The sequence below is a fragment of the Sus scrofa genome, chromosome 4, assembly GCF_000003025.6.
Source record: "Sus scrofa isolate TJ Tabasco breed Duroc chromosome 4, Sscrofa11.1, whole genome shotgun sequence".
Taxonomy (NCBI): Eukaryota; Metazoa; Chordata; class Mammalia; order Artiodactyla; family Suidae; genus Sus; species Sus scrofa.
Genome location: NC_010446.5, coordinates 108,353,357 through 108,895,833, shown reverse-complemented (window position 1 = coordinate 108,895,833; position 542,477 = coordinate 108,353,357). Strand labels below are relative to the sequence as shown.

The 542,477-nt window shown below is 48.1% G+C and overlaps 7 protein-coding genes, 3 long non-coding RNA genes and 1 pseudogene across 34 annotated transcripts; 6 read left to right on the top strand and 5 right to left on the bottom strand.

The window, feature by feature from the left end:
* C4H1orf162 (chromosome 4 open reading frame, human C1orf162) lies at positions 9,736-20,132 on the top strand. 7 transcript variants are annotated; one of them, XM_021088673.1, is made up of 7 exons: positions 9,736-11,008; positions 14,191-14,263; positions 16,626-16,673; positions 17,626-17,830; positions 18,311-18,405; positions 18,582-18,679; positions 19,190-19,713. In XM_021088673.1, the coding sequence occupies exons 3-7, from the start codon at positions 16,637-16,639 to the stop codon at positions 19,349-19,351; spliced, it is 597 nt and encodes a 198-aa protein (XP_020944332.1). In that variant the 5' UTR covers positions 9,736-11,008; positions 14,191-14,263; positions 16,626-16,636; the 3' UTR covers positions 19,352-19,713.
* On the bottom strand, positions 24,733-81,429 carry TMIGD3 (transmembrane and immunoglobulin domain containing 3). 2 transcript variants are annotated; one of them, NM_001243436.2, is made up of 8 exons: positions 81,385-81,429; positions 69,858-69,982; positions 32,235-32,342; positions 29,997-30,344; positions 28,447-28,513; positions 27,299-27,399; positions 26,217-26,278; positions 24,733-24,864 (listed from the first exon to the last, which is right to left on the bottom strand). In NM_001243436.2, the coding sequence occupies exons 3-8, from the start codon at positions 32,272-32,274 to the stop codon at positions 24,862-24,864; spliced, it is 621 nt and encodes a 206-aa protein (NP_001230365.1). In that variant the 5' UTR covers positions 32,275-32,342; positions 69,858-69,982; positions 81,385-81,429; the 3' UTR covers positions 24,733-24,861. The 2 variants fall into 2 exon arrangements, with proteins under 2 accessions (NP_001230365.1, NP_001289700.1); NM_001302771.1 differs by lacking the exons at positions 24,733-24,864; positions 26,217-26,278; positions 27,299-27,399; ... (1 more) ...; positions 29,997-30,344; positions 32,235-32,342 and adding an exon at positions 38,065-39,171.
* Positions 38,065-41,534, bottom strand: ADORA3 (adenosine A3 receptor). Its single transcript, NM_001243435.2, has 2 exons — positions 40,862-41,534; positions 38,065-39,171 (listed from the first exon to the last, which is right to left on the bottom strand). Exons 1-2 carry the CDS (start codon positions 41,209-41,211, stop codon positions 38,565-38,567), a joined length of 957 nt encoding a protein of 318 aa, NP_001230364.2. The 5' UTR covers positions 41,212-41,534; the 3' UTR covers positions 38,065-38,564.
* On the bottom strand, positions 115,031-116,300 carry LOC110260472 (annotated as a pseudogene).
* On the top strand, positions 144,882-220,297 carry RAP1A (RAP1A, member of RAS oncogene family). Of its 10 annotated transcripts, none has more exons than XM_021090029.1 (9): positions 144,882-145,001; positions 152,544-152,633; positions 201,115-201,198; positions 204,670-204,738; positions 206,807-206,863; positions 207,865-208,005; positions 209,694-209,837; positions 215,278-215,393; positions 218,454-220,297. In XM_021090029.1, the coding sequence occupies exons 3-8, from the start codon at positions 201,142-201,144 to the stop codon at positions 215,362-215,364; spliced, it is 555 nt and encodes a 184-aa protein (XP_020945688.1). In that variant the 5' UTR covers positions 144,882-145,001; positions 152,544-152,633; positions 201,115-201,141; the 3' UTR covers positions 215,365-215,393; positions 218,454-220,297. The 10 variants fall into 10 exon arrangements, with proteins under 10 accessions (XP_020945688.1, XP_013852718.1, XP_001928684.1 ...); XM_013997264.2 differs by having other exon boundaries at positions 152,544-152,637; positions 201,115-201,145; XM_001928649.6 differs by having other exon boundaries at positions 152,544-152,637.
* Positions 232,078-245,168, bottom strand: FAM212B (family with sequence similarity 212 member B). Of its 4 annotated transcripts, none has more exons than XM_021090027.1 (2): positions 244,941-245,168; positions 232,078-233,357 (listed from the first exon to the last, which is right to left on the bottom strand). In XM_021090027.1, the coding sequence occupies exons 1-2, from the start codon at positions 244,974-244,976 to the stop codon at positions 232,515-232,517; spliced, it is 879 nt and encodes a 292-aa protein (XP_020945686.1). In that variant the 5' UTR covers positions 244,977-245,168; the 3' UTR covers positions 232,078-232,514. The 4 variants fall into 4 exon arrangements, with proteins under 4 accessions (XP_020945686.1, XP_013852715.1, XP_001926314.3 ...); XM_013997261.2 differs by lacking the exon at positions 244,941-245,168 and adding an exon at positions 244,750-244,933; XM_001926279.6 differs by lacking the exon at positions 244,941-245,168 and adding an exon at positions 244,647-244,764.
* DDX20 (DEAD-box helicase 20) lies at positions 259,452-270,713 on the top strand. 3 transcript variants are annotated; one of them, XM_001928544.4, is made up of 12 exons: positions 259,452-259,503; positions 259,689-260,059; positions 260,736-260,830; positions 262,880-263,048; positions 263,661-263,775; positions 263,915-264,057; positions 264,194-264,332; positions 264,433-264,491; positions 265,785-265,867; positions 266,221-266,326; positions 266,460-266,561; positions 269,190-270,709. In XM_001928544.4, exons 2-12 carry the CDS (start codon positions 259,738-259,740, stop codon positions 270,353-270,355), a joined length of 2,499 nt encoding a protein of 832 aa, XP_001928579.1. In that variant the 5' UTR covers positions 259,452-259,503; positions 259,689-259,737; the 3' UTR covers positions 270,356-270,709. The 3 variants fall into 3 exon arrangements, with proteins under 3 accessions (XP_001928579.1, XP_020945685.1, XP_020945684.1); XM_021090026.1 differs by having other exon boundaries at positions 259,497-260,059; XM_021090025.1 differs by lacking the exon at positions 259,452-259,503 and having other exon boundaries at positions 259,536-260,059; positions 264,418-264,491; positions 269,190-270,713.
* Positions 274,320-501,147, bottom strand: KCND3 (potassium voltage-gated channel subfamily D member 3). Of its 2 annotated transcripts, XM_001928519.7 has the most exons (8): positions 500,874-501,147; positions 492,834-494,011; positions 292,367-292,529; positions 284,885-284,986; positions 284,496-284,585; positions 282,554-282,610; positions 280,845-281,092; positions 274,320-279,839 (listed from the first exon to the last, which is right to left on the bottom strand). In XM_001928519.7, the coding sequence occupies exons 2-8, from the start codon at positions 493,937-493,939 to the stop codon at positions 279,638-279,640; spliced, it is 1,968 nt and encodes a 655-aa protein (XP_001928554.1). In that variant the 5' UTR covers positions 493,940-494,011; positions 500,874-501,147; the 3' UTR covers positions 274,320-279,637. The 2 variants fall into 2 exon arrangements, with proteins under 2 accessions (XP_001928554.1, XP_020945683.1); XM_021090024.1 differs by lacking the exon at positions 282,554-282,610.
* LOC110260346 lies at positions 290,190-301,942 on the top strand. The gene is made up of 3 exons (XR_002343508.1): positions 290,190-290,702; positions 301,021-301,082; positions 301,409-301,942. It is a non-coding gene; the product is annotated as an uncharacterized LOC110260346 (long non-coding RNA).
* On the top strand, positions 446,215-449,187 carry LOC110260345. 2 transcript variants are annotated; one of them, XR_002343507.1, is made up of 4 exons: positions 446,215-446,301; positions 446,994-447,185; positions 447,330-448,188; positions 448,517-449,187. It is a non-coding gene; the product is annotated as an uncharacterized LOC110260345 (long non-coding RNA). The 2 variants fall into 2 exon arrangements; XR_002343506.1 differs by having other exon boundaries at positions 446,994-448,188.
* On the top strand, positions 502,061-517,095 carry LOC102157576. 2 transcript variants are annotated; one of them, XR_002343505.1, is made up of 3 exons: positions 502,061-508,275; positions 515,756-515,932; positions 516,024-517,095. It is a non-coding gene; the product is annotated as an uncharacterized LOC102157576 (long non-coding RNA). The 2 variants fall into 2 exon arrangements; XR_303176.3 differs by lacking the exon at positions 502,061-508,275 and having other exon boundaries at positions 515,612-515,932.

The following is a 542,477-nucleotide window of genomic DNA, read 5'->3' as shown; positions in this document are numbered from 1 at the left end:
AAACATCATGGTCCTAGTCGGATTTATTTCTGCTGTGCTACAACAGGGACTCTGCATAATTTCCTAACTAAAGATGTCATTGAACTATTAGTGGTAAGCGATTTCTGGCTGATAGGTTATGGGAAATGTAAAACTTTTTAGTATTCTTAGAATATCTGAAGAAAACCTTATATATTATATCATTGATTTTATTTTCACTTTAGTAGCATGTCTACAGAAAATATTACAGACTCCAGGTGTTATAAAATCACTCTTAAGAATTCAGCAGATAGGAGTTCCCACTGTGGTGCAATAGGATCTGCGACATCTCTGGAGCACTAGGACACAGGATCAACCCCCGGCCCAGCACAGTGGGCTAAGGATTGGGTGTCGCCATAGCTTCGGTGTAGGTCACAACTGCAGCTGGGGTCTGATTGGGCTGGGGGTGGGGGGTCCAGCAGATAAATCAGAAAATGCCCTTCCATGGGTTTGTCTGCATTTAATTCTCTCTTACTTGTATAAGGATTTACTTATAAACAAATGAACAACTTACATGATAGGAAATATTTGAAAATATGTACCATATGGGTAATTGCTATTTTCCCTGACTTCTTAGGATTTTAATTATGTAACAATCAATTGGGTCTGTATTTATTGGTGGCTAATGAATTCATCTTCTGTAAAAATCATAATGACATTATTTTTAAGCTCTTACCCAAAAGATTTCAATAGGGTGAACAGAGGTGTTCCAAATTATCCATTGAGAAAGAGTTGTGCTACGCATGGGTCATACAGAGATAAATGTTCCTACCTCAAGCAGTAAATCTACTGGAAAGGCGGTGAGGATTTGTGATACAATACAGGCTTCAGTGCAAGGTGCTTTGAGATGTAGTGACAAGCAGTTTCAGGTAGTCTCAATAGCCTCATCATTTCCCTAATAGACAACTGTATCAGTCAGCAATCAATCAGAGAAGCAGAGCTACTAGAATGTATGTTTATATGTAAGGGATTTGGCTGCCTGTTGTCATGGGAGCTGGTTAAACAGTGTCAGTAAGCTCCTGATCTTTGTTTCTGATGGAGCTTGACATGCAAGGAGCAGGCATTTAAGAAGGGAGGGTAGATGTGAAGTGGGAGAGGGTAGGAACAAGTGGAAATTACAAGCACAGACTGGAACCCATGTCAGTTTTATTTCCTTTGCTCTTGATGGTATGATTGTCCTGCAGAACCCCAGACCCTTCCTCACACCCTTGGTCCAAAGATTAGAGAAACTGAAGGACGACCTGGGAAAAGGTTGAGTCGTTGCAGGCCAGCTACAGCCCCGAGCCACAGAGTAGTTTCATCTGTCCTCAAAAACCGTTCAGGAATCTCCTGTGGCTCATTCTAACCAGAACATTCATCCAGAGAGGAGAACCGGGAAGCTGTGGTTCACCCTGACTGAGCTGACACATTATGAACCGCCACAATAACTGTTCCATCAATAAATGTTAACCTGAATAATACTCAGAAAGCAAAAGTTCTAGTTGCAAGATGTCAGTGAAAGCATCCGGTAAAACAAGGAGAGAACAGAAAGGTGACAGAAAAGAAAATGTTATCTGAGCTGGCATTCGGAAGAGGAAATTAGCCTAAAGAGTGGGGGATTAGAATCCAAGAAGATGGGACAACATCTCTGTAGAGAAGCCAGTGTAGGAGAATAGCATTTTTTGAAACTCAAGAAGTTAGTTAAAAGTGAAATATGGGAGTTCTTCTGTAGCACACCAGGTTAAGGATCCAGCATTGTCACTGCAGCAGCTCGGGTTGGTGCTCTGGAGCTGGTTCGATCCCTAGTCCAGGAACTTCCACATGTCACAGCAGCAGGGGGGGAAAAAAAAGTGAAGTATAAACACTAATGATTTATATTAAAATTATAAATGACCTATATTAAGGTCCCTAATTGCCGTGCTTAGAAGTTGAATTTTGGGAGTTCCCTTTGTGGCTCAGTGTGTTAAGACCCCAGCTAGTATCCATGAGGATATGGATTTGATTCCTGGCCTTGCTCAGTGGGTTAAGGATCCCTCGTTGCCACAGCTGCAGCATGTAGGTCACAGAGGAGGTTTGGCCCTGGCTTTGCTGTGGCTGTGGTGTAGGCCAACAGCTGCAGGTCTGATTCAACCCCTGGCCTGGAAGCTTCACTAAAAAGAAGAAAAAAATAAGAAGTTGGGAGTCCTTCTCATGGCTCAGCAGTAACAAGCCCAGTTAGTATCCACGAGGATGTGGTTTCAATCCCTGCCCCCCTCTCAGTGGGTTAAGGATCCGGTGTTGCCGTGAGCTGTGGTGTAGGTCCCAGCCGTGGCTGAGATCCAGCATTGCCGTAGCTGTGATGTAGGTCAACAGCTGTAGCTCCGATTCGACCCCTAGCCTGGGAGCTTCTATATGCCACAGGAACAGCCCTAAAAAAAAAAAAAAAAAAGAAGTTGAATTTTGTTTTGAGGACAAGGGAGAAAGTGAAAAGTTTTAGGCAGAGGAATGATGGCTAGATTTTTTTTTTTTTTCCCCAGAAAAAGCAGTAGCAGCATCAGAGGATTGTTTGGAGAGGGGCGAAGCTAGTTGAGCTGTTGGGTCATTCTAGCTGAAAGACATTGAAGACCCGAAAGCCTTTGGCAGTGTGGATGGAAAGGAAGGAATGAGAAATACTAAAGCCAGCGTTAGAGGACCTAGGAGAGTATGGAAGAAGGGAAAAATCAAGTTGAGTCACAGGTTTCTCTCTTGAGAAAAGAAAAAGGGATGTACTATTCACTGGGATTCGTTAATACAGAAGGAACTGTTTCTGGAAAGAGAATAGGGCCAAGTATAAAGTCACGAAAGAACATCAGTGTTTGAGGAATAGCAGAGAAAAGATTCTGCAAAAGAAGAAATGGCCAGTCATTGGAGGAGAACCGGGAGAGCCTATTGTCATAAAATCAGGTTTAGGTTGAATGGCAAAGAGGATAGATACGGTGTTGAAGTCGTTGCAGGCAGTGAGAAAATAGATCCGTGTAGAATAACTTCAGAACATTACTCACCCCAGCGGATAGGGGAGGGTTACTAGAGGGAGCCAGAGGTTAGCTAAGGGGAACGCTGTTTAAGATGAGAGGCTTCAGATTTCCTGTCGTGGCTCAGTGAGTGGTTGATGTGGGTTCAGTCCCTGGCCTTGCTCAGTGGGTTAAGGATCCAGAGTTGCCATGAGCTGTGGTGTAGGTCTCGGACACGCTGGGATCCCATATTGCTGTGGCTGTGGTGTAGGCCAGCAGTTGTAGCTCCGATTTGACCCCTAGCGTGGGAACCTCCATATTGCCGTGGGTGTGGCCCTAAAAAGAAAAACAAAAAGATGAGAGGCTTAAACAAATAATAGCTGTGAAGAAAAAGCCAGTAAAATGAAGAGGATGAAAAGATAACAGCGGAATGATAGATGTAAAATCCTTAAGTGGGAGGATGATATTTGGATGACAAGTGGAGGAATTAGCCTTAACAGAAGAGAAACTTCTTCCATTGAGTCTGGAAATATAAGGATGGACATTGAAAGAATGGCTTTCCAGTGGAGGAATAGGAAGTTCATTCAACAATCATAAAAAGCACACTGTCAGGCACTGTTGAAACTATGGCTAGTAACACAACATAACATCTGTCCATATGGCTTACAGTCTAGCAACCTAGACATTGAATAATACTATATTCAACGTGATGGGGCACATAAAATAAGTGAACTTAATCTAGTATAGGAGGCCATGAAAGGCCTTCCGGAACAAATTATGTTCAAGCTGATACCTGAAGGATAGGGAGACAATAAAGCTGGGAATAGCTGTGCAAAGACCCTGAGATGAGAAAGAGCCAAGCACCTTGAAAAAAACAGAACTGGAGCATGGAAAGGGAAGGAGAGAATCATGGCTGGTCCTGAAGAAGTAGATGGTCCAGATGTGCAGGTTTATGGGCTTCTTGGCCATGTTAATAAGTTCTATGTTCTTTAAGAGACTGGGAAGCCAGTAAAAAGATTTTAGTAGAGGAAAGTTTGGATAATGTATTAAAATAGCAGTCAGCAAATTTTTTTCTCCAAAGGGCCGGATAGTAACGGTTTATACCTTGCAAGCCTCATATTCTCTGTTGCATATTCATCTTTATGTCCTGTTGAGGGGTATTCGTTTTGATTTGAGTTTTGTTTCTCCAACTCTGACCCCTAGAAGACAATGGAAGACAGAGTGGGAGGCACGAGCAGGTAGGGAGCTAGCAGAGTCGTCAGTGGGAGCTGATGCTGGCTTTAGTGATGCTGGTGATGAGAGAAGGAGATTTGAGTTTGAGTTGACAAGCCTTGCTTATTAGATGGGAGAGCAGAGAGTGAGTTGGGAAGTGTGTAAATTGTCCCCTAGGTTTCTGGCTTGCAGTGCTGTTCATTGAGAGAGAGCACATGAGAGGAAGCATGTATTTTTAGAAGAGAAGGTAGTCCACTGTTGTATTACTGAATATAAGTACTGACTGTCATACCGAATGTTCACGTTAATTGGTATGAATTCTGTATTGAACATGAGTGGTGACATGTAGGAAATGAGCTTAAGCTCTGATAAAAGTCACAGCTAGAAACCTAAGGCATTAGTAGCACATAGATGGTAAGCTGGGTCTGGGGAATGTATGAAACAACCTCGGAACATAGTATAGAGTGAGACGAGAAGGCTGTCTCAGATTATATGATGTGCCAGGCAAAGAAGACTGAGGAGGAGGGTCAGAGAGGTAGGAGGCAGACGAGAAATGCGGTGACTAAGCAGAGGAGGAGAGCCTGAGTTGAAAACTGATGCTCGGAGGTCACATAAGATAAGGGCCACAATGCCCATGTGACTCAACTGAAATGTCATTGCTGCTCTTAATGGAAGATTTTGTTCAGAAGTAGGCCTGTAAAGGGGAGGAGAAGGAGGGTAGATAATGAGGTAAAAAGTTTGAGGGACTTATGGAGTTCCCGTCGTGGTGCAGTGGTTAACGAATCCGACTAGGAACCATGAGGTTGCGGGTTCGGTCCCTGCCCTTGCTCAGTGGGTTAACAATCCGGCGTTGCTGTGAGCTGTGGTGTAGGTTGCAGACTCGGCTCGGATCCCACGTTGCTGTGGCTCTGGCGTAGGTTGGTGGCTACAGCTCCGATTGAACCCCTAGCCTGGGAACCTCCATATGCTGCAGCAGCGGCCCAAGAAATAGCAAAAAGACAAAAAACAAAACAAAACAAAAAAGTTTGAGGGACTTTTTGTTGTGAAGTGGGAGTGGCTTGTGCATGTTTAAAGGCTTTGGAAAAGAAAAACAAAGGTAAGCAATGAGATCCTGCTGCACAGCACAGGGAACTATATCTAGTCACTTGTGATGGAACATGATGGAGGATAGTGTGAGAAAAAGAATGTGTGTGTGTGTGTGTGTGTGTGTGTGTGTGTATGTGAGATTGGGTCACTTTGCTGTACAGCAGAAATTGACAGAACATTGTAAATCAACTAATAGAAAAAATTTAAAAATCTTTAAAAAAAAAAAAAGAACAGAAAGGGAGAAGTTGATGTGAGATAGTGAGAAGATAACTGATGGTGTAAGATTCTTGAGTCATGTAAGGTGATAAGACGCAGAGCACAGTGAGATGTAGGGACTTTGATGGGAGGAGGGTCACTCGTACACCAGCACACCCATCAGCACAAAGGTGTCTCAAACCTACATCCTAAACAGATCTCTGAATCACCCCCAGCTTGTTCCTCCCTTCGTTCTCTCCATTTCAGATGCACCACCATTCACCCAGACTGCCCATCTCCAAACCCTGGCGTCTGTCTGTCTCACTTTTCTATCCAATCCCTCAGCAGATCCTGTCGCTTCTACTCTCAGCACTCAACACAGATCTATGGTGAATTCTCCCGCCCCCCAATCCAAGCCATTTCCCCCATTTCCCACTTAGACACCTGCGGTTATCTGTGGTCACTCTAGTACCCCTTACAGCAACTCTCTGCTACCAAAGTGAGTTTAATAAAATGTAAGTCGAGTCTATCACTCCCCTGCATAAAATTCTCTAATGCCCCATCACACTTAGACTAGAATCTGATTTTTACCATAGTTCACAAGATAACAGTGCAGTCTGGTCCCCGGCAGTCTCTCCGGGCCTCGTCTCCTATTCTCCTTGTTCATCCTGCTTTGGCTAGTCTTTCCCTGCCGTGTCTCAAATGGTTGAACTTTTTCAACTCACAGGTTTTGTACAAGTTGAGAGCTTCCCAAACAAGTTGCCATGAATGGCATATATTCCAGGAAATACTGCTCTCCTCAATCCATGGGTCAGCCAGGCTAGACAGGAGGCTGTCAGCCCTCAGGTCAGTCACTTCACACTGAGGACAGCTTCATCTGGGGCTTTTCATGCGGCCATCAGATCCACACAGAGTGACAGCGTGTCCCCGAGTCCCCAGAACCAGGGAGCCAGGTGAGGGACATCCTGCACTCCGCAGCACTGCAGCGTGCCGTGAGTATAGCCAGCACCATCCTCTGCCACCTGGTAGCCAGCTGTAGAGCACGTGCTGCTCCTTCTGGACAAGGATGTGCCCAGGGGACATGGTGTCACAACCCAAAGTGAAGTCAGTCAGGAGTGGGAAGAAGGAAATAAGCTGAAAGGGTTCTGATCAAAGATAACTAATAAGAATCTGAAAATTATCCCAGTCAGGTGGTCAGTTACCCAATTCACTTAATTCCTAATTCTTAGTGTCACTCCTGGTGGAATAACCAGAAATGTGTCCTGATGAGCTGAAATGTGAAGTAGACACTATCACCTGTGATGTAATCTAGCCGAAGATATTTAACTTGAATCTCTCAAGACTTAACATGAAAATTCCAGTTTTCAGGAAATGCAGGAGCTAGAGGAACAAGGTCAGTGACATCAGAGGAAGTAATTAGATTAGGGATTATGTTTCCATTTATTGAGTTGTAAATGATTCTCATTAAAAACTGTTGATATTTGGGAGTTCCTGTTGTAGCTCGGTGGGTTGAGAACCCAAATAGTATCCATGAGGATGCAGGTTTGATCCCTGGCCTCACTCAGTGGGTTAAGGATTCTGTGTTGCTGCAAGCTGCAGCGTAGGTCACAGATACAGCTCGGATCCCATGTTGCTATGACTACGGCTGTGTTGTAGGCCTCCAGCTGCAGCTCCTGTTCAGCTCCTAGCCTGGGAACTTCCATATGCCGCAAGTGCAGCCCTAAAAAGCAAAAAAAAAAAAAAAAAAAAAAAAAAAAAAGAAGAAGAAGAAAAAATTGTTTGCAGTTATTTTGTGGCCCATAGCGTTGTCACTGCTATGGGGTGAGGTCAGTCCCTGGCCTGGAAACTTCCATGTGCCGCAAGTGCAATAAATAAATAAATAGAGAAATAAATAAATTTGTTAAGGTCCTGTTCCTTCCTTTTAAGATTTATTCTAAAAACTTTCTATTCTTTATTAAGATTATGGGAGTTCCCATGGTGGCGCAGCAGAAACGAATCCAATTGGGAACCATGAGGTTGTGGGTTTGATCCCTGGCCTGGTTCAGTGGGTTAAGGATCCAGCGTTGCCGTGAGCTGTGGTGTAGGTCGCAGACGTGACTTGGATCTGGTCTTGCTGTGGCTGTGGGGTAGGCTGGTAGCTATAGCTCCCATTAGACCCCTAGCCTGGGAACCTGCATATGCTGCTGGTGAGGCCCTAAAAGGACAAAAGACAAAAAAAAAGAAAAGATTATAAAATGTACCTGGCTTAAAATTAAATTTTCTATTTGTTGTTGGAGTGAGAAATTAAGATTCAAATGGCTGGAATTTTGTTGGTGGGGTTAGAAGCAATTAAGATACAGAGTATTGTAACATTTGCTCCCAGTAATGATAGAGTAGGTCATTCAGACCAACTCTCCAACCGAAGAGATGTTTAACATCTGGGTGAAACATGGACATACGTTAAAAATATCAAAGCATCAGGCCAAGAACTGAGCGACTGGAAATTCTGAGGTGAGTTTAGCACTCAGGACCCTGGGAGCATTTGCCAAACTGAAAGAGATGGCTGAGCGACTAAGTTATATTTTTGGTGGCTTCCCAGGACTAGGGGAACAAAAGGTGGAGTCCAGGACCCATCGAGGATGGAGACCCTAGTAAACCACCACTGCCCACCACCACCAGCAGCAGCAGCAGCACACACACACAGTCAGCTGCACTCAAGGAATAAAGGTGGAGATGGAAATAACCAGCCCTTACATGAAAACTGCCCTGCTGTGAACAGGTGACCCAGTAAAACGCAAGTCCTGAATTTGGATTAAGGTGATCCCAGATGGCTAGTGTCCCCAGGTGCCTGGCAAAAGCAGTAAAAGAAATCTTGTTTGGAAGAACATGATCCCGGTGTTACAGTCCCGTCACTACATGACGTGTAAGACTCCATCCAGCAGGCTGGAGAGAGACTCGCCTGCTGTCCTTGGAGAACTGCCATGTTGTGACCTGCCTGGGGACAGGTTCACACGGCAGGGAACTGCAGGCAGCTTCTAGGACCTGAGAACAGACTCCAGCCCACAGCCAACAAGAAGCTGGAGCCCTCAGTCATACAGCCAAAAGAAAAGATGTTTCTCCCATAAATAGAAGAAGTGGGTTTTCAGTCAAGCCTCTGATGAAATCCAGGCCCCAGCTGAGAGCTGACCTGCAGCCTAGTGAAACCCTGCAGCGAAGAACCCTGTTAAGCTATGTCCCAGCCTCTCACCCACAGAAACCCTGAGAAGGGAAATGTGTAGCATTTTAAGCCTCTACATTTGTGACAGTTTGTTACACTGCAGTAGAAAATGGTTACAGCAAGGATCCCTACTTTTTCCATCTGGCGTGATTTTTTTCCTGATTCGCCCACTGTGGGTTCCCTTTCAGGGGGTCCACCCAAATTCCCACCTTGGTGCAGCCTGACCTCACACGAGGCCTCTAGACCCAGTCTCCAGGTCACCAAAAATCGGTGGCTATTCCCACAGCAAACACCACCTCCAGGTCTCGCTCCACTCTCCTTCTGATCTTAGAGGATTTCCAACATCTCATTCAGTCATGCCTTTTAAAATTCTGGTGTTTAAAAATGTTTTATCCAGCCTTTGTTGGTGTTCTTTAGCAAGAGGATCTCTTTAATGACCTAATCTGTGGAGGATCTAGAGATTTCCATTCACTCTTTAATCCACTGAAGTCTTACTCCCCACCACTATCACACCCCCAGCTGCTTTAGCAAAGAGATTAGGATCTCTTCATTTCCACATCCAACCAACTTTCCCAGTCCTCCACTTCCTTGACCCCTCTCTCAGGAGCATCTGGCACCGCTGGCCACGGCTTTTTCCTTTCTTCTTTTTCCCCCTGGCATATGTCTGCTGTTACTGCCCTCACTGTTTCCTCTCAATTTCCTTAGCTAACTCCACTTTTTATGCCTCCCTCTTAAATAGTGGTGTTGCTCAGAGTTCCACAAATGTTTTATTCTCCTCCTACAAACTGTACCTCGTTGATCACATCATCCCCTGGGCTTGTACTTTTTGTATGCTGATGGCTTCCTTTTTTTTTTTTTTTTTTGTCTTCTTGCTATTTCTTGGGCCGCTCCCACGGCATATGGAGGTTCCCAGGCAAGGGGTCGAATTGGAGCTGTTGCCACTGGCCTACGCCAGAGCCACAGCAACGCAGGATCCGAGCCGAGTCTGCAACCTACACCACAGCTCACAGCAACGCCGGATCGTTAACCCACTGAGCAAGGGCAGGGACCGAACCCGCAACCTCATGGTTCCTAGTCGGATTCGTTAACCACTGCGCCACGACGGGAACTCCGCTGATGGCTTCCTAATCTGCATCTCAGATTGTGTTAGGCAGGATGGGTTAGGTGAAGTGTGTTAAGAAACTATCCCCACATCTCAGTAGTGTCCCATGAAAACGTTTATGTCTTGCTCATACAGAATCCACTGCAGGTCCAGATGTGAACTGCCTGGGGACAGTTCCAGAGAAACGATTCTCTGTCTGGGGACTCAATGATCCAGCTTGAGCACTTTCATCTTCACCTTCTCATCACAAAATCTCCATGATCAATCACCCTGAAGGGGAAGGGGTCACAGGAGGTCTGGCTTCAGCTAAAAGGGGAATACATCACTTTCATTCATAGTCCACTGGCCAGAGCTTATCACACGGCACTCCTAAACCGCCAGGGAGGCTCAGGGCCAGAAGGAGAGGAGATCCGGTGTGGAGGAGAACTGGACTCTCTACCACACGAATCTAGATCTCTTTCATGAGCCCCCGACCTGTGTAGCCAACTCCTCTCTCAACATCTGCTTGAATGTCCCACAGGCACCCTAGACACAAAGTGTCCCCAAGTAAACTCACTGTTTATGCTGAATCCTATCCCCTCTTCTGTATCTTCACTGTGAGTCAGTGATCCAGGGCCGAAACCTGGGAGTCATCTTGAGCCCCTCTGTCTCCCTGACCTTCCTCTCACAACCAACAAAAGACCAGATCCATCCCCTGCCTGCCCTCCCTCCTCTTCCCCAGGGCCAGTGCCTCGGATCAGATCATCCCTCTTTCTCCTCGGGAACTCTGCAATTCTGAAGGACTCCCCGCCCAGGGTCTGGCCCTCACCAGTCCCCCTGCCCTCTACTGCCCAAACCCAAACCGAACGTGATCACGTCACTTCGCTCAGCAGTCTCCCCATCACCTCCGAGGTGAAGTTTGTGTAGGGTCGTGCATCATATGGTTTTACCCTTCCTCTAGAGCCTTGCCTCTTCCATTCCTCATCGCCACCCACCCTTCTTCCCTCTAGCACTGGCGATGATGAAGTACTTGCATTTCCCCGGGCAGCACAAACATGACAAAGCATGTCTTTGCTCGTGCAGTCCCTGTGCAGAACTCCACTTCCTTCCTCTGCCAAGGAAATGTGATTCAGCTTTCAAGACGTTGCTCAAACATCATCTCGCCTGTGGTGCTTGACTCGACACCCACTCTCCTTACTGTACAACCTGAGCCCTTTCTCTTTCGACTCCCCACTCCATCCTGTGTGTGTGACACAGCACGTTTGGGTCACAGTAAGTGCTCGGTAAATGTCAATTAATCCTCACTCTGAGTCTCCAACTACTGCTCTGTCCTCCTCTGGCTCCTCTTCCTCCATCAGCCCTTTGGTCTTCGACTTTTTATCCTCCCTTGTTTTTGCTGCCACTCTCCTAAATATTCCTCAAATTCATCCATCTCTTCATCTCTTGGTTGCTACCGCCCTAGTCCAGGTCACTCTTATCCCTGAACTGGATCCTTGTCATCTTTAACCAGTTGTTTATTTGTTTGTTTGTCTTTTGGCTGTGACCACAGCATGTGGAAGTTTTCGGGCCAGGGATCAAACCCGAGCCACAGTTGTGACCTGAACCATTGCAGTGACAAGTTAAGTGCCAGATCCTTAACCCACGACCCACAGGGAACTCCTTGACCAGTCTTTTTATGTCTTTTCCTGCTGCCTTCCAACTTAATCTCTCTCTGCCAGTTTTACTGATTATTTCAGAAAGCAAGTCATACCACCCTTAAGTATCTTCATGTTTTCCACATCCCCCCAGCACCCCAGCATCACTTTACACACTTCCTTGTTCTTCCACACTAGGCCGAACCTTTTTTTTCTTTTTCTTTTTTTTTTTTTTTTTCTTTTCTTTCCACTCTCCTTTCTGGCACAGGGCTTCTAAATTTTAATGTTCTCTTCCCTCTTATTCTCCTCATCTTGGCCTAGTGGAAATCCCATCATGCCAGATTTGGGCTTGTTCTCTTCCAGGAAGCCCTCCGTGGTTCCCTGTGTCACGGGCATGCACAGCCAGGGAGCCTGCACAGAAGGCTGGGTTTTGCCTACCATTATATCCTCAGAACTTAGAACCGAGTACATGACACCTAGTAAATGTTTAAGAAATGATTTTTGTGAACAAATGAATTCTCTCAGGCAATGAAATTCCAACCCTTGAAATAATCATTGCCTCATTCTGCTGTTTCATTCCCTGTATCCAAGTCCCAAGCCTTAGCACTTCCAATCTTACTGCACCTGTGGATCCCTCAGCATTCCTGATGCTCACATCCTTAAAAATTCCTGAGTTATTGCCATACTCCCCTCGCTTATTCCCTTGTCTCTTTCTTTACCCAAAATCTATCTTATTTGATGTGGTGTAATCTTCCTTAAAGGCCATGTTTATCATCTACCCCCAACTCAAACACCTTTAGTTATTCGTCAATGGTTAAATTATATTGCTTGGATTTAAAGACCTCCAATTTATATATATAAACGTGGAGTTAAAATGTAGTTGAAGGAGTTCCCGTTGTGGCTCAGTGGAAATGAATCTGACTAGCATCCATGAGGACACAGGATCCATCCCTGGCCTCGCTCAGTGGGTTAAGGATCCAGCTTTGCCATGAGCTGTGGTGTAGGTCGAAGATGAGGCTCAGATCTGGCATTGCTGTGGCTGTGGTGTAGGATAGTGGCTATAGCTGTGATTCAACCCCAGGCCTGGGAACCTCCATATGCCACAGGTGCGGCTCTAAAAAGACAAAATTAATTAATTAATTTAAAAAATAAAGTGTGGTTGATTTACAATATTGTGACAATTTGTGCTGTATAGTTATGCATACATATCCCAGGAGATTGGGTATGGTTCCCTGTGCTATGCAGTAGGAACTTTCTAAACACAATATGGCTTATGGAGTTCTCGTTGTGGCTCAGCAGGTTATGAACCCGCCCAGTATCCACGAGGACGCAGGTTCAATCCCTGGCCTCAATCATTGGGTTAAGGATCTGGCCTTCCCATGAGCTGTGGGGTAGGTTGAAGATGCAGCTCAGACCTGGCGTCGCTGTGGCTGCAGTGTAGGCTGTGGTGGCTGCAGCTCTGATTGGACCCCTAGCCTGGGAACTTCCATATGCCACAGGTGCAGCCCTAAAAAGCAAAAATAAATAAATAAATAAATAAAGATTTCAATAAACTATCTGTCTTGAATCTACCTATGAACTATTTTCTGCTCCTCACCCTTTACAGAGGGCCGACTCTTGAACCATGCTGATAACCCCGAAAGACATCCCCCGAAGCCTAGCAACCCGGCCTGGGCCTGGACCTCCTCACGCAGTCCCTCTCTTCTCCCCCATCCAAACCCTCTCCATGCTCCAGGCCCCTGCACAGAGTCTTGCCTGATTCCACCAGCTCTGCCAGCCGGTCCCTTCTTCCAGGCCTGCGAGGAGCTCTCTGCTCTGCCCGAAACTATCTATTCCAGATTCTCTGCTGGGCCAGCTCTTCCCTGTCCTCTGGTTCTCAGGATAACAGGCCTTCCCTGGTCATTGATTTTATCTAAAGACATTTGCCCATCATTTGGTCTCCAGCTTGGCTCTCTGCTTCTTTTCTTCGTGGTAACACAGCCTGCGATTAATCCGTTATTTTCTTGTTTATCATTTCTCTTCTCAATTAGACAGTGGGCCCCATGAAGAGCTTTCCTGCCTTCTCTCTGAAATAGCCACGGCACTTAGGCCACTTGCATGGCCCACTGTGTTTATTTAATGACTATTCTTATTAATATGATTTTATACATAAATGTTTATATGTAAATGATTCATTTTCCCTTTGAAGGAATCGTCATACTCTTAACACACTTAAAATCTCTACAGCTGGCACCTAACACTGTTTGCTCTTCAGCCTCATTTTCCTGCTCAGGAGAAGTGAAACCGTAGATACTTTTTTTTTTATGGCCACATCCTGTGGCATAGGGAGGTTCCCAGGTTAGGGGCCGAATCGCAGCTGTAGCCGCTGGCCTACACCACAGCCACAGCAACGCCAGATCCGAGCCGCATCTGTGACCTACACCACAGCTCATGGTAACACTGGATCCTTAACCCACTGAGCGAGGCCAGGGATCCAGCGTGCATTCTCATGGATGCCAGTCAGATTCGTTTCCACTGAGCCATGACGGGAACTCCAAACTGTAAGATACTTGATGACAGATAATGTGAGCCCTACCATACCTGGCATGGTGGTTATAGACTCAATACATACTTTATTAGAAATGAACTCATCCCCCTATGTTCTGGCATTCATGGGTCAAAAGATATAAAAGAAGCTCTCTGCTTATGGAGTTAAAATATATACAAACCGTATTGGCCACAAAGAGGAAGTATGCCCTGGAGTTGAAACAAGATCTTTGTGGCACAAAGCTTGGTGGCGGCAGTGGCAGTAATCACTCTTTCATCATTCTGCAAAATAAGGGTGGTGACAGAAGCAGCAAGTGAAAAGCTGGCTTAGACAATAACATCTTATGACCGGACTTTTTCTTCAAAGGTAACTATGTGTACCCCATACTTTTAATCTAGATGAAATAAATACCCAAAGAAAATGTTATCAAATTTTTAAGCAGTTTCTGTAACTTTTAACTTTATTTGGTGGGGGTGGGGGTGGGGGTGGGGGTGGGGGTGGGGGGAAGAGTTGCATCTGGACATCTAGAAGAGTTGCATTTAGTCAGTGGATTTCATGCCCAGCGGTAAGATTCTCCAGTGCTGGGAAAAAATGTGAAAAAGTAGATATAGCCCTCTTTCTACTTTAATTTATGCTTCTGTCAAATGTTTGGAGTATTTTCTGCTTTCCCTGGGGCCTGAATCTGTAAGTAGCCATTTCCCTGAGGCATCATGCGATGGCTTTGTCTTTTGGGGGGTGGGGGAGAAGGGAGGGCAGCTTTTGTTTCAGGGGGCTCTGCTGGCATTTCCTTGGGATGGTTGTAAATTCAGAGCCACTCATGAGAAAGTTAAGATTTTACTGAAACCTATGATCTGCTCCTCTCCCACCTCCCCAGTGATAACAGTCAGGTACAAATTCCCAGGGTAAGTTCATACAGGGTTTAGTGCAAACATGTATTTCAATATTTTAAAAATACTGCATAAATATTTCATGGTGTTCTGCAAAGAGCACCCTTGACTCTTAAATTAGAAAAGGAGCCAAACGTGCTAGAAAAATTGTTATCACTATCGAGTCTGCTGTGGATGGTGGACTTTCTATTCTCATGGCTCAGAATTCTAACCAAATGTCTCTGTTGGCGCCTTTCTTATTATCCTAGATTACACACTCTCTAAAAGTTTGTTTGATTGTAAGTCACTTAATAATGTTGCTGTTGCTGTTGTAACTGGTACGTGGCCATGAGGTGTCCTTCTTCAAACCCTCCCACATGTCCAAGGACTTAGAAGTTGATTCACTATTGAGAGCTGATACTGTTTACTCTTTAATCTCATTTCCCTGGTGAGAATAAATGAAACTGTGAGAGGCTTGATGACAAAGATAATGTAACCTAATGAAACACAAGTGATTGATAGCATTTATTGTCTAAATAAATCACCTTAAAATATAATCGATTTAGCAGAGCCAAAAATTCTTTGTCATGGGCTTGGCTAAGTATGAGGTAAAATTATAGCCTCCTAAAATTGTTTTATTATTTTTTAAAAAGTAGCAACAATTGTTATCAACAAGCAGAAACTGGCAAAGCAAGCGGCAGTGCGTAGCTATAACAGAAAGACCTATCCCCAATAAAAGACTTATAGAGATTTTCAGTGAGTTGGGAAAATGTTTATGATAAAAAGCTTAGTCTTTTTTTAAAGGCAAAATGAAGTAATTCAACTAGATTTTTTAAAAAATGCATGTAAGTATAATGAAGAGGAAATACACTAAAATAGGAAGAGTGGGTAGTGGGAGTTTGAGTGATTTAATCTTCTGCCTTTAAGTACTTACACATTTTAGTACAAACAAATAAAAGAAGGAAGCTTAACATGATAGAACCATAGCTTAGGAGTTTCTGTTGTGGCTCAGGAGTAATAAACCTGCCCAATAGCCATGAGGACGAGGGTTCGATCCCTGGCCTCGATCGGTGGGTTAAGGATCTGGTGTTGGCATGAGCTGTGGTTTAGGTCACAGATGAAATGGCTTAGACCCTGCATTGCTGTGGCTGTGATGCAGGCTGGCAGCTGCAGCTCCGATTGGACCCCTAGCCTGGGAACTTACACATGCCGCAGATGCGGCCCTAAAAACAACAACAAAAACAAAAAACAAAAAAAAAAGAAAAGAAAATAGAACCAGAGCTCAGATAAGGGCATGGTCACACTTGAAAAGATAATATGTAAATAAAATAGAAGTGTCTGATGATGCAGCCTTGAGGAAGGGCCCCAAGAGCAAGTGAGTCAGTTTATGCAGCCTGCCAACGAGAGGGAAGCAAATGCATCAGGCCTCGATGACCGTTTTAAAATCAGCTATTCTGCCTCTCTCCTTACTTCAGTGTTTACCAAGCGGAAGTGTGGTTTTAGTTGGCTTTCTCAAATGTTCTGACAGAATGCACAGGTTACACCAACATGTTCCTCATGTCATTCCAGTTCATACATTAGTCTCCTGTGAGTTGGTCAATGTGAGTCAGTTCTGGAGCAATCATTCCATTCTTGGCATCCTGATAAGATCAGATTTACGGACCTACAAAGTGGAGGACTGTCTGCTGAGCTGTAGTACTTGCTCTGTAACGTACATGACCACGGCTCTCACTAGGACACCCCCCACCCCTTGCCTCTCTCCCATGTTACGGCACAGGGAGTAAGGTCGCAATCTCGAAATTGGCCCCTTTGCTGCCTCTCTTTTCCAAGTTTTCTAAGAGGTACCTTTCTTTAATTCTCAGGGGAAGACAACATGGGAGGCAGTGGCTCCAAATCTGAGCCCAACAAAAGTAAGTCCAGACAGAACCCATTGCCTACCTTGCTTCGAGTTAAATTGGACTGAAGTTACTGGGAACTTGCTGAAAGGCTGTAACGGGACATTTCCGAAGTTGGAAGAATCAGAATTGACCATGATGCAAGATCTAATGCTAAGAAGGGTGAACAGGGAAACCAGAGAGAATTGCCTCATCCTCCAAATTTGAGGAAAGGGTGTCTCTGTGCTCTATATTAGACCATCTGGGTAGTTTATGGATGCTGGCTCACTTCTGTCATCACCCCTCTCTTTGTGGCATAGGAAGGCTCACCCAGGCTGCTTTTGCCTAATCTCTGTTAATAGTGGCCCTGGAATTCCCCCTGTGGCGCAATGGTTTGGCAGCATCTTGGGAGCACTGGGTTGCGGGTTCAATCCCCAGCCCAGCATAGTGGGTTAAGGATTCGACATTGCAGCAGCTGCAGCTTGGGTAGTGACTGCGCTCAGATCTGATCCCTGGCCTGGCAGCTCCATAGGCCTGGGGGCAGCCAAAATGGGGGGGGAAGGGGCTCTGAAAATAAATGAACAAAAAAAGGCAGCTATTTCCAAGATCAGATGCCCCAGGACTTTGGGAAATGCTAGTTCTGGGTTTTGTTTTTGGTACTCTACTCCCTGGCCTTGAGATTGTTCTACTTAAGTCCCAGGGAGCAGAGATCCCTCGGGTCCTATTAAAATCTTCAAAGGAGAGACCTGCACTGTTTTTTTTTTTATCAAAGGGACATGTGGCGGATGCAGAAACGCTAGGCTCTTCTTTCATTTATGTGGCTGTTGTTTAAGTTCCTGAGCTAGTTTTCATGTTAAAGGATCCAGGACTTGAGAAATACGTTCCCTCCTGTTGTGGAGTCGTAATCCCCTGGTTGCTTGGATAAGGTGAGGCACGAGGGGACCCTTAAACTGGAGAGGGGCGTGGCAGACACACTAATGCCCCTCAGGTTCTTCCACAGCAGGACAAAAGGTCCGCACCACCACCACCACCACCACCACCACCGCCACCACCACCACTGCCACCACCACCACCGCCGCCGCCGCCACCACTGCCGCCGCCGCCACCACCACCACCACGGCAGCCCCGCGGCCACCGACCTTCTCGGCACCGCTGCAGTTTACCTCTACGCCCTTCTTCTCTGGCCACTTCAAGTAAGCGAGCCTCCCCCCACCCCTTTCATCTCATTCCACATGGCATTTGATTTTGTGCTGACACCTTTGCCTCTGGACTTGGGGAGGGAGGTCTGGGGAGAAGGGACAGCAGCAGTTGAAGAACGAAATCAATTTTTTCTCTTCGGAGTGTGGTTCTTAACCTGGGGTCCCCCACCCACCCCAAGCCCCCAAGCCTCCAGAGACACTCATGAATCCCTTAAGCTGATAGATAAAACGTGCCAAGTGCAGGCCCCGGCGAACGATGTTTGAGCGGGAAGAGAGCCCCTGGCTTTCATCGAGGCCTCACATAGACCCAAAAGCCAGAAGTTGAAAACGGGGGGCTGAGAGTGAGAGGGAACGAACCAGTGCAAAAGCTATTTCAGGGATTAACCCACCGGTGGAAAAGGCGGCCCTCCCGGCTTTAGGAAAGGCCCTCAAACAGCCCGGTGGCTCATCTGCTCCCTTTCTTCGCCACGACAGCAAAGAACATCTGGTCTTAGCCTTTTTTGCTGGGGTTCTACTGACGCTGCTGCTGCTGGCCCTGGTCTTTCTCATCACGAAGAGCTGCAGAAAGTGTAAGTGCCTGCCCTCCTCCCTCCGCTTTGAAGGGGGGTAAAGGCTGCCGAGCGCCCCCCTCCCTGCAGACCGAGGACTCAAATCCCTTCACTGCCCTCCTCCCTCCCCCCTCCACCCCCTCCCTCCACCCAGCCCTTCCCCCAAGACTGAAGAAAGCCGCTTCCGACTCCCCCAGGCCCCACTGGTGAGACTTGTCCCCTCTTCTTCCTGGCACTTGTGGCAGGTCGCGCCAGTCCCCGGGCCCCGGACCCTCCCTCAGATCCTCCAGCCGAGGTAAGACCACCATGTTCCTTCCTGGAGAGGGAGGCCTGCTGCCCCTGGAACCGCCCTCTGTGCTGCGCCTTCTCGGCCAGAATAGTGTTCTTGCTCTGGACCCTGGGCAGCTGATTCTCTGAAGGGTTCTTCCCATCTCTGGGTCTTCTCGGACCCCAGCTTTCAAGTTGCTTCTAAACAACAATTTCAGGAGTGCCCATTGTGGCTCAGCGGGTTATCCATGAGGACACGGGTTCGATCCCTGGCCTCGCTCAGTGGGTTGAGGATCGGGCATTGCCGTGAGCTGTGGTGTAGGTCGCAGACGCGGCTCGGATCCCCCATTGCTGTGGCTGTGGCGTAGCCCTGCAGCTGCAGCTCTGATTTGACCCCTAGCCTGGGAACCTCCATATGCCATGGGTTTGGCCCTAAAAAGGAAAAAATAAATCAATGAATAAATAAAAGGCGCTCGCTTCTAAGAAACACCTTCCTCCACTCTGAACGCACTCCTTCCTCCTCCTCCTTCCTCTGCAGTGTGCACCCCCTGAGGAGGCCCTTACTTATGCCAACATGACTTTCAAAATCTCAAAAGAAAAGAGAGATCACCTGACCCTGAGCCATTCTGCAGACTCAGACCCCGTTGTTTACGCTCAAATTAAAGAGACAAACTCACCTTGCCCTTCCAGGGAGGCTTGAGTCCCGTGCCTCTCACCTCAGCTGGGGCTTCCTATGTCACCTTCCCTTTTAACCTGGGCCACACCCTGGCTGAGACCACAGCCGGAGCTGTCTGGCTGTGATCAGGCAAAGCTAGCCAGCAGTTTTCAAGAACAAGGGTCAGTGTTTTTCCTGGCCTGAGAAGAGATCTCCAACTCTCCTGCCTGGACCAGCAGCCTGTTAGCCCCTGGATGGCTGGGACTGGCTCCTTGTCCCCTCCCAGCGTGCATGGCACACAGCTCAGCATACACAGCGCGTTCCCGCGGCATCACCGATCCACTTGGGGGGAGTCAACCAAGGGAACACCCTCGAGAGGATCACAAATAAAAGCAACCCCTCTGCAATGCGGCCTCTTTCTCCATCGCTGATGTGTCTGTCCCCATCCCCTCCAGAGTGACAGGCAGGAAAGCCTAAGGTATCACCATGGTACAAACTCTGGAACAAACGCAGTGTTGACTGGGGGCACGGGGCTCGAACTCCACCACTACCTGCCTTCATTCCCTGGGGTAAGTGGGTTAAGCTTTTAAAGCTTCAGTTTCTTCATCTTGAAAACAGGACTAATAGCACGTGTCTCTCAGTGTTAGAATAAACGGGATATCACATACACGAGTACCCTGTACATCCCAGAAGTCCACACAAATACAAGGCCCCTGTTGGCTAAAGCGTTTATTCAAATGTGAGTGTCCATCTCCTGGCTAGAGCCTGAGAGATGCGCTAACAGTGCTATGTGGGAACTAAAGATTAATCTAAATGTGAACGCCCCCCGCCAAATCCCAGTGGATAACCCCACAGAGTATCCCATCAAGTACCAATAAGATTATTTTTTTGCTATGTAAGATTACTCCAAAGCTCCATGGAAACAATGAACAGGAAAGCAAATCTAGGAGAATTCATAAAATAAGCAAATAAAAGTAAGATGGGAAGGCTAGCCCTAACAGCAAATTAAAAGTGCTGTTTTATGAAGCACTTTTAATGACTAGTTAAAACATGTTAATTGTTCATGAACAAATGAAGGAATAAAATTAAAAGACCAAAATACATGAGGAAATTTAGAGTATGATGAAGATGGCATGTCAAATCACTTGGGGGAAACTGGTTTAGTCATAAATGGTAGTGAGACAATTACGTAGCCATGTAGATGCAAATAGGATCAGATCTATATCTCACTCTTTATATCAAAATCCCAATGTGCTGAAATTTAGCTTAAAAAAAATAAAAGTACTAGAAAAAAACATGGGAGGTTTTTTTTGTTTTTTTGTTTTGTGGGTTTTTGTTGTTGTTGTTGTTTTTTTTTTTTTTTTTTTTTTTGGCTTTTTAGGGCCTCACGCGAGGCATATGGAGGTTCCCAGGCTAGGGGTCGAATCAGAGCTGCCAGCCTACCCCACAGCCACAGCAGTGCCAGATCCGAGCCACATCTGCAACCTACACCACAACTCACGACAACGCCAGATCCTTAACCCAGTAAACGAGGCCAAAGATCAAAACTGCGTCCTCATGGATACTAGTCAGACTCATTTCCGCTGAGCCATGACGGGAACTCCTAAATAGCTTTAAATATATGAAGAGATACTCAGCTTTACTCATAATAAGAGAAATCATAATTAGAACTACAGTTAGATAATATTTTCCATCAATAAGACTAGAAAAATTCAAAACGCTTGCTAACAAACTGTTAGAGCAAAATTGTGAGGAATTAAGACACACTTCTACTACTGGAGGATACAGTTACTATGGAAGGCATTTTGGCAGTAACAACATTTTAAATTCTAAGAATGTGTCCTACTTAAACATGTGGGGAGTCTTACCTGTGTAATTCTCATTGCAGCAACTATCCAACAAACTAAACCTCAACGCGGCTTATTCGACTCTAAGCACTGTTCTAAGTGCTTGGCATGTGTTCGTGGGCTCCTCACAAAACTAGGAGGTTACAATGAGAACTATTGTTCTCGTTTCACAGAGAGGTCGAACAATTTGCCTGGGTTCACACTTGGTAGTGGCACTGGGACTGGAACGCAAGGGGGCTGGCTCCAGACTTGGCACATTTGTTATGCTCAACTCTCACACAGTGGAAGATTGAGAAAACCCTCCATGTCACTGAGAAGGGACCGGGTAATGGAGTGCAGTGTAGCCATTGAAAAGAAGGAACAGCTCTTTACATGTTAAGAAAAAAAAAAGATGCCTAAGATACAATATTAAGTGAAAAGTGCAAGCTGCTGAACAGACTTGTGATGATGCTCTATTGGTGTACAGTAGAATGTGGGTGTGCTCACACACGGGAGCTCGTGTACATTTACATATGTCTCTGGAAGAAAACCCCATGAACTGGTCTTAGTCATTGCCCCTGGGAAGGTGCACTTGATAACCAAGGGACTGGGCATAGAGGTGGGAGGAGGTATGCTCTCCCCGGAAAATCTTTTTTTGCAGCTTTTAAAGTTCTTCATGTACCTTGTTGAGGATGTTCAGGAGGCCCGATGCCTAGTGCTCCGAGTTCCCACCTGAATTCTGGACCAAGGGAGAAATAAGGAGCACTCAGCAGGTAGAGGACAAAGTATCATCTTTATTACAAACACAGGCCACACTAGAGAATCGATACTGGATATGCTTAGACTGTAGCTGCGGAGAAATGAGAAGTAGGCTTCGAAACCTCGACCTCAGTGATTGACAGAGCCGCACCCAGGATTCGCAGAAGAGACTATGTGCTCTTTGAAAGCTGCGCCCAAGAGATTTAAAAGGAAAGAAGAGGGCACGCTAGGCCTGGCCTGTTTCCCATCCCCAGACCCACTCATCAGGTCACTCCACCTCCACCGGGCGTTACTGAGAAATGTCCTCAGTGGAACTCAGCCTACAGGGAAGCAAGCGGGAGTGGAAAGGAAGCATCCATAACAAATGTCTCTTAAAAATACAGTAAGAGGGAGTTTCCCAACGTGGAGCAGCGGAAACGAATTTGACCAGGAACTACGAGGTAGCGGGTTCGATCCCTGGCCTCGCTCAGTGGGTTAAGAATCTGGCGCTGCTGTGAACTGTGGTGTAAGTTGAAGATGCGACTCGAATCCTGCATTGCTGTGGCTGTGGTGTAGGCCGGCAGCTGTGGCTCAGATTAGACCCCTAGCCTGGGAATCTCCATAGGCCGCAGGAGCGGCCCTAAAAGCAAAAAAAAAAAAAAAAAACAGTAAATGCTATCCTTGAAAATCGAGTTAAGGAAATTCAAGTTCAAAGAGATGCAATTAGTTTATCCAGTGTCTCCCAGCTAGTATGTGACAGAACAAAATTTAAATCAAGTCCTCTGACTTCAGATTCCTTGCATCTTGCCTTTCCACCAAGCTGGCCCAGAGCTGGTGTGGTGGCAGAGAAACTGGAAAGGTGAGGTCAGGTGACATGAGGGGGAGAGCGTGTTCACTCTGAGATGGAGCCGCTGCTCCTGACAACTGGATTTGGAGGAGAAGAGGGAACTGACAGAGGAGCCGGCCCTCTGAGTGGGACAGCAGGTCCAGGAGGAAGACTGTCTTGGCCAGAGACGGCAGCTCGGCAGCGCGGCCAGCTGCCGCACGAGGGCAGCAGAGCGCCAGGAGTGCCCTTCGCGAGCGCCCTGTCCCTCCACCCTCCCCGCTGCTGCAGGGCGTCTGGCTGTCACCTGAAACTCCGAGATGACTTCAAACAATTCTGCCAACCTCGAAGTTAGAAGCTACACCAGCTTTCCAGTGGAGGGCCGGTGCCCAATGAACGGCTACGAGAGGAGGCAGAAGCATCGCCCTATGACCACTTGTACATGAAATACCAGATTAATTGCTCTTCCCTCTGCTTTCTGGAAGCTTCCCATTTTTTAACAGCACAACCCTGCGTTTACAAAGACTTGGGGGTTTTGTTTGTTTGCCTGTCTCCGTCGTGAAAACCGGTGCACAAAAAGCCTTTGTGGAGAGTGAAACGGGTAATTCAATAATGAATCATAGGTTGAACAAGACTTTGCTGGGTATGGGAAGAAAAGGGGCTCTGGGACCCTCGATCATGGAACCAAAACAAACTGTCGAGTTCTCAGGGGACATAGTTTTCCAGGTGGGTGAGTGTAAATCGACCAGGACATTCTGGGTGCCGTCATCTTTCCTGGAAGATTGCTGTCTGCTCTCTTGCCTTGTGCAGTAGCATGTCCTAATGAGCCCAGACCAGATTGCTATTTGCTATTTGCAGAACCGGTGAGCCAGTGGCTCCTTTATACAAATTCAGAACCTGGCCACAAGGGAGGACTTGGGGCAGTTTTGTGACTGAAGGGAAAGACAGTACTTGTTGATGCTGTTTGATCTAAGACTCTGGGAGGGAGGGGGACCAGCTGTGTGGGAACCCAGTGAATGGCAGGAATGGGCTGGCACCCACGTACCCTCCCCCTCCCCGCCTCCATCAGGCTTTGAGTTGAATGGCTTTGAGTTCCCTACCTATGGCAAGAAGGGCTTGGGGAGGAGGCTGGAGGAACTGTGTTCATAAAAGACCCTGTTAGAGCTGGAACCTGAACGTGCAGCGCAGGGCATGTGCCGAATCGTGCCAAGAGCCAGTCTCCCTGTCCCACCCCTGCCCAGATCAAGTGGCCGCTGAGCATCCTGGGTACTGAGACTGGCCAGCACCCTATTTGAAGGGACTGGAAGAGAGGGATTTTGATGAGGGCAGTGGAGGCAGTGATGGGGAGACCCTGGGGTCTCCCTGAAATAGCAAGAGAGACGCCCTATAGGGAGAGAGGGAGCTCTCTTATTTGGGAGCTAAGAGTTTGGGTCATTCTAGCATTAATGACAATATCATCTCACTTGCGCCACAACTGCTGATGCCTTGGTCTTGCTTTGTCTTTCCTGATATGTATGAATAGTTCTCTTAGTTTATCACCCCTTGGTTTCTCACTGACCAAAAGCAGCATCCCCTAATGGCAGTTCCCCATACAGGACAGTCTTTGCCTCAAGAGAATCTGAGGACCTCTGATTTAGCCTGTCTCCCTTTCTACTGGGTAGAGCCACGTGTAATACCAATTCAGAAGTAAATTGGAACATTACACTTGAAAAGAAGCTTTTCCAGAAATCCGTCCCCAGCGATAGTCTGAGAGACGTTAATCATACCTTGGAGTTCATTCAACACTGGGTCGGAAATTTATTGGCTAACAAATAAAACAGCAGTGATCTCCTGGCCCCCTGACCAAGATCTGACCCTCTCCTTCACTTCTGACTAGCCGAGGGCGTGAGAACTAAGATCTTGAGATCTTATCTGACCGTGGCCTTGCGCAGGCATGGCCTGGCAGAGGCCCTCTGGCTGCCACTATTCTTACCTAGCTGTTGCTAGCAAGGTTAGAGGGGCCTTCAGCACGCCTGAGATCAGAATCAGTTGGCCGGTTGTCATGGCAATTCTATTGTGGCATCATTTTATTTACGAGCTAAATAAAAGAAATCTTCGGTCCCATCTGTTCAGGATGAGCCATGTCCTCTTTGGAGTCAGGACACTGGAGAGAGCCTTCAAAGAGTTGTCTACTTTGTTGGAAATAGAAAAGGAAAACAGAATTAAGATTTATTGCCTACCTCTGCTGGGTGTTGCTGCAGCAAGAGGGACAAACACTGTCACGGGCCTTCTCAGGGACTAGACACCGAAGTTTGTTCTCAGGGCTGAAATCAGATCCTATGACTTCAAAGCTCATCCATCGGTCGGCAGGAAAGCTGGGAGCATGGTGCTTGTATTCGCCTCTCACCAAATGTTGGTGATGTGAATGCAGCTGGACCCCTTCAGAACCCAGAAGGGACCCAGTTCAGGCTGCCGTGTTTCAACTGGCTGAGTGTGAGGAAGCGGGCTGTGGCTCAACCACATACAGCTCCTTGCTAAAAAGAACAGGGTTGGGTTCTATTGCCTCAACTTTCATGGTACCATGCATCTCCTTTAGAGCTCTTACTAGCTGACAGTTTCGTGTGTGTGTGTGTGTGTGTGTGTGTGTGATGGTTTGCCCACCTCCACTCTATGTTTTAAGCTCCATCAAGACAGAAGCTATTTCTTTGGTTCTTCAGTGTATCCTAGCTTCTGACATAGTCTTTAACGAATGAATAAAAAACCCTAGGGACTATGGGATCCTTAATTTATAGAGAAGAAAAAAAGGCTCAGAAGAGCAACAAATTGCCCAAGATCATGCCTGAAAGAAGTGAGAATGTTTTTTGCAAAAACCTAGACTCCAGTTGTGTCCCAGAGGGAGTGCTCTTGGGCAGAACTGAGCCAGATGTTGCTGAGTCTTCACCCCCCCACCTTGGCAGTTCCCACAGCTCTTAGAGGACAAAAGGCCAGGAGTGCCGTGGGAGCCGCCGCTTTGACTTCTCAGAGTTCCTGCTCTGGCCATGGGGCCAAATTATTACAGAGAGAGAGTAAGAAAGCTCAAGGCCGTAGCTTTGGATTTCAGAGTCTTCCAGCTCGAGGCCCTTGTGTCTCATTAACAGGTGTTTCTGGGTTTGCTTGTTTTCTCTCTTTCTCTAAAATGTTTTCCTACATTTCCAATACCCCACGGAGGGTGGAGTCTGTTTTGTAATTACACCTACAGTCTCTCCATGGCCCGAGGTATTTCTGTGGTTTCTGAGCATAAAAAGAAAACCAACAAAAACCTATTGGCTAAATGGAGGCCCCTGTGTCAGCTGTTCTCTCTATCCTGTGTCCACTTGAGAAGTTAGCAGATTCATCCCCCAGGGGCCTTGAGGATTTGGGCTTGTCTGCCGCGGGCCCTAGGAAAGGTGGGTAGATCCACACCCCGCTTCGGAATGAAGGTCCTCTGTGTAGAAATGGGGAGCCCTAAAGACCAGGGAGCTGTGGGCCCAGGGCCCAGGACAGAAGAGCCAAGGAGGGAACTTACCAGGGGTGTGGGGACCGCAGAAGAGGCTTGGTTGCTTTTCTGGCTTCTAGCAAGGCCTTTACCTGCAATCACCCAAGGGCAGAAGAAGGCACAAAGCTGAAAGGCCAGCCCTCCTCTGGCTCAAGGTGGGGGCCTGTCCTTTTCCACTCCTGACCCTTCTCCAGGGACCTTTCTAGCCTGCTTCCCCAGGGGCCCCAAAAGCTCCTTTTATTGTTTGTTTTTTGTCTTTTTGCCACTTCTGGGGCCGCTCCCTCGGCATATGGAGGTTCCCAGGCTAGGGGTCCAATCGGAGCTGTAGCTGCCGGCCTACACCACAGCCACAGCAACACGGGATCTGAGCCACGTCTGTGACCCACACCACAGCTCACGGCAATGCCAGATCCTTAACCCACTGAGCAAGGCCAGGGATTGAACTCACAACTTCATCGTTCCTAGTCAGATTCGTTAACTACTGCGCCACAACGGGAACGCCTCCAGAAGCTCCTTTGACAGGAGCTTGGCGTCTGGTCCCTCAAGGTGAACCAGAAGTTTCCATCAAGAAACAGACCTGCCTCCCACAGCGTGTGCCGGGGAGGCGGGTGGCCCTCCAGACACGGTGCCTGCGGAGTGCTCGTCTCAGGTCTACACACACACACACACAGAGTGCTCCCTTCTTTTAGCGCTGCACCTGAGACATATGGAAGTTCCCAGGGCGTCAAATCTGAGCTGCAGCAATGCTGAACCTTAACCCACTGAGAGAGGGGAGGGATTAAAGCCTCATCCTCATGGATCCTGATGGGGTTCGTTACTGCTGAGTCACAGCGGAAACACCTTGTTTTTCACTTTAGGCTGCCCTGTAGTCTCTGGAGTTCCCGGGCTAGGGATCAGATCAGAGCTGCAGTGGCGACCTGTGCCACAGCTTCAGCAAGGCAGGATCCTTAACCCACCGTGCCGGGCTGGGGATCCAACCTGCGTCCTGGTCCTGCAGAAACACCGCCAATCCTCTTGCACCACAGCGGGAGCTCCACATTCACTCATTTGAAAGCCTCCCCTTGACCCCTTTCACTTTCCCCAATTCCCACCACCGCCAAACCGCTACCTACCCCTTCTATTCCTTTGACTTCGCCTCCGATTGAACAAATGACTGATTATAGAGATGATCCCCAGGCCCGTGATCAGAATGCAGACGATGAGAATGGACGTCCTGGAAGGAACCAGACATGGCCCTTGGAGGAAACCACCTCCAGGTTCTCTAGGCAGGGTCCCCTCTCCCGGGACCTGTCCCCTCTCCCCGCCCCTGCCCCCACCCAGTCCCAGCAGCTCCTGGCAGCCGGATTCCTTTAGAGCATCTCTCTCCTCCAGACCACACTTGATTGGACCAGGGGCGGGGGCGGGGGTGAGGGGGGGTCTGACCAAGCTGGGCGCAGCCCCCTCCTCAGAAACTAACATGGACCTGGGAGTTGGGGGAGCTGGTCTCAGGCAGGCTAGGCTCTTGAACAGGGAGAAGAAAACTCGGGAGCTACAAATAGGTATCTTCTCCCGTGACAAAAACGAAACATAAGACTGGCACAGAGAGCAAAGAGGCAAACACCCCGTACGAGTGGCAGATTGAGATGGAGCTAAGTGCCGAGGGCGCGCCTGACCATTTCTGAGGGTGGCCGTGTTTCTGCCCCCGCACTTCCTCAGACACTGCTCTCTCCTTATGAAGAATTCTCCTCTTGAATTAAAATAGCTGGAGGCGGAGTTCCCGTTGTGGCTCAGCGGGTTAAGAACCCCACATAGTGTCCCTGAGGATGCAGGTTCGATCCCTGGCCTCATTGCTGCAGCTGCAGCTTGGGTTATGACTGTGACTCAGATCTGATCCCTGGCTTGGGAGGGAGCTCCGTATGACGCGGGGCAGCCAAAAATGAAAATGCTTTGGCGTAGCCGAGATGCGGCTCGGATCCAGGGTTGCTGTGACTTTAGCTCCGATTCAACCCCTAGCCTGGGAACCTCCATATACGGCACGTGCAGCCCTAAAAAGAAAAAGAAGGAAAAAAAAAAAAAAAAGCTGGAGGGCATTTTCGCTGCTTGCAACCAAGAGTCCTAAACTATATTCTTTTGAAAGAAAGCAAACAGTCACTTGAAGATAGATGGTTCAGGAGGAGAAACAACACACGGCTGAAAGCAGCAGGGGCGAATCAGTGGTCAGGTTGTATTGTCACTGTATTGCCCACCCGCAGTCCGTTCGTCTCCTAAAGTTCCCACTCACCTGGAGTGATCTGCCTTGTGGACAACTTTGGAAGCCCTGCAGCTTCTGTTCTTGCTGCCTGATAGGTCTGTGTCAGAAAGGATTTGCTGAGAGTCAAATAAGACCCACCCCCAGCCCCTTGCTTTGTCTTCTGCACCTCTGCCCAGCATTCTCACGGTCTCCCGGGAGCAAGTGCCCTGGGGACGGCTGGGTCAAGCGGAAGCACCGGGTCCCGCTGTATAAATGTGCCCCGCACAGGGCAGAAGGTGGAGGGAACAAGCAGGTGCTGAAATCCAGCCCCTCCGCGCTTTGCCAAATTACACACCCTGCCACCTGGCTTTGTGCACCTGGGGAATGGGGCGCCTTTTCCAGATTTGCACAGAGGCTCTGTGTTGACTAGAAGCAGCCCGTGGTTTGAGAGTCCCAGGCTGAAGCACAGGTATCAGAGGGCCAGTCCTGTCCTTCAGAACTGATCAGTAGGTAACACAATTGCCACATCGTGCTTCGGATGTCCACCAAAACCCTCTGGGAGAAGGGCCACCATAGCCAGCCACATTGCCACCTGTGATGAGACCAGGGCGGGGGGTGGGATGTCCGTGTTTCATTTACAGTAAGGAGCACATTTAGGTGAGACCTCTCTCATCCTGAGCCCAACACTCAGGACAGACCACATGGGCTAAGTAAAAGCAGAACCACCCAAAGTAGAAACAGAGTAGGTGCAAAGGCCGTCGCACAGTCAGTAAGCGGCTAAAACCTACGGGCTGAGTGTGAGCGAGGCTCTCTAGCACCAGGAGGGGACTCTCCAGAGTGTCCCTTAAGTCCTCTGGTGCATTTTCCTACTGGCTTTGTGCTCAGGATTGCCTGGAAAAAGACAGCCCTTCTAGAAACGGAAATAATGAGGAGCCACAGGAGGGAAAAGAAGAGAAAGGCAGCGCTTTCTGCGAGCAATGTGCCCAAGAGGGGCTTTCTGGTGGGAAGGGAGGCTCTCAGCCTTGGACACAAGAACTTTGGTGACCATCTGGGGACCCCACGCCTTCGCCCTGCCTCAAAGGAGCCACACCCAGGCTTCGACAGACTCCCCCCATCCCCCTGTGCAGTGCCACTCCCACCCAACACCCTCCTGGTGCCAACTGCACTCCTTAAAAGAAAGCACCGCCCCTTGGACCATATTTGTCCCTGTAAGTTATGAAACCACTGGAAGTGGACGGATTTTGAAGGGGCTTGTCCAGGGGCCTAGACTGCTTTTTACAGCATCGGTCACTTCTCAAGGGGTGAATCTTCAAGATTCTAGACTTTGCAGGCAAAGATGTCACCCAAGTTCCACAAGCCAGAGGGCTCTGAGTGGGGAGAGGTTCCAAGAGCACCCTGGGGGCCCAGACAGTCTCCTCTTCCCCAGATTCCAAGGGCAGCACCTGTAGCGGCTGCCCTGCTCCGGAGGGAAGGACAGACCAGTTCACCCCAGAGCGCCTAGGGGAGCGAGAGTTGGTGCTCAGGAAGTATTTAGCACATTCAGCACTAGCTAATGCCCCCTGCTGTGGGTCACGCCCACTGGGCCCCGACAGGCTCCTTACCTTTTCCAGACCAAAAATTTTTGGCCAGGGCTCTTCTGTTGTCCGTCACGACCAGCTCGGTGAAATCCATGTCATCCCTGGCGAAGTCCCTCTGGATGCCACACCAGTACCAGCCTGTGTCCTCCTTGGTCAGACAGGACACGGTGATAATGAGCTGGTTTCCTGTGTCCTGCAGGACCACCCGGTCAGTGCTATTGGGTGTGAAGGCGAGGATGTTGCAATAGTCTCGGAAATAACCTCGGCACCAGTATTTGCGGTGGTCCTTATAGTGGGCATCGTAGTGGCAGATGGCGGAAGCTGTGTCCAGCACAAAGCTTTCCTTGACTTTCTCATCCATGACCATGGCATCTGTGAAAACACACACACGCACACACACGCACACACACACACACACGCACACACACACACACCCCATTACTCTTTTTAGACACATTGCAGTTCCTGAATCCTCAAGGAGAATTAATTAAACCATTGGAAGCTGATTTTTGCCAGCTTTGGATTGGCAACCGTTATGGGCTAAATCGTGTCCCCCTAAAGTATATACTTTGACTCATGACCAGCCAGTGCTTTGGGCTGTGACCGTATTTGGACTTAGAGCCTTGAAGAAGGGAATTAAGTTCAAACAAGAGAATTAGAAGGGACCCCAATCCAACCTGACGGGTGTCCTAATAAAGACGATGAGGACACAGACGACAGAGGGGTGACCATGTGAGGGCCCAGTGAGAAGGCAGCCCTCTGCAAGCCAAGGAGAGAGACCTCAGGAGAAACCAAACCTGCCGACGCCTAGAGCTTTGTCTTCCAGCCCCATCACTGCAAGGCAACACATTTCTGTGGTTTAAGCCACACCATCGAGGGTCGTTACAGCAGGCCTAGCAAGCCAACACGGCAGCCCTGGAGAAGCCTTCTTCCCTGGCCTGAGAGTAAGTGACAGATGGGATCCCCTTCTGCAAGGATATTGGGGGGCTTTCATGTTGCGTGGTGGGAGGCTTGAAGAATGGAGGCTCCCGGCCCCCCACTCCACCTTGGCCCCCACTAAGAAAGAAAGGAAGATTAAAACAGAAACAGACTCACAGACAGAGAAAACCAATGTATGGTTACCAGAGGGGAAAGAGTGGAGGGAGGAAGAGGAGTTTGGGGTGAACAGATACACAGTACTGGGCATAAAACAGATAAACAACAAGGACCTGCTGTATAGACTAGGGAACTCTATCCAATATCTTGTAATAACCTATAACAGAAAAGAGCCTGAAAAAGAATGTGTGTGTGTGTGTGTGTGTGTGTGTCTACACACATACATGTATATATATACATACATATATACACACAGGTATTTTCAGGTATGTATGTAAAACCGAATCACTCTGCGGTACACCATCACAACATTGCAAATCAACTGAACTTCCATTTTTTTTAAAAAGAAAGTCAGGTGGTTCGGAGGCTTCTGCTGGCTGTGTTGGGCTGAAAACAGAGGAGTCAGACTCTGCCCTGTCCTCAGGGGCTAAGAACTTCATATTTCCTCCACGCAAAACTGGTGTGGACACCTCTGCTGTCTCAGGATGTTGCATCACGAGGAAGTTGTGCCCACTCCGTCCAGCTTGACCGTGGCTGGGGAAGTGTCTGACCAAGGAGACCTGATGGGCTACAGAGCCCACGCCTTCTTCAGCCTTCCAGACGCCTGCTCGGTTCCCCTCAAATGCTGCCTCAACCGTAGCCCACACTGGGTGGGACCAGCCTACAGAGCAGGCTGGGCTCTCCGATATCATTTGACATGATGTGATATTTTGTTCTCATATCAACCCCGTGAGGAAGCTCGTGCAAAGCAGAGGCACGGTAACTCCCAAAGGTCACGAGGCTAGAGGGCAGTGGAGCGGGGGCCAGCCTGGTCCTCTGAGTCTCATCTTTGGGGTCAGGCATGGACACAAAGTGGAAAGTCCCATCCTCACACATCAGCACAAACGTGTTCAAGGGGAGAAGGGGGAGGGAAGGGACCTTAAACTGAAAGGGAGAATACAGAGCCTTCATTTCAGCTGAGGGTTTCCAATTCCCCACTGCGCTTTTATGAGAGGTAAGAACAAAGAACTCATTTGGACCAGACCTAAGTTCACCTCCTTTTATTTTCCCAGCCTGGTCCTTCTGGTGAGTTGAGCTAATAAGCAGAAACTCCAAGTAGAAAAGGAGAAGGCAATGCAAGGTCGCTGGGAAGCTTGAGGCTGGAGATGTTCCCTCCCCATCTCTTACCTGAAACGACAGTCAAGGAGAGCAGAATGAAGAGCCCCATGGCTGGAAGGAAGTGAACCTTCAACTGGGATGACCAGACGGACCCAGGGGGTCTTCGGCGTTCTGGATCTGTTTAAAAGAAACAGACGTCTTGGAGCTTAAGATGGTTTCATCCTGTTTGGAGAGACCATGGGAAAGGAGGACCAACCAGTTAATCCAAGAAGTGCCACTATGTACAGGTATCTGGGTTGTGCACTGCACAAGGGTCCCTCGTCAGAGGGATGCCATACATGGACATAAGCTTACTTCTATAGTAATGTGGGGCAACTGAGAAAATTCTGGGCTTCCCAGCAGAGCCCAAACAATGGAGATCCCCCTCTTAGATAAATCCACTCTGGAACACAAGGCCTTGTCCACACGCAGAAGAGCATGTGCACACATAACCTCACCAGCACGTACTCGGCTTTGTGACTGTGCTGTCCTGCCAGTGGTCCAGGTGTCACCCGAGGCCAGGCCTCTTGTCTGTCCACAACTCTTGGAGGCCCAGTTCCTGTTCAGCTGAGAGGAAGACTAGGACGGAGATTCATAACTACCCTGCCTCCCCAGTGACCACTGCAGCCTCATCTGGGGAGTGGGTTGGGGCTGGAGCCTGCAGCTGTCAGTGGCAGATGTGCCTGGCATCTGGAGCATGTGAGCAGATGAAAGTGTGGGTGTTTGGGCACCAGCAGCCAGGCCGCAGCCTATAGACATCCTGAAGATTTTCCTGGGCAGAGCCAGATCAAGGCTCTCTGTCTATGCAGCAGAAGCTTCCCCTGATTCTTAATGGGAATCATATGACCTGGCCACTGATTTTTAAAGTTTTTTTTTTGTTTTGCTTTGATTTTTAGGGCTGTACTTGCAGCATATGGAAGTTCCCAGGCTAGAGGAGCTGCAACTGGCAGCCCACACCACAGCCACAGCAACTCCAGATCCGAACCGCATCTTCGATCTACACCGTAGCTCATGGCAATGCCAAATCCCTGACCCACTGAGGGAGGCCAGGGATTGAACCTGCATTCTCATGGATACACAGTGGAGTTGGTTTCCTCTGCAACACAAGGGGAGCTCCCTGATTTTTAAAGTTGGAATTATAGAACCACCCTCGGGTGAACTTCAGCGGAATGCTTACTCAGCACGTCCCAGAGCGACAATTATTCATCAAGGGCCAGAAGTGGGTGGCTGCCCAGGTTTTGAAGAACGTCCTTTCCTGCAGAAGAGGACCCTGTGTCTAATTCACACCAAGTCAGCATACGGGCCAGCATCACAGTTCTTGTTTCACCTGCATCATTGCAGGGACTTTGCCTCTATTGCCTCATCTCTTCCTCATGAGACCTTTATGAGGTCAACAATCAAACTACAAGGGGAGAAAAAGGAAGGGTGCAAGAATCTACAGATGAAAGGCGGCTTAAGAGACACCCTGACACGACTGCAACACGTGGAACTTTTTTGGATCCTGGCTGAAGCAAACCATTGAGAAAATTTGGACAGTGACTAGGTAGCTGATGCTAGAGGGAAATAATTGTTAGGCTTTTTCCAAGGTGACAGTGACCTTGCCATAGTCAGCCTCTGAGATGCCTCCTGGCATTCACGCCATTGTAGAGCCCCTTCCTTTGACACAGGTATTATTAGTTTCATCTTACAAATGAGAAAGATGGAGGCTCAGTTTAAGTAATGGCTAAGATTGAGTTCACACAGCTAGGGTAGCCACCAGGGGGTGGGGGGTGCTGAATCTGAAAAGAAAAAAATATTCTTTCCATCACTTGATTCTGCTTCCCCAGTAGCAACAACTGCAAAACTATGGACCCCTTTGGAGTTTACAAAGGCCTTTTACATCTGCCATGTCACCTGAGCACTTGGGGCAAGATGCAGCCTAATTTTCTTATTCCCATCATCCCATACAGTATCTAAGGGCAGGGTTTCTCTAGAAAATGTGCATTTGTTGCTTAGAAACTGAACATTCAGAGGGACCGTGGCCAGACCACATATAAAAATAGAACTCTGGCCCGCAACCAGCCCAGGAAACCAGCCCCTTATCTATAGTAACTGGCCCAGGAAGCCAGCCTGATGTAAACCAGACTTATAGGAAGTGAGACCATCATTCCCAAGAACAATCCGGTGAGCCAAACAATAGTCCTTGTAACAATTGGCCTCGAGTGGCCAGGACCTGATGAATCACTGAGCGCTTCCCTAATTTTTGTCCAATGAGGGACCAACCAGAAAAAGCCAACCCCCCTAAGCAGTCACACAAGGATGCCCCACTTCAGCCCGCCTGCAGGCCCCCCAGGCCGATGGGCTCCAGTCAGGATGGACCTGCAGCCTTTTTTCTACAACGTAGAAGGACCCCACTCCTTGGCCTGCCTTTGAGTCTCTGCCAAAAAGCAAGGGGTGGCGGCTGACTCCCGTGCTATCGTAAGCTCAGAATAAATAGCCTGTGCTTCTCTCACTTGGTTGGGCTTCACTCATTTCCACAGTTGACTTGATTAAAAAAATTGGGTAAATTGAAGTTCCCATTGCGGCACAGTGGAAACTAATCCAACTAGAAACCATGAGGTTGCAGGCTCGATCCCTGGCCTCGCTCAGGGGGTTAAGGATCCAGCATTGCTGTGAGCTGTGGTGTAGGGTGCAGATGCAGCTTGGATCCCGTGTTGCTGTGGCTGTGGTGTGGGCCAATGGCTGTAGCTCCGATTTGACCCCTAGCCTGGGAACCTCCATATGCTGTGGGTGCAGCCCTGAAAAGCAAAAAAGCAAAATAAAATAAAATAAAAAATAAATTGAGTAAATCAGCCCAGAGACTTAACATCAACCTTTGTTCTAGCGAATTCGTATGGAGGAGGAGGGAGCCAACCTCGGTTTGGTCTGGGTGGTCTTTTCACCGTGTTCCTTTTAAAATGAAAGCCCAGCAGCCGCTCATGCTGATGTTTAGCTGGAGGGAGCTGGGCAGGAGGCAGACTTGGCAAAACTCCTGGGACACTAATCTCTAAACTTGAAACCAGAGTGGGTCTCGCTGCTTCTGGTCCAGCTCCTTACCAGTGAGTTTTGGTTCATCTTTTTTTTTTTTTTTTTTTTTTTTTTTTTAGGGCCACACTCACAGCACATGGAAGTTCCCAGGCTAGGGATGGAATTGGAGCTGTAGCCACCAACCTACGCCACAGCCACAGCAATGTCAGATTCGAGCTGCCTCTGCAACCTACACCACCGCTCACAGCAACGCTGGATCCTTAACCCACTGAGCGAGGCCAGGGATCAAACCTGTGTCCTCATGGATATTAGTCAGGTTCTTAACCCACCGAGCCACAATGGAAACTCCGGTTCATCTTTTTTGAGCTCACACCAAAAGCCATTTCACCGTAAGGGCCTCTTCTGGGCTGGCAGAGCCCCTTCACTCAAGAGGTTCCCATGGAAAGAAAAGAGGGAGAAGAGAGAAGAGGAGGAAGAGAAGGGGGGGGATGTTTTTCTGAAACTCAGGAAATACAGCTTGTCTGAGGACACCGCATGATCTGGGATGGACTGCTGTTCTCTTTGGGGGGGAAGCAGACACTTCAACTCAAGTTTCCAAAAAGGGCAAAGTTCCAAGTGCTGCTACAGCCTGAGAACCAGCCAGCCCTGCCCTCGAGTCTCCCCACGGGGCAAAGGCGAGTCCTGGGCAGAACAGTGTGCCAGGGACACCCGGTGCCCCAGTGTAAACCCAGGGCCTGGTCCTGAGGGGCATTTTAACTAAACACAAAAATTAATTCAGGGCGAAAAGCCTTAAATCAAACAAGAGGGTACCGTTAAGAAAAAAAATTGGAGGCGGGGAAGGTTTGTTTTTTTGAAAGCAAAAACTACCCCAAAATGTTGACAGGGAGCTTATCAGGACAAAAGTACCCTCCCATGTCCAGGAACCCCCAGAAATGGTGGGGTGCACCCTGCTCCTCTGCCCGGAACAGAGGACTGGGAATGGCACCAGGCCATGGCTATTGGGGTGCCCAACTCCGCCTGGTACTAGCACAAAAGTGCATGTGGGCTTTTAAACATCCCAGATAGAGTTGATCCTTCCTGGGCCGACAAGGCGCGACACAGGACACTTCCCTGCAGTGAAATGTTAACAAGATAAACATGGTTATCAGACTCTGGCCTAAGATCAGCGGTAGGATAAACTTGCAGGATATTGGCTAAGAATTCATTGAGAGAGAGAAAAAAAAAATGTTTTCCGTACACTTATCCTCTTTGATGTGGTTTAACTGAAATCTCCATCCTGCTGCTCTTCATCAAGTTAATACATTTATTGTTGGGGGTGACGGGCCACAGCTGCCGATTTGAAGAGCCCCCTCCGAGGTGCCACCTCGAATCTCCAGAGCCACACTCAGTACCCGAATGAAGTGACCAGAACTCTGTTGCTGTCTGATGTCCTGATTAATGAGAGATCAGCAATCGTAGCTAAGGCCAAAACCCCAGCAGTCTGTGACTATACAAACCAGAGTTTGTACCCAGGTGTCTGTTCATTGTACCTAAGCTGAACTTAAGAGTTTGGACTTTGTAGAAGTTACAGGTCCCTCTGCATGTCTACGGAGAGTAGCAAGAAGCTTGGGCTCTCTCACAAGGCAGGGCTGTGTTTATTTATTTATTTATTTTGTCTTTTTAAGGCCACACACGTGGCACATGGTGGTTCCCAGGCTAGGGCAACGTCAGATCCTTAACCCACTGAGCGAGGCCAGGGATCAAACCTGCAACCTCACGGTTCCTAGTCGGATTCATTAACCACTGAGCCACGACGGGAACTCCAGGGCTGCATTTAAATCCTGGCTCTCCTACTTGTTAACTGTGTGATCGTGGACAAGTTACTTAACCTCTCTGTGCCTCAGTTTTTTTCTTCTGCAAAATAGCGCTGATAATAATGGTGGGACCTCAAAGACTGTGAGGGCCAAAAGAGATAATGCACGCCCCGGGGGAGGGATAAATTAGGGGTTTGGGATTAAAATACACAGACTACCATATATAAAATAGATAACCAACAAAGATCTAGCGTATAGCACAGGGAACTGTACTTAACATCTCATAGTAACCTATAAGGGAAAAGAATCTGAAAAAGAACAGATTTGTGTGTGTGTGTGGGTGTGGGTGTGGGTGTGTATAACTGATTCACTGTGCTGTGCATGTGAAACTAATAGAACGTTGTAAATCAACTGTACTTCAATTTTTTTTTTTTTGTCTTTTTGCCATTTCTTGGGCCGCTCCCACGGCATATGGAGGTTCCCAGGCTAGGGGTCCAATCAGAGCTGCGGCCGCCAGCCTACACCAGAGCCACAGCAACGCAGGATCCGAGCCGTGTCTGTGACCTACACCACAGCTCACGGCAATGCCGGATCGTTAACCCACTGAGCAAGGGCAGGGATCGAACCCGCAACCTCATGATTCCTAGTCGGATTCGTTAACCACTGCGCCACGATGGGAACTCCTCAATTTTTAAAAAAGAAAAAAAAAGAGATAATGTATACAAAATGGTTAGTACATAGAAAGTGCTCAACAAATGATGGTTACCCAGTGTCTCTTTTTGCCGTGCTTCCACTAATCCTATTAAAATAAAACACCAGGACGCTCCTGCTATGGCGCAATGGGATAAGCAGTGTCTCTTCTCTAACACCTGATGAACTGTTCATAAAGCTGACAAATGCTCTCATCAGCCCTGGAAAAAAGGAGTCGGGTGTTGGGGGGCCGGGGTGAAGGTCCTAGAATTTACACAGATGAACAAGTCACATGACATCAGGTAGCAAGCAGCCTGAGTGCCAGGAGCAGCCAGCTGGGTCTGACCCTCAGCAAAGAGCTACACACTAGGTAGTTATCCTCTTTTATTTACTCAAATACACTGACAAGTGAGTTCAGCAATTTAAGTCCCCCTTAAACTCAGTTCATTCCTTGCATTCCCACCATCTTGCAGGCATCTGCCAAGAGCAGGGTTGTCCTCCTAGTTCCACGGTGGAGTAGAACTGGGTCAGCATCGGGTATGTATCCAGCCTGATTGGGCGCCTTTGGTCAGGATGTCAGTGGAGGCATCCTTCAAACTCCATCACTTCTGTTTGGGAGGGAGGGGCACAGGCAGCCGTAGCAGTAGAACACTGTCCTCAAGTCAGATATCCAGAACATCGAAAAGAAGGACGAGAAAGAAAATGAATTAGATCGTAGGGAAGGTGCAATTGGAGGCAGCCAGCCAAACGCTTCCCACCTGAGTGGAAGGCAGCAAAGACATGTGAGCCGTTGGCCCAGGTGGACAGACCCTCAAGTGTTTGTTGTTGTCGAATCCCAAGGTCAATGGGATGGACGGTCCTCTTTCATGAACTATTCAGAAGGCTTCTTAGTGCTTGGGTCCAAGGAATTAGAGGGCTGGCAAATCACACAGGCCTTGAGAATCAAAATGTAGGTTTCCTTGAACTTCTTTATTTTATAAGCATAGACGATAGGGTTCATCATGGAGTTAGCATGGGACAGCAGGATGCCCAAGTACAGCACAACTTCTGGCACTTCACCTTTAAAGTAGATGATACAGTTGATGATAGATAAAGGCAGCCAGGACAAGGCAAATAAGAAAAGAACCAGAAACAGAGACTTGGCTGTCTTGAACTCCCGTCCATAAAATGCACCTGTCTCTTTGGAGCCAGAGAAGTTATGATTGAGTTTGTGCCGGATGACATAGAAGATGTCAAGGTAGATGGCGCACATGACAACCAGGGGAATGAAAATCCAAGTGAAGAAGCTGAAGTAGACCATGTAGTCCATCCTCATGACGGAACGGAACTGGCAGGAAAGGAAGGTGAGGTTCCGGTGGTACTCTGAGGTCAGTTTCACGTTCCAGCCGAACATGGGGGTCAGGCCCACCAGGAATGACACCAGCCAGCAAAGGCCCAGAGCCAACCATATTCTTCGTTGAGTGGTGACCCTCCTGTATCTGTTGGAATGGAAGAGAGTCCGTGAGTTCCCAGCAGGAATGGCTAAAGGGTGGGGGCAGCTGGAGCTGGAGAGGGTTGGCCTTCTATGGTGATTTCAGCCAAACTCTACTGGATATGAAGACACAGTGAGCTGATGCGGACTGAGAAAAATCCAGCAAGTGTCTCTGGGAACTTTGCTAAGAAAGTACAACCTCCAGTGGACCTGGAGTTGCCTAGAGTTGGGGCTTGCAGGCCCCACTCCCAGTTCTATTTCTAGCTCAAGAATTCTTCAGTCCTTGGGGGGTGAGAGGTAGTGCAGTCTCCTGGGATGGCCTACCGGGGAGAAATCAGCTCCTCAAAGCACGTTGGCCTGCTGTGCACTGCTTGCCTGCTTGCTTCGCTTGACTGCTGTGCCGCTCTCCATAAATCAGACACTGCCCCTGCCCTCCTCCCCTCTCTATCTGTGTCTGCCCCTGCTTCTCTATTTGCACCACACTTGGTGTTTGCGTTAAGAGTCCGTGGAGTTGCCAAGGTCATGTTGAGGTGCTTCTAGGACCTTAAAAGACTCATCCAATCAAAAGTCACCATTTCTCCTTAAACCATTCTTCCTGACAACATTCTACACAGACTGCAAGAAGGAAACAGATTTTCCAGTACTATGGCCTCAGTAGACTTTCTCTCAATGAAATCTCATGACAAACGGGAGGTATTTTTATGATAATGTCCATTTGGTGGATGGTAATGGCACCACAGTAGTTAACCGCTACCATTGACTGAGTCTAGACTGTGTCCCGGGCATATTTCAAAGAGCTTTACCTGCATTGACTCACTTGATCTTATGAGGCAGGTGCAATTATCATCCTCATTTTATCATTGAAAAAAAAAAAAATGAAACAGACCAGCTAAGCAGCTTGTACAAGCTAAGAGTGGTGGAGCTAAAACTGGAAAGAGGTAAGTCTATGTTCAGAGCAGTTTGACCACTATGCTGAGGAAGTGAGGCAGAAAAAGGTGAATAACTGGCCCAAGATCAGACCTCAAGATCTGGGATTTGAAGCCAAGTCGGTGGCTTCCTCACCATGCACTTCCCACAAGAGAAGAGGAGAGACAGAGACCAGTGCAGCTCAGGACATCTGGGGAATTCGGTTTCTCTATCTGGCAGTCTGTTCTGTTCACATGGGCACACGAGAGGTTGTTACTACTTTCTGCCATGGAGAACTTTTTGGGCTCCATTCTCAACATGGAAGAGGAAGCAAAGTTAAGATAGGTTTAAAATAACCTACATTTGCAAAGAGCAAAACCATCAGTTTATCTCTTCTTCTTCTCTGTCTGCTTATCTTATCATCTGGTATGTTTCTGTCATTTCTAAAAATCAAGAGCATTTTTCACTATTTAAAGATGCATCAAGCTTTTATCATCCTTAGCCCCCCCACCCCCCTGGGATTCGAGCACTTCACTCCCATAGTTGGTGCGCGGGGTGGGGGTGGAGATGGGGGTGGTGCGGTCAGAGTGTCCTCTGCTTTCTAGTTCCTGAGCCTCAGCTCGTCCTTGCTAAACCCTCATCACACACCAAGCGGGGAGAAGAACCTCTTTCAAGCTCAGAGGCCAGTTTGGATTGGTTTCCACTCAAAAAGTCCAGGATCTGAACGTTGTAACCCCCTTCCCCAGGCACCCCTCGCACTGCTGCACGGCACCCCTCTTCAACCTAGTTACCTGACCGTGAGCTTGACCCGCAGGTATCGGTCCACGGCAATGGCTAGCAAGGACATGATGGAGGCGTGGGTGAAGATCAGCAGCAGGCAGGTCATGAGAAGGCAGCTATAAAAGTGGATCGTGACACCCAGGCTGACGACGATGGCCAAAGGCATGACCAGCACCCCAACAGCGATGTCAGCCAGGGCAAGGGAGACAATGAAATAGAAGGTGGTGGTCTTCAGGCTGGGGTTCAGCTTGACCACCCAGATGACCAGCACGTTGCCCACTATGGCGCAGAGCCCGATGAGAATCTCCACAGTGATGTAGGCCACACTGGCCAATGACACAGCAGTGCTGTTGACCAGCATCTTGCTCTCCAAGAGGAGCCTCCCAGGGGACAGATGTGCCCGCAGGATCCGCGTGGACCAGGGAGCCTAGCTCTTGCCCGACATCTTGCCAGAGTCCAGGGGCAGCAGCTGCAGTCCAGAACTCACCACTGGCCCATTCCTTCTCTGCGCTGGTGGAACCCCCTCTCTTGAAAGAGAGCCCATCACCGGGCCATCACTTCCAGCCCCGACATGGGCTACACGTCCCCGAGTTCCCAGAAGCCTGGAGGACAGTTCTGTGTGGGCCGAATGTGAAAGTGCCACGGCTCTCAGTTCCCCCACCTCCAGAGGGCTACTCGAGCTCCATCGAGATAAGCAGTGCTCTTCAGTGCTGTTTCAGGAAGTGAGATGGGCCAAGAGGAAGCCCAGAGCCAGGAGCCCTCGGCGAGAAGATGGAAAGAACGGGGTCGGGGTGGGGGGGGGATGTGTGTGGCATGAAGGAGGCTCAGCCTTCATTTACTCGGGGACCGGATAAGAATGTCACACTGGGTGGGAGAGGGGCTGGAGCACTGACTATGTCATGTTCTCGTTTTCTGCTAGCTTAGCAGAAAGATCCCGTGATAAGGACGTAAACAGAACATGCAGAGGAACAAGAAGTGGACATTGGTGGCAGGCTCTTAACCTCAGCCAGAATGGGCTGTTTCTGAGTGCAAGCTACAGACTGACAATCTGTGTCTACTCGAAGCTCACACGTTGAAATCTGCCCCTCAAGGTCAAGGCATTTGGAAGTGGGAGCTTTGGGAGGTTACAGGGTCATAAAAGGTCTTCATGAATGAGATTAGTGTCCCTTTAAGAGAGACCCACAGAGCTTTCTTGCCCCTTCCACCATCTATGTACAGGAAGTGGGCTCACACCAGACACGGGTTCTGCTGGGGACTTATCTTGGACTTCCCAACTTCCAGAGCTATAAGTAATAAATGTCTCTTGTTTCTAAGCCACTTAGTGTTGGGTATTTGGTTATATCAGCCCAGATGGATGACACAGTGCATAACGGCAAGTGCTGAGAATTCACCCACATGAATTGACCCTTCCCGGGGCACAGCTGGAACCCAGGCTTTGGATCAAAGATCTTTCGCCAAAGGGACAAATTAAGATGCCCTGTTTGGATGAGCAAAATGTGAACACCTCCCGTGAGCATCACATCTTTGGCGCCTCATCTCCCCTTCTCAGCCCACACACCCAGCACGCCCTCACGCTAGCAACCAGACCGTGTCAAAGCTATGTGAGGGACAAGAGGACAACAGGATGACCAGCCACACAGAAAGGAAGGAAGGGGCAACAGGTGCACATAATCGGGGCACACCTCCTGCCCTCCTGCCCCGAGCCCCGCCCTGCAGGAACAGCTGTCTGTCTGGGAATCTGACCCTCTCCCCGAAGCTGCTCACCTGGTCTCAACTGCTGGGAATGAGACCCTGGAATGCAGTTGTGTTGCAGGGTCCCTGAGGGTCACGTGCTTCTCAGTGCTGCCCCTCGAAGAGTTATTGAGAGAGACAGCCAAAGCAACAGTGGCACCCTAGCTCACACAGTGGACGGAAGAGTTTATAATATTGACGTTAAGCACCAATCTATGTACAGCCCAAAATAAAGTTTGACAATCATGCGAGTGCTGCTCTGGTGTTTCAAACAAATGCTTCTCAGCGGGTACTGGCAGGATGGCCCAGCATGGGGCCGGCCAGCGTCTCCTTTAGTTGTCCTGCTTCTGCAGCATCCTTTGCACCACCTCCCCTGCAGAATCCCAAGTCTGCTGGTCTCCTTGCTCATCCCGCTGGACTTGCCACATCTACCTGAGCAAACTCCCCAGACTTTAAGGGGCAGCCCTCTCCTACTTTGTTTAAAAATTTATTTTGTTATTTTTTCCATTTTAAACGCTTTTTATTTTTTCCATTGTAGTTGGTTTGCAGTGTTCTGACAATTTTCTACTGCAATTTTTTTTTTTTTTTTGGTCTTTTTAGGCTGACACCCACAGCATATGGACGTTCCCAGGCTAGGGGTCCAATTGGAGCTGCAGCTGCCGGCCTACATGACAGCCACAGCAATTCAGGATCCGAGCCGTGTCTGTGACTTACACCACAGCTCACGGCAACGCCAGATCTTTAACCCACTGAGGGAGGCCAGGGATCCACATCCTCACGATACAGGTGGGTTTGTAACCCGCTAAGCCACAAAGGGAACTCCCCCAGCTGCGTTTCTCTCGCTCCAGCATCTCCCCGTGTCAGCAGCGCCCACATCCCTGCGCTTGGGGACCATGAAAATCTCCACCAGCCTCCACCGTGGCCTCTCCTACATGTTTCTACTGCAACCGCTCTTTTCCTCCGAGAAGGAAGTCACAGAAAGCAATTTCTAGCAGGCTGCGTGCTCCCCAGATGGGTCCTCCTCACTGTAAAGCAATTGTCGAGTCTTGGTGACTCGCTGGAAAATGTGTACCCCCCTCTCCGGACCTTCAGCCATCTTAGCACCCAATAACCTGCAGTGACAGAAAGGCCCTCTAGGGTAGGGAAGAGTTGTGTCGCCTGGCTGTGACATGCCCTGGTAGAGCTAAGGAGCATTTTCCCTGGGGGTTTGGTAGCTCCAGGTCTGCCTCTCAGGCCATCTGGCGGGGGTGGGGGGGATGGAAGGAGTGGGCCCGCCACAGAGTCGTGCGTGGATGTCTGCTCTGTGTACGGGAGCTGGCCAGACACTAGACACCTCCTGCATTTAGAAGGACAAAGATTGTGGCCCTTGCGGGGTTGTGGGCCCGAAGCTGGGGGGCAGGAGAAAGGTGACGGAGGCCGAGAAAAGTGCCTGAACTGATCCATCCACTGCAAGTGGGCCATTAGGCCTGGATGTGACAGCTGGAAACCTGGCATATGTGCGCCTTCAGATTCTGGCCCCTTTCCTCTCCTTTGAGACCTAGGTGAGTCCTTCTGAATCCGGCCCATCTCAGCTGGGTTAGGAAGCCAAGGAGAGGGGTTTGGGCCCAGAAAAGTGGGGATGGGCACAGGGTAGCTTGGGAGAGAATAACCCCAGGACAAAGGAGAGGCCAGGGTTACCCCTGGAGCCACTGGCCCAGCCTCCGCTTCTCCCAGGAATTGCTCCCAGAATCCTCTGCCCAAACCTGGGGAGTTTCCTCTCTGCAAAAAAAGGGAAGGGGGGGGGCTGATCTGAGGGGGAGGGGAAAGGCTTTCACGATCACTTAGCATTTGGGGCCCAGGACCGGCCGCTGGGGGTCTGTTTCACTCTCGATTGAACACCAACGGGCAGCCAGGGACAGAGGACAGAGAGGCCAGAACGAATGGTCACCTTTCCCCACGCCCCAACCGCCGCCCACAGCCACTCTCAGTCAGGAGCTTCCCTATCATCGCTGAGCCTCCTAACCCAGCCCCGGGGCCGAGCCCCCTCACAGCCTCCGTGCTGCTCTCGGGAATCCAGTCCAGACTCCTCGGAATGGCATCGGGGACCCTCCGAGACGGGGGTCTCCCAGCCCCCGCAGCCTCCTGACCCGCCCCCCCGCCCCCATTCCCTGGGACACATAAATGCCACCGGGACAGGCACCCCCGCGCAGAGCGGGCCCTTTCACTTCCTCCTCCCTGTGCACGCGCTCCTTTCCGGCTGGGAAGGTCCCCCCAAGCCCGCATCCTCGCAGAACACAAGCACTTTTCCTTCTAGACGCTTCTTAAACAGAACTTTGAAGAAAACTTTGCACGCCTCCCCCAACCTCCAAGGCGTAGTCCCCCGTGAACGTCTGCAGGGCCAGGACGCCCACTCTTTCTTCCTGCATTTCTAGCCCCTGACACGACCCCTGGCAGCTCTGAGAATATTGATAAATGAATGACTAGGAAAGCAACTCGGTGAAGCAGGGAATATAAACGCAGCACTGGGTAGAGGATGCCAGTCGGCTAGGACCGAAGCGCGAAGCAGGGAATATAAACGCAGCACTGGGTAGAGGATGCCAGTCGGCTAGGACCGAAGCGCGCTCCATCCTACCAGCGGTTTAGGCACCCGGTGGCATCCAGCGCTCTGGATGAAGCGAGAGCATCGTGACTGTTGAGTACATGGAGGCGCCGAAGGGTTAAGTAGGTCGCCCCTGGTGGCAGAGCTGGGAAGTGGCAGAGCTGGCACTGAAACCTCGACTCCCGGCTTTTGTCAATGAATGCGCAAGGGAACTAGCTTTCGCAAGGACAAGGAGTCCCTGGATTTGATGTTGTCATATTCTGATGTCATATTCTAAACTCATGCCTGGAGAAGAAAGGGGTGACCGAGACCAGAGGAACAAAGCCCAGGTAGAGTGTAGGTCCATCACCAACTCCCAGTGAACAGGAGTCAGAGGCATCAGAGAGACACTTCTACAGGCAGGCCATAGAGGGGCTGGGGCCCCAAGGGGACCTCTGGGCCACAAAGAAAACCTTTTGTGGCACCAAGGTGCCACACAAAAATATTTTTTAATAATAAACTGTGAGTGAAAGGTGGCTCAGTGGATTTTCCCCGCCTACACAAAGGCCATGTCTGTTTCAGTTCTACTAAGAGAACCTGAAATCCCTGGAGGAGAGAAGGGTCCAGAAGGAGCCATGAGCCTGAACTGAGGAGAAAGCAGCCAGAGACCTGAGAAAAGGCCCCTTGTGTCCCAAACTGGCCTAGAGCCCTCTTGGGATGACACAACAGGATACAGCTCGACCTCAAGGCTGCAACCTGGTCCTTGGGGTTCTGCTGAAAATCCTAAGAGGCTGGCCAAGGATGGTTCCTGGCTCTTTTGCAGCTTCTCAGAAAAGCCCGGGAAACCCCAGCAACCAGTCTGCAGTCACAGCAAGATGCAGTGTTAGCAGGGGCCCTGGGAAAGAACTCTGGGCCCCAGAACTGGTGCAGGTGGCTGCTGAGACAGAATGTTCCACAGGCGGAAGGTGGCGGCTTCTGCCAGGGGCCAGTTCTCACTGACTCAACTGCTGCCTGCAGAGTTGCACAAAATCATTTTGCTCACTTCCTCTTGCCCCCATCGCCACTTCCCCAAAGCCTTATATTTTTACAGAGTTTGATGCTTGCTAGCCCACGGCAAAGGCCTAGAAAGAACAAGTGCTCAGAGTCGCTCCAGGATGGTGGCCTCTCTTCCTCCCGTCTCTCAGCACCCCTCCCTTCTCTGCCTCTCAGTCCAGCCAGAGGGAAGAGGCTGGGCTGATCTGGAGCCACTGTCCCCAGGGGACTTCCTACTAAGGCTTCTGCTTTGACCAAGGAGCCAGGGAGTCCTTGTAGGCTGAGTTTAGGAGATTCAATTAGAGTCAGGGTTCCTTCACTCTGAGCAACAGGAAATCCTGCCCAGTCAAGGGGAGCTGTTCCTGGCGCCTCCACCCCACCCACCAGACCCTCCACCTACACGGAGCATGTCAGAAGGCCTCCAGCCCCTAGTGGAGAATCCGGAGACGGATTCAGCCAACTGTGTTTGTTCCAGGTTCTAGGGCCTTGGAAGTGAGATGTTCCAATTGCTTGAGTCTTAAGAAGTAGAGGAGGCTCTTATTCCTATGTCCCTGTCAAGGGCACTATGTGGAGCAGTGGCCACCAGGTGGCAGCACAGTTCCACTACCGCTCAAGAAGCCCGCTGAGCAAGAAGACCAGCGAGAAACTAAGGGCATGGCCTCCAAGCACCGCTTTGCCAGCCCCCTTGGGTGGTGCAGCAAATGAAAGAGAGAGGGCTAAAGGCAAGGGAGACACGGAGCCCTTTCCATCTGCCTAACTTCAATCCAATCTCAAAGCACATTCCTGGGCAGTACCAAATTCCGTCCCTTGGACCCAAGAAGGCTGAAAAGCAGCTTCTCCTTTCAAACCCGTGAGTCTTCCAATAAAAACAGTATTTGTTGTTCTTCATAGTGTGAAGAACAACACTCATTCAATTAGCATCACGAGCCCACATGGCAGGCATCCGTTCATCTCATCTCCCAGCAGAAGAAACTGGGGCAGACAGGTGGAGGGGAAGGCTCCAGGTTGCACAACTGGTCAGAGGCTGTTTGAGGACAGAGCTTCTCCGGCCTCCTTGACTCAGGGCAGGACAGAGACCACGAGGGCAGGTGCCACCGGGATGTTTTGCTCCTCACCACACCTACATCGCCAGCCCTCCCTTGGCACCTGCCAACCTCCGATATCCATCCTCTCCCTTCTATGGGCACAGGCCCACTGATCCATTTTCCAGCCCTTTGGGCTGGGCAGCTCCACGACCCCTGCAGGGACCAACTGTACTTCCTGCCCTTGACCCCCAGGCTCTTAATCTAGACACCAGAGGGTGTAGAAATGAATCTGGGTAAAGCAGTTGCTGATCCTACGTGTCTCCAGCAGGGCCAGGTCCTGGCCCCCCTTCTTTTTACCTTCTACCTAACACGCCCCCAGGAATTGGTGCAAACTCCCCCCATTTTGATGCCATGTGTGTCTCCCCCACCTGCTCCGCAAGGCCTCTCATATTTACGGTAGTGAGAGCTGCGTTGATGGGTGCCAACCGACATGCACCAGGCACTTGGCCAGGAGGTTTGCATGCCTTGGTCACAATTCTCCGGCGACCCCGCAAGTGAGTATTATTTGATCCATTGCATAGATGAGGAAGCTAAGGCCCCGGGGCCCCTGTATGCCTGGCTCTGGGAAATACAGCCAGAAAATGGCAGAGCTGGGCCCGAACCCAAGTCTGTCTGGGCTTCAAAGCCCTGGCTCGTCTCAAGTGAACCACACAAGAAGGGTTCCACGTCAGCAATGCCAAAGCCCGCATTGTCACATGGGGCAGAAAATTTTTCCGTGTCCTAATGGATGAAACTTGTTTCACGGGTCGGGCCAGCTACTAGGGTCAGTGTGTTATTGGGTCACTTGTCTGCTCTCCAGCTCCTGCCAACGCTCAGCTCAGACGGTGGTTCCTCTGGGCCGGTGGAGAGCAGCCAGTGCCCTCGCCCCCCACACTCTCTACGTGCTGGTCCCGCTGTGGGCTGTGATTAGACAGCAGTGTCCTGGAACCGTGTGACTCTCGTTGCCCACTGATGTGCCTTCCTGGACGACCTTATTGCCTTCGCTTTTTATTAAAGGTAAAAACAGCAGCAGTCATGCGAAGCGCGTCTTGCATTTCATCAAGATACTCTCTGCTGTTATGTTCCCTCCAGAAAGTTGCTCAGGATGCATTTCTCTGAGGAGGTTCGTGCTGGAAAAGAGGTTGCTTTTCTTCATAAGCTGGCCTGCTTTGTTGAACTGCTTAGTGGGAGAGCTTTGTCTCGTTGGGTTTTGTGTGGGCAGCCAAGAGGCTCGTTGCTGGTGTTCTGTCTCCGTAACCACGCTGTGGTTTTTCACAGCGTCTGTATGACCCACGTCAGCCCTTGGCACCTGGGGACCCCATTATGCCCTGTCCTTTTTTTTTTTTCTTTTTCCTTTTTGGCTGTCCTGCAGCCTATGATGTTCCCAGGCCAGTTGGGTCAGTTGTCTGCTCTCCAGCTCCTGTTGCTGGAGATCCAAGCCACAGTTGTGACCTAAGCCACAGCAGCAGCAACACCGGATCCTTAACCCACTGCACCAGGCTGGGAATTGAACCCATGTCCCAGTGCTCCCAAGACATCACCCATCCCTTTGCGCCGCATCGGGAACTCCTGCCCTGTTCTTTGGCTATGAGTGGCTCAAATCCTTTTTGGAAGCAGGCAGAGTGTAAATAATAAATACGCAGAACCAACAGAAGAAGGCATTTATTTTGAAAGCGTGTCTGCTGGTTGATTATCCCAGCCTATGGTATAAAGATTCTTGTCAATTTTCCTGCATGCCTTTGGGATGAGGACTTTTCCCCAGATGATCAGTTTGGAGATTAAAAAAAAACCAAACACACCTGAGACTAGAAATGCCCTCTGGGGTTGAATCCTCTGAGGAAAGCTGTCAACACGATAGTTGAAGCATCAGTGCCCGGCAGGACCTAGTGGACGCTCCCTTAGCAATGACACCATATGGGGCACGAGAGCACCGCTCCCTCCCCTCCCCGGGGAGAACTTACTTTTGCTTATGTGGCCTCACCCACTTCCACAAAGGACCGAAGTTAGAGCCAGGCTGAGTCGAAAGCTTCCTCCTCTGCCCTCCCACTTCATCTCACACATGCTTCTATTCGAGCACTTCTTACACTACTTTGTAGGTATTTATTTCCACGACGGCTCCTCTCACTAGCGAGGAAACCTCCAGCAACTAGGAACTTCCTTAAGAAAACTGCAGAAGAAATTGTGCCTTATTCATCTTTCCATCTTCCACCCACACCCTCTCCCCAAAGCACCAAGAGCCTGAAGTAACGCCTGGCACGTACAGGCGACTGACGATGCGTTCTCACTAGATGCAAGATGTGTTATGCTCAGGTCTTGCTGCCCCTCACCTGGTGAGAGTGCAGAGCCTAGCTTTCCACGTCCGGCGAGGAGTCAGGAGGGATGCAGGAAGACCTCTTCCTCCACAAAAATAGCCTTGTGCTTCTGACGTCAATTGCAAACCAGTACAGACAAAAAAAAGCTTGTGAGCACCTTGGGTCTCATCAGAGGGACCCTCAGAGAGAATGTCTGATATTTACAGTACAGTTTGTGGTTTCAGCATTTTTATGTACAATAGCCTATTTCATTCTCTCTGCGATGTATCTAAAGTGGTGCCATCTACACACACACACACACACACACACACACACACACACACACACACACACAGAGTCCCCCCCCCCCCCGCATCATTTCCCTCTGTTTATTTCTGTTGTGACCCTTTCGCAGCCAGAGCTGGTTTATTCCCTTCCTCACTCGTCTTGGCACTGCTCTGTCTGCAGGACCCAGCACCACCTCCGGCCCTAGCTGGTCAGTTTCGTCTGACACACGGTGTAACGGGACTCACAAAGCCAAGTGACTTGCCCCAGATCGCTGTTTGGCACGGGGTTTCCAGGACACAAGGATTTGCGGGGGGGGGGAAGGACTAGAAGAATCTGCTGCCCGGAGTGGCTAGTTCAAGGTCAGGCCCGGAGCAGGCAGCCAGGGTTCTTCGCTGGCAGAAATGTTGGGACTCCACGTGGTTGGGAATCCACAGGGATGCGCTTCCGAGTTCCTGCGTTTCCTCCAGATTGATTCTCTCAGTCTCTCCCTGGGGCGGTTCTATCTGCGCTCTGCTCCGTGGGCTCCATTGTCACTCTGGTCCCCACCTCTCGGAATCCCCAGCCAAGCCATGATCTTCTTTCATGGCTGCCCCTGATCCTTGAGCATGCTGCTTGTCAAGCCCTGCTAATGGTGCTCCGGGGGTGCTACTGAGTCACGCTGCCCCGCATCAGCAGTGCCTGGGTATACCTAGAGCACCCCGGCTGTGCCCAATGGATGAGCTCCAGTGAGATGCTTGACAGAAGGCGTACCACGCCTCTTCATCCGGGCACCAGGCCTGCCCCACTCTGCTCTCACCAACACGCTCCAGGGGAGCAATCGCTGGCAGGTCCAGCCCTAGGCTGCAAAACACTTCCATCTTTTCTAAAACCCTGCTTCTAAAGGGGTGATGGTGAACATTGTTCATTCTATGTCCTCACTTTGCCTTTGATAAATGACAGAGATACCCGACGAGGCCTGAGGGAAGCACGTGCTCCCGGCAGCTGGCAAGAACTGGGTCCAGGGTCTCATTCACCTCCCCCTGTGCCAACGTGCGAGGAGGGTCTCTGTTGCACCATCAGGACTGCTCCAGTGCCCAGCCCAGTGCTCACTTAGCAGGTGCTTTATAAATACTGAATCAAAGGAAAATCGTTCTACGCCTACCACCCTCCCCAAACCATGAAATAACAGGCTTGTTGGGGCTCCCCCAGGATGCGCTCCCCAGATGCTGGTCCCCCTGGGCACGGACTCTCCCAGTCTCCCACTGGAGGGGCTGCACTTCTGCCCAAATCCCCTGATGGTGCCCCTGGCCTCAGAAACAGACATTGGGAGGCGGCAGTGACATCTCCCCCTCCTTTCCCCTTCCCCCTCCCTCCCGCCCCACCCCCCACCCCAACAGTCCCGCCCGTGACTCCTCTGTGAGCCTAGAGAAGGGCAGCCTCCGATGTGAAGATGCTCAGGTCCAGACACGCAACCTGCCAGGTCACTAGCACCTAAGAGTCACAGGTGACGCTCTCCCAGCACCGGTTCTCAAGAGCCAGATGATTCTAAGCAAAAAAATCATAGTTTCCATTTCTCATGTGCCACTCGTTCCAGAGGGCCTGGCACATCAATCGACACTATTCACCACTAAGAAGGGCCCCCCTCCTGCGCAGGGTGTGTGGGTTGCTAAATATTGCAGGCAGCTCCGGCCAAAACAGCTGCATGGCAAACAGGGGGGCGCACGAGGCCCATAATTTAACTTGAATTACATTTATTTATATTTGCTCTTGACCCGAAACACCAAACATCATCCAATCTTTCATTAACCCTGGAATCTTTCCTGCTTTCAAGGGAACAAAAAGAAACACATTTGTTCCAGGTCGAGGGGTTAGCCTCAGAGCCAGGCTGTGGAGCCAGGTCCAATCACTCCAAGATAGCATCTCATTCTGCCCTTGTCCTTCCAAGATGAGTCAACTGGTCTGCTCTGGCCACGGCCAGGGGAAGGCTGGGCCCCGCTTCAATGACCATGACTTCAGCTGGGGCCACAGAACTCTAGGTCACTGCAAGATGGGCCAGCCCGCTCGGCTCTCCTCCCCCACCCGTCCCTCGTCCAGTGCCCATGACTAGGGCTTTTTGTGTGATCCTGGAGTTGGCACCCTCGCCCTTTCCTGCCAATAATGCTGGCTGTTGTTTCTAAGCAAATGGAACAAACGACCAACGTGAACTCCGTGCAACTGGAAACATCTGCACAGAGGACAGGGCAGCGGCGGCTGGGACGGGCTGGGGGAGGCGAAGGAGGGTCAGGGGAGGAAGAGGCACGAACCTCAGAAAGGGAGGGTGAAGGGCGCAGCCTCAACCGAGAACCACAAGCAGGCAGAGGCCCCTGGTGCCAGACTCTGAAACCACTGCCGGCCTCACAGCTCTTCCTGAATTTTGCTTCGGAGGATGAACTCAACTGCATCTTGACCAAAGGAAGGGAGTATATGCAGATCCTTTTAAAACATCACTTTAGTTGTTAAACTCTATGTTGAAGGCAAAATGGATGGAGAAAATAATAGGTCCACCGCCCCATTTCACAGCTGCCAGCAAAGGCCCAAAGTCAGAATAGATGTGTAAGGTAACGGCCCGGTCTAAACTATATCCAGCAGTACCACCACCCCACTGCGAGTGGAAATGCAGGGCAGGCAGGCACGCACGCACGCACAAACACACACGCACAAACCATGCCGCCTCCAAGTCAGGTGGATGAGGAGGGAAGAGCCAAAAATAACAAGGGCCATTGCCTACAATGTGTCAGGAGCCGCGGTAATACAGCCAACAGCCACTAACCCTCCCGTGGGCGTCCCTGGGCCTGGCACCACGCTGAGTGCCACAGGCTTTCCCTTGATCCTTATCATAGATCCCATTCTTTTCACCACATCCGCTTTTTGCAGGTAGGGAAGTTGCGTTTAGAAAGGTTACAGAACTTGGGAAGTTCCCGTTGTGGCTCAGTGGAAATGAATCTGACTAGCATCCATGAGGATGTGGGTTCGATCCCTGACCTCCCTCAGTGGGTTAAAGGATCCAGTGTTGCCGTGAGCTGTGGCGTAGGTCGCAGATGCGGCTCAGATCTGGCATGGCTGTGGCTGTGGTGTAGGCTGGTGGCTACAGCTCTGATTCAACCCCTAGCCTGGCAACCTCCATATGCCATGGCTGTGGCCCTAAAAAAAGATTTAAAAAAAAGAAGGGTTACAGAGCTGCCAAGGTTGCATGGCTTATAGACAGTACAGCCAGCGTGCACCTTGGCCCCTCATTTGCCAGATCCTTGTGCCACCTGCCCAAGGCCGATCATTCAGTCCCACGGCAACCTCGAGAGGTGGGTTTTGCCAGTGTCTACAGATGAGTGACAGAGGTGAGCAGCTCGAATCCTGAATTCAGCAGTAAGACAGGCCGGATCGGCTTTTCCCCCAAACAGGGCATCTCCAGAGGGAGGGGCTCCTTCTTGACCCAGACTCTAACCTGCAAAACCTGAGCGTCCCAGGGACTGGCTATTGGGACAACCAATGGGAGACAGACTGGTTCCTCCCACTGGACGTCACAGGGGCTGCGGAAGCAGGACTCCCACCGCTAAGACTGAGCCTCCTTCCCAGGGCCTGGGAGAGGAAGCACCAGTTTCCTAAGCTGTCCGGTGCCCGTGCTCAGCTCTGGCTGTTTGACGAAGGAAACACCAGCTGAGAGGGGTTTTCGGTTATTGGCTGTTGGACCAGCCTAGGACGGGGCCGTGTGCTCCCTGATGGGAGCTGGCCGTGCTGTCAGTCTCTCCCCAACCCCCCCTCCCCCCCCCCCCCCCCGCAGATGCCAAGGCGACCCCTGTAGGAACTAATGGTTCCTTGGGCCGAGGTGATGGGCTGGTTGGTTCCTCAAGGCAGCTTTGGGGCTCTGAGGCTGCACTTGAGACACCCTGAGTGGATCTGAGAACTGGAGGGAGCCAGGCGCAGGAAGCAGAGGCCTTTGTGGGGGGCGGGGGTTGGTGTCCCGGGCACCCCCACGAGGTGCAGCGCCATCAGCTCGGCTTCCTTGCTCTAACGCGAGGGTGGAGGAGGTGGAACCGTCCGGCTGATTCATCCGCTGCACAATTCGAGGATGCTGGCGAGGTACACCCGCCGGACGCGCTCCTCCTGGGACTCTGAACGAGGGACGCGGAAGGGGTGTTGCCCAGAGACCACAGACCTGAGCCGATCTCCTCCTCACAGCCAGGCGGGGAGAGGGGCGCCCAGGTCAGGATCGGATCCATCCTGCCGGCGGTTGTCTCCCTCCCTCCCCCTGCACCCCCAGTTCCTAGGACTGAAGCCGGGATCCTCGGACAGTCCTGTCCTGTGATGAGCTGGGACTGGACTCTGCCTGCCAGGAAAGCGCCCTGGGCACCTGCCTCCGCACAGCGACCGCCCTCGCCGTCCAGGGCCCTGTGCAAATCACCGGGGCCCGAGGTGGCCTAAGCAGGAAGCTGCTGTCAGGAACTGAGAGTGGACAGCAAGGACAAGAGCCAAGAGGAAGTCACAGAGATCAGCTTAAAAATAACCCTCCTTTCCCTGTCTGTGGCGAACCTGGAGCCAAGTTCTGACGGCCTGGCTCGGGGCAATGTCAAAAAGATCTAGAAGCAAATCAGCAGAAGCCCATCTGGGGGCACGCCCGTGTCCTTATCAGCCTTAGCAAGCCCCCCGCCAGAACCCTCTCTTCTCAGAAACTTCCGCCCAGCCAGCAGCTGTTTCCTCTCCTATATTTAAACAACCAAGTTAGTGAACCTGGGGAGAGTTGCTGCCCCAGGGGAAGAACTCAGCCTCGGGTAGAACCCTTGGGCACAGAATGACACTGTGGCCTTGTGGCCTGTGCTTGGCTCCTCCCCGGCTTCTGCTGCCTGAGTGGGGCCCAGAGTTCCTGAGAAGCCTCAAATTGGATTGTCTGTGCAGTGAGCCGTGGGGCCTGGGGGGTCTGCCAGATGGTTTTCTGGGTACAAGCAGTGTGTGATGCCTTCCAACACCAGGTGAGGTGAACAGGATCCTCCCACCCCCACCCCCAAAGCCAGAGATCCCTGAAATGACACCTATTTCACAGCCCCAGCCCTGAGCACAGTGCGTCGGACCCCAACGCCGCTCGTCTTGGAACATATTCGGGCATCCTGGCTATTTTTAGACCTGTTTCCACCCTTATCAAAAGGGAGCTGTTTGTTGAGAGGAACTGCCACAGCTTTAGGGGGACCTTTTCCTGATTCTGCTGGCTCCCCAGTCCCAGCTATTGTGGTTTCATCCCACCAAACACACACACACACACACACACACACACACACACACAAACACACCCCACTCGTCTCAGCACTGGCTCCCTAACCACCCACCTTGTGATAACAGAAAATATTGGTTGAGCAGTTGCTCAGATGTGCAGACCCGTCCTTTGTGCATCTTAACGCATCTCCTTGAGGCAGGTAGCACTGCTGCCCCATTTTCTAGGTAAGCAGACTGAGGTTACATGACTTCATCAAGAATACTCATGCAGTCCGTGGCAAAGCCAGGATTTGGATCCAAGCAGACTGAGACCTCTTAGCTACACCTGCACCAGCTGTTCGGAGGTAGCACTGTTGGGCCTTCGCCAGACACACTCGTACCGTCCTTGCGTCCCCAGAATCTGGTTTTCAGTGAGCCACACAGAGCTGATTCTTTGGTAATGATAGTACTATGGATTCTGCACCTACCTAGTTTATGCCAAACGCTTGCACATTATCTTAATCAGGATTTCCCAACTCAGCTCTGTTGACATTTTGGACCACATAATTCTTGACTGTGAAGAGCTGTCTATGCACTGTAGGGTGTTTAGCAGCATCCGTGGCCTCTAGACACTAAATGCCAAGAGCGCTAAGTCAGGACAATCGAACCTGTCTCTAGAGATTACCAGATGCTCCCGGGGTGGGGGGGGAATCATCCCCAGTTGAGAACTGCTGCTCTAAATGAGAAATCTGACATTCAGAGAGGTTAAGCGATTTCCCCATGGCCACAAGGCTGGCAGGCAGAAGAGACCAGTGGGACCCAGGTTTGCCTGACACCAAAACCAGCTACATGTCACTGTCTCATGCTCTCCCCTACTTCTGAATAAGGAAGGTGTGAACGTGGTACTGAAACCTATTTGTCCAGGAGCCGAAACATCGATCAACTGGTTCTCCACCCCCTACCCCCACCCCACAGCCCCAAGATGGTTCAAATTCTGAACTTACAACATCTGGCTCCTACTTAGCTGAGCAGCATCTAGATCTTAGACTTTCGAAGCTAAATCCTCTGAGACCTAGACCGCTCCGCCAAGCCTGGAATTTAAGCTCTTCTTTACACTCACATGTCCCCTCAGCATGCCATGAGCTTGGTTTGGATACCCACTGCACCGGTTCTTCTGGAACCTTGGAAAGGCTGCAGCCTTGAGAACTAGTGGCAGCTCTACCAGCAGTTTGCCGACAGCCACCATCTAGGAAAATGCTGAGGCCAGGCTCAAATCCAAACTTCCGCCTGAGTCTCATCTCTCCTTCGAGTTCCGCTGGTTCATTGAGTAAAATCTTCATGGGCACAAAATGGACTGAATTTGCACAGTCTGCTACTTCCTGTGACACAGAAAGATGAGTAACTGGAGAGAGACAGCCAGGCATGTAAATGCAGAGTTGCCTACAGAAACCTAATTCATAGCAGAATTTAAACTACCCTGAGCCTCAATTCCTTGCATCATTTTTCATTCCCTCCCCTATTTTTTTCTCTTCTTTGCTGAACCCTGGTGGGCACAGTTACCTACCACTGTCAATGTATCATGGGTTAGGAAACAGGAACCACTTTCCACGCAGCCTTCCTCACGCACACACAACTCAAAGTAAGTTCTGCAGAAAACGAAATAAGTCGTCACAAAGAGTAGGTTCACTGCCAGAGTCTGCCCGCTTTCTTTTCTGAGGGAAATGAGAGCTCATAGCAGCTGCTACCCATGTTAGGAAAAGTCCAAAAGCCTCGGCGACCACGATAACTGTGTGGTTGGTAGCTGCTGTCTCACTGTTCCTCAAAAGCCCCCCCGCAGTGCTCCTCTGGCTCAGAGTCATCACAGAAGAATTTTCATCATGCGATCACAAGCTCAACAATCTCCCAAACGAGTCAGTGGGCAGATGGTGGCCAAAGGGCAAGAGTAAGTCTCCGTTTCCAGCGCAAGAATTTGAAACATTAGGATTTCCACTTGAAGCTTCTGTAATTTCTCTACTACGGTCACATAGGGGAGATGAAAGTTAGAGTGGTAAAGACGCGGAAGTGGACTCAGAGGAGCCAGCCAGCGTGAGAGATTGTTTTGGACTCAAGTCATTCATTTTTCAAACCTATTTAAAAAGCAGTGTTTTTCAAACCACAGATCTCAATCCGCTATAGAAGGAGGAAGTCAACTTGGTAGGTCATGATCAGAGTCTATTTTCAATTAAATGGAATGCAACTTATGTATCAGATTATGTTGCACATAATAAGAGTAATTTTTTTTCGCTTATGTTTGAGTGGATAGTGGATAGCCAACTAAAATGAATTGCCTTTGTTTTGCACCCTCACTGGAGTGTAACTAACATGCAAAAAACCTCACATACTTAATGTGCATGATGCGATCAAGTTTTGCTTGCATATACACCTGTGAAGCCATCACCACAATCAAGATAACGTATCCATTGCTCATCAAAGTTTCCTCATGCTCCTCTGTAATCCTGCCTTCCACGCACTAACTATGGATCTGTTCCCCGTTACTACAGTTTGTATGTTGTAGAAAATGATATAAATGGGGTCACATAGTAACCTTAAAAGAGTACTTTTAAAAAGAGTAAGTATGCACTCTTTTTGCGTCTGGCTTTTGTTCGGTAGCGTAATTTTGAGGGGGATGCACCTGTTGTGTGCATCAGTGGTTCATTGTGACTGCTGTGTAGGAGTCCGTTGTACAGATCGATCACAATTTGCTTATGCATTCACCTGGTGATGGACATCTGGCTTGTTCCCAGTTCGGGAATATTACAAATAAAAGTGCCATAAACATTCACATACAAGTTTTTTCTGTGGACATATGTTTTCTTGGGTAAATACCTGGTTATAGAATGACAGACTCATATGGTAGATGTATATTTAGCTTCCTCAGAAACTCCCAACCCATATTGTAAAATGATTTTACCATTTTATGCTCCCACACGTAATGAACCACAGTTCCGTTCTGCTACCTGACTCTTTGCCAGGGCTTGGAATAGTCACTCGATTTAATTTTAGCCTTTCTAGTGGTTACACAATAGTATCTCATTTTAATGAGCATATCCCGAATGACCAGCGAGGTGAGCATCTCTTCAGATGCTTCTTTGACATCTGATGCTTATTTGTGTATCTTCTTTGGTGAAGTGACTCTTTTTTTGATTTTTTTGTTCCATTTTCTATTGTTTTTTTTTTTATTTTAGCACATTCTTTTTGATTCATTCTGCAATATTTTCTCCAGTTTTGCTACTCTTTTTGGGGGAAGGGGGTACACACATGCGGCATATGGAGATTCCCAGGCTAGGGATCAAATCGGAGCTGCAGCCACTGGCCTACACCACAGCCAAAGCAATGCCAGATCCGAGCTGTGTCTATGACTTACACCATAGCTCATGGCAACACCAGATCCTTAACCCACTTGAGCGAGGCCAGGGATCAAACCCACATCCTCATGGGTACTGGTCAGATTCATTTCTGCTGCACCACAATGGGAACTTCCAAGTTTTCTATTCTTTTATATTGCAGTGTCTAATCTGTTCATCTCATCCAGTGTATTTTTCATCTCAGACGCTGTCATTTTCCTCGCTAGGATTCTATTCGGGTCTTTTAAGTATTTTCTGCATCTTTACTTAACAGGCTCAAACTTTGCCTTCTTGAACATATATTATAATGTATTATAACTAGTATTCTAACCTTTGTCTATGAATTCTATCATTTGTGTTATTTCTGGGTCTGTTTCTCTTGATTGTATTTCTCATTATTGGTCTTGTTCCTGCTTCTTTATGTGGCGGGTCCCTTTTTGATTGTATTCCAGGTCCTGTGAATTTTACCTTGTTAGTGCTAGATATTTTGGTATTCTTTGACCTTGTTCTGGGTAAGTTACCTGGAAAAGGTTTCATCCTTTCCAGGCTTGCTTTTAAACTCTGTTCAGTAAGACCAGAGATGCTTTTAGTCTGGGACTAATTTTATCCTACACTGAGAAGAAGGATTCAAACCAAAAGCCTATTCATTTGAAGATTTCCACTCTGGCTAGAAGAAGCAGGAACTCTTCTGGTCCAGTACGCTGCTCCTTTGGGGAGGTTCTCTGCAGCTTCGGGCAGTTTCCCCATCTACACTTGCTGAGCAATATTCAGCTGAAGCCTGGAGGGAGGGAGACGCTCTGCAGATCTGCAGAGCTGTTGCTCCCAAGCCCTCCGTGTTTGGTACTCTCTCCTGCAGACTCTAGCCCGCCTTGCCCTCTCCATACTTCCACCTCTATCTCCTCCATCACCAGGCTCTGCCTGGCTTTCTCCTCCCTGCTTCGCAGCCTAAAAATTCTCCCAGAAGCAAGATGGGAGTAGCTATGGAGGCCACTTCATTGGTTTGGCCTCTCTCAGGCACCACTGGCTGCACAGCTTGATATTCAGTGTTCAGATATCATTGTTTCATTTATTTTGTTCAGTTTATTAATTGTTTCAGGCAGGAACATAAATCTGGTTCCTTTTATTCCATCTTATTTGGAATTAAAAGTACAATGTGGTTTTTTGTTTGTTTGTTTGTTTGTCTTTTTAGGGCCACACCCGCAGCATATGGAAGTTCCCAGTCTACGGGTCAAATTGGAGCTGTAGCTGCCAGCTTACACCACAGACAAGCAACACTGGATCCTTAACCCACTGAGGGAGGCCAGGGATCGAACCTGCATTCTCATGGCTACTAGTAGTGTTCATTACTGCTGAGCCACAGTGGGAGCTCCTGCATTACCATTTTTAAGCACACAGTTCAGTGCTATTAACTACTCTCTCATTGTCGTACAAGCCTCACACCATCCATCTTCAGAACTTTTCATCTTGTAAGACTGAAACTGTACCCATTAAACAGAAACTCCCCATTCCCCACCCCAGCTCCTGGCAACCAGCGCTCACTTTCTGTCTTTATGAATGTGACTACTCTAGGTATTTCTCCTCTCCCTCCTCTCTTTATTTTTATTTATTTATTTATTTATTGTCCTTTTAGGGCCGCACCCACGGCATATGGAGGTTCCCAGGCTAGGGGTCCAATTGGAACTGTAGCTGCCGGCCTACACCACAGCCACAGGAACTCGGGATCCGAACCACATCTATGATCCACACCACAGCTCACAGCAACGCTGGATCCTTAACCCACTGAGCGAGCCCAGGGATTGAACCCACAACCTCATGGTTCCTAGTCGGATTCGTTAACCACTGAGCCACGACGGGAAATCCTCCCTCTTTTAAGTCATATCCATACGCTTTGCTTTTTCCTTATAAACCCAACGCAGTTCCCACTCTCTCCTCCTGGAAGCAGGATCTGCTTAATCTCTTCCCTTAGCTAAGCTATCTCCAATTCAATGGTTGTCTGCAGCCCTTAAAGGATTTTTAAAATTGTTAACGAATAAGATAATTTAAGAATAACGCCAAAAAGTACGGCAATGTGTATTATAATAATATTTTCTCTCCTGTCCTTCAGCCAACCCAAACGTCCACAGGTCTTAGCCAACCATTGTTAACAATTGACAGTGCCCTTGCCTGGAGCTGCTCTACGCGTACATGGCATTTCATGGCACAGCACACCGGTGAATAGTAGATACTCTGGAGTCTCAAGGCCTGGGTTTGAACCCTGGTTTTGCCACTTAGCTGGGTGACCTTGAGCAAGTTATTTAATTCCTCCAGGCTTTGATTTCTTCATATAAAATTGAGATATTTGTATCCATTTTGTAGGACTGCGCTGAAGATTGTTATGAAGCTAAAGCTCTTTGAGCGATGCCTTGTGTCTAATAAGCCTCTGCAGTTACTGTGCATTTCTATTATTGTTATTATGTGTGTGTGTGTATCTTTGTTTCACCAGTGGGATCATGCTGTGCATTCTGTTCAGCAGGCTCCTTTCATGGTCATACCCCAGGTATCTTTCAATATTAATACAGCCTCACTCATTGTGATGACAACAGAGCATTCTGCAGCATGGTTGTAAAAGCTGGAGTTGCTTTTTCAATCCAGGAATGACAGTGACGTGACAGTGACGTGACGGCACATCACAGAAGATGTCCCGAGGTGACAGTCTTGGGGGGTGAGGGATGACCCATCAGAACGGGGGTTTGCTTTGGTCAGCGCTGAGCTCCTCCAGGGCGGGACTCATTTCCTTCTCAGCTCGGAGAGCTGGCGATTACACCGTGTCTCTCGCAGAGGCTTGGCCTCCACAGGGGCTGTTCTCAATTCTTCTGAGTCGAGGAGAAGAAGTGAGGAAGCGAGTCAACAACCCAGTTTCCCAGCAGCCTCGTTCCAAACAGGGTTTTCGGGCGGGCCCTTGAAAAGAATGTCATCTCTTTCCCGCCCCTTCCCATGACCGGGAGCAGAAAGGGCTGAGCCCTCAGGGAAAGACGGTGTAGAACCTGGTGGGAAAGGAGCCTCCGAGAGCACAGGAGTGATGGGAGGATAAAAGACATACATGGACCAGCTCGTGAGTGTGCGCGTGTGCGTGTGCACACATGCGCGCGCATGGCCTCGATGCCGTGACATCTTCCCTCCTTCTCCGCCCCTATTTGCTCTCCCATCACTTTCTGCTCATCTAGGAGCCAGAGTATAAAGACAATGAACAGTCAAGACTCTCTAGAAGGAAAACACAACACAGCTGTCAGGAAACCCAGGGACCTGAATGTCAAGGGAACACCCAGCTCACAGGAAATTATAGTGTCAGGCTCTCAGGACTACATTCGGGAGCCTGGCTCGGCTCCCCATCAGCTTCATGGTTCAACCTTTCTGTCCCACGATTTCCCCATTTGTATTTCTTAATATATTTTTAGAGCCACACCCACAGCATATAAAAGTTCCCAGGCTAGGGGTCCAATGGAGCTACAGCTGCCAGCCTACACCCCAGCCACAGCAATGCAGGATCCGAGCCACATCTGCAACCTACACCACAGCTCTCAGAAACGCCGGATCCTTAACCCACTGAGCGAGGCCAGGGATCAAATCTGCCACCTCATGGTTCCTAGTCCGATTCGTTTCCGCTGCGCCATGACGGGAACTGCTGATTTCCTCATTTTTAAAATGACGAAGATAACATCCATTTTACCAAGTCATTTTGAGGCTGAAATGAATTAACCTTCGTCAAACACCCCCACCAGTGCCTGACACCAGAAAAGCTCTGAGTAAATGTCACCTATTATTATCATTGTATTTAAATGTACTCTACTCCCCCACCTCTAAACCCCAGTTTCCTTTTGTGTCAACTCCAGAAAGCTTCATCTGTTGAAAGAGAAACCGCAGAAAAACTATCACAGAGGTCTAGCAGAAGAAACAATTTATCATTTTTAGAAATTTTGCCGGAAGAGAGGGTCTGAGCCATTTCAGGGACCATCTGATTAGATCCTGCAAAGCAAGAGGCACAGAGATCCCTCTGGACTTTTGAAATCAGATGGGCATTTATTCAACACATTCCTGCACGGGGTAGTTTACAAGATGAAACTAACACGGCCAAGGGACCCAGCAATCCAGGAACTTCCCACTTAAAATGGTCATCAGAGGCAGGACTAATGTCAAGGTGAATTGAAGGTCAGGTCTTGAATGTTCCTTGTTTTACTGAAAGTCATGATTCACATACTCACTGAGGCTTCATGCTACTTGAAGGCTGATCACTCCTGGTCAGGATGTACTTGTTTTCTAGACGTTACCACATGAGACTGACTAGTATTTCCTTCTCCAGACCGATGTGTCCTGTGGGGTGTCTCCAAAAGAGGAGAATCAAAAAGGAATAAAAACGAGGCTGGCCGTGGAGCCATAGAAATCCAGCTGTCTTCTCCCAGCTTCTGGACACACAACGGCTTCATTGTGTATGGAGAAAAAAAAAAAAAAAAATGGAACTGAAGCTTTCCTGCAAGCATTTTTGAACTTGGACCTCCAGTGCATAGATTAGCAGAGCCAGCTCCCAGCCCAGGCACCCCCTCCTCTTCTCCTCTCCTCTCCATCTTTGCAAGAGAATTCAGTTCCATTTAAGTCCAAGGGACACGGCAAAAACAGCCCTCCAAACAGCACTTCCATTTTTGGCAATGGGATCCTTCAGACAGTGAGCAATAGCCCTTCAGCTCGCAGGCCCTTCAGATTCTGAACCTTGTACACGAGTTTCCTCTGCTCACTTCAGAGATGGGCCTAAAGAGGTGGGGTTCACTCTGCAGTCATTTTTTAAGGCAAAAAACCCACACATACCAGCAAAAGGAACGGAGTCACTGATTTTTAACACCAGAAGGACATTGTCCAGCACCAATCAACGCTCCCATTTTTCAGATGAAGAAACTGAGGCCCAAGAGGTTAACAACTCAAGCAGCACTTTGAGAGGCATCCCCAGGACAAACCATCTTAGGACACTGGAGAGGCTACAAGCCACGCCCTCGTCACCCTATTTACTTGCATTATTAACTTGCTATTAACACATACGAGTCAATTGTTTTATCGTCAGTCCTGTACTCAGGAAAAGGAAGCAAAACTTAACACTATAAGAGTTCATAGGGGCTGGTTATTTTTCTTTTCCCTGAATTCACCACATCTCTCATACACCTCATCCCTGGCCATGAAATAATAAAGCATTCTTTTTGTCACTTTGGTTCAAACTTTTAGTCACGGTCATGACTTTTTGACGCACCGAGCGCTGTTAATTATTCCTTTGAATGGTTCGTCTATCTCTCAGCGGACATTTATCATCTGCTGTGAGCCAAGAACTATCCCTTTCCACCGGGATACCTTCCTTTGCTCTGTGTTCCTTCTGTCCTCACCGCAATCCCAGGTTTTATCCCCTTCCAACTGATTAGCATTTGCAAGAACGACCGGGCTGCCTCCAGACCAACTTCTCTGTCTCCAACATGTCAAGACTGATGAATTTCCCTTGAACGATTCCTGGTCCTGCTGGCCTTCGGCTCCTCGGCCTACAGCTGCTTTCTTCCTATTATGCGCCAACGCAGGTCCGATTTCTTCCCCCTGGTTTTCACACTTTCCTGTAATCACCTTAGCGCTCCCAATATATTTCCCCACTATTCTCACCTAACTCTTCCTGAACTGATGAGATGTCACGCATCCTTCAAGGCCTGGGGTCAACTTCCCTCTACTCTCTGAAAAGTTCCTCTGCCCCACATCAGAATATCGACTCCCTCTCCGACCTCCCTGGACACTCGGTGCTAGTACAAGCCAGCTTAGGTTGCTCTGTGGTTAGTTGTTCATCCGCTAGCTCCTTACCTGGACTCTGAGCTCTCTGAACACAGGGACCATCCTTCTATGTCGAATTCCAACGTCCAGCAGAGCGTAGGTGCTCAGTAATGTCCCTCGGGGTATGAAGGAATAGCTCCTAGCATGGCACTGAGGCCTCCGCAGGTGCTGAGCACCTGAAGGTAAACCTGACGCCAGGGCTCAACACCCAGGGATGCAGACAGGGATGTAAATAGCAGTTATGACACCAAAACTGCGTTCATAAGAGCGCTGCTGTTTAAAGGGAAACTTCCCTTTTCGGGTAACCTAGGCCAAAGAGGCTCAAAGTCCAGGCCGCACTTTGAAAGTTGTCCCCAGGACAGGCTGTCCCAGGACATAAGAGAGTTCTCCTTTCAAGGGGGACCTTCCCTTTTAGACACGTGATTTTCAAGAATTAGAGAGAAGGGTGTCTGAACTCACTCATAAATGTTAAGAAACAAAAATATTATGGTTCCGAGAGAAACAGGCTCCCTCAGGCCTAAGGAAGACAGACCTAATCTGGACTTGATGTATTTTTATAAAAATGAAGACAGTTTAATTAGCATGGGGGGGTGGCTATGATAACCAGGATGCAAATGGATCTAATCTCTTTCATTGAACTACTTTAATTATTACTCATTTATTCAGAAGGATGTTCTGCCCGTGCCTCTACCAGAATGGCCCTCTTATTATTTTCCTTAAATCCTTTCCTTAAGGTGGACTATGAGAAAGAGGTTCCTGATAAGGAGCCCTTTTACTGTGGCTGCGGAATCAGTCTGCTCCCCGCATCTGGCCCAACAAATGTCAAAACATACACGGCGTACTACTTTGCACTTTGTCCCAAAAGCCTTTCTTCATTTTTGATGTCCCAGAAACCAACACCACTGGGTCTCCTTTGGGCTGAGAACCATTCTGTCTACAAAATAACTGTGACATCTACAGCCATTGACATGCATTTAGAGAAAAGTTCTCAAGAATTAAAGAACTGAAGTTCCATAAAACATGTTTTTCATCTAAAGGCACTGGAGAATAAAAAAGGTTCCCAGGACCTCTGGCTTTCCTCCAGGAAAGGACCGTCACACCACAGAGGAATTGGATGTTTGCCTAGTGGCCTTGGGAGTGATCTGAAATTTATATATTTTTTCAAATAGATGCCCTGCCCAGGGACCTGGCCACAGGAGCATTTTCCCAGTCTACAGCACAGAAGTCACGTGATATTCACGCTCCTCGGCAAGCGTTCCTACATTCTACACCCCAGCGAGCCTGATCTTCAGGTCCAGTTTCTCCCACTTGAGACTCGCTTCGCCAATGGCAGTGCTCTCCCTCCGCTTAGCAGAAGGTCCTTGCCCTGGAGATGCAATATTCCCTTCAGTTCTGTTCAGCTAATTTGAACAGATGTTATCAATATGCCAAAAATTATGTTTAGCCACTGGAAATTAAACAAAAGAAGGAGATCTGGTCTCTGATCTTGAAGCGCTTGCAGGCGATTGCTGTATCATATAATGTCTAAACCAAATGGCACAAACTGGGTGGCGGTGGAGGCACCAGCACTCAGAAGAGAGAATCACAACCCAACATGAGGGTTTGGGCGATGCCTCCTGGAGAAGATGACGTTGGAAATGACATTCTTAAAGAAAGAATTGTAAGAGTTCAATCGTAAAAAGGTAAGGCTGTTCTTGGCAGAGGAAACAATATAAGCAGAGGTACAGCAGTATCGAGAGAAGGGCTGTGATTAAGAAGCACACACAGGGAGTTCCCGTCGTGGTGCAGCAGGAACAAATCTGACTAGGTACTGTGAGGTCACGGGTTCGATCCCTGCCCTTGCTCTGTGGGTTCAGGATCTGGCGTTGCCGTGAGCTGTGGTGTAGGTTGCAGATGCGGCTCGGATCCTGTGTTGCTGTGGCTCTGGCGTCGGCCAGCAGCTGTAGCTCCAATTGGACCCCTGGCCTGGGAACCTTCATATGCCTCGGGTACGGCTCTAAAAAAAAAAAGCAAAAGAAAAGAAGACGTACACACAGTTAAGAAGTTATAAAAGAAGAACAAGCTGGAAGGTCGGCACAGAGGTGAGGCAAGTGAGAGTAAATTTAGAGAAGATAGGATGTGGAGAACTTTGGATGAACTGCTAAAGAGTTTGGACTTTCTTCAGTACATAATGGGTACCCATTGGTGAGTTTGGCTTATGTAGGAAGTTGTTTGGGTAGATAGTATTTATTAAACTTACCTTGTAATTTTATTATCAATAAAGTAGCATTCATTTTATTTAAAAACAACTAGGAACAACAACCCCAGATATCCAAAGGAGTCTTAAAAAAAAAAAAAAGAAAGATGCTGGAGGTTTCCTACTTCATGATTTCAAAACTCAATAGAGATCTACAATAATCAAAACATGATACTGGCATGAAAATAGACACAGAGATCAAGGGGATGGAATGGACATCCCAGCAATAAACCCTCTCATATATGGTCAAATGATTATTTTTTAGGGCCACACCTGCGGCATATGGAAGTTCCCAGGCTAGGGGTTCAGTTGGAGCTGCAGCTGAGGCCTATGCCAGAGCCAGAGCAATGCAGGATCCAGGCCACATCTGTGACCTAAGCCACAGCTTGCAGCAATGCTGGATCCTGAGCAAGCCCAAGGATCGAACCTGCATCCTCATGGGTACTAGTTGAGCTCTTAACCAGCCGAGCCACAAGGGGAACTCTGGTCAAATGACTTTGACAAGGCTGTGAAAACCATTCAATGAGGAAAGAACAATATTTTCAGCAAAGGGTGTTGGAAAAATTAGAAATTCACATACAAAAGAATTAAGTTAGACCTTTTAGCTATAACACAAAAATTAACTCAAAATGGATCAAAGATCTAAATATAAGAACTAAAACTAGGAGTAGTTCCCGTCGTGGCTCAGTGGTTAATGAATCTGACTAGGAACCATGAAGCTGTGGGTTCGATCCCTGGCCTCACTAGTGGGTTGGGCATCCAGCGTTGCCATGAGCTGTGGTGTGGGTCTTGGACATGGCTCAGATCTGGCGTTGCTGTGGCTGTGGTGTAGGCCGGCACCTGCAGCTCCAATTCAACCCCTAGCCTGGGAGCCTCCATATGTCGTGGGTGTGGCCCTAAAAAAAAAAAAAAAGGCAAAAAAAAAAAAAAAGAACTAAAACTATAAGACTCCCGGATGAAAATGTGGGGGAAAGCTTCATGACATTGGATTTGGCAGTGATGTCTTGAATATGACACAAAAGCATAGCAATAAAAGAAAAATGGCTAAATCATACTATGCCAAAATTAAAAACTTTTGTGCATCAAAGGACACTATTAAGACAGTATAAATGCAACCCGTGGAACTGGAGAAAATTTTTGCAAATCATCTATCTATCTCATAAGACGTTAATGTATAAATATATAAAGAACTCCTACAACTCAACGACATAGAAACAATGAAATTTAAACTGAGTTGGGTAGACATTTCTCCAAAGAAGATACACAAATTGCCAATAAGCACATGAAAAGATGCTCCGCATCATCATGAGAGAAATGCAGAGCAAAATCACAGTGAGATTCCACTTCATACCCAGTAGGACGGCTCTTACCAAAACAGAGCAAAACACGCAAACGAATGAAGAAATCAAAAAATAACAAATGTTGATGAGGGTACAGAGAAATAAGAACCCTCGTGCACTGCTGATGGGAATGTACGAAACAGTATGGCAGTTCCTCAAAAGATTAAAAATGGAATTACCATATCACCCAGCAATTCCATGTCTGGGTATATCCCCAAAGGAATTGAAAGCAGAGACGCAAACAGATATTTGTACACTTATGCTCAGAGCAGTGTTACTTACGATAGAGGGACTATAGAAGCAACCCAAATGTCCACCAGCACATAGACGGAGAAACAAAATGCTGTATATGCGTACAAAGAAACATTACTTAGCTCAAAAAAGGAAATTCTCATATAGGCTCCAAGCAGGGATGAACCTTGAGGGTATTATACTGAGTGAAATAAGGCAGTCACAAAAGGACAAGTGCTGTATGATTCCACCGATATGAAGTCCTAAGAGCAGTCAACAAATTCATAGAGACGGAAAGTGGAATGAAGGTGGCGAAGGAGGTGGGAAGAGGGATTTAGTGTTGAATGGGTGTGCAGTTTCAGTTTGGGAAGATGAAAACATTTTGGAGATGGATGGTGGTCGTTTCACAACAATATAAATGTACAGAATGCCACAGAACTGCTACTTAATATAGCTACAATAGTACATTTTATGTTTTTTAAATTTTACCGCCAAAAAAACATAGGAACACTCAAAAGGAAGAATTACTCCTAATCTCACACAACAGTCTCAATTTCCAGTATCAACACAACACTCTGGAGTAGTGAATGGAGGAATACGTGACATGGTTCAATTTGCATTGAAGGTAGTTTCCTCTGACTTCTAGAAAGGAGGATGGTTGTAAGCAGGACAAAATGCAAGGCAGGGATGGCGTTTTCATTGTGGTTCAGTGGAAATGAATCTGACTAATAAAAATGAGGCTGCGGGTTCGATCCCTGGCCTCGCTCAGTGGGTTCAGGATCCTGAGTTGCTGTGGCTGTGGTGTAGGCCGGCATCTGTAGCTTTGATTCGACCCCTGGCCTGGGAACCTCCATGTGCCGTGGGTGTGGCCCTAAAAAAAAAAAAAAAAAAAAAAGACCAAAAAAAGAAAGAAAGTTGAAGGAAGATCAAGGAGCAGATAGTGCAACTGCAGGACTAGCTGCTCCCTCACACTAAGGAGATGAGAGGCCTATAAAACATCTAAGACCCCGAGAAAAGAATAGCCTCAGAGATGCTGTGGAAATGGGGAGCCTCAAGATGCTGTGAGTGCCTGCAATAAAACTGGGTCTGGTTTTGAGACGTTCCCGAAGTCAAAATTGAAAGAGACAGGAACATGGCCAGTGCCTTCCCAAGAAACATCTGAAGAGGAGAAGCAAGATACAAATACTAAAGGGTCTGCATCACCAGGGCACCGTCATTCTACCAGCATGCCCTTCTTAAATAGCCCTCTAACGTGGGGCCGGTGCAAAGGTCAGACCAAGGAGAAGTGGCCGTGGGGCTCCTTCCTTCCATGGGAGGGGAAGGGGCAGTGCCGGATAGAGGTGGGGGCATCACGAAGCTGCCTAATGGCATCCCCGTGTTTGATGACGTGCCAGGCAGTCGCTGAGAGAGGAAGTGGAGGGCGGTGTAGAGAGTTTGAAGGGAGAAAGGAAGTTCAAGAACAGTCATCTGAGGGTGGGAAAATTTTATTTAAAGAAGTGCAGGCTTCATGCAACACAGTCACGTGAATGCCCTTTCCTCTGTGACTTGTGTCGCCAAGGGAGCATCTCTTACGCTCACACTTAACAGTACTGGACATGTTTGACCACATCCAGGCAAGTTCCTCAAGTCAAAAATTATTATCATGAGTGCTTTTTTTTTTTCTCAGTAACCGTGGATAAATCAAAGAACAAAACACAATTTTCCCAGTCTCTAGCATCTCTGAGAGATCCTTTTAAATTCCTAATTCTCCGAGGAAATTCTCCAGACACTCACATGCAAGAGTCAACCAGAGCTGCCTTGACTCAACAGTATTGATTCTCACAATATCTTACCAGGTATATTGCTTGCAGATTTGTGTTTATCTCACTCGCTGGAGGAAAACAGGAACCAGCCCTTCTGCTATGCCAGGTAACTGTGTGGATGCAAATGTCTCCTCCTTCACAAACGCAGTTTCCTCCTGATAAAACATTAAAAAATATCATTTGGAATGTGATGGGAACCTGAAATTGAAAGTCTGTTTGTAGGTTTCCCCCATAGGGTTATAATACCTGGAATCATTCTAAAGACATTCTTTCTGCCACACACACACACACACACACACACACACACACACACAGAGCACAGGTTAAGAGTTTTTTGCTAACCCAACTGTGATATGGAGTTTTGATGGGTATTTTTGCTAATGAACCAAAAAAGATTAAAGTTACTCTGTATGAACTCAGATGTCTATATATCTTTAATCTTACAATCAGAGAAGAGCTTGATATTTCTGTTATTGTTGGTTTTTTTAGGGCCACACTTGTGGCTTCTGGAAGTTCCCGGGCTAGGGGTCAAATTGGAGCTGCAGCTGCCGACCTACACTGCAGCCACAGCAATGCCAGATCCTTAACCCACTGAGCGAGGCCAGGGATCGATCCCATGTCCTCATGGGTACTAGCCAGGTTCTAGTTACTGCTGAGCCACGATGGGAACTCTGAGAACTTGATTTTGAAAGAAATACTGCCTTCCACCCATTCAACACACAGCAACTGAAGGGAGCTCGGAAACGTAACTGGGTAACATCACTCTTCTGCTTCAAACTCACCATGGAGACTGCTCCTCCAAATATTAGTACAAGCCTTTGTTGATGTGTCAGTGCTTTGAGGCATGAAAAGTGAATTTTCCTCCCTGAAAGGCTAGGCCCTAACTTGAAGAGGAGGGGAAACATCCCTAGTGCAAATTCGAAAGCTTTGTATAAAAATAGAATTAGCCTATTCCCGTATTGACCGTGCCAACCCAGAGTGGGCCATTTTTGAAGTTGATGGGGGTTTGCTTGTTTTAAAGCATCAGGCCTTCTCAGAGAGAGGGGAGGCTCTGATCTTCAAGGAAGCCTTTCCTCTGAGAGGGTTTTCTTCTCCCATTCTCTGCTATATTCTATGCTGAAGAGTCCCAAAGCTAATTGCTATTGACTGATTTTTAAATATCGAACCGATCGTTTATTCCTGGAATAAATTCTACTTGGTCATGATGTATAGTATTTTTATATGCTGCTAAATGCAGTTTGCTAGTATTTTATTAAGGATTTTTAAGTCTCTATTTATAAGCAACATGAGGATTTCTACATCTATATTTATAAGGGATAGTTCTTCTGATGTCTTTGGTTTTGGTATCATAGTAATATTGTCCTCTTCAACAAGTGAAGTATTTGCTGCTCTTTATTATTCTCATTGTTATTATTTATTATCTTTTTTAGAAGTGTTTGTGTAGATTAGTGCTTATTCTTTGAGCACTTGATACAATTCACCAGGGAAGCCAGGTTTTTTTCATTGGAAGCTTTTTGATAATTGACTCAATCTCTTTACTTTTTATAGGTCTATTCAGATTTTCCATTTCTTCTTCAATCAGTTTTGGTAGTTCACATGTTTCTAGAAATTTGTTCGTTTCATCCAGGTTATCTGATTTGTTGGCATACAGTTGTTCTTAGTTAACAGTTCAGATTGAACCCATGTTCTCTTCTGATTCTTTTCATTTCTCTAAGGCCAGTGGTAAGGTGCCTGCTTTCATTCCTAATTTTAGTCATTTAAGCCTTCTCCCTATTTTTATGGTCAGTCTGATTAAGGTTTGCAATTCTGTGGTTCTTTTAAAAGTACCAACTTTTGGAGTGTGTTTGTTTTGGGGGGAGCACACCCACATATCTTTCTTTGTCTCTGGTGACAATTTTTGTCTTAAAGTCTTATATATTTGTCTGGTATTAGAATAGCTACTCCAGCTCTCCTTCAATTACTGTTTAGCTGGAATATCTTTTCCCATTCTTTTTTTCAACCTATTTGTGTTTTAAAATCTAAAGTGACTCCTTTGTAGATATACTTGGATCATATTCTATTTGAAGTCCATTCTACCAATGTCTTTTTTTGAATTAGAGTTTAATCCATTCATTCATTAATTACATTTAATGTAATTTCTAATGGGAAGGACTTACTTCCACCATTTTCTTATTATTTATATGTCTTCTATCTGTACTTTCCTCAATTCCTCCATTACTACATTCTTTTATATTAAATAGACACTTTCTAGGGTACTATTTTAATACTGTATCATTTCTTTTTCTATATTTTTTCAGTTATATTCTTAGTGGTTTCCTTGAAAATTATAACATCTCAATTTATAACAGTCTAGTGCAGATTAACACCAACTTAATTTCAATAGTAGACAGAGTTTTTCTCCTATGTAGCTCAGTTTCTCCCTCCCCTAACTCTGTAATTGTCACAGATTACACCTTTTATACAATGCTTGCCCATCAACCTAGATTTCTAATTATTGTTTTAGGGGTCCTTTAAATCAGACAGAAAAAAAAAAGAGGAGTTACAAACAAAAATCCATTATACTGTCCTTTATACTCATCTATGTAGTTACCATCACCAATGGATTTAACTTACTGTCTAGTATCCTTTTATTGTAGCCTAAAGGAGCCCCTTCAGCATCTCTTGTAGAGCAGGTTTGCTTAAAACAAAGTCTCTCCGTTTTTGTTTACCTGAGAATATCTTAATTTCTCTTTCATTTCTGAAGGATATTTTTGCTGAATATTAGAATTTTTGGTTGACGTTTCTTTTCCTCAGCACATGAATATATCTCCCCACCATCTTCTGGCCTCTCTAGTTTCTGATGAGACGTTAACTATATGTGATAAATTGCTTTTCATTGCTTTCAAGAATCTTGCTTCTTCTTGAGCTTTCAACAGTTTGATTACAATATATCCTGGTGTGGATTTCTTTGAGTTTATCCTTCTTGGAGTTTGTTGAGCTCTGTGGAGGTATACATTCATATTTTTCAGAAAATCTGGAAAATTTTTGGACATCATTTCCTCATGAATTTTTTTTTTCTGCCCTTTTCTCTCCTTTCTTTCTGGAACTCCCATTATGCATGTTAGTTCCCTTAATGGTGTCACACAAGTTTCCTAGGCTCTTCAATTTTTCTTCATTCTTTCTATTCTTCACATTGTATAATTTCAGTTCACTTTTCTTCAAGTTGCTTATTCTTTCTTCTGCTTCTTCAGACCTGTTGATGAGCCACTCCAGTGACTTTTTCATTTAAGTTATCATACTCTTCAACTCCAGAATTTCTATTTGGCTTATTTGTATAATTTCTACCTCCTTATTGATAGTCTGTATTTGATGAAGTGTTGTTTTTCATGGTCTACTTTAGTGCTTTATGTATGGTTTCCTTTAGTTCTTTGAACATATTAAAATGGCTAATGTTAAGTCTTTCTCTAGAAAGTCTAATACTTAGGCTTCTTCAGGAGTACTTTCTTTCCATTGATTGCTTTTTTTCTTCCTGTGAGTGGGCCATAATTTCTTGTTTTAGTACATAACATATTTTTTAATTGAAAATTGGACATTTGGGACATTACAATTTGACGACTCTGAAATCAGATTCTACTCACTCCATAGGCTTTATTGTTGCTGATTGGTGTAGCCGTTTTCTGTATATTGACTTCTCTTAACTAATTTTGTAAAGGCTGTATTCTTCCTCATGTGCAACCATTGAAATTTCTGCATTTTTAACTTAGTGGACAGCTAATGATTGTACAGAGATTTCCTTAAACACCTGAAACAACAACAACGACAACAACAACCCCTCCCACTCTTCACAGAGAAATTCTATGTGTTTATTGAGGCATGTCTTTAACACTCAGCTGACAGTTTACAACTCTGCCTTGGCCTTCACTTCCTGCTTGTTCAGGCCAACTAGAGGTCAGAGCTTAGGAACTTCTCTGGTCTTTCTTGAGCATGTGAACAGCCCTGGGTCTTGTAGATCTCCAGAAATATGCTATAATTTTTCAAAGTCCTTATTCCCTGAAAGCATCTCATTTCCCAGCATTTGAAGACTAATCTTTTTTTTTTTTTTACTCCAACTGTCATCCATTGCCTTAGCAGCCAAGACTAAAATGTTTGCTTCTAATTGTTTTTAATAAGTGACCCCAGGTAGCGGCTCTAAAATTGGTCAAGTTCTACATTAAATGGGATAAAACATGGCTTTTGAGCTGGTCTTTTTCTAGGAGGTAACCAGATAGATCAACCAAAGACAAATATTTGCAAGTGACATTTATTCTGCTCCCTCTAGTACTGGTTCTACAATGTAGGCTGTTATTTTCAAGGCAGCCGCCTAAGTCGGGGAGCTGGAGATGGGACAAGACCAAGGTAAAATGCAACAAACCTTGTTGTTCTTACCAAAATCCAGGGTTGTTTTTTGTTTTTTGTTTTTCTGGAATATGTGATCCCTCAATTGCTGTTAGGCATCTGGTTGGTTTCCAAAGTTCAGAAAAAACTTATTCTGACAGTTTTTGCTAGATTTTTAGCTGCTTTTATGGAGAGGTGGACTTTTGAAATATCCCACTCCATCCTTGTCACTAAGATCAAAATTCGTCCCTTTCATTCATCCCCTATGTCCAAAAAATCACTAAAGCCAGACTACTGCTCATTTATAACTCTCTTTTATCTGTTTATCCCAATCACCACCACTACCAGGCAGGCATTGAAAGGCAGTTTATCACACTAACTAAAAGCACAGATTCTAAAATTACATGTTGGTGTTTGAATCCCAGCTCTACCACTGCATACATGTATGACCTAGAGTAAGTTAAAACTTTCTATACCTCAAGTTTACCATCTGTAAAACAGGTTAATAAAAGTACCTATGGTTATAAGAATTAAATGAGCTAACACTTGTCAAGTGATTAGTGCTAAGCCTGGCATGTAATAAACACTAAAAAAGTGTTACACACTAAATGCATTCAGCAAATATTTATTGACAACCTGTTATACACTTATCTGTAGGCTGACAATAGGAGTCTTGGCCTGGGTTGCTATAACAAAATACCATAGATTGGGTGGCTTAAATTATAAACATTTCCTTCTGGATAGTTCTGGAGGCTGGGAAGCTTAAGATCGAGGTGTGTGCAGATTTGGTGTCTGTTAAAGGCTTTCTTCTTGGTTTTCAGATGGCCTCCTTTTTGCTATATCGTCACATGGCCCAGGGTGGGGTGGAGGGTGTGGGGAGGGAAAGAGGGAGGGAGGGAGAGGCAGAGAGAGAGAGATGATTTTTCCATTGTCTTTTCTTATAAGGGCTCTATGCTCATGACCTAATTACCTCCCAAGGGCCCTTCCTCTAAATATCGTGACAATGGGAATTGCCGTATCAACATATGAATTTGGCAGGGACACGAATATTTAGTCCATTGCAACAGGTAAAATCCCTGCTCTCATGGAGTGTACATAAAATGTCACAGACACTTCATACTCTGGATTGCTATTTTTCAGATTCCTTCCATTGGGAAACAATTTTTCATGGGTTTCTTATGTTGCTTCCCATCTTGCAAACAGAGGCACAGATGACTTTACTTTTGGACTGTCTCTCCCTGGAACAGAGAACGGGTTTGTTTGTTCCCCAGTATCATGAAGGTAATGTCTCCCTTCAGGCAAAAATCAGGCGGGTGTTCTTGTAGCCCATTATAAAAGATTTGGGTTCCTTAGGCTTGAGGTTCCTCTGCTATGATACAAACCCTTGGCATATAGAGCAGTCACTGTGCATAATTTCTGTGGGACTCCAGGAGCAAGGAGAGTGGTTGTGGAAATGAAACGCACACTGCTTGCCGTGCCAAGAATAATGGTTTTTTTCTCTGACTCAGGAGCCTTGTGTCTTCTGCCAGCATCCATGCAACAGGCTATTTCGCTTGCAAGAAGAGTAAAATTCAGATCTATCATGGTTTTTGAAAACTTCCATCTAGTATGCTATTAGGAATTCATCTTCCTTAAACCGAAGGTCTTCCTATTGCACCTAAATTTCTTTATCTGACTTGCAGATGCCTCATACCTATCTAACTGAACTGCCCATTTCTTCTTTAAGAAGTTATTCTGCTTCATGGGCCAAGGTTTTCAAACATATATTATCATGCTTGTTTCTCCTTCTGACATTGGGTGCATATCACCCTCCTCCCTTCTGAAATTTCTTCTTTGATCCTTTTTCTCCTACTTAGTGGATTCAAATCCACTTCTCAAGGCCTATTTCAAGTCCAAAACCTAGCAGGAAACTTCCCCTTTGATTACCCTTTCTATAAACATGCATTGTGCTTAAGAACCTGTACCCATAACATAGAATTTGAGTGTATATTAGCTTATGCTGTCTTTTCATTGTTGGGGATGCGTTGCCTCCTCATCCTGATTGTCAACAGGAAGAGTGCTGAGCACAAAGAAACTGAATATGATTGATGGGAGTGGTTAAGTACACGTGCACTGAAGCCACCGCTTATCGGCTGTGTGATTTTGGGCATGTTAACTTTTCTATGTCTCTGTTTCTTCATCTTTAAAATGGGAATGACGATAATAATAATACCTATCCCACAGACCTGCAGTAGGAATTAAAATAATACACCATATGGAGTTCCTGTCATGGCTCAGTGGTTAACAAACCCAACTAGCATCCATAAGGACCCGGGTTCAATCCCTGGCCTTGCTCTGTGGGTTAAGGATCTGGTGTTGAGGAGCTGTGGTGTAGGTCTCAGACACAGCTCAGGTCCCACGTTGCTGTGGTTCTGGTGTAGGCCGGGGGCTATAGCTCCTATTCAACCCCTAGCCTGGGAACCTCCATATGCTGCCAGTGCGGCCCTAAAAACAAAAACAAAAACAAAAACAAACCCAACCAACCAAACAAACAAAAAAACCCCACCACATACCAAAGATAATAAAAACATAAGAAAATATACACCAAAGATCAAGTTTAAAACACCACAGAGGAGTTCCCGTTGTAGCTCAGTGGTTAATGAATCCGACTAGGAATGATGAGGTTTTCGGTTCGATCCCTGGTCTTGCTCAGTGGGTTAAGGATCTGGCATTGCCATGAGCTGTGGTGTAGGTCACATACACGGCTCGGACCCTGCATTGCTGTGGCTGTGGCGTAGGCCGGTGGCTACAGCTCCGATTAGACCCCTAGCCTGGGAATCTCCATATGCTTCGGGTGCAGCCCTTAAAAAGGTGAAAAGAAACAACAACAACAACAACAACAAAAACCCCACCACAGAATGGGCTGTGCAAACCTATGGAGGTGTGTAGTCCTAAGAAGGATTTCATACTTGAGAAACTGTTCTGCTATAAATCTCTCAAAACCACCAGATAAAATGTAACAAACATCTTCTGTTTGACAAGCAAATGAAAGATGCATTCAAAGGTCAAAGATGAAACCACATCACAAATCTGAAAAGGTGGGTGAATGCTGAAGCTGGTAGCCCTTCTAGAGCCTTTGCTGAGCCACAGGCATCTAGAGCATTTGTTTTAATGGCCACTTGGAGGCAGCACAATAAGTCTCAAGTCCACATAAGTTCCAGGGTTAATACGAGACCTAAACATTTGTCCAAGATTTACAAAGGACTAGATGCAAAGTAAACAGTTAAAAGAGACACACAAATAAATACTCCTCCAAGTGTTACTGAACACAAGTCCACGTGCCCAATGCACACAGAGGCCACACAATTCTAAAACATCCAAGTTGGGAGCAGGGTAAGTTTTGTTACAGGGCCATACAAGGAGACAGGGGCTCATGCCTTTAAAGCCTGAACTCCTCAAAGGATTTCAGCAAAGCCCTTTTATAGGAAGGGTGCGGGAGGGGCATGGTTATTTGTTGCCGACTTCTTGGTGTCAAATCCTTTGTTCTTACAGCTGTCCACATAGGTGAGGTCACAGTCTGGACACAAGGTTCTGTAAATCTCCATCAAAACAGATGTCATTCTACTAAGCAACTTTTTAATCTAAAGGTATAATATATAAGAAAAGGAAGAGGAGGCATTAAAATTCTGTCTCCATGCCTCCTCTTGGCTTTTAACACTTAACAAATCCTATTAGTAAAGTGACATCACTACCCCTCCTCTTACTTCTTCAAGGTTTCAAGCAGCAGCTTTTACCCCCCAAGGTCTAGGTTACAAAGAGGGGGCCAAGGTGTGGGCTGGTCACCCTGCCCAGGAGTATTCATCCAGACCTAGTCTGGGTCCTCCCGCCAGTGCCCAGACCTGGCTGAAGAGACAGGTCTCAGCTAGTGGCACCCTCTGGGCCATGTCCCCAGACCCTGCTCTTATCATTGAGGATGCAAGCCACCCGAGAACTCAGCCAGTTCTCATCCTTACACAGAGCGAATGCGACTGTGACCAGGGAGATAGCCACTGCCGTTAGGTTGCAGAAGTAGGGCCTGGGCCCGGCCAGTGGGTGGCTGCAGTGAGGCCTCTGGAGCTCTGCAAGACACAGCCTGTCCCTGGGCTCCATCCCCTGAGGTCACCTCCAGCTGGAGGCCAGAGGGCCTGGATGGCTCTGGGAGAAAGCCAAGATCTGCTTCCCAGGACATTCTTTGAGTTGGGGGAGCAGGACCTCTAACTGCCCTGAACTAAGGTCTCGCACTACTGGGCTCCAGCTAACAGCCACCAGCCCCACCCCTATTACAAAAGGAACATAGTAAAAAACAATATATCAGTCAAGGCATTTGGTACAGGGTCAAAAGTTAGCTTTGTACATTTTTAAGCACATTTGAGATCGTAAATAAATTTGGGGTTTGAATTCAGGTTTCCTCATGTTCCAAAAAAAAAAAAAAAAAAAAAACCCAAGTCAAAAATTTAGTTCAAAGTGATCTCAGTTTGGTAATATCCTAGCCTCTGATAAAAGCAAACACAAATTCTCTCCACTCAGGTCTCTCAGAGTTCCCACAAAGTTTCAAAGAATGTGAGCTCACAATCAAAAATCACAACATACACGAGTATACAAAATTTCCTGAGTGAAAGACAGCAGAAACAGGCAAAGAAAAAAGAGCCAGCCAAGACTTTAAGTATAAATATTAATGACAGGTGGAGTTCCTATCATGGCTCAGTAGTAATGAACCCGACTAGTATCCATGAGGATGAGGATTTGATTCCTGGCCTCGATCAGTGGCTTAAAATATCTGGCATTGCCATGAGCTGTGATGTAGATATTAATTCTTTACTAGGTATATGATTTGAGCTGTAGTGTAGACTCGCAAACAAGACTTGGATCCGGCCTTGCTGTGGCTGTGGCGTAGGCTGGCAGCTATAGCTCCTATTCGACTCCTGGCCTGGGAATTTCCATAGGCTGTGAGTGCAGCCCTAAAAAGACAAAAAAAAGTATTAATGGTTACAGAATATTAAATAAATATGTATGGCTGGCACAGAGGGTTAAAGGATCCACCCTGCCACAGTTGCAGCATAGGTGGCAATTGCAGCTCCGATCTGATCCCTAGCCTGGGAACTCCATATGCTGTGGGGCAGCCAAAAAAGAAAAAAAAGGGAGAGAGAGAACATGCTAAGACCTCTGAGGAGTTCCCGTCATGGCACAGTGGTTAACGAATCCGACTAGGAACCATGAGGTTGCGGGTTCGGTCCCTGCCCTTGCTCGGTGGGTTAACGATCCGGCGTTGCCGTGAGCTGTGGTGTAGGTTGCAGACGCGGCTCGGATCCCGCGTTGCTGTGGCTCTGGCGTAGGCCGGTGGCTACAGCTCCGATTCGACCCCTAGCCTGGGAACCTCCATATGCCGTGAGAGCGGCCCAAGAAATAGCAAAAAGACAAAAAAAAAAAAAAAAGACCTCTGAAACTGAAAAGATATCATCTATAGAGGAATGATATTTGAATTGAAACTGATTTCTCAACATCACAATAGAAGCCAGAATAGGGAAGTACAGTATCTTTTCAAAAGCTGAGATGAAAAATAATTCTACCTAAAATGTATACTTTGGATTTCCCTGGTGGACCCGGCATTGTCACTGCTGTGGATCTGGTTACTGCTGTGGGGCAGATTTGATCCCTGGCCCTGAAACTTCCACTGCCATAGTCATGGCCAAAAAAAAAAGAAAAAGCATATAATTTTTATAATTTTAAATTACAGAAATAGGTGGAAAATGTACCTCAGGTAATTTGGTACAGCACTTTAATACAGTTGGTTATGTGTCTGTCTCCTGCACCGGAACATGGGGTTATGTTCTTTGTCTTTGATCCCTAAAACCTAGAGCTCAGTAGTTTTAAGACTGTTGAGTGGGTGGAAAAATTAAACAAAAAACCAACCAACCAAACATAATGCTGATCACTTTCAGTGATATACAATAAACACATCAAAAATTCTGAAACATCAAAATTTCTGAACAATAATCAGGATGCATGGAATGAAAATGGGGGAGATGACTTGAAATTGGAGAATATCCCTGAAAATTTGCTGTCTCATACCTATATCCCGCAGCCGTCCAATCCACAGCCCAGGACTAATATTGCCAGTAACCCCTTCCTCTATCCAAACTCATTGCCATATTTCAGGTCAGATTTATCAGTTGTCAATCTAAAAAAATATTAAATTGCTTTCATATTACTTTTTAAGTCTCTGCCTGGGTCAGGAAGCCATAACTCTTTCAGTTTCTATTGAGAAGCTGGAAGATTCAAACTAAAACTGGCCTTGAATTAGTGTTTGCTTTCTTTGCTTCCCTTCTAGTTCTCAATTGTGTTTTTTGGGAAAACCCAGCACTACTATGTGCTGAGTATTGTGCTGGCAACTATTGTTCAGAAGGTATTGGTTAGGCTCTTACTATGTGCTAGGTACTTGGTCAAGAATTTGAGATGCCTTATCTCTTTCAATGCTCACAACCACACTTTAAAAATGACGGTATTATGATGTCAATATTGTGGATGATGTCAATATTGTGCTTTCAGAGATGGAGCAACCCTACCCAAAGTCCTAACCAGCAAAGTAAGCAGCAAAGCCAAGATTTAAACCCAGGAGTAAATGATTCTGAAGTCAAGCAGCTGATAGCCTATCTGGGGATACAAGAAACTCACAAATGCAATCTGTGAAAACAGTGTTTGATGAGATGCCAAAATATAGCTCCTTCGGTGACAAATGATGGTGGTTCTCCAAGCCAGATTGATATTTGTTTTTTTCTGAACCCTGAGGGACATTCAAGAGGAAAGGGCTGAGTTTTACAATTGAGATGAAAGTTTACAAGAGCCCTGAGTTATATACAATCAGAAAACTCAGTGATCGAGTGTGTAGGATGGACAGACAGGAAAACTCATGGGGAAATGCCTACAGTGTTAAAACTTGTATTTCTTAGATGCTTCACTATTTACAGAGCCCTCTCATATACATCATGTCATGCCATCTTCACCACAACGCTATGAAATACAAGTTATCTCTATTTTACAGGTGAGGACAAAGCAGGGGTCACCGAGTCAGGGAGGCTCAGACAGAGATCTTTGCCTCCGGCTCTTCATTTCCTGCTCTGCTCCAGGGCCGTTCAGGACTCGGGCAGCCCCCCATTGGTCTGAGAGCTTTTCCCAGGATCTTTCCTACCTGATCCTCTTCTGTTCCAAGCAACCTGCTGGAGTCCCTGCCATCAGTCCAACTGGCAGCCTCGCTCACCAACTGCCATGGAAGCTTCCAACAGACATATTCCATTCCTCCAACCCCTCTGCCTTTAGAGCATCAGGAGTCCCCTATTCTGGGGGCAGAGGCCTGGACTTACTCATGAATGATGAGAAATAAAGTTAAGGGGTTGGGAAATGACTGGCAGAAGGAGGCAGCTTAGACGAGGTACCTAAATGTGGAGACGGAGCAAGTGAAGTCGGCAGACTCTCGGGGGAAGGGCTCTCCAGGCCCAGAGGACACTGTACTGAGACCCCGAAGTTAGTGCCTACGTAGGGCTTTCAAGGAGTGGAACGGAGCCCGTGTGGCTGCCACAGAGGGAACGAGAGGAGGGTGGCAGAAGTATAAGAACCAGTCAGGGACCAGAGTTTGTAGTGCCTTGAAGGCCCAGAGAATATTTTCACTATCCCGGCATTCACCCTCATTCAAACAAACTGAGCAGCTATTTATTTTGTTTTGTTTTGTTTTATTTTATTTTATTTTTGGCTTCCCCGTGGCACCAGGAGTTCCCTGGCCGGGGATCAGATCTGAGCCTCAGTTTTGACCTACGCTGCAGGTGCAGCAACATCAGATTCTTTTAAGCACTGTGCCAGCCACGGATCAAACCTACATCCTGGCGCTGCAGAGACACCGCTGTTCCCATTGCTTCATGGAGGGAACTCCTGAGCAGCTCTTTTAGCCAGAGTTGCAGGGTGCTGAAAATACAAAGATTTTGTAAGACGGCGTCCTAACTATCAAGAAGGTCAGAGTCTAGTGAAAAACAGAGGCAAGTAAGCAGGCAAATATATCACAGTGTGATAAGCAGTGTGATGGGGTTAAGCACAACATCCTGTAGGAACACATGGGAAGGCATCCAGTGCAGACTGGGCATGTCAAAGAAAGGGCTGTCTGGACCTGTGATGTCCACTACGACAGCCACCAGCTACATGGGGTTATTCAGCACTTGCAGTGTGACTGGTATGACTGAAGAACTGAGCTTGTAATTTTTGCGAATTTAAATTTAAAAGCTGGAGTTCCTATTGTGGCTCTGCGGTAATCAGCCCGACTAGCATCCATGAGGACTTGAATTCGATCCCTGGTCTCGCTCAGTGGTTTAAGGATCCAGAGTGGCCCTGAGCTGTGGTGTAGGTCGCAGGTGCAGCTCTGATCTGGTGTAGCTGTGGTTGTGGTGTAGGCTGGCAGCTGTAGCTCCAGTTCCATCCCTAGCCTAGGAACTTCCATATGCCACAGGTGCAGCCTTAAAATAAAAAAAAATTAAAAGCAGAAGCAGTGTGAAATATTTTCCCATATTTTCCCATTTAACACCACTTTCATTGTTTCAGTAGGACTGAATTCCATCTTTGCCATTGCATCACATAAAATATTAGTATTGTGCTGTGGTGCTCATGTGCTCTTTACTTTTAAAAACATGGCTGCTAGGGAGTTCCCATCATGGTTCACGGGAAACAAATCCAACTAGTATCTATGAGGACTTGGGTTCGATCCCTGGCCTCGCTCAGTGGGTTAAGGATCCGGCATTGCCGTGAGCTGTGGTTTAGGTCACAGACATGGCTTGGATCCAGCGTTGCTGTGGCTGTGGTATAGCCCAGCAGCTATAGCTCTGATTCAACCCCTAGCCTGGGAACTTCCATTTGCCTCCAGTGTGACCCTTAAAAGAAAAAACAACAACAACAAAAAACATGGTTACTGGAAAATGTATAATTAAATAAACATGTGTCTCATGTAATATGTCTGTGGCTAACATTAAGCTGAAAGCGGAGGAGATGAGTTGGGGCAAAGTAGGAGGGAAGCCTCTAGCCAGAGGGAGCCAGAGCCCAGGTGGTGGAGAGAGCTCGACACCTTCGAGGAACCACAAGTGACTCAATGTGATGAGCCCTGAAAGGCCAGTGAGAGACAGGGGGACAGGAGGGAAAGGCAAACAGCAGCCAGGTCCTGAGGGCTCTGTATCTCACGCCACGGAATCTGCGCTTTATCTTGAGTATAATAGGGAGCTACTGAGGAATTCAAGCATGAGAGTTATATGATTTACTCGAATCATTGACAAGGTCTCTCTGGCTATCCTGTAAAGGATGAATTGAAGAGCGGAAGAGAGGAAGGAGAAAGACCAGTTAGTGCCGGTTGCAATAACCAGGAGAGAGACCAAGTCAGGGACAGCGGGGGCAGAGAGAAGTGGGCTAACATGAAACAGGAATGAGAGGTCAGGTTGGCTAGACTTTGGATCCAGAAGGTATGAGAACGTCTGCCCTCCAAAGCTGGATGTCCAGGCAGACAACTAAGATCCTAAAGAAACCCAGAGGAGTTCCCTTTGTGGCTCAGCGGTTAATGAACCCCACTAGTATCCATGAGGATTCAGGTTCAATCCCTGGCCTCACTCAGTGGGTTAAAGATCTGGTGTCGCTGTGAGCTGTGGTGTAGGTCGCAGACGAGGCTTGGATCCTACTTGCTGTGGCTGCAGCTCTGATTCGCCCCATCCCCCACCCCCAGCGCCCCCAGCCTGGGAACTTCCATATGGCGAGGATTCGACCCTCAAAAAGAAAGAAAGAGAGAGAGAGAGAGACAGGGAGAGGGAGAGGGAGAGGGAGAGGGAGAGGGAGAGGGAGAGAGAGAGAGAGAAAGAGAAAGAAAGAAAGAAAGAAAGAAAGAGAAAGAAAGAAAGAAAGAAAGAAAGAAAGAAAGAAAGAGAGAGAGAGAGAGAGAGAGAGAGAGAAAGAAAGAAAGAAAGAAAGGAACAGAATTTGAGGGCTGCCCTAAAGAACTATGCTCCCCCTTTCTGTAAAGACTATGAGTATAGTTGGTGGGAAGAAAACTGTCCTGGAATCACACTTGGGCATGTTATTTTGTCTTTAGTTAATGATTTTTGAAATCAGTGTATTCCATGATGCTAGACACACAGCTCCAGTATTTTCAATTCCTTTGATCAAAAATGCCTTTGTTGACTTACGGAGATAGAGAACACACTAGAGCTAGTCAGGGGGTAGAGGGACAGAAAGGGCAATATAGGGGGAAGGCAGTGAGAGGGACAAATTTGGGGACATAAAATAGGCTACAAGTTTGTATTTACAGCAGGGGGACTATAGCCAGTACTTCATAATAATGGTAAATAGAGTGTAACCTTTAAAAATTGTATTAAATTTTGGAGTTGCCGTCGTGGCACAGTGGTTAACGAATCTGACTAGGAACGATGAGGTTGCAGATTCGATCCCTGGCCTTGTTCAGTGGGTTAAGGATCCGGCGTTGTCGTGAGCTGTGGTGTAGGTCTCAGAGGAGGCTCCGATCCTGAGCGGCTGTAGGCCAGCGGCTACAGCTCTGATTAGATCCCTAGCCTGGGAACCTCCATATGCCATGGGAGCGGCCCTAGAAAAGGCAAAAAAAAAAAAAAAAAAAAGATAAAAATTGTGTTAAATTTTTAAAAATTAAATCAATAATACTAATAATAAGATGATGGAGTTCCCACTGTGGTGCAATGGGATTGGCGGCATCTCTGCAGCACCAGATGCAGGTTCAATACTCAAAAATTAATACAATAAGAAGAAGAAGAAGATAGTTCAGTGACAAGATTATATCTTTTTTTTTTTTTTTTTTTTTTTTTTTTGTCTTTTGTCCTTTTTTTTAGGGCTGAACCCATGGTATATGGAGTTTCCCAGGCTAGGGGCTAATTGGAGCTGTTGCTGCTGGCCTACACCAGAGCCACAGCAATGCCAGATCCGAGCCATGTCTGCAACCTACACCACAGCTCACAGCAACACCGGATCCTTAACCCACTGAGAGAGGCCAGGGATCAAACCCGCAACCTCATGGTTCCTAGTCGGATTTGTTTCCACTGAACCACGACGGGAACTTCAAGATTATACCTTTCAAAAATAATCTCAGGTGGTATTCCTGTTGTGGCTCAGTGGTGATGAACCTGACTGGTATCCATGAGGACACGGTTCAATCCTGGGCCTCGCTTAGTGGGTTAAGGAGCCAACATTTCTGTGGGCTGTGGTGTAGGTCACAGATGTGGCTTGGATCCCATGCTGCAGTAGCTGTGGTGTAGGCCGGCAGCTGCAGGTCCGATTTGACCACTAGCCTGGGAATGTCCATATGCCGTGGGTGCAGCCCTAAAAAAAAAAAAAAAGCCAAAAGGTAATAATAATCTCAGGAGAGAGAAATGTATTTAAGGTGCTTCCCTCCCCTCTAGGGGCAAACAGGGTAGAGAAGAAGTAGCGATTATAGCGCTGGCTTCAGCAGCACATGTGCTAAAATTGGAACGATACAGAGATTAGCTTGGCCCCTACGCAAGGATGACACGCAAAATTGTGAAGCGTTCCACATTCTTTTCTGAAAAGGGAATAGGACAGGATCAATGTTAAATCTTCAAGGGCTTTGTTTTCAATATCTTAGTTTTCTTAAGCGGGAAAATCAGAGGATTCCTAAGGGTAAAATTACAATCCTATTTTCGTGTCACTTGAGATATTTGTTGAACACATAGATTTTTTTTTTAAATTTTGAATCACATTGAAATGAATAAATGCACTACAATAACTTGCTTAAAAAAAAAAAAAAAAAGAGGTAGTAATTATAGCAGAGTGCCACACCCTACCTCAGCAACCCAGACGCACACTCAGGTTTTATGGAGCTAAAATTTACATGTGTTTTTTGGTTTGTTTGTTTGTTTGTTTGGCAAGGGGTGGGGGTGGGGAGCAGGGATGCCACATTGTGACTTTGAAATTGCTAGATAGGTCCTGGTGCAATTGAGGGGTCCATGTGCTTAAACCTTGCTAGCTTCGTGGTGGACGTGTCTCGGTATCCACAGCTTTAGAAAGCTCTTTTGCTCATCCCGTGAACATTTACCAAATGGCTAAAGGTAAAGGGCACACCAGACAGGATGCTGGGGATAGGCGCCTGAATGAGATGAGACGTAGGCCCTGCCTGTTGCCAAAATTTGGCCTTTGTCCACCACGGCCAAACAGAAACAATGAGGCAGAATTTTGGGCAAATGGAAAAAAAAAAAAAAAGCTTTTATTGCTATGCCAGGCAAAGGAGGTCCAAGCAGGCTAATGCCCTAAAGACTGTGCCTTCCTGTGAGGGAGAGGAAGTGGTGCCCTCATCGTCCTGGAATGGAAAATAGGGCCACAGATAAGGATCGGGTCGATGTGAGTTTGCATTCCTCTTCAAAGCTGGTGTTTAGTGGCCCCGGGACTGGATCTGGTGGTCCTTTTTTTCTGGAATGAAGAATGCTTCATAAGCTGTTAACATCTTTCATTTGTTGGGAGCTTTTTTTCTGCAGAAGAATGAAAAGATGCTGTTATGTGTATTCCTTGAGGGGGAACCAGGACCCTGGCCCAAGGCTGCACGAGTGTTCCTAGACGGTTTTTCCTCTCTCTGCGTCCCCTCCCTTCCCGGATTAGCAACTCTTTGAACCTACCCTTTGGAACTCAGGGAAGGTCACAGAGGCCACAATCTATTCCCTACAGGCAAGAAATGGGGGACTCAGAAAGGCTTTTTTGTTCCCACGAGCCCCACAGGTCTCATGTCCTCAAGAAATCCACCATTTAGCAGAGAAGATGGACAGAGACGCCATGGAAAAGTATACCAGCAAGGCTGAGGCTCCCCCAGCAGGTATTGTGGGTGCAGAGAAGAGGAGCACCTGGGAGGCCCTGGGGGGCTGGGGTGGCTTTCTGAGGGGGATGCATCATATTTTGTGACCCAGGAAGCTGCAAAACCTGTCCACTGAAAGTAGAAGCACTTAGAATGCCAAACCCAGGTCTGGCAAAAAGACTCATCATGGCCAAAATGAGATCCTCCGCAGGGTAAAATGAGAACTCCTAGGGACTGAAATGTGTCCTCTCAAAATTTGTATGTTGGAGTTCCTGTGGTGGCACAGTGGAAACGAACCTGACTAGGAACCATGAGGATGTGGGTTCAATCCCTGGCCTTGCTCAATGGGTTAAGGATCGGGTGTTGCCATGAGCTGTGGTGTAGTTTGCAGATGCGGTTCAGATCCTGCATTGCTGTGGCTGTGGTGCAGGCTGGCAGCTGTAGCTCCGATTAGACCCCTAGCCTGGGAACCTCCATATTACAGCAGGTGCGGCCCTATAAAGACAAAAAAAAAAAAAAAAAAAAAAAAAAGACCAAAAAAATAATAATAATTAAAAATTTGTATGTTGAGTTCCCTGGCAGCTCAGCAGGCTAAGGATCTGGCATTGCCAGTGCTGTGGCATGGGTTTGATTCCTGGCCCCAGAAGTTGATTCCAAGGCCAAAAAAAAAAAAAAAAAATTATATGTTGGAGCCCTGCCGTTCATTTTGGCTGTACTTGGAGGCAGGACCTTTAAGGAGGTAATTAAGGTGAAATGAGGTGTATCTACAGGGTGGGAAGGGGAAGAAGACATCAGAGATAGGTAGATCTCTCTTTCTCTCCCTCTCTCTCTCTCTCTCTCTCTCTCTGTCCTTGGCAAACCAGGAAGAGAGGTCTCATCAGAAACCATACTTTCCAACAGCTTGTTCTTTTTTTTTTTTTTTTTTTTTTTTTTCCTTTTTAGGGCCTCAGCCATGGCATGTGGAAGTTCCCAGGCTAGGGGTCGAAATGGCACTGAAGCTGCCAGTGTACACCGCAGCCACAGCAATGCTGGATCCGAGCCACCTCTGTGATCTACACCACAGCGCCTGCAACGCCACATCCTTAACCCACTGAGCGAGGCCAGGGATCAAACCCGCATCCTCATGGATCCTCCTCCGAGGTTTGTTACTGCAGAGTCACAGCGGGAACTCCCAACAGCTTGTTCTTCGAGATGTGGCCTCCAGAACCGGTTTCTGTGGTTTAAGCCGCCCAGTCTGTGATACTTGGTCATGGCTGCTGAGCAGACAAGACCAACCTCAAGAGCAATGCGTCCAGTTTCTCACAACCCTGCTCCTGCGCAGAAGAGCCAGGAGCGATGCCTCCGTCCATCTTCGCAGGGGAGCAGCAAGGCCTGTGCCTGGTGTTCCCTCATCCTCTTGGCCTTCTTCCCTCTTCCCGACCCCTTAGCCCCTCCAGGCTTCTCTTCCTTCCACTCATCCCCCTAAGGGTCAGTTCATAGTTAGCAAATGATTGTCTGCTCTGGAATTAAGGAGGGAGCCTAATATTCCTAAAAGGTCTTGGTGATGTTTAGAAATAGCTGGGCTTGGAGTTCCCGTCATGGCTCAGTGGTTAATGAATCCGACTAGGAACCATGAGGTTGCGGGTTCGGTCCCTGGCCTTGCTCAGTGGGTTGAGGATCCAGTGTTGCCGTGAGCTGTGGTGTAGGTCACAGACGCGGCTCAGATCGATCCCGAGTTGCTGTGGCTCTGGTGTAGGTGGGTGGCTACAGCTCTGATTCAACCCCTAGCCTGGAGAACCTCCATATGCCATGGGAGCGGCCCAAGAAATGGCAAAAAGACAAAAAAAAAAAAAAAAAAAAAATAGCTGGGCTTGGCCAGTGTCCTGGGTATGAGACCCCAGGCAAATCCTGTCTCTGGATCCTGAAATAAGGTGGATGGGTGAAAACATCCCTAAATTCCTTCCTATCTCAGCAGATTCTAAGATTCTAAGCCATTATCACATTCAAGGGCCTCTGAGTACTGAGGTCGCACAGGAAGGAATCGTTCTCTGAGATGGAGAAGTTCTGGCCAGCTGCCCTTCCCTGCGGCCTTCAAATCACCCTTGAGTGCGCAGGTGACCGTGCTACCACTCAGCAGTCTCGGAGTCTCCTGCTTTGCGGCACTTTTTGAAACAGCAAATGTATTCAGAGGTGCGGATGTGCAAATTCAGAAGTCCCCCTGGAAAGTTGGGATTAGCAAGAAAGAGGAGGAGCCTCTGTGATGTTCCTTCTGGTTGGAAAAAAAATAAAAACAAGGCATAACACGTCAGGGAAGACACTGCTGAGCGCTGTGTCCCGAGCGTGCAGTGCGGGGAAGCATCTTCATTTCCCTGCAGACGTGCCACAGTTTGAGAACCTAACCTTCATTTCGTCGGGGGACTCAAACACTGTGTGAGCGACCAGAGCAAGCTCCTGGTTCTCGCTGCCGCCAGCTGCCACACCAGTCAAGGTGGCAGACCCTCCCGAACCGGGTCTGAAACCAAGAGCCTCTGAGGCCACAGGGAGATAAGAACTATCTCTTGCTTCTCACTCTTCTCTTATAAAGCTGTGCACCTTAGAATATATATAAATTGAAATTATAGGAGTTTCCTTTGTGGTTCAGCCGTAACGAACCAGACTAGTATACATGAGAACTTGGGTTCGATCCCTGGCCCCACTCAGTGGGTTAAGGATCTGGTATTGCCGTGAGCTGTGGTGTAGGTGTCACAGACACGGCTCAGATCTGGCGTTGCTGTGACTGCGGTGTAGGCTGGCAGCTGCAGGTCCCATTCAACCCTTAGCCTGGGAACATCCATATGCCACAGGCGCAGCCCTAAAAAAAAAAAAAGAAAAAAAAAAAGGAAATTACATTGAGGATGAAAGGGACTTCAAGGAAATATTTGTTGGGCACTTGACTGCATGATGCACTTTTCCGGGTGTATCCCGATCCCCAGTTGAATGTGAGTTTTGGGGTCTCCTCCTTGGTGCTTAGTATGTTCATTGTTGGGTGTGTTTTCCGCCACCAAATTTGTGAGAGGTTTTCACACCAGCACTCGAATTCTCCAACACCCACAACTTGATTCAATTCTGACACTAACTCCTGCAGTTAGCATCTTACAAGACGGCCTCCACTTCAGACGCCAGACACCCGACGTGACGTGCTCGGGCTACACACACCGCTGCTTGGCTAACTGCAGATTTGAGGGTTCCCACAACCACTCCCCTCAGGCCCCATAATTGGCTAGAATGACTCATAGAATTCAGGAAAACACTGTTTGCCAGGTTATTACAAGGGCTACAACTCAGAAACAGCCTCATGGAAGAAATACACAAGGCAAAATATGAGGGGAAGCGGTGCGTGGAGTTTCATGTCCTCTCTACCCCCATCACCTGCTTGGAAGCTCCTGGGTCCCCTTGTTTCTGTAACCCATCTCCAAGCCCTCCCCTCCCAGGTCTTTTTGGGGACCTACCTCCATCTTGAAGCTCTCTAGGGGGGGTCCCACCCTGAGTGACTTCATTAGCAAAAACTCAGGTGTGGTCAAAGGGGGCTCTTTATAAATAACAGAAAATGATCTTGGCGTTCCCTGGTGGCACAATGGGTTAAGGATCTGGCGTTGCCGCTGCTAGGGCATGGATTCGATTCCTGGCCCCAGAACTTCTTCATGCCAGGGGTGCAGCAAAAAAAAAAAAAAAAAAAAAGGGATGACCCTACAGGATAACAAAAAGCAGAAGTACAGTGCCCTTGGCACCTCTGCAGCCGAGAGGCCTGCCTCTTGCATATGCAGGAGCTCGCCAGAAATTGCATCTAAGAGACAGTGGGCAGTGGCAATGCATCCGCATCAGGGAAGCATCAGAGCAGGTCGGCAGCCCTGCTGCGGCAGGTCATCAATTATGCAGTAGGACTTGGCTGCCTTTCAGAAGCTCCTCTCTCCACATTCCAAGGGCTTCAGTGTTAGCACGGCCGTCTCCGCTCTCTCCAAAGTGGCTGGCTCAGAGAGGCCTGCCTGGGCCACCTCGGCTCCCTGCTGTCAGAGGTCCTCACCTGTTGGTAACTGACCCTGAGATTATCCAAGGAAGCACAGCTCAATATTTGGGGCTCAGAAATCCCCAACCTCTCAGCTGGGGAACCTCAAGAGATGGTCTTGTTCATGTGTGGCGTTCGTGCTTACATGGAGACCAGCCAAGGCTGGAGATGCTCTATTTCACCTCTGATTCAGTTCCCATCTGTGGGGACAATAGCTGACCTATTGTTTCGGCTTTCGCTGACCTATTGTTTTCTCTACCGCGAAAGTAGAGAGGCCTGGGTGAAACTGAAGTCCCACTGCCCCATCGGTCCATTTTGATTCTGATACTGGTCTCTATTTATGTAATGTCTGCGCCTACCTCATCCTCTGTCCTAGCAAGACACAAGCAGGAAATATGAGGGGGACCAACTAGGATAGTTTTCCTAGGACTGAATTTCCTAAGACACACGACTTTCAGTGCTAAACCCAGCAAAGTCCAAGTTCCAGGCAAACCAGGATGAATTGATCACCCGAGGAAATGGCCAGGACTGGCCTGAAGCAAATATAGTGTCAGTGAGAGGTTTATGAGGCTAGATTCAGAGGCCAGTTTTGTTTGCAAGGTTGTTATACTATTTTCTTGAATTTGGCGATAAATAATGGTGTGGAGTTACACCAAAATGAATCAATATAGCGGTAGAAAGAGCAAGTGTAGAGACTCCAGAATAAAAAATAATCCACAAAAATGTAAGATTCCTGAGAGCTGGAACCGTGATTTCTGTATCCTTCTCACCCAATACAATGCATAGGATGTAATTGATGTGCAATAAATATTTGCTAAATAAATGAGTAAACAAACTCATGAGTGAACAAAAAGGTCCAGTTCTGACTCTGGCATAAGTAGGTGTGTGGCATTAGTGAAATTTTTTAAGCCTCTATTTCTTCATCTATAAAATGGGGATGATAATGGGAGCTCCCATTGTGGCTCGGCAGGCTAAGGACCCAATGTTGTCTCCCTGAGGACGCAGGTTCCATCTCGGGCCTCGCTCAGTGGGTTAAGGATCCGGTGTTGCTGCAAGCTGCAGCACAAGTCACCGAAGCAGCTCAGATCCAATGTGGCTGTGGCTGTGGCTGTGCTGTAGGCCTGCCACTGCAGCTCTGATTCGACCTCTGACCTAGGAACTTCCATGTGCTGCAGGTGCGGCCGTAACACAAACAAAAATATTTTTTAAAATGTGAGATAATCATAATTAGCCACTTTATAGTTGTTATGGGCTCAATTGTATCCCTTCAAAATTCATATGTTAAATTTCTAACTCCAGTACCTCAGAATGTAACTTTATTTGGAGATAAGGTCTTTAAAGAGGTAATTAAGTTAAAATGAAGCCATTAGGATGGGCCCTAATCCAATCTGATTTATAAGAGGAGGAGGTTTGGACACATGGAGAGAGAAACCAGACAGAGGCACACAGAGGCTGGTCCATGTGAGGTCACAGCCAAAGGACAGCCATCTGCAAGCCGAGAAGTCTTGGTAGAAACCAAACCTGCCAGCACCTTGACTTTAGACGTCTTACCTCCGGAACTGTGGGGAAATTCTTTTCTGTTGTTTAAGCCACTCAGTCTGAGGTAGCAACCCCAGCAAATGAATGCAGTAATGATTAAAAGGCATCACACACATAAATCACCCAGCATATGAAGGCTCGGTCAAATTTCTTGTCCTGATTACTATTTACTATTAGTAAAAATATCTGTGCAGGGCAGTGAAAAAACACACAGTGTGTACCAAACCGTACAGAAAGGATCAGTAGAGGAGTTCCCATTGTGGCTCAGTAGAAACGAATCTGACTAGCATCCATGAGGACGCAGGTTTGATCCCTGGCTTCGCTCAGTGGGTTAGGGATCTGGCATTGCCATGAGCTATGGTGTAGGTCACAGGTGGAGCTCAGATTCCATGTTGCTGTGGCTGTGGCATAGGCCAGCAGCTACAGGTCTGATTCGACCCCTAGCCTGAGAACCTCCATATACTGCAGATGCAGTCCTTAAAAAAAAAAAAAAAAGGATCCGTAGACTTGTGGTCCACAGTGGAGGATCATGGGGAGACGAGAAACGTCCCCTGTTCTGCATACCAACCACCATCGCCGAAGAGTCTGTGGGTCAGTAAACAACATTCTAGCCTAAAGCTTCTCAGACTTTAAGCGGCATGTGAATCACCGGAGGATCTTGTTAAAATGCAGATTCTGACTCAGTGGGTCAGGGGTGGGGCCTGAGAACCTGCGTTTCTAACAGGCTTGGCATGGTCTGCAGACTGCTGCTCAGAGGACCGCACCAGGCTACACTGAAGAAATAGTTTGGTCCCAAGGGAGTAGAAATTATGTGGATACACAAGACACAAAACAAAAGGCATCAAGGGGCGAGAAAATACTCCCCAAGCTGTCTCCTCTCTCTGCGTGTAATGATTAGAGTTCGCAGGACCATTTCAGAGAATGTATGGGGCTCAGGCAGGTGAGGTTATTTAGAGGATCCTTGGAGGCAAGAAGGAAGGAAGGCAACTTGATTCCAGGGGAGGTGAACGTGTTTTCTCTAGAAGAACCTCTCTGGACTGGTTCATATGAGATCACATTCAGTTCTTTATTTCCTTGTCCAAATAAGGCCAGGAATGGCATTTTGCTGCTCCTTTGAAGGGGCGAGGGGAGGAAGGCGTGGGTGCGTTTGCGGCACTGTTTGCCACCAGCCAGCTAATGTTTGGTTTCCTTATCTTTGGAGAGTATAATGGGTGTTGGTGCCAGCTTGGAGGCTACCTGATCTCAATCGGACTCTAAAGTCATTAACGAAGCTATTCAGGAGGTAGGTCTCCATGTGAGCCTGCAGCCGGAGCTTTAGGAAGAGGGCCTGGGGAGGAGGAAGAACATACTTGGCCTTGGCTTACTAGGTAACCTAAGATGAACATCTGTACTAGAGCCCCCGCATCTGCATCGTCAGGGCTTATTGCTCTAACGGAGCCCTAAGAAGTAGTCCTGTCCAGGTGAACCTGAAACACCTCTGACGTGAGCCCAGCCTAAACTCGGACTGGGACTTGAACGCACAGTTTCTGTCATTAGAATCACTCACCTGGGATCTGGATTTACTGAGGCTCAGGTTCCTTGTGTCTCAGCGCAGAAGGAATTCAGTGAGGGGCAAAGTGAGAGGCAAAAGATAGATTTATTAAGATAGGATGCTTGAGAGGGATACAAGTGGGCAGGTGAGGAGGCTCCGACCCGAGGGTTAGGTGGGCTACATTTTATCATCCAAGGAAAGTGGGGAGAGGGGAGAGATGGCCTTCTTTCTTATTCTTCAACCAGACGGCAGGCTTACATCACTAGCTCCTCCTTCATATCGAGTAAGAGAGTATTTGGCCCTAAGAGTTCCAGCCAGGACTGTCATGGGCTTATTTAAATCGGCAGAAGGGTGGTAACATGTGCTAAAATATGTGGAATCATCTCAGGTTTCTGTATAACGAGGGTCTCCTGCTTTGGAATGTCATCTCTCCTTTAAATTCCCGTCCTTGGTCCTAAGGGTCATTATCTTGCTGAACTTGAATGTGGGCCTCGTTCTATCTTTCCTTAATGACCTGAGGCATAGCGCCTGCTTTTGTTTATGGTTTTATAGTTAAGCAAGACTGCTTCGTTCCATGATGTCCTGATGGCTTTCTGGAGCAATTATTAACTTACAGTGGTCTCCCCAAATTCCCTAGGTTTCCCTCTCTATCTCTGGTCCCCTGCAAAGGCTTTGACAACTACTTAAGTAACTAGCCTACTCTATCCCTACCACAGGTATTGGAAACACAGGTCAGATTGTCCTTGTCTCCTGAGACCTAGGAGATCCCCAAGGCAAACAGATGAGGATCCAGCAACTCGAGGAAACTTCTGTTTTTCAAGTTTTTTTCTTAGAGTTAGAGGTGGGAGAATAGATTGAGAAGGAGCAGCAGAGATCTCAGCCCCTGAAAATTTGGATTAATCCACTGATCCTGGGTATCCTTTTACAGGGATCCAGGTTGCTTTTAAGGTAAGAGGCCAAGATGCCCCCTGAATCTTGGTAAACTCCCCCTGAATAGATTTTTGAGAACTTCATACATATGGTAGAATCAAATACATTATTGCATTTGGATTAGAAGCTTGGATTTGGGAAGCTTACCAGTTCCTTGGTCAAGTCACTTCACTTCCTTAAAGTCTCAATTTTTCATTTTTATGAAATAGTAGTAGTTACTTCCAAGTAAATTATGGATTAAATGAGAGATAAAGCATATAAAGTGTTTAGCTTTTATGACAATTTCTTCTTTCTTGACCCCGCCTAATCACATTCATTTCCATGATCCAATTGCAAGTCCCATAAAGGCAGTAGGGGCCGTGGCTTAATTCCCTTCTCTCCTCCAATCCTGAAGGCTACCTCTGTGCTGCTCCAGGAGATAAAATCTAAATGAGCATCTTCTATTTGCCAAACAAAAGACACAGTCCTTGCCCTTAAGGAATGACACAGTCTCTTAGCAGGAGACGGGGGAGTCCACAAATAAATATAATCAAGCATCCTTAGGCGCCCTGACAAACATCTAAATGGGCAAAGAGCGACAAAGCAGAGCACGTTTGTTTACTTTCAGTTTGGAGACTTAAGAGCTAAGAAAAGAGTTCAGAAGCTTACAGGTTGGTGGAGATTTGGGGAGTCTTGAAGAGGGTATGGAAGCTCCTTGCCCTTCCCCTACCTTGCCGTAGGCATCTCTTCCATCTGGCTATTAATAAACCGGTAGCTAAACTATGGGCTCTCTCTCCTTTACAAGCACCTGATTGGCCCCAGAGTCTTGGCTGTGCATGTGCCTGGGCTCCCACAGAAGCCACAACAGGCCAAGCAATCTGGGACAAATGAAGGACTTATGCTCACTGCACAAACCACCATCACCACAGCTAGGTCAGTGGATCTATTACCCTTTTTTATCAACCTGCACCGATCAAGAAAGAAATCCCCCAAGGCAACAGAAATAAAAACAAAAATAAACCAATGGGACCTAATCAAACTCACAGGCTTTTGCACAGCAAAGGAAACCATTAAAAAAAAAAAAAAAAGACAACCTGCAGAATGGAAGAAAATAATGTCAAACAATGCAACCAACAGGGGGTTTACTCTCCAAAATATACAAACAACTTACACAACTCATCAGCAAAAAACCCAACAACCCAATTGAAAAATGGGCAGAAGAACTAAATAGACATGTCTCCAAAGAAGATATACAGATGGTCAACAGGCACATGAAAAATTGCTCAACATCACTAATTTTTAGAGAAATGCGAATCAAAACTAGAATGAGGTATGACCTCACACAAGTCAGAATGGCTATCATTAACAAAGAAACAAATAATAAATGCTGGAGAGGGTGTGAAGAAAGGGGAGCCCTCCTGCAGTGTTGGTGAGAATGTAAACTGGTACAACCACTATGGAAAACTGTATAGAGGGACCTCAGAAAACTAAACAGAGAACTATCATATGACCCAGCAATCCCACTCTTGGGCATATAGCTGAACCAAACTTTCATTAAAAAAGATGCATGCACCTCCATGTTCATTGTGGCACTATTCACAATAGCCAAGCCATGGAAACAACCTAAATGTCCATCGGCAGATAAATGGATTAAGAAGATATGATACATAGCCACAATGGAATACTACTCAGCCATAAGAAAGAACAAAATAATGCCATTTGCTGCAACGTGGATGGAACTAGAAACTCTCAGACTAAGTGAAGTAAGTCAGAAAGACAAACATCGTATGATATCACTTATATCTGGAATCTAATATATGGCACAAATGAACCTATTGACAGAAAAGAAACAAATTCATGGACATGGAGAACAGACTTGTGGTTGTCAAGAGGGTCAGGGGAAGGAGTGGCATGGACTGGGAGTTTGGGGTTAGTAGATGCAAACTATCGCATTTGGAGTAGAGAAGCAATGAGATCCTGCTGTATAGCACAGGGAACTATATCTAGTCATTTGTGATGGAACGTGATGGAGGATAATGTGAGAAAAACAATATATGTATGTGACTGGGTCACTGCTGTACAGCAGAAATTGACAGAACATTGTAAATCAGCTATTTTTAAAAAAGAATTAAAAAGAAAAGGAAAGAAAGAAATCAAATAGCCAGGACATTCAGGGACAAGCTTATATACCAATATCTGTTGCAGTCCTGCGGAGAGGAGGTGTTAAGTCCATCCAATCTCCTCGCTTTAACGAAAATAAAGTATTGAGATGTCCAACCAACCACATTATAACTCCTAGAGAATTTGAGTGAACTCTGCAGACAATAATATGCACTACTATCACAGGCAAGAAGGCACTGAACCACTATTGAAAATTAAGAAACGGAAATTGTGTTTTTTTTTTCAATTTGTAAAATACTTTTAAATTATTTTATTTATTTTTTATTTTTGTGTGCTCCCACAGCATATGGAAGTTCTTGGGCCAGGGACTAAACCCACACCACAGCAGCAACCTGACCGAGCTGCAGCTGTGACAACATTGGATCCTTAACCCACTGAGCCACAGGGGAACTCCATGGAAACAGTTTTGTCTAGCAGGAAAAATGACTCTAGCACACAGACAAAATAAAGCTGAGAAGGATGCATGCCGAAAAAGAGAAAAAGAAAGAAAAGAGGTTCCACAAGGATGTGTTCGAATTGAGTTTTTAGAAAAGAGAATAGGTCAGGTGTCCCAGAATATGCTCCTACCTGTGAACCTGTGGATGGACACAGGATGGAAGGGAAGGGATAGAGGGCGTGGGTCAGTCACCAGCAGAGGGACAACCCAATGCAGAAACAGGCAACAGCCTGGCTTGTTGAGGGATCTGCAAGAGGTTTGGCGCTGTCAGCGCGTGTAATGTGTAGGGGAGGTGGTGGAGCATGAGATGGGGCACCTCACTACGAGATCAAGGTCAAATCACAGATCATCTTGTAAGCCATGCTTTGAGGTTTGGACTTGACCAAGGGGCAATGAACAGCCAGTGAAGGCGACTGGCGTGATCAGATGTCTGTGTAAGAGTGTTTAAGTGAACCTTTTTTCTTTAGTTGCAAAAATGATTTCTTTCCAACAGGAAAAAAATGAGGGAACATAAGAAAAAACATTGCTTATAATCTCACTACCCATACACAACTCTTAATGTTCTGGAGTGTATCTCCCAGAAGAAAATAACAGGGAAAGGGAGCTACTGAGTACCTACGGTGTGTCAGGAGCTTTCCAGAAGTTATTTTATTGTAATACTGGGGTTTGCTCCTTTGTGCTGGCTGCAGCCACAGGGTGGTGAGGAGAGCCCCTGAGGAATTGGCTCGGCCTTGCGTGACTGGGTTACCTAAGATGAACACCTCTCCTGAAGTGCCCCCTAGATGGTGAGGCCGTGGAACTGAAACAAATGGTACTTAGCCAGGACAGGGGTGGGACCTGGCACAGGGCAGGATGAGTAGTGTGGTGGCCATACTGCTAGATCTCTTCCAGAAGCCGGCAGTTCTTTTTTTTTTTTTTTTTTTTTTTTTTTTTTTGCTTTTTAGGGCCACACATGTGGCATCTGGAGGTGCGTCTGCAACCTATACCACAGCTCACGGCAATGCGACATCCGCAACCCACTGAGCAAGGCCAGGGATCGAACCTGCAATCTCATGGTTCCTACTCGGATTCGTTTCCGTTGCACTGCAACAGGAACTCCAAAGTCGACAGTTCTTAATTTTAGTCTTTCCCAACTACAGCCTCTTCATTCTCTGTTTTACATGATTTTCCTTTGTCCCAGGGCTAAATTTTCCATATTCCAAGCACAGAGGTATCTAAATCTTGGTTTGGGATTTAGTAAATCTTTTCCTTTTCTCCGACAGCCCAAATGAACCAAGCAACTTACAAATCCCTTGACTAGACACTCGTTTACAAGGCAAAATGAGTTATAGATTAATTTGGGAATTTAAACACCTGTCAAACAGCCACGGGCACACAAGTGCCCAGAACATAAAACCAAGGTTGTCAGGGAGCACCTCTGGCTTGTTAACTGTAATGCCAGATAAATGTCATCCTCTGCTCAGGCTTTTTAATAGCTTCTTAAAGAATAAAAATAAGCACTCAGTTGCACTTCCGAAGGCATTTCCTGTTTACAGGGTGTTGTTCTAGCAGCTGTGTTAGAAAGCATGACCCAAGGGCTTTCGGATCAAATTATCCTTTGAAGCTACTAGGTGCCAAGCTTGGGGATTACTCCCACCCAGGCCAGACCCGGTCTCCTGGCCCTGATCCTGGAGGTTCTGGTCCTGGCTCCTACAATCATGTGGTCCCGTAGTGACTACAAGAGGAGGCAGGGTGGACAAAGGTCTGGGGTCCCCTTGGTCTTCGTGGAATGTCTCCTTTTATTGGAAAGGCGGGAAAGAATGATTTTCACAACATAATTGGCAGAGATTCCTATATTTTCTGGTCACAGAGCCGAGACTGCAAGGCACAGATCACCGCTGGCCCTCCAAACTCTCCCTCTCACCGCCCCCCACCACCACCCCCGCCAATGTCTGGAAAAGGGCAAAGAGGCAATTCTTGTCCCTGGCATGAATATATATGCCCAATTATTCTCTGGGACCAAGAGTCCCTTCCTGCTGGTGACAGGTAAATTACATGCTTACATAAAGGAAAAAAATAATCCCTCTTTACAGACAGTCAATTTAAACATATTTATTACTTTTAGGCCACTAATTTCACTAATTACCATTTCAGTATATTTTTAAAAAATACCCAGGAGTTCCCTTGTGGTGCAGCAGGTTAAGGGTCTGGTGTTGTCACTGCTGTGGTTCAGATTCCATCCCTGGCCCAGAAACTTCCATGTGCTGTGGGCACAGCCAGCCTGAAAGGAGTGAATCTCATTTCACACAGAAAAGGATGAATGGGGGAAGATGTTCATCACAGCATTATTTACAAGTGTGAAAACCTGAAAGCACCCTAAATCTACAATTACAGGAGACTGGGTTAAAAAAAAAAAAAAGTATGGCCCATTCACACTGAGATATTATGCAACTCTTAATAATTATACTTGGAGTTCTCACTGCAGTGCAGTGGGTTAAGAATCTGACTGCAGTAGCTCCGGTTGCTATGGAGGCACAGGCTCAATCCCCAGACCTGTAGTAGGTTAAAGGATTTGGCATGGCCACAGCTGCAGTGTAGGTCACAGCTGCAGCTCGGATTCAACCCCTGGTTGTCTTGGTGTGACTGTAAAAAGAAAATAATAATAATTATTATTATTACTATTACTATACCTAAAACAGTAACATAAGAAAATGCTTTCATAATAATGTTGAATAAGTGACTGTATACACAACTGATATTTTACTTTTATTTATTTATTTGGGCCATCCAAGGCATATGGAGGTTCCCAGGCTAGGGGTCGAATTGGAGCTGCAGCTGTTGGCCTATGCCAGAGCCACAGCAACGCTGGATCCTTAACCCACTGAGTGAGGCCAGGGATGGAACCCGCATCCTCATGGATGCACGTCAGATTCGTTTCCGCCGAGCCAGGATGAGAATTCCCACACCTGATATTTTAACTGAGAAAAGCATGTGTAGAAAAAGAATTGGGAAGCTTGATCCAGTGCTTCGGATCCACTTCCTTCAGTTCTCAGAGTCACTTGTCAGACCCTCGCAGCCAAAGTGGTAAAGCGGAGAGAAGGTATGCTTCTCCGGATGCCTTCAGCATGCAGGGGGTAAACTCAGAGTAGTTGACTTTTTAGCCACGTGGTGTGGGCCTTGCAAACAGATCAAGCCCTCCTTTCGTTTCCTCTGTAAAACGGTTTCCAACGACCTACCCCTGGAAGTGGACGTCGATGTGGCTGACTGTCAGGATGCTGCTTCAGAGTGTGAAGGCAAACGCAGGCCACCGTTCCAGTTGTTTAAAAAGGGACCAGATGGGGGTGAATTTTCTGAAGCTAATGAGGAAAAAACATGAAGCCACCATTAATGAATTAATCTAACCCTGTTTTCTAAAACTATAACCGGCCATTGGCTGCTTGCAACTTCTAATGTTTTTATTCACAAAAAAGAAAGATCAGAAGGATGACTAATGGATCCATTATGGATCAATCTTACCATGAAAAAGGGGTAAACCTCTCCTACACTGGAAACCCAAAGAGGGGTGAAGAAAGGAACAGAGTCTCTGACTGTCTCAGCATCCTCCTAATGCCTTTAGAGCATTCATTCATCAATAGGGAATAATTTATAACTGACTAGTGTGGCTGGTGACCAGAATGCCATGATTTAGTACGAACAGAAACAGTAGCAGCTATTAAAACCAAAACAAACAAGGGAACACAACCTTTGAGAATCTGATTTTCTTAAGGTACTCCAACTGCTGGCCATAAAAATCTCCCTGCTAGAGTTTGCAGCTTTCAGGGGACACGCAGGTGGGGGCGGGGGAGGAGGGATGGACGGGGGGTTTGGGCTTGGCACATGCCCACTGAGGTATATGGAGTGACTGGCCAATGGGGACCTGCTGTAGAGCACAGAGAACGCCACCGAATGTTCTGGGATCATCTGCGTGGGAAAAGAGTGTGAAAGAGAATGGACATGTGTACATGTGTAACTGAATCACTTTGCTGTAAAATAGAAACTATCACAACATTATAAATCATCAATACTTCAATTTTTTTTTAAAAATAGAGGCTACGGCTTTCCACTGCCAAACTAGAAAATCAAGTACATTTCATGTTTTATTTCACCCCCTATCTTGCACTTCCTTACCAATATTAGGAGCTGTGGACAGTGAACAAAGAGCTGGCTTACGTGCTGCAGCACAGACCCGAGGGAAGGGGAAGGAAGTGAGAGTTACTCCATGGTGCTTTCATCAGTTGGTGGGATGGATACCACCACTGTTCTTCCTTTAATCCTCCCTTTCAAGTTGGGACACCTGCTTTCTTTTTGTCTTTTTGCCGTTTCTAGGGCCACACCCACGGCATTTGGAGGTTCCCAGCCTAGGGGTCTAATTGGAGCTGTAGCCACTGGCCTACACCAGAGCCACAGCAACACAGGATCTGAGCCACATCTGCGACCTACACCACAGCGCACAGCAACGGCGGATCCTTAACCCACTGAGCGAGGCCAGGAATCGAACCTATAACCTCATGGTTCCTAGTCGGATTAGTTAACCACTGAGCCACGATGGGAACTCTGACACCTGCTTTTTCTAACTAGCCAAGCTCCATGGGAGGAATAACAATCCACAACTTAGTTTTTTAGGTTTTGAAAAGTATATATCATGTCAAATAATGGATTGCTGTCTAAATCCTTTTTTTTTTTTTTTTTTTTTTTGTCTTTTAGGGCCACACTCACAGCCTATGGAGGTTCCTGGGCTAGGGGTTGAATCAGAGCTGCAGCTGCTGGCCTACACCACAGCCATAGCAATGCCAGATCCCAGCTGTGTCTGTGACATACACCACAGCTCGCGGCAACGTCGGATTCTTAACCCACTGGCCAGGGATGGAACCCGCATCCTCATGAATATTAGTTGCATTCTTAACCTGCTAAGTCACAATGGAAATTCTCTATAAATCTATTTTGAAACTGCCCCATCTGTCTTGAAATTTTCTTGAGAAAAGTAAAAAGGCACACAAGATTGTGTGCTCTATGAAATATTTAAACCATAAAGCCTGCAAGGCCCGTGATTAAGGGGATTAGATGTTGATGATGAGCATAAATCAGAAGCGTGCTGTCAAAGATTAGCAGTCGCTAAACCTGTTTATCGTCCTTCCAATAGGGAAAAAAAGCAATCATAGGGTTTTTAATGGAGGTCTGGGCCATTAAATCATTATGCAATTTTTATCTGTTCTTACTCCTTGCCAGAAGGTTCTATAATATCCTCAGTAATAAATAAATGTCCTCTGCCCGTAACAAGCTGTGTGGTGCAATCCTGGGCCAGCCACTCACCTCTTAGGACTCAGTTTCCTCATCTGGAAAGGAAGGAGTTGGTTCTTAATAGGTCTGACATTCTGTTTCTCTAAAAGAAAATGTTCAGATAGTTCCAGGACATCCATTCTAAACCACGTTTAAGACACAGCATTATTTTATGTTATCTCTAAGAAGAAAAAATCTTGCCAACTAAGCAATGACATAATGCCTTATCTATAACCCTGTGACCGGAATCTGTCAATCAGCCTCTCACAACAGTGAAATATGAAACAATTCTCCCTGGCTTCAATGGCATCGCTTGGCTTATGCTGGGCATTTCCTTTGTGTATATATCAGTAATGAAACCTAACACAATTTATTTGCTTGTGGGTATTTTTTTTCCTTTCACAGTTCCCATAAAACCCTTGGTTCTTGTTTTTGTGCAAGAACTTATGGCATTGCGGCCATTTCTCCCCTGATAAATATCTGCTTTGCTAATGTCAGATTCATGTCCCACTGTTTCCGCGCCTGCTGCAAACATAATCACTTTTCATGGCCAGGCCAAATGAAAGTGTAATTTTTTGTAATTTAAACAGCAGCCCAGCTCAACGTGTTATTACCAACAGTGTACTTAACTCAACTGAAGTAATGACACCATGAACAGTTATGACTTAAGTTTGAGCCTGGACAGACCATGACAACCGCACCAGGACTGTAGTCTGGCTGACGTCAGTGTAGGGCATATCTCCCCTGATTAAAGAGAGATTAAAAAAATCGGGGGGAGGGTGGGAAATGTGTGTTTCAGAACGGATGACCTGAGTGAGTATGTCTTACTCACCCCGGCGACGGAGATGTGGAGCAGAGGACGTGTTCAATAAATATTGTTAGGTTGTCGAAGGATTAGAAAGAAAGGAGCAACGGGGAGTTCCTGTCGTGGCGCAGTGGTTAAATTCAACTAGGAACCATGAGGTTGCGGGTTCGGTCCCTGCCCTTGCTCAGTGGGTTAATGGTCCGGCGTTGCCGTGAGCTGTGGTGTAGGTTGCAGACGCGGCTCGGATCCCGATTGCTGTGGTCTGACGTAGGCTGGCTACAGCTCTGATTGACCCCTAGCCTGGGAACCTCCATATGCTGCAGGAGCGGCCCAAGAAATGGCAAAAAAAAAAAAAAAGAAAGGAGCAATGAACAAACTAGGAGCTGATCAGGAATGCTGAAAAGGCACCTCATTCACTGCCTTCTTTCAGATTGTTTTATTTGATGGCAGACTATCACCACATGTATTGGTCTCTGTACTTAAAACATGTTTGCTTGAAAGATGTCAGTAAAAGAGCTATACATTGGCGTTCTGGTTGTGGCTCAGCGGGTTCATGCACCGACATAGAATCCATGAGGATGTGGGTTTGATCCCTGGCCTTGCTCAAGGATCTGGCATTACTGCAAGCTGCAGCCACGGGTCACAGAGGCAGCTTGGATCCCTCGTTGCTGTGGCTGTGGTGTAGGCCGGCAGCTACAGCTCCAATCTGACCCCGCGCCGGGGAACTGCCATCTGCGGCAGATGCGGCCCTAAAAAGCAAAAAGCAAAAAAAGGGAAAAAAAAGTTATATACTATATCTAAGGGGGTGAAAAATGTTCAACCTCAATATCAAACCAAATATGATAATTCATGGTAATGTTTGCTCTGAATCACCAGAGCTGGCTGGACTCATGAATCTCCCAACCTTCACCTTGGACTAGGAATCTGGTTCACATTCCTATTCCACCCCCCCTTCCCCCACCCCACCTCCCAGGCCCCTATCAAACTGTGAAATTCTGATGTCCACACAGAAGACTCATGTCACATGGCCTTGACTCCCATGCCCTGGACGCCTCAACACCAGTGGCCCTGCCCACTTATCCGAGAGGCCGCCTCCTCAGGGGCTCCTCCCAGCCTCTTCCTCCTGCTCCATGTATTTCAGCCATTCTGTAACCTCCTACCTGTTCTAGTTCATCGGTCCTTCTCCTCAATACTCTCCACCCTCTCCTCATTTTCTCCAAACCCTCAACACCTTCACTTTCAGCGAATCATCTTACTTTCCACCCTCCGAGGAAACGAAAGCCATCGGGTTGAAGCTCCCTGAGCCTCCTCCCCAGCACCTAAACCAGAAACTCCCGTTCTATCCTAGTCTCCTTCTCTCCTGTTTGGGGCGACTCTCCAGTCCAAAGCTGATCCCTCCCTCTGGTCTCTGCCTCCTCCTCAGGAAGCTCTGACTCCTGTCATCACCCCCTCCATCGCCTTTACTCTAAGCTTCCCCTCCTCTTGATCTTTCCTGACATCATGTAAATCCTTTCATCTCTCCTCTTTTTAAGAACAGCTTGTTCCCTTCCACACACTGCTCCTCTCTCCTGGCTCAAACCCTTTCCCTGTCCTTCAAAGACGGGTTTCTAAAGTCGACCTGTTATTGCTGTCTCCACTTTCTCCTCCCACTCACCTGGAAGTCTACTGCGGTCATCGAGCTGGCACACATCCTTCCTGTGTCAAAACAATTGTCCCCAAGGTCACCGGTGACCTCCATGTGGCATCTCCCCTTACCTCCCTGCTGATCTTAATACTATCGGATCTCCCTTCTTGGCATGTCTTCCCCTTTGGTTTTTGTGACATATTCTCTTGTCCGTTTTCATACTTTCCCTGTTTTATTTGACGATCAGACAGAAGAAGGCTCTGTCTTCAGCCTTTTCCTCTCCTGGTCTACTTATGAAATCTCTTTGGTGATCTTCCATCAAAAACACTGCTTCAGCTTCTACATATGACCCTCGGCCTCAAATCTGTTCCAGATGTGTCCAACTCAAACTTGTCTCCAAACTGACGGCGACAGGTCTCCATGACATGCACCATCTTCCCCCGTACACCTGTTTCTCCTCCTGCCTCATTGATGCTGCTCACCATCCCCACCGTGGTTAAGCCAGAGGTGGGGCCATCCTTTGAGACGTACCCCTCCCTCGCCTGCACATCTCATCAGTTTTTGCTGAGGCTTCTAGAGCCTGCCTCCTGTCATCTCTTGATCCATTTCCATTGGATCTACTCTTGAGAGGCCTCTGACATCTGTCCCTTGCATCGTTTATAGTGGTCTGCTAATTGCTTCTTCTCCCGTCTACCTGCCACACGACTACCAGAATAATCTTCCTAAAATGCAAATCAGATCATGTTTTTTTCCCTGCTTAAATTACTTAGATGGCTCCCTGGTACCTTTCAAGATAGAATTAAAACATCTTAACACCTAATCCTTCATGGTGTGCCCCTACCTACGCCTCTGGCCCTTATTCCACTAAGTACCCTGATATTGTCTTTTTCCCGATCATACGTACCTCTTTGCCCAGGACGTCTCATGCCCCTGACGCTCCTCCTCCGATGCTCTCCCACTCCCTCCTGCTCCGCGACTACTGAACATCCTTCTCGAACATTCCTTCCTCTGTCAGACCTTCCTTCGTCCCTGATTAGCTGCCCCACTTTTCCCCAATGCTGTGTTTCTTCCATCTGGGCCTTAATTTCCTTCAAGAATGTCTTTGCTACATGTCCAACTATTAAGTGCAATTTTATACACTATTTTATGCATATTTCTTGATTTCTTCTGGAGAGATTAATTTCTCCTCTTTCAGGATGACTATCACATCATTTTGTACCTCTTATCGCATCCAATTTTTTTAAATTTTGCAAAGCAGAAATTCCTATAAATTTTCATATTTGGTTTTATATCGAAGTTTTTGTTAATCCAACATTTTCAATCACTTTAACAGTGTAAAACTCTTTTAACAACATATTTCAAGAAAATATATTTTAAGTACAGAGAATAATATAATGTTCCATCCACACTAGTACCCCTTAGTTCTAAATCATGCATTGTAACAAGCGTATATTATTCCACTGTATAAATATTCCACAATCTATTTATCCATTTTCTTCCGATTTGCTGCTATTTTGAAACAATAAATATACTTGGACATGATCACTCGTGCACATGTAGAAGAGTTTTCCTAGGGGAGTTCCCTAGTGGTGCACAAGGTTAAGGATCTAGCATTGCCACGGCTATGGCTTGGGTTCAACCCCGTGCCCTGGAATTTCCACTTGCCAAGGGGCAGCCAAAAAAAAAGTTTTCTGGAGTTCTAGTCATGGCTCAGTGATAATGAGCCCAACTGGCATCCACGAACCAGAGAAACTCGGGATCCGAGCCATGTCTGCAACCTACACCATAGCTCACAGCGATGCTGGATTCTTAACCCACTGAGCAAGGCCAGGGATCAAACCCAAGTCCTCATGGATACTAGTCAGGCTCATTACCGCTGAACCACAAGGGGAATTCCTGCTTCTTTTTTTTTTTTTTTTTAATATTCACTAGTTTGTTGTATTTTTTAGATTCTACATATAAGTGACACCACACAGTCTTAGTTTTTCTCTGTCTGATTTATTTCATTTAGCATAATGTCCTCTAAGTCCATCCATGTTGCTGCAAATGGCAAAATTTCATTCTTTTTATGGGCGTATTTTTCCATTGTGTGTGTGTGTATATGCATATATATATAAACCACTTACGTATATATACCACATCTTCTTTATCTAGTCATCTGTTAATGGATACTTAGTTTGTTTCCATATCTTGGCAATCATAAATAATGCTGCTATGAACATTGGGTTGCATATCTATTTAAACTACTGTTTGTTTTTTTTTTTTCAGATATATACCCAGGAGTGGAATTGCTGGATCATACGGTAGCTATATTTTCAATTTTTTGAGAGACCGCCATACTGTTTTTCAGAGTAGCTGCACCAATTTACATTCCCACCAACAGTATATGAGGTTTAACTTTTCTCCACACCCTCACCATTGTTTGTTATCTGTGTTCTTTTTTATAAGAGTTATTCTCTCAGATTTGAGGTGATATCTCATTGTGGTTTTGATTTGCATTCCCCTGATGATTCTCGATGTTGAGCATTCTTTCATGTGCCTGTTGGCCATCTGCATATCCTCCTTGAAAAATGTCTATTCAGGTAGTTCCTGTCGTGGCACAGCGGAAATGAATCTAACAAAGAACCATGAGGTTGTGGGTTCGATCCCTGGCCTCGCTCAGTGGGTTAAGGATCTGGCGTTGCCGTGACCTGTAGTGTAGGTTGCAGACACAGCTCGGATCCCGAGTTGCTGTGGCTGTGGCATAGGCCTCAGGTGCAGCTCCAATTCGATCCCTAGCCCAGGAGTCTCCATAAGCCACAGTGTGGACCTAGAAAGATAAAAAAGACAAAAAAATGTCTATTCAGTTTTTCGACCCATTATTTAATCGGATTGTTTATTTTTTTTATGTTGAGTTGTATGAGCTGTTTATGTAAGTTGGATATTAACCCCTCATCAATCATATTATTTACAAATGTTCTCTCCCATTCAGGGGGTTGTCTTTTCATTTAGTCAATGGTTTACTTTACTGTACAAAAGATTTTAAGTTTAATTAGGTCCAATTTGTTTGTTTTTGCTTTTATTTCCTTTGCTTTTGGAGACAGATCCAAAAAATATTTCCACAATTTATGCCAAAACTCTAGGATTTTTCTGGTTTCTGGTCTCACATTAGCTCTTTAATCCATTTTGAGTTTGTTTTTATATGGTGTTAGGGCATGTTCTAATTTCATTCTTTTACATGTAGCCGTCCAGTTTTCCCAGCACCACCTTTTTTTCTGGCCATGCCCATGCATGGCAGGTGGATGTTCTCAGACAGGGATTGAATCCGCACCACAGCACAACTCAACCAACTGTGACACTGTCAGATCTTGTGCTGTGCCACAAGAGAACCACCACCACCCCCCCGCCGCCCAGCACAACTTATTGAGGAGACTATCTTTTTTTTTTTTTTCGGTCTTTTTAGAGATGTACCTGTGGCATATGGAGGTTGCCAGGCTAGAGGTTGAATCAGAGCCATATCCGCCAGCCCGTGCCACAGCAATGCCAGATCTGAGCCAAGTCTGTGACCTATCCCACAGCTCATGGCAATGCCAGATCCTTTAACCCACTGAGTGGGGCCAGGGATCTAACCTGCATCTTCATGCGTACTAGCTCAGTCCTTAACCATCATGGTGGGAACTCCTCCATACAAATTTTAAAGTTATTTGCTCTAATTCTTCCCCCCCAAAAAAAAATGCCATGTGGCATTTTGATAGGGGTTGCATTGAAACTATAGATTTCTTTGAGTAGTATGGTCATTAAAACAATATTAATTCTTCCAATCCAAAAACATGGTATATTGTTTGTGTCATCTTCAATTTCTTTCATCAGCATCTTACAGTTTTCTGAATATAGGTCTCTTACCTCCTTAGGTCAGTTTATTTCTAGGTATTTCATTCTTTATGATATGATGGTAAATGGAATTGTTTCCTTAATTTTTCTGATAATTTGTTGTTAGTATATAGAAATAAAACAGATTTCTGTGTATTAATTTTATATCCTGCAACTTTACTGAATTAATTGATAAGCTCTAGTATTTTTCTGGTGACATCTTTAGGATTTTCCATTTATGGTGTTAAGACATCTGCAAACAGTGACAGTTTTAGATCTTCCTTTTCATTTTGGATTCCTTTTATTTCTTTTTCTTGTCTGACTGCTGTGGCTAAGATTTCCAATACTATGTTGAATAAAAGTGGTGAGAGTGGACTTCCTTGTCTTTCCTGATCTTAGAGGAAATGCTTTCATCTTTTCACCATTGCGTATGATGTCAGCTGTGGACTTGTCATATATGGCCTTTATTGTGTTGAGGTATGTTTCCTAATGCCCACTTTCTGGAAAGTCTTTTTTTTTTTTTTTTTTTTTTTTTTTTTGCCATTTCTTGGGCCGCTCTCGTGGCACATGGAGGTTCCCAGGCTAGGGGTCGAATCGGAGCTGTAGTCACCAGCCTACGCCAGAGCCACAGCAACGCGGGATCTGAGCCGCATCTGTGACCTACACCACAGCTCATGGCAATGCCAGATCCTTAACCCACTGAGCAAGGGCAGGGACTGAACCCGCAACCTCGTGGTTACTAGTCAGATTCGTTAACCACTGCACCATGACGGGAACTCCTGGAAAGTTTTTAATCAAAAAATGGATGTTGAATTTTGTCAAAAGCTTTTTCTGCATCTATTGAGATGATCATATGGTTTTTATTCTTCAGTTTGTTAATGGGGTGTATCATACTGATCGATTTGCTAATATCGAAGACTCCTTGTATCCCTGGAATAAATCCCACTTGATCATGGTGGATCCTTGTAATGTATTATTGAATTCAGTTTGCTAGTATTTTGTTGAGGATATTGCAGCTATGTTCATCAGTGGTATTGGCCTATAATTTTCTTTTATTGTGATATCCTTGTCTGGTTTTGGAATCAAGGTGATGCTAGCCTCATATAATGAGTCCAGAAGTGTTCCTTCCTCTGCAGTTTTTTTTGGGGGGGAATAGTTTGAGAAGGATATGTATTAACTCTTCTTTAAATGTTTGGTAGAATTCACTTGTGAAGCCATCTGGTCCTGGGCTTTTGTTTGCTGGGATTTTTTACATCACTGGGTTCAATTTCAGTACTGGTAATTGGTCTGTCGATATTTTCTGTCTTCCTGTTTCGGTCTTGAGAGATTATACCTTTCTAAGAATTTGTCCGTTTCTTCTAGGTTGCCCATGTTATTGGCACATAATTGCTCATGGTAGTCTCTTATGATTTTTTTGTATTTCTGTGGTGTCAGTTGTAACTTCTTTTTCATTTCTGATTTTATTGATTTGGGCCTGCTCCCTTTTTTTCATGATAAGTCTGGCTAAAGGTTTATCAATTTTGTTTATCTTTTCAAAGAACCAACATTTAGTTTCATTGGTATTTTCTATTGTTATTTAGTCTCTATTTCACTTAGATCTGCTTTGATCTTTATGATTTCTTTCCTTCTATTAACTTGGGGGTTTATTTGTTTTTCTTTCTCTAGTTCCTTTAGCTATAAGGTTAGGTCATTTATTTGATATTTTTCTCCTTTCCCGAAGTAAACTTGTGTTGCTAACTCCCCTCTTAGAACTGCTTTTGTTGCACCCCATATGTTTTGGATAGCTGTGTTTTCATTTTTGCTTGTAAACTACTAGTTCAACTTTTTAAAAAGGGCTATAGCTGTCTAATTAAGTTCTCTATTTCTTTTTGAGTTAGTTTTGATAAACTTCTTTTTTCTAGGGAACTGGCCATTTCATACAGGTTTTCAAATTTAGTTGTATGAAATTTACAAAATTCTCTTATTTTTTAAAAATTCTATATATATGAGTAATTTTTCTCTTTTTTTAATCTGTCAATTTTATTAGTAGTCTTTTCAAAACACCACCTTCTTGTTTTCTTGATCGTTTCTATTGCAACTTTGTTTTCTATTTAATTACTTTATACTATACAGTATTTCTTTTCTTCTTTCTTCTTTGTGTGTATGCTGTTCCTTTACCCAATGTCCTGAGTTGGACACATGGCTCATTAATTTCTAGTTTTTCTTCTTTTCTAAACCAGAATATTTAAGCTTTTATAAACTCTGCAGCTCGTGCTGTATCACACAAGTGTTGAATTGTATTTTATTACTTAGCTCTCTATACTATCTGATTTTATCTTTATTTTATTTGTTTTATTTTTTCAGCTGCACCTGCAGCATAAGGAAGTTCCCTGGCTAGGGGTTGAATCAGAGCTGCAGGTGCCGTCCTATGCCACAGCCACAGCAACACCAGATCCAAGCCTCGTCGGCAACCTACACCACAGCTCACGGCAACACTGGATCCTTAACCCACTGAGCTAGGCCAGGGATTGAACCCACAACCTCATGGTTCCTAGTCAGATTCATTTCCTCTGCGCCACAACGGGAACTCCCCCATCAGTTATGATTTGTTCCTAATGTTATTTAAAAGTATCTTTAGATTTTCTAATTTATGGAAATGAAAGTAAGTTTTTTAAGTAATTTTTTTAATATCAGAAAATGTGACCTACATGATTGTTGATGTATTAATATACTTATTAATAAGTATTAATATACTTTTTCTTTTTTTCATTTCTCACTGTTTCCAGGAAAATGGTTTTCATATAGCAACTGTTGGGTACAATCAACTCTTTTAATAGCCAAACTCAATAATCATGAGATTTGTCATGAATCAGTCCTCCCTCTACATTCATTGGCTTCTTTCTCTCGGATAGAGTTCACAATCTTTTTCTGGAATTGCTCCATCTCATGCCCCAGCTCCGGACCTGAAGAGCTGCCTCCAATATTAGGCATTTAGGAAATATCTCTTGAATTGAAGAGTGCATAATTAGAAAGGAATGAATATCTCCCAGCATGCTAATCTTGCAAGTCCCAAACTAGAAACGGATGGCAAATGTCACAAACAGTAATTTAATACTCTTGCTAAAGAGATTGGAACTAGCACAAGACAGGCTTACAGGGCAAGCAGAAGCATCATGGACTGCAGTCTTGGGGGAAGAATTTAAGGAAAATTAATTTTGAAAGACAACGCTCTGGGAGCCTCTTGAAATATATATGTGTGTGTATATATATATACATGAATTTTCTGGCTGACCCATAATATAAGATTTTCCCACTGTTCACAACACAAGCAGTGTTTGTCTCTTCAGGACAGCAGCAACGCCACCCTGGATACTGTCCACAAAGCGAATCTACCTAGTTGAGCCAAAGGCTCACGGTTGTTGGGAAGTGGGAGGCGGACGTTAGGGCAAATGACTTGCCTTATATTTTGTAGGTGGCACTTGGCTGTCCCCTAACTGCACTCTTGCACCTCGCTTTGGCCGAGTCAACGCGGCTTGGGTGTGGTTGCTCATAAATATTCCCAAAGAGCAATGACGATTCTTTTGGATTCCTGAACACACCATCTCCCCGTGGGAGCACTCCAGGCTGTGTGTCCAGGCCTCTCAATGAAGTTTTAATCAAAGCGCCGTTTCCTTCCCGCTGTTGCTTTTGGAATGGCCTTGGTCTCTGAATTCGAGCTTTGACAACAGCACCTCTGCTGAATTTTTCCATAGCAGCTCTTGGATTTCTGCCCCATCCCCTCCCATCTGCACGCCCCCATTTCCTCTCTTCTCTGTTTTGGCTCTGTGTGGTTCTTCTGGGTAAAGTGGCTGAAGAGTAATGAACCCAAAATACCTAAGTAACAAATGAGTCACCACACTCAACAGCTCTGAAGATCAGCGGGTGTGTTGGGGTGGGGGGGTAAATAGCAGAGGAGGTGGCTGCCCAGAGAGAGGGGGAGAGGGAGAAAAATAGAAACAAAATGAACAAGTTGGCAGAGGTGGCTGACAGCAGCTGGGGGGGGGGGAGGGCAGGGAGCTTAGTTGACTTGCAAAGGTGAGCTCAGTGCTGTGGCTTGTCACACCCTGGCTGACTCAGGCTAAGCACAGCCCCCTCTGGACCTGCTAACACTAGACCGTCTAGTAAAACCCGGCTGGACAAGTCACCTGACTGTTCTCCTCTTTGTTTTACAAGTTCTGAGTCCTAGGGCTTGGAATTCTTTGTCCAGGTTGCTGCAAGGCTGCTAATCAGGGACACGGTGATACCGCTCCAGGGCCAGTCCCTTTCTGGTCATAAGCTATCTGGGTGACAAGAGCCAGGGCATAGTTTAAATGACTTCTTTGCACTTTGCTCTTTGTTGGGATTTTTAGAATGCATCATATCCAGGAGTTCCCATTGTGGCTCAGCGGGTTACAAGCCCGACTAGTATCCATGAGGATGCATGTTTGATCCCTGGCCTTGTTCAGTGGGTTAAGGATCCAGCATTGCTGTGAGCTTTGGTGTAGGTTGCAGATGTGGCTCTGATTCCATGTTGCCATAGCTGTGGCATAGGGCAGCAGCTACTGCTCCAACTCAACCCCTAGCCATATGCTGCAGGTGCAGCCCTAAAGAGCAAAAAAAAAAAGAATGCATAATTTCCCCAAAATCTGATCTTGAAGCATAATAGTAGAGCTGGATGGCCAGGCTCAAGGTTAAGGCTCCAGGCCGCACTAAGGCTGTAACTCTGCTGAGAGATCCAGGCCCCATCAGGATCAGCTTGGCTTAGAAGCCACTGGTCATGTGTCCTGGTGGCTTAAGACATGACTCCCACTTTTTCTACTTTTCTAAGTAAAAAGGGAATGGAATAGGCTGAGCCCTTGGAGCATGTCTTGTGGTCTGATTTCATAGGGATCTGCCAAGCCAGCCCAGAGTCCTTCTCAAAGGCTTTTACACAGTCACAAGAAGCCAGAAAGAAAAACCACACATAAAGGAACAAGGGCTAGGGTGCATCTAGGACTGCTAATGTGGCAAGGCTGCCAGCAGAATCAGGTGTTACGCTCCACTTGACCCTGACATGGGGGCTGGGCTCAGCCTTTGGTCTCCCTTAGAAGAGCAAAAGCAGATGCCGGGACTTGGAAAGAGCAAAGCTTGATCTCAAGAGGAATTGGGGGTCTGATCGCTAACAAGGCTGGGCAGCTAGAAAGAGATCAATTACAGCTTCTGTGAAGAAAGCCCAGAGCCCAAGACCTGATCAAGGCGAACTTGCTGATCTCCCCTGAGTTCCTGAGAAGGGCTGCCTCTGTTCACTTCAACCGACCCTCCGCTGGGCCAACCTCTGAATTACTGGAAATCCTCTTTGGAAATGATTCATGGAAAGCATCTCAGGGAAGTCCATATTCTTGGCCTCAGAAGTCTTCATTTCAAAATGAACAATGTCGTCTTTTTGAGATGATACGTAAACAATACACACTTGTTATAAAAGCAAAGTAGAAACAAAAAAATTAGCCTTAGCTCCAACACTCAGAAGGTAAACATTTTAGTGTTTCCTTCCAGTGCTTTCATTGGCATAGATTTATTCTTTTTTAAAACTACTCAATGAATATTATTACATTTATAGTTGTACAAAGACCATCACAACCCAGTTTTATAGCATTTCCATCCCAAACCCCCAGCCCCCAGATTTATTCTTTTAATTCAGTTGATCTCATTCTGTATATAAAATTTTGTACAGTGTTTTTTGCTGAATATATCTTTTTCTGTTATGATATGGAAAATTATGTAACCATAATTGGTGACCGTTGATAGAGAATCCACAGAGTTAACTTGATGTTTTAGGTATTACCTGTGCTTCCGGTTTTTTAAAATCATGTCTTTATTTAATTAATGTACAAAACTGGGAGATTTTCACATTAGCCTCATCGCTTAGCCGTGTGGTAAATCCTAATACTAACCAGGTCGGTAACCTGAGCGCTTTGGGAGGAATCCGTAGGACAGACAAACGGAAGGAACTGCCAGTCAGGCTTCTTCAGGAATCTAGCCTCTCTGGAGCTGTAAGACTCATGGATTTCTGGTACAGGAGTCTTGAAAAAATTGCTTAAGGCAATGTCACCAGTATCTGGTTGTATATTTCCGCCAAAGATGGCCCAAAAGTTCCATCTCCAGGCCCACATTTTCAAGCATCCTGAAAAGAAAAGACACTGTTTGCAATAAGGGGAAAAAACAGTAAAATGGGCAGGGCCTACATTCTGTGTGACAGGGCTAAGGATCTCCTTTTCAAACATTTATCAAGTATCTTACTCTTATTCTGATTTTTTCTTTTTTTTTGATTTCACTATTTATTTATGACAAACGTTCCATATCTGTGATCCTCCCCAATCAGTTCTTTGAGATGATGCCGTCAGCCTTGGCCAGCCCGGGAGTGAGGTCATCTGACTCCCCCATCCTGCGAATGGGGGGCTGGCGTAGGTTTTAAACTGGCGGTTGAACCGCGTGTCACCTTGTCAACCTCGGCCATGTTCATCTGGATGGACGTGTGGTCCTTGGCAGGATGGTGCCATTAATGGAGCATTTCCAAGGCAGGTACAGGTCCACGAACTCACCTGCGTCGTTCTGCATGTTGAGGGTGCGCCTTGTGTCACCATGACCAGCGCAAGCGCAGAAAGAAGGGTGTTTCTGATCTTTGGTTGGAGCAGTCTGATTTCCTGTGGGCTTCCCTGGTTGGGTCACTTGCTGGCAAGGTGTGTTTTGAGTGGCAGAGCTAGGGTAGCAGAAGCAGAAAAGGCTGGCGCTAGACAGGATGGGCAGAGTCAGCTATGAATATAATTTGTCATTTACCAAATAACTCAGAGATGTATGGTTGTCATTAAATATTTCATGCAAATGCTGTTTTCTTTCCAAGACACATCGTGTGTTATATAGAATACAGTTCCTGAGTATAACAGAGAAGAATGTGCTTCATGCTAAGCAGTTTTTAGAGATTATCTCATTTAAGAACCTCAACAATCCAGTCAACCAACTACAATGGAAAAAATAAAAATCATTTTGAAAAAAAAGAATCTCAACAATCCAGAGGTAAAGTGCTCTTTTCCCTATTTTGTTCGCAAGGTCATTAAACCACAGGAAAGTAAAATAGCTCACCCAAGGGGACATGGCTAGTAAAGATTGAGCCAAGATTAGAACCCAGAGTTGATTTCAAAGGCTGTGGTCTCTGCATTACCTCTCGATACTTCCCTTGTTAAACCTAACAGATAAACGTCCTTGTAATAAAAGCCAAAATGAGTTAATACTTATTGATGAAAGGTGAGATTTTCTCTGAGATCCAGACGTCATTCACAGCATTCTCATGAGAGACCCTAAGGACAGCTCATAAAGACTAGGGGTCAGGGAGTTCCCTTCATGGTTCATGGGTTAGCGGACCCAACCAGGATCCATGAGGATGCAGGTTCGATCCCTGGCCTCGCTCAGTGGGTTAAGGATCTGGCGTTGCAGTGAGCTGCGGTGTGGGTTGCAGACGTAGCTGAGATCCTGCATTTGCTGTGGCTGTGCTATAGGCTGGCAGCTTCAGCTCCAATTTGACTCCTAGCCTAGGAACTTCCATATGCTGGGTGGCGGGGGGGAGGCAAAAAAGACTAGGGATCAGCCAGGTCCAACGGTGGATAAAGAGCTCTGCCCTGCAGGGCTCAAAGACCCAGGGAGGCTCTGACAACAGGAGGCCTCAGGGAGCTTCCACGTCCCATTTTCTCCAAGGCCAGTTCTTGGGACAGATTATATCTGATGGAAACAGAAACTATTGACTTACTGTGTTTTTTAAAAATGTATTTATTTATTTATTCATGTCTTTTTAGGGCCACACCCATGGCATACGGAGGTTCCCAGGCTAGGGACTGAATCAGAGCTACAGTTGCCAGCCTATGCTATAGGCACAGATCCGAGCCACATCAGCAACCTATTGCCACAAGTCACGGCAACACCAGATCCTTAATCCACTGAGCAAGGCCAGGGATTGAACCCATGTCCTCAGGGATACTAGTCAGGTTCGTTACCTCTAAGCCACAACAGGAACTCCTACTGTGCTTTTTAAAATTCCTGTATAGTAGAATGATTAGATCATAAGAACACCATCTGTTTTCCCACTAGACTTGAGTTTTGTGAAGTCAGGGACCATACGTAATCTTCTTTATTGCTAAATTCCCACTCCTAATAGAGTATTTAGTCAATAGTAGCTGCTCCATAAAAATGTGTGGAATGAATGAATGAATGAATAGAATATCTAACTATGTCTGGGCCAAAGGTATAGACTGGAGTTCAGAATCAACTCCCCTGGTATGGATGTGTTTCTCAGGATGTGCAGTCTGAATTGAGGTGGCCCCAATCAGGACTGGTCAGGGAGCATGTGCTGTTTCCACTTTTTGATATGCGTAATAAACTCTTGGTCATAAGCAGGAAGCCATCTGATATGGGAAATGAAGTGTTTCCTTTTTTTTCTCTGCCCTTGCATCGTGGTGTAAAGATCAACTCTTTCTTTTTCTCTTTCCCTCGATTCCTCAGGCGAACTGGACTTATGCTAGGCTTACGAGGAGAATCCCTCCTACAGAAAGTGCTTACCACATCCTGCTTGTTCCCCAAAGGGAAAAGTTGGGCTGAACGTGTACATTAAGCCCGGTCATTAAGCAATTAATATTGTGCCTAAGAAACAAAGAGCAAGAGCATTACAAGTGGATTTTGTCATAATCCTACATCTCCCCAATGTGTAAACTCCAGGAAAGTCCAGATCCCCAGCAGGAACCCATCTGCTGTGTTTCTAGTATGATACTCTTCTGTTTATATTTGCTCATTTCTCTCGCAGAGTGCCAGGAGAGAAAAAGTGACATTTAAAAAATTCATCTGCTAGTATTTATGCAAACACGACTCTCTCCAAGTGTGGGCTGAGCAGTGTGAAGAAAGCAGATGCAAATGCCTCCAACAGACCACAATGAAATGTTAATAAAGAGAAAGGAGAGATGTGTACACTCACCTTCTAAGATCCGAAGGGCAGAGAGGGCCACTCTCCCCTGACCAGCTGCACTTGAGGGAGAACCTCTGGGCCTCGAGCCCCAGATTTAGAGGCTTGTTTGAACCTGTCGGTGAATCTGCTGGGTTTCTCCTCTGCGCCAGCCAGCTAGGGGATTATAAAAGCTTAAGATTCCTGCCTGAGGATATAACATTAAACGCTTATAAAAGAGCATGTCACTGACCTAAGGAGAAAGGGGAGGAAACATTGGTTCAACTGAATGATCAGCCCAGCTTTTTGGCAAGTGTTTCCCACACAATATCTCATTGAATTCTGACGGCTCTCTTGTGATACTGTCATCCTCGTTCTTGGGATTCAGCCTCACAGTGGCCGTATAACTTGTTCGACATCATATAACTTAGGCTGTCTATTTTGAAAATCCATGCTCTTTCCCTTAAATCATACTTAAGGCGCTTCTGAGTCTTAAAATCCAATAGGATCTAAATAGCTGACATTGGTTGACTATTTATTATGAGATAGGCAAAAGTCTAAGTTCTTTATATATGTCAACAGATTTAAATTTCCCCATCACTCTATGAGGTGAGTACCACTATTACCCCATTGTAAGGATGGAGAGATTCATTTTACCGATACCTAATGTCCAAATCACAAGGAAACAGAGCCCAGTCTGAATCCCGCGTCTATGCATTTAAGCACTCCACCGCACTGCCTCTCCTATGAGGTGTGCTTTTAAACTCATCCTAGAATTTTCCCTCCCCTTCAGCTACCGAAACCTACATTAATATAATGAGGACAGCATTCCATATACACAGTCCAGTAAGTCCTCTCTCTCAGCAGCTTCCACAATCAGGGCTTCAACCAACATCAGATGGAAAATATTCAGGAAACAAACAAACAAACAGAAAGCCCCCAAAAAGCAAAACTTGAATTTGCTGCCCTGGCAACTATTGACAGAGCATTTACATTGTTATTACATTGCAGTAAGTAATCTAGAGATGATTTTAAAGTATACAGGGGGATACACTAAGTTATATGCAAATGCATAATGTTATATAAGGGACTTGAGGATCCCTGGAGTTTGGTATCGGTAGGGGGTCCTGGAATCAATCCTGGAGGAAAGACTACTTCAGCTCCTCTCTGAATCTCTCTTCTTGCAGTCCACATCTCAGAGGGCTGGCCTGGAGGTGTAACGCCTTGGACAGATCAAGACTTACAACATGCTTGGAAAAATGAACTGGATAATCTATATTCTTTAGGAGTCCAAGAACCAAGCACTCTAGGGGGTTCCCATTGTGGCTCAGGAGAAACACACCTGACTAGTATCCACGAGGATTTGGGTTTGATCCCTGGCCTCGCTCGGCTGGTTAAGCATCCAGCATTGCTGTGAGCTGTGGTGTAGGTTGCAGATGAGGCTCAGATTCCGAGTTGCTGTGGCTGTGCTGTGGGCTGGCAGCTGTGGCTCTGATTCGACCTGCTAGCCTGGGAACTCCCATATGCCGCAGGTGCAGCCCTAAAAAGACACACACACAAAGACAAAAAAAGACAAAAACAAGGGCTCTAATTTTAGAGTTTCCCCCTTAGTATAAAGAGAATGGTCTTTTGCTTATGATAAAGGTTAGCAGGCGGAAGCAGCCTGATGCTAGAAGGAGACAGAGTGAACCACAGCACACCAGGCCGGGGTCCCTCTGCCCACATCTCACCTCTCCTCTCCAGGTCTCTGCCCGGAGAGAATGAAATAAATTAAGAGAACATCAAGGGCAGGAGAGCTGTTTCCGCTTCCTGTCGAATGCTTTGTTATGGCACCTTGTGGCAGAGGGCCCAGCGATGGGCTGAGGGCGCCAGGGGCCTGAGCTCAGAAGCGAGAGGAGGGCTGTTTACCGAGAAGCAAGCGGAAGAACCAAAAGAAGGCGCCTTGACCCAAAGACACAGAATTGAGCCTGAAGAGACATTTCGATAATTGAATGACGAAGTTTTAAAATGTAAGAAACCAAAAGGAGTTTTTTCCCTCTTGCTCCCCAGCAGGTGGGGGCTCACAAGGGATATCAGAGTGGCTCTGAGAAAAAAGAAACTGTTTTCTTGACACATCTGAGTGGGGTGAGTAATTTAGCAATCCTGGTTTACACAGGAAAGGGGAGGCTGATGTGAGTTTCAGCAGTCAGAAGCCAGGCGGCTGCTGTCCCCCTTCCTCCCTCTCCATGGCAGTGGGGGAAGGGGGGGATCCCCAAGACCTTTCTTTGAAAACCTGGTCCCATAAGAACAGGCTCATGAACCTCAAGCACAATGTGCACTGTGGGTAAAGTGCCCTCTCTCTGCTCTCTGGGGTGGCCCGTGATGATGGTGGCATCCTCTGGGTCCAAAGGGTGGGATGTTGGCCACCTTTTATGCCTGTGGGTACCCAGGACAATGACCACCCAGAGGAATGAGAAATAAGATCCTAGTCCCCAGTCTCCCCTCACTCCCACCGCAAGAGGACGCTGAAGAGCAGCTGAGGAGAAGGAAAAAGAGGAGGCAAGCTGGGCGGTGAAGGATGAGGAGCTGCTGGAGTTCCCCTGTGGCTCAGGGGTAATGAACCTGGCCAGTACACATGAGGACATGGGTGTAATCCCTGGCCCCCATCAGTGGGTTAAGGATCCTGCGTTCCGTGAACTGTGGTGTAGATTGCAGACACGGCTCGGATCCGGCATGGCTGTGGTTGTGGTGTAGGCCGGCAGGTGTAGTCCGATTCAACCCCTAGCCTGGGAATTTCCATATGCTGTGGGTGCAGCCCTAAAAGGACAAAAAAAAAAAAAAAAAAAAAAAAAAAAGGATGAGGAGCTGAACTCAGCAGTCTTCTCCAGCAAGTCAACATGAATGCAGGGAAAGGAGCTTCATGTGAGAAGGTTGCTAGTCCTCTAGAAACAGAAAATGAGAAAAGCCTCTTCTCCAAGTACAGAAATGACCCTTTTTATCTATAGCCAGTCTTCCCTGATGACAGGCTGCAAAAACTGCAGTTGATAGGTGCCCACGTTTGGAAGTTCAAATCCCAGTTTTTCCACTTCTTTCCTGTGTAACCTTGGGCACGCTACCCAAGGTTTCTGGCATTGAGAAGGTATACTTTCATCCATCCAGTGGAGAAAATAATGATGCCTTCCTCAAAGGATTGTTGGAGGATTAAATAACATATATAAAACCTAAAGAACAGGAGTTCCCATCGTGGCACAGTGGAAACGAATCTGACTAGGAACCATGAGGGGCAGGTTCAATCCCTGGCCTTGCTCAGTGGGTTAAGAATCCGGCATTGGCATGAGCTGTGGTGTAGGTCGCAGACACAGCTCAGATCCCGTGTTGTGGCTGGGGTGTAGGCCGGCAGCTGTAGCTCCCATTTGACCCCTAGCCTGGGAACCTCCATATGCCGTGGGTGTGGCCCTAAAAAGCAATAAATGAATACAGAAATAAATAAATCCTAAAGAACATTATCTGGCACATACTGGGCCCCCAGGAAGCTTGGCTATTATTACTTTTATGAGAAAGATAAAAGTAGCATGATTTTGAAGGTCCTTTCTAGTTTTAGGTATCCCTAAATTTATTGACAAGTGATTAAGGGCAAACTCTAATTGGATTTTTCAACAAACAAGTCATAAGGTACCTCCCTCCATTGGCCAATTACCTTTTACAAGAAACTGCACCCCACACCCTGGAAAGAAAGGTGTTCATTCAAGGAATCAAATCCTTCAGCCCAATAAGGTTTTGAAACAAGTTTGACGTCCTAACCCTTTCTATCATTAAGGAAATTCTGAGAGCCATGTTCTATAAGAAGACAGTCACAGTTCTTTTGTGGCCCAGTGGGTTACAGATCTGTCATTGAAACTGCAGTGGCTTGAGTCACTGCTGTGGCACGGGTTCAATCCCTTACCCAGCCACTGTCCTTTTCTTCCTATAGGCTGGGTTCCAGATCAAGTCAGCCACTAGTCAAAATGGGCATTGCAGTGGAATAATAATATTCATCAAAAGATTGTAGGATCAGGACGCCCTGAGGTTTCAATGTTGACCCCATGCCTTCCTGACCGTGAAAGCCTAAGAGAGTTGTTTCTAAAAATGAGAGTAATGGAGTTCCTGCTGTGGCTCAGGGGGTTAGGAACCGGCACAGTGTCTGTGAGGATGCAGGTTTGATCTCTGGCCGCACTCAGTGGGGTGAGGATCCGGCATAGCCACAAGCGACACAGAGCCGCAGGTGCGGCTTGAATCCGGTTTTGCTAGGACTGTGCTGCAGGCCCACAGCTGCAGCTCCAATTTGACCCCTGGGAACTGCCATATGCCACAGGTTCGGCTCTAAAAAGAAAAAGAAAAAAAAATTTTTAAGAAAAAATAACATGAAAATGAGGATAATAAAGCCTACGTAGTAGGGTCTTGGGAGGGAGGATTAAATTAAATTAAAGGGACCCATATAAAGTAGGTCCTCAAATGTCACTTCCCTCTTCCTCATTCCCCTTCTCCTGCTAAGATACAGAGTTGGATGACTCTGTGGGGAGGAGGGATTCATTAAATGATGTGTCAAGATATTTTTCTCCCACTTTTCTGAGGCAAGGTACCATGAAGATGGGAGGGGGAAAGTGCCCTTTGTTCTCATCCTCTCTACCTGGTTGAAATTGTTCATTTTCCTCTTCTAGCACTTTATTTATTTATTTGTTTATTTTTGCCTTTTCTAGGGCCGCACCAGTGGCATATGGAGGTTCCCAGGCTAGGGGTCTAATTGGAGCTGTAGCCGCCAGCCTACGCCACAACCACAGCAACTCGGGACCCGAGCCATGTCTGCGACCTACACCACAGCTCACAGCAACGCCGGATCCTTAACCCACTTAGCAAGGCCAGGGATCGAACCCCCAACCTCATGGTTCCTAGTCGGATTAGTTAATCACTGGGCCACAACGGGGACTCCTCTTCTAGCATTTTCAAACAGTGATCAAAATCCAGCTGACGTTAAATTATCTAGCTACCCTAAGACCACCTCAACCCGCCTAGCGTACGTGTCCTATGGATCTCTGTTAGAAGTGGGAACAGGAGTTCCTGTCGGGGCTCAGCGGTAATGATGCAGGTTCGCTCCCTGGCCATGCTCAGTGGGTTAAGGATCTGGTTGGCTGTGGTACAGGCCAGCAGCTACTGTTCTGATTGGACCCCTAGCCTGGGAACTTCTGTATGTCATGGATGCTGCCCCAAAAAACAAAAACAGAAGAAGAAATGAAAAAGCGGAAACCAATAAGGCATCAGGAACATCCATCCTAACATGGCCCCTTTCAAGTTTATGGGATGTGTGCAACACCCAAGGAGGCAGGACAAGCTGGGAGGGCGGAGTCAGGCTTGGGCAAGGCATTGTGATTCTTCATTATCAAGGGAGAAGTTCATGCCAGTGCTGCCAGATTCTTTTTTTTTTTTTTTTTTTTTTTTTTTGTCTTTTTGCCATTTCTTGGGCCGCTCCCGCGGCATATGGAGGTTCCCAGGCTAGGGGTCTAATCGGAGCTGCAGCCACCGGCCTATGCCAGAGCCACAGCAACGCGGGATCCAAGCCGCGTCTGCAACCTACACCACAGCTCACGGCAACGCTGGATCCTTAACCCACTGAGCAAGGGCAGGGACCGAACCCGCAACCTCATGGTTCCTAGTCGGATTCGTTAACCACTGCTCCACGACGGGAACTCCCAGTGCTGCCAGCTTCTTATTGGAGCTTTAAAGGCAAAGCTGAGCATCCAATCTGACCCTCTCTGGTTTTATCAGTTCACAATCCCAGAGCCCTTCTCTTCTCAGCTAAACTCCATCCAAACACCCAACCATCAAACTCACAGAGGCTTCACCCTACTTCCCCATCCACTCCTTTTCTTCAATTGCCAGAGAACTTTTCTGAGATGAACCAGAGGCCAAGAACCTGGGGCCCCTTGGCCAGGAGTCATCTTAGCTGCTGACACACACACACACAAGTGCTGACATTGGAAAGTACCACTGCTGAATCAAAAAGCCACTTCCTAGAGATGACAGAAGTGCCCAAGGCTTGGTTCCGGGAATACCGCTGATTTGGTCCAGAACCTTGAAGGCTTCCATGCCTCAGTTTCCCAGCATGTGGCAACAAAGGAAAATTGCTACCTACCGCCCAACCTGTCATCACTGTAAGTTTAAATGACTAGACTAACTTCAAAATGCTGTGAAAAGTAATTAGTATTTACTGTGTTTTCTGCGATGAAAGGTGCCAAAATTAGGCAGCACTGAGTCAAGCAGTACGGTGTCTCAGCTGGGGTACAGCGAAGAGCTGACAGACTTCCTTTGGCTTGTAAACTGAACTTTAATTTTTTGCCACGGTAGATATTTCTCAATAACAATTATTTTATTTTCTCCTTTGTAAAATACTTTCACCTGTCTTCTGGCAAGTCTGAGGCATGAACAGCAGTGCTGAAGTACAAAACCCACTCCTCCTAGGTGAACTGTTCAGGATTGCCATTAAAAAAAAATAGTTGAACACGATGGAGGATAATGTGAGAAAAAGAATGTATATGTATGTATAACTGGGTCCCTTTGCTGTACAGCAGAAATTGACACAACACTGTAAATCAACTATAATAAACATTTAAAAAAAATAGTTGAATATCTTTGAGACTCTTCTTCATACCATGTCAGCCAAGGGGCTAGTACTTAGCTTTTTTTTCTTTCCAATGAAACAAGTGAAATGTGCAGGACGGAGAGTCTAGGAGATCCTGTTCGGCTTCTGCCCTGAAAGCCGTCTTTGTCTTCCCTTGCATTTTCAGATGAGCTTCATTCCAGACTCATTTTGGACTTGTAGCCGTTTCTCTGCTCCCAGGCCACTTATGCTTTGCCTCTCTGCTTAAACCTCAAGAGCACACTACGAAAAGAAGTTTGATGGTTTGCAGTCGGCCATCCCAAACCTCTGATGTAAGAGATGCAGAGCAGGCTGGAGTGGGCCTTGGCTGCTCTGACAGAAGAGCCTCGAGAGGAGGAGGAAGTGGGAAGAGGCCCTGGGGCTGCGGTGGAGACTCTATCAGCAAAGTCAGCACCTACAGGCAGCCCGAGGTAGCAAACAAACCTGCTCCTGGGCGCCCCGCGGTGAAGCTGCCCTATCAGTCAACATCTGGGGCAGGCGTTTCTGCACACTCTCTGCACTCCTACATGCCGTCGGTGACGCAGGCACCTGCCAAGTCGAGGGGCTGTTTCTTGTGGGGCTGAAGCCTCTGCCTCCTTCTCCTCTCCTCTCTGTGCCCCCGCACCACTCTGATCCTGATTCTTCTCAGGGTCCCTACTCCACGCTGGTTCTACTTGAAATCAGTTCCCAGGGGCCAGGATGTCCACAGTTTAGCTGATACCCTTCAAAACAAAAAGGAAAAAAATATCATCATCACTAAAATGAAAAAGGGAGCCCCCACTCCTGACATCATTTTGATGTTTTGACCCTTTGGCAGTGCGCCAGTTTCCACCTACGTCCTGTCTTTGCATCGGCATCTGCCTTCTCTGTGCCCTCTTCCTTCTTCCTCCCACTGGGTCAACCCACTGAGAGCCATCCCTCAACATGGCTGGCCAGCAAGCTACTTGTCTTATAAATTCATCCTCAGGGAGTTCTTGTAGTGGCTCATTGGGTTAGGAACCTGACGTAGTGTCTGTGAGGATGTGGGTTCGGTCCCTGGCCTCACTCAGGGGGTTAAGGATCTGGTGTTGCCATGAGCTCTGGTGTGGGTCACAGATGCAGCTTGGATCCTGTATTGCTGTGGCTGTGGCATAGGCCTCAGCTGCAGTTCCAATTCAGCCCCTAGCTTGGGAACTTCCATATGCTGCAAGTGTGGATATAAAAAGGAAAAAAAAGTTCATCCTCAAAACTATTGTTGAGTTAAAATAGTCTTGGGCCCTTGATCAAGAAGGATCAGCAATGTGCCTTGAAGCATCCAGGCCTGTCACCCCTCTGAACACATCTAGGACTTATTTCTCTCCATTTTTATAACACATCAGCCTCTCTGAATCTCTGCCTTCCCTAGTGTTAGATTGCTTTGAGGTTAGCTGTGAGATGAAGCCCCGTTGCCAGAAGTTCAAGGTAACAGTGAAAATACTACACTGACCCTCAGACAGAAGACTGACATGCTTCTTACCTGCCAGGAATCAGTAACCACAGGACTGAATTGATTTCCAAGATTCAGGATACGCTGAGTGGTCTTAATTGCTAACAGCCAACGGAGGAAGGGGACACCTCAAACCAGTCTATCCTGTGAAGTACTGGGCACAGTCAGCTCACTAAGAACGATGGTTTGCCCATTTTTTTGTGGTTTGCCATCACTTTGGCAGGATAATAATTCCCAAGGGCCAATTTACCCCATGGACTGCCACTCAGCGATTTAAAACAGCAACAGCAGGAGTTCCCGTCGTGGCGCAGTGGTTAATGAATCCAACTAGGAAGCATGAGGTTTCAGGTTCAATCCCTGGCCTTGCTCAGTGGGTTAAGGATCTGGCGTTGCCATGAGCTGTGGTGTAGGTTGCAGACGCAGCTCAGATCTCGCGTTGCTATGGCTGCGGCGTAGGCCAGAAAAAACTGCAATTAGACCCCTAGCCTGGGAACCTCCATATGCCGCGGCAAGTAGCCCTAGAAATGACAAAAAGCCAATAAATAAATAAATAAATAAAGCAACAACAAAACTTAGGTTTGTCTATTGAGAAGAAAACCAAATCTTTGGCCAGAAGACAGAGATAATGTCTTTTGGATCTCTGAGCCTAATGGTCTCAGAAAAATATATTTACTGAGGTCATTTGATTTGCCTGAGGGTTAGTCATACATAATTTCCCAATCATTTCAGTCTTAGAACTGCCCTTGGAAGGCAAATCTTCATCTTAGGGTACAATCAGATAATGGATTATCGCAAGATTAATTTCTTTTTTTTCTTTCTCTCTCTCTCTCTTTTTTTTTCTTTGCTTTTTAGGGCCACACCCATGGCATATGGAGGTTCCCAGACTAGGGGTCCAGTCAGAGCTGTAGCTGCGGGCCTACACCACAGTCACAGCAATGACAGATCTGAGTCTCTTCTGCAACCTACACCACAACTCACGGCAAGGCCAGATCTGCAACCCACTGAGCGAGGCGAGGGATTGAACCTGCATCCTCCTGGACACTAGTGGGATTCGTTTCCACTGCACCACAATGGGAACTCCCAGACTAATTTCTTTTTTTTTTTTTTCTTTTTTTGTCTTTTTCCCTTTTTTAGGGCCACTTCCCACGGCATATGGAGGTTCCCAGGCTAGGGGTCGAATCGTAGCTGTAGCCGCCGGCCTACACCACAGCCACAGCAATGCAGGATCCGAGCCACATCTGCGACCTACACCACAGCTCAGGGCAACGCCAGATCCTTAACCCACTGAGCAAGGCCAGGGATCGAACCTGAAACCTCATGGTTCCTAGTCGGATTTGTTAACCACTGCGCCATGATGGGAACTCCTCCCAGACTAATTTCTTGATTTTTATAAAATGTCATGAGTCGGGGTAGCAGGATGGCATGGGCCTCCTGTTAAAGCCTGGGCCTCCCGTTAAAGCCTGGGCCTCCCCAATGCTTACAAGTGGTTGGTCATTGATGATTTGTTAAAGACGTTTCTCTCTAAAAACTGGTGGCGGGGAGAAGGAGGGTCCAATGTGGTCACCAAGGTGGCCGGAAATCCAAATGCTATCACGGATAAAACTCCTGGCATAAGAGAAAAGGAAGGCAGGCAGCAGGTCCGGACTGTGCGTTTCCGAGGTCATGTCTGCAGTCTCCTGGGCCACAGCTTTGGCTGGCTCAGAATGCAGTTTATTCAGGCAGTGCAGCTGGGGGCAGCAGGGCTTTGGCTACAAAAGCATCGGCTGGTGAGAGAAAATCAAAATAATCCCCATTAAGTTCCCATTATCTTAAAAATTAGAAACCCTAATGAGAGGCGTCCAGAGCCAGCAGAGCTGCAGGAGGGCACATCTGATGGACGCTGTCCTCTGGGAGGATGTCACCGTTGCCATGGGCAAGCTGAGTGCCCGCGTGCCTCCGAGCAGTTTCCCTGGAAGCAGCCAAGATGGATTGGGCGCCCCAGGACCAAAGCCACGATGAGGAGACAGAGAAGCAGCCCAGCGGCGACAATGGATGAATCCTGAAGGAGACCCTGGGCCTGAGGGGATGACCATCTTGAACCCTGCATTTGGTTAGTTGTTCCTCAGAAACTCAGAACAGATTGAACTTTGCCGGTCCCAGATTCTTTTAAAGTGCTGCCTAAAGGTGGATCAACGGCCCTGCGAAGGATTTCCTCACCTTTATGATGCTCTTATTTCTGATGAGAAAAAGAATGCTAACAGAGTTCCTCTTATGGCTCAGGGGGTTAGGAATCCAACTAGTGCCCATGAGGATGTGGGTTCGATCCCTGGCCTCGCTCAGTGGGTTGAGGATCCCGCATTGCAGCAAGCTGCAGCATAGGTTGCAGGTGTGCCTCAGATCTGGCGTTGCTGTGGCTGTGGTGCAGGCCAGCAGCTGCAGCTCTGATTCGACCCCTAGCCTGGAAACTTCCATATGCCATATAAGTGCTCCACTCCGCCGCCCCCCCACACACAAAAAAAAGAAGAATGCTTATTCCCCTGGCAATGAGCAGCTGAGGAAACACTGCTCTCTAGACCTGGAGAATGGTTCTCAGTGTTTTCTGTCCAAACACTGCATCTCACCAGCTCTGCATTACATCTTGGCGCTGCGCAGCCCAGTGATACCACATCATCGCGTGGCGCTGAGCCAAGCGTGTGCCCGGCAGCGCTTAGCACCATACAGGGAATCTACAGGGCCCTCCAGGCTCCCTCCACCGCACTCCTACTGGAGCAGAGGAGGAGATAACCAGGCGGCAAGTCACGACGTTGTTAGGTGTTGTTATTATTACGCTGATGTGTAATAAATCTGCGTGGTGCCATAAATTAAGGCAAGGCTCTGTTCTCACTTTACACACTGCCAATAGTTTTATTGTAACAGCTCGAAGACGTGAGTTTTCCTTTTTAGGCAGAGCAGAGGAAGCTGTGAACTCTGAGGCGAGCACAAAAGGATAGTCAATGTAGTTTGCAAGACAGGTACTGTACAAAAGCCAGCTCATCAGGGCAGCCGGCATCCAACACTTGTGTGCTTCCTGGTGTTAACGGAATTTCCAAGGCCTTGCAAGACCCAGAAGAATTCATTTGAAGTCATTTTCACATCAATGTATACACGTTCTGCAAAGCTGACCTCTCCACCAAGACTTACAGGGCTTTCTTTGGGTGATAAATCTGAGCTGGTTCTGAGATCACACAAATTGGTTCTGGAACTCATTAAAGTCAGCAAATGAGTGTTTGTGAGAGTTGCATAGGCTGCAGTTGTGATGATCTGTTCGTTTTGGCAATTATGGCCCAAAGGGTGAAGAGAGGGGCGGTGAGAAACCCCACAACTCCCAGCAAGAAGATGAGATGATGATGCATTGGAGATGCATGTCCAAGGATGCGCACGCCCAGGCTTTCTCCCTTCACACCGTGCCCCTCAGTCTGCAGGAGGCAAGAGAAGGGCTGGAGAAATGGTCCCCTTTACCCTTTGCCAAGTTTTAAGCCCAGGCATGAGGCCTTTAATCATGTCCTCAGCATATCTGACACCTGATGGATTTTTTTTGTCAGGAGCCCGCCTCTTTGGTAGCAAATCTATCTCTATTCTTTGTTTTGGAGTTTATCCTTCTCTCTTTAAATTCAAAGCCTTTACTCTTAAAAATTAGTCCTTTAAGATTTCTTAACCCTCTGGTTCCAGAGTCTTCCGTGAATCTTTTTCTTCTGTCTCACTAAGCTCATAGGTTCCTTTCGCCTAAACTAGGTGTAATAGGTGCTGGTACACTGCCTTTTTTTTTTTTTCTTTTACAGCTGTACCTGTGGTCCACGGAAGTTCCCAGGCAAGGGGTCAAACTGGAGCTGCAGCTGCAGCCTATGCCACAGCCAGGGCAATACTGGATCCAAGCCGTATGTGTGGCCTACAACACAGCTCATGGCAATGCTGGATCCTTAACCCACTGAGCAAGGCCAGGGATTGAACCCTCATCCTCACGGGAACAAGGTTGAGTCCTTATCCCACTGAGCCAGGATGGAAACTCCACTGGGGCTCTGCTGTAGTGTCGCTGTAGCCAGAATGTTTATTAAGCTTCTGGGTACATAGTTGATACTCAATATATAAATATGAATGAACTGATGTTCAAAAGAGCTGTATAGCTCAATCTACACCTACCAGCTCTGTTCCCCTAGTTTACCATCATCTCTCTATTGCCCTGAAAAACTGGGCACTCCCCATGACCTGCTGGCCTCAAACAACCAACACCCTTGGTAATCCCCTTGGCAAAACCCTAACACTCACCCCTTCGGTCCTCCTTAGAAAATACTGCACTCTTTCACTTAAATCTCATTTATTAGCAGCAAGCACTAAGACAGGAAATTTCATTCTCAGAGTCTGAGTAATCTCATGAATTCTATTTTTTTCTCCTATGTTTTCCCCTAATGCATTCTATCTCTGGTTAATCTGTAACAAGCCTAATCAGTACAAACTCTGGAAAGGCTGAGGTCATAATTTCTGAATCTGGTTTGAATTTGGGATTTGCTCCCTCAACTCGAAATTAATATTGTAAATGTACTTAGAAGGGTGTTTTCCACTTTCTGGCCTCGAACTAATGTTTTTTACACACAGTGTAGTATCTGGCTCACCTAATTATTCAAATGGAAAGGAAATTTCCAATCCCTTTTTTGGCCTTTCCTCTATCTCACTACTGCCTCCCACCAACACACACACACACACACACACACACACACACATCCCTGGAAATGGGAAAGATGGAGTCCTCGCTCGAATTCCCCTTAGGTTGTATCATTGTTTGAAAGTGATTGGTTCTCATCCAGAAACAGACATGGACAGAGTAAGGAGTTACTGTTTTAGCTCAACCATATAAAGCAGCACAAACTCTAGGCTTTAAGCTTTCTGTAAGGCTGCTCTGGGATAGGGTTTTCTTCCTAATGAATAAGTGGATTCCCATTAACGAACATTTACTGAGTGCTTATTTTGTGCCCAGTACTGTATTGTTTATTGTATTAGCTCATTTAACTTAATTCTTGCCCTTTAAAGTAGCACTGATGTTTTCATTTTAGAAATGAGGAAGTGCATATTTAAAAGTACTATGTGACTTGTGCTGAGTGGTAGAACCAGACTTTTGGGTTCCAGCTCTACTGTTCTTCACATTTCACTATGTTTCCTCCAGTCTGATTTTTAACTTCATGCTAAAAACCTCCTATATACAAGAAATGGAACTCTGTGTACAAGGGGGTTCCTCTTAAATAACCTAAAGATGGATATATCGTTACAATAAATACCATTCTTTTTTTTTCTTTTTTCTTTTTTTTTGGGGGGGGGGGCGGTGCCTGTGGCATGTGGAAGTTCCCAGGCCAAGGATCGAACCTGCACCACAGCAGCAATCTGAGCCACTGCAGTGGCAGTGCCAGATCCTTAACCTGCTGCACCACAAGGGAACTCCCAACAAATACCATTCTGATGAAACTGCATTCTCGAGCTGACATAAGCTCCTCAGTTTCATCTAGTAAATATTGGGGTAATACTTTACAAAGTCTTACCCAAATTTCTCAGTGGAAATTTAGTCTTCTTTTTTCTTTGTCTTTCTGTTTCTTCAGCCACCCCTATAGGATGTGGAAGTTTCTGGGCCAGGGATCAAATCTGAGCTGGAGCTGTGACCTACGCCACAGCTGCAGCAGCGCAGGATCCTTAACTCACTGCACTGGATCAGGGATCAAACCCGTGCCTCCGCCGAGAGGTGCCAGATCATTAATCCACGGCACCACAGCGGGAACTCCACTCAATGGAAATTTGGAGCTTAGGGCATCTCCAAGATTGGGTCCAAGTGTTATGTATCAAGGGAAGGAATAGAAAGCCTGATGCTGCTATAAGATGCCAGTTGTGTGTTCCTTTATGCCGTAGATAGTGAGTCTAAAAGTTGTATTCATTTAATTTATTGTAAACAAAATTGAGAGTAACATCAACATAGAGGGAAAAAATGTCCCCTTAGATTCTTTTTAAGGTACTTAGAATCATAATGTCAAGAAAAAAAATGTTTGGTTAGCAAATAACCATTCGTTTCTCTAAAATCAGCTAGTATTTTTTTTTTCAGTATCTATGACTTATCAGTTACCATTATAAATTTTTATGGATTATTTAATCTTCACAACAACTCTATAAAGTAAATGCTATCCTCATTTTACATATACAGAAACCGAGGCTCCAAGAGGTTAATTATGTATGAGGTCCCACAGCTGGTAAGTGACAGGGTCAGAATTTGAACTCACACCCTGTGACTCCAGAGCCTACATGTTTAATCACCCTGAGGGTTGCCAGAAAAAATACAGGATGCCAAGGTAAATCTGAATTTCAGATAAACAAACCCCAAACATTGCATGCAACATATTTATACCAAAAACACAGTTGTTGTTTATCTGAAATTCAAATGTAACTGGACATCTTATATTTTTATTTGCTAAACCTAGCAACCCTAACCACACTATTTTGCCTTCTGAAAATTCATATGTCTGTATCTATGCAGGTTGCTTAATTAGTGGTTTCCATATGCTTGAGTTTGGTTACAGAATAGGAAATGATGTTAACTCATATCCACGAAGCTAGGGCAAGCCCTCTGGGATCGCTTTTCCCTCCATTTATTGAAGGTGGGGTTGGTCTGGGGCCAGTCTTATTCTTGATAGGGCAGTTAAGTGCCAGCTTCTCTCTTTTGATAAGAGAAGACTTTGCTTACTGTGGGCACATTCTGGCCTCCTGCCTACCGGGAGCTTACTCTTCAGCGGCCGGCATCTCCCGCCTGGTGTCCATCCTTATCCAGCTTTCTCGCTTGCAGAAATATTTGATTCTTTCTAGGAGGTGCAGAGCTGCCTGGTGGAGAAGCTGATTCCTTCCAGATGACCATGGTCACAGAAAGAAATGGAAAAGCATGAGCTGGCTTAGCAGAGAGCAGAAAGCTTAGCTGAAAGAAACCCTGCATATAAAGTCCGTTATATAAAACATACAAAAAGGCAATATACACACCATGGAACAGACACATTTATCTGTGCCCTCTCCCCTCTAAAGGATGTCATGCAACGCACAACTCACACCTACCTGACTCCCCTTTCACCGCCCAAATAACCTGAGTGGCAGAAATAGAAACTGCCTTAATTTTTTTATATGTTTATTTATTTTGGCCACATCCTCAGCATATGGAAGTTCCCAGGCCAGGGCTTGAACCCCCACCACAAGAGTGACAACTCCAGATCCTTAACCACTAGCCACGAAGAAACTCCAGAAACTGCTCTTAATTGCCACTTAGAAAACAAATATATTGTCCCCATATCACACAGTGTATTTAAAAAAACAAATATAAAGGGCTTTGGAATTAACTGATCTTTATGTCTTTCAACAGTATGGATAACTGAAAAGTGACCACCAATTTAAAAGTCTGGATGGTTATAGAATTACCTCTGTAGTCAAGATTTTTTTAAGTCTTTTGAACAGCATGAACTTGTTCGAAAATCTGGAATAAAATAATAATGCTAGATAACATTAACTAAACATAAAATCAGCATCTTGCCATTATGTGCCAGGCTCCATAAACAACATTTTATATGCTTAATTGCTAAAATTTTTACCAAAACCCTATGAAATTTTGTACTTTTATTAGTAGGCTATCACAGAAAAGAATCTAAGGTTGAAAGGGGTTAAGTAGTTTGCCCAAGGTGGCGCAGTTGGGAAGTGGCTGAACCTGCATTTAAATCTACATAGTCTCACTCCAGAGACTACATGCTTAATCCCTGAGCAATAATGCCTCCACAGCGTAAGATCAGTAGATATAGCTTCTGTGGTGAAAAGGCAGTTAAAAAATACTTTCAAATTTGTTGCTGACTCTTAAACTCCAAAGGCATTAGTGTTTTCTTTCTGTTTTTTGTCTTGTTTTGTTTTTGTTTTTTTTTTTTTTTGTCTTTTGTCTTTTGTCTTTTTAGGGCCACACTTGCAGCATATGGAGGTTCCCAGGCTAGGGGTCGAACTGGAGCTGCTATGGCCGCTGGTCTACACCACAGCCACAGCAATGCTAGATCTGACCTGCATCTGCGACCTACACCATAGCTCACGGTAACACTGGATCCTTAACCCGCTCAGTGAGGCCAGGGATTGAAATGGATCAAAATGTTTTCTTTCTGAAAAAGTAAAGAATATCTAGAAGGAAAAGAAGGTGGGCGGCAAATAGCCAAAATGGTTAGTATCAAATTAGATTATTAAATTACTAGAAATGTGGCATTCTCATTGTGGCTCATCAGGTTAAGAACCTGACATAGTCTCCATGAGGAGGCGAGTTTGATCCCTGGCCCTGCTCAGTGGGTTAAGGATCCAGCACTGACACAAGCTGCAGTGTAGTTTGCAGATGTGGCTCAGATCCAGTGTTGCTCTGGCTGTGGCATAGGATGCCATTCTCACCACCTTCATTCAGCACAGTATTGGAAGTTCTAGCCAGAGCAACTAGGCAAGAAAAAGAAATAAAAGGCATCAGAGTTAGAAAGTAAGAATAGTCACATTTGCAGATAGCCTGATATTATAGATAGAAAATCCATCAAAAAACTATTAGAACTATTAAACATTTTCAGTAACCTAATAAATATATTCAGTAATATTGCAGGATATAAAATTAATACACAAAGATCTTTTGCATTTTAATAATGAACTATTGGAAAGAGAAACTAAGGGAGTTTCTCTGTGGCTTAGTGGGTTAAGAATCTGGTGTCATCACTGCTCAGCTTAGGTTGCTGCTGTGGTGGGGGTTCAATCCCTGGCCCAAGAATTTCCACATGCCTCTGGTGTGGCCAACAGAGAAGGAGATACTAAGAAAATAACCCCTTTTACAACTTCATCAAAAAGAATAAAATACCCAGGAATAAATTTAATTAAGGAGGTGAAAGCCCTCTATACTTAAAACTATTAGACATTAAGGAAATAAATTGAAGAAGACACAAATCAATGAAAAGAGATATTCTGGGCTCATGCACTGGAAAAATTAATATGTTCAAATGTCAATACTACCCAAAGCAATCAGCAAAGTTAATGCAATCCCTGTCAAAATTCCAATGGAATTTTTCACAGAAATAGAACAAACAATCCTAAAATTTGCATGAAGCCACAAAAGACCCTGAGCAGACAAAGCAATCTTGAGAAAGAAGAAAAAAACTAGAGGCATCAGGCTCCTTGATTTCAAACTCTATTACAAACCTATGGTAATTAAAACAGTGTGGTATTGCCATAAAACAGACAGAGAGCAATGGAACAGAACAGAGAGCCCAGAAGTAAACTCATGCATATGTGGTCAATTAATTTACAACAAAAAGGCCAGAGTTCCCATCATGGCTCAGCGGAAACACTACCATATACCACACACAAAAACTAACTCAAAATGTGTTAAAGACTTGAACATAAGACCTGAAACTAGAAAAATCCTAGAAAAATCGTAGGTAGTAAAACTCCTTGACATAGATCTCAGCGACGACTTTTTAAATCTGACACCCAAAGTAAGAGCAATAAAAGCAAAAACAAAAAGTGAGACTACATGAAATGGAAAAGCTTCTACGGGAGTTCCCATCATGGTGCAGTGGAAACGAATCCGACTAGGAACCGTGAGGTTGTGGGTTTGATCCCTGGCCTTGCTCAGTGGGTTAAGGATCTGGCATTGCCGTGAGTTGTGGTACAGGTCACAGATGCAGCTCGGATTCCGAGTTGCTGTGGCTCTAGCGTAGGCTGGAGGCTATAGCTCCAATTCAACCCCTAGCCTGGGAATCTCCATATGTCACAGGTGCAGTGCTAGTAAAGACAAAAAGACAAAAAAAAAAAAAAAAAAAAAAAAAAGACATGGAATCAACTTAAATGTCCACTGATAGATGAATGGATAAAGGAAATCTGGTGTATGCATATCAAATGGAATATTCTTCAGCCATAAAAAGAAGGAAATCTTGCCATTTGTGACAACTTGGATGGACGTCAAGGACGTTACACTATGTGAAATATGTCCAGAAAGACAAGCACTGTATAACCCCTCCTCTATATGAAACCCAACCAAACTCATAGATACTGAGAATAAATTGATGATTGCCAGAGGTAGGAGGTAGAGGGGGTGGGAGAAATGGGTGAAGGAGGTCAAATGTTTGAAAAAAGTTAGATGCTGTCTGAACAGTATATAGCTCATACCTCATGTGACTCACTACACAAGTTGGACAATGCCTGCACTGGCCTATGCCCTGCTCAATTAGACAGGTCTACTGACCACCCGTTTGTATGTTATGGCAATGTCAAGTTGCCACAGATTCTAAAGGCTTACTCTCATTTTCTGTACTTACCTTAAGTACCTAAGATAAGTACCTGTCATGCTATGCTGAATGTTTGTGTCCCCCCTAAATTCATATGTTGAAATCCCAACCCCCAAAGACAATAGTATTAGGAGGTGAGCACTTGGGAGGTACTTAGGTTGTGAGCGTAGAGTCCTCATGAATGGGATTAGTACCCTTATAAAAGAGGCTCCAGAGAGACCCCCATCCCCTTCCACCAGGAGAGGATATAGCAAGAAGGTGCTGATAAGAACCAGAGAGAAGGTTGTAACCAGAACATGAGCACAACGGCATCACGATCTCAGCTTTACCGTCCAGAAGTGTGAGAAATACATTTGTGTTTTTGTTGTTTGTTTGTTTGTTTTGTTTTGTTTAGGGCCACATCCATGGCCTACGGAGTTTCCCAGGCTAGGGGTTGAATCGGAACTGTAGCTGCTGGCCTACACCACAGCCACAGCAATGCTGGTTCTGAGCTTCATCTGCCACTTAAACCACAGCTCATGGCAACGCCAGATCCCTAACCCGTTGAGCGATGTTAGGGATCAAACCGCATCCTCATGGATACTAGTCAGGCTCATTAACCACTGAGCATTGATGGGAAGTCTGCTTTCTGTTATTTATTTATAAGTTACGCAGTTTGTGATATTTTGTTAGAGGAGCCCCCACACACTACAACAGCTGGTATTAAACATTTCTGTGGACCAGCACCAGTCTGTGGCCCACACGTTGAAGGGTATTAATACAGGAAAGATCGGCTTAGCACATAACTAAAATATACAAATATGTTAATGAATTAGATGGTTGGCTTATACTCCTTCTTCCTTCCCTGCCCCTGCCTCTCTCACTCCCTCATGACAACACACACACACACACAGACACGCACGCACACACACGCGTACACGTATGCTCCTGAAACATTTACTGAGAACCTACTCTATGCCTGGTACTTCTCTAGGTTCTGGGAAGACAGCAGTGAACAAAACAGATCAAGCGTCTGCTCTTAGGGAACTTCCATTCTAATTCAACCAGTGTTTTGATACCCAAAGATCTGGGTTCCATTTTGAGATCTTACCAGTTAATAGCTCTGTGCCTCCCCACTGCAAAATGAGATTTATATCTACCTCCCTTAATGACATTGCGGGTAGGATTAAATTAGGTGCTGTGGAATCATTTTGAAGACTATAAAATGATATACACATGCCAGGTCATAAGTTTGACCATGTGTCTCTCTCTTGATATGGGACCGTGTCTTTCCTGTCTTTGTATCCTGGGCAACAAGTGCTTGGCAAGTAGCAAGCAATCATTTAAGGTTTGTTGAATAACTATATATACAATCCTGTACATATGAGGTATATTTTTCATGTAAAATGTTATACCTGCTCTTCAAACCCTTAAAAATCACTGTACCAACTGCAGGAAAAGTATATTTGGTATTGCAGGCCATCGCATATATAATTCTACTCTGGGGTTACAGGCAGGTTTCTAAGAGTCCGAGGTCTAAAAATACATTTTCAAACATTTATTAGATGGAAACCTCTTTTTATTGATTTGTATCACCATCTGAAAGCTTCTTAAAGGACTTTTCCATAAATTGACCCTCAGAGTAGCTATGCTGGTCCTGCCAGTTCTGAGCATGCCCATGCTCTCCAGGATTACCAGCTAGAACTGAGTTGTAAAAGTACCCTATAAAAGTTGGGGAGCATTTGGAGGAAACTCTCAGCAAACAGTAACATGAGAAGAAATATAGTTAGTCCATTTCTTTTCAAAGATTTGAATCCCATATTGGGAAACCTCCTGGTTTTGTTTTTGTTGTTAATTTTAAGATTGGTTTATTAATTCCAGTGACGAATGCTATATTTTCCTGAAAATTCTTTCTCCTCAGAAAAAAAAAAGAGAGAAAGAGAAAGGAAAATCACCTCCCTCTCAGCATAGCCACAGATGCTGTGGCAGTCAGACCTTTCTGCAAATGGGGACTGGCCATCAGTCAGCCAAGTCACTCTCAGGGTCAGCAAGATTGTCCTCATCCTCCTCCAGCTCCTGGAACAAAGAATAATCTCTCTCCACCTTGTTGCTAGCACCCTCCAGGAACTGGCTTTCAGATGTGTCAAGATTCCGACCTGTTTCAGTGGGCTGTTTCCCACTTTATTGTTTTCCTGCTTGTTTTTCTTCCATTTCTTTCTTTCTTTCTTTCTTTCTTTCTTTCTTTCTTTCTTTCTTTCTTTCTTTCTTTCTTTCTTTCTTTCTTTCTTCCATTCCTTTCTTTCTTTCTTTCTTTCTTTCTTTCTTTCTTTCTTTCTTTCTTTCTTTCTTCCATTCCTTTCTTTCTTTCTTTCTTTCTTTCTTTCTTTCTTTCTTTCTTTCTTTCTTTCTTTCTTTCTTTCTTTCTGTCTTTTTGCCTTTTCTAGGGCTGCACCTGCGGCATGTGGAGGTTCCCAGGCTAGGGGTCTAATTGGAGCTGTAGCCTTCGGCCTACATCAGAGCCACAGCAACGCGGGATCCGAGCCACGTCTGCAACCTACACCACAGCTCACGGCAATGCCGGATCTTTAACCCACCGAGTGAGGCCAGGGATCAAACCCGAAACCTCATGGTTCCTAGTCCGATTCGTTAACCACCGCGCCACGATGGGAACTCCCTCATTCATTTATTTTTAATTTCCAAGAGGTCTGCATCAGACTTGGCCTTCCAACTTAAGACATTCCCCATTGAAACAGGAGTGCCATGAAGTAATTCCTTTTGTGCTTCTTCTGCTTCTTTTTCTTTTTGCTTTCCCCAGGGTATAAAGACATTCTCTTGGAGGGTTCGTGCTATTACTCTGAGAGGTAGAGAGAGGCATGAATGCTCTTCAGATTCCACAAAACTGCAGAGCTCAATTCAGTGGCTGAGTGAGGAGTGCCTCATGTATACAGAGTGTAAGACTAACCCTGCAAAGGACACGGACACGATTAGAACACAATGATCTGTAAGGAGGAATGTTTAGTAACAGGAATAAAATGAATGACTATTAATGAATACATGAAACACATGACGAGACGCACAGTGCTGCAGGTAAGGTTAAAAACAAACTGTATTTCTGAGGAGAGGAAAAATCAGAGAAGGTTCCAGGTACGAACTGCTGGATGAGACAGGCCTTCAAGGATTTCAACAGACATAGGGTCCAGAAGAGGGGATGGGAGGCACTGTTCCGGGCAGAGTCAATTTAGGCAAATGAGTTGACTCCTTTATAAAAAAAAAAAAAGTGGTAGGAATTATATAGTAAGCAGTTCAGTTTTGCTTGAGAACTATCTCTGTGTGTAAGGGTATGGTTAGAAAAGAGGGGTGGAGACGCAGAACTGGGCAAATGCCAGATTAAGTAGTTTTGCCTAATTGGACAAGGAACAACTGATAGTTTTTTTTAAATAGGGTGGAGTCATGATCTGGCCCCTGCTTTAGAGAGAGAGTTCTGGCAAGAACACAAAACGAATTGAAGCGAAAGCAGTTAAGCAGGAGACCAAATAGGAAACTACAGCAAAAGTCTAAACTAGAGAGAATCAGTACCTGACCTAGAGCCGTGGCAATGGAGATGCAGAGGAAGGGCAGAGGGAAGAGACATTGGGTAGGAGAGATCTACGCCCCTCTGTCCAATATGGTAGCCCCCAGCCACATGCGGCTGTTTGAATCTAATTTAAAGACACTGAAGTCAAATACAATTTACTTATTTATTTACTGTCTTTTTGTCTTTTCTAGGGCTGCACCCATAGCATATGGAGGTTCCCAGGCTAAGGGTCTAATCAGAGCTGTAGCCACCAGCATACACCACAGCCACAGCAACGCAGGATCCTTAACCCACTGAGCGAGACCAGGGATTGAACCCAGTTCCTCAATCAATGCTTGATAGCCATATGTGATAACTGTACTGGATACGCAGATGAAGAAGATTCCCATCATGGCAGAATGTTCTATTGGACAGTGCTGCCCTCTACACTTTGCAGATGAATTGGTACCGGGATGGAGAAGATAGGTTAAAGGCAGCTGAGATTTGGCGGATGAGTAACTGAGAAATATAGTGCCAGAAGGAGTTCCTGTTGTGGATCAGAAGTCACGAACCTGACATAGTGTCCATGAGGACGTGGGTTCGATCCCTGGCCTCACTCAGTGGGTTAAGGATCTGGCGTTGCCGTGAGCTGTGGTGTAGGTCACAGACATGGCTCAGATCCAGCGTTGCTGTGGCTGTGATATAGCCCAGCAGCCGTAGCTCTGATTTGACCCCTAGCCTGGGAACTCCCATATGCCGCGGGTACAACCCTAAAAACAATAAAAGGAAAAAAAGATAGTGCCGGGTGCAGGAAAGGAGAAACCAGGAGGAGGAGACGCTGGATGGAGGAGGAATTATATCCCTTACTTTCTGTCAAACCCCAGGAGGGACAAAGTATCTGCACAGATGCTCAGGTGAGTAAAGCAAAGCATGAGTGGGCTCTCCCAGGACTTATGAAGACACACCATCCCTTGCCCTCCAACCTCCCCCACCCACCCCCTCAGTATCAAGTTCGTTTATCCCCTCCTGTGCTCAGTTTCTCCCCGGCTTAGGCAGCTCCCTCCATCTCAGGTGGCTCCCAAGGACGGTGACAAGGCAGGAGCTGTGGGCTTGCTGTTTCCTCAACTCTAAGATGCCAGCCTGGACCCTCTTTTCTCACAGCTACCCTTGCTTCCTCTTTCCCAACCGCCTCACCCGCCTTCCCCCTGCTCCATCCTTGGAAAGTCCCCTTGGCCCCCTTATGTGACTGCTTCCTCTAGAACTAGCCTTCCCCACCCCCACCGCTCCCCGCTTCCTGGGACCACCAAACCATTAACCCCACGGCTTTTTCACTTGCCCTCTCTCCACTCCCAGCTTAGATTCTAAGGTCTACCCCATAACCATTCCCTGGCTTAGACCCCTCCCTGTCTCCTGACTTTCCCCAACAAAACCCAGCCATTGGCTTGTGGCTGCAGAAAAGTCGCACAGCCTCATTGAGGGGTCTCACTTTATTTTTTTATTTTTTATTTATTTTTTTAAATTTCAACTACTCCTCTTTCGAACTTCTGAACAGATTAATTTTTTTGTTTTTTTTTGTTTTTTTTTTTTTTGGTCTTTTGTCATTTTAGGGCCGCACCCAAGGCATAGGGAGGTTCCCAGGCTAGGGGTCTAATCGGAGCTGTAGCCACTGGACTACGCCAGAGCCACAGCAACTTGGGACCCGAGACTCATCTGCAACCTACACCACAGCTCACTGCAACACCGAATCCTTAACCCACTGAGCGAGGCCAGGGATCGAATCCGCAACCTCATGGTTCCTAGTCGGATTACGTTTACCACTGTGCCACGAGGGGATCTCACTTTAAACATAGGACCACCGGCTCTAGAAGGCTCTCAGCCTTGCTCATACTACATTTCTCTAGTAAGTCTTCCAACTTTGCAGGGAATTCTTTCTCACCTTAGTCCAGCTCCTTAAAGAGCCAGCAGCCCTTCCCCACTCACAGCCTTCTATTGCTTAGAATAAAGTGGAAACCTCATAGCCCTGATCTAATTCATCAAACCCAGTGAGGCAGTCAGCACAAAGAGTATTCGGTGCAAACTGGGAAAACACCCACCCAGAGTGAGTGAGTGAGTGAGCGTGTGCGTGTGTGTGCACACATGGGCAATGCAGAGGATATGCTATAAGGTACCACCTCTCCAGGTGGAGCAACTAGAAAAGACAATCCTTCATCCAGGTAGATTTGGCCTCAAAATTTAGTTGGCAGAACAGGGGCTGGATGTCAGTTCCTTCCTGCCTCCTTCTGCTCAGCAGTGGCCTGAACATGCCATCACCGCGTGTACTACCTGACCTGCCTGCATTTGCACCCACAGACTTTGCCTCCTCTCCAAAAACAGTGAGTGCACCTACTGTCCTTGCTCCTTTCCAAGGCCGACTCCTCCACTTCTTCGCTAGGTCCCTTTGCTTCTCAACTACCAGGGGACAAGCTTTCTCTAGCTCTCTCCTCTTTGGCACCATCATTCCCCGTGAAGGGTCATTCCAGCAAGAGACCAGTATTAACAGGAGATACCCGCCCTTAATCCCAAGTACGCCCCCTTTTCAGTTGTTCTTTTTAGCAAAGCTCCTGAAGAGCTGTTTAGACTTGCCATAAACCCTTTCTCTTCTTCATCTCCCCTGTCTTGTTAACAGACCCTAATTAGACTGTCTCCCCAGTGACTCCATTGGAACTGCTTTTGCCAAGGACATCAGCAACCTGCATCAGGTCAAATGCAGAGTTCAAACTCTCAGCCCTCATCAGCATTATTTGATAAGACTGATCGCTCCCACCTTCCTGAAACAATTCTCTTATCTTCCAACCCTCCACCCTTTCTTGGTGTTTCTCCTACCTGGTAGCTTCTCCATGTCTATGGAAACTCCAAAGGCTGGAGTTCATCTTTGTCCTCTGCTCTAGCTAGTCTCCCTCCCAAGTGATTTTATGTAGACTTAAGACTGAAAAAGCATCTACATACTGATGACTTCCAAATTCATATACTCAGGCTTACATATTCAATTGTTTACTCAACATCTTCACTTGGATGTAGAACATGCACCTTATGTAACATACACAAAACAGAATTCCTGATTTTTCCCCACCCCAAATTTTCTCCTCTTTAAGTCTTCCCCATCCCATTAAATAGTACCACCTTTACTGCATCCTTTAGGCCTGAACCTAAGAAGCAAACATGATCTTTTCGTTCCTTGACACGTTCTCTGCCAAATTGATTCCAATTCAAAAATGCACCTGAATACATTCAGACACACCTCGTCCAAGCTCCCATGAACAGCCTCTCTGCTGACATCTGTGCTTCCCTGTTGTGTATTTTACACACATGAGCCATGGTAACTTTGAAAATTGTGAATCAGATGTGGTCATTCCTCTGCTCACCCTCCCATGGCTCTCTGCTGCTCTTGTGACAGCCCATGAGGCTCCACTGGACCTGACCTCTTCTTCCGCACCTCTCTCAGCCCAACTACTACTACTCTCTGGCTAGCTGATCACCCCAAGCCATTCTGGCCATTTGTTGTTCTTGCTACATGCTCGGCTGTTCCCAACTCTGAGCTTAAGGCCAGAGATTTTCTTTCAGCTTATAAGGTCTCCCCTATGCCTTCTCCCCTCCCACATATTTTCTAAGCCCACTCCTTCATATCATACACTATGGGCTCAAAGGTCTCCTCTGAGGGGCAATATCTGGCCATCTATAAAGTCACTCCATTCCTGGCTTTATTTTTCTTCACACCACTTATCACTTCCTGAACTTTTTTTTTTTTTTTTGGTTTTTTTTTGCCATTTCTTGGGCTGCTCCTGCGGCATATGGCGGTTCCCAGGCTAGGGGTCTAATCGGAGCTGTAGCCACCAGCCTACGCCAGAGCCACGCAACGTGGGATCCGAGCCGTGTCTGCAACCTACACCACAGGTCACGGCAACACCGGATCCTTAACCCACTTAGCAAGGCCAGGGACCGAACCCGCAACCTCATGGTTCCTAGTCGGATTCGTTAACCACTGCGCCACGACGGGAACTCCAAAAGAGATTTTTTTTTTTTTTTTTTTTAGTTTTTGGATTTTATAGAGCCGCAGATACATCGTATGGAAGTTCCCAGGCTGGGGGTCTAATTGGAGCTGTAGCTGCTGGCCTATGCCACAGCCACAGCAATGCCAGATCCCAGCCTTGTCTGTGACCTACCGCTCAGCTCATGGCAATGCCGCATCCTTAACCCACTGAGCGAGGCCAGGGATCGAACCTGCGTCCTCACCGTTACTAATCAGATTTGTTTCCCTGAACCAAGATGGGGACTCCACTTTCTGAAATTTTTGTTCTACTTGTTTGTTTCAGTCTCCTCTCTCCCACTAGAATGCAAGCTCTACGAGGGCCTTTACTTGCCAATGGCATTATTCCCTGTGCCTGTCACATATGAGATGTTCAATTAGTACTTATCAAAAGGTTGTATTCCGTCCAAAATTCTATTACTCCAGAATCTTCGGACTATTCCTCATTTCCTTTCCGCACCCAACCGCCCAAGGCAAAACCGTAACTCCCGCTCCTCTCCTCAGGTCATAACTCTCCCGGTTCGTAACTCTCGCATCCCTTCCTGCGCGGCCCCTTTAAGCGGACTCCGGAACGCCAAAAGGAAGGCGGGGCCGAAACCTTGCCGACGCCGACTCGGAGGGGCGGGGCGGGACTTGGGGGCGTGGCCTGCGTGCTGCGTGCGTGCGCGTTCTGGAGGCGCCGCCGCCGCTCTCGAGGCCGCTGCCGCCGCCGTCGCCGCGCAGAGCCGGAGCAGGAGCCACGGCCGAGTGGAGGGAGGAGGAGGAGGAGGAGGTGGAGGAGGCGCCGGACCGGGGGGGTGAGTGAGGGGCGGGGAGCCGGAGCCGGCCTCAGAAGGAGCGGGGGGCGCGGGTCGGCCGAGCCGGGGCTGAGGCGGCTCCTGTTGCCGGTCAGTCCCCTGGCTCCCCCTTCCTCCTCTGCGTTCCCTCGGTGTCCGGGGCGGCGGCCCGGGGCCTGGCCGGCGGGAGGGGCCAGGACTTGGGGAGGCCCGGCCGCCGCCGCCGGGGCCAGAGCCAACCACGCCCGCGGACCGAGCCGGTGGACTGTGGCTGGGCCTGCGGGAGAGGGACGGGAGGGGCCCGGGCCGGGTGTGGGAGAGAAAGAGGACATTGTGTCCCCCACCCTCCAACTCCCCGAGGTGTCATGGCACAAGCCTATTTCCCTCGCCATCTCCCCGGACACAGTGCCCTCGCCCCTCACTGCCCGAGGGAGGTAGAAGATTGGACATCGCTGCCTTTTTCTTCTTGCGTGTCCCCAGACTAGGGTCAGATCTTCCTTCAAACCCAGCTCACCCTTTGGGGGGCAAGCACAGAGGGGGTTGGAGGGTTGGGTGAATTTTCTGTTCCTCCCTCGTCTGCTGGAGAGGTGAGGGTAGACCGGAGCAGTGTCCTCTCTGTGTTCACTTGTCAGGGTTCGGGGTCCCCCGTTCCTTTATTCCCCCAGTGCGCAGGGCTGACATCTCTACGCCCCACTCCATTTCCCAGCCCCTTTCCCGCCCTCTTTGCCCAACGTCTTCCGTGGCATGCCATGTGTTCGCCTTTTCGGGCGTTGCTTTTCTTGGGTCTCTGCTTCTTTCCTGAATTTTATTAGTGCAGAGGTCACCGTGTGATTCTTGTCTTCCTTCAAACTGGGACTGGTAGGAGTGTCTTTTGCCCCCTGGTTCAGGAAGTTAAGGACAGCGTTTTCGGCTGAATTGTGTAACTTACTGCTGTGGGGAGAACTTGAGGGGAAGACACTTGTGCCTGAAAAGTGGAATCAGCTCACGGTGCTAAGAACCAGAGTTTAGGGGACCTTTTGACCTCTTGGAAAAAGAACTAGCGTCGAGGAGTTATGTATTCCTTTTGGGGAGGGAAAATGGTTTTGTCACTGCTTCGAAGGGAGGAAGGTAGAAGAAATGAAAGAGAATAACAGGGCAGGAGGTTAATGGGTCACAGCTGTACAGGTGGCCACAGTTTTCTGCTTCCTGGGTGTGAGATGATAATTCTTTCTGTTTTTAGCACAGTTAAGAGTGAAGTATCCGCTCTTAGTTTTAACGTGGGGCTCCTACCTTCAAAAGCATGCTGAAGGGCAGTCTCTAAAGGGATGCTGCTGGAAACAGGATTTGGAAACTTTATTTTGGTTTCCTGTCAGAGTGTGGGGGTGGGCATGCATGTGTGTAGTTTTTCTTCTCTTGTGATGTAATTGATAATCTGCACTATTTTGACATAATTGACACTAAATCAGGTTTCGAGCTTCTTTATTTTGATTTCTTGAACACTTACTTTCTGTTTTGAAATTGTATTTGCGTTAATTGAAATTCTTTTAGTCTGGTGTTTCAGTAAATCTTGTTTCCTCGGTATTTTGAATTATGTGCCACAAAATGTGATTAGGTGTAAGGTACTGAGGTTCATACAGTGCCTGGCACATGCTAGGCACTTGGTCTTTCTTGTTTGTTTGTTTTTGTGGCACTTGATATTTCTTGAATGAATTGAATGATTACAAAGATATGTCTAGGTATTTCCATATCTTCTATCCTTTTGAGAGGCAGCTCAAATTAGAATATGGCCTTTAGCTCCCAGTATATAAAATAGTAATTATTAACCTTTTCTGGGCTACTGACACCTTTGAGAATATAATGAAATGTGTAGATGCTCTCCTCAGGAAGGAGGTAATAGGCATTTTTGCACAAAATTTTGCATTCAGTTTCAGGGACCCTCTGAAGCCAACCATGGGTAGTTGTCTTAAAAGTAAACTGGAATCCCTGAGTATTCAGTTCCGTATTAAAACTGTTCAAAAGCCTTTGTTCATCTTCTGTTTGAGTTCAGGAATGACAAACCTACCCTTATAGACTAAATTTGGGTCTTTGGGAACAAGATTTAAGAGTGATTTTGTATTGCAATCTTATGGGGAAAAGTTCTCATTAATATAACTATTACCAGTAGTTTTTGAACTACTAATAATTTTAAACAAATGGCTTTGAAGGAAATTATTATAGTCACTTTTGGCAGCTTAAAATCATGATCATGACCGACTTATGATTTTTATTGTACAAACTCCTTTTTAGCAACATGATCCACACTTGAAAATGTTGACAGATGATTTTTCTCTTCTCTTCCAAGCTTGTTTATGTGCATGTTTTTTCATGTAGTTAACAACATTCAATATTAATTTAACACGTGCTTTTTTGAATGCCTATTATGTGAATAAAACAAAGTCCATGCTGTCACAGAGCTTTATTCTAATTAGGAGAGATGGGCCACAACCAAATAAATGTAGAATAAGTCAGGTGATAAGAGGTGTGCCGAAGAGTAAAGTAGGTTGAGGGGATGGAGGGGAACAGTGGCAAAGAAGGCAGTCAGGGAAGACATGAGGCTGGAGCACAGACCTGAAGGAAGTGAGAGATGTTTGCTGTCTTGGGGCAGAAGGTTACAGGCAGAGGGCTGTAAGTGCAAAGACCACTCAGTGTACTTGGCGTTTTGGAGAACACCTGGGCCGCCAGTCAGCAAGAGGGAAAGTGAGAGAGCTTGAGGTTTGGAGAAGTTGCCGAGGCCACTGTACAGCTTTGTAGGCCGTGGTCAGAACTTTGGATTTTACTTTGAATGAGATGGGAAACCACTAGAAGAGAGACCTGTTCTGACTTAACGTTTATGGGCATCATTCCGGCTGCTGTGTGGAAATCAGCTTGGGGGATGGGGCAAGAGTGGAAGCAGGAAGACCAAATAGGAGGTTAATAATCTTCATTTTAAACCCTTTTCAGTGGTTGCAAAATATTCCATCTACCTGCTGTTGGGCATATTTCCCCCTATTGAAAATAACAATGAACACTTTGTGTATGCAGCATTTTCTTTCTTTTTGAATATTTCCTTGGAATTGATTTCCAGAAGAAGCACTGTTGAATCAAAGTATATAAATATGCTTGTCTTCTTGGTATATCTATTCCTACAGAGAGTGGGTTGTACTAGTTAAAGTGACAGCCACAGTTGTTGATCTTAAGTTTCATGCAGTGTTACTTGCTTTGGGTAGTGGTAGTAGTAGTAGTAGTTGTAGTAGTAGTTTGAATTTTCCAGTAACTCACGTGAATTCTTGTTTTAGCTTTCCTTTTTAACATTTAACAAGGGGGTGCTAATTGTTGGGGATACAGATTTGTCTTAGACAGGGTTTTCTTCACTTAGGGAATTTTACGTTCTGTCGTAGTTTGTAGTCTAATAGTTAAATTCAACTTCAGATTTTGCCAGTGTTTACTGTTACTCCAGAACTTTGTTAGTATATGGTTGATGATCTTTTATATAAAATAGACATTGCAATCAAGCACCTAATTTTTCATATTGATAATTCTTTTTTTCCTTACTTATTTTTAATGGTATCTGCAATTTGTTTAATTTCTGTTTTTTATGTCTTCAGAATCTTACATCTCTGACAGCCCTGTGTTTTGTTCTTTGCAATAAATTATGCAACTAGTATTTAGTTGAGGACTCTCACAGTTGAATTTTTAAATTGTTGTAATTCTTTGTAAGTTATTCAAAACACAGAGACTATTGTTTCTCTTAAATAAGGCTAGCATTGCATCTTTGAAATTTTATTTCTATTATAAAAGGGGATGATGCCAGTCTGTTTTGATAGAGTTATACCACCATGAGGGCATTGCTCAGCATTTCTGGGTCCGAAATCTAAATGGCTTGATTTGGCATGAGCAGAAACATCTATGAAGTCAGGGAGTTGAACTCCTGGAGTTACCTGCAAGCACCTAGCATTGCGTCTGACACATGCTAGAGACCCAGCAAATGTTCATTGAACCTCCCGTAACCTCTCAGCTCCCAGTTCTACAATTCTTCTATTTTAGAACATCAATAAAAATATCTTGTATAAAGCGTTTATATCTTAATATTGTGGTGAGTTTAAAATGGCAAACGTAAACTGACTTCCTACCAGTGTTCCTTTCAAATTGAACTCATCAGTTTTAAAAAAGAGTTATGGTATATTGCCAAGTATTTTCTGCTCATTCTGATATCTATACTGCTGCATGACTTAATGCCAAATTCACATTTTATGGAAATGATTAACGTTAAGCATAAAGCCCTTTAAGTTGTCTTACGTTACTGAGACAGATGAAGCAGCCATTTCCCCCCATTTGTGTGTGTGTGTGGAATTTGGAGGTTACACATGGTAGTTTTTATGTGCTTTTCAGTCTTTCATATACAGAGAAATATTGGCCCATTTACATTTTGAATTTTTGTGATAATGGTTATGAATATGCAATGAATGATTCACATACTCTCTCTCCATTTCCTTTTGCACTTAGTTTTGAGATGACTAGTTAGGAAGGCAGTTTGTTTTAAAGTTAAATGATCTTGATTAGTATTGAACCTATAAATTTAGCTTATCACGATGTTTTGATCAATTAGGCAGTTCGAGAACTGAGCCATGCTCTCATTTCCTCTTGAAAATAGGCTTTTTAGAGCTAGAAGGTACAGGCATACATCAATTAAAAAAGGAAATTGTAGAGTTCCTGCTGCGGTGCAGTGGGTTAAGAATCTGGCTGCAGCAGCTCTGGTCGCAGCAGAGGCACAGGTTTGAGCCCTGGCCTGGTGCAGTGTATTGACCTGGCGTTGCCACAGCTGTGATGTAGGTTGCAGCTGTGGCTCAGATTCAGTCCCTGGCCTGGGAACTTCCATATGCCAGAGGAGTAGCCATAATATTTAAAAAAAAGGAAATTGTGTGTGATGGTTAAGGTGGAGTTGAAACAAGAAATTGTACCTTTACAGATGGTCTAAAAATCATCTTTTTATTGTAACTTTCAGAAATATGTAATATAGACATGGACGTTTAAATATGTACTGTGAAATTAACTTCAGTCAGTCATTAGACTAATGGCTTTTTTTTTTGTTTGTTTTAAGATTCTGGACTTACTTTAGGTTAGATGAATCTGGAAAAGAAGTTTTTTTTGCATATCTAGTTTTCCCAGATAGAGATAGTTTCCTATCTCCAGCCTAATTATTTAGTTCATATTGCTAAAGAGTGGTTCAAAGTGTGGAAAGGTAAGATTAACCAAATTTGGAATTAAATATGTAGTTCTCTGTTTGGTTTCAGAAAATATTTATTTTTTATTTTATTTTACTTTTTTAGGGCCACACTCCTGGCACATGGGGGTTCCCAGGCTAGGGGTCAAATTGGAGCTGTAGCCGATGGCCTACACCACAACTCACATCAATGCCGGATCCTTAACCCAGTGAGCAAGGCCAGGGATTGAACCTGCGTCCTCATGGATGCTAGTCAGATTCGTTTCCACAGAGCCACGATGGAACTCCCAGAATATATTTAAATAAGCCGTATTTCATAAGACTATATTAAACTGTACATTATAACTGATAAAAGACACACTTGGATTAATTAAAACTTGGTGCCTCACTTTGAATTCACAAGTATATGTGTATAACATTCATGGTTGTTTGCAGTGCTGTGTTATACTCACTTATTCTGGTTGTAAAAAATAACTTTGCTTAGGCTAGAACTGTGGCTTAGTTATCAGCAACAAAAGTGTAAAGTTAGAGAGACACAGAGAACTGGGTACAACTGTTTTTTTGGACAAAGCCCAAATGCAGCTTGTGAGATTCTGAGTAGTGGTAGGAATTCTTTCTTATTGCAGACTGAGTGTTTCAGATTTGTCAGATGTGTGATTCTGAGAGTAAATTCATTCACTATTTTCAATGATATTTTTAAATTCATTTATAAATAGGATCATTCTGTTCTAGACAAGTTGGCTGTATTATAGAACATTAAGCAAGCAGACATAACTTAATTATTTTTGCAGCTATTTAACACTAATCTTTGGATCTCATGTAGTTTTCAGTATCTAGCCCAAACCATTGATGTCTTTTGAATTACCTTTTAAATTCCATTGTGTAGTTGTGAAAATATTGCATAATTTCATTAATAGATTTCAGATTCAGTCATTGAACAGATGTTTGAATGACCCAAACATCCCACTGTTTGATGGAAACTGAGATGTGAGGCTGTAGTTTCTACTTTAAGGAATTTATAGTCTAGTAATTTGTTTTGTTTGCCAGAACCTGACATGTGTTTTATAAATAAATGTTGTATTTTCATAGTAGAGTGAAAATAGAATTATACTCATATTCTAAATAAAATCTATGGGATATTTTAATTCTGTCTTAGTTGCTCAACAGCTATTTCTGTAGTCTTATTTTCTAACAGCTTTTTAGTATTAGAGAAAATCATTTTCTCGGTTGTTTAAAATATAGTAAAATAAGAATTACTTGCTCAACTGCTTGTTTTACTTCTGTTTATCTTTTTTTCTAAATTGCTTTTCTGCATATATGCCACATATATATGTTTTTTTCCTGGTTCAGCTAACAATTTTAAATCTATATGAATGTGAGAAGTTTTGGTGTTAAAATTGGGGGGTGGAGGTTTGTAGAACAGCTTAATATTTTTTTCCACACTGATTAAAATCATCCTGTGCCACTGAAGTTAACGATCCACTAGAATAGAAGTGTGTATATAGACAAAGTGCATCAGTGTGCATTTTTAGTGAATGTTGGTAGTTTGCCAGCTTTATTTTCAAGTTCCTCCCAGACCTAACTGTGATGTGCTTATAAGGCAACAATAGTATATTTAGTTAATTTGCAAAACGAGAATAGTTTTTCTGGTTTTTCCATTTTGCATGTTTTGAGTTAGGATTAATTGGACATTTATTATTCTCAGTAGACATACAGTAAAACAGTTTTAACTGTGGTGCTTTCTGTTGGAGCACTGGCTGACTTTTAGATGGTGAGCCTTGTGCAATTTTATGAATACTACTGAGTTTTAGATGAAATTCTTTACACAATCTAAAAGTACACGTGAGCCTAATAGAAGCTGGAAACAAGTTTGAGATTTTCTTTGCACTAGGAAGTGTAGTTTCTATTCCAAGTAATATGCCCTTGTTAGGTTCAGAATCATTTGCAGTAGTTATAAGTGCTTGGACATTTTTTTTTTTTCTTGTTAAACTAATTCATGTTCCATTGTGGCAAATTTTTTTGAAAAGAACATAAATGTAAAGAGTAAATTGAAGATTACCTGTAAACTCATCATTCAGAGATAATTGCTACTGACATTTTAATGTTCATTTTTCTAGTTCTTTCCCTACATGTACAGATTTTTAAATTTAAAGAAAATTGGAATTATACTTCTATAAGTATGGTTTCGCTCCTCCTTTTTCCTCTCAACGGGATATTGGTCTCCTAGTGTGGGACTTTTAGTTTGATCTTATAATAGTACTATTTTAAATAACACTGGGGTAAATATTTTTGTACATTTATCTTTGATTGCCTCTCTGTTTTTTTTTTTTTTCTTCTTCCTTTAGGATAGATTCCCAGAAGTGGGATAACTGGATCAGAGGGTGGTTACCCTGTGTATAAGAGTGTGTGTCTCACTGCACCTTCAATGGCATTGAGTAGGTCAGTTTTTACAATCTTTGCCCATTTGTTAGATATCTGTTAACAGTTCTTGGGTGGTAATCACAAAATCCTCATACTATTAATAATCTGTAAAACCATCAGAGTATATGGTTAGTAATTTGTAGTCATCTTTGAAAAAGTTGGTTGGAATGAATTTCTTTGAAAATATTTTAGGTAAAAGTAATCTGTGACAAAAAAGATATTCCCTGACATTGCAATTTGAGTCTTGTTCTTTTATTGGAAAGAAGGTAGCATTTTAATCTTCTCCCTTTACTAAAATAACAAACATGAAAAAGCTTATTTTATGGTATGTAGTAAGTAGGAATAGTATGTAAAACTGAATTATTTCAGATAGATGAGAGGGATAGTCACATGATTCAGACTGAAAAAAAAAAAAAAAACCCACACAACTTCTTGTTTAGAGTAATGACTGTAGAGTTAGGCAGGCTGTGTTCAGATCTTTGCTTTGCCACCTGGTAGGTATATGATTTGAGGCAGCTTACTGAGTATACTTTTTGAGGTAACCTACTAAATATATAATTCGATGTTTCTGAACTTTGGTTTTCTCAATTTTAAAAGGAGAATAAATAATAATACCTACTTTATAGGATTGTTGAGAAGATTAGAAATTCTGTGTAGGCCTGCTGGGCACATAGTAGGCATTTAATAAAGGCTGGCTATTGTTAGATTTGGAAGTTTTGGACCAGTTTTGGGACATGGAGCAGGATATATCATTGGTGTGTCCTTATTTACATAAATAAATGCAGAGATGCAAAGAGGCCTTGAGCAGTGGCAGCTGGAAGGGAGTGGTAGACATTCTTTGTGGTAGGAATGACATGAGCCAAGATAGAAAGTTCAGGACAGGTTGGAGGACAGGAGATTGATTCGACAGAAGCCTAGGCTTGTATAATTAGAAAATAACGGCCGTAGGCCATAAAGATTGATTGGGACTGGACTTGGGAAGTCGTTGAATGCTAGGTTAAGAAGTGTAGACTTTATGTGGGAGCACAAGAAGTTTTGCTATGAGGAAAATGATCCGATCAGAGCTTTTATCTTTTGGAAGATGAATCTAGTTACAGACTACAGAATGAACTGAGGAAGAAAGAGACTGAAGATAGGGAGGTTGGTTTAAAAAACGCAGATAAGCCAAGATCTGAGGGTTTAACGGAAAACAAGAAGGAAGGTTTGGGGGGTTGTGAAGATCTCTGTAGATACACTTCAGGTGTACCCAGTTTGGAGATGAAATGCAAAAGTGTCTTGAGTCTAATTAATAAGCAACGTGGAGGAGTTCCCATCATGGCTCAGCAGAAACGAATCTGGCTAGGAACCGTGAGGTTGCAGGTTCAATCCCTGGCCTCACTCAGTGAGTTAAGGATCTGACGTTGCTGTGAGCTGTGGTGTAGGTCACAGACGCGGCTCAGATCCCACGTTTCTGTAGCTGTGGTGTAGGCTTGCAGCTGTAGCTCCAATTAGATCCCTAGCCTGGGAACCTCCATGTGCCAAGGGTGTGGCCCTAAAAAGACAAAAAAGACAAAAATAAATAAAGAAGCTACATGGAGTTAGGTGACCCCTGAGAGAAGATAGGACTTAATATATACACTTTGGTTATTGCTACCTTTTTTAAAAAATGGAAGGATAAAAGGTTCCTGTTTTTCATCAGTAAAAAGCATATGTTTATTCTATTTCTTTGACAAATATATCATCTCCTGCAGATATTTTACTTATCTAGCATTTGAGTCCTTAGTTAACAGGGGATCCTACTTTTAGACATTGTATTTTTTGGAGGTATTATCTTAAATTCCCTCACTGAAATTCTCCCACATGTGGTCTTTCCAGCATTCGTGAATGCAACTGGACTTTAGAAACATCAGTTGTGTGAGCAGAAGTGATGAAAAGTGAAATATAGACTTCTTGTGAAGCAGCTTAGAATGCTGAAGGCAGTGAAATATGGAGCAATAAAAAATAGGAAATTGAGTATGTGATCTTTAGAAAAAATATCACTTTCAGTACTTCTCTTCCTTTTCTTTTAATTTCTTAATTAAAAAAAAGAGTTAGCAAATGCCGTTCTTAGTCATTCTGATACCTGGCTCTAGCTGTATGTTAATTGTACTTTCCACTTGGCTGAATAATATGTAAGCAAGTTAGCCTAAAGATTGTTATTAATATTGCTTCTTGACTGATAATAAACTCTTGTGAGCTGCGAATTACCTGCTTGCTGTCTTCCTTTTATATTACCAATTGAGGAAAGAAGCAGCCCCTAATTTTTAAAAAGTAAATATAGGTTTGCGATATGCTAAAGCTGTCTATATTTTTTCAACTACTGAGTTATGCTTTTCTTAATGTTTCTTTTGGTTTTCAAATATTTTCTAATGTCAGAAGTAAAGTCCTTGTTACTATTTTTGTTCACATGTCTTCCCTTTAAATGTATCCTTGAAAATATTTTTAAATTCATAAGCAAATGTAGCACATAGTATTAAAGATTGTATATGTGTTTTTTCTTTTTTAAACAAACACTGTGTATTTATTATGTGAAACTGCAAGAGCCTGTTTCTGGACAACTGAATGATATTTTGTTTACTGAAGAGACCTCAGATATTTAAAACAGGGATTTAATGTTTCAAACTGTAAGATTCCACTTGAGTGTGTGTGTATATATATATTTTTTTTCTTTTTTTTCTTTTTAGGGCAGCACCCTAGGCATTTGGAGGTTCCCAGGCTAGGGGTCGAATTGTAGCTGTAGTTGCTGGCCTACACCACAGCAACACAAGATCCAAGCCACATCTGCAACCTATACCACAGCTCACAGCAACACCAGATCCTTAACCTACTAAGGGGGGCCAGGGATTGAACTTGGGTCCTCATGGATACTAGTTGGGTTCTTAACCTGCTGAGCCATAACCAGAACTCCCAGAAAATTCACAATTTTAAATGTCAGACCTCAGTAAAGCAAAAAAAGTTTTTTCTTTTTCTTTCTTTCCCTTTCTTTCTTTCTTTCTTTCTTTCTTTCTTTCTTTCTTTTTCTTTCTTTCTTTCTCCTTCCTTCCTGTCTTGTCTTGTCTTGTCTTGTCTTGTCTTGTCTTGTCTTGTCTTGTCTTGTCTTGTCTTTTTAGACCCATACCTGCGGCAAATGAAAGTTCCCAGGATAGGGGTCAAATCAGAGCTACAGCTGCTGGCCTGTGCCACAGCCACAGCAAGGTAGAATCCAAGCTGCATTTGTGATCCAGGCCACAACCCATGGCAACGCCTGATCCTTAACCCACTAAGCGAGGCCAGGGATGGAACCTGCATCCTAATGGATATTAGTTCTTAACTAGTTCTTAACCTGCTGATCCACAACAGGAACTCCAAAGCTAAAAAAATTTTTCTGTTTATTTAGTGTTTACATGAGGTGACATGAAATGTATAAAACATGAATAGACTTTCATATCCTTCTATCCTAAAAGATTGAAATAAAAGTAAATAGTTGAATAGATTATTGTGTACATTTTTCTTATTCTTTTTATCAAATGAATGTTTTCCTTACCCTTTCAAACCATCAATTTTGAATGTTAAATATAAGTTCTTAACTGAGAAATCAAAGTCCTGCCCCAAAATAATCTAGTTTGGCTGGTTATTTATTGAGTGCTTTTTGGGAACCTGGTACTATTTTAGGAACTGGGGATAGGGCAGTAAATAGATTGCTTTCATGGAGTCCTTTATACCAATGGGGTTTGGTGGTTGTGGAGAGAAGCAGTAAACAAATAAGTGAACAGATAATTTAAAAGGTCACAAATGCTATGAAGAAGCTATAACTGGAAGGAATGATAGTGATGGAAGAGTTTAGATTGAGTGCTGAGGAAAAGTCCCCTGAGATGATGATATTTAATATGAAACCTGAATGACAAAAAACCAGACATGTGATAACAATCTGCCTGAAGAGTGAACCAGACAAGAGGACTACTTGGTGTAAAAGCCCTGAAGTGGGAAGCAGCTAGTCAGGATTGAGAAGGCCGTTGTGGTAAGCCGAGACAAGACTGGCAGATAAAGTGACAAGGGACAGATCACAGAAGTCTATGGTGAAGAGTTTGGATTTTGTTCTTATAAATGCAAAGGAAAGACAGTTTGTTACGACCTACCTTTATGGATAAACATGTGTAACTTTTGAATTTGAAGATGTTGTTTCTCATGATACTGGCTTAAAACAAATCTGTAGAGTAACCAGTGGTTTTTCCAGACATAGAAAATCACTAAATTATGGTACTTAAATTATGTCTTTCCCAGGGGTCTGCAGAGTTTGGGATGAATTGTTTTTAGTATTGCAAAAAAGCCTAACGAGAATTATGTATTTGCTCTCAGTAGATTTATACAGGTGAAATACTGTGGATCTTAGCTTTGACCAATAATTATATTGACTCAAATCTTTGGGTCTAATTACCGCATTATCATTATTGTACATTGTGGTGATTTGCAGGCCATTAATGAAATAAAACATTGTTCTTACACTTCAGGAACCTAGCATTGAGTTTAATTAGTTTTTATGTCTTTGATAATTTGAGAATTCTTATCAGCCATTACCTATCTGATTAATGAAATGTCAGTTGATAGACAAGTCTTTAGACATGGAATCTGTGCAGAATAAAAGATTTTTCATAGTAAGGTTGAGAGCCACTGCTAAATGTCCTGATCTCTAGAGAGACTTACAAGGAAAAGGGAAGTAAAGCCCTTACATCCCATTTCATCTGCATGGCTTCTGTGAAATATTGTTCATTTTTTGCAGATGATAAAACCCAAAGTAATTACATAATTTATGAAAATTCACAAACTCTTAATTATAGATAAAGCTGACAGCGAACTTTCAGGAAAAAGGACTACTGTCATGCAAAGCACAGAATGAGTGATTAGTAAATATTTGTTTTGCTTGCATGCAAACATGAAAGAATGAGTGAATGAATGAGTGAGGTGAATGACAGACTACCTCTATCCCTCTAATCCTTTCTTCAATGCAACACACCCTTTTTCTTCTAGAAAAATCTAGAAAACTCTTCGGAAATAATTTACTTCACCTGTCCTTTTTTCTCTGCAAAACTCCCCTCTCCCCTATGAGGCTTAAAATGCTTAAATCACACAGTAAAAATTCTAAGGAGGGAAATAAAGACAAGAAACTCAGAAAGTGTAATTTTCACTAAGATTTTAACTGCCTGAGTAGTCCATGATATTTTTCAGCTTTAAAAAAATCTGCTTTAGACCCTTGCATTTATGATCAAGAAATAATTATCTTCTTTTGTTCTGTTTATATCTCTTAAATTTTTTTAGACTGTTTAAAAATTTACTGTAGTTTTTTGAAATGAGTTGCAGGAACAACAGTAGTTAAAATGTTGATGCACCCAATGTTAGTCGTCCACCTAATCTCTATTTGGGGGGTGGGGTAGAGGGAGGGATGTGTTTGTTTCAGTCTTCTGTTAGTACATCATATTGAGTGATTTGTTCAGAAATAAGAACTGATAATTCTGAGGCATTTAATGGTTAGGGTTTAAAAAAAAAACATAATGGGATTTTTTTTTTTTTTTGACTGATGTTAATACTCGGGCAGAATGGTAGTATGACATCTCTAAACTGCCTATTTGTACAAATTTCAAATCCTTCAAATGAATTAATATCTTAAGAAATTTAAGCTTAGAGTTCTTTTAAATGAATAATAGGAATGGATGCCTTCGAGATGAAAGTAGATGCAGATAATTGAGAGATTGAAAGAAATTATTTTTGTGGAAGAGACTCTAATACAGGATATAGCATAAGGGAATGGATAACACATGGAAAAGTTGCTATGCTGGACTGTGGAAAAGAAATCTGTTTTCATCAAAAGAGAAATGAAATCGATGAGGGCTACTAGGATATAAATTCATGTTTAATGGTAGAAAGAACATTTTAGGTTAGATATTGTGGCCTGAAGAGACCTTCAGAGAGGATATGATGAATCTCACCGTTTGTGGCAGTATCTCTCCTTCATGAGGATGGGATCTGTCTCGTTGGTTTGAGTTCAAAGTATGATAAACCTAGACAGAATGAAGAGGATTGTTTTTGTGAAGAAGGAACATATTTTTCATTTGTCTCTAGTTATCTGAGACTAGGGTTGTGTCAGGTCTATAAAAGATAACTCTATATGCTATTTTGGCTCTTGGTATCCTCGAGGTGCTCTTTTATGTTTTGGTGGGCGTGGAGGTGGGGGTGGTTTGGGCCAGATTTCTGTATGGCAGCTTTCAAGTGCTCCACTGTTGTGTCCTGCTGCTCTTTCTTCTAACCATATAATCAGTTTAGTAATGACATATATAACCCCCTGGCATGAAATTTTCATGCTTCAGAAAATTGTTTTGCATGTTAAGTACAAGCATCAATTTGCCCTATAGATGTGTTTTTCTAAAAATTGATGTAGGTGAACCTTGTAAATTTAATTATTTAAGAATGTTAGGTTAATTTAAGTAAAACCTTGGGCAGATGAGTTGGAAGGTGAATCTTAGGTCTGAGACCCACCTTTATTTGTTTGTTTAGATCTTCAGCTATTAAGTTATTTTGGTGTTTCTTTTACATCCAAATGGAAAGTCTGGAACTTAAGTAACTCATTGGTCACATTGTGTGTGTGTGTGTGTGCCCTTTTTTTTTTTAAGTTCCTGTGCCTTTTAAATGTTGAATTTCACACTTGGAACAAACTCCATTCTTTTGCATTTTAAATAAATGGTAACTTCTCAATGGCATTCAAATGTCATAATCTTTACATTGAAATACAACAGCATTATAACTCAAGCACCAACCAAATCTGCAGTTGAAACCATGGGTAGGAATGTTTTAGGTGGCGAAGTCACTGTTATTCCCGTTATGCTTTAGACTTACACTACGGTCATCAATAGAACAAGCTTGAGATTGTGTCACCACTGTGCCATCTGCTTGCATGTGTATGTAGGCAATAGATCTTAGATCTTAAACACTGGATCTGAAGAAACATTACTTTGTGATGTTCTAAGCTGGCTCTGCTTAGGTTCAAGTGTACTGGGTCGAATGTGTGTCTACAGTGAATTGCCACATTTTTTTATCTTTTGCAGCCATAACACTTCCATAACCATGTGTTTAATGTCTTCTTGATGGATATATAAAGTTTTTTAGTAGTGCAAAGAGAATACCTATGTAATCAGTAAATTTTTTTTTTTTCGGTCTTTTTGCCTTTTCTAGGGCTGCTTCCCGCGGCATATGGAAGTTTCCAGGCTAGGGGTCGAATCAGAGCTGTAGTCACCAGCCTACGCCAGAGCCACAGCAACTCGGGATCTGAGCCACGTCTGCAACCTACACCACAGCTCATGGCAACGCCAGATCTTTAACCCACTGAGCAAGGCCAGGGATCGAACCTGCAACCTCATGGTTCCTAGTTGGATTCTTTAACCATTGAGCCACAACGGGAACTCCCAATCAGTAAAATTGTTAAATGATTTTTTAAAGCATTCAAATACATGCAAAAGAAATGACTTTTTATATGAAGTAGCAAACTTTCCTTCTCTACCTTGTGTTTAATTTTCACAATATAAGAAGTTATTTTTTTAGTCATGTAAGCTGGAGTGTTGTGTAGAAAATCAATCATGTAGTTGCAGTTATCTATACCATTTTTAAAAAATGCTCTGTGGGTAAGACAGAAAAAGCTGATTAAAATGTTTACATGGTGTAGTACGATTTAAGTTCTTATTTTTACAAGTTTCTGTTCATAGGTAGAATATAGGCTAAAAGGAAACATCAAAAGGACGAAAGTTGTTATCTTGAAGTTGAGATTACAGGTGACTTTTAAGTTTAAACCTTTTATTTCTTGAATTTTACACACAGTTTATATATTTTATAATTTGAAAATGAAGGTTCTAAAATGAGTTGAGAAGTTCCCTGGTGGCCTAGCAGTTAAGGATCTGGTGTTATCACTGCTGTGGCTTGCATCACTGGTGGGGCACAGGTTTGATCCCTGGCCCAGGAACATCTGCATGAACATGAAATAAAATGAGTTCGTTATATAGAATAGTAAATTAAATTTAATAAAGCTTTTCAAGATGAAGATTCTGGAGTTCCCATCGTGGCTCAGCAGTTAATGAACTTGACGAGCGTCCATGAGGACGCGGGTTCGATCCCTGGCCTTGCTCAGTGGGTTAAGGATCCGGCATTGCCATGAGCTATGGTGTAGGTTGCAGACGCGGCTCAGATCCCATGTTGCTGTGGCTGTTGTGCAGGCTAGCAACCACAGCTCTGATTAAACCCCTAGCCTGGGAACCTCCATATGCTGGAGATGTGGCCCTAAAAAGACAAAAAAAAAAAAAAAAAAAAAAAAAAAAGATGAAGTTTCTTTGGAGATAAAATGAATTAAACAACTGCATTCCTGAGATGGAATTATGTATAATGATTAAGTCTGTACTTGAAAACAAAACCAGGTAAAATTAAGTTGCCATTTTCTTGGTACAGTGAGTGAGAGAAATGGGTAGTAGTGTACTATTGTTATGATGACTTGGAAAACTTGATTCTTTTAACTCAAGTTTGCCTCAGTTATATTCATTTGTATACTGTCTTAACTGTTCAATTATAAGATGCAAACTTATTTATATAAATGGTATGCCAGATCTCACTTTGAATATTTGTCATTTGATACTGTAATTGTGGTCAGCAGGCAAAACATCTATGAAAGTTTGTATATAGTACCTACTAGCTCTTACTTCACCCCCTTTTTTCCTCAGGTTTGTTTTTTGGGTTTTTTTTTTGGTTTGTTTGTTTGTTTGTTTGTTTTTATCTCTAAAATGGAGAAAGAACGGTTTAGGATTGAATAAGTATGCCTGGCATACAAAAAGCACTTAAATATTATTGCCACTGTTATTGTTACTACCACTGAAAGTTGGCTGTGATGTCCATCAGAAATTGAAGATCCCTGGGGACCAGAGCAATATCTTAATCCTTTGTATCCACTATTTTGATTAACCCAGTTTATTCTCCTTTAGTTAAGTGGGACTATTACCTGTACTCTTGGGTTAGATTCATTATTTATGTACACAATAAATTTTGGCCTTTGTGGTTTAATATTTTAAACCAACGGTATTTAACATGGGAGATTTGTAATTTGGAGTAGGCAAAATTTTGAGTCCTGCATATTTCAAGGCTGACATGCCAAACACGTTTATTAACTAGAGAACTGAGTGTAGCTGACAGCATCCCAGTTATCATTACCCAACAGTGACTTTTGTTCCCTACCTGTTTAATTTTCATCATAGGGTTAAAAACTTGTGTTTCTTTGTGAATAATGGTGCCCTGAGAGGGCCAGTGGTTAATGTTAGATTTTGTGGATTTATTTGGGATGAGGGTTTTTTTTTTGTGACAAAATTGATGAATTTTGCTTATTTCTTTTATATTCTTCATAATGCCTTGTAGTTAGTAGAGATAATGGGTAATAGGATGTGGTGTGTTTGATAGCTTGTGAAGAAATTTGAATCTTCAGGTTCCTTAAAGGAAAGGGAGGAGTTTAGCAGGGATTCCTAGATTTCTGGGCTTTTTTTTTTTTTTTTTTTTTAAACTTAAGTACATAATTTAGAAAATTTCTTAAACCAAATTAAAATATGTATGTCTGGATTTCATATTTCCATGGAGTGGTATGATATAAATGTGTCTCATTTAATAAAAGCCACTAGCCCCATCTCTAGCAATACTGATTTTGTTACACTTGCAATAGGGCCAAAGAATCTGTAGTTTACTCCTCTAGGTGATCCCATATGATTCTGATGCAGTACTTTTTCATGTCTTTCTCTCTGTATTTTCATTTTAGTATTCTGTTTTTAAAAACCTGTATTGTATTTTTAAAGCCTTAGGACTATAGGAATAAGTGTTAATAACAAAAATTAATGTTATGTCTAAATTTTTCATTTTATGTTCTTTCTTAAGTAATTCAATGTATATATATTACTTATTCAAACCCAAGCAATACCAAATTCACCGTAGAAATGAGAGTACAATGAAGCAGTGTTTCTCAGCCTTTTTATCATTATCACTTGCTCCCCTTTCTCCATGCTTTTGATATATTTTTTTCTAATTGTTCCCCTCATGAAATCTTAATACTACAGGTATACTGTATATTTGTTTATTGTATGTTAATCTGTACTTTATACACTAAACGAGTTTTTTACTCCTTTGGGAGCAATATTGCCTCTGTCAGGAATGAGTTCAATAAACTAAAAGAAAAATTACCCTTAACCTCCTAGCCTGTTAACATTTTGAAATACATCTTGCCTGGTGGTTTTTAGTGCGTATCTGTTTACCTTTAGAAGGTGAAATCAGATACATAATAATTCATGCTCCCATTTTAAAAATACACTGAATTTTTTGGGAAAATGGATATATTTTAATATTCTAGCAGATAAATAATAGCAATACATAATATTGCATTATATGAATTTGCCATCATTTAAAAAATTATTTCTTATAGTTTTCAATTTTTTATTATAGAGCTCTGCTATGAATATCATTGTAGTTGAATTTTTCCGTGCATTCTTAATTATTTCCTTAGGATAAATTCCAAAGAGTATAATTATTTTATTCTTTAGCTCTAAATATTTTTGATATGTATAACTTAGCAAAAGTCCTTTTCCCAAGGACAACCATTATTAATGAGACTATCCAGCTTTTTCCTAAGTATATTCTTTCCTTTTTTTTTTTGTCTTTTTTTGCCATTTCTTGGGCCGCTCCTGTGGCATATAGAGGTTCCCAGGCTAGGGGTCAAATCGGAGCTGTAGCCACCAGCCTACGGCCAGAACCACAGCAATATGGGATCCGAGCCGCATCTGTCACGGGAACGCCGGAATGTTAACCCACTAAGCAAGGCAAGGGATCGAACCCGCAACCTCATGGTTCCTACCTAGTTGGATTCATTAACCACTGCGCCAGAACGGGAACTCCCTTTTTTTTTTTTTTTTTTTTTTTTTAAACTATATTCTAACATAAGTAGTTTTATAAAACTGTATTTATCTTTTATTCTTTTATTTATTTATTTATTTTGGCTGCATCTGCAGCATATGGAAGTTCCCGGGCCAGGGATCAAATTTGAGCTGCAGCTGCAACCTTTGCAATAGGTGCTGCACCACAGTACGAACTCTTATCTGTCTTTTTAAAAAGAATAATAGATTGAAATTTAACTATAGCAAATTGCTCTTTTGCCCAAGGCATTTGGTCGTCTTTTCATATCTATGTATATAATTTATTTCTTTTTAGTAATGTTCTGTTGTATTGATGTATAGTCATTTATGCATTCTTCTCATTTTCTTTTTGGCCGTGCCCGTGGCATGTGGAAGTTCTCAGGCCAGAGTTAAAACTTGTGCCACAGCAGTGACCTGAGCTACCGCAGTGACAATGCTGGATCCTTAACCCCCTGCACCACACAAGAACTCCTATCCATTCTTCTGTTGAAGGACCTTTTGTTTCCTTTCTTTTTTAAAAAAATGTTTTTGGCATTGTTTGCTTATATTTTTCTGTATCAAATTTCTGTTCATTAGATGCAAACCATTACATTAGAATGGATAAGCAGTGAGGTCATACTGTATAGCACAGGGAACTAATCCTGTCTCTTGGGATAGGCCATGATGGAAAAGAATATTAAAAAGGAATGTACATGTATGTGTGACGGGGTCACTTTGCTATACAGCAGGAATTGGCACAACATTGTAAATCAACTTATTTTAATTAAAAAATTAAAACAACATAAGACAATAAAAAAATTCCACTTGTGAAATTGCTGGGTCATTTAAGAATTGGAAGTGTCTTATGTGCTTGAGTCTCTTTTTAGGCTTTCTCTTTCTTTCATTCCTTTATTTACTTACTCTTATGTTGGTACTAGTTTTTAATTACTGTAACTTTATAGTGTTGTACTTTTATATCTGGAAATATAAAATGTTCCATTAAGTAGACATGTGCTTTTGTATATTTCTCAGATTACAATTTACAGTTTAAGTTTGGCTGGGTGTTGTTTCTTTAAATTTAAATCTAACTTCTCACACCATTTCTAAAGTCTTTAAATGTTGCTTCTGACCCTGCTTTCAATGATTCTATCTATGACCTAACTTTTTTTTTTTTTTTTTTTTCCTTTAAAGACACACTCCTGAGCGAGACTTTCAAGTGCTCTTAGTGTTCTGGAAGACTTAGTTTACCTTTGTAATGAAAAACGTCTCTCCTGAGAGTACTATGCTCACCACTAGGATAAAAATGAATCATAATAAACATTTAGTACCTAGGCAGATCAGACAAGACTGTTTTCTCAGAGTAATCTTTCTTGGAGTTGTTTTCAGCACAGCTAGCTTAGGGTCATTACAGAGGCTCACCTTCCTTTGGGTCACGGTTCTTCTTCTAGCCAAGTGTAAAATTATTTTCCCTCGTGGCAGTGATCTTTCTTGTGAGATATGTTTAAAAAATTGACATCTGAAATGTGTTTTTTGTTTGTTGAGCTTTGAGATTTTATTCTTTGGTGCAAAATCTACCTTAAACACTTTGCGAATGTACACGAAACTGAGTCCTTTACAGAATCACGGTAGCAAACAAATGACACCCTGTGCTCGAGCATTAACTTACGGTGACTTTAGACCTTTGGCCAAGCCCATGTGATTGCTTAGATACACTGCCTTACCACCCCATTGCCTGCTTCTTGGTTTTCTGAAGCCTGAAGCCGTATCAGAAACTTCAAATTCATTTAAATGTATAGTCCTCTCAAGAGGATAGTTTAACTAAATGTTAAATGAAATGTTTTTAGTTTAACTAGATGTTATGTAAGATCATTATAAATGATTATAAAAATTAGAACGTGTAGTAGACATTTGTGTTTGTAAAACTTTGAAATATTTCCATTTTATTATTTTTTCTTACCAAAAATATTTTCCCCTCATACTTAAATAAGGTGGTAAATTAGTACCTGTGAGGCTTTAAGTAGTAATAGGCATCTGGTGGAAAAGATTCTTCAATAGATTTGTTAGAATATACATCTCCACTGCACATAAAAGTTGAGATTTTATGTCTTGCGCTCTTGACAAAAAGTAAACTCCTTTAAGTAGGGCCTCAAATAATTTCTACTAGCTTTTGGTGTAATTATTTTCCTGTTCAAAGTATAATTTTTGGACATCCTTTTAGTTATACTGTTTTTTTAAAAATTAACTATTTTAAATTAAGTAATATATTATAAAAAGAAATAAAAGTAACAAAAATACAAGTCAAGTAAAAAATCCAGATAAGGCAAAAATAATAGTTGTCTAGTTGCTATGTATCTTACAGAAATTTCCTGTGTAAACATATATGCATTCTTATGTAAAAATATTTAGTTTTTTTAATACCTATTTTTTTAAAAAAAACTTAAAGTTTTTAGATGTAGATTTGAGCATGAAGACTAGAGATGCACTTTACTAGTGTACTCTGGTACTAAATGAGAATTCCATCCTTCAAAGACAGGTTTCCCTGTCTCTGCCTTTGTCCCTCCCCTCATCTATATTCTTTTCTTTTAATCCCTGCTCCTCCATGAAAGTAGAGTACTGTAGAGTGGTAGGTCTCAGCCCTGGATTGGCTGTATATTAGAATTAACTGAGGAGCTTTGAGAAGTATCCACATCCTGGCTGCACCATCCGGAGATTCTTATTTAATAGATCATGATGAAGCAAGACATGTGGGAGGGAGGAGAATATGCCTTATCTTAGCCTGCATATAGAATCTTACCTGAACTTCTGAGTTCAAGTTCAGGTATTATTTGGGGAAGGCAATGAATGAATCCAAGGAGGCATCCTGAGTTTTCCATCTTCAACAAGGAAGGTAGGCGTAGGTCTTTTGTCATCCCTCAGGTTCTCTAAGGACTACACTACTTCACTGATTCCAGTCTTGGTTCATCTACAAAGTTTGTAATACTTTTAATTTTAAGAAAAACCAACATCATTGGATTTTTCTTCCCGCGCAGCTGGCTAAGGATCTGGTGTTGTCACTGCAGTGTCTCGGGTTACTGCTGTGGTGCAGATTTGATCCCTGGCCCAGGAACTTCCCCATGCCATGGGTGTGGCCAAAAAAAGAAAGAATCAACATATTAATGCTTCCCAGATTAGATAAAAAAAGTGTGATAAAGCATGTGATGTGATTAACAGCACAGATGCTAGAGGCGAACAGCCTGGATTATAATCCTGGTTCAGTAGTTTACGTCTGTTGAGCTTGGACAGGTTTGTTTTAGCCTCACTGCCTTATCTCTAAAATCAGGATAATGGTCTCCACATCATAAGAATGTTGTAAGGATTAAAAACATTAATATACGTAAAGCTCTCAAGAAGGTGTTTTGTACTTGGTAGATATTCAAAAACCAGTAGTTACAATTTATTCCTTTTCTTGATCCTCTTTTCTTTTCTTTCTTTCTTTTTTTTTTTTTTTTTTTGGTCTTCTTTGCCATTTCTTGGGCTGCTCCTGCGGCATATGGAGGTTCCCAGGCTAGGGGTCGAATCGGAGCTGTAGCCCCCGGCCTACGCCAGAGCCACAGCAACGCGGGATCCGAGCCATGTCTGCAACCTACACCACAGCTCACAGCAACACCGGATCCTTAACCCACTGAGCGAGGCCAGGGATCGAACCCACGTTCTCATGGGTGCTAGTCGGATTCGTTAACCACTGAGCCACGACGGGAACTCCTCTTGATCCTCTTTTCTAACATTTCCTACCCTTTCCTTGCCCATTCCTCCTGAAGATGTTAATGCTTTTTCTGATAAACTAGATCAGGGGTCAGGGAACTTTTTGCTGTAAAAAGACAAATAACACATATTTTGGGGTTTTAGGGTCATATTATCTCTGTTGCAGTACTCTCAGTTCTACTGTTTTAGAGCAAAAGCAGCCATAGACCATATGTAAAAAAGTGTTCATGGCTGTGTCCCATTTATTTATATAGAACATTGAAATTTGAAATCCATATTTTCATGTGTCACAAAGTACTATTTTTCTTTTTTTTTTTTTTTTTTTTGTCTTTTGTCTTTTTAGGGCCGCACCCACGGCATATGGAGGTTCCCAGGCTAGGGGTCTAATCGGAGCTGTAGCTGCTGGCCTACACCTCAGCCACAGCAATGCCAGATCCGAGCCGTGTCTGCAATCTACACCACAGCTCACAGCAACGCTGGATCCTTAACCCACTGAGCGAGGCCAGGGATTGAACCTGCAACCTCATGGTTCCTAGTCAGATTCATTTCCACTGTGCCATGACAGGAACTCCACTGTTTTTTTTTTTTTTTTTTTGGTCTTTTTGCCTTTTCCAGGGCCACTCCCTCGACACATGGAGGTTCCCAGGCTAGGGGTCTAATAGGACCTGTATGTAGCCCTGGCCTATTCCATAGCCACAGCAACGCAGGATCCGAGCCGCGTCTGCAACCTACACCACAGCTTACGGCAACACCAAATCCTTAACCCACTGAGCAAGGCCAGAGATTGAACCTGCCACCTCATGGTTCCTAGTCAGGTTCGTTAACCACTGTGCCACAAAAGGAACTCCCTCCACTGTTTTTCTTTTGATGAAAAAAAAAATTATTTAAAGAGGCGTTCCTGTCGCTGCTCAGGGGTAACATACCTGACTAGTATCCATGAGGACACGGGTTCGATCCCTGAACTCATTCAGCGGGTTAAGGATCTAGCATTGCCGTGAGCTATGGTGTAGTTTGCAGATGTGGCACAGATCTGGTATTGCTCTGGCTGTAGTGTAGGCTGGTAGCTACAGCTCCGGTTCAGCTCCTAGCCTGGAAACTTTCATATGCCACAGGTACGACCCTAAAAAGCAAAAGCAAAACAAAAGAATGCAAAAGCCGTTCTTAGTTATAGACTACGCAAAAACAGGCAGTGGATCTGCTACCTGGACTAGAGTAAAGGAACTTGAATATTCTGACAGCTGTTCTAGACCTTTTCTTTCTTAAGCATGCCTTCATTCTTTAATTTCCTTATACTTCGGAGGAATCTAGAAAATAAGTTTTATTGCCATTAAGTTTATTTTATTTTATTTTTCCTTTTTTGGCCTTACCTGTGGCATGTAGAAGTTCCCAGGCCAGGGGTAGAACCCACACTACAGCAGCCACACATGCTGCTGCAGTGACAATGCTGAATCCTTAACCCACTGAGCCGCAAGAGAACTCCACCATTAGGTTTAGAATTTAAGAAATTTACTTACAGCTTTGATCTTAAGCTATTAGCACATGTGAAACTGAAATCTTTGTGGAGCCTCTCTTCCTCAAACAGTGACATATATAACTACTTGGAGCTCCTTGGTTGCAAACATCAGAAACAGACTGTCTTGTTCTCAGCACCAGGATATAGAAGATGTTTGTATTAGGGTTCTGAGTGTGTGAGTGTGTGTGTGGGGGGGGGGTGTAAAAATAAGGAGAATTGGCTTATATGATTGTAGGGGCTGGCAAGTCCAAAATCTATAGGGCAGGACAGTTGGAAACTCTGGCAGAAATTCTTGTGACAGAATTTCTTCTTTAGTGAAACCTCATTTTTGCCTTGAGGGTTTTTGGTTGATTAGATGAGACTTCATTATTAATGACCTCCTTTACTGATGTTAACAGCATTTATATAATATCTTCACAGCAACACCTAGATTAGTGTTTGTTTGAATAACTGGGTACTATAGCCTAACCAGGTAGACACATACAACTACCATCACATAGTTCAACAAATACTTTTCCAATAAAAGAATGAACATGGCTGAAATAGCTCATTTAATCAGAAACAAGATATTTATTTGAAGGGTGTTGCCTAAGAGAATTTAAGTAAGGAAAAGTATGCCAGCTTCAGGAAACCCCAAGAAGAACCAGGGCAGTTTGCAGGGGTCTGGACCTAGGTAGCAGCAACAAACAGTGTCTTTAGTAACATACCACAGTCAGAATGGATTCCTAACCATTCTCCATCTTCTGATTCAGCTTCCTAGGAAGTTCAGCCTATTTGGCCTGGCTTATGTTTGGGTAGGATGTCCCCCTTGCCCAGTGGAGGATGGGACATCTTGACTGATGTTCCCACCAACACCGCCGTGTGGGGAAATTTCCCAACAGAGAGTTAGGATACTGCTACCAAAAGAAGGAGGAAGGAATACTAGACATGCAAAAATAACCTTAAATGTGAGACGGGACAGCGCTATCCACTGAGTGGGACTTGAGGGAAGAAGATGACAGTGACTGGACTTGGTATGTTTATCAGTAAGGGGACAGAATGAGAGGAAGTGGAGCAAAGGTTGGTCAAAGGGTTGATGTACCATCTTCAGGGCCCCTGTGAGATTTCATATCAGAAATCTGTACCATCAGTGACATCAGTTACATAATGGTATTTTCCCCATCAACGAAGGGAGTTTTTAAGATTCATTCATGGTTGATATTATTGGCTGATTTTTGGGGAAACAGGAATACATGGAATAGAGGGAGTTGGGCAAAGAATAATTCAGACAAAGATGGTGATAATGATAAAAAAGGAAACACTTCTAGAGCCTGTACTCTGCTAGGCACACTTATAAATAAGTTTGCTTTAAAGATACTAACTCATTTCCTTAGAATAACCCTGTGAAGGAGGAGTTATTTTCCCCATGATGAAACTAAGAGGTTAAGACAGAGCAAGTTAAATGTCAGAGCTGGACTTCAAATCCAGAAGTTATGTTCAAAGTTTATGCTTTACTATGAAGCTACAGTGAAGATTACTGTTGGAGTCCAGGTTTAGGAGGGCAGGAAAGGCGGTGATGGTCGGGAGGTGATGGAGGGATCAAAGAGTCTGAAGTTCCTGAGGTGGGAAATCTGTGCCGTGGGGATTTCCTCACATCACACACACACACGTTTATACCAGGCAAGGTATTGAAAAAAGTGATATTAATTTAGATGGTTACCAAAAGTGTTAATGATCAGTAGCTTTTTTCATGAGTTGTATTTGGACTGCACAATTCCTTTTGCTCCATTTTTGTGTACTACTAATAATATTCCTATAAAAGTAAACCTATCTGTTTCCAGAGTTCCTGTGGCTCAATGGTTAACGAATCCAACTAGGGACCATAAGATTACGGTTTCTATCCCGGCCTCGCTCAGTGGGTTATGGATCTGGCGTTGCTGTGCGCTGTGGTGTAGGTCAGATCCTGCATTGCTGTGGCTGTGGCGTAGGTTGGCAGCAATAGCTCCAATTAGACCCCTAGCCTGGGAACCTCCATATGCTGAGAGTGTGGCCCTAGAAATACCAAAAAAAAAAAAAAAAACCCTCTTTCTTTTTGTATGCTACATCACTCTATTTTTGACAGAGCCCTAGAAAATGACCAGATTTTTTCTCCTTTTTCTCTTTTCTCTCATAAGATGACATTAATTTGGCCTACTTTTTTTTTTTCGCGTGTTTGTATCCACTAGTATACTGCCTCCTTTTAGTAGGGGAGTTCTGCCAATTAGAGGTAGCATGTGTTTTGCTAATTTGGAAAGATAGCATGTGTCTCTGTAAGTTCTCCATTAGATTTCCTTTTCTTTTTTCTTTCTTTCTTTTTTTTTTTTTTAAAAAAAAAACCTTGGTGCCTAATTTGTAAATAAATGTCAGCAAATGCAGACTAAGGAAATAAAAAGTGAATGAATCCCTCAGACTGGAGCACCTTCTCAACACAGAACCAATTTGCTAGTGTTGGCTTTTTACAACAGTTTTTGTTACCTAAAGTATATAAAATTGATAAGTTAAACTAACACTTTGAGAAATGGGATTATAGTATTTTTACTTGTTAAAATTGGGTAGCTGGTTTTATCTTCCTTTATTTCTCACTGTCTCATGTACTTAGTATATAAACATAATACACAGAATTCCTATTGTGGCTCAGTGGGTTAAGGACCCGATGTTGTCTCTGTGGGGATGCAGGTTCAATCCCTGGCCACACTCAGTGGGTTAAGGGTCTGGCATTGCTGTGGCTGTGGCGTAGGCCTCAACTGCAGCTCTGATTTGACCCCGAGCCTGGAAACTTACATATGCCACAGGTGCGGCTGTAAAAAGAAAAAAAAAATGGTATTTGTGGTATTAGGGACCACTATAACAGTTTTTTTCCAGTATTAATCTACACATCAAGTTAAGTTTGATGTTTGCTGGCCTCAGTGTGCCTTACAGATTGATTGGGGCTAATATTTCAGTTATTCACTTCTAGCCAGTGAAAGGCGTTGTTAGAAACAGGGCTCTAGATCTAATGTATGTTAAGATTGTAGCTTCTAGAAAATTTAATCATAGGTGTTTAATTATAGTGTCTCCCTTTGAACCCTGCTCCTCAAGGCTTTAGTAATACTTAAGGTGTCTCTGTATTCAGGTAGTTTTTGATTTGTCTGTAAACACTTTCTCCCAGTTAACAAGCTTAATCCAGATTTTGACCTTCAAAGTAAGCTCTATTTATGCTTATAGAGAGAATTTTAATACTTATTTCTTATTGATTGATGTCTTTTAACCAATGTGAAGTTAGTTAAATTGTTACTATAACAACAAGATATGGTAGTAATTCATTTTTGGAGATCCTTAATAATCGTGAGTCCAAAAGTATTAGACTCAAACACAGTGTTAGGTGTTGGTGATTTCATCATTTGAATATTGTAGGTAACATTATCAGTCTCTTGTCTATATACGGTATTGAAAATTCTACTCTTCAGTGAAAATAGCTGTCGTACTTGGTGTTGAGAATTAATTCTACATAGAAATTCCTCTATAATCATTGTATTTTCGGGTATAACAAAGTCACTGTTCAACTCTGAGAAAAAATATATTTTTTCTTTTTTTTTTTTTTTTTTGTCTTTCTGTCTTGTCTAGGGCCGCACCCTGTGGCATATGGGGGTTCCCAGGCTAGGGGTCCAACTGGAGCTGTAGCCGCCAGGCTACACCACAGCCACAGCTCTGCGGGATCTGAGACGCATCTGTGACCTATACCCCAGCTCACGGCGATGCCGGATCCTTAGCCCACTAGCAAGGCCAGGGATTGAACCTGCATCCTCATGGATGCTAGTCAGGTTCATAACCTGCTGAGCCACAATGGGAACTCCCTCAAATGTGATATAATTTCTCTTGTGTTTTGTGTGTGTTTTGCTTAGACATTTTATCATGTATCATAGGAGTATTTCCTTATTGAAGAGTTCCCGTACTCTTACATTTTATTTTTGTAATTTTAATTACAAAATTAATAAATAGCATTATTAAATGTTATTTACTTGGCAACTTTTTAAATTCTTAAATGCTTCTGTGTTTGTGACCCTTTATCATTGCCCTTCAATATATCGATGTCAAATGCATCGATATACACACACACCACATCTTCTTAATCCATTCATCTGTTGATGGAAATTTAATTTAGGTTGATTCCATGTCTTGGCTATTGTGAATAGTGCTGCAGTGAACATAGGGATGCATGTATCTTTTTGAATAAAAGTTTTGTTCAGATACATGCCCAGGAGTGGGATTGCTGGGTCATACGGTAATTCTATATTTAGTTTTTGAGGAACCTCCATACTGTTTTCCATAGTTTGTACCAATTTATAGTCTCACCAACAGTGTATGAGAGTGCTCCCTTTTCTCCACACCCTCTCCAGCATTTATTTATAGACTTCTTAATGATGTTTATTCTGACTGGTAGGAAGTGGTACCTCATTTTAGTTTTGATTTACATTTCTGTAGTAATTAGTGATGTTGAGCATTTTTTTCATGTGCCTACTGGCTTATCTGTATGTCTTCTTTGGAGAAATGTCTTTTTAGGCTTTCTGTCCATTTTTCACTTGGGTTGTTTGCTTTTTTTGCTGTTGATTTATATGAATTGTTTGTATATTCTGGAGATTAGGCCCTTGTCAGTTGCATAGTTTGCAACTATTTTCTCCCATTCTGTAGGTTGTCGTCTTTTAGAAAAAATGCTGTGGCAAGAGCTTATAAGTTTATTTCCCATGTGTTTATTTTTGTTTTTTATATCAATTGCCTTGGGAAACTGAGTTTTTGCTATAGAAAATGAAGTCTGATAAACACAGTTTATCTTACTTTAGGTTAAGAATGTGGGCACTAGAGTCATATTGTCTGAATTCTGATCCCTGCTGTGCAAATTACGGTGAGATTTGGTAAGATGTTTTTCTTAGCCTCAATTTCTTTAGCTGTAGTATGAATAATAATAATAGTACCCCTACCCTATGTATGGGCTTGACAATCAACTGGCATGATGTGTATAAAAAGCACTTATACTATTAGATTTTATTACTGCTTTATTATTCCTTCTTTTCTGTTGGTCAGAACTTTACTAGTGACACTTGTTTGATCTTTGAGGTTGCCGTTTAGTTCCCACTGAATTTTTAATAGGCAGTTTAGTGTTTAAAGGACTGTTTTAGTATATTATTCCTTTTAGCTAGAATAAGCTAAAGATACAAAAGAATGAATGTTTTCTTAGATTCCTAAGACCTGAGGAACTGGTCTGAATGCTTTTATGCACTAGGTTAACCTTCTTGCTGTTCAGAATGTGAGATCAGTTTGTGCTGATTTCCATTTCTCTTAAAAGAGAGAAGGCCTTAAAAACAGAATCACCGTAGTGTTCATTGATGTCATTAGGACCATTAGGAAGGATACTTGTTATACCTCTGAAAACCCAGAGGACTCTTGTTTATACTTACTTTAGTAGTAAAACTTGGTTGCGGCTTAGAATTCTTCTAACAATATATGAGTCATATTATTTGTACAGTGCTTTTAAAAATTTTTATAAATTTCATCTCATTTAATCTTCACAATTCTGTGAAAAAGATATGAAGATGGAATCACTTCTACTTTTAAAGAGGAGAAATCTGGGTTTGGAAGAAGTTCAGTGACTTCCAGAGATAAATAGCTAGTTGTCTGCCCTCTGATACCTTAGTTTTCATTCTGTGTCAAAGAGTTTCTATGGAGAGTCAGTTCCTTCTATGTGATCAACCTATAATTTCCAGAATGTAAAACTTAAATTGTTGAAATTACTGTATTTTCACATTTGCCTGAAGTATATACCTTTTGTTTTGGGTTTGGTGCTTTTTTGTTTGTTTGGCTAGTAATCAAGTTAGAGGAACAGATAATCAAGCCAAGCCATTATAATTTTAATCTTATTTGTAGTTTTAGGATTTAGAGATATTTGAGTCAGAAGTTTGTTCTTAAAATACATGTGGTGCTAGAAAGTTATGTGTTTCTTGGTTTTGTTTGTTTGTTTGTTTTGTCTTTTTGCCATTTCTTGGGCCGCTCCCGCGGCACATGGAGGTTCTCAGGCTAGGGGTCAAATTGGAGCTGTAGCCACTAGTCTACGCCAGAGCCACAGCAACGCAGGATCTGAGCCACGTCTGCAACCCACACCACAGCTCACGGCAACACCGGATCCCCAACCCACTGAGCAAGGCCAGGGATTGAACCCACAACCCCATGGTTCCTAGTCGGATTCGTTAACCACTGAGCCATGATGGGAACTCCGAAAGTTATGTTAAGAAGTTAGTTGCCTCTAAGTGTAATTTTGATTCAAAGGGCTTATGAAAGATTCTTTTTCTCTGATTCTTACAATATTCTTAGCCAATCTGCCCAATTCCAAAGAAAAATCATGTTTTACTTTTCATTGTCACTTTTAAAACTAGCATGCTTTATTTATATTGTGGTAATAATTGTGGGAAAATACAAATACATATATTTTTAATTAGGGACATTCTTTGTGCAAGAAGTTTAGGTAAAATTATTTTTTAATCCTCTGCTTTTGTATTTATGGGCTTTATGCAGATCACTCTGAAAGAATGTAAAATAGTCCTTACCTCGCTTTGAACAATATTGGCATTGATAGAGAAGGCAAGGCCAATTATGAAACAGTCAGAATAAGAGGTTGTCAAACTACATACAGTCTGGGGCCCATTTTTGTACGGCCCTCAAGCTAAGAATGGCTTTTGCTTTTGTTGTTGAAAAAACAAAAAACAGAGGAGAATATGTTACACGACCATATGTGGCCCTCAAAGCATAAGATTTTTACTGTCTGGCTCATTACAGAAAAAGCTTGCCAAACTGTGAGTTAGAGGAATATATGTCACATAAAATAAAATATAACCAGAGACATTAAGGTATGTAAATCAAAATCACAATGAGATAGCATTTCACACCCACTAGGATAGCTATAATCAAAAAATGGGCAATAACAAGTGTTAACAGTGGTGAGAATGTAAAATGGTACAGCTACTGTAGAAAACAGTTTGGCAGTTCCTTAAAAAATTAAATATATTGTTATCATATGACCTCACTTATTCCACTCTCGGTATATAACCAAGAGAATTGGAAACACATTCACATAAAAACTTGTACACTATGTTCATAACACTGTTGGTCATAATAGCCAAAAACTATTCAAATATCTATCAGCTAATAAATGGATAAACAAAATGTGATATAGCCAGACACTGGAATAGTCGGCCATAAAAGGAAATGAAGTACTTATAATACATGCTACAACATGAATGAACCTTGATAAACATTATAAGTGAAAGAAGCCAGACACAAAAGGTCACATAATCTATTGTTTGATTTATAGATATGACTAGAATAAAAAACCCAAGGAGACGGAAAGTAGATGAGTCGTCGCCAGAGGCTAGGAGGAGGCGGAAATGGGGAGTGACTGCTAGTGGATACGAGAATTTCTTTTTAGAGTGGTTAAAATGTTCTGGAATTATATAGTGATGATCATTGTACACCCTTGTGTGCGTGCACCCTTGTGAATGTAATTTAGTCCACTGAGTTATATACTTTAAAATGGTAAATTGTATGGAATGTGAGAAGAAAATGTAACCAGAGACTAAGTAGTTCTTATAAAAGTAATGAGAGGTCAGGTAAAGAAGACTACAGGCATGAGTTAATGGATATAACTTTGAAGTTGGGTCTTGAAATGCACCCCGAAGGGCTTGGAGGATTTGGGTAGAAAAAGAGGAAAGAGTATGCCATTACAGATCTAAGGAAGGGCTATAAACCAAGATACTGGTGTTAGAAGAGGAAGAAATGGCCAGACTAAGAGGGAGAAAGACACACTGAGTCTCTTGTTTTCATGGGGCTTCTAGCTGTGCCTTCTGTCTTAACTAATTTGGGATCCTGCTTTGTGCTTTCATTTTCGTGGAATAAATTGTATGTTCTTCTAACCTAAGGCAGACCTTTTTTTTCCAGCCAGAAATCAAGAGCCTAAGGGCTATTCCCATGGTACATTTAACAGGTTACTCTAAGGATTTTAGTTCTTAGTATAAGTGTTGAAGAATTGCTACCATCTTTTTTGTTTTTAACCAATTTTAAGTCACACAAAGTATGTGATCTTTTTTTTCTTTTTTGCTCCCCCTCCCCCGCCGCCTCGGCATATGGAGTTTTCCTGGGCCAGTATCAAATCTGAGCCACAGTCATGACCTAAGCCACACCTGTGGCAATGACAGATCCTTAAACCCACTCTTCCAGGCCAGGGATCAAACCTGCGTCCCACCGACCCCCAGACACCACTGATCTCCTTTGCACCACAACAGGAACTCCTCTATCATTTTTTGCTGTTGATATTCAAAACAAACATTTTTAATAATGCTGTTCCTTATGGTTGCCACTTTACACTACAAAGTTCATTCATGTGTATTGCCTCATTTAATCCTCTCACCACACATATGAGATAAATGTGTCATTCCCGTTTTAAAGACAAAAAAGGCCACAGAGCAAGTAGGAACCATGATGGCGGCTCTGATGTTAGAAAGCCTAGATTGAAATCCTGGTTCTACCATGTATTATTTGTGAGTTTTGATGAGTTATTTAACCCCTCTAGGTTATGTTTTCTCTTCTGTAAAGTGATGGTTATAATATCATAGAATTGTATTTGAATAAGTTGACAAAAGTAAAATTCTTAGTCATACTTGACACATAGTAAGCCCTCAAAAGGTGTTATGCTGTTATTTATAGATCATGAGAATTGAATGAGGTTAAGAAGTCCTAAGTCTTCTAGCTGATATGTGGTAGAGCCAGCACCTAATTACAAGTGTTCTGAATCTGAGTCCTGTTTTTCTAGTTGCTTTTACCAGATTTTATTATATACTTAATTATTTATTGGACATACATTTACAAACATTCATCTAAATGGAGGCCAGATAATAAACCGGATATTAGCACAAGAAACTTTCTAATTTTCTTGGCAAAAACACTTCCCAGTCTTTTGCTTTAATCTGCTAATTCCCAGTCCTTAGTAGTTGTAAGCCAAGTTATGAAAAAAAAAGACAAAATACAGATTTAACATAATTAACAAAAATTAACTTGAATACTATACAATAAAAAACAATTTTTATTAAACAATTAAAAGCAATACCTATGGGGAAAACTTGGCATATTCAAAAGGGTGGCTCTCCTTAATAAATAAACATAACAGACTGATAGGAAAAATACCCTTTTTTAAACAAATGAGAAAAGAGTAGTTCACAAAAGAAAAAAATGTGACTGATAAATATTTGGAAAATAGTTTCACCTCATCAGTTAATCAAAGAAAATTTTAAATTAAAGTAGGATAATACGTTTTTGATGATGCAGTTAATAAAATAAGATCATTTAGATTGTAATACGGAGTTCCCGTCGTGGCGCAGTGGTTAGCGAATCCAACTAGGAACCATGAGGTTGCGGGTTCGGTCCCTGCCCTTGCTCAGTGGGTTAACGATCCGGCGTTGCCGTGAGCTGTGGTGTAGGTTTCAGACGCGGCTCGGATCCTGCGTTGCTGGCTCTGGCGTAGGCTGGCAGCTACAGCTCTGATTGGACCCCTAGCCTGGCGTAGGCTGGCAGCTACAGCTCCGATTGGACCCCTAGTCTGGGAATCTCCATATGCCACGGGAGTGGCCCAAAGAAACAGCAAAAAGACAAAAAAAAATAAAAAATAAAAATAATAAAATAGATTGTAATACGCAAATTGAAGTTGAAACTATGTGCTGTTAGGGATATGGTAAAATGGGACCCACGTATTCTTTTTTTCTTTTTTTTTTTTAAGGATTTTAATTTTTTACATCGTTGCTGGTTTACAGTATTCTGTCAATTTTCTACTGTACAGCAAGGTGACCCAGTCACACATAATTATATACATTCTTTTCTGGACCCACATATTCTTTTTTATTTATTTTTTTTTTTTTTGTCTTTTTGCCATTTTTAGGGCTGCTCCCGTGGCATGTGGAGGTTCCCAGGCTAGGGATCTAATTGGAGTTGTAGCCACCGGCCTATGCCAGAGCCACAGCAACGCGGGATCCGAGCCACGTCTGAAACCTACACCACAGCTCACGGCAACGCCAGATCTTTAACCCGCTGAGCGAGGCCAGGGATCGAACCCGCAACCTCATGGTTCCTAGTCAGATTCGTTAACCACTGCGCCATGACGGAAACTCCTGGACCCACATATTCTTAATGGGAATGTAAATTGGTTAAACTGTTAATCTCTATGAAGAACCTTTAAAAAGCTCCTAACCTTGAATCTAGTAATGATTCATCTGAGAGTGTAATCCAAAGAAAAAATGATTAATCTGGATAAAAATGCATGTATGGATTCATTGCAGCATTATATATAATAGAATATATGGATATAGCCAACAAAAAAGATAAATTATTGTACTTTTTTTTTTACTTTTTAGGGCCATGCCAACCACAGCCACAGCACCATGGGATCCGAGCTATGTATGTGACCTACACCACAGCTCATGGCAACACCAGATCCTTAACCCACTGAGCAAGGCCAGAGATCAAACCCACATCCTCAAGGATACTAGTCGGGTTCATAACCCACTGAGCCACAGTGGGAACTCTAAATTATTATACATTTATTGCAGCATTATTTGATAAAGAGTTTTATTAAAAATTTTAATGACCTTGGAAAAAGATGTTAAGGTAACATTAGGGGGAAATGGGAAGCAAGATTCAAAATTGTAACCCTGTAGGAGTTCCTTTTGTGACTCAGTGGTTAACAAGTCTGACTAGTATCCAGGTTCTATCCCTAGCCTCACTCAGTGGGTTAAGGATCTGACATTGCTGTGCGCTGTGGTGTAGGTCACAGATGCAGCTTGGATCCCAAGTTGCTATAGCTGTGAGTGTAGGCCGGCAGCTATAGCTCCAATTCAACCCGTAGGCTGGAAACTTCTATATGCCTCTGGTACGATGCTAAAACCCAAAAAAAAAAAAGCTAAAAAAAATTGTGTTATAACCCTGTGACCTTTAGTGTCAAGCAGTAGACCTAGTCTTGAGAATAGCTTATTCTGGGTCAGCATTTACTAAATAGCTCTTACATGTTTGATATACTGAACTTCTACCTGTAAAAAATAGAATAAATAAAACAAAATCCCTCTTGAACTCAAATCCTCTTTCCCTTGGAGTAGTGACCACCTCCTTTCTCTATTAACTCCTCAAACAAACAAACAAAAAAAAGTCATAGTATTTTCACTTTGTCACCAACCTGTCTTTCCTGAAATCTAGTCCGGCTTTTGGCCCTGGGTTATTCCACTGAAATGAGTTCATCAAGCCTCCAGTGACCTCCAGTGGTCAGGTCTCAGTCCTCATCTCATTTGACTTGTCCGAAATTTGTAGCAGTTGATCACTTCCTCTTTCTTCTTTGAAATATTTTCTTCTCTTTGTTCCAAGAAACCACACATTTGGTTTTTCCCTTACCTCACTGGCTGCTGCTTTTTTCTTCCTTTTCTGGTACCTCTACCTGTGGTTTATTTTAAGTTAATGCAGTGAATTACATTTTTAAAATGTAATTACATTTTAAAAGGTAGCGATAAAATACACAGAAAACTTAGCATTGTAACCATTAAGTGTACAGTTTAATGACATTAAGTACATTTACATTGTTATGAAACTGTTAACACCATCCATCTCCAGAAGTTTTTCATCTTCCCAAAGTGAAACTCCATACCTGTTAAAACACTAACTCCCCTTCTCCCCATCCCTCCCTACCGCTGGCAACCACCATTCAACTTTTTGGCTATGGATCTATTGACTACTCTAGGTACTTACATATATGTGGAATCACACAGTGTTTGTCCTTTTGTGACTGGCTTATTTCAGTTATTCCATCCTTGTAGCTGATCTGTGTTATAGCAGGTATCACACTTTCATTTTAAAGCTGAATGATATCCGTTGTACTTGCAGACTAGATTTTGTTTATCCCTTCCTTCATCCATTGATGGACACTTGGATTGCTTCCACTCTTGGCCTGTGATGAGTAATGCTGCTGTGAACATGGGTGTACTGCAGATATGTGGTTGAGTCCTTGCTTTCATTTCTCTGGGGTATATACCCAGAAGTGGAATTGCTGGATTATATGGTAATTCTATTTTTAATTTTTTTTTGAGGAATTACTGTACTGTTTTCCACATATTGTTTCTCACCGACAGTGCACAAATGTTCTAATTTCTTCACGTCTCACCAACACTATATTACTTTCTGTTTTTTTCATTTGTTTTGTTTTGATAATAGCTATCCTTATGGATGTGAAGTGGTATTTTATAGTGGTTTTGATTTACATTTCCCTAGAGATTAATGATGCTGAGTATCTTTTCTTTTTAAAAATTTTTTTAATTATGGTCGATTTACAATGTCAGTGTTAGTGTACAGTGTTCTGTCAATCTGTTGACTTACAGGTTTCTGTACAGCCAGTCATACATTTATATGTATATACTTTTTCTCATATTTTCCTCCACCATGTTCTATCACCAGTGACTGAATATAGTTCCCTGTGCTATTCAGCAGGATCTCATTGCCTATCCACTCCAGATGCAATAGTTTGCATCTACTAACTACAAACTCACAGTCTATCCGCCCCCACTCCCCCCACCCCCCGCCCCTCAGCAACCACAAGTCTGTTCTCATGTCCATGAGTTTGTTTTCTTCTGTAGATAGGTTCATTTGTGCCATATATTAGATTCCAGATATAGGTGATATCATATGGTATTTGTCTTTCTCTTTCTGACTTAACTTCACATGGTATGAGAATCTCTAGTTCCATCCATGTTGCTGCAAATGGCATTATTTTGTTCTTTTTTATGGCTCAGTAGTACTGACTATCTTTTCATGTGCTTATTGCCCATTTGTGTATGTTCTTTGAAGAAATGCCTATTCAGATCCTTTGCGCATTTTTTATTTTTTGTCTTTTTAGCTATTTCTTGGGCCGCTCCCGCGGCACATGGAGGTTTCCAGGCAAGGGGTCTAATCGGAGCTGTAGCTGCCAGCCTACACCAGAGCCACAGCAACGCGGGATCCGAGCCGCGTCTGAAACCTACACCACAGCTCAGGGCAACGCCGGATCGTTAACCCACTGAGCAAGGGCAGGGACCGAACCCGCAACCTCATGGTTCCTAGTCGGATTCGTTAACCACTGCGCCACGACGGGAACTCCCCTTTGCCCATTTTTTAAACTGGGTCATTTGGGGTTTTTTGTTGTTGAGTTGTAGCAGTTCTTTATATATTCTGAATAGTAACCCTTATCAGATATGATTTGTAAATATTTTCTGCCATTCCATCTGTTGCCAATTTACATTAGTGGTTGAGTACTTTCTGAAAAGAAGTCTCATGTAATTCTCATCTTTGCTCCTCTATAAATAAGTTTAGTGTATTTTTCCCCCTCTGGTTTCTTTCAACAGTTTGTCTTTGATTTTCTGGAGTTTGAATATATTCCTAAGTTAGATTTTTTTGGTATTTAGCTTGCATGTTCTCTGGCGTCTGTCTTCTGTTTATTATTTAGCAGTCTTTTTACTCCAAACTCTTCACTCCTTTTGGCCCTGTCTTTAAATATATCTGGAAGATAACTATTTCTTACCACTTTGGCTGCTACTACTTTGGTTTATGTTGCCATCTTTTGGGTTGTTTCCTTTGTCTTCAAATAGTTCTCCCTGCCTCTGCCCTTGACCTCCTCCTTCCTTTCACCACACAGGAGCTAGAGATGTAAGATTTCAGTGGAAATGTGTCATCCTTTGATCAGAACCATTTAGGCAGTTCCCATCCCATACCATGTAAAAGCCAGTCTTTACTGTAGCCTAAGAGCTCATCTTTAGATGTCTGTTTCATCATTGACCTTATCTCCTACTAATCGTCTCATCATCACCCTCCAGTCTAGGTAGGGTGCCCTCCTTTCTGTTTGTAGAAGTCACCAGGCATCTTAAGGCTTTTCCGTGTCCTTCAGATGTCTGCATAACTCTGTTGTCCAACTTACCATTGCCTTTAGGTCTGTATTCAAATGTCTCTTTAAATTAATCAAATTTCATGCCCTATAAACTCCCTGTCCCCCCCTTCCTGCTTTATTTTTCTCCAAAACACTTTACCAACTGACCTGTGTCTTAGGCAGGAGAGAGCATGGCACAGTGGAGAAAATGAAATAAAGCCAGTTTGGCTGGGCCATTGAGAGCGAGAGGGAGCACATTGTGAGATGACTTGAGAGTGGGGGTCACAGACCTGACTGTGCAGGTGCTTATAGGCCATGTTAACATTTTTTGTCTTTATCTTTAAGGGTGGTAGAAAATCACTGAGTATCTTAACTGGAGGAATTTAGGAGGAGGGTTGCTAACATGATGAAATGTGTCTTTTTTTATAAAGATCATTCTAGTTTCACTATGGGAAAAAGATTGGAATGGGGGAAACTGGCTGTGAGGGGTCCTGATGAAAGGCTATTGCAGTGATTCAGGTATAAACACATTTAGAGTAGCTTAGTCTACTGGGGTTGATGGCCATACTAAAAATAATGTTTGGAACTGATTCTTGTGAAGAAATCCATTATAAACATAATGTGGTCAGCAATTCCTAACTCCTGATTGATAAATTAAGATCTATTTATAGAATCTCTATTTGGTTCCATCATAAGAAAATAAAATCTCCCCACCCAGTGTTATTCTTCTTCAAAATAGATCCTAGAAATTCTATAAATCAGTAGTCACATTTTTAAATACATATTTATTAGCATTAGGCACAAAATTCAAGATCCCTGATTAAGTTAAATCTTACTCAATGGCCAATTTCTAGACCTGATCAAGTTGCTTTGTCTTCTGAAAGCAAGCTTTAAGTAATTGTCTTATTAAGTTTTTTCTGACCTCCTCTCATCCCAAATATTGAGAAGTTGATTAGGACTAAGATTGTCCTTAACAGGATTTTCTTTTTTTTCTTAAGACAGAGGTGTCTATACCTATGTTATTTGTTGTCACAAAGCTGGTAATCTCTGGCAACAGGAACCTTCAGAGTTTTTGAGAATCAGAAACTCATGACACTCTGGCCATGCTAATAAGATAGATTTGAAATTCTTAAAGCAAACAACTGATAAACTAGAATCCTAGCAGTAGTTTTTTAAATCTGGTAATGTTTTCATCAAACCAAAACTTTGACCCTCTGTTTTCATTTTAAGACCCTCTGTTTTAACTTTTCCCATTTTTAGACATTTGATGTGTACCTAATATATATTTTATTGTTTAATTATCAGAAATCAGTAAGGTATCTCAATCCAGCTTTGTTTTATTCATAAGGAAATTGCATATTAACAAATAACTTACGCAGACTCACACGGGGATCCAAATATGCCAGGAGTTCCTTTTGATCAGAGGTGGTTAATTTGGGTTCCATGGTCTCTACTTATCCATATTGGGTTTATGGTTTTCAAGGAACTGATGACCCTTCAATTCATTAAGGTTCAAAATCAATAAATTTTACTATGCTGCCTCCTGATTTGGAGTTCCTAATCTGACAGTAGTCCACTCTTGTCTTACGTTGCCTTTCCACAGTTCCTCTCAAAATACTAGTAACAGTAGTTACAGTAGTAAAGCAGTGATTGTAGCAGTAGTTATTTTTTAGTAGGATATTTGCCAGGCACTGTGCTAAGTGCCATAGATGCATTATCTTATGAACTATGTCCCTTACTTTAAGACTCACCCTCTCTAGTAGATGCAGACTGTTGCATTTGGAGTGGATAAGCAATGAAATCCTGCTGTATAGCCCAGGGAGCTATTTCTAATCATTTGTGATGGAACATGATGGAGGATAAAGTGAAAAAAGAATGTATATAAATGTATAACTGGGTCACTTTGCTGTACAGCAAAAGTTGATGGAACACTGTAAATCAACTATAATAAAATTTTTTTACAAAAAATTTTAAAAATAAAAAACAACGAAAGACTAACACTCTCTATGTCTCAAGCCTTATCCTTATTCCTTGCCCTCCTGTCTGAACTCCCTGCTTCAGTTTCTCATTCCTTTGTTCCAGTGTACATATTCTCATAAAAGTTTTTTTTTTTTCTTTTTTCCCTCAAATTATCCATTCAAAACCCTTAAGTGGCTTTCCTCCTCTGTTAGGGAAGTTTCAGGCTCTTTGGCTGTCATACAGGGATTTCAGTCCCTTGTTAGCTTGCTTGCTGTTTAAACCCCATCTGTACTCATTCCTTTCCCCCTGCCTTTCTCTGTAAATGCTCAAGCCACCTAGACTTTTTTAAAATAGTTTTTTTTTTTTAATTAGACTTTTCTTTCTTTTGAATCTGTGCCTTTTTTCATGGAATTCCATGTCTGTCGTATTCTTATTGCAATCCTCTCCTTCTCCCTGACTTTCAAAAAATATGTACAAGGCCTGGCCTACACAGTAAAAAATCTCCCTTCTTTCTTTGTCCCCGCCTTCCTCAGTTTCTGTGTGTATACAAGTTTCCGTGCACATACATGGGTAGAGACAGGTTAGCCTGTGGGTTAGTGTGAACTCTGGAACCAAACTGCCAGAGTTTGAATTTCAGCTTCTCTTCGTAGGTGTGTGGTTAGGACAAATTACTAGCGCCTACCTCATAAGGTTTTTGTGAGGATTTGTCACAGCAGTGCTTCTCCCGTGGTCAGCTCAGTCACTGTCTGCTGTGACTGTTGTGTTGTTATGGAGCAGAGCAGAGCAGCTGAAAAGAGAATGGCCTTTACCCCATCAGGATAGGTTAGAATAGGGCCTCCTAGTTACTTTGCGCCTAAGTCTTTAACTCAAGTTAAACCTTGGAGGGTTTCCTCATCTTTATAGTGGAGATCATGACACACAGTTTTGATTTTGGTGAACTAAAAAATATAAATGGAGGAGCCTTGTAAATGATAAAATGCTATATAGAGTTTAGTTCGTATTGGTCACATCATTTTACCTTCCTTTCCAGGAGAGATCACAGCATATCCAGTCAGTTACAAGACGTGAAGTAGTCTTTAAGAATAAAGATTTCAGAAATTTAGCGACAGTTATGCTGTTTAGCTTTAGAAATTATTTTAAATTCATACTTTGTTTTTAGCTATGACTTACTTTAGTGTTAGTCTTAAATTTTAAGATTATAATTATATAATTTGTGTGGCAGTGGCCTTAAGGGAATAATGTTAGAGTAAATACCTCTATCTATGGAACTGTCAGGATTCTATAATTGATATATTTGGCTATACTTTGCATAAATTAGTAAACCTAATTTAGTAAACCTTATCTTATTTTTATTTTTATTTTTTTTTGTCTTTTTGCCTTTTCTAGGGCCACTCCCACGGCATATGGAGGTTCCCAGGCTAGGGGTCTAATCAGAGCTGTAGTCGCTGGCCTACGCCACAGCCACAGCCACGCCAGATCTGAGCCGCATCTGCGGCCTACACCACAGCTCACAGCAACACCTGATCCTTAACCCACTGAGCAAGGCCAGGGGATCGAACCCGCAACCTTATGATTCCTAGTCGGATTCCTTAACCACTGAGCCAGGATGGGACCTCCAGTAAACCTTATCTTTTAATGAAAAAAAAGTTTTGTCAACATAGAGTATTAGTCACTGCCCATAAAATTTTCTTCATGGTTTACAAATGCTTTATTTGCCTGTGATGATAAATTGCTGAAGAATATTCATCTCAGTAAGTAGACGGTACTACATATAAAAAGCAGTCCACTTTGATGTACTTTCTGATGATTTACTATGTCGCTGAAACAGGATAGACAGTCCCTTTTTTTTATAACTCAAGGAGCACATGTCCTGTCAAAGGCATGGGATATGGAATATTTTTGGATAATGTAATGTTCCCCCTTCTTCTGTTTAATAGAGCCATTCCCAGTATTCAGCATTTAGGAGAAGTTGTAGTCAGAGGTTAGTAAGTGGTAGAGCAAGATTCTAGTCAGGCAGTATGGATTCTAGGTTCAGGTTCACTGTGCTTCTTAAAGAACTTCTGGAAATAAAAAATATAAGTAAAAATTTAAAAATACAGTAGATAGCTTTAACAGCAGATTAGACTAGAGAACTAGTGAGCTGGAAGATGACCTGAAAAGTAAATGAACCAAAATGAAGAGACAAGGATGGACAAATATGTAAGAAAAGAGAATTAGAAAATTGTGGCAGAAATTGCTAGCTTTCCTTGATTTCTTTCTCCTTCTAAGTAATAACTGTATTATTTGGATGCTTTGCTGTCCAGCTAGAGCTTCCATTTCACTGCCTTTCTGATAGTGAGGTTTGACTGTGTGACAGTGTTGCAGCAGCTTAGATGCAAGTGTAAGTTACATGTATGTAGGTTTTAGCCTTATGGGTTATGCCTATAAGAGGAAAGAGTTATGTCATTTCCTTCCTCTTCCTCCTTCCTTCCCATAGACTGGAATGCAAACATGGTGGTGAATGATTTTTAGCTGTGTGGAAGAGGGCAATACTCTAAGGATGACAGAGCAACAAGATGTAAGAGCTTAGCTCTGTGAGACTGCTAAGCTGCCAAATCAGCCCTGGACTGTCCCCTTCGACTGTCATGTGGCGGGAGGGGAACCTTGAATTTTCATTAAGCCATCGTAGGGTCTCTTATTACATCAGCCCAGTCTCGTGTTAGTCCTAACTAATACAAGAGGAGAATACAAGAAGAGCATGAGGAGATCTAACAGTCATCAAAGAAGAAAAGTCAAGTCGAAATAATATTTGAGGAGTTTATAATTGAGAATTTCTAAAATTGCATAAATGCACAAATTCAGCAAGTCATTCTGAACAGGAGAGATTAAAGACTAAACCTAAATGCTTCATAGTTAAATTTGTACATAATCAATAACCTTAAAAATAGCCAGAGGGAGAAGACAGATTACCTTCAAAAGATCTACATTTAGGCTGGTTTATTGAAAGGAAAAATTGAGACTTGAGACCAAAAGAAAAGAACGGAATAACTACAATGTGCTGAGAATAAATAACTATTAAAGCTAAAATATCTTTCAAAAGTATAGGTATATAAAGTTTTCAGAAAAATAAAACAGATTTTATCACCAATAGATTGTCATTAAGACAAATTTGAGAAGATACACTTTAAGTAGGAGGAAAGTGATCCCTGATGGAGGGTCCGAGATATACATTGGAAAAGAAGGCTGAAAATTGAAGAACCGGGCATTCAATCTAAATTAGAAAAAGGACAGAATTAAGAAAGAAAGAAAATAATAGGCATAAAAGCAGAAATAAAGAAATATAAAACAAGCAAACAATGAAGGCTCAACAAAACCAAAATTGATTCTTAAGAAAATAACAAATAGAATTAACAAACCTAGTAAGATTGATTAGAAAGAGAGGAGAGAGCCCATACTAAACAATAAGAATGAAAAAGGAGATATAACTACAGATGCTACAGAGATATTATAAAAGAAAAATGTTATTCTTGCTAACACATTTTTCCTTAAGGAATAATTTTAAATGGTAGATTATTGCATGTGTTGTAATAGTATTAATAAGCCTTTCCAGACCATTTGTCAAACTTGCCAAAAATTTTACTCTTGAATAAGTTAGATGATTGAGTTAAATATTTTAATAGTTTACCTGAATTTTGGGGGCGTTTTTCAAGGTTTCAGTGAATGGGATAAATAGCTTCAGTCGTAATTTACTAAAGATCTTGCTAAAAATTTATTTGGGGATAATTGATGGATAAATTTCTTTTAAAACAGTAGGATTTATGTTCCTTTTTGATATATAAAGAAGTAGGGCATTGTTATTTTTTAAGGAAATTTAAGAGCCTAAGAAATGATGGAAATCTTGTGCTTTTAAAAGTGGGGGTTTTTTTGTAAGTTTTTGATACTTGGACCAAAAAGTATTGAGAATGATCTGTAATTTAGCATTTCTTTTCTTTTTCTTTTCTGCCACCAGCCCTATAGTACATACTCATACTGTTCAATTGAATTAAATAGTGCGCTTAGAAATAGATATTGTCTCACCAGGACAAGTTCCTTATTTTCTGGAGGAGCAGAAGAAATAGTAGTGGTAGCCTCTGTGGATAGGTCTTTGAAGCACACGAATACATAAGAAAGTGCTAGGTTGACAGACACCTGGAGGCCTGGAGAGCACTGGTACAGATTACAGCAAGCTCCAGGAAGGATTTGGGAGGGAGTGAAATTAATAGATTATCTGGTGAGTTTGGGTTGAAAATATATTGGTAGATAACTCCAGAATAAACGCAAGGTATATGAGAAAGGAAATGTAATCTTTTTTTTTTTTTTTTTTTTTTTTTACTTTTTAGGGCTGCACTCGAGGCATATGGGGGTTCCCAGGCTAGGGGTGTAATTGGAGCTACAGCTGCCAGCCTACACCAGAGCCACAGCAACACCAGATCCGAGCCACGTCTGCGACATGCACCTATACAGCCACAGCTCACGGCAATGCCAGATCCTTAACCCACTGAGCGAGGTCAGAGGTAGAACCCACAACCTCATGGTTCCTGGTGGGATTTGTTTCCGCTGTGCCACGACGGGAACTCCAGGAAATGTACTCAATATATTACTTCACTATGTGTTGTTTAAGAGGGCTAAAATTCTCATCTACCCTAATAGCAATATCTAAGACTAAAAACCAAGAAAGAGTAGTATAAATATCTTATTTAGAAGTATGGAAGAAAACAAACAGCTGGAAGTTTGACGTAGGTTAAGGGAATGGAGTGACTACTCTTTTTTGTTAAGTCTTGCTAGTAGTACTAATTAGCATATAGTAATTTAAGAGAGTATAAAACCTAAAGCTTTTGCTCAGGAGACAGAATGATTACAGAATTTGAAACTATCATTTGAAAAAGAAATAGGATTTATTATTGAAAAAGAGGCTATGGCATTGGGAATAAGTATCCTCATATATTGTTTTTTTTTAATTTTGTTTTCTTTGGAGGGCCTCACCTGCAGTGTATGGAAGTTCCTGGGTTAGGGGTCTAATGAGAGCTACAACTGCCAGCCTGCACCATAGCTGCAGTAACTCGGTACCCAAGCCACATCTGTGACCTGTGCCACAGCTTGTAGCAACGCCAGATCCTTAACCCACTGAGCAAGGCCAGGGATCGAAGCCACATCCTCACAGATGCTAGTTTTGTTCGTAACCCTCTGAGCCACAGTGAGAACTCCCTGTCTTCAAGTATTTGAAGGAGCATAGGCTGGAAGAGGAATTCTCTTTATTCTGCTTAGCATCAGAGGCAGAGGCCCAGTAAGTGGCCACTACAAAGAAACAGCCATGTAAAGAACCTTTTAACAGTTAGGTTTTCCAGAAATGGAATGGACTGTTTTGTGAGCATAGATATGGTCATCTAGAAATGCTTTTAGAGTGAATTCGCTCTAAAAGAACACTTACTGTAGTTTAGGCATTCTATTGTTAAATGCTGAATTCAGTATTTAAAACAAGAAAAAACAAAACCAGCTATTCATATAACATGTTATATATAAGATTGCTACATGTTAAGTGTATTATTTTCTAAATGTCATCATAGTCTTCATAGAACAAGCTTTTATCATTTGTAGTTTGCAAAACTTAGGATTTAGAAAGATTTCTTTTTATTGGGACTACTGATCTGTTCTGTCTTAATTATTATCTTTTCTTTCTCTTTCACTTTCTTTCCTGTTTTTTTTTTTTTTTTTTATTTTCTGACTGTGGTTGAATTGGTTGTTTTCTTTGCTTATTTTTCCTCTAGTGATTTTTTTTTTTTATTGTCTTTTTTGTCTTTTTTGTTGTTGTTGTTATTGTTGCTATTTCTTGGGCCGCTCCCGCGGCATATGGAGGTTCCCAGGCTAGGGGTTGAATCAGAGCTGTAGCCACCGGCCTACGCCAGAGCCACAGCAACGCGGGATCCGAGCCGCATCTGAAACCTACACCACAGCTCAGGGCAACGCCGGATCGTTAACCCACTGAGCAAGGGCAGGGACCGAACCCGCAACCTCATGGTTCCTAGTCGGATTCGTTAACCACTGCGCCACGACGGGAACTCCTCCTCTAGTGATTTTTAAGTTAAGTGTGATCTGTTATTGACATTACATTTTTCACAGCTTTATATTTTTTCAGTGTATAGAAAAAGAGAGTCAATATCTTTATTTTCCCAAGCAAGAGAAAACCTTCAACATGCCTTTACTTTCCTTCCCACCTCCTCCCAAATAAAAGGTTTGAGATAATCATGTACTTTTACTCCTAGATTTTGGCACATATTTTGCAGTGATAATTAGATACCTAACTGTAACTTACACTGATATATTTGCTTGGCATATTTCTTGTTTTTATTTCTTGAATCATTTTCCTTTTTTTAGGCTACAATAGTAATTCCAGTAATTTTTGATATGTATTTTTATTATCATTTAGTTTTCATTGTTTTCTTTCCATCCTGATTTCTTCTTTAACCCATGTAGTATTTAGAATTGTGTTGTTTAATTTACAAACATTTTGAGATTATAGTTCTTAGTTTAACTTAATTATGATTAAAATGTACAACCTGTATGGTTTCAGTCCTTTAAAATTTGTTGAGACCTGATTTATGGTGCAGCATTATCCATTATCCATTCTAGTAAATGATCCATATGCAGTTGAGGAAAACGTATAGTTTGCAGTTGTTGGGTGCATTGTTCTATATAAGTCTATTGGGTTAAGTTGATTGATTATTTGGTCAACTCTTCTATATATTCTTACTGATTTATCTTCCTTTCCTACCAGTTACTGAGTTATGTTAAAATCTAATCACGATTGTGTAATTGCCTAGTTTTCCCTTTAGTTCTGTCAGCTTTTTTTTTTTTTTTTTTTTTTTTTTTTAATGGCCATACTCACAGCATACGGAAGTTCCCAGGCCAGGGACTGAATCTGAGCCGCAGCTGCAACTGCAGCAACTCCAGATCCTTTAACCCACTGCCCTGGCCACCAGGGATCCCACTGTAAAGCCCCTGATGTCAAATTCTTAACCCACTGTGCCACGGTGGGAACTTCTAGTTCTGTCAACTTTTGCTATATCTATTTTGTCTTATATTTTAATTTTCATTTTTCTTATTGAATATTCACAAGTGTAATTAGTGATATTTGGATTATCTGACATCTTTCCATTTATTTTTAATTTATCTTAATTTGTCCATGTGTTCTTTGTTTCTTTTTTCCTTTCTTCTGTTTTTATCAAACCATTCAAAATACAGTGGCTTAGGAGTTCCCCTTGTGGCTCAGAGGTAACGAACCCCACTGGTATCCTTGAGGACACGAGTTCAGTCCCTGGCCTCGCTCAGTGGGTTAAGGATCCAGCACTGCTGTGAGCTGTGGTGTAGGTCGCAGATGCGGCTCGGATCCTGTGTTGCTGTGGCATAGGCTGGCAGCTGCAGCTCCAGTTCAGCCTCTACCCTGGGAACCTACCTGTGCCACAGATGCAGTCCTAAAAAGCAGGGGGGAAAAATATAGTGGCTTAAAACAATAACATGTGTCCTCACTCATAGTTTTTTGAGTATGAAATTAGAGAGTGGCTCAACTGGGTGTTGTAGTCAGATGGCGGCTGTCTGGGATCATCTTCTTTATTCACAGGTCTGGGAGGACTCACAGCTGAGGCTCCTCTGGCAGCTCTGCCCACTTCTGTGGTCTCTCCAATGTGGCAACTTCAGGGCAGCCATATAGCTCTTGGCCCAAAGGCATGGCTCCAAAGAGAGACCCAGGAGGAAGCTCGGGCACACTTTCTAGCTTCAGAAGTCAGACCGCATCACTTTTGCTCTGTTTTGGTTATTGAATCCACCTGTATTCAAGGGGAGAGGAATATATTTTTCCTCTCTAGAAGTTTTTTAGTGTTTTGTCTTTGCTTTTAGAGGTTTGACATTTCAACCGCAGTAAATTCAGTTGTGAATCTGACCCATGATGATGATCTTTGATGCTCCTGCTGCTGCTGTTTGGCATTCATTGGGCACATCAAATCTGAAGATTCCTGACTTTCTTATTTTACCCTTGGAAGTGTTCTGTTATTTCCTGGATTCCTCTTTCTGTTCTGTTGCTAGACTTCCTGTCAGATAGTTGGTAGACCTTTGAGATTTCTCTCTCTTACCTCTTTCATACTTTCCATCTCCTCATCCTTTTGTTCTGCATTCCTTGGGTGGGCTCAGTATGTTGGTTCATTTATCTGTTTTTCAGACATCTGTTTTTCTCTGCAGCCTATCGACTGAACTTTCTTATCACGGTCATGTTTTTATTTTCCAGGTCTCCAATGTGTCTTTTACTTATATTTAATAACATCACAGGTTTCTTTAAGGACATTACATTTATTCGACAGTGTTTTATAGGCCCTCTTAACTCTGTTTTCTTTAGTTTTTGTTCTTCTGGTTTTTTTTTTTTTTAATTTATTGCCCCTGTCAAGTTGTTTTCCTTAAATCTGTGATTAATTGTCTGCTCTTTTTGAGAATCCTTGTTGGCCTCTTCTATTTACAGGAGCTTATCTTTCATTTGGGAAAGTGTAGGAAGTGCTCTTGGGCTGAGTGTGCCTGATTCGAGAATGTGAAGACTGATTTATAAATAAACTTCATTTATAGTGCAGTATATCCGATCGCCTTATCCCTATATACATCCTCCTCCCCAAAGTACTAGTCTTGAGAACAGAACTCAAGTCTTACTATGATTTCTATATTTACTCACCATCATCCCCACCTGTCCCCAACATGTTGTGAGCAGTTGTCAGATTTTAAATATTAAAACCAACAATATAACTGCTTGTTGAGAAGCAACCTTTAAAAGTTCCCATTGTGGGAATTCTTGTTGTGGCTCGGTGGTAACAAACCCAGCTAGGATCCATGACATGGGTTCAATCCCTGGCCTCGCTCAGTGCGTTCAGAATCTGGCCTGGCTGTGGCTGTGCCGTAGGCCAGCACCTGAGGCTCCACTTCAACCCCTAGCCTGGGAACTTCCATATGCCACAGGTGCAGCCCTCAAAAGACAAAATAAAAAGAGTTCCCATTGTGGCTCAGTGGATTAAGGACCTGATGTTCTCCATGTGAGGATGCAGGTCCTACCCCTGGCCTCGCTCAGTGAGTTAAGGATTCCCATTGCTACAAGCTGCAGCATAGTTTGCAGATGCAGCTCAGATCTCATGTTGCCGTGGCTGTGCTGTAGGTTACAGTTGCAGCTCCAATTCGACCCCTGGCCTGGGAACTTCAATGCAGGTGCAGCCATAAAAAGAAAAAAGAAAAAAAGAAGCAGCTGCCTTCAGTGTTCTTTAATATAAATTTTTTTCCTCCAAAATTTCTTGTTACAACTATATTTAGTGAATTTTGTTTCATAGGTTCACTTGTACAGGAGAAACTATTTCATCTTTAATTAGTTTAAATATTTAAAAACTGAAACAAAGTTGAGGTATATTTGCATCACAGGGAAATCAAAAATTTAGGAGTAATTTTGCTGAAGTTCGAAGAGTGAAAAAATTGTTATATTATAACTTGGACTCTACTGTTAGGGATTCAGGATTGACCTAAAATGTAAACATGGTGTAATATTTATTCTTGTCCTCCTCGTTTGTCAGGGAATCTTAACTAGAGTGAGAAATTTTCTAGTGCTGTGTTGGGAGTGCAGGGCACAGAGATTTCCATAAAAAGGCATGAGATTTGCTTGGAAGAACATAGTGGTTTTCTAACTTGGCAGTAATGAGTTAGAACTAACCCCCTTTAAAAAGAAAAGGTTAATCTACAGTATTCCTTATTGGATATTCGTATGTGTTTTCTTATCTGAGTTACATTATTCTTATATTTGCATGTGTGCATATGTGTATATGTTTATAAGCCATGGTATTTTTTAGGTGTAAAGAAAATAATTTTCCATGCATACAGTGTGAAAAATGACTTTGGAAGTCGACTGTTTTACCCTTTGAGTTGAGGAATTTGGGCCAAATATTTTGTTGTTACAGAACACCCAAAATAATTTGGCCATGTCTGAGTGCTTTCCCCAAATTCTATTGCCCTAGGAGGCAATTTAGGGAGCATAAATGAACCTTGCTATATATATTATAAAAAAATGCACATTTTTGGATTCAAGAGATGATGAATTCACATCTTGTAAAAATGATAGCAGTTCCCACATTGAGAATCACTGGGGGTCCGGGAAGGGGGTTGTGGTTATGAGGATTTGTTTGGGCGCAGTACATGCTCTTGTGTTTAACAGACAGCTTTTCACTCCCATAGAAAAGAAAGAATTACTTGTGTCCAGCGCAGACCTCTCCCACCTCACTTTTTCCTCAGGTTTCCTGTCCATTTACATAGTAAAATGGGATTGTTTCTCAGAGTTCAGTTCTTAGCTTTCTTCTGTTCTCACTAAATTCTCCTTGGTTGAGCTCATCTGCTGTGGTTTCAGCTGTCATCTTTTATAACACCCAGTCCCAAGTCTGCACCTCCAGCCCACTAGTTTCTCCTGGGCTTCCAGACTTGGATTTTTAAATATCTATCAGATGTCTCTGCCTGCTTTACCCATAGGAATCTCAAACCTAATTTTTGGCAGAAAATATTTACTTTTCTTGTTAAACCTTCTTTTGTATTTCCTGTCTTAATTGGAGGTATGCTACCAGCCACCTCATTTGCCCGACTCTTGACTCTTCATCATTCCCCTTAATAATAACCTCTAATCAGCTATGGAGTCTTTTGTCAGTTTTCCCTTCAGAAAACCACTGCCCCTTCTTCAGCACTAATACTACTGTATGGGCCTAAGTTATTTGCTGCCTGAACTATTACAGGAGCTTCCTAACTGTGCTCCCTACCTCTGGTCTCTCCTTCAGTCTGTCTTACATACTGTTATGAGTTACCTTTCCAGAATATACATCTAACTGTATTACTTTTTAAAAAATGATTGTTTTCTCCTCATTGCTTACTAGATAAAAAGTAAACTCTTTTTTAACATGATAGATACCTTTGTATACATAACGCAGTCTCCATACCTGGCCTCATTTTCCATGCCTTATTTTTAAATCCTGTGTTCTACCCATTCTGAGCCATGGGATGCTCCCTGAATCTTCTGTATTTAATAATTTGGAGTATTTGCTCAAGCTGTTTCCTCTCCTTAGAATGCTCTTCCCTACATACCTATTTAGTTTTTCACCTAGCTTTAACTAATGTAACCTCCATTTAAAAACTATCCTAGAGGAGATCCTGTTGTGGCTCAGTGGTTAATGAACCTGACTAGGAACCATGAGGACGCAGGTTTGACCCCTGGCCTTGCTCAGTGGGTTAAGGACCCAGCATTGCCATGAGCTGTGGTGTAGGTCAAAGACACAGCTTGAATCCCAAGTTGCTGTGGCTGTGGTGTAGGCCAGTAGCTGCAGCCCCAATTCATCCCCTAGACCTCCATATGCCTCGGGTGCATAAATAAATAAATACTACCCTAGACTCCTCTCTGTTCCTCTATCCTTTCCCAGCCCTTTAATCTTGTCTCTGTAATAACTCTGTTTCTCTCATATTGTAGTTTATTTTTTTCTCTGTGAGCTCCAAGAGTAAGGGAAACATACTTTATTTTTTGTCCCTGGCACCTAGTATAGAACTGGTACCTGGAGATATTTTGTGAATATTTGATCCAGAACAAGAATCATGCTTGCCATCATGTCTGTTCCAGTGTCTACTAATTTATCCTTACTATGTTTCTTAGTTTGAGTCACCATAGCAAATTACCTTAGTCTGGGTGACAAACAACAAGTTTTTTCTCACCGTTCTTTAGGCTGGCAAGTCCAAGATTAAGGCCCTGGCAGATCAGGTGCCTGGTAAGGACCCACTTCCTGGCTCATGATTGCTGTCTTGTATACTTGCATGGCAGAGAACAGAGAGAACCAAGTTGTAACTCTCACAAGGACTCTCATCCCATACCTGAGGGCTCTGCCTTTAGGATCTCACATAATCCTAAGTACTTCCCAGGGGTCCCACGTCTTAAAACCATCACATTGTGGGAAGGGTTTCAATGTAAGAATTTGCAGGGGACATGTTCAGTTTCTAACAATTTGTATATAATAGTTATTTTGAGAAAATTTCCCCCTTTTCCCTATTGAATTTCCTAAATTAATCCTTTTGAACAATAATTTACTTATAATAAAATGCACCTCTCGTAAATGTGCAGTCCCGTAAGTTTTGTAAACGTGTATACCCACATAACCCCCACCGTAATCAAAGACAGATCATTTCCTGCACCCTGAAAAGTTCCTCATGCTCCTTAGCAGTTGTCATTGCTGCCTGTCATTCCTGCTGGTCCCAGATAGCTTTCTGGCACTGTAACTTAGTTTTGTCTTTTCTTATATAAGTGGAATCATAAGGTATTCACTCTTTGTGTGTGTCTGGCTAATTTGGCTGAACGTGTTTTTTAGATTCATCCACGTGTTGCATCTATCAGGAGTTCATTTCTTTTTATTACTGAATAGTATTAATTCCATTGATTGGATAGGCCACAGTTGACCCATTCACCTCTTGAAGGATACCTAGGTTGTTGTTTCTAGATTTTGAGTAGTATGAACAAGGATAAAAGTTGAAGTTCTTTTTTTTTTTTTTTTTTTTTCTCCCCCTTAGCTTTACTTGATGGATTTGCCCCTGTATTAATGATCTATTCTTGGGTAAAAGATTAACCCAAATCTTACTATCTTAAAACAACAGTAATCATTTATTGTCTCTCAGTTAATGATTTGAGGATCCCAGATTTGGGAATGGCTTAACTGGAAGAGTCTGGCTCATGGTCTCATGAGGCTACAATTATCTGAATTAAATTTTGACAGGCTTCACAAGTGGCTGGCTCATACAGTTGGCAAGTTGGTGCTAGCTGTTAGTAAGAGGCTGCTCAGAAGGGCTGGTTAAGTGTCCTCGTGGCATGATTGTGGCTTCCTTTAAAGGGAATGATCCCAGAGACCATAGTACAAGCTACAGTGCCTTTTAGGCCCTAATCTTGGAAGTCACAGTGTCACTTCTGCCGTATTCTGTTGGTCACACAACCAGTCTTGAGTCAGCATGAGGAGAAACTACGCAAGGCTATGAATATGAGAGGGAACAATCCAGGTTATGACTGCCAGGGGGCCACCTGGGAGGATGGTACCACAGTCCCTTTGTCCAAAAGGAATGGAACATATATACCTGGTTTAATTTCTGGACTTGATGGATTCCACTGAACTTTGTCCTTAGGCTAGTACAATGCTGTCTTTATTATTGTAGTTTTATTGTCTGTCTATCTTAAAATCAGGTCGTTAAGACTTTTTCTTTTTCAAAACTGTGGTAGCTATTCTTATTTACATTTTCATATAAATGTTGAAGTCATCTTGTCGGTTTCTGCAAAAACTGTGATTGCATTGGATCTGTAGATCAACTTGGGGAGAATTGACGTTATGACAATAATATGGACTTAGGAGTTCCCTTCGTGGCACAGTGGAAATGAATCCTGCTAGGAACCATGAGGTTTCAGGTTCCATCCCTGGCCTCACTCAATGGGTTAAGGATCCGGTGTGGCTGTGAACTGTGGTGTAGGTCGCAGACTCAGCTCGGATCTGATGTTGCTGTGGCTGGCAGCTGTAACTCCAATTGGACCCCTAGCCTGGGAACCTCCATGTGCTGTGGGTGCAGCCCTAAAAAAAAAAAAAAAAAAAAAAAAATAGTAATAATATGGACATATCTTAATATAGTACGGCATATCTCTCTAATAATTGAGTACTTAACTAGCCATGTTCTGTAGTTTCAGTACACAAGTCTTTGCACATATTCTGTTGCATTCATCTCTTAAGTATTTCTTATTGGATGCTGTTGTAAGTGGTATTTTTAAAATTGGATTTCCAGCTCTTCTTTGCCAGTATATAGAAATACAGTTCAGTTATCTTTTTTTTGTATCAACCTTTTATCCTGAAACCTAGTTAAATTCACTTATTAGTCTAGTAGCTTTTTTGTCTATTCCTTAGGATTTCCTACATACTGGATCACATCATCTGTGAAAAAAGACAGTTTTACTTCTTTTGCATTGGCTAGTACTACTGTACATAGCTTAGTACAGTGTTGAATAGAAGCAGTAAGAGTAGACATGTTGGTGGAAGAAAAACTATCTAATACCCATAGGTGCAGGAAAAGTGAAAAAAATCCAACATTCCTGAGGACCCGTGTAAACAAAAGCTCTTAAGAACGTATAAGGGTGTAAAGAAGACCTGAAACCAGAATGTGTGAGAGCAGTCCTGCTAGAGTAACCTAGAATGCTAACTGCTTCATAATCTAGGGTCCTCAGCACTTGTATAGGGAAGAAAAAAAAACAAAACAAAAAACTTTATTTTTTACTAACCTCTAAATGAAATTAATATTTGTTTCTATTTTGAATGTAGGCAACAAACCACAGTAGTAATATTACACCAACTGTGACTTTGTCACCAATAAATGTTAACTTTTCTTGTATCTTTAAAATTTGTTTCTTGAGCATACCATCTAGGTGTAGGTCTTGCATTTTTATCTTGCCTTTGAATTTGAATGTTGAAATATCAGGATAGATTATGTACTTTTAATGTAATGATTAATTGCCTTTTAATTCTGTCCCATTGGTTTTGTATTTCTCTCATTTTTTTCCTTTGTTCTTTTTTGTATGTTTGTATTTTTCCTACTATTTTGTGGAGGAATTGAAATTTTTAGTATTCCATTTTATCTCAGCTATTGGCTTATTTGCCCAAAAAAAAGTCTTATAGATTTATTCTCACTATTTCTGGTACTTTCAATTTTTTTAGTAAGTATCATTCATTTATGTAGATTCATGTTTTTATCTGTTATTTTCTTCCACCTAAAGAATTTTCTTTGCTTTTTTTTTTTTTTTTAATGTGTGCTGGTGAACCTTTTCCCCACCCCTGCCAACTTTTCTTTCCTTTTTTGGATCTGAAAAAAATTTTTTTGATTTCACGTTCCTTTTTCAAGTATATGTTCACTGTATTTAACATTCTAAGTTGACCTTTTATTTTTCTGTAAGCATTTGAAAGATGTATGTTCTTCTGTTTTACATAGCTTCTTGAGAAGTCTATGTGTTTTAAAAATATCTAAACTTTTCCTTTGGGTTCTTGTAAGATTTTCTTTTTAACAACTTTTCAGGTATTTGATTACTGCCCCTTGTACTTTTTTTTTTTTTTTAATCTTTGTTAGGAAGAATATAGAGTATCTTTTATTCTAGGTCTTGTTTACCTCTGCTACTAAAGTATGAATCTTCTGGGGTTTCCAGTGAATTGTCCATTTTTCAACAAAGAAGACTCTTCTGGATAGACTTCAGTATGTCCCAGCACTCTGAGAATTGTTGAGCTTATAGATTCCTGTTTATTTTCTGCCTTGTTACCTCATGGAGTTTCATCCTGCAGGCCTGGCTTAGCGTTTGGCCACAGACTCAGGTGGACCCCTGTGCAGATTTCTGGAATTTTCTGTGCAAAACTCCCACTTCTCTGCGTGAGTTCTTTCTGGCTGCATCACAATCAGAAAAGTGCCTCAAGGCAGAAAGCCAGGGCAGTTGTAGGTCGCACTCATTTCCTTCCTCTCTCTCCGAGATCGCAGTGCTGTATATACTGCTTACTGGCCAGTGTCTGAAAGCAGGTGTCTCACATTTTGTGTTTGGTGTGTGAGCTGTTTACTGTGGGGTGGGAGGTTCATTCCTGCTTACACCATCATGGCTATTAGAAATTCGTTCCCTGTCTTTTTACCTTTTAAGATAATCATGAAGATAGAAAAGTACGTTTATATTCCCCCTTTCTGGTAATTCGGGCTTTATGGAGTATACCACCAGGACCTACCTACAGAGTTTTAACAATTTCATTTATATTCTCCCATTCGTATCTGAATAATTTGAGGTAATGTTTTACATGGTTTACCAATAATACAATAATGAACAAAATAGTATAGAATTATGTATGATATTTTAAGCAAATAGCATTTTCATTATGTGAAAGCTCATGAGTGAATTCTTCAAAAAAGTATATATTGAGATCATGATTGTAGTTCAGAGACAACTACTAGTTCTCATCTTATTTTCTGATCAAATACTCTTAGAACTAACATAACATCAACTATAATAAAAAAATTAAAATCTTTTAAAAAAAGGAACATAATAGGCTAATAATTGATGCCTAATCAAAGACAATCTTTAATGAATTAAAATGCCTGGCACTTGTCCTCTGAATTTAGTGGTACATATTTATATAGCCTCTTTCTTCCTCTTGATAGTTTTAAGGGAAAAAACAAACCAAAAAAAAAAAAAAATCTCATGTTATTTTACATAACAGTTGTACATTGTTACGCTATTCTTAGCATGTTTATTAATCTTTGAACTTTTTTTTCAGATTGTCAGTATTTAAACAGACCACATCATGCGTGAGTACAAGCTAGTGGTCCTTGGTTCAGGAGGCGTGGGGAAGTCTGCTCTGGTAAGTTAGCCACCTAACTATAACTAGTTAATGTAATAGCAGAAGAACATTGATATTTGCCTGCTTTACAACTTCTAGTCACTAAAGAGAAGGTGGTAGTGTTTTTAAAATGCCTAATGTTTGGCCCACCAGGGGACAGGGACTTATTCAGTAACCACGGATATGTAGTATTGCAGTGGTGGCTCATTCATTCTTTCATTTACCAAATCTTTATTGGCTTCCTACTGTGTGTCAAAGAGCAATAAAATTGTTTTTATTTTTAAGGAACTTATATTCTGGTAAAGGAGACTGATTGTTACAGGTACCAATGGAGTAAGTCCTGCCCTACCCCCTCCCCACACCTACGTGGAGTGAAGGTCATTTTTTGTACACATGCTATGTTTATTTAGTAAATATTTATTGTGCTTCTACAATATCAGACTCTAAAGTTAAAACAGTGAACAAAAACAGTGACTGTCTCTTTCAGAGAGTTTACTTTAAAAGTATAGATTGTTAGAGAGACCCTTATGACAATGGAACCTAAATTAGCATTTGAACAAACCACAAAAGGTCACAACTGCTGGGACGGGAGTGAACAGGGAGGGAAGTAGAGGGAAAAGAGGTGAGAGGGGGCCAGATCATGACTGGAAGATCAAGTAAGTTTATTCCTAATAACAATGAGAAGCTATTGAAGGGAGGGTTTGGGGAAATCGGTGGTGGGGACAGAATTGGATATATGGGTTTTTTTGGTTTGGTTTTTTTTTTGTTACTGTTTGGTTGCTTGTTGTTTTGTCTTTTTAGAGCTGCACCCAAGGCATGTGGAAGTTCCCAGGCTAGGGCTCGAATTGGAGCTACAGCTGCTGGCCTTCACCACAGCCACAGCAATGCTGGATCTGAGCCGTGTTGTCTGTGATGTGACGTACACCACAGCTCATGGTGTCGCCGGATCCCCAACCCACTGTGCAAGGCCAGGGATCAAACCTGCATCCTCATGGATACTCATGGGATTTGTTTTCACTGCGCCACAACAAGAACTCCAGAATTGGATGTACGTTTTAAAAAGAGCACTTTGTTCTATAAAGAATAATTTAGAAGATAGGCAGTGATGTGGGAGACATGTTGGGAGTTAATGTGATACACCAGATTGTTATTTGTGGAAGCTTATATTAGCAATGATGAAGAGAAAAGTAGATGTTTTGAGAGTGAATAGGGAGGAGAACCGACATTAACTTCTTGCTGGATTGATAGGAGCACTAGGAGAGGTGCTGTCAAGGATGACTCACTCCCAGGTTTCTAGCTGACCTACTGGTTTTATGAATGGACCATATAAGTAGAATGGAGACACTGGAGAATGAGCAGATTTGAGAGTGAAAATCAAGAGTCATGTCAAATTTGATGTGCTTATGAGATATTCAAGTAAATGCATCAAATAATCAGATCCTCAAGATAATAGCTTAAAAGAGGGACTTGTGGCAGTTCCCATTGTGATTCAGTGGTAACGAGAACCCAACTAGTATCTATGAGGACATGGGTTCGATTCCTGGCCTCGCTCAATGGGTTAAGGATCTGGCATTGCCATGAGCTGTGGTGTAGATTGCAGGTGCAACTCGGATCTGGCATTGCTATGCCTGTGGCATAGGTTGGCTGCTGCAGCCCTGATTAGACCCCTAGCCTGGGAACTTCCGTATACCATGGTGCGGCCCTAAAAAAAAAAAGGACTCATGATATGATTTGAGTTGCCATTAATATATCTATGGTATTTAGTTCATGAGAATTACGTTACTGTTAGGAGTGTAAATTAGTACCTCCGTGGTGAATGTTTGCAAGTATCTGTTATTTTAAATGCATGGGTAACCTTCAATTCTGCAAGTTCCCTTCTGGAAGTGTATCCCATACATATGTTGAGATATACAAAATGACATGATCAGGGATATCCATTATAACATTCTTTACAGTGGCAAGAATTTGGAAACAATCTGAATGCCTACGTATTAATACGTATTTCAGGGAGAGTAGTGTAAACCATAAAAAAAGAAGGCAGTAGCTCTCTATATACTGATATGTAATGAAATCCAAGATGTGTGACTTAGAGGGAAAAAGATACCAAGCAGTGTAGAGTACCATGTGTGTTTGATAAAAAAAAAAAAAAGAAGAAGAAGAAGGGTGATGGGAGAGATGTTATAAAAGAGCAAAGACTATTTCTGCAAATGTTCAGCAAGTTTCAGATAACATATTAGTTACTTCCTTGGGAGTCCAGTTGGAAAAGCTGGTAGGTAGAGTTCTTTACCATTACATACTCTTTTTGTGCCTTTTGCATTTTGTCCTGTGTCCATGCATTACCTTTTTAAAATGATTTGACTACTTAAAAATAAAAATTCATAAGAATTAATGAGGTTGTCTGGGGAGAGCCTAGAGAGAGAATAAGGACTGAGGTCTGAGTATCCATTGCCTTGAAAGAGTAGGTAGGATTGGAGGATCCAACATAGAAAATAGATCTTGTACATGAATGTAAAGAATGTACCTTTGCTTGACTACTCAGAAATCACCTGAAGAGAAGAGAGATGCTCTGAGAATATAGAGGGAGCCGGATGTGATAAAAGCAGCTTCAGTAAAGTGATGAGGCCACAGCCATCCTGGATGGGTTGAAGAGTGAATGAGAGCTGAGGAAACGGAACCACCGTTATAGATAGTTGAAAAGCTTGCTATCTTCAGGTTAATCTATTTAGCTCAAGCTAAAATAGTGCATTTATATTCCTCTGGCTAATTGTAGTGTGGATGACCTCAGGCCACATTTTTACCCTTGCTTTTAGGCAGTGATGTGCCAGCTGTTCAGGAAATATCTCGCAACTACCTTCTGTCCTTCTTTTCATTTACGGAATGACAAAATATCTAGTCTTATAGAAATTTAAGAGATAAAAGTAGATGATCTGAAAAAGATGGGTGTATAGTGTCTTCCAATGAAAAGAACAAGGGTTTGAAATCAGGAAGGGATACTTTTGAATTTCAGCTGGCAAATCAGAAAAACTTGATTTTCCCCCACAATTAGAAAGGCTGTTTGAAGACTGTTTAAAATTTACAGTCTCTCCTTTGAGGGCATAAGATAAAAATTGCTACAGATTCATAAAGGAGTAATAAGACTTTAAATACTGATAAATTTTCACATTTTAATAAATTAGAATCCATATCCTTATATGTATCTTATTTGTATCTTCATTGTACTTTGAAACTTAATGTAGTAATTATTTTAACAGTGTAATGTCAGCAGCAGCATTGCTGACAGTTTTTAACACAACCACTTCCTTTCCTAAGTATACTCTTAATTATGAATGTATCCTTATATTGAAAAATAATGATACTTTACAATTTGCATTTTTACCAGAGTTTTCACATAATTTCATTTAATCGTTGCGATTTTGCAAGGTTAAGTAACATTTAAGAGGGGCTGATTTTTCTTTTAAGTCCTTAACTTTTGTCTGCTTTTTTTTTTTTTAGACCGTTCAATTTGTTCAGGGAATTTTTGTGGAAAAATATGACCCAACGATAGAAGATTCCTACAGAAAGGTAAAATGTGAAACGTGTATGCTCATGCTTACAAGTAGTTTCTTATGACTTTAAAACTTGATCCCTGGAATTGCTTTTTTAAAAATAGTTCTGAGAAATGACCCAATGTTCTGTATCTGTTTTTAAAAGTTTCACCAAGACGTGGTATTTTTCGTAGAATATTGCTTAGCTAAAGAGAGCTCCACATTCTCTCGCTGATTAATGTAATCAGTCCTTTAATATACCCATTTTCTTGGTGGCCTTTTTTTTTAATATAGAAAAATTGCATATAAATAGTAGGTATATTTTTGATGACTCTTTGTGTGAACTAAAATTAAGATCACTTTATACTTGAGGTTATCCAGTGACTGAAAGTTATTTTTGTTTAATTATATAATAACTTTAAAGATATTTCACCTTTAGACTATAAAAAATTAGACAGTTGGAGTCTGTGTAATAATTTAGTGTAGATACATGGCCTCATACATTTGTCTTAACCTGTAGCATGTACAACATCAAGAGTAAAACTGCAGACTATGGACTTTGCATGATAATGGTGCAAATGCAGGTTCACTGATTTTCACAAATGTACCACTTTGGTGCAGGATGCCGATGGTGGGGGAGGCTAGCGGGGAACAGGAAAATGGTATGTGGGAACTCTACTTTTTCTGCTGTTTTGCTGTGAACCTAAAACTGCTTTCTAAAAAGTAAAGTTTGTTTAAAAGGAAAAGAAATTTAAGTAGTTGGTCTTGACAAAAAAATACTGTTCTATTTAATTAGAAAACTAGCTGGAATTGTGGAGAATTTTCAAGTCTTTATTTCCCAAGTATGGTGGGGGCAGCGGTAGGGAGGGAGACAGTGTTGTAAGAAAGCCTAGTAGCCAACGATACATTAAAGAAAAAAAAAAAAAAAAAGATTAAACCTCCCTTCCAACAAATGAGAAAGAATTGCTTTGTTGGATGTTAAAATTTACCTTAAATAGTGCTATAATTTCTGTTGAATTAAATTCTTCAAGCCTACCGGAATAGCAGTTTCATTATCTGTAAATTGGAAACCAAATGGTGGTACATTGAGAAACCACAGAGTGAATTCATTATTCGTTGAACATACGCATTCACAGAGAGGGCAGATTATTATCACTTTAGTCCCGTAAACAATGGAACAGTGGAGTTTGGGACTCTACCCATCGTGCTCCTCATCAATCCCTGATGTGACACAGAAGCAGAGTTTAAAATAGTCCTTAGGTCAGTATGTCTATTTTTAGAAGACAGTGTTGCATTACTGAAATTTCCCCCAAATCAGTTGCTGGTTAAAGCATTAACTGCAAACAAAGATCTGTACCTTGAATGTCAAAGATTTTACACTTTTCTAAATCCCTTCTTTATTAAAAAATGTCCACACGGTTAATAGTTGATACTTGCTTTAGGCCAACCTTCTCTTCTGTGCAACACTGGGAAAGTAGAACCCAGTATCTAAAAGTTTGCCTTATGCACACAGTTTTTCCAAAGACGTAGAAGTCTTGAGAGCTGTAGGAGTTCAGTGTTATTCTGTGTTCCCTTTTAACTCTTAAATTAATGCTCCTGTGTGTTAAATTTGGGGCATTGTTTAGTAAAACTCTAACAGCTTGAATGTGGTAAGTTGGCAAAGTTTTCTTTACCCTCCCAGTCTTGGCTATATTTTGAACTATTTAGTACTTGTGTGCTTTGTTTTGAAGAGAATATAAATATACATACTTTATCCATTTTTCCCCTGTTAGAATTATACCTGTTGGTTATAGTTTTTCTTAAATTACAGGGTATGACCGTTGCCTTTTAATAACAACACAAATCAGTACTCAGTGTTCATAGTGGTCAGAAAATGCCTAAACTCAGCATCAGCAGTCCTGGCTTTGTAGTATTAATAGAATGTGTTTGAGACCTCCTGTTCTTTATTGTAGCACCAAGTTAGATCTCCACCGATACAGGAAACTGCTAGAGAAAGGCTTTGTAGTTGTTAATAGGTACTTTGAGCAAAGAAGTGGGAGGAAAACAGACTGACATTTTGATGTTACTTTTTCATCCCCCTCCACCCCCGCACCCTACCCCAACAGCAAGTTGAAGTAGACTGCCAACAGTGTATGCTCGAAATCCTGGATACAGCGGGAACGGTAAGCATGTTTTCTCTTTTTGTGATCGATTTTAATTTGTGAATAGGTTTTTGTCGCCTGAACGGTTCCTCTGAGTAAAAGCATTTATTCTGATTAAGAACTTGGTCTCTGTGTAGGACTTCTTAAATTTTCTTATGTGGGTGGCACTATCTATGATGTACTTAATGCTCACATATCAGTGTTAGATGTTGAGCTCATCTGCAGAATCTGTGTGTTGAATTTCTTTTCCCTGTATTGAGGTAAAAATTGTGCTATTACTGCTTTCTAAGAAAAGAAAAAAAAAGGCATTTTAAATTCAGATCACGGTCATTCATTTTTTTAAAAATTGGTTTAGTAGCACTTTTAACATCTCAAGGTTTATTAGCATTTTAACATCTCTGGTGACAGATATGTATTTCTGACCAAAAGTCTTTAGGATTATTTTGAGCCTAATTTTTCACATCCTTAAATGAGTATAATGACGTTAGTACATTATAGGGTGCTTGTAGTGATCAAATGCAATAGTGATTATAAATCACTTGGCACAAAATGCCTTTTATATGGTTTGAGTTCTCTGTATTTGCTTTTATTTTCATTGTCTTCATTTGTCACCTTTTTTATTTTTTATTTTTTTATTTTATTTTATTTTATTTTTAGGGCCTAACCTGTGGTATATGGAAGTTCCTAGGCCAGTGTCATATCAGAGCTACAAGTGCAGCCTATACCACAGCCACAGCAGTGCCAGATCTGAGCCGCATCTGAGACCTATGCTGCAGCTTGTGGTAACGCTGGACTCTTCACCCACTGAGTGAGGCCGGGGATAGAACCCGCATCCTCATGGATACTAGTTGGGCTCATTACCGCTGAGCTACAGAGGGAACTCCATGTATCATGTCTTGTGTTTCCTTCATGAAAACACATAATTAAAAATTCAGTAGCTTACGTATGATTATTCTGATTTAAATTGTTTCAGTATACATTCAAGAAGTTATATTTATATAATTGCATATTTTTTATTATAGGAGCAATTTACAGCGATGAGAGATTTGTATATGAAGAATGGCCAAGGGTTTGCACTAGTATATTCTATTACAGCTCAGTCCACGTTTAATGACTTACAGGACCTGAGGGAACAGATTTTACGGGTTAAGGACACAGAAGATGTAAGTTTTTCTCTCATGTATAGCACACCACTGTCTCTCCGTGGCCAAATAAAAAATGTCCTTTGTCTATCAGCAGAAGATTTGGAGGGTATCTTCCACGTGCCTAAAAGAGCCCTTGTGACCAAAAGCAATTTTAAGCTTTCTAAATTTACCTGCAGATTATATGCTGAGATGGTTGGAAAAGGAGGACATGTGTATAAAGTTCTTTCTCTCCTCACCACTCACATGGTGCTGTGGGGGTCACAGGTGCAGTAGAGAAGGAGGCATCCCAGAGCACGTGGTAGAGGCGGGACGCAGGTTGGGCTCAGAAAGGTGGTAGTTATGTCAGAAGAGCATGGTATGTCCTTGGTTCTAAAATTCTGTTGATACAGTTTTTGCTCACAGTTTTATCCTTTGAGTTATGGTAAAGATTTTAATGAACTGGGTTTTTATATTTTTTAATTTTATTTTAGTTGTAGAATTCCTTTTTTTTTTTTTTTTTTTTGTCTTTTCTAGGGCCGCTCCTGTGGCATATGGAGGTTCCCAGGCTAGGGGTTGAATTGGAGCTGTAGCCACCGGCCTACGCCAGAGGCACAGCAACGCGGGATCCGAGCCGCGTCTGCAACCTACACCACAGCTCACGGCAACGCCGGATCGTTAACCCACTGAGCAAGGGCGGGGACCGAACCCGCAACCTCATGGTTCCTAGTCGGATTCGTTAACCACTGCGCCACGACGGGAACTCCTAAAGTTATTTTTTAATGGTAAAACACACTGTTTTAGAATTCCTGTCTTTTTGAACAATAGCATTGTTGTGCCTTTTTGCAAAGATGACATGTATGTTTTACATGTTTGTCTCAGTTTTGTCTCTAGAGATTTCCTTTTCAAAAGTTGTATAAATTAGAATATAAAATTTCATTCGTACCTTCCTTTCTGTTTTTGTGTGTTCTTTCTCATTATTAATGGGAACATATGCACCTGCTTAGGACCTTAGCTGTGCGGAATATTGTAGGCGGGAAGGATTTGCACCATATGACTCATGCCCAACCGTAAACCTAATGAATAGTTCTCTTTCTTCCCGTGACTGATTCATCCAAGAGAGTTCTCTTTTCATAGGCAATTACATGCAAATCACTGAACCTCTGGTAATGTTCATCTCTTTATCCCATGAAATCAACTAAAGAAGACTGAGTTCTAGATGAAGACATAGCTGCTCAATGGCTTTATTTTTATTCTTGCTCTTTTTGAATCTCTCACCTAAGCTGGTCTTCAGATCTAGGCATCAGTTACAGGAGTAAAACGTACTACTGCATCAGTCTTGCCACTGCTTTTGGCAGTCATTGGTCCTGTGAGATGAGGCACTTACTTAAAACACAGGGCAGTGTGTACGTTCTTCTCTGTATTGCAGGCGCTTCCCCTTTCCTTCAGATTTTTCTAGTTGGAATTCAGCTGTTAGCATTATTCACATGAGAATTTTGGGATTATATTCGTAAAATAATTTAGCAGATCAGTGTTATGGGATCACTTCTGTATTTTTTTCTGTCTCTTCCCCCTCCACCTTCTCCCCAACACACATACATAACATTTTTTTTTAAGCACTTGCATAGTCCTAACTAACCCATTTCAGTTGGTGGCAGGTATTTGCTTACTTATAAGAGGCTGAGTAACTAGTATGTTAGTGTTCATTATGTGTTTTTTCCTTCCCACAGGTTCCAATGATTTTGGTTGGCAATAAATGTGACCTGGAAGATGAGCGAGTAGTTGGCAAAGAACAGGGTCAGAATTTAGCAAGACAGTGGTGTAACTGTGCCTTTTTAGAATCTTCTGCAAAGTCAAAGATCAACGTTAATGAGGTAATCTACAGCTGCTAGGCAGCACAAATAAGTGCCTTTTTTGTTTCCTTTAGGTTAACAACCCAAAACGTTTTTTTAAAAGAAAAAATGGTCTTCTTTTAAGCAGTCTTTATCAGTTTATGGAAAACACCAATTAATTCCCAGAAACCATATTCCTTCTCTTACATAAAATCATGTTGATGGCTCTGATGAGGACACTTATATGTACCTTATTGGCAAAGAGGAAGTTTAAGTTAAAGAATATGTTTAAAGTCCTGCTGAGCCTCCAAATGATACACCAGAAAGTGGTGTGTGAAGAGTGTTGCATCACCCTTGTATTCTAATAATTACCTATGCAGATATGTATGAATAGATTGTAAAGTCAAGTGGAGACGACCAAAATCAAAGTAGTTACTGTCGTGAACTTAACGTTGTACAGAAAGATATCACAGAATTTGTTGTTCTGAGTTCTGCTTCCCTTTGGTGTATCACTCAAAGGGAAGAAGCTGTGTGGATGGATACAGAACTGAAATTCTCTCGGTTTTTTAGGCCTCATACCACAGGCGCACGTGGCTTTTTTTTTTTTTTTTTGGTCTGTGACTTAACCACTGCACTATCTTGAGAACAGGAATACTTATAGTAAGTACGCATGCCTGCCTGGATGTAAAGGGCCAGTAGTTTCCTGGATCCCTAAAAGAGTAGTGCAGTCCCCAGCTGCCACCACCACACCCAAGCAGAAACTTCAGAGCTTACCATTGCTTTTATTAATGTTAACAAAAGCCTTTTTAAAACAAAAAATAGGAGTTCCCGTTGTGGCTAAGTGGTAACAAACCCGACTAGTATCCATGAGGACACGGGTTTAATCCCTAGCTCTAGTCAGTGAGTTAAGAATCCGGCGTTGCCATGACCTGCAGTATAGGTCGAAGACACAACTCAGACCTGATGTTGATGTGGCTGTGGTGTATGTAGGCTGGCAGTTGCAGCCCTGATTTGACCCCTAGCCTGGGAACCTCCATATGCTGCAGGTATGTCCCTTCAGAAAGACCAAAAAAAGAGTTCCCATCGTGGCTCAGTAGAAACGAATCTAACATCCATGAGGACACAGGTTTGATCCCTGGCTTTGTTCAGTGGATTAAGGATCCGGTGTTGCTGTGAGCTGTGGTGTAGGTCGCAGATGAGGCTTGGATCTGATGTTGCTGTGGCTGTGGTGCAGGCCAGCAACTGCAGCTCTGATTTGACCCATAGCCTGGGAACCTCCATATGCTGTAGATGCAGCCCTAAAAACAAACAAACAACAACAACAAAAAACAGAGAAGGCTTCTTGCTTTTCCCAGTAATGCAAAAGTCTTCATTTACCAGTAAAGCATGCCATTTGTAGCATCACAGGTAACCAGTCAGAATTAGCACACTTCCAACATAGATAAGAGTTAAGAGTGAGTTAGGGTAGCAGAATCCGGTGGTTTTTTGCTTGCTGTTCCTCTCTGGCCTTTGGTTTTCTGGGTCACTTTTCGTTGACTGATATTATGATTTTAGACTATTATTATCTGACTTTTTACTTTTTTATTTATGTATTTTTTTATGGCCACACCCACAGCATATAGAAGTTCCCAGGCCAGGAATTGAACCTGCATCACTGCAGCAACCCAATCTGCTGCAGTGACAATGCTGGATCCTTAACTGCTGTGCCACAGACAACTCTAAAAATAGTTATTGCTAATTCACTGCGAAGTAAATGAAAAGAAGTATGAAATGCTTCCAGTTTCACCTTTCTCTGTTGTAGAATTATAATTTCATAGATTTTGTTTTCCACAGATGTTATTTTGAAAAACATGGCCAATCATAAATTTTCAATTTTGGGTATAATCTTACTCTACCTATTCCAAACCAAAAAAAAAAAAAAAAGAGAGAGAGAGAGCATGGTAACTTTGAGGTAAAATCACATTAGGATTGATGAGTGGGCTTGGTTAGTAGTGCACGAGTACCATCTCGTTCATAAATTCTTTGTTTCTGGCTTTCATAGAATTAAGAGAACAGAGTTAAATGGTTTGAAAAAGATGGGAGTGGGAGGGATGGACCAGAAAAAAGAATATAAATGAATCACTTTTATAGCTTTGGGATAAATCATTTGGTAGTGATTCCCTTACCCAGCAATTCATTTAGGTTTGTCATCTTAGGACCGTTATTTTTTTAAGTTTACTTTAGTTGCTATACAATATTATAAACGATCCATGTGTAGTTATTATAAAGAGAATGCTCCATTTATAATTATTATAAAATGTTGGCTATATTCTCCTTGTTGTACAATATATCCTCATAGCTTATTTTCTTCCTAATAGTTTGTACCTCCTAACTGTCCCCTCACTGTCCCCCACTGGTAACCACTCTATCTGTGAATCTGCTTCTTTTTTGTTGCATTCAATAGTTTATTACATTTTTAGATTCCACATGTAACTGATAATATTTATTTTCTCTGGCTTATTTCACTTAGCATAATGCCAAGTCCATCCATGTTGCTGCAGATGGCAAAATTTCGTTTTCTTATGGCCATGTGGTATTCCATTGTATATATACATCACACCTTCTTTTGTCTGTTCATCTGTTGGTGGACACTTAGATTGCTTCCATGTCTTGGCAGTTACAAATAATGCTGCCGTGAACATTAGGGTGCATGTATATTTTTGAATCAGTGGGGTTTGGGGGTTTTTTGGGGGGAGGGAACATACCCAGGAGTGGAATTGCTGGGTTATATGTAGTTCTCTTTTTAGTGTTTTTGAGAAACCTGCATACTGTTTTCCAGGGTGGCTGCACCAACTTACATTCCCACCAACAATGCGTGAGGGTTCCCCGTTCTCCACATCCTCCCCAGTATCTGTTATTTGTGCTCTTGTTGATGATGGCCATTCTGACAGGTGTGAGGTCATATCTCATGGTGGTTTTGATTTGCATTTCTCTGATGACTAGTGATGTTTAGCATCTTTTTATGTGCCTGTTGGCCATCTGCATTTCCTCTTTGGAAAAATGTCTCTTTGGTTCTTCTGCCCATTTTTAAAATCAGGTTGTTGGTTTTTTTTTTTATGTTGAGTTGTGTGAGCTATTTATATATATGTTGGGTATTAATCTCTTATCAGTTTAGGATCTTTTTTAAAAAAAAAGTAGAGAAGTGTTCTGTTTGATTTTGGTTTGGGTTAGGGTTTTTTTTTTTTTTTTTTTTTTTTTGGTTTGGTTGTTTGTTTGGTCATGCCTGCAGCATGCAGAAATTCCCGGGGCAAGGATCGAACCCGCACCACAGCAGTGACAGTGCTGGATCCTTAACCTGCTGCTCTGCCAGGGAACTCCCTGAAGTTGTTTTATCTGAGTACCATCTTAAAGAAGTGTAGACCAATGATTTTTAAAATATGTTACTTTTAAAACTTTCTTCAAAGGTATAAAAACAACAAAGAGGATTTCTTTTTACCCTTCACCCGGATTCACCATCTGTTAACATTGGTCACATATGTTTGCATATCACTCTTTTATTCCCAGATGTATATGTCACTGAGTGTACCCTTAGATCAAAGATATCCTCATGGAGTTCCTGCTGTGTCGTAATGGGATTGGCAGTGTCTCTGGAGCCCTGGGACGTAGGTTCCATCCCTGGCTCAGCACAGTGGGTTAAGGATCTGGCCTTGCTGTAGTGCAGTGTAGGCTGCACATGTGGCTCGAACCTGATCCCTGGCTCAGGAACTCCGCATGTCTCAGGGTGGCCCAAAAAGAAAGACAAAAAAGATATTCTCTCAGACAACCACAACATCATTGTTAAAATCTAGAACGTTGACATTGACACAGTCCATGTTCAGTGCATATGAACATTTTGTCTGTAATGCCCTTAAAAAGCTAGGACGTTTCGATACACTTCCCCAAAGCACTGTTTATTACAGATGGGTAATAGTAGGGAGCATCTGTGATGTGTTTCTGCTCCAAGTCATTAGTAAATGAGTGTTTGCTTTTCATATCAAAAAACCAAATTTAGTTCATCTGTTTCGTGTTGCAACATTTCGGCATACTTTGTACCATGAAACATATCAGAATTAAAATAATCTGCTTCTGTGAAATAAGTGATATTGTATTTTTGTTCTTGACATCTTGTATTTTTCATCCAAAATGAATCTAAAAGATTTATTAACAGATAACAGTTCAAACCAGGGATCGTAAACGTTCTGTCACTTTAACCAAAATTAACATCACAATAATCATATGCTTTTACATGTTATACCTTGAAAGGAACACAGTATCTCTTTTGTCCTCTTCCAGCCAAAAATGTGTAACATGAATCTGGAAACATCAGACAAACCCAGACTGAAGGAAATTCTGTAAAGTTACTAGCGATTATTTTTCAGGAACAACATCATGAGAGACAAGGATTGAGGAACTAGTGTTGATTTTAAAAGATTAAAGTAACTGGAAGTTAAATGTACTTTGTGATCCGGGGTAGATCCTTTTCAGGGAAGATGACTCTAAAGGGCATTGTTGAGATAGCTGACAAAATTGGAATTTGCATTGTAGATGATACGGAGTAAGGCATCAGCGCTTAAATGTTTTGAGTGTGATAACTGTGATGTGGTTATGTAAGAGAATTATCCTTGTTCTTAGGAAACATACACTCAACTATTAAAGGACCTCTGATATGCAGACTACTCACAAATGGTTTAGAAAATGAGAGAGGAGTTCCTGTCGTGGCTCAGCAGTTAGCAGACCTGACTTGCTATCCATGAGGACTCGGGTTCAATCCCTGGTCTTGCTCAGTGGGTTAAGGATCCGGCATTGCTGTGAGTTGTGGTGTAGGTCACAGACGTGGCTTGGATCCCTCATTCCTGTGGCTCTGGTGTAGGCCGGAGGCTACAGTTCCAGTTGGACCCCTGGCCTAGGAACCTCCTTATGCCGTGGGTAGAGCCCTAAAATACAAAAAAAAAAACAAAAGAGAGAGAGAGAGAAAAAGAAAATAAGAGAGAGTGTGGGACGGGGGAGGGAAAAGATAAAGTACAGTTGGCAAGATGTTAGTAATTAGCGAATATGGGTGACACATATACATCAGTTCTTGGTCCTATTCTTGCAGCTTTTCTGTAAGTTTGAAGTTTTTAAAAAAATAAAGCCAGTATGAAGATTTCAGCTGAGCACGGTTTTAGGTCTTGAGGCATAGCAGATTCCATAAAGAATGTAACTTCACTACTTTTATTTTTTCACTACCAATTCTTTTGCTCAGTTTGTTATTCAATATCTAAGAGCAAGCATGTTTCCCGCATCATAAACAGGTGAGTCCTACTTCGTCCTGACTGAAAATCAGCCTGGGCTTCTAAGAAATCTACTGTTAAAGGGGCAGAATACAGATCCAAGAGCAGAATAATATTTAACAGAACCAAGATCATTTTTGTGGAAGAGTCTCAAATGTTGGTTCAATGAGTACTTTTTTCTTATATTTATTTAGATATTTTATGACCTGGTCAGACAGATAAATAGGAAAACACCAGTGGAAAAGAAGAAGCCCAAAAAGAAATCATGTCTGCTGCTTTAGACCTGCAGTAAGCAGCAGCTCTGAGCCAGGTAAGATTCTAAAAGCAGAGGAGATGCCTTTCTCATCCTCTTATTTTGGGCTTTCCCCAACATTGTCCACGTCCCATTTCACCTATTAGGGTAATTCCCAGGCTCCTGTAATTTGTGACTGTGTTTTATGTTACAAATGTCAGTATGTTCGTCTGTTGGATAATTTGTCCCTTCCCCCCATGAGTCTAAGCTGTCTGAGGGAAATCAAGGATCACATGTGTTTTGCTCATCAGCATGTCCCCAGGGCCTGGTACAGAATAGGTGTTCAGAAAGTAGTGGTTGAATGAATAGAAAGTGTTCCAAGGTCACACCCAAGATCATGCTGAATTGAAGCAGAACAGTGGTTCATGTGGGGGAAAAAAAAATTTGATGAATTATTTCAAAGTGAACATACCTGTATATATTTATAAAAGTCATTCCTCCTCAAATCCCAGCCCTGATTCCTGACACAATAGATTAGTTTTGCCTCTCTTTGAACATGACAGAAACAAAAACATGTAATGTTACTTTATGCCTGTCATCTTTCACTCAAAAGTGTTTTTGAGAATGATCCTTGTTGCATATAGCAGTAGTTCATTTTTATTGTATGACCTTAATACAGTAGTCTTTAAAACTGAGCAGTAGACTTCTCTCTTCTGCTATTGATGGACATTTGGGTTCTTTTCAGGAGCTAGGATGGTTCCTGTGCACATTCTTGTGCGTGTGCATGCATTTCTGTTTGGTGTATATACAGGAATGCAGTGGCCAGATTATAAACTGTATATATGGTTAGCTTCCATGGGTACTGCTAAGAAGTTTTTCAAAGTCGTTGTACCAGGTTACACACCTGCCAGCAGTTTATGCGTGCCACATCCTCCCCCCATTTGCTGTTGTCGGTCCTTTCACCTTGAGCCATTCTGCTGGGCGGGTGGTATGTCACTGTAGTTTTAGTAGTCATTTCCTCTCAGGTATGGATTGACTTGGTTCAAATGCTCCTTCGGTAGGTCTCTAGGTAGTAGTCAACTTTAAGTACCACTTAAGTTTTCATTAAGTGAACCCTTTGGAGAGAAATTAGTGGCAGCGTTGAAGCTGCCAATCAAGTGAGAGAGCAGGCCATGTGGGACCATTTGTTTGTTTTTCTTTAATTATATATTTAAATCCCCTAAACAGTTTCAGCTTAGGTTCACCAACTCTATAAACATTACCATAAAAGAATATTCTCATGGAGTGGATTTATGATGTAATTTGATTCTAATTATGGGACTGTTGCTAAACTTAGTCCACTTAGAGGAAAGAAATCCGCTCCCCACATGAGAGTTGGTTGTGCTGACTCTTGTAAGTCTTTGGGGTCCATTTAGCAGAGTCCGTCTTCTAGGGCACCAGTAACTAATACGTGCTTCCTTAGAGATAGGACTGAATCTCATCCTTACAGGAAACAGCTGAGTAACTGTACCCCTTTTAAATGAAGGGAAAACAGACAGAAGAAAGAAAGGGACACAGATTGCCTCTGGTAGTCAGACTTAGGAAAAACAGTTTCTGGCCAAATGGTTGCTCAGGCTTTTAGTGAAATCTTGAGCCAGTAGCTATAGCTCATCAGCTCCCTGAAAGGGATTATTATTAAAATTATTGGTGTTTTTGTTTCTTTAGATAAAGGTACAAAGGTAGAAAAAGTGAGAATTTCAGTTCCTTTTCTGAAATAGATTATTTAACTCTATATTTTATAGTTAGTTGACTTACTCATTCTTAACGATTACGTTCGCTAACCCTCTCTAATTTCCGATTCTCGGAAAAATGTCCTTTTATCTTATGTTTAAAGGAAGAGGTGCCATCTCCTGGCCTATTATGAAAATTCACTCATACACACCCTCCAGTGTACTACTGTGAATTTTACCTTAGAGGAGAGAAGTCTTGACCTAAATCTAGAAATAAGACTTTGATCCTGATTGCATAAATTCTCTGACTCTGATATGTAATTCAACTTAGAGTATATTTAATACGTTACCTGAGATCTCTGTGGATATTTGATATTACCAAATAATGGGTTCCTTAGTAATTAGAATACTTTGCAGAGCATTTTGCTATGGTTATACACTTGAAGTGCCACATTGGTCCCATTTAAAAAGCACCCAGATATGGGATAAGTTTAACGAGCATCTGTAAACGTTTTAGTAAGAGTGTGTGAACCTTAAGGGCAGCTTATCCAGCCTTAGTCATTAGGCAAAATCACATTGAAACACATTAAGCTCTTTCTAATATGCCATACTCTTTAAAACTGAGGAAAGAAATTCGTCTTCAGGAGAGTTCTTTCTTTAACTTAATTCTTTTCTGCTGAACAATAAACCTAACTTTGGGTCATCTGCCCTGGAAAATGGGGACCAGCTTTCTGTATCATCTCGTCTTGTCCTAGCCTTAACTGGAAGGGGCAACCCTAATGTAAACAGTCATAAAATGGTTAAATAAAGAATTTCCCAGGGAGTGCCCTCAGCACTTAATGAACCTGACTAGGATCCTTGAGGATGCAGGTTGGATCCCTGGCCTCACTCAGTGGGTTAAGGATCTGGTGTTGCCGGGAGCTGGGGTGTAGGTCTCGGACATGGCTCGGATCTAGCATTTCTGTGGCTGTGGTGTAGGCCGGTGGCTACAGCTCTCATTGGACCCCTAGCCTGGGAATCTCCATATGCTGCGGAAGCAGCCCTAAAAAGCAAAAAAAAAAAAAAAAAACTAACAAACAATTTCCCATGGAAATTTTATGCAGGCAGAAGTTGTTTCCTTATTGGAAACGGAACTTTTATTTAAGATGATAATGGGGTAGAAATGAAATAATCACTCTTTTCCTCTTTACAGGACTCTCAGATATACAGTGGAACACAAAGTACAATGAAACTATTTCTTAGGCATTTTAAAAGGGAGTTTAAAATAGCTGTGTTTCTGTGTCTTTTTAATATAATTTAGTTATCTGGTAATGGTCAACCTAAATCATTGTTTTTTTCTATATTATTGAATCTATGCTTATCTACTATCTTCTGACATCAAGATTAACTATATATATAAATATATATCTGTGTCTATTCAATATTCTAGATTTACAGGAATGAAGAACTGTTGCCTAATTGGAAAGTGCCAGCATTCCAGACTTCAAAAAATAAATCTGAAGAGGCTTCTTCTGTTTTATATATTATGTGAAGAATTTAGATCTTATATTGGTTTGCACAAGTTCCCTGGAGAAAAAAAAAATTGCTCTGTGTATATCTCTTGGAAAATAAGACAATAGTATTTCTCCTTTGCAATAGCAGTTATAACAGATGTGAAAATAAATATACTTGACTCTAATATGATTATACAAAAGAGCATGGATGCATTTCAAATGTTAGATATTGCTACTATAATCAGATGATTTCATATTGACCTTTTTATCATGTTTCTTCCCTGTCAAGCACTAAAAAGTTGAACCATTATACTTTATATCTGTAATGATATAGATTATGAAAATTTCCCCTCAAACTCATTGCAGCAGATAACTTTTTTGAGTCATTGACTTCATTTTATATTTAAAAAATTATGAAATATCATTCTGTCATTATATTCTAATTAAAATTGTTTGTGCATAATGCTTTGGAAAAATGGGTCTTTTATAGGAAAAAACTGGGATAACTGATTTCTATGGCTTTCAAAGCTAAAATATATAATATACTAAACCAACTCTAATATTGCTTCTTGTGTTTTACTGTCAGATTAAATTACAGCTTTTATGGATGATTAAATTTTAGTACATTTTCATTTGGTTTGTGTGTTTTTGTTATTGTTTATAGATTTAAGGCCTTTATTTTATAATGATCACATCATTTTAAATGCAGGCAGTAGCTCCTTTCTGGTTGGTCCCTACAGAGCACTTGGCTTTAAATCCCTAAGTAAATGGTGATCTCTCTATGAACAGACCTCGCACTTTCTGTTCTAGATATATTTATTCCTATTATACAGTAAAGTACATGAGACTACATTCAGTAGTTTTGTATATTCTCTCTTGATCTTAAAGATTGTATCTTATTGAATAAAATATCCCACTGTGTATTATTTTTATATGTAAAAGATAAGTTTAATACTGTATCAGGGTTTAACTTTTACTATTTCAAATCTTCCGCAGCTTGTAATTTCATCAAGGGAATCCTTTTGCCCATTGTTAATTTGTTGAGTGTAAGTCCACCAATGAAATGTTATGTAAAAATTTTCAAATTTGCTTTATAACAGATTGAAGAATCTGAAAGAAGTGGATGAAAGTGAAAAAGCATACAAAGGATGTGTCAGTTGCTTTTTCTTTGACATATGTGAAGTAGTATAGTGATAGCCATATGGAAAAGATTGTGAAGTTACGTTTTTAGCTGGCTATATAGTGGTGCTTTTCTTTTCCTTCCCAGTTTTTGTTTTTTTTTTTACAAAAGTGAGGCTTAAGTAGGACATGAAGCTAGGGTGATAGGATTTATGCACGCCCTAGAGGTAGAGCTGAACAGCTTGTTAGCCATTTAAGTGCTGGAGAGGGAAAGAAACAAGTTTAGGAAACCCTGTGCCTTGTCCCTGAATGGTAAAGAGGAGACCCGTCCTAGAGGGTCCAAAGCATTGCTCAGGGATCTAGATGCTGTCTCGTTGCAACTAGGTGTGAAGTAGCGTTCATGCCTTGCTGAGATTCCAGGAGTGCGGTCAGCCCCACCAGGTACTGAACTGAAATTTAAAGATGAGATTTCCAAGGTTAGCTCTGACCAACCTGAGAAAATGTAAAAATACTATAAAAAAGGTATGTAGAAATTGTATTCTTCTAAGTTTCTAATCAACGTAGTTACCTAATAATTAACTTCTACTGATCCAGTAATACATATGTCTGGGACTAGGGGCCAAAAAATCTCATAAATGCAATAAATTAAAAAAAAAAAAAAGTGAAGCATTAGGGCCAGACCGTCCAGGTCAGGGTGGCATATTTTAAGGTCCTCTAAAGTTATTCTGCTTTAAAACTCACCCCTCAAGCATTCCTTTGGATTTAAAGATCATAGGTAAGGTAAACATCTCATAATCTAGTAGACGTTTCTAAATATTATCTGTTACATAATTGTATAGTTATTTGCCAGAGTTAAGTAGGAATTATTTTAAATAAGAATAACTCCAGGTTACAATCTGCTTGACTAGTAGCATAAACTCAGTGTTCTCTGTTTTAGAACAGGGTAGGAAAAGATGGCAGGTATTGGATTTCTTTGTTACATTGTGTACATTGTGTACAGTCCACTTGGGATCAAGTGAAACTGTGAAGAAACATGCCCTTGTGGCCCACAGTCATGTGACGAGCAGGACCAGCCGAAATCAGAGATACGCGTCACTGTCGGGGCAAAGAAGGCTGCCATTGCGGAGCAAGGTGGAGAGACATCCTGTTGGTGAGATGGGTGGGCCTCTTACAGGGCGAGCCCTTCTCTGCGTGAAGTCCTTCCTCTCAGTTCCAGAGGGGAGGAAAATAAGATGTGTCTTTAGAGCAGAAAAATCAAAAAGTCCTCAAGGATAGTATGGGAATCTCATGATAAATATTCAAAAACTGAAACCATGCTATTAGTATTTATGGCTATTTGGCATATAATAACTTTGGTTTTATGAGTAATATATAATTTAAAGGAGGCTCAATGTCACAGTCACTAGTTTGCTTTTTTCCGCTAAAACGCAAACGACTTTAATGGCTGAGTAATGTCCCCAAACCGTCTCTTAGAACCGAACAGGAAGCGCATAATCTATCAGTTTCCCCTCCACCAGAGGGAGCTTCAGCATCAGTTAACGCTTCCCGGAGCACTGAGTTACAAGTGTGTATGCGAGCCTTCCCTGCTGTAAACACTGCATGCCTCGCAAAGAGGCGTCAGGGCCTCCTTGCAAGAGTTTGTGGTTTAATTGGGCAGGGAAGATATGAGAAGCTCATCAAAGACGTGAATAATACTGAACCGTGGCCACAGGGTAAGTTCCCTTAGGAGAGGTAGAGAGGGGTGCCATAGCGGCCTGTCATTCTCTTCCCCTCCAGCTGGGAACGGATCTCTGTTAGGCGCCTGGATCTGCCGTCTAACTGGCCGCCTTTGCCCCTCAGCGAGGCAGCCTGCGGCGTTGCAGTCCCAGGACGCTTGGGAAAGTTACTCCTTGGGAAGATACACTGATGCCTCATTATTACGAGCTTTACGAAAACAGGTTACTTGGTCTGGAGCTATTTTTCTTCACTTCCGAACTTTCCACATTTTCTAGACCTGTCCAATTTCATATATTTTGCCTCATCATCCGTGTAGGTACACATGTATTTGTCAGTTCATGTATCCGATTTTTGTTTTCAGGACTGAGGGGCAGAAGGAAATAAAGGTTACCTCAGCATTTCTTTCGCAAACCATCACAGTAGAATGTCAGAGGACCCAAAATCCACCCGTTCACACGTGTTGTGAAACCAAAATGAAGAAATTGTCAGGTATTTGGAGGAGAAGAATAAGTTGTAAAATAACCTTTTGTTTTATTTGGGTCTTGTACTTACTTAAGGTGCTACTTAAATGTGCGTTGAAATAGCCCCCCCTTGACTCAGCTCCAAACTGAAAAGGGCAGAGTGGCTTGGGTTGCTGGTCCAGGATCCGGAAAGGGCCCATCTTGCCGGGAAAGAAATGAATGTGAGCTTTGAGGCAGTCTGACCACCCAGGTTTTAGCATTTCTAGTCCCCCCAAACTGTAAAAAATGCAAGTTATTCTGGAAAATGTAGTATAGACATTGCATTGAACATGGGTTTTTCTTACAACTTCATCTCGGGTTTGTTGAATGTGCAGTCCCTTTGTTTAATGCCGTATCTTGCTTAAATATTCTTGTTGGGAACAGCTGGAGACTTTGAACTGGGTGCCTGGTTCTGTTTTCTGGGAAGGCAACATGGATTCTGTTGAAAGCAAGAGCTTTAAAAGTGAATTGGGGGTGGGGGGTGCAAGTTTTTTGGCTTGTTAAGAAGCTTCCTGTGGTTCTGGGCCCAAGGTGTGACATATATTTCCTGCTATTCGCTTCTCTTAAGAAGCATGGGCTTGGCTGTTCCTTTTGAGGAAAACTCTTAATAAACCTTCTTCCCATTTTAAGTAGTGATGTGACTCTTATTTTGAGCTGTTGTTTTCAGTGCATTTCAAAAATCAACGAGATGCAAGGTCTTGTGCCTCCTTTTAACCGTGTAAAAGTTCTTGTAGAGCTTCCAAAGCAAAACAAGGCACAATCCTTAGAGACCTGTCAGCAAATACTTACTGTGCCTCTACTGTGTGCTGGGTGCCGATCTGCATGTTGAGGATACATCAGGGGATATAATAACACAAGCCAAAATCGCTTCCCTCACGGAGTTTCTGGCAGGGGTGTGTGTGTGTGTGTGTGTGTGTGTGTGTATGTAAAGAGCACTATGGAGAAGAGTTGAGCAGGGTAACGGGGCAGGAGAGCTGGGCAGAAGGACTGGTGGGAGTGACCCAAAGGTTTAGGTTCTCACTGAAATTGCTCCTTGCATGATACTTGAAATGTGTAGCTCATACACCTGCCCAGGGGAATGAATGGCTTCCTGCAGTAGGAAGGGTCTGTATATGCCACAAGGTGGGCATGTGCCTGGCACGTTGGAGGATCAGCCAGGAGGCCAGCGTGACTGGAGCAGAGGGGGCAGGGAGAGAGTGGGATTGGGTGCAGGCAGTTTTCCTGAATTCAGCATTTACTGAGTGGGTTCCCTGGAAGGGATTTCAGCAGAGGCAATGATGTGATCGGACCCAGGCTTCCATCAGGAATACTCTGGGAATTGATTTGAGAACAGCCTAGAGAAGGGCAAGGATGGGAACAGAGAAGCCAGTCGGGAGGCTGAATAACCAAGTGTGGGAGTGGAGCCAACAGGTTTGCCGACACGTGGAGTTGCAAGAGACAGAGTCAAAGATGACTTCAAGAGTGTGGGCTATAATGAAGGTGGTGGAGATGACGGCAGGCGCAGGTTTGGGAGGAGAACAGAGGGGGATCAGGAGCTTGATTTTGAACGTGCTGAGGGTGAGAGGTGTGTCAGATTCTAGAGTCGTACAATAGGTGGTGGATATGAGTCTGGAATCGGAGGAAGAGGTCTGGACAGGAGATTTACATTTACTATTTAAGAACACGAAGCTGAGCGGGATCACTAGGGCGGAGCATAGAAGAGATCCAAGGATGCCATCATGAGGTTGGGAGATAAAGAATCAGCGAAGGAGAACACGGCGCTCACCAGTGATGGGGACGAGCTGTCAGGGGAGTACCCGCGGGAGAAAACGAAAACGGGCAATGGAGCCACCAAGTGTGGCTCGTACCAGGCAGAGCAGGGCGCTGTGTGTGTGTGTGTGTGTGTGTGTGTGTGTGTGTGTGTGCGCACCAACAGGGGCGGCCCGCTGAGGGGGCATGCTAGGAAAGAAGCTGACCCTGATGGGAGCGTGGGCGGGTATCGTGGCAGAAGAGAAACAGCACATGGCATGGCAGCCGGTGGGTCGCAAAGAACCAGTAAAAGTACCGTAGAGAAGTTGTAAGCAAAGAAGAGACCGATGGCTTAGCTCTGTGAGATCCACAATGCTTTGAGAGACGAGTTTGAACCGGGCTCTAAAGGGTGGACCTTTCAACAGGTGAGAGTGGGTGAGAATCTTACGGGCAGATTTCAGGAAAAAGCAAGTGCAGGAAATCGGAACGCGGCGCAATCTAGTTTCAGTTGGTGTTGATGTGGAAGGGAGAGGCTGGAGCCACGTGGCAGGCCTTGAAACAAGAAATCAGCAGTTGAGTAGGTGGCACTAAGCAAATAACAGGCCCTTAGCATCATCTGGGGGAGATTTGGAGAAGCAGGGATGGGGAGACCTCAGGACTGATGAGGATGATGGTTTCGGGGTTAGAAGGCTCACCCCTGCATGGATCCCGTCCGTCTTCCCAGTCTTCATCTGCCACTTCATTTTCCCTCTTTCCCTAATGACAGTGCTTTCTGAGGCCCACGGCTGTGAACAGTCCCACACAAAAGCTCCGTTTAGAAGGGACCCAGCGTTCACACAGGCACTCAGAGGTTAGAGAGGGATGGAGCATCTCCCTCTTTGCTCTGTATTCCTCTGCTTCTCTTGACATGAAGCTGCTCCCTCACCTTTTGACACCTGCTGGGCCTGTAGTAAATCTTAGTTCCCACCTCGCGCTCCCACGTTTCCCTTCCTTGGCTCTTCCTTCACAGCAGAAGACAGCAAGCAGCCCTGCCCTCCCCTGGGGCTCTCACCCTTTTGATTGAGAAGGCCACTAAGACATTCCCACCCAATCCCATCATTCCAGCCTTCCCTTGTGGGTGAGGGCAAAGATACAAACCATGCTTCCATAGCCCCCTGCCCATCTTGCCCTCGGCATCTCTGGTGTCCCTCCAGCTGGGTGGGCTGGGGAGTTTGAAGGAGCCACCGGGGTTGAGAGGGATGCTATTCCTCGAAGGCTCCCCATTTTGGGAAGTTGGACGTGGAACTCAGCCCTGGGCCCTGCCCCCTCTTCCCTGGAGGGAAGAAGTTTACCTTATCCTCCCTGTAGCGTCTGGAAGCCAAGACCAGAAGCTTTGGGGTTCTTTGATCCCTTGAAATCGCTGATGCAGCACCTAACCCCTTATTTTCCAGGATATAAACTGACTTATTTGAACAGCTCACTTACTTACTTACTTGGCAGCTCAGGTCAGGGACTCTTAACACCTGCTTGAGTCAGTCTGCCCAGTGCTCCCTGGGATAAGGAGCTTGCCCCTAGGCCAGTCCCTCTGGGACGAAGACACCAACCTTGGCACTTCCACTTGGGGCGCAGAGTCTATGCAGGGAGATCAGTTGCTGTACTTAGACCATTTGGGGAGACCTCCATTTCTGCTTTTTGCTTTAAAAAAAAAAACTCATGCCTCACACCCTCCCCTTTCCCACCACTTCTGCGCAGACGACTGGTACGCGTGCTGCCTTGCTGGCGGCTCAGCCCCTGGGAGACAATGCCTGGAGTGTGGCCAGTAGTGGGGCTGGAGGTAGGGAAGGCGCTGAACACCCAACTCTCAACTTCCTTCCCCCGCCCCACCCTGACCTCCAGAGTCACAATGGGGGAAGGACAATCTAGCAGACTCCATGTCCCCAGTAGGGGTGGGGAGCCCTGGCAAGGCAGGTTAAGAAAAACTCCAGGACTAGGAGCAAGTCTGGGCCAGATGGGGCCATAAAAGGACAAGGAGATGAGCCAGCTCAGGAAGACCTGCAGAGAGGGAGCAGGTAGAAGGTTCCCCTCGTGGCTCAGCAGTAACAAACCCGACTAGGATCCATGGGGATGCCGATCGACCCCTGGCCTTGCTCAGTGGGTCGGGGATCGAGTGCTGCCCTGAGCTGTGGTGTAGGTCAAAGATGCGGCTCAGATCCCACGTTGCTGTGGCTGTGGTGTAGGCCAGCAGCTGTAGCTCTGATTCCACCCTTAGCTTGGGAACCTCCATATAGGGTGCAACCCTAGAAAGCCAAAAGAAAAAGGAAATAAAGGGGAAACATGAGATGCTGAGGTAAACGTGATGTCCTCCAGGATGGCCACTGGGATCCACTGGCAGAGAGGTGGCCTGAGCTCTGGGCAGCTGATGACAGCACGCTGGGGCAGGGCACTGGGTGGGAGGGTGAGGGCCCAGGCTCCCCAGACAACCAGCATTAGAATGGAATTGGCCTGGGAAGCCAGAGCGGAGACAAAGCCACAGCCCTAGGACAGAGGGCACCGCACTACAGCTTGTAGAGGGGTCTCCGCATGGAGGGTAATTGACCTTGGCCGCACAGCTCTTCTCTCTTGGGAGTACACTGAGGAGTGGAGCCCGGGGGGCCTTGACTGCTGGTCTTACCTAAAGCAGGACACGCAGGAGCCGGGCTCAGCTGGGGGCTCGCTCTGAGGAGTGAAGGTCACATCCAGAGCCACCTGCTCAGCACTGGAGATACAGGACTGAGGGAGGAGGCCTTGCTTCCCTGGAGGGGTTCACAATCTGGGGGACTGACAAAGTAAGTCCTGTCGTTGGATACCGGCCCAGATAAAGCCTGGAGTAGGGAGGACTCTGCAGAGGAGATGCCCTTTAAGCTGCAGCGTGAAAGTTGAGTGACAAGTCAGCCAGACTGGGGCAGTGGGGAAACAGCAGTGCAAAGACCTAGAGGCCAAAAAAAGCCCAAGCTTGGAGCACTCAAATGCTCGTCTCCCCAGAGGGACAAGGAGGGGGAGAGAAGAGCCCAGAGATAAGGCCGAGCGAGTCCACTGGGGCCTGTTGGGTAGAGCTGGGCCTCCGGACAGCTCAAAGAAGACAGGCCAAAAGAGGATGCGGTCGCAGGATCTCAAAGGCACTTCCTTGACCTCCTCTGTCCTCCCAGAGCCCAGCAGCATTTATTTCCTTGCAGCTGCGGGGTCTGGGCCTCTGGCCGGGCAGGGGGTGGTGAGGAAGGGGCTGGGGAGAGCATCGGAGGAAGGGGAGCGGCCAGGGAAGTAATGTGTCGAGCGGGGCAACGAGAAAACAGAAAACAAAACCCTATTCATCTTCCCTTAGATGGGGACATCCTCCCCCAAAACCAACACCCCAAAGCAGGGAGGCAGCCTCAGCCCAGGGCGTCCAGAGGCCCTGCCTGAGCCACCCCTCCCTGGCCGGTGGGGGGAAGCTGAGAATAGAGGGAGCTGGAGGGGCAGGGCGGAGAGCCCGGAGCTGAGCCTTGGTCAGGACAGGGCGGGAGGCACAGGGCATGCAGGAGGTCACGTGGGGCAGTGATTCCGCTGTCCCTGGAAGAGGAAGGGCATCCCGGGCAACCCCGGGGCATCTCCTGGAGCGAATGGAGAATGGATTCTGTGGAGTGGAAGCCAGGGAGTGTGGCAGCTGTGGCCGGAGCCCTGGTGGAGAGGTGGAATCCTGCTCTCTCCTCCACCCAGGGCCCAGCCTGGCCAGGACGAGGGGAAGGCCAAGTGTAAGGTGCAGGCCTGGCCCCTCGTCAGGTTACTCTGGCCCTGGGCGCTGTGCTGAGGAATAGATGCCTGAGAAGGGCCCCCTCCCACATCATTCCTTGGAAGCTTCTCTCTGACCCAGAACACAGAGATGCTTTCAGACAGCAGTGGGGGTGGGAGTGGGGGGTGGACACTTAAGGGGCAGGAAGAAAGAGGAGAGCACCAGTGGGGGACAAGAATGTGGATGTGGCTTTAGGGACATTGGCAAGGCGGACTTAATTGTCATGCTTTGAGAGGGTATGGGGTGGGGTGCTAGGCCTTGGCATACATCTGGGGCTCAGAGTGGAAGGTAGAGGGATTTGGCTGATTGAAGGGCGCAGGGAGAGGAGCAGGGAGGAGTCCTCTGTCGAGTTCAGAGGGAATCTGGGAAAGAGGCTTCATCATCCTATTTGTTTTAAGGTTGGGGAGAGGGGGCTGAGGGAAGGCAGGGGACATGCTAATAACAGTACCACAGGGGTGACTGCGGTCTGGTCTGCCGTCCTGGGCCCCTGCTCTGAACCCTGGGGTCGGCTAGGCCCCTTCTAAGCCATCGCCCCTCCAGATCCCCAGCCTGAGCCAAGACCTCGTGAGGGGCAGGATTCAGGGATGGCTCCCTCCCACCCCATCCAGGGGGTGTGGATGCTCAGAGGACAGCCGCAAGCACCTTTAGGCCACCACCCACCCCCCCAAGGAGGGCGGACGGGAAGGGGAAATGCGGGGCCTGGCAGGAACTCCAGCCACTAAGGCCTTCAAAAGCAGAGAGACCAGATGGGGGCCTGACTCTTCTCAAAACCCTCAGAACCTGGCTCATGTCACGCTAGTCCTTGCCAGGAATTGACTGAGAGGGAGAGCCGGGCTGGGAGGGCTGGGGGTGCTCCCAGCAGCTCATCCTCAGGCTGTGGGGGGGCCTTGGGACACCATCTCTGAGCTCAGCCCACGCTGCCCTTCCAAAAAAATGTAAATTGTTTGCCATTTGGCAAACAGCCCATCTGGGTAATATTTTTACCATGTACAAAACCACACTCATGCTTAGGGCCTTCTCTGATCCTTGCTCCAATCCTGCGAGGCAACAGGGCGGAAGAGGAGACCAAGACCCAGAGACACAGCTGCTTTTTCTCTTTCTGCGTTTTTACCCTGGGTGGCCCGGTTGGCGCCCTAAGTGAAGGCCGGGTCCCCGGGACACACGGAGCTTCTGCTGCGTTCTAAACCCTGAGGGGCCTCCTGTCCTCCACCTCTCGCAGCAGCCCCGCATTTTCTTGCGTTTCACAGCCGAGAACGACGAGGCTCAGGGAGGTCCAGGCTCACACAGTGACGGGGAAGGGTCTCCTCTCTTGTTTGAGTCGGTAGTGCCCTGGCTGGAGAAGTCACCTAGGGACGCTGAAAGCCAGAGACAGGCTGTGCTTCTGCTTTGACGGAGGCGCTGCAGGAAATGGTGCTGGGACCGGAGCAAGAAAGAGGCGCCACCCGAGCCCCGGCCCCCGCCTTCCCACGGGGCCCGGGGGAACCGGGCGGCACGTGGTGGGGACAGAGCTGAACCGGGTCCCTAGTCCTCAGGGGCTTGAATTCAGATCTCAACCCGAAGGGTGGTGCAGGGCAAGTGCCTAAAGGAGAGGGGCCCTGGGGAAGGAGGGGTTCCAGGGCCGAAGGGAGGGGAGGAGAAAGGAGGGGGACCACGCCCAGCGGGGACTCTTCTAGCTCCCCCTAGTGGTCGAGGATCCTCTACAGACACTCTGACCCCAGGGCCGCCGAGAAGCAGGTGGGGCTCAGGGCAGAGGCCTGGGCCAATCCGGGGACCCCCGTACCTGCCAGGAAGTGGGCCAGGTGCGAGGCAGGGCCCCGTGCCAGGGAGGGTATTGAACGAGCTTCCAGCTTATTTGCATGTCCTAATTAACCATAAAATGAGCCCCAGGGACGGCATTCGGCCAATTTCTCTCCGCTTCCTTCCACTACCTCCCCTCACGGCTCCCCACCCCCACGCTCATCGCCCCAAGCTCCTCATTCACCTCCCCCCCGCCCCCCCGTTTCAGTAAAATACAGTCTCCGTCCCTGTCCTGGCTGGAGCCCAGAAGGGGAGGGAGAAAGAAAAATAATGACGGGAGCAGGTGGGGGGGTGGGGTGCAAATGAACGAAATCGGCCCTAATCTTTCGCCAGCACAGCGTGGCAAGGGCTGGGCACTGCATCAGCCTTGTCAAGATCCGGGCAAAATTCTGCCACCGGCAGCCGGCATTCCGTTTATTCTCCATGCGTGGATAATGCGGGAGGCCGGGGTTTGTTGTTGTGCCTCTTGACCTGGCTTTGGGGTTGACGGGGCCAGTTTGCCGGCGATGTGAAAAGCACGAGGCTGCAAGTCAGTGGGCGCTGTTTCAATCCCGACCCTGACACTGGGACCCCCAGGGCAAGTTGCTTAATTTCTCTGAACCGCCCCCCGCCCAATGTCAAATAAAGTCACCAGCACCACTTCCAGAATTTGGTGAGAAGGAATAAGAGCATGAAGATGACATGCCCAACAACCTGTGAATTTTGTTGGCAGCAGATGTCCCTAATTGTTTTGTTCTGGCCCAAGTTAAAGTGAGTTTTCAGTCCCTTGGATCACTCCCTGCTAACCGATGGTTTACAAGTTGCTTCTTTCTTCCTGCCGGACCCCTGGAGTCAGGAACTGAGTCCTTGTCCTTGTTGCTGCTCTGTTCTCAGCTCCCGCCACAATGCCTGGCACTGGGAGGTGTTCACAGAGTTTGGTTCAGTTGGTCTCAATTGCAGTGACCAGTCCACCAAACAGACTCGGAAGAGATAAATGGCCAAGAGGTGACTTGGTTTCCAGTAGAATCATTCCCGACTCAGAGCTGGCACCTTCCCGAAAAATTGCTGGATCGCTTCTCCACCATCCAGCACCCAGGGCGCCCTCCTCTCTGGACTCAATGAATCAGCAGGTGGAATCCACATACGTTCCACACGGGTGCGCGCATACAGCCCCGCCGCCACCACCCAAGGCCACCATGGCCAGTGGGCCCTCACCCAGAGCTGAAACATCAGAGTGCTGTGGGAAGACACAACGGAGGGGGAGGGGCTAGCTTCCTCCAGAAAGGGCTAGCTCAGCTGTCACCTCCAGGGCGAGGAGAGGACAGGGCAGGGGTTTAGAGCCCTATGTCCCTCTGTTTCAAACCCTCCTTCTTTCATTTGCTAGCAACCTGATGTATGCGGTTTACATGACCCCTAAGAGCCACTGTTGAATAGGCAGGTATTTACAATATTTTCTAGGGTCATTTTGAAGTTTGAAAGACACTGTGCACACTGCCTGGCAAATAGCCAGAGCTCAAAGGGAAAAAAAACCCCACTAAAACAAACAACCTTTCCTCTTATAGCTTCTGCCACCAAACGCTAAATATCTACCATTTGAAAGTGTGGGAATTTGAGAGTGACCCTAGACACCTCCCCACGGGAGATGAGGGGCTGCTCACTCTAAGCCCCCTTCCCTCCATCTCTGCCCTGCGGGGTCCAGGATGCAGGAAGAGCCTTTCTGGTTATTTTTCCTCTCCAATTTGCTATTAAATGCTCTGAGGGCAGGAAGGCGTCTTGCCTCTAATTGCAGCTGTCACCCCCATCAGGCACAAGGGAGTTCAGCCAGGCGGAGGCAGGGAGGGGAGAGGGAGTGCCCTCCCGGGCTGGCTCACCCAAACAGGGACCCACATTGTCCTTCCCCAGCCGGTGGGCGTTCCCTGCTGGAGTGGGAGGGACGGCGGCTTCCAGGGACCGAGAGGCAGCCCTGGCTCTGCGCAGCCTAGCGCTCTGGGCCATGTGCCCACTGTGGCTGTAGGTGCAGCTGAGGGTGTTGGAGCTGAGCTGCTGCCCCTCCACCCTGGATGGTTGGGGATGAGAAGGGACAATGAGGCTGAGGGCTCCACTTGGTGCCGAACAGAGGGAGGCAGCGGAATGGAGCTAGGGGTTTGAAAATGAGTGTGTATTTCTTCTCGGCTGTGTTTTCTTCTCGCTGGTGAATCTACACATTCCTGGCCGCTGGGTGGGGGTTCTGCACTAGAGACAAGGTGTTGAGGAAGGAGTGTGTGTGCTTCCAGGGCCCAGCTTCTGCTCTTCAGTCAGCCCCTGCCTGGCCTGCTCTTGGATAGGGAGCACATCCAGCCTTGCCTCCTCATCTGGAAAGTGGGAGTAATACCTGATTTTCTTGTACATTCATGAAGGAGATAAGGGATATGAAAATCCTTTCAAACACTGAAAGTGCTATACAAATAGCTTTCCTTTCCTGTGCATTTGGAATGCACCTTTTTTTTTGGGGGGGTTGTTTTTTAGGGCCCACCCACGGCATGTGGAAGTTCTCAGGCTAGGAGTCGAATCAGAGCTACAGCTGCTGGCCTACACCACAGCCACTGCCACATGGGATCCAAGTTGCATCTGTGACCTACATCACAGCTTATGGCAAAGCCTGATCCTTAACCCACTGAGCAGCTAGGGATCAAACCTGCATCCTCATGGATATTAGTTGGGTTCTAAACCCACTGAACCACAATGGGAACTCCCCGAAGCACTCTTTAGGCACATGCTTTTAGCTCCTAAGCTCCTTAATCTGCCATTCCTCGGGGTGCAGAGATGGACTGGCATCTCAAAGGCAACAGGCTGGTGTGGGGGTGGGGGTCTGCCTCTCTCCGATGCTCCCCTTCCCAGGACGGCTGGGCCTGAATACCTGTGCTTGGAGCAGCGCTTTTCCAAGGAAACAAACAGTTATAAGGTTGGGGACACAAGAGACAAAGTCTTTATTGACAGCATCTCTGGGGAACCTGAGGCCCCAATGTCCCGATCCATGCAGGATGTTCAACCGAGACCTTTGGGGGCAGCGAAGGAATGTCAGGATTTCCTGGTCTCCTCCCCAGCCCCTCCCCTGCTGTCACCTCCAGCCCCAAAATGAGCAACACACACACACACACACAGACACACACACTCTTTCTCTCTCTCTCTGACCAGGAACACTCACCTCCCCCACCAGCCAGGCCCCTGCCACGGCCTCTGCCAACCACAGGGAGCCCTGCTCCAGAGCCTCCGGCTTCTCCTCCGTCCCAGGGGGAAGGGACTTGGAGTTGGGCTTTTGAGAGCCACACCACCAGCCCGGCCTCTTTCCCGGGACCTGGCCCTTTGGGGTTCAGTCCACTTTCTGACTCTAGGATTCAGACCCAAACAGCTGTGTTAATATCAAAGCCAGAGGGAGAGGATTCCAGGGCCTTGGGGCAGCCCGCGGGGGGGATCTCCCCCCGTCTGGGCTCCGTGGCGCCGGGGAAGGGGCAGTGTCCTGAGCCCTTGGAATGGCTGCGCTTCTTCACCTTCTGCGAGCGTCCGGCTCGGGGCTCAGGGGCTGTGGGTGTCACCCAGCCCGGTTTCTCCTTCAGCAGCCGGTCGCGGTCTGGCCGCACGCTACGCAAGAACTTCCTAAAGATGTTGGCTGTGAGGGCGAACCTGCGGCCCAGCTCCCGTGGCTGCGCCCTCCCTGCCTTGGGCGCGCCTGCGTCCCCGCTGTCACCCCGATCCCCACCCTTCTCCAGTTCTGGCAGGTCCAGCCAGTTGCCCACCAGGTCCGCAAAGACGTTGTCACCTAACACCAGAGGCTGTCGATTCCGGCCTCGGGACATCAGTGTGGAGGTCCAGTCATCCAGCTCCCCCAGCTCTGGCGCCTGCGGGGCACAGCTCTGGTGCTCTGGCAGCCGTGTCCTGGGCAGGGGCGCCAGATCCCTCCCCCCGACACTCCTATGCGACGGGAACTTGGTGCTGCTGCCAAGTGCAGGTGGGTTGGAGGGGGAGCAGGCCAGGGGGCTGGCAGGACCTTTGCCACCCTCCCATCGAGGGGGCTCGGGCTGCGTCCCCGGGCTTCCTGGGCAGCCTGGGGCAGGACCCCCTCCAGAGATCTCCAGCTGCTCCAGGGCCGTCTGCACCTGCAGGAGCTTCAGTTCTTGCAGCGCCCCCATCATGCAGTTCATCTGATCCTGCAAGCCATCACCCACTTCTTTCATGGACATCTGCAGGGAGAGAGCACAGGGCCTGTGAGCTGGGGCGAGGGCTGCTCCCCAAACACGCCCCTCGGCGGTCATCCCAGCCTGCCGTGGGCCCCACCTCGACACAGCCCAGGACAGTGCAGATCTGAGCCGGGAGAGAAGGAATTTTAACATGGATATGGCTAGATAAAGGCAAGAATATATATATATATATATATATTTTTTTTTTTTTTGTCTTTTCTAGGGCCACACCCCTGGCATATGGAGGTCCCCAGGCTAGGGGTCTAATCCGAGCTGTAGCTGTCGGCCTACACCACAGCCACAGCAACACGGGATCCGAGCCGCGTCTGTGATCTACACCACAGCTCATGGCAATGCCGGATCCTTAACCCACTGAGTGGGGCTAGGGATCGAACCTGCAACCTCATGGTTCCTAGTCAGATTATTATTGCCTTTTGGGAAGTCCCAAAAGGCAATAATATTAATGGCTTGCTAAGACAGGCACTGCACTGAGTTACATATATGTTTACATATATGTACAGGTATATATTAACTTATATTTAGTCTGCTCTACGAGGTAGTGACTCTTATTGTTCCTACTTTAAAGATGAGGAAACTGAGGCACATAAGTAACTTGCTCAAGATTACATAGATGAGGAGTTCCCGTCGTGGCACAGCGGAAATGAATCTGACTCATGTCCATGAGGACACAGGTTCAATCCCTGGCCTCGCTAGTGGGTGAAGGATCCAGCGTTGCCATGAGCTGTGGTGTAGGTCACAGACGTGGCTCAGATCCCACGTTGCTGTGGCTGTGGTATAGGCCAGCGGCTACAGCTCCCATTTGACCCCTAGCCTGGGAACCTCCATTTGTCACGGATGTGGCCCTAAAAAGACTGAAAAAAAAAAGGATTACATAGATGACAAGAGCTAAATCTGAGGTCAGTTTGAGGGACAGAAAGTGCCAGTGGCCGTCTGTGTCCTTCGTGTCCGTGGCCTCCTCTTCTCCGGAGCCTCCCTGAGGTGAGACTGACAGCGACCCTACCAATTCGTGAGCAGCTACCGTGTAACAGGAGGAGTTGAGCCAAGTATTCTGTGCACATGGTCTCATTTCATCTTTACACAAAGCCTGGGAGGCTGCTTTCTCGTTCCCATTTTAACAGCTGAGTTAACCGTGGGGGTGGTGTGTGGCCTAAGGTCACACAGCTCATGTTGCTGGATTCAAACACAGGCCATCTCTCTCCAAATGCCAGAGTCCCGACTACCAAGCACCGCCTCGGGATGGCTGGCCAGCGGAGGGGGGTTGCGAGAGAACTTAGGGAAGGGCAGGAGCTCCGATTCCCTAAGAGAAAGGGTAGGCCTGGGGTTTCTCCACTGCTCAGGAGTGAGAGAAGGCCGTCGGGGGCTCCAGTTTGCAGAGGCCCCTGCCCAGGCCTGCCCAGCCCTCTCCCCTGCAGAGGCCCCTGCCCGGCTCTGCCCAGCCCTCTTCCCTTTCCAAACACCTGTCCCCTCTCAGCTGCCCTCACACTTGGCTTCCATGCTCTTCCTGCCTTCTCAGCCCCATTGGCTCTGCTGCCCTGGCCCAGAGTGGGGATGCTGGGGGGCAGTTCCCTAGCCCCTTTGTGGGTGTCTAAGGCCTGAGCTCCAGGTGCCAGCTGGAAAGTGGCTGCAAGATTGACCTGGGAGAGGGCCGAGTTTGGAGGCTGGGCAGGGGATGCTTCCTCTGATAACATTCAGGAGGCTCCCGTGCCCGGGCCCAAGCTGCCTGGATCCCGCCAGCTCCCCCCTGCCCCAGCTCTGCTCATGTTACCCGCAGCAAACCTCATGCGAGGGGACCATCTGTTTCTTAAGCCCCCCAGAGACCCGCAGGGCTCATCTTACCGCCCTGTCTTAGCACAGGGCTAAGCCCACAGGGTAGGGGATGGAGGGCCTGGGGAGGGGCCCCGCAGGGCTGCACTGGCAGCTGACCCTCCCAGGCTCTGGGGGCAGACCCTCCCAGGGGCCAGAGTGCCCCCCGAAAGCCAGGAGGCCTTTGCTGAGCGTAGGACGGCTCCCACTCTGCACCTTCCCAAGAAAGGGCAACAAGGGGCAGGGTTCCGGGCCTGACAGCCCGGGGGCTGTGCCAGGCTGCCGGGCAAATGCGCTCAGCTTCAATGGCAGTCGCGGCAAGAGACATAGACTGTGGGGTGGCCACGCTCGCTGATGGCCCCTTACTCTGACCTCTTTGGCTTCTCCCCTCCTGACCCCTTCCTTCTGGAAGCAGCTCTGCTGGAAGACCCAGAGCTAAGTCAGAAAGACTCTAAACCTCAAGCCAAACTTCTCAAGTTCCCCCCACCCTGGCAAAATGCTGCTCAGACTCTCCTCTTTCTTGCCTGTCACCCCAACCTGGAACCTCAGAGTCAGTGTTGGCTTTTCTACCCAACTGTCCCTGTTCCTGTCCTCAGATGCCACACACCTTTCCGTGCAGGCCTTCCAGCCACCAGACCAGTTATCCACACCTCTGACCCTGTCACTCGCCACGCAGAAGCACAACTACTCCCATATCCGCGCCCCAGGCTTCCATCAGAGCCTCTCCTGATACTTAAAATGCTCTTGCCTTCCTCCTGCTACTCCCAGACCTGCCTCAGCTCCTCCGCGTGTCGAAGCGCTGGGTCACCCAGGAAACACTCATTGACCACCTACCACTTGGGGGCAGGAACTGAGATGTACACATCATTACGTTGCCCAGAGCCCAGCAAGCACCTCCGCGCTTGCCGTGTAACCTTAGACACACGAGGACCCGACACTGCTTGCTGCCCTTCCCCGGGAGGAGTCAGGGACGTTTCTCAGGGTTTCATTTCACCGAGAGGCACAGAGTCGGAGTTTGCAGGCTTCCTTCCAGAAGGCTGAGCCCGGTCCAGGGCAGAGGTAGTGGGAGGAATGAAATGACCCCATTCAATCTCTTCCAGTCTGGAAAAATCCGTAAGAAATCATGCTGACATTTCGTACCTTTTTCCAGGGAGAATGGACGTGTGCGTATGGATGAATTCAGGGCTGCCCAGAAAACAGAGGCCCCATTTAAGTAAATGGGAGCTGAAATTACACCCCCATGGAAAATGATAGTCTGCAATGGTTAGGATCTTGGGTTCTGGAGACGAACGGAACGGGGTTCAAATCCCAGCCCTGCCACATAATAGCTGCATGATATGGACAGGTTAATTAAACTCTATCTATTATTTATTATTATTATTATTATTAATTATTATTATTATTATTTTGGCCGTGTCCAAGGCATGTAGAAGTTCTGGAGCCAGGGATCAAACCTGCACCTCAGCAGTGACCTGAGCCATTGCAGTGACAACCCCAGATCCTTAGCCCTCTGAGCCACCAGGGAACTACATTGTCTCCATTCTTTAAAATGGGAATAAGACGTCCTGCCTGGTCCAGCTTTGGACAGATCAGGTGAGGTGTATTTCTGCGTAGCCTAGTGGTGAATTTTGGCTGTTAGCTTAAGACTTCCTAAGACCTTCCAGAACATTTCTTCCTCAGGGAAACTGAACAGATAGGGGTGTAGGATTCTGCTCAGCTATCTGTTCTTTTTTTTTTTTTTTTTCGTTTTTTGCTATTTCTTGGGCCGCTTCTGCGGCATATGGAGGTTCCCAGGCTAGGGGTCCAATAGGAGCTGCAGCCACCGGCCTACGCCAGAGCCACAGCAACTCGGGATCCGAGCCGCGTCTGCAACCTACACCACAGCTCACGGCAACGCCGGATCGTTAACCCACTGAGCAAGGGCAGGGACCGAACCCGCAACCTCATGGTTCCTAGTCGGATTCGTTAACCACTGCGCCACAACGGGAACTCCTCAGCTATCTGTTCTGATCAAGGAAAACATCTGGTCCTGTGTCCACCCCAGCCTCACACAGAGGAAGGAGAGAGGAAGGAAAGGGAGGCCTCGCATCCTCCTGCCCCATGTCCAGCTGGATTCGGCCAGCTGGCCACTGAGCACTGACACCACAGGGCAAGAAGGCAGCCCTGAGGGGCTGAGGGCTGAAGAAGGAAGCCCAAGTGTGGGAAGCAGGGAGGCCAGGGGGTGTGGGAAGCAGGGAGGCCAGGGGGTGTGGGGACCCAGGAGCTGGAGGGGTCTAATGGAGAGGCAGCTGCCTTTCCCAGCCCCAGGGGAGTGATGTCACCCAGGGAGAGAGAGCCAGAGGGCAAGCTGCTGTCCTCCCAGAGCGTGGGACCTGCTTGGATCCAGAGTTTCTCCTGCCCCAGAGGGAGAAGGGAGAGTAGCTCAGGGTGGGCGCAAAGGAGAGGGGCCACATCAGAGAGAGTCCCGAGCTAGAGGTGAACCCTAAATCCTAGTGACCAGGCTGCAGGTGATGAGCTCCCCTCTGGCCTCCCAGTGCCTCAGGGCCTCAGGCAGGGGCCAAACCACATCCAACCTGCCCATGGAGCTCCGCTGCAAAAGTCACCAGAGGGTCGCCTTGGTTCTGATTTGAGTGGCAGTAGATCTAACAGCCAGTTAGCAGATCTAACTGCCCTTTCTCGACCCCGTGTGCACGCGCATGTGCACATTCCTACAAGCACATATGTGCGCATGCACACACACATGCACATGCGCGTGCATGCACACACATGCCCGCACATGCACACACATGTGTGCATGCACATGCATGCGCCTACATGCACATGTGCACAAGCACATGTGCACACACAGCTAGCCTGCTCTACCACCAAACCTAATACCCGTGATAAGCATATCTGGAGACGGCTGTGGGAATCCTTTCTGAGAAAGATCTCACCCCCCCTTGCACCCCCGCCAACCTAGAGTCCTTCTCCCACCCCCAGCATCTCCTGGGCCTCCAAACGCCTCATTCTAAACATTTTCTTCTTGTCAAACTTTAGTCTCGCCTGCAGCACAGCTGCAGCCCTTTAAACCAGCCCCTGGCCTCCTCTGTGCAGAAGAACTGGGAAGCCTCCATCCTTGGGTTTGTAAAGAGCCCCAGGCTGTCCCGCGGAGGCGCGGCCTGCCCCAGCGGACTCACTCACACCCGGGACTAACTCGGCCACGCGACACAGGGCAGATTCACCAATCTTTTGTGCTGCGGTTGTGACTGTAAGACGATAACCCCTCCCGTGTGTGCAGCACGTGCCCACTCTTCTGCATGGCCTCGTCTGAGCCCCACGGTTACCCCGGAGGCTGGCTCGGCAGGTGCAGTTATCCCCACTTCACGGATGAGAAAACCAGGGATCTGAGGGCTTTGTGTTTCCCTCAGTGTTTCCCAAACATGCTGCCCGAGGCTTCCTCCGAGACTTGACTGCATCTACCTGCGGCCTAGTCTCCTGCTCAATACTCGACAGAAATCTATGTATATAAATGAATGTGATTATCAGAGAACGTATATGACATGTATACAGACGGTAACTCTTTCTGTTTGTATCTATATCTTCCTCTCTGTCTGAAGCTAAACGTTTTTCATCTGCGTATCACCTGATGTCACCTCATGCACCTCCCTTGGAAACACTGACCTTTGGCTTGAGGTTGAGGCGGATCTGTGGGAGGCCTGGGACCCCCCTCCTGGCCCTCTTACTCCATCCAGGACATTATGAAAAGTCACCGTAAACCCTGACTGTTCAGCCTCATGAGGTTGTTGTGAGAAGAAACAGGAGTCGGTGGGACGGGCAAGGGCAGTTATCATCAGAGGCGGAGGAAGAGCATGAAGCCTTGGAGGGACTCCAAGACCCAATTCGGTTCATTTCCACTGAAGGCATCACTCCACTGATTCATCTGAAGGGGGAAGAGGAACGGGCTGCCTGGGGCTGAAGGCGAAGATGCTGCTAGGAAACCAACCCCCAGCCCTGGAAGGGGTAGTGAGGGGTCAGCTGTGCCTGGACAGCTCCCCCGTTGGCACTCGCTGGGCCCTTTGTGGGGTGGGAGGAGTGAGGATGGGAAAATGTGACACCAGCCTCCTCGGCAACCTTCCCAAGCCCTCTGCTAGGCCCCTGACGGATCTCACAGCTGTGCCCTCCATCCATCCAGCTATCTCACGCCCTCTCCCAGCTCAGCCAGAATCCTTTGACACAGGCTCCGGCTTTGCCCATGGACCTGGCCGTGTGCCCTGCCTCACTACCCCCACCCCCGTTACTCACAAGATCCCCACACTGTTCCTTTCAGCCCTTCTGGAAGCTAGAAGGAGGTTCAGGGCCGGAAATGGGAAAAGCCCCGCTTTTGCCAAGTGGCCCATTCTCCAGCTCAGTGAATAGGGACCTTCACCGCCCTCTGCTCTTGGCTGGACCTCTCAACAGGAAGGTAGAGTAGACAGCGTGCCAAGAGCTGGAGGAGGGAGGGGGGTATGGAAAGGGGGGAGTGTGACATGGATGAGCCCCCTCTCCCAGCGGAACAGTCTGCCGGGGGCCTTGTGCTCAGGCAAGAGGCAGAGGGATGGAGAGAGGGGCTCCCCTGCAGGGAGCTCGCCTTTCAGCCTCCCTCTCCCCTGTCCAGCTTCAGCCCCTCTCCACCGCAGTCCGCAGTCTGCCAGCCACATTCCTCGGGCATCCAGGGATCCTCGAAGAGTTACCTTCCTTTCCTCCCTTCTGGTTCAGGCCTTCCTACTCTCCCATGTGGACTCTTGTAATAAGCTTCTAACTCATCTTCCTGCCTCATTTTCCTCCCTCCCCCGACTTCCACCCCCACCACCTCCTAGATCCCAAGCTGTGCGTGTCTCTGATCACGCTGCTCTGCAGTGCAGATAGAAAAAGGCAGACTCTTCAGCAGGGCGTTCGAGACCCCCTGTAGTCTGCTGTCAATAACTCTTTGGGCCCCATTGCTCACCATGCCTCTGCACGTCCCGTGTGTTCTAACCAAACTCAAGTGAGTCTCCTATGTCCCCTCTAGACAATCTTCAAACATCCCCATTACCTCCATCTCTGAGCCTTTGGGTCACGTCATTTCATTGTCTGCTGGGATTGCTGTTTTTCTCCTGTCCCCGGCCCCATTTATCCCTCGAGATCTGACTCAAATGCTACTTCTTCCATGAAGCCTTCCTTGATCCCCCAGCTGGAGGCGATTGCACTGCTCTCCAATCCTGAACTGGTGCCTCTTCCCTAGCGCGTGGCCTCTATTTCTCTCCGAGAGCTCTGCGTGTCTGTACTGGCTAAGGGTGCAGGTTCTGCAGTCAGACTGGCTGACGTTAACCGATCGATGCCGCTAATCGGCTCTACACCTCGGCCAAGTCACTTAACCTCCTCAGGTCTCGTTATAAAATGGGAATAATGAAAGGACAACTTCGTAGTGTGGCTTTGGAAATCGAGTGACATAACAGGTGAGATATCTGGCATATCAATAACTGTCAGCATCAATCCACGTTGTTATTATCACCCGACTATACTGTGAGTTCTCTGAGGCAGGATCAGTGTCTGTTTACATCTGTGACCATAGCCCCGGCGCCTGGCAAAGTGCTTTAAACAGAGTCTGAACTCAGTAAGTATGTTCCGGGAATGAATGACATATGCCCACCAGTCTGATCAGTTCATCATCAAGGGTTTAACCAAGTGTCTACAACGTACGTGCTGGGGGCATACGGCTGGGGAGGATATGACATGTAATGTCATTTCATCTTCCCAGTAGCTGTAAAAAGTAGGTATTTTAAAAACTCCATCTGACAGATGAGAAACCCAAGGCACAGAGAGGTCAAGTGACCTGCCAGGGTCACAGAGACCCAGGATTGGAGTTCAGGTTGGCCTGATCACAAATCCTATGCTCCTGGCTCTTCCCACCAACCCCCACCCCCACCCCCACACAGTCTAGTCCAAAGTCTCCTTCACCCCAGCTCTGCACATCAAGGGGAACTCATTATGGGATCCTTTGCAGAAGCTTTTTTTCGGCCTCAGGAAATTTGCTCCTTTGCCCTAAGACCTCAAGCCTGTTGCTTTTTTCTTTTTTTTGTTCTTAGGGCCGCACCTACAGCATATGGAGGTTCCCAGGCTAGGGGTCTACTTGGAGCTGCACCTGCCGGCCTACACCACAGCCACAGCAACACCAGATCTGAGCCTCATCTTTGACCTACACCACCGCTCGTGGCAACACCAGATCCTGAACCCACTAATCGAGACCAGGGATTGAACCCGAAACCTCAAGGTTCCTAGTCGGATTCGTTTCCGCTGCGCCGCGACGGGAACTCCCAAGGCTGTTCCTAATGTATCTCCTCTATCACCTTCTTATCTCCTCTCTAATTTGCCTTTAGGTCCTGATCTTCCTGTATGTGCCAGTGCCAGGATCTCCTGAACTTGTGGCCACTAGCGGCCAGATAATTGTCTTCTAGGAACACCAAGTTGTCCAGAAGGACCTTTCCCAGCCTGAGAGGAGTCTCTCTGCCCCTGCATCATGCCTTAGATAGGATCAGCATCCCAAAAGCTGGCTCCATCCTCCTCCTCCTCCAGGAAGCCTTCCCACCCCGGCTGTACATCACTCAGCCTGAGGCGCTCCACCCTGATGTGAACTCATGAGCGAGCGACTCCGTGAGCATCTTACATCTGCTTTCTCTGTGTGCCTGGGTCTACCCCATTTGTTGGAAGCCCTCAAGGGAGCAGTGTCTAAAGAACAGCTGGCCCCGAGGCCTGTGTTCAGGCAGGGCCCCTCTTTGGCTGCTGGTGCGGGGAGAGATACGTTCCCTGCTGAGTAGCTGCAGCCCCGACCCGACCCCCTCATCCTGATGAAGAAGTGTGTCAGCTGCTGCTGCTCTCCTGCCACATTTCAGCCCTGAAACCAGATCCCTATCATCTTCCAAATGGGAGGAAAGGGCCTCCATCAACCTAAAGGAGCCAGGATCCCAAACCCCTCAGCCTCCCCTCAGTGCCCACATGTTACAAGCAATTTTTCTGCTTTGGGAAATTGGGAAATTCTGCTACTTTGGTTTTCAGGAAGAGACTCTTCGTGTCTGTATTTTCTGGGCCAACGGCAGGGCCAGGATGCAGGAGAGGAGCACAGAGCACCCTCAACAGAGATAATTTCACAACTTGTTCGTGTTTCCTTTCCCTGTCACCTTAACCCATGGTGTCTATAGGACGTAGGCGCCTTGAAAAGAATTTAATGGCATAAATAAATGTAGAACTGGAGTATTCCTGGGCATAGACTAGCTTAGGGCAAGGCCAAGCAACACACAGTCCCCCTGGGTGGCAGGGAAGTTTTGCCTGGGATGTACACACACACACACACACACACACACACACACACACACACGCAATTCAAGCTCATGGTACACACCAACCAGATGCCTTTCCCACCCAAATGCAGACCCAGGGGATAAACAAGCCAACACCTTCCTAACTCAGTCACAACCTGAATTCAAAATTCAACCCCCACAGTCCTGAGAGGAGCTAAAAGGCTGAGACTGAGCTAACTCAGCTCCTTCCCTCCCATTGGGAAAATTGAGGCACTGAGATTTGGCTCGGCTACCTAAGCACTGGACTCAGGGAGTGAACGAGACGCCAACAGCGCTGGCTGTCACCCTGTTCTGCCTCCTTTCTGGGCAGACTGGCACTGGGGAGGGGGCAGAACACCATGGGTGGAAGGGAGGGGCAGAGCTCTCCCATCTGAGTGTCATTCTGGGCCCTAGGCCAGGCATTTGGCTTCCTCTCCAAGAGAGTCAAAGGCTGAAGCTGCTCAGACAAAGGGCCAAATGAAAGTTAATGGGGAGCTGGGTGACTTCAGCCTCTCCCCTTCCTCTTCCTGGGGACTGGGGCTCAAGGCCTTGGCAGGAGAGGGTGCAAATGGAGACCTGGAACTCAGCTCCGTGCAGATTCCTACTGCCTTTTTTATTCCCTGGCATCCAGACACTGTCTTCCTCCCCTCACCACCTCCCACCTAGGGTGCTGTGAAAAATGCAAATCAGTAGGATTTTAAAATTCAAGCCCATGCCAGGAACACCCACAAACCCTCTATTAAGGCAGATCCTGAGGTGGGTGGTGTGGTCCCAGATTCCAAGCATAAAAAGAGGATTCTGTTCAATTCTTTTCTCAGTGTGGGTCTTGGACTTCAGACACGATCTGTGATGACCTTGACCTTTCTTTCTGGTATTTGACCAATGAATGGGGAAAGTCAGAAGTGTGTATGTGTGGGCTGGGGCCGGCCATCCCACACTGACCTGGGATGCAGGGGAAAATCAGAATGGGAAGGGTCATGATGGAGACACTTCTGTCCCTCATCTAAGAAGCATTCCTCTGGGTAACAGTCTCATCTGAGTGTGACCACAAAAAAGGCGTCAGGAAGACGTACCAGAGAAGTGACCATTGACCTGAGAAGGTAGGGCTGGGAGTGGGACAGACAGGAAGAGTGCCTGGGCCACTTGACCAGGAAGCATCAATGAGAACACCTGCTACTGCATGCTTCCCCTCCCCCCGGGCTGGCCCCTGATACCGCTGCCAAGTTCCCTCCCCAGCGGAAGAGTGGAGAGTTTGCAGGCAGGGGTGGGAGAGGCTGTTATGGAATCTGAAGAGCCAAGGGCTGGCACTTTTTGGATCCAGGTCTGCTGTAGTGAGCCTGGGTGCCCCTGGCTCTGAAAAGTAAGAAGAAGGCGGAGGGGAGAAACGTGAGGGTGAGAAGAGGGCGTCCCCAAGAGAAACAAACTAAGAGAGACAAAAAAAAAAGAGGCGGCGGCAAAGACCTCAGAGGTCCGGGTTGACCGAGACGGGCGCGCGGACCCGGGGTGGGGCGGAAGGCGGGGGGAACACTTGCAAAATATCTGTCTGAATTCTGGTGGTTGAAGGAACAAGAGAGGTGGCAGCCGGGAGGGGCTGGGATATGAAGTCAGTGAGAAGCAACCTGCCCCCCACAACAGAGCCTCCAGCAGGCACCCTTCTTCCTCCTCGGGCGATTTCCACCCCACCCTCCCGCTCCCCCCGCCCCCGGTCCCAGACTGTGTCACTTCTCCCAGCGCCTGCACCCGGGCCTCCGCACGCTCCCTCCGCACTCCCCAAGTCCAGACCTGACATCTGGCTGGGCCTCCGCACTCCCGCCCGCGAGCTGCCAGGCGGCGCCCCTCCTCCCGCGCCGGGCCCTCCCCCGCGGGTCCAGCTGCCAGCCCCCTCCCCGCAGGCAGGCAAGCCCGGGCAGACAGCCTGCCCGGCCGGCCCCCGCAGCCGCGCCAGCCCTGCCAAGCCCGGCCGCCAGGACTGCTCCCCCCACCCCCGGAGGTGCCAGCTCCCCTCGAGAGCGCAGTCCCCGGCCGACCTCCGGTCCCGGGCAGAGATCGGCCCGCGCACCCTCCTCCCCCCGCTCCACGCAGCCCCCGCTGCGGGGCACCCGCGTCCCGCCCTTTCCGTGCGGGCGCTGGGTCCCACCGCATCTGCTTGTCTGCCTGTCTCCGGTGCGCCCTCTTTGCTCCCTCGGGGTCTCTGGGCACATTTCGGTCTGGGCTAGCTTTGCCCTCTCGGTCTTTCTCACTTGATCGTGACTGCTTCCCTCTCAAACAAGTCTCTGCTCCAAGTTTCCTCGCGATCCCTTTCCCTCTGGACAGGCCCCGCGCGCCGCGTCCCCTGCTCTCCGCACGTCGCGGTCCCGGGGCCTGGGCGGAGGCCAGGTACCCTTTGGGGCGGAGCAGCCCTCCCAATCCCGGTAGCCCGCTCCGCTCTTACCAGCTCCTGTTTGAGGCGGCGCAAATAGCAATCCATTTCCCTGCTCTTCTACCTCATGCGCCCATTGGCCGGGCTCGGCTCCACGAGAGTCCCGGAGTGGGGACACCAGTCCCACTGAAACTGCGCTCGGCAGTCTGCGCTCCGCAACTCTGAACGAGCCGAGTCTCTGCTCCCAGACCCAGACTCGGAGCTTCTTCCCCAGCTGCTCGCGGCGCGCGGTCCGAGCTGGGGGCGGAGGGAAAAGTGGGACAGCCTATGAGAATTCAGGGGGAGATGCCTTCAGCCAATGAGAAGGGCGCGCGGGGGACGCGGGCTGGGCTGCTGTGGGTGGACCCTGGGCGGGTGTGCGCACTGGGCCAGGGCCGCCGCTCCAGGAGGGCTGGCAGGGGCGGGGAGGGGGGCGAACACACCTGGTCCTGGCCAGCGCGGCGAGCAAATCGTGACTCCGGGCTGTACCGACGTCCCCCAACAAAGCACTTGATCCCCTGTTTAGTGATAAAGAGAGATCCCCGTCTTACGGGTGGGCAGTGGGTAAGGATCTCAGAAGCAGCTGAGCGAGCGCCTTAGTGTCCGTCCCAAATGCCACTCTGCAGCTCTTTTGCACCCTGAAGTGTTTAAAAAAAGTGGACTCCGAAAGTGTGGATTTACCTCACCGCCTAGTGCAGGATCTTCCCAGTTCACTCCTCACTCGCGGAGCGGAGAAGCCGCTGCTCCGTGCATTCATTCACTTATTTAACACCAAGTACTGTACTTCCAGGAAGGCTGTAGGTCTGGGGATACCGAATAAGACTGGTAAGGTCTCTGGTCCCAGGAACGTACCTGGGGCGGGGGAAGGTAATTAGATGAGACAAACAGTTTTTTTAAAAAATTAGGCGCTGTAATTTCAGGTAATGATTCTTTATGAAAACGCAAAACAGGGTAAGAAGATGGGGGCCGCTTACAATAGGATGGGCAGGGGTAAAGGATCAGGCGTTTTCTTCCCCAGTACTCTGGCGGCTTATCCCAACTCTTGCTTTAGCTACTTGCAAAGCTCTCTGTAAGGTCGGGGGAGCAAGAGAGGACTCAAGATGCCACGATTCTATTCAACAGACGCAGCCAAAGCATCAGAGGTCCTGTGGGCTGTGGCGTGGCGGCAGATGGACCCGAGAGGTGCCGCAGGCCGGCGAGAGCGCTCCACCCAGCCCAGCCTGGGACCCGCTACCCCGGCCTCCGCGCAGGTTTGGGCTGCGGTTCCCACCCTGTTCCCTGGGCGCCGTGCCACCTGGCCTGGCCCGCAGGGGGCGGTGTTGCAGGGCCCGAGATTAATTAGCGCAATTAGCGACGTGTTGTTCACGGTCATTAACAGGGAAAGTTTACCCAGGGCAGAATGTAGGGGTCTTGGAGGGAGACAGAACCGTGAAGAGGCGAGAGAAGACACGAAAGAGAAGGCAGAAGCTGCGTTCGTGTCAGCAAAGAGCGCCACTTCTGCTTGCCATTGAGAGGTGGGAGCGAAGGAGGGAGGGAGGCAGGATAAAAATGAACATCAGGAGTTCCCGTCTTGGCACAGTGGTTAACGAATCCGACTGGGAAGCATGAGGTTGCGGGTTCGGTCCCTGCCCTTGCTCAGTGGGTTAATGATCCGGCGTTCCTGTGAGCTGTGGTGTAGGCTGCATACGCGGTTCGGATCCAGCGTTGCTGTGGCTCTGGCATAGGCCGGTGGCTACAGCTCCGATTGGACCCCTAGCCTGGGAACCTCCATATGCCGCGGGAGCGGCCCAAGAAATAGCAAAAAGACAAAAAGACAAAAAAAAAAAAAAAAAAGAACATCTTTAGAAGTGCATACTCTGTGGAGTCCAGTCGGATGGCCTCCGCTTAGGCCCGGATTCTCAAGTACAGTGGATCTTGCCCATATCTCTAGGCCCAGTCCTGAGTGCTCTTTTTGGTTGAAGCTGGGCAGCGGTAGCCTCTGGATAGAGAACAGGAAGAAGAGGCTCAGGTGGGTCAAAACCCAGTCCTCAGCCTGTGTCTGGGTGGCTCCTGGCCAAGGTCAGAAGCCCACGCGGGTCAGAAAACCGAAGGCCTCAGGATGGAGCTGAGAAGCTGCTGCGCTCGCAACGTCCTCTGTGAGAGGCTGCTGCTCTCCCAGACCAGCCACCAGGAGAGTCGGCTGACCTTGGCAACAGCAGTCCCCTGCCTCCTGGCAATTGTGAGCTGAGATCCCCAAGGTGGGACCCAAAAAGTATTCAGAGTGGGGACCCACCCCTAAGAATGGAGCTGCTATCTCCAGCCCAGGTGAACCAGTTCTGGAGTTGACTCCTCTGGGACTGATCATTAACCTACAGTCCATCAACATATGGGAGAAAGCTTTACTCTGGGAGAAATGCCCACAAAAGGCTTCCCCAACACAGAAGGCCCTGCTTTGCTTTCCTACGCCTACAGTGGTGGTTAAAGGAGGCACTGGGTCTGTGGGTGTGCAGTTGGAATAGTCTTGAACGTCAAATTTCAGGCCTGGTTTTTGTCCATCCTTGCAAACGCATGGCCTGGAATCCTCTTGGAAGTTAGTAGGAGGGTGGCTCCCGTTAAAACTCCAGGAGATGTAGGCTTAAATCTTGGCAACAATTTAGGACGGGGTGATTTGGCCTTCTCGACAATCGACAACACAGTGTGACCTTGCACAAATGCTTTCCTTTTACTGGCCTCAGTTTCCCTTGCTTAGAGTTTAAACCTGTGGGAATCGAATATGTTTCTATTCCTTACAAAATTCTGTTTTGACAATAGGAGTCTGTTAAGTAGTCAGGACAGGAAGAACCCATCTTAGAGAGGAAGAATCTATTGTTAGCCGAGCCAGATTGCATTCCATCCACTTTTAAGGTCAAGGATATGGCAAGAAAAAAAAAAATCAATGACCATAATCTTGGTGCATTGCTCAAAAAAGAGATCCCAGACAAGTCAGAGTGCTGTTACTGTGTGGTTCCCCTGGGACTTTGGAGGACAATTACTGTCAAACTCTGAGGTGCTTTTATGGACCATTGCAACTTTCTCTCTCCCCTGCCCCTGAGAAGGCCAACATTTCACTGGGGTGCGTCTTACCTGGTTTCTGAAGAGGTAGCTCTGTCCCCTGCGCAGAGCAGCAGACTGGAGTAGGGAAAAGAGCTGCCTTGCACTTTTCTTTTTCTCCTCTTAAGTGGTCGAGAATAAAGCCTGTTGCCATGGCTCTATAAACAGGGGTAAATATTCCTGGGCTGAGGACCCAGGATGGGAGATAGGGGACGTGACTCATTTTTGGTGAAGAGGAGTCAAATAGTTCAACATCCTCCTGTCTGCTCCCCAAAACTCAGCCTGGGGGGAAGATAAGATTACCTCATTTGAAAATAAAGACTGAATCAAAGGTCTTGAGATTGGCTGTGAACATGCTTTCTCAAAGCCCTGAGAGCAGGGGCGGAACCCTCGGAAGGCATCTCAGCTTCGCCCCCTGCTGGGGAGGCTGAGTGTCTGCTGGGCACTTTTCTTGAGGGAGGCGGGGCCGTTTCCTGGAAACAGCGTCTAAAGGTGTCAAACGTCTTGCGGTTTGCACAACCTAGTTGGTGGTCCCCTCTGCTCCACCGCCAGAGCCTGAAGGTCTTGGCACCGAGGACGGAGCTCAAAGAGAGAGGCAGAGCCAGCTGTGTCCCAACAGAGCTGAGATCCTGAACTAAACAATGGCAACATTGCCGTTCTCCTGGCTCCGGATCCCACCGCCCCCACCTGGAGGTCCCCCACCCATCATGTCCTAGCCCCCTCTGGATGAAGCTGTGTCCATCTCATCTCCACTGGCAACCAAAGGGAGCCTGGGGAGCTCATCCTGATGTGAGGGAAAAAGGTACGTGGCCACACACAGTTTGGAAACCTCATCATAACGTCGCCCTCCTGAGGGAGGGGTCCACGTCCCCGCGGCCCTCATGACTCCACCCCTTGCGGCTGCCAACAGCCATTATCCCAGTCCTCCTCCCCCCACAGCTCCTGAGCATCCACAGGAAAGGCTGACCCCTAGAGATAAACACGTGCTGTTGGAATGTGTTCAGCTATCACTGCGGAACCATTTCTCTTTAGGCAGCGGACCTCGCCTGGCAGGCAGGCCCAGGGGTGCCGAGCAGAGACTGTGTCTGGTGTGAACGCATGGGGATGGTGGGGGAGGAACTGGATGGACGCCTAGCTATTCTCAAAAATAATCTGCTTCTCGGTTTTCATGACAGCTTCCTCTGTCCACCTTAGCCAGAGAGCTGGCTCCTCTGCCTCTTACAATCAAACACCAGGGGACGGGGCAGAGAGATGGGTGGCCCATATGTTGGGAGGCCTCTCAGTTCCAAAAGGAAGATTCACTTGGGGTTCAACTGAAAACTCTTGACTGGGTGGCAGAATCAAAGCCTCCAGTCATCGAGAGTTCTCTTGTGGTTCTCTTGGGATTAAGGATCCGGTGGTGTCATTGCAGTGGCTTGGGTCCCTGATGTGGCACTGGTTTGATCCCTGGCCTCAGAAATTCCACATGCTGAGGGCCCGGCCAAAGCAAATAAACAAACAAACAAAGACTCTAGTCATTAAAAGCAGCTTAGCTTTTGGTTTCCTTAAACGTAGAATATTGGAGTTCCCGTTGTACCTCAGTGGGTTAAGAACCCAAGTAGTATCCGGGAGGATGTGAGTTCGATCCCTGGCCTCACTCAGTGGGTTAAGGAGCCGGCGTTGCTGCTGTGGTCTGGGTTGCAGATGCGGCTCAGATCTGGTGTGACTGTGACTGTGGCGTAGGCCGGTAGCTGCAGCTCTGATGTGACTCCTAGCCTGGGAATTTCCATATGCCATGGGTGCGGCCCTAAAAAGAAAACCAAAAACCGAAAAACAGAGTACCATTTTCCCCACTTACAGACAGGGCCATTGAGGCCCAAAGAGATGGGTCTGAATGGAGACAGAATAAAGTCTCCCTGTTTCCAAGGTCACCTCTTCTGAGTACCCTGCTCTGCAGAAAGCAGGAGGCATGTAGATCACTAAGATGATGAGCCACTGAGGGAGTGAGTCCTGGTCCTTCTTCATCCTCAGAATGGCCATTGCTCTTACAGAGTGCTAACTCTGACTCTCTCACAGCTGTCACGGCTTTACACAGTCCCTGGGCTGCAGTCCCCAGGCTCTCTGGTGGTCCCAAAATTTTTAGGAGAGGATCAGAAAGAAAGTGTTGGAGGCAGCAGCAGCAGGACAGTAGCAAGACAGCTTGTCCATGCATGAACGGACTATCTCACCTGAACTGTTCAAAGGGAATTCCAAGTACAAAAGTAGGCTAGTTCAAAGCATGCACAGTCAGTCTGTGGGCTGCTACTGAGCCCCATTTGGAATTATTTACAGCTAGGGGCCTGTGCTTATGTTGCCTAAACAATGGTCTCATTGCTACTCGGAAGCAAATATTTCCATTTTGCAAACATTTGCTGAGAAAGCAAATATTTTTCAACTGCAAAGAACACCTGAAGAATGTCATGGCACAGCTAAGGGAAATACTTATGGAATTTGCTTGAACTCGCTGGTTGATACCAACTGCACAGGGAAGGAAAGGGACTTGGTCCCAGCACTGGCCTGGGGCTATTCTGCCACATCTGACTCCCTGGAGGCCCAGCGCTGGCTTCCCAGTCATTTCACTGTGGCCAGCAACTCAGAGTGAAAGCTGATTTTATGACACGCTGCTTGGCCATCTCCACCAGCTTCTGGTAGCTGGAAGCCAGGACCAGGCACTGGCGACATGCCAGGGGGAGATCTGTCAGCAAATGAGAAAGAAGGCTACCTGCTTCTCCCCCTGAGGCCACGGGGTGAGGTGACAAAGAGGTCACGTTTTAGGTTTGGCCTGCTGCGTATTTGCTTCCACCAGGCTGACTCCTAAGCCTCTTCTCAGTCTTTTGCAGGTGCCCAAGAACTGCCCCCACCCTGATCAGACATCATTGCTGGGGGATGGTTGAGATTTCAGCCTGGAAACCCTGGGGGACTCAGCGCCGAGGGTGACAGCGTCATCTCTGAGGGCTTCTGCTTAGCCAAAGAGGCAAGACCGCCTCCAGGGGTTTTGGGGGGTGCAGGCAGGGTGGGCACTGATGCCCAGCAGCAGCAGCAGCCTGTATCAGGAGAGAGCCTCCGTTCCCGGAGCGGAAAGGAGATGAGGCCAAGAAACACTGCCACGTCTTAACAAATGAAGATGCATATTGAAGAATGGGAGCCACACATGAGAAGGAGTTGGTTTTTTTTCTTTTTCTTTTTTTTTTCTTGCCCTCCCTCCTCCCTGCATTTGGACAGGTTTTCTTTGCTGGGATTATTCCTCATGAATCATCATCCATAGAAAGGGATTGAGGCAATGGAGAGTGAATAATGCGTCCCCCAAATGGTCTTTTGTGTCTCTGCCTGGAGGGTTTTGGAAATAACTTGCATTTTAATCTCCCTGACTTAGAATCATAGAATTTTGCAGCTGAAAAGGACTTTACAGATAATCAGGGAACTGTGACCTCATGGAGAGACTAGAAGTCAAGCTGTGTGGGTCTGAACCTCCGGTCTGTCACTAAAAATAGAGCCAGCTAACATTTATTGAAGGCTTTCCTTGGGTCAGGCAGGCATCTGTCCTCCCCAGAGCCTGGGAGGCAGGGCTCCCCCTGCCTCATTCGCAGGTGAGGAAGGGGATGAAGAGCCGGCGCTCCCCTCCGTCACACAGAGGCTCTGCCTTCGGAACGCACGCCCTCTGTCCCTCCACTGCCCCACCACCTGGCCTGGGACAAGTAACTTAGCCTCGTTGGCTCTGTTTTCTCCTCTGTGATCTCTAGAGTCTGACAATGTGCCTTTCCTGCCCAAGCACATGAATTTACAAGTTCAGAAGGTGCAGCCCAGAGTGTTAAGCGATTCGTCCTGGGTTGCCCAGGTTACTAAGATCAGAACCTGCCCGGGGATCTGGACCCGGTGGTCTTCTCTCCCCTGCCCCCCACGCCCCCAGGCAAGCCCTCTCTCCCCTCCTTCACATGTTGGCAGGTGTTTCTAGAGGAATCCAACTCCTTGCCTTAGAGATCTGGTCTATGATTTCAGATTGATAGGTGGAGATGCTGGGTTTGATCGTGGCCAGTCACGACACCGAAGGTGAATTTAGGAGGCTGGTGATGTTTGTCGAGGTACCTTTGTTCTGTCGGTCTGCCTGCTCGTTGCTGTCCGTTGCAGGCCAAGAGTGCTAATCAAAATCCCGTGATGACCATGTGGGAAGAGCATGGTGATGCCATATCTGGTGTGGCTGCACACACTCTCCCCTGGTGGGTGTGGCAGGGGGTGTTGGCGGCTGTTGGTCCTCAATGAGCAAATGTCACCACCTTGTGCTGGCTCTGTCCCCCAGCTTCCCTGATGGTGGCCGAGGTTGAGCGTCTGCTCCCTTCTCCCCTTCCCTCTGTTCTTTGTTCCCCTTTCCCGGGGTTCTGATCATTAACTGGTGTGTGATGAGTGCCTCAGCGGGGGTCAGGATCCACAGAGGCTCTGGTAATCAGTATGCACCGTCTTTGCCAGCATCCCCTTCACAGCGTCTTCCCTACTGGGGCGGGGGTGGCGAAGATTGGCAAGCGGTGGAGGTGTCAATACATAACTCATTGGAGTGACTCGGAAGTGCGAACAAGGGCATCCTGGGTGAGGCATGACTCTATTCTCAGTGGCACTGGGGACCCGGGCGTGTGTGTGAGTGAGGTGGGGGGGTGCCCTCACACACTCTGAAATGAGCTCTTGCCCACTAGTGAGTGGAAAATTAGCTTTGGCAAGTGAGGAACTGGGTGACAGGTGAGGAAGCCAGCAGGGTATCGGGTTGCTGTTCGCTGGTGTTGCTGACAATAGCTCCCCCCCTCCCCCTCCCCTCCATTGTAATTAGGTGCATTGGAAATGACTCGGAAGGGCTGGGGCAGGTGGGCAAGGGATAGAGATATGGTAGCATGGCTTCGTGACCTTTGAAAGCCAGCCGTGTGCTTTGCAGGTGGGCTGCACCAAGCCAGGTGGGAAATGGCATTTTCCTGATGGTCCGAGATGCAAGCCGTGTGGTTGACGTTTCTCTGGTTGAGGGGGAGAAGAAATGGCACGCAGTCCTGGGAAATTCTGCCATATGGTGGAGGTGATGATATGGGCCAGGCCAGGCAGGAGGGAGACCTGGGGTCTTGGACTGGCTCTGCTCCCCATCTCTGCCTGCTCATTGGCCCTGTAATCCCCTGTGCCTCAGTTTCTCAGGCTGTCACGTGGGGATAATAATCTCGCTGCTGCCTGCCTGCTGGAAGGCCCTTTGAAATGTCAAGAGCTCCGTTCCAAATGTGAGGCCTGACTGCTAAGGGAATTCGCCGAGCCTAAGGGGAGGCAGCAGTCTGCGTCGGCGTCACTTTCACAGCCGGTGCTCAGACAGGTACTTAAGCATCTCACATCCATAAATCTCATCTCCTATCTACAGTCAGCAAATACGGGAAAGGGCAGGCGGCTGCTCTGCTACCATCTGATCTTCTTACAGCCTCGGCTCCCGCCTCCCCTGCCCCCACCCAAGGCGGATCCCTCTGCCCTCCCTCATCTGCTCCCGGGCTGTCAGTTTAATTTAACAAGGTTGCGGGAGAGGTTTGATTTAATCAAGCCCATTGCTGTATCCATTCTGCTTAGAGGTCCCTCAGTGTCACCACCGAGGCTTAGATTAGACAGTGACAATGACTTCTTCTTCCCCGGCTGTTGCCTCCCCCCCCTTCTCCCTGGAGGGAACAAGGAGGCAGACTAGGCTCCTGGGACCTAAGAATAGACGCAGGAGGATCAAAGGCGGGAAGCGGACTGGCCTCAGAAAGCCCTTCTCGTGGCTTCCATGGCGGTGTTTAAGGCTGAGCAACAGCCCGAGGGATGTTGGGGGGTGGCGGGAGCAGAACATATGAGCAGGCTGCTTGGAAAGGCTCGAGGCTGCCTGAGGACAGAGCTGTGCCATCATCGGTGTCATCAGGGATGGCCCCAGATATAAAACCGACTCCTTTATTATCAGGACCCCGGGTGGAGGGCGGGCCGTGGGTAAGTTAGCGGTCTCCTCGGCACCCTCCAGACCACAAGCATTTATTTCCAGTTTCTCAGCCTGGATTCTGGGGTCTCTGGAGCTGGGAGACAACAATAAAAAAAAAAAAAAAAAAAGGTGAGGCTCCATCCATCTGAGTTTTTGTGGCTCTGTTCTCAGCCTGAAAGCAGCAGTGACAGGAGGAGCTGCCACCTGAACCAGGGGTTCAAGGGAGGCTGTGTGGATGTGGGGTTATTGTGGGTGTGTGTGTGTGTGTGTGTGTGTGTGTGTGTGTGTGCGTGTGTGTGTGTGTGTGTTGTGTATAGGAGGGTCAGTGGTTGGAGAGCCTGGCGGGGGTCTGGGGCAGATAGGTCAGGCTCCAGAACAAATCTCTCTTGCCGTTTAACCCTTTCGTTTCCGTCCTTCTTCAGGAAGTGGGTGCTCAGCACCTTTTGCTCCCGCAGGCAGCTCGCAGGAGAGGGACAAGGATCTCTCGAAGGGCACCTCTCTCTTAGGGGGATGGAAATCCTTGTTCCTTTTGCTCATTGGTGTCACATTCTTCCACCGGGCCAGGCAACTGACAGGTGCACCCTCCCCCGGGCCCCTTTCAGGGTCCCCTCCCTGCCGTTTGTCTCTCACCCAGATATCCAGCAGACATGGCCATCCGCAGGAGCTGAATATGATTAGCAGAAACCCTTGCTGACAGCTCCGAAGAGAATCCCTCAAATGCATATTCTATTGAGCGCATCTCATTGCTGCTGACAGCTGCTTTATCAATTAAATTCCACATTCCCAGTCTTCGGAGACGCCACGAACCTCCCTACCTAATAAATCACAGGCCCCCAGTTATTGTTAAATGTCCCATCAGTCTCTAATAAACTCCCTGCCAACGGGAGCAGGTTATTTATTATGCTGCCTGGGCAAGAATGGATTGGGTCCCGATTCTCACAAGGAGAAGAGCAAACGTGACGCCTTCCTCCCTAAAGACGGAGGCTGTGGTATTAAATGGGGGCAATTAATCAACATGGGCCTTGGGCAGCGAGGAGTTTGGTGTAGAGAGAAGGGCCCTTGACTGAAAGCCAGCTAGGCAAGTCCCCATGGCGGGAGGTGGCGCACAGACTGGAGGGACCTGGGCCTTTGCTGCTTCTCCCCATCTCCTCCTCCTGGTCTGAAAAAGTCCTGAAGAGATGGTCACCCCAGGGGCCAAGGGACACAAGTAAAAGCAGTTACTCTCCACATCGAAAGGTGGCCACATGGGATTGATCAAGGTCATGAAACAAAAAATTCTGTCCAGAAGGCCAGATATTGTTACTCAATGAACTTGATATAACTTGTTAATTTTTAATTTTTTTTTTAATTTTTTGTCTTTTTCGGACTGCACCCATATGGAGGTTCCCAGGCTAGGGGTCAAATGGGAGCTGCAGCTGCCAGCCTACACCACAGCCACAGCAATATTGGATCAGAGCTGCATCTGCGACCTACACCACAGCTTACGTCAATGCCAGATCCTTAACCCACTGAGCGGGGCCAGGGATCAAACCCACATCCTCCTGGATACTAGTTGGGTTCATTACTGCTGAGCCACAACAGGAACTCCAACTTAAGTTTATTGATGGTGCTGGGACCCCAAGCAGATAAAGACTATAGGAGGGAAGGTTCCCTGGCCTGGGAGAGAGAACTAGGAAACACGTGCTCAGTCACTGTTGCTGGGTAAACAGCACACACACACACACACACACACACACACACACACACACACACATGCACACGTGCATGCGCATACGCACATGCATACACATATGTACACACACACCCGGAAAGCAGTGTATAATACCTAAAAGCCCTAGGAATTGTTAGGTATAAGAAATAGCGTATAAAGTGGGCCTGGCAGTCACCGCCTCAAATTAGATCCCAGGGTGACATGATGCTCGATGGTCTACAAGTTAAAATCCCAAGTCCTCAGCTTTGGCATCAGTCAAGCCCTGACCTGTATTTCCAGCTGTCTCTCCCTCTATTGCTCCATAATGGTACCCGGCTTTGGGAGAGCCTAACACATTTATTTTATATTCCTTACGGTGGTCGACGAGGTCCTCCATCCTGTGGGACCAAGGCATCTCTGCAGCCTCCTTTCCGGGTTAACTTCTGCATACTGCCTCCGTTCACGCTAAGCGCTCACACCTTCCCTAAGCTCCTTTGGTTTCTCATGCTTCCACGCCTTTGCACAAACTGTTCCCTTTGCCCAGAATATCTTTCTAACTTTGCCTGGTGAGCGCTCCTTCCACCCCCGCTGCCTGAGGAACTCCTTATCTAGCCTCTAGGATCAGCTCAGAAAACTCGGCCCCCAGTGCTTCTTGGGACTTGAGCTTTTTCTCCTGGTGTCCTGCCTTTGGGCGGAAGTGCTAGACTCCAGGGATGAGGAAAAGAGGCATCCGGGCGTGGAGTTTTTCCTGTCCTTCCATGCATGCTTTAAACCACTTTGATTTGGGGTGGGCTTGAGAAGGGCATCGAGAAGAAAGCTAGTGTTCTCTGAATACCAAAAGCCGTTTCTCTCCCTTTCTCAGAAGTTCTCACTCTCTCCCACATGACAGCCGCACTTTGAGCAACTAGGGCCTTGAAAAATGTCAGTACTGCATGATTTTACACCCCCTCTGTTACTTGCATATTTCCTCCACGATCAGAGCTACCTGTTTGCCTCTCTCTTTCTTCCTGGGGGCAAATGCTCTGTTTATTTTTATCCCATTTTTGTACCTCCAGCTTTTGGCTGATTGATATTAAGCGTTTAGAAGATTTCTGTTGAAAGAGGGAATAAAGAGATGTTTGCAGAGGGAGTGCAAATAATAACATTGTCTACCCTTTGTTTCTTTAAGGGTCAAATGAAAAACACTGCCTCTAAAAACCTTCGTTTCTTCCCTTCTTTCCACATACTTCCATGGATCTTCACACCTGGGTGAGCCGCCTTACGTCCCTGGTATTTTTTGTTGTTTGTTTTATGGCCGTACCTGGGGCACATGGAAGTTCCCAGGCAAGGGGTTGAATCCCAGCTGCAGCTGCCGGCCCATGTCACAGCCACAACAAAGAGGGATCCCAGCCATGTCTTTGACCTATGCTGTAGCTTGCAGGAATACCAGATGCCCAACCCACTGAGCGAGGCCAGGGATTGAACCTGCATTCTCTTGGATACTAGTCTGGTTGGTAACCTGCTGAGCCACGATAGGAGCTCCCCTGTCTGTGTTTTTATTTACATTATGTTCCTTCCTTTCGGCTGCAGAAACCTCCATTGTGAAATGATTGCTTAGGACCACTTGAACCTGAAAATCCATTCTGAGTCTCTGTTTTACTCTGGCTTCTTCAGTTCATAGAAGCTTTCCCTCTTCTTGTTTCCAGGTGGACAGAACAGCAGAAAAAGAGGCTGGGGTCCCATTGTGATTTTATCCTGAGGGAGGCCGGGAGGCAGACAACAGTCCAACAGGTTTCTGTGTCTGTTACTCTCATGCTTTACCTGGTTCTTAAATGGTCTATAAAACCTTTATGTTTTAACTTTACAGCACTAAAAATTATGACCAACAACATGATTATAATTTTTAACCACTGAGGAAAAATTTCATTAATTTGTGTTTTTAGTTACGGCAATAGAATTCATCCCTAGTAACATTACTGCAATATTCGTGTCCATAAAACTGTAAACAACAAAAGCAATAACACAATGTCTATAAAACTATAAGTGTTCTTCTCTGGGAAAGTAGGGTTTTTCTCTTGGGATGAGAGCTGGCTTTTTCATGGGTGATTGGTATGAGTTCTACAGAACTATTGCTGGGAGCATGAAAATCCGGCTCCATAAAAATCAGTTTGAGCAAGAAAAGGTCCACTCTTCAAAGTTGATTAGGTCCACCAAGGGCCTGGTACTGGGCTGGAGGGCATAGGGCAATGAAATTTCCATCCTTTTGAAACTCGTAGCTTAGTGAGAAGGATGGAGATTTAAAGAAGTAAACAAAAGACAAATAAATAAATAAATAAATAAATAAAGAAGTAAACAGAACAAAGTAAGAGCTGGGCTGGAATCATTTATTGTGAGAAGTGGGAGCCTGGAACTAAAAAAAGGCTGTCAGAAGGAACAGGATCTGAAGCTGGACCCAAGCAACCTAAGATATCCACTGAAGAAAGATCACTCCAGCACCTGTGGGTGGGTGGCTGGGAGAGAAGAAACCCTGCCTGGGGGGGGGGGAATTATTCAGGAGGTTGTTGCAACAGTTACCATGATGAAGGGACCTAAGAATAGAACAGATGCTATGGAGACTGGAGAAAAGAAATGGATGAAATACTTGGAGGCAAAATTACCAGCCCTCGCGTAATTGTTAGGGGAAAGGGATAGTGGAGGGTGGAATATAGAGCAAGTCCCAGGTTTGGGATTTGGGGATTAGGTAGATGAGGAAAGTGGGGTACTTACTAAGAGAAAGTGTGGAAAGCCCACTCCCAACAGCCCTCCTTCTTTCATATGAACAGCTGACATTTTCTCAATGTTCTGTAAATTTCTAAGAAAAAATGCATCCTGAAGACCCCTTTCCAATGGATTGCCATGCCAAAGTCCCTCCTACACCCTTTGGAATCTGAATTGAGTGTGTGTGTGTGTGTGTGTCTCGGAGAAGGGAAGAATGAGACCAGTGAGAGAGAATGACCAGAATTATGGTATAAGGACAAAGGAAAAAGTTAGGGTTCGGTGCAGAATAACTTTAGATTTGGAACTGTGAAAAGGTTTGGTTCCAGAAATCCTTACACTTGGAGGACTTTGTTATCGGAGCTCGTTTATTCAGTAAATATCGAGCACCATGTCGGACTGGTTTTTTCTGATGAGAGATACTGCAGAGAACAAGAGAGAATAGGTCCCTGCCCTCATACAGTGGGGGAGACAGACAATAAACACAAATGACTTCAGCTAATGCTAAGTACCATGAAGAAAAATAAAGCAGAAGGGATCAGAGAGTAGGGGGAAACGCCAGGGAGCCGCCGGGATGGGGGAGCTATCTCAGGGTGTTTAGGAAAAGTCCTCTTTGACAAGGTGACATCTGAGCAGACTTAGGTAAAGACTGTTGTCATCCATGAGATGCCGGTGGGGAAAGGACAGAAGCTACACACAGAAAACGCTAAATCTGAGCTATCAGACATCGAATGGAGGTGTTGAGAAGGAGGTGGATGTAACAGGTCTGGAGTTGAGAGAGGCCTAAGGTGGAGATATGGATTTGGAAGTTGTCAGCACAATTTAATTTACTTCGATCAGACCTCACTGTGTGCCAGGGGCTGGGGCAGAGATGAGTACAGCGGCACGTGAGGAGGCTGCAAGTTGGGGCGGGCCAGGGATGGGGATCGGGAGGAATGGACGGCGGAGCCGAGGTCCGGGGGCGGGACCGTGACGCACTGGGCGCATCACAAAAGGCAGCATTGTGAGGCTGGCGACGGGGCGGTGCACGGCTGGGAGGACCCGCCCACAGAGGGCTGGGGGGGCGGGGCGGCGCTCCCACCGTGAGCGCGCGGCGCCCTCTGCAGGCCGCAGGCGGCGGCGTCACACAGGTAGCCTCAGTCTCCCTCTCCTCCCTTTTCCCGCCTTCCTCAGGCCACAGTTTTTCCTTGTAGCTGCTGTTTCCGAGTCTTTCTAAGCCTCCGACTTCCGTCCCTTGCCCCTCCTCTTCGAGGCCCGCCTGTCTGTGTCTTCGCGGGAAGACTGCCAATAAAGTTTTTCCTCTTCTCGCTCTCAGGCGCCTCGCCTCGCCCCCAAATACCGCGAGATCCGGCGGCGCGGCTCCCATGGCGGCGGCGACGACGGAAGCCCCAGCGGCCTTAGCGACCGTGGAGCCTGCGATGCCCGCGGAACCTGCGATGCCCGCGGAGCAGGTGGCCGGGCAGTTCTCGGCCTCAGAGCCAGCCTCCCTGCCCGTGCGGAGCCTTCGGACGGCTCACGACGTCGGCGGCCCGCGGACCCGCACCGGGGACGTGCTGTTGGCAGAGCCGGCGGACTTCGAGTCGCTGCTGCTGTCCCGGCCGGTGCTGGAGGGGCTGCGGGCGGCCGGATTCGAGCGACCGTCGCCCGTGCAGCTCAAGGCCATCCCTCTAGGGCGCTGCGGACTCGGTGAGGGCGGGGGCCCTGGAGGGCGGGAGGGAGGAAGGGGGGCAGCGGCGGCTGGGCCCGCGGCGAGGGCGGGGGACGCCCCACGCTCGCGAGCCTCAGTTTCTGCCTCTGTCAAACGGAGGCTCAGTCCTGAATTTGAAGGTGATTAAGGTCCATTGCACACCGACCAGTGGGTCTAGGCTTGAGAGGATAAACGGTAGTAAGGATCTCATCCTGGATTAGAGTAGGCCATAAATGCAATGACAAGAGTCCTTAGAAGAGAAGGGAGACGGAGAAGAGAGCCATGTGAAATGGAGGCGGAGATCGGAGTTAATGCGCTCCAAACCAAAAAATGTCTGGAGGCATCAAAAGCTGGAAGACACAAGGAAGGATTGAACCAGTGAACTTTTGGAGGGAAAGTGGCCCCGCTGTTTTCATACTTCTAGCCTCCAAAACTTTGAGGACATAAATTCCTGCTTTCTAGGCCAGAAGAAAAAAAATAAAAGAAATAAATGATAGAGGTCCAGAGAGGAAGCATGTGTCTGGATATGGCCTCATACCTTTTTTTAAGAGTTAACTTAAAACGAAGGTGCTAACGTTAGGTGATTCCTGGAGACCGTTCTAGTTCTGGGATTTCATGTTGGTACCTCATCTTCCGTCTGTCCTAGCTAGTGATAATTTTTTTTTTCCTCCTCAGATTTAATTGTTCAAGCTAAGTCTGGCACTGGGAAAACCTGTGTATTTTCCACCATTGCTTTGGACTCTCTTGTCCTTGAAAACTTAAGCACCCAGGTGAGTTTAGCTCAGAGGACCCAAAGGAGGGTATGTTATGTGGATTTTACTACAGGGCAGATGAAATACCAGTAACTCATCAGAGGTAGAAGTAAATTTGGTGAATGACTGCGTTAAGACATATGGAAAGTAGGCATTGAGGCTGTTGAGTGGTGGTGGTGCGAATGGTGACCATTATACATTATGTTATTATATATTATACATTATATTGTGTTACAGAAACTTGGACATTTCTGTCATTACTCCTGTTAAATAAAATAAATCTGCCAAGTGTGTCAGTTTTGTCATTACTTGAAACTACAGATAAGGAGTCTTTGTTCTTTTATTTGCTCCTGGGTTGTAGTGAGGTTTAGCATTTGGCCTGATTCATGGTAATGAGGTGCTGATAATTGCGGGTGGTTCTTCCAGTGAATGCATCATATTGATCTCCCTTCTTCTGGGTTCTTTCTGAGTAGATCTAAGAGAGCCTTACCTAAATTAACAGGGATTGGATTTGGGGATCATTTCTCTCCAAAGATTTGTTGAGCCCCTGTTATGTATAAACAGTATGCCAGGCACTGGGGATACGAAGATGAATCAGTTAGGATCCTTATACTCTTACCGTGTGATTATGCAGTTACGACAGACTGTATTTCAAGTTCTCAGTCATGTAAATCTGATGGTGATTCTTCAGCAGTGTTTTTTAACCCAGATACCCATATTCATCTTCTGTAAAGCTTTTTTTTTTTTTTTTTTTTGTCTTTTTGCTATTTATTGGGCCGCTCCCACGGCATATGGAGGTTCCCAGGCTAGGGGTCGAATCGGAGCTGTAGCTGCCGGCCTACACCAGAGCCGCAGCAACACTGGATCCAAGCCGTGTCTGCAACCTACACCACAGCTCACGGCAACGCCGGATCGTTAACCCACTGAGCAAGGGCAGGGACCGAACCCGCAACCTCATGGTTCCTAGTCGGATTCGTTAACCACTGCGCCACGATGGGAACTCCCTGTAAGGCTTTTTGAGTCCTACCATCTCTCTGCCCAATCCTGAGTGATGCTGCACATAGTCCCACTTCCCAAGGACCTCCGCTAGTCTCATGACTTGAGATAGAAGTAGTTGAGATTTTGGCTTCTGACAATTTGCCAGCAGGTCAAATGCCTAAGCTCTGAATGAGTTCCATAAGTAAGATTTTTTATTAACTTAAGATCTTTGTGGTATCAAAGTCATGCATATTCATTTTTGAAAATTGGGAAAATTCTGAAAAAGGAGAAGTACCCAAACCAAAATATAATCTCACCCAGAGAGAAACTGCTATTCACAGTTTGGCGTATTTTCTTCTAGTCTTTTTAAGCGGTTTTTTCCTTCTCATAGTTGAGAACATGTAATTTCACCTTCTTTTCTTACAGTCGTTGTATTGCACAGTTTTCACCACGGCTCTCAAGGCCTTTCATGACCGAGCCTCTGGAGCTAGATCTCTGACCCTGATTTGGTTCAGCCACATGGGCCTCCTTGCTGGTCCCCAAAACACCAAGAACCCTACCATGTTAAAGCCTTGGCATTTGCTGTTTCCTCTTCCTGAAAATAATTCCCTGGGTGTCCCAAGCTAGCTAGCTCTATGGGTACATTTAGGTCTCTGCTCAGAAGTTCTCTCTTTAGAGGGGCCTTCCTTCACTGCCCCATTTAAAATGCCTTCTTCCCTTCCTTTGTCTTTCTCTTTTCCCTATTTTATTTTCTTCATAGCACTTTACATTATCAGCTGTTATTTATATGTTTGTTTAGTGTATGTCTTTCATTCAAGAATGAAAGCGCCGTGAGAACAAGGACTTTGTATTAACTGTTGACTCCACAGCAACATGTATGTTGCCTCAGGCATAGGAGGTTCTATCTGATATATATCAAACGAGTACATGAATGAATGAATGGACTAGTTTCCCTTATTTAAAAAAACTCATTATTTAAAATGATCGCATAAATGAAAAATAGCTTATCCTATAATGAACGTTCTGATCACATGTATTTACTTACCGACTTGTTAAAGGTTTATTTTATTTTTGTTTTTTTTTTTTAAGATTTTGATCTTGGCTCCTACAAGAGAAATTGCTGTACAGATCCATTCTGTTATTACAGCCATTGGAGTAAAAATGGAAGGCTTAGAATGTCATGTGTTTATTGGAGGGACTCCATTATCACAAGACAAAACCAGACTTAAAAAGTGTCATATTGCGGTTGGTTCTCCTGGTAAGATATCAGTGCTTGTTTATAACTGGGGCTTTTAAGGAGCTGAACACTTAGTATCAGTAAGAACATGGCAATCTCTGGTAACTAAGGTAATTATTTTGAGGATTAAAAATAAAGAGCATTAGATTAGTGAGATATAAATACATGACTGGTTTACGTTAACAGAATTTATGAAATCTCCATTCCTAAGGATGTTTAAGATCAAGTATGGGCTAGGCTTCTGAGAAGACGACGAATTAGGTGACCAACAGGAAACCCTTCTGAGCCGTGGTTTGCGATTATTCTTTGCTTTTGTATTAGTCCTTCAGTCATGGATCACTCAGAATTATCATCTAGCATCCAGTGCCTTAGCAGTCAGGTCTTTTGACAGGAACAGTGTTTATTTTCTACACTTACTGGTAATAAAATGTGAGAGAAAAATAATGGATTTGGGCAAGATCAGACCTCAATTTTTAATTTGCGATTTAGTGTGTAAAAGCAGAGTAGTAATGAGGGTTATCGGGCAGGGAAGTCAGCAGTTCATCCTGTAAGTAAAGTAACAATATTGTCTAAAATTTGCATAGATTTGGTGCATTGTGAATATTTTGATTTTTTTTTTTTCCTGGAATTTAGGCAGAATTAAACAACTGATAGAACTTGACTACTTGAACCCAGGCAGTATACGTCTCTTTATTCTTGACGAAGCAGATAAACTTTTAGAAGAAGGCAGCTTCCAGGAGCAAATAAAGTAAGAAAAATAACGTCACTATTAAAGTAACTAACTTCACTATTAAAATGGTGCCCCAGAGTCTCTGGCTTTGGCTTTTCTGGGTGGTGATTACCGTTGGAATCGCTTCCACGGTGTGTGTTTTTCCTCTGTTTTGCAGTTGGATTTATTCTTCCTTGCCTGCAAGTAAACAGATGTTAGCAGTATCAGCTACTTACCCTGAATTTTTGGCTAATGCTTTGACAAAGTACATGAGAGAGCCCACGTTTGTAAGACTAAATTCCAGCGATCCAAGTCTCATAGGTTGGTATGAAAATTGGATACTTAGTGGGTTTGTTTGTGATATTCTGGAGCTTTCCTTTACTTAGTTGGCTATTGTTTTCATGCTTGCTGTTAAGAGTATAGCAAATGTGTTTTAACAGAAGACTCTTCTTTGTAGGTTTGAAGCAGTATTACAAAGTGGTCAATTCATACCCTTTGGCCCATAAGATTTTTGAGGAAAAGGCTCAGCATTTACAGGAACTATTCAGCAAAATTCCATTTAATCAAGCCTTAGTCTTTTCTAATTTACACAGCAGGTAATGTACCTTAAAAAGTCATCTGGGGAACTCGTGAAATAAAAGGGTACGTGTGGGGCAGTATTTGTAAGATCATGACCCTCAGTGTTATTTTTCACAGAGCACAGCATTTGGCTGATATCCTTTCTTCTAAAGGCTTTCCTGCTGTGTGCATTTCAGGTAAGTTCGTCTCTTGCCTTAATCTTTGTTTACTATCCCGACTTGAAGCTTCTCCAAAGTCAGGAGGACGAGATACTACTTCATGAGTTGTTTTGTGAGTGTGAGGTTACATTCAGTCTTCACAGTAAAGGGAATTCCAGGTTTATTTTTCACGGGGATTTGATATATCAATATTCGTGTTTTTTAAGAAGTAACATGGGGGAGTTCCTGTTGTTGCTCAGTGGTTACAAACCTGACTAGTATCCATGAGGATGTGGGTTCGATCCCTGGCCTCACTCAGTGGGTTAAGGATCCAGCGTTGCCGTGAGCTGTGGTGTAGGTTGCAGACACAGCTCAGAATCCTGCATTGCTGTGGCTGTGGTGTAGGCTGGCAACTGTAGCTCCGATTCGACCCCTAGCCTGGGTTCCTCCATATGTTGCAGGTGTGGCCCTAAAAAGCAAAAAAAGAAAAAAAGGTAACATGGTATATAATAAAAAATTAGAAAACTGGAGTTATATCACAGAAGAAAATGATTTTGTAAAACAAAGTGTTGTCTTAAAATGGTTATTGTAAAAATTCTGAGTTGCTAACTGACATTGATGATCTTATGGAAGGCAAAACTGATTCATTTTTTGACACAAAGCTAAATTATTACTGCTGAGCTAATAGGGATGAAAGATCTAGAGGAATTTTTGATTAGCGAGGTCATTTTTAGAGTTTTGATTGTTAGCTTGGTTTTTAACCTCTTAGTATAGACTTATTTAGTCTTGGTATATCATGTTATATTTTTAATGTGTTGAAGACTGGAAATTATGATTTGTAGGTTTGATAAATGTACATTAGCTTTATTTGTTTGTTTTTTGTTTTCTTTTTTTTGGCTGTGCCTGTGGCCTGCAGCAGTCCCCTGGCTGGGGATTGAACCTGAGCCACAGCACTGACAAGGCAGAATCCTTAACTGCTAGGCCACAGGGCACTTCTGACTTGTTTTTATTTTTATTTGTTTTAATTTTTATTTTTTTTTTTGTCTTTTTGCCATTTCTTGGGCTGCTCCCTCGGCATATGGAGGTTCCCAGGCTAGGGGTCTAATCAGGGCTGTAGCTGCCAGCCTACACCAGAGCCACAGCAACTCGGGATCCGAGCCGCGTCTGCAACCTACCCCACAGCTCACAGCAACACCGGATCCTTAACCCACTGAGCGAGGCCAGGGATCGAACCCACGTCCTCATGGATGCTAGTCGGATTCATTAGCCACTGTGCCACGACGGGAACTCCCTGGCTTGTTTTTATATGACTTTCTTTCTGGGTCTTCTTAGGCAACATGAATCAGAATCAGCGACTGGATGCCATGGCTAAACTGAAGCAGTTTCATTGCAGAGTCCTCATTTCCACCGACCTGGTAAATTTTCTGTTCAGTTTGGGTAACTAATCCATCTGGACATACGTTCTGTTGTCAGATGTACAGATTTCATCTATTATTTTAGGTGGGTGTTGTTTCACAAGAGTACCAGGAGATAATTGTCTTTCCAGTGCTGGGGAATATGCTTTCCTAAAAACATCTTTTATATTTTTGTCTTTATTCTTGAAATTAGTCAGTAGAAATGAATATCCTTTTCCTTTGCTACTAAATATCTTCCTTGCTCCTAAATATTCTCCTCTTAATTTGGCTCTTGGTTATCCTAGACTAAATAATACAGTGTGCTCATGCAATAGTTCATGCAAACAAATAATTCTTGTCTTCTTCAATTTAAGACTTCCCGTGGAATTGATGCTGAGAAGGTGAATCTGGTGGTAAACCTGGATGTCCCATTGGATTGGGAGACATATATGCATCGGATTGGTAGAGCTGGCCGCTTTGGTAATAAAAATAAAAAAAAAAAAAAGAATTTGGGTGCTTTCTTTAAGGGGAAGGATCTGTAATGTGACATGTGGACTTGAAGCATCATCTATGTGAAAACGATTTACTATTTAACGTTCCTTCTGTGCTTTAGGTACTTTGGGACTGACAGTGACCTACTGCTGCAGGGGAGAAGAGGAAAATATGATGATGAAAATTGCCCAGAAATGTCATATTAACCTTCTGCTTTTACCAGGTATATTTTGTCTGTTTAATTTTGCTGTCAAAATTATAGTGGTTATAATGATAGGCCTAATAAAAATAATCGCTAATATAGAGTACTTTTGATGTGTTGGGTACTGTTCTGAGCACTTAAAGTTTGTTAACTCATTTAATTCTCACCACAGTGCTGTGAGATGTGCTACTTTTTGTCAGTGAGGGTATTGACGTATAGCGAGGTTCAGTAACTTGCCTAAGGTTCTGTAGCTAATAAATAGCAGAGAGAAAATTGTAAGACTAATGACACATGAAAAGTGGAAAAATAGTACCCTGTTGTGTTAACTCCATATTTTACTTTGTAGCCTTGTAGTTTGATTTTATTCTTTTATATCAAGGGGTGTATTTTACCTCTTATATTGCCCTGAAGCAGTTCTTGCCATATTCTCCTTTGTCACCATGGGCAAGGAACAGTTTCTTTATTTGAACACTATTCTGAAAATTTTGAAGTATTTTCTTTTGATTTTAACAAGTCATTATTAAGCTGCTTTTTAAAAGTGCCATCTTGGAAACAATGCATGTTTGAAAGTACCAAAGAACTCTTGAAAACTTAAAAAAAAAAAGAATCCTTGGAGTTCCTGTCATGGCTCAGAGGGAACGAATCTGACTAGGGTCCATGAGGATGCAGGTTCGATCCCTAGCCTCACTCAGTGGGTTAAAGATCTGGCGTTGCTGTGAGCTGTGGTGTAGGTTGCAGACACGGTTCGGATCTGGTGTTGCTGTGGCTGTGGTATAGGCCAGCAGCTACAGCTCCAATTCATCCCCTATCCTGGGAACCACCATATGCTGCAGGTGTGGCCCTAAAAAAAAAAAAAAAGACGTAAGAAAAAAAATCCTAAAGAAACTCTTGGATGGAAATACTGTTTATTTGCTGTACAGCTGACCGCTGAACAACGTGGGGGGTTAGAGGTGCCAAGCCTCTGCCCAACAAAAATCCTTATGTAGCTTTCAGCCAGCCCTCCGTATCCATGCTTCTGCATCTGCTAATTCAGCCAAGCATGGATTGTGTAGTATTGTGGTACATACTGGAAAAAAAATCTATGTAAGTGGACCCGCGCAGTTCAAACCTCTGTTCTTCAAGGGTCAGCTCTCTGTGTTAATGTATGTGTGTGTGTGTGTGTGTGTGTGTGTGTGTGTGTGTGTGTGTGTGTGTGTGTGTGTGTGTAGTATGTACGTGACCTTCTAAGAGATGGGATGTGTCGTTACTGAATGACTACAACATGAACATTTTACCAATTTATATTGAACTCCTTTAGTGGTTTTCACAAAGCCGGATTAAGCACAGGTTTGGGAGTACTGTGAATCTAGTACTTTGGCTTTGTGGTAACTCATTTTATGATATTTTTACAGATTTCTTTAATTGCTCTAAGCTTATCTCCTGACTTACAAAATACTTGTCTTTAGATAGTCTTCAGAGTCTCTATCAGTTCTAAGACTATATTATGTTAATTCTCTCTATGTATAAGACATTCATAATTACAAATATGGAGAAAATAAATTGGAAATTGGTACAAAAGCGTTAGGACTTGTGGTAGGATTTAGTATCATAACATGTAGTGATAAAAATAAAATTTGCCTTTGGATACCAGAAAAATGAAATGAAATGTTAACAGAGCCCTGAAATCATGAGAAAGCGGTATTTGTAGTGTTAGATCTGTATTGGACTAGACACTTGTGTGACGCCAGGCTGTTGAGCTGAGTTGCCAGGAGCAGGAGGGAAATTGGCCTGAATGCTCGGTCTCCACAAGCCAGGGGTGTCTCCTTACTAGGAACCTGTGTTTAGCCAGAGGGTCTGTTCAGCAAAAGGTCCAGAGCCCCAGCTTAAGGATCCCCGTCTGAGGGATTAAGTGGTGGACCCGCATACATGCAGCAGCAGCAGCGGCGGCAGACAGGCAGGATCTGCGCAGAGCAGGGCCTCTGTGTACCTGGTCGGCCAGAGATGAAAACCGGTCACCCTTAGGGAAAGTCTGAGTGCAGGTGGAAACAAATGGTCATACCTGCATGGGATAGGAAATTTAGAGAGTTGGGATAGGAAACTTAGAGAGCTGGAGCCAGCACGTTTTTTAAAACTTCAAAGTGCCGTTGGTACCATAGATCTTTTCACAGCCTCTAGCTTTTTCCCCCTCTAGAGTTTTTTCCTGCCGCTGTTGAGGGCAGTGATTTCTCCCTGGTAGAAGTAGGGGGGCAGATTTACTCGGGTAGAGAGTTGCAGCTGTAATATTGATAGGCTTTGGGAGCACTGTCTGTTGTCTACGATCTTGTTTTGCTGTTACCAGCAGTGAGACAGTGGGAGGAGCTGAGGAGTGGAAAGATGGGAGGACGGCTGGAGAGGCCCTCCCACTCCTAGAAGAAGCGCTTGTCTAGGGAGGGTGTGGAGGGAGAGAGTTGCTTGTGAATATGGGATGGGTCTTGAAAATTTGGGGGCAGATTTCTTCACTGCAAGGATGGCTTAAGTCTTAAAATACTAATGTGTTAAGCTTCTTAGTATGTTATTAGTGTATTTTGTTTCTTAATCTCATTTGACCATAGAAAGCTGTTTGAAACCTTTCAGAAAATGCTGGTCTCGAGCAGCTCGAGAATTGAATGTTTCTTTATTCCTTTTATGTAGATCCTATTCCTCCTGGTCTGATGGAAGAATGTTTGGATTGGGATGTGGAGGTTGAAGCTGCCATGCATACATATGACTTAGCAAATGTACCTACCCAGCCTCTAAAAAAGCAAATTCAAAAAATAGAGAGAACCTTTCAAACTCGGAAAGCTCATGGTAACCACGTGGCTTCATCAAGAAATACTTCTGTATCTGCCCTCTCAGTAAAATCAAAAAATAATACCAAACAAAAGCTTCCCATGAAAAGCCACTCAGAATGTGGAGTTGTCGAAAAAGCAGCGTCACCCGAAGAACCGGGCAGTGCTGTACAATTGGAAGAGCAAATGAAGAATTCCGTTCAGAACTCTGTTGAAAACTCAAATAACAGTCAGCACCACGTCAAAGACGCTTCTGTGTCACTCCCCAAAATTCCTTGCTTGTCTTCCTTTAAAATTCACCTGCCGTGCACTCTGACTTTTGCAGAACTGGTGGAGGATTATGAATGCTACATTAAAGAAGGCTCCGAGAGACCCGTGGAAATCATCAGACACTACACGGGTCCTGGGGATCAGACTGTGAATCCTCAAAATGGCTTTGTGAGAAATAGAATCCCTGAAGGGAGGGTGCAGATACTGGCAAGTAGCAGCCAATCTGGAGACTCTGAGAGTGACAGTGACTCATACAGCTCAAGGACCTCTTCCCGGAGCAAAGGAAATAAGTCATACCTGGAAGGTTCTTCGGACACTCAGCTGAAAGACTCAGAATCTGTTCCTGCGGGTGGCCACCTCTCTAAGGGACAGCCTCTGAGTGGAAATGCCACCCCTAGGCTAGCAGCGTATCACGACTCACCTGAAATCCAGGTAAAGGCAAGGCACAAAGAGGGGGCCGGCCACAACCAGAGGGCCAAGCAGAGCCGGAGAAACCCCTCGCGGCGGGCTGCCGGTCGTCCGCAGCCAGAGCCCCAGGAAGAGCGCTGGTATGGCTGCCAGAGGGAAACGCATGCCACTTTTCCTGACACCTATCAGGACTATGAGGAGTACTGGAGAGCTTACTACAGGGCGTGGCAGGAGTACTATGCTGCCGCCTCTCAGTCGTATTACTGGAATGCTCAGAGGCATCCAGGCTGGATGGCGGCCTATCACATGAACGCCATTTACCTGCAAGAAATGATGCGCGGCAACCAGTGACCACCCGCCCTACTTCAGACCACCTGGAAGCATCAGCGGGCGGTACCTCTGGGTTGCCATTCTCCTTGACCTAGAGGAGAGTGGCACTGATGGCATTTTTGAGGAATTGGAAAGATCTTGAGGTTGGGACACATCTATTTTTCAGACTGTTGTGGCCGAAATGATTTAGGTCAGGTGCATTAACTTTTTTAAAGAAACTTCATGGATCAGATTCTCAGAAGAAAATTTTTAGGACATAGAGCTAAAGGTCCCAGCGTGCCATTTTCGCTAAGCCATTCCAGAAAGAAACATTTAAAAAGACCTATACCACTACTTAACTTTGAAAGAATAAAAACAGTTGAGATTTGAAAAATTGCTAGTTTATGCTGTGGTGTTCTTTCCAAAAGTCATGGGCTCATTTCTGTAGATGTGTGTGCTTGTAGAAATTTGCATCCTGGGAGAGCAGAAAATCCCCTTTTAGGTTTAGGCAGGAAAGAATAAACATTGCTTCAGACTTTCCCAGAGGTACTTGATTTGACGCCATTTGCTTCCAGTAAAAATGTTTGTTAGCAGTAAAAATACAACCTTAGCCAAAATGTGTTTACAGGTTTATATGTTCTTTTGTTTTTAGGATTATGGAAGGTGTCTCGATGTGCATTAAATAGCTAAGGATCATCAGTGGTTTCCTATTTTTGTTTCTCAGGAAAAGGAGCAGCTCTTAATCTTTGTTGGTTTTTGGATCCTTTTATGAATCTGATGAAAGCTATAGATTTGTCCCAGAAAATTTCTTATTCTATAAATAAGAACTGTATATGTCATCTCAAAGGGCTCATGGAGCCTTGAAGCCTGTCTGCAGAACCCAGGTTAAGAACTGCCGTATTCTGTTGGTAGGCAGGAAAATTTCTAGCTCTCATTTTCAGTATTTTGTGGAAACTGGGACTCATTCTGTTCAAACTCTTCCCACAGAGTGTTCTAATCTTGTGTCTTTTATGAATTTTTTTCCTAGTTTTCACCTCTAATGCTAGGATCCAATGAGAGTAGTCATTTTTCTGAGATAGTTTATCTATAAATTATGATTTAGAAAAATGTAATGAGAGGTTGCGTATTCTTTCATTTCTTCTCGTAGCAGGCCTTTTATGATTATGTGTTTGGTTCCCAAACCTTTGTGTGAATGGGATTTGTGGTGAGAGAACCCCTTATGTATAAAAATACGTATTTACCTTTTAAAAGGAAAGCTCTTCTTTCCTGTGTACATACTTGTCTAGGCAGTATAAACATTCCCCCTCCCCCCGCCCGGACTGTCAGCAAACATCCATAGCCATTGTCATTTATGATCCAACACTTGTATAACACAGTCCTAAACTGTTTAACTTAGATTCCTGTCATTTGCAGTGGGCAATAATAGGCTTTATATGTGTATCAGTACTGTACGTGTATTGCCAAGTTAGAGTGAATTAATTAACACTGTAAATAGCAAATCTATAATTAGGTCCAGCATGTCATTAAGAAGACTTTAATTACACATTTAAATAAGATCCTGTCACTGCTATATAATTGAACCTGCGTCTTTTTTTCCCCTACCCTTTCCCCCACAATATAGCCAAGTTCACAGTTTCTCATTGCTAGGGGATTTTAATTAGGATATTCCTGCATCTTAATTAGAGATGAGGTTACCCATTAGTCTTGAGATTAATTGGATTCTCTCTTAGATTAGTCTTATTTTGTGTTTGCTTTTTTTAAGAAATAGAAAAGCAAGCTGGAAGTAAGCATACATGTAACTGTGAAAATACTGTTTATTTTTCGTAGGTATTTGCTGGGAGAATTTCAGCAGTTACCTTCCCAAATAAGGGATACAGTTATTGTGGCTGTGGAAGGAAATGTATTTCATTTTTGTGTTACTGTGTTTGTATGGAAAAGACTTTGGAATTGGTCAGCCTGGGGCATATCCCCATAATCTGTTAGGAACCTTAGGTAGGTTTTAGGTAAATTCCCTTGAGAGTGTTTTGTGGTGTAGCAGAAAGGGCGTCTGTGCTAGTTGACTCTGCTACTACCTACTTTTTAACCTTGTACTAGTCATTGAACTTCTCAGGATCCAGTATTCTTGTCAATAAAAGGAGGGAGTTGGACCAGAAGATATTTAGGGTCCCTTCCAGTTCTAATATAATTAACAGATGACTAATAAGAGAAGACAATTTCTAGTAGAGAAAAGAATATTTTTTTAATGAGTATTGGGGGTCTTTATACAGTTATGTAATTAGGGTGAGGGCTAGTGTGAATTGGTTTACTATCTGAATTCTAAATGCTAAGACCACTTACAACTTCAAGTTAGGCTTTAACTTAAATTAGGCTAGCAGTATTAACATGTAGAGAAGTATCTGAGAACGCTGCTGCTTTGGATAAATGACTTAGAATACAAATTATTTTAGGTAACTACAAGTAGTATTTTCTAAAGTATTACAATAATTGTTAACTTTTTAAAAACATGTGGCTTGAAGGTAAACTTCAGCCCCTGAATACTAAAAGTAATTGAACGGAAATTAGAGCATTGTAATTTCATATGAGACAAGGGGATTGTTTGAATTTTTAGTGTTTTTTTTTTTTTTCCGCCTGAATATAAGTAAACCACTGTTAATCTCCCCCCCCCCCCCGTCTTTTTGGGGCTGCACCTGTGGCTCATGGAGGTTCCCAGGCTAGGGGGTGAATTGGAGTTATAGCTGCCGGCCTACACCACAGCCTCAGCAATGAGGGATCTGAGCTGTGTCTGAGACCTACACCACAGCTCACAGCAACACCAGATCCTTAACCCACTGAGTGAGGCCAGGGATCAAAGCCACAACTTCACGGTTCCTGGTCAGATTTGTTTCTGCTGCGCCATGATGGGAACTCCAAACCAATGTTAATCTTAAAAAATAAAATATATTTTCGATAGTCATGGCTGACGTTGGAACTCCACCACATTTTCTCTTTTTCTGGCAGAATATGTTTTAAATTGTACCTTTGCAAACAAGCATTAGCTGTCCCAGTTAACATTCAGTGTCTTTTAATGGAAAAACAACTGCAGATGTAGTTTTCAGTCGCTTTGCTCCAGATTATTTGAGCTGTGGATCTGTAGTGACACCTAGTGGCTGGTAAGGGTATGAGAATTAGTGATGGAAATGAATTTCACAGCCAGCTGCAAGGGCCTTTGGGCATCAGGCATTTGCCTTAATATTCCATTTCTATTTCAGTTTTCATTGTTGGGATCTGGACGGGAAAATAAAAAGAATTCCTATTGTCTTTGTCACATTATGGTGAAATATGAAAATGCCTGTTGCTCTTGCTACCTAAAACCAGAATGATTAAGGTTAGAATAGATCTTCAGGATACCTAATCCAACCCCTCACTTTTAAGATGAAACAAACTGAAGCCAAGGGAGGAGACGGATGTGACGTCATACAAGTGAGAGAACCTAAACTTGGGCCTCTGTCATCTAATTACCAAGTTTTCTGTATATATCCTATGCAGCATTTAATTTCTGGACCGAACTTCTACAGCAAGCAGAAATTCCGTCCGGGGATCAAATCTGAGCCATAGCAGTGACAACACCGAATCCTGAACCACTAGGCCACCAGGGAACTCCTATACGCATTTAATTTTGAGTTTTTAGTTTGAGAACTTGGTTTAGATGCACTCTGCAGAGCTGATACAGATACATAAAAGCATGTTTTCTTTCAGTAACACAGGGCTGAGCCCCCAAACAGCTATTGACAAGTGCAGCCAAATCCTTTCCCTGTTAGGGAACAGGACTAAAGCCGACACACTGCCTTGGAGGTCACAGAGGAGTTACTCGCAGGGCGGGGTGGGAGGTGGAAGAGAAGATTGGACCAGACCTTAAGCGGCCTTCTAGATTCTGTGATTTTTCTCTGGCAAGGTAGAAAACCTCTGTTCGAATGACCCCTATTTTCTAGTGTGTAGAAACTAGTATGAAAAGAAACACTGGGAATCATTTTAGGGTCTGTGGCACATAGTTTGTTTAATCCAGATTGGATACATCAGGTACAGCAGTGGCACATGACTCAATACTGTAAATGATAGACATTTTAACATATGCACTACAGTTTCAAAAGAAGACTGACAGGAAACTCAAGAGTTTTGTTTTTTGTTTTTTCCATAGAAAGTTTTCACATGTTTCTCTTCCTGCAGTTTTGTACAGTATTTCTTCTTTGCCATTGTGATGTTGGTAAGCAAAGCCCATTTATTATATGAAAATAGAAAAGAACACACTTGATGGTTTTCACGATAACATTAATGGGGGAGGGTGACCTCTAAGGAAAACATCACATTGGAATGTCTGATTATCAAAAATAGACCATCCCTCCCACCACCCAGGTTTGTAAAATAGTCTATTGGTCCAAGCAGCCCCCCAGGACTTGGGTCAGTGCCCTACACTGGTTAGCGTGACCTCATCCAGTGTAGTTAAGTAACCTGCTCAGATAAATTCATTCCCACACTTGATAAGAAAAACGTAGAACATTCTAAATAGAAAACAAGACTCAAAAGGAACCCCTTTAAGCTGTTTCTTTTGCTGATCCACTTTCTCTGAGTTCTAACGACGCTCTTCATGATGCTGTTTGGACTCCAAGGATCACGGGTCATGAGAACGGTTTTCCTTCATCCAGTCATTTTAAAGCTCTGCAAGTGCTAAGATTTCATAAGGAAGTCAGGAAAAATAAAAGTGTCTTGGGTTCGTGTTTGCCGTGGTTACCATACCAACTAGGTTAGGAAGGAAACTAAGACCGCCCTCGATTGCCTTAGTTAGCATTAGGATCTTTCTGCCTCATTACCTGGTAATTGAAGTGAGGAAGCCTGGACCATAGAATTCATTAATAACCTAAACATCTAGGTGTAGATCAATTTCACCTACTAGCTCTGCAAAGTTGAAACAAAAGGTAAGGAAAACACACCTAGGTACATCTCTTGATGTACACTTTTCCCTGCCTATATTCTAGCCTGTAAGTGACATGACCCCGAACTGCAGGAATCACAGTTTGACGACTGGGTAAAGTCCTTAGCATATCTACGAGTTGACTTTTTTTCGTTCATTTGTGAATCAGCATCAACTTTAATTTCCGTTCAAATGCTTTGTCTTAATTTCACTTTCACACGCGCGGACTTTATACCCCTACATGAATATAGACTCATGGGTTCGGCCATCGTTGAGAATATCTGGTCTTTTAAACAGGATTCTGTGCACTTAGTCTTGAGCTTGACACTAGTTATGAAAATCGGGGAGGAAGGAGAAATAATACAGAGTTTGCATCTGGAGGTCCTGGTTCAGGGTGGTTCTGAGTGTAATGCTTTCTTCTAATCACCACCCTTGAAATCCAGGTATTAAAAATATAAGCAAGCCACAGAGTAATGCAACATGATGTCGAGGAAAAAAAATCCCAGGACAAGATGTCTCAGCCCTGGATTGCAATCATGGCTCTGCCACTATCTTGTCATGCAAATCTGGATGTCACTCAGCTTCTTTCTGCCTATTTTCCTCTCAGTCAGTCAAGGATTTAGGTACTTGACCTACTACTACCAGAGGTCGTAGAAAGGATTAAAAGGACTATAGAAGGTATACTTTAAACTGCTGTCCAAGCCTTCTCTTCACTGAGAAGCATAGATAAGCATTTGACTGGAAAAACCTGACTGTCCATTTAATCACCTATTTTTGACAGACTTGATGGTCCATGGCTGGTTCTAGCTATGAATGATGGTTCCCAAAGTATGGTTTGTATTGGTAAAGTCAGGTGGTTTTCAAGGGCTGGGTCCAAGAAGTATTGACGTTTGCACAAGACTATGTCTCTAGTTAGAGCTTGGATTCTCCGATGGGTCTTCTCTGAAGCATCGCTGCTCTGAGAAGCAGGAGGTGCAGTGGAAAAAGCACTAGACTCATAGCTAAGGGACTTGGGTTCTGGTTCCCACCTGTCATTAAATGACTGCATGACCTTGAGAAGGTCGCTTAATTTCTTTGGGCCTCAGCTTTCTCTACTGTAAAAGAAATGGGATATTGCATCTCTTCTAGTTCTGATATACGCTTAACTCCTGTTTTCTAAGTTTCCATTCATTTGGACGTAGCTTATTGGTTGGTTGGTTTTTACCGCCCCCAGTGTTGAGGAGGCTTGAACGGGATAGGTGGTTTTACAAATCTTCTCTTATGCCGAAGTGGTTCGTGAACCTCGAAAGCACGAGTCATTTCCCCAGAAAGCCTGTGCTCCCCGAAAATCCTGATACTCTCCTGGTGTTTCAGTCACTGGCCAGTGAGTTGGACATTAAACTGATTCAGGACACTTTGGCCCTTTCGCTTACTTACAAATGCCCCATAGCACTGCAGTCTGACCGAATTCTGTTGGGTAGTTGAGCCATTGTCTTGGCTTAACTTCTTTTGGACCCAAGGTGAGCTGGGTCTCTCATCTTTGGCTGAAGTATGTTGGGGACGGAGATGAAGGGGTTAGTCTGCAGGAACTGGCGCACTGCAGGGTTTGGAAATGGAATTGAAGGCATACAAAACAGTCAGTTCATTAAGGTAAAAAAACAGGGAAATCGTTTGGGACATATTTTTATTTTGAGTATTTATTTAGTTGGGTATTTTAGGGCTGCCCCCATGGCACATGGAAGTTCCCAGGCCAGGGTTGAATCGGAGCTACAGCTGCTGACCTACACCACAGCTCACGGCAACGCCAGATCCTTAACCTACTGAGTGAGGCCAGGGATCGAACCTGCGTCCTCATGGACAGTAGTTGGGTTCGTGACCGCTGAGCCAAAATGGGGACTTCTGGGACATATTTTTTAAAAAATGTCTTCATAAATTTTTGTGGGACCCACTAATATGCTGCCCTGGTGCACCACCAAACAGATCCTGGGTGGCGCAGTCATGATTCTCACCTTGCAATGACCCGTTTTTAAACACAGGCCGTTGGTGTGTGTACGTAGCCAAGCTCCTATTTCCCTTTTTATCCTTTACCCCATTCAGGTCTTAGGACGTATACGTAGAAACTTAGACACCCCTAACTGTGTTCCATTACCCGTTCTTTCAAAAGAAAAATCCCTTTTCTAAATGGAGTCCAGGCCAGGCCTCTGCCTTCCCTAATGAGACGTGTGTGTGGTGGGAACGGGTTTTACTCTCGTATGTTCAGGTTGCTGTGTGTTCGTGTGTGCACGTGCATTCCTCCGTAGTTGTAAAGCACTGCTGCCCACTGACACCAGACACCTGGGGGGCCAGAACCCCCATTCTCAGGGAAGGGGAAATCTTTGAGGCCAGACCCAGAGAAAGGACTCAGTGGTGGATGAGGGTAGCGGCGGCGGGAGGCTCCCTCTCCTCTGTCTCGCTCACTTTCTGCTTAGGTGCCACCTCGGAACCCTTTGACTTCCTCCTTCTACAGGGTCAATAGAGCTGGGGTCGTAAGGGAGCTCATGGAAGTTGTTTTTAGGTTCCCGTCCAGTAAAATGCATCTAGAGGCCACGGTGGGCAGAGAAAACCTTGGCCTACGATGAAAATGCTAAGCTGCTGAATGGAGCAAGAGTTCCCGAGGAGCTCCTGTACCTCAGAACCCAGGCTGGAAAGATGGCAAGGGGGTAGCTGGACACGGGGGAGGGCGGAAAGGGCCTTGTCACTAACCCTGAGGCCTACCAGCTCCGCTAAAAGCAGTGCAAACCGATTGGATTCCAGAAACGCTGTTCCCAGCCCCTCAGGGTGCAAGCCACTTGCCAATCGAAATGTGTCCAGATCCTCCAGAAATAATCTTCTCTTCCTCACTGGCAGGGGGGTGACCAGGCTTCTCCCCCGTTTCAGTTCTCTTCGGGGACATCAGGCCTGAAGACTCTCCAGACCTCAGGGCATCTTTCAGACCAGGTAAGAAGCATCGCGAACCTCTTCCTCGCTTTCCCTTTGGAGCATCCTTCGTGGGGGACACAGGCTCAACCTCCTGCAGCCTCCGTGGAGCTGCTTCAGGCGGGAGACCCGTCCCCAGACCACTGCCTTCTCTGCGGGAACCTGCTCGTGGGGCCTCTTGGCAGAGCTGCTGGGGGAGCTTTCCGGGGGGTCCTGAAAGGAGGGTGCAGAGCAAGGCGCCACAGGGGCCGACGGCAGCCGAGAGCCCGGGTTCGGTTCTCTCCTCCCTGGTCCCCACCGGCGCTTCCTGGGCCTCTCAGGGCCTGGCCATTTCCTTTCTCAAGATCCCAAGGGGATAAATCTGGTCGCTTGTTCCTTTTCTTCCCCAGAAACAGAAACTTCAAACACCAGTGGTTCCAACCAGAAGGGAAGCACTTCATTCTGGAAGGTGGGCTTCCCCGATCCCTCAACTCCCGTGCTTGTTCCATTCTCTTCTCTTCCACAACCGCGGTCGCACACAACAGGACCCCCCGGGCGCGAGTCTGCAGGTGCCAGGCAGTGAGTGGAGCAGGCTCTCCTACCAGGTCTCAGGATCGCGGGGGTCCATGAAGAGACAGATGGTTGGACACAGAGAAAAACAGCCCAGGGCGGGAAGCAGAGAGGAACAGAGACAATGGACCCAGGGACAGACGGGGCTGGGGGTGGCTGTGTGGTCACTCGGCAGCTCTGTGCAGGTCAGCGGGGCGGCGGGGCCCAGGCTCAGTTGACCTCGCCTCCCTGGGGGGACGGAGAGAGAACTCAGCAGTGACTGACCTCTTGGCCTAAAAGCTTTTGCTATAAAAGGAGAAAACCCAAACCAAAAACAAAACGAAAACCCTCACAAAATGCACGGTTTTGGTTCGAAGGTACTGGGTCCATGGAGAAAAACATGTCACAAAACTCCGTTGGTGTTTTTGCTTTCCACCTTTTCCCATGAATAAATATTATCCATTAAGAGCCTTGAAAAAGGTGCTTAAATACACAGTGTTATGTTTCCTTCCCGTTTCGCATGTGACAGCTCGGCCTCGCTGCTGTTTGTGGTCTTGTAGCTTCCTCGCTGGGGTCTCCAGAAACAACTGCTATTTGGTCTGAGGCCCCCCCCTCCGGGCCCTGTCCTGGGGAGCAGCCTCTACCCGCCACCGTCCCATCCCTACCCCACCCCCCCCTCCTCTGTTCCCAGTGAGATGCAGGGTCACAGGGCCCCGTCCACACTAGCAGCCGGGAGCCTCGGGGGGCCACGTGGCTGCCTCTCTCTCCATCCAGGCACAAGGTTCAGCGCTAGGGGTGCAACGGGGCGGGGCGGGCAGAATAGTGGGGAAGGGGGAGGGAGTGGTCCCAGGGGCCACTCACCAACATGCCAGCCCCCTTGGCTCCCACTACCCGCACGGGCCCTCCGTCCAGTGGCTTTACAAGGCCGAGACCTTGACGACGTTGCTGGCTATGGAAGGAATGTTCGTGTTGGGACCTGGGCTGGCAGCGGGGGGCCGACTTTCCCCCTCTGGGGTCAGCGCCGGGGGAGTGGGGATGCTGATGATGGCTGTGGTGATCTGGGAGCTTTTGCAGTTTGGTCTCAGTCCGTCGTCGGCTTTCAAATTAAGGCTGGAACGACTGGGATTAAAAAAAAGAGTGAGTTGACGATGGTTCCTCTTGCTCGTGTCCCAAGGCTTCTTCGACCCCCCAAGATCTTAGCGCATAGTAACCAGGGCGTTTTCGTATCCCTCTATCTCTGCTTTTGGTAATCAGCCTATAATTATTCATTTTGATTATTATTCCTCAATTACCCCAAACTGCAAGAGTCATGTATATTGTAAGGGGCTTTGAAACTCAGAGTGTGTGTTTATTTCCCTACAGTTGTTCTCCTGTCATTTGTGGCACTTGAATTTTGCTTTTCCTGAATCCCTTGAAGCTCACTGGACGTAGCGGGAAGGAGCCTAAATATCAGCAGAGGAAGGAGGGAAAAATCAGCCTGTGATTCCGAATCAGCCGGGGAGAAGCCGTGACTAACACAGTTGTGAAAATTATTTCCTTGAGAAAAGAGTCCATTCTCTGCACCAGAGCAGGTCATTTTTTGATTTTTTGATTTTGTATTTATTTATTTATTTTTTTGTCTTTTGTCCTTTTAGGGCTGTACCCATGGCATATAGAGGTTCCCAGGCTAGGGGTCTAATCGGAGCTGTTGCTGCTGGCCTACGCCAGAGCCAGAGCAGCGCCAGATCCGAGCCACCTCTGTGACCTACACCACAGCTCATGGCAACGCCGGATCCTTAACCTACTGAATGAGACCAGGGATCGAACTCGCAACCTCATGGTTCCTAGTCAGATTTATTTCTGCTGTGCCATGACGGTAACTCCCATTTTTTGATTTTTTATTTTTGTTTGGCTATTTTTCTGGTATCTAACCCCACAGTGGGCCCACACCTGCTGTGGTATCCTCCGAAGCATAGGCAGGACCTTTGGGTTAACTTGCCAGGATGAGAAGGGAGGTGGGGGGGTGGTGCATGCATTGGATGGGGGTGGGGTGGGGGAGGCCTGAGGACCCTCAGGTAGGTTCTGCTAGTGCAGAGCCTGTGTCACTCTCAAGCCTTAGGGGTGACGGGGATGGGAGCCACCCACCTGGTGGTGAGGGAGGGCTGCTCGCTGCCCTGGATGTGGATGGTGCTGAGCTCCTGCATGCTGCGCAGGCGGGTGGCCGGCAGGTTGGAGTTGGGCAGGTGTGTGGTTTTCTTACTCCGACGGGAGCAGCAGGTGGTGGTGAGGCCTGGGTGGCTGGACAGCGAGGGACTCCGTGTGGACGGGTAGTTCTGCATTGAACTCTCCATGCAGTTCTGCTCAAACATCTGCTCGTCTATAAACTCGTGGTTCTGGGGAAGTAGAAGGAGAAGAAGTAGGAGACGGGGGAGGAAAGCAGGGGCTACTGCCCTGCGCGCACTCGGTAGGTAGGGCTGCCTGCCTCTGCTGGGGGCCTAGAGAGAGGGCTCTGGCCGCTGGGGGCACAGAGAAGCGCTCGGGGGCGGGGAGGTCCCACAGGCATCCAAGAAGGAAGAAAGAGATTCCCGTGGGTGGCCTTGGCCATCGGACTGAAGGGCAGACATTGTGGTTGTGGAATCATGATGTGACTGATGCCTCAGCCTCCGCTTTGAGCTGAAGGTTACAGAGGCGGGGGAGGGATTTAGTGGCTTCATCAGAGCTGGAAGCAAAGACCTGGCTGACTCTGCAGGCTTTGGCGGGATCTCTCCGGGGGTGGTAGGTAGGGAATGATGATGGCTAGTGGGTAGGCTGGGTTGTCTTCTGGATTTGATGGGTGAGATCCTTATGAACCCTGGGTAGGCATGAGACATAAGCTTTTTTTTTTTTTTGCTATTTATTTATTTTTGTCTTTTTAGGACTGCATTTGCGCCCATATGGAAGTTCCCAGGCCAAGGGTCGAATCGGAGCTGTAGTTGCTGGCTTACGCCACAGCCACGTGGGATGTGAGCTGCACCTGCAACCTACACCACAGCTCACGGCAATGCCGGATCCCCAACCCACCGAGAGAGGCCAGGGATCGAACCTGCATCCTCATGGAGACTATGTTGGGTTCTTAACCCACTCAGCCACAAGGGACCACCCCATCAGCTTTTAAAGGCACTGGATTAGTCACAGAACTGGGAGAGCTTTCCTCTTGAAGGCCAGTGGGGTTCAAGTGTCAGGGTTATGATTTCTTATGATGATGACGGCTTATTTTCACACCTGGTCGTGGTGCATGGCTCTGTAATGAACCTAAAGGCACGGCGTCCCTGAGTCAAGGGTAAGCACGGGAAAGGAGTGCTCATAGCCCGCTGATGGAGGCCAGCAGGAGGGGATGGAGCGGAACCTGGGATAACTAGAAAAGGGTTGTTTGGCAGAGGTGACAAAAGATCTCAGGCATTCACGGTCTGGCCAAGGCTGCCATAAGGAGGAGGAAGTCTGAAGAGAAGTGGCATGGGAACAGCGTTCAGAGAGAGACCAGCCCTGACAGCCAATACCTGGAGTCCCCGTGGAGCTGGGGTGGGGGCGGGGGGGAGGTGGCCCAGACAGACATGGCACGTGGACACTCCCAGGATACTGACATCGGTGCCATGTCCCACCCCCTCCAACCCCTGGGGAGGTCAAAAAAGGGAACCGGAAAGGCACAAAATAAATGGAAGCCTGAGCTGGCCCTGGGTGTGACAGCGGAGGAAGGAGAAGCCCGGAAAAATCCACAGCACATGCAGAGAACCAGACCGGGGGTGAAAGGAGGAGACTCCACAGACTCAGAAGAATCAGAGAGGGAAACATCGATTGAATTTTTAAAAAAGTTATACCTTGATGGTGGAGGTTCGTACAGATAACAGGGGATCATCCACAAGATAGGACAACCCCTACAGGACAACATGCCAACAGAAGATAAAAACACCATTGATTGTACATTCCAGCATTCCCAAGCTCAGTTTCGACATTCGCTCTCTCCATCCCGGCATTCCACCCTTGCCCCCAGCATTCGCCCCCACCCCTCACCCCCACATTCCTCCCCCACACCCGGCATTCCGCCTCCTTAATCCCAGGAGCCCCGCAATCCAACCCCCTTCCCTCGAATCCAGCATTCCACCCTTCCAGGCCAGCATTCCAGCCCCTCCATCTCATTTCTTCACGGCCAGCAGTCCAGCCCTCGGCACCCAAGTGTGTGCACCCAGGTCTTTCAGTTTACACGTGCCCCCCGCCCGGCACATGCACCTTGGAAGGGCAGTTGGGTCCAGGCCTATGTCTTTGGCAAGCTCTGAGTCTCTGAGAAAAAGCCGAGATGTGCATATACGGTTTTTGACACTAAGAAGTATGGGAGCAATCCTGGAAATTCAGGGTTTATCAGGTACCAAACTCAGGGTTTGCAGAGCAGCTTTGTGTCTTGGAAGCCGTCACGGGGATCAGCGGCAACTGAACATCTGGGCTCTTGTCCCCGGCTGGCGCGTACGAGAGTCACCTAACATCTCTTTATTCTGCCCACATCTGGGAGGCCAGGACAGGGAACACTCAGAATGAGAAAAGTTCCTTCCGTGGGTGCTGAGCCCTGACCGTGGGCTCTTTGGGGAGGGAGGGAGGGAAGAGTTTTGCTTGGGCTCCGTTTGGACGTCAGCCTGCCTTCCCGCCCTGCCGCCTCTTCCTAACACTTTTCGCCAAGGGTCCAGGGTGGCCCCCACTGCCCTTCCTTTCAGTCTGTCAGTGAGGCACAAGCATCATGCCACGTTCCAGCTGTGGCCCCCTAAGCCACGAGGCTCTTTTTTTTTTTTTTTTTTTATGGCCCCACCCACAGCATATGGAAGTTCCTGGGCCAGGGATGAATCCGAGCTGCAGCTGCAACCCACACTGGATCCTTTAACCCACTGTTCTGGGCTGGGGATCGGACCTGTGCCTCCGCAGCAACTTGAATTGCTGCCGGCCTATGCCACAGCCACAGCAATGCCAGATCCGAGGTGCATCTGTGGCCTATACCACAGTTCATGGCAACGCCAGATCCTTAACCCACTGAGCGAGGCCAGGGATCGAACCCGCATCCTCATGGCTACTAGTCGGGTTCGTTTCCACGAAGCCACAGCGGGAACTCCAACTGCAGTCGATTCTTAACCCACTGAGCCGCAGCAGGAACTCCCCATGACTCTATTTTGACAATAAGCCTTTCGGAATCGAATTCCCAGGACCTGCAGGGTGGCTAAGATGGGCTGGCGCTGACAAAAATCCCTGGCTAGAGAAATACATGTGCTGCCCTCTTCATTCACTGCCTCCGGTTCCAAGAGGAATGGAGGGAGCAAAGGGACCCACAGATTGCATTCCCCTAACCGGGGGGTAGGACAAAAATGGACAGCCTTCTCTGCGTCCATAGCAATCTGTGTAAGTGCAGCCCTAGTTTTGTAGAGCAGCGCCCATCAGAACCGAGAAACTGAAAGGCAGAGGTCAGGCCTCGGGAACTAGGAAATGGGCTCTGGGGACTGAAGCCAGAGTGGAAAGCCTGGGGGAGCAGCCTCCTCTGTGCCACCGCAGGACAGGCTGGCCTCCCCACCAGGGTGACTTTGTCCCCCTCCTTGTGCTCTTCCTCCTGGGGGCTGAGAGGGACCTCATCGCTGCTCTTTGGATCTGAGGGGGGTGGACTTTGACTTCTGAAGCTTGGGCCCAGGCTGAGGATGGGGTACCGAGTTCCCACTCTGTCAGTTCTGACCTCAGACAAGGGTCAAGGGTCAGGGAGGAGACAGGAGGCGGCACTGGGCTGGGACTCACAGTGGTTTTTTCCAGGCAGTGCAGCAGGTGATGGTGCTGGCTCTCGATGAGCGAGGTGGCCTTGCCCACGTGCTCCTCTTCCGGGGTGCCCTGGGCAGAAAAGAAGAGACCCAGGTTATAAAGCGGGCAGCGCCCCTTCTCTCCACAAAAGGTGGGAGGGACCAGAAAAATCCAGATGAACCAAATTTTAGGGTCACCCTCGAACACGCTAACTTTGGGCCGGGGACCCTTGAGCTAAAGCTGATCTCGGGGTAGCTGGTCTCCTCCGGGAGAGGTAAGTGGAGGAGCTGGTGCCCCAGGGCAAGTCTGGGGCTTTGGGGTGGGGGTGCTGGTGGCCCCAGGAAGAGAAGGCAAGCCTGTCCACCCCCCCAGGTCCTCCAGGCACCCACCATCAGCTCCAGGGCCTCGTTGAGGAGTCCGTTCCGCTTGCTGTGCAGGTAGGCATTGGAGCTGCCTGTTTTGGCCACACGGATCCTGGCGAGGCGGGCCTTCTGTGATGGGCAGAGATCACGAAAGAGTGAGGGAGACCAAGAGACAAAAAGACAGTGAGCCTGGCAAAGCCAGCGACAGGGGGCTGTCCCGAAGAAGCCAGGTTCCCAGGGGATGTCGGATGAGGGGGAGGAAGCGGCTTCCTCAGCCACGGGATCTCTGTTTATAGACCTGGGGCTGGATGGAGAGGCTTCAACCCGGGGAATGGAGCGTAGTCCTGGGCAAAGTGCCTCGGGTTTGCACTCATCTCTCCAGCCTGGGTGTGATCCCGGCCAGGGAGACATCACGCATCCAAGTCCTCCCTCCGTCCCCAGATCTCACGACCCCATCGGCTCAGCAGTGCACGTGCCTTAAAGGAGCACATGGCAGAGCTCTCCTTGTCTCCCCGAGGGTCCAGTGCCAGCTCCCCGCACACAGCAGATGCCCAAAACTAGTTAATTTTGAGAAAAGCAAGGAGCGTGTATATGCGCCCCTCAGCCCCTTCCCCTCGTCCCCCTCTTCCCTTAGCATCCACTACTAAGGTAGCGTAAGTAGGTTTTATGTTTCTCTTGCTACCGTCTCTCTCCGCCCCCAGAATGTAAACTCCTGGAGGGAAGCAGTTTTGTTTTGTTCACAGATGCCTAACAATTTGTGAATCAATAAAGGAATTTACAGCGGCATGGCATGTCTGTCTTTGGGAGTGGCGCGGATGTGTCGATGTCTGTTTGTCTTGGGGCGATGGCTGTGGGAGTGCGTGTGTGTGGGAGGCGGGGGAGGATGGGGCACGTCCATACACCGTCCTGGCTCTGCTGGGACACCTGGACTTCTCCCCAGCTCCATCCCTGGGAGCCTTCAGCGGTGTCCTGCGGGAGGGCTGCGTGGTATTGCTCCTGCTGCCAGAGGCAGTGGGACACAGTGCACATGCCGGCTTCGCCTCTCCTTCCTAATAATTGCAATCAGTGTCACCATGACAGCAGCACAACCACCGAGGGAGGCCCAAGAGGCAAGAGGCTTTGGGAGGAAGGGAGAAGGGACAGATAGAGGGGTTCCTGCTGGTTTGAAAAAAAAAATGCGCCTTAACATCTGGGCTCTTGTTGATCTGGAGCCAGCTTCCCTTGCTCCTGGAAGCAGAGGTGCCCACGTGGACGCAGACTGCCCCGACACCCGCTCCTAGGCAGAGAGGTGCTTCCTCCTGCCTCTGGGAAAGTCTGCATCTAACCTCAGTGTGGACTCTCACAGAGGGGCCCTTGGAAAATGGTGGCAATTTCCATTTCTTGTCACCTTCTCCCCAGCCTGGGGAAGCGTCCCCTCCAAGGGTCCTGCTGGCTGGCTCATCTGCTAAAAGGAGGCCAGGGACTTGGATCCAGGCCGTCAACAGAAGCGCAGAGAACACACTCTGTTTACTGTTTCCGGAGAAGTCCCCCTGCGGTCAGCATGTCCTTGGAGGGACAAGTCAAGGACCTTCCCCGGTTTCTAAATATGGGGAAAAGATCAGCGCTGGAGCCTGGAAGAGGAGCCCACGACCTCCGGCTGGAGAATGAGCAGAGGAAGCGGGAGGGAAAGGAGGGCGAGTAAGCCCCGTCGCTCCTCTTCCCTCCGAGCCAAGAGGAGCCAAGAGCGTGCATTCAAGGTCCAGACAATTCTCCTCCCTGGGACTCCGGCTCCAGCCTTCCCCTCAGCCGGGTGTCTACATTCAAGCCAGTGCTTCAGCATTTGAGGATGGAGCCGTTATTGCTTTGGCTGAGTCCTGGGTGTTGAGAGCTGCATATGGAAATCCAATTGTGTCAAGCTCATTATCGCCGTATATAATTTGATCGCACCACTTAGAGGCAGACCTTTCTTGTATCTGGGGTCTGTCTTCATTACTTTCTAGAGATGAAAGATTCTCCTGCTTGCCTTTGTGGCACCTCTTTTAATCTTATCTTACCCTGGGCTCTATTAAAGCAATGGACTGTCATATCAAATGCCCTATATCGCTTAATCATTCCCCCCCACACAGGATAAAGAGGTTTGCCACGTATTTACAGAACCATACCCCGCATGTGTAATTTGGTGAGGACTTTTGGCTTGACTTTGAGCTCCCGAGGGCCAGAGCCCGTCACTTATGCATATTTTTATCTTCAGCCCCCAGCACAGAGCTTCCTACAGAGCATGCTCAGGTGAGGCTGGTGACGGCCCAGGAAGGAGGACGGTCCTACACAGTTGGTGAGAAAGTCACATTAATAAAGCCACTGTGCTAATAAAGCCACGTTAGCACACTCCTTGTGTGGACGGATCAGCCTCCCTCTCTTCTGTGGCCAGGAGCACAGTGTGAGAGTTATAGGAACATGGAGATCATCTAGACTATTTTACTTGTTAATTTTTGTATTTTTATTTGTTTATTTATTTATTTATTTATTGGCTGCACCTGCAGCATATGGAAGTTCCCGAGCCAGGGGTCGAGCCACAGTCACTGTAGAAGCAACACTGAGTGGTTATGTTGTGAGCCACACGGGAAGTTCAGTTTTTAAATTAATTTTTCTTTCTTCTTTTCTTTTTTTTTTTTGCTTTTTTAGGGCCACACCCGCTGCACATGGAAGTTCCCAGGCTAGGGATCCAATCAGAGCTATGGCCACCAGCCTAGGCCACAGTCGCAGCAATGCAGGATCCGAGCCAAGTCTGGAACCTACACCGAAACTCACGGCAACGCTGGATCCTTAACCCACTGAGCGAGGCCAGGGATCAAACCTGCATCCTCATGGATACTAACTAGGTTCCTAACCTGCTGAGCCACAATAGGAACTCTCCAGGCTATGTTATTTATTTATTTACTTTTTGGTCTTTTTGCCTTTTCTAGGGCCGCTCACTCGGCATATGGAGGTTCCCAGGCTAGGGGTTTAATCAGAACTGTAGCGGCTGACCTACACCACAGCCACAGCGACGGGGGATCCAAGTCACATCTGCAACCTACAACACAGCTCACGGACACGCCGGATCCTTAACCCACTGTGCAAGGCCAGGGATCGAACCCGCGACCTCATGGTTCCTTGTCAGACTCGTTAACCACTGAACCACAACGGGAACTCCTAAGCTCAAGGATTCTGTTGTGCCTGAGAAGACTTTCCCGATGAACCTCTTCGCTGTCTGCTGGCAGGTTCCCTTGGGCTGTGAGTCCTGCCATCTCTGCCAGAGAGGGAAGTGGGAGAAATGGAAAAGCCGAAAGGGAACACGGACAACTGCACTCAGGCATGTGTCTCAGAGAAATGAAAACTTACATTCACACAAAAGCCCGTGCACGAATGTTAGCAGCTTTATTTATAATAACCAGATGTCCCTCAACAGGTGAACAGTTAAACTTAACTGTGATGCGTCCATACCACAGAATATTGTTCAGCAAGGACAGGGAGTGGACTGTTGATGCACAGCCTCCGATGAATCTCCAGGAATTACACAAAATGGAAAAGCCAGTCCCTAAAGCTTAGCTACTGTAAACGCCCATGGATATACCATTTAAAGAATGAAAGGGGAGTTCCTTGGTGGCTCAGTGGGTTAAGGATCAGGCATTGTCACTGCTGTGATGCGGGTTTGATCCCTGGCCCAGGAATGACTGAGTGCCATGGGTACAGCTCTCCCCCCCCAAAAAAAAAAGAACTAAAAAAGAAGACATGTTGGAGTTCCATTGTGGCTCAGTGGTAATGAACCTGACCAATATCCATGAGGATGTGGGCTTGGTCCCTGGCCTCACTCAGTGGGTTAAGGATCCAGCGTTGCCCTACGATGTGGTATAGGTCAAAGACATGGCTCGGATCCTGCGTTGCTGCGGCTGTGGTGTAGGCTAGCAACTGCGGCTCCAATTCGACTCCTAGCCTGGGAACTTCCATATTCTGCAGGTTCAGCCCTAAAAAGCAAAAGAAGAAAAAAGACAACATTTTGTAAAGGGAGGACAGATAACTGGTTGCCAGGGGTTAGGAATGGGGCGGTGGCAGAGTGCTGGGGGTTTGGTTATAAAAGATGAGAAGGATCCTTGAGGTGCCGGAACTGACTGTTGTGGTACCTTGACTGAGGTGGCGGATGCATGAACCTGCACAGGTGACAGAGCTGTATCAAGCTTCACACACACACACACACACACACACACACACACACACACGACAAGCAAAAGTCTGAATAGTATTGGTGAACTGCAGCAACATCTATGCTCTGGATGTGGTCATTTTATAACTACACATGGATCTACAATTATTTCAATAAAAATTTTCCTTTAGAGGGAGTTCCCATTTGTGGCCCAGTGGAAATGAATCCGATTAGTATCCATGAGGATGTGGGTTCAATCCCTGGCCTTGCTCAGTGGGTTAAGGATCCAGCATTGCTGTGAGCTGGGGTGTGGGTCACAGACGTGGCTTGGATCCTGTGTTGCTGTGGTTGTGGCCTAGGCCAGCATCTGTAGCTCTGATTGAATCCCTAGCCTGGAAACTTCCATATGCTTCAGGTGTGGCCCTAAAACAAAACAAAACAATAAAAACATTTTGTTCCATTAGAAAATCCCCAGTCAGATGCTCCTCTCTCTCTGTCCCCTGCCAGACCTTCTAACTTGACCTCCAGTTCACCGGCTCAGAGAACTTGGTCTCTGTAGTAAATGGTCGTGAAGCCACTTCAGTGATAATCCCGAGCAAATCGGTGGCAAGGGACAAGGATGACAATGTTCGAGCCTTTCTTTCCCCCTGAGGCGCGGGGCTGGAGCTCACCTCTATGCTCCCCAGGATGCGGCCTGGGCTGAGGCCGGTCATCAGCACTTCTGACCCCTTCCTGTCCCTTCTCTCCACTCCCCAAAGGCCCTGGACCTGCCTTCCTTGCCTCACCGCAGGGACAGGCCCAGTGGCAGGGCAGGTGGTGCTCTTGTGTTCTTTTCCCGGCACGGGAAGTGCAAGGTGAAAGAGACAGAGCTGAGCAACCCTGAGGACAGACCGTACGCAGGCCAGGGGAAAGCACTGTCAATACTTCCTCTGATTTCGAGGGACAGAAAGAGGCAGAGGGAGGAGGCTCATCCTGAGGTCCTACACAGAAGCATGACCCAAAGCTGAGTCCTCCTGGATCCTTTTTTTTTTTTTTTTTTTGCTTTTTAGGGCCGCAGCATATGGAGGTTCGCTGGCTAGGGGTTGAATCAGAGCAGCAGCCGCCAGCCTAAGCCAGAGCCACAGCAACGCTGGATCCTTAATCCACTGAGCGAGGCCAGGGGTCAAACCCATGTCCTCATGGATCCTAGCTGGGTTTGTAACCTGCTGAGCCACGACGGGAACTCCCCTCCTGGATCTTGATCGCACAGGATGAGCTTCATAAAGTTCTGGGGAGGAACGGCCCCTGTCATGTTCTTTGCGGGGGCCAAATGACATTGGATGCGAGCACGGAGGGTGTGAGCATGGAGGGCAAGGTGGCACAGGAGTGGCTAAAGCACAGCTTGAGTGGGGCTGTCGTGGGCACAGCCCTAGGCTAGTGTGTGAGCTGAGGATTCCTCGGATCCTCGCTGCTCTTTGAAAAACCTGTGTGCCTGGGGGAGAGGCTGGGGGTTGTGGTCGCTATAGGACCCCTGGCCCTCCCGGGCCCCGGGCGCCTTGATTTGGAAACGAGATCCCAGTTTCTGCTGGCCCCTTTCTTTAGGGCTGTGCTTGTCAGCTGACCTGAACGGGGACAGAGATAAGACTTCTATTTCTGGGCGGGCTAGCAGAGGATGGGAGCGGAGCAGCCATGACCTTGAGTGAAGAGGTAGGAAATGGTTCTGGAGGGATGGAGGGGCCGGCAGATCAATCCAGGGCAGGCTGACAATGCCCTTGACCCAGGTCAAGTGAGGTCACCATGTGTCTCCCCACAGGCGGAGGGAGACAGGAGGGCAAGGGGGAGGTGGCCTCAGGGGCACCGGCCGGGATACGCTGTTTATTATATAACAGCATATATAACAGCGTAATATAATATGTTGCTGTGGCTGTGGTGTAGTGTATGTTTTGTTAGGTATTGTTACATGTGGATTATTATACATTTCAGAGCTAATTTTCCTGATCTTTGTGACTTTGTTTCAGTCACCCTACACAGATCTGTTCTGAAATTGTGGCATCCTTGGACCTGTCAAGGAAGCCCTGCCACTTGGGGGCTGTCCCTGTAAGTGGAAGGGCAGAAGTGGGGATCAGGAAACCAGCAGCTGCCATGCATAGGGCCCGACACATAGTAGGTGCTCAGTAAACATGTGTGGAATGAATGAATGAAAGAATAGAATAAGGATACATTTCAGGTCCCATAAGCGACCCTTTCCATGAAAGCTCCCCTTGCCCCGTGAGAGGCTCTGACTGTGCCCCCTGGAGGTTGAGGTACAGCTAATGGGGGGAGCGTTTCAGCCCAGATCAGAAGAGAAATGAAAAACTGCCCCCTGGGTCCAAGAACCTTCACCAGCCAGATGCCCTGAACATGTGGGTGAGACAGTGAGCTGTTCTGTGGAGAAAGTGCAGGCCAGTCAGGAAAGGAGGCTTCTAAGGAGTTCCTGTTGTGGTTCAGTGGGTTACAACTTGACTAGTATCCATGAGGATGAGGGTTCGATCCCTGGCCTCGTTCAGTGGGTCAGGGATCTGGCGTTTCGGTGAGCTGTGGGTCGCAGATGTGGCTCGGATCCTGAGTTGCTGTGGCTGTGGTGTAGGCTGGCAGCTATAGCTCCAATACAGCCCCTAGCCTGGGAACCTCCAAATGCCGCAGGTGTGGCCCTAAAAAGACAAAAAAAAAAAAAAAAAAAGAAGAAGGAAAGGAGGCTTCTGTCTGGGCACAGAGGCTTCAGACACCTTTCCCCATTCTGCGGAGGGAGGGCGCACCCCCCTGCCCGGCCTTCTTGAGCCTCGAACACTGGACGTCACTGGAATCTCTGCTCAGGACCCCTGGTTAGATCCTGACGCAGTTCTATGCTTCGTCCCATGACACCCTGGGGTGACTAGAGCCCGTTGGGCCATTTGTCCTGAGCTCAATGGCCTCAGAATGTTCTCCTTTCAGAGTATTCATTTTTCTTTTTAGCAGATTCAATTTTGTCACCGTGTTTGGTGTAGGCTGTTATGGGGCTCTGAGGAGCAGTGGTGTCCCTAATAAGCTCTCGACTGGGAAACGGAGGGTGGGGCTTTGCTCGGTGTTGGGGGCTGAGATGCTGGAGGTGCTGGAGGGGGAACCAGGGAGAGCATCAGATAGTGGGGGGCTGAGGATTCCCCGTGCTGTGTAGCTGACCGGGGCTGGAGCGCGGGACGCGGGCAGGTAGGAAGGAAGGGCCTGGAGCTGCTTTATCTTCCAAAGCCGGAGGCTTGTCTGGGCAGTGATTCTCCCAGGAACTCCTGTGCCGGCGGCACGAGGCCAGGGCACCATCTCCAGGGCTGCCTGCGCCCTTTCCGGGGCTGAGGGCTTACCTTCTGTGCCCTGCGCTTATCAGCTCTCTGATTCTGGTGGTAAATCCGGCTGAAGTTGGAAACGATCACAGGGACCGGGAGGGCAATGACGAGGACACCGCTCAGGGAGCAGATGGAGCCGAAGATCTTCCCCGCAATCGTCTTGGGCACCATGTCTCCATATCTGAGACACAGGGAGAAAGAGACAGGTGTGAGGAAGAGGGGCCACCTGGGAAACAGGTCAGGCCTCCCTGCCAATCACTCGCCATGCATGCAATCCTTCATTCATTCATTGGACTATTGTTTAGAGTGCCTACTACGTGCCAGGTACTGTGATCTGACCCGGGAGTGAACAAAACAGACAAGATCCTTGTGTGCACAGAGCCAACATCCTGCGAGAGGAAGATCGCGAACACTGGAGGGAATACGTAAAAGCCTTGTGACGTGTGGCAGTGTCCACAAAGGGCACAGAGACGGTGCTGGGCCGGCTTGGGGGAGTCGGGTCAGGAAAGGTCTCTCCGAAGAGGCCACATTTAAGCTAAGATCGGAAGGTAAGGAATCGAGCCATGCAACACACTGGGGGAAGAAATGCCAGGCAAAGGGAACAGAAAGTACGGAGGCCCTGAGGCAGGAAGGAGCTTGGCTTGTTCTAGGAAGGGTGGTGCTGGTGCACAAGGCAGGAGGCAGAGCCCCACAACAGGGGACTGAGGTTCACGAGTGGGGCCGTCCACGCAGTGTCTGCAGGCTGTGACGGGGACTAAGGCTCAAAGGGGAGCCTTGGGTGAGTTTCAAGAGGAACAACAGGATTTCATTTATCATAAGAAAAATAACAGGCGTTCCCACTGTGGTGCCGTGGGTTAAGAATCCGACCGCGGCAGCTTGGGTCAATGGGGAGGCGAGGCTTCGACCCCAGGCTTGGCACAGGATCCAGCACTGCCGCAGCCGCAGCTTGGATGCAGTCCCGGGCCTGGAAACTTCCATATACTGCAGGTGCAGCCATAAAAAAACAGCAAGCAAGCAAAGCCAAAAAACCCCACAAAAACCAAATAATAAACTGCCTTCTAGTCATGTGGGGGTTTATACTTGATAAAGCACTTTTTACGCATTTGCCTCACATAAGCTCCGTGAGCTCTGTGAGCCTGGAACCCTGGTCCCCGTTGTACAGATGCAGGAACCAGGCTGGGAGTCGTGAGGAGGCCACCCAGGTCTGGACGCAGCTGGAGGAGGACTAAACCTGCTCCCCTTGCTTTCACCTCTTTTCTTCTTCTCCTTTTTTTTTTTTTTTTTTTTTTTTTTTTGTCTTTTTAGGGCCATACCCGTGGCATCTGGAGGTTCCCAGGCTAGGGGTCCAGTTGGAGCTGTAGCCACCGGCCTACACCAGAGCCACAGCAACGCCAGATCTGGAGCCGTGTCTGTGACCTACACCACAGCTCATGGCAAGGCCAGATCCTTAACCCACTGAGTGAGGCCAGGGATCGAACTCGCTACCTCACGCTTCCTAGTCGGATTCGTTCCCCCTGCGCCATGACGGGAACTCCTCACCTCTTTTCTACTCGCCACACTGTGGTAGAACAGGGCCTTGAGCTCCAGCCCCTATGCTGTGATGCCACTCCGGGGCATGCCCTCCTGAACACTTCACACCCAGGCAGCTGCCCTCCGGGACCGGTGTGGCCTGGCTCCTGCTCAGCCCGGCGGGCAGGCCAGGGCCTCTCTCCTCCGATCAATAAGGTGCGCTCCACAGCCTCTTCTTTACTGAGATAATTTAAAGGCCACGTTAAGGAGAGAGCTGTGATGAGTCCTTTGGCCAAAGCCAGAAATACCATCTCTGCCCTCTTTCTGCCCTCTGGGTGTCGGGAGCAGACACAGGCTGCGGATGACCAGGGATGGTGGCTCCCAAAAGTGGGAGGCTCCGAGTCACTTATCCCAAGGGGCACAGGTTTCCTGGGGTCCAGAGAGGCTATGGGGGGGGGCATTTCAGAACCATGAATCCTCCCCCCCGAACATGTAAGGGCTTTGTCGAGGACGTGCAGCGGTTGACACATACTTGGCGAGTGGGTGAATGATCTCATTTAAGCCTCTCTACCCCCAAGAAATAGACTCCTCTTCTGAGGACTCTCCTCCTTCCCCTTCAGTGGCCAGGCCCTTTATGGTGGCACAAGCTGTCTCAGACTTGCCGCTGATGGTAAAGCCTGTGAGAGGTCCTTCTGGGAACTCCGATGCTAGGTCTGCCTGCTCTGCCAGGGTGCCCGGGAGTGGCCTCAGTGAAGTGGTCCAGAACTTGGCTTCTGAGGTTAGACAACATGAGTTCAAGACCCACCCAGCTCCACCATAAAATAACTGTGTGACCTTGGGGGGATGTCACTTTGAACCTCAATTTCCTTGTCTAGAAAATGAAGATAGAAGTTTCCTCGTGGCCTAGTGGTTAAGAATTCAGCATCGTGGAGTTCCCATTGTGGCGCAGTGGGAACAAATCCAACTGGCATCCATGAGGCTCCTGGTTCAATCCCTGGCCTTGCTCAGTGGGTCGGGGATCCAGCGTTGCCGTGAGCTGTGGTGTAGACTGACAGCTGTAGCTCTGATTTGACTCCTGGCCTGGGAACTTCCATATCTGCAAGTGTGGCCCTAGAAAGCAAAAATTAATAAATAAATAAAAAATGGAGTTCCTGTTGTGGCTCAGTGGAAATGAAACTGACTAGTATCCCTGAGGACGCAGGTTCGATCCCTGGCCTCGCTCAGTGGGTGAAGGATCCGGCATTGCTGTGAGCCATGGTGTCGGTTGCAGATTCAGCTCAGAGCTGGCGTTTGCTGTGGCTGTGGTGTAGGCCAGCAGCTACAGCTCCATTGACCCCTAGCCTGGGAACCTCCATATGCCAGGGATGTGGCCCTAAAGAAAAAAATTTTTAAGAAAAGGACAAAAATAAATAAATAGAAAAAAAATTCAGCATCGTTGCTTTTGTGGCTCAGGTTTGGTCCATCGTCTGGGAACTTCCACCTGCCACAAAAACAAAAGAAAGAAAATGGAGATAATAAGAGTAACCTACCTCATAACCCTATTGCGACATATCTAGCTCTACAAACAAGAAATACGACTACTATTATCTAGGCATCTGAAAACCATGGTCTCTGTTGCTGAGAGGCTGATTGTTCCAAGTTCGAATGACCCCAGGGATGAAGACAAAGGGGGCTGCCCCCATTCATATCATGTTTGCTGGGATTTTCAGGAGACACGATTGAAAGGTGGCTATTGGACCCATGACCTTGGATGAAAACGAAGCCTGGCAGGCGCATGTAAGGACAGTGTCAGGAAGGCTCCATTTCCATGACGGATGCTGGCGAAAAAACGCTAAAGACAACAGGCAAGTTGTTTTACCCACTGGAAGGAAAGCTATGCCTGCTGCTGGGCAGATGGTCTGCTGGTAACAAATACAGAGAGAAAGCAGAACAACTCAACTCCCAGGAGCTCTCTGCCTTCTCCACCGAGAAGAACAAGCCTTATCTTGGGGAGGCTGGGACAAACGTGGGGGAACCAAAAAAGATCCAGAGCTTGAGGTAAGGGAGGGGAGAGGAGGCAAGTGGCCAGCTGTCTTCAGTGGATTTGCATTGCCAGCCCACCTGGATCCCACCCCAGGAGACGGGAGGACTGCCCAGATGGCATTAGAGAACCACTGCCCGTGATCGCCGGGAAATCATGATGCAGCAGAGAAATACCAGGAGACTAGAGATGGAAAACTACTGCATCGCTGTCTTCAAAGAAGGCGAGAGCAGGTCTGAGGAATCACAGACCAACAGGCTTGGCATCCATCAACTCTGCCATCCCACTGCTGGCAGAATTTGAGAGCAGATTATTAAGGGGACAGCTTGCAAACACTTGGAGACTAAGCTGCGTTGGTTCACTAAGTACACATCTGGCCAGATCACTCTTATTTCTTCCTTGGAGAGGGTTAACCAGCTGGTGGATCTGGAGACTGCTACAGACCTACTGCATCCTAATTGTATTTTTTTTTTCTTTGTCTTCTTAGGGCTACGCCTGTGGCATGAGGAAGTTCCCAGGCTAGGGGTCGAATCGGAGCTATAGCTCCCACAGCCACAGCAACGTGGGATCTGAGAGCCTCCTCTGCTATCGATACCACAGCTCACAGCAACACTGGATCCTCAACCCACTGAGCGAGGCCAGGAATTGAACTCATGTCCTCGTGGATGCTAGTTGGGTTTGTTACCACTGAGCCATGACGGGGAATCCCTGCATTGTGATTTAGCAAGACATGTTCTTGCCCCAGTTCTCTCTACACTTGACAAGCTGGAGGAGAGTGGTGGACACAGCAATGTGGCTAGCAGGGGCTGAACAGCCATCTCCAGCCTTCTGACCCTTCTCAAAGACGACCAAAAATAGTCCTATGCCAGCAAAGGAAGTTCCTGGCTTTCATGTTAAAAGGGTCTCCTTCAGTGAAAGAGTAAATAAGCAAACAAAATAAAGAAGGGATCTAAAGTTAGTTCTCCAGGAGTTCCCTGGCGGCTCAGTGGGTTAAGGGCCTGGCATTGATGCTGCTATGGCTGGGGTTCCATCCACTCTTGGCCCCAGGGAACTTCTGCATGCCCCAGGCAAGGCCAAAATAAAACAAAGTTAGGTCTCCAGTGGTGTGTTCCAGAATCTTTAAACAGCTTATATAAGGCCAGAAGGAGGCAGTGTGGTCTAATGATTGAGAGAGGAGACTGGTTTGGATCCAAGGTTGAACCCAAGCCCCACATGACTTACTAAATAGTCAAGTGCCTTCGTAGTGAAATGCCCTTTAAAGTTATATAACCTGAGCCTCTGCCAATATAAATGGGTTTTATATACCTAACTTACAAGGTGGTTGTGATAATTAATGAGATAATTCAGCGAAGCACTTGACCCTGTATCTGGATAAATATAAATTCTCTATAAACGGCTCGTGTGGTGGTGGTGGGGGGCACCTATTGTTTTGTCTGCTAATACCCCAGCCCATCTTAGGAACTGTACCCCTCCTCTCCCCATTATGACACAAACTCTGTCCAGAGGAGCTGTCATGTCCTCATAAGCCTTTCCCGATGCCCTGGCACCCACGAGGCACAGGGGACTTGTACAACTGAATGGCTTTGCTGTACAGCAGAAATGATCACAACATCGTAAATCAACTAGTCAGTAACAACAACAGCAGAAAAGGCATCACACTCGGGCTGGGTGGATGAGTCCTTCCCGGATTCCTTTTTAACAGCTTGCTTGAGCTGTGACTTACATACCATAAAATTTGTCCACTGAAATCATACATTTCAATTTTTTTTTTTTTTTGGTCTTTTTAGGGCTGTACTTGCGGCATGTGGAAGTTCCCAGGCTAGGGGTCCAATCGGAGCTGTAGCCACCGGCCTGCACCACGGCCACAGCAACGCGGGATCCAAGCTGCGTCTGCGATCTACACCACAGCTCACAGCAATGTTAGATTCTTAGTCAGCGAGCAAGGCCAGGGATCGAACCCATGTCCTCATGGATGCTAGTCAGGTTCGTTACTGCGAGCCACCACGGGAACTCCTCAAGGGTTTTGGTGCATTTCCAGAGTTGTGCTACCATCACCATGGTTTAATCTTAGAACATTTTCATCATCCCCCAGAGAAAGCCAACACCAATCAGCAGGCAGTGACCATCCCAAGCCCCGCCCTTCGGCCCCAGGCAACCACGCCTCTCCTTTCTGTCTCTGGATTTCCTTATTTTGGACATTGAATATAAATGTTATCATACAGTATGTGGCCTCTTGTGTCTGACTTCTTCACTTAGCATCAGGTGCTAAGGTTTCAAGATTCACTCACGTCGTAGCTTGTATCCATACTTCGTTCCTGTTTTATGGACCGATGGTATCTCTGTATGGCTATATCACATTTTGTTTATTCAATCATGAGCTGCCAGACATTTGGTTGTTTCCCCTTTTGGCTGTTATGAATAAATTCTTCTAGGAAAATGCGTGTACAAGTGTTTGTGTGGACATACGTTTTCATTTTTCTAGGAGTCATACGGTAACAATGTTTACCAGTGGAACTGTCTTCAAAGTGGCTGTGCCATTTTACAATCCACTGGCAATAAATGAGCTTCTAATTTCTCCATATCTTCACCAACACTTGTTAGTGTTTGTCTTTTGATTCTCGCTGTTCTAGCGGGTGGGACATGGTATCTCCCTGTGGTTTTGATTTGCATTTGCACTGTTGGCTAATGATGTCAGCCGACTTTTCCCCTTTGCGGGATTTTCACCCTTGAGACCAGATCAGTCTCTTTCAAAGAAGCCGAAGCTGCAACAAAGCTCTGGCGCTGTGGGCAGCCAGGCTTTCTGCCCTTGGGAGAAGCCGACGTGGAAGCAGGCTGAGGGTCGAAAGAGATGAGAGACGCAAAGGAAAGTCTGGCGAGTCTGCATTCCTCTCCAGTTCTTACTGAGGACCAGTTGGACTTCAGCCTCTGCTGTGGCTCCCTGGTTGCTTAAGCTTCCCTTTGGCTGTTTACCAACGCGTTATTGCTTTTGCTCAACCTTCTTCCATTAGGATCCTATAAAAATAATGATGGTGATGATGGTGACGCTGCTGGTGATAATGAGGCCACTTCGGAATTTTTTTTCTTTCTTTCTTTCTTTTTGTCTTTTAGGGCCACACCTGTGGCATATGGAGGTTCCCAGGCTGTAGCCAGATCCTTCACCCACAGAGCGGGGCCAGGGATCGAACACACGTCCTCATGGATGCTAGTCCGGGTTCGCTGAGCCACCATGGGAACGCCCTGCTGATTATTTTTAAGTAAGCTCTTCAAATTTCTAAATGACAGAGCTACGATGAATTGAAAAAGGATTTTAACAGGTTGTAATCATGGGTGAAATCAACCAGATTACTTTTAAGGAAGATAAATGACAACATCAGCATTTTCATTCAGATAATCAATGACTTGTATGGCTGATGGGAGAGACCAGCTTAAAAGCTATCTGTGTCAGGAATCACTGGGGGGAATTAACTTCAACAGGGCCCCCAGTGCAATGCAGCTGCTGAAGCCCAAGGCCGCCTTAGGCTGACTGGGAGTACTTTGTCCAGAAAAAGGGAGTGTGGGAATTCCTGTGGTGGCTCAGTGGTTAACGAATCTGACTAGGAACAATGAAGTTGTGGGTTCGGTCCCTGCCCTTGCTCAGTGGGTTAACGATCCGGCGTTGCCATGAGCTGTGTGTAGGTTGCAGACGCGGCTCGGATCCTGCACTGCTGTGGCTCTGGTGTAGGCCGGCGGCTACGGCTCCAACTGGACCCCTAGCCTGGGAACCTCCATATGCCGTGGGTGTGGCCCTAGAAAAGACAAAAAAAGAAAAGAAAAAAAAAAGAAAAGAAAAGAAAAATGGAGTGTGGCAGACACTTGGGGCAGACCACTTCTGGGCTGCTGTGTGGCGTTCTGGACACTGCATATTCTACAGACAGTGGTTAACTGGATCATGTCCAGAGAAGGGAGTTGGGATGGCGAATTATCCGGAAATCCTCTCCTAGGGGAAACAGGAACTTTTGGCTGGAAGAAGAGGGGGCGGGGAAAGGAAGGATGGAAGGAACCAATCTCACAGGTACGGGGAACCCTCCTTAGGGATGAGGAGCCAGTCCCAGAGGTCAGTGACTTGTTCAAGGGCCTTAAGCAGTAAGAGGCAGACCTGCCTGGGGGAGCCCAGGTTGATCTGTTTCCATTATCGGGCTCTGTCCGTCCCCTCCTGCTTCTCCAGGGGAGGGGGTGGAGAGGGCTCTGAGGAGTCAGCCAAGCTCCCGCCACTTCTCAGCCCCTCTGCTCCCTCCGTGGTGGCAGTGCAGTGTAGTGGTTAGAAGTGTGGACTCTGGGCAGCAGACTACGTGGGCCAAGTCCTGGTTTTACCCCTTGTTAGCTGGGTGCCTTTGCACCAGTCCTGTAACTTCCTGGTCCTCAGTTTCCCGGGACTGATAAAATAATAGTACCCACTTCACGGGGTTGTGAGGGATTAGAAGTGGTACCATGTGGAAAAGGCTCAATTCTGGGGAACATAAAGAACTTTATAAGTGTTTATTAAATAAATCCTGGGCTCAGACCACTGCTCTTTCGGGGCTGGACTTCTGCAAAAAGGCCCTTAACCAGATCCCTCGTTTGCACGTTTGTTTCTCTTCAATTCACAAAGGGCCACAGTCTTAAAACGCAAATCCCAGCATGTCATTCCCTTGCCGGAATCACTTCAACAAATGTTGGTGGTATGTGGAGTTAATGAAGAAAACATACCTTGCAATGTTATTGCAAAGACTACATGCCTGTTACATAGTAAACACTCATTAAACAGCAGCTGTATGTATGACTGATTTGCTTTGCTGTACACCTGAAACTAACACGACACTGTAAGTCAAGCATATGCTAATAAAATAAAAAAAACAAAAACAAAAAACAAAACAGCAGTTATTAGGACTAGGACGGCCGTGATGGGCAATGCTGTTTGTCCCATGACCCCTCTTGGCCCACTGGGCAGGTGCACTGAGGTGCAGGCACTGACAGCGATTCTCTAAGAGCAAATGGCATCAAGGGTTATTTTCTTTGTGGAATTTTGAGGAAAGAAAGAGGTGAGAAAAAAAAAAAAAACAACGTCATGGCCTAGAAAAAAAAATTTCAGCCATAGCCTTATTTCCTTTCTGTCTTCCTCTTTCAGGCAATCAAGGACTCCCTTCCTCCAGCTCCCATCCTGGCTCTGAGGCTGGAGAAAAGTAAGGGGTAAGAAAGCCTCTCCTGGAGGTGACATGCCGGGTCTGGGTGACAGAGACTTAGGACTCACACACAGCTCTTAGCTGCGGCCCGCATGGAGCCAGCTGTCTGCCCGACTGGGCGGGGCTCAGGGCGCCCTGTCCTCTGCCAGCACATCCTCGGTAATCCGCAGCGATGTCTGGGCTGCGGCTAGAGCAGGGAAGCTTACCCTCCTAATATGGAAGGCTAATTAATTTGTATTAGGGCTTAGGGATAATTAAACTTTTTATCTCAACGTAAGCTGCACAAACCACCCGCCTTGTACAATTAATTGCTGCCTTCACTTCCTCCTCCAGGTACTGAGTGATAAGTGCATGCCAAGCTCCCCCGTCTAATTCCGCCTTCCTCTCAGGTAGGGGCAAGGCTGCCCATCTGGTGGGGAGTCCTTTCTTCACCGAAGGCCAGGGCACTGCCTGTTCAGGGCTCGGCTGCTGGGAGCTCGGTCCAGGAGGCACGTCCCTGATGAAGTTCTTCAGGGAGAAGGTCTCTGCCTCGTTGCCACACCCACTTCTGCACCCACCTTCTCCACTGGGACGTCCCTGACCTTGGCTTCAGCCTCTGCTCCTGGAACCCTGGGTGGTGGAGGTGCAGATGGGGGATGCAAGTGGTCCTGGTGGCTGGAGTCAAGGTGAGGAGAGGAGGGAGAGCAGGCTGGGTGCCACAGTGAGTTCCAGTGAGTTCAGACCCCTGTGGCTGCCTCCTTGCCCAGGGACAAAGGACAACGGTAGACCAGCCCGGAGGACACCAAGAACACTAGCCGTGGAGTTCCCGCTGTGGCTCAGTGGTAATGAACCCGACTGGGATTCCTGAGAACACAGGTTCCATCCCTGGCCCTGCTCAGTGGGTTAAGGACCTGGCATTGCCATAGCTGCAGTGTAGGCTGCAGATGCCGCTCGAATCCTGCGCAGTTGTGGCTGTGGCTGTGGTATATAGGCTGACAGCTGCAGCTCTGATTTGACCCCTAGCCTGGGAACTTTTATACGTCTCGGGTGCGACCCTAAACGAAACAAAACAAAAGAAAAAACACCAGCCCCAGTTGATAAATCCACCCCTTGACAAATTTCCGGTCAGACTCTTTCCATGTCCTAACCCCCTCCTGTGGATTTTGCTCTAACTTTATTTTTGAGCTCTTAAATCACATCAGGCACTGCAAACACATGGTCTCATGTGTTCCTCCCAGCCAGCCCACGCAGAAGATGCAGTTTTTAGCCTCATTTTACAGATGAGGAAACCGAGGCACAGAGGGTTAGTGAAGCAGTATGCCCGAGGTCACTTGGTCAGCCGGCTGCAGAAGGAAACAGGGATCAAGCTGCTCAGATTTCTTTTTTTTTTGTTTGTTTGTTTGTTTGTCTTTTTGCTATTTCTTGGACCGCTCCCGTGGCATATGGAGGTTCCCAGGCTAGGGGTCGAATCGGAGCTGTAGCCACTGGCCTACGCCAGAGCCACAGCAACGCGGGATCCGAGCCGCGTCTGCAACCTACACCACAGCTCACGGCAACACCGGATCCTTAACCCACTGAGCAAGGGCAGAGACTGAACCCGCAACCTCATGGTTCCTAGTCGGATTCGTTAACCACTGCGCCACAACGGGAACTCCTGCTCAGATTTCAAAGTCCGTGTACACACCACTAGTTGCCACCGCCCGAAGCCACGGTCCCTGAGGGGTCCACATGGCAGGCAGTGGTCTGGTTAGAGAGCAGAGGGGGGCTTCAGAGGCGACCAGATCTAGGGGAGCAGCCTAACCACCCCCCAAAATGCCGTTAGCCCTGTGCTGCTGAGTCCCGAGGAGGAGGACTTGGGGAATGAAACAAAAGCCCCATATCGCGCCTCCTTCCTGCCACGTCCCTCTCCCCTCACACCGCAGATCACGACCCTACAGCTCAGCGTGCTCCTGGGGCTCACCCACAAAGTGAGCCCCAGGAGCAAGCCCGTTGCAAAAGGATGGGTTGGCATTTTGGAACTTTGAGGTTCCTCTGAAGCTTGGGGGGTGGGCGCAGGGGAGGGGGTGCCCGGAAGGGAGAGCCGAGGCGCAGAGCAGGGGAATCTATCAAAATCACAGTGACCATTCCATACGTTTATTTTTACTTAGCATTCAATCTTCACAATAACCCTGTGAGGTATTATGAACCCCGTTTTGGAGATGAGGAAACCAAAGCTCAGAGACGTTGAGTTAACCTACCCAGGATCATCAGCCAACCCAAGCCAGTGTTCCAAATCTGTCTGGCTTCAGAGCACCCTCTTTCTTCTTCTGCCCTCCTGCAGGAGGTGAGAAATGAGCCAAAGGATTTGCTAACTCACAGGAGAAAGCAGCTTCCAGAAAATGGAGAAACTCTCAAAGTGGTGTGAACCCAGACACCCGGCAGGGAAGCCCTCAGGTGCTAAGGGCGGTGTTTCTGGTTCTGCCAGCAAAGAATCCTGGGAAAAGGGGATGTGTGACCTTTCCCTGCCATTGCAGTGGTTGGCCTGCCTGGCAGGGTCCCGGCCAGTCCCAGCTTTTGGCCACTGGAAGTCTGCGGCAATAACCTCCTTGTCTTGCCATCTCAACAGGAGTAACACACGGTGACAAAGCTGCTTTGATAAACCAGCATTCTCAAACTTTAGTGTGCATTGGAACTGCCTGGAAGGCTTGTTAAAACACAGACCTTTGTCTCTGGGCCTCAACCTCAGACTTTGGATTCTGTAAGTCTGGAGTGAGACCTGAGAATCTGCATCTTAACCAAGTTCCTAAGTGATGCTGATGCTGGTGATCTGGGACCACACTTCGAGGTCCAGTGCTCTAAACCGTCCTCTCTTCAGAGGCCGTAGATCTGCAGACTCACAGAATGTCAGAGCCAGGAAGTGGCAGCAGCGCCTGTACTCAGACCAGTCACTGCACCTATGAGGAAACTGAGAGTTCAAGGTCGTAAATCAGTTGAAAGCCTGCCTGATCACTGGAGCAATGCCCTGCCCACTGGGCGTTTGCCACACACACCGACCTGCATGGACCCACAGCTTCCAGCCCATCCTTCTGGACTGACTGATTCGTCAACCCCCTGCGGGGTGTCTGCCTTGTGTTGTCACCTTGGTGGGAGCTGGGGATACAAAAGTCACATAGACAGACAGAGCCCCTGCCCTTAAGGAGCTAATGGCCTCATACAAGTCACGATGACAGTTCAATGGCTTTGTGCTACAGGAAGGACGTATGCAGGGCCCTGTGTGAGCCCGAAGGACGGGCCTCTAGATCAAGCTCGAGGGTGACCAAAGGACCTCCGGGAGGCAGTGGCACAGGCTGACTTGCTGAACTGTGAAGCAGCTGGGCTCGCCTGAGGAACTATAAGAAGTTACTGGCTGGAGGGAGAGGTAGATGGGAGATGAGGCTGCAGAGCTGGTCACATGACCTTTCTCCTGAAGCAAGATGGTCACACATTCTTTTTTTTTTTTTTTTCTGTTACGGCCGCACCTGCGGCATATGGAGGTTCCCAGGCTAGGGGTCAAATCAGAGCTATAGTTGCCAGCCTATGCCGCAGCCACAGCAACGTGGGATCTGAGCTATGTCTGCAACCTACACCATGGCTCATGGCAACAATGGATCCCTGACCCACTGAGCGAGGCCAGGGATCAAACCCGAGTCCTCATGGGTACTGGTTGGATGTGTTTCTGCTGCACCGCATTGGGAACTCCCCAAATGCTCATCTTTGCAAGAGCACCCTGCTGCGGAGTGGAGGATGGACTGGGCAGGGATCAAGGGAAGCCGTTAAGAGGCTACTGCCCAGTCCAGGCAGGAGCTAGTGATGCTCGGACCAAGGCAGCGGCAGTGGGGATGGAAAGGAGGGGTTAGAATGGATTATGCAGGAAGCAGCACCTGCTGGACTTGGCTGTTGACTCCATGTGAGGCTGAGGGAGGGAGGGGCCCAGGGGAGCCCGCAGGCTTGGGAGATGAGGAAACCCCTGTGTACGCCTCCAGCCAAGCTCCCACCCTCCCTTCCTCCTGCTGTCTACACACTGCGCTGCGTGTAGAACTTACCTCTGCTCCCAGAGGCATGGGCTCCTCCCTGGCTTCAAGTCTTTAGCTCGTCCCGTCTCTCTCCTGAGAACTCTTGCTCTTTGCCAGGCAACAACTACTCATCTTTCCAGATGCTGTGCTAACCCCACCTCTCTCAGGCTCTCGAGTTTCACTCATTCCTGTGTCTTTCCACCTCCTTCAGACTCCTCACTCCCTCGTGCCTTGATATACCTCCAGAAAAGGCTGCCTTTGCCTTTGGGGTGAGTGCGATCTGAGCACGGGGCCGTCTGTCTGCATCCCTGGAGCCTGGCAGGCTGCATGATGAACAGTAGGGACGCAATACTTCAGAGCGATGAGAGAGAAAGCCCCCGCTCTGGTATGTGCACCACGGACCTGGACTGACTCCTTCTGGAATCAGACTACAAGCTCTGGGAGGCTGTACCCTCAATAGCTGGAACCATGCCTGGCACAGGGTGGGCACTCAGGATATTTGCTGAATGAGTGAAAGACCTGTGAACAGATTAGTAATAGAACTGCCGACCCCAGCAGACCAGACCATCAGGGAGCTCTTTGGCCACAAAACATCCAGATCCCAAATAAAATACATTTTTGATGCATTGCTGAGTTCACTTGAAAGTAGGGGGAATCTATTTTTCCCCCAATAAAATGGAACAAACCCCAAGGGAACATCACAGCTGCGTGGAGGGCGCAGTAAGCAGAGGGAGGACCACTGTTGCTCTGGGAGCATGTGCCAGTGACAGCCCAGTGACCTGGGACCGGTTCTTGGGACAATGAACCTTGGGCAAACGGCAAAAAGGGACTTTCTCAGAGTCTTCAAGTGACGCTAGATCCCACACGTGGGCCGAAGAGCTGCTTCAGCTAATGGGCAAACCAGATTTCAATCCTTTCCCAGAGGAAAACAGAATATCTTTAACTGGAAACTTCAGGATTCCTACAGATTAGGAACTGAGTTTGCTTTAAAAAAAAATCATAGGGAAGCAAGCAACCAGGAGGGAGTGTCGGCAGAAAAACCCCGCATAGCATATCTCCTGCCCCCAAGAATTTCAGATGCTGGAATCGTTAGATGCAGAAGCGTTACTCATGAAATGCTTTTTTTTTTTTTTCAAAATAAAAAATGGAACCACACAGATGAACTAGCAATAGAACACCCTCAGGAACCATCAGGCAGATGTGAAAAAGAGCCAAATGGAGTTTCTAGATGTGAAAACGTTAAATGCTGAAATTAATTATGACCGAATTGCTTAAACCAACTGGCTCTCCCTAATGAGCTCGGCTTCTTGAGTAGCCGCCTCTGCCCACCTAATCCTCAAAGACCTTCACGTTGTCCCTTGGCCCAGAAAGTCCTTGTACGTGAGTCTGTTCCTATCAGGACTGGTAGGAGGGCAGTAAAGACCCAGGAGCTGCCTGCAGCAGCCGTGTCACCAAAGGAGGGGATCACTGTGGTGGCATCGCAGTGCTGGGTGAAGCCTGGGTCCTGAAGACACAATCCGTTTTGCTCACACAGCTCCCAGGAAAGACACACGACCACGGATGCAAATACCAGGCTAAGGGGACAGCCAGCCAGTGTTACAAGGAGACAGGAATGGTGCCGGTCACCTTCATGTAAAAGCCAGGGGAGGAGAAGTGGTCACGCTCACTACCGGCCTCCAGTCCATGGAAAAATATTCAAATGAAAACTGGGATTTGGTTCTTTCTGGTGGCACTTCCCCAACACCCAGCCTGTGGTTCCCTGCATTGTGAGTGGGCTTGTCCGAGCGAGTTCTGCAAGGCCATTTATGCTTTGGAAGGAAGAGGTCAGAGGGCTGGGGCCCAGAGACTGGACCCACCTGACCCTGACTGGACCCCCCAGACCTGGGGACGAGCCCTGCAGACCCAGAGGGGGCACGTGCCCTGACTCAGGGGTACCCATGGGCCAGGTGTCACGTGGGCTCGGCCAAAGTTCTAGCCCCAATTCTGACAGTCACGCTCTTCTGGAAACTGGGCCTTGCCCAGCCATCCTCCCCAGGCTCAGCCCCCAGGAGACCTGTCCCCGTTTGCCCCTCTACACCCTGGGAGCGGAGGTTGACAAGAAAGCAGCATGCGCGCCTGGTCAAACCATGCTGCTCCCTCGGGGACCTTGTCCCGCAGGCCCGCGCCATCTGCTTCTCTTCCTCCCCATGTCCATCAAACAGCCCTTCTCCCTGGGGCGGCTTCTCAGCCTCCTGCCACCCTGGGCCAGCAAGCCTGTCTCAGCGGAGGATGAGCAGCCTCACCTACCAAAGGGGCGCCCCAGCAGGACAAGGCTTTAGGGGGGCACCGATGGCCGAAGGTGAGGCTGACTTGGGAGAAAGTCGGGGAGGGGCACAGAGGCCACAGCAGAGGTGAGGGTGTGGCCGGCTGCGGGCACAGAGGGCGCTCCTGTAGGGGGATGAGGGTGGAGGTCAAAGTCCGTGGAGATGATGGCGAGCCAGGGATGCAGAAGCTGGGGTGGGTAAGTGCCAAAGTGGACAAATTCCTGGGGACAGAGTGCTTATGGCTGTGCAGACCTTTTTTGGAGGTCCGGTCTTGTCTCTGCCGGCACTGGCACAGCACCGGGCACATAGGTGCCTCACAAATCTAACATCATCTAGGGCTTCACTTCTGTGTTACGTCAGCACTTCTGACATTGCAGACACGCAGTGGGCTATTCAAAGATACTTTAAAAAAAAAATTTTGTCTTTTTAGGGCTGCACCTGCAGCATAAGGAAGTTCCCAGGCTAGCGGTCGAATCGGAGCTGCAGCTGCTGGCTTACACCACAGCTGCAGCAATGTGGGATCCGAGGTGCATCTGTGATCTACATGGCAGCTTGTGGCAATGCTGCATCCTTAACCCACTAGGCGAGGCCACGGAGCAAATCTGCATTTTCATGGATCCTGGTTGGGTGCTTAACCTGCTGAGCCACAATGGGAACTCCTGTTCAAAGACACTTGTGGGATAGTGAACTAAATTCAGTCATCAGTTCTAAGGCAGGTTTCCCCTTGAACCTGCACCAGGGCTAAATTCCTGGGTCCCCAAAACACTGAACTATTACCTCTAAGCTCATCTCAGGCACTTGAAATCCTGCTCCAAGGCCTGGGGCCAGCATGAGTTTCTGCTGAACTACGGAAAACCTGGAGGCACCTTTCCACGTCTTACACGCTACCGGCCCGGGGCTCAGAGCTTCTGGGCTTGGTTTGGTTCAGTTTGGTGCATTCGCTGGGCCTCGATCATCCCCCTGGAGAGTTTCTTTTGCTTTGGAAGGTGGAAATGAGCTGCAGGCTGGACTCTGCTTCACCCCCCCGCCCTTGAGGCCGGCGGCGGGGTAAGGAAATGGCCAGGAGACAGCTACGCCTCAGCTGGTGCCTGGCCTCTGACAGCTGCCTGGAGGGCACGGGAGCCCAGCCCCTTTGGCCTTCATTTTCAATCAGTGGGTCTCTGGGCCTTTGCCTCTGTCTCTCTGTGTCCTGCCCTGGCTTTGGGGTGAGGTCTTGGGGTACTGACACCCTAGAACTGCCCTCCCAAGGTACCCACAGCCCCTTTGCTCCTCTGCCCCCAACTCCCCTCATCCCCTGTAAGCTGGTGACAAAGGAGCCTGCCTGCCTGGGTCACCTCTGCTCCTTCAGTGCATAGTTAGCAGAGTGCCTGGCAGGTGGTAGAGTACATTATGTATTTTATGAAGCAATGGATGCTTAGCTGACTCTCTTTCAGTCTCTGCTCTTTGGATCCTCGGGTCCCTAGCCAGCCTTTTCCAGCCTGAGCTCTGTTAGGATTAGTAAAGATAGTTTTGGAATGATTAGAGATGGTCCTTAGGGCAGCTGATGTGTGTGTGTGTGTGTGTGTGTGTGTGTGTGTGTGTGTGTGTGTGTGTGTAAAATCACATTCCCCACACACGCCAAAGCCCAAATGGACCTATCACTTCCTCTTCGCCGCAGCAGAGAATTTTCTGACATTCCCAATCACACACACGCTCACGCCAGGTCAGGGATGGAAGACACCTTAAAAACCACCTGTTCCAAGCCTACTGACATATTTAGGGATGAAATGACATGTATCTAGAATGTGCTTTAAGACGCTCCAGGAATAAAAGGGCGAGGGAGGAAAGAAGATAAAGCCAGGTAGGCAGGTGCATAGTTTCCTTTACTGTGCTCTCCCTTTGTGTATATGCTTGATATTTCCCCCGATAAAAAGTGGGGGTGGGGGGGGAGCTGACTGAGTTAAAAGAAGAACCATCTATTCCAACCCCCTCATTTTCTGTTGTCTGAAGCTACAGCTTTCATGCAGGACCACCAACCCCCAGCCCTGCAAACCCCCGTGTTGGTTATTTAATGTTTCACTTGTGTGGGGCTCGCGTTGCCGACTAGATTGCTGCTTCGTGAGAGCAGGCTGTGTCCTATTTAGGTACTTATGTATTTATTTATTTATTCATTTATTTATGATGGCATATGGAAGTTCCAGGGCCAGGGACTGAATCTGAGCCACAGCTGTGACCTATGATGCAGCTGCAGCAACTCCAGATCCTTTAACCCACTGTGCCGGGCCAGGGATTGAACCTGTGCCTCTGTGGAGACCTGAGCCACTGCAGTGGGATTCTTAAACCACTGTGCCATAGCGGGAACTCCTGTCCTTTGCTATTTTATATCCTCCTACAGAGCTTGAAGCAGGGCTGAGCTTGTGGATAGCACACAGCAGACACTCGGCGGGAGCTGCCCTGTCCTCGTCCCTTGAACCGAGGTCCGCTTTCCTATCCCCACGTCTGTGGCATTTCCCTTCTTCTCCATCCCCACCCCATCCCAGCGCCTCTCTGGCTTTTGCCAAAGTGACAGGGGATGCTTTGGTCAAGGGTACCCCTGTTTCTTTGTTAACCAGAGCCTTCCTTCAGCCCTGGCAGGATGCTCCTCTTGTTGGGAATATCTAACTTAATTCAGCCCGAACGGAGGGAGGTGGGTGGGTCTGGGGGTTGCTGCAGAACTGGCCGGGTCCACCTCCCAGGCTCCCCGAAATCCTCATATGCTGTAAAGGAGCTTCTGTACTCTGAACTCTCCTTTATAACCTTTCTGCCCTCTGCCCTTCAATTAATCTCCAGAGCCGTGGGCCCGAGGGGACTGAGCATGCAGGAAAGGGAACACGCCAGGTCAGTCCCGTGTGGCCGCACCAGCAGCATCTTTGGGCCCCACAACTGCTGCTCCGACACGATTTAACTTCAATGTATGAACGCTTAGTATGTGCTAGACACGGGTCCGAGTATTTTTTGAGTATTCATCTATTTAATTCTCCCAACAACCCTAGGAGACAGGGTCTATGATCATCCCCGCATTGCAGATTAGGAAGCTAAGGTTCGGGGAGGCTGAGTCATAATCCCCAACTCACACAAATAATAACAACACGATTTTAACAAAACCACACAACCACACAGAGCCATTGTGTGAGCCCAGGAGGTCTGCCTCCGGAGCCTCTGCTCTTGAACCTGACCCTTCAGCGAGGGAAAAGGGCTGGGCCCCAAACAAATGAACCAGCACTGGTGTCAAAGCTGAGGCCCCACCCCCACCCCCCGCCCCGGCTGTGTCCACACAGTGGCTGCAGGGGTTGGTGTAGCGCTTTAAGGGCACAGGGCTTCTTGGCTACGAAGCAGAACTGGTGGCCTGAGGCAGAAGCTGACAGGCAGGACTTATTTATGTGCTTTCTCTTCATCAAAGGGCCTCTTTAAAAATGACTCAATCGACTATTAATCTTGGTGAAACATCAGCTCCAACAGGGAGCAAGAAAAGAGTTCGGAAATCTGCAAGAGGAGAATGCAGGAGCCTGAGCCTCAGTCCCCTGGAGAGGAGACATGTGGGGACAAGGCAGAAACAAATCTTCCAGGGCCTGACAAAGACCCACGGCCACACCCTGGCACGCACCCAGCACCAGGCTTGGGCCCCTCACCCTTTCCCCTGCCCTGACTGGCTCCCAGCTCGTGGGGTCGCCCCTGAGCCCTGTCACAGCCAGAGGGCACACACCTGTTTGTGTTCATGCGCCTCCGGGGTGGATGGTATGAAAATTCATTTTAGGAACCTTGCCAGGTGCTAAAGGCAAGTCCCGGGGGTATAAGGCCCCCCCTCTCCCCCTGAAAGAGCTCGGTGCAGCAGAGGCCATCAGCTTTCTGGAGGGAACAAACTTACTTGAGAACAAGCTCAGAGCTGGGAGGGTAGGGGTGTGGTGGGGTTGGAGCCTGCTGTTCGCTTGGCTCGGGGAAAATACCAGAAGAAAACTCCCCTGCTGCCGAGGTCAGAAAGGTAGCAACTGGCTTATGGCGGAAAGTAATTACAGAATGTGTTTACGTTTTCAGAAACTCAGAGGTCCGGGACCAGGGTGTTCCAGGGAGGCTGCTGGGTGACTTCCCAGTGGCAGGAAGAGGACAAGGAGGGCAGGGAGAGGAGAGAGAGGAATGTGAGTTAGCAAGTGCTGTGTCGTCCCCGTCAGGCTGAATCCTCAAGCCTGGGCTGCCCTTCCTCCTGGGTCCTTCCACCGAGCAAGCGGCTCCTACTGGCGCTTGGCTCTGCAGGGGCGTCTGCTGCAGCCTGGGCTCCCAGCAGCAGGACACTCGCCTGCTCTCTATACACGCCGGCTCCGAGGGAAGCACCCGTGTCCCCAAGAATGGGGCCTCCCTTGAGGGCACATCTGATTCAGTAGGGACTCCATCTGCTCAGCCTGGCCTGCCCTTTCCACCTGAGGATTCTTCTCTGGATGCAGAAGCTCTGCTCCGTGGATGCATCTGCTCCTGACACTCACTGCCCAGCCTTCCCATTGTCCTCTTGCACATGCCTTTCAGGGACATTTTGAATAGCTTTCCTGCTCCTCTTTGTACTTCTAAGAATGGTACAATGAAAACCATGGGCTTTGGGCTCCGAACAGTCTTTTTTTTTTTTTTTTTTTTTTTTCTTTTTAATGGCCACACTTGTGGCATATGGAAATTCCTGGGCTAGGGGTCAAATTGGAGCTGCAGTTGCGGGCCTACCCCACAGCCCCAGCAACACTGGATCCGAGCCGCATCTGTGACCTACGTCGCAGCTTGTGGCAATGCTGGATCTTTAACCCACTGAGCTTGGCCAGGGATCGAACCTGCATCCTCATAGAGAAAATGTCCGGTCCTTAACCCACTGAGCCACAACGGGAACTCCTCGGAACAGTCTTGATTTGCGGGGAGCCGAGAAGATACAAGAAGCTGAGGAAGGGAGCTTGCCTAAAAGGTGCAACTCCGAAGGCAGTCTCCTAATCAGAAAAAGAGGTCTGCCTGAACGGTGCAGTTCCGAGGACAGGCCCCAGAAGGCAATAAGGCTCGCCTGCTGACATAGGTGGAAAACTAAACTTCCCAGGAAATAATTTCCATTTTGTGTTGCTGATTGGGGATTGTTCCATGGATAACTTAGTCTTTTCTGTTATTCACTTGCTATTCAGTTTTCCCCAGTCTTTCCTGATTATTTACTTATCATTCTTATTTCCCATTCTTATTTTCCTGTGGTGATTTGTGATTTAACAAAGTTACAACAATGATATAATAAGAATTTCATCCTGAAAGACTTGCCCCTATTTAAATCCAACTTAGTTAAAACATAGTGTTTATCTATTAACTAGTTATATAGTAAACTTTAGAGTTAGGATTTTAATGAGGTCCATAGAAGTTAGCCATATATTATCCAAAAAACCTAGCTGTGAGTTTTGTCCTTGATTTTAAAAGCTTTTAAGTGATAGCTAGTTTAATTAAGTTGGTTTATATTTACTTACACTATCTCCCTGCTGTAACGCTTTGAAGATAAGCACCAGTCTACAAACAAGGTTTGTGAATGCCAAATTCTTGTGTCTATGGCCTCTTCAAAGTACTCACTAAGTTCAGTTAAAATAGAGATCTTAAAACATGATATATATGGAGTTCCCATCGTGGTGCAGTGGTTAACGAATCTGACTAGGAACCATGAGGTTGCAGGTTCGGTCCCTGCCCTTGCTCAGAGCTGTGGTGTAGGTTGCAGACGCGGCTTGGATCCCGCGTTGCTGTGGCTCTGGCTGTGGCTACAGCTTTGATTAGACCCCTAGCCTGAGAACCTTCATATGCCGTGGGAGCGGCCCAAGAAATAGCAAAAAGAAAAAAAAACATGATATATAGCTGCTATACCATGTAATAGTTAACCAATGTGCTTTTAACACTGTGATGTAATCTGTAGTGAAAAACTGTCTATATAATCAACCACTGTTGGCAATAAAGTTTGAGCAGTCCAGCGCCCTGAAAGAAGGGACAAAGAGGCTGTCTCCGTATGTACATTTGCCGACGCCATGTCCCTCTCTGATCGGGATGTATACTCCCTGGCCGCCGGAGCTGGCCTCCGGCAACATTGATTCTACCCTCAAGTCCTCCTCTTGGGGGTCACTGATTTAGAGTTTCTAACCCTCACTGTCTCATCCATAAAATGAGAATATTCATATCTATCTACTCACCTCACTGAATCACTGTTAAGGGAAAAGGAGAGAAGACCATCTACTTCCAGCAATGAAAAGCTAACGGATTTGAATAAACCCTTCTGCTGGGGAACACATGAAAAGCGGGATGAAATACAACAAACACGTTCTTAGGATCATCAAAGAGGTAACAACATGATAAGGAATCACTGGGCCATGATCTCTGAGGAAATGAGAGCTCACAGAAGTAAAGTCCAGGCCATTTTGCCTTTGAAAAGTAAATTAATTCAGAATTAATCCAGAAGTTGCAGTGACAAAAAGGAGCTCCAGTGTTGCAGTCTCCACCCCCTTCCCTGGGCGGGAGGCATGAATACAGACTCTCAATCGCTCTCAAAGCTGGGATCCCGAAGGGCTCCAGCCTCAGGGTAAAGATGAACTAGAAGTAAATATTCCCTCTCGTGGCTGTGCAACCTTGAATGTGGGTTAAGGAATTCAGATGAAGGTGGTCCTGGAAGGACAGCATTCCCAGGTGCTTGGCAGAAGCTAACTAAGCAAAGTAAAATCCCCCTGGAGGAAGAACACCCTCGCCCTAAATTGGAGGCGATTCTTTGAAATACTGTCACATACATGCACTGGGAGACGCAAAGATAACCAAGGACACAAGGAAAAACGACACTATGAATGAGAACCGTAGTGAACCAAGAAATGATGGCTAACAAAGAGACCCACAAATGCTTGACATACTGGAACTGTCACCTGCAGATGGCTAGGTTTACAATTCAAAAATAAAAGGCAAGCTAGAAGATCTTGTAAGGGTAGGGAAACAAAAAAGTGAAGAAAACCAAAGATATATACTAGAACTACAACCCAAACTAAGTACTGGATGGATGGCTTTGAGTGTAGATTAGACACAGCTGAAGAGAAGATCAGTTGAAAGCTGGAAGGAACTGTCTAGAATATGGCCCAGAGAAGCAATGAGAATGTACATGCGCCTTGTTGAATCCCTGACGTGTAGAAGCAGGACCTCAATAAATGTGATTTTCATTCATTTTCCTCTTTCGAGTCCTAAAAAAATACTTCTCATTTCAGGAAATCTTTTCTGATTCATTTGGTCTGACATCCATCACTTCATTATTCTGAATTTTCTTAGCATCTTTGTACTTGTTAATTCATATTGACAGGAACTCATGTATTTCTTGAGATCAGTAAATGTAAGAACTAAGTCACACCCCAAACTTAGGTCCCTTGGTCAATGTTAGCCGGTCCACAACCCCCTTCCTCCTCTTTGCCATGACGCTGCATGAATGCATGGGCTCCCCTGTTAGAGGTACTGCCCCAAGATAAAGGAGGCAGTGGAATTCCAGAGTATGGTTTGCTTCCTGACCCTGTTCCTCAGTCAAAGCTGGATCAAGGCAACGGCCAACCAAATGAAGATATAAATCCTAGGTTCAGGGTCAACAGAACACAGCACAGGCTCTCTTGGGCCCTGCTCTCGTCTTCTGGCATAGCTTCTGGTCTAAGTTCATTCTGGAAATTCCATGAGCAAAGTCATTAATGAGTGGGAAAAAGCTTGCCATTAATGAGACCAACAAAATCACCAGGCCCCAAGAGGCCCCTTCCGCAAGCAGTATTTCTGTTCTGCAGCTCCTGGCTGTCTGGGGACTTTGAAAACCACAAGTGGGCCTTGCTAGAAATGCTTCCCACACATTGACTGAAAGTGTCTGTCCTTCCCTAGAGCAAGAGGGAGAGAGATGCCCTGAAGAACTCCAACCCCAATCATGTCTCAGTTAAAACGATACTGATTGATGGCTTTTATGTGTCAGGCACCAGGCTGAGGCCTGGGGACTCAAAAATGATCAAGACAGGGTCCCTGCCCTGCACTTGGGTTGTTCATGCGCTCCAGGGAGACTCAGGCACGCTTGATGGTGCCTCACTGTGCATGGCTGGTTCTAGGGCTCTCTTTATTCACTGACTGGTATCTGATCCAGCCCAAATGCTTTTTCATAGCCCCTCCTGGGCTCCAAAGGCAGCACCGGAAATTTCAAGCAAGAAGCTGCTTCCTGGTCCAGCATCGCCCAGTATGGACAGGATATTACTGAGATGGAGGATGGATGAGCTGCTTGGGCTCTTGTCTGCCTTTCTGCCCTTGATCATGGAGCAGGAGATAACCCCAAGGTCAGCATGGGAGGGGCCTCCTGAATTGATTCGCAGGTCTATCTGGAATAAACTGAGTGAGCAGTGTGTCTTTTGCTTCTCCTACTGGCTTTATCTCCTTTATCTCCTTCTGATTCAGGGCTGGGTTAGGTGTCTGGATTCCGTGACTGTTCAGTCTCTTCCTGTTCTCTGTCCTGCATGGCATTACTTTGCTGGGAGAGGGCAGGTTCCTTGTGCTGAGACCAAACACCTTGAGAGAAGAAGCTCCTGGTTGTCCTGAGACCTGCGGGGGCCAGAGGAAGGATCCACGCTCTGGGACTCCATCCACCCACTTTTCCCAAAGGCTGCACACAATGGTCCAGGCTGGGCATGGCTGACACACCCTGAATTTCTCTCCAACCATCCATCCTGGCTGGAGAGAAGGCAGGTGTCTGAGAACTGTCCCTTCTCTTCTCAGTGATGATCTACAGCCAATTAGCTGTGCCCAGGAAGGTGGAAAATACCTCTTTCCAGCCCCAGAGCTAATGGCAAGGCGAATGCTACTTGCAGACATCTCTGTGAAGGACAAGACGGAGTTAACCCCACCAGGACCCCGAAAGCTGGTTTGCAGCTGTCAGCCCAAGGCTTTAATAACAGAAGAGGCAAAGGAACACTCGACTGAGTAGCTTAAAATAAGAGTAAAACATGGCCATATCTTTCCCGGACTGCGTCTGGGTTTTTTTTTTGTGTGTGTGTGCAAAGAGCAGGGACACTCCCTGGGGTCTGACAAATTGGGGTATTTGCTGTGAAGGGCAGTGATGGCTGTAAAGGAGGCTGAAATAATTGGTCTCAGGATGTGCTCACCCTCCAGCTGCCCGGCCCTAGGCAGGTTGACACCCACCTTGCTGACGCCACCATCAATATTCAGTTTCAGCAGATCTGATCTCCATGAAACTGGGGAGTAAGAGGAGGGGGCAGCTGATTAGGGTGATTCATGGGGGGAGGGGGTCCTGGGCCTCTCACCTCCTGCGATGGGGGTTTCAGTACCTCCTTTTCCTCTGCGTGCTTTCCTTTCTTCATTTATTCATGAGTTTGGGGACACCTGTGTCGCTTGCACACGGGGAGAGAAGAGGGTCAGGCTCCGGGGCGGGGTAATGACATGTTCTATTTACACGGTTCCAGACATAGGGCCAAATGTCCTATACACATGGTTCCATCGCCAGGGTTAGGGTGCAGATCGAAGGGGATAAGAGAGGCCAAGGAATTTAGACACAATCAGAAAACGATACACAAATACGGTTGCCTATGTATTTTTACTGTTTACTGCCCTGACCCAGGCAGCCCTGACTGGAGCTGGCATACAGTAGGTGCTCAAGAAATACGCTGGATGAAAGAACCCTGGGTTATCTGAGAGGTGTCCAGCCCTGCCTTACTTGGGTACTGGGCTGGGCTAAGGGGGATGGGCTGAATGACAGGAGATGGAGGGGCGGGAGGGTGGCCTGATCCACAAGGTCTGGGTGTGTGTTTCTGGGTCCCTGGGTAAATGCCATCACGGAACTTCTCTTGCGCCCAATGTGCAAGCAACCACCCCCTTTGGGGATTGGCATTCATGCTTCTGCCCTCGCCACTAGCTCCCAGCCGTCAGTTTTGGCTGCAGAGGACTGAGGTTTGATTGTTTTTCAAAATCATTCGGCTCCATTAAGGTATGACTAAAGTTTCTATTTTAAACTTCCCCCGGAGAGATGTTTAGGTGGAAAGCACTGGCATTTTTCCTTGAGAGTTTGGGGTCCGGAGAATTTGGACTTGGGCAGCTCTTTTCCTTTTACCCACCTGCCTGCCTCCTGGGCCCAGCACTGAGTGACTCCAAGGGACTGAGAGGTCGTGCAGCAGCCTGGGGTTAAGAACAGGCAGGAACAGGAGGTTCCCATGTAGTACAGCAGGTTAAGCCATCTGGTGTTGCCTCAGCCGTGGTGCCGATCGCAAGTGCGTCATGGGTTTGATCCCCCGCCTGGGAACTTCCACATGCCATGGGCGCGGCCAAAAAAAAACCCCAAACAAAACAAAGCAAAAAACAGGCTGGAACAGCTGGGTCAGTCTCTCTGAATTTCGGTCTCCTCATCTGACAACTGAGCACGGTGTTAATTCCTGGGCAGGGGGACTGGTAAATGCTCCCTGAGCAGGACCGGTGCTGGCAGGGTCAGCTACTCAGTGGGTTTTGTCCCTATGCTACACCCTGCAGTGGGCATTCAGGCAAGTGTAGAAAGGACAGGGTCCCTGGGCATCCACTGCTGCCCCACATGGAGCAGACAGAGGGCTTCAGTGCTGAGGGTCAGAGTTCAGGAGCCATCAGACCACAGTGCGGCTTCCTTCCAGGGCGAGTGGGGCAGGATCCCCACATGGAGTAGGCCATCTATAAAAATCGGCAGGGCAGGAGGTCCCACTATGGCTCAGTGGGTTAAGAACCTAGCTAGTATCCATGAGGACGCAGATTCAATCCCTGGCCTCACTCAGTGGGTTAAGGATCTGGCTTTGCTGTGGGCTGTGGTATAGGTCACAGATGTGGCTTGGATCCTGTGTTGCTGTGGCTGTGGTGTAGGCCGGCAGCTATAGCTCCGAATTGATCCCTAGCCTGGGAACATCTGTGCTGCGGGTGCGGCCCTAAAAAAGTGAAAACAAGGAGTTCCCGTTGTGGCGCAGTGGTTAACGAATCCGACTAGGAACCATGAGGTTGCGGGTTCGGTCCCTGCCCTTGCTCATCGGGTTAATGATCCGGCGTTGCCGTGAGCTGTGGTGTAGGTTGCAGACGCGGCTCGGATCCCACGTTGCTGTGGCTCTGGCGTAGGCCAGTAGCTACAGCTCCGATTAGACCCCTGGCCTGGGAACCTCCATATGCCGCGGGAGCGGCCCAAGAAATAGCAAAAAGACAAAAAAAAAAAAAAAAAAAAAAAAAAGTGAAAACAAGGGCGGGGGAGCAGGGCATGTGGTTCGAGAGCATAGTGTGTGCCTAGCACTGTGCCAGCATCTTCTTCCCGCGGATTTTTTACATTTAAATCTGCACAGGTGCTCAGTGAAGCAGCTTTTCTTCTCATCCCCACTTCTCAAATGGTGAAACTAGGACTCATCTGTTCAGCAACTTCACTGAGGCCACCCAGCTTATAAGCCGTAGAACCAGGCCTCAGACCCAGTCCTGCTTCACACTGGTGCTGACCCAAAGCCCCAACACACTGGCTGCTGGGCACAGGCTGGCAGGAGCTGAGCCCGATACCAGTCCTTGAAGATCACACGCCCGCACTCCCACCCCTCTTATTTTCTTTGCTTGGTCCCTGGGGCATTCAGACTGGTGTTCTCCCAGTATCCTCTGGGACAGGGCCTGGGGGCAGGGGCAGCTGGTTCAGGGTCCCAGGTGAAGAAGCTTGTGGGAGGGAGTGTCCCCACACGGGTGAAATAACCTCAAGCTCCTGGGCATCCAGCTGGAGAAGAGCAGGGGACTCAGTCGAAGGCTCTCCAGGTGGGGGCGCCCTCGGTGTAGGGGAGGAGTGTGAAAGAGGTCACAGGGGGTCCCAGGGGGCCCCCAGATCACACTCTGAATCCTAGGGAGGATGGAAAGCCAGCAGGTCTGGTGCCAGCCCTATCAGACCATAGTCCTGCAGATTAATGCACAATCCAATTTAGTTTCCCTTTAGGAAATTAAGTATTTTTTTAAAAATACATGAAGAGTCAGAAAGAAGCCATGGCAACAAGGAGGCTGAGCATCAGAGCCGAGGCCATGCCTTTTCTCCCTCAGCGGGGGCCTCTGATGGTCCAGATCAGAACCTCTTGATCGCCTTGGAATGGTGGCACGGGGGCAAAGCGGTAATGTGTGTCCAGGTCCCTGGGGTCAGCTGGGGCAGCCACCTGTAGCTGAAGAGAACAGCCCGAGGCTCTAGGAGAGCAGAGAGACCCATATCTTGCATACCTGTGCCAGGGGAGGGGGCTGGGCATCTCCCCCAGCCAGGTGCTGGCTCTGTAGCTGGGTCGAAGGGTGCAGATGGGTTTAGCTGATGCTGACCAGGACCCGTTAGGAGCCAGGCAGGCTTCACCCACAAGAATCCAGCGGCAGCTGAGATTCCTCTTCTGCTTTATAGACGAGGAAACCGGGGCTCTGAGACATTCGGTGAGTCGCAAGGCGACAGCCACTGTATCCAGTGTTTACGCTTTGTCAGGCTTTGTGCTGAATGCTTTGCACACATCGCCTCCCTCTGTTGGGCGTCCTACCCCACCTCCACATGGGTGAGCTGTCTAAGCTTTTGCAGAATTTGCTGAATGCACAAGTCACCCATCAGATGAAGAGCACTGAGGATGTACTGGGCCCTGGCGTAGGTCTCCAGTCCTGGGGCAAACAAAGGAAACGGGCCTGCCCTGGGGGCCCCGCAGTCTGAGACAGACCTGTAACCTTCTGACACCATGGGCATTTATTCATGTGGGCCGAGGATCAGGCCTTGTCCAGACACACGGCGCAGAGAGGCGGGCAGTACGTCTTCCTGGGAAGGTGCTGACCCGTGGAGCAGCCCCACCTGTCACCCCATCAATGGCGCTGCAGCCAGGTAAGCTCCAAAATAGAGAACCCCCCTCCCCCGGGCCACAAACCCAAGTGGGGCCTGGAGGAGGCGACCCCCCTGTTTTTGGGGACGACCTGGGAGAGTATTGCAGAGTCCACGCTGCAATAAAAGAACACAGCATTTATTGGGCCCCCGCTATGAACATTGATGGGAACAAGATGTGGGTGTGTCTTGAGGACCCGAGTTGCGTCTGACTTGATGGAGCCGAGCTCTGCCTCTGGTGGGTGCCGCGTGAGGGATCAGCCCAGGGATGGGGGATTGAGGTGCCTCAGTCATCTTCTTATTTTCTTATCTCGCAGATTAATCTGGCTTTACCAAATGCTCAGAGCAGAGAACTTATTACCCGAGAAGCCCCGGCTGCCGGATAAAGATCTGCTTAGGGAGCAGGGAGGTTATCGCCAGAGAACGGATGCTCACGTACAGACCTCTGGACTTCGGATGCCCGGCTGGTGTTGCGGACCTGGCCCAGGTGCCAAGACCGTGGCCGGGGTGCCCTCAGGGTCATCGACCTCGGCAGCCCCGGCTTGGCCGTGTGAGCCCCGCGCCCAGGTATCTTCTCTGCCGGAGTCCCTAGGATGTGTCTGCTCAGCTGTATGAGGAAGCCCTAGTATTTTTATCAAATAGTGGAATACCTGGCTATATTTGTATCCTGACTCCTGTGGTGCCTTTATTCCAAAGGACATGAAGCAACGGACACCCTCTTGGTCAGTGTAGCTTCCTTCTGCCTCTGAGAGAAACCATCAGTTTTCCTCTCTTTGGCAGAAGGGGCAGCTGAGGCCCCTGAACCCTCAAGGCCTGGGTGGCAGAACCTGGACTAGCTTCTAGAGGGGTGGGGTGTCCAGGCTGCAGTCAGGGAAGTGGTCCAGCCGTCTGCGGGCCAGGATGACTTTCAGAGCAGCCCATTCGCCCTTGGTAAATACCCGTCATCAAAGAGCCCAAGGACGTGCCCTCTCTCTCCTCCCTTCCCCCGCTTGGCTTCCTGTCACTTTGATCGGTTCATAAGCACCGCTCTTTAGAGGTCAGACAGAAGGTGGGAAGAAACTTCTGGGCTCTCCTGGATAGCCATACGCAGAAAAAGGCCCTCCTCCCTTTCTGCCCAGCCCCCACCTCTACTGCCAGCTGCCCTCCTAGGGCCTGGGGAGAAAGTGAGCAGAAACAAGGGCGGGGGGTTACAGTGGGAAGAAGAGCAGCTGATCTTCCAGAGCTCTTCATGAATGATTTTAATTTTTTTTTTTTTGCTTTTTTATGTTTTTAGGGCCGCACCTGCGGCATATGGAGGTTCCCAGGCTAGGGGCTGCCGGCCTCCACCACAGCCACAGCAACACAGGATCCTTAACCCACCGAGTGAGGCCAGGGATGGAACCTGCAGCCTCAAGGATACTAGTTGGATTCGTTACCACTGAGCCACAATGGGAACTCCCATAATGCTCTTCCTTAATCCTTACAACAGTTTATGAGGCAGGTGTTAGCATTCTCCCACTTTACAGATGAAGAAGCTGAGGCACAGAGAACCCAGCCACACAGCTCAGCAGGGTGGGACCAGGATGTGAACCCATGCAGCCTGGCCTCGGAGCCTGCGCTCAGCGACCACTGCCTCCTTGGGAAGGGGTGACCCCCCCCCGCATTCTAGCCTCTCCCGAAGACACCCGCTGTGTGCCACTGCCAGCTCTCTGTGGGCCACGCTGACTCTGAGAGGGTTTCCCCCATGACCTCTGCTAGCATGCCACCCTCCCTCTCTCTCAGGCATAGCTGTCTCATTCATGAAAGGAGCTGGACATGCCAGGCTGAAAAGGGACACCCCCAAACCTGACGTGCCCTCAAGCCCCTGGGCAAAATAAGGATGACTGGAGTGGAGTTAATTCAGAAAGCCCCCAAGTGCTCATACAGAGGTTCATGCGTTCATTCTTCGAACACTTGCAGAGCTTGAAGAGTGACTTGGGCTCTTTACTAGTGACTGCAGGACAGGGAAGAGCCTGGCATGGTGCTCCAGAAGGTCATCCTGGGCCTTTACCAACATCCAAACATGTCTATTTCTACACCCCAAACTGAGGAAAGACAAGGGGAACTCTGGGTTGGAGGGCGTCCATTATACCTTCACTGGTTCACGTACTATCCTCTGCAATTCGGTGTCACAGATATTATTAGCCCCATTTTACAGATAAGGGAATGAAGACTTAAGGTGAAAGGTCAAGTAATTGGCTGCAATTCATACGACTGCCCGGTTGGTAACACTGAACCTGAGCCTGAAAGATTCCAAAGCCTAAGGTCTTCCCTCTTCACCTCTCTGTCTCCCACAGAGCATGAAAATAACCACACGTCATGACCCCACACTCACACCCACCAGGTACAAATGTTAGCATCTGGTCTCTGAGATGCTCGCACAGCCCAAAAGTCTCTCTCTCTCTCACACACACACGGCATTCTCCATGGCCACATGCACAGGTCATGCACAAATCAACATTTTTTTCCAACTTTTGAACGTTGTGAACATGACAGCTAGTCAACAAGCATGCAGAAAAATTGCCCATTTCACTGTATGCTAAAAAAATGTGAATTAGGGCAGCTAGGAAGTACTATCAGTTTAGCCCATCAAATTAGCAAAAATTAGAAAAAAATGAGGAGTTCCCGTCGTGGCGCAGCAGAAACGAATCTAACATCCATGAGGACGCAGGTTCGATCCCTGGCCTCACTCCGTGGGTTAAGGATCCGGCATCATTGTGAGCTGTGGTGTAGGTTGCAGACATGGCTTGGATCTGGCATTGCTGTGGCCGGCAGCCACAGCTCTGATTGGACCCCTAGCCTGGGAACCTCCATATGCTGCAGGTGCAGCTCAAAAAAGCCAAAAAAAAAAAAAAAAAAGAAAAGAAAAAAAATATGAGAATGAACATAGTCCTGATGAGGATGCATTGAAGTGCGCCCTCTATGTACACGCCCAATTGGTACAATTCCTTTGGAGAGTGACTTGGCAGTATCTGCCGAGAGAAGTAAAAGTGTCCAAGACCACTGGTCTAGTCATTTCACCTGAGTGTCATTCAGAAGCAAATGCATAAAAGTGTTCAACTCAAGAGTTCCCGTCGTGGCGCAGTGGTTAACGAATCCGACTAGGAACCATGAGGTTTCGGGTTCGGTCCCTGCCCTTGCTCAGTGGGTTAACGATCCGGCGTTGCTGTGAGTTGTGGTGTAGGTTGCAGACGCGGCTCGGATCCTGCGTTGCTGTGGCTCTGGCGTAGGCCAGGGGCTACAGCTCCGATTCGACCCCTAGCCTGGGAACTTCCATATGCCGAGGGAGCGGCCCAAGAAATAGCAAAAAAAAAAAAAAAAAAAAAGTTCAACTCAGCATCGTTCGTTACAGCACAAACTTGATTCTCACCCAGTGGCTTACACCAGGGGGTCAGCCTATTGAACTAGGCAAAGGCAATGACGGAAGGCAGACAGAAGGCTACAAGGATGTTGCGTGGCTGGGTTTGGGTGATCAGAAGGCATGGTTCCTTTCCTCCTTCTACCCTATCCCTCTTCTTCCATGACATTTTATCAGGGAGGGATTTTCCGTATTTTCATGAAAGAGTGTGGCTCACATCTCCAATAAAACTAAGCTTTATGAAAACGGCAGGGAATCAGATCACGACATTGATGGAAAGCTGCGTGCACGCACACAGAATTGAGTGGCGGAATCAAGTGATGCCTATCACAGACATGACTGTCACATCTGTGTTGAGCAGAAGGGCCCCAGTGTTCGTAGAGCTGTAATTAGTTCAGCTTTCATACACAAAACCACCTTTTGGATGTTCTCTTTGTAGCTAGTTTTTCAGCATCTGTTGACCATATGGGGGTTGACAGTTTAGCCTAAAACCAGGTATGAGCTGTTCCTATAGGCGTGTGCACATGCACACACACACACACACACACACACACACACACGTGTGCACACACACACAGACAGTGTCCAGGGCTGGCTTTCATGAAGCTTCTCTCCTGGGCTGACAGGTTCCAGGAAGCCACAGCTTCTGTCAAAGACGCTGCTGGGACGGGGAGGAGATTTGGTGGGAGGTAGCCTTTGGGGCAGGGGGAGAGGACCAGGGCCGGGGGGACCATGGAGATCTGTCTGCATCCGGACCTGCAACCTCCTCCCAGTAAGGGCCCCTCCTCCCAGTAAGGGGAAGCACATAGTCCCACGTACACTGGGGTGCAAGATGCTTCTTATCAGATCAGGGCTAAAAGCAGCCGGGAGGCGGGCGGAGAGAGCTGGAGGGTCCCCAGTGGCTGAAAGGCTAGGGAAGGCCAGGGAGAAACAGCCTGAAGGTTCAGCAGGAAGGGCTTTCACCTTTCCAGGCTTCCTCTGCTTTTCTCCTACTGATTTATCTAATAGGCAATAGTTAGACTTTTTCATGCCCCTTAGAGGGTGGGCTAAGACCAGACGCTGTGAGGTGTGGGGGGGTGTCTCATGTTCTCCAAACTTCCGGGGTGCAGATGCAAATGTGTATTGTCCCCTCAGTTTGCCTCTGGCTCCAGTCTCTGGTGGGGCTGGCTGTTCCGAGCAGCTCTTCCCCCGCTCCCTCCCCTGGGTCTGCAGGCAGGTCTGAGCTTCGCTCTGCAGAGCCTGCGGGGTCACACCAGCAGGGGCGCAGACCTTGGGCTCTGTCCCATCTGGAGGAGATCCCAAGGCAGGCTCTGAGATGCAGGGCCCAGAGGAGGCCCAGCCCCACACTTCAGCTCAGACCCAAGGATAGATGGAGGCCCCTGCCTGCTTCTCGCTTCTCCTCTCATCTCTGAGTAGCCCACTCAGGACAGAAGCAAATTCCGGTTCTCATTTGAACCCGGACAGGCCTTCTTTGCTTTTAGGAGAGCTCACACATCCCCACGTGTGGCCACTCGTGTGCACACACACAGATACACACCCTTCCTCCACCTTTGTGTGCTTAGATTCTGCCGAGATGGTGGCCGGGAAACGTATCCTGCAGGGAGTTCCTGTGTGGCACGGCGGTAACGAACCTGACTAGCATCCATGAGGATGCGGGTTTGATCCCTGACCTCTCTCGGTGGCTTAAGGATCCGGCATTGCCGTGAGCTGTGGTGTGGGTTGCAGACTCGGCTTGGATCTGGCGTTGTTGGGGCTGTGGTGCAGGCTGGCGGCTACAATTCCACCCCTAGCCTGGGGACTTCCACATGCTTCGGGTGCAGCCCTAAAAAGACCAAAAAAGGGGGGGGGTCCTGCAGGTCTCATTTCTGGAGATGCAAAAGGAAAAAAAGGTACAGCAGAGCTGGAATTCAGATTAGAGATATGAAACCAAAAAAACTCCCAAGCCTAACCGGGGAAAAAAAGCTCATTAATGTCTCTGTTCCCCTCCTCATTAAGCAAGAGCGCGCTCATAAATATTCACAGAATTCTAAAGTAAGACCGAGGTGAAAGTTAAGTTAATGCGTGACAATTAAGCCTGCTCACAGCTCTTGAGCAGCTTGTCCAGGCTCTGGCCTTCCCAAAGCTGACAGAGATCTGGGAAGCTGCTGGTATTCCTGGGGGCACGGGGTGGGGGTGGGGGGATGGGCCCCGGCGGAGGGGTGGGCTCCTCCCGCCCCCCTCCAGGGGCCCTTGGGAGAGCAGTTCCCTCCCAGGCCCTGCTAGTGGCATCTTAGGCTGAGAGTACCCTTCTCAAGGGAGGCTCTTAGACATCTCTGAGCACCCATCACCGGGCACTCTTAGCTTTTTGTAAAAATCTCAGTTTTACTGAAGTATAATTGACAAATAAAATGGTAAGATATTTAGAGTGTATATCGTGGTGATTTGCTATCTGTACACATTGTGGAAAGCGTCCCCCATTGAGTTCATTAAAATATCCATCTCCTTGTATATGTTTCTTATTTTTTTCAGTGGCAGCCTCTGCGTTCCAGTCTCAGCAACTTTCTTTCCTTCTTTGTTTTTGTCTTTTTAGGACCGCACCCGAGGCATATGGAGGTTCCCAGGCTAGGGGGTTGAATTGGAGCTGTAGTTGCCGGCCTACACCACAGCCACAGCCACGCCAGATCTGAGCCACGTCTGCGACCTACACCACAGCTCAGGGCACGGCCGGATCCTTAACTCACTGAGTGAGGCCAGGGATCGAACCTGCGTCTTCATGGATGCTAGAGATTGGTTTCCGCTGAGCCACGACGGGACCGCCACAACTTTCAATTGTACAATGAATGAAGCGTTATCAACTATCATCCCCGCCTTTTATGTTAGGTCCTCAGACCTCATTCTCCTTATAAGGGAAAGGTTATACCCTCTGCCCAGCCTCTCCCCTATTTCCCCGACGCCCCAACCTGACAACTACCATTCTACTCTCTGTTTCAATGAGTTTGATTTTTTTTTTTTAGATTCCACATATAAGTGATACTGTGCAGGGCCTGTCTTTCTCTGTCTGGCTTATGGCACTCGGCCACCCAGCTTGTAACAAGGCGATGGTCACCGGGGTGGGTGTATGACCCAAGGTCCAAGGTGGCCACACTAAGCCAAGACCAAGTCCCCAGCCTTTAGCCTTCAGCCTTCAGCCAGGACCAGGCAAGCGCTCACCTCCCCACGAGATGTCCTCCGGGTTCCGCCCTCATCTCTCCCTGCTCCAGGGCTCTCTGATCCTGCACACTGCAGCCAGATTAATTTTCTTAAATGCAGGTTTAATTGCCTCACTCCTTCCAAAAAACATTCATTGGCTCCCTATTGACTATGAATTAAGTGCAAACTCCTCGTGTTCTGCGGTCCAAACGCTCCTTTACAACCCTAATTACCATTACTCCTCATTCATCTCCCAGGGTTCCAGCCAAATGGAACTTGGAGCTCTTCTTCAAGCATGCTTTATACTTTCCCGCTTCCAAGGCTGGTCTGGGTAGCTCCTACTCCCTGGGTTTCCCTTCGCCTTGCAGGCTGGACCTGTCAAAATCCTAGCTGTCTTCCCCAGGCCTGTTTCATCTCATCTCTTTAATGAAACAAATCCTGTGCCCCACAATCTGATCTAGTCTCCCTCCAGGGTATTTTGCTTGAACCTCTTCTCTGCTTCAGTTGCAAACATCTACGCAGTTCAGCTAATAATAACAAGAATAGTTATGTGATTAAGTTACCGTCTACTGAGTGCCTACTATGTGCCAGCTGCCTTGCATTTTTGTACCCTGCAAGCTAGATACTGTTATCCCATTTCACAGTTGAGTAAACAGAGGCTCTGGGAGGGGTAAGAAGACCAACTCTAAAGGCTCTATAGTTTTTGAGCTTTCTTTTTGGTTCCATTGCTTTACTCTTCCTTTTGGAAGCTCCCTGGGTTGAACTGTGTCTTCCTTAAAATGTATATAGACATCCTAACCCCTGGAACGTGCACATGTGCCCTCATTTGGAAAAGGGTCTTTTTGGAGGTAATAAGATTAAGATGTGGACTTACTGCAGGAGGGGGGCCCCTGGTGCAATGACTGTGTCCTTAGAAGAAGAGGGAGATGTGGACACGCGCAGAGGGAAGGCAGCCGTGTGAAGAAGGAGGCGGAGATCGCAGCAACAGGTCTACAGGTCTACGGGTCTACAGGCCACCAGAGAGGCTGGCAGAGAGGCTGGCAGTGGGTTCTCCCTCAGAGCCTCTGAAAAGCAACCAGCCTGCTGATGCCTTGATTTCTGACTTCCGGCCTCTGGAACTTTGAGAGAATACACTTCTGTTGTCCTCAGCACCCAGCTGGCGGTACTTTGTTACAGCAGCCCCAGGAGACTAATACCTTCCCCGAGGGCAGGCTCTGTTTACCCTCACTGTCCTTTGGCACTGAAGCCCTGTCTTCCCATGGCAGGTGCCCAGGAAGATCTGTGGAATGGAATGGAGATTTCCTCTCTCTGTCTACAGAGGTCCCAGCGCTGGGAATGGAGTCAGCATTTTCTCTCTCTTTTTTTCTTTTTTTAGCCACCCTGTGGCACCCTGATCAGATCAGGGGCCAGGGATCAGATCAGATCCAAGCTGCAGCTGTGACCTGAACCACTGCTGTGGCAACGCTGGATCCTAAACCCACTGTGCAGGGCTGGGGATCGAACCTGTGTCCGAGTGCTCTCAAGAACCCACCAATCCCATCGCACCACAGCGGGAACGCCAAGTCAGCATTTTATTGATGTGTGTGGGAAGTCCAGAGGGGTCAGCTACCTTACAGCTAGATGGTGGAGGAGCTGGTCCTGGGACAGGAGCCCTGAGTCTCGGCGGCTGGGCAACATGTCACCGCATGTTACCTGTCTCCAAGTGTGAGGTCAGTCTAGCTCAGGGCCTAAAAGCCCATGTGGCCTTCTCTGTCACCCTCCAATGCAAGCCATTTAAAATGTCCTGGGTCCCTGGTGGTGCTAGAAAGAAGACTTAGGGAGGCCTGGTTCCCTGCTCTGCTCAGGGAGCCCAGGGTGGCCAGCTCTGGTCCTGGGCCTCTGGGTCATTCTGGGATTCAGGTTTTCCTGGGCGCAGCCTGCAGGCTATAGGGCTCAGGACACCTGGAAGCACCCAGGGGGGAGTGGAGAACCACCCGCCCACCTCTGACGGAAATCCAGCCAGCCTCCTGTCCTGTGGTGCCCTCGCCCTGGGCTCCTGATCTATGTCAGCAAGCAGGGGGTCCCCTGGAAGGGGACTGGGGAGCATCCTGTTGTCCCCCTGCTGTTTGGAAGGGGGATGGTGAGCACAGCTGGCCCAGACGGATGTGTGCGTGCTGACGTCATGGAAGTCAGCAAGTGGGGTTCACCTCCTGTGTGGTTTACCCCGCCCTCTGGAGCCGTGAGTGGTGGGGGTTCAGGTTCTTTTTAGGAATTGCAAGCAACACCTGAGATTTCTCCCCTGAGACCTGGTTTCTCTATTCCCTTGACAATGCGCCATGACAGACTCTGTTCCTATTCCTCTCTTTATGTGTCTTCATATTTTCTCAAAGTTCCCATCATGGCTCAGTGGTAACAGACCTGACTGGTATCCATGAGGACACAGGTTGGATCCCTGGCTTCACTCAGTGGGTTAAGGATCCAGTGTTGCTGTGAGCTGTGGTATAGGTCGGCAGCTATAGCTCCGATCAGACCCCTAGCCTGGGAACCTCCATATGCCATGGGGGCAGCCCTAAAAATCCAAGAAAAAAAAAAAAAAAAGAAAAGAAAAGATGACATGATGTTCTTGGCCCAAAGTGGGCAGTCAAGAGGTGTTAGAGCTTCTCCCTCTCCCTCCTTTCGTGTCCCTATCTGATCAGAGAGAACGGCCTCCAGCGAAAATTCAGCATAGATTCCCAGACGATCCAGCAGTTCCATTTCTGGGTATATACTCAAAAGAATTGAAAGCAGAGGCAAAAATGGACGTTTGTACACCAATATACATAGCAGCATTATTTACAACAGCCGAAAAGTGGAAGCAACCCAAATATCCATTGACAGATGAATAGATAGAAAATGTGTTATCCATTTCCCATGGAATGTGATTCAGCCTTAAAAAGGAAGGAAATTCGGACACATCCCCATGAGTGAGGCCAGGGATCGAACCTGCAACCTCATGGTTCCTAGTTGGATTTATGTCCGCTGCGCCACAGCGGGAACTCCTCATGCCATCTTTTCTAAACCTCACAATGAGCCTATGAATGAGTATACCACTTCCATTTCCGAGATGGGAAAGCCGGGACCCGCCCCAGCTTCACAAGGTCACAAGGTTTATGATCTTGGGGGGTGGAGCCACAACCTGAACCCAGACAGATGGCGGTGGGGCCCCGCTAGGTGGCTGTGCTATGGACGGAATTGCAGAAGTTGGGGTCTTACTGCTCCGTGGCGTCCCATTTCTTCCCCAGCACCGCCCAAAGGGGCTGCTGTGGCGACGGTGAGCTTCCCGCACAGATTCTGAGGTGGGTCGGGGGGGTGCTGGGCAGGGTAGTTTGTGAGGTTCTTGGAGGAATCCTTATCCTAAGCAGGCAGCGGTGTGTGTGTGTCATCCTTCGGTTTTTCTTAACTAAACCCCCACCCGTTTCTTTCAATGGTTTCTCCCTTGTGACAGGGGCCAAAGCCCCTGCTGTCTTTCCTGTTTTCCCTCCATTAAACCTGCTCTGGTCCCCGCACAACATGCTTTCACGTCACATCCCAGCCCGCAGATCAGGCCTGATGGTTCGAAGGCGTCTAGGGACTGAGCTCATTTAAAGACTGAACCCTTCTCTCTTGGCTCCTCTTTGGAGCTTTGGTTCTCTTTTTAATGGTGCAGGGTTTATGCTTTCCAATCTGAAGGACATTTTCCTTGATGGGAAAAGCAAAAGAAAAATAGGAGCTGAATAACGCATTTCATTGTGGGGTGCATTTTGCCCTGCAAAGCACTTTGGGATTAGCCGCTCATTTGATCCTCCCTGTGACCCTGGGCACAAGTGAAGTAAGGCAGTGTTATCACCTGGTCAGCGAGGCTGAGTGGCTCGCACGAGGCCCCTCAGCTGGTTAGCAGCCCAGGCAAGACCCGGAGGTACCAACCCACGGCTGGAGACTTTAGGGGAAGCTCTGACTACACACGCACAAATAATCCCAATCAGGAACCATCTAAAGACAACTCATGCGGCCATGCTGGGGACTCTGACAAATTCGCAGTTGAAAACCGGAAACTGAAAACCCAGAAAAAGGCTGCTTTAGTTGTGAAGAGATGTAGCCCAGCACTGGGGAGCAGCATGGCTCCCAGAGAAGGATGCAGAAGATGCTGGCTTTTTAGGAAACGTGCACTGGCAAACTCAAGATGTTTCCAGTCATGCCAGTAGCATGATCCATGCCCTCTCCAGTTCAGAGAAAAAAATAAAGCCCGGGGACAAATGTAACAAAACTAAACAAGAAATAACAATCACAGCAAAAATCAGGACAGGGTAAGCCTGCTGTTTTAGAGGAAAGTAGAGAAACACTGATCCAGAGGAGATGGCTCTGGGGAAGGCAGGAGGGCATGGGGGGAGGCCCCAGCAGAGGGAGGTGGTCCAGCTTGGCTGCCATTAGCCAGCCAGGTGACTCAGCCCGCCACCCCGCCTCCCTGGCTCATCATGTTCCAGATGCCCCGGTGTTTACCACACTTCACTCCTGCTTCTCTTGCCCTGGCCATCCTGCTATGTCCACATACCACCCACATTATGTTTTTGTTTTGTTTTATTTTGCTTTTTAGGGCCACACCTGTGGCACATGGAAGTTCCCAGGCTAGGAGTCAAATTGGAGCTACATTTGCGACCTATATCACAGCTCACGGCAACACCGGATCCCTGGCCCAATGAGCGAGGCCAGGAATCAAACCCCTGCATGCTCATGGATACTAGTCGGATTCGCTTCTGATGCACCACAAAGGGAACTCCAGTACCTGCATTATTAAATGCTAGCCAGATGCTGCTGTCTGCTTAAGGAACAGAGCTGGCAGCTTGCTCATGCTTTGGTAGGAAAAGAGATTAGCAAGGCTAATCTAACTCATCAAACGAAGACTTTGTCCTCGGTATAATTGGTATAATTGGAAAGATTGAAATAAAATGGAAAGAAACAGCTTAAAAAATAATTCCGCTTTCACTACCACCTAAATCGCCTCAAGCTTCATTTGGAGCCACTTTAAAGACCACTCACTGGTATCCATATACCGAGGAGCAGTACCCTACACGGGGGATCATTGATGTCCCCTCACTTTCAGATTGTTTTTTTGACCCATAGGTCTGTGGTCCAGGATTCTCCTCTACTTTCTAGCACGATAGCCTCAGTTTCTCCTGTCAACTCTGTGCATGCGTCCTTGCTGGGTATGTGTTCCTGGGAGGACACAGTTTAAGTTCCTTGGTGGAACACAGCTCTTCCCACAAGCCAGACCCACTTGAAGTTTTAACTTTGACAGTGGGGCACATGGTTGCATTCATCTGCTGGATTTGGCTTCTTCCTAGTCCTTTCAATCGCTTGAACTTTTCAATGAAGTTTATTTTATTCCCCAGTAAAAGTAATATATGCTCACTCCGGAAAATCCAATCACAGGAAGAAATGCAGAAAGAACTAATTGTCCATTGTTCCATCACCCAGAGATAATACCATTAGTATTTTCTTTCTTTCTTTTTTTTTTTTTTTTTTTTGTCTTTTCTAGGGCCGCACCCACAGCATATGGAGGTTCCCAGGCTAGGGGTCTAATTGGAGCTGTAGCCACTGGCCTACGCCAGAGCCACAGCAATGCCAGATCAGAGCTGTGTCTGTGACCTACACCACAGCTCACGGCAACGCCGGGTCCTTAACCCGCTGAGCGAGGCCAGGGATCAAACCCACAGCCTCATGGTTCCTAGTCGGATTCGTTAACCACTGAACCACGATGGACGGGAACTCCAGTATTTTGTTTTCTACCAGTCTTTGTTGCTGTTTTATTAATTAATTATTTATTTATTTATTTTCTCTTTTTTGGCCACCCGGCACGCATGAAGTTCCGAGGCCAGGGATCAGATTCAAGCCAGTCTCGACCTGCGGTAACACCAGATCTTTAACCCATTGTGCTGGGCCGGGGATCGAACCTGCATTCCAGCATTCCCGAGACGTGTTGCTGTTGTTTTAAAAACCATAGCTTTTGGAGTTCCTTTTGTGGCTCAGCAGTAATGAACCTGACTAGTATCCATGAGGACAAGGGTTCAATCCCTGGCCTCGCTCAGTGGGTTAAGGATCTGGCATTGCCACGAGCCGTGGTGTGGGTCACGGATTCGACGCCTAGCCTGGGAACTTCCATATGCCACAGGTGCAGCCCTAAAAAGACAAAAAATTAAAAAATTAAAAAAAAAACCAACATAGCTTTTATAATATCTGAGCAATTTTGTCTCCTGTATTTTCCCATAACACCATGAACCATCATACATATCATTCTATGTGGTTGCATTTCAATTACTTCTGATTTTGCTTTTACAAATAACACTATTCGTAACAGTGCTTCCGAACCACTGCAATTCCTTTAGGGTAGACCTAAGAATCCACCTTCCCAGGTGCCATTTCCCACCTGCAAGGTCTGAATGTGAACGGCACTATCTGCTGCACCCTCACCAGATCTGGGTACTCATTAAAAATCAAGACGGAAAGCTTTGCAAAGTTACAAAGCAAAAGTAGCTATCTTGTCTGATTTTTCGTTTTGATTACTAGTAAGACTGAAGAATTTCCATCTTTTGGAAATCTGCCTTTATTTCTTCTTTAGTGAATTGTTTATCATGTCCTTGGCTCATTGCGCCTTAGGGGTTTTATTATTGATTTGTGTGAGCTCTTTATATGTTAAAAATACTAACCACGTATCCAATATTGGCTGCAAAGATATTTTTTCCCAGTTTGACTTTTAAAATCTAAGCTCATTAGAGGTTTCTCAGGTAGCCACATGGATTTTTTTTTAGACACTTCACCCCATTTTCTTCCTTGTTGGAATTATATGTGATTTTTATTGTTATAATTTCATTTCTAGAGTCTCTCACTCCTTGTGAATTATGTTTTCTTCTCAGAGCCATGGGACCATAATAACTTTACCTCTAAAAGTCTAGGATATGTGTTTGCTGTTACCCAACGAGCTGTTTGTGTTTGTTGGTTGGTTGTTGGTTTTGGCTGTACCTGTGGCATGAGGCGCTTCCTCACACGGAGCTATTAGGGCCTCAGGCCCTTAGGAGTGATTTAAGGTTTATGCTCTTTCTATTGATAATGCTTGATTCTGAAGTTCTCACAGGTGGTTTATTATGTTCATGAAGGTTCCTAAGGCTGAAGAATTCATTCAGGGTTTTCAGAGGACAGTGGGACCTCAGAACAAAATCCCTACTTATAGGAGACATGGATTATCTATAATAAGAAGAACAGCTAACACTGAACCATCACTTCAAAGAGGCTGGCCACAATTTTGAGTGCTTCAAATGAATTACCTGGTTTAATCTCCAACAACTCTATGAGGCTGGCACTATTATTATTTGCCAGTTTTTTTTGTTTTTGTTTTCCTGTGTTCATGATGTAAATTTCCCAGGCTAGGGATCGAACCTATGCCACAGCAGCAGCTGGAGCCACAGCAGCGACAACGCCAGCTCCTTAACCCTCTGTGCCACAGGGAAATTCCTCCTACTAGTTTTCAGATGGGGCAAAACTAAGGCACAGAGCAGTTGAGTAATTTGCCCAAATGCGAAGCAGAATGAGAGACAAGCACACGGATTTGTGTGCTCCCAAGAGAACAGATGTGCCTGCAGACGACAACAGGAATTTCCCCGAGTGGGTGAGAAGCGAGGCAGGAATGGGAAGCACCCAGAGGAGAAGGAAGGCAGCAGGGCGCAGTGCTGGCCCTGGTAGAGGCCGAGGGAGCGCCTACTGCTGCCTCCTGGCACCCCGCTGCTCTCCTTGACCCTCCGTGGGTTGACACTGCAGGGACCCATCTTGCACAGGAATTGCAGCACTCCCCAGGGGCCCCGGGACACTGAGCAGCCAGACTTTTGCTACCTGCTACTATTGCAAGTTACATCTGGGATTCCTAAGCCTAGTGAGGGCAGCGGATAAATAATCACAGTAGTAACAGCTAACCTGCAGTGAGAGCTCAGTACAAGGTGCAGTTCAAGCACTAGGCTAAGAACTTTATGTGCATTAGCTTATGTACTCTGATGTCAATCCTATGAGGCTGGTACTATTAATATACCCATTTTATGTATTTGGAAACTGAGGCTCAGAGAGATCACAAAGTTCTAATTAGCAGAGCCTACATGATTCCAAAGTCAATATATGGTCTCTGCTCCCCTCCAACCCCTCCCCCAGGTGGGTGGGGTTGGTACCATCTAGCTCCTCTCTCCCTCTCGCTCCAGACACCCTGATGATCAGCCAGGGCTGAGCAGAGGAAGAAGACCTGAAGCTCCATGGGATCCGGCAGGGGTCCCTGGCACTCTTTCTCTAGAGCTCTGGGATAGAGAGCAAGTAAGAAATAAGATTTGCAGTTTCTAGGTTGTTCTATCCCATCTCCTTCCCATGAATGAAAACTGGCACCTGCTAAGGCACCCACCTTCTGCTCAGGGGCTACGGGGAGCAGCTTCTCCAAAGGAGCAGCGGGGAGGCTCCCCGCTCTGCCCCTGCCGCTGCCGTCATGAGAAGCGTGTCTAATGGGGTACATCTGGGCAGGGAAGTCCAGTGATCTCTATTCCAGCCACATTCGCCGGGTTCGAGGCTGTGTCTGGTGCTGGCAGCAAGATCTGACAAAGGCTCTTTCCTTCCCTCCCAGGGCTCGGCATTCACACAATGCTCCGTGGCTTTGTGAACAAAGACGGGACCCCGCTTTTACTTCTGTCTACCTGTGACTGTCTCATAATAATCGTCTCGCTTTATGGGTTTCTGTCTCGGCTTTTAGCTTGTGACTGCTCTTGTTTGAAGCGACAAAGAAGAGTGCATTCATCCTCTTCAGCTCCAGCTCCCATTAGTCACGGTGCGAACCCTCCGGCCCGGCTGGGCCAGCTCTCCTGCCGTCTCTTCAAGCAACAAATGCCACCGTGTGCCTCAGGTGCTGTCAGCTACTGCCCTGACAAGCCCTCTGGTTGGAAGGCTCTGAGGTTTCCATTTAGGAACCTGAGAAGGCTCAGTGATCCCCAGTCCCTAGACCTGTCCTGAGAAAATGGATCTTCACTGTGACCTGTGGGTGAGCCCTGGGATCTGCTAGGTGGCACAAGCCTGGTGGGCTGGGTATGGAGGGAGCCCACCCACTAACTCTGCCCAGCTTTCTGTCCTCTGGTCTGGACACTCGGCTTTGCTCTTTGCAGTTGTCATCCCTTTTCGCCACACCAGTCACTGCTGGAGTCTTTGAAAAAACGAGGTGCCTGGAATCAAGGCACTGCCTCCGAGCTGCCCTTCAGCTTCCTGATGCTTACAGCACTCTGCAGCCTTGCACGCACCCCAAACTGGGTCCCCTCTGGCCTTGAGGCTGGGTCCACCCACTGGTAGAGCCCCTTTTCTGTTTCTTGGTGGTCTTTCTTCCCCCTTAAACCCACTGGCTTGAGGTCTCAGCATTCATTCAGAAGCCAGGGTGACAAAGACACAGCAACCTGTTTCCCACATGGAAAAGTCCTGTGGCTTCCACTTTAGCCAGAAGCAAGTCATGTGAACACACAGTGGCACTACAGAGTTATGAGTGCTAGAAGACAGTCACAGCGAGGCAGATCTGAAACCAAGGGAGAAGATGACCGACAAGGTCTCACGGTGTGTGGTTGTGTGGTCGGAGATGGAGTGGAGGGACACCTAAAAGGAAAGACGATGCTTGCATAGGTCTTGAATGATGGGTAGGAATTCTTTAGGTGGATACATTTCTGATGAGAGTGGGAGGGGGCAATGCAGACAGGGAGAACAAGATGGAAGCGTAAGGAAGCAATTTAGGGGTGCAGAGGGCAAGGGAGAGAGAGCCGGGCAGGTCATGAAGCCATGGGAGATGTTGATGATGGCAGCTGACCCTGGAACACAATAGGGTGTGGTGGGGACTATGGCAGAGCACTGATGGCCACTTGAAGTTGGTGACTGTTGTTTAGTTGTAGCTAATTGCCGTGAAGTGGGAAAGCAGGTCTAATGGCAGAAATTTAGAGAAGCCAGAAATCCAGGTTTTTATGTGAAATATCTCTGATTTTTAAGTGGTAGCAACTAATGAAAAAAAAAAAGGGAGAAGAGGGCTGAGCAAGGGGGAATTTCTGGGGTGATACAACGACAAGGTCATCAGCATCATCCGTGAAGATGGAGAACAGTCCTCGGGGGCAGGGAGGAGATGACATATCTGCCTTGAGATGCGTGAAATTCTGAGGCAGGTGGCAGGGACAGGTGCATATGTTAGTGTCTCTCTGCTGTCATCCCTCTGCCATTGGACACTATCCCTGGGTGGCATTATCTGCTCACCATGGGAATAAGTGATAACGCTTACATCTCAATCCCAGTCCAACCCCCCGTCCTGAGATGAGACCGTATAATCCAACAACTCACTGGCCATCTCCACCTGAATGGCTCCTCTTCTCCCAGGCACCTCACAGTCCACGCGCTGCAAACTGAGCTGATTATCCAACGCCAAATGCTTGTCTTCGTGGGTGTGCCATCTCAGGGACAGTGCAGCCCACTGTCTGAGTTAGCAAGCCGGCACCATCGTGGACTCCTCGCACGGGAAGATGGCTTTGCGCATCCTCAGTGTCCTCAATGCTGCTCCTGCTCGCTAACCCTCCCCTCTCCTGCCATCTCTCCTGCCGCTCCCCTGGTCCCATCATCTCTTCCCTGGACTACGGTTACTACTGTCCATGCTCTTCTCCCCTCGGTCTAATTCTTTACCATCCTCTATGGCAGCAGGTGCATCTCCGTCACTATTTATTTACTGCTTGCTTTCCTACTAGAATATAAGCTCCATGAAGGCAGAAACCATCTCTGTTCACTGTTACCTCCAGTGCCTGGCCTACGATAGGAACTCCACAATTATCGGTTGAACAAAGGAATAAATGAATCTAAAAATGCAAATCTAATCCCATCACTCCCTTGCTTAAGACCCTCGTGAGGCTCCTTATAGCTCTCAAGATACAAGCCAGCTTCTTAGTGTAGCATATACGGCTTTTGCTCAGGTCTGGCCCCGGCTCGGTTCTTAAGCCTCTTGTACCCTCTCCTTCCTCTTTGTATCTGCCTACAGTCCAGCCATAACTACCTCCTAGCAGTTCCTGGAGCATCTCTGAGTGGTCTCCAGAGCCCTGGGAGTCTGAGACCCTTTCAAAGAGTCAGTGAATCTGGGTAAAAAAGCCATTCAGAGTGCAAGAGTGACCATTCAGAGTGCAAGAATGACCATTCAGAGTGCAAGAATGACCAAGAGACTTGAGTGTAAACACGGTTTTGAGAAGTACATTTTATGGTCCAGATTCCACAACGAAACCAACCCACTACTTGTGCTTGATGTGGTATCAACAAAGAATAGCTTCTATTATCCGGGCGAGGGTATTCAAGTACTTCTCGCCTTTCCACCTCCTCTGTGCGCAGGGGCTGCGGTTAAAGTAAGGCAAGCGAAGCCCTCGGCACCCAAATTTAAGGAGGGCTTCCCTCTCAAGGCTGACTCCCTGTGCTGGTGTGACCCTGAGAGAGGGTGCATCCTTAAATTTTGTGTCCTAAGTGCCTTGCTTGCCCCCTCCCAACCCCCCGAGTCCTGGCCTTGCTGTTTGGGTCTGGGTTGTCTTCAGATACGGCAACTAAAAGCACATACAACAAAAGACTGAACGCAGGCGTAGATTTGAGAATCTATCTGTTTTCATTAGGCCTGACCTTAAAGAGATTTGCAAAAATATAATGCCACTCTTCTCACTAGTTTTATTTTGGAAAATATAGTTGTTTTTTCATAAGATTTATGTTAATATGCAATGGATTTTTTACTTAAAAATAAATTCATTAATACACATTTTAAGATACTCAAAAAATTCCAGTTTTAATTTCTCATACCATCTACAGCCCACATAAATAAAAGCTCCTCAATAATTTTTCTGAGATCAGAGAGGTTGGGAACTGCTCTGTTAATCTAAGAGATGTGGGAAAACACTGTTTTTATGTTCACAGCAAGCATGATTTGCGTGAATTTTATCATGAAACAGGACTTCCTACAAATTGTGATGGATCAATTCAGGCAGCACCCCTGCCGGCCTTCCGGTTTGTAATCCTTTTTTTAAATGAGGGCAGTGCTCATTCCCCTTTCCATCCTCAGAAAAGAAAGGGAGCAATGGGGGTACATTTCTCCTTCTGCCTGGTTCAAATCTCTTGCCCTGAAAGACCCCACCTCACTGGGACTTCCTCATTTTTGCTCGTCCTCTGCTTTGTCTGCTGCCCATTCTATTTTTCCCCTGAAGGTACAACTCAGGTCTCACCTACTCCAGGATGTCACTGGCTGCCATAGCCCCAATGTTCCTGAGTGTGGGTTGGCAGATCCATGGTGGGCTAACCCTGTGAGGAATCACCTGCGGAGCAATTAAAAAACACATGTCCAGCGCATCCCTGGAGATACTGGTTTGCAGCCTCCAGGGATAAGAGTTTTCTCCCTTTAAACAAACAAACAAAAAAACCTCTCTCCAGGAGACTCCTGCAGCCAGAGGTAGGAACCACTGAGTGTGTAAGTGGCACGACCTCAACAAGGCTATGGATGCCTTGGGGCTCAGGGGTGAGACTATCTCCCCCCTGTATAGCCCCAGAACAATAAGCACAGAGCAGTGCACAGGGCTCAGGGTGTGGGGAGGGAATCCCACCGACCCGGGATGGTCAACACTGTGACTACACCCCTCTAACCTCACGTTCTGTCCTGAAGCCCGCAGGCTGGGTCTCCCCTTTCTCAGGAAGTATCAGGGAATCAAAAGCACAGACGTAGCAAGCTTCACCATCACTGACACTGGCTCGGTACCTCCCTGGCGAATGGTCAAGAGCCCATGACAAGGAAATGTAGTCCCAAGCATGTGCACAGCACATAGACAGAAAGAGGCTTTGAACTCTGAGACCAGCTTGGAGTGTTGAGTGAACATGAGCATCAGATCTGGCAATCTTTTTTTTTTTTTTTTTTTTTCTTTTTGGGCCGTGCTCATGGCATGCTGAAGTTTCCAGGCCAGAGACTGAACTTGCACCACAGCAGGGATCTGCGCCATGGCAGCTACAGTGCTTGATCCTTAACCCACTGAGGCACCAGGTAACTCCTGGTGATCCTTTTTTAGTTCTTTTTCTAGAGACTTTTTAAGCTTTAGAAAAGCTTCCAGGAAGGGTTTTGTCAATCAAAGTTATCTTTAATAAACATTAATGCAATTCTCTCTTAGAGAATCATCTCTTCTCTAATTTTACATCTTTCCACTCTCTGAACCCCTGTCCTCTTTTCTGAAAATATCTCCAAATTTACCCCTTCCCTAAAGATTAGGGCAGCTAGAATGATTTCCAAGACAAGTGCAAGGAACAGTGACCACGGAAGGAGGTCCTGGGTCCTGCTTTACTTAAACTCTAACTCATCCATCTAAAAACTCAAGTTTCAGTTCAGATAGAGTTCCTCTCTCTGTGTCTTCCCCAGCACCTCCACTCTCACGCCATCAGTGCTGTAGCAGAGTGACAAATGTGGTGCTGGAGATAACTAGGCTACAGGGAGGGGCAGTTCTAATGGAATAAATTCATCTTTGGTAAATCTTCCCAGCAAGACATCTTCATAACTAAAAACAACCACTCTGTTCCCCACGGCTGCTATGAAGGCTGATGGACTTTGTATTTTGGGGAGCTATCTCTTATCCCTCCTCCAGCTCACCACCAGCAAACACACATTATCCTGAGTCTAGGAAATAATTATAATTTCAGGGGCAGGTGGGAGGCAAGAGGGGAGAGAGCCAGGAAAGCAGTAGGTCCGAACATTGGCAGTGTTCAGACTGGCCTTGGTCCCTGGTTCCTGGTGACAGCCGAGCTTCCGCATTCACTCATTTTTATGGAGATTGAGAAGAAATGGAGGCTTTGCTTTTTGCCAGTTTTGACACCTCTCTGCTTTGCACATTAGCAGGCTCACCGTTTGACACCATGTCTGATCCATCCACTCCTCTGCGGAGGTGTCAAGCAAACTTGCGGGAGATACCAAAGCCCAATTATGGCGCCTGGTTTACACTTGGATCTTGACAGATACTGGAAACCTTTTAGACTCTGGGATGATTCGTGCAGACCTGTCCCTTGCTTGCAAGCAGTCTGGCACCTATTTTGTCGGCATCCAATGCCTCCTTAACGAGTGGCCTTTCCCAATGTGGCCCATAAGGGCAGCCAAAGGCTCTGTGACAAGGAGCCTGAGGCCCAGAAAAGAAAGGTGACGTGCCTGAAATAATACTTCAAACCTGTAACAAGTCCTCAGTTCCTTAAGAACCATGCTCAAAATAAGAAATTCAGACAGGGTGAGGCAAGAGCAGTAAGCCAGCCAGAATTTGTTGGATGTGGAAGAGAACAAATTAAGGGGAGCGCTGTCCAAATGTTGGTGGTGCTGATTTCTGGCAAAATTACCCTGCCTTCTGCTGCCCCCCCCCACAAAGACCAGGAGTCTAAAACAGAGTCTCTCAATGTCACTTTCTTTATCAATTTCTTAATCCAGGGAGAAATCTCCCCATGTACATCACTGCTAAATGGTATGCACATAGGTGTTTAGCAGAGGCGGTGGTGGGTAGTGGTAGCTGATAACCTTTAAGAGCAAACTAATCTGACTAAAGCTGAAAGAGTGAAGAAAACCTAATAAGAAGTGGCCCTGACCAGGGCTTTTTGCAGAGGGAAATGGACTGTCAAGGGTGTGGGTGGAGGGATCAGACCCTCAAGCTAGGAGTGGGGGTAAGATTAGTTACCCCATAGGTATGGATGCATCCTTGACAACACAGGAAGTATGGCTCTGAGTCATATGAGATGACCACTTGGGTTGGCCTAATTCCACTTATCTACTCTGCCATTTCACATGGGACCAGATCAAGGATTTATTCCATAGAGGGGGCTTAAGGTATCTTTATCCAGCTTTATTCCTGTTTTTGTGACAAAGGTCAGAAAAGTGGAAAAGGCCTGGGGACCAAAAGTAACCTCTGATGCCCACTGGAATCTGGGAAGAACTTTCCTACGTGGAGCGGGAAACACCCTGACAGACAGACACTCTTTAAACACCCCAACAGAAGGGAGTTATGGTCCTGGAACTCCCACTCAGATTTACTGCTCCTTCTGCTAAAAAGAGCTTGAAAAACAAATACAAGAGCTTAAAACCACAACTAGAGACTTACCAAACTTAAAAGATTTTCTCCCAGCTTCACATACGCATCTCAATTCTTTCTGGCTAAGCTATGATCCTCAGTTTCTGCTCTTTCTACTGACTAGGAACAGTCTGAGGCTTGGAAAGGAATTTAGAGATCTTCTCATCCAATCTTTCCTCCCAAATGGAATCCCTCAACAACAGCCTTGACAGGAGGCCATTCAGTCTTGGACCTCTTGCCATGGTGAAGGACTTGATGGCTTTTCCATACAATCAGATTATTAGAGGCACCATCTGTGAGAGAGTCTTCCTCAAGATGGAGCCCAAATCTGCCCCCCTCTAACTTGCATACCTGGGTCCTAAGTGCCTTCTGAGGGTATGCTGACGAAGTTTATTACGTCTTTTATGTGACAACTCTACCAGTATTTGAAGATGCAGCAGGGCTCTCTGCATCTTCCTTCAATTTCACCAGCAGGACATAGTTCATTCAAGTCCCTCACCAGCCAGGCTGCCCAACTGTGGACATGCTTTAGCCTGTCACAGTCTTTCTTACAATATGGGGCCCTATTCTGAGTACAGATAATTCCAGTCACCCGTATCCACTGGGTTCAAACCACTCTGGAGGGACAGACAGCACCCTGGATCCCAGGGCTTGGAAGGTTCTCAGTCCATCTAAGGGTTCAGCGAGAGCTGGTTTTTGGAGAAACTCTAGGCTGATCATCCTCCAAACAACCTGCGGAGGTGGAGGCAGTGCTGGCAGGAGGCCTGGAAGAAATTGGCGAAGCCTAATGCGGATTCAACTCCTGACCTTTGGACCCTCTGCATTTACATCTTTGGTTTGGCCCCTGCTGGGAGCTGTGCTTCTTGGCAGTGGCTGAGTGGGGGGTGGGGGCTGTGTGTGTGGGTGATCCATTTTAATTGTTGGTTTTATCAAAAAATATTCAGAAAATCAGAGTCTGTGTCATTTTATGTAAATCCAGATCCATCTGTCACTGCCTATTGTACCTCCAAGGCTCTGTAAAAATTTTCGAATACATGGTTGTTTTTTTCCAAAGGCATGTGTAACATCTTTAGAAATCTCTGGGGTAAGGAGATTTTTGGCATAACGCATGGCTTCATGCCCTGAAAGATGTTGAAATTCACATGGATGGATGCTGGACGAGACTTCTGGTCATCTGAGAAATGTGACAAGTCAACACAAATCCCAGAGGACCAAGTCACTCATACTCCCTCTGCTGTGTCTCTGTCACTGTGCTGCCTCTGGGACTGGGTACTGCCAGCTTGGGCCACTGCCCTTCTCCCCGTTCCCCTTTTAAGCCATAGGTACTGTTGGGTAGGTCTGTAGCGACATCTATCTCATCAATCCAGTTCTCCTCTTCCCCAGTAATCTGACCCTCTCTGGGCTCTGATTTTATTCAGAACCTCCTTGATGCTTAAGAGCTTCATAAGAAATGGTTCTCAAGTGTTTGGGATGGATTATTACCTTCAGTCTGCCCTCCGCTGATGCAGACTCCATTGTTGTTCTCAAGCGTGCCTCCCATGAGAGTGGTCCTTTCCCACTGATCCCCCCACCCCTACCTGCTGAGCCTCCAAGGGCAGTGACCATTTCACCTGACAGGCCCCATGGATGGGGAACTCAGAACACCACGACTTCCCCAGAGCTGCCGGAGGGGTACATTACAACAGCAGTCACCACTGGCTGAATGCTTTCGGTGTGCTAGCCCATTCACACAGGTGATCCCACAGCAAGGATCGGGGTGGACGTGGTCACCTCCATTTTGCAGAAGAGGATCCTGAGGTTCACAGAAGTTGGGTACATCTCCAAAGCCTGTGCATTCTCTTCAGTCCGTCCCCTACTTCTTCGAGTTCATGACATCTGACTCCACCCTCAAGAGAAGTCTGTGTCCCTCAAGAGCAGTCTGTGACTTGCCCCAGATAGCTTTGCAGTTGCAAAGGGTCAGCATTTCAAACAACATTTGCTTGTCCTTTCCTCACCTCCTGTGAACCAGCACAACAGGAAGTACACAAATCTGTAGGTATTAAGGTAGTTTTAATAACAAGAGAGCTCTGAACAATAGTTGCTTTTCTTCCAGTGCACTTCCATATTTATTAATTGCAAAATTGGCCAGTGTCCTCTTGATATTTTGAGGCTAAGGAAGTAAAAATCCAGACAGGCTTAGGGACATACTTAGGGCCTCAGTAAATGAATAACAAAGACTGTCACTTCCATCTGATTAAAGCAGTCGCTCCTGGTCCTAGCTTTTCTCGAAGGTAAACATCACGAGTTCCCTAACATTCCTTGATCTAATGCTATTCTCTGAGATGCTGAAGAACGCTTTGAAATAAAGCTTACTCCAAAAAATACAAATAAGTAAAGTGTGGGGTCCTCACTGTCCCTGTCAGACCCTTTACCCACAGAGATCCACTTCCTGAGTAGTTCTCATGGGCTTTGTGCTGCCCAGCGGCTCCATCACGTCATTATTGCTATTTGCCTGCTTTGCAGAGGAGGAAACTGAGGAGTGGAGAGGTTAAATGACTTGACTAGGTTCCTACAGCTAGTATATGGCAGAGCCTGGGCTTGAACCCAGCAAGTTTGGGCTCCGAGTGAGACTCCTCATGTGGTCTGAGCAGCGGAGTCCTGACAAGCGGCCTGACCTGGACTCTGAAGTGTGGTTGGAGCCGCACAGTATTCGTCTTCCATGACCACGTCGCCCAGGGCCATGTATTGAGATTTGGTTGATTAAAAGCTCTGGAAATCTTTCCCATAAGCAGTATTTAATTTGGATGTCCCCCAAGACACGCTTACATAATAAGTCATTTTTATGCTAAAGGCAGGAGTTTATACTTAAATCTATTATGGTTTTTTTTTTTTATTTTCCCACTGTACAGCAAGGGGGTCAGGTTATCCTTACATGTATACATTACAATTACATTTTTTCCCCCACCCTTTCTTCTGTTGCAACATGAGTATCTAGACATAGTTCTCAATGCTATTCAGCAGGACTCCTTGTAAATCTATTCTAAATTGTGTCTAATAAGCCCAAGCTCCCGATCCCTCCCACTCCCTCCCCCTCCCATCAGGCAACCACAAGTCTCTTCTCCAAGTCCATGATTTTCTTTTCTGAGGAGATGTTCATTTGTGCTGGATATTAGATTCCAGTTATAAGTGATATCATATGTTATTTGTCTTTGTCTTTCTGGCTCATTTCACTCAGGATGAGATTCTCTAGTTCCATCCATGTTGCTGCAAATGGCATTATGTCATCTTTTTTATGGCTGAGTAGTATTCCATTGTGTATATATACCACATCTTCTGAATCCAATCATCTGTCGATGGACATTTGGGTTGTTTCCATGTCCTGGCTATTGTGAATAGTGCTGCAATGAACATGCGGGTGCACATGTCTCTTTTAAGTAGAGTTTTGTCCGGATATATGCCCAAGAGTGGGATTGCGGGTCATATGGAAGTTCTATGTATAGATTTCTAAGGTATCTCCAAACTGTTCTCCATAGTGGCTGTACCAGTTTACATTCCCACCAACAGTGCAGGAGGGTTCCCTTTTCTCCACAGCCCCTCCAGCACTTGTTATTTGTCGTAAATCTATTATTTTTTTAAATAAACTTTTAAAACTTCAGAATAGTTTTAGAAAAATGGTGACAAGAGTACAGAGAGTGCCCACGTATTCCACACTGAGTTTCCTCTGTTATTAGCAGCTCACATGTTAATATGGTATATTTTCTCACAATTAATGAATTATTGTGGATAGATTATTATCTGAAGTCCACACTACTCAGATTTCCTTAGTTTTTACTTAGGATCCCGCATTACAATTAGTTGTCATATCGCCTTAGAAAGTTTCTCAGAATTGCTTTGTTTGATAATCTTGACAATTTTGTTTTGTTTTGTTTAGGGCTGCTGCACCTTGGCATATGGAAGTTCCCAGACACCAGGGGTCGAATAGGAGCTGCAGCTGCCAATCTACGCCACAGTCTCAGCAATGCCAGATCTAAACCCTGTCTGCGACCTATACTGCAGCTCACAGGAGCATCGGTCGTTAACCCACCGAGCGAGGCCAGGGATCGAACCCGCATCCTCATGGATACTAGTCGGGTTCTTCGCCCACTGAGCCACAACAGAAACTCCTACTCTGGATGGTTTTAAAGAGTAGTGGGCAGGTATTTCGTAGAATGTCCCTTCATTGGGATTTGCCTAATATTTTTCTTGTAATGAGAATGGGGCCTTTGGGAGGAAGACCGCAGAGGCGAAGTGCCATTCTCATTACATCAGGTCAAGGGAGCAACAGGACTCATCCCTGCGGCTGTCGACCTTGCTCTCCTGGCCGAGGGAGTGTGTGCCAGGCTTCTCTGCTGTGAAGCTGAGGTTACTCTCCCTGCCCCTCTTCTCCTGCACTTTTGGAAGAAGTCACTACGCACCGCCTACACTGAAGGAGGGGAGAGTTATGTCCCACCTCCCCGAGGGTGGAGGATCTGCAGAAATTACTTGCTGTTCTTCTGCATGTCTCTATTACAGTTTTGGGTGCTTTTATATTTATTTGTTTCTGTTGAAGTAGTTGATTCACAAGGTTGCATTAGTTTCAGATGTTCAGCACAGTGTACACCTCCCTGAAAAACCTCTTTTTCAGGTGTTCCATTATAGGTTATTATAAGATATTAAATACAGTTCCCTGTGCTCTACAGTAAATCTTTGCCGCTTATCTATTTTCTAGAGAGTGCTGTGGGTCTATTAATCCCAAACTCCTAATTTATGCCTCCCTCCCCCCCTTCCCCCCTTTGGTAACTTTAAGTTTGTTTCTTGTGTCTGTGAGTCTGTTTCTGTTTTGTAATTAAGTTCATTTGTGTCGTTTTTCTTTAGGTCCATCCATGTTACTGCAAGTGGCATTATTTCATTCTTCTTTATGGCTGAGTAGTATTCCATTGTATATATGTACCACATCTTCCTAATACATTCATCTGTCAATGGACAATTAGGTTGCTTTCATGTCTTGGCTGCTATAAACGGTGCTGCTATGAACACGAGGGTGCAGGTATCTTTTTGAATGAGAGTTTTCACCTTTTCCAGATATATGCCCCAAAGTGGGATTACTAGATTATATGGTAAATTTATTTTTGTTTTCCATTAATTTTATTCAGTGTAAGCCCATCATTTCAGGTGGTGGAGACCCCTTTGGATCCTGATACCATATCCATCTGGTACTTTTAACTTTCCCAGGTAGGTGGAATCCAATAGCATGTATGCTAGGTGTGTATCTATTTGCGGGACTTCTAAGGTCACTTGTGCAGACACTGAACAGACTACCTTTAAAGAGATTCTCTTGACACTTGGGGAGAGCGATTGGCATTTGGAGGGGATATTTTTGAAGTCCCGTCATTGTACTATTGTTCAGATCATCGTCTTCATTTGAACCACAATGTGATAAGGAGCAGCTTCATTAAATGCTTTCCTGAAGTCAAACTACCTAACAATCGTCTTCTCTGACAGTCTAGAAGAAAACCTATTAAAAATCCTTTCAATTTTGCACAGTTTATTTATGGTGACTCTCTGCTGGCTCCGGATCTGAATTTCTTTTCTAGGTGCACACAAACAATTACGTACCGCTCTATCTTTGTAAAATGTCATCAGTTTGACATCGGGCTGATCAATCCAGAACTTCTAGAATTTTGCTTTCAGAAAAATGAGATAGATCCAGTCTTTGAGCAGCCCCTCTGTTCTCAACAATTACCAGCAACGTTTCTGCCACCGTATCTGCAAATTCTTTCAGTCCCAGGACCTCAAGCATCTGGGTCTGGAGTCTCGGCCTCATTTAAGGATGACAGATGCTCCTCCTGACATGTCAAATCAAAAATTTGTTCCCTTTGGTGACGAAGAGGGACGCAAAACAAGACGCAGGCAGTTCTTTTTTTTTTTTTTTTTTCTTTTCTCTGGGGGCCATGCAGGCATAGGTGCAGTATTCCTTTCCTGCCCTTCCATGCGAGCCCGATTCCCTTTTGTTAGCTATTTCTTTTGAGTAAAGTTACTATGACATCATCTTCCCCAAGGAGCAGTCCTTTATCTTGTTCATTTTCCTGTTTCAGGCATTACTTAAAAATAACAAAAATCGCTATAAGCTAATCTTTACTGAAGGATTTAATAGTCAGAAAAGGAGAGCGAGGGCATCACAAGCATAAAATAATAACAGTAATAATGACAGTGATACGTACTGAACCAAATCTGCCAGGTACCACACCAGGCACTTGCTGGGTATTATCAAATTTATTAGTTACTGAGACCCTTTGGAAAGAGAGCTCGCCCTCATTTTACAGATAAGGACACCGAGGCTTGGGGAAGTTAAAGAGCCTGTCTAAGGTCACAAAGCTGAGAATTCCAGTCGCGTAGGTCTGATTCCTGAACCCTTGTTCTTAGCACAGTAACTACAGAAATAACCAAAGTGCCTTTTTGTTGTCTAGATTAAAAAAAAATGGTTTATGCTGGGCTTAGACTTCCAGACACATCTCTTGCAGGGCGCAGGGCCCTCTGGTACCCTTCCCTGTCACACAGCCCGCCCATCATCCGGCGAGCCTTGCACCCTTTCCAAGAGGGAACTCCTCAGAAGTATTCTCTGTACCTTCACCGAGCGCTTTGTGTTAGATCTTCTTAACACCAGGTCTCTAAACTCTCTAAAGTTACACACAGAATGGAGCACAGATGTACACTTGTTTTTTTCTGGGAGAAAGAAAGGCACTATAGTTTTCATTAGATTCTCAACGTGGTCGATTATCTACCCCTTCATTCAAAATGCATGTCTTTGCTTCTCTACCCCAAACGCAATAGTTTGCACCTCCTAACCCCAAAGAGATCCTGCTATGTAGCACAGGGAACTGTATCTAGTCACTTGTGATGAAGCATGATGGAAGATAATGTGAGAAAAAGAAGGTATATATTTATATGACTGGGTCACTTTGCTGTACAGCAGAAATTGACAGAATATTGCAAATCAACTATAATAAAAACACCTGAAAAATGAAAACAAATAACCTAATTTTAAAAAAGCATGTCATTGCCTTCGACATCTCCCTTTCCCTTAGAGATGGTTTGTGACTGTAATACAGACATCGCATTTTTATAATCTCTCCAGCCATCCTAAGCTGTGCTCCCTTGGGCATCTCTGGCCACAGAATGGAACTGACTGCTCCATTCAACCCCCTAGATTCTCCCTTTATAAAGTCTCGGGCTTACATCTGAAAATGCCAGTGTTTGCTCTCCCAGTGACCCATCCATGGTGCTAAGATGACGTGGCCATCTCCTTCAGGGTCCCGCCCTTGTTCTTTTTGTTCACCAGGAAAAGAGTGCAGTTCGGCAACTGCGCGTGCCAGGCACTGTTCTAGGCAGAGTGGATACCGCGGGGAACACGACCAAGTCCCCGTCCCTGGGAAACCCACGCTCTTCAAAGCAACAGGTAGTGCTTTTCTGTGGATTCCAGTTCAGTCTAGACTTGGTTCCCCTAAGTGCCTGTTCTACCTTTTAAAGGATAAAATTATTAGTGGTCAAGTAAAAAATTTATCAGCTCTTCTGCTTTTAGCAGAATGATATTCGCAGTCGTCTAATTAGTCAGAAGCCCCATTACCATTTCTTGCTTTTTTTTTTTTTTTTTTTTTTTGGCTGCAGCAAGCAGTGGCTGGATGTGGGATCTCAGTTCCCAGACCAGGGACTGAACCTGGGCTGCAGCCGTGAAAGTGCTGAGTCCTAACCACTAGACTACCAGGGAACGCCTCACCACTTCTTTCTGTGCTGCTGTGGGGGAATCATTCCTGGGCCGCTGGTGGCGGGCAGTGTGTGGCCCCCTTCCTGCTGCAGTCTTCTCACCTGGGCTGCCACCTCGGGCTCACAGGTTTCAGGCAAGCAGGCACCTTCCTGGCACCTCGTGGTTCCCTCTCCCCACGTGGTCAGAACTTATCTTGCTCTACACTCCAGGCATGAGGTTGGCTGGAGGACCCCCTAGTCTACGAGTAGACTTGTTCCCCCACTCGGTTTGGTCCTAGTAGGTATCAGAGAACCTCGTTGCCCCTGACTCTTCACCGGCTAATTCCTGAGGCTTCTTGGGCCTCTCTTCCAGAAAAGTGCTCCTTCCTCTAGAATCCATGTGCTCAATTTCCCCTCCGTGCAATTGTGGGCAGGTTACCTTCCCTGGGGTTTCTTCATTTCTGTAGCGAGGATAAGAATACTTATCTCATGGGGCTGATGTGCCCCGTGAATGAGACAGGAGTCAGAAGCGACAGTGTCAGGTGCAAAATGAGGCCCCTGCACACGGGCCCAGCCCAGGTCGGCCCTGCTCCATCACGCGTGGCCACCTTCCAGATATGAGGCCTTTTCTAGGCATTGTGCTCCCCTCTGCCTTCACTTTTAAAAGTCTTGTTTCAGGGACTGCTTGTTTGGGGCTCTTCGCGAGAGAAGAAAGAACTGAGAGATATGCTCTAACATGGTCAGGACGGCAGGAGGCTATGCCCGATGTGCCCCAGGAGCCAGGGCATAATTCCTGGCTCAGACACACCATTTCCAAGAGTTCCTGGTCCCCAGCCCCTGCATCTAGGCCAGAGTACCCTAGGGCTTTGCTGGGTAGACACAGATTCCAGAAGCAAAGCACCTGAGAGACCACAGAGGCATCAATCTGGGTCCCAAATGCCAGCCAGGAAGGGGCCCAGGTACCCTGGGTTTGGGTTTGTTCCCGCTAAGCTGGGCACTCACAGGGGACTTGGTGTTGGCAGAGCTCAGGGCAGAAGTGCCAGGGAGAAGGTGAATCTGAGCGCCACCTGGGCTTCAGCTGCACAGACTGCCCATCCACCCTGTATGGCCCTGGCTGGCCAGATGCCGGCCTGTCCCTTGCTTCAGATGCCCCATTTTAGTGTCCCTCTGGGCAGTAGGCTTGGGGGCAGAGGGACCCCCTAGAGATGCCAGGGCCCAAGAGTGGGAAACCAGGTACTGTCATCCATGGAGAGGTCCAGCCTCTGACCATTGCAAATGCCATTGAGAGGTGTCCAGGCTGCAAAGGACCCGGCAGCCTGGACACTTGAGCCTGGAAAAAGAGTTCAGCCTTGGCCTGGACAACTTGGGAGCAGGGGCCGAAAATGATTCGGAGGAGGGTCTTCACTCTGGACGGTGACCATCAGGGGCTCCATGGAACAGCCAGTTAAAACCGTAAATCTCTGCCAAGATGGTGACAGCCACCTCCATCTGTAGGACTGGTCTTCCTGGCAGGTGCCCTCTCAATTCAGTTGTCTGTGGGGGCTGAGAACACGTGGCAGACATGATGAACCAAGGGGCGTTGTCAGAGAAGAGAAAAAGGGGGGCAAAACTACAAGCCCAGTGATTCAGCCCATGAGGAAGAAATGCGGGGTCTTGCAGCCCCGCTCCCCATCTCCTCTGCTTTTGGTCCTTGGATCCAGCAGCCCCTGTGATCAGTCGTGGGATAGAGAACAGCGGTTTTGCATCTTGAGGCAGAGGTGACGTTATGTTCATTTCTGGCATCCTTAGCATCTTTACAGGCATGCGGTCCACCCTTGCTTGAGTGAATGAATAAAGGATGCTCTTTATTACATTGTCTGGGTTGAGCTCAACTGGGAGCCTCTTTATTGCTTTCATTGTCCTTTAGCCTCCAAGTTACAGATTTGTTCCCAGTCCTACAGGAAGCTCAAGCTGAGCTCGGAAAAATGATAGCTGGGGCCTGGGGAGGGCAGAGCAGAGTCAGCATAGCACCTGGAGTTTGGGGTTCCCATAGCAAGGCCAGTGGAGGCCCTGCCAGAGCACTGGGCATAGGACAGACCGCTGTGGTTCTGGCCTCACCACGTGGGTTTCCTGGCCTGGGAAACATGGACACAGAAAGGGCTGCGTTCTCCTGGCTTTTCCTCTTTGAAGTGGGAGAAGGCACAGCCTGCCCAGTGCCCCCATTACGGCCAGATGGTGTGGGCCCCAAGCCCTCTGCTTTCGGAAAGTGGGGCAGGGCTCAGGGGCCCACAAGGGAGCTAAAAATAAAGCCAGTCTGTTTGTGCTCCCTCGGTGGGAGGCTGGGTGGCCACTGGGGATGGACAAGCTGTGGTCCTCCCAGCCTGGGTGACATCTTGCTTTAGTTTGCCCTCGGGAGCCAGAGAAGCACCTTCTGCCCTGCATTTCAGGGCTCTGTGATCAAGCTGTCGGAGCTGGGCTGGGAAGCAGGGAAGAAGATAGTGATGGGGACAGAATGAGTCCAAGGAGAAACTAGAACTGTGGTTGCAAAAAGCCAAGGCCCTCAAATTTGATGCTGTGTCCCCCCACACTGTGTCACCACCGTTCCTCTGGCTGCATGCTGCAGCATTAGGACTGCTGAAAACCTACAGATCTGGTAGGTTAGCTGGCAGACCAGGCAGCAATCATTCTCTGAGGGCCTAAAGTGGGGCATGGAAACGGAGTCGGGTGGATGGGCTGGTCTCATGCTCAGATGACAGCTGTTTCTGAGAGTGACAGCAAACACTCCTTCTTCTTCTTTCTCCTCCTTCCAGTTCCTCATGTGGCCCCTGAGAGGGAAGCAACCTGCACACACAGGCCGGGCAGGCACTTCACAGGGCCCGGAGGTGGCCGTGTCCAAGGCAAGAAACACGGGTACACGTGCAAGTGTGTCTCAGGCGTCCATTCATTCATTCTCAACCAGCCAACATTTGTCAGCGACGTATTAACTACAGCACATGGGCAGGAAAATGGGACGAAAGCAAACTGAGCTCCGATTCTGCCTTCACGGTCACCGTCGGCTGCGGACCCCTCTAGGAGGAGATGCTCATTTTCCCAGGATGTGGGGAGCCCCCTCCCCCTTGTAAACAATCCCACTTCAAAACTCTTCCTCTCTTGTCCAATTTTCAGAAAGCATCCTGCTCCTTTAATGCTACATGACTACTTCTTCTGTCCTTGCATTGGGCTGTCATTTGTCAACTTTCTGCTACTGAAAACCGCGGCATTTAACTCCCACTGCAGTCCAAGCCCCACTGTCACCCCAGGTGATCACTGGATCCCCATGTACACCCTGAAAACAGCATTCCCCCCAGACCCTAACTGTCCTCTATCTGCCCACGAGAAACACCATGTTTACTCCCTGCACAGCTTTGTCACATGGTCGCCCTCCTTCAAGCCCCCTCACCCATCCCTTCCCATCAGTGGAGGTCTTGCCTCCAATGCGTCAGAGAAAACAGCGCGAGCTGCATGTTCCCCCAGTTATCCGTGTCCCCACACACCCCTGTGTCTCCCCTCCATCTCACAGCAGAAGCAGCCTTCCTCCTGTCAGAGCTAACATCGCTGGTACCCCAGCACCTCATCCCCCGCCCCGCCTCCTCAAGGACTTGGCTCTATCAGTGATGCCTTTATCTTACATTTTCTTCAACCTCTCCAGCTTTACCATTCTCGCTGACCTCAAGGCTCTGCTCCTTAAAGAGGAAACCACTTCTCCTGACCCCTCACCCCACAGTGGGCCACTGTCCCTTTCTGCAGCCCAGCTCCTTAAAAGTGGTCCACACGCATTCCCTCCACGTCCAGGTCCTCCACTCACACTGCGGTCCCTGCCATCCACAGAGAGACATGCCCCCTGGAGCCGCCCATGGCCTCCACGGCTCAATCCAGCGGGCGCTCCTCATCTCTGGATTGTCCCGTCTCGCTGCAGCTTCTGCCACTGTTGGAAACTCCCTCCCTGTTCCAATTCTCCCTTGGATTCTGGGAAATACTCCTCTCCTGATTATGCTCCGGATCCCTTCCCAGATTCCTCTCCTCCTCAGCAATGCAAGGCTGGTGCCCTCAGGGTGTTCTGGATGCTTGTCTCCTACTCTATCCACCCCAGGTGATGCTCAGATAATGCCAAGGTTGGAAGCTTCAGCCCAGACCTTCCTTGCATGCTGGACACGCATGTGCAGCTACCTCCCTGCTATCTCCTTCACCTCTGACGCCTCAAATCCAGCACATCCCAAATGAGTCTTACCATTCCTGTGTCTTCTCTCCCTGCATCTCCTCATGTTCTCAAGCTCAGGGGATGCTTCTGTTCCAGGGATCAGAGCCAGAGACTGGGTCACCCCTGATTTGTTACTGCTTACAACTGCCTCATATATTAGGTCTATGTAATGCGCACAACCACCCTGGGAGGTGGTGCTATTATGACACCTTATTCAGAGACAGAGAAAGTGAGAAAGAGAGAGATGAAATAATTTACCCAAGGTCATGGAGCTAATAAGTAGCCAACCTGGGATTTGAACCCAGAGAGCCTGGTGCCAGAATCCATGGCCCTACCCACTAAGCCCACGGCCTCTCTGTAACCAAAGTCTGGATTCTACGTCCTTAATAATTCCACATCACTATCCCCTGGACCGTTGCAACCTATAGGTCTGGTTGGCCTCAGGCTTGCTCTCTATAATTCATGCCTCAGGGGTCTCTGCGTCCTTCAGGATAAAATCCAAGTCCTTGGATGGGCTCGTAGAGCCCTGTTTTCATTTCTGTAGGACTCGCATACCAGAATTACGGTGACCATGTAACTTATCATCCTAACTGGGATTGAGAGGGAACAGGGATTATTTACAATTAAGCTGGGCCAATAGTTTAAACCAGGACAGTCCCAGGCAAACAAGGATATATGGTCACCCCAACTATCAACCACTTAGAGTGAACTATTTGCTCTTCTCTGAACACATTGTCTTCTTCTCTGAGCTTCTGAACACACAGTTCCCTCTATCAGAAAAAGGCTATTTGTCCTCTTTCAGGAGCGCTTCCCTGATGTCACATCCCCAGGTTACATAAGGCACCTTTCCTGTGGGCACCCATTATGCGCTCTGTGGCTTCTGCCGCTGAAAGACTGGGAGCCAATGTGACCTGGGGGTGAGGGCTAGTCTAGCAGGTTCAGCATGTGGGCAAGGGAGCCAGACGGCCGGGGTGGATGCTCAGGTTACTGTGTGGCCCCAGTGAAGTTCCCTAGCAACCTTTCCATGGCTGTCCTCAGAGGGCCCTCACGAGGTTTGTACGGGAACATGTGCGTGAAATCTGCCTGGTACATAGTAAACGCCCATTAAGCACAGCTACTATTGTTAACTGAGCATTTGCTCTGTGCCAGGTGTGGGCGAGCGCTTCACGTTCAGCATCATAAGAATGTTCTGTCATTGCCGGTCCGTGAAGCAGGCATTGTTATCATCTTAATTTTACAACCGGGGAACCTGAGTCTTAAAGCAGCTCCTTGCCCGAGGTAAGAAAGCAGGTCTGGCAAGGGCTGGCCTCCAGGCTTGGGCCCTGGTCCCCTGGACTCACAGCGCGGGTGGTACCCGTGGTTTCCTAGTTCATCTCCCATGCTAGACTGTGAGGCACCTGAGGGCGGGGATGATGGGACCTGTGGTCCCCACATCCTCAGTCTGGGCAAGGGGTCCCGAAGGAAGGGAGGAAGACACTTTGAACGTGGCGACCAGGAGAAGGCGTGCTCCCGCTCATGCAGAAATGAAACACCGAGGGCGCGGCCTGCGGTCAGGGAGCCAGGGCCGAGGGGCCAGAAGAGCCGAGGTGGGAAGGATGCTATCCAGCAGGGGATAGAGGCACAGGGCCATCTTCTCATGGGACTTGGGTTTTCATAGCCCAGCGCTAGAGAGAAGAGACACCTCTGCCTCTCCTTTTCTTCTAGAATTTAGTTTGTGTTTGTGTTTTTGGTTTTTTTTCTTGTTGGTTTGTATTTTGGTTTTTTAAAAATGATTTTTATTTTTTCCATTACAGTTGGCTTACAGTGTGCTGCCAATTTTCTACTGGACAGCAAAGTGGCCCAGTCACACATTCATATATATACATTCTTTTTCTCACATTATCCTCCATCATGCTCCATCCTAAGTGACTAGATATAGTTCTTTCTGTGCTACACAGCAGGATCTCATTGCTTATCCATTTCAAAGGCAATAGTTTGCATCTATTAACCCCAGATTCTCAGTCCATCCCGCTAGAATTTAGTTTTTCAAACTATATTTATTGGGAGGAGGGAGGAAAAGAGTGTATGAGAATGTGTGTGTGTGTGTGTGTGTGTGTGTGTGTGTGTGTGTGTGTATTTAGGTTCTGCTCCTCTATGCCTCTCATCCAGGATAAAAGCAGCCAAAAGAAAATAAAACTTCCTCAACCATTTCCATGTTCTTGTCTTAGATGAGCACTGACAGTAATTCAGCAGCAATGAAGGGTGTGTGTGTGTGTGTGTGTGTGTGTGTGTGTGTGTGTGTGTGAGAGAGAGAAGGGGTCTAGGCGGACGCTGCCATATCAGTTCCCATTCCTGAGGCTAAGCAGCAGCAAATTAACCAAAAATATGGCTACCAGGCCTCACACTGCTGAAGAGTAAATATAATTATCCTTAATCAATACAGGCCCTTCAGCACTAGCTAACGGCTGTCCCGGGCTTAACTGTTCCCAGCAGTGGCGGGGTGGTGGGGGGGGCAAGGGGAACAGAGTCCTCCTGCTTCTTTCTAGCTGCAGGCAGGACTCCCACCCCGGGGCACCAGGAGGGAAAGCTGAGACAGAGCGAGGCCAGGAGAAGCTCAACACGGTCTGCCCCAGATTAACGGAGTGGCCCCCTGGCCCTCCTCCCTCCCAGGGACCCCTCCTCAGCTCTTCCGCTGCCGTCTGACGCCTGTCATGGACTGTGGGTGTCTTGTGAGCACCTGCTGCATTCTAGGCGTGAGGGTGCAGGTGACAGAGCCCCGCTCGCCTGGCCTCAAGCAGCCCACGCACAGCCCTGGGCTCTGTGACTGGCTCTGCCAGCAGAGGGGACTCTGTCAGGGGGTAGGGGGCCGTGTCCTGCTGGTCCTCGGAAGGCAGAGGCAATCTGAGTCTCAGGACCGAGGGCCCCAGGCAGCCTGCCCTGTAGATTTCTGGGGTTCCTCACCCAGGCTCCCTGGTGCCCTCAGAGGGGTGCAGTTGTGGGTGGGGGTGGGTCCATGAAAGTCCAATGGAAACTTCCAGAATAAGGGCTTGGTGGGCGGCCTGCTTCTCCTGGTTGCCTGAGTCCCTTCCTGCCCCCGCTCCCTGGATGTGAATCTCTGCCTGAGGTGACTCCCAGGTGCCTGTCAGTATAGCTGCAAGAAACAGGCTCACATCTGCTCAAACAACCTAGAGGCCCCAGAGACCCCGGACTCCGTTCCCTGGATGCCGCACAAGCCCGAGATGCCAGATGGATACACTTGGTCACCTCTCTGGGGCTGGCCTGGCACTTCTTCTTCTTTTTTTTTTTTGCTTTTCAGGCTGCATCTGCAGCCTATGGAAGTTCCCAGGCCAGGGGTTGAATCAGAGCCACAACTGCTGGCCTACACCACAGCCACAGCAACGCAGGATCCGAGTGGCGTCTGCCACCTACACCACAGCTCATGGCAATGCCAGATCCTTGACCCACTGAGCGGGGCCAGGGATCCAACCCACATCCTCATGGACATTAGTCGGATTCTTAACCTGCTGAGCTACAATGGGAACCCCCCCTGGCATCCCCTTCTTAGTTCTGAGAACTTGGGGGAATGACTGCATCTTTCAAGCCTCAGCTCCTGTCTGTGCCACGCGGATAATCAGAGTCCCTACCAGGTGGGGTGAGGGTGAAGTGAGGGAACCCATGTAAGCACAGAGCGGCGCCAGGCACACTGGAGGTATAACCCCACCCAGGGGTGCCAGGAGTTCTCCTTGGCGCTCCTTCCTTTTCCCCGAGTCCTGGTCTTGATTCTGGTCTCCTTCGCCCCTCCTCTCCTTCCCTCCTCCCCCCGCCTCTCCGTGCTCCCCCTGCTCCTCAAGCAGAGGCCGCGGGAAGGACAGAGGCACACTCGTGTGTCTATTCCTGGCCAGGCACAGGCGCCCTCGGAGACGGATGTCCTATTGATTGGGCCGGAACACCGTCTAGACGGGGCGAACCTCCGGAAGAGGACACTTGCTACAATACCGCCCCAAACTCCTCAGTGACTCTCAGCACGTACCTCTCCTCTCCTCGGCGGGCGGAGCAGGAGACGGAGGCCGTGAGCGGGCGCCCACTGTGCTGCTGCACCCACAACGGCGCCCAGCCTCCAGCCACCAGTGGGAGGAGGCGCGAGCAGCAAGCTCCTGACTCCGGGGCCCCATCCCAGCTGTCTTCTGACCATCAGTCCTGACGGGGAGCTCCCGCCCTCTGAGGACCCATGGACCCCACTTCTCCGCACAGAAGCCCTGTTGTGAGGCCTGGCTAGGTGCCCCCAAGTCCCTCTCCTTGGGCGAGTGGTGCCATCTGCAGGGGCAGTCCAGGTGGAACGCTGAGAACCATCCTATTTCTAGGTGGGGAACTGGAGGAGTCCAAGGTCAACCATTTATGAGCTCAGTCTCAAGGCCACATGTTCATTCCCCTGTGCAGATCCTGGCCGAGGGGCAGCCATCTGGGTGCAGCATCTGCAGGGGGTAGGAGGCGCTGCTTTTCCTTCTTTCTTTTCTTTTCTTTTTCTTTGGGCCACTCCCGCGGCATATGGAGGTTCCCAGGCTAGGGGTTGAATCAGAGCTGCAGCTGCTGGCCTATACCACAGCCACAGCAATAAGGATCCGAGCCACATCTGTAACCTACACAGCAGCTCACGGCAACACCAGATCCTGAACCCACTGAGTGAGGCCAGAGATCGAACCCACAACCTCATGGTTCCTAGTCGGATTGGTTTCCACTGTGCCACAGCAGGAACTCCCAAGAAGGTGCCTTTTCTAATTCACAAAAAGATACCACTTAGCCTGGCTGGGCCTTGCTCAACCCAGAGGCTGTTGATTGGTTCTCCTCAGAATTGGTGGCCCGCTTCCCTGCTTAGAAGGGAAGCATGTTTCTTCTGTGACTAAGCTCCCTCTTTGGTCCCTCTGGCCATTCTTTTGGGGACCAGACCTCCTACCCGGTGCCCCAGCCTCCTTGTTACAGGATTCCCAATCCTGCCCACCCTCCCCATCCTGGGCCCTCCTTATCTTCCATTAGACCAGACCCTCCTGACTGACTGCTTGCCTTTTTGAGGGCTGATGAAAGCCCACCTTCCTCCTAGGGAACCCACTGGAGAGCCCTGTCACCTGTCGCCATCTCACCATGTTCCTTCTTGCTCGATCTTAGCACCTTTTCCTCTTGTCCTTTCATTGTGGGGCTGGGAAATATTTGATCCTCCTCCAACGAATCCCTGCCCAAGAATGTCATCTTTGCTGGTCCAGTCCTAACAGGCTCTGCGCGGAATTGCAAATCCCCTGGCACCCTCAGTTGGCCTGTTCCCCGCTCCCTGATTAGAGAAGCCCAAATTGCCTGAGTGCTAAGAATAGCATCTTCATCAGCGACTAAACAAACTGTCAAACAGCAACCCCGCTCTCCCCTGCCCAGTGTGTTTAGGGACTCGTCTCCTGGGCTTCTGCTCCCTTGGGAATCCTTGGAAGCTGCAGCACTGTCTGGGGACCCCTTACAGCCAACTCACAAGCATCACTTCTCCTTGCAACATACCCTTCCTCATGAAAGGAAGGATGACCCGGGGAGGAAGATGTGATCAATGGATCTCATCACAATCACTCTGGGCAGCTTAAAATGCACCGACCCAGGGGCGCAGCCTGGGCGTGTGAGTGGAGCATGGCAAGGAGCCCTGTGCTAATGGGCGCTCAGGAGACTCTGGCATGGCTGGTTCAGTCACTGGCCACTGGGAGCCACTGCACCAGGTGACTTTTCCATGTTTGTTTTCCAATAATAGGGAGTCCAGGAATGGGGAAAATGACCAGTGACATCACTGGGGGCAGAGGAAGCCCGGCTCGACATGATCACATAAGGCCTAAGGCACAGTTGCTAACACTGAATGGGGTGTATTTCTCATATGCAGAGAAGCTTGCACAGGGCTTGTTCTCCATGGCACTCAGGAGACTGGTTTTCAAGGCTGGGATGACTGTGTATCTCTCGTTTTTATTACTGTTGCGCTCCTAAATGGCCCAACTGTTTATGTCCTTATCGTCATCCCAATTGACTTCATAACCTGTCACTTTTAACTTGGAAACTCCTCATCATCCTTCAAAACCCAATGTGGAACAACCATCTCCAGAAACCCTTCCCTGTGCTGCTAATGTCTCTACTCCACGTAAGTAATTGTTCCTTCCTCTCTATGCCTTGAAGAGCCTCTTCTTGTGATGGACACATCCCATTGACTTATAACGTATATAAAACATTTTTAAATTTTCTTTCTTTGTTGTTTTTTAAATGGCCACACCCATGGCATATGGAAGTTCCCAGGCCAGGGATTCAATCTGAGTCACAGCTATGACCTAGGCTGCAGCTGTGGCAGTACTGGATCTTTTAATCTGCTATGCTGGGCTCAGATTGAGCCCGTGCCACCCAGAGACAACGCCGGATACTTAACCTGCTGTGTCACAGTAGGAACTCCCAACTTTGTTTGTCCATCTGTCTCCCCTCTGAACCAGGGCAGCAAGTTTAAGCATCTTTTATCTTCTGAATGTAGCACAGGCCCTGGTATACGGTAGGTGCTCAATAAATGCTGGTTGAGCAAATGCATTGCAATGTGCGTCTTCCCACCTGGAGGGCAGGCGTCTTGAGTCTACATCTTCTACAAGCCACCCTAATGCTCCGTACAGAAGTGTACACACACCTTGCAGAACAAACTCATCTGCATGCAACGAACATCTCAACCATCTCGGCACATTTAGTCACACCCTTCTCTGTGTTCCAACCCTCTAAACACGCCTGCATTGGGTATTTCCCACTGTATCGCAACCATTTGTTTACATACCTGTCTTCCCCATTAGACAAGAGCTCCTTGGGGACCGAACGCGTGCTCATTTCTCTTTAGATTCCCCATCGCAGCACCTAGCGGGGTGTCTGGCACTGTCGGTGCTCAGTGCCTTATACGGAGGGAATCTGCACCGTGGGGGGGGGGGGGCTGCAGCTCTGGGGCCAAGAATGGCTCCCAGCTCAAGGGAGACACTGGAATGAGACTGCTGAGACTCTGGATCCTTGCCAAGAGCCAGCATCCCTAGCTGAGGGGAATAAAGTGCCAGGGAAGTTGAGAGAGATGGCCAGCCCCTTGGTTTGGCTCTCATAGCCACATCTCATCCCTGCCCCTAAGTGCCCAGCAGCACCTGATCCATCAATCTTTATAGCTGTCGCTGTCTGGGTAAGTGACTCTTTGTGGAGGTCAGAGAACATGTGGCCACAGGCTCAGGTTTCTATCCTGGAGGATTAATGGAGCATCCTTTGTTCTCTTCCCATCTGAACTCTCTCTTGCCCAATATTAATCAGGGGCCCACTCTGTCTAAGTCCCTGGTCCAGGTGCTGAAAGCACTTTTTTGGAAAGAGAGCCTGAGTTGGAGGAAGGCTGGCCAGGCAGAAGACAGGGTGAGGGACAGGCCAGCAAGGAAAGTCCAGGACCAATACATTTCAGATGCCAGAAAAGCAGCTTCAACAGGGCAGCCCAGTGCTCTCTGTGGGGCCTGCTCTGCATCACATGGGGCCGCTGGGAGCCCTTCCTGGGAACTGGCAAGGACCACGGAGCCGCGCTCGCTCTGCACTGGGCTTCTAGCATCCACTTCCAGCCCGGGGGTGGACTCTGTTCTCAGTACCTCGCTTTTGGGTAAACATTTTAATAGATATGAACCGTGGGACTCTTGCTTGCGAGTGAAACTGAAATCGAATCCATAATCCGGGCAGAGGGGAGTGCAGCTGCAGCGGGTTAATTACGCGCGCGTCGAGCATATGGCTGCGCACCTCCAGACCAGCAGGCACAGAGGACTCTCTGGGACGCAATTAGCTCCTGTGCATGCATAAAAAATGAGCCGGCGCCTCCAAAAGAAAAATAAAATTGCTGAAGTCATAACCTTAAACTAGGGTGATTACAATCACAGAGTCGTGCCTCTTAGGTTTAAGCAACGTTTACCCATCCGCTCACACGCAGGTGGGCTCGCCTGCCATGGTTCGCTGCCCAGCGCCTCCTCCACTTCCCAAACCTCTGCTCTCCCCCAAGGCATCCTTTCCCTCCCCAAGCCCTGGGAACCACACTGCTTAAGCTGGGTCCTCCAGGGGGATTGCCTGAGCGGGGCATAATTCTAAGAATAATAATAACAGCATGGAAGTCCTGAGCCTGGCACTTTCCATGTATCACCTACTAATCCTCCCGGCAACCGCTATGAGGGAAATAACATCAACCCTACTTTTCAGATGGGGAAATCGAGGCTTAGGAAACGAAATCAGCTGTCCTGGCCATCTGCCCAGTCTGACCCCCAAGTGCTTCCCATTCTGCTCCTCTGACTTGGAAATGGGAGACCCAGGCTGGAATGCCAGCCTCGGCACTTCAGGCAAGTCATTTCATCTTTTTGAGTCATTTCATCTTTCCTCTCTGGAAAAGTGTGATAATAAAACTTACCTTCAGGGTTGTTCTGATGTGGGGATTAAATGAAATCATGTATGTGAAAGGGGAAGGCAGGAAGCCTCAATCAAGGACTGGAGGGCTGGGATGCATAGTGATTAGGAACCCAGCTGCGAGAATCAGGGCTCTGGGGGGGCAGTGGGGGATGAATTTCCTCTTCTGTTCTTCCTCAACTATCCCCACTTCCTTCACCGCTTTGTTCAAATGGCTCCCTGTCTGGGACCTTCCCTGACCACACTGATTTGAATTACAGCTCCCATCACAGGCACTCTGTAGCCTCATTCTCTGCTGAGGCTTTCTTTTTCTCTCTTTCCCCTTTCTTCCTTCTTTCCCTTCTTTCTTTCTTCCTTCCTTCCTTCCTTCCTTCCTTCCTTCCTTCCTTCCTTCCTTCCTTCTTTCTTTCTTTCTTTCTTTCTTTCTTTCTTTCTTTCTTTTTTCTTTCCTTCCTTCCTTCTTTCCTTCCTTCCTTCCTTTTCTCTCTCTCTCTTTTTCTCTCTCTCTTTCTTTCTTTCTTTTTTTCTTTCCTTCCTTCCTTCCTTTTCTCTCTCTCTCTCTTTTTCTCTCTCTCTCTTTCTTTCTTTCTTTCCTCCTCTCTTTCTCTCTTTCTTTCCTTAGGGCTGCACCTGTGGCATATGGAGGTTCCCAGGTTAGGGGCTGAATCAGAGCTACAGCTGCCAGCCTGCACCACAGCCACAGCAACATGGGATCTGAGCTGCATCTGTGACCTACACGACAGGCAATGCTGGATCCTTAACTCATTGAGCAAGGCCAGTGATTGAACCTGCATCCTTATGGATTCTAGTCAGATTCGTTTCTGCTGAGCCACAACGGGAACTCCCTTCTGTTGTATTTTTCTCACATGATAACACTTACCACTGGCTCAGTGGTTAACGAACCTGACTAGTAACCATGAAGTTGTGGGTTCCATCCCTGGCCTCGCTTAGTGGGTTAAGGATCCGGCGTTGACGTGAGCTGTGGTGTGGTTGCAGACATGGCTCGGGTCCCCCGTTGCTGTGGCTGTGCCGTAGGCCCGTGGCTACAGCTCCAATTGGACCCCTAGCCTGGGAACCTCCATATGCCGCAGGTGTGGCCCTAAAAAAAAAAAATAAGACAAAATAGACAAAAAATAATAATAACACTTACCACCTCTATACCTTATACCATGTTTACGCCCTCCCCCCATCCCTGCTCCCCACTAGAGTGCAAGCTCCACAAGGGCAGGGGTGTTTATCTGTTTTGCTCAGTGTTGTATTCCCAGCCCCAAGAACAGTGCCTGACACTTAATAGGGCTTGATAAAGATTTGCTGAATGAATGAACAAATGATTAACTTCAACAATCCTCAGTTTCTTCATCCATAAACTGTCACCCTCATAGGTGGTGTGCGGATTTCTTGACACAGCTTCCAGGGTGCTTAACACAGAGCCTGACATGTGGTACCTGCTCCTAACATGATGGGTACCAGAGATGAGACTGTTTACTTTCTGCTCACCATTGTAACTTCAGGGCTTGAGAGAGTGATTGGTACAAGGTAGATGGATGTTCACTAAACTTCTGCTGAATGGCTTCTTATTGTCTGAAGGGTCTTTGAACCTGAAAAAGTATAGGAGGTCTGTGAGAGCATGAGGCGCCCCGATATTCTGCACTAAAGGACAGCTTATGGCTCCCGGGGGCTCAGAGCTGAGGGTGGGGTACTGCTGGCCTGGTGGGCTGCTCTCATCATCTCTGGGGGCCACTGTGTGAGGCTGGGGTCCTCAGGCCCATGGGGGAAGTTAGGCTGCGGTCAAACTGGGACTGAACCCGCAGAACCAGAGCTGCAGCCCCCCCTGCTTCCCCTCGCCCACCACCGCGTTCTGGGGCTCCAAAGCCTGGGCTGCCCCTCATTCTTCTGTGCTCTAGGATGTCCAGCTGGGCAACCCCCAGGCCTCCCCGGTCCACTCCAGCCTGCTCCCCCCAACCCCCCATCCAGGCAAGCCCACCTGTCTCCCACAGGAGTGTTGGAGTTCCTGGGCTCCTTTCCCCACCTCCACCCCACCCCGGAGTCAGAGACATGTTTCAGGCGGTGAGACCCAGGGGTGCTCTCATCACCAGCCTATAATCACTCTTCACGGCCCAGCTGCATCTAGGGGGTCTCCTCTGAGCACAGAATCCGTGTCTTTCGCTAACAACCCCATGCCAGGCAGGCATGGGAGGGCCGCAGAGGGCTGGGCCAAGAGCAAGGAGGCTGCAGGGACCTTCTTCCAGGCTGTTGGATTTGTGGATGCTTTGAGGTCCCTGTCCCTGTGAAGGAGTCAGCATCAGCCTCTTTCTCTCCCGCTGGGTCTGGGAGGCCCTCGGCATGGCTCGCCTTAGACCTTGACCGACCTCCGTCCACACTCGCGCTGCTGACGGCTGGCACGCTCCAACGAGGATAACCCGGGAGGTCGCTCCCTACGGAGGCGTGAGCCGGGCCCGTGCAAACCACGAGGGATGGCCCAGCACGTCAGAGCAAGCGGGGCTGTCACCCACCAAGGGATAAGCGAGGGAGGGGCGCCAACCCCAGGGAAAGAGACATGTAGGAAAGGTCCCCTTGAGAGGAGCGGCGGCCTCCGATGGACCCGCAGACTGAGGCGACCTCAGGGGACATCCGTGTTTTGCTTTCCTCCTTCCCTCCCAGCTGTTGCCTGGGCGCCCAGTTGGCAAACCCCGCTGGAAGCGGAGAACAGGGAGCAGCGTGGGGGAGCGGATCCGGAGGAGACCGCTGTCCCACGGCCTCGGGCTGAGCACGAAGATGTCTCCTCTCGCTCCTCCCCACCCAGGACGGGAAAGAGGACGGAGCCCGCCAGGGTGTCTGTTCCCCAGGGCGGCATCTGTGAGGGCAGTGACGTGGTGTGGGGCAGATGTGGTCAGAAGCCTCAGGAAAAGGAACACACAGGTGGGTCTCAGCAGTCTCAGGCCCTTGAACCGTGTGTGTGACCTTGGTGAAATGACTTCACCCTCTCGGGGTCTGTGTTCTTCTCTGGTCAGTGTCATCCTGACCACGCAGGCCCACTGTGAGGTTTACGCAGGGTGAGGTGAGTGAACACTCAGCACAGTGGGGGCCTAGGGTACCCGTACGGGGAGCGTGCACTGAATCTACATGTCTGCGGATGGTCACCTGGTGACCTGGACCTCCTGCCTGCTGTCCCTCCCCGTCTCCCCCCAGTCCAGGGCCCCCTCAAGCTCTGTGCAGCCGGAGGTCAGCTCCAGGAAGCTGGCTGCCAGCCCCAAGTGCCAATTTCCACGGGGACACTCGCCAGCGCTGAGTCCATCCCAGCATCCGTCCCTTTAGCTTATGAGTATTGGCTCCAGGCTCTCAGGCCCCAGCTCTGTCGCCGTGTAGGGAGGTGAGCTGGAAGGGGCAGGGGGCCCAGCTGGGGCAGAGGAGGGTGGGGAGACCCCCCCTGGGGGTGTGGGTCCGGTTTGCAGGACTCTGGACAGGCAGCTTAGCAGGGCAGGAAGAGAGGGGACAGCCCTCCCTCCAGGAGAAACCAGGAGCTGCCTGTCTACCTTGTTAACTGGAGCACAATTAAGGCAGTTAGGAGTCAAAAGATGTCTCATGTTTATTCATGTACCTTCCGCCCTCCGTCTTTCTGTGTCGGTCACAGTTCCGGGGGCGCTTTGCGGCCACGCCCCCTTCTTTAACTTTCTCTGCCTCCTCCCAATTCCTGGGCAAGCATCCCGGGTCTTCCCGCATCAACACATTTACGAATTGTAGATGAACATCTGTATAATGCCTTATAGTTTACAAAGCACTTTCCGCATCCTTTACTCCGTGTAAGGCTCACAGCAGCCCTGAGCCGTTTCTGTTATTACCAGCACCCCCATTTTACAGATGCTCGGCTGCGCTTGGGGCTCCACGACCCTGCAGAGAGAGGAGGCAGTCTGCTGGCGCAGCCCTGGGCCTCCCTGGGATCCCTGCGGGCAGCCAGGAGAAGACCAGAGCATCTGCGCTGTTCTTCACCTGCTCACCGGGTACCAGTTTCACTGACCCGGGTAGTGGGGGCGCGAGACAAAGTGTTCCCCACAGGCTAGTGCAGGGACTGTCATCCTCCCCGCTCCTGGCTGAGCTTGGGGAGCACCTCTGCCAACAGTGCAGCAGGGAAAAGTAAATACCCATCACTTATGGAGGGGAGGGGGAGGGGGCAGCGGGGGCGGGTGGCACCCCCCTTAGATGAACAGTGTGGCAATTATTGCCTCCTCAGCAAACCTACGCCCCTCACAGCTGCTTGGACCAGGGCTCCAGGGCACTCCAGCTGCCTTCTCTGCTCCGCTCCAGAGCACTCTGGGTGTGCCCTCTTTCTCAGGGGAAGGGCTGCCCCAGCCACAGGGGAACTCACCCGTCCACATGTGCCTTCTGGGGGAGGCTTCCTCTGACTGCCCTGCCTAAAAGAGCACCCTCCCTGGCTCTCCATCTTCTCATAGTTTTTCCTAACAGCGTGTTCTCCCCCAAAGTCTGTGATTTTCATTTCTTTACTCTTTGTCACTCCCACTAGAATACAGGTTTCTTGGGGGAAGAGTACGAAATATTGGATGACTGAACGTACAAAGGAATGAGAGGATTCTACTGGGCCTTTGGGAAGATTCAGTTCATACTTAGGAGCAAATACTATGCACCAGGTACCCGTATTTGGGTTATTTAAAAATGTCTTTCGAGGAGTTCCTATTATGGCTCAGCAGGTTAAGAATGTGACTAGTATCCATGAGGATGTGAGTTCGATCCCTGGCCTGGCTCAGTAGGTTAAGGACCTGGTGTTGACATGAGCTGTGGCGTAGGCTGGCAGCTGCAGCTCCAATTCGATCCCCAGCCCAGGAACTTCCATATGTCATGGGTGTGGCCCTAAAAAGAGAAAAACAAACACTTTTGATTCTTACAGTGATGCCAGGAGATAGCTTTTGGTATCCCCAGTTTGGAGGTAAGGACACGGATGCTCAGAAACGTTCCATGACTTGCCCAAGGGTCACCCCCTGGCTGCCCTGGTCCTCATCACAGTGACAGGCACCGACCAACACGAGGCTGCCCACGTCAGTGAACAGGTGGCTGCCAAGTCCTTCACCTCCTCACCCTGCCACCCCCCCAACACACATACAACCATCAGGTCTTGTCAACTCCGCCACTGGAATAGTTCTTAACTCCATCTAATCTAGTCTTCCTTGCCATTTTCCCAGGCCAGCCTACTATCATCTCTCCGAGCTGCCTGACCTTGACCCTTCAAGGTCTCAGGTTTTTTCTCTGTAAAACAGGGGTAAGTTCAACCAACCCTGAGCCAAAGACTCTCCACAGGCCTCCTAACTAGGGTGACTCCCCATCCTGGTAGATGTCCTGTGTTAAAATATTTGCGGGTCCTGTGCCTTTAGTCTTCTTCCTCTATTAAAAAACCTTAAAAATTAGCCTTTATATTCACTTAAAAACAAATATAACCCAGGCTAGATTTATCATTATATATTCATTATTGTCATATTCTTTCCCCCCATTTATTTATTTATCTTTTTAGGGCCACATCCATGGCATATGGAAATTCCCAGGCTAGGAGTCAAATCGGAGCTGCAGCTGCCAGCCTACATCACAGCCACAGCAACATGGGATCTGAGCCACATCTGCAACCTACACCACAGCTCACAGCAACAGCAGGTCCTTAACCCACTAAGTGAGGCCAGGGATTGAACCCCATGTCCTCATGGATACTAGTCGGGTGTGTTACTGCTGAGCTACAACAGAAACTCCCTCCTGATTAAAAAAAGATTAAGGCCCTCCCATCATGGCTTAGCAGTAACGAACACAACTAGTATCCATGGGTTAAGGATCCACTGTAGCTGTGAGTTGTGGTGTAGGTTGCAGACGCAGCTCAGATTTGGCATTGCTGTGGCTGTTGTGTAGGCTGGCAGCTATAGCTCTGATTCGACGCCTAGCCTGGGAACTTCCATATGTTTCAGGTGTGGCCCTTAAAACATAAATTAAAATGAAAACATGTTCATGGGCCCTGAAAGATCCGGTGTGGCCCAGGTGCTGTGTCTGTTGTGTCGGGTGGATAGCTGGGTTCTGTCGGTTTTCGCACCAGACGTCCCACATCCCAGGAAGCCCCTCAGTCCTGGACACACTGGGATGGTTGGACTCTCTGCCATAAGGCCTCCAGTGATCTGGTTTCCCCCTGCCTCTCGCCTCCATGTCTCCTTCCTTCCCTTGGCTCTTCAGTTCCAGACACACCGGCTTCTCTGCTGGTCCTTGATCAGCCTGGGCACACTCCTGCATCAGGGCCTTTGTACCTCCTCTCCCTCCGCCTGACATAAACATTTGGCGAACGGCATTAAGATCGGTGCTCAAGCGTCACCGTGTCACTGGCGCCCTCCGTGAGCAGCTGTGCCACAGCCCTCTCACCGTCCCCTCCCGCCTTCCGAAGCATGTCCAGGTTTTTCTCCACCCAGCAGCCAGAGTGACCTTTCAATAAAGACAATCGATCACGGCTGCCTCCCGACAGAAGCGGTGTTTCTGGCTCTCATTGCATGTAGACGATCCAAACTCTCTTGCCTGACCCGCAAGGCCCTGAAGAGCGGAGGCGACACTCCAGGCCTCTGTGGGGGGACATTCCGGCCAGGGTGTTGACCTTTCTGAAGGTCCTCTCCTCTCAGAGCACAGCCTGCACGGATCGCCCTGTGGGAAGCTCTCCGGGGCCCTGGGGCCTCAGCATTACCTCGTCTGAGAGAGGTGAGCGTCCGAGGGAAGGCTCGGGATTGGCGCCGACAGCAAGGAAGTCGATGGACAGAGCGCCTTCGAGAGGCCTGGCGAGTCGGGGGTATTACTCTCTCCAGAGCCCAGCTGACACCTCTGGGGTGCCCCGGAAGGACACAGGGCCCACTTGGCAAGGAAAGCCGTGCCAGGATTTTGCTTGGAAAGGTCCACCCTCCTTTACCTCTGGGCATCATTGGAGGCTGGACAGTGCTTTGCAGAAGCCACCACGCAGGGACTTTCTAGGCTGCAGTTAGGATGTGTTCCCTCGGGCCTTTCCTACCTGCTGCTTGTGACGGTGTCCCTCCTGCGTGGAAAGGGACAGCCTGGAGGTCCTGCCACCACAAAGCCCTGTGTTTCCAGGAAAGCTGAACCCTACAAAACCATAAAAATGAATACTGACCAAGCCTTTATCCTGTGCCAAGCATCCTCAGTGCTTTGCGTGCCTGAAGTCATTTATTGTGCACGAGAGCCCCTGAGGAGGGTACTACTGGATGGGATGAGGGTTTGCAGCTCCCCGCTTCCAGACCCTAAGATGCTGGGGTGGCAGGAGGTGTGGGAAAGCCTTTCCCACCCTCACCCCCCTTTTGGAGTGACAGGTTCTGTGTTCTTCGGAGAAATACCCTAAGAGCAATCAGGGACCATCCCGCGGAGCCCACCTCGTTACCTTCTGCTATAGATACAGCTGGAGTTGACACAAGTTCCACACTCTTAGGTATGACCCATGGTAGCCACCAGAATGGTGCCTGGAGTATAGTAGGTATTTAAAAAACAGGCAGTGAAAGAAAGGAATTTATTGAGCACCTACTTAGTACCTGGGCTCTAAAAGTTAATTTGCACACCTTGTCTCATTCAGGCCACACAAAAACGCTAAGTAGCTATTGTGAATTCTATTTAACAGATGAGGATACAGCAGCTCAGAGAGAATAAGGAGCTTAACTGAAGCCAAACAACTAATAAATACTGAAGCTGGGAATTGTCCCCAGGACCGTCTGACTTGCCTCTAACAGCTCAGGTGCTTGATTAATACTTGTTAGTCGGCAAATGAAAGCTGGGCCGCTGACAGCTCCGCCTGGGATAAAAACACCAGCATCGTGTGTCCGGCCCCTTGGGAAGAAGCATTCTGGCAGTGGGAGGGGATAGCCATTGCTTGGCTCCTTGGCCTCCCCCCTCCCAGGTCTCCCCCCTCCCCCCGGCTTGGGATTTAGCCCTGTCCCTGCTGCTAATGGATGCCCAACGCTCCCAGGTTCCCTCCCAGCCCGGCCCATCCCTGAGCCGCAGCTGTGAAATCATAGTGACAGATCCAGTTTAGTTCCCGGGATGAGCCTGTGATTATGTCTGCCTCAGCAGGGAGGTGACCCCTTCTCCGTCCTTGCCCTGTGACAAATGAGCTCTCCTTTCTCATTCAGCTAGCTCTGAAACACCACCTCCTCCATCAAGCCTTCCTGGATTGACTAGACGTTGGCTGTCAGCTGATAGAAATCCTTCCAGAAAAATCTCTGGGCCCAGATCTCAGCCAGCATCTGTCCCTGTCCTTTTGGATTATGGATGGGGCATCTCTCTGAAGGGTCAGGTCCCTACCGATCCCGAGGGACGTTCGCTTTCAAGCAAGAGCAACTGGCGGAGCCTGTCTCATTGGCTCCCATTTTCAAAGGGCCTCTTGAGATAAACCCACTAGTCGAGGGTGTTTTGTAAAAAGCTAAGGGGCAGAAGGGAGCGAGAGGAGGTTGGAAGGAGAGAGAGAGAGACAGATACAGAGACCTGGATGACATAGGGGCACAGATAAGAGTTTTGGGGGTTTAAAATTTGGCCCAGATGATCCTGTCTACAAAACAGAAACAGATCATGGCCAAGGAGAGCAGACTTGCGGTTGCCCGGGGGATGGAGTGGGATGGGGAGAGTAGGGGGGATAGGAAATGGGTTTGACCGGGAGTTTGAGGTTGGTGGACACAAATGGGTACATTTGGGATGGACGGGCAGTGGGGTCCTATGTACACCCAGGGAACTGAGTGTGACTGGGTCACTCTGCTGTCCAACAGAAATGGAAGAAATATTGTCAAGCAACTCTATGTTACTAAAAAATAACTAAATAAAAGAATTGGGGGAGGGGAATCTCCCTTTAAAAAGAGACGGAATTCTCCTAGGGGAGGCTCTGCTGAGGGTCCCTGGATAACCTCAAATGACAGGAGTCTGCACCCCGGGTTCTGATGAAGATGTAGCCTAACTCCAGGCTCAGAGGTTTCCTCGCACGGAGGCACTTTATGGTTTAGATGCTGGGGTTCGTCCAGACTTCGCCTGTGCAAATCCCCTTCCCTCCCTCAGCGCAGCCTTGGGAACTCAGGATAATAAGGCTTGGGAGATCACTTGAAAAGCCTTCTCATTTTACAGATCAGAAAACCGAGGTCCGGGGTCTCGCTGCAGGCCCACAGCGGGGCCCTCCTTGCAGGCAGCTCACGCCTCCCCGTGTTCAAGGAGGGGGGCCGGTGGCAGGAAGGGGCCGCTGGGGACAGGACAGAAGGTGTCATTCCTCTGGTTCCTGCCCTGTCCTCTCCTTCTCCACTTCCCGAGGCAGCTTTCCAGCTGGCAGAGTCAGCGTGGGGTGCAGGGAGGGCTCTGCGGGGAAGGGGGGCCTGCAGGGCCGGGGCAGACACCAGTGACAAGAGCAATTTATTTCCTGGGCACAGATTAGACGGCAACTGAGAAATTCTCCTCTGCCATCCATCAGCTGGCCGCCTCCGGCAGCCTCTGTGGGGTCAGGAAATTTGTCTTGACTGCACTGCTCTGCCATTTGATTTGGGCTCCCGTGGCTCAAGCTATGTCAGAGACCCCCAAACCAGCAGAAGGAATCCCACCCAGACATTGTCCACAGAGCTAGTGCCTTACAAACTGCACCTGTTTGCTCCCAAGGGCATGGTGCCTTTCCTGGTGGCCTGCAGGGAACAGCAGGCTTCTCTTAGTGCACTGCACTGCCTGGGAATGGAGCAGCCCTTGGAGACTCTGCCCAGATGTCTGGGCTCATTGGGATTTTCCCAGCATGCTTTGACAAGAGGGAATTCGCTGAAAGTACAGTTAGCTCAAGGGGTTGGCCAACTTTTCCTATAAAGGGCCAGACAGTGAATATTTTAGGCCTGCCGACCAGAGGGTCTCTGTCACAACCACTCAGCTCTGCCACTGTAGTGCAGAAACAGCCAGAGGCAATATATAAATGAAGAGAGTAGCCACATTCCAGTAAAACTTTATTTCTAGTAAACAGGTGACTGGCCCATGGGCCATATACTAATGTCCCAAACCCTTCGGAATTAGGAGAGGCTTCCTCTTCTTAACAAGATTTATCAATTAATAATTATCCTGATGAATATTACAATGAATAGTTGTAAATCTAGCAATGAGGCCACTGGGGTGTACCCTAAATTCTAATACAGGGAGCCTGGATACCTTGTCTCACCAAGCCTCAGAAACCAAGGGGTCTGCTCTCTTGTGGATTTGGGGCTATTATGCTTCTCGACATCCTTACCCAGTGTTAGACAGGAGTGTGTAGGAGTTCAGAGAATAGGCTGTGAAGTCACAAATCCTTATTCTACCATTTAGTAGCTGTGTGACCTTAGCCTCACTCATCTCTGTTTCCTCATCTGTAAAATGGGGACAATAATGCCCTCGCAGCATCAGTGTGAAGCTGGATGAGTTATTACAGGTCAAGCGCTAGGAAGAGTGCCTGGTTCATGGTCAGAGCTCATATGGACCTGTTGCCAGACCCTAGCTGGCCTTCCCAGAGCCCGGCTCAGGGCCTGCCTGGCTGATCTTAGGGGACGTGAGAGGCTGAGAACACGGTTCCTGCTGGATGGGCAATAGGTGACCGTCCCTATCTGGGTACCTCGACATTGGGCATTTGGGATTTCTCTTTTCCCATTGCCTATTTTTATTAGAATTTTTTGGTTTTTTTAGGGCTGCACTTTCGGCCTATGGAGGTTCCCAGGCTAGGGGTCAAATAAGAGCTGTAGCTGCCGGCCTACACCACAGCCACAGCAACGCCAGATCCTTAACCCACTGAGCAAGGCCAGGGGTTGAACTTGTATCCCCATGGATTCTGGTTGGGTTTGTTAACCACTGAGCCACAACAGGAACTCCTAGAATAGAATTAGAGTAAAGAGAAGAAGGAAGAAAAAGGACATGGAAATGACAGGTATTGAGCTGCTACAATGGGCTGGGCAGGGTCACATGCTTTACAGATTTTATTTCATCTAATCTACACAACAACCCTGTGAGAAAGGCATTGTTGTCCTCATTTTACAAAGACTATTAAGTCTCGGAAGGTTATGTGACATGTTCAAGGTCACTCAGGGTGCCTGAGTGCACGTTCATTCTTTCATCAAATATTTCTTTTTCACCAGTTATGCTCAGATAGACATAGTTGGGGAAACTTGGATAGATAAGACTAGTTTATGGTCAAGATGGGGGAGAGGAGAATTTAAATCAGTCGTTACAGGGGGGTTGATTACAAAGGAGAGTGTAGGGAAGCAAGACGTCTTCACTGAGGAGGAGACGCTCAAGCTGAGACTTGCAGGATGAATGGGAGTCTAGTGGGAGGACAAGGAGAAATAACATCATGTACAAACACACAGAAGCATTAAACAACACCGTGCTTTTGAGAATGGTCGTTCATTGCTCTGGAGTGTTACAAGGGGAAGCAGCGGGCCATGAGGTTGGAGAGGCAGGTCGCAAGGGGCTCAGGGAGGCCATTGCGGGTTGTGATGAAGAGTCTGAACTTGGTTCTGCACGCAGTAGGGAGACTTCTAAAGGGTTTTAAGTAAGACAGCACCAGAACTAAATCGTGTTTTAGTCTGGAAGGTGAATGAGGCAGGAAAGAGGAGGACCCTCTGAAAGATGGTCTAAAATAACCCAGAAGGGAAACGATAAGGGGGGTTAACCAAAAAGTGTCAGTGGGTCTAGGGAGGAGGAGATTGGCTGGAGAGATAGCGAGGAGGTAGGGCTGGCTGGGCTTGAGGATGATTGAAATCGGGCTGGGAAGGAAAGGATGGAGTCTAGGTTGACTTAGAGCCTTGGCTGGTCCGAGGAATGGGTGCAGCCTTGACCGATGTGGGGAATAGAAGAGGAAAAGGATTTACAGGAAGAGGTCCACTCTGGACCTGCTGAGGACGGCAGCATGGGGGTAAATTGTGGTGGAAGGTGTGGGTGTCAGATGGCTGGACTGAAGAGAAGAAGACACACATTCTTTCTTAATCCCATATGGGACTCACTGCTAAGAGCCGAAAATAGTGCATTTATCAGGCCCAGATAACCAGCTTTGGGGGAACAGAGGAAGGTACCTCAAGGTTCTGTGGGGAAGCCTCTACCTCCTGCTCTGGGGAAGGCTCTTTCATGGGGAGAAACCACAGGTGGGCATTCTCCTTTCTTAAGAAACTGGTTTGATGCGAACAACTTGAATTTCTTTTATTTTGGTTTTTTCCCTCCACTTCTTCGTTTGTATTTCAGTAAAATATAAATTCTGATGTCATGGTAGGACCCACGTATCTGGCTTTTTAAAGAGCTAAGCAAAGATGAATAGATGGAGACTTGAACCCAGAGTTTCCTTTCATGTAGTTTGAAAGGATTTACCGAACCCTCCCTGTCCCCCAGCCCACACCATCCTTGGGTGCTGCAGCATTTGCCTCTACCAGCACTGTTCCCGGGACCATGGGAGGCAGCTCAGGAGGAACTGCTGACTCCACGAGGTCAGGCGGTTTCCCAAACCATGACCTTCAGAATGACTCACTACAGCCCTCAGCCCTGACCTCAGAGAAGGGCTCATTGGAGGACGGCAAGGCCTTTCTAAGGAGTAATAGAATACTGTGCAAGGTTGTGTGTTCGTGGGGTGGGGAGGAGAAGGGAAGGGAAGGCGGAGAGGGACATAGGAGACAAATGTGGTCAGAGAGAAAGCTCACATGCACAAGCAGCACCGTGTGAAACGGCAGATGGGGAGTGGTGAAAATGGGAGAAAATATGGGACAGGAAGCAGGAGAAATAGGAGACAGATTCGGGATGGTGGTGGTGATGTGCCAGGGACAGCCAGCAAGTCAACACCTCCTCCTGGTCTTAAAGTGCCCTCATCCTGATCTTAAAGTAGCCTTGGCCATGGTGCTGAATTCTAAGTCCCTAACAGGCACGGGTGAACCAAGCTATGACTTTAAGCTGTTATAGTCACAAATTTCTTCTTATGGTTATTTAATTCCCACTGTAGGCCAGATACTCTGCCACTTGCTTTCGCGCATATTATCTCATTTAATCACACAACTTCCTAACACAGTATTTCCAAGAACTGCCAGGGGCTTGCCTTCAGTTGCTCAAACCAAACCATAGCTGGGAGTGGGTACTGACTGAGCATATCTTACTTTGCTATAAGGACTTTTGAAAAAAGACAAGGAAAGAAAGGAGAGGGCTGGTCACTCGTTACACTTCCTTGATGACCAAAGGGGTCAGAGCTACATGGAGAAGGAGCAGTGTGGATTTTGTCAGGACAGCCACCCTCTAGAACACTGCATGTCTGTGCTAACAGTAGCAGGGTCCTGGGGGATTTCAGGTGTTACTGCGAATGAGCACCTTTAAAATAACATAGAAATGATGCCTCCAAAAGAAAATCTTTCGTAGGAGAGCTTCTAGCAGCTCTAACGCATTCCAAGTATGTTGCTATTATTCAAAAGAGTTTTGGGCTCTTTTTATTTTTGGAGTTTTTCTAAAGACATTATTTGTATGTTTCCAATTATATGAGTTCTTCATTTTGTGGGTGCAAATTATTTTTTGAATAAAATACTTTGGACCATTATATTTAAATTTTTTAAATAGATTTTATTTTTATAGAGTTTCAGAAATTGAAACTCTACATAGAGAAACTGAGAGGATACTATCCATTTCATTTTTCTGTGTTGTTGCTCTGCTTTTGTTTGTTTCTCTAAACACACACACACACACACACACACACACACACTGTGGCTGAGAAGCTGAGCAATGCTATTTCAGGTCAAAAACAAAGGTGTGATTCTAATGTATTAAGGCTGACTTTCCTATTTAATTCCTAAATTGGTTCTGATGGTTATTTCCAAAGAGGTACCCTACAACCAGTCAGCAGTGCCAACACTACTGAATTAAGTATGCAGCCTCCCAAGGAAGCCTTTAAGTCCTCTGAAGGGCATTGCAGTCTTTTAAATGCACATCATGGAAAGATTCCTACGTGTGTGCTTATTTTTAAAAAGCCTTATTGCTTTGAAGTCCTGGCTCTGCCATTTACTTGTCTGTGTGTCCTTGCATAAGTTACCTGACTTCTCTGTGCCCCTGTTCCTTCATCTGTAGAAGGGCGATCGTAATAGTTGCTGATGAGTTGATAACTAGCAAAATGTGCTAGAAGGATGCCTGGCCCATTGGAAGCACGCATTAAATGGTCACTTTCAACCATCCTAACACCGTCGTGCTCTTCATCTTCTAGGTCCATCCCCAAGTAGAAAAAAAAGTGAGGAAAGGCATATGAGGTGTTTGGTCCAGTGTCTGGCATCAGGTAGGTGCTCAATGCACGTCTGAATGACACGTAACCCTTTAGGGGCTGGAGGGCTCACAATAGGATTTACCAAACACGGCAAACGCCCTTGGCTAGGTCTCTAAGGTCAACATGATTTGGATAGATTTCCCGACATGCAGAGCATCCTAGTCCTGGGTCATAAGTGGGTGAGACTGTGAAGGAAAGTGAGCCTTAGGGTCCTCAGAGCACCCCTCTCCCTACGGGAACACCCCTCACCGCCATTTCCACACAGGGTGGGGGTGGGGGTGGGGGTGGAGGGATGGGGTCCGTGCTGTCAGCTGGGACTCTTTTTGTACTGAAAGCAGAACTGGATAAAGTGTTCGGTTTTTAGGCTTAAATCCCCCTCGCTTCATCCCCCCTTTTGAGATTTAATTGTCCCTCTAAGAGTGAAAAAGCTTTAAACATCTCAAAGAACAAATTCACCAGCGACAGCCCTGCAGGCACTTGATAAAGGTCAACAGCAGGGCTCTGGATATTTCGTAAGGAACTTTGAAGAAATCCCTTCTGAGCACAGGGAAGACACTGTTTCAGTGGGTAAGAGCCCAGCTCTTGGTGTCCGACAGACCTCAGTTTCAATTCTGGTTCCGATACACACAAGCTGAATAGGCCGAGGAAGCTGCTCCTTGCTCTATGCACGGAGCCTCATCTGTCAAACAGGCATAACCCAGCATCCACCTCATTGGGCTCTTACAAGATCTTCACAAGTAAGGTCCGTGACGCACTTAGCAGAGTGCCTGGCACAAGAAGCTCTCTGTTATTATTTTAAGTGGCCGATTATAACAATAGCGTGCATTGAGCACTTACTATATGCCAAACAGTCTGCTAAAGTGGTTTATGTACATTATTTTACTTGAACTCTCCAATAACCTCTTGTGGTATCATTCCCATTTTACAGTTAAGGAGACTGAGGCCAGGGAGTTTAGGTGGTTCTTATTCCCGAGGGAAACAAATATTAAGCAGGAAGCAGGGATTTAAACCCTGGATGCTGGAGTTTCCGTGGTGGCGAAGCAGTAACAAACTCAACTAGTATCCACGAGAACGTGAGTTCAACCCCTGGCTTTGCTCAGTGGGTTAAAGATCCGGCGTTGCCGTGAGCTGTGGTGTAGGTCACACATGCGGCTAGGGTCTGGCATTGCTGTGGCTGTGGTGTAGGCTGGCAGCTACAGCTCCAATTTGACCCCTAGCCTGGGAACTTCCATATGCCACAGGTACAGCCTTAAAAAGACAAAACAAAACAAACAAACAAAAAAAAACCAACAAAACAAAGCAAACAAACAAACAAAAAGACAACCCTGGATGCCATGACCACAAAGCCCGTACTCTTAAGCCAAAGCTGGTCCCCTTCCATAAGCCACACACCCACCCGCAGGCCCAAACATGACTAAGTCAGAACCCTGCTTTCCCCTTTTCCTTTTCCTTATTACACTCTTTCCTCTTGAAAAAATCTGCTTAACATTCAGAGAATGTAGACCTTTTAAAGTGGGCTCGTGAGACCTCGAAATATGCAAGCTCTTAGAATGATCAGACAGAAACAGCTCCCAGAGGCCCTGGTCCAGTCGCTAGAACTCCTCGGAATCCTAAGTGTGGGCTTCCTCCTAGCCGTCGTTCCAAATGTGTCCACCAGCCTGAACTCTCTCCTTTTGTCACAGCAACACCTTACCCTCTTCCATCCCCGGTGTCACTGCAGGATCTTGAGTGAGGTGGGGCGACGGCCACATCGCATACACTAGTCCACATATTCTTTCAGGGATCCTGTAGTCCCTGCTTACAGACTGAGAACAGAGAAATAGAAGCTAAGACTAAAAATGAACACGAGGAGTTCTCGCTGAGGCTCCGTGGGCTAAGAACCTGACTAGTATCCACGAGGATGTGGGTTTGATCCTTGGCCTTGCTCAGTGGGTTAAGGATCTGGTGTTGCCATGAGCAGTGGTGGAGGTCGGCAGATATGGCATGGCTGTGGCTGTGGCGTGGCAGCTACGTAGGGCTCCGATTTGACTCTTAGCCCAGGAACTTCCATATGCGCAGATGCGGCCCTAAAAAGAAAAAAAAAAAAAAAAAAAAAAAAAAAAAACAAGGATGGTTGAGTTTTCAGGAGGCAGAGAAGGAATCAGAGCTCAAATTTTATGAAGCCAAATCTTGTCCCGACTGCTCCGAGATCTCTTTCAGCCTGGTCCATAATTTGCATGATGACGACTGTGAGGGCCCGTCTATCCACAGCATTGGTTCAGCGGGACAATGAACAGAGAGCTCAGAGCTCAAGGCTGCAAGCAATGCATGGCCCCAAGTGCTTGGCCAAGAAGGAAGAGAGGAGTGAACACAACACGGGGGACTTCCACCATGAGCTGAGCCCTGTGCCAGGGAGTGCCCCATGTATCATGTCTCTTAATAATACTGCAGGGAGGTGGTGGGAGCCTGTTCTTACAGAGGAGGAAGTCGAAATTCGTAGAGAGGAACTAACAGCCCACAAGTGATGGATCTAGGCTTGGAATCCACATCTGATAAAGTCTGAAACTATCTCCCGAAAGAATGAAAGCATATACACACACAGTCAAGTGAAACACAGGACTTGTATCAAATGAACATCAAGGGTAGGGGTATAATGTGTTACGGGGGCAAATGGGATGGCGAGCAAAGAGATGAACTGAGATACTGCTGGCAGAATAATAGTGGGTAAAAATGCCGAGCATTTGCTGTGTACTGAGCACTCTTCTAAGTGCTTTCTACATGTTAGCGCGTGTACACCTCACAAAGATCCTATGAAGGAGGTAGGGTTATTCCCATTTTAAAGATGAGAAACCGAAGCAGAGAGAAGATAAGCCACTTGGCCGAGGTTACAGACCTAGCAAAGAGTTGTGCCAGGGATTTGCCTACTGTTACACTCAGCCATTTCCTCCTCTCTGTTCTGAGGTGGACCCTATGGTCTCTCTTGATAACTGGCTTTCTATGAGGCTTACTGACGGCAGCATTGAGAAGGAGATTGGAAAGGAGGCGGAAGGGACTTCTTCCTTCTTCTTCTTCTTCTGCTAGTGCAGCTCCAGCAGTGGCCCTTGGCTCCAGCCATTAATTCTTGTGGGCATTTCAGAACCAGACCCTGTGCATCCCTGGGGACCAGCAGCAGCCACTGCAGAGGTTTGGGCACCAGCTCCTGGGAGCTCCAGGTTCTGGTAACTTCCCCTCTGGCCCTTCCAGTCCTAGAGAGGGTGGCTGTTTCCTGCCTGGATTATCTCTGGATTACTTCCGTGCTTCCTCTTTGCCCTTCCTGCTCTCCCACCAGCTGCCTGTATTCAATCTCCTCTGTTTGAAATACCTGGGGTGGCTTCTGTTTTCCTGACTGGACCCTGACTTCTTGCAGTTCTTGGATCTCGTAGCTTGTTTCCAGAGCATGTTCTCTTAACCTAAAGAGTCTTGCTTGCCTTTTGGTAGCTGTGGGAATTTCGGGATTCAGCTGGTGGGGTCACAGAAGTCACGGTTAGGATTTCACATTTTTTTCATGTTTTTTACCAGATACTAAATTCACTTCTCAGAAATAAACATTTCCAATTTCCTAGAAGACCATGGCCACAGGCACCACTGTGAGAATTTTCAGCCATGGGAATCCCGGTTGAGCGGCCCTGGGCACGGCAGACTCTGAGAGCCGGGCTGCTTTTGACCCCCTTCATCCAACCCCCATCATTTGACAATGATGTTGGATGCTGGGCACTAACATCCTTCTGCCACAGAATTAGACTAAGTCCCAATTAAGAGGAGAGATGGTCACTTTGACACCAAAGGAAATTACTGGAGATAATAAAAGCTTATGGCTTTCATTAGAGGGCCAGCTGTGTCAGTACCATTTCGAAGACATGAGTAGCAGGCATTCAAAGGGGCAGTACTTGGAGAGCTTTCAGTTAGGGTACCTTGGTAAGAGGGCTTTGATGGGGGGACACCACATCCAAGATTTGGGGTGGCAGCCATGCAGGCCAACGCCTATGGTGCTACAGGGTCTCTTGTGTAAGATGGTACCTGGGATTGTGGTTCATGAAAGTAAAAAAAAGACACACACACAAAGGAAAGAGGTGGCTTTCATCCAACCCACTCAACCATCCATCAGTTCATCAGCACATAAATTTATTCATTCAACAAACATCTACTGGGCAACTATTCTACACAAAGTCTATGTGGGATGGGAGGCAGAGGTGAATCAGTCATGGATCCCACCCTGAAGGAATATAACCCCCAGGAGGGGGAGATCAGAAGGAGAAAAGGTGCCATCTAGCAGGAGCAGCTGTGACCTCATGAAGGAAGAAGAGATTGAGATGGGGAGGAAATTGCGGGGCATCAATGAGCACGTTGAGAGAGTCAACACAGGTTACAGTGAAGGCTCTGTGAAGAGATGTCATGGCAGCAAGATTAGAAAGGGAGCTGAGGCTACGTCATAAAAGGCTTTGGGTCTCAACTTTGTTCTGCCAGCAGTCTGGAGGAACTGAATGTTTTTAAGCAGGAAATTGGTTCTTTAGAAGCGTACTCTAGAAAGAAGCACAGTGCAAAACGGACTGTGAGCTAGACACCAGTTAAGAAGTCGTCACGACGTTCGAGGCAATGAAGGCATAAGGAAGGAGTGACTCATGGAAGAGAGAGAGAAAACGCAGACAACTCGGTAATGGAGTTCAGATCAAGAGGGTGACCGACTCAGGAGGACCTGGCAAGAGGCGGGGAGGAATCAAACTTGGGTGACAAAAGGACAACCTGTGTCACTAGGAGAAACAGGGAACACGAAAGAAAGAACAAAGTTAAAGGGGTCAGCCTATGAGTTCCGCTCTGGACACGATTTGCAGGGCTGGAGGGAATGAAGCCTGAGATGTCCAGCACATAGTTGGAAAAGATGGGCAGCATGGGAGTTCCCACTGTGGCACAGTGGGTTAATGACCTGACATTGTCTCTGCAGTGACTTGGGTCACTGCTGAGGCCCAGGTTCAATCCCCAGCCCGGCGCACAGGGTTAAGGATCCGACACTGCCGCAGCTGTGGTGTAGGCTGCAGCTGTGGCTCAGATTCGATCCCGGGCCCAGGAATTTCCATATGCCACAGACTCAGCCATTAAAAAAAAAAAAAAAAAAAAGACAGCACAGAGTTCAGGGAGAAGTTGGGGATGGTTAGGAAATTAATTGGCGTGCCATCTGCCTTCACCGAGGTTAGCAGATGATGCTCTGAAACTGGATGTGATCTCCTAAGGAAAGAGTATCTAGAACGAGCAGAAAAAGAGCCAAGGAAGGACTCTTGAGTCAAACCTAAGTTTGTTAAGTGAAAGAAAGGAGGAACCAGAGGTGCAGTGGCCAGAAGAGCAGAAGGGTCACCGGAGGGGGCAGCTGGAGGGGAACACGCCGAGGGAGGACGGAGCTTTCGGAAAGGGGAACGGAACGCCCACCGCTGTCCAAGGGCCTGAGAGGAGGAACAGGAATAGGCCACAGGACTTGGGGCACCAAGAAGTAATCAGTGACCATCAGGGGAGCAAATCTGGTGGCGTGGTGAAGGCCAGAGCTAGATTATAAAGAGCCAGACATAAGCATCATGAAGACACTAATAAAAATGCTAAAGCCTTGCGCTGGATGCTCACTAAGGGCCAAGCGATTTCTAAGTACTTTACATGCACGAATTCATGGCATCCTCACAGCTACTCTGTAAGGCAAGCACCATTATTATCTCCCACCTTACAGATAAGGGAACCAGGGCGCTGGAGCAAATAGGAAGAAAGGAAAGGGCTAGTCCTGCAAGAAGCACCAGGTAGAAAGGCGCTAAGGTTTAGTAAATTTGGCATTTCCCTTTTTAGGAATGCGGATTAGTATGTTCAAGACCGTGAAGCCCTGCACTGAAGAAACTTGTTTAGTTTTGTGAAATCCAATGTCTTCTAGAATTTTTGACCTGAAACCCTTTTCCCATTACTGTTCTATGGAGCAATGTTCTACAAGGAACACTTGGGGACAGGCTGGTACGAAGTCATGGACAGAAACTTGAGAAGCCTGGGGCGTCCTGCTCTTTTTTTTTTTTTTTTTTTTGAGAGGGAAGGGTCTTTTATGATGGGGGAGCAAAATGTTAGGGTGAGCTAAAGGAAGTGAGGGTGAGGGATAACGGGAAACAAAGAAATCTTAGTGCCAAACAGCACAGCGATGACACATTTAAGGAGCTTTGAGCTGGGATTCTTGGAAAACAGATCAGACGAGAGCACATTAGGATCAATTGCACTTTGGACTCTTTTTCCTTTTTCTTTTTTTGGCCTCACTCTTGGTGTGTGGAAGTTCCCCTGGCCAGGGATCGAACCCACAGCAGAGCAGCCACCTGAGCCACAAGAGAGCTCTTGCACTTCGGGCTCTTTTAATTGGCCTGGCTACTCCCATGGACCCACTGAGCACATGCACCAGCTTCCTAAGGGGAGATGTGCCCATGGTTTCAGGGAGCAATCAGATTATTCTGAAGCCTCTTTCCCATTCATTCCTGCATTAATTCATTCCAAAACTACATAGCGGACCTCCTCTGGGCCAGGAGCAGTGCTATGCAGTGCTCTTCCTCTGATTCAATGTCTTCCCAACTCAAAGCTCTTGGTTCTGCAGTCTGAATTTTGTTCCCACCTCTGATGTTTTTTGTTTGTTTGTTTTTGCTTGTTAGGGCCACACCCGGGGCATACAGAGGTTCCCAGGCTAGCGGTTGAAGCAGAGCTACAGCTGCTGGCCACGGCCACTGCCACAACCACGCAGGATCTAAGCTGAGTCTGTGACCTACACCACAGCCCACGGCAACTCTGGATCCTTAACCCACTGAGCAAGGCCAGGATGGAACCCACAACCTCATGATTACTAGTTGGATTCCTTTCCACTGCGCCACAATGTTAAACCTCCCCCCTTTTTTTTCGTGCCCCTGATCTTTTGGACGAGAAGCTGCACTGGGTTTTCCCAGGGTCTGAAGATCAGTTTCCTCCTTGCCTCTGGCTTAGGCCCCTTTGGCTCCCAGTGCCCCATGAAGCTTCAGGTAAGAATGTTGATCCAGTCCTGGGCCATTCACCCCAACACTGTCCCCTAATGCTAGGCCCCAGGTGGTTCCACCCTGAACTGTCCCTGCCCTCTGCCAGGAGCTCTGCCCTCTGCCAGGAGTTCTGTGTGTTAGGGGTTGCAGGGGGTGCAAAGGATGAGGGCGCTCAGACAGAACAGACCCTGTCCTCAAGTCGCAAGCCCAGCCAGGGCAGAGATGGCAACGCTCTCCCAAGGCTGGTCTGGCTCGTAGCAGACCGAGTAGGCGTGCGCGACATGACAGGTGGCAGGAGTTCTTAGGTAAACACTTCTGAAGGAAAGAGTCTCAAACCAGGGGCCCCACTTGAGGGCAGGGGATTACAGGCAGAAGGAATCTGGCTTGGAAATTCTGCTTTATGAATAAGAAACAGCCTGTCTGGGCCAGATCCATCCCAAAGGGAAAGAAATGCCGCCCCCTCCACCTGAGAAGACAGACTAAGTGTATCTTAATGTGCAGCTGGAACCCCAGCTCGGGGCCCCCATCAGGCCCAGGGCATCTGGCTGGAGAGGTCTCTTTTAAGCAGGTGCTTATTATAGACTTGTTCCGCGTGCTCACTGTGCCTTCCCTTTTCCAGCTGCTAAACGCCCATTTCCAAGTTATTGAAATTCGCTGGGAAGGATGGTTAATATGAGAATATAGATGAGCCCCCTTGCCACAGATGCAAAGCTGCCTTGCTTGGCAGCCTGCGGTATTCGAGATTCATGAAATACCTGGCAGGAGCAGGGGAAAACGGAGAATGACTGGACAGGGGTGGGGCGGCGGGAGGGGGGAGTTGGTTTAATTCTTGGGCTACTAATGAATCTGAGGGCAGCCAACACTTCATTAGACCCGGGTGGCTCACACACTGGGCGAGGAGTCTGTAGAAAATGTTAAATCCCTTGAGATGTTCACCATTGCTGCGCACACCCAAAAAGCTTCCAGGCAGCCTGACCCAGCCATTAATTGCTGAGTCACAGCCGGCCAGCTCATTTCCATCCTGGTGGAAGCAAAACCGAATTAGGAAGGCAAACACGCTGTGAGATAGGTACGCTCTCTATACATCACACCACACATGTGAAGTCAACCAACCGGGAGTTTTTGGTCATCCGCCGTTTGGAATAGATCACCCCACTGCTCTCCCCTCCGACAGCAGGAACCAATGAGAAGGAGCCACAGGCCACGAGGCTGTTTGAATAAACATCTGAGAAGACACACATTCGAGTGCAGTGTTCTTTCAAAATCGTCACCTTGGGACTGAGCTTCTGCTTTGCTTAAAACATTTCTGGACGTGCCTCGTGGGGAGGGGAATGGCCTTGGCAACTTCTTGCGTGTTCTTTAAAGGCCTGTCTTCCACCAAGGGGGCAAAGGCCCTTCTTGGGAGGGCAGGATTGATTTTTAGTGACAGCAGAAAGTGTTTCGGAACGAAGTGTAGTGAGTCAAGGACAGCTTAGAGTTCTTACTCATAAAGATTTGTCTTCCCACTTCCTTTTTTTTTTTTTTTCCAGGAAAGGAGTTTAAGGGGAACTTCGATTTGGTGGGGAGCACTAAGCAAGGGGTGAGCTCGACGGTGCTCTCCTGAACAAAAGAAGCAGGAGAAACCAGCGCCCCCCCAACAATGACACGCGGACGTCTCTTGAGCACACAGCTGTCAGCCAGGCACCCACCGACAGCCATGCGACACAGGAACAGCGAATTAGCCAGGGGACCCCTCCTTCCCCAGCTGCTAAAACATCGCTTCAAATGTCTCCCTCCAGGCCAGCTTCCCTCGCCAGGCAAACGACTCCTCATCCACCTCCCAGGGCCCCTCCTCGGCTGGTGCCAGGAAAGCAAATTCATGCGAATGTCAATGTCCAGGGTAACCAGGAGGATGAAACCATGGCAACAGGCGCCACAGAATGGACCAAATGTCCCGAGGAGACCTTCTGGTTCCAGAGGGGCAACGTGGGCTTGCTGTGCCCTGAGGCTGGACACCTTTCCAGAAGAAGGTGTCAAAGCCATCCCAGGAGATGTGGCCACAATATGTGGGTCCCCAAGAGGGCCTCCTCAGGGGAGCTCAAGTCTCCCAACTGAATTTAGGACTTCTGATGTATTGGTTAAAAAATAAGTTCATATGTTTATGTGTGGAGTCATGGGAGGAGGTGGGCAGTCTTGGGGTGGCTAGATGCTTGTTAAGCCTGTTTTTAATTTCTCAAGTGAGAGACACCCTAGATCCATCATCAGGTTTCTAGCAAGGCAGGTGAGCTGTTCCTGAGACTTTGCTCCATATCCCTAAATTAATCTCTTCACCTTTAAAATATCTAGGTGGTAAGTGCTGCTCTGGGGACTGGCCATTCTGAGCCAATGAAAGAGTGAGAGTTCCAAGAATGAAAAGTCAGAAAGCCAGACCTCAAGGGAGAGGCCTGCAGATAAGGGAGACTTCTCTGTGGGAAGGTACAGCCCCTGCTGTCTTCCTTCAGGGGATCCACGACCTTGGCCGGCACCAGTCCCTGGAGAGTCTTCCTGACACTGGGGGGAAGTGAACTCTGGGGCTGTCTCCAGCTTCTCCGCCCCCAGGGGGTACTTTACTGCCAGCTCCGACAATTTCCACATCTTCATTCCCTGGACAGGGAGCCTCCAGATTCAGAGAAACTAGAATCCCATCCTTCCTCTAAGGAAAACCATTAGACCTGCACTTAGCAACCACCAGGAGGGTATTTTTAGCTCTCTGGCAGAAGTGTAATGTACAAAATGTAATAACCGTGGTCTTGAAGTTCCTCAGTCCCATTCAACATGAAATCGTGGCTGATGGATGTTCACGGTGGGAGCAGAGGAACAGGGCCGGCGAGCTTCCCTGCTGTTTGCCTTCTCTGTTCAGGATGTGGGCACCAGAGATGGTGGGAAAGCCCAGAACACACAGACGGAGGCAGCTCACTCTTCAACCGGCAGGGAGACCAGCTCCCAAGTGTCCGATTCTTCTTCAGGTCAAGTTGATAGGCCCTGGGCTAAATCCACTAAGCTGACATTTCCAAGTACATCAGTTCCTGGACCCCTTCCCCAGACTTGTGCTGCGTCCTCGGGCAAGTCCCTTCGCCAGTCTGGGCCTCAGTTTGCACACCTGTAAAATGGTCCTTTTCAACTAGGACATTTCCTAATTCCAGGAACCACTACATGGAATTGATCCAAGACATGCCGCGTGAATGGGCAGAGGTCCAGAGCGATCGCACCGTGTATTTGCTGAGCGCCTGCGAGGCCCTGCACGCTGCTTCGCTGGCCCTGGCCCGGTGCGTGGCTAATCCACCTCTCAGGTCCTCTTTAGGCAAAGTTTAATCCCACGATGCAACTCATTCTGGCACCTCTGCTTCCAGGCCATCTGCCCTGACTTCAGCTGGAGGAACCCCAGGAACTGCGAGTGGATTTTAACTTCACCTTGAGCAAAACAAAACCAGGCAGGTTCCATCTGTTCCAGAACACTCCCTGGACTTATTCTGAGGTCAAAGAAAGGTGATCTGAAATAGGGACTATTTTCAGACAACCGAGGGGTAGGGAAGAGATAGAGTTTGTTCCCCCTCTTCTGAGCATGCTCTTCCCAAGGCTGAAGAGGCCCGGGGGTTGTGGGGGGGTGTTGAAGAGCAAAGGGGAGGAGCCCCTGGTGGCCTAGTGGTTCAGGATTCAGCATCGTCACTGCTGAGCTGTGGGTTCAATCCCTGGCCTCAGAACTTCTCCACACCACAGGCAACCCCCCTCCCCACACATACACAAAAAGGGCAAAGGGAAATTTATTTGAGAAGAGGGAAGTGGATCTGCCGGAGCTGTGTATTTCCTGCCTGGCAGTGGGGAGGAAGAGCAAGATGAAGCGAGCCACCCCTGGCCTGACCTCCCCCAGAGGTCCTCCCCAGCTTTCTGTCACCTCTACATGGCTGGACCGGGATTCTGTCTCAGAGCTCTGGCATTCATTCCTTCACTCATTCATTCAAATGCATTTAGTAAATCAGCTCCTAGGTGCTGGGCAGTGTGTTCCGCTGACACGTTGTCTTCGTTTAGAGTATGACTGATCTCCAGTGGAGTTGGGAAGAGGTTTCTCTGTCTTACATTAGCCTGTAACCAAAAAGGGCTTGAAACAGCATCAAACCAGTGTCCCCAACACTCTCAGCTCTTACACACCCATGTGCGCACACCGGGGGTCGGGGGGCGGGGAGCCTGGGGATGGGGAAGCAGGAAGATGACACTTTGAGTTGCCTGGAGGAGGGGAGTGGATCATTCTCTTCTGACGGGAAGGCCCAAGGAGGCCACGCAGGCTTCAGGGCTGGGAGGGGCACGCGGGGTGGGGGATCGCGAGCAAGGAAAAGACACAGTTCTCTCCCGTGTGATGCACACCCACACTTCAATCACCCGCAGCAGGAGAGGGCCTGATTCCCGAACTCACCAAGCCCATGGCTGTTGGCCTGCAGCCTCCTGACAGACGGGGTGGGCCAGTGGGAAAGAGTTCTTCGCCTTCTTCCTCGGGTAAGTTTGTTCCTCTAGGGCACACATTTGGCTGTGCAGGGAGCCAGCCTAGAACTTTAAATGTGCTGTGGATATTGCACGAGCAGAAAACTGATGCTCCAAACCTCAGGAAGCAAAAGGCGGCTGATGGGTATGAATAATCACTAACATGTATTAGGGCCTTACCATGAGCCAGTCATTTTTTAAGCCTTGTGTGTCTGTGAATTCATCTAGTCCACAGAAACAGTCTTACGGACTGGGTGTTATTATTCCCATGGTTTTTTTTTTTTTTTTTTTTTTTTCAAATGAGGAAGCAGAGGCAAGGAAAGGTTAAATGACTTGCCCAAGGTCACACAGCTGGTAAATTGAGGACGAGGTGTACCTGGGACAAAAGCTCCCATAGGAGCCTGGGTGCTATCACACCTCTGGGCTGCTGGAAAAGAGCTTGGCGTTTCTCTCCTCTGGCCTGTTCCCACTCCCAGATTCCAATTAGCAGGCAGAAAAGCATGTATGTGCAACCTCTTCCTGCCTCTTTGTAGGATCCATTCTCCCGAGTGAAATGACTTCCCTCCTGCCGGCCACACTATGGCCTTATCATGCCTAAGAAGAGATGAGGCTTCTAGTTCGCACAAGCTCAGACGCTGAGCAAAGGGGAGTCAAGGGGACTCTTCTTCCGCTCCATCATCTACCTATCAGGGTGCCAAGGCTGAGGCCCAAGGTCAGAGACAAGACAGGACCATGTGTGGGCCCTTCTCCCATCCCTGGCTTCTCTGCTCCATTCCTCTGGAGGGGCGGGGTCCTGGGAGGAAAAGAAAGGGGTAGGAGTAGCGACAGGTACTCCCACTGCCACGTGCTGGGGCTTTAACCTGCACAGCTGGCTGCCCAGGGCGACAGATGTAGGAGGCTGGCAGAAAGGGCAGCCTCATTAGTGGAGCTAATGGGATTCTCTCAGCACTGTCCCCATGAGCCTGCCTCCTAACACAATAGTTGGAGGGCAAGGGGGAGAGAAGGCAGAGGCATCATGATGATTAATTCATGTGACTATCTGACGGGGCTGCTGGGTACCCAGATATTTGGTCAAATGTTATTCTGGGAGTGTCTGTGGGGGTGTTTTTGGATGAGATTAACATGTGATGGGTAGACTGAGTAAAGCAGATTGCCCTCCCTAGCACGGTGGGCCTCATCTAATCAGTTGAAGAATCGAATATATCCAAAGGGCATGACCTTTCCACAAATTACAGGGCAACTCCTGCCTTATGGCTGGAGCTCAGACATGGGTCTTCTCCAGCCTTTGGACTCCAACTGAAACATCAGCTCTACTTGAACTTGTACCATCAGCATCCCTGGGTCTCCAGCTCACCGACTGCAGATCTTGGGACGTCTCAGCCTCTATAATTATACGAGCCAATTCCGTATATGAAATATATATCTCCAACTGGTTCTGTTTCTCTGGAGAACCTTGACTAATACAAATCACCACAAATATTCATTGGTGGGGACCCGGCTTGGAGTTTGGTGGGTTGGGCCTCCGCCTGGGAGAAGGTTCTGAGGCATTGCATTTGCACGCCAGCCTCTCAGCTTCCAGGGATTACTGTAATGCCCCCTGAAATGCTGCCTCGAGCAGGAAACTCAGGCACTTCTCTGGCCAAATATTCCTAGATATGGCCGGTTTTTCAAAGCTTGAAATTAAGGTCCGTGTGCAGAGTCTTTCATCTTTCCCCAGCTCTGTACGTGCTACAGGGCTGAAAAGAACAATATCGTGGGAGAGTCTGAACGTGTTTGATTTCCACCTTGCAGAGAGAAGCTTGCTTGGGTGTCCGATGCGAGTATAGTCTGGAGAAGGCCATGGCTGAATTCCAGGCGGCTGTCTTTTTCAGTTTCCTGCCTCCAAGAGGAAGGGCTTTCATCTGGATATGTGGTCGCTGCGGTTCCTCAAGATCTCTGAGGAAGGTACCACCCCAAGCGTCACACTCATTTGTTCCAGTGTTGGCTCGTCCAGAAGATTTCAAATACTTTAATTCTCGGGGAGGTCAGCGCTTCTGCAGGCAAGAGGAGGTGACTCCAGGGGCAGGCTGCTGAGGCGGGGTGATGGGGACTTGTGTGGGAGCTAAACTGTCTGGGTCAGTCCCAGCTCTGACACCACCGTCTATGAGATTTTGGGTGAGTTACTTAAGCTCGTTACACCTCAGTTTCCTCATCTGAAAACTGGGATGATTATAGTGGAAATTATTCTTAAAATGGTTATGATGATTAAATGAACTAATATATATATGCGTGTGTACACACATATATACATATATATATATGCAAGTATATACACAGCTTGATAAAGTAGCTGCCTGTAGTAGCTCTATATACATTTCAGCTATTATTAGATGTTTGTAGGTTGGTGGAATAATTTATCCTTCTTTGTATTTCCTTTTTTTTTTTTTTTTTGTCTTTTTGCCATTTCTTGGGCTGCTCCCGCAGCATATGGAGGTTCCCAGGCTAGGGGTCAAATCGGAGCCGTAGCCACCGGCCCACACCAGAGCCACAGCAACGTGGGATTCGAGCCATGTCTGCGACCTACACCACAGCTCATGGCAACGCTGGATCCCCAACCCACTGAGCAAGGCCAGGGATCGAACCCGCAACCTCATGGTTCCTGGTCGGATTTGTTATCCACTGCGCCACGACAGGAACTCCCGTATTCCCTTCTAAGCCTAGAACTTGCCCGGTATTCAAACTATATACCTATGACAGTAACCCAGGAAGATGCTAAACCCTCTGTAGACATTTGCCGTTTCCGGATCTCGGCCCAACCCTGACGAAGCAGAGGGAAACTTGAGGCATGGCCTCAGTCAAGCTTATCTACTCTCACCAGGTTATACATTGGCCAAGGCACTACTGCAAGAGGCGCAACTGAGGATGTGGGCACCAAGGAAAGTCCGCCAGCCTGGGTGGGATCTACCCAGGGCATCTTGGGGATCTGAGATGAGACCCGGTGGCCTCAGGCTCACCCAACCGATGTCTGGGTGGATGGAGGGCGCCTCTCTCCTCTGGGGCCTGGACTGGGAGAGAAGCGCTCAGAATGGTAACAAAGAAAAGTTTTCAAGTTTCCTGCTGGGACTTCTTTGCTAATGCCACGGAAAGACCATGCAGGGGCACAATGTCTTAAGGAATAAAGGAGGAGGAGAAAAAAATAATCCAGAGAGAAATCAGCTTATGGTTCATTTAAACCTTATTGAAATTTCGACTGTGGAAACATTTAAATATCATAGTTACTGCCGTGTGTCTTCGCTCCTGCTATTCCCGGGGGGATGTTTCGTTGCACATTTGGTCGGGGAGCAGAACAATAAAGCTGCTTGGAAATTGCTTTCCCACTGCTAGGTAATTACAACAGGTTTTTATTCTGAATGTAAAGAATGAACAGCTATTTTTTTTTAATAAAGGGAGCCCTTGGTTGGTCCCGGCCCCCTCCACCCCCCAGCCCCCGGCTGTACTGGCCCTGGGCTCCCACATCCTCTGCTGCATCCTTCACGAGGCCTCCCTGCGCTCTCCCGCCTTTCCCTGAAGAGGCAGCTGGAAGCAGCTCTCCAGCTGCCCGCTCCTCTGTTTCCCCGCCCGGGAGCCTTGCGTGTCACTGTTTAGAGAAAGAAACGGCCCCCTCCAGGTCTCTGTCAAGAACATTAAATATTTAGCCTGACTCCATCCAGGCCATCAGACATACTCCCGTTTCCCTTTCCTACCCAAAGTGACACATTTCCCCACCTCCATCTTTTTTTTTTTTTTTTCAATCCCAAGCAAGCGATCCGGGATTAACTCGGCATTTGTCAGCTCTGTCTGAGCACAGGCGTGAGCTCGGGGGCTCTCCCACCAGACAGAACAGAGGAAGTGTCTTTTGTGCTCTCAGATGCATGGCTGAAGCCCAGCAGCCAAGTGAGCACCTGCCCAAAGCTGTGCTGGCTCAGGTTCCCCCAGCTGCCCACACCCGGCTTTCTCTCCTCTGGTTTCTCAGGTGTAACTCTGGGCCACCTTCCCGCGCCACCTGACGCAGTTCTTTCTCTCCTAACCCCCTCTGACTCTGGCTCCTTGTGCCAGGCAAACATATTCTCTTTATGCTGTCGTCTCCAATGTCACTGGGAGGGAAAAACCATGGCAGCAGCCTCTACACCTCCTGTGACACAGGGGCAGTCCAGGGCGGCCTCTGAGGTGGGGCAGAGAGTAGGGCCCTGCAGGTCAGCCTGTCGTCCTGCAGCTTGTGGTTCCCAGTGCCCCTTTCCCTTTGGAGGGCCCCTTTGAACCCCGAAACCCCACGATGTAACATTTCCATAATGTCCCTTTCCATCCACTGCCTGCTGGCTTGCTCGATCCGTGTCCCCGTGCCCTCTCCGAGTCTAAACACACAAGGCTGGAGCCACACAGAAGCACGGTGCTGGCCTCAGAGTCTCCTGGCTCCAAGGGCCACGTGTCTGCGAATTAGCAGGTTTAGTCCAGGGAGAGAAGGAGGGGGAGGCCTGTCACCAGGGCCCTGGTGGACCGAAGGACCAGGAATGGGGACCCAGCAGCCTCAGAGGGAGGCAGGTGGGTGGCTTCTTCGGGACAGACCCGGTGCTGCTTTGGCCCCGGCTCTTGCCCTCAGTGGTCTGGCTCTGAGCTTTGGGGAAGCCACTTCGCCTCTCCGAGCTTTGGTGGTCTGCATCAGTTTAACAGGACACATGATCCATGCACCCACTTTAGGAGCATCAGAGAGGAAATGGAAAAAATTTCCATTCTTTGGGAAGGAAGAGAAGCCAGAGGACCGAGGGAGAAACTGAGGCAGGGCAGGCATGCTCACACACTTCTAGAGCAGGTGCCCAGTGCTCCCTTTCTGGATCCGGTGGCAGCTCATCAGCTGGTCCCTGCGCTGTTGGAGGTCCGTGCACGTGAGGGAGGGAGGCTGCCTACTGAGCCTCTACTGGCTGGAAAGGACCACGGCGGGTCCAGGGCCAAGAAGGAGCCTGGAAGGGAAGATGCGCCGTCTGCTCCGCCTCTGCAGTGGGATCCCGGGGCGACAGGGGGGGAAGGGGCCGAGGCAGTGCCCCAGGGCCGAGCTGCCCCGAGGCTGGTGTCTGAGGGGTGGGGGGATGGGAGGAGAGCAGCGGCTGTGCTGGGGGCGGACAAAGGGAAAAGACAAAGATTATTTTAAACCTGTATTAATCACTGCTCCAAACAGGGACTGGGGGTGGGAGCCGCAGCTGTCACAGGGAGGCTGCTGAGGGTGGTGCAGAGAGGCCCGCAGGGAGGGGCCGGAACGCTTCGCTGCCCCCAGGACCTTGGCCCCGGCCAGCTGGGAGCCCCTGGCCTTCTCACTGAATCTCTGGGGCTTGCTCCAGAGTCCAAAGCAAAGATAGGGTGAAACCTAAATTGCAGCCCAGCTTTCTGGGCCGACGGGTCTCCTGCCTCTGGGCACCCTCCTCGCCCAGCTACCCTCCACATCACTGCCCAGAGTTAGCCTACGCCCCCGCCCTATCCCTCTTCTCCAGAGCTGGGAGTGGCTTCCTGCAGCCCTAACGACTGATCTCCTCCTTGACCTGCCCTATAAGGCCTTAAGGACTGGTTCATCTGGACCTTCCAGCCCCACGATCAAGCCCTGAGACACAGGCCCAACAGCGACTGTCCATTAAGCATTTACCAGGTTCTGCGTTAGTCTCTGAATGCTCACATCCACCTTGCGGCTGCTTTTTACAGATAAAGACACTGAGGCTGGGAGAGGTTAGGTGACTTGACCAAGGTCTGTCTGCTCTCCCAAGCTTATGTTCCTAACTCCTGGGAGAGTTCCACATTCACGAGTCCCTTCTGAGCTCAGCTCTCATCTCACCCCGAGAAGTCCTCTTGGTCCTTTCAGCCCTTGTGCACATCTTCCTCGCTCCTCGGGGCTTGGCTTAAATGCCACCTCTTTCAGGACGCCTCTCTGCTTGGAACTCAGCTGCGGATTTAGCAAGCATCTGAGCTGCTTGGGTCGGTCCTATTCACTCCACTTTACAGATTAAAAACCAGAGGCTTAAAGGAATGAAGAAAGCACCCGTGTTTACACAGCTGCTGAGCGACAGAGGAGGGATTCGAAGCCAGCTCTTCCCAGGATCCCAAGTTCAGTGTTCTTCACAACGCTTTTGACAACTTCAATGGCTCTTCCTTTGTGTGCCTGCAGTCCTTTGTGCCTTTTGTTTAGGGCTTATCAGATTCTGCATGTCTCATCTCTGTACTAGGATATATTAGAGTATTCAAAAATAACTGCAATATTGACTTCTTACTATGTGCACGAAGCCTTTCAGATGCTTATTCTCATGTTGTTCTCACGACCATGAGACAGCTATTGCTACTCCATTCTTATAGAGGAGAAACGGACACTGCGAGGCATTAAGTACGATGTCTAATTAACACAGTCTCACCATCTCCATGAGGTTTGGATGCAGATCCATCCCGCCTTCGTGCTTTTGCACTATGCAGGCTCTTGTGCGTTGGGTTTTTTTTTTTAAATTGTAATGAAAGTATAGTTGATTTACAATGTTGTGCCAACACCTGCTGTACAGCAAAGTGACCCAGTCATATTCATATGTATATATATTCCCTTTCTTATATTATCTTCCATCAAGGTCCATCTCAAGGGACTGTATATAGTTCTCTGCGCTGTACAATAGGACCTCATTGCTTGTGCATTTAAATGACAATGGGGTTAAATGTAATAGTTTGCATCTACCAACCCTAAACTCCCACTCCCTCCCCGCCTCCCCCTTTGGCAACCACAAGTCTGTTCTCTGTGTCTGTGAGTCTGTTTCTAGATAGGTTCATTTGTGCCTCATTTTAGATTCCACATATAAGTGATATCGTATGGTATAAAGTGTCTTTCTCCTTCTGAGTTTATTTAGTATGGTAATCTTTAGTTGCATCCGTGTTGCTGTAAATGGCATTATTTCATTCTCTTTTTTTATGGCTGAGTAGTATCCCATTGAATGTAGGTACTACATCTTCCTAATCCATTCATCTGTCCTTGGGCGATTAGGTTGTTTCTGTGTCTTGGCTATTGTGAACAGTGCTGCTTGAACATGTGGGTGCATCTTTTTTTCTTTCTTTTTTTTTTTTCTTTTTTTGTCTTTTTGCTATTTCTTTGGGCCGCTCCCTCGGCATATGGAGGTTCCCAGGCTAGGGGTCGAATCGGAGCTGTAGCCCCCGGCCTACGCCAGAGCCACAGCAACTCGGGATCCAAGCCACGTCTGGGACCTACACCACAGCTCACAGCAACACCGGATCCTTAACCCACTGAGCAAGGGCAGGGACCGAACCAGCAACCTCATGGTTCCTAGTCGGATTCGCTAACCACTGCGCCACAACAGGAACTCCATCTTTTTTTTCTTTTTCTTTTTTGCTTTTATAGGGCTGCACCCACGGCTTATGGAAGTTCCCAGGCTAGGGGTCGAATCAGAGCTACAAGCTGCAGGCCTACACCACAGCCACAGCAACTCGGCATCCAAGCCGCGTCTGCAACCTACACCACAGCTCACAGCAATGCCGGATCCCTAACCCACTGAGCAAGGCCAGGGATTGAACCCACATCCTCATGGATACTAGTCAGATTCGTTTCTGCTGCGTCACAACGGGAACTCCCGCATGTATCTTTTTAAATTATAATGTTGTCTGGCTATGTGCCCAGGAGTGGGATTGCTGGATCATATGGTAGTTCTATATTTAGTTTTCTGAGGAGCCTGCATACCGTTTTCCGTAGTGGTCGTACCAATTTACATTCCCACCAACAGTGTAGGAGGGCCCTACACTGGTTCTGCGAAGTTTTTCAGGAGCTGGGTCCATGCTTTCTTCATCCCTGCATGAACAAGGCTCTCACGGCATTTTGGAAACAGTAGGAGGTCAGTGAGTGTGGAGATGGACCATTCTTGGCTGGCAGCTCTGCTGGATGCTAACGACGCCCTTAACACGTCTCTTTAGACCGAGTCTTCTCAAGAGGTGTGGGAAATACTTTGCTGATTTTTCCACTTGTCCAGGTTTTTGAGATGCTCACTTGGGGACACTGACACCTCGCTAAGTGGGAAATGGGCCCATTTAAAGAGGGAAGACATTTCCGTATGGACTTCAGAACTTTCCATAGAGTCTGCGTCATTCCTGGCTGGGGGGTGGCAGCGGGGGTTAGGATCCAGAGCCAAAGTCATCACCTTGAACGTGAGAAGGCCTGGGAAACAAACAGAACTCGCTAGAGAGGAAACGCCCACACTTCGACGTCTCTGGGGAGCAGGGCATCCTTGGAGTAACTTATTCCCTATAAGGGGAGCAGTCCCCCAAATCGGGGGACTCTACATGAGACTGGAGAGTCTAGATGATTTTTTCATTCAATTAGAGAATTCTCTCTTGCCAAAAATATTATGTCAATGTGACTTTTGAAAAGTGATCATTAAGAACTGGCAAGTATTTATCAAAAACAGGTAATGCCAAATTTATCTTTAAAATTAAAAAAAAATTTGTAAGGTTCTAGATCAGGGTATCGCAACCTTGGCATTATATATTATTATTATTATTATTATCATTATTATTAGGGCTGCACCTGGGCTGGGGTAGAATTGGAGCTGCAGCTGCCAGCCTACACCACAGCCACAGCAACACTGGATCCTAGCCACATCTGTGACCTATGCCACAGCTGGATCCTTAACCCACTGAGTGAGGTCAGGGATCAAATCCACGTTGTCATGGATACTAGCTGGATTCTTAACTCACTGAGCCACAACGGGAACTCCTCAACCTGGGCACCACTGGCATTTAGACCTGAGAATTCTTTGCTATGGGAGGAGGACGGGAGAGAAGGGGGGTGCCCTGTGCTCTGTAGGATGTTTAGCTGCACCCTGACCTCTACCCACTGGATGGGAGTAGGAACCCCCTCTTTCCCAATATGCACGCTCTGCTGTGATACCAAGAATGTCTCCAAATACTGCCGAGTGTCCCCTAGGGAAAAATCTTTCCCCTTTGAGAACCACTGCTCTAGACTGAGACATCAGGGAGCACCTAGGCACCCAGTTCTTAAGCGAGGTATTTGACCTATTTGCACATTATCCTGGAGAAGAAGAGGGAGGAAATGCGCTGGGAATCAGCCTCATCAGCTGTAGCAGTTAGACGCCGTGCACAGCCTGGTGCTGAGTTTGGGATGGGCGTCGGCCTGGGCGTGTCCATGGCGACAGGCCTCCAGGCTCCACGCACTTCTATCCTGAGCCTGGATAAAGACAGCGATGACACGCTTACTTTATGTACACCTGTCACAAGTCTGGTCGACGTGAAACTATGTCAGAGGAAAGATTGAAGATTCAAAAGGATCCCAGACACTGTCAGTGAGAAAAGCAAGCTTTAGAGGCTTGTGTTTGTGTAAAAAGCAGGTGAAATATAAGAAACGAGATTGGTATTGGCTTGTACCTGCACAAAGAAACTCCAGAAGGATACATGAGAAATTCCAACAGTGCTGTCTATGTGGGGAGAGAGAAGGGTGAGCAGATGGGGTGGCCTGGAAACTTTTCACAGCTTGCTCTGTTACATTGTTTGATTTCCAAATACAGAAGTGTATTATCTCTTCAAATAATGAAATTAAAAATAGATCTTCAACCTACAGTAGGGGTCAAAATAAATACAATGCAATTGAACAGACACAACACCCATCTGCAGCAGTTCAAAAATGAATCTGGCAAGTACGATGAAGGCAGGCTTGAGAGGTTCATGTGAAAATCAGGGGTTTTTAGGTGGTCACAGGCCCCCAAGTCAACCAGTCCACACACAGACATACCAATATACACCAATGAGGCTTTGGCTGTTTACGGCATCCGGGTCAAGGGCAATATAGTCCCATTTCTACCCTGGGGAGGTGAGGCCAAATTCAAAGTTATACCTTCACTTCTGTCTACTGTATTTTTGGAAAGGGCACTAACAACCGTGTATCAAGGACGGTGACCTAGATGGCAAGGGGCCTGGAAACCATGAAAAATGTGAGGAATCAGTGATGAAACTAGGGATGCTGAAATTGGAGAAGAGCTTTAGAAGGAACATGAAAGCTGTCTGCAAACATTTGAAGCGTTAGCCTAAGCAAGAAGGATTAGGTGTATTTTGTGTCGCTCCAGACAAGGAACCAGGCCTTCTTCAATTTACTGGGAGGCCAATTTCGGTTCAGAACTGTGCAGAAGCTGCCTTGCGAGTTAATAATAAAAGCGCTAACACTAACTGGGCAGGTACAAAGCATCCGGCCCTGGGATAAGCACTTTGCCTGCATTACCTCCCTGACTTTTCACAACACCCCAACAAAGGTATTTTTTGGTGGTTGTCATTTTAACAAAAGGAAAAACCGAGACTAGGGGAGATTACGTTAATGTGCCTGAGGTGACACGACCGGTAGATGGTGGAGCGGTGTGACCTCCAGCAGTTCCTTGACCGCTAAGCCCACTGCCTAAAGGTAGTGAGCTGTCCATCGTGGCCAGCATTCAACAGAGGTGTAAACGCTGCCTGGGCATGGGGCTCCGAGGAATTCCCGTGGCGTTTAGCAGAGGCCTGTTCCACGCCTATCACACCGTAGTCCTTTAAGAAGACAGCTCTGTGCGTGCGAGGACGCCAGGGATGGGGGGTGGGGGGCATGTGGGGAGAGAGGCTCCTGTTTGCATTTGTCTGGGGGCCAAACTGGAGTTTCTAGCAGGGGTGGCAGCAGGGAGAAGTCAGAGGTAAGAGCCGGGGAGAAACACTGCCCGGACACTAAGGAGCAGGTCCTCTGAAGGAGGCCGGCAGGTGCTGATAAACCACACGTCGCTGTGCTCTCTACGCTTCGTGGACATAAGGTTATTCGAATAGGCGACATCCTTCTACAAAAATACCCCTCTGGCAGGTCGGGGTGAGGAGGGACAGGAGCAGTATCTCCAGAGACAGGAGGAGAGAAAGACAAAAATAGAGAACAATTTAGTGGCAGTCAGGCTAGTGAAGGAAGGAGAAGGGGAGAGAAGGCAGGAGGGAAAAGAATACATCTTCCAGCCCCATCTGGGGACCAGCCAGACCTGCCTGCTGCCTTCAAGCACTTAGTATTTCCAACAGAAACAAAACCTCCGAAGGCAAAATATGCCTCGAACGCCCCGGGATTTCGCCCTCATGGAGGAGCAGGTGGGGGAATGAACATTCACTGGTTGGGGAAAGGAAGCACCAGCAAGGAAGCCCGGTTTAAAAAGCCCAGTTGAAGCAAATAAACCAGAGGCTGGTGCTACATTTTATAAAGCTCTCTGTAAAAGAGAAAGAGGGGCAGGCCTGAAATCTGACAAGGAATCACTTTGGAGTGCCCAGGACTAGAAGTTCACGGTCAGGGAGAAGGAGCTGCAGGGAAGGATTCGTAGTTTGGAGGGAGCTTTCCCAGGGAATCAGCCCTGGGCCTTTGACCCAACTGCAGGGAGAGCCCTGGTCAAAGGGGGCAAAGTCCCCAGTCCTGGCAAAGGACCTTGGTCCCAGGTCCAAGCTGAGGCAGTGGGGCTAAGATAAGGTCACTCCGGGTGGGTGGACCAGAGCTTTGGCAGAGCAAGCCCCCGAGAGGGCAGAGGAGCTGGGAGGGCAGGGACTGGCAGCAGACTCTGCTCAGACTACACCCCAAGTTCATGGACAAAAATCCCTAACTAGCATGAGAGGGAAGAGATGCAGGGCTTCGCAGGGGACCTGGTGAAGGGATGCAGAGCATGGTCCCCCAAAAGGCCACGGGCCAAGAGATGAAGCCCAAATGGGGGGAGGAGGCGAGGACAGGAGAGGAAGGGGAGGGTGAGGAGAGAGGGGATAACAGAAAGGCTGTGAAAAAAAAAAGAGGAATGAGGAGGAGGGCGAAGATTAGAGAGAGACAGAGGCAACGGACGGACACACAGAGAGAGGCCGAGAAAAACACACAATGAGGCAGAGACCCAGATACAGAGAAACGGAAAGACACAGACGGGGACCTGTGCGGGGGCTGCAGAGGGAGGGGACAATGGAGAGGCAGATCAGAGAGAGGCAAGCACACATTTAGGGAAAGAAGAGAAGAAGCTGGCAGGTACAGCGGAGAGCCCTGGGGGCTACAGGCGAGAAGACGGATGCGGGCCGCTGTCTCACGTCCCATCACAACCCATTTCCCATCACTGGCTGGCAGCAGCCTTGCTGGCACAGACCTTCTCTCTGGTTGTGTCTGCGAGGGAAGCAGGAGGCGTGCAGCGGTCCGTTATCACTCTTTAGACGGGGGCTGTGTGTTTATCTCCACGCAACGGGTCTGTTTGGGTAAATGGGGTTTGCTGGGCCGTGCTCAATGCCCTGCTGCCGCCCTGGGCCAGGCGACAAATGTCACCCGACACAGCCACAGCCTTGCCAGTGGACAGACTGATGGATTTGCTCGAGCAGGGACGGGGGATGCGATGGGACCCTGGCAACCACTGGTCCCCCACCTGGAAGGCTTTGCCCGGATAATCACCGAGTAGGTGTCTCTGGTTCTGCCAGGTTCTGTCCTTGCAGCTGAGAAGAGTCCTGAGTAAGGGATGATATGGGAAAAAGAATGTATATGTGCGTATGACTGGGTCACCCTGCTGTACAGCAGAAGCTGGCACAACATTGTAAATCAGCTGTACTTTAATAAAAACATATTTTCTAAAACTTTTTTTAAATTAAAAAAACACCCTTGAACAAGATGAAGAGTCCCACTCTCATGGAGCTTACGTTCTAGCGAGGGGAGGCTTCCTTGAATGAGTAAACCCTACCACATGCCAGGAGGTGAAAAGTCCTATGGAGGCAAAAATGGAGCAGAGGAATGAAGCATGGGAAGCCCGGGGGTCAGGGCAGGTTCCATCCAAAGGTGACTCTGAGGGACGTGGCTGTAGGACATCTGGGGGTGAGCATTTCAGGGAATGCAATAGCCAAGGGCCAAGTCCTAAGGTGGGAGCCTTGCTGAGATGCTGAGGGGTGGCGAACTGAATGGCGGGCCTGGAGGGATCCAGAGGGGGTGCTGTGCGACCTCAGAGGGGCTCTGGGGACCAGACCGTGGCAAGTCTTGGAGGAAACTATAAAGGCTTTGGCTTCGCCTCTGGGTGAAACAGGAAGCCATCAGAGGATTGCGAGCAGAGGGAAATGTGCTCTGACCTAAGTCTTCGAAGGCTGGCGTTGGCCACTGTGATGAGCATAGATAAAGGGTCAAGGATGCGAGGGGGAGACCAGCTGGACGACGTTACGTGATGCAGAGATGAAGGTGGCAAGCGCCGGTTCCGCAGGCGGGGCGATGGTAAGAAGCGGTCAGGTCCTGCGTGTGCTCTGAAGGGAGAGTCGGCAAGATTTCTTGACAGATGGAATGTGGGGTGGGAGAAACAGCGGAGTCAAGGAGGATGCTAAGGCTTTTGGCTTGCGCATCGGCAAGGACGGAGCTCTCCATCAACAAAGATACAAGGAGGGAGCAGGTCTAGGGAGGGAGGGGGAGCAAAGTCACTTGGTTGGACAGGCTGAATTTGAGACATCTCTATATACCCGAGGAGGGATGAGAAGATCTGGGGGGGGGGGGCGGGTAGATAAGCCTGGATTTAGAGAAAGAGGCACTAGAATTACAAACACGGAGTCTTCGCGTGTGGAGTATTTAAAGCCCGGAGACTAGACGAGATGACCAGGGAGTACGTATAGATGCAGAAAAGGATGGAGGATGCAGTTGTGGGCTCTGTCACATCCATAGGTTGCAGAGAAGAGATGCCAGCAAGGGAGACCGATGGGGAGTGAGAGTGAGAAGAAAGTGTGACGAGGAGCAGAGTGACTGTGCTGAATGCGGATGAGACGTCAGGAAGGATGGAAGGTGACAAACGTTTGGTCATGGGATCTAGCAACGTGGCGGCCACCAGTGACCACGACAGGAAGAGGTTCAGGGGAGCAGAGCTCGAGAATCCCGATCGAGGTGGGATTCAGGGGATGTGGCACAGGGACTAAGAGCCGGGGCCCCAGCCCATGAGGGTTCAAGTCCCAGCTCTGTCTCTTTCTGGCTGTATGACTTCCAGCAAAGTTTTTTTTTTTTTTTTTTTTTTTTTTAAACCCCTCTTTGCCTTGTTTCCTAATCTGAGACCACCCACTTCAAATGGCCGTTCAGAGGATTAAAACAGGTAGTATTTGTAAAGTGCCAGGCACACAGGCAACACAGCAAATGTTTATCAAGTTAAAAAGAAAAGAAGAAAGAGAATGGGAGGAGATGAATCAGAACATTCCTTCAGGGAGTTCTGCTGCAAAGAGAAGCAAAGAAATGGAGAGGGTTTGTTAGCAAGGAGGTGGTGGGGCGGGGGGAAGGAAGGTATTTTAAGCAGGAAGAAATAACAGGATGTCTGAATGCTGATGAGAATGGTCCATCAGAGAGAATACAGTGATTCAGAAGAAAGAGGGAGACTGGCTGGAGAGAGGTTTGCAGGTCGGATGGGACGAGTGTCTAAATGCCCAAGCGCCACGTGGCACCCCTCACCTCACCCTCGGCTTCCCTCGACCACACCTCCTGGGGGGGAGGGCATTCCTGATTCACCTGCTCAATACTGCACCCCCGACACATCCGCCCTTTCTCTGCGTTCCTGTTCCCCACCCCACTGGTCGCCATCGAACTTATTACTTCTGTTACTTCTCTTGTTTGGCGTGTCCCTCGGCTAGTGTGCAAGGGCCCTGAATGCAGGCAGTTTTGCTTGGTTGTTTACATGGCCACAGCTTCGACATATGGAAGTTCCCGGGCTAGGGGTTGAATTGGAGCTGCAGCTGCCGGCCTACACCACAGCCACAGCAACACGGGATCCAAGCTCATCTGCAACCTACAACACACCCTGCAGCAAAGCCAGATCCTTAACCCCCTGAGCGAGGCCAGGGATCGAACCCAAATCCTCATGGATGCTAGTCGGGTTCTTCAGCTGCTGAGCCACAATGGGAACTCTCAGGCAGTTTTGTCTGTTTTGTTGACTCCCAGGTAGAGCCTAGAACAGTGCCTGGTACAGAGTAATTGCTGTGTAAACATTTGCTGAAGAAACAGATGAATTGGTACCTGTACTTCGGGAGCTTCTTGCCCAATGGGGAAGAGAATAAACTCCCTTCATCTGTGCTACACATACTTTCTGAGCATCTAGTACATTCCAGGAACCACATTAGGTTCTAGGGAATCAGAAATGAATCAGACGCCCTCCCTGCCTGCACTGAGTCAGCTTCCTCATGTGCCTGCGTGGGTGGGCGGGGGTGTGTATGTTGGGGGAGCCTCAGACATAAAGGCCATTTCAAAGCTGGGTGAGAAGTCCTTACCAGAGAGGGACATCCAGGTCCCACCACCCTGAGCAAATGCAACAGGGAAGAGCTTCCTGGAGAGGAGGCTCCAAACTGGAAGAACAAACCAGGGTCAGCAGAGCTGGGTGAAGAGGGTGGGGTCTGGTGTTTCAGGCGGAGGGGCACCTCCAGCAAAGGCCTGGCAGTGGCAGTGCCGGTCTAAAGCTCGCCTCAGCCTTCATGCCCTCGTGAAGTCCACCCGGCCACCTGGCCCCTGACAGCCCTCTGCTCCTAGCCTGACTGCACCTGTTACATCGTTTCTTGGACACTGCTCTGACCTGTCAGCCATCCAGCCAGGGTGTGAGTCTCAGGACCTCAGGCAGACGGCCCGCCTTCAGAGGGAAGGGCCAGGGGGCCTGGAGCATCACTACACAGAGGAAGGGTAGAGGAGTCATCTGCTCACAAGATAGTTCCTGGGGGTCTAGCACACGCCAGGCACTGGTCTGGGCTCTTGGGAGGCAGACGTGAGCGAGACAGACCACGAACTTGTGTTGTATGTGGAAAGATTATAAACTAGGAAATAAACAAGAATGTAGGTGAAAGACAATAGGGTACCACAAGGAGAATAATCACGGGTAGGTGGGCGGGGCTCCTCTAGACTGGCGGGGGGGAGGGTCTGGCTGAGACCAATGATCACCATCTACAGAACCGATTGGCCACTGAAGAGAAGCAGAAGAGGCAGGAAGACCTTCTGAAAAGCCCATTCTAGGGAGGTATGGATTTGAATCAGGGAAGCCCACAGGCTGAGACCACATGGAAAATTATCCTCTGAAATCCGAGAAGACTTCCTGGAGGAGGTGAGTTTTACTCAGGAGTTAGCATCACAGGTGAGCCTTTGATTTGCAAACATGATTAGACAGCTTGACTTTCAGCTGAAAGGATAACTGAAAAGGAGGGTTCTGTGTCAACAGATGCTTGTTGAGTAGCTGCTCTGGGCTGAGCTGGCCGAGAACCAGAAGATGGCGAAAGGAGACGGTCCCTGCCCTCCGGGGGCTCACAGTCCTGCACAGAGACAGGCAGGCCAATCGATGCTTATGGTGCACTGTGATGAGGCCAAGGATCTGGACTTGAGAGGTGTGAGGAGCTGTGGCTCAGGGGAGGGCGCAGAGAGATGAGCTGGGTCTCAGCCCCCATCCCTGGCCGTCAGCAGTCAGCTTCCCCGCTGGGTGCCCTGGCCTCTCCTGCTCCCACAATCCAACCTTCACGCATCAGTCAGAATTAGCTTTTTTTGTGTCTGTGTGTGTGCTTTTTTAGGGCTGTACCACGGCATATGGAGATTCCCCGGCTAGGGGTCGAATCGGAGCTGTAGCCGCCAGCCTACGCCACCGCCACAGCAATGCCAGATCTAAGCCGCATCTGCGACCTACACCACAGCAACGCCGGATCCTTAACCCACTGGGTGAGGCCAGGAATGGAACCTGCATCCTCATGGATGCTAGCTGGGTTCATTTCCGCTGAGCCACAACAGCCACTCCAGTTAGCTTTTAAAGCATAAACCAGGTCACTTCGAACCCTTGCAGGGCTTTCCATGACACCGCAACACTTCCACACCTTTCCTTGGCCTGGGGTAAGCGAGCACCCTGTGGTCCATGCCTGGTTGGCCCCCCGCACAGCCCAGCTTGTTCGCCAGCCCCTCCCAGGCCTGTGTCTGTCTCTCAGACAGGCCAAGACCCTGCCTTCCACATACTGGCCTAGGCTGGGCTGGAAGGTTCTTCCCGGGCTGTTTGCAGAGTGAAGGCCTTTGCCTCAAGGCCCACCCCGCAGCCACGCAGGCCATTCCTGAAGCTGTCTCTCTCCCGCCTACCCTGCTCTGTGTCCCTCCCGGCCCTTTGCTTGAGGTCATCTTAGTCATTTGTGTGTTTATCTGCTTACATGTTTATATTTGCCGCCCCCCCCACTACCCACCCATCACCAGATGCGGGGGCAGGAAATGCGTCTTATTTATGGCTCTGCCTCCAGATCCCAGCACAGCACCTGACTGTGTAAACACTGACTCTCTCCCCAGGAGCTAAAGGGGGCAGGCATGAATGTTACCAGGCCGGTACCAGAGCGGGCTGCATGGTGGCAGGGCAGGAGGCTCTAGGTGGGGTTGGCCCGGGGCCCCCAAGGCGGAGCCATCTAGGTCCTGCAAGTATGGAGAAGGCAGCGCTCTGGGTGGGCCTGCAAGGGCAGGGCTCGGGGTTTGGACCTGCCTGAACTTTCTGAGGATTCTTCTCCTAAATAATTCCCAGAAACAACGCCTCCACAGCACAACAGAGCTGCGGGGCCTCCGCAGGCCATGGGGGGCCTTGGAGACCTCAGTTCATGCCACGTCCTTTGACAAAGAGGCATGGGAGCAGGAGGGGGGAGATGCAAGAAGGAGGGAGGAGGGAGAGGAGGAGGAAGAGGAAGAGCAGGAGGAAGGGGGAGGGAAGAAGAAGGAAGAAACGGTGGGAGAGGGAGGAGGGGGAGGGAGGACTCTGCCTGGGCTGTGGACCAGGCTGCCTGGGTGCTCCTCTGCCTTTCGTTTAGGGTCACGGCCAGGAGGACATGTCCTTTGACTGTTCCTTGGCCTCACGGAGCAAAGTGCTCACCAAATGGGGAGATGGAAGAAGGGGCCATAAAAATTAAAAATTTTTTTTGAAGTTGGAGGAACAAATTATTTGGAGACGGAGCAAAAAATATCTGTGACACACCGAGCACTGTTTTAATGACAGCCCGTGTGGGAGGACAGTTTAGTCATATTTTTCATTTTCTCTTCCCCAGGGAGCTGCGTTCCAGTGATCAGGCCCTGATATCAAATTGGCATGTTCCCTAAATCAGTCACCTTCCCGGATTATTCAGCGGCTCGCTGAGTCAGGGGGCGGCCGAGTAACCCCTTCTCCATATGCTCAGGATGCGCGAGCTGGCCCTGCCTGGGGGGCAGCTGAATGGGGCGCGGACCCTGGTAGTGAGCGGGGCGGGAAGCCTGGGAGGAGACGCTGTCAGCCCCCCCCCCCACCCCTTGCCGCAGCCCTGCGGGGTGCGGCCACACCTCCCGAGAAGCCCCAGGGCTGAGGGTGTGACTGGTCCCCCATCTGGGGTCACAGTAAGTGTGGCAAAGGATTTCTTCGAAGAAAGCTTGGTTACATGCCAGGATGAAGGAGCTCAGGAAGCACTCTGCCATCCCCTCGGGCACCAGCTCCTCTAGGACTAGAAGGATAAAAATAAGGAGGAGAATTTTAAGTGGCTGCCGGGATGCGAGTGCTGATGGCCGGGCAACACGCCTCACAACAGCCCTGGCGGCAGGTGCTCCCACCCCCAGGACCCAGGAAAACGGGAGGTGAAGGGCTTCTCCAAGAGGGCGGCTGCTCTGTGTCAGGGCAGACCTTGAACCCCGGCCTGTGGATTCCAGAGTCCAGCCGCTTTCCTGCACCACGTGGTGGTCAGGAGCTCACGCCTCCCCAGAGCTGCATGTGGGGAAAATCCAACATAAGCTGGTTCTTCACCCAGAAGATCTCCACTCTCCTTAGCTATGTTATTATTATTATTATTATTATTATTATTATTATTTTGCTGCACCTGTGACACGTGGAAGTTCCTGGGCCACGGCTCGAACCCGTGCCACAGCAGCAACTTGAGCTGCTGCAATGATGCTGGATCCTTAACCCACTGCGCCTCAAGGGAACTCCAGCTACTGCCTTCTTTTTAATGCTGTTCACTTCGTCCTGGGCTAACGTATTCCCTGGAAATCACGAAGCAGCAGGCGTTGGTTCTTCCTTGTTTTACATACAGGGAAACTGAGGCCAAGAATGAGGAGGCGAGTGGGCCTGGTTCTGACGGGAGCTGTACCATGCCATCTGGACCCGACACCGCTTGGCTGGAGTCCTCCCCTTATCTACCGGCTGTCTGGGAAATAACACGGTATTGAAATGTTGGCTCTCCCTTGCCTCCATCGGTACAGGGGGCGCAAGGAGCTCTGCCTTAGAGGCCCGCCGAACGGGGCAATGGGCTACAGGACGCATACCGAAACCGCGTGGCGACTCGAAGGGTCACACCAAGATGGGCGGTGGCATCCTTCGTCTTCCTGGGGATCAACATCAAACCCTGGATCACGGCATGGGCTCAGACGGCTTGGCTTCAAGTACTGGCTTCATCGCCTGTTAGCTGTGAAACCTTGGACAAATGACTTAACCTCTCTGTGCCTCAGTTTCACCATCTGTAAAGCAGGCGCGCTAACAGCACCTTCTCTATGAGTTGCTATAAGGCTTCAATGCATGAGCCCATGTATAAGTGGTAAGAGGATTCTGGCACACAGCGAGGACTGGTAACTACTGCTATTACCTCACTGCCGCACCCAGACTATGACCAGACTATGCTTCGAGACACGGGGCGGGTCTGTCTCAGCTACTGTTTCATCCCCAAAGCTGAGCGCGCTGGCGGGCCCAGAGCAGGTGCTCCACGCCCCCTGGTTAGGGGACGGTAGGAGGGTATGCACACAGCATCGGCCCTTCCTTGATACCTGCCCTGCCCTCCAGATCTGGGAGAGTTTATGAAGTTATTAATGCACCTGGCATTTGGGGGGTTTCTCTGGACTGTCACCTTCTCAGCTGTGACATAAGCAGCTCCACTGCACCGAAGCCCCCTGCCCCCTGCCCCTTGGTGGTCCTTACAGCCTAGACCAGGGAAGGGTGCCCTCCCTGCCTCCGTGGTTTGCTCTTTCCTTCTCCTCCTCACCCTGGAAAACTGCTGACTCCAAGTCCCTGGCAGGGTGCTTGGATCTCAGCCCCAAATGTCTTTCCAGACTTTGTCTCTGGTTTTGTGGCTTTCTCCTCCAGAGCGGTGGGGGCCCTTGGGTGCTACACGTGGGGTAGAGGAGCACTCAGGCCTGTGTGGGGTGGGTGCGCGGTGGGGGCTTGTGCACCTGCCCATGTGAATGTGGGGGCAGAGGGTCTGGAGAGCGTGGGGCTGGGTACGGGTGAATGTGCAGATATGGGATCACGTGGGGCTGGCCTTGCGGTGTCCCCTGGGCTGGGACAAGGGCGGGTGGGCCCGTGCGAAGGCGTGCGGGGAGGTCATCTCTGTGTGGCCCGGGAGGGCGCAGCCCTGTGGGCATAGGTGTATCTGGGGAGAGGAGGGGGCAGGAGTGAGAAGGATATTGGGTCCTGGTGCCCAAAGCAGGTCTTGAGACAGAGAAATGCACTAGCATTTTATTTCCGGAAGGAATCTGAAGGATGGATACATACAAGTCAGCTGTGAAGGAGAAAATAACTTTTATTTCCAAACGTGCCTCAGACCGCCCAGTACTTCGGGACGTCAGAGGTCTCCCATCTCCAAATGCCTCCTTCCTGCCATAAAACACGATCTCCCTCCCGACCCAGCCTCATCCGTCCCGGGGCATCCTTAAGGGATCGGCCGTGACGCCGCACTGCCTGGGTTTAGAGCCCAGCCCCACGCGTTACCCATGCCCTGGGCATGTAATTGCCCTCCCGGCTCCGTGTCCTCATCTGGAAATAGGGTCCACAACAGCGCTCCTCAGGGGGTCGTGAGGATGATGAAAGTAACCCAGGTGCGGGGCTTAGACAGTGAAGGGCTCTTGTTTTAACTCTTATGATCTTAGTCTTTACCTTGATTATCCCCTGGGGATGGGAAAGAAAAGCGAATTTTAAAAAGCCCAGCCGCCTGCTCCGAGAAGCCCTCCTTGACTCTCCCAGCAGGCCTAGCTGCTGGTTCTGCGGCTCCCCCGCAGCTCAAAGCCGGTCCCTCCGTGTGCCTGGCACAGAGAAGTGCGTGAAAAGGGGGGCTCTTATTGTGATCCCTCTGACACTGAGTGCACAGGACTGCAGTTGTGTGTGTGGTGGGGGGGGGTGGCCCCCTTCCCTGGGAGACTGTGAGCTTCCTGAGGGCCAGGACTGAGACTCTGGGGACCAGCACGAGGTGACTTTCAGCAAGTGAACTGAGCAGCACTGGGAATAGTGCCTGTGTTTTATACGTACTTACTGAGCATGAGGCTTTAATGGTGAACAAAGTGCAGGCCTGGTGTTCCAGGAGCTCAGAGTCCCCAGGGAGTAGCCAAAGGGGACAGAGAGGGAAAGAGCAGAGGCCACATAGTGTGGAGTCACGAAGGAAGCAGGTGCAAGCTGAGGCCACAGGTGCAAAGAGGTGCGGTAGGGGACACGCTCCAGGCCTCCCAGGAGACACAGTTCCCCTCATCCTGGGGGACCCCTGCCCGCCCACCAGCGTGCGGCCCCCTGGCTCCTCTGATAAGCACAGGACTTTCCCGGGGCTCAGCACCACCGCCACCACTCCCTTCCCTGTGGTCACACGGGTGCCGGAGGGACCGCACAACCCACCCCTCCCTCCTGACAGCTGTGGTGGTGGGGTGCTCTCTCCTCTCCTCTCCAGGCCTCCCACTAGGGGCTCAGGGCTTCCTCCTTTTTTTCTTTTTTGTTGGCCATGCCCATGGCTTGCAGAAGTTCCCAGACCAGGGACTGAACCCACACCACAGCAGCAACCCGAGATGCTGCAGTGACAACACTGGATCCTTAACCTTCTGCACCACCAGGGAACTCCTCAGGGCTCCATTCTTATCCCAAAAGCTGTCTAGCTCCTGACTTGCTCTGCAGAGGTCACCCTCAAACCTTTGTTCGGTCTCTCCTCTTCTCCATCCCTAGCTTATGACTGTTCCAACAACCACTCTTCTGGGGCCCGCTTGCCCCGCCGGTAGAGGAGGGCTACTCAGTCCTGTGAGGGCGGAGTAAAGCCTGAGTATCAAGGCCAAGGTCTAGGCCACCGGAAGTCCTCTGCAAATGTTAGCCCATCCCCTTCCATCCTCTGCCTCCCTCTCTTTCTTTCTGATGAACATCCATCCAAAAGGCCCTTTAGGTTCTGTTCCTTGGTCCAAGGCTGGGGCTGGGGTCGGGGGAGGATGGGGTGGCCCTGGCTTTCTGCCTCTGGCTCCAGATGACAAGAGTGGTGTGTCTGCAGAAGAGTCCACAGGTTCCACACCAACCACATGCCCCACCCAATGTCTGCAGCTTCCTGTTCCCTCGGCCAGAGCCAAACGCCAACCAGAAAGTATCCATTACAGCGAGAGATTGAATTCCATTAGCTGTACTGACCTGGGAAGGGTGAGTTCGAGTTCCCCTTGAAGGTGTGTGAGTGCAAGTGCGTACGCATGAATGTAAGGTGGTGACAAAAGGGACCAGAGGACCGGAAGAGCTGGATACCCCCATGCATGCCACCTGCCCATGTAGGCATATGCGGGCGTGCCCCGGGGATGAGGAGGAGAGTCTGGGACTCCTTCGCAGCCTCCATAGGAGTCCCGGGGGCCACCATATCCAGGCATTGCCTCCCATGGACAGCGTCCAGTGTGGCCTGGAGCAGGGGACAATCAGGGCCACTGGCAGCACTGCTGGTCCCTCGCTCATGCCTCCTCTGCGTCTCTTCCCAGAAATTCCCCACTCAAGCCTTCTCTTTCTTCCCCTTTGCATTCTCCCACTTGTCTGTGTCACCTATGGCAGGAGAGAGGGCTTCTTCACTCGCCTTGAAAGCCCAATAACAGCTCTGTGTCCAGTGTGCTGGGACAGTCCCCAGCACCTTCACCCCTCCCCCAGAGCATTTCAGGGACGGCTGGGCTGGCAAGTACCCTTACAGCCAAACACCCATTTGCATAAGGTGCCAGAGGAACCCAACAGCAACCTCCATCCTGCACAGGACTGCACACTTGAGTTTGCAGCAGGGGTGCCATTTCCATGACAGTGAAGGACAAAAGAGGATTTAGATGTCCTTGGACCACTTATGAGACTGGGGATGGCAGGCAGGTCCCTGAGAGTCTCTGGGTCCATTTCCTCTTCTGTAAAACGGGGGAAATAAAGCCCTGTTTACATTATACACCGTGGGTGCCCAGCGGCCTCGAGAACCCTGAGCGCTCAAAAAATATGGGCTGAATAGATGAATACATGCATGTCGGAAGACTGATACCGGGATTAAATGAGATGAAGGGAGGAGAGTGTTTATCACAGCGATGTCACGTTGTAAGCATTCAATATAAGGCAGCTTTTGTTAGCTGTTATCCAGGAACCAAATCTTATTCAGTCAGACCGGTTCCCAGAGCCAATATAAAATCAGGTAATTAAGGCTAAACAGTGACACGCCCCAAAGAGTCTCAGCAGTTGCCCCTGGTGTCCGAAGGGTGACATGTTGTATTCCATGCCATGTATTTTAACAAATGCCTACGTTGTGCCCAGAACAGGTGAGTTCCTTTCTGCCCCATACGGAAGGAAGTCAAGCCTCCCTTCTCCCGGAGTTACTTTCTAGTTGGAGAGGCAAGATCCACCCTCATTAGCATGAATGCCTTCCGGCTGCAGCCAAACACTCAGACGGCATTCGAAAGGGCAACGCCAAGCTTTCATTTAATTCTGCAACAAATATTCATTGCTCACTTGCTGTGCAGCGGCAGGCCCCTAGCTAGGCACTGGGGACTGTGAGATAAATACAATGAATTAGAGAAGCAGCTCCCAGACTAGGGAACGAGATCGCCTAGAAATAGGTCAGGGCAATAAATGCTAAACCAGAGCACAGAACCTCTGTGTGTGCCGAGCATGAGGGGCGGGGTGGGGGAGGACGCCCCTTCCCAGCCATCCCGGGCAAGGGTTAGAAGAACGATTCCTCTTCCTTGGGAGACAAGCTCATACAGAGCCGGGCCAAACCTCCTGACTGGGGCCCCCAAGCCCCAGCCTGAGCTCACCTTGACTCTTGGTCCAGGCACCCCGTTTGGACCCTGAGAGCAGCAACTCCCCCCATGGCCCTTACCCCTCGGGTTCCCAGGGGTCCTGCGGCCTACAAAAGCCCTGGAGCATTGGCACTGGAAGGGAACTCAGAGACCATGCAAATGAAGGGGGGCCCCACAGAAGCCGAGGACCCCAAACCACTCCACCAGGCGGGGACAAAGCCGAGTAAAATTCCATGAGTCCCGACGCTCAGCCAGTACCCGAGTTTCTAAAGCACTGAGATGCTTGAGGATTCAGAATCTCCCAGAGTCTTCGCCCGGCCTTACTCAGGGGCCTGAGAAAGATGCAGCGGCATCTGTCAGAAGCGGCAGGTGACTGAGGTGCTTTGCCAGTGGGCCCCGGGCAGGCACGGGGCACACACTGGCACTGAGGGAGAGGCTGGTCCCAGAGTGGGCCCAGGCCACTGGGTATCTACTATGGAGGGCGCCTTGTACTGCAAGTCAGAGAATCCAGGGTGCAGGGAACAAAGGGGTGGAGGAAAGAGCCGATGAGGGACAAGTGACTTAATTTCATTGAATCACCTGTTTTCAACAGCAACTGCCCTGTGCTTCGACAAGGTCCTGAAGCAACTGAGGACACTTTGGTGGGAGAAAAGACACCATGGGACACAGGTGAGTACAGCAGGGACACGATAAAGCACGGCTAAAATTCACAGCTCCAGGGCAGGACCCTGGACTGAGCACTGCACTCCTGTTCAGATACAAGCTGACCGCTCTCCTCCCTGCTCTGAAACCACAGCAGTTTGTGGATGTGCCTGTCTGTGCCCACCGCGCACTGGCGTGGAGGCTCCCCAAGCAGGGCTGTGTGTAGTTCATGGCTGGTGGCACAGGGGCCACGAGGCCCTCTGGATTCCAATCTGAGGTTTGACAGTCACTTTCCTGTGTTGTGCCCCAGGGCAAGTCCAAGCTCTCTGATCCTTAGTTTTCTTTCTTTTCATATAGAGGTTCCCAGGCTAGGGGTCCAATGGAGGCTGCAGCCGCCGGCCTAGGCCACAGCCACAGCCACGCCAGATCTGAGCCGCACCTGCGACCTACACCACAGCTCACGGCAACGCCGGATCCTTAACCCACTGAGCAAGGCCAGGGATCGAACCTGCATCCTCATGGATACTAGTCAGAGTCGTTTCCGCTGAGCCACGACGGGAACTCCTGACCCTTACTTTTCTCATCTGCAAAATGGGGTTGACACTTCACGGTTGTCGTGAAACATAAATGAAAGGCACTGGTGTCAAGCACCGAAGACAGAGCCTGGCCTGTACGAGCACTCAGCCAACAACAGAATTATTATCTTCATACAATCTCACGAACTTCCCCTCCCATTTTCAACTCACTCGAGAGAGTAGCAGAGTGTTTTGCTATAGTGCTCGATGATTTTTTAAAAAGCTACATATTTACTTGTATACAGACATATGGATTCATAACAAACTTACTGACATATGCGTATAACTGCTTATACACTTACCTACGTACAGGATGCAGAAGCTCAGAAACAGACCCTGGAGGTCAGAAGGAATTCTTCCGGGGAGTTCCCGTCGTGGCGCAGTGGTTAACGAATCCCACTAGGAACCATGAGGTTGCGGGTTCGGTCCCTGCCCTTGCTCAGTGGGTTAACCATCCGGCGTTGCCGTGAGCTGTGGTGTAGACTGCAGCCGCGGCTTGGATCCCGCGTTGCTGTGGCTCTGGCATGGGCCGGTGGCTACAGCTCCGATTGGACCCCTAGCCTGGGAACCTCCATATGCCGCGGGAGCGGCCCAAAGAAATAGCAAAAAGACAAAAAAAAAAAAAAAAAAAAAAAAAGAAGGAATTCTTCCGGCCAATATGCTTTGGGGCTGCGCTAGGCTGTCCAGAGAGGAAGGTGGAACCCTTTCTTTTTAGCTTCAAACCATGACAAACACTCAGCTTGCTTCACTGTCCCCGAGAGTCTGGTGGCCACCAGACCAGGGGGAACGGAAGGGACGTGCCAGTCCCAGCGCGTTTCTGTGGTCTTCCTTGGCGCCTGCGTGTTACCACCAGGGAAGAAGGCAGAAAAAACTGAGGAGGTGGCAGGTGGGAGGGGGGTCATGCAGCATCCAGCGTGAATACAGGGAAGATGTCCAAATGTTTCAGCTCCTGAAGAGCCCAGCTGCCTGGAGATGGAACCCTTTTGGTGCATCTCTGGCCAACGGTGGTTCGGGCCTCTGAAGGGCCTTGAAGGCTCAGAGTGAGAGTGAAGGCTCTAGGAGAGAAGCCATCGACTTCTCATCTGTCTTTGAACTTGCTCGCTAAGCAGCAGGGTCATTTGTGTCTAATGCCATATTCCAGCAAAACTTGACCAGTGATAATGAACTTGGCACGGAACTCCTCACTGGCATCACCAGCGCCACTAGATACCCCCCACGGGAGCTGGGTTGGGGAAGGAGCAGGGCCTGAGCCACCCACTGGCTCTCCTACCTTTAGTCCCCATGCCCTGGACCCCGGCCTGCTCTTCTCACAGGCCCTGCACCAGTTCACAGCTGCACCAGCATCTGCCCTCCGGGTCTGTCCTTTGGTCTCCTTTTCATGCCCGTGTTCCTGGGGGCTCAGGGATCATGGGAGGCCACAGCCTCACTCTCTCCTGTGCTTATTCCTCTACAAAGCCCTAGGCTGACGTAGCTCAGTCCAGGCCACTGAATGGGCCACAGCCTGGGCAGCCTAAGCAAAGTGAGGGACATGCAATTACCTGGTGAATTCAGGCAAATAAACAATTTGTCCACGCTCTCGCTCCCCTGGTGTGCGGCATCTTTTTCATGTGTCTTGGAGGGCCTGGGGGTGGGGGGCGCCTAAAGCAAAGCCCCAGGTCATGAGGCAACTAACTGGAATATCTAGTGACCCAAGCCCCTCCCCTGGACCCTCCCAAACAAGAGCCTTGGTCATGACCTAGGGCCCTGGGCAGATACTCCATTGCTCTGCCTCTGCTCTGGGCAGAGTCTCAGGGGCCAAACTGCTCAGCTTTCCAGAGGATCCCGTTCTCCCATGCTGCTGATCCAACATCTGCCCAGGCCAGCCCCCATCCACCGTCCAGTGGGTCCAGGGAGGGGGTTGTGGGTGGGTGGGAAGAGGAGATGTTTAGGGGCAGTTTCCCTCGTTGCTCTAAACCAGCTCGGCTTTGTTGTTCTCTTCCCTCTTGCTTTCCTTTTTACCTTTTTTTAAAAAACAAAACAAAACAAAAAACCCTCTCAATGGGCAAAACACAGCCCCACGTAGAGTGTGCCTAATTGGGGAATGTTAAACCTTCGCATGCTGGGCTGGAAGTCAGCCTCTTTCGAAGCTGTCCACCGGGATGTACCAGTGTGGAGCTAAATATAGAAAGGGCTCCCTCCTCCCCCAGCCTCCCTCGTCCTCTGTGAGCACCGGCACAGGCGAGAATCGATGCTGTGCTTGGCGGCCGCGGGCTGCGTGACAGCCGCCCCTGCTTAGAGACCCTTATCTGCACCTGCCGCCCATTGACTCTGATAGAGCCCTGACATGCCGGGGGACTTGAAGGCACCATGGCGACCTCACGCCGCCGAGGGGGAGGGGAGGGGGGCGCAGCTGGGGGGAGACAGACGGAGATCCATCCTCGCGGCCTTGTCCCTCTGCGCTGGCCACTCAGACCGGCGGCTTTGTGTCCGGGCCACCTGCAGAGAGGGCAACCCTGCTGGCGATGGAGGGGAGGCGGGCGGTGTTGTTCACGCCGGAAGTCCGTGGCATTCTCAGGGACCTCTGCCGTGTGCCTCCCCAGAACGCCGAGAATGGATGAATCAGTCTCGGCTCATCAGAGCCTTTCATGCTAAACCAGCCCAAATGACTGATTTAGAAACTGCGTGGTCTCGTTCTTTCAGTGGATTTCTAAGGCAGGCGCACTTCAGAGCAGGCCCGGGCCTTCGTTCTCTCCATCCACGCCTTTGATTAAGCATCTGCGGCCACAAGCGGCTGGGGGCTGGGGGCTGTAGCCCAGGAGGCAAGGAGCAGGATACACTGATGTAGAAACGGTACCCAGAAGGCTCCGACAGCAGGAAAATCATAAAAACAGCAATACCATTTGCCCCAGCCTCTCTGTTGAGCATCACAACCTGTAGGGAATTGCTATGATTCTATGTGACAGGAGAACGGAGGGGACCAGCGCCTTTCACAAGGACTCCCAGTAAGTGATAGAACAGTCACACTCAAGTTCTCTGGCTCCAATACTGAGCGAGCACACCCTGTGTTTTCCAAACTCTGGAGTGTGAGCTTGCAGCATCAGACGGAGATGGGCCTCACCCTGACCTGGAGAGCCTGCGTCAGGAGGCAGCGGCGGCGGGGGTGGGGGGTGGGGTGGAGCGTCAGTCCCCAGGTGACTGTGGCGGGCAGCCCTCTGGGAGTCACGCAGAAACTGGCATTGCTCCAAGAGCCCCAGCCGCGAGTCAGATTCCAGGTCTGCTGAAAGGAACGGTAAGGTCCTGGCCTCAGCCGGGGCCCTTGAAGTCCCTCCTGGGGAGGCTGGGCATCCCCACTTCCTTGGGTGATGCCGAAGGTCAGCGGGAGCAGAGAACTACTTTTTTTTTTTTTAATTTTTAAAAGTTTGAATTCAATGAATGTTATATGTATAGTTGTACAAGCATAATCACAACCTAATTTTAGGACATTTCCATCCGCAACCACCCCCCACCCCGTCCAGCCCTCCCCCTCAACCTGTCCCCTTTGGTTACCTTACGCTTTTCAAAGTCTGTGAGTCTGTTTCTGTTCGGGAAATAAATTCATTTATATCCTTTTCTTCAGATTCCATATATAGAGAACCCCTTTCTAAAGCCCCTTGGTCCCCTTTCTGAGGACACTGCAGCCCCGCTGTGAGCCGTGGGCAGCCGTCACTAGGTGAGTAGAGAACCGAGAGAAACCCAGGTCTCTCCCTTTTGCAGGCTCCCCGTTCTTGGGGCTGTGTGCCCGGAAGTGGCTGTGGGGTCCTGTACTCAAGTGGCGGTGCCCGGGGAGGATGCTAGCTGTCCTCTCCTATTTCCTAGACTTGTTAGTTTGAGGAACGAGCTGTCAGATGAGCAGGTAGAGACAAACACAGCAGCGGAGGTCCCTGCCCTGAAGCGCATGTGGGGTTCAGGCGCCCATCCTCTGGCTCCTCTGGCCCAGCACCTGTGACGGCGGGCACCCTCCACACCTGTTCTGCTCACCCTGCCTGGGACACAGCACACCTCTCGCCGCACAGTAAGGTCCATGGCAGTACCACCCTGTCCAGACCGCTCTGCAAGGGGGAGCTGCGGCCTCTCCAACCTGACGTGACTCCATGTCAGCATCCCTTATCTGGCAGTTGGTCATTTACTTGTGGCTTGTGACACCTGGTATATTACTGTATTATTTTTTTTAAACCCAGGCAAACATAGCTCTTTTCCTGTCTTATCAAACCAAACTCATGACTTGGTTTGTGATGCTGCTCCAGCCTCGACCTGGATGCTGCCTGCACCTCACGTCTGTGCCCTGCCCTGGGCTCAGGTCCTGCTCTTAATGCCTTCCTTATTCCAGATCCACCTGTGCCCGGGGCATCCAGCTCCACAATCCAGTCCGACCAAGGCCATCAAGACGGATCCAAAGGAACTAGAGAATCAACTGCCCCCCTAACTGCTGGGCAGTTGTGTTTGCAAAGCTCCCCTGATGCCCCCAGTTGTGCCTCGCCCTCCAAGAGCCCCAAAGCTCGTGGTTCCCCCGCCTGTAACGCCTTTCTTCCCTCTGAACTCCTGCTTCTGCTGACCCACCAACTGAAACCCCCGCTCCCCACTCCCATCCTTCAGGGTCAGCTCAGGCTCATCCGAGGGCTGACAACCCGGACCTCATTCCCTCTCTGCTCTCCCCCTCCCCCACACCGGCTCCTGCTCGTCCGTGTTCAGCCATCTGTCGTGGCACCCACCACACTTCAGGGGGCACAAGTGCTCAGGAAAGATCGACGAGCTCAACTCCCTACAAAGGAACAGACGTGTCACTGGGGTGTGCTCGGGGAGTCCCAGATGTTGTTCTCAGACCCAGAAAACAGTATCTACTTTATGTGTGAGCAAAATAACAAAGAAAACACGTGGGACTGCCCTTCATGGCTCAGTGGTTCACAAACCCGGCTAGGATCCACGAGGATGTGGGTTTGATCCCTGGCCTCTTTCAATGGGTTAAGGATCTGGTGTTGCTGTGAGCTTTGGTGCAGGTCACAGACACAGCTCAGACCTGGCATGGTTGTGGCTGTGGCATAGGATGGCTACAGCTCTGATCAGACACCTGATCAGACCCCTAGCCTGGGAACCTCCATATGCCAAGGGTGCAGCCCTAAAAAGCAAAAAACAAAACAAAAAAACACAACCCCCCCCAAAAAACAAAACAAAACAACAACAACAAACAAAAGGCCTGTGAAAAGGCCCTTCAGCCTGGCGTGGTTCTCCTCCCTGGCTGTTGTGCTCTGGAGAAAAAGCATTTTATGTCCTATGGTTGGTGGCCTCTAAGATGGCCCAGGATCCCTGCAACCTGGGGTTCACACCTTATGCACCTCCCTTGTGCACGGGCTAGACTTGGTGACTTGTTTCTAACTGAGAGAACATGGCAGGAGCCATGGGATCTCACTTCCAAGATTATAAAAAGACTGTGGTGTCTGTCTGGGGCTCTTTCTCTCTTAGGTTGTTTGTCCTGGGGGAAAGCAGCTGCCATGTGGACAGGCAGGCCACACGGCAGGGACTGAGATGGGCCAACGATGGCCTGGGTCAGACTTCACATGGCTGCGGCTCTGGCTGACATTCTGACTGTCACTGCATGAGTCCCGGGGCCAGAGGCACCCAACTAAGCCACACCTGGACCCTTGACCCACAGGGTGTGTGAGATAATGTTTGGGGTTGCAAGTAGCTACGTTTGGGGGTCATTTGACACACAGCAAGAGAGAGTCAATGTATGTCCTTTGTACTCCTCCTCTGTGCGCATGGCCATGGGCACCGGAAGGGTGACACCCCGTGGGGCTCAAGCTGGCCAGTGTACCGGGAGGTATTGCTTGTTATCCCTGCCCCCTGGGAGCCCTGAAGAAGACAAGTGGGCCTAGGTGCTGCGGTCACCCTGCTCACGTCGGAGCTCCTCTTCCCACCTTTTTAACCATCTAGTGCTCACTGGATTCTGCCCGTCGGCGATGTCGCCAGCACACACTGCCTGTCTTGGGGTTTCACTGTCATTCTACTTGCGATTCACTCATTGGTTTATTGAACACATATCTACCGCACACCTTGAACTGTTGACAGCGCAGGGGCCTTCTCGGGTCTCAGTGCAACATCATTATCTTACCCGAATTGTTCCTCTCCCCTCAGCTACCCTGTTAGCACCTTGAGGCAGGACACTCACTCTCTCTGCATTTTTTTTTTTTTTTTTTTTTTTTGTCTTTTTAGGGCCACAGCCGTGGCATAGGGAAGTTCCTAGGCTAGGGGTTGAATCTGAGCCACATCTGCCAGTCCTCAACCCACGGAGCGAGGCTAGGGATCAAACCCGTATCCTCATGGATACTAGTTGGGTTCTTAACCCACTGAGCCACAACGGGAACTCCTCTCTCCACTTTTGGACTCTCAGAGGACCCAGCCCAGTTCAGCAGTCTGCAGACACTGGATGATTGAGGAGGAGAAAATGAAGAACCGCCCGCTGAGGCATTTTAAAGGCAGGTTTGTGTGAGAGGGGACAGAAGAATGGATGGTTGAGAGTTTGAAGATCACTTTAGACAGATCTTGATCAAGGTTTGACTGACATTTGGCACCTATTGTATGTATGGAAAGCAGCGGCTAGGCATTCTCTGAGGTGCTTATTTATTTAATCCTCACAAATATTTGCTTGTAGGGCAGATACGATTCCCATTTTGCTAATGACTAAATCAAGGCTCAGAGAGGTAAAATAACTCATTCAAGTTGCACAGTAAAAGTAACAGCTAACGCTTGTGGAGTGTCCCTCCTTAGCTGATCTAATCCTCTTTCAGTCCAGACTGAGGCAAGGAAGTATCTGGTTCACTTACCCAAGGCGAGGCTGGTAAGCTGGCAGTCAGAGCTGGGTATGGAACCCGGGAGTCTGACTCTAGAACAGTTACTCTTTTTATTTATCTATTTTTGGCCATGCCCACAGGATGCAGCTGTTCCCAGGCCAGGGACTGAACCCGAGCCACAGCAGTGACAACGCCAAATTCTTGACTGTGAGGCCGCTGGGAACTCCCAGAGCCCTTCCTCTTAACCACACCAACAGTCACAGCAGAACTGAAACTCACAGTTAGGTCTCCTGGCTCCGGGTCCGGGTCCGTCTCCCCTTGTCCCCACTGTCCCCTCCCCCAGGCTCCTTCCTGCCTCCCGCCCGGGGTCCCCTCTCTCCTGCAGTCTAGTGACTCTCCAATATGACAATGGATTCACTCAAGTCTTTGACTTAATTCAACACGTTTTTGGCCTCAAAAATAAAGAAATCAAAGCTCTTCTCCAGTATTATGTAAATGTCACCCATCGCCTTCCTGACTTTTTGGAGGTTGTGCTACTGTGTGTGCAGAAAAGGAGAGGAAGGAGAGAAGACAAGAAAGGGATTAAAAAAAAAAAAAAATTGGAGCAACAGAAAGTTTCTTATGCCCGAGGTGAAGTTTTGGTTCCAAGTGAATTGAAAGCTCTGGTCCTGTGCCTGTTTTTGGTGAGACTGTGTCAGTCGGTGAATAATGTGACCAGGCAGTCATAAATAAAGTTTCTTTAGGCCTCGGGTGGGGACTGAGCATTCAGAAGATAGGCTCCTCAATTCTGAATTAACTTCCTTTCTTCCTGAGCACAAGCAGGTCTATGTTTTTCTCATCTTCAGCCCCATACATGCTCTCTCATGCAAGTCAACATTCCGGCCCCACAATAGGTGTGATTGCTTCCCATTATGTTGTCATGGCAACATCCATTGCCATCTAGGGGCGGGGAGGTGGCAGTGGAAACAAATGACTGGCCAATCAGGCTTTCCGGGAAAGTCTCAAAATGACACACTGCTCATTGCTAAGTGCAGGAGCGGCGACGGATAAGGTTCGTGTACGAGGACCCTGTGAATGGGGACAGAGCTGGGCCCCTCTCTGTCCACTGAGGCACACGGGCCATGTTAATGTGTATTTGCCGATTGATGAGTTATTGATCAGCGTGAGAAGGGAGCTGCAACTAGCAAACAGTAACGAGAAAAGCAAAAAGCCCTTCGATGTAATGGTCCAGTGATTTGTACAAAAAATTCATGGGGGGGGGTGAATTCTCTTCTGTGCCAAGATATGTGGAAGATTACAGAATCTTAGTGACACTATGGTCACTGCCACCCACCACCGTAACCCCAGAAAGAAATGGAAAAGTCCTATTGCCAAGACCTCCAAAGACAAGAGCGGGTGAAGCCCGTGGCTCTGGGAACAGACACACTACTTTGAAGGACCTGCCAGTTAGCAGCTGTGCGGCGTGTCTGCTGTTAACATCTCTCAATCCGGTTTTCTCCTTTATGAGATACCAGAATACCAGGTCCCTTCTAGGGGGTGGTGAGGATTCAATGAGGTAAGGAGGGCGAAGTACTCAGGAGATGCCAGCCATCGTCACCACGAGTACTCGGGGATGGTCGGTGCCGTCGAGGATGGGCTGCCATTACAGTGTCTCCCATCTCCCTACCCTAGGCTCTGTGTTCTGGTGAACAAGCACAGCAGGAATGAATTTTCAGTGACCCATGAGCCACAGCCACAGCCTTTCACTACAAGAGGCTCCCACACCTTCTATCCCCCTAGGAGGGAGAGACCCATTGCCATTTTCTCCCGGGAAGAGAGGAGGGTGACAGCTTGGCGTTGCTCTTTAGAATGGCTGTTGACTTCACACCATCAATGGATGAGTTCCTCTAACAACCCTGGGGAAGGTGGATGAGGAGGAATAGACTTTGCCTTAAGTCTCTCAAGGCTCAGATCAGGAAGTCTCCGGTTCATACTCCTGTCCCAGTCCCCAGTGCCCAACCCTGGGGCCCTGGGGCATTCTGATCAAGACTGAGGAAGACAGCCAGCCAAAGGAGGCAGCTGAGGTCGACTGGAGCCATCAATCCTAAAGGTTACTGGAGCCTGTCCGGCCGGGGAGCAGGAATCCAATTACCCACAGTGACAGCAACTTGGTCCCCAGGGAAGACACTCGTGTGCAGGGTGGCAGACAGCCTGTTCACTCAAAAACTTTCTGACAAGCCGTCTCCCATCCCTCCATATCTCCAGTTGCCCCACTGGGCACAGACCTCAGCCAACTAGGACAACACCCGGCCCACAGTGCTGGGGTTATGGAGCAAAGGAGTCAATTCTAGGAGGCTGGATTGGGACCAGCCAAAGATCTTCTGAAAAGAACCCACTGCCCCTGTAGAAACAAAGACTGGAAGAACTGGTCATTGATTTCTCTTGTCTTTTAGGGTCACACCCGAGGCATATGGAAGTTCCCCGAATCGGAGCTGCAGTTGTCACAGCCACAGCAAAGCAGGATCCAAGCTGCATCTGCAATCTACACCACAGCCCATGGCAAGGCCAGATCCTTAGCCTATTGAGCAGAGCCAGGGATCAAACCCATATCCTCATGGATCCTGATCAGGGTTGTTAACCACTGAGCCATGACGGGAACCCCAGAAGCTGGACCTTTATGATACAACGAAAGCATAAGCAGGAGGGAAAGAGAGAGAGATAATCCAAAGGAGTTTATTTGGCCACAAAATAAATATGCAAAATTATGCAGATGTGGAAATGGGTTTAAGTTTTCAATCCATTGCTCTGCCACCATTTGAAATGGAGCCACTGAGAAAGAATTCTGGCTCTTTCCTCCACGATCCCCATAGTGTAGGATAAGGAACAGGATATTTGCAGGGAGGTCTGCTATGCCAGATGACATTTTAAATCTTTTTTTTGGACTTTTTTTTTTTAATGAGGCTGCACCTGTGGCATATGGAAGTTCCCAGGCCAGGGACTGAATCTGAGCCACAGCTGCAACCTATGCCACAGCTGCAGCAGTGCCAGATCCTTTAACCCACTTCTCTGGGCCAGGGATCAACCCATGCCTCCACAGTGACCCAAGCTGCTGCGGTCAGATTCCTAACCCACCACACCAGGGTGGGAAATCCTGACCTTATTTATTTATTTTACCTTTTTTTCTCTTTATGTGGCCAAATTTATACTAAGAGGGGCTCCTACTGATCTAAGATTTCCACACTGGACAAAAGTAAAAGAGAGGCCAAATCTTTTGTGTGGCCACCACTGGGAAGAGGAACTTGATTTTTTTTTTTTTTTTAATGCATATTGGCTTGCTGGCTTGAAAGTGCATGATTGAAATGGTATGTTTCAATGCAGGAGCCAGATAGCAGATTTGAGCAGAAGCTGCTTACACACAGGACTACATGCAAGGTGCATGCAGGGGTAGTGAAAAAAGTATTTATGGGACTTAGGGACCCCAGGACATGATAATTAGCATGGCCCATTCAGGTGGTATTATATAAACCCAACCTGCATATATTATAAGAGAAAATACCTTCTCTCTCCCTTCTGGGAAGTCCTTCATGCAGTCCCAGAGTGGCCAATCAATTACTCATTTTATTTAACAACATCTACTGTGTACCAACTCTGTGCCTGGTGCCTAGTATATAGCAGCAAACAAGGCAGGCAAGATCCTTGACCCCAGGGAGCTGATGGTTTAGTGGAGACTGCTGACCAGGATTCAAATCTAGACTCTGCCACCTAAGAATAGGTTACCTTGGGCAAGTTGTTAAATCTCTCCATGCCTCAGTTTCCTTATCCTCACAATAAGCATGAGGAAAGTACGTACTGCCACTTGAGCTTTCCCACCATGAGTGTGACAGCAAATGAACTTACCTTCCGATCTTAAACACTAGAAAATCATATAAAATATATGAAGCAAATAATTCCAGACATTGGACAACAGGCAGGACAGGATTCCCTGAGAGAAAGGAATGAAATATGGAGTGGAGGGAGGGCTACGACTTCCCCACCTTGCTGCCTGAACTCAGTTCCTACGTTGCAACATAGGGAATGGGACCCAAAAATGAGGCCAGCCTCTTGTTAGATGCCAAGGGGACTGAGGCTGCTAGAACGTTTAGAACAGACTATCAGAAAGAGCTCCGGATGCCTGAAGAGGATCCTCTTAAATCTCTGGCTAAATACTGATTTGCACATGCAAGGAGCGAACCTCTGCAAGGCTGGGGAAAGAACTGTCACAATGAATCAGGCCAAACAATTTTCCAGAGCTTAAACAGTGCTGGGCAGGGCTCATGTTCCCAGGAGCCAGAAGGAACAGACCTTGTAATAAAGGCACAAGGTGTCAGAAAGTAATGAGCTCCACAGTCGCCCTCAGAGCGCTTAAAAACAAGCCTCGGAAGGATGAAACTTATCCCAAGTAACTACATCACATTCCAGAACAAAGTCCCACACCATTTAAAGGAATGCAGGAAGAAAAAAAATTCATCCAAGTAAAATTCACAAGGTCTGGCATCTAATAAAAGACAGTCAAAAAGCAGAAAAAATGACCAATAACCAGAAGAAAAACTGATCGATAGAAAACCCTCAGAAATGACAGAGATGATGGAATAGTACACAAGAATATTAAAACAATATAACAAATATACTACCGATGCTCAGGAATTTATAAGAAAATATGAACATGTTGAGGATAGAATTGGAGGATATAAAAATGACCTAAATGAAATTAGAAATGAAAAATACAATCACTTAAATGAAAAATACAATGAATGAGATTAATGGCTAACCAGACACATCAGAAAGTCAGTGAATTTGAGGATAGAGAAATAGAAAGTATCCAAAATAAAGCAAAAAGAGAAAAAAGACTGAAAAAAGTGGACAAAGTATCCGTGACCCATAGGGCATCAAGTGATCCAACGTGTAAACGGAGTCCCCCCAAAAGAAAGGGAACACAGAAAAAATATTTGAAGAAATGGTCAAAATTTTATGAAACCTATAAACTCACTGATCCAAGAGGCTCACTGCACACCCAGCAGAGTACACGTAAACAAACAAAAAACTGTATCAAGGCACGGCCTTGCCAAACTGCTGAAGACCAGTGATAATGAGAAAACTCTAAAAGAAGCCAATGGAAAAAGGACATTATATACTGAAGAACCAAGGCAAAGTGGTAGACTTCTTGACGTAAAGATGCAAACAGGGGCGTTCCCATTGTGGCTCAGTGGAAACGAATCCAACTAGTATCCATGAGGATGTGGGTTCAATCCCTGGCTTTGTTCACAGAATCCGGGAACCAGTGTTGCCGTGAGCTGTGGTGTAGGTCACAGACATGGCTCATATCCCACATTGCTGTGGCTGTGGTGTAGGCAAGCAGCTATAACTCTGATTCAACCCCTAGCTTGGGAACTTCCACAGGCCCGCAGGTTCAGCCCTAAAAAGCCAAAAGAAAAAAAAAAAAAAAGCAGACGAGAAGACAATGACAGCTGTAAGCAATGAAAGGAAAAACTGTCAACCTAGAATTCTATATTCAGCAAAAGTATCTTATAAAAACGAAAGTAGAATAAATATTTTTTTCAGATTAAAGCTGAGATAATTCATTGCTGCAGTCCTGCCTATAAGAAATGTTAAAGGAAGCCCCCCAGGATAAAAGATAATGATACGAGATGGAAATTTGGATCTGCACGTGGGAACGAAGAGCATTGAGAACAGTGGATATGTGGGTAAACTGAAATACTTTTTTACTCATTTTGAAATCTCTTAAAAAATGTTGACTTCAGAGCAAAAAATTTTCACTATATTATGGACTTTATAAAATGCAGAAGTAAAAAGTATGGCAAATATATCACAAAGGACAAGAGTTAGAAAATCGAATACATAGCTATAAAATGCTTTACACTACATGTAAAGTGGTATGTTATTTTAAGGTAGACTTTGATATGTTAAAATCAATAAAATACATTCATATTTACAATAAAATATATTGTAAACCATACAGCAATCACTAAAAATAAAACAGAGATTTGGCTAGTAAGCCAGCAACAAAATTGAAATGGAGTTATGAACTCCATTAACATATAATAAGACAGATAAAGAATAAAACAGAAATGAAGTACAGATGGGGCAATCAGAAAATAAATAGCAAGAGAGAAGATTTACATTTAATCAAATCAGTAGTTACATTAAATAAAAATGCTTAAAAAGCAGAATTGTTATATTGGATTTTAAAAACCACGGCTTAAACTCTGTGCTATCTACAAGAAACACACATATGAAGACACAGGTAGGTTTCTTTGTTTTGTTTTTGTTTTTAGGACCGCATGTGCAGTGTATGGAGGTTCCCAGGCAAGGGGTTGAGTGGGAGCTGCAGCTGCCGACCTGCACCACAGCCACAGCAATGCAGGTTCTGAGCTTCACCTGTGACCTACACCACAGCTCATGGCAATGCCGGATCCTTAACCTACTGAGTGAGGCCAGGGATGGAACCCACATCCTCAGGGATACTAGTCAGGTTTGTTACTGCTGAGCCACAATGGGAACTCCAAGACACAAGTAGGTTAAAGGTAAAAGGATAAAAAAATATACCAAGCAAACACTGATCAAAACAAAACTGGGGTGTTGATATCCACGAAGCAGACTTTAGAACTAGGACTATTCCCAGAGATAAAGAGAGATATTCATAATGATAAAGGAACAAATTCAGCAAAAAGATATAACAACCCTAAATAAATAAATACCTATTAGTAGAACTGCAAAATATATAATGTAAACAAAAACTGATATGAGTGAAAGGGAAAACAGACAAATCCACAATGATAATTAGAAATGTAAACATTGTTCTCTCAGCAGTTGCTAGGAAAAGTAGACACAGTCAGTAGGGATGTAAAAGACTCAATCCCATCAATCTTCTTGATCAAACTGACATAATTAGAACTTCCCACCCAATGACTGCACAATACACTCTGCCTTCAGGTGCATATAAATCACTTACCAAGACAGACCATATTCTGGGCCACACAACAAGTCTCAAGATATTGTAATGGATTGAGGAGTTCCCTTTGTGCCTCAGCAGTTAACAAATGTGACTAGGATCCATGACAATGCGGGTTCAATCCCTGGCCTCACTCAGTGGGTTAAGGATTTGGCGTTGCAGTGAGCTGTAGCGTGGGTTGAAGACGTGGCTCAGATCCCACATTGCTGTGGCTGTGGTATAGGCTGACAGCTGCAGCTCCGATTCAGCCCCTAGCCTGGGAACTTCCATATGCTGCAGGTGTGGCCCTAAAAAGCGCGCGCACACACACACACACACACACACACATAGGTATTGCAATGGACTGAAATTATACCAAGTCTTTTCTTTGGCCACAACAGAATTAAACTAATTAAAAAAAACATATCTGGAAAAATCTTCAGCTGTTGGGAGAGTAAATAATGCATTTCTAATTAACCCATGGGTAAAAGAAAAAAATTACAAGGGAAATTAGACTATTTTGAACTGTCACTTGTGATGAGAAAAAGAATGTGTGTGTATATACGTATGTGTGTATATTTATGTGTGTGTGTATAACTGGGTCACTTTGCTGTACAGCAGAAATTGACAGAACAATGTAAATCAACTGTAATAAAAATTTTTTTAAAAAAGAAAATTCTGGAGTTCCCATCGTGGCTCAGTGGTTAACGAATCCAACTAGGAACCATAAGGCTGTGGGTTCAATCCCCGGCCTTGCTCAGTGGGTCAAGGATCCGGCGTTGCCGTGAGCTGTGGCAGAGGCGGGCAGCTACAACTTCGATTAGACCCCTAGCCTGGGAACCTCCATATGCCCTGGGAGCGGCCTTAGGAAAGCCAAAAAGACAAAAAATAAATAAATAAAAAAGAAAATTCTGAACTGAATAAAAATGAATACAACATACCAAACTTAGTATGGTATATAGTGGCCAAAGCAATGCTTGGAAATTTATAGCATTAAATGTTTATGCTAAAAAAGAAGTCTCAGTTCAATGATCTAAGCTGCTGTATGAAAAACTAGGAAAGGAAAGAATTAAAATCAATGTAGGCAGAAGGAAAGAAACAACAACATAAATCAATGAAATGGAAAACAAAAAGGCAAGAATAGATTGAATGAAACTAAAAGCTCTTTCTTTACAAAGATGAATATAACTGAAAAATCACCAACTGATCAAGAAAAAAAGAAATCAATATCAGGCACAAAAGACTGAACTTTACTAAAGCTTCCACGTACATCAAAAGGAAAAGAGAATATTATAAGTGACCTCATACCAATCGATTCAAAAGTTTAGATAAAATAGAGAAATTCCTTGAAAGACATCAACTACCAAACACTCAAAACTCACCCAAGGAAAAAAGATAACCTGAACAGCCTTAGATCTATTAAATCAATCGGGTTCTTAGTTTAAAATATTGCCAGAAATAAAATTTCAGGTACAGATGGCTTCACTGATAAATTCTACCCAATATTTAGCAAAGACATAATATCTATACAAACTCTTCAGTGTAATTCACCCTATCAACAGACTAAAAAAGGAAGCCCATGTGATCATCTCAGCAGATGTAGAAAGAACTTTTAACAAAATATAATACCCATTTATGAATCAAAAAAAACCTCCCAGCCAACCTCCTCAGCTGGAAAAAAGGCACCTACAAAAAACCTACAGTAACAGCATACTTAACGGAGAAGGACTGGACCCTGGACTTCGTGTGGAAGACTGGGTGTCGTTGGACTGACACCAGGGCAGGGAAGTCAGCTTTGGCCGTGTCTAGTCCACGTTTCATTCAACATAATACTGGAAGTCCTGGCTCGTGCAACAAGGCAAGAAGGAGAAATACAAAAACATCCAGACTGGAAATGAAGAAGCAGCACTGTCTTTATTCACAGACTGCAAGCTCGTCTACATAAAAGGACCAGCTTCGTAGGGAAGTTGTCGTGATTGAGTTAATCCATGCAGAGTGCTTAGAATAGTTGCTGGCAGCTAAGAAATGCTCCGTAAATGTTCAGTGTTATTGTTAATTCGAATGATGACAGAGCAGAACTGAGGCCATATGATGGGGTCTAGGCTTGCTGGAGTCGGGGGTTGCAAGGAAACGCCTGGGTGCTTCTGAGGCCGCAGAGGCTCACGCACACGGCGGTGGGGGAGGGGGAGGACCCTGCACTGGGAGACAAAAGGAACCATGGCATTTGCATTTCTCTTCACAAAGGCTTCTGGGATGCAAAGTCTTATATAATCCTTTAATGACTTTGGCAGGGACAGGGCAGATGCATTCTCTTCATGGGAGGTGGAGAAGGCACAGACCAGACCACGGCCCTTCCCAGGGCACCACCGTCCCACCCGCCTGACAAGTCACAACCCAGGGTGCTCCCTCTGCTGCAGAGGGGGTTTGAATGTCGACAAACCTGAGTGCACCTTTGTGAGAAGGCTGGTCTGGGACACAAGTGGGCCTTAAACCTGGAATTTCTGAGGCCCCGGGAATCTGAGGCCCTGGGGATATGTTTCCTTGCTTTTGTGAGGCTGTCCTACCCTGAAGAGTTGGCAGGGTTCCCACGATGAAGCTCCTAGAAGACTAAACCATAAAATACCCAAATCCAATCATGACACATCATCAGTGCTCAGTAAACATTTTCTCAGAGACTGACCCGAGAGGAGCCCAGAGGAGCTACAAGTGGTGTAGGTATGACAAAATCATCCTGCACAAGGAAACCACTTTGTAAACTATAAAGCACTGTGCCAATGCTCATGTTGAGGCTAGCGACTGCCTGAGAAGATATGTAGGTCGCAGATGCGGCTCGGATCCCGCGTTGCAGTGGCTGTGGTGTAGGCTGGCAGCTGTAGCTCCAATTCAGCCCCTAGCCTGGGAACCTCCATACGCCATGGGTGCAGCTGTAAAATTTAAATTAAAAAAGAGAGAGAAACCGAAAAAGTAGACCTGAGTCAACTGTCCCTGGGGCGAGTGCGGAAGCGGAGCTGGGAAGAGACTTGGAAACTTTGAGAAAATAGGGTTCAGAGAGCACGTTGCACAAGGCATGATGGGAATGGGGCCTGGGCAGAGAAGAACTCTCCCTGGCATCTCACCGGGACTTAAGAGACACTGTGCTCAGTGTCGGATGGAGACACAGTCCCAACCACCGCGGGGGGCATGGCCTTGCAGGATTGGGGACATTCCAGAAAGTGCGGGTCCTGCCACGGTGCCGGGGGTGGGGCACACGGGGAACTCTGAGAGGGACAGAGGTAAGCTGCGCCTATGGTCAGGGAACAGAGGTGGTAGAAAGTCACTTGAATATGGAACTGTGGGCTACATGGGGCCCAGGCAAACATGAAACAAAAAATTAACTCCCCTTGCTGCCAAAAGGAGCTAATGGGAGGTACTTTTCCAGGCTGAAGGTAGTGAATGACAAACCAGAAAACACAACTAGAGACGGCGACACAGGTTTATCAGAGTCCTGAGATTATCTTTCTGTGTGTGAGTTACACCCTCAAGATTTTGCTAACTAATGTTAAAATGGTTTCTGCATTTTAAGTGGCTGTGTGTGTGTGTGTGTGTGTGTGTGTGTGTGTGTGTGTGTGTGGTGTGTGTGTGTAGAAGGCGCAGCGGGGGAGGGACAGCTGAGGGGTGAAAAGAGAAGCTGTCCAAGGTAGGAGAGCTGATAAATCAAATGGGAGCCTGCGATCAGGGAATCATGGACCATAAAGCCCCATTCACTCATTAATTCACTCAGCAAGCATTTCTTGAGTACCCCCTAATTGCCAGGCACCGTTTCAGATGCAGGGGAGGGGGCAGTAAACAAAAAAGGTTCTGGAGATCCTGTCACAGCTCTGCAATAAGGAACCCAACTAGTATCCATGAGGAAGCAGCTTCGATCCCTGGCCTCAGTGCCTTAGGGATCCAGGGTTGCTGTGAGCTGTGGTGTAGGTCGCAGATGTGGCTCAGATCCGTGTTGCTCTGGCTGTGGCGTAGCAGGCAGCTACAGCTCCAATTTGACCCCTAGCCTGGAAACCTCCATATGCCGTGGGTGCAGTCCTCAAAACAAAACAATAACAACCCAGGTTCCTTTCTGTCAATATGCTTACATTCTAGAAGGGGGAGACAGACAGTAGATGATGATACAAATAATGAATCAGATAAATGTAGGTCATGCTAGGTGCTATGAATGAAGTAAAAGAAGATAATGAGACCCAATGGAGGCTGACGATGGGCTCACAGTCAGTTGGTGTTCAGAGACTGCCTTTCCAAGAACATGCTATTTGCCCAAGACCTGAAAGAAAGAGGCAGCCCCGGGACCATCTGAGGGAAACACAACCAACAGCCAGTGCAAAGGTCCTGAGGCAAGCATGAGATTGGCATGTGCAGGGAGGGACCATAAAGCCCCATTCATTCATTCATTCATTCAGCAACAATTTCTTGAGCACCAACTCCAGAAGGAGGCCAGAGGGGATAAGGCCTTGAGGAGGAGGGCGCGTGGAAGGGGATGGGTTAGGAAAGGAGGCAGTAGTCTCATCAGAGAATGACTGCAAGGCCACGGTAAAAGTTTGAGTTTTATTCTAAGTGCCTCATTTGTCACTTACCAAAGTGGCCCTAAGCCTGATTCGATGATGTCCCAGGAGCAGGCTGGGCAAATTTACACATTATCAAATACCAAGTCGCACTGTTTAAGGTTCTTGTAGTCAAACCTATGCTGGAGTCCCCTCAACCACAGTCTTATGAAAGGGTTAACCCAGCAAAGCGGGCACCCTCTCTCTCCTGAGGTGGCATCTTTGGAGCTTTAGGACTTAAACCGATTTGAATTGATTTGAAACAAGTGCCACTCTTCTCTTGGATTCTAGGCGCTCTTTGGATTCAAGGCAGTGCCTGAATGAACGGCACAGTCCTTGAAAGAGCCAGCCTGGATGGAGCGCGATGGAGCATTTTCCAAGGTTCCGGTTAGGAGCTGAGGTTGTTGCAGCACCTTCACCCCCTCTGTTCTCTGCTTCCTACTCCTCCTCAGGGGACTGGGAGCCAAAGACAGCTTGGCCCCCAGGTCACAGGACAATCGCCTGCCTGATGGGGAGCATCCCTCTGCCTGAGGGGGCAGAGGACCCCGCCCCCACCGCCCTCTGGGAGCTAAAACGGAGGCCTTCACTCCCTGCCGATGTTCCTTCTGGGAAAGGTCACCCAGGCTCTGGATGCAACCGACTAGGCAGAAACAAGCCCCGAGAAGGGGCAGGGTGTGCAGCTGCGTGGACACCCTCTGCACGTGAGTCCTGACCCCGGGGGTCGGGGAGCGGTGGGGGAGGAGAGGGCATCTTCTTCCCACAGCCCGACCTCACACATTCCTTCAGCATCTCTGGGAAATAATCACACTCCCCACACCGGAGAAACACAGTCAACAGATTCTGGTTTCCTAGATACGCCAGTGGCTTCTAAAAATAGCCAGGCAATGACAAAGCAAATTGGCATATGGACTGCAAATAATTCCAGTACCAGCTTGCTTGGCAGCGCTCGAGCCTACCCGTGCTGGGCGCTCCCTCCTCTTCCCTCTCCTGTTTCTGAAACAGTCTCTTGTTGCCGAACACCCCAGCCCAAGTGTGAGCTGGAGGGGCCGCTGGAGCCCCCTGCTCAGGGCTCTTCCTGCTTGGTTCCCAGGGACCCAGGCCTCTGCCATTCCTCACTCACACAGAACGTCCAGCCCGTTGCCACCTGCAGCTGCGTTGTGCCCTGACCCTCTCCCAGGCAGCAGAGCCCTTCCTTTTTTTGTGTGGCCCCTCGGGGCTGTCCTGGCATTCCTGGCTCAGCGCTCCTCTCCCAGGGCAAATGTCACAGTCCAGACGCCTCTCCCTTTGACCCCAACCCTCCTCTTCTGGCCTCGGGAGGGAGACTTTGCAAAGCACCGTCCTCATCTAAGCTGCATCCCAAACCCTGCGTGTTGGTGATGCTGACTCCGTGCCAGGCCCTGCGTTGGCATAGCCAGCAGTGGGGATTCCAGGAGGGAAAAGACAGGCTCCATGCCCCCACGAGCAAGGAAAACTAACACGATTAAGCTCCTGCTCTCTGCCATTCTGCTAAGTGCTCTTCACGAGTTGTCTCATTTACTTCTCGTTCAGCCCCAGTAATGACCCCACAATGTAAGGATTCTTCTCTCTTATCATCTGCTTCTCTCTATTCTTATTCTTTAACTCTGTAAACCAATTGAGGAAAGAAGCTCAGATGGGTTGAGTAACTTGCCCAAGGCTACAGCTAAAAATGTTTCCCTGGAATTTGCTTTTATTTTCTCTCTCTTTCTCTCTTTTTTTCTTTTATTTTTTTCAGACTTATTTGCTATTATAGCCTATAGTCTGAAGACCTTCCTACCTGCCATTAAACCACAGAACCTCCTCAAGAAGCTTATCGTTCAGAGGAGCTCGGGTAAAGCCCAGGCAGTTAACAGCCCCCATGTCAGATGGTTCCAGAGACTCTGATGAAAAAACCACTTACAGAGGTGAGGACAGGATTACTGAGACCCATAAAGGATGCTGAGGTACTCCGGGAATTAGCAACAGCCAGAGGCAGTGCCACCCTCAGGCCTAAGGGACAGGAGGGAGCTTGGAGAGCTGGAGTGAGGTGGGGGGTGAAGCCTTCCTGGCAGGTGCGCTCATAGTGGAATGGTGCCCAGAGCAGCGAGGAAGCAGAGGAAAGACCCCAGCCTCTCTGGCCTTCCACCCTCAGGCCTCCTCAACTGGACCAGGTGTCAAGGGAGCATGAGCAATGCCGCCCAGGGCACAGAATAGGCTGCGGAGGATGCAGAACGGATCTGAGGAGAACAAACAGAATGGCCTGTGCATAAAAGAACAGCTTGGCCAGACTTGCCCTTGATGCTCAGAGCTCACCGAGCCAGAGAGCAGAGAAGGCAGAGAAGTTAGGGGCTGTGTGGACTGAAAGGAGAAGATGAAGAGAAGGATAGCAGGAAAGCTAGCAAACCTGAGCTCTGGTCTGAATCTCTGGACGAAACCCTTCATCTTGCAAATAATTTAAAAATTATTTTAAAAAATCATTTCACTGCAAAAACTGCCACTTATTCTGTAGTCTGTGCCTGGATTACATATATATATGTGTGTGTATACATATGTATGTATGGAAATATGTATATATTTCCAGCTGGATTTAGCCAATGGGAGGCCTTGGCAGAAGACTGGAGGGTGAGAGGAGGCCAAGTCAGGCCTTCTGTGTTGTAAGTAGCGTCTCCGCCCAGATGGACCACCGTAATTCCATCTTCTGCTGAGTGATGCCGAGGGGAAGCCTCCTGTAATACAGCTGCCCCCCAAGAGGAATGGCTTCTTGCTGATCTCTGGTCACCTCTCCACCTCGAGCCTGGCTCCTAGCTCTTCATTGCCTGCTCACGAATTCCCTGCATTAGATTCCCCCTCTGTTTCCCTGGTTTGAACTTGAACTTCGGTAAGCCAGGTGTAGAACACTGTCCAAGGCCATCCAGGTACGAGATGGCACAGTCAGAATTCAAGGCCCAGTTTCTGAATAAGGTGCCTCTAACCACTTTTGTCTGCTGCATCTTAATTCAGAAATCATCACAGTTCTAACTTCTCACATTATTGCGGTCCAGAGAGGGTGAGTGACTTGCCCAACGTCACACAGCTAGCTAGCTAATGGCAGAGTAGACTTGTTTCCCAAGTCGTCTCAGAGATGTTTTCCCCCTACAGCACCCTCACCCCCACTAAGGTCTCCGAGGCCTTGGATAGGAGGACTTATTGCTTATTTTCAGAGCCAACTTTTCCTTCTCGAATTAGAGCTGAAAGAGCATTCTGTGCTCGACTCTTCCAGAGCTGTTAAGAAGATCAACAGGATAAACCAGGGCTCTGAGCAGCTGGGGAGATAACGGAGATTCCTAAATATAAAGCTTTATGGTGGTGATGACAGCAGGAAAGTGCTTGTAGGTAAGCAATGATTTTAAAAAAATTTCAAGTTACTGCAACAGCCACGGGTATCCTATTCTCAAGGCAGCTGAAAAACTCACTCCGTAGACATTTCTGTTTCCAACTATTTGTTGCCTTGAGCTCAAGAGCACTTCCAGGCAGCCCTAATTTGTCCGAGATGAACACAGGGGAGGTGATGCCATTATGAACCCAAGGCCACAGGCAGCATCTTTAATTCATGAGCAGGATGGCGCTGGCAGGAAGAAGGGGAGACCTGCCTTGAGTCTCTGCCTTGAGGTAAAATTGAGGTTCCAGCCAGTTCCAGCAGAGCTAAGTGGTTTTCAATCTGTGTTTTGAGGAGAGGTGATATGGCGATGGTCACTTTTGGGAGAGGAGAGATTCTTCTCACACACCGGCCCGCCACGTGCTACGAGCACAGCTGGAGGTCCACCAGCAGGTACTCCTGTACTTCTACCCATTCAACACACATTTGCTGAGTGTATGCAAAACACTATTAATAGTGAGTTCTACTGAGTCAGAAAATCTAGATTCAAATCCTGGCTCTGCTCCCTACTGGCTGTGTGACTTTGGCAAAGATACTTAACCTCTCTGAGCCTTTCAATGGGGATAATAACCAAATTTATCTCATACATTGTTAGGACCATTAATTAAGCTCATACATGCAAGCGCTCTGAACAGTACCTGGCACATACGAAACAGGCTGGTACCTTGCTAGATACATTTTGGCTCTGAAGTCAGATCTGGATGTTAGTTCTGTTTTTGGCTATTAGAAGCTGTGTGACTGCAGGCCCTTTACTGACCTCTCTGAGCCACAGTTTTCTCATCTATAGGGAAGTGCAATGCTTGTTTTATACGGAAGTTGAAAGGATTCAATGAAATAGAGATGTAAAGTAGCCAATCAATGTTTATCGAGTGTCTCCTCTGTAAGAAATAGAAACAGAAAAAAAATGGCCTTGTCTTTAGGGCTTATGTCTGGGAATGAGCCAGGAACGCAGACTCAGGTCTGATCAGGATTCCCAAGTGGCCACCGGATCACGAGTCAACAGGCCTGGTTCTATCCTGGCTCTGTCCACATGAGCTGGGGAACCAGCACAGGTTGCCTGGCCTCTCAACCTCCGTTTCCCCACCAGCAACATGAAGGGGTTGGGATGTCCAGCCTCTAGGGCCCCTTATAGCTCAACCTTCCCAAGGGTCAGGGCCGCACGTTCTCCAGGACCCTCCAGTCCTCTGGCCCAGACCCCGACTCGAGAACCCATGTGGTAGAGCGCAGAGGGCAGGCTCCTGGGGGTGGACGTGGGCGCATGAGGGCGGCAGCAAAGACCCAGCGCGCGCTCCAAGGTGGTTTCCCGTCTGCCTCCGGGTCCAGCACAGTCATCACTGTCTGATTCCACAATTCAGGGCTGAGTACTTTAAAACTAGGATATGCCCCCAGATGGGTCCACATTCCTCCTGCTTCCTGTGCCCCACCTCCCCAAGCCGGCTTCCCTGGTTCTCTAACAAGCTCCAGGCGGCCGGCCCACTGACGCTTCCAGGCCAGGACCCTGGGGTGCAGTTGGCCCTCAGCTGGGACCCGACCTGGGCAGAGAGGCTGGTGGGAGGCGGAGGGGAGTGAGCGCCGGGCACAGAGTGACCGCGTGAGTGACTGTGTCTGTGCCCCTTCCAGATTCATCTCCAGGACCCTAATCTCTGGTGTTGTAACACCTGGGTCAACATCTTGGAGACGTATTTCTGCACCTCCAGTGAAGGAGGCGGCGCACGTTTCTGCATCAATGAAAACCCAGTGGGGGCCTTATTACGTCCTCGGGAGCTCCAGGCTCCTGCGTGGAGCTTCCAGGCTTTTCACACAGGTGGCTACATGCCCACTCCTTACTCTGCTCCTCCTCCTGAAGGCAGAGGTGGGTAGAAGGGCTGCTGTGGGCACCACGGCCAGAGGCTGCTGGACAGAGTGTGGGGCTGCCAGGCCCAAGCCCAGGGCTTGGGATTTCAAACCACAGAGGGATGGATTCAGGAGTGGTCCCTCGGGCCAGGGACATGCCCACAGGCAAGGACCACCAGCACAGCCCTAGCCAGGCTGCCCAGCGGTGCTCCCCCACCTCGGAGGGCTCTGCATCCCGCCCCCCACCCCAGCCCCGTTCCACAGTCACCCAGCCCCGAGGGCCAGGCCTTGAGCCTGGGGCTGCAGAAGCAGAGGTGAATAATGTGAGCCCCTCCCTCCGCAGAGCTGACAGCCTAGAGGAGAAAACAGCCTATACAAACAAGTAATTACAACAGTGCTGCTAAGTGCTGTAATAAAGCCAGAAGCACAAAATTCAGGGAGCGTGGAAGATTCCGGGGAAGGGGAATGCGAGGCCCTGCCGCTCCGATCACTCAGTTAAGAAGGGATGGGCCCAGGGCTCAGGCAGGCCTGCACAGACCGTGCAGAAGCATTTCCACGTCGGCACCAAGAGTTTCTCTTCTCTGGCTGTTAACATGCTTGCGGGGGACCAAGCCTCTGCCTGGAAGCTCAGCTCTGGGGCTGCCCGGGGACCCAACCTTCCCAGCAGGACAGCCAAGAGCCCCTTGTGCTTAGAAAAGGCATCCCTGAGAGGACTTTGCCAGCCTGGAGGGCCAGGGCAGGGTGTTCTGGAACCGTCTCCGTTTAGGAGGAAAGGTTGGGGCTGTCACAGCTCTCGGCTATTTCAGGACATGATACACTTGAGAAATAACAGCCTGACCGGTCTTCTCTCCAGACACAGGTTCCCTTGCACCTGACACTTTAATTTCCCGGAGGGGCAAACATACTGCTTCTGGCTATGACCCTGAGAGGGGCAAGTGCATCCTTCTTCCTCCCCGTGTCTCCGACTGGGAAAGGAGCCAGACCCGGCACGTAGATGCGCTTGGTACTTGAACACTTCTGAGGCAGAGATGCGTGGAGCCAGGTCGGGTTCTTGAAACCGAGCCCTTCGCTGATCTTGTCTCCATCCACATCCTGGGCCCCCTGACACGTCCAGGGTCCAGCGTGAAAGGCTCTGGTGATGCTTCAGACCTCACACCAACGCCCCCTTGATTCAGTAGTTGGCTGACTGGTGAGGAACTGGGCAGAGCAAGGAAGGGACTGGCCAGCCCCCTTCCCCATCCCCAGGGCTGCCCATGCCTCTTGCCACCAGCATAGGCTGTGTGAGTCCTTCGTCTCTGCACTGGCATTCCGCACCCCCAGCATGTGTGCCCACATTACGCCGGGTACTGAGACGTGCTGCACACGAGCAGCTGCAAACAGAGTCTCTGCTAGTGTTTATAGGGTTCCCCGGGGGAGGAAGCTGTCTCTCCCTTCACAGCAGCAGGCTTCGAAGAGCTGGGTTCTGAGTGAGGTTCTGGTGCCGAAGGGCGAGGCCCGAGGGCTCACCTGGCCCAGAGCAGGTGCTGCAACCACAGTCCAGAGATCAGATGCCAGCCCCGGGGGCTGCCTGTGTAATGGACCCACGTGGGAGAAAACCCCAGCCGGGCCACACCTCCACTGCCTGGGCTCATCCCACACCCTCCACCGGGTCAGCTGGCTCTGCCGCCAGCAGGATGGGCTGGGCACCGAGAAGCAGTGACTACATTTCTTGCTAATGACACCTGCCCCATTCAGTGCTCAGTCTGTGCGGAGCCCAGTGCTGAGGGCTTTACAGGGGTCAACTCATCTGATGCTCACACAGCAGTATGAAGGGTTACTCTTTTTTTTTTTTTTTTTTTTTTTTTTGTCTTTGTCTTTTTTTTAGGGCCGAGGCATATGGAGGTTCCCAGGCTAGGGGTCAAATTGGAGCTGTAGCTGCGGGCCTACACCACAGCCACAGCAACACAGGATCCGTGCTAGGTCTGTGACCTACACCACAGCTCACGGCAATGCTGGATCCTTAACCCACTGAGTGAGGCCAGGGATTGAACCCAAGTCCTCATGGATGCTAGTTGGGTTCATTAACTACTGAGCCACGACAGGAACTCCCGAAGGGTTACTATTTCTATCCCCACTGCACAGACAAGGCACTGAGAGGCTCCAGGGCTTCCTCAAGGTCCTGCAGCCAGTAAGTGGATGTGCCAGGATGTGAACCCCAGGCATATGCTTGTACAGCCTGTGCTCTTAGCCTGGGCATCCCTCACTCAGATTCCCCACTGAACACTGGACACACCACAGTGGATTTCCTCACTAGCAGTTTTCGTGGTGAACAGGGCAGGTGCTGGAGTCAGACTCCAGCAGCCCTGGGTTCCAAATGTGTGATCTTTGGAAGGTCACCAACCTCTCTGGGCCTCAATTTATTCATCTGCAAAAGGGGTAAGAACACTTGCCTTAAAGGAAGTAAACACGTAATGATGTCCTTAGCGCAGGCCTTTCACTGGCAGACACTCCCCAGATGTCAGCAATTATCATTTTACAAATGTGTTTCCTTGGCTGTTACATATGTGATCGGCCCCAGAGGTAACTGATTACTAGCTATGTGACCTTGGGCAGGTCACTTGGCACCAGTTTTCCATCTGGAAGACCCTGGAACAGTATCACGCATTCCCCAGCACAGGCGGGCTGGGTGGTGGGGAGGGGGTGGCTTCTGGCTGGCCTGGGATTTAAAAAGTCCTCCCAGAAAAGCCACACTCACACAGAGCAGAGGCACTCTTTTTTTGCCCATTGGCACCCCCCCCGACCCCCGCCACTGAATGCCCACCCCTGGCTCTTTATCCCCCCCACACTTAATCTTTCTCCATACCAGTTGACACTAAGTGACACACTATATATTTTATTTATGTTTATTGGCCATCTCTCCCCACTATATTGTAAGGTCCGAGTGGGCAAGGACCTTATCTGTCCGGTTCCCTGGGGGATCGCTAGCTCCTGGACGAGGGCCCGGCACGCGAGGGGCTCTGTAATGTGAGCACACTTTGCAAAGGACGAGTGGGAGATGAGTGACTCCTTGTTCCTTCGCTCCCCCAAGGACCACGTGTCAGAACTGCCCACCTCTCTGCTGCTAATGTGCAGGGAAGCAAGGGACGAGGCTTCCCGAGACATCCCCGTTCACAAAAAAGGCCATGAACTGGCTGATAAATGGCTTGATTTAGCTCCGACGGTGTACCCTGCCCTGGGCAGAGCAGTTTACACCTATTAACTACATTAACTCATTTAATTCATATCACAGTCTAAGCATCTCCAGTTTACAAGCCAGAAAACCAAGGCACAAAACTGCTAAGTGCACAAGGCATCCAGCCCAAGCCGTCTAATGTCAGGACCTACACCCCTAGCCTCCCAAAGGCTGGCAGCTCTCTCTGCTTGAATCCTGTCTCCCCCCAGGCCCCGTTTCCCCCTCTTCCCATTACTTCTCAGTTACGCCCCCCCACCCCCACCCCAAGCATTTCTGAGCTCGCTTCATTCTCTCAGCAGAGGTGTTAAGGTCTCCGTGTGCCAGGCACTGTTCTAGGCACTGACTCTCCTCAGAGACTCCCAGGGGCAAAGAGCTATGTTCTTTCTTCTCTTGTCACAAGTCCAGGGTTGGAAGAGCGCTTGGCTAAGTGGTTTGTCAGAGCCTAGTACTGGCACCTGGGGCAGGGCAGCTAATGGGGTTCGGCCTGGATGTGACCTAAAAAGGAATCGGCCTTCCCATCTGGGATGGAAAAAAAGGGCCCCGGGCAGTCTCTCCCCCATCCTGTGCTCTTCGCCAGCCCGAGTATCCTTCCTCCCCTGGGCTGATCACAAAAATGCCTTCTTTGCCTAATTATTACATATACTAATTATTTTCATTTACATGCCTAGCTTAGCATTTATGCCTAATTATTGCGCAGCTCTGAAACAATTACGCATACCATTAAGAATGTATCAAGCTAACTTTGCAGAGAATTTTATTTAACCTCAATACTGAATGGTTCATGTTCGACTCACCTCCACAGTGTGTGGTTCCCATCACATAAAGTTCCCTAACCTGAATGGTTGGGGGCACTGGGGGGGGCATGAGGGTGGGTCTCGCGGCTCTGTGATGGTACAGACAGAACACAAACAAGAGGAGCTGGAGAAGGGGGAGCTGCAATAGTTACTGGGCAATTAGGTACCAGACACTGTTAAGTACTTAACATATATTTTATCATTTAAACTTCAAGACCTTCCTATTATTTTTTTGCTTTTTTTTTCCCCCCAGGGCTGCACGTGCGGCATATAGAGGTTCCCAAGCTAGGAGTTGAATCGGAGCTGCAGCTGCCAGCCTTCACCACAGCCACAGACACACCAGATCTGAGCCAGGTCTGTGAACTACATCACAGCTCACGGCGACGCCAGAGCCTTAACCCACTGATGGAACTAATTGGATTCATTACCACTGAGCCACAACAGGAACTCCCTCGTCATCTTTAATAATAAGAAGGTCTTGGAGTTCCCACTGCGGCTCAGTGGTGACAAACAGGACTAGTACCTATGAGGGCGTGGGTTCCATCCCTGGCCTCGCTCAGTGGGTTAAGGATCCAGTATTGCCATGAGCTGTGGTGTGGGTCGCAGACATGGCTCAGATCCTGTGTTGCTGTGGCTCTGGCATAGGCTGGCAGCACAGCTCCCATTGGACCCCTGGCCTGGGAGCCTCCATATGCCATGGGAGAGGCCCTAAAAAGAAAAAAAAAATTATGTATATATATAAAGATGAGGCAAGTAACACATTCAAGGTCACACAGCTGGGAACTGGCAGGTCTGGTTCAAAACTAGACACGTGTGGTCCAAACCCTGAACCCTTTACCGTTCACAGGTGTCTGTCCCCTGGGAAGGCCTCAGAAGAGCCCTGGGGGACCTGGGGCAGGTCCAGTCCACACCTCTCGTTCTCCCAAAGAGGAAACTAAGACCAGAGCGAGGAAGCCGCTCGAGCAGCCAGGCCCGGTCAGACCTGGACCAGGCCCTGGTTCTCCTGACGTCTGGCTTTCCCTCTGCGGCTCTAGGAAGACGCTGCCCTGGGAACACAAGCAGCATCTCCGAATTCCCTTCATGGCTGGGGGCTGATGCGGGCAGCCACGCGCGCTTCACTGCGGGATCGGCGCCCTGGTCAAGAACAGCGCTCGCTCTAATTCCTGAGAGCTGCCCTGCTTTAGGAAGAGCTCCCTTTGCAAGATGCCTAGTCTCGTCCCCTTCTATTCTTCCCTCTCCAAACATGCATCTCCCTTCCCTCCATTTATTTTTTTCTCAAGGGCAACAAATAGGATTTAGTGAGTACTTACTTATGGACGAGTTATTATGCTGTGTTTTACACACATGTTCTTATCTAATCATAATACCTCTCTGGGATAGAAGCTGTCCTTATTATCTCCCCATTTTCCAGCCAAGGACTCTGAGGCCCAGAGAGGTTAAGTGATGTTCTCTGAGCCACACGGCTGGTGCTATCAGGGCACAGATCCAGGGCTGGGTGTATCTGATTGCAAAGCTTGCTCTCTTAGGTCAACTCAGCATAATCTTTTGTAAGATCTATTTAGTATGAATCCCTTGAAATTAATCCTAGTGTTCCTTTTTTTTCAGTAAGGGAGAATTTTTTTCTTTCTTTTTTTTTTTTTTTGGCTCCCCCTGAGGCATGCACAAGTTCCCAGGGCAGGGATTGAATCTGCACAGTGACAATGCTGGGTCCTTAACCTCTAGGCCACCAGGGAACTCCCACAATCTTTCTTAATATCAATCTGCTGGCTGCCAGGCTGACCTTACATTCTTCTTTGTGAGGCAGCCAAGGCAAACAGCCAAGTATATTGTGCCCAAAGATTCAAAGTGGCTCCAAGTTGACTTCCTTCCTCACCCAGAGTTTTGGGCTCTGCCAAGAATACAGACACCTTCAGGGACCAGACCGGGTTCTAGGAAGTGTTTCTGGAAGATCCCTGCAGGGTCTCTGCTTCTGGGAACCAGGAGATGGAGCTCCACAGACCAGGAAATGTCTCCTTATTCTTGCTTGTCATTAGAATTATCAACAGCCAAGGACGAAACGCAAGAAAACAGCATTCCAGTGAGAGCTGGGAGCATAACAGTTCTAAACAACCTCCTCACCTCTCGGGCCTCCTGACCTCTGACCTCGGGCCTGCCACCGGGAACCCTTCCCACATTCTGTAGTCAGTAACCACCACTTGCCAGGACTCTCCCCTCCCGGGGAACCATGCAGGGCCAAGAAGATGGGGCAGCCCTCCCCAGGGTCTGCCAGGGAGCAGGCAGGCTGAGGAGGCTGGCACGGCCGGCTTCCTCCCTCTGTCTCCACCGCCGCCGCTGAAGCCTGCTGACTGTTCACACTCCGGGTCTTGCCTCCAGACCTTGGCATTTCCTACCCACAGGCAGGGAGGGCACATCATTTTATCGCCTGCTTTCAGAAACCCAGCCCCGAATGGGCAGGCCTCCCCCTTTCGGCTGTAGGGCACTGAAGCACTGGAAGCAGGGCTACACGTGCAGCTGGCAGCCGGGTTGTCGTGTGTAGCTGACTCACTTGTAGATAGGTCACTCCTTCCCAGAGGGCAGAGGGCAGAGGGGGAGAACGCTGGGGTGGATTTTCCAGGATGAAGTGTGAATGGCAGTGCCTATATTCATTTCTCCATCTTTCCTTTTTCTCCCTGCCGTCCACCCACCCACCCATCCATCCATCTGTCTATCCATCCATCCATCTGTCTATCCATCTATCCATCCGTCTATCTATCCATCCAACAAACATACCCTAAACCCTTACCATATGCCAGGCACCATGCTGGGCACCAGAGATGCAGATATAAATGACAGCACTGCCCCAGGAGAGCAAAAGGTCATCAGAAAAGAGACACGGCGAGGCAGAGGTGAGCATGGTGTCCTACGTGCTGCAGCAGAAGGGCGGAGGCCACACCACGGGGACATCCAGGGGCATCCAAGGTCCTGTGTGACTCAGTCCCTCTTACCACCCTGACCTCCTCTCCTCCCCTCTCCAGCCACACTGGCCTCCCTGATGGTCCTCAGACAGCCCAGGCCTGGTCCGGCTTGCACTTGTCTCTCTGTCTGGCGTGTTCCTCCTCCCAGACACCTGTGTGGCTCACGCCCTCACTTCCTGCTGATGGCTGCTCACCTCTCAAGGGGCCTTTCCTGCCTGATGCATGGAAGACTGCCAGACCCCTACCACTCGCCACACTCCAACCCTGCGTTAGCGTCCTCCAGCCAGCTCTTGCCATTGCCTGATGGCTTCTTTTCTTCCTCCTTTCCCCTTCCTTCTTTCCTTCCTTCCTTCCTTCCTTTTCTTTCTTTCTTTCTTCCCTTATATGTCTCTGGGTTCTCAACCCCCAATAGAATATAAGCTCCATAAGGGTAGGAATTTTCTTCTACTTAGAATAGCACCTTCTATAGAAGCTCAACAAATATCTGTTAACCGAAAAAATGGCCCAGAGGGAGCGGGGGTCATGATGTCAGGAAGGAGAAGGGGCCCCAGGATGAGGCTCACCTCCTCCCGCTGAAGCTCAGGTGGCTGCGATTCCCTTCCTTAAAGTTCTCCGGGGCAGCCCCTCTCCAAGTGCCCTTTCTCCTTCACGCAGATACACACGGAAGAGCCGGTGCCCGAGGCTTTGCCTCAGCAGAGAGCAGCGCTAGGGGATGGCACTGTGGGGTCCACTCCTGTGTGGCCAGAGAAGGCATCCCACCTTGGTTTCACCAGCCTGATCGCGTTTGCTTAAGTCAAGGTTAAGATGAGTTCTCACCAGACACCATGTGCAGACATGGAGTAGGAAGCCCCAGGCAGCGCGGGCAGCAGGCAGGGGCCAGCCGAGAATGACACTGCTGCAGGCGCAGAGGTCTCAGAGGAGGGGCAGAGTCTAGCTCACGGGCCCTCCTGGGTGTTCTGGTTCCAGGCCACAGGGCGGCCCCACACAGACCTCCTAAGACTCCCTATGCAGCTCTTCTGGGCTGTGTCACAGTGGGCTCTGGGCTGTGGGTTGGGACAGCCCTCCCTCCTGGCTTTCAGTGTTTGGTGGGGGGGGGGGCACACAGCCTGAGACCAGGGGAGCGAAGCTCTGCTCCAAGACAGGACTGTTTGGGGGGACAGATAACAGGCCTATGAGGGCATTGGGGTTAACAGAGCTTCCTGCAAACTTGGAATCCAACAGGCTCTGGCAGCTGCATTCAAATCTAAACAGCCTTTCCTGTGGATTTTTCCGATTAATGCAAATTTGTTTTGCTTTGCAAATTGAAAATCAGTTGCAAGCACCTGGTGTAAGAATTCCAGCAGGGAGCGGAGAACCCTGAGGGGAAGCCAGGCATCCTAGCCAGCCAGCCGGTCCTCGACCTTGCCCACCTCTGGTCCCAGGGCTTCCTCTGTGGTTCTCACTGGTTCCACCCCTCACCTCCTCAGTAAGCGGCTCTCGTGGAGCAAGACTGACTGCACTCCAGTGGTTTCCAGGTGCTGGGACTCCCAGCCCTTTTTCTTCCCGAGACAGTGGAGGGGGATGGGTACAATCAGAGAAGTGATTCAGGAGGATTGTAAGAAGCCCACCCAGGCATCTCCTGGGGCGGGGGGCATCATTATAATTACCATAGAGGCACTATTTCATCTCGCAGCCAAGGAATGGGCAGGGTACCTTGGAGATGCACCTCCTGGTTGAAATCGTTTATGTCTTTAGTGCTGGTCCCAACTGCATGGCTACTTAGCTGTAAGCAAGCGTCTCTTCCCACCAGTACCAGAAAGCCGGGGAAACTACTGGGGGCTCCCAGGGAAAGTTGGGAGATGAGGAAGATGCTGCGGGCATCACGCAGCTGCCTCTCCCCACAGAGCCTTGCGCATCCCACTTGTACCTCGCCACCTGTCAAAGCCATGCTCTTAGTCAGAGCCAAGCAGACAGGAACAACGCTTTCCCGCCTGTCCCCTCCTCCACCAGCGGCGCCGGCATTGTTCATTCAGCTTGGAGATAAGTCGGAAGGGAGGGCAGTTATGAACGGGCCCCATTATGCTCCCCCTTCCTCGGCTACGCAATCTAAAGGCAGGAGACAGAGAGAAACGCTCTGGAAATCCAAATTAAAATGTATTCCTGCAGCAATCCCGCACCCAATTAAAGTAACCCAGAGCCTATTGTCCTTTGCTAAATTTAGAAAACGCTCAGGTGTGTCTGATCCTACTCTGCACAGATATTTTTAATACAGATTTAATCATATTTTGGGTTAGGAGAAGAAGCTAATTAGGTAGGCAGATTTAGAAAGGCTGCTGGAATGCGGGACAAAGAGAGGTGATTTGATGCAATTCACTGTGTTTTTTTTGTTTTTTGTTTTTTTTTAAACAGTAAGTTGCGTTGGGCCTGGGTTTTGGATTCACAGCAAATAGGCTTGAAAACTGAGGTGACCACGAACAGGTAAGCTCCCTGTGTTAGAAGGCAACAAATCCTAGGGCTGGAGGGGACCCTGAAAAAGGGTCTCATCCACCCTCTGCCTTCACCAACTGCTGAACCCGAACACATCTCCTGGGAAAGGGCCTTCCCTGTTTAACAGGGTACCTAAACCCGCATTCTCCATCCTCGGCTGGGAAGCATTCGCCTGGGTCTCTCCGCAGGAAGGCGCCTGCTGCCGCTGCTGCTAACTGAATCAATGTCTAAGCAGATGAGCCTTGAAACCTGCCAGCCCCGGACCTGGGCGAGGGGCTTCGGGCGCCTGTCCACCTTGTCCCTGGGGCCCTTGCCTGCCTCCTCTGGTTGTCCACCTGCACCCAGTAAGCTGATCTCCACAGAGATCACTGCCTGCACCCAAGCGTAACAAAGAAATGGGAGTCTTGGCTTGACACTGTGCTGAATCATTGTGAGATGGAGTAAATGATGCCAAACTCCTCGGAGCCTCAATTTCTCCTCCAGCAGCACAAGGCAAGGCTCTCTCTTCACTTATTAGGATGACAAAGGTCTGGCGAGAGCGGGCATGCCACACTGGACGTGTCAGGGAGATGGCCACGGCAGGGCGCAAACCCCGGCAAGAAAGGTCGGGACGCATGGGTTTCTTGGGTTTTAACCCAAGTGTGAGTGTGTTGAGGGGGGTTAAGATTCCCTTCTTCTCCTAGCACATGGCTCGAGCATTGTGAACGGGCCAGCCCGACACGGATCTCCCAGGGGCGGGCTCGCCGCGGTGGCAGGACCACTGAGCTCTGAATGGCACTCTTCAGGGACTGCGGTCCTTTCCTACTGCTGTTGTAGCTAATTAGCAGACACTCGTGGCTCCAACAACACAACCGTATCGCTTTACAGTGCTGGAGGTAAGAGGTCTGCAGTGGGTCTCCCTGGGCTAAAATCCTTGGCTTATGGCCCCTACCTCTCCCTCATGGGCAGCAACAGCCGGTCAAGTCCTTCTGTTTGGCATCACTCTGACCTCTTCTTCTGCCTCCCTCTCCCATTTTAAGGACCCTGTCTTGGCCCTGACATTGGCGCTCCCTGGATAACCCCGGATACTCCTTTCTTAAGGTCGGCTGATCAACAACCTGCTGTAAATCCCATCTGCCACCTTCATCCCCTTTGCAACATATTCGCAGGTTCTGGGGATCAGGCGTGGACGTCGCTGGGCCATTATTTTGTGTATGGCAAGGAGCGACTCCTGGCCTGCTCTACCCACTTCACGTGTGCTCAGGGCTTGGTCTCTTGGGTGGGCTTGTTTTGTCTGTCACATTTGAACCACTCCGACCTGGACAGTTGAAAGGCATTAAGCACATTCACACTGCTGTACAACCATCACCCCATCCATTCTCTGGAACTTTTTTCTTCTTGCAAAACCAAACTCTGGATCCATTAAATAGTAACTGCCCACCAGTCTACTCTCCATGAATCTGACAACTCCAGATTTCTCACAGGAAGAGAGTTAGACCGCATTTATCCTCCTGCGATGGGCTTATTTCACTTAGCACAATGTCCTCCCAGTTCACGTTGGCTGTCGCACGCTGGTCTCTTGATTTTGAGACAACCTCCACCCTCCAGATTCCGTTCAGCCACCCCAAAGTTGACCCTGCAGGAGGTCCCCACCAGCAGCAGCATTTCAGGCTAGAAGTGTGCAAACAGGTGGCCTAGAGGTTTGAAAAAAATGCAGTGTGGTGTGATGTGATGGTGGGGGAGTGGTTTAGAGGGCTGTTCTGGGGTCGCTGAGCACTGGGTTCCTGTCCCTTCTCAGCCAGTCATACGCTGCAATCATCAGCCAGTACCTACGATGTGCGGGTCTCCACGTGAAGCATGGGGGGCACGGAAGCTGCTCCGCACAGTGCCAACCACGAAGTAAGAATTCAGCAAAGGCGAGTTCCAAAAGGGGGTCGAGGGAGGGGCAGAGTCCAGTGGAGAACCTAGAAGGTTCCACCTGAGCTTCCCGTTAGGAGCCTCAGGGAGCTATGGTAGGGATCTCTGAATCCTGGCAGAAGAACATGCACAAAATTATAGCAGCATTTCCTAAGGCATCAGAAGAGGCTGGGGACACGCCTTTAAAGGTTGGCCAGGAAGCAGAACCAAGAGTGACATGCATGTGGGAAAGGAGGCTGGGAGGCCAAGGTTCACCTTTCAAGGCTGATGGGCTTTCCCTAATCCTGATTTTTTTTATCTCCTCCTCCAGGAAGCCTTCAGTGATTAAACCTACAGAACTCTAGTGACTTCACTAGACTTTCCCTCAGTAGAGCAAGAGGCAGCTGCCTTGACCACCCCAAGGCTAAGGAGCCCCCGTCCTGAAAAACACAGTCGACAATGACCTCATGTCACTGGAGAGGTGTGGCTCATCCAGCGCTCTCTCTGTTTGCCTCTGATGTTTATGACGCTGATGTGATTTTTACAGGCAGATTTATGCTTTTGATAACACACTTCCGAAGGCGGCTACTAAGATGAAGTTTTGTTCTAGACCAGGTTCCCTTGGGCCCATGGGGACCTGGCCGAGACCAAACAGACTGCAGTGTGGAGTTGGCAACACCTGCACCCAAGGCTGAGTGAGCAGGGAGAACAGGTTCTGAGGGCAAGGCTGCCCTGGCTGGTTCTGGAAGCTGGCTGGTGTGGACTGGCCAGGCAGGCCTAGGTGGGACAAGCGTAAGCAGAGAATTCCTCGATCTCAGCTCACCCCCCACCCACCCACCCCTGCCCCCCAGAGAGCTGGGCAAGGCTGGGGAGCTGTGAGAACAGCGTGGCGGGGCCCTGGACCACTTTCCCCAGCTGGACATTATCTCTTGCCTGGATGAGAGTTTGCCATAATCACAGCTATCTCGCCAAGTAACCAGTGCTTTCCCAACCCTGCAATTGGGCCACTCCTGGGAAGAGAGGATGGTTTGGAAGTGACTCGAGGAACACAGAAGGGAAGGCTCTTTTCCTGGCACTGTGAGGCTGACCTCTACCCATCCCCTGCCACTCCCCAGCCCCAGGCCCATTCCATCCATCTCTGACCTGGTGAGGGCACCTGAGGCAAAACAGCCCACACATGTTTTCTGTTCCTTAAAAGCCACGGCCTGCTAAGGGCAGCTCATGGCCAACAAGATCAGGACACCACAGCAAGGAACCTCAGCCCTGGACATGGGAGACCTGCACAGAAGTGAATGCAGTTGTCGAAGGCACAGAGAATCTGGAAATTAATCCCAGAGCACCGCCTTACCAGACTTGTATGTGTTCTGGAAGTGCCAATACCATTCTTAGAAAGAAAAGGGGAGGTAAATCTGCCAAAAAGTGTGCACACTAGGGTGTGTGAGCGTGTGCGTGTGCATGCATGTATGCATGAACATGTGGTATGTGTGCGTGTCTGTCTGTTCCCAGGCCTCTGGGTGGACACTGCAGGCAGAGATGCAGCTGGACGTGCAGCCTCTGGAAACAGGGTCTGTGTCCTGTTCGGTCACCTGTGATGATCTTGGTTCATCAAAGCTGATGAACTTGGGCAAGTGCCTTCACCAGCTGTACCGCAACCTCTTCATCCATTAAATGCTGATGCTAACAGTGACTCAGGCGACTGCCGTGATTATTACATGAGTTAATACACGGGAGAACACTTAACGCTTGGTATGTGAGTCTTGCTCAGTAACTGTTAGCTACTCTTCCTATTTTTGTTTATTTATCCAGGTCAGTTGGCTGAAAAGTGTCACCTGTTCTTGACGTCCAACTGGGGCAAGAAGGACTCCCTGGAGGTCACCAGACCTAAGACAAATCCATCCATCCATCCATCCATCCATTTGGCACCTATGTAATAATATGAAGCATGGACATAAACACAAGACCTATGCTTTTTTTTTTTTTCTTTTTTTAGGGCTACGCCCATGGCACATGGAAGTTCCCAGGCTAGGGGCAGAATCGGAGCTACATTTGCCAACCTGTGCCACAGCCACAGCAACACCAGATCTGAGTTGCATCTGTGACCTACACCACAGCTCACAGCAATGCCAGATCCCCGACCCACTGAAAGAGGCCAGGGATTGAACCTGCACCCTCATGGATGCTAGTCAGATTTGTTTCCGCTGTACCACAATGAGAACTCCAAGACCTACGCTTTTAAGTCAATTCTCAAGTGCACAAGAAGGACCTTCACTGAAATGCCATCTCTACAATCCATGGCAACGGGAACCTTTTATACATTCAACCACCTTATAACAAGGTCCTCGGGATACTTGATTGGCCAAAGCCCTTAAACCTGGTCCCACCGACCCATCTCAGGCTGCCCGGCTTGACTGCAAAGAGATCGCTGCGTTGACTGTAGAGCCCACAGCTTTAGCTTTTGGATTATTTGTGCAACCACCTGTTCTCCTTCCTCCCAGATAATTGAATTGCCTGTTTTCACTCATTTATGTAGCGAGATACCTACATAAATGAAATCATTTTAATATCTTCTCTTTATTTGGTTGTAATTGCTCAGAGAGAGAAAAACATGTCCTTCTCCCCCTGGGAGATGCAAATCTTGAGTACGATGGGTACAATGAGCTGAGGATTTGGGTGATACGATTGGTGATAATAATAATGAAACACTAAACAATAATTACAGCGGCAACAATGGTGATAACGAGGAATCGGGGACAGCCTCTGTCTTTTGCTGCACACTTACCAGTGCCAGGCCCTGGGCTCGTGCTTCACGGCCATCAGCTCATCTGATGAACTGCCTCTTTGCTGCAACCTGGAGGGCAAGCTTTGCCTGTTCAGGTATGTGGAAGAGAAACCCTGGCTGCAGATCCAGAGAGTGTGAGCATGACCTCCTGGAACCCCACGCTCGTTCTAATCCATGGGGACAACAGTGCGCCTGCCGTTGGCACAGAAATCCCCCCACCCCGATCCACTTTTCAGTTATTCACACACACACATGCCCCCCTATGTAATTACCCCTACAAATGCGCTGAAGGAAAATAAACTGCAAGACTGCCTTATAAAACTAGCAAAATGCACTTGCACAGGGCTGCTCTGTGTAACGCACGCAGAAGACACGGAAACATCCTGAAAAATCGTGCTTTCTGTGAACTGGATGATGAACACACACACACACACAGATTGCCTCCGTTTGGCTTGTGTTTTGCTAAGGGAACGAGGAGAGCCCAAGTCTGGAGAATGGCTGTGCCCTGGGGGAACTGTGCGCTGAGGGCCGGGAACCTGAGTGGCTGGGCTGGTGACCACTTTCTGGCAGCTTGGGCATGCCTTTCGGTTCAGGCTGTTCAGCTCAATAATCTTTAGCAAGTCCCTGCTATATGTCTCCTGGGCGAGCCAAGGGGTTACGGGGAGGAGTAAGAGTCCCACGTGCTGGGAGTCCCAGGAGTCCAAGCAGATCTTGAACAGATAAAAACCATGACAAGGTAGGTGTGGTGGTGATGCTGAACTGGAGGATCAGGTGGGCTTCCTGGAGGAGGGGTCTGAGTCTTGAAGGATGAGGATGGTGGCAGGGAAGGGGGGCTAGGGTGGGGGTGGCACTCTAGCTAGAGGGAGCAGCTGGAGCAAAGGCCCTGGGCACCAGGAAATGGAGGGTGGACGATTGTCTAGCATCCCCAAGGCATGTAGCAGAATAGCAGGAGCTGGGGCTGGGGCACTAAGGGACAGCCAGAAAGGAAGGGAAGGCCCGGGTCACCTTGTCAAGTGACAGCCCCGCTTGGCCCCTACTTAAGGCCTGCTCAAGGGTCGCCCACTCAGGGAGACCTTCCCTACCACCCTCCTCGACTAGATTCAGGTCCTCGGCAACACTCTCATCTGTCCTGCCCTTTCCATCACGGTGCTTCTAGCTCTAACTGGAATTACAGAATCGCCTGTGGTTTGGGGTCACTGTCTCCCTGGCTAGACGCTGTGGGCTTTCTCTTCACCCAGTGCCTTGCACAGTTCCTGGTACATATGAGTCACTCAATAGATGCTTATTAAATGAATGGACGGCTAATGAATGGTTCTTGAAATTCATCGTGGGATGACTGGGTGGGGGTGAGACTGGAGAGCAGCTGAAAGGCTAGTGGAATAACTTCTGCCTGAAAGGTGACTAAGGGTCTGAAGCAGAGAGCAGGGAGTTACCTCAAGCCAGTGAGAAGCACAATCAGCAGTCAGGCATCGATGGATCTGGGTGTGGGGGGAGGGGGGGAAGAAGTTGTCTGAGTAAGGCCCTGGTGGGGCTGACTTCCTGGACAGGACAGGTGCTGGACCACCTCCCCAGATGAGGAACAGGGGAGAAGGAGCAGGTCTGGGGGAGGGAGGGGGTAGGCTGAGTCCATCATGGCCACAGTGAGTCTGAGTTCCCAGACACCCAGGACAACTCCTTCCTGGAAACAGACCCCGTGACCCCTCTGCACCCCCCCCCCGCCGCCCCTGCTTCTCCCTGCATCCTCTCCCCAGGCAGCATGAGCATCCACGCTGACCCTGCTGAAGCCAGACCAGCCCCAGCACTGTTCCATTCCACCAGCCCTGCCCGGGTTACCAGGCTCCCCCGGGGGAAGCGCAAATGCAGGCCTGGCAGACAAAGACTGCTGGTCTTAAAGCAGGGGGCGGGGGGTGGGGGGGTGAAAAGGATGTCTGCTATATGCATAAGTGGAATGCAAACAGACACCCCCCGCCCCCTTCCGACAGGCCGGCTGGCTGTTCCACTCAGGTGCTCATCCATTTCAGAACTTTCCCCTTCATTCTAACCGGTCTGTGCCTGGAGGCAGGAGATGGGACTGACAGCAGAGCCATCTGAGAGACATGACAAGAGGCAACAACAACGTGCGTCCCTGACTCTCCACCTTGATTCCCAGGAATGTTCAAGGAGCAGGGGACAGCTTTCTAAAACCTGGGGTGCGACCATATAGCACAGGGAGCTATAGCCAATCTCTTGGGATAGAACATGATGGAAGATAGGATGAGAAAAAGAATGTACAGAATATATGACTGGGTCAGTCACTTTGCCACACAGCAGAAATTGGCACAACACTGTATGTTAACAATAGTTTAATGAAAAAAATATTCAAAAAAACCTGGGGTGCAACTCCCAGCCTGGAAAAATGTCAGCTAACTTGCTCTCCATGCCCTGGGCCAGCCTGAACAAACACACACACACACACACACACACACACACACACACACACACACGCATGCATGGCAGAGGAGCCTCGATGGAGAGCTGGAGAGACGTCTAGAGTAACTGGCTCGACCCCCTCCAGTCTGGTCACCCCGCCAAGTCAGACTCTCTGACGTAGCGCCTTGATCACGCTGCTCTCCTACTCAACAACCTTCAGTGGCCCCTCGCTGCCTCTGGGCTGAAGCTGAAGTCCAAAGCCCAGGGTTCAAAGCCCCTTTAGTCTGACCTCAACGCACCTTCCCAACACCTCAACTCACTCCCTGCCTCCCTGCACGAGGCCGCTTCCCAGCAGTGGACGGCTTCCTGGCTGACTTGAGCGCTCATGAAAAGACAGACATGGGCGGTGGGGGCTTGCCTTCACTCGACAGGCAAGGCCCAGAGAAGGTAAGTGGTTGCCTCAGGCCAGCACGTGAGCTGAGTTTAAGGCTGCTCATTCATTCGCTCTTTCAACGTGTGCTAAACATCCGTGCCCTGCAGACACTATCGCGGTTCGTGCACGATCGTGGAACCCACCCTTAGTCATTTACTCAGCCAGGCCTGGGTGCAGGATGCAACTATACACGAAACAGAGAGGTCCCTCATCCTTGGAGAGCTGGGGAGCCCCACGATCAGTAACGGAGGCATGTCAGGCGGTGCCGAGTGCTGTGGAAAAGAACAACCGAGGGAAGGGACACGAGTGCTGGCGGAGAGGCACCTTTCACTGGGGACGCGGACAGAAGTGGGTGTTTGAGCAGAAACCTGAAGCGAGGATCCCCTGGGGGGAAGAGTGGTCCTGGGAGAGGAAGCAGCAGCCACAAAGGCCCTGAGGCAGGGGAACTGGGCCCCCTGGGGGCTAAGCAGGGAGGGGAGCAGAACACCAAAGGCCTCAGAGAAGCAGTGGGGGACACTGCAGCCAGGTAAGGACTTGGGCTCTCACTTTGTCAGATGAGGTTCTGGGCAGGGGAGGGACGTGAACTGACTTGGGTGAAGGAGGGAAAAGTCAGACAGACACACTGCCAGGTGACAGGGGCACAGCGAGCCACAGTGGCACTAGGACAGAGTCAGGGAAGTGTCCCCAACTAGGTTCCTAAAGAAGGATGGGCAAGTGTTTAGGCAAGAGGTGTGTGTGTGTGCGTGTGTGTGTGTGTGCACATGTGCGAGCATGTGCGTGTTTCCTAAGACCAACGGATAACTGCCATCCTTTAAAAGTTGAAAAAGCCACATTTTTAGGTGTGGAAGCATGATTGTCCGAGAAAGAATTTCAGTTCAACCTTAAAGATGCCTCAAAAAACTTTAAAATTAAGACCTATCTTTAAGAGACAGTCTAAAAGGGTACAGCTTTGGTAGCGGAGAAGGAAAGGAGAAAAGAATAATAGCTACAAATAAACACCAAAGTTTATTAAGGATTCGTATAAGCCAGGAGCTGTGCTAAGTGTGGACTCGCGTAATACCCCATCCTCCTCTTACAGGGGCCGAAGCTGAGGCACAGGGAGATGGACTTGTTGGCAACCACGCTGCCGGGAGTGACGGCGTGGCACGTAAACCCAGGCGGTCTGGCTCCAGGGCTTGTGTTTCCAACCACCACACGATGCCACAGCCTGGAAACTGTTCCCGGTGGAAGTGAGCAGGGCAGGGCAGCGGGGCTGGCTGGGCGTCTTGAACAGCGTCCCAGAGGAAGCCCAGGGCAGGGCAGGGAGGTCTGTGTGAGAGGAAGAGGCCACATCTCAGCCCTGGGGCTGGGGGTGGGGTGGGGGGGATGCTCGAGCCTGAATGGGCTCCCCGTAGCACCCACACCCCAACTGCCTTCAGATCTTGGCCACTCAGACCAGCAGCAACTGGCCTCACCAGGGAGCTCACTAGACATGCAGAACCTCAGGCCACCACCCAGGCCTCCTGAATCAGAATCTACATTTCAGCACGGTCCTTGGGAGACGTGTGGCAGACTCATTAAAATTTGTGAACCTCAGCTCTTGATCTGAAACCTAACATACACTTTTCAAGGACTCCTTCTCCGAGGGCCCCTGCCGCACGAGAGCTCAACCCGCAACGGTCTTCTCCCAAAGCAGCTCCAAAGCCTCCTCCTGAGCACTGACCACACCGTCATTCGACTGGTCTCAAAGTTGCCGCACGTCGACCCCCTAGGCAAGTAAGCCATACAGAGGGGCAGGGGCCCTCCTGGGCCATGAGGTCAGAACTTAGGAATTCGGTTTTGTCGGTCCCCCCACCCCCAGTGCCCTGGCGTTTCCATCGTACAATCGAGTCTTTGAACCCTGGCCATAGCGACACACTCCACGTCTCTCCTCTTCGAGAAAAGTCCCCAGGAGAGCTGGGATTACGTCTGCCCCATGCACAGCTCTTCTCAGTTTCTAGAACAGTGTCTGGCACAAAATAGGTGCTCAGTGAAAAGTTCTCAAAGGAAAGCAGGGAGGAAGGAGGGGAGAGTGTCCCGCTCTGACAAATTCTTCCCAGAGGCACAGCAGCTGCTGCTATTTTCTGGGATAAAGAGAAGAGTGGGGTGGCTGCCAAGCTGCTGGCCAACCTCATTCACAAAACCTGACCCGGAAGCCACCTCTTCTCCCTCACCTCAGGCACCCAGGAAAGCAAGCAGCCGGGCTGGGGATGGGCTCTGCCTCTCACCAGAGGAAGGGGTTAAGAATTAAGAGTGTGGAGTTCCCGATGTGGCTCGGTGTGTTAAGAACCTGATGTAGTCTCCGTGAGGATGAGAATTCCATCCCTAGCCTCACTCAGTGGGTTAAGGATCCGGTGTTGCCATGAGCTGTGGTGTATGTAGGTCACAGACGCGACTTGGATCTGGCGTTGCTGTGGCTGTGGCGTAGACCAGCAGCTGCAGCTCTGATTCGACCCTGAGCCGGGGAACCTCCATATGCTGCAGGTGTGGCCCTAAAGAGAGAGTGTCACGTGGAGTGGGGAGAGAGGCCTGGGGCCTGCTGTCTGTAGGGTCCCCTTTGAGGCCCTCCGTCCCAGCCCTCGCACACGGTGACACTCCACACCTCCTCTGAGTAAGACGGCTTGGGAGCACATGGGCGCAAACTCTCCACCCAACTCGCGGAGGCTGGGGGCTTGGCTCCAGAGGAGCTCGGTTTTCTAGCACGGAACCAAATCGGGGCCTGGTTTGACCCAAGCACACCTTACTTCTCCTCCCTCGTGAAAGCAAATTTCTCTCCCATCCCTTCTGGAGAGGTTCATTTAACAGCGTGTGAAATGAAATGTCAACAAGAATTAGAATAAATGGCATCGTAATCCTCGGGAGATGACAGGCGGCCAGGGGCAGGCCGGCTCCGAAAGCCCTGAGCTGCGGGGATACAGCCTGGGGGGCCCGCGCCCCAGCTCTGAGGATGGGGACCTCTAGGCACCCCGCCCTCCTGTGTGCAAGGGGAAGCCGGTCTCTTGAGTTTCCGACGGCAGAGCAGAAACTCCCTTTGACGTAGAAAAAAACTTTCCTCCGACACGCAATTAGCAAGCACCCAGGAGCCCACCAGTCAGCCCATCAGGGATCATGTGGACGGGGCGGCCCCTGTCTGGACCACAGCCTTGACCGATTGCCAGGAATCATGGGCTCCACTTGCCTGGCACCAGCCCGCTGCTCCTCGCAAGCCCCTGCATCTGTCAGCTCACTGGTCCCGGGGGCTCGGAGATGTGAGAGAAAAATGCCTGTGCTCTCTGCCCACCCGGAGTGCAGAGGGCACAAGCCACACTCACTTAACTTGATCACGACAACAATGAATGCCGACTGGATGCATACCATGAGCCAGATCCTATGCTAAGACTGTTCTGGGCATTATTTAATCTGCTCATTCGTTCAAACACACATTTATTGAGGGTCTACTAGGTGGCAGGCACTGTTCTAGGCACAGCAGTGAACGAACAGACACAAATCCCTGAACTTGGGGAGCTTATGTCGGGGAGGAAAAGGGATGGTAAGATAAATAAGGGGCTTTCTCCAAAGCCCAAGGAAGCTCTCCGCACTCACAGAGGCACTGTCAACGGGAGACGGGCTCAAAGGCTCCAGGCTCCATGTCCTTGGGGTGACAGTACTGGGCCTGCCTCCGAAGCCCCTCTGAGGTCCCCGTGGGGCCGAGCCTGGATCACCGCCAGGAACGCAGCTCACCAACCCCTGGCCCTGGCCCTTCTCCCTTCCTGCCTCACTCACGCCTGGCCCCTGGCCTTCCGCCCACATGCAGTGGCAGCCAGGTCTTGGGCTCTGTTTCTCAGAGGCATCCAAATTAAAACAAGATGCTACATATTAGGGAGGAAATAAAGTGGCAGAGGGAGGGGCGAGTCCATTCTAGGTCGGAAAAGAACAACGGCATTTCCATTTTTCTAGATGAGGAAGCAAGGGTCCAGCCCCGACGTTCCAAAGGCAGCTACGAGATGTCAGAACTGGGCTTTCCCACCTTCTTTCTGATGTGGACGTGGGTGCCCTTAAACACGCCTGCCAGGGAGTTCCCTGGTGGTCTAGTGGTTAAGACTCGGCACCTTCACTGCTGCAACCAGGGTTCAATCCCTGGTCTAGAAACTGAGATCCTACATCAAGCCACTGCATGCTGCAGCCAAAAATTAAAAAGAAAGAGTTCTTCAAAAAAAAAAAAAAATCCTTAAAAAAATCCCCCGAACACACTTCCAGCTGGAGAAGAGATGGGGAGTTTCTTCTGGGAACAGCAGTGCTTTGAGCAGGGAAGGGGTGCTGGCTGTTGGGAAGAAGGGGACCTGGGAAGGGCATCCTGGGACAGGAAACCAGTGCTGAATGTGGGGAGGTGGGAGTCGCATTTCAGATGGGCTGGAGGGAGGCTGTTCTACTGGAGGAGGGCCAAGTCAGGGCCCGAAGTGGGCTCGGATGCAGCAGAGGATGCGGGCCGAATCCCTGCCCAGAAGTGACAGCAAACAAGGCAGAGGTGCTCTGACTCCTTCTGTTTGCACTCAGCTCTTTCTCCAGGAGAGCACCAGGCCCGGCCTCCCCTAACCCACAGGCACGGCCCCGATGCCTCCCGGGGCACACGGCACTGTTGTACGCTCCTCCACCCACAGGAATGGAGGCTGTAAGCTGGAGGGAACTAGACACTGGCTCATGGAGTACCCGCATCTTTCAGGGGAGGATACAGAGGCCCAGAGAGGGAAGTAATTTGTCTGAAATCACATTGCAGGACAAAAGCAGAGCTGGAACCTAGGCGTCCCCACATTTACTCCAGGGCCATGATTCTCTTTCCCCTTCTCCCACAAGAGGGGTTATGTTTGCAGGACATGTGGCCTGCTTATGGCTCTTGCGGGTTAGAGCCTGGAGGAAGGAGGCCGGTGAAGGCAAAGGGCCATCCCGATGCCTCCAAGGCATTCAGAGATGCCTTACAATGAATTTAAATTTTTTTTTTTTTTTTTTTTTAGGGCCACATCTACGGCACATGGAAGTTCCCAGGCTAGGAACTGAATTGGAGCTGCAGCTGCCAGCCTACTACGCCACAGCCACAGCAACTTGGGATCTGAGCTGCACCTGTGACCTACATTGCAGCTCAGGGCAACGCCAGATTCTTAACCCACTGAGCCAGGCCAGGGATAGAACTTGCATCTTCATGGATACTGGCTGGGTTCGTAACTCACTGAGCCACAACGGGAGCTCCTGAGATGCACTCAAATTTGCAAAGTGCTATCACTCTGCTATCACACTTCACCCCACTTCACAGGGGAAGAGTCAGAGGCTCAGGAAGTTCATCCAGCCCAAGAGAGGCACAGCCAGGATCCAAATCCAGGAACTCTGATTCCAAGTTTCATGCTCTTTCCAATTAGTCCAGGCTAAACCCAACCGGGGCCTCACAGTGATTACCTTTCATTAGTTTCAGAAAAGCCTCTGCTTTGGCGAGTTTCATAAAGAACTAAATCTGTCAGGAAAACATAAAGACAGGGCCCTCATCCATCTTCCCGACAACTATTTATTAGACTTATTATTATGTAAATACAAAAAAGGAGGGGAAACTGCATTAAAAATCCAATCTGGCTGCCTCTGCAGGCAGGGGGTAGGTGGCAAGGGCAGTGGAGGAAGACTGGGTCCCTGCGTCCCTCGTGGAGGCCGAGTGGGAGCTGGGGAATGGGGCAGGGGGAGGCAGGCCCCCGGATGCCCAGCTCAGAGCCTGCAATTGCCACACCACTCGACACATGCCATTGCCAATCCATCCCCATTCATGAAAGGTTCGGACACAAAAAGCCGAAAGTTGCCCTCAGTTGCAGCAGTGGGAGAGCAGCTTGGGCCCCAAAGAGGCCCTGCCCCAGGGGCCAGAGACCCCCTGTGTCTGTTCCTGCCTACTATGCCACAGCCACAGCACACAGTTAGCCCAGTCACCCCTCCTTGGCACCCCTGCCCGGCCCTAGGGCCACCCACTGGCCTCCATGAGGGCACACGTGCCAAGGCCCTGTCATCCCTACTGCTCTCTATTGCCGCCGTGATGTCAGTGCATCCCCTGCAGAGCCTGGCACACGCCAGGAACTCAGTAACTGGTCCTCCTTAAACATGTGTGTACATTCCCTGGAGGTGATTATGCTCCCAGAGGAAGCAAGTGACAGCAAATATGGGCATTTCAGCATCACCATTGCAGGAAGCCCCAGGCGAACCCCACAATGCTGGGCACACAGCACCCTGCAGCCACCTCTGCCCCGCCCTGCCCTGCCCTCAGCGGTCTGCAGGCCTGCCTCTGCCACCCCGCCTAGCACATGACAGTGGGGCTGGTTACCCACTCCCCAGTGCCAGCATCACACCGACACATAGTAGGTCCTCAACAGAAGAAGGGAGGGAGGGAGGGAGGGAGGGAGGAGGAAGGAGCAGAGGTGGGCTGAGTCCTGAACCACAGCTCCCCCCACTCCCACACACGCTGGGCATCCTTGATGGGAGCAGATGTCGGCTCTGGAGGAGTGAAAGGCAGCATCATGAGGCATAGCCAGCAGCACACTATACATAGTAGGGTCACTGCTGGCTACTCTGGTCCATCAAAATGGGACACCTGCCACCAGGGTAGACGCTCGGCCCTACCTGCCCCATTTGGCTCATCCATGTGTGGCAGCCTTGTGTGGTTCAGGTGACACAGAGGCCTTTCTGGGGGAACTCACAGAAGCCAGATCCACCCTGGATTACTGCAGCAGTCTAGGATGCACGGTTCAGGCCTCAAGGTCAGGGGGATATCCCATAGGTCCTTCTACAGTCATCTCCCACTAGGGAAGCACTGCCAGTTCCAGATGCTGCAGGGAGAGACGGACGCTTACGATCCACCCCTTTAATCCTCACAACTATCTCTGCAGCAGCCGCTGTTATCACCCATTTCACAGATGAGCCAACTGAGGCTCGGGGAAGGCTAAAAGCATGCCACAGTCATGGCTGGTAAGCCCTACGTTGGGACTACAGCCCCGGTGGAGTGGGGGGCTTGGCAGCTGCGCCGGCTGACTCAAGGGGGCTGTATGTACAAAAATAATTCAGGCCTCGGCCAGGTCTCAGCCTCGCCCCTTCCACTCTCTCAGAGCTCTGAGGTTCCAGACTCTTGCCTAAATTGGCTTCTGCACTCAACTAGCTCAGCCCCTGGTCACCTTGCCAGGTGAGAGCCTCGAATGAGGTCCTGGGCTCTGACCGGGGATGGGGGATTAGAACGAGCTCACCTAAGAAATCAGCTTTGTGTGCCGTCCGATGCCAGAATCGTAGGGATCCTCCCAGGCCTTGGGGCACTGGCCCCACGACTTCCCTCTGTGCATACAAGTGGCACAGGAGCGTGAATTTTGGTGTCAGATGGTCTGGTTGGGAGTCCTGGCTCTATCACTTCCCTGGCCCTGGGATCCTGGACAAGCTTCAGTTTCCTCATCTGAGAAAAGGGAGACTTCTACCCCCTCACTGGGCGCTCTGAGGATTAAATGTGCTAATATGTGTACAGCACCAGGCCCAGGGCTCAGCCCACAGTAGGTACATGGTAGCTATTATTCTTAAAAAATTATCAGCTCAGCTGCCCTGGGGAGTCACGTAAGTGCAGCCAAGTGTTATGGGGGCGATGGTGGACTCGCCCAGTGCGGTGGGGACACCAAGGAGGAAGGGACCCATGATGTATGTGTGAGAGAGAAACGGGGGTGGGGGGGAGAGTCTTGGGGAGGGTCAAGAAGAGTCTTTTTTTTTTTTTTTTTTTTTTTTTTTTGCCTTTTTTTGCTATTTCTTTGGGCCGCTCCCGCGGCATATGGAGGTTCCCAGGCTAGGGGTCTAATCAGAGCTGTAGCCCCCGGCCTATGCCAGAGCCACAGCAACGCAGGATCCGAGCCACGTCTGCAACCTACACCACAGCTCACGGCAACGCCGGATCCTTAACCCACTGAGCAAGGGCAGGGACCGAACCCGCAACCTCATGGTTCCTAGTCGGATTCGTCAACCACTGCGCCACGACGGGAACTCCAAGAAGAGTCTTGATTAGGGTGGACCCCTGATCTGAGTTGGTGTTTAGGTGGGGGACGGGGGGAGGGCTTCCAGACAGAAGCTGAGCAGGGCAGAGAGCTTCCAGTCCCACCCTTCCGAGGGACAGCTGCGGGACGCGAGCCCACCCCGTGGCCCTTGCTGAGCAAACAAGACAGGAGAGATGCTGAGTCCTCCTGGCCCTCAATGGAAGAAACAGCCAGACGCTTCTTCACGCTCAGTGAGCCCCAGCCCAGGGCCAGGTGGGGCCCACCCTCCAGTCTCCAGGACCCTCGGGTGAGCCCACACCTGCTTCCTCCTCCTCTAACCTTCTTGGACCAAGAACCACATAACCTCCTTGTAACGCTCCCCAGGAGCCGGTAGATTATTACTAAATACCAAGAAGCGAGAGCTCGGAAGGTTACGTGGCTCCTTGTATTTGCGAAGGGTTTATCAACATCCTGTCAGAGCTGCTCTTTGTCCCTACACCCCAGCCTACATGGGAAGTGCATCGTGGGGGCCCCGGCAGCGAGACAAGGCCAAGGAGACAGTGGTGTGCTGGCAGGTTCATAATCCAGGTAGCCGATCACTGACACATGCGTAAGGTAGGACATCTGAGTCAGGAACTCTGCTGGGCTCTGCAGAGACATGGGCAGTGTTACATCTCAGAGGCGCTGAGGCTGTGTTGCAAAGAAGTGATGTGACCTGCCCAAGTTCTGCGTCCTGGAGAACCGGTCAGTCTTCTGTTAATTTATTCAACACGTGAGTGACTACCATGTGTCACGAGCTATTCTAGGTGCTGGCGATGCAGCAGTTTAAAAGAACCAGATTCCTGCCCTCATGGAGCTTACACTCCAGCAGAGGAGATGAGTGATGCCTAATTAAACATCGGTTCAGCACTTTAAAGTCTGTCAGACCCTTCCTCCAGCATCAGCATCATCTCAGCTCTTGCTTCGGTCCTGTGATAACTGCACTTTTGTTACTCATTTAAGAGATGAAGAAACTAAGACTCAGAGAGGTTAAGTGACTTGCCCTAAAGCGCACAGCTAGTAATCATTAAGACCAGGACTCAAAATCTAGTTTTCAGACACATGAGATCATATGTTCTTGAGTCTCTGTCCCAGACAGAACTAAAGGGAGAAGGGGTATTTATTGTGGGAGCTCTTCTTCATCTGTCTGAGATTCCAAGGGAAATGCTGAGGTTTGGAGGAACTCTGCATGTTCTCATGTCTGACAAATGACCTGTGGTAGACCAGATGTCTAAGATTTCACAGGGACCTGTGAAATCCTGGGTTGAAATGAGACTTGTTGTTTGATTAGGTTTCTGTTTATTTGCTCCTATTATTTTGTTTTGCTTTGTAATCCTTGTCTTAGGTATGATGACATTTCCCCAGTGGGACCGTATGTGGGGTGGGGACAAAACAGGTAAGCAGTCAGGGAGAAGTGAGGAAAGACAGGGGCTGATGGCCTGACCTCCAAGGAACCTTCCACCGACATCAAATAAGTTCCCCGGGTGCCCTGGGGTCAAGGATAACCAGGGCAAGCCCCGTCCACCTGCTCTGGGGAAGCCACCACGAGGCCCATTGGACACATGGGTTTGCTTGCACCCCTGCCACGTGCCCTGCTTGTGCCCTTGCCTGCTCAGCCTCTGCAGAAGGATCTATTTCAAGGCACTGGGCTGGTGCTGGGCATGGGGCGCCCCTGCCAGAGATGAGTGCTGTTCCCATCTGCAAATGGCTCCAGCTCTAGAAAAGCAGCCATAGACGAGCGCTTAGCAGCAAACAGATCACTCCCCACTGAGCCCGTGATTCACCAGGGCAGAGAGCCAGCCTTCCCGGAGCAGGGCAGTGCCGGGGGGCGGGGGGGCGGGGGGCACGGGACTCTGGCCCACACTTAAGGAGAGAATTTATTTCTTCTCCTCACCTTAGCCTGTCAGGCTGTCCTGCTAGTTCCTCCACTTTAGTTTCCCCAGGGATGGAGAGAGTTTCCATCCCAGCCGCACAGGACATTTCCCTCGAGAGGCTCAAAAACCCTCAGACCAACATCACTTATGTGTGGAATCTAATAATAAAAAAAGATACAAAAGAACTTATCTATAAAACAGAAATGAACTCACAGACTTCAATCTTATGGTTACTGTAGGTGAAACTGTTGAGGGGAGGGGAGAATTGAGAGCACGGGAATAACATAGACACTCGATTGTATAAAAGAGATAATAAACGAGAACCTACTGCGAAGCCCAGGAAAATCTACTCAATGGTTTGTAACGACCTACATGGGAGAAAAGAATGGATATATTTATATGTATGAGTGATTCGCTTTACTGTATACTTGAAACTAATACAACACTGTAAGTCAACAATACTCCAATAAAATAAAATTAAGAAAGAAAAAAAAAAGCTCAGACAAATTAGCTGGAAGCCTGTGCCCAAGATCTTTTTTTTTTTTTTTTTTTGCTTTTTAAGGGCAGCACTTGTGGCATATGGAGGTTCCCAGGCTAGGGGTCCAATGGGTGCTGTAGCTGCCGGCCTACACCACAGGCACAGCAACGTGGGGAATCTGAGCCACGTCTGCAACCTACACCACAGCTCATGGCAATGCCGGATCCTTAACCCACTGAGCGAGGCCAGGGATCGAACCTGCAACCTCATGGTTCCTAGTTGGATTTGCTTCCGATGCGCCACGACAGGAACTCCTGCCCAGGGTCTTTCAGGGTCTTTTTGACTCTCCCTTCTCAGCAAGTGGACCTCTCCCCTCTGGGAACCCGCCTCCCCACAGCTGGTCCGGGCTGATGCACTGCAGGAGAGGTGGGGGTGGGAAGGGAGAAAGGGGAAGAGATGAGGGAGGAACCGATGAGCAGGGAGAGGGCTTCTGGAAGGCAAGAGGAGGTGGAGGGGAGCGAACAGGAGAAGCGAGTTCACGCAGAGAAGGAAAGAGGGATGGGTGCTATTCTGGCGATCTGTTCCTCGGGGCCTTAATGTCACATTCCAGTGTGGGCAGAAAATCACGAGAAGCATTTCTGGGCCTCGTGCTGGGCATGGAGCACCGTGGGAGATGCGCAAGTGTGGAACTCAGCCTTCATGCCGGAGGGGTTGACGAACGATTAGGCAGAAAGGTCGGCCCGAGCATCCCTGTTTCAGGTCCAACTTGATACGAATAAAACCACCTTCCTCGGGGAGTGGAAAATCGGGGGACAGTGATGACATCATTGCTCACAGGGGCCTAAGTCCAGGCCTGTGCTGGATGGCCCCGTGCCTCAGTTTCCCTTCTATAAAGTGGAGACAGCTCTACATGTCCTGATGCCCTTACTCGGCCATGGGGCCCCTCAAAGGAGATACTGTGAGAGAAAATAAACTATCAGTTCTAAAGCTGAACAGAATTGCAGGAAACACAGAGCAGTCAAGGGCTGAGGCATGGAGGCCACTCAGAAGTCCATTAAGTGTCCTGGGGGCCAGAGCGCTGGGCTGGGCTGGGTTGAGAAACACCAGTCTTAGAAAAGGGAGGCTGGGTGTTCCCGTTGTAGCTCAGTGGAAATGAATCTGACCAGCATCCACAAGGACGCAGGTTCGATCCCTGGCCTCGCTCAGTGGGTTAAGGACCTGGTGTTGCTGTGGCTGTGGTGCAAGCTGGCAGCTATGGCACCAATTCGACCCCCAGCCTGGGAACCTCCATATGCTGAGGGTGCGGCCCTAAAAAGACAAAAGAAAAAGAAAGAAAAGGAAGGCTGGCAAGGGCAGGGGAGGGGACACCAGAAGGCACAAGGTGGGAATATACTTATATTTGTGTGGAAATTAACAACCAGTTCTCTGTTTTGGTTCCTTTGCTCGCTCGCTCGCTCTGCCCCTCCTTCCATCCCTGGAGTTTTTAGGTGATTCCTTCTGCCTAGAATAGGCTCCTATCTTTCTATCCTCTGTTTGATGACCTTTTACTAATATGATAGGTCTTTTTAGAGGTCATTTTCTCCAACAAGGTCTTCCTGATTCCCAGGATGGGTGTTCCAATATGCCTTCAGTTACTGTTTTCCAACCATTTTCACTATGACCCCAAATAAGAAATGTACTTTACATCCCCAGACACGCAGCACATTGATGTGTAACATGGAAACAAAAGCTATAAAGAAACATTTGCCCCTAATTGTGGATGCGATCCTGTAATAACATTCTGTGATATTTTTCTGCTCTATTTAATTTTTTTTAAAAATGCTGGTCGTGACCCACTAAGTTAATTTCATGACCCACTAATGGGCTGGTGGCCTGCCGTTCGACAACACTGCCTCCTTCTCCCCGGTCCCTGCACTCGCTCCCTGCCCTGGATCGCCAGGCTCATGCCTTCGCTGCCTGAGTGCAAACTCCCTACGAACAGGCATCTCCTTGGCTCTCCTGGACCCGGCCCCTGCTCCACGTCCGGTGCCCGGCAGGTGCCTTAAAAACCCTGAATGGACTAGTTATTGAACGGAGGGGTGTCTGGCTGGAGCAGAAAGGAATACAATAAGCATGGAACAGAATGAGGGCCTTGAAAAGCAGACAGATGAAGGCGAGTTTTGTTTTGTTTGTGTTTGTTGGTTTTTTGCTTTTTTAGGGCTGCACTCAGTATACATAAGTTCCCAGGCCAGGGGTCTAATCAGAGCTATAGCTGCTTCAGACCAGGCTCTACATCTCCAGGGAAGAGCAGAACCAGCCCCGAGGCTCCGCGCTGTCTGCCCTCCAGCCCCCGAGGCCATCCGTGAGGCAGTGAGAACAAGAGCAGGGCACCGAAGAGGGTGGCTGGTGTGCTCTGCCTGCTCCCCGTTCCGGTCAAGCCAGGAGAGGGGTTTGAGGGGCACCTCTCAGGGAGTGTTACACGGGTGCTCTGCCCTTGGGAGACACAGAAAAGTGGCATCTAATTCAGGCGCGAATAATCGACAGGGAAAGTGATGGACGTGCAAAGCGATGGCGGGGCAAAGAAAAGGGGCCTCCCAGGTGCCCCTGGTTTTCAGGCAAAGGCGAGCTTCCCTGGGACAGGAGTGGACCCTACGGGGAGAGAGCCTGCCTGGAGTGCTCCGGGCTGAGGAGGGCGGCAAGCGCCCATCAAGATGAGGGGAACTGAGGGTGCTTCCTGGGGACGGGGTGGGGCCAGGGTCGCTAAAGAACCCCACAAGTGCTCCCCAGGGGAGAAGAGTCAGCTTTACGTGTCTGCTGGGCCCAGAGAACTTAAGTGAGAACTTCCAGGGAGTTCCTACTGTGGCTCAGCGGGTTATAAACCTGACTGCTATCCATGAGGACGCAGGTTTGATCCCTGGCCTCGCTCAATAGGTTAAGGATGTGGTGTTGCCGTGAGTTTGAAGATGCGGCTCGGATCCCGCATTGCTGTGGCTGTGGTGTCGGCCAGCAGCTGCAGCTCTGATTTGACCCCGAGCCTGGGAACTTCCATATGCTGCGAGTGCAGCCCTAAAAAGGAAAGGAAAGGAAAGAAGGAAAGAAAGGAAAGAAAGGAAAGAAAGAAAGAAAGAAAGAAAGAAAGAAAGAAAGAAAGAAAGAAAGAAAGAAAGAAAGAAAGAAAGAAAGAAAGAAAGAAAGAAAGGAAGAAAGGAAGGAACTTCCACGCCCTCCTCCCTTTCCACTGCTCCAGCCTGGGAGGAGAAAAGGAGAGGCCCCAGGAGGGGCTTTCCCCTGCCCCCAGACCCACTGTCCCTTCCCAGCAGGCACTGTGCCGTCCAGCAGGAGGCACCATGGGCTAACAACCCGGAGTTGGCTCGAAGGTAGCCTATTCACACTCTTTGCTCTAGTAAATTCTGCACCCCCCCACAAACCTGCAGGCCCAGCTAACACCTTTGGAAACAGGCCTTTTATGAAACTCCCCTCAACTTTCCAGCTTCTGAGAGCCCTTTGCTTCCTTTCAGACCAGGACAGGGACAGAAGGGAAAAAAAAAGAAGCATCTCCATCAGTGGCAGGCGGAGTCGGGACAGGCGCCACCTCGCTAGGTGGGCTGTAAGTTTCTGATGACCGGACTGGGCTGGACACAGCGAATACGGAACTGAGGCTGCTCACGTTACCTAAAAATGACCTGGAAAATCATGGGACCTGGCCCAGATTGCATCCAGGGCAGCAGAATCGGCTCTGCTGAATAAATTCACAGCGACAGTGCAGAGAAACGTAAAGCTGCTTTCTTCCCACACCGGGGGTGGCATTTCGTCAAGGCCCAGCTACTCTTACAAGCACTGAAGCTGGGATTCTAGGCCAGGCTGTCTGACTTCAGAGCCCATGGTCTTTCTGTTGCTGTTGTTCTTTTTAGGGCCACACCCTCGGCATGTGGAAGTTCCGAGGCCAGGGGTTGCATTGGAGCTGCAATTGCCAGCCTACGCCACAGCCATGGCAATGCGGGATCTGAGCCACATCTGTGACCTACACCATAGCTCATGGCAACGCCAGATCCTCAACCCACTGAGCAAGGTCGGGGATCGAACCGCATCCTCATGGATACTAGTTGGGTTCTGAACCCACCGAGCCCCAACGGGAACTCCCAGAGCCTGTGCTCTAACAGCTCTTCTGCACGGTTTCCTGCAGGGTGGGTGCTCACAGAAGTGAGAATCTCTTTAATTCTCCACGTCGTGTCCAGTAGGAGGCCTGAACCCACGAAGGCTCAATAAAGGTTTTGAGAAGAAATGAATGAATGAACCAACACTTATTAAACACACTCTACGTGGCTAGCACTGCGCTGCGCACCGGGGGAGGTCACCTCAAGGACCGAGGCACCATTTCTGCCCTTGAGACACCGTCTGGCTGGGGAGACAAGGGTAATGCACACACACACGTGGCGGGAGCAACAGCGTCTGGTGCTCAGGGAGCACCTGACCCGGGCCAGGCTCTTCGAAGTGAGTTCCCAGGTGGTAACTTATCTTAACCCTCAAAACCACCCTATGAAGAAGGCGCTGTTGCTACCTCTAATTTACAAGTGAGGAACTGCAGCTTACAGCCCTTCAGTGACAAGGAGGGAAATGGAGTCCCAACCAGAGTCTGGAACACGCAGGACAGGCTGCAAAGGCTGCGGGGGTGAAAAGGAGAGAGAGATGCCGGCGGGCAGTTAGGGAACGCCGAGGGAGAGGCAGGACCTGAGTGGAGTCGTGAACCCCCGTCTCTGCTGGGGTCCAGGGCCCTCCTCCCCTGCATCTGGAGCCCTGGGGAGACCACAGCACATCAGATGACTTTGCGACCACACTGATGTCATCAGCACTCCTGGAGCGGCCGGTGCACCAGCTCCCGCCAGGCGCCTCCCCAGCTCTGGAGCCCGAGGGGGCAGGAACCCACAGCAGCCGCTGATTAATTTCCACTGACAAGAGGTTGCGTCTTCGGCAAGCACGGTATTAAATAGCTCCTTTTGATCATAATTAAGTTTCTCTCGGGCTGATGCTATAAATAGCCATGCCCTATTGATTGGAGGGTCTGGGCTGTGAGCTCAGCATCCTCCGGGAGCCTTTCCAGGCTTGGCCTGGGCTCTCGAGTCCCACTTTTCTCTTTCTGACACGCAGCATTCCTAATTTCAAGGGCAGGTGCAGCCAAGCACCAGGCTTGGGTTCAGCTCATTTTTCCAACCCTCCCCCACCCCCTACCGGTCTTCCAGCTGAAGCCAGGGTTGACTCACTGGGTTCCTTGGTTTCCCAGGAAGAGACCTCAGCGGGCAGGACACCTGGTGTCTCCTCCTGGCCCCTCAGAACCAGGGCTTTCCCTTTTCTCTACACTAAGGACCAAGTCCTTGTTCTCCCTCTGCCCTGCCTGGACCCCTCCCCATCACACCAACAGGGAAACTGAGGCCCAGACAAGTAAAGCTCGCACTTAAAAATCTCTAGAGAAAAAGCAAACTCAGGACTAGGGTTGTCTTTTTGTCTCTTATTTTATTGTTTTAATTTAATTTTTTTTTTAATTTTATGGCTGCCCCTGCAGCACATGGAAGTTCCCAGGCCAGGGACTGAATCAGAGCCGCAGCTGCAGCAACATCAGATCCTTTAACCAACCCACTGCTTCGGGCTAGGAATCAAACCCACACCTCCACAGTGACCCGACCTGCTACAGTCAGATTCTTAACCCACTGCACCACAGTGGGAACTCCCTCTTCTTCGTAAAGTAAAACCAGTCTTGTTTTTCTGTCCTCAATGCTCTAAGAGAGGATGAGAGGAGGGGGTCTGGGGCCTTCAAATCCCATGGCGGAGGGGCATCCAGACTGAAGCAAACTGGTTGTGATGCTCACCAGCACATTCTGATGAAAAAAGCCACCAGGGGAACTCTTGCCTTCTCCCCAGTTAGATGCCCTCCAGAGTCATTTCCCAAAAGGCAACAAGGCTCTTTCCTCCAGGACCTCTCCCACCTTTCTAGAGCCCCCCCCCCCCCCACTAAACGCACACCCAGTACTGCTGCTCAGCCTACTCTGTGATTCGTTGGTGCTGTTCTGTTCCACCCTCCTCCAGGGCCGAGGCAGTACAGCAGAGAGGGAAGGGCTGGCTGAAGTTGCCAGGCTTTTCATGATCCCACCTCTGCCACCAACTAGTGCGATGGTCCTGGGTAAGCAGTTTAGCTTCTCTAGGCTCTAGTTTGTCTCATCTCTAAAATAAGTGGGTGGAATGAAATGACCTTTCCACTCCCAGTTCTGTAAGAGTATAATTCTAAGTACAAAAAGGTTATGTACACACAGGCACCGGGGAGAGGAGCAGGGAGGAGCTGAGGCTAAGTTTTCATTTTAAGGCAAGATGTTGTTTAGGCCCCCAAAGAGAGAGGGCCTCTGCAGAGGGCCAGGGCAGCTGTCAGGCTCCAGTCCTCCATCTTTACGGCAAACCACAGCTCTTGGACCAAGTCTGTTCCATCTCCTGATTTTATAAATAAAACTGGAACACGGCCATGCTCATTCATTTACCTATTGTCTACGGCTGCTTTTGCGCCACAACAGCAGAGGTGAGTAGCTGGAAAAGAGAATGTATGGCCCACAGAGCCTAACACATTTATTCTCTGGCTCTTTGCAAAGTAAGTTTGCTGACTTCTGCCAGGACATGTCAGTGGCTGGGGAGGAGGAAGAAAAGGACTCTGGGTGGAGGTTGGGAATACACGCCTAGGGGGATCCCGGGCAATCACGACTGTCCTGCAAATCAGCTTATAGGACGGGTCACTTGAACGTTTCCAGGGGACACAGGTAAGGACCCCTGAATCCCTCGGGGCTCTTCCTGGTGACCTGGAGATGAGCTGTCCCCAAACTACCCAACCTACTTACACACAGAGACATCCAGACGTGCAGGTGCATGCATGCACATTTACGTGTGCTCACGTGCACACACACACACACACACACACACATGCACATGCACCCACACAGCCGGGGCAGGTAGGTTGGGGCAAGGAGATATTTTCATGCCAAATGTGTGACAGAGAGAGGGTCCGAATCCAACCCGACCAGGCTGTGTCCATCCCTGCCCGGGTCCCCTGGTTAATCTGCTCCAGAAAGCTCTCCAATCCCCACAGGGCCCTGAGCGAGGCTGGAGTAGAAGGGAGCCTGGGGCCCAATGGGCAGTGCCTAGGAGCAGAGCTGTCCCCCGGGAACGGTGAGAAAAGTTGGTCACCGACAAACAGAGCAGAGTGGAGGCCCTGCGAGCTTCACTTAGCAACATGATGTATGAACAGAGCAGCGAGCTGCCAGGGAACCGGGGAGCCAGCAGCCGCTGGAGCTGGAGGGAGGGCGCAGAGACACTCAGCAGCACTGAGGAAATAAAAACCCACTGCCAGGTGGCCTGCACTCTCTTCGCTCCCCAAAGCTCTGTCCGGGCTTGGCCTGCTCAGCTTGGGGCTTGGGGGGTGCTGTTGCTCCCCATTCTTCAGTATCCTCTGGCCGTGTCCTGGCGGCCAGCATTGCACAGCAGCCCTTGATCTCCACCGCAGAGCCTCCAGCATCCTTCTGGAGGGCTCTGGGGGGCTCTGAGGGTCTTCTCGTCCTCAGCATGAAGCTGATCTGGTTTTTCAGGGCGACGGGGTTGGGGGGGTGGCAAACAAAATCTCCCGATTAGTTCTCACACGGCGGCCGCCCGGGGCCATATGCCATGTTCTCCAGCTCTGCCATTATAGCATCTTGCTTGTAATTGCTTTAGAATGACACTCATCATGTTCTATTTTATCACCCAATGACAGATCCATAGAGGGGAAGGGAAACACACACATACACACACACACACTCTCACGGAGGAAGCCAGACTGCACAACGGTTAGGCAGAGTGATGGTTCGGAAATTCCATGAGCTGGACACTGTCCACCAGCCTAAACAGAAAATGTGTTGCGTTCGCTGTGATTGCTTCCCCTTGTCAAAGGCAGGCCAGGCAGCCGGTGCTGGACTGCCCACCCAATACTTCTAGAAGCACTTTCGCATGCTCCCACGCTCTGCTCCCCCTAAACACTCCCCACAAAACCCTCAGCCTTCTTTGCTGTAATTACTCAAAGGATGATTTCCTTCCAGGAGCAAAAGGCAAATGTAAACACAAGGGGAGAGATGGAGTTATGCCTCCGCATTTAACGGCTCCACCTCGAGCACCCTGAGGGAACAGTCCTCCCTTCCTGCCACCTTGGGTCTCCCTGGGACTCCCTTGCTCCCGAAGCCTCACCTCATCCGCCGCTTCCCGCCCTCAGCAGGCGAGGCCTCCCTCATTCCTAAAGGCCCAAGGGTTGGAAGCTCCCAGGGGCTTCCAGGAACAGAGCTGCAGACACTCTGATGTCACTCCTACTTCCTGGGGCCACAGGGGCACGAACATGCCCACAGCTGGGAAGGTTGGTAAACCCATGACACCACCAGCTGTGACAAATGACCCCGAGAGCATCTTTTTTTTTTTTTTTTCGCCTTTTCTAGGGCTGCTGCTGCAGCATATGGAGGGTCCCAGGTTAGGAACCACAGCAACGCGAGATCCGAGCCGCGTCTGGGACCTACACCACAGCTCACAGCAACGCCGGATCCTTAACCCATTGAGCAAGGCCAGGGATCGAACCCGCAAGCTCATGGTTCCTAGTCAGATTCGTTAACCACTGAGCCACGACGGGAACTCTGGCCCCGAGCATCTTTTGTGCCAACACTGTCTCTGCCAGGTGCTCTGTGGCAGGTACGAAGTAAGAGAGCCCCGTCCTCAGAGGCCTGAAAGACAGAAACAGGAGGTGTGAGAGCCCTGGTCAAAGGGTCCCACAGTCCTAGCAACGCCTCTGATACCCACCTTGGACCAAAGCCCTGCATGCCCACTGCTGGGACTTGCATTCTCTTCAGGAGCTGGCTTCTCCGCAGGCCCCAAACGAATCCTCCAGTGCCCTGCAGTCCCTAGCTATTTAGGCCCTAAAATCTGGGCCCAGAGAAAAACTAATATCCCAAAGCCAAAGATCCTTTCTGGCCAAGGATGCTGATCCTCAGAGCACCTTAGCAGCCTCGAGGGGGAAAGTTCACGGTCCTTGGTTACCTTCCAAACAGAGAAACAGGATCCTCCAGGGAGTGGGGACCCTACTGGAGCCAAAGACCACCCAGGGCTAGGCACCCCTTCCCCACAAGACCAGTCAGAGCACGGACCTCTGTAGCCCCCTCCCTGGCCTAGAAAGTTGTCAGGTGAAAATGCTAGGAGATTCTTGGGGAAACCTGGGGCCAGAGGTGGGGTGGGAGAGAGATCCCATGTTAGCCCCCCCCCCCCTCCCACGGCCACCAGGCTGAGACGGGAGGAAAGGCCTGCAGCATCCACAGCTTGGTCACACCCATGAAACCGCCTCAACTCCAGGAGGGGACTCAGGCTCTCAAACCTTTTCTCACATGAAGATGGGAATGAGCTTACATCTCCAGGGACGAGGAGAGAACAGAACAGACTGTTTCCAGAACATTTTCCCATCAGCACTCATCTATTTCTTAATGAGGAGCCTGAGGGGAGCCCGGGGCCTCGGCGGCAGAGCAGGTTAGTGAGTGACTGGGGAACCCCATCCAACTCCTGCTTCCCACTCTAGGGACAGGCCCCAGGTCACACCGTGCCTCCTCCCTTCCCGCCAGAGCAGTGGGGCATTAGCCCAGGAGCCCGGGGAGGGCACGGATAGGGCAGCCTGGACTCTGAGCCCTGGTCCTGGGGAGGAGGGCGGTGCCCTGGGGCACCCAGCACCTTCTCTCTGCCCAGGGACCTGGGCTCCAGCCCAGCCTACTTCGCTGAGCCCTGGCCTGCACCAGGGGCCGGCAGCCAGGATTCCGGCTGGCCACAGAGGGCCTGTCCACCTGCGCTCATCACATATGCACTGGGCATCCTCAGCTGTCCCTCCGAAAGCAAACACTGACGCCAGCGAGGTCATTGTGCTCCAAGCAGCCCCGTCACCCCCATCAGACTCAGCTGGCACGACGTTTCCTGCTCTTTGTTGAATGTGTCCAATTTCCTGACCAACTCCCTGATAAATAATCATTTCCTCGTTCACTCCAGGCAGCTCCAGGCGAGGGAGGGGCGGAGGCTGCCTGGATGGGGACGCTCTTTTTTTTTGCTGCGTTGGTGTCTGACAGCCGGGGGTGACCTCTGCTTAGAGCAGGGGGCATGGGCTCTGCAAAGGCCCGTCTCAACCTGGGGAGCTGCCAGCAGTCCCCGAGCTCCCTCCTTGCTGCCGCCTTGGGAAGCTCTGGTGCGTTTTCTCTCCCCTCCCCTTATGCTGAAACGCTGCGCCGCGTGTGGGGACCGGACATGGATCCAAGAGGATGATGATCTGGGGGAAGGGTATTTTAAAGGAGGTCAGAGGGTGACATTAAAGACCTCATGGCATGAAAGGAAGGGCATCGGCTGGGAAAGAAAGTGATCGGGGGTCCAGGCCGCCCTTGGCTGCTGCATGGCCGACACCAGGGCTGTGATCTCCTTGACTTTGCGACATCTGAGACACAGGGGCTCCACAGAGCCCGCCTTGCCTGTGCGAGTGGTGCCTGCAGAACCCAGCCCTTGGGCAGCAACAGTCCCACTTCTGTTCTCCCTGCAGCTTCTGCCCTGAGTTTCCCTGGCCCGAGTTGCTGGCACACCATCTGGTATTCCTGGGTGAGCCAAGCATTAGTTACCAGTGTCGGCTTCGTTCATCTGGCCAGCCCCGCCCAAGAGCAAGGGCACGAGGGCCCCTCCACGCGCCAGTGGTGGCTGATACTGCGCACTCACACATGCCAGGCACTGCACACGCACCACTCACTGGTTTTCAGCCTCACAGCAATCCTCATTTGCCCAAAAAAACAGAGGTTCCCAGGCAGACTTCTGTTGGTCAAACCCTAAGAAAGTGGCTGAGCTGGGGACACATTCAACAAAGACCAGGAAACACTGTGCCAACTGAGTCTGATGGGGGTGACCGAGCTGCTTGGAGCCCGATGGCACACTGGGGCCCTGAGAGCACCAGGTGGGTAAAGGTGAACCTGAGGACGCTGAAGCAGAGTTTCTCAGCCTGCGGGCACCGGTACCCAGGTGGGCGAGAATAACTACATCACTCAGACAGGTGCAGCCTCCTCAGCCCCCAGGGCAGCCGAGCGGGGTCAGGGGGAGCAGAGTCCCTGGTGAGGAACCTTCTGTCTCAAGCAGCCTGGCCAGCCCCAGTGGAGCAAGGTCAAAGGCACAGCCAGGTGACTACAGTGGAAGGCACAGATTTACCAGAAAAGACTAAAACTTGGAGCGACGCAGGAGGCGCAAATTCAGAAGGGCTTCTCTGAGACAGAGTTGGAGTTTATAGTGTCGAAATTCCAGCTGTTACTAGGAAGTGGCTACAAGGCTAGGAGGGAGAAAGGAACGGACTCCTGCAGTTGCAAAGTCAAGAAAAGGAGGGGCCGTGATTCCCGAGAGGGCGTGGGACTAACTCTGCTGGGAGGAGTGCTTCGTGCTAGTCCTGGACAGGGCTGCTTCCCTCAGCTTTCTCCCCATCATCCAAAATACATGAGCCTTAACTCTGCCAAGGGGCATAATCAGAGGTGTCATTGCAGTCTGCCTGATTCATTTCCTGTGCCTGGTGACCACACACCCGGTGAGCTTTTCAACCAGCTAAGAGCAGGCACATGTGGTCAGCACAACAGGAATGTTTGTTGAATGAATAAAGGAAATGGGCAATAGCAGATTCAAATTGGCATCTACAGTTGGAGGCGTGCGCTCCCCACACCCCCATCTTTGTGTGAACAGGACTACAAATTCAAGGGCTGCTGACTCTCTCTGGTTCAGGTTTAATTTTAAACAATTAACATAAAGAAAGGAGGGCGTTCCCGTCGTGGTTCAGTGGAAAGGAATCCGACTAGTATCCATGAAGACGCAGGTTCCATCCCTGGCCTCGCTCAGTGGGTTAAGGATCCAGCATTGCCGTAAGCTGTCGTGTAGGTCACAGATGTGGCTTGGATCTGGCGTTACTGTGGCTGTGGTGTAGGCAGGCAGCTGTAGCTCCGATTCGACCCCTAGCCTGGGGAACCTCCACGTGCTGCAGGTGTAGCCCTAAATGACAAAAAGAAAAAAGAAAAATAATAAAGAAAGAAGACGTGTAACTTTTTTTTTTTACAATGAAAACATACATACTTTTGTGTAGATATAACCCCCCCATTAGAATAAAGTTAGGGTTATAACATAAGTTTCACTAAATAATGCTACTGCCATATCAATGAGAGGCACTCACGTTTATGGTATAAGGGAGTTTTGTAGATGCTCTTTGAAAGATGACAAGATGCTTTTCTTTGTATGTTTGATGTATTTCACAATTTTCAAGTAATGATCTAACATCTTCCCTCACAGGAGGCCCCTGGAGTAGTCAGATTCACAGAGTCGAGAGCCCCATTGATTCTCTCTGGATTCTCCAGGTATGGGGTTGCTTTCTGGGGGAAAGCTGTGGGTGGGTGAGGGTCTCATCTAAGGATCAGGAGCCCCAGCCCTGGTCCAGGATGATGCTTCTGATGTGAGAGGAAGGGTCACACTCAGCAGGCCAACCTTCCAAGGATGCAGGGTCTCCAGATGGCAAATTGAGAAGTAGGACCTGGAGGCTCTCCAGTGTCAACAGTGGCCAGGGTTACATGGAGAACTCCCTCCTCTGTGCCACCCCTCACCGCCAGCCAGCTGTCATGCACACGGCTGTCACGCACACAGATGTCAGCACACGGCTGTCACACGCACATGCACACACACACCGTGAGCTCACTGCCTGTTTCCGAGTCTCTCCTCCGACTTTCACTGTTCGCCTGGAACGTGCTCCCTTTTCAGCCCTCCAAGCCAGCTTGCTGCCGTGATTTATACACTCCCGAAGTTCTAGCTCTTCCGTGGTATTTCCAGGGTGAATGGATCGGATAATGCCCACGGCTCTGCCCTCTCTGGATAGGAAATCCCCAGAGCTACACACCCTGCCCCAAATTTGGGCACACCCTCCCTCGTCTCACAGCGTGAAACACACAAACTTTGCACCTGACCTGCTGTCCAGTCCTGCTTGGTTTCAAGTTATTCCCTTCAGGTTGTGTGAGCCACACAGGTGAGGGTGCTTCTCACTCTGAGTGAAGTAGCAGGTTGTGACGGGGCAGCGATAGGCCAGGACCTGACAACAGGGCCCTCTCAATGTGCCAGGTACTGTGTCCGGAGCTGGGGCCAGGACCAGCGCACGTGACTCTGGGGAGCAAGGGCTGCCCACGCTTTCAGATGCTGGTGTCAGGAGGGAGGGAGGCGCCCTTGGAGAAGCCTCACTAACCTGGTCCATTTCCACCAAATTCCCCTTCCAGGCCAGCCCCCTGCCGCCGGCCGGCCCTACAGTCCTCAGCCTCTCTATCCATAGGAAAGAATGCCTGAGAGATGCCCACAGCCAGAGAGAGCCCACACACTCACCCTCCCCACCCCCGTCCTCTGTGATCATTTAATGGTTGGTTTCGCTCAAATAACTCAAAGTAATGTAAGCCACGCTGCCCACACGGATGCTAACAGCAATATCGAGATTCCCCTGCATCCCTCTGGGGAACTCATGTTCTTTTACAGACCAAGAGGAGAACAGGGGAGGAGAAGGAAGGTGGGTGGGGCGAGCAGAAAACCAGCCCCGGCCGGAGTGTCAGGGACAGGGTGGCGGGAGACCAGGGAAGGGGTGGGGGCTCTGAACCTGCCCCAAGGGCCTGGTAAGGAGCTGTATCACTTGGGAAGCCTACACCCCTCAAGGGCTTGGACCTGCCAAGGCTGCGCCCGAGTCACTCTAAGTGTGTGCCAGGACACATATCCCAGGGTCTTCCTGCCACCAAGTCCCCTAGTGACTTCCCTGATCAGATTTATACTTGCCCAACATTATAAATCAACTATACTCTAATAAACAGTTTTAAAAAATTATACTTGGAGTTTCCATTGTGGCTCAGCAGGTTAAGAACCTGTCGAGCATCCATGAAGTTGCAGGTTCAATCCTTCGCCTCGCTCAGTGGGTTAAGGAGAGTTGTCGTGAGCTGTGGTGTAGGTTGAAGACTCAGCTCCGATCCTGCATTGCTGTGGCTGTGGCATAGGCCAGCCGCTGAAGCTCTGATTCAACCCCCAGACTGGGAACCTCCCTATGCTGTAGGTACGGCCCTGAAAAAAAAAAACAACTTGCCTTAAAGAAGTGTTTCTTAATGGAAACTTCTGGGTCTCAAAAGCCCTCGCCCTTCCAGAGTGTAGAGGAGGTAGGTCTGGATTCAATACAGAGGGGAGGGTTGCGACCACTGACCCCCTCCAAAACGGAAGGCACTGCAGCCAGAGGGTTAACTACCTGACCCCAATGTTCAGGCGACCCACGGCCATCTGCCAGGGAGGTTGTTGAAGGGAGTGCAGCTCTGAGGGGTGACAGCAAACTAGACTTGCACTAAATCTAGGATGTGGGGGGCTTACGTGGCTGTCTGATGGCCCCAGGGTATGCGTCCTATGACTTCCCCTACTCCAGCCCAAACAGGGAGCTGATCCATAACTCTCTGCTCTCTGCAAACACTGTGCAGCATGGCTGGGGGCTGCCTGTCCGGATCTTCGACCCACTGGCTTCCCACCAGGAGCCTCGGAGCCCTTGGGGGCGTCGCCAAGCAGAACCTCTGGCTCCTCGGCAGACTTGTATTTCTGATGACCCATTTGGCCAAGGACCGTTTTTCACTCTGGCCTCTTTGGTGAGGGAGAAATGGAAATGGAAGGTCTGCAGTGCCCTAACCTCTAAGGGGCTGGATCTCCAGGCTGTGGGGCATTCAGGCCACTGGGCTAATGAGACGTTTTCCTTTGAAGAGGGAGAGACTTACAGCTCATGAAACTGGCTGGGAGGTGAAGTCAGTAAATCCAACCTGTTATCATTGAGAAGAAGATGCTGAGGACCGGGGAGGAAGTGACGTGCCCAAGATCACACAGCCTGCTGAGGGAGATGGCATGAGACTTTACAAAGTTACCCCACAACCCACAAATCCTGACTCCGCATCCAGTGGTCTTTCCGCTGTCCTACAGAGCCCAACCCCAGCAGAAGGATCCGTGAGCCAGCTCAGGCATAAAATACCTCAGTCGGAGCAGGGACACAGCAGCCTCTGCTCCTCAGATGAGATGCTGACCTTCCATGGAAATATTAAGAAATTCAAACACAGCGTGGGGAGGTGGGGTGGACACAAGGCTTCATCATCTCTCCCTGAGCCCTGCCCAAACTAGAGCATGCCGGTCAGGCTGCAGGAATATGCTTTATTATCAATCAACACCGCAGCCTTTGGCTGGCCTGGAGAGAAGCTGCTGGGGGCAGGGGCTTTGGCTCAGAAGGTGGAGACAAGAGCCCTCAGGTACGGAAATCTTGGGAGAACTTCTAGCAGCTTCTGGAGGCAGAGGAGAAACAGGAAGATGTAGGGTCACATCCGGCAAATTGCTCTTCTTTCCCGCTGGTGTGGAAATGGTGTGAAACGGTAGGGAGGAGTCCAGCATCACATCAGAAGAGTGAGCACAGGGGGCGAAAGGGTCAGAACTCAAGAAGGAAGAGTCCTCACACCAGGTACTGACTCCTCACGGGGGGAGGGGCCGCCCAGGACCCCGAGGGACGATGCCATCCCCCGGCGGGCTCCTCACCCATCCCCCAGCGGGCCCCTTGCCAGCCACCGATCAAGTTGAGGGGTCTCTATCTGAGGACGGGGCAGCCTGCGCCCTGTCACCAGGCTCTGACGGGCTCCCCCATCACAGCTGCTCCCCTCCATTCCAAACGACGTGCGGCTGGCCCTCGGGCTCTCCACTGCGCGGAACTGGGATCTCTCCGGTGGGCTGGGAGGCCACTAGAGACATCCCCAAGGCTGAGTTCCACCCCCAAGGCCTGTCGTGGGGTGGGGGTGTGCCGCCAACACCCAGACGTATGACATGGGCAACAAAAGCGTCCCCAGGGACCAGAATCTGGGCAGAGAGGGAGACGGCATGAGACTTTACAAAGTCACTCTAAAAGGCAGTCCCACAGGGTATTTGCGCAGTATGCATATTTGCAAACGCCCCCCCTTAAATTTTTCCTCTTTTGCACAACTAAACACTAAACTTTCCCTCCGTTTCTTTTTTTGTCTTCCCTCCTTTTCACCAGGATGCTCCTTGCCTGTCCATGAACTTGCCCCCGCCCATGCACGTGCCTGCATTGTTCCTGTCACGGTTGGCCCAGACCAGCCTGGATCCCCTGGATCCCGCGGGCCTCATCTCCATGACTCTGACCCTTGCTTTGTCGCCATCCTGTGTCCACTCTTCGCCTTCATGACCTTTGCCCTCAGGCCCGAGCGTCTTTGGTCCTGGCACATGAAGGGGGAGAGGTCTGCCAATGCCTCTGGGATGGAAATCTGGGGTGGGGGTGGGGGTTAGTGATGCATCAGGAGCAGACACTGGCCAGACCAGTGCAGGTCTGGACTCCAGCTTCTCCGCTCCCCGGGGGCAGGCTCTGAACGCAGGTAACAGTAACCTTGCTCTCCCGGGGTGAAGGGGAGGCTATCGGGAGGGTTAAATGAGGAAGTCCGTGTCAACAATTTGTAGTTAGCACAGTACCGGCACACGCAGAAGCTCAGTGATCTTAGCCAGTATTGTATTTGCGATGATGAGGAAGGTGGTCCCTCACGCATCCGGGGAAACTGTTGCTACTCATTCAGTCTCCAGGGGAGACGGCAAACAGCGGCGTCTTTTCACCTAAAGAGACTCAAACGCAGCTCTTGAACCACCAGTTCTGTCCTGGGGCCAGCCTCTCTCCAACTCCCAACCAGCTGTGGCTGGAGCTCCCCCTCCCCTGCCCCCGGAGCAGCTAGAGTCACGGCCCCCTTACCCTGACCGCTCCTCGGGGTCAGGCTCATGGCCTCATTCTCCCTCCCAGCTCTACTTCTTCTTTTCTCTGGCCTTTGCTTCCACGTTTCATTCTCACATGCATTCGTCTATTATCCGCAGCTCCGAACGGAACCTCAGCCCCAGGGAATTTGCCTGTTCTATTCACAAAGACATCCTCAGCCCAGGCACACTGCCTGGCACAGGCAGACCCATCACATTTGTTGAGTAAATGGTCGAATGAAGGAACGTATTTAACCTTTCCACCACCATCTTTCAGGACCAGCTGAGATGCCACCTCCTCCAAGAAGCCTTCCCTGATTCTCCCCCGCCTTCCCTCACACTTTTCTGCCCTTTACTCATACCTCTCACATTCTTGAACCCAGAAACCTAGCTCTGTGTGCACAGGGCTTTCCTGTTACTAGACTGAGGCTCCTTAAGAAGCAGCAGACTCTAAAGGAGTCGGAAGACCTTGGTTTGAATCCAGTGAAGCCACTCTAGCGCAGGGGCTTCCGGCAGGGTACCTGTCCTCGCGACATCTCAATCTTTTCACGCAAAGGATGGGGACTGAACACCTGCCTCACAGGATGTAATCCTTCCCCCTTTCATTCTTTGTGGCTCCTCATGTCAACCAGGACTGTGCCTGGCTCGCCAGGACAGCCCAAAACATATTTGCTGAATTATGGAAGCACGGTTTCCCCAGATGCTTACCGAGGGCCCGAGAGAGATGGCTCTGAGGGCGGAAGGCCGGAAGAGAGGCCCAGTGATGCCAGGAGTACATCTGAGCTTCCTCTTACGGAGAAGGAGGCAGTGAGTAGGATGGGCAGTGTCTGCAGTGCCTGGAAACTCCGCCCAGGGCTCTGGCTCTGCCAGGCCAGACATGTGACCCATGGCGGCTGCATCACTCGAAGCCAGCACCCGCCTTGGCCGGGCACAGAGGGTTGTTGGTCTGCAACTATTTAGATCCCACCTCCCATCCACACGCACCAGTGTAAGGCTCTGTGCAAAGCCCAGAAACTAATTTCAATTTCCTGGGTCGGTGCTGTTTATTTAATTATCAGGATAGGAACTAAAAAGAAAACCTTGTTTTACTCAGAAAACCAATATGCCCTTTTAGCTCCAGCAGAAAGCGGGCTGAAAGGGAACTTCCACAGGCCAAGGGGAGGGGCGGAGCGGAAGCAGGGACAAAGTGGCTCGCAGGTGGCGCCATCACTCCTAAAGGGGGCAGGTGCCCGAGGGGCAGAAGGCGCTCCCCTCTCCTCTTCCTTCCCTTCCTCTTCTCCTGGGCAGCCTCATCGAGTTCCCCTTCTTCAGCTGATGACTGGAGACCTGCCGCTTGAGCCCCTCCTCCCCGCCTGCCGGCCTCTTCAAGGAAGCTCAGAGTTATCCACAAACATTGAAGGTCCACAGCCCAGCTCTTGTCTCTACCTTGCCCCTGACCTCCTGCCCCCTGGTTCCTCCTAAATGTTTGCCAGCTCCCTATCTTCATCAGCCAGTCTTAGAGTTCCAGAGTTACTTTTTTTTTTTTTTTTTTTTAATCTTTTTAGGGCTGCACCCACGGCATGTGGAGGTTCCCAGGCTAGGGGTTGAATTGGAGCTGTAAGCCACCTGCCTACACCTATGGCTCACAGCAACACCAGATCCTTAACCCACTAAGTGAGGCCAGGGATTGAATCTGTGTCGTCATGGCTACTAGTTGGGTTCATTACCGCTGAGCCATGATGGGAACTCCCCTGAGTGACTTTAGATTTTGCCTTCTCCTGAATATCTTTCCACTCCAGTCCTTTGCCTCCTACTCTCTGTGACTGGCCTAGGTCAGGCCTGCTTTACCCCTTCCCGGATCCATCTCCTGGTTGACGACACCGAGTTCAAGGGCTCTCTTCTAACATTCGTCCAGAAGACAGCTGCCGAATAAATCTTCCTAATCAGTGCGCCATGGGGACAACTTCCGTGGCTCCCTAATACCTACCAACCAAATCCTTTAGCCTAATATTTTAGACCTTGGTGTCTTTAGCAAAGCTTTTATTTCTATTTATCTCCAGCCACGCTCCTCCTGGACCCTGAACACTAGCAAACCAGCATATTAGTTAAGCTCCCCAAGCACCACAGCCTTTGGCAATTTATCTGGAATGCCCATTTCCACATAACAGAATCCTGCCCACTGTTGTCCATCTGGCTGAAATGTCACCTCTCTGTGAAGCCAATCATTCGTTCATCAGCAAATATTATTCTGCTTTTCTTCTGTGCCAAACACGTCTTGATCATTCCAGCATATGGCCCATTCTCTCCAGTACACGCACAAACATACTCCATCTCCTTCGAGACTGTAAACTTCTCCGCACCAAAGTGTCATTTATTTCTGTACCCCAACCCCTGCCTCGAAGGGGGCTTCACAAATAATAAGCGCTCAACAGTATCTGTTGAACTGAATCAAGATTTCTGCTGTCCGTGGTTTTGACACCATTTAGTTTCATTCGCCTAGGTTTTTTTTTTTTTTTCTGTTTAAGTATGCGTGACCAGGAAGAAGTAAAAATAAACTAATGATACTTCTCAGCAGCCATAAGCCTGTAATTATGGTTAACTCTCCGTTATCCAGGCCACTGGAAAAATAGCGTTGGAGAGAATCCCACACCAGAAGCATAAAGACATGATTTCCACCAGACTTTGAGACGTATTGTATGATTTTTAAGGAGCTGATTTGCCTTTTTCATTCCGTTTGGCTGATCGGGTTGCTATTGGCATTTGCAGCCTCTCCATCACGGAGCGGGTAACAGGGATGGAAGGGGAGATGGAGGACCGTGGTGGGAGGAATCCAGTCCAGCAGGAAACATCTGCTCTGCAGAACCTCAAAGGCGAGACTAGACAATGAGAACAACACAGGCACTCGGGGTGTGTCACCCCAGCCCCGGGTTTGACCGGTTTTTCTCAGAGGACGGCAAGGGTTGAGACGTCCCAGCCCCCTAAGAGCCCATTCTGGGTCCAGAGGTGGATTTTTGCTGAAAGATGACATCAAAGTGGGACTGAGTGAGGTTCTGGGATGCAGAGATTCCAGTCTCGCTGGCAACAGGAGGGTGCCTTGCTGTGCCACCGGGAACCACTGGATGCAAATCAAAGAAAATGAGATTTGCAATTTCGCATTGATAGCCAGATAATGTAGGGGGAAAAGTTCCCCTCTTCCACTTCTGAAGCAAACAAATATCACATGTGGTGATTCAACAGCTGCATTAGTTGGGGAAAATTGATGCACATTTCATGTGTCAGGGAGCTGAATCCCAGAGAATGGAGCCAGCCTCCCAGAAAATGGTTTCTTTATATAGTTCCATCCATTTATTGTTTGATTGGACTTTCTGTATATTAAATTCAAGCTGTTCTGCCGCTTAGGGGTATTAGGATGCGTTGGCTCGGTGGGAAATAATGAAGGTGATGGGATTTTACAGCATCGCATTACAAAGGAGGCGTCCCCAGCCTCATCCATCTCTCCATCAACTAGCTTGTGTGTGAGGTGGCACTTATATTAAAACGATTTTTCTGATTCAGCTTAATGACACTCATTTGAGTCCTGACACCGGGAATATGATTACATGGGCTAGATGCAATCTCCCCCATCCACCATGGTCAGCAAAGGCTGAGTTAGTTATCTCCCCACCCCCACCCCACCCCCAGCCATCATTTGCATTGCGCTGCCTGGGGGAGGTGGGGCTGGGGAGAAGTCGCCCCTGCTCTGGCCTGAGAAAAGCAGTGTGGACCGAGGCAGGGGCATTAATTAGCATGACCTGGAGGGCACCACAGCTAAGCCTTTTGGCCAACAACTTTGGGTGCTTGAAGGTGTCATGGTAACACTTTCCTCCTGGTCACAAATAAGTCTGAGTTCGAAGTGGTTTGAATTGACCGCTACACACTCCCTCCAGAAGAGACGCGCAGGGTCTGGTCCCCACTTCCCAGGGAAGAAAGGCTGACCTGGTCATCCCAGAGGAAGAACACTTAGGATGTGAGGAGACCGTCAGCTCCCCGGCGGGGGCCACCTGCCTGAGGACCAGGATGGGAAGACTCCCGGCCAAGTCCGCTCCTCTCTCTGCCCAGGAGAAGCTCCCAGCCAGGAGGGCTCATGGCCAAGACCCCCGCCTGGCCTGGGACAGGTGCTCCCTCCTGGGTGACAGAAACAAAAATCCCGTGTAGTTAGCTACCCCAGGGGCTCTCTCCTCCCCTGAGGAGAGAGAGGGCCACGCTGCCTCTTATTTACACTATTTTCAGGCAGAATAATTGCTGCTCTTCAGGAAGAATCGTGTGTGTGTTTATGGGTGTGTTTAGAGAGGGAAACCCAAACAAAAGCAAACAGAGAGAGAGAAAGAAAGACTGACTCAGAGATTCCAGAAGAGAGCTGTGAAATGGGATCAGCATGGAAATCTCTTTCCCAAACTACAGCAATTTGAATTGCTGGGTCGAAGACCAGTCGAATGTGGTGACCCCAGTATGAAGAAGCCCAAGGTATCACATCCCCCATGGGAACTCCTCTCTCCCTCCTGTGCAGCCCTCCACCTGCCCCTCTGTGTTGGCAGCCGCTGCAGCTACTGATTCCGAGACTCGTCCCTCTGTTTCAGTTGCTGAGCCAAGATCGTCCCTGCATGGTGGTGAGCCCTGTGCCCAGCCCTCGGCAGGTGCTGGGAAGACGCCGCCTGGGTTGCAGGCAAGCTCAGGGGCAGGAGCTCTTGCTGAGCGCCAGCCCAGTGCTGCTCTCAGATGGCCAGGCTCCGGCTCCGGCTCTGGGGCTTGTCTGGTCAGGTTGGAGTCTGGGAGCCACCGGGCAGGCCCCTGATGCCTCTTTTTGTGAAATGCTTCTCCCGGCAATGGAGGTGATTTGGACTGTGTCTTCCAGGCCAGTTCCCTGCCCTGCTGTGGGAGGTGGTGAAGCTTTCAGCCGGCTTGCTGGACCGGCACGCGCGTCCTGGAGCCTCTCCCTTCTAATACGTGCAGCATCTCTCGCTTCTCCCATCTCCACTGCCACCACCCTAGATCCCGGCCATTGTCCTCTCTTGCCAGATTATTGTGGCAGCTTCTCCTCTATGACTATTCACTACCCAGGATCCAGAGTGCTCCTTTTATTTTATTTTACATTTTTTATTATAGTTGATTTACAATGTTCTGTCAATTTCTGCCGCACAGCAAAGTGACCCAGCTATACATCCACGTACGTTCTTTTTCTCCTATTATCCTCCATCACCTTCCACCACAAGTGATCAAATACAGTTCCCTGTGCTACACAGCAGGATCTCATTGCTTATCTGAATGATCTTCTAAAACATGAGTCCGGTCTACCCCAAACTCCCCCGTGGCTTTCCATGCCAAGCAGATTAGCACAAGGCAAAGGGCCGAGACCTTGCGGTGATCACAAGGGCCCTGATTCCCTGTTACCTGCCCCCTTCCCTGGGGCAGGACCATTAGCACCTTCTTGCTCTTCCAAGAATATCAGACCAAGGCCCTTCCTGCCCTGATGGACTTTGCATTGGCTGTTTCCCCTGCCTGGAAGGCCCTTCCCCAAGAAAGCCACATTCCTTCAGGGCTCTGCTCAAACAGAACCTTACCTGAGAGACCTGTCTTGACCTCCCCATAAAAAATAGCAACTCTCCCTCATGCCACGCGCCCCCCATACTTAGCACTCCTAATTTCCCACACCATGCTTTATTTTTTTTCTGTAGCACAAGTTGCTACCTGATAAGATTTATTTTATTTTATGTTACTTTTAAATTTTATTTTATTCTTTTTGCTTTTTAGGGCCACACCTGCGGCATATGGAAAGTCCGGTGGCTAGGGGTTGAATTGGAGCTACAGCTGCCGGCCTACGCAACAGCCACGGCAATGCAGGATCCAAGCCTCATCTACAACCTACTCCACAGCTCCCGGCAACGCAGGACCCTTAACCCACTGATCGAGGCCAGGGATCGAACCCGCATCCTCACGGATAGTAGTCGGGCTCGTTACCGATGAGCTACGATGGGAGCTTCCCTGATAGTACTGCTTTACTCATTTATCTATCTATCTATGTACTGCCTGGTTTCCTCCACTAGAATGTAAGCACCACAGGGTGATGGGGCTGTTTTCTTTGCTGCTATATTCCCAGGGCCTAGTAGCTACTCAAACACTAGCCAACTGAATGGAGGGCAACTTCATGAATGGGGGGCTTATCTATGGCTCCCTTGCTGCTCCTCCCTGGCCCCAGAGTCTGCAGTGGGGAGCGTGGCCAGGTAGCCAAAAATAGTGAAGGGTTTAAACTTTCTTTGTAAGAAAGCCCCAACCCTGCTAAGGCTGACATCAGAACGAGAGAATGCCCTGCTGGCCTCCTCATCTCGTCCCGACCCACAAATGTCCTGTCTGCCATGACCACATAGTTAATATTTAGAGAGCACTTCATTGGTTCTTACAATGGGCAGGGATGGTTAATGGGTGAGCAAACCGAAGACGGGGTACAGACTTTGGTTGAACAGGTATATGCTGAGGTCTAAGACCTATCAGGCCCTGGCTAGGCATGGATCATACAAGCAACTGTGGCATAGAGATTGGCCCTTGAGGAGCTCATATCCTGGGAAAAGACACGTAAACAAATGAAGTTAATGACATGTGGCAATTGGCAGGACAGAGGGATTCAGGGGCGCACCAGCCCCTGCAGGCTGGGCGGGCCTCCTGGGGAGACGATGCAGGGCTGTTTTGAAGGCTGATGGGAGGTGGCCAGACACGGGGCAGAGTGAGGGGTGGTCTCTGGAGCGATGGGAAGAGCCTGAGTAAAAGCCCCTTTTATGACCCTTGATCTACAGCCCCCCCACCTCCCCCCACCTCTCGTCTGGGTTCAAAGCAAAAGACCTGAGTCTCATTCAATTCATGTCGTCTGTCCCTTAAGTCGGGCTGGCGTGCAATCACAGTGCCTGCGTGCTCTCGGAGTCTACCATGCTGCCTGGCGCACAGTAGGCACTTTATAAAAGTTGAATGAATGAATGATTCCTTGTTAGGATGCAGGTCTTTGCCCTCTCTTAGGAATTTCCGCACCAGAGAACTGCTGGTTAAGAAATGCCAAACCAAGAAACCACCCTGCGGTTATTTATCCCCAGTAAGTAAGCGCGTTTGATCAGATACCCCTGGGAAGGGACCCACCACCATCCGGGGGGCACTGTGGGCCAGTGTCCCAAGCCGAGGCACTTGTAAGGGGAGGAGGGCTGGTGGGTGCCCAGAGGCAGTGGATGACGGTGCAGCCAGAATTTGGGGAATCGAAGGGTTAACAAACCCACACCTCCGAATGGCTCCACGGGGGAGGCTGGTCAAGACCCCATTCTGCGGCTGCCTGTATTGATCTCCCAGGCCCGGCTCCCAGGCTCCCGAGACCTCAGGCAGGCCCCTTCCAGGATTATGTTTTAAAGGGAAATGCAAATCACCCAGAGGCTGCTTCGTGCTTGGAAGAAGTAAAAATCGATTCTGTTTTCGTTAAAGTGATTTTTGGACACTGTCAAAAGCTCTCTCATCTCAGGGGCACGGGGTGACAGACAGGCTGCTGGTCTCAATTACATAACGGAGTCAACCAGCAGCCACAGGCCGTCTCATCAGGAGCGAAGCTGCTCGGCTGCCCCCGGGGGCCTTCCCAAGCCCACTCCCCTCCCACCCAAAGTACCCAAGAGCGCCTCATCGCATCCGGCCTGGAGCTGGCCCTGGATGGCTCCTGCAGATGGACGGAGGCTTGCTCACAAAGCTTTCCTCCCCTTCCCCAGCGCCCCACATGAGCCTCGCCCCGGGACCGGCTCAGGCGATCCGCCCAATGGTGATGGCAAGCAAGGTCGAACAAAGTGAAGAAGGAAATTCTGCTTTGAAGAAGTCTACGCCACAGAATACATTCCCAAACTAGATGTGCCGGTCTCGTTTCATAGTGGGAGTTCTGTGTTATCCCTTCCCTCTGAGAACTGAGACAACTGAGGATTTATTTTATTTATGGCATCAATCATGAGTGTGGAATTAATCCTTTTATGGTGAATTTGGGAGCTCCACTGTCAAGGGGGCACAAGGGAAGCCTGGGCTGGGCACAGGGGTCTTCCCCACCAGCACAGGAGGCTGCAGAGGAAAGCCATCCTCAAGCCTTGGAGCCGGCTGGGCTGTTATTGTTCTGTGTGCTGGCGATATTTTGAGAAATTAAATAAATGGGAATAACTGGCTCCAGGAGATCCCTCCCTGGAGGACCCCTGAGTAAGCCATCAGCAGGTCCTGGGAGAGCGGGCCGTGATGGCAACCTGAGCCTGGAAGCCAGGACTCCTTCATTCGATGGTCAGGTCAGCCTTGCTCGGCAAAGGAGCTCAAGACAGTCTCTCCAGACTGCAGATAGGAAGTCAGGAGGTTCTGGAGACAGAATGAACTAAGAGTCTGCCGGGAATTATTGGAAGCAACCAGACAGAACGTGGAATGGGGCAGAACACCGGCCCTTGGTATCACACAGCCCCTTGGGGCTCAATTGCCAGCAAAGAGTAAGCCAAAGGCAGGCTTTCTGGAATGATCGAACAAGCTTACAGCTAGCCAGTGCATGTGCTCCAGACAGAAACCAGCCAGAGGAGAGGAAAGGTTTCCGGGGTCAGGTGGATAAGACCTCCGATAAGGGCGAGAAGACCCCACAGTGCTGCAGAGCATCCCCTGGGCTGGACCACACTCCAGGTAAAGGCTGCCCTCCTCTCTCCCTGGGGCCAGGGCTGGGACGGACACAGATCTTAGGTTCACCCTCGAGAGAGGACAGGTGGGTCTGGAAGGGACTGAGAACAGTGTCAGACCAGGCAAACAGAGAAAGAGCCCCATCCACACGGACCCATCCATCTAAAAGTGCTTGGCCAGGCACCTGCTGTGTACAGGCAAGCAGTGAGCCTGGGATGGTTCCAACTGCCAACTCAGGTCAAAGTCGAAGCAGCCCAATCCAGCACTGGGTGGAGAGGGAGAAAAAGCCTGCTCTCCTGTTACTTAACGGAGGTTAAGGCAGACACAGCTCCAGGCTTCTTTCCTTGCCCATGAGTTCCTCCTCCTCCTGGGGCTAGACATCTGGATGCACCCCATCAGGAGGCCACAGCGCCCACAGTCAGGGGAGCATGCGCCCTCCCACGCAGGCACCCTGCCCTCCCTCTTGGCCTCACTCTCTGGCAGAGTCCTCTTGCTTTGTTTGCCCTTCCCTTCCCTCCCAAGAGGAAATGCAAGGCCAGGACTGTCTATCCCCTGATGCTGGACTCGACCGTGATCTACGGAGTGAATGCTAAAGGCAATCAGTGGTCTCCCGGGTGACAGTAAAACACTGGATTTTGCTATGAAAGCAGAAAAGGCAGCACTTAAACTGGCTCGAAGGAACTTATTTAGAAATTCCCTGTGTGCCTAGCACAGTGCCTGCGCTACGCCCTGCACCGACGCTTCCTGTCTCAAGCGGTGACATGACTGGAATAGACTGTGACACACTGAGGCCATAATAAAATAATTCTGAGGGTCTGATTTCCACCTAAGGGCCCTGATAGCAATGGGAACAAGAGGCGTGGAGAGCGAAAAGAGAAAGGGCCTTGGAGTTCCTGCTGTGGCGCAGTGGATTAAGAATCCGACTGCAGCAGCTTGGGGCGCTGCAGATGTGTGGGTTTGATCCCCAGCCCAGTGTGGTGGGTTAAGAGGATTCCGTGTTGCCACAGCTTCAGTGTAGGTCACAGCTGTGACTCAGATTCAGTTCCTAGCCCAGGAACTTCCCTATGCCACAGGTGAGGCCATAAAAATAAAATAATTGAAAAGAGAGAGAGAGAGCGAGCGAGGCTTGGAGACAGCCAGACTGGTATTTGAAAAGCAGCTCTGGGACCACAGATATTTGCTTAACCTCTCTGAGCCTTGCTTGCTGCGTCTTCACAGTTATATAGAATTTTTCCTACCTTGCAGGGTTGCGGTGAAGACTTAAAGGGAAAACATCTGCAAAGTGCCCAGGACGCGGCTGACACGCAGTAGACACGCATGTGCTGCTACACTGACCACAAACAGTAATGCGCAGGTGGCCACTGAAGTTTCCATTGATGTCCTCTGAAAGGGGCCCATTCTGACTCTGACGCCCATCTGTCTGTCCTGTTTTCTCCCCCATGGTAGTCCTGAGGCATGGCTCAGGTGTCATGAGTCCCATCAGGTGGCACTGGAGGGCCCTGGACAGTCGGAGGGTGACCAAGGAGGTCCTGGCCGTGGGAGAGGTCCCCTCCAGGAAAGTGAAGGGATGGCCGCGTTAGCACAGAAACAGCAAATGTGGCCAGCTATCCAGCCCATTTTACCCCTAAACATCCCAGGGGGCCAGGAAGCCACATCTGCCCCCTGAGCCAAGAGACAAGGTCAAACGAGCAGACAATCTCGCCCCCTCTGGGTGGGAGCAGCTATCTGGAGACTGCGTGCCTGTGTGTTGGAGACGCAGGAAAGGGCAGGGTGGCTTCAGTCAGAAAGACAAGAGGTGAAGGGATGCCCCCATCAAATGTGGTTCACAAATGGACAGTGACACCCCTGGCTCTCCCCCTTGCTCCTCCCTCCTGTGTGGCAGAATGACAAATGTAATCATTTTAAAAGGTCCCATCACCTGCTCAGTCATTCTCAATAAGCACATTCGGCACTATGGAAAAACCGATACAAGCGCCATGGGGTTTCAGCCAGGAAAAAAAAAAATCGAATCACTAGGACGCCACCAACCCAACTGTCAAACACCAAATAAAAAGCTTCATGAATTCTCCATCAGCAAGATAACACTTTCCGGCCTAAGCAAATATAGACCCAGCATAGGAATTGTGAAGGGATTTTTGCATTGGCCTCAACAACTTCCAGCGGTCGAAGCAGCAACTCCTAAGAAATACACGTCTCCATAAAGCTGCCTTCGCTGGCTCTAATCCCGCTAGGGTGAAGACGGTAATCTGTTTGCTGAGCCCCTGTCCTCTGATGGAAAGCTTCACATCCTAGCACCGTAAATACATTTCGGCGACCTCAGCTGGAGAGGGGACCTCAGGGAGATGGGAGAGACCTCGCCAAGTGCCTCTCCCTCCCTGCGATGGTGCTGCTGCTACTGCGTCTGACCACAGGATCCATTCAGACCATCTCACAATCGCCCAGGTAGGCTGGGTCATTCTATCCAGACTCTGGCTGAGAAAGCAAGACTGCTGCTCCTTCAGTGAGACAGAAGCAAATCAAGTGCCCCACTTTGCAGAAAACCCACGTTCAGAGTCACTTAGAGAAAGTCTGCTCAGAGCTACTGAATCCTCGAGCATCTGCAGCGGCAGGAAAGAAAAGTAAGGCAAAACAGAAAACAGCCTGCACACACACTACAAAGAAGTGCAGGAAGGCTCCAGAAAGAGTGTTCGAGGTGTCTTCTGTTCATGGAATTCTGTACCCGCCTTAAAACACTCACGGAACTGCTCACAGCCTTCTTCCTTCCCGCTACCCTGTTTTTCTCCGCAGGACAGCCCTTGCAAGCACAGATGCATGTGAGAATATAGCACTCGCTGCTCCCCCCTCCCCCACCCCACACACGTACACAGACTGTGTGTGGCTGAAAAAAGAAATGAACTTTCCACGTTTTTGCAAAATACATGCCGCACCCCAAAAGGAAAAGTCAATTCAGAGCATTCTGTCCTCCCCAGACAATTCACTCATGTGCCTCCTACAACTTGGGGAAGCCAATTCCATCTTCCCCTGGCCAGTCCTGACACCATCCACGGCATCACCGTCCCATCCAACCGCCGCCCTTCTCCAGCCCTTCTCCAGCCCGCCGGCGCCCACTTACCCCAGGGTGGTCATGGTGACGATGGTGTACCAAAAAGAGGCCGGGATGCTCGTGAACTTGCTGGCAGAGGAGCCCTTCTCTGCATAAAACATCACAGTGGCAAAGATGATGATGGCCATGGTGAGGGAGAAGAGGAGAAAGCCGAGCTCCGAGGCACAGCTCTTCAGGGTGTAGCCCAGGATCCGCAAGCCCTGGGAGTGGCGGGAGAACTTGAAGATCCTGAAGACGCGGAAGACCCGGAGCGTGACGAAGGCGCCGGACACGTCCTCGTTGTTGGTCATGACCAGGCCGATGTAATAGGGCATGATGGCCACCACGTCGATGATGCTCATCACGCTGCGGATGAAACGGTAGCGGCTGGGCGCCGCGAAAAGCCGGAGGAGATACTCCACCGTGAAGATCATGACGCAGGCGGTGTCCAGGCAAAAGAAGGCCACCGAGTAGCGCTCGCCGCACGGCAGCTCCTTGCTCCCGGGCACCGTGCCGCAGGGCACCGTCTCCACCACGTTGGTGATGACCGAGACGGCGATGAAGAAGCCAGTCACGTAGTAGAAGACCAAGGCCAGCGTGCTGGTGTGCGGGTTCTCGAAGGCCCGCCACATGGTCTGGCGGAAGCTGAGCGAGGGCATGGACTCCTGGTTGTTCTCCGAGTCGTTGTCGTCCATGAGCCGCTCGGCGTTCTCCCGCTTGCGGTCCTTGTACTCCTCATAGCAGCAGTCGCCGATGATCTCGGGCAGGATGCCGTAGAAAGCCAGCTCGTCGTCGTAGGCGGAGATGCACTCGTAGCGCGGGTAGTGCAGCTTGCCTGTGCGGTAGAAGTTGAGGACGCAGCGGAACACTTCTGGGTCCCGGTCGAAGAAGTACTCCTTGGTGTCCTCGTTGAAGAAGAATTCCTTCTCCGTGCTGCCCAGCAGTGTGTCGGGGTAGCGCTCCAGCGTGGTCCGCCACGTCTGGAACCTCCGCCCGCTCACGTTGAGGACGATCAGTTCATCCTGCCGCTTGTTCTTGTCGGCCGGCGCCAGGGGCATGGGGCAGTTGGCCACCGGCATCCACCCGATGGCCGCAGCCCGCGCAAAAGGCAGCCAGGCTGCGACGCCGGCCGCCATGGTGACTCCAGCTCCTGGGTGCCCCCTGCTCGGCCAGGCCCGCACACCAGCCTGGAGTTAGTTCAGCGACCCCTGCAGGCAGGAAGAGAGCGCGGAGAACCGGTGAGTCCCTGATGGCCCCCAGGTGGGAAATGGGACACAGGGGAGGGTCCACAGGAAGTGAAACTGCAAGGGTCTGGAAGACAAATTAATGAAACTGAAGTCACCAGTTTCAGAGAGGGGACTTTTTTTTTTTTGCTTTGCTTTTTTAGGGCTGCGCCGGCGGCATATGGAAGTTTCCAGGCTAGGGGTGGAAGCAGAGCTGCCCCGGAATCAGACCTACACCACAGCTCCCGGCAACGCGGGATCTTTAACCCGCTGAGCGAGGCCAGGGATCGAACCCTCATCCTCACCGTTACTAGTTGGGTTTGTTACCGCTGAGCCCCAACGGGAACTCCCAAAGAGAGGGACTTGAGTCTTTTCCCTCCCTTTTCCGGAAGAGCAGTTAACATGGGGCCGCACGGCAGTGTGGGATCACAGATGTTGTTGACTGCCTGACAAATTGTCAAGTTCCAAGAGGGCTCAGGAGCATTTGGAGGGAAAGCCTCTTTAGCAGAAAGATCTGGGAAGACGGTAATAATCAGCTCTGAAAGGTTATGGCGTTATTACGAATTTAAATTGGGAGAGGGTAAATGAGTGCTCATTAAACGAATTTAAAAGTGGGGTAAACATGCTAATTTTTATTTCTCTCTTCACCCACTAGGGTGATCAGCAATGGTGTGTGGATGTGGGCGATCAGGTAAACAGTCTTTCCACGCCTCACCGGTGGGGAGCCTGGGGCCACCCATGTCTGGAAAATTCCCTGAGATGGCAGGTGACCCCAGTAGACCCAGGGCTCAGTGGAGCTCTGTCCTCAAGTCCCCTGAAGACCGCTGACCCTGGTGGAAAGCTACTCTCTGGGACAGCTGGCAACTTTGTGTCTAATCACACCCTCAGAGCCCTGAGAGAAAGATGTGGAGAGGCGGTGGGGCTATGGTTCCTCCTCCACTTTGCAAAGGACTCTCGATTCCTGGTTCACCTGCCTTCCATGCATTGTCCCTCCTTCCTCCCAGGGAAGCTGAGCCACGCTTATTGCCATCTCCAGATTCCTCGCCTCCCGTCTCCATCTGCCCACCCTGGGTTATATAACAATACTCTTTCCAGTGCCAGCCTCTTTCACCTGGCCTCGCTCCACCCTCAGAGGTCCCTCCAGGGCGGGGGGCCCCCTTCACCCACCGCTCTTTGAACCATGCCGTGTACACACTTCCCCATCACCTGCATGGATGGAGGGAACAGTGGCCTGCGGGGAATTATATTTGGCTTTGGGAAACAGATTTACCTTCGCAAATCTGGCTTTTTAAAGACAATAGTGAAATGACTCTGCAATCCCCAAATGTATACCATCTGTGGGGATCCATGTGGTGACACAGAAACACACGTAACAGCAACGGGAAATTGTTTGGGGTTGACACACTCAGTTTCACAAATCCTAAACTGATCACGCAGAACCAATCCTATCTCAGAATTATTTGCACCCTCTGGAATTCAGTTGGTTTAAATAAAGGAGGCAGACAGGAGCCTTCTCGTGGGGATTTGAGCTTAACCTCCCCTGGCAACCCTGCTTGCTTCTCCCAGCTCTTCTGGATGTGCCAGCTCTCTACCTCCTCTCATTCCTGAGCCACCACTGGACTTTCCCACCTGGATGCCTCTGAAACTAGGCAGGCCTGAGCCTTGCAAAAAGACTCCTGCTCGTCACCTTTTGCTCGTGGCATCCCCAACCCCAGGCCTGTTGCCTTGGCCATCTTCCTCACTGCTCCACCCCCCAGAATTGCCAAATAATGAGACAGTGGCTCTACTGCCCTCACTAAGGCCCCTCTTCCCTCAGGCCTCCTTCCCACTGGCAGGTGTCTCGTCTCCCCCCTCCCCCCTCTGTTTCTCCTGTTCCCGGTAAATCCATTCTGCTCAGGGTCGTCTCCCTAAAGCAAGATTTTCCCACAGTCTACAAAATCAAGTCCAAACCCGTTGGCCCAGCATGCTGGCATTTCCACAAACGGATCCTGGCCTCTCATTCCAGCCCCATGTCCCAGGCTCCCATCCTGGACCACAGACGGGCTCATTCATGCACAGCCCTGTGGGGTCTGGCTGTGGGCTCTCGTCCTTCTGTGGGGAAGAGCCTCCCCCTCCACCCAGCCCTCCTATTAGGATCCCACCTGTTCTTCTCCCTCTCTCGGGGTGCGCCCTCCTCTCCCCTCTCTGAAATTCTCTCCTCCTTTGGGCTCTCAGCACTTCGTCTGACCCTCTTCCCTAGCGTCCTTCACCCTGGCTTACAAGGCACCTTCCACGGGTTCTATCGATAACCGTGGCCCACAGTCATTGGGCACTTACTCTGTGCCAGGCACTGCACTGTCTCCTGGGGATCCTCTCATGTAATCCTCACGGCAACCCTAGAAACAGGTCTGAAATGCCTCAGTCTACCAGCCCGAAGAGCGGGGAATAGGGCTCCCACCCCAGGCTGTCTGACCCCACACCACGTGCCCTGAAACGCTGTGCTATAGAGCTTCTCAGGGTCTTCCTGTAAGAAGAGCAGTAGCTGACGTTTCCGGAGGGCTGACTGCCAGGCAACACAGTTCCACGTGCTTACATGGGACCACCTCAATCGACCCCACCAACACCCCTAGGGGGCAGGCACCACTGTCGTCCCCGTTGTGCAGATGAGGAGGATGAAGCATGAGGAGATACAACTGGCTAAAGGATGTAATAAACGGGCAGAGAGATTTAAACCCAAGCGTCTCTATGTGGCGTTCAAGGTTACCGCCAGGGCTTCTTCCCTGCTTTCCCCATCCCACGATAAGCTCAAGGGTCAAGGCCATGACACCTGGATTTTTATGTGACAACTCCAGAGGCTGCAAGATGCACTGCATCAGTAGGTGTTCAACCTACCGACAGTGGGTGGAAACCCAGATTTTATGGATGCCATCTGCAGTCCATTGATTTTACTCCACGCCTTGCCTCTCAGGGGTTTTCAAGAGTAGGCATTTTCTCTGCAATCACTCAGTAAACACTGAAGATGGATCCAACTTAAGTGCCTGTGATGCACTGTGGCTCCCAGTTGAGTTTTCCGGAGGAGCCAATCTCTGCCTCAGTTTCCCCACATACGCTAAGGAGCATTTTCACAGGCCCCTCTGCTTCCTCAGACAGGGAGGTTGATTCAGGTGCCACAGAAGACATCAGGAATGACAATGACATTCCCCATAAATGTCACCACTCAGGGAACAGAAAAACAGCGCAGGCCTGATAAGCTCTTGATTAGGGGAACTGAGGAAAGGACGGGCTGTGTGGGGGGGATTTGTTTGAGGCAGTGCCTGACAACCCATCCAAGGCTGGTACAAGAGCCTCTGCATTTTGGATCTTTCCTCAAGAAATTTACCCTTCTAACTCCCCGAGTTTCCTTTAGGTTACTAGGAGGATTTGTGGTCCCTTAGCACACACTCAGCTAGGTTTTCTAAGGAGCGAGGGGGGTTTGGGAAGCAAGCCTACGGTGTAAACATGGCTACAAGATAATTCCATTCAGATCCGCTAACGTTTACTGATCACTGATGATGGGCGCTGTGTGAGGCACTTTTACAGCAACAGTTAATTAAAATCCTTTGACATGGACATTTATGTTGACAAGTTTTAGGAAAGGAGCCGAGACTCCTTCAAAGTGCCGAGGTTCCACGTATATGGGAAGTGATGATTTTCCAACAGGCCACTGATGAGCTCACTGCCAAATGGCTTTCCTGATCTGGGTGTAGCCAGATACGTTTGTTCCCACAAGCAGGGTGCAGAGACCACCCTGCCTTCCCTGCCCCCAGGCAGCAGGAAGCATAGGGTCTGGAGGCCCTACATTCCAGTTCCAATTCTTTTTGAACTTGTGACCGCAAGCCCCCATTGCCCTCTGGGCCTCACAACCCTCATCTGTCAAATGAGAGAAGCGAACAGGAAAGTGACAAGGAGAGCTTTAGCTCAAATAATCCTTGATTCGACTGGATCCAGGACATGACGCCTGTAGCTCTGGTCTCGCTGAGGCTGCTCCATGACAGTCCCCCGTGTGAAACAGGAAGTAGAGCATCTGGGTTTGCGGCTGTGGGGACAGACTTCGTCGGAGCCTCCTTTTAGCAAAGGCAGTTCTGGGAATTCCTCATGAGGCCGGTGCCCAGAAAAGGGCGCACAACCTGCATCGCTCAGAACTCAAGGCATCCAAGGCCCAGTTCATCCATAGAACTTCCGACCACCCTTCTGAAGGGTAAAGGGGGCCGGGCTCCAGACCCTGGACCTTGGGCTTCTGACTCTTAGCACGCCTGCTCTATCCCAGAATGGAGCTCAGAAAGGCAGGACCTTGAGGGAGATCCAGGAGCCAAGAGTAAGTGAGTGATTACAGAGCCAAGAGGGACCCTACAGCACCCTGCCTAGGCCAGGTAGGCAGCTGTGCACCCTGGGAGGGTGGTGCCCTTGGGCTTCCGATTCCCAGTGCTCTCTCCCTGACTCCCATGCCTCACTGCCTGGTACCTTCCCCTGCCAAGCTGAGCCCCACCACTTCCCTCTCCAGCCATGCCCATCTCCTTTCCTCCGAGGGCCATGAGTATTTTACAGACTGCTTTCAGATGAATAATTGAGAGCTGGGGACGGAAGAGCAGTCCCTCCCTATCTATCATAAAAGCCTCTGGTCCCAAGGCCAAACCTTCACCCCATGCGTTAATCCAGGACAATCTTCCCAAACAGGGCCAGGCTGTCTCCAGAGCGTCAAGTCCTGTTCCCCTGGTAAAAGGTACCAAAAAGGTATCGATACTTTCTCCCTGCCCTGTGTGTGTGTGTGTGTGTGTGTGTGGTGTGTGTGTGTGTCTGAGTTTGGAAAGGAAGGAAAAGTGTCCCACCAGATACTACGCCTAAAGCCACACCAACCATACCCTCCACACCACCTAGCAGGCATGACCCGGCTCAAGCAAGGGTTCTTGCCACAGCGCTCGCCCTCTGACGGGCACCAACACCTCCCAGAGCCGACCTGGCTATGAATTCCTGCAACAGGCACCACAGTGCGGCCCCATTTCCAGCCAATGGCACTGCACAGGCCTCAAATGCCAAGGTTTTACTAGGACGTGGACGCCTTACAAATGAAAAAATCTGAAGCTATTTTTGTTTTTGGCAGAAGAGTTTGACAGTGGGAAAAGATGGGGGTGGGGGGAGGATGGGAAAGAGACATTTAAAACAGGTGAGTGCTGAAACGACACAGGCAAAAAAAAAAAAAAAAAATCATGGAAAAGGGAAACACATTTGCCCTGCTGTAAAAAGGCAGCCCCGTTCCCCAGCTTCTGTGGGGGAGGCAGAGGGCCAGAAGCGGGCCAAGTGATCAGACAGCCTGTCCTGGGGACGGACACCCAACCTGTGCCCAGGCACAAGGCAACGAAACCCCCCCCAAAGGGGGGGACCTGGGCAGCGAGCTGGCTGTGCAGAATCTCTGGAAACTTTTACTTTCCACAATTTTACATCATATCCCTCAGCCCAGAACAGGGACCGTCTGGGGGAAGGAAGGGCCCCGAAAACCCAGGGAGCTTTCTCCTGGGCCCACAGGGTTAGAGGAGGCAGGCATGACACCGACAGTGTGCCAAGCTGGGGATCCCTGGAGTACAGGCCTGGGGCACACAGACATCCTCATCACCCACAGTGCCACTTCTGGGCTGGCCAGGGCACTTTCCTGAACTCTCTCTTTTTTCTTTTTCCTCCAGCCTCTTCAACAGCAAAAGGGAACGAAGGAGCTACTAATCTTTCTTCCTCTGGGGGTCTCTTGTGTACTTGCATTTTGCGGCATTCCAGTAGACAAGGAAAAATAAGCATCCCTTCCCGCCCTGTGCCAATGTGTCCACATGGGGAAATGTCCACACGCTCTGCATTGAATTCATGCACGCCCAGGCCCCCTTTCTACAGACATTAAATATACAGGTTCCCTTGAAGTAGCAGTAAATAAAGCATGGATTTAACTATCACCGTACATTCATGCAAAGTACCATCATGCACCACATAGCAATCAGGTCTTTAAAAGAGCTCAGTGTACCTAAGACAGCGCGAAAGTTCAGACACCCCTTCTTGAGAAAGACCGAGCCTTCTCTTCGCTCTAAGCTTCCAGGTCCCGAACCTCAGCCTGTTGCTGACATATCACGGCTGCCCAGGATAAAAGCAAAACATCTTGGACTGGATTCAAATGTCAACACCAAGCAAGTGCAGGAATTCAGTGGATTCCAGGTAACTTCTCTGCCCAGTCCCTTCCGCGCCTCATCCCCAGTGTAAACACCTCGCAAAGGGAGTCCTTCGAAGCCTCCTCGGGGCCGCATTGGCCCGCGGTGTCACTCAGAGACCCTTCCCAGAGCTCGCAGGGTGGGAGCGGCGTCGGGCGGGCCCAGAAGCGCGGGCCCCCAGCCCCGGGTAGGCACACCACCGGCTCGCCCGGCTGGAGAACTTTGTGAAGAGCCCCAAAGTGCACCCAGCTTCCACCCTCAGCCATTTCTCTCCTTCTCCTCTCACAAAGAGCGGGGGACCGAGCGAGCCGTCGCCACCTGCCGCCAGATCCCGGGGCGCTGCCTCTGGCACCCCCGAGGGAAGGCAGGCCAATGGAACGAGGGCAGAGGTTCGCACTCCCACCCCCAAACCTCACAGCGCCTCGCTGCCCGGAGGTGGCTCCGCAGCCCGCGGGAACCGACGCCCCCGGGCCGGCTGCCTGCTCCCCTAAGGCGCCGGCCCCACCCCCAATCCTTCCGGCGCCCCAGCGCCCACCCACCCGGGCGCGGGAGTGGGAGGGTGCCGCGTGGGCAGCTGGAGCAACAGGCGTGGGAGCAGCGCTCCTCGCACTTCCTGGCTCCAGAAGGCTCGGTCGCGTCCCTCTTACCTTCGGCTAAGCGAGCCCCGGGCGCCGCACCCCGCGCCCCGCGCGCGCGAGGAAGCTGCGGCCGGGAGCCGGGGGCCGCGGAGGCGCCGAGCACCCAGCAGCGCGGGGAAGCGCCCAGCAGTCGCCGCTCGCGCCGCTCCTCCTCGCCGGCGAAGTCTCGCTCGCTCCCTCCCTCGCTCGGTCCGTTCGTGCGTCCGTCTGTCCGTGGGGCCCTCCCTCCGCCGCCGCCGCTGCCGCCGCCGCCGTCGCCGCTGCTGCTCCAGCCCCGGCTCGGCAGCACGTCCCCTCCCCGCCTCGCCGCTCCGCTCGCGGGCTCGCGGGCTCGCGGGCTCCCTCGCTCGCGCCCTGCCCCCGCCGCTGCCGGCGCCGCGCGGAGCGGAGCCCGGCGGGCCACCGGCTGCCTGGCGAGGTCCCTCTCCCGGAGGGGGAGGTGGTGGGGGCGCGGCGCGGGCGGGGCGCAGAGGAGAGTCCGGGGAGGCGGCGAGGCTGCGCCCTCGGCTCCCTACCGATCCCCGGCGGCCGAGCGGCTCCAGGCCCGGCCGGAGAGCGCCGGGCCGCCTGGCAGCGGAGGGAGAGATGAGCAGGACCTGGAGGCTCGCCGCGGGAGGGTGCCCAGGGCGAGGGCGTGCTAGGGGGAGTGACTCCCCGCGCGAGGGTGTGCGTGTGTGTGTGTGTGTGTGTGTGTGTGTGTGTAGAGGGGCGCGCGCGTGAGCGGGGGTGGGGGGCAGGGAGAAGAGGCAGAGCCTGGTGCGTCTCCCCGGGCCAGTGGAGGAATCCTAGGGTGTGCCTGGAGGTGGCAGAGTGTGCCGACGCGGGTGTGAGCGGGTGTGCCAGCGAGGGTGGGCAAAGGGATGAGCGTGGCAAGGTGAGCTCGGCCTGGGGGTGGGGGTGGAGCGGGGAGTAGGCGTAAGCGTGAGCTCGGGGTCTTGTGTGATGGGGACTCGGGGAGAGGTGGCAGGGAGCGCCAGTGTGTGCGCGCGTGGGGTGTGTGTGGACCCAGCTGAGTGTTTCTCACCGACTGTCCACGCGGCACCAGCACTTGCATGCGGCCGAGCCCTGCCACCTGGGGAGGTGGAGCAGGCCACCGCGCAAGCTTCAAGGCTCGCCGCGGCTCTGAGCTCCGAGTGCCAGGGCTGGAGAGGTCCTGGGGGCGGGGTGTGTGGCGGGGGTGGGGTGGGGAGGGAGGATACACGATGCCCTTGCTCCGTGTAAGAGCCGCTCTCCTTCCAGAGCGAGAGGGGCACGACCCGAAGGGAGGGATTCCCTCCACGTGTACCCGGTACCCCAGACCCGAGGGTCTGGACTTGGGAGCGTGAACTCTCAACCCAAGTCTGCCCAGTCCCTCGGTCCCTCTCTGAAGCCCGGAATCCCCGCTGTCCAGTGCCTCGGCCCTGGCTGGGGAGCGGGCGGTCGACTAGCCGGAAGGGTCGGGCGGATGGAGCCTCGGAGCAGCCAGAGAGTGGTGTACGGCCCCGCGGAAGGTTTAGTCCCCGCCGCCCGTGTAGACCCGAGCGGCTGCAGCTTTCCGTGTGTCCGGAAACCTGAGATCTCTACCTGGAGCTCTGGAGGCGAGACGGCTCCGTGCCTCGGCAGGGATCGGAACGCAGGGCTCGAGCGACCACAGTTCTGGGTGTGAGACAGAGACCGAGGGAAAAGCAAAGCGTGCGGTTGAAGGGAGGGCGTGCTTGAAGGGGACTGGGAAAGATCCTCTCTGGGTCCAAACGGAGCCTCCGGCTTGTGAGAACCCCTAGCCAGGTTCTAGATTAAGGGCTGGGGGTGGGCCATTTTGGCCCGGGGCCCTCCCTATGAGCCCCTGGACGCTCGGAGCCCCTCACTCACCCAGGCCTCCCGCTCTCCCCAAAGCCCCCTTCAGCGTGTCTGTCTGAAAGGTGTACAATTGGCCCTTCAAGAGGTGGGCGTGGGCTCGATTAGCATTTGCCAGGAGTCCCGCGTGTGGGATTTGCATACTGATTTGCATACAGTAATAATGATTAACAACAGTGCCACTCCCTGGCAGAGCGGGGAAGAATTCAGGGAAGGCCTTGGCATTGCTTCCACCTTCCTCCTCCCTTCCCTCAGGGGAAGAGCTAATTTTCTCCTTATTGCTCTGACCCCTGGGAATTCCTCTGACTCTGGGTGGGCAGGTGCAGGGAGGGGCAGTTTTCCCTCAGCCCTCGGGCCCCAAGTCCAACTTGGGAGAGGTAAACCCAGTACTTTATTTCTGCCCAGCTTTGAACTCCCCGGCTTTCCCGTCTTTGTTTTGCATCTTGTAGGTAGCTCAGGGGCGGACCCTGCCCTAGAGTGTGGAGGTTTCCAGGAACAGTTAGCTGGGGGCATTTTCCTCCTCCAGTACCTCTAACGCACTCACACACTTGGCCCCATTCCTCGCAGGCTCACAGCCCATCATGTAAGTGTAACCTACACTCTCCTTCCTGTTGAGAAGATCTAGAGGAAAATGGGAAAGACTTGAATTTCTAGTCTAGGTCAGTGTGGTTTTATTTACAAGCCCTTCTCACCACCAGGTGACCTGGAAAATAAGAGAGCAAGTAATAAGCAGAAGGGAGGTCCCTTGACTTAGCAGCTGAAGGAGCCGTTGCCCGCGGATCTGCCCTCCCTCTAGCTCCCACCCTCTCTGGCATCTTTCCCGCACTCCTGGCCTCGCCTTTCCCCTCTCTGCCTCTGGCCTGGCCTGGCCGGGATTCTCACTTGTTTTCCCCCATGACACGGCCGCTTTTCCTTTAACTCTGGGCTTCTATTTAAAAAGCTAATTTGGGAGCTTGTTCATGCTCCCAATTCAGATATTTTAAATAGGAACTGGAAGTTGCCAGGGCACTAGAATTCCTTCCCTTGCCACCGCCACAGCTAAGGCGTTTGTTCCTCAACTGGCCCTGGCCGTGTGCGCGTGTGGTGGAGGGAGCGCAAGCGAGCTCAGGATATATTTCAGGCTCTCTTTTCTATTTAAAGACGGTGCTCCTGTGGACGGCTGTGCTCTGTGTGTGTGTCCTTTCCAAGCTGTGCACACATGAGGATTCTTCTTTAGTCCCATGGCTCTGGCCGCTATTTGCAGAGCTTGTCACAGTGTGGACTGTGGGTCTAAGAGGCAGCCCAACTCCAAGTCTGTAGCCTCCAGGTTTGCTGACTTGCCGGGCCGGTGTGTCTGCGCAGGGATTTCCCTGGGCTGCTCTGCTAGGCTTGCTTTTAGAAGCTGTGCCTCAGAATGTCCAGAAAGGTTGCTTTTGCTGCTTGTGGCTGGTCTGCTTCAACAATTTGCCCCTTGACGAGGCAGGAATTTGGAGGGTGGCTGACTTTCTACATTCTGGGTGCCGTGTATCTTGGAGGTAAAAAAAAACAGACTTGGAACGCAGATTGCCTAAATTTAAACCTGCCTCTGCTATTTACTGGCTCTGTGATCTATTTAACCTCTCTGTGCCTTGATTACCTCATCTCTAAAATGGCAATAAATAGTACTGTCTACTTTATAAGGCCTTGTGGAGAAAAATAATTATCGCAGGTAAAGCACTTAGAACAATGCCTGGAACATAGGAAGTACAGTGTAATTGCTGGTTGTCCCTGGAGTTCAAGGCAAGAGTGGTGGGAGCAGGAAGTGTGAAATCTGCCTGGGCAGGAAGGTGGAACCGCTGGACCGTACCCACAGACACAGGCAGACACACATTTCCTTGCATGTAATAGTAACAATGCCAGGCCACAGCCCATAATGGGTCAAGTTCCCTGGTTGAGGTGGTTGATTCCTTAAGCCCCCAAAGGGGGAGACCTCTGCTGATGAATAGAGGAAGAGCCACAGGACTGGGGTTAAAGAAGGGGCTGGACCATGTCAGACAGAGGCCTGTGGGGCATTTCCTGAGGGCCTGTTTTATGCAGGAGGAGTAAATAAGGACCCTAGATCCCCACATGGCCCCAGCTTCCCTTCTTTCCCTAAATATGTAGAGTAAGGCTTTATGGAAGCGGAGCTGCAGTGGGGGCTGAGTAGGGGCGGCCCTTCATTCTCACTGAGCCTCCCTCCCCTTGGGCTTGGGGTTCTCTGGCTTTGATCCCGCCATTGCCACCTACCCCTTATTCCCACAGCTGGGCATATGAGCGTTTACTCAGTGGCCATCAGAGTTTATTTTGCCTCTGTCCCCCAGCATTGAATTAAGGTACAGAGAGCTTTAGCGGCTTCCCCAAGGTGTTGCAGTGGGCGATTCAGGAAGCCGCTAACAGGAGGGGGCGCTCTAAAGGACCAAACATAGGAAGGCTCCAGGGGAGCCAAGGCAGCTTGGCAGGTCTTTGGATTGTATCAGGCTTAACATAGCCACCTGAGGGTGAGGTGCCGCCATAGTCTGACTCCTTGCTGGGTCTCCATGACCCTGTCCGCACCACCATTTTGTAGACAGAAAAACCAACGGTGCTTCATGCATCCCAGGCCAAACATCTGGAGTGAACGCTCCCTTTTGACAACCCCCCCCCCCCACCAACAAGCTGCTGGAGTTCTGCTCTTTTGAGAGTAGAGTGGCCGCCTCAGTCAGATAGAGGGTCTGCCCTAAGACCCTCTTGACCTGGCTCTGTTGGCCTCTCCTTTGGTTGGCCTCTGGAGGTTGGGCATGGGGTCAGGGCTTATTGTGTCCGGCTGGGGCTGTACCTTCTGAGTTTCCTCCAGGGTGAAGTCTTCCTGAGGAGCCCAAAGCTTGCTGGTGCCTGGGCTGCCTCTTATTTCCCAAGGTGAGGAGGTTGGTGGTAGAGTTCACGCTGAGGTGCTCTGCCCAGTCTCAGGGGCCAGGGGTGCATCTGTGGGGATCAGCCCAGATTGTCCAGCGTGGCCAGGCCAGAATGTACCGTCCAACACTGGTGGCCCTGATGGCTGGACACCCACAACCATCAGATGCTTTGGTCCTTCCTGAGGGAGTGGAGGAAGCTTCCCTTCCTGCAGCACTAACCCCATTTGGAGGGCCAACCGTTGTCTGAGTGGTCATTGCACTAACCAAAATGTTTAGACTAGTGATGGCAAATGAGAAGTTGTTAAAGAAGGCTCTGCAAGCAAACCCTTCCAGGGGACCTGCTCCAGCCAGGCAGATCCCTGGGGACCGGGTGGGGGGCCTTACAGGTGAAGGCAGGGGGTGTTCCCTTCGTCAGGACTTCCCTCATTGGGAGATGTCAGGCGAGGGAAGAGGAGGGAAGGGGAGCAGGAGAGCAGGTATGACAAGGGGAACACAGGCACTGGAAGGAAAAAAGTACTATTTATCTGTTCAGTTTTTTGCTAGTGATAATTTGGAGGAAGGTTGGTGGAGGCCGAAGGTGCAGATCATAGGTGCTATGATTGCTCTGCTCTCCCCTGGAGGCTCTTTTTGTTTGCACACTGATATTTCCTGGGGCTCTGTCCTTTGTCTTCTCTGCTTCTCCATCTGCCCCTTTCCCTGGAAAGTTGAGGGGAGCCCTTGGTTTCAAGCTCATTCAGGTGTTGACTGTTCCTTCCTGAGTGCACCCTAACTCCTAGCCATCTCCTGGCATCTTCATCCTTGTACACAGGCACCCCTTTGCTTCATCTTACCTCTCCCCTTCAACCTTCTCCAACAGATCGTTTCCTGTAAAACCCTGTTCTCATTGTGTCATCTCCTGTACTTCCTTTGTCGCTTTACCTTCTTCCATGGTCACACATTCCCTTCTTTCCAGCAGGCAGACTTTTCTCTGCTACTTGACCAGATCACATCATTTCTCGCCTTCATGCCTTTGTACATGCTATACCATCTTCCAGAAATGCCCTCCATCACTTCCTATTTCCTTCTCTTTTCCTAGCAAATTTCCACTCAGCCCCGGACCTTCAATACCCAGCCCAAAGGTCACATAAGACATATTGGTAAATTTCAGTGTCACACCCGAGGAGGATTAACTATTACCCACTTGGGCTCCCACAGTTCTTCCTGCATGCCTCAGAGAGTTCTTATTACCTTATTACCTTGGTTTTTTGCATGGCAGCCCCCATCTCTGGTTTTAAGCCATTTAAGGAAGGACCACATCTTAGACACTTCTGAATGTTCTAACTCAGGGCTCGGTGCAATGTGGATGCTCAATAACTTTGCATTAGGAATTTATTTTAACTTTCATTTGCATGGCTCCCTTGATGGTGTGTAACTGAGGAATACGTGGTAAATTTGTCAACTGATCAGTCTCAAGGTCCTATCTGATTGAATGGAAGCACTGTCATGAGTTCAGAGAGGAAGGATGAGGGTTTCAATTTTTGGCTGATCCCAGGTGAAAAAAGGCCCAAAGCCCCTCTCCTCCAACCTTTCCAGATCTACAAAGAAAACCTCAGTCGATGCTGCCTGCAGAGACCTGGCCAGTGTTCTGCTCTTGAATCAGTTTGGTTTCTAGGGAACTCTTTTCTTTCCTTTCTGGCAGAATGTCAATCACTTCCCCAGAATATCACCTCCTTGGGAACAGCCAGGATGCAGTTGGTGGAAATGTACCTGGGCTGCTGGCAGCTGTGACTGTGCTCACCATAAAACCCAGCGACAGGGCCCATCAAAAACATGTTAGCCAAAACCTAGGCTTGGCACAAAGAGATGCCAAGACCAAAGCTTGCTGGACTTTTAAGTATAAAATTATGTGTAAGCCACATCAGGAAACCTGTGACAGTGGAGGCTTAGTGGTGAGAACATGGGCTCAGGACAGATCTGGCTTTAAATCTTGACTCTACAAGCTGTGTGACTTTGGGCAAGTTACTTTACTTCTCTGATCTTCAGTTACCTCACCTATAAAATGAATTATAGTGATGGTCTTGACTCATAGGGTTCATGAGGATTGAATTAGATAATGCACATAACGTTTCATATGTATTTATAAATAAAAACATTGGCCATTAAATCATTTTGTAACTGACCTTAAAAGTGTTTGAAACTAGCTCTTTTAAGTCAAAGGCAGAGTGCTTGTTCATGAAGAAGTTCAGATAGGTCACTCGAGGTCTTTCCATGTGGTTATTCTCATACCAAGGGAAATGTGTGAGATCAGAGAAATTTGTGTCTAGACACCTTTTTTTCTATTGGCTCCTCTCTCCATTCTGTGGCACCCATGTCTGCAGCCTTGAACTTCAAGGGCCCATTTCTCTCCATTCCCTCCTCATCAGCAAGAACTGATAAATCATTTAAACTATCCTGCCTAGAGATATGGTATTCACATTTTAACAGGATAATGAAAGCCAAGGCCATGAAATAGAGCGGGTGGGATTTCATGCATCCAATGGAGAAACAAGGAAGGGGTGCTTTTTTAAAATTTATTTTATTGACATATATTTGTTTTACAATGTTGTGTTAATTTCTGCTGTATAGCAAAGAATATATATATATTCTTTTTCATATTCTTTTCCATTATGGCTTATCACAGGATATTGAACATAATTTTTCTGTGCTGTATGGTAAGACTTTTTGTTTGTTCATTCTATACATAATAGCATGCACCTGCTAATCCCAAACTCCCAATCCTTCCCTCCCCTCTCTCCTTCCCCAGGGCAATCACAAGTCTGTTCTCTATGTCTATGAGTCTGTTTATGTTTCACGGATAAGTCCATTTGTGTCATATTTTTGATTTTTCATATATGTGATATCATATGATATTTGTGTTTGTCTGATTTACTTCACTTAGTATGATAATCTCTAGGTCCATCCATGTTGCTGCAAGTGGCATTATTTCTTCTTTTTTTTTTTTTTTTTTTTTTTTTTTTTTTTTTTTTTTTTTTGTTGTTGTTGTTGTATTTCTTGAGCCGCTCCACGCATATGAGTTCCAGCTAGGTTGAATCGAGCTGTACCACCCTACGCTAGAGCACAGCAACGCGGATCCACCGCGTCTGCACCTACACACAGCTCACGGCAACGCGATCGTTAACCACTGGCAAGGCAGGACGAACCCGACCTCATGGTCTAGTCGATTCGTTAACCACTGCGCACGATGGAACTCCTATTTCATTCTTCTTATGGCTGAGTAGTATTCCATTGTATAATGTAGCACATCTTCTTTATCTAGTCATCTGTCGATGGACATTTAGGATGCTTCCACGTCTTGGCTATCGTGAATAGTGCTGCTATGAACATAGAGGTGCATGTATCTTTTTGAATTATAGCTTTTTTCTGGATATATGCCCAGGAGTGGGGTTGCAGGATCATGTGGCAACTCTGTCTTTAGTTTTTTTTTTTTTTTGTCTTTTGTCTTTTTTGTTGTTGTTGTTGTTGTTGCTATTTCTTGGGCCGCTCCCATGGCATATGGAGGTTCCCAGGCTAGGGGTCAAATCGGAGCTGTAGCCACCGGCCTACGCCAGAGCCACAGCAACTCGGGATCCGAGCCGCGTCTGCAACCTACACCACAGCTCACGGCAACGCCGGATCGTTAACCCCTGAGCAAGGGCAGGGACCGAACCTGCAACCTCATGGTTCCTAGTCGGATTCGTTAACCACTGCGCCACGACGGGAACTCCTGTCTTTAGTTTTTAGAGGAACCTCTATACTGTTTTCCACAGTGGCTGTACCAGCTTGCACTCCCACCCATAGGAGGGCTCGGCAGGGAAAGTTTTAGGGGGATAGGAGACTCTTCCCAACTCCATAGAGTCACTGTCTACTTATAAAACTGGCCCGATTGACGCAACTATAAGCAACAAGATGGGCTGTGTCTGAATTTTGCGCTCTAAAATCAAATCTCCAGCCTTTGCAAAAGTGTTCTGAGGAGGGGACCTGTACACCAGTTTTTGATGCCAACTTCCTTATGGTAAACAGCCACGGCTCATGAGCTCCAAGGCCCCTTGCAGCTCTGCACATCTATGCTACTCATACTCAAGTTCATTTTTTCTTCAGAGCTCAAGGCTTGGGTTGGGTGTTTCTGCCTCACTGGGTTTGCGGGAAACCCAGCTGCAAAATTGTTAATTGCTTTGGTGAGTCAACAAGTAAATAAACACAGTCCAGCTACTCTCCGCATTCTGCAAGGTCATAAGAGGTTTCTGGATTTCTCTGCAAAGCCTATTAAAGACGAATCCTCAGTGCCCTTAAAAAGTTCTTTGTTATGGAAAATTTCAGACATATACAAAAGAGGAGAGAATTGCCCCTCCCCTAAACCCACCACTGAGCTTTGATAATTATCCACTCAAGGCCAATCATGACTTATCTGTACCCCTACTCATCACCACTCTCCAATAATTTGGAAGCAAATTCTAGATGTCATTAGTTTCATCTGTAAATATTTCAGTAATTGCACCCTCCTATGGCCATCAAAATCCATCTCTCATCCAGGGAATGAGATCTCTTCCTCTCTCCTTACCCCTGCAGCAGGCAAAGAACATTTGGCCAGTACTTGCACCTTTGCCCAAGGGGTAGTCCTGTGTTAGACAAGCTCAAGGGCTTACTGACTTCTGTCCAAAGTCTGAGCTGCTCCTTGGGGAGAAAGGAGCATGTGTAAAAAAAGGCCATGCAGCAGTGCCTCCATGCAAGCTTTCTGGGCTCAGCTGGGCTGCTGCCCAACAGCTGAAATGAGACCTAAACTGAGAGGCAAGAATTTTAGTCCTGAATCCCAACTGAATTTGGCATCTTTTACATGCATTATTTCATTTCACCTTTACCAATTCTTATTTTACTCCCATCATACAGATAAAAAACTAAGGCCTAACGTCACACAGCTAGTAAATACCAGTGGCAGAGACAGACTAGTTGCTCATCAGACTCAGTTCTTCTTCTTCTTCTTTTTTTTTTATTTTGCCTTTTCTAGGGCCGCTCCCTCGGCATATGGAGGTGCCCAGGCTAGGGGTCAAATCGGAGCTGTAGCCACCGACCTACGCCAGAGCCACAGCAACACGGGATCCGAGCTGCGTCTGCGACCTACACCACAGCTCACGGCAACACCAGATACTTAACCCACTGAGCAAGGCCAGCGATTGAACCCCCAACATCATGGTTCCTAGTCAGATTCGTTAACCACTGCACCACAATGGGAACTCCCTCAGTTCTTCTTTTTCATGGGCATAGCCACTTTACATGTCCCAGAATCTCTTGCAGTTTGCTTTGGCCATGTTACTAAGTTCTGGCCAAGGCAGTATAAGCCAGCCCCATAAAAAACATCCATACCAATTCTACATGTTCTCTTTCTTTCTCCATCCACGGTCTAATGGAGAGAATTTCAAGGACCCAGAGGAGGGTGGATCTTGGGTTCCTGGATGACTGTGTGGAGCAGAGACCCTTCCTCACCTCAACTGGTATATGAGATGCGGGGAAAAAACAAACTTTTATCACGCTAAGCCACTGAAATGCGGGTAGATGTACTAAAGTAGTAAGCCTACTCTGACCACAGATAGGATTTAAACTCTGACAAGGTCAACATTCAAGTCCCTGCCTTCTACCACACTGGCTCCAGGCACGAGAAATGAGAATTGTTCACAAGATGCTCCTACATGCTCAGCATTTGGTAAAACTGTCTACAAGGATCTCACATCTTAGACTTGTGCTAATATGGTAGCCACTAACCAAGTGGCTATTTACATTAAAACTAAAATTATAGGCCGGTGGCTACAGCTCTGATTCGACCCCTAGCCTGGGAACCTCCATATGCCATAGGAGCGGCCCAAGAAATAGCAAAATGACGACAAAAAAAAAAAAAAAAAACCTAAAATTAATTAAAATTGAAAAATCTGTTTTTCAATTGTACTGGTCACATTTCAGGAGCTCAATAGCCACACATTACTACTGATTACCACAGTGGACAGTACAGATAGAGAAAATTTCCACCGTCACAGAAAGTTCTATTGGGCAAGTCTTAGATCCAGCTTTTGCAATGCACATCTCCCCAGATCCCACGGAAGAGCTAGGGGTGCTGGCCATGAGAGGACAGAGGGTGGTCTAGCCGCAATGAGGTTTGCTCCGGCGTGGCAGGTCTGTCCCCTCACCCAGACCTTGGGGTTTTGCTCCTGCCTCCACCTGTTAACTCTCTGGCTATGATCTGCGACCCTCCTGTACTCACTGGTAACACTTTGCTCTGATTTCTTCAAACAGGATGAGCCCCGCCTGTCTTCTCGGATTGTCTTCTGAGAGCGGAGCGCCCTCTCATTGTCACCCCAGCACCTGTGCAGGTGCTGAGCATCAGATACCAAGAGGCTGGCAGGCAACCGAGGAATGTGCCTCTCAGCTTAGGCAAAGATAGGCAGGGAGTTTTCCAGAAACGGAAGCCTAGACAAATAGGCCAGTACTTTCCCCACAGCTGTCAGATGATCTTTTCAAAACACAGATCTAAACATGTTGGCCTTTGGTGGAACGCTTTCTAGGAATGCCCATTGTCGTCTGAATTAAGCAAACACACTTTAACATGTCTTATGTTGTTATCCAATCCTCACATCTGCTTTTCCGCTTTCTGCTCTCAGGCCTCTGGCTCCTGTATTCTTGCTGTATTGGAGGTACAGTGGCTGTCTAAACCCCCAGCTTTCCTTTTACCCCTGAGGGTTTTCCTTCTGCAGGAATTCGATCCTGCTTCCCCATCTCTGCTAAGCTATGCCTCCATGTAGGGCTAAGGTTGGACACTCTTCCCCCTGGAGGCCTTACCTGCCCCTCCCTCCATCTCTCTCCCTTGGCCCCCCAACCAGCTATAAAACTCCCACCTTTCCCAGCATTCCCTGGGTTTAGGAATCAAAAGCAGAGACTGTCTTGCAGAGGTTTTCCCAAGTGACTGACCTTTCTGAATCCCTCTAAATTATAAGTCTTGGTCCTTCCCTCCCCTCAGCGCACGCACGCACACACACACACATGTTTTCCATCCATTTAATTCCTTTGCAGAGTCACCAGGGAGGCAAGTGCAGCTCTGTAAATCTCTCACAAGCTGCAGTACCCAGAGCCTCTGCTCCTTGACCCCAACCAACAGCTCAGAACAAATGCCACTAAATCCATGGGACCCGCCCCACACCTCCCACACCTGCCATGGTCTCCTTGTCTGGAAGGGAGCCTTGATATACTGACTAGGGTGTGGCAGTTATAGTCCAAGCAGATGCCAAGATGCACTCTTGGTCTTCCCTTCATTGGATTATTTTTATGGGAATTAGAGCAGATAGAGGTGGTGGACTCCAACTCCTGAGACGTCACAATAAATTGCCATGGTGGCTCTTCTATGGCTCATAACTAGTAAATCAAATTCATTGAACAATACATTTACTGCAAATTTAAGAAGTTGTTCTTCCATTTTTTAAGTGTACATGTTAAATCATGCCCAGAGTCATAAAGAATGGAGACAGCCAGGCTTGGTGTGGAAGAAAAAAAAAACGAAACACATACATTAAAAAGTTAGAAAATTCCATGTCCTTTGTTGACAAGAGGGTGAAATACCCTTTTTTCCTGGGGTGCTCCTCCCATCCAGACCAACTGGAATCCCCAGAAGGGTAAGCTCCCAACATCATAACCAGCGCCTGACTCAGTTTTGCAAATACCAGTTCAGTGTTGGGCGGCTCTCTCTTTGCAACAGATTTCTGAAGTGGACAGGGAAGGGAACACAGGACAGCCTTCCTAGTGAGGTCACCCACCTCAAATGCTAATGAGTTGGGTTGAAGTTCCAACTCAAGGTGCAATTTGACCAAGACACAGGAGTCAGTTTTATATGCACCCCTGTCTCATCTAAGTATCAACGTGGGAACCCTAGCCCAGAGCCTGGCATTCAATAGACATTTGAATTGAAATGATAGGTCTTCATCCACTAACGATGGTTCAACAAACACTTATGAAACCATTCCTTCATTTACCACGTCCTTATCGAAGGTCCACTAATTACTGCCCGGGCACATGATGGCAAGCAAGATAGGCACAGGCCCTGCCTTCTCAGAGCTCACAGTTTAAAGAGAAAGATGGACAGTGGGCGGGAGTTTTGCACTCATGTGTTAGGCTTACTAAATGCTGTCTGGGTATCAGTGAAGCCTGAGGGGAGAAGTGAAGCTAGATTTACAAATTCTTGATCTCATTAGGTAGATCTATTATTATTCCCATTTCTCAGATGAAGAATTGGAGGTGAGCATCACAAAGCTACCTGGTAAAACAGCTTGTGCATGTGACAGAGGTGTGCGTGGGGAGAGCTAGGGAAGTGTGGGGAGGGCACCTGGTCCAGCCCAAGGGGTCAGGGAAGATGCTTTGGAGGTGATGATCTCTGAGCTGAATCTGGAAAGAGGGCAAGGAATCAGCCGAATGGCCATGAGGAAGAGGCAAACATCAGGCAGCAAAGATAGCAGGGTGTGTAGGAAGGAGCACAGCTGTGCCTGGAATGTGAGGCCAGAGGCAGGACAAAGCAGGGCCTGAGGCTGGGAGGCCAAGCCAAGGAGCTGGACTTCATCCTGCGGGCCGAAGGGAGCCAGCGAAGGGCTCCAGGCCAAGGCATGATGCAGTCACATCTACGGTAGAAGAAGCTACTCAGGCCCAGCAGAGTGGAGGAAAGATCTGAGGAGGACCAGATGGGCAGCAAGGGGACCAATTAGCAGGTCGATGCAGTATTCCAGAGAGGAATGATGAGGCCTCTGCTAGGGCAGCAGCGGATGCACGGAGGAGAGGGGGCATGAGAGAAATATGCTAGAGATAAAAATCATTAGGACTCTGATTGGTTGGATGTGGAGCAGCAAAAGAGGGTCCCAGAACAGGTTGTGCTGCCTGGCAGATGTCTGTGCCAGCCTCGGGCACGGAAATGCAGAGCAAAACCAGCTGGGGTGTAGGTGCAACCTTTCCTGGAGGGAATGGGGGTCCTTTCCAGACAGAGCTGTTTACGCTGGGCTGGAGGAAGCTGTCAGCTGAGGGCATTCAAGACCTTTGAGCAATGCAGACCCTAAGAAACAGGCTGGAGTTTTCCCTAAAACAAGCTCAACAACTCCTTTGGTTTTGGGGAATGAATGTTCAGAATAGGCTGGACAAAGCCCAGCGTAGCAGGCCACAGTATCTACAGGCTTGTACAACAGCTGATCTCTTGAGACAGAAGAACAGACATGAACTGGAGCTCCAATGTGGCTCAGCGGAAATGAACCTGACTAGTATCCATGAGGACACGGGTTTGATCCCTGGCCTCTCTCAGTGGGTTAAGGATCTGGCATTGCTGTGAGCTGTGGTGTGGGTCAGTCGAATCCCAAGTTACTGTGGCTGTGGTGTAGGCCGGCAGCTGCAACTCCGATTCGACCCCTAGCCTGGGAACTTCCATATGCTGAGGGTGCAGCCCTAAAAAGCCAAAAAAAAAAAAAAAAAAAAAAGGAGATGAACTCTTGGTTCTCATCTCCAGCCATGCTTCTTTCCACCCCCTTATCGTTCCGCAACACGCATGGGTGCACGTGCACACGCACACACTCATATGCATACACTTTATCATCCCTAAACTTCTCACCTCCCCCAGACATACCAGGCCCTTTCACACTCCCTCTTTGCACCTGCTGTTTTCTCTGCCTGCCGAGTCCTTCCTTCTTCTCCACTGGGCAAAACGTATTCCTCCTTCCAGCCCAATCCAGATGCCAGTCCTCTCTAACACTCAGCCGCGCTGCCCCACGCAGCCTCACCACGCCTCCCCTGTCCAGTAGCACCTCAGGATGTGTTCCTCTGAGGTCTTCCTTAACCACCAAGCTGAACTCCTGAGGCTTTTTTTTTTTTTTCCTTTTTGCCTTTTCTAGGGCCACACCCGCGGCATATGGAGGTTCCCAGGCTAGGGGTCTAATTGTCTAATTGGAGCTGTAGCCGCCAGCCTTCGCCAGAGCCACAGCAACTCAAGATCCACAGCTCACGGCAACGCCAGATCCTTAACCCACTGAGCAAGGCCAGGGATCGAACTCCCGAAACCTCATGGTTCCTAGTCGGATTCGTTAACCACTGAGCCGTGACGGGAACTCCTGAACTCCTGAGCCTTATCTGTCTTGACTTCCCTGGCAGCTGCGTGAGGTCTGACCATCACTGGTGCTCAAAAATGCTTGTGGAAAGAACTAGCACATCCCTGAGGTAGCCCAGACACTCCTTCTCTGGCCCCGGGAAAAGGTTCTTTGAATCACCGAAGAGGATCATCTCTGCCTTCTTTGGACACATGGCAAATAAAACCCACACACTCACGAGGTGAGGGCCTTAAAATCACCGCCCCCAGTTCTTTGGGAACAGGTCTACAATTTCTCTGAAACTGGCCTTTATTTTTATCCCTGTTTTACAGATGAGAGTTCCAGCTTTAGGGAAGGCAACAGTTCTTTTGGGCTGAAGATCACAGACTTGTTTATCATCTTCGGGGGTAAAATGAACAGGTGCATGAGACCCTCCAGGGTTCTGTCCTTCCTGAGATTCTCCAGGTTGACCACAGCTGGCTGACCACAGCTGGCAGGCCCGCATAAAATCCCCAGAGAACAAGGCCGTTGGTCATTGGCCTGGCAGCCCATACAGTTCCTCTGGGTTTCTGACTGGCTTCTGGAGCAGGAGGGGACTGACCACTATGACCCAGCTTGTCAGCCTCCTGGGAATCTTCTCTGCCTGCCTTAGACTGGTGCCTCGACCTGGAAAAGTGCTCATAGCAGAGAAATGGACAAGGGCCAGAAGGAGCAGGAATTGTCATCACATCCTCATCATCATGAAATTGATACCGATAGCAATGATGCAGTGGCAACAGACTCTTGCCTGGCATTTAATAAGTGCTACTCACTATGCTAACGCCTTATAAGCATTCTTCTTTTTTTTTTTTTTCCAGTCCTTACAGCACTCTTATGAGCAGCTACTGTCATCCCCATTTATCAGATGAAAAAAACCAAGGCACAGAAAATCTTCAGCAATTTGCTCAAGATCATTAGTTGAGTTGGGATTTAACACCAAAGAATCTGACTCCAGAGCTCCTAGCCTTCAATGTTACTCCATGGAGAGGTGCAGAAGGCCAGCTGGTACCCTGCCCATCCATGGAAGGACACGGTAGAAAATGAGAGGCCAGCAGAAGGCCAGCACCTGTTCAGTGCTCTAACCCCCGCCCCCACCCAGGTCTCTCCAGCTCCCAGCAGGGAAGACCACCTGCTCCTCGGCAGGTTGGAGTGCTGAGGAGTCCCAGAAAGTGCAGATGGGGGGGGGTGTTGGGTAGACGAGCTGGGGTGCCCCTTCCCCTAACCCTGCCCTGGTCTCACAAATAACGGCCTTTGGATTACTGCCTGTGTTGGATGCCTGGATCACTGCTGTCTGGAGTCTAATCTCCATTCTGGTGGTTTTGGTTGCTATGGTAATTGAATTCACTTAAAGTTGTCTCCAAGCTAGTCTGTCTACCTCCTTCTGTCCGTAGCGTGGAAGGGCATGAGCCCAGGGCTGAGGCCAGGAATGAGGAGGGCTTGGTGGCCTGGGAAGCCTGTGTGTTTTTCTTGATCCTGAGGTCCTCCTCAGAGACAAACAGAGGAGAGAATCATGGGAAAATGTTCCTTTCAAGCTCTCTCCATCTTCCTCTTTGCTGCCTCGCTCCTTCCTGCACAGAGACTCAGGAATTAGACAGGCTGCAAAGGCAGGGGTTGGCAACCCTGGGGGTGAGGGGAGGAGTCTGAGAGCATCTTCTGTTCCTCAGCATTTTGTTATTCATTCAACAACCACTTACTGAGTGTTGTCTGTATTCTAGGCGCTACTGTTTGCCTCTGGGCACTGGGGTCTTTTTGGGGTGCAGCTTGGAATCCAGGGCCCCCAAGCAAAGGAAATGTCCCCTGACAGTGCTTTTCCATGTGGCCACCACGCGGATCAGAACAATGCAGCCAGGGTCAGGGTTGTGGGAAAGAGTCCTCCCCTCCTTTCTCTTCTGGAGGGAGTTTACCAGACTGAGGTGAAAGCAGGATGGGACCATCCGTAGACAGAACCTGAGGGGTAAATAGTGCTCATTTTCCCCACCATTCTCACGAGGGAGAAATTGTGACACGGAAGATAAATGACAAGGGTGGAAGCCAGGGTCACAGAGCTGCCTGGGGAGTGTGTGGAAAGGACGGACTCTGCCCTCAACTGCCACCACTCTGCCTGGACGATGAGGGAGTGGGACAAAGAAGGTTCCAGCGTGATCACAGGTTTGCAGGTCTGTCTTTTTAGGGCTGCACCTGCAGCATATGGAAGTTCCCAGGCTAGAAGTAAAAGCGGTGCTACACCTGCCAGCCTATGCCACCAAGCCTCGTCTGTGACCTACACCACAGCTTACAGCAAAGCCAGATCCTCAACTCACTGAGTCAGGCAGGGATTGAACCCTCATCCTTATGGATACTAGTGGGGTTTGTTACCACTGAGCCACAACGGGAACTCCAGGTCTCGGTCTTTTAAGTAATAGCTGGATCGAGTGAGCAGAGCAATTACCTATGTAGCTTCAGTGATGTGCTGGGAATTGTGCCCTGAACTGGAAAGAGGATGATGACTGAGGCACAGCCGACTTTCGAGGAATCGATGAAGGGCAAGGGCAATGTGCTCTGGAGCCCAGTGGGGGGGGCGGCGGCGGTGAGGGGTGTCTGGGAAGGGCACACACAAGGTGGGTGCGTTAAATTGCATGTCTAAGGGTGAGAAGAAGCTCTGGCAACAGAAAGTCATTCTGTTCAAAGACAAGAGCATGAGCTAATGCAGGGAGGTGTGAAAATGAGCAGCGTCTAGTGGTGGGAGTGAGGCTGAGCCAGGAGAGCAGCAAGGAGCCAAGCGGGAGGGATGGGATGATGGGAAGCCCAGTTGGGTTGCATCCTGTGCCGGGAGGGACCACTGCGGTGAGATCTGTGTTTTAGCAAAACAGCTCTGGCAGCAGTGAGAAGAAGGGAGGGTAGAAATGGCAGCTGCGGGTGGGGGGCCTGAACTGGGCAGTTGAACTAGCCGTGAAGACAAATCTGGTCAAGAAGAGGGAGCAGCAGAATCTGTGGGCCCCGGGTGACTGGTTGTTGTGGGAGGGTGTGTGTGGGAGGGAGAGGCGAGTGTTGATGGAAATGGAGGAAGTCGCTGTGCGTAAAGTCGGGAGGAGAATGGGCTGAAATAAGGACCCCCGGACATCAGTTGGAGGAGCTTTGTTTGGGCTGAGTGTTTGGTATAGTCAAGGGCAATGCCTGATGGGCAGAAGGAAGTTTATTTCCAGCACTTGGGAGAAAGCTGCTCATTAGAAATGTGCATGCGGGAATCCGCAGCTTGGAGGTGACAGTAGAAGTTTCGAGGGAAGGCGACATTGCTCAGGGAGAAGGTGCAGTGGGGACGCGAGAGGAGGAAACACAGCCCCTGGGAGAGCAGTCAGAGGCGGGCCAGCAGTATCCTTTGGGAAGGCAGGGGAGTGACCTGGAGTCCTTGGCTGGTGGAAGACAAGTACACAGATGGCCTGGACGTGAGAGGACATGCCGCTGAGAGAGCGATGTGGAAAATGGTCTAGAGCAGTGGCTCAAGAGCTTGAGTGTGGCAGCTCCTTAAAACAGGCTCACTGAATTTACCCCCAGGGTTTCTCATTCACCAGGTCTGAGGTCCGTGCCTGGGGAATTTGCACATCTAACCGGATCCCGAAGTGCAAATTGCGGCTGGTCTGGGGACCACACTTTGAGAACCACTAAATCTCTGGTCTAGACTGATAAACCTGCCCTTGAGAAGGTTCAAATGCAAATTCATCCCATCATATCCCATCATATCCCAAGTTGGACACCAGGAGAAATGGGCTTTGGTTAAACAAGAGCAGAGGTGGAGGAAAAAGTGGGGAATGTCGGGCAGCTCCTGGGAAATAGGATGGATGCCACTGAGGACAGAGTTGGGGATGGAGGAGGAGGGAAGCTAGAGGGCTGACAAGAGAACGGCAGGCCAAGGGAAGCTCTGGTTTGATGACCCAGGATGGGGCCCTGAGGGACTATAGCCATAGCCAAGACGTTTGTCACATGAAGGGGACGAATTAGGCAGAGAGGAGCATGGGGATTAGAGGCAGCTTCAGGGTTGTGTTTGGAGTCCTGGGCAAGGTTTGGTCTCCCTCTTCGAAAGTCTTACCCCTCGCTCCTAAACTTCTGGTGTCACTGCCAGCCTCTGGGGTCACTGCCGGCTCTGGGGTCACTGCCGGCCTGTGGGTGTCAGGCCTTCCTAAGCAGAGCATCTCCCGCAGGGGCTGCTCTGAGGACAAGAGGACCCAGTGCTTCTTTCATTTTCCTTCTGAGATCTCAGCCTGAGACCCCCGAGACACTATGAGGAGGTTCCTGACCTCAATGCTCAGCAGCCCCGGGGCTGACCCCCCGGCCAGGGCACACATGGAACAAGAGTCTTATTTTCTACCAGTGGAGCAAGTCCATAAAGAAAATCCAATTCGTCGATGTCCAGGAGAACATTACCAAGATAGACGAGACACCATGGGCAGTATTTAATTATGAGCAGGCAGAGCAAATAGGAGGGACGCAATAAAAATGCTAATCAGGGAGGGAAAAAAACAGACTTCATTTTCCTTGGGAATAGACTGCAGCTCTGTCTTCTCCCTCTGCTCCCATGAATGCTGCGGGCCCAGTTCTGATGGTGAGACTTGGTGACAGGTGAGTCTGTTTGAACCCCAATCTCCAGCCTCTTCCTGCTTGTGTGGTTCCAGATTCCCAGTTCCTAGAAGATCCAGTCCAGAGGGAGGGAGACTGGCTTTCCATGAAGGCACACAGCTTCCACTTCTGCAGCCGGGAGCAGGCAGGGAACTTGAAAAGTGAATGAAGTTATTGTCCAGGACTCAATTCCAAATCGCCGGGAGCGCTTTGGGAAGGGACCATCTCCCCTTCCAGTAGCACGTTCAGAATCTGCACACGGAGGGGGAAGGCTGGAGAAGAGCCCCGGCCCCTCCTGAGTTCAACATGCTGGGCTGAGTCTCTGGCCTGGACGTCAATGCAGCTCAGAGCCACTTAGGAAGAAACTGGTGACACTGAGCTAGGCCCACGGCCTCATGTCCCTGATTCTGCTGCACTTGGCTGAGCTCTACGTTGGTGTAGGGTTCAGGATTTTGCAGCCCGCCCCATCTCACTCCCACGCTGGCTGACTCCTCGTGCAGCCAGATCCCTTGGATCACGTGTGCTTCCCCGCCAGCTCACTCAACCTCCACCCTACTGCCAAAGACAGATTTATAGCTCTTGTTTCCTTTGGGCTCTGGGATGCTTGGGCCCCAGGCCTCAGGTCAGTTTTAGGTAAAACTTGCACAGAAGTGCAGCCTGGAGGATCTTGACTCGGCCTGGGCCCTTTCCCTAGGCTGGCCTCTTCTGTGCCCTGGGCTCATCACTCACCCTGGCAGATGTCCATATAATTGACTGCTCTCTTGATTAGTATCGCCTTAAGTCTTGTACAGCTAGCTGAGTGCATCTCAACATCGCCAGGGAGGAATTTGCCTGAGGACTGTCAGGTGTCTCATCTGTATCATTTACCCCACCCCATCTCACAGGGAGACAGCACCTAGGGCCTCCACTGCTGGCTCTTTTCTCTCCCTAGAACCGTATCTGCTAGATACAAAGTTTATAGACCGGCTCACTCACCTGCTTCGGGATCTTAAACCAGTTCTTAACTCTTGCCTCCATTTCCTCATCCAACAAATAGCGATAACAACATTGCCCACCTCAAATTCGTTACAAGAATCCAATGCAGGGAGTTCCCCTTGTGGCTCAGCAGAAATGAATCTGACTAGTACCCATGAGGATGCTGGGTTTGATCCCTGGCCTTGCTCAGTGGGTTAAGGATCTGGCATTGCTGTGGCTGTGGTGTAAAGTGGAAGCTGCTGCTCTGATTCAACCCCTAGCCTGGGAACCTCCATATGCCAAGGGTGTGGCCCTAAAAAGCAAAAAAAAAAAAAAAAAAAAAAAAAAAAAAAAAAAGGAACCAATGCAAGTACCTGCAAAGAGCTTAGAAGAGTGCCTGCCATGTAATAAGCACTCAGTGTCATCACTGTCATCATTATCCTTGCTGTGATATTATTTAAGATCAATGATTGTCCTATTTGTCTATAGGTGCAGGTATTTGATAGAGGGTCTGGTGTGAATAAACATTCAATAACCATGGAATCAATGAATGAATGTTCTTTTAAGCTCATTCTTCCAAAGATATTACCCTTCCCAGGCAAATTTAAGTTTAAAGAGAGGATCTGCACATTGATGACAACGATTAGCATGTAAATGGCTAATGGTGCGATGCCAGGCATCCCTGGGGAAGGGATTTAGAGTCAGTGGTTCTTTTCACTGTCCTTCATGTGTCTGATCACCGTCAGTCAGTTACTAGAAATACAGCTCGTTCTGGTCAGAGCTCACAGTTACCTTCCCTGAGGTGGAATCTCCCTCCTAACTCTAAAAGCAATAAAGCCTTAGCGAGAGAAACAGTGAGAGGATAAAGGAGACAAAGGAAACCCTTCCAGCCACGGAGACAGTATTTCCTGGGTCCTCCCTGAGCTCAAGTTGCCGGAACTTGTGTGTGTGTTGAGGTTGTGTTCTCTGTGTGATGGAAGGAGAGAGCTGCGGGCTAGCTGACCTCAGACCCTGGTGTGCCCGCGGCCCCTAGATTCTGATCCCAGACCCTCCTGGGAGAGCCTGGCCCCGGCTACATTTCACCAGAGGTCTGTTCACGGAGAGTGGAAATGTCATACCTAAGTGAAACTGGAAGGCTGTTCGGTGAATCCACAGTGGGTGAGCACAACAGGATCTTGGTTGGAAAATAGATCTGTTTCAAATACAACGGCGAGGGGTCAACTAGGCTTGGGAGCACGAGTCCCAGCATATGCTCCTCACAACAGTCAAGAGAGTGGGTCAGGACTTTATTCCTTTTTTATTCTTTTGATATTTTAAAAAAATATATTGTATTATTTATTATCACCTGGTTCAAAATCCGAAAGATCCAAAAGTCTATACAGTGGAAAGCCCCTCCCTTCTGTCCACAGCTGTCCATATTTCTCCTTTGGTGCAACCTAAGTCACCAGTTCTCTGAGAAATCTTCCAGGGAAATTTAAGCACAGACAAGCAAATAACACACATAACATCTCCCTCCTTTACAAATCAGAAGCTTGCTTCATGCACTGTTACGCACCTCACGTTTTTTTACTTGACAATATATTTTGGAGATTACCTAGAGCAATATATATGGACTTAGATCATTCTTTTTGTGGCTGCATAGTATTCTATTACATAAATTAGTTTATTTAACAAGCCCATTTAAGTCGTTCCAATCTTTAATTTTTACAAACTATGCTGTAAGGAATAACCTGTGGGAAAGTATATCTGTAGGATGTATGTGACTTGTCTTAAGATAAGCTTCTAAGAGGAATCGTTTGGTCAAAGGCTTTATCCATTTGTATCCCTGATAGTTACTGCTTTTCACAGATAACCAAAACTGGAGCTTAAAGAGGATACCTGTCTTAACTATAGTCATACAGACTGTAAATAAAGCGACTGGGATGAAAACAATGGTTTTTTGGTTCTTGGTCCAAGACTCTTGGTCCATGAGCCCAAAGAAATCGGAAACATCTAAGAAACATCAGACAGAGTCCTGATGTAATAAAACCCGCAGCTTCACATACTGTACATTAAACATCATGGATTCAGGTTTGAGCAAAGTCATAGTCGCTACTTTGAAGGAAACAAATGTCTGGAAGGTGAGAGTGACAAGTAAAGAAGCACTTTGGGTTTAAGCATATGAAATAAGGAAGAGGTATAAGGAGATATAATGAGAACATGGGAAGAGCCACCAATCAGCTTTGGCTTCCTGGAAGAGGAGGGATTTAAGGTGACCTTCGATAATCTAAAAATGTCCTCTGTGATATTCATTATGACATCCCTCTTCTTCAACCTTCACCACTTCCCATCCCAAACCTTTAGTCAAAGTTATTAATAAGCCGCAAATGGATTGCTGAGTGAAGCATGGCATAGTTGGAATAATAATAAAGGCTACCATATACTGAGTTGCCGCCTTATGCCAGGCACTGTGCTTTCTGGCTCAGCCATTAACCAGCCATGTGCCCTAGAGGAGGTGACATCTCCCAGGGGTGTGTCAGTGTTCACATCTCTAAAGTCCAATGGTTCATCAGATGATCCCTTCCTCCCACCAGTTCTCACGTACTATGGTTCTCTTTCTAAGATGGATGAAACCTCTGCTGGGGAATGACGGATGAGAAAGTATCCAGGGGTGAGGGACTAGGGCAAAGGAGTGAAAGGGCTGGATGGTTCTTGAACTGGCAAATCAGCCTTGGGAAATCCAGTCTTGAGAGAAGATGCTACACTTGTCAGGTTGATAATAATACTGACGGCACCCTGCTATCGTATTTTTGGCAGGGGGATTTTATATGCTGTTTCATGCTCTTTATAACAATGATGCGAAGGAGGGAGGCACTAGTCTCTGCTGGAGGTGGCAGAACTGAGGCTGCCAAGGGAGGCTCCTCAGCTCACATTCCAGGGTCGGGAAGTGCCTCAGCCTGGGCTAGAATTCGCTCGCATCTTCTGTTCTGACATCTAGCTGGTTCTCTTCGGTGAATCCATGTGGAAGGTAAAATTCTGGTTGCAATCGATCCAGCCTCCCTGCACCCCAGAAGCCTGAACTTGAATGGCCATTTGAGGTGCTGCTCCCCCACCTCCCCACCAGCAGCACGCCTATTCCCTGAGCACTGGAACCAGATGTTTATTTCCACAGAATGAGCCTAATGAGTGCTTTTGGTGACTCAGTGCCAATGGAGCTGGCTGCCTGGCCTTGGACACAGCTGTGGTGGGACTTCTGCCCAGTTTGAGCTCCAGGCTCAACTCTTATGATAACCTGCCCCACCCTAGATCTTCTGGGCCTGGGCCCTACCTTGCTCTTCTGGGTCCTTCCTCTCTGGGAGTCCAACCCTGACCTAGAGCCCTGCCCAAGGCTGAGATCCTGGCACTTCCAGCCTCAACCATCACACATTGCCTGTTTCTGTTTTATTTATTTATTGTTTTTTGCTTTTTTAGGGCCATACCTGTGGCATATGGAGGTTGCCAGGCTCAAAATCAGAGCTGCAGCTGCTGGCCTCAGCGCAGCCACAGCAATGCTAGATCCTTAACCCAGCGCAAGGCCAGGGATCGAACATGCATCCTCATGGATCATAGTCGGGTTCATTACTGCTGAGCCACAACAGGAACACTCCGTGTTTCTAGATCCTCTCTAGAAATCTGCTCCGTTCAACAAGTAGAAACCATCTATCAGACCTCCCTGATGCCGACCACCGCTTAGGATGGCTGTCTAGCTCCTACGACATCTTTTCCAAATAATTCTCTGCCTGCCGGGCTGCCCCCTCCCATGGCTGACAGCTAGGTTTGCCCCTAAACTGCTCACCCACAATGGGTATGTCCCCATTTCAGGCCCAGCCCAGGTGATCCAGTGATGTGGTCGTCCACAGGCTCTGAATCCTGTTTTGACAGACACCCCCTCCCCCTCCCTGCATCAAAGCTGGAAGCTGATGAGCTGATTAACCCGAGGCAACTTGCTATCCAACCCTTCTGGGGGCCTATTGCCCCATCAATGAAAGCTCCTCCTGGGTCCCCTTTACTTGTAGGCAGGAATAAGAATACAGCCATTTGGGGCCCCTTGAGGGAAGGCTCTGTCTGAAAACAGACGTGATTACTATTTCCATCACCTTTATAATCCTTTAATCACACATTTGCAGCAGGGAACCTGGACAGGGTAAGTCCATTTATATAAACAGCAGGAAAAAGAGGCTCTGTGCTATATGCCAACCATGCTTAGCAGAAACGTAAAAATCACTGGCCTTTCAGGAGCAGAAAAATAAACAATTCAGGTATTTATCCCCAAACAGCTCACATCCAAGCTGCTGGCACCTGTGCTCAAGTTGTGAAGGCTCTGACAGAGATCTGTCACCTCCCCAGGACCAGTGGGGACACTGGCCTGAGCTCTCAGCTTTGTCAGTGGTTGGATGGCGTGGAAGGAGGCAGCCTGGGCAGCTGGTGCCCCTAAGCAAGGAATCTCCTCTGCCCCTGGCCCTTGGGTCCTGGAAGTGTTCACCTGAAAACCTGCTCCTATCATGAATGTCATGAGGAGTTCTAAGGGAGGTTCCAAAACTATTGTTTAGAATCGGTCCCTAATAGAAAGAGAGGGTTGTTTCTTTTGAGATAGTGCGAGGATGGGACAGATGGTACGAGGACTCTGGAGGGGGGTGGACAACATCCTACTAGGGTGTCTCCATGTGAAGCTGAGGCTTTTTTTTTTTTTTTTTTCTGAATTAGACTGAGAAGTGGCCCTACTTTGGGAAATCATGGAACACACAACCACTAAAATTCCCTTCTATTAATTTGGAATAACTAACAGCAATGAAAGAATAATTTACCCTGGCAAGAATATAGTATGCACACCCACACCAGACTGCAGCTCCTGTGGCAGACATTGCTAATCAAGCCCTGCATTGTTTCCCACTGATTTATTTCTTAAAAAAAAAAATATTCTGAGTTCCTTTTGTGGCTCAGTGGGTTAAGAAGGGCCACATCTGCAGCATATGGAAGTTCCCAGGCTAGGGGTTGAATCGGAGCTGCACCGCTGGCCTACACCACAGCCACAGCAATGCCAGATCCAAGCTGCATCTGCAGCCTACACCGCAGTTTGTGGCAGCACAAGATCCTAAACCCACTGAGCAAGGCCAGGGATTGAACCCTCATCCTCATGGATACTAGTCAGGTTCCTAACCGGTTGAGCCTATGGGAACTCTTCTTTTCTGGTTTTATGGGCATTATCCTTTGCTATCGCTGTATAACAGACTTCTCCAAAACTCAGCAGCATACAATTGTAAACACTTTAGCTCCTAGGTATGTGAGGTGCCTGCAGACTTGGCTTGGCAGTTGGGATTCAGCTCCGCAACACATATCCTCATCCTCCTTCTTGGACCAGTGGAGATGGCAGAGGCGCCTGAAGGTAAGTTGAAGCATGCAGTGCCTCTGAAAACCTAGGCTCAGAACTGTCACATTGCCACATGGCCAAACACAAAGTTAAGGGGTGGGGAAATGTACTCCACTCCTTTCTGGGAAGAAGTGCAACATCGCAGAGCAAAGGGGCTAAAGGGACTAGACAGGGGCTAATGGCCCAGCCTGCATAAACCCAGCCAGGGGTCAGACCGTGTTCTGATCCTTGGAGCTCTCTCACGTGTCTCTTCCTCCCCATCTCAGCCTGGTCAGAACCTTCTGCCTCGGAGTTGGGGGATGGATGAGACGACAGGGAACCTTCTGAAAGAGGACCTGGTCATTCCAGAGTGCCCTCGTCATCTTCCCTGGTAGAACACGGGCCCAGAATGATGGGAAAGAAAGTCTGCACTGAACCCAATGATCACACCCATCTCGTTAGTGGTTGTGTCCTCGTGAGTTGCAGTTCTCATGTCCGATATTTTTACTGAGAAGATAAAGTAGACAAAGGCACATATAGCAAGGAGGGGAAAATGGATAGCATAGCAATTTCAGGTCATGTCCTCACATGACTGCTAAATGGGACGCAGGAACCACAGAGGTGAAGAATGCTGCCCTCGTCTCCAGCAGACACTGGCACAGGGAGTAGGGATCTTATCAATGATCTGAACACTGATTTCACTGAATTTTGATAAAAGAGCTTGGCCTTGCCAAGACCCTGGACTTCAAGCAAACATGTCCAAAACACAAACCATTAAGTTTCCACTAGCCCAGAGTGGCTGTGAACTGGGCGATGGCGACAGCCGTTCTCAGGGTTTTCCAAAAAAATCCATGCATGAAACTTACCTGTCCCAGCCCTGCAGCCCTCCCCATCCCCCAAATGAAATAGGTCCTGTTGTTTTCTTTGCTGCCATAAAGCATATTATTTCACGGCATCTCGTTTACGAGAGGTTACCAAAAGAAAACTAAATTGGGACTTTGTTCAGCTGCTGATGACTCTTCCCTATTACCCTAGCTCATTTTCAATGTCACTTCAACACGCTGGAAATGAATTACCTCTACCATTTCTGGCACAAAGAAAAGAAGATTTAAATTAATTTTCAGCAAGGGATGCTATTGGTCCAGGCAGCTTCCCTCCTACTGTGTTAACATCAATGTCTTGTCTCGTTAAATGCCAATAAACAAGTGTAACGTTTTAACGAGCCACAAATTGGGTTATTGACACCTCTGTCAGCTGTTCTCTGCTTCCCAAATCCTCTGCTTTATAGACGTAAGGTGGTTATAAAAAATGGGGGTTCTAATGGAACCTCAGAACAAGGAGTCCTTTGTTAGCAATTGGGTGCCGTGGCTCTTTTTTTTTTTTTTTTTTTTTTTTGCTGTGTCTGATTTTCATCTAATAATAAATTGTATTAATTTCTTTTTTCCCTCTGGGGTTCATCTGGGGCACAGATGTTTGTGGCTTCTCCATGAAGGGGATATAGGTACCCCTCACTTCCCATCCTCCCCAGCTTTCTCAAGGAATGGCCCCATTGCTGTTGCCGTGGGTAATCCTCACTGTATCAGCAAATGAGACCACTGAGGACAAGCCTGCCAGGAGCACTTTAACCTGCCCACTATGTGTGCTGCTGGGACCCTGAGGGCCCCAGGACCCAGGAGAGTGGGTGATGTCCTGTATAATGTCCCACTGTGGATGGCCAGCCTGCCAGGCAGGAAGATGACAATGGCCAGTCACCAATCAACAGATTCTTTTTATAAGAGGATAAGGCAGAGTTCCCGTCATGGCTCAGTGGTTAACGAATCCAACTAGGAACCATGAGGTTGAGGCTTCGATCCCTGGCCTCACTTCGATCCCTGGATTGCCATGAGCTGGGGTGGAGGTCACAGACGCGGTTCGGATCCCAAGTTGCTGTGGCTCTGGTGTAGGTCGGGGGCTACAGCTCCGATTAGCCCCCTAGCCTGGGAACCTCCATATGATGCAGGAGCGGCCCAAGAAGTGGCAAAAAGACAAAAAAAAAAAAAAAAAAAAAAAAGGATAAGGCAAGAGAAATTGTCCTCAACCCACAGAAAAAGAATCTTAGCTGAAAGATCAGGAAGAACTGCATGAAGGTGAAGATGGCCACGGCTATGGTCAATGGCTGGTCTATGGCACATGGTCAAGGCCACCAGAGATCTCCTGCTTGTCAACTCCTTGAGATCTCAGGAACAGAGTAGATAGCAATATGGTCGGTCACCTGGGAAGGCTCGGGTGTCCCCAGAGGCAAGGACGTGAATAAGATGATGCTATCTTTGGATATAAACTTTCCATAGTTTTTTCTGGTTTTCAAAATCAAACACTATTTTTCAAGTTCCCATTGTTACGAGTGTACATAGGAAATGTCTTCTCTTTGTAATTCTCCCATGGGCACAGCAGTGTTATCAGTGATCAGCAGAATCAATGACAGGAAAGGAATTCAAAAACAGCAGTGCAGGGGGCTGACCTCCTGGGAGATGGATTTCCTACCCTTGTTCAAACCTGTCCCTCATGCCACACGGCTGGGGAAGGCCATGCACGCTCTTCCAGCTCTTCTCGAAGGCATGGGACGCAATGAGACAGGAAATTGTGTTTAGTATCAGTGAGTGTGTGTGTGTGTGTGTGTGTGTGTGTGTGTGTGTGTGTGTCCACATGTTAGGCAACAGAGGTAGAGGAAGCTGGGGGAGCAGGGGAATGTGGAAAGAGTTGGGTGAAGCCCGAAGGTTGACCCATTCAGGGTAACTTTGTTATAGCTTCTTTTACAATCTTCCTTTGAGGGGTTTGCAGGGTCTTCCTCAGTGTTGGAAGCGCCAGGACCCCTCTCTTTTCCAGGCTACCCCCACTCCGTAGGTGATGTCATCTAGTCTTCTGGCTCTAAATATCTGACTTCTGCACTGTTTTTCTCTCCTTCCAGACCTTTTTCCTAAACTCTCACTGATGTCTAAAGGAGACTGTCCCCAGACTCCTGGTTTCTCCCTCTAAGCAGCTCCTCCTACCATCTGGGTAAGTGGCAACTTCATTTTGCTAGATATTCAAGCCAAACACCTTGGTGTCTTCATTGTTCCCTCTGTCTTTCATATCCCACATCCAATCCATCATCAAATCTTTTTTCTTTCTTTTTCTGTTTTCAGGATCGCACCTGTAGCATATGGAAGTTCCCCGGCTGAGGTCGAATCGGAGCTGCAGCCACTGGCCTACACCACAGCCACAGCGAAGCCAGATCCGAGCTGCATCTTCGACCTACATCACAGCTCATGACAACGCTAGATCCTTAACCCACTGAGCGAGGCCAGGGATGGAACCTGCATCTTCATAATACTAGTTAGTTTGTTACCGCTAAGTCACGATGGGAACTCCCATCCTCAAATCTTATTGGCTCTGATCTACATCCGAATCCAACACTTCTCAAGACCTCAGTCCCTCTATCCTGGTCCAAGCTACCAGTCTCTTAGTGGTCTCCCTGAGTCTGTGTTGTACTAGCCCCTAAAGTCTATTCTCAGCAGCAGTCAGAATGATCCTTCTAAAATGGGTTTATTTTATTTTGTTTTATTCTTAATTTTTTTACTATAGGAGGAAAGTGGAAAATTCATAATTATTTGTATTTGTAAAATTGCAATGTGTCACATAATCTTTAGGACTGTCCAAGTTCTTTATTGTATGGATAAAATTGGAGGCGGGGGGGGGGGTCACTCTCCAGCCAAAGTCCTCACTTGGGAAAAAGCCTGAGTCCTCACAGTGGCCTCTAAGGCCTTACAAACCCTGACCTTATGGCCTCTCTGGTCTCATCCTCTTACTTGTGCATTGAGTTCTGGCTGCTCTGGCCTCCTTGCTTTTCCTCAGGTCTGCTGGGCACACGCTTACCTCAAGGCCTTTGCAGTTGCTGTTCCATCTACAAGGAATGCTTTTCCCTGGATTATAAGATTTACCCCCTCTACTCTTTTAGGCCTCTTCGCTAAAGCCTTCTCTGACCACTTCCTATGCAGCGCTGTACCCTCTACACCCAGAACTGCCACTCCCCATATCTTCTTTTCCATGTTTATCAACATTGTATTTTACTTTCACACGTGTCTGCTTTCTCTACCAGATGATTCAAGTTCCATTAGAGCAGATCTTTGGCAGGAGAGCATCTGCTTGTTCATTGCTAGTTCCCAGCATATAACAGAATCATAATAGCTTAGAGTGAATGAGGGAACAAATGAGTGAGTGTCATTATCTCTTTAAATCAGAGCTGGAATCTCAGGTAAACACGGTGGCAGGATGGGAGGAAAGTCCAAAAGAGGACACGTGTTCCCTTCCGTCGCATCTGTTCCCTCAGACCAGAGTACTGCTCTCTCTCGTCACCTAATTGCAGCTCATCCTTGAGGGGTCAACTTCAGTATCATTTATTCACCCTAGGGGACTAAAATAAGCTCCTCGCGAAATGCTTCTGTAGTTCCTGTATTTCTTTTGGCAGCACTTCGCATGCTCAGAAACCTGTAATAAATTATTCATAGCTGTGAATGTCTGCTTTCCCTAGGAGACGGTAAGTCTCACCAAGCTGGTCCCGTCACCCAGCACATACATGGCTTGGCACCCATGTGTGCTCTTTTAGCGACAGTTGACAATCAAGAGATATGAGATTTGAAATATGCAATTAAAACTTGGAGACATGGTGAGACCTCTCCATGGTGTCTTAGGATAGGATCTCACAAAGTTATTGAATATGTAAATGAGAGATGGGTACCCTTCTAGGGAATGGCCAAAGCCAGGCTCATCTGAGTGGTGAAAGGAAGCCAGGATGTGTGCTGGACTCCTCATCCCTCTGGTTGGGTTCAATTTGCAAAGCCAGTTCTTAAGAGACCCCCTGTTTGACCACAGTCAGGATCTACAACTGAAGATGAGGGATGGCTTGCTTAAGACTTTGACCTTGGCTTTCACACTGTCATGCAGCCCATTAGGGGTGTTAACTGAGGGGAAAATTAATGCATTTTCCACTCAATTAAAAGTACACACAATTTGGAGTTCCCTTGTGGCACAGTAGGTTAAGGATCCAACATTGTCACTGCTACGGCTGGGGTTCCTGCTATGGCACAGGTTTGATCCCTGGTCTGGGAACTTCCACATGCTGCAGATGGGGCTATAAATAAATAAATAGAACACTTTTAAAAGTTTCTTTCTCTTTTTAATTTATTATTATTGTCTTTTTAGGGCTGCACCTGCAGCATATGGAGGTTCCCAGCCTAGGGGTCTAAGCAGAGCTACAGCTGCCAGCCCATATCCCCAACAATGCCAGATCTGAGCCACGTCTGTGACCTACACCACGGCTCATGGCAATGCCAGATCCTTAACCCACTAAGCGAGGTCAGGGATCTAACCTGCGTCCTCGTGGATACTAGTCAGATTCATTTCTGCTGAGCCACGACAGGAACTCCCATCTTTTTAATTTATTTTTTAAAATTCTAATTGATTTACAGTATTCCGTGAATTTCTACAGTATAGCAAAGTGACTCAGTCATTCATATATATATATTCTTTTTCTCATATTATCGTCCATCATGTTCTATCACAAGTGATTGGATGTAGTTCCTTGTGCTATACAGTAGAAGCTCATTGCTTATCCACTCTAAATGTAAGCGTTTGCATCTACTAACCCCCAAATCCAAGTCCAGCCCACTCCTTCCCCCTTGGCAACCACAAATCTCTTCTCCATGTCTGTGAAACTGTTCTGAAGGACATATTTTTTTAAGAAAAATGCACACACTTTTAGATCGAGAGAAGATTGTAATCCTGTATTCTCATTTCACAGAAGAGAAAACTGAGGCTCGGGGAGCTGAAATGACTTGTCTGAGGTCACGCAAATAATTAATGACAGAAAGGAGTTTTAACCCAGAAATCTGATGCCAAGTGTTCTTTTACTATACTACGATTATGCTTTTTTTTCCTTCTCCCCTAAAATAAAGCTCCTTTGTTGTTGTTGTTGTTTTGTTTTGTTTTGTGGGTTTTTTTTTTTGTCTTTTGTCTTCTGAGGGCTCACCTGCGGCATATGGAGGTTCCCAGGCTAGGGGTCTAATCAGAGCTGTAGCTGCTGGCCTACGCCAGAGCCACAGCAACACCAGATCAGAGCCGTGTCTGCGACCTACACCACAGCTCATGGCAATGCTGGGTCCTTAACCCACTGAGCGAGGCCAGGGATCGAACCCGCAACCTCATGGTTCCTAGTCGGATTCATTTCCACTGTGCCACGGCGGGAACGCCAATAAAGCTCCTTTTTGAAAAAAGCTTAACAATAACATTAAACAGTGAGAGAGTCTTAAAAAGTAAACTTTTAAACTTTGAACTAGTACTTCAAAACGTACTAGTAAGCTTAGTACAGTGCATTACCTCTATTAACGTGTAACTATATATTTTAACCTCACCTTATTATTTCCCTTAGGCTTGAGTAAAAACTTTCTTTCAGCTCACCCTGACTCCTTATTTCTCAGCTTCACAATTCCAGGCTGGGTTCACTCGAATTTCTGACTTAAGGCATTTCTCAGGCAGATTAATCCTCTATCGGGTTGAGGAAGTGCTTACATGAATCTTGTTCTCCAGTCTGACGCTTCCTCCCTCTTCTCTCTCTCCTTTCCCGTCCTCTCTCCCCCTCCCCTCCGCCCACACCCTCCCTCCTCCCTCTCCTACCACTGTTGTTCCACGGAAAACCTGTGACTCTCCTTTCTCTGGTTTCCACTTGCTCCATTAGCATTTCCATTACAGATAAATTTGCTTGAAATTTGCTGATAATTTCAACACAACCATGAAGTTCTCTCAATGGCTTCCTTGAAGCCACACCACAAACTTGCTTTAGATGCCAAGTAAATGACTAATAAATGATTTCTCGGGAGGGTACGAAAAGTGGGAAATAGCCTGTGTGCCTGCTGGGCAGTGACAGTCAGAGCCGGGACACAGAGACCTGGTGAGGTGATGCCCAGGTCTGTATGTGGCACCACTTCTGGCCACTCCACTACTAGCCCCTGGTCCAAACCACCATCATCCCTTGCCTGGATTACTGCAGTAGCCTCCTCATTGGTCCCCTTGCTCCTACCCTGGCCTCCGTTTTCTAGAAGACAGCCAACGAGGTCTATTTAGACAGAAATGTATTCCTGTCACCCCTCAGCCCTAGCCCTGGAGTGGCTCGCATTCAGCTTGGGAAGGGAAGTCCTACATCACCTGAAAGGCCCCCTTCTCCCTTTGTTAGTTCTGATTTCCCTTTCTTTCTTTTCTTTCTTTCTTTCTTTCTTTCTTTCTTTCTTTCTTTCTTTCTTTCTTTCTTTCTTTCTTTCTTCCCTTCTTCCTTCCTTCCTCTCTCTCTCTTTCTTTCTTTTGTCTTTTTAGGGCCGCACCCTTGCATATGGAGGTTCCCTGGCTAGGGGTCCAGTCAAGCCCCCAGCCTACACCACAGCGACAGCAAAAGGGGATCAGAGCCTTGTCTGTGACCTACACCACAGCTCACAGCAACGCCAGATCCTCAACCCACTGAGCGAGGCCATGGATCGAACCTGCAACCTCATGGTTCCTAGTTGGATTCGTTAACCACTGAGCCACGATGGGAATTCCTGATTTCTTATTCCATTGCTCATTACTTCCATCCTTACCCTTTGTGTTCCACCCACACCAGCTGACTTGCTCTCCCTCCGACCTACCAGACACCCCAGTTTTAAGGCCTTTCTATTGGCTGTTCTACTCCGTTAGCCTTGGCTCAGACCATGCCTTCTCAGTGGGGACTGACTAGTGTGGCCCCTGCATAAGACCTCCCCTGCCCATGCCCTGTACGCTCCATCCCCTTAACCGGCCCCACTCAGTCTTTTTATTCACAGCACTCACCAGCCTCTAATGGTCTGTGCAAGCTGCTTCTCTGTGATGTTCACTGTTCACAGTCCGTATTCCCAACTAGGATGTCATGCCTCTGAGGGTAGGGATCTATTTTGTTGCCTTTTGTTCCCAAGCACTATGCCTGGCACCGAGTGGGTACCCAAGAAATACCTGTTGAACAGAATTGCTCAGTTGCTAAGGTATTCCTAGTAGTTAGCAGCCAATGCTTTTGAGCACTTACTGTGCGTCAGGCATTGTTCTAAGCTCTGTAGATATAACTCATTTCATAGAGAGTAAGTGCTAAGCTCTGACTGTTTTGATCCCCTCTAAGCTGCTGTGAAATGCTGCTTTCTGGTTTTGCCAGTCATTCTCCACCAGGTGAAACTTGGTTCTGGCCAAGGTAAAAAGGGGCGGGGCTAAGAGGAGCTGGGAGGGGACATGAAGTTAGAAATAATGATTCAGTACACTCATTTTTTAAAATAGTACAAATAACAGAAGTAAGATTTAAAATAGTCTACTCTGCTAGTTGGGTTAGAATGGGAGGAATAAACAAAGGAATAAGAAAGAATGACAGGTGGCTTGAATGAAAAAGAAGTCCCCAGATAGATGCAATTTTAAACACATGTAAATAGGAGCCCAAAGGTCACAAAGCCCAAAGCCACACCCACAGCATACAGAAGTCCCTGAGCCAGGGATGAACTGGTGCCACAGCAACAAAACAAACTGCTGCAGTGACAATGCCAGATCCTTAACCTACTGAAACATGAGAGAACTCCCAAGATACAACTTGTTTTTGTTGTTTTTTAAAAATGTATTTATTGAAAGAGTGTTCTACTGTACAGCAAAGTGATCCAGTTATACATACATGTACATTTTTTTCATATTCTTTTCCATGATGGTTTATTCACAAGGTATTACTGAATATAGTTCCCAGTGCTATACAGTAGGACTTTGTTGTTTATCCATTCTGTATTTAATAGTTTGCATCTACCAATCCCAGACTCCGAATCCATCCCTCACCCACCCGAGGTCCCCTAGTGAGCCTGAGAGATCTGCTCTGTGGCTGGAAAGAGAGAGCACTGAGACCCACGGGCTTGTATCTCTCAAGGTCAGTCTAGTATAAGCTTAAATGTGTTTTTAACTCTATGCTTAATCGCTAAAATATACAAATAGCTAAATAACAAAACAAAACCCAACAACCCAATGGAAAAAGGACAAAAGACCTGAATACACATTTTTCCAAAGAAGACATTCAGATGGCAACAAGGATGTGAAAAGATGCTCAACATTGCTAATTATTAGAGAAATGCAAGTCAAAACCACAGTTGGTGTCACCTCATACCAGCCAGAATAGCCATCATCAGAAAATCTACAAACAATAAATGCTGGAGAGGGTGTGGAGCAAAGGGAACCCCCTTACACTGTTGGGAATGTAAATTGGTACAGCAACCTTGGAGAACAGTGCGGAGGTTTCTTAAAAACCTAAAAATAGAGCTAGCATATGATCCTGCACTTTCACTCCTGGACAAATATATGCAGAGAAAACCCTAATTTAAAAAGATACACACACCCCAGTGTTGCATACATTATTTACGGCACTGTTTACAACGGCCAAGACATGAAGCAAACTAAATGTCCATCGACAGATGAATGGATGAAGAAGGTGTGGTATACAGATACATATATCTATGTATACGATGGAACATTGAGTTGTTGGCTTTCTCCTTGAGTGGAGTGGGCTGGGGAGAGGCTCACACACTCACAATTACTTTGGTCACCCAGGCACTGCTGATCCCCTAGACCAGTGCCTTCCAAAAGTGGCTACTGGGGACTTGAAATACAGTCCGTTTCCACTGAGGTACACTGAGAACAAGATACACATTGGATTTCAGAGACTTAGTACACAAAATGCAAAGTATCTCAGTGATACCTTTTTTGTACTCATTACATGTTGAAATGCTCATATTTTGGAGATATTGAATTAGAGGAACTACAACTACATTGTAAATTAATTCTAGATTAATTTCACCTGGGTTGTTTTCTCATGGCTGTTTTGTTTTAGTCTTTTAAATGTGGCCACTAGAAAATTGAAAGTTATCTCCGTGGTTCACACCTGTGGCTGGCGTTGTCTTTCTATTGGACCACACTGCCACAGATGCTGCCATTTCTCCTGGGCTCCTCTGGGCCAAGACACACGTTTGCCACCATGCCCATCTCCATTCTGCTGAATGTCACTGTCCCTTCTGCTGGGGGATCTCTTCTCCTCTGGTAGGTCCTGTAACCTCTACCAGACAGGACCACCAACCCGCTGCAGTCCTCCCAACCCCCACCCAGCTGTGACCGCCAACTTGAGTCCTCAAGGCCTTAAAGTGGCCCTGTGACAAGGTGGGAGACTGGCTCCCTTCCCCTTTTGTGCTTCTATTAAAAAGCCCCAAAGCAGAGAAAGCTGTTTGTGCTCTAGAATCATAGAGTGCATTGAAAGCTTTTTCTTTTTTATTTCCTGCCATCTCTGCTGGAAAACATGGAGCTAAGCCAGGATCAGAGTTTTACTTTGTTTTGATTCCTGTATATTATTTCCTTTTTGTTTTGTTTTATTTTTTACCTTTAAAATCTACTTATTGAGGTATAATTTACAGACAATCGAATGTAACCATTTTAAGTATGTAGCTCAGTGAGTTTTGACAAATGACAAACCTGTGTGACGCCGCCCTGATTAAGATATAGAATTTCTCCATCACTCCAAAAATTTCCCTTGTGCCAGGGGCAGATTTGAGGGCTAGCTAAAAAGCCAGATTCAGGAATGTACCTTCAGAGCTCCCCTGGTGGCTCAGCGGTAACGAACCTGACTAGTATCCATGAGGTTGCAGGTTCAATCCCTGGGCTTGCTCAGTGGGTGAAGGATCCGGCATTGCCCCAAGCTGTGGTATAGGTCACAGATGTGGCTTGGATCTGTGTTGTTGTGGCTATAGTATAGGCTGGCAGCTGTAGCTCAGATTTGACCCCTAGCCTGGGAACTTCCATATGCTGCGGGTACGGCACTAAAAAGACAAAAAGAAAAAAGAAATGTACTTTCTTTTTTAAAAATTTGCTTTTAATTTTTAATTTTTTTGGCTGCCCTGCAGCATATGGAGTTCCCAGGCCAGGGATCAGATCCAAGCTGCAGTTTTGACCTAAGCCACAGCTGTGGCAATGCTGGATCCTTGACCCACTGAGCAAGGGCAGGGATTGAACTTGCATCCTGGTGCTGCAGAGATACTGCCAACTACATTGCACCACAGTGGGAACTCCAGAAATATACCTTCTTTTAACCTTGTCAGGCCTGGCTCTCCCTCCCCAGGAGAGATTCTCCCAGGAGACTCAGTCCATTGTCATTTGTTCTAAGAAGGAGATGTCCACCAGTTACCCAGACTTGAACATGCAGACTGGAGGGTTTTTGTCTTGTGTTTTTTGTTTTTTTATTCTTTTTATAACTACTCCTGTGGCATATGGAAGTTCCCAGGCTAGGGGTCGATTTGGGCTACAGCTGCTGGACTACACCACAGCCACAGAAATGCCAGATCCAAGCCATGTCTGTGAACTACACAACAGCTCACAGCAACGCTGGATCCTTCACCCACTGAGCAAGGTCAAGGGTTGAACCCACATCCTCATGGATAATAGTAGGGAAGTCCCAGTGTTGTTTTTGTTTTGGTCAGTGCAGTGTAAAGGGATTTCACCACATTGATCAACCTAAGGAGGCTTCAAGGAGGAGGTGTTGCTGTTTTCTTTAGCAGCATTGGATAAATGTGGAGGCAGGAGTTGGCAGATGTGGGGGGAGCAGTCACAAGCCAGGGCCCTGCAGAATCAGGTCCCGGCAGGCATCTTCGGTCTTTGCTCACACTACTTTCTCCTCCCTATTCCACTAGCCGCACTGGATCTTATTCCTGTTCTTCAGCCACACCAGGTGGTGGCTTCCTCAGGGCCTTTGCACAGGCCACTCCTACTGGCTGGAAAGCTCTTTGCCCTCTGTCTGCATACAGGACTCTTCTTCATCCTCATACCTCAGCTTCAACAGACCACCCACTCAAAAAGTAGGGCCCTCTAATTATTCATTTTCTTTATAACCTTACTCCAGCTTATTATATATTAATTTTCTTGTTTGCATGTTTAATATCTGTCTCACAAATTAGACTGGGGGCTTTATGGAAGCAGAAATCATCCTGTATTTTATTGTACTGCTTTCTTACAATTATTCCTTCTTTTCCTGCACCTGCCACAGCGTAACTGTGAGGGGAGTATTCTTCCCTACCTCACTAATTTTCAACTTGGCCCATGACTCACTTTGGCTAATGGTCTGTTATTGGAAATAAAGTACACTCTGTCTGACCAGAGGCTTTAAATGTTCTCAAGTGGTTTGGCTTGATTTCTTGGGGCTACTTCTCCCTGCCAGGAGAAGAGCTTTCTTACATAGCTGTTGTTTCTCTTCCTGAGAGCTGGAATAAGGGCCTATGAAGCAGACCTGAATCCAACTTTGAACCCTAAAGAAGAGCTTTCCTAGCCAACCTGTAGCTCTTGAAGCAAGAGAAACAAATGCTTCTTGTGGATAGCCACTGGCACATGGTGGATTTTCTTACACGGCACTATTGCAAAAATAACTATTACATGACCTATTGTATAAAAGGCACACAGTACATGTTTGTTGAAAGCATGGGAGAAACATCTTCCTTTGGAAAATCAAAAGGTAGAGAATGTAAAGAGTATCTTAGGGAACTTAGAAGCTCATATCCAAGAAGAAAGGAAGGGGGGTGCGAAGGCATAGGAGGAAAGTCAAACCCAAAGATGCATGAGGGCAAATCTCAGGATAAAATTCTGTGGCCCATGGAAGAACTCTAAAGTCACACTAGCTACTAAGATGTCCTAACCAAAGTGCCAAAGAGAAGTTATTTTTGGAAGGTAAGCCCATTGATGAAAGCTGAGCCCAGAATCAAGATTTAGGCACAGAGTCTTACAAGGCACAGAACCATGCAACGGAGGCATAAATCTAGTCAGTGGAGAAGAGCATCTTGCCTTGAGTCAGCTGTTGGGGGCTAGAATGGACACAACTCCCCACATCCTTTTTGTCCTGGTGCCCTTCCCACTACTTCATGTTGAGTCTAATGAAGTTTGATGAGGGAAAAGAGGAAGGGGCATATGTGAGATGACATGTCAGTTCAAATGAAGATCAGGACTGAAAACTCTCACCTTGTTTCACTCCCAACAATGTCTCCAGAGGAGAGGGCTGGACTAAGGACTAGAGCAGGGATCCCCTGTGGCTTGAATCCTAAATCACCTCTTTGAAACAGGGAAAGTTACTGAGGTTCCTCCAAAGACTCAATTGCATTGACTCAGCCCCAAATATGGTCAGATTTTTAGGAAACCAAGTCTCCTGCCCCTGCAATCTCATTCTGCCCATTCCCCCCTTCCCAACCAGCATTCAGGCTGGGTTCAAGGCATTTCATTAATGCAAACCAGAGACCTTCCTCTCTTTCTAGAGACAGATTCTCCCCTCTTTAGGCAGCGAGTATAGCACCAGGCAGGGATGGGGGCAAGATGAGCTTCTGCTATGAGAGAAGGCTCTCCCATCAGCTGTTCGGCTGCTCTCCTTAGCACCTTACCAGCCTGTCTGGCTGCTTGATGGATACGCTTGTTCCCCACAACCTTGTCAGATGTTCCCAAGAAAGAATGTGGCTGAGGGAAGTGAAAAATATTAATATTTTGTCACTTTCCTAGCCTTTGCAGAGCCTGGGATCCCGAGGGCCCCCCTGATGGCTTCCAGTTAAGCTTTTCCCACTTCCATCCTCTCCCTGTTAACTCTCTCTTCCTCTCCTCCCACCCCAACACATTCCCCTTGTCAGAGGCCTGGAGAAGGGACATGCTGATGGGGCGTATCGGGATTCCCACAATAATGTCAGTAGGTTTTTCCCCAACTTTCATGGAATCTTTCCCCGAGAGAACTCTGTTGTCAAGAAGACCCCGTCTAGTGTGAGAGGCCAAGACAGTGCCCTGGTCATGCTGTAGAACAGGAGCCTTCCACTGTCATATTTGAGGATCTGGCCTCATAGCTGCAGATGGGGGAGGGCGGAATGGATCAAAGTCTAGAATCAGATCTACCCACTGAGGTGGGTAAAACCCTGAAGGGACCAAATCAGAGGCTCGATGTCTTGCCAGGTAGGTTGAATGTTGATGTCTGCAGGAAGTAGAGTCAGCCTGGGGAGACGAGGTTTTGTGTGTCTCACCTATTATCTCATGAGAGGTCTCACCTCCTATCATGTCCACACATCTTGTCCTGGATGGAGTTTCAGGCTGGAGGCATAACATCCCGGGAGACAGAGCTAGGGTTTCACAACTTGGTTTCTGCCAACACAACGTATGTGAAGTCCAAGTATCAGGATCTACCCCCGTCCCATGCCTGGCCCCTCTGCAGTGCTTGGAAGGAATGTGTCCACTGCATGCCTCGTGGTCCCAGTGACTGGGAGCAAGATGGCACGGGCCAGGGAACTGGCTAGTTTGCAAGGGGGCCTGCTCTTTTCTCTGGTGGTAACAGGGATTGCGGAAGGAGAGACACAAAGCTTAGGCTGAGAGGACGTGGAAAGTAGTGACCTGAGCATCTGGGGACTCTCCTAATGGCTGGTCCTTTTCCTGGGTGGCCGCGTGGACATGGCTACATTTTGTCAAGGAGGTGATGAACATCCCCTAAAACCCGGGCAGATAATGAACCCCCCACCCCCTTCTCATAATCGCTGGGCTTCCTGTTGCAGGCAGGAGGGAGATAATTTTTACAGAGTATAGTCCCCCTGCATCCTTGTAGCCTGGCTATAGGTTGAACTCTTGGTGAGGTTTCAGCTTTTGGAACTCAAGAAACTGAAACAGAGCAGGCTGGAACTGGAAAAACACCACAGCTGAATACATTTTGAAGGACAGTGAAAAAAGACCTTGGCCCCAAATCAGATTGTTCCTGATCTAAAATTAAAAGCGACTTAAGCCTTAACATTCGAGAAGAGCAGCAGATAATGGTTGTGAGGGTGGGGAGAGAGATAGCTTTTCTTTTCATTTCATGGCTAGGAACAGACCTTTCCAAGATTTCTCTGGATAGGATTTATTTACTGTCTTTGAAAAAAAAAAAGAACTTTGCACTTTACATGAAGATTTGCAAATGCCAGGCACACGGCATGCCGGATGCCCAGCCAAACCTCTTGTGGTTAGCCTTGAAATGAGATCATTTCACAGTAAGAAGGAGGTCAGGTTGCAAAGAGGGAAATTCATTTGGCTGCATCAATATGTAGGCTGCAGCAAAACCACAGAGCAAAATTGTGTTGCCCTGCCACAGCAGCAAACCCTGGACACAAACCTGAACTCCTAAACTACCTCGCCCTATCTTCTGCAAGTCCCTCCCATATGCTTCTTTCACCTTGCCAGCCTCTTCTTAGGATGATATGATAGGAATTCTGTTTCGCAAGGCAAGTGAAACCTAAGAAGCCTCCCAAGGTATCTAAAACACTTTCCCGAGTTCAGAATGTTTGCTTATGAGAGGGTCATACATACCCTAAATTACCTCTATCTGCCCAGCCAGTGTGAAAAATGAAGGCTCTTCCTTTGCCCGCCGAACTGTCACAGGAGCCTCGTCCACCCCTGCCTCCCAACTTGATTCAGTCAGGAATTGTGAGTACCTGGGCACAGGATGGTTACTCAAAGCCAAGTGACTTAGGAGGCACAAAAGCACGTGAGACCAGTCTCCTGACTTCAATGCATTTGGATCCTTGCGGGAAAGACAAATAGACATGACTGGAGGGCAGTTCAAGACTGTCCGTGAAAATGAGTGGGGATCTAATTGAGCCAGTGCCCCAGTGGGCCGGGAGGCAGCTGAAGGTGAGAAAGGGCTCTGTGGGCCAGGGTGGTGGAGGAGACTCCTCCACTCCACTCCATCTCCAGCTACACTGGTTTTTATTTTGTTTCTGATAGAATT

Bases quoted from the DNA above. Each gene is read 5' to 3' on its own strand.
- DDX20 (XM_021090025.1), top strand. From the start codon at position 259,738: ATGGCGGCGGCGACGACGGAAGCCCCAGCGGCCTTAGCGACCGTGGAG. The intron at 263,776-263,914 runs GTAAGAAAAATA...TCTGTTTTGCAG, and splicing joins AGCTTCCAGGAGCAAATAAA to TTGGATTTATTCTTCCTTGC. The intron at 264,333-264,417 runs GTAATGTACCTT...CATGACCCTCAG, and splicing joins TTTTCTAATTTACACAGCAG to TGTTATTTTTCACAGAGCAC.
- ADORA3 (NM_001243435.2), bottom strand. From the start codon at position 41,211: ATGCTGGTCAACAGCACTGCTGTGTCATTGGCCAGTGTGGCCTACATC. The intron at 39,172-40,861 runs GTAACTAGGTTG...CCATTCCAACAG, and splicing joins CGGGTCAAGCTCACGGTCAG to ATACAGGAGGGTCACCACTC.
- RAP1A (XM_003355241.4), top strand. From the start codon at position 201,142: ATGCGTGAGTACAAGCTAGTGGTCCTTGGTTCAGGAGGCGTGGGGAAG. The intron at 201,199-204,669 runs GTAAGTTAGCCA...TTTTTTTTTTAG, and splicing joins GCGTGGGGAAGTCTGCTCTG to ACCGTTCAATTTGTTCAGGG. The intron at 209,838-215,277 runs GTAATCTACAGC...ATATTTATTTAG, and splicing joins CAAAGATCAACGTTAATGAG to ATATTTTATGACCTGGTCAG.
- KCND3 (XM_001928519.7), bottom strand. From the start codon at position 493,939: ATGGCGGCCGGCGTCGCAGCCTGGCTGCCTTTTGCGCGGGCTGCGGCC. The intron at 284,586-284,884 runs GTGGGTGCCTGG...TTTTCTGCCCAG, and splicing joins ACGAGGCCCTGGAGCTGATG to GGCACCCCGGAAGAGGAGCA. The intron at 279,840-280,844 runs GTGGGTGGCTCC...TTTTAATCCCAG, and splicing joins CAGCCCTCCCTCACCACCAG to TCGTTCCAGCCTTAATTTGA.
- FAM212B (XM_021090027.1), bottom strand. From the start codon at position 244,976: ATGGATTGCTATTTGCGCCGCCTCAAACAGGAGCTG. The intron at 233,358-244,940 runs GTAAGAGCGGAG...CTCTCCCTGCAG, and splicing joins GCCGCCTCAAACAGGAGCTG to ATGTCCATGAAAGAAGTGGG.
- C4H1orf162 (XM_021088673.1), top strand. From the start codon at position 16,637: ATGGGAGGCAGTGGCTCCAAATCTGAGCCCAACAAAA. The intron at 18,406-18,581 runs GTAAGTGCCTGC...CGACTCCCCCAG, and splicing joins CACGAAGAGCTGCAGAAAGT to GCCCCACTGGTGAGACTTGT. The intron at 18,680-19,189 runs GTAAGACCACCA...CTTCCTCTGCAG, and splicing joins CCTCAGATCCTCCAGCCGAG to TGTGCACCCCCTGAGGAGGC.
- TMIGD3 (NM_001243436.2), bottom strand. From the start codon at position 32,274: ATGGGGCTCTTCATTCTGCTCTCCTTGACTGTCGTTTCAG. The intron at 30,345-32,234 runs GTAAGAGATGGG...GTGTTTTCACAG, and splicing joins CTCCTTGACTGTCGTTTCAG to ATGCCATGGTCATGGATGAG. The intron at 28,514-29,996 runs GTAAGGAGCCTG...TTTCTGACACAG, and splicing joins AAATTTTTGGTCTGGAAAAG to ACCTATCAGGCAGCAAGAAC.